Source organism: Homo sapiens, chromosome 11 (genome assembly GCF_000001405.40).
Source record: "Homo sapiens chromosome 11, GRCh38.p14 Primary Assembly".
Lineage (NCBI taxonomy): Eukaryota > Metazoa > Chordata > Mammalia > Primates > Hominidae > Homo > Homo sapiens.
This window is the reverse complement of record NC_000011.10, coordinates 62,308,842-62,759,450: the sequence shown is the minus strand read 5'-3', so window position 1 is coordinate 62,759,450 and position 450,609 is coordinate 62,308,842. Positions and strand designations below refer to the sequence as shown.

Sequence of the window (450,609 nt, the reverse complement as noted above, 5' to 3'; positions counted from 1 at the left end):
CTTAACTTTCTTACTTCACAACACTGACTCCATTCTTCTGGAGTTGGTGGTTCCAGGTGTTCCATTCTCATACTTCGCACTTGAAAAAACTCTAAATTAGGTTCTGACCCGTCGGATTATTTTAGGTTGACACTGATACTATTATTATTCCTACCTTATACATAAGCCAGAAAAAGATTAAGGGGAGGTATTTGGGTATGAATAGCTGACCTGCTCCAAAGCTTGTGTTCCTTTTTTTTTTCTTTTTTCTTTCTTTCTTTTTTTTTTTGAGTTGGAGTCTCACTCTGTCGCCTAGGCTGGAACTTAGTGGTGCAATCTCGGCTCGCTGCAACCTCCGCCTCCCAGATTCAAGTGATTCTCCTGCCTCAGCCTCCCAAGTAGCTGGGATTACAGGCGCCCACCACCACGCCCAGCTAATTTTTTTTTTTTTTGTATTTTTAGTAGAGACCAGGTTTCACCATGTTGGCCAGGCTGGTCTCGAACTTCTGACCTTAGGTAATCCATCTGCCTCAGCCTCCCAAAATGCTGGGATTACAGGCCTGAGCCACTGCGCCCGGCCCCACCTTTTTTTTTTCTTGAGAAAGGGTCTCATTCTGTCACCCAGGCTGCCAGGCTGGAGTGCTCATTGCATTCCCCAGCTACAGGTATGGGTCACCATGCGCGGGTAATTTTTTATTTTTTGCAGAGATGTGGGTCTTACTCTGTTGACCAGGCTAGTCTTGAACTTCTGGCCTCAAGTGATCCTCTTGCTTTTGTCTCCCAAAGTGTTGGGATAACAAGTGTGAGCCCTCACACCTGGGAAAGTCGCATTCTTCACTACTGTAAACTCTACTGCCTGAGACTGAAACTTTGGATAAAAAAGACACCAAAGCAATGACAAGGATTGTTGTGTCTGCTCCTCAAAGTGTGTGCACGTAGAGCCTGAAAGCTCAGAACAGCAATTCTGAAGTTGTGGTCCCCAAAAGAACCTTTCAGGGGATTGGTGAAGTGCTCTTCTAGTTACATGTCTGTGTGAGACCAAATTTTCTTCATGTATTTCAATCAAAACAATATATCCTAATAGCTAATAGAAGCAGATGTGAAAATCGAGCTGTCTCCTATCGAAACAGTGTGATATTGTGAAATATACGTTTCTTTGACCCTATTTTCTGCCATACAACTCCTAAATCTCTAAAGTGATTTTTTTGGTATGCTAATGTTAACTGATGGCTGGCAGGCCCTAGGTAGCTTCCGGATGGGGGCTGGTCACCATAAAGAGCAGGGCATGATTGGAAGGTTGGGGTTTTCAGCCCACCCCCAACTTCTGGGGAGTGGAGGGGGTGCTGAACTGTTGAGTTGATCACCAATGGCCAATCGTTTCAGCAGTCATGCTTGCATAATGAAGCATCCACAAAAATCCAAAAGGACTGGGTTCAGAGATTCCACATAGCTGAACACCTGGAGGTTCCTGGAAGGTGGCACACCGGAAGAGGGCTCGGAAGCTCCACATCCCTTCCCCCATACCTCACCCTAGGCACCTCTTCATCTGCATCCTTTCAAATAGCCTCTATAATAAACCAGTAAAGGTAAGTAGGTGTTTCCCTGATTTCTATGAGCCACCCTAGCAAGTTAACCAAGCCCAAGTAGAGTTGTGGGGGCCTAGATTTACAGCTGGTCAGTCAGAGGCATAGGTAAAACAGCCTGGGGCTTTTGACTAGCATCAGAAGTCAGGGGCCATGTCTGGTAAACAATAATTTGATTTAAAAAAAAAAAAAAAGGAAGGGAGGGAGGGAGGGAGGCAGGGGAAAGAGAGAGACAAGAGAGAGAAAGAAGAAAAGAAAAAGGGGAAAAGAGAGAGAGAAAAGAAAGAGAGAGACAGAGAGAGACAAATAAAGAGACAAAGAAAGAAATAGAAAGAAAGGAAAGAAAGGAAGGAAGGAAGGAAGGAAGGAAGGAAGGAAGGAAGGAAGGAGAAAGGAAAAGAAAAGGAAGGAAAAGAAAAGAAATAAAAGAAAAAAGGAGAGAAAAGAAACTAGTACCGGGGGGCCGGTGGGGAGGGCGGTCTTGAGATCTGCACCCTAAACATTTGAGATCTGAGGTTATCTCCAGGTAGACAGTGTTGGCATTAAACAAGAGGACACCCAGCTGGAACTGCTTGCTTGTGGACTGGGGAAAAAACCAACACATTTGGTCACACAGTAGCCTTCTTTGTTGATTGTTGTGGTGGTGTGAGAGGAGAGAAAAACAGTGTCTCCCCCCAACCCCCCTGTAAAACAATGCCATTATTCTCACGACATATTTATTGATTTTGGTAAATAGTTATTTTTCCATCTCTATTTTAAAAAAATACATATATATATATATATATATATATATATATATATATATATATATATATGCCGGGGGCGGTGGCTGACGCCTGTAATCCCAACACTTTGGGAGGCCGAGACGGGCGGATCACCCGAGGTTGGGAGTTCGAGACCAGCCTGACCAACATGGAGAAACCTTGTCTCTACTAGAAATACAAAATTAGCCGGGTGTGGTGGCGCATGCCTGTAATCCCAGCACTTTGGGAGGCAGAGGCGGGTGGATCATGAGGTCAGGAGATCGAGACCATCCTGGCTAACACAGTGAAACCCCGTCTCTACTAATAATACAAAAAATTAGCTGGGCGTGGTGGCCGGCGCCTGTAGTCCCAGCTACTCAGGAGGCTGAGGCAGGAGAATGGCGTGAACCCGGGAGGCGGAGCTTCCAGTGAGCCAAGATCGTGCCACTGCACTCCAGCCTGGGCGACAGAGCGACACACTGTCTCAAAACAAACAAAACAAACAAATATAAATATATATGAGGCCAGGCAAGGTGGCTCATGCCTGTAATCACAACACTTTGGGAGGCCAAAGTGGGTGGATCACCTGAGGGGTCAGAACTGCAATGAGACAAGATCACCCCACCGCACTCCAGCCTGGGCAACAGAGCAAGACGCAAAAAAAGAAAAATAAATGAAAATTAAATTAAATTAAAAATTAAAAAGGTCAGGCTTGGTGGCTGACACCTGTAATCTCAGCATTTTGGGAGGCCAAGCTGGGAGGATCACGTGAGCCCAGGAGTTCAAGACCAGCCTGGGCAACACAGAGTCCCCCTTCTCTATTTACAACATATACATACATATATTTTTATATGTATATAATTTATATATTTATATTTACATATATGTATATATAAAAACATATATATATTTTTTGAGATGGATTCTCCTGCCTCAGCCTCCCAAGTAGCTGGGATTATAGGTGCCAAGCTAATTTTTATATTTTTATTATTATTATTTATTTATTCTTTTTTTTTTTGAGATGGAATTTCACTCTTGTTGCCCAGGCTGGAGTGCAACGGCACGATCTCGGCTCACTACAACCTCCGCCCCCCAAGTTCAAGTGATTCTCCCGTCTCAGCCTCCCAAGTAGCTGAGATTACAGACATGCGCCACCACACCCTGCTAATTTTTGTACTTTTAATAGAGACAGGGTTTCTCCATGTTGGTCAGGCTGGTCTCGAACTCTCGACCTCAGGTGATCCACCTGCCTCGGACTCCCAAAGTGCTGGGATTACAGGCATGAGCCACTGTGCCCGGCCCATTTCTTAGTTTTAATTCCTATACAGTAAATATTGTATGGCTTGTAAGAATGAACACAGTGTCTTGAAGAGGCATGATCTCAAGCTAAGGCCAACATATCCTGAATGTATGTAGCACAAGTTTGTTGTATAGATGAACTCTCCCTAATTCTGGTTAGGTCTGATCGGAGGGCCTGACTGCAGAATAAAGTAGAGATGCTTAGGGTGGTGGGTGAAGGAGTGAGGATTAGGGCACCGAGTTTACTCCTCTAGTAACACTACCTGGGTCAGACGGGGCAGTTATCAGTGACTCCCAACTTATAGCCTTTTCCTCTGGGTGTGTAGAGACTCTCAAAGATTTCTTCAGTAGACACGGTTTTTGCTTCTTCTCTCCTGTCCTGGGACATTTTATGATCCTGACCCCATTCTTACCCTTCCTACCAGCACCTGCTCAGCACGCTCTGGAAACAAAGAACACTCTATCCTCTCACTGTAAATTGACTGTAGAGTCCAGGCTAGGGACACCACGACATCATCCCTGTAGCTGCTAGTTCTTTCATGCCATCACTGAGCCGGGAGCCCCGGAAACTTAGCTTGGAGGAGTGGAGCAGTAGGGCATCTTAAAATGTTTTTTTGTTTGTTTGTTTTAGATGGAGTTTTGCTCTGTCTCCCAGGCTGGAGTGCAGTGGCGCTATCTTGGCTCACTGCAACCTCTGCCTCCTGGGTTCAAGAGATTCTCCTGCCTCAGCCTCCCTAGAAGCTGGGATTTCAGGCACGCGCCACCATGCCCAGCTGATTTTTGTATTTTTAGTAGAGATGGGGTTTCACTATGTTGGCCAGGCTGCTCTTGAACTCCGGACCTCAAGTGATCTGCCCGTCTCAGCCTCCCAAACTGCTGGGATTAAAGGCGTGAGCCACCGAACCCGGCAAATCTTAGAATTTTTGAGAGGAAGGGACCTTCAAGAGACAAACGCAGTTCAGGGACGTGGGGCTATTGCCCACAGTCACCAGTTGGTTCTCTTTTTTTGGGGGGGTGGGGGGATAGGGTCTTACTCTGTCGCCCAGGCTGGAGTGCAGTGGCACGATCTTGACTCACTGCAACCTCCGCCTCCCGGGTTCAAGTGATTCTCCTGCTTCAGCCTCCCCAGTAGCTGGGATTACAGGCGCGCGCCCCCAAGACCTGCTAATTTTTGTATTTTTAGTAGAGACGGGGTTTCAGCATGTTGGCCAGGCTGGTATCGAACTCCTGACCCCAAGTGATCCGCCCTCCTCGGCCTCCCAGAGTCCTGGGATTACAGGCGTGAAGCACTGCGCCTGGCCTAGTTGGTTCTCTTTTTCCCTGTCAGCCTGTAGCGGGAGTGGCTTGCTGTCAGCTCGGGTCCGACACTGCAGGGTTCCCGACCTCCAGCCTCGCCAGGAGAGCGCCGCGTTCAGCGACTCGGAGCCGGGTACCTCCTGCCTGCTGGATTAGGTAGAAGGAGAAGCTCAGCCAATCCTGAGGGCTCGGAGGCAAGGAAGGCGGGACGAAGAGGAAAAGTTGAGGACAGGAGCGTCACCCAATCCAACGCCTGACTGCAAAAGCGATGGCGGCGAGCACCCAATTGTAGACGGCAGTTAGAGGGAGGATGGTTAGTGGAGAGCGGACCAATCCGTGACAGGGGAGGGCAATCTTAAGCCAATTAAAGCTGAGAAGGTGGGAAGGGGCGGAGCTCGCCCTGTGGCTGCTCGGTGGTGGGTGAGGTATCAGCTTTCTCCGCTAGTTCCCACCCTGGTAGTCCTTAGCCCCTGGAATGCGTGAGGGAGATGCTTAGGGAGTTCTCGAAGTGGGGCGTAGAGGCATCGCCTGGCAAGGCCTGGGAGCGAAAAAGATCTCTACTTCGTGGAGCCGTTGGACGCTACCGGGTGGGCATCAAGGAAGCGGAGGGTGGCTAAGGGGCGGGACTTCCGGGGGCAGGGCTTATCGGACGGGGGTGGGGCCTGTTCTAAGGTTAGGCCGAGGTGGGCGGAGCTAATGGGAGAGCTTTGGGTGTGACCTAGGAGAAAGAAGGGCAGTAACTTAAGCGATTGTTTTGGAGTGGCAAGTGATAGTTAAGGGCTGATAAGGTTGCTGGGGAGGTTACCTGTCTTAACTCACTGCCCTTTTTTCTCAGGGAGCCACTGGTGGGGACCTTTTTTGGGCCCCCTTTCCTTCGTGGGGTACTATGGAGTTCCCAGAACACAGTCAGCAGCTGCTGCAGAGCCTCCGGGAGCAGCGGTCCCAGGGTTTCCTTTGTGACTGCACCGTGATGGTGGGTAGTACCCAGTTCTTGGCCCATCGGGCTGTGCTGGCCTCCTGCAGCCCATTCTTCCAGCTTTTCTACAAGGAGCGGGAATTGGACAAGAGGGATCTGGTGTGTATTCACAATGAAATTGTCACAGCCCCAGCCTTTGGGCTGCTTCTGGACTTTATGTATGCTGGCCAGCTGACCCTGAGAGGGGATACCCCTGTGGAGGATGTGCTGGCAGCTGCCAGCTACTTGCACATGAATGACATCGTCAAGGTGTGTAAGCGGCGGCTTCAAGCCCGGGCCCTGGCAGAGGCAGACAGTACCAAGAAGGAGGAGGAAACCAACTCACAGCTTCCTAGTTTGGAGTTTTTGTCTAGTACTTCCCGTGGCACCCAACCTTCGTTGGCATCTGCTGAGACATCAGGCCACTGGGGCAAAGGGGAATGGAAAGGCTCTGCTGCTCCCTCACCTACTGTCCGTCCTCCAGATGAGCCACCAATGTCTAGTGGGGCTGACACTACACAGCCTGGCATGGAGGTTGACGCACCACATCTGCGGGCACCTCATCCACCAGTGGCTGATGTCTCTCTTGCCAGCCCTAGTAGCTCCACTGAGACCATTCCTACAAACTACTTCTCTTCTGGCATCTCAGCAGTTTCATTGGAGCCACTGCCATCTCTTGATGTGGGTCCTGAGAGTCTGAGGGTGGTGGAACCAAAGGATCCTGGAGGACCACTGCAAGGCTTCTATCCCCCAGCCTCAGCCCCAACGTCAGCCCCAGCCCCTGTCTCAGCTCCAGTTCCATCCCAGGCTCCAGCCCCAGCTGAAGCTGAGCTGGTCCAGGTGAAAGTTGAAGCTATTGTGATCTCTGATGAAGAGACTGATGTGTCAGATGAACAGCCTCAGGGTCCTGAGAGAGCTTTCCCATCTGGAGGAGCAGTGTATGGGGCACAGCCCTCCCAGCCAGAGGCTTTTGAAGACCCAGGGGCAGCAGGACTGGAGGAGGTGGGGCCAAGTGACCACTTCCTGCCAACAGACCCTCATCTACCCTACCATCTGCTGCCAGGTGCAGGGCAGTATCATCGAGGACTGGTGACCTCACCTCTGCCTGCACCCGCATCCCTGCATGAGCCACTTTACCTGTCTTCTGAGTACGAAGCAGCTCCAGGAAGCTTTGGGGTTTTTACTGAGGATGTTCCCACCTGCAAGACATGTGGGAAGACCTTCTCATGCTCTTACACACTACGGCGACATGCCACGGTGCACACACGTGAGCGACCCTATGAGTGCCGCTACTGCCTGCGGAGCTACACGCAGTCAGGGGACCTCTACCGCCACATCCGCAAGGCTCACAATGAGGACCTGGCCAAACGCAGCAAACCAGATCCAGAAGTGGGACCCCTTCTAGGGGTGCAGCCTCTCCCTGGCTCCCCAACAGCAGACAGACAGAGCAGCAGTGGTGGAGGGCCACCTAAAGATTTTGTATTGGCCCCAAAAACTAACATCTAAGGGAGCATGAGCTGATGCTAGGCTGCTCTTACCATCCTTAGATGGCAGCTCAGAAGGTTGGTGGCACCTTATCACCCCTGCTGGGTGACAAGAATAAAGGCTCTGCCCAGGCTGAAAGTTCCTACCCTTTTTTTTTTTTAATCTTTTATTTTTTTGAGACAGAGTCTCACTCTGTCACCCAGACTGGAGTGCAGTGGCGCGATCTCGGCTCACTGCAAGCTCAGCCTCCCCGATTCACGCCATTCTCCTGCCTCAGCCTCCCGAGTAGCTGGGACTACAGGCGCCTATCACCATGCCTGGCTAATTTTTTTTGATTTTTAGTAGAGACAGGGTTTCACCGTGTTAGCCAGGATGGTCTCGATCTTCTGACAGATCTGACCTCGTGATCCGCCCATCTCCACCTCCCGCAGTGCTGGGATTACAGGCATGAGCCACCGCGCCCAGCTGCCTTTTTTTTTTTGAGTCTTGCTCTGTCACTGAGGCTGGAGTGCAGTGGCGCAATTTCAGCTCACTGCAACCTCTGCCTCCCAGGTTCAAGCGATTCCTTTTTTTTTTTTTTTTTTTGAGACAGAGTCTCACTCTGTCCCCCAGGCTGGAGTGCAGTGGCGCGATCTTGGCCCACCACGCCCGCCTAATTTTTTGTATTTTTTAGTAGAGACGGGGTTTCACCGTGTTAGTCAGGATGGTCTCGATCTCCTGACCTCGTGATCCACCCGCCTCAGCCTCCCAAAGTGCTGGGATTACAGGCTTGAGCCACCGTGCCTGGCCTCAAGCGATTCTCTTAACTCAGCCTCTTGAGTAGCTGGGATTACAGGAACGCGCCACCACGCCCAGCTAATTCCTGTATTTTTAGTAGAGACAGGGTTTCACCATGTTGGCCAGGCTGGTCTCAAATTCCTGACCCCAGGTGATCTGCCCACCTTGGCCTTAAAAAGTGCTGGGATTAAAGGCGTGAGCCACCATGCCCAGCCTCCTACCCTTTTCTTTGCCCAGCCAGATAAGCAGGACTTTATGGGGCAAAGCCTATGTCAGCTCTCTCCAAGGGCACTGGGAATTTTCCTGAGGTGTAATCGCTTCTCACTGTATGTTCTGGAACATAAAGCTAGCAATGAAGGTATTTCTTTGAACTGGTGTTGGCTGGTTTCTTCTAAAAACCTGCATGCTTTCATACCTCTCCTGCAGTTCTTTTTTTTTTTTTTTTTTTTTTTTTTGAGACGGAGTCTCTCTGTCACCCAGGCTGGAATGCAGTGGCGCGATCTCGGCTCACTGCCAGCTCCGCCTTCCTGGTTCACACCATTCTCCTGCCTCAGCCTCCCTAGTAGCTGGGACTACAGGCACCCACCACCAAGCCCGGCTAATTTTTTGTATTTTTAGTAGAGACAGGGTTTCACCGTGTTAGCCAGGATGGTCTCGATCTCCTGACCTCATGATCCGCCCGCCTCTGCCTCCCAAAGTGCTGGGATTACAGGCGTGAGCCACGGCTCTCCTTCAGTTCTTTTTGGAATGTTACATCTGTACTTGGGGTAGGGGTAGGGGTAGGGGTCAGACTGCTCATGAGGAAAAAAGTGGGACAGGCAGAGGGCGATGTAGCCTTTACTTAGGAGAAGTATAGAAATTAAGGAAGCTTATAAAATTATGATTTATTATTGCAGTCGAGCTGTCTTCTGGGCTTTATCAGACATTTCGTATAAATACTCATTTAATCCTCAACAACATTAGGAGGTATGAGGTCCACTTCCTGTTTTGTTTGTTGTTGTTCATAAACCTGAGACTTAGAAATCAAAGTTAACTTGTTCAGGGTCACAGAGGCTAGTTAAGGGGCAAGCCAGCATTTGAACCTGGCTTGCCACTGCAAACACCCTGCCTGCTATACTGGTTAAAAACATTGTTTCTTCCAGGTGTGGTGGCTCATGCCTGTAATACCAACACTTTGGGAGGCCGAGGTGACCAGCCTGCCCAACATGGTGAAACCCCATCTCTACTAAAAACACAAAAAAAATTGTCTAGGTATGGTGGCTCTCACCTGTAATTACAGCACTTTGGGAGGCCAATGCGGGCGGATCACTTGAGGTCAGGAGTTCAAGACCAGACTGGCCAACATGGTGAAACCGTCTCTACTAAAACTACAAAAATTAGCCAGGAGTGGTGGTGGGCGCCTGTAATCCCAGCTACCTGGGAGGCTGAGGCAGGAGAATCATTTGAACCCAGGAGGTAGAGGTTGCAGTGAGCTGAGATCACGCCACTGCACTTCAGCCTGGGTGACAAGACCGAAACTCCACCTCAAAAAAAAGAAAACAAAAATTATCCAGGCTTGGTGGCGGGTGCCTGTAATCCCAGCTACTCAGGAGGTTGAGGCAGGAGAATTGCTTGAACCTGGGAGGCGGAGGTTGCAGTGAGCCGAGATCGCATCATTGCATTCCAACCTGGGCAACAAGAGTGAGACTCTGTCTCAAAAAAAAAAAAAAAAACAACATTGTTTGAAGGGCTGTTGGGGTGGCTCATGCCTGTTCTCCCAGCACTTTGGGAGGCTGAGGTGAAGGATCGCTTGTGGCTAGGAGTTACAGATTAGCCTGGGCAACATAGTGAGGCCTGCCTGTCACTATAAAATAATAATGAAAAGTTGAACTTAGTTAACCAAGAACTGTAAGTTGTTTTCTTTTTCTGTCCTTTTGTGTATTTGGCTTTGTTGCCTTGTTACCTCTGCTTTCCCCACTGAAAGACCTTTTGTTGATAGAACAGGTACTGTATTGATGATCTGAAATTTTTGCCTCAAGTTGTAGATATGAATTGACTTCTTTGAAGATGAGAAACTGGAAGGCAGGAAACACTAAGGCCCATAGTGGCTGATTAGTGGTGGGAGGTTGAGGGTCTGAGGTGCTGTGGCAATGATGGGTACTTGCAAAACCTAAAGCGAGAAACTCAGGATGAGAGGATCTTACAGTTCATGTAGTCCAACTCCCTCACTTGAAAAGTGTGACGACAACAGTCTAGGGAGGTTTAGGTTACTCACCTAAGGTCACGCAGGTGGTTACTGACAGTGGAGATAGCAAAGAAATGGGAGTTTGGGGTGCCATCATGGGATGGGGGCAAAAAAGAGCTCTGGGAATGTGTGAGGAGTCTGGCCCCGCCTGTGCTGTAGGAGGGCCTAAAGGTTTGCCTACAAACTTTTTCTTGGTACGTAAGGACATGAGTGCAAATAAAGCAGGAAGGAAAACAGAAATACGCTGGTCGCGGTGGCTCACGCCTGTAATCCCAGCACTTTGGGAGGCCGAGGCGGGCGGATCACAAGGTCAGGAGTTGGAGACCAGGCTGGCCAACATAGTGAAACCCCATCTCTACTAAAAATACAAAAAATTAGCTGGGCGTGGTGGCAGGCGTCTGTAATCCCAGCTACTCGGGAGGCTGAGGCAGGAGAATTGCTTGAACCCGGGAGGCGGAGGTTGCAGTGAGCCGAGATCACGCCATTGCACTCCAACCCTGGGTGACAGTGCGAGACTCCATCTCAAAAAAGAAAAAAAGAAAAGGGGGAAAATGACAAGTAAATATTCTTCTCTCTTTTTGAGTCTGTGTCATATTCAGCACTGTGAACCCTTACCAGCAAGTGACTATTTTTGAGTTACAGGAAGGAAAGGTGAGCAGCCATGTGGCTAAAGAAAGCTCCTTAACTAGGACATATGGGAAGCAAAAGATGGTTAACATTTTTCTGCTGAATGAATTCTACATTCTTTCACATTCTTTGTGTTGAAATAAACTTCTAGCTTATCTTTCAAATGGCTCCTAATTTTATTTATGCAAGTACGTTACTGCTTTAATTCCTTGATGAAACAAGGCAAGATATAAATAAATACAATAAAAGCTATTCTAGCTGGGTAGAACACCTTTTCAAAAGTCTTCCCTAGAGTAAATATCAAATCAAAATGCCTTTATGAATCAGTTGCCCTTAAAAGGGTGGATTTTACGGTCTGAATATCTCAATTTCAACAGAAACACAAAACAGAAAAAAAAAAACCTGGTTGTCTCAGAACATCAGTTCTTAAAATCAAGGCATAATAAATGGTCTATATGTGTAGACAATTTTGATGTAGATGATCTCTCCAGACAGTCTGGGGAACACAGGAACCATTGTATTGATCAGACTGTGGTCACATGTACTACTTAGCTAAAGAGGTTCTGTTCCTGGTGAGATTCTCCTGAGAAGCAAGCATTTGCTTTCAATATCCAGCATAAAGGGCATGTTTTCTTGCAGGTGGCAGTCAGGAATTTGCAATATTTTAATTAATTAATTTATTTATTTATTTTGAGACAAGGTCTCTCTGTTTCCGAGGCTGGAGTGCAGTGGCACTATCACGACTCACTGCAGCCTCAACCCCTCTAGCTCCCAAGCAGCTGGAACTACAGGCATGCACTATCACGCATGGCTAATTTTTGTATCTTTTGTGGAGATGACGTTTCGCGCTGTTGCTCAGGCTGGTCTCAAACTCCTGGGCTCAAGCGATCCACCTGCCTTGGCCTCCCAAAGTGCTGGGATTTCAGGCATGAGCCATCATGCCCAGCCTGCAAGATATGTAAAGCAGTAGCTATCACAGTTACAGCCACTGTGGCCTCGTTATTATTACTATTTTTTGACGGAATTTCACTCTTGTTGCCCAGGCCAGAGTACAATGGCATGATCTTGGCTCAGTGCAATCTCGGCTCACTGCAACCTCCGCCTCCTGGGTTCAAGCGATTCTCCTGCCTCAGCCTCCCTAGTAGCTGGAATTACAGGCTGCGCCACCACGCCTGGTTAATTTTTTTTGTATTTTTAGTAGAGACGGGGTTTCTCCATGTTGGTCAGGCTGGTCTGGAACTCCCGACCTCAGATCCGCCCCGCCTCGGCCTCCCAAAGTGCTGGCATTATAGGTGTGAACCACCGCACCCAGCCTCATTTTATTTATTATTTTTTTTTTAGTTTGATTTTTTTTTTAGACAGAGTCTCCCTCTGTCACCCAGGCTGGAGTGCAGCGGTGGCTGGGATTACAGGAATAAGCCACCATACCCAGCCTGTGGCCTCAGTTTATCTACTGAATGGTAGGAACAGTTTATGCCCATTTGTAGAGATGTGATCAATAATTCTTTCTCATTTCCACTGGTCTTAATGCTCCCATTCAGGGATTCAAGGAACCATAGGCTCCTGGGGATCAGCTCATCTAATTTCTAGTCTAACACTGAATCCTCCTTTTGCCAGTTGTTATCAAACCTCCACTTGAGGCCGGGAATGGCACCTCACACCTAGAATTCCAGCACTCTGGGAGGCCGAGGTGGACAGATTATTGGGAGGTCAGGAGTTCAAGACCAGCCTGGCCAAGATGGTGAAACCCTGTCTCTACTAAAAATACAAAAATTAGGCAGGCATGTCAGTGTGCACACACCTGTGGTCCCAGCTAATTGCTTGGCGGCCAAGCCAGGAGAATTGCTTGAACCTGGGAGGCAGAGGTTGTAGCAAGCCAAGATCACACCACTGCATTCCAGCCTGGGGAACAGAGCGAGACTCCATCTCAAAAAACAAAAAACAAACAAAAAAAAAACAACCAGGCCAGGCACGGTGGCTCACACCTGTAATCCCAGCACTTTGGGAGGCTCAGTCTGGTGGATCACAAGGTCAGGAGTTCAAGACCAGCCTGGCCAAGATGGTGAAACCTCATCTCTACTAAAAATACAAAAATTAGCCGGGAGTGCTGGCGGGCACCTGTAATCCTAGCTACTCAGGAGGCTGGGGCAGGAGAATCGCTTGAACCTGCGAGGCGGAGGTTGCAGTGAGCTGAGATCGTGCCACTGTACTCAAGCCTGGGCTACAGAGCGAGACTCTGTCTCAAAAAAAAAAAAAAAAACCTCGGCCTGGCGTGGTGGCTCACGCCTGTAATCCCAGCACTTTGGGAGGCCGAGGCAGGCGGATCACAAGGTCAGGAGATCGAGACAATCCTGGCTAACACGGTGAAACCCCGTCTCTACTAAAAATGCAAAAAGTTAGCCAGGCGTGGTGGCGGGAGCCTGTAGTCCCAGCTACTCAGGAGGCTGAGGCAGGAGAATGGAGTGAACCTGGGAGGCGGAGCTTGCAGTGAGCCGAGATCACGCCACTGCACTCCAGTCTGGGCGACAGAGCGAGACTCTGTCTCAAAAAAAAAAAAAAAAAACCCAAAAAACTCTTTCCCAAAGGAAACCTATTGTTGGTGTCCTAGTTGTTGGATTTCCTTAGACTGAGCCAAAATCTGTCTCCCTTTATAGGAGTATGGACCAGGCCCCAGCCTATTAAGTTTCATACTGAAAATGTGTGCTTGTGAGCTATAAACTGACTTAGTTTTCTTTTTTCTTTTCTTTTTTTTTTTTTTTTTGAGACGGAGTCTAGCTCCGTAGCCCAGGCTGGAGTGCAGGGGCGTGATCTCGGCTCACTGTAAGCTCCGCCTCCTGAGTTCACGCCATTCTCCTGCCTCAGCTTCCCGAGTAGCTGGGATTACAGGCGTGTGCCACCACGCCTGACTAATTTTTTGTATTTTTTGTAGAGACGGGGTTTCACCGTGTTAGCCAGGATGGTCTCGATCTCCTGATCTCGTGATCTGCCCGCCTTGGCCTCCCAAAGTGCTGGGATTACAGGCGTGAGCCACCGCACCCGGCCACTTATTTTAGTTTTTCGAGATGGGGTCTATGTTGCCCAGGGTGCTCTTGAACTCCTAGGCTCAAGTGATTCTCCCACTTCAGACTCCTGAGTTTTTTTGTGTATTGGGTCAAGTGATATGAAGTGCTGTACAGTGCCCTGTACAATTTCATCAGCAAGCAATTTCAGCAGACTAAATACTATTATCACACTCAAGAAAACTGACAATAATTCTTTTTTTTTTTTTTTTTTTGAGACAGAGTCTTGCTCGGTCGCCCAGGCTGGAGTGCAGTGGTGTGATCTCGGCTCACTGCAAGCTCTGCCTCCCGGGCTCACACCATTCTCCTGCCTCAGCCTCCCAAGTAGCTGGGACTACAGGCGCCCGCCACCACGCCTAGCTCATTTTTTTTCTATTTTTAGTAGAGACGGTGTTTCACTGTGTTAGCCAGGATGGTCTGGATCTTCTGACCTCGTGATCCACCCGCCTCGGCCTCCCAAAGTGTTGGGATTACAGGCGTAAGCCAACGCACCCGGCCTTTTTTTTTTTTTTTTAGATAAGAGTTTTGCTCTTGCCCAGGCTGGAGTGCAGTTGCGCCATCTCGGCTCACCGCAACCTCCACCTCCCGGGTTCAAGCGATTCTCCTGCCTCAGTCTCCCGAGTAGCTGGAATTACAGGCGTCCGCCAACACATCCCGCTAATTCTGTATTTTCAGTACAGTCAGGGTTACACCGTGTTAGCCAGGATGGTCTCGATCTCTTGACCTTGGAATCCGCCCGCCTCAGCCTCCCAAAGTGCTGGGATTACAGGCATGAGCCACCACCCCTGGCTCCGACAATTATTTATTTATTTATTTATTTTTTGAGATGGAGTCTCGCTCTGTCACCCAGGCTGGAGTGCAGTGGCGCGATCTCGGCTCACTGCAAGCTCTGCCTCCCGGGTTCAAGCCATTCTCCTGCCTCAGCCTCCCAAGTAGCTGGGACTACAGGCGCCCCGCCACCACGCCCGGCTAATTTTTTTGTGTGTATTTTTAGTACAGACGGGGTTTCACCGTGGTCTCCATCTCCTGACCTTGTGATCCGCCCGCCTGGGCCTCCCAAAGTGCTGGGATTACAGGTGTGAGCCACCGCACCCGGCCCTGACAATAATTCTTACTCAAGTTTCTCTTTTTCCCAATGAGAATCCAATTAGAATCCAAAGTAGTGTCATGCATTTATTTGATTGATGTCTCTTAACTGTCTTTTTCTTTTTGAGACAGGGTCTCACTCTGTTGCCCAGGCTTCAGTGCAGTGGCACAATTTTAGCTCACTGCAACCTCAACCTTTTGGGCTCAAGTGATCCTCCCACCTTAGCCTCTTGAATATCTGGGATTACAGGCATGCACCCTAGTGGCAGCTAATTTTTCTATCTTTTGTAGACAGAGGGTTTTGCCATGTTGCCCACATTGGTCTCAAACTCCTGGGCTCAAAAGATCTGTCCCCTTCAGCCTCCCAAAGTTCTAGGATCATTGGCGTGCGCCACTGAACCTGGCCTTAAGTTTTACTAGGTTTCCCTTCCCTTTTTCCTTGCAATTTATTTGTTGAAGAAGCTGGGGTTGTTTTACGGGTTGAGGGTCTGGAGTTTGCTGCTTACATCCCCGTAGTTTCATTTAACATATTCCTCTGTCCAAAGGTTCCTTTAAAAATATTTATTTAGGGCCAGGCAAGGTGCTTCAAGCTGTAATCCCAGCTACTCAAGAGGTTGATGCAGGAGGATCCCTTGAGCCCAGGAGTTCAAGGCTATGATCACACCACTGCACTCCAGTCTGGGCTACAGAGCAAGACCCTGTCTCTAAAAAAAAAAAAAAAAAAAAAAAATAGGCCGGGGGTGGTGGCTCATGCCTGTAATCCTGGCACTTTGGGAGGCTGAGGTGGGCAGATCATGAGGTCAAGAGATCCAGACCATCCTGGCCAAGATGGTGAAACCCCTTCTCTACTAAAGACAAAAATTAGCTGGACATGGTGGTGGGTGCCTGTAGTCCCAGCTACTTGGGAGGCTGACACAGCAGAATCGCTTGAACCCAGGAGGCAGAGGTTGCAATGAGCCGAGATCGCACCACTGCACTCTAGCCTGGCAACAGAGTGAGACTCCGTCTCAAAAAAAAAAAAAAAAAAAAAAATACACTGGGCTCCATGGCTCACGCCTATAATCCCAGAACTTTAGGAGGCCGAGGTGGGTGGATCACCTGAAGTCAGGAGTTTGAAACCAGCCTGACCAACATGGTGAAACCCCGTATCTACTAAAAATACAAAAAGAATTTAGCCAGGCATGGTGGTGCATGCTACTTGGAAGGCTGAGGCAGAATTGCTTGAACCTGGGATGTGGAAGTTGCAGTGAGCCAAGATTGTGCCACTGCACTGCAGCCTGGGCAGCAGAGCCAGACTGTCTATATATATATATATACACACACACATATATTTCTACACACATCCATATATATTAGTACAGGTAGTGAGTGGTTTTGGCAACATTGTGAAGGTGGTGGGTATGAGTTTGGGAAACAGTGTCCCTCATGTGCCAAGGTATATAATCCTTCACATTCACCATGAATGCTTTTTCTTCATTCAAAATATTCAAATCCTCTGTGGAAACAAGGACTGATAAAGTGCGCAGCCTCTCCTTCCACAAACTTCTGAATACAGAGGTTGAGGCACTCTCTGGCTGGTTCCCTCAGGACCTTGAGGACGTCCTCAAGACCTGCATCAGACTGCCTTTGTCATTTCCCTGTTCATTAAGATTTCCATTAGGAGCTGGGCTTCTCAATAAAACACAAATGTAAGCCTGACCCTGTGCTATCTCTTAGCAGCGCTAATAAAAGGATTAGTGCAACAATTTTTTTTTTTTTTTTGAGACAGAGTCTTGCTATGTCGCCCAGGCTGGAGTGCAGTGGCGCAATCTCGGCTCACTGCAAGCTCTGCCTCCCGGGTTCATGCCATTCTCCTGCCTCAGCCTCCCGAGTAGCTGGGACTACAGGTGCCCGCCACCACGCCCGGCTAATTTTTTGTATTTTTAGCAGAGATGGGGTTTCACTGTGTTAGCTAGGATGGTCTCGATCTCCTGACCTTGTGATCCACCCGCCTCAGCCTCCCAAAGTGCTGGGATTACAGGCGTGAGCCACCGCGCCTGGCCACTGCACCAAATTTCTAAAATGCATTTTTAAATATCAGTTTTATTTTTTCCTCATTGATGCAGAAGATAGCTTACTATAACATCAAGTGTTTGAAATAAAATAAGACCACGAAACCATTGTAAAGCAAATAAAACATGCAATCATGACAATATTTTGTCAATAAACCAAGGCCTAGCAATTTAAGAAGCTTAGAAGAGGAATAAGGTATTTTACTTTTGTTTGTTCTGTCCTTGGACTTGATTGATTGATTGATTGATTGAGACGGTTTTGCTCTGGTTGACCAGGCTGGCGTGTAATGGCATGACCTTGGCTCACTGCATCCTCCACCTCCTGGGCTCAAACAATTCTCCTGCCTCAGCCTCCTGAGTAGCTGGGATTACAGGCACGTGCCACTACACCTGGCTAATTTTGTATTTTTTTTAGTAGCGATGGGGTTTCATTATGTCAGTCAGGCTGGTCTCGAACTCCTGACCTCAGGTGATCCACCCACCTTGGCCTCCCAAATTGCTGGAATTGCAGGGGTGAGCCACTGCGCCTCTCCTGTCCTTGGACTTAGGAAAAGTTTTTCTTGTAAGCTGATAGTTGTATTCTTTAAAGGTATAGGGAAGAACAAAGAGGAGTCTAGCCCATTGAGAAAGGGGGCGTTATTGATAAAGGACTAAAGTGTGTTTTTTTTTCCCTGAAATCTGTTTGCTCTGTGGTTGTATGACAGTTAATCACATGCTTATTGCCACCACTTATAAAGGTAGAGGCTGTGCTATATAGTCTCACCTATGTAGTACCCACAACATCATAGACATTATCCACCATGAAAAAACAGAAACAGAATAACAAAGGGGCTCCTGGTTGATGGAACCTCCTACTGAGCCAGGACTGCACCATACTGCAACTTGCACCCATGTCCAACACAGCTTCCAGAGAGTTCTATCAGGTGTTTAAAAGGCACTAAGCAAGAAATGCCCTTCCTCATTTTTTTTTTGTTTTGTTTTTTGAGATGGAGTTTCACTCTTGTTGCCCAGGCTGGAGTGCAGTGGCATGCAATCTCTGCTTACTGCAACCTCCGCCTCCTGCGTTTCAAGCGATTCTCCTGTCTCAGCCTCCTGAGTAGCTGGGGTTACAGAGTGCACACCACCACACCTGGTTATTTTTTTCTATTTTTAGTAGAGATGGGGTTTCACCATGTTGACCAGGCTGGTCTCAAACTCCTGACCTCAGGTGATCCAGCCTCCCAAAGTGCTGGGATTACAAGCATGAGCCACAGCGCCCAGCCTATTTCTCTTCTCTGTGAGGACCTCAGCCCTTGCAAAATATGAGATGACAGGTAAAGGACAGGTTTGTTTTTATTCTGCTCTATTATGTATGTTTCTTTTTTTTTTTTTTGAGACAGTCTCACTGCCGCAGGCTGGAGTGCAGTGGCGCAATCTCAGATCACCGCAACCTCCGGCTTCTAGGTTCAAGTGATCCTCCCGCCTCAGCCTCCCCAGCAGTTTAGTAGAGATGGGGTTTCGCCATGTTGGCCAGGCTGGTCTTGAACTCCGGACCTCAAGTGATCCACCCGCCTCAGACTCCCAATGTGTTGGGATTACAGGCATGAGCCACCGTACCCGGCTAGTATGTATGTTTTTAGAAGATGTGATAATCTTTTCTTTTTTTTGAGATGGAGTCTCTCTCTGTCACCCAGGCTGGAGTGCAGTGGCGTGATCTCGGCTCACTGCAAGCTCCACCTCCTGAGTTCACGCCATTCTCCTGCCTCAGCCTCCCGAGTAGCTGGGACTACAGGCACACGCTACCAAGCCCAGCTAATTTTTTTTTTTTGTATTTTTAGTAGAGACGGAGTTTCACCGTGTTAGCCAGGATGGTCTTTTTTTTTTTTTTTTTTTTTTTTTTTTTTTTTAAGAGAAATGAGGATACTATAGATAAGCACCTATTAAAATTTAAAATGTTCACTTAGGTGTTTTCTTTAGCATGAGGTCTGAAGGGTTTATTAAATAAATACTTAAATGCTTTACTCCAAAGGTTTTAAAATAGTTTAATGAAAAAATAAATATAGTGTATGAATGATCTAAGTATGAGAAATAGCAAGGACAAAATAGCAAATATTTTTGTAGGGGAGAAGGAATCTGAATGTGTATGGAATATTAAGGAGAATAAGAAATTAATTTAACAGGGGCTGTGGCGGGGGGTGGGAGAACATGAGGAAAAATAGCTAATACATGCTGGACTTAATACCGAGGTGATGTGTTGATAGGTGCAGCAAACCACCGAGGCACACGTTTCCCTATGTAACAAACCTGCATATCCTGCACATGGATCCTGGAACTTAAAATTAAAAGAAAAAGAAAAAATTAAACAAAATGGTTACTTTTGGCCAGGCATAGTGGCTCACACCTGTAATCCCAGCACTTTGGGAGCCCGAGTGGGTGGATCACTTGAGGCCAGGAGTTCAAGAGCACCCTGGCCAACATGGCAAAACCATGTCTCTACTAAAAAGGAAATACAAAAAAATTAGCCGGGCGTGGTGGCACATGCCTGTAATCCCAGCTGCTTGGGTGGCTCAGACACGAGAATCACTTGAACCTGGGAGGCAGAGGTTGCAGTGAGCCAAGATGGCACCACTGCACTCCAGACTGGGCAACAGAGTGAGACTCTGTCTCAAAAAACAAAAAGTTACTTTAGTATATTTGGGCTTATTTATTTATTGAGACACGTCACTCTGTCACCCAGGCTGGAGTGCTGTGTCAGGATCTTGGCTCACTGCAACCGCTGCCCTCCAGATTCAAGCAATCCTCCCACCTTAGCCTCCAGAATAGCTGGGACTACAGGTGAACACCTGGCCCAGCTAATCTTTGCATTTTTTTTTTTTTTTGAGACGGAGTCTCGCTCTGTTGCCCAGGCTGGAGTGCAGTGGCGTGATCTCTGCTCACTGCAAGCTCCACCTCCCGGGTTCATGCCATTCTCCTGCCTCAGCCTCCCGAGTAGCTGGGACTACAGGCGCCCACCACCACGCCCGGCTAATTTTTTGTATTTTTAGTAGAGACGGGGTTTCACTGTGTTAGCCAGGATGGTCTCAATCTCCTGACCTCATGATCTACCTGCCTCGGCCTCCCAAAGTGCTGGGATTACAGGCCTGACCCACCGTGCCCGGCCATCTTTGCATCTTTTATAGAGACAGGGTTTCACTGTGTTCCCCAGGCTGGTCTTGAACTCCTGGACTCAAGCTATCTATCTGTCTACCTCTGCCTTCCAAAGTGCTGGGATTACAGGCGTGAGCCACCATGCCCAGCCTGGCTCATTTATAATTGTCTAGTTTCCAGTACCTGAGACCACAGGCGTGTGTCATCTTGCCAGGCTAATTTTTGTATTTTTAGTAGAGACAGGGTTTTACCCTGTTGGTCAGGCTGGTCTTGAACTCCTGACCTCAGGTGATCCGCTGGCCTCAGCCTCCCAATGTGCTGGGATTACAGGCATGAGCTAGAGCGCCCGGCCATATTTCCCACTTTGGTTTGGGCTTCTGAAAAAATAAAGGAAGACAATTCTTTCTGCCTATCCTTACTATGTCGTCCTCTGCAAGCTGTCGCCTCTGTATATAAGTACATCTAACAACACTGTCATGAAAAATCTATACCAGAGATATGATTAATTCCACCCACAACTGATGTATGTTTTCTGATTATATTTCTCAAGCCAAATATCTGCAACAATAACATGTATTGAAAGGTATAGAAATAAACAGATGGATAGACAGAAAAAGACTCAGACTGTCTAAGTAGTGAAGTTTGTGCAGAACTAGAAACAAAAATCCACCTGGGTCAGAGGTATAGGGTTAATTTCTCTTGCTGAGGCTCAGATTTCTCCTTCATGCATGTTTAATGGTCCACCTAAGTTCAACTGGAGGAGCATCTTTCTTCTTTGTTAACCAAACATGCCCAGGTAGAGCTGCTTCTCTTTTCTATGGTAGCTGCTGAGTTCTGACTGTGTCAGCTGGAGGTACCGCCGGACGTTGGCATCTTGGAAGATGATGGAGAAGCAATTAGAAACAGTTAGAGTCAGTTAAGACCATAATCATACCTTGTGGCAGGAGAGAATGTTAACATGCTCCCATTTTAAAATCTCTCCAAGATCTGAATATATCGCAACCATTCTATGCAATAGTAAATCTCATTAATTAATAACATTTGGAATTGAAAAAAAACAATCTCTGTCCCGGCTGCTAATTTTTATTTATTTATTTATTTATTTATTTTATTTATTTACTTACTTTTGAGACAGGGTCTCGCTCTGTCACCCAGGCTAGAGTGCAATAGCATGGGATCTCCACTTACTGCAACCTCCGCCTCCCGGGTTCAAGCAATTCTCATGCCTCAGCCTCCCAAGTAGCTGAGATTACAGGCATGCACCACCATGCTTGGTTAATTTTTGTATTTTTAGTAGAGATGGGGTTTCACCATGTTGGCCAAGCTGGTCTGGAACTCCTGACCTCGTGATCCACCCGCCTTGGCCTCCCAAAGTGCTGGGATTACAGGTGTGAGCCACCATGCCTGGACACTGGTTGCTAATTTCATAATGAAAGCAAGATTGATGAAGCAGTTATCATTAAAATAGAGCCTCTAAAGATACTATTCATATAGGTGGCAGTTAATTTATGTATTGGATGCTGAGAAACATGAACAAATGGCTTATATTTTATATCTTTATTAATTCATAATGGCTTTCTCATTCATTTAGATGAGATTTTACTGCACTGCTATACATTTGGTGACTCTGCTACTAGTATCCAGTGGCTATTGTAAGCCAGAATGCAAAAGGGAGACAATTTTCAGTGCTCAACCAACCAACACAGGAATGAGTCTCTCATCTGCTTCACAATATCCTTTTTGCCTTGGAAACAAAGTAAGTCCCAAATTCTCTCTCAGCAGGACTGCCCTTTTTCTAGGTCATACCTGGGGTTAGCTGAGCTAAAGGATAAAAATGATAGCTAAACCAAAGGCCAGACCCCATTTGGAGAACTGGCAGAATGAAAATTATCAAGTGTATTTGTTGGCATTCACACATCCTATTCCAATCACTGTTTTTTTGTTTTGTTTTGTTTTGTTTTTGAGATGGAGTCTCCCTCTGTCTCCCAGGCTGGAGTGCAGTGGCGCGATCTTGGCTCACTGCAAGCTCTGCCTCTCGGGTTCACACTATTCTCCTGCCTCAGCCTCCCGAGTAGCTGGGATTACAGGCGCCCGCCACCACGCCCGGCTAATTTCTTGTATTTTTACTAGAAACGGGGTTTAATCATGTTAGCCAGGATGGTCTCGAACTCCTGGCCTCACATGATCCGCCCACCTTGGCCTCCCAAAGTGCTGGGATTACAGGCATAAGCCACCATGCCCAGCCTCCAATCACTCTTAAAGACCAGGAACAGAACTTGAAAAACGACACTCGCTTTTTTTTTTTTTGGGATGGAGTCTGGCTCTGTCGCCCAGGCTAGAGTGCGACACAATCTCAGCTCACCGAAACCTCTGCCTCCTGGGTTCAAGCGATTCTCCCTGCATCAGCCTCCTAAGTAGCTGGGATTACAGGGGCCTGCCATCACGCCCAGCTTTTTTTTTTTTTTCCGAGACGGAGCCGCCCTCTGTCCCCTAGGCTGGAATGCACCGGCAGGATCTCAGCTCACTGCAAGCTCCGCCTCCCAAGTTCATGCCATTCTCCTACCTCAGCCTCCTGAGTACCTGGGACTACAGGCCCTCACCACCACGTCCGGCTAATTTTTTGTATTTTTAATAGAGACGGAGTTTCCCCATGTTAGCCAGGATGGTCTCGATCTCCTGACCTCGTAATCCGCCCACCTCGGCCTCCCAAAGTGCTGGGATTACAGGTGTGAGCCACTGCGCCCGGCCACACCCGGCTGATTTTTGTATTTTTATTTTTTTTAGTAGAGATGGGTTCCGCCATGTTGGCCAGGCTGGTCTTGAAATCCTGACCTCAGGTGATCTGCCCGCCTTGGCCTCCCAAAGTGCTGGGATTACAAGTGTAAGCCACCGTACCCAGCCCCAAAAAACAACACTGTTTTTTTTTTTTTTTTTTTTTTTTGAGACAGAATCTCGTTCTTGTTGCCCAGGATCTCGGCTCACCGCAACCTCCGCCTCCTGGGTTCAAGCAATTCTCCTGCCTCAGCCTCCCGAGTAGCTGGGTTTACAGGCATGCGCCACCATGCCTGGCTAATTTTGTATTTTTAGTAGAGATGGGGTTTCTCCATGTTGGTCAGGCTGGTCTCAAACTCCTGACCTCAGGTGATCCACCCACTTTGGTCTCCCAAAGTGCTGAGATAACAGATGTGAGCCACCCCACCTGGCCTGCCTATTTTATATATATATTCATGTATATGTATAAATATATACACTGTATATTTATAAATAAAAGCACGTTGATATACATATATTTATATATTAGAATAGGCATACATACATATATGAAACAGACATACCAACATATATATTGTGTATGTCTGATTAAGCATCAACCCCCTACACATGAAACTAATAATACTGCTTTTCTGTGGAGACAAGAACACAAGAGTGGAAAAAGGTCTGTTCATCGTATACTTTTTCAGTTCGAATTCTCAACCATGTGAATGTATTACTTATTGAAAATAATACATTGGCAAAGTAAAATAAAACCCCCTTTCCACAGATCCACCCCAGCAAGACAATTTTGTCTTTACCATTTCAAAGCCCTTCTTGCTTACCTTTAGGCTGCCTATTCACGGCAGCCAGGAGGTAGTGGCGGGCCTGGTCATAGTCCTGCAGATGGAAAAAGGCCACTCCGGCCCGATACAAGGCCTTGGCATTATCAGGCTGTCGTTCCAGGACTTTCTGACTATATTCTCTCACTCGTTCGTAGTTCACGGGCTCCATCTGAAGGAGACAAGCTAATGGGCCAAATGAAAAGAGAGAAGAGGTAGGAGGGGCTCGTTACACCAGGTTCCACTGGCCAGCTCAAGACAGTACTGAACAGGGTGGTAACAACATTCAGTCAACAAATGCTAAAGTGTCTCCCATATGCCAGACACTCTTCTACACACTGGGGATGCAGCAGTGAATAAAAGCTTCACATATCGGCCAGGTGCAGTGGCTCATGCCTGTAATCCCAGCACTTTGGGAGGCCGAGACGGGTGGATCACCTGAGGTCGGGAGTTCGAGATCAGCCTGACAACATGGAGAAACCCCGTCTCTACTGAAAATAAAAATTAGCCAGGTGTGGTGGCGCATGCCTGTAATCCCAGCTACTCGGGAGGGTGAGGCAAGAGAATCGCTTGGACCTGGGAGACGGAGGTTTCGGTGAGCCGAGATCGTGCCATTGCACTCTAGCCTGGGGAACAAGAGTGAAACTTTGTCTCAAAACAAAACAAAAAATTCATATATCTTGTAATCTACTTCAATATTTACTGATTTTCTGCTACATATTTAGTAGCCAGTTAGGCTTGGCTATAAAGCTGGTAAGAACATACTTTAAAATTTATTTAAAACTCGGCTGAGCATGGTGGCTCATGCTGTAATCCTAGCACTTTGGGAGGCTGAGGTAGGAGATTTGCTTGAGCCCAGGAGTTCAAGACCAGCCTGGGCAACATAGTGAGACCCTCCCCTGTCCCTTTTTTTTGGCAGAGTATTCACTGCAGTGTTATAAGAAGTGTATTCCGAATAACAAATGTATTCTTTTTTTATTATTTTTTTAAGACAGAGTCTCACTCATCAGCTAGGCTGGAGTGCAGTGGCATGATCTTGGCTCACTGCAACCTCCAGGTTCAACCAATTCTTCTGCCTCAGCCTCCCGAGTAGCTGGGATTACCCATGTCCAGCTAATTTTTGTGTTTTCAGTAGAGATGGGGTTTCACCATGTTGGCCAGGCTGTTCTCAAACTCCTGACCTCAAGTGATCTGTCCACCTTGGCCTCCCAAAGTACTGGGATTATAGGCATGAGCCACTATGCCCAGGTGAGACCCTATTTTTTTTTTTGAGATGGAGTCTCGCTCTGTCGCCCAGGCTGGAGTGCAATGGCGCGATCTCAGCTCACGGCAACCTCCGCCTCCTGGGTTCAAGTGATTCTCCTGCCTCAGCTTCCCGAGTAGCTGGGATTACAGGCACACATCACCATGCCCGGCTAATTTTTGTATTTTTGTAGAGATGGGTTTTCGCCATGTTGGCCAGGCTTGTCTTGAACTCCTGACCTCAGGTGATTCGCTGGCCTCAGCCTCCCAATGTACTGGGATTATAGACGTGAACCACCCTGCCCAGCCCCCTCATTATTATTATTATTTTTTGAGATGGAGGTCTCGCTCTGTCGTGCAGGCTGGAGTGCAGTAGCGTGATCTTGGCTCATCGCAACCTCTGCCTCCCAGGTTCAAGTGATTCTTCTGCCTCAGCCTCCTGAGTAACTGGGATTATAGGCGCTCACCACCATGCCTGGCTAATTTTTGTATTTTTAGTACAGACGGGGTTTCACCATGTTGGTCAAGCTGGTCTCGAACTCCTGACCTTGTGATCCACCTGCCTCTGCCTCCCAAAGTGCTGGGATTACAGGCGTGAGTCACTGTGCCCGGCCCCATTAATTTTTTATATAAAATTAGATATGCAGTGAGCCGAGATTGTACCACTGCACTCCAGCCTGGGTTATGGAGCAAGACTCCATCTTAAAAAAAAAAAATTAGATAAATTACAATTTTTTAAAAAACAAACTAACCTTCATTGTATCTCTTCTACCTGAGGCTCTATGTCCTGAATCCCCCATTTCACCACAGTTCTTGTACTGCAGCTTTGTTAATAATGGTTGCCATTAATTGTCAGGAAATGGCAAGCGCTGTGCTATGTGCTTGATATACACTGTCTTGTTTAATCTTCGCATCTACACTATTAAATAGGTGTTACTATCTTCATTTAGTGGATGAAGAAATCAAGACTCAGACAAATAACTTGTCTAAGATCTTACAGGTTCTAGGTGGAATATGAAATTTGAATGAAGTGTTGTCTAACTCCAAAATCATCATTCTCAGTAACAATACAGCATATAACTTCACTATTCTCTTGGATGACTTAATGGGACCTTGAAATACAAACCTGCAGAGGAGTCAATTCAGGCAATTCAGGTCAATGTTCTGCCTTTTTATGATTAAGAAGGGAAACACTCCCTATTTCACAACTGTGGGAATTAAACATAGTATTATTAAATCATGGTGCTGAGAAAGATCAAGAATCAGCAGTGATGAGCACATTAAAGGGCCTGTGCTGATGTCTGTATCCCTTCTACAACATCCCCACCAAGTGGTCAAAAAAAAAAAAAAAAAGTGGAGGAATACAGAAGAAACAAGTAAATGAATTTTTTGTTTGTTTGTTTTTAGACAGAGTCTCCCTCTGTTGCCCAGGCTGGAGTGCACTGGTACGATCTTGGCTGACTGCAACCTCCACATCCCAGGTTCAAGCGATTCTCTTGCCTCAGCTTCCCAAGTAGCTGGGACTACAGGCACCTGCCACCACACCCAGCTAATTTTTAAAATATTTTTAATAGAGATGGAGTTTCACCATATCAGCCAGGATGGTCTCCATCTCCTGACCTCGTGATCTGCCTGTCATGGGCTCCCAAAGGGCTGGGATTACAGGCGTGAGCCACCGCACCTGGCCCAAGTAAATTAATTTTTTTTTTTTTTGAGACGGAGTTTTGCTCTTGTTGCCCAGGCTGGAGTGTGCAATGGCGCGATCTTGGTTCACCACAACCTCCGCCTCCCAGGTTCAAGCAATTCTCCTGCCTCAGCCTCCCTAGTAGATGCGATTACAGGCATGCACCACCACGCCTGGCTAATTTTTTTGTATTTTTAGTGCAGATGGGTTTCTCCATGTTGGTCAGGCTGGTCTTGAACTCCTGACCTCAGGTGATCCGCCCACCTCGGCCTCCCAAAGTGCTGGGATTACAGACATGAGCCACCATGCCCGGCCCAAGTAAATTAATTTTTAAAAGTGCTTTAAGAGGCTGGACGCAGTGGCTCACGCCTGTAATGCCAGCACTTTGGGAGGCTGAGGCAGGCAGATCATGAGGTCAGGAGATCGAGACCATCCTGGCTAACACGGTAAAACCCCGTCTCTACTAAAAATACAAAAAATTAGCCAGGCGTGGTGGCGGGCGCCTGTAGTCCCAGCTACTCGGGAGACTGAGGCAGGGGAATGGTGTGAACCCAGGAGGCAGAGCTTGCAGTGAGCCAGAATTGCGCCACTGACGCCAGCCTGGGCGACAGAGTGAGACTTGGTCTCAAAAAAAAAAAAAAAAAAAAAAAAAGTGCTGACCAGGCGCGGTGGCTCACACCTGTAATCCCAGCACTTTGGGAGGCCAAGGCGGGAGGATCACTAGGTCAGGAGATGGAGACCATCCTGGCTAACAAGGTGAGACCCCGTCTCTACTAAAAATACAAAAAAAAAATTAGCTGGGCGTGGTGGTGGGCGCCTGTAGTCCCAGCTATTCGGGAGGTTGGGGCAGAACGGCATGAACCTGGGAGGCAGAGCTTGCGGTGAGATCACGCCACTGCACTCCAGCCTGGGCGACAGAGCAAGACTCTGTCTCAAAAAAAAAAAAAGTGCTTTAAGAAAAATAAAACTATGTCGGGACAGAGAATGAATGAAGTCAGAGTGCTGTTTGCTTCTGGAAGGCTTTTTGGTGGGAGGAATCGGGGGACAGAGTCTTACTTGCTCTGTCACCCAGGCTGGAGGGCAGTGGCCCAATCTTGGCTCACTGCAGCCCCGGCCTCCCATGCTCAAGACATTGGCCCACCTCAGTTTCCAGAATAGCTGGGACTACCGGCAAGCACAACCATGCCTGGCTAATTTTTGTATTTTTTGTAGAGACCGGGTTGCGCCACATTTCCCAGGCTGGTCTTGAACTCCTCGGCCTACCAAGGTGTTGGGATTACAGTTGTGAGCCACTGCACCAGCTACAGAAGGCTTCTCTAAGGAAGCAACTTTTGAGTCCAAATCTGGATAAGTGTCATTCAAGGGACAGGGCATTCTAGCTGGAAAGACAGCCTACAAAAGTGTGAAGGTGGAAATGTACTTTGGACATTAAGTGTATAAAAGGGCCAGTTTGGGAAGGGCATGGTGGCTCACACCCATAATCCCAGCACTTTGGGAGGCCGAGGTGGGTGGCTCACCTGAGGTCAGGAGCTCGAGACCAGCCTGGCCAACATGGCAAAACCCCGTCTCTACTAAAAATACCAAAATTAGCCAGGCATGGTGGCAGGTGCCTGTGATCCCAGCTACTTGGAAGGCTGAGGCAGGAGAATCGCTTGAACCTGGAAGGCAAAGGTTGCAGTGAGCTGAGATCACGCCACTGCACTCCAGCCTGAGCAACAGAGTGAGACACCGTCTCAAAAAAAAAAATAAATAAATAAAATAAAAAATAAGGCCAGGCGTGGTGGCTCAAGCCTGTAATCCCAGCACTTTGGGAGGCCGAGGTGGGCGGATCACCTGAGGCTGGGAGTTTGAGACCAGTCTGACCAACATGAAGAAATCCCATCTCTACTAAAAATACAAAATTAGCAGGGCATGGTGCCACATGCCTCTAATCCCAGCTACTTGGGAGGCTGAGGAAGGAGAATTGCTTGAACCCGGGAGGCGGAGGTTGCAGTGAGCCAAGATCGTGCCATTGCACTCCAGCCTGGGCAACAAGAGCAAAATTCAGTCTCAAAAAAAATAAAAGAGCTAGTTGGTGCTGGGGCCTCGAGGTGAGTTTGGATTTTCTTCTAAGTGTGATGAGATGCCAATGGGGTGTTTCAGGCAGTGACAGGATCTGATTTCCTTATCTGTAAAATGGTGATAATCCTTGCAGTTTTGTGAAGATGGCAGATATCTGTAAATGACTGCCCAACATGTTATAGGCACTCAATAAATAAAAATTACTGGGCCGGGTGCAGTGGCTCATGCCTGTAATCCCAGCACTTTGCGAGGCCGAGGCGGGCGAATCACCTGAGGTCAGGAATCCAGACTAGCCTGGCTAACATGGTGAAACCCCGTTTCTACTAAAAATACAAAAAATTAGCCAGGCGTGGTGGCACGCGCCTGTATCCCAGCTATTCCAGAGGCTCAGGCAGGAGAATCGCCTGAACCCGGGAGGAGGAGGTTGCAGTGAGCCGAGATCGTGCCATTGCACCCCAGCTTGGGCAACAAGAGCGAAGCTCTTCTCAAAAAAAGAAAAAGGAAAAGAAAAATGAGGAAAAGCTATACGACCCACTGAATATAAGGGATCTAAACTAGCAGCTAAAGAAATGAACGTGTTTCACAAATATTAAATGTCCCTTAAATAAACAATGGCCTGACCTTAAGTATAGTTTTTCCCTATAGCATGCAAAATTACCTAAAGCTATCAACAATACCCAGAAGGCTGTTAGAAATGCAAACTGGGGCTGGGTGCGGTGGCTCACGCATGTAATCCCAGCACCTTGGAAGGTAGAGGCGCGTGGATTACCTGAGGTCAGTAGTTCAAGACCAGCCTGACCAATATTATGAAACCCCGTCTCTACTAAAAATACAAAAATTAGCTGGGCATGGTGGCGCATGCCTGTAATCCCAGCTACTCAGGAAGCTGAGGCAGGAGAATCGCTTGAACTCGGGAGGCAGAGGTTGCGGTGAGCCGAAATCACGCCACTGCACTCCAACCTGGGCAACAAGAGCGAAACTCCGTCTCAAAAAAAAAAAAAAAAAAAAAAATTAGCTGGGCGTGGTGGCTGGCGGGCGCCTGTAATCCCGGCTACTGGGCAGGCTAAGACAGGAGAATTGCTTGAACCCGGGACGGGGAGGCTGCAGTGAGCCCAGACCGCGCCAGTGCACTCCAGCCTGGGAGACAGAGCGAGACTCCATCTCAAAAAAAAATAAAATAAAATAAAATAAAATAAAATAAAATAAAAAAATAAAGAAATGCAAACTGATAGGCCCCACGTCAGACCCATCCGAATCTCTGGGGATGGGGCCGAGGAGGTTGTGTTTTAACAGACTCTCCAGGTGAAGTCTGAGAAGCCCTGCTCTATGGCAACTTAATTACAGCCGCACAGATTGACAGGTTATTCCAATTCATGGCAGAATAAATGGATGACAGTAAAAAAAAAAAAAAGTCAGCGTTTTTTCCCCCAATGTTCACAGATGTTCATGTTCCTGTCTTAATGCTCTCTAGCCACCCTTTAGCCCCGTTCTTACCAGCTAGATTGTTATAGCAGTCTGTCTGGGTGGTATGCAATATGTTTTCTTGTTCAGGCGTGAGGGCCGGGCCCTGAGGTCCGAGATTAGGTAACGGAGAGGGCAGACTCGGATCCAGACCCCGCAGCTGAAGCAGAGCTCGATGGTACCTACTCACAGCATCTCGGTACTTCCCTTCCCGGTAGCGCTGGTTCCCTTCCTCCTTGTACAGCTGAGCCTCCTGCAGACGCTTCTCCATAACTGTCGCCCACGGTTCTTGCGGAACTGGGAAGTGAAGGAGCAAGTGAAGCTCTGGGGTTGGGAGCAAAATAACTGACAGTAGCAGCCAATTTAAGGAGGCAGGAAATTACCCTTCTTCCTGGAGAGTCCCCCCACAGGGACCTGCGGTTTGCTTGTTTCTACTGAAAGCCCCACCTCTCCTTTCTGCAGTCTTTTTCTCAAGAAGTGCAGGCAAGTAGTAAGGAAAGGGATGTGGGAATAATGAAGCCCAACATTAAGTGACTTCCTAAAGAGGCGATGTGGGGGTGGATGAGACTTTCCGAAGAACTCAAGCAAGGCCCTACTCAGGAATTGTTGCGGGCGTGAGAACGCCTGGGACACTGGCTTCCGCCTTTCTATTGGACCCGCCCCCCCCCGACCTGGAAGTAGAAGGGAGTGGGCGGGACTAGTGCTAAAACTCCAGAGGGCTTCAAGCAATTCTAACTCTTCTTCCTTATTCAACATTTATTTGTTGACGTCAATAAATAAACTGGGAAGCCGAGGTGAACCACCAGCGACACTGAGGTGTCCACATAAGCGTCACAGCTGCAAGCCCACCCGGCGCCGTGACCAGTTCCTCGCCCTCTGCAGATGCCCAAACCTGGAAGTCTCCTGGGCTTCGGTTTACCAGCAGGAGCAAGGAGAGGAAAGGGTCAGAGATGCGTACAGTTTGGTATCTTGAGGGTCGCGCGCATTGCGCCACACCACCCAATCAGAAGAGGCTCCGGAAAAATAATCCCGCAGAAACGACCCCGCCTCCTCAGCGGACCAACCTGGGAAAAAAAAAAAAAAAAAATTCCCCTGGCAGCTTCGCCAATTGGAAAAATCCGGACGATCACGGATGACCAATCGGAACGGCAAATGACGATTCAAGTTGTCCAATAAGAGAAAAAGGGCGGGTTCAAGGGCCTCTGTTGCTGGGTAGAAGTTGAGGCGTTGAGGAAAAAGGAGGGCCCGGATTACAGTATTTCTTCGTTCTGGGGAGCCCTTTTGCTTCCTAGCCAGAAAAACAATTGCTACTAGGCTTACATGTTGCAACACATTCTCTAATGACTTTTTTTTTGTCGTTACTGCTGCAAGCACAGACAGTAGGGAAAAGAGGCTAGCGACCCCTAAAACGCCACAGCAAATGGAAGTCAGACGGAAGTAAGGGTGGTGGGAGGGGCATGGCATCGGGGAGCTCCGGGCGGCTGCGCAGAACTCCCCGGCTGGAAGTACTGAAAGACCGGCGCGCACACGCTTCCGTGCTACGAGGCACTTGAGCTGCAGCCAGCCTTGCCCGTCTTGGACTCCACTGCGGCTGCGCGATAAAAGCACCGGCGGCGATTGGCCCGGGGGCGCCAGAGGGCGGGAGGAAGCGGGAGGAACTCCGTCGTCCTCCGCGCGCGCCTGCCCGCGGCTGGGGAACCAAGGGCCTGGAGGGGAAACAGCTCCCTGCTGCGTTGTTTTGGGCTCCGTGAGCCGAAAGGGGGAGGGGAGACGAAGGAGAAGCAAACACTGCGCAGCGGGACCGTGCGCGGCCTCCGCTCCTGCGTGCGTGCGCTCGCTCGCGCGGGCTCAGTGCTGGCGCGTGAGGCGGAGGCGGGCGGCGGCGGCGGCGCCTGCGCGGTCGGACTCGGTCGACGGTTCGCAGGGGAGGAGGCGGCGGGAGGCGGAGGAGGCGGCGGCGGCGATGGAGGTGAAGCGGCTGAAAGTGACCGAGCTGCGGTCGGAGCTGCAGCGGCGGGGCCTGGACTCGCGCGGCCTCAAGGTGGATCTGGCGCAGCGGCTGCAGGAGGCGCTGGACGCCGAGATGCTCGAGGACGAGGCCGGCGGCGGCGGGGCCGGGCCCGGCGGGGCCTGCAAGGCGGAGCCTCGGCCTGTGGCCGCGTCGGGCGGCGGCCCGGGCGGGGACGAGGAGGAGGACGAAGAGGAGGAGGAGGAGGACGAGGAGGCGCTGCTTGAGGACGAGGACGAGGAGCCACCCCCTGCTCAAGCCTTGGGTCAGGCCGCGCAGCCGCCGCCGGAGCCCCCGGAGGCGGCAGCCATGGAGGCCGCGGCCGAGCCAGATGCTTCCGAGAAGCCGGCGGAGGCCACGGCCGGGTCAGGCGGGGTAAATGGTGGCGAAGAGCAGGGCCTCGGCAAGAGGGAGGAAGACGAACCCGAGGAGCGGAGCGGGGACGAGACGCCGGGATCCGAGGTGCCGGGTGACAAGGCCGCCGAGGAACAGGGTGAGGAGCTGGCAGCCGAGCCCGGCTCCAACCTGCCGGCTGCGCCCCTGATCTAGCACCCCGCCCTGCACCGCAGGGTCCGAGTCCTTGTTCTCGCTTGCCTCAAAGTGCCATTTGATGGAACTCCTTTCATTCTCTACCCACCTTTCTGAGGGGTTAGGCCGCCTCTCGTGGCCCTACTCTTTGCAGGAGGAAGGTTCCTGCCTAACTTGGTTCCTTGGTGATAGTGGATGGCAGTGAGTGATTTTGCATGCGAACTACTTGTGAGCTACCTGTGGAACAGTCTCCCACGGTGCTTGTTATATTTTTCTTAGCTGAGAAAGTGCTAAGCAATTGGGGATTACACGGAGAACTAGGCCCACAGTTAGAGGGTCAGGTCTTTGGGCTACCTGACCTAACTTTTTCGCCGTAAAAATGTTAAGCAAAAATCGAAGTCCGTCAAAGTCCGTTCCATTAAAAGCATGTTACCAGAGCTTGAGCCACAGAGAATCTGAAAATCCAACCTTGCTCCTCTTTGAGCTGTAAGGGAGAGCCTCTAGTGTAACAGTGTCGAGTTTAATAGTTAACCAGTGAAGAGAAAAATCTTAATCTAGTTCATTTAGAGTTAGTTAACGTTACTTGGCTAGGGTTTTTATCTTGCTTGGATTATGATTAAATTTTAATTGTCCCACTGAGTCCGTGGATAGGCATATTTGTAGATTTGCTGAACACCTGGTGCTAGTCTTTTACGTTTCAGGTCCCTCGGTTCCTGAATGGTAATGACTGAGGTGCTGTTGGGTCCGTTGAGTAACCTTGTGGAAGAGGTGTGTTGTAGAATCGCCCCAGGGAGTTAGTGACCTTTCTCCTTTCTTTTGAAGTGATTGGATGGTTAGAACTGATCCATAACAGTGTGTGTCCGAGTAGGGAGGATAAGTCTTACTATAAAGTGGGTGGCCTCAGTTCTTTTGTTAGTAATATTTTTAGGCCACTATGGAGAGTCATGGTATAATCGGAACCCATTGTACAACAATCACATGCAACTTGCAGATTGTTTGTCCTGTGTCCCGGAGCAAAAATCCCATTACATAACCTTTGACTTATGTATATCCCAAAGAGCAGATAAAAAAATAATTGAAGGATAGGCTGGGGGTGGTGGCTCACGCCTGTAATCCTGGCACTTTGGGAGGCCAGGCGGGTGGATCACCTGAGGTCAGGAGTTTGAGACCAGCCTGGTCAACATGGTGAAACCCCTGTCTCTAGTAAAAATACAAAATATTAGCCGGGCGTGATGGCGGGTGCCGGTAATCCCAGCTTCTTGGGAGGCTGAGGCGGGAGAATGGCTTGAACCCGGGAGGCGGAGGTTGCGGTGAGCTGAGATCGCGCCACTACACTCCAGCCTGGGCGACAGAACGAGACTCTGTCTCAAAAAAATATATATTGAAGGATAAAAGACTGCTTTAAAGAAATTATTATTAAAAACCTTCCTAGTGTTGCAAAATACAGAAGCCTAGGGAAAAACTCCAAGTTTTTTCCTCTTGCAGAGAAGTTGCTAAATATACAACAACACCTTTCTGCCCCAAATGTGCAGTCTAGATGCGGTATTATTTATGGATCTCTTGTGACTTAGTGGTTTGCTCTTGCAACTTTCAGTAGAAGTCCCTGATAAAAATACAGCTGTGTATAATGCACTTGAGTCCATTTGCCACATGAATAAAGCCATGGATGGCTGTGTATTTCAGTGCAGGAAAGGGAAATAAAAGAAATTGAGGCTTCTCTGTATCATGAAGGTGTGGAAAAGTGTTACAAAATATGTACTAACTGCCTACCTTAAATCTAGATCTGACAAGAGTCAAAATTAAATTAACCTTTGAGGTTTTCTTAGAGACCTAGAGGATATTTTTTATGTCATATTGATGGGGAAATCTGCAAGTTTGACCTGATTTAAGTGGATAAATTTAGAATGCAAAAATTGTCCAATTTTTATCTAGTGCTTGACTGTAATTAGCCCATAATGCCCCTTTTTAAAAAAATTAAATCACAGCCAATGACAGAAAGCTGATCTTTAGAAATAAAATGTTATGTGAATGTAGTGGGAATAACCTGGCTGTTTTGATCAGACAGATTCTCAGATTCCCTGTTAGTGTCTATTAGTTGTGAGCTTATTCTACACTCCAGTATGAAAACTGCTGATTTTCTTTCCCTCGTTTTTGTAGGAGATGACCAGGATAGTGAAAAGTCAAAACCAGCAGGCTCAGATGGTGAGCGGCGGGGGGTAAAGAGACAGCGGGATGAGAAGGATGAACATGGCCGAGCTTACTATGAATTCCGAGAGGAGGCTTACCACAGCCGGTGAGGGAAACAGTCCCTTTCGTTGAAGGGAGTGTCTGCTCTGATTTTGGTATACCTGGTATTGACTGGAGAGACTGGAAGGAGGGTGGATTCAAAATGGAATAGGTTTTTATAGGCATGAGTTTTAGATTGCATCTACCATGGAAACTCCTATTGCCCTTTCTCATTTATTGGAAAAAGCTGTCTGCTGGGATTTGATATTCACTGACAGTTTAAAATGGACATAATGTCATACACACACACCCCTCAAAGAAGAGGGCTTTGTTTACATTGTGTTTCTTTTCTATCTTACATATATAGCTCAAAGTCTCCACTGCCTCCTGAAGAAGAGGCAAAAGATGAGGAGGAGGATCAAACTCTTGTGAACCTGGACACGTGTATGTATAAGGCAGACAGACTGTGGTTTTTAACTAATCTCCTAAAAGTGATTTTGGAGATTAAAACTTCATAGCCTATAAATTCTATGAGACTTTGTATCCACTACAACAACTGGTATACTTATGCTCTGTTGGCGGCTTACAAGTATTGGACATTGGAGTAAACTGATTGCTTCTTTCTTTACAGATACCTCGGATCTGCATTTTCAAGTGAGCAAAGACCGCTATGGAGGGCAGCCACTTTTCTCAGAGAAGTTCCCCACCCTTTGGTCTGGGGCAAGGAGTACTTACGGAGTGACAAAGGGAAAAGTCTGCTTTGAGGCAAAGGTAGCTCATTAAGACCATTCATTCATTCATTCATTTATTACTGGATGCTTACGGTTCTTAGAGGGGGAAAAGAAGATTATTATCTCTTTTTTTTTGAGATGGAGTTTCGCTCTTGTTACCCAGGCTGGAGTCCAGTGGCACCATCTCGGCTCACCACAGCCTCTGCCTCCTGGGTTGAAGCGATTCTCCTGCCTCAGCCTCCCGAGGAGCTGGGATTACAGGCATGCGCCACCACACCTGGCTAATTTTGTATTCTTAGTAGAGATGGGGTTTCTCCATGTTGGTCGGGCTGGTCTTGAACTCCCGACCTCAGGTGATCCGCCCGTCTTGGCCTCCCAAAGTGCTGGGATTACAGGCATGAGCTACCGCACCTGGCTGGGGAAGAAATATTTTTTTAAAAAGACCGTTCATTTATTCATTAAGCTACTACCTATGTATACTGGACTTCTGTCCAATCAGGCTTTTATTAGTGCAGGTAGGTAAAAGCACTGTGCTTTAACAAGAACCTTAGTTTCAGTAACCAAGAAATTGATCCCTGTGGCTTTAAGTTCAGTGATTGTTATTCTGATGTTGAGTTGAGGTAAATGTCGTTTTCAGTTTGTATAAAAATCTTGTCCTTCGAACTCAGAGTTTGCTACTCAGTTGGTCACAATATCTAATAGTTCCCTTTCTGACTTGGCCAGGTAACCCAGAATCTCCCAATGAAAGAAGGCTGCACAGAGGTCTCTCTCCTTCGAGTTGGGTGGTCTGTTGATTTTTCCCGTCCACAGCTTGGTAAAGTTATTTCTTTAAGTTCCTCATTAGTGTTTACTACCATATTGCTTACTCTATGGGAAGTCCGGTTGTAGGTAACTAATTTGTTGACTGTTCTAGGTGAAGATGAATTCTCTTACGGTTTCGATGGACGAGGACTCAAGGCAGAAAATGGACAATTTGAGGAATTTGGCCAGACTTTTGGGGAGAATGATGTTATTGGCTGCTTTGCTGTAAGTGCTCCTGAAAGTTGTGGGTTATAACAAGGAGCGGATAGAGGGCACTGGGAATTCACTTGTGCTTCCCATCAACTGCTGGCTTTTATGCATGTGATGTGTGTGGCTCGCTTAGTTACTTTGTGCAGCAGTCTGTGTGAAAAAAGAATAAATTGTAAAGTTTAATCAACCCAAAGCCTCGTCAGCCAATAAGTGCTCTTGTCCCTTGTCATTGTAGAATTTTGAGACTGAAGAAGTAGAACTTTCCTTCTCCAAGAATGGAGAAGACCTAGGTGTGGCATTCTGGATCAGCAAGGATTCCCTGGCAGACCGGGCCCTTCTACCCCATGTCCTCTGCAAAAATTGTGTTGTAGAATTAAACTTCGGTCAGAAGGAGGAGCCCTTCTTCCCACCACCAGAAGAGTTTGTGTTCATTCATGCTGTGCCTGTTGAGGAGCGTGTACGCACTGCAGTCCCTCCCAAGACCATAGAGGAATGTGAGGTATGCCAAACAGTATACGAACACTGAGGTTGTATGCTTTGCAGAGGTGGGTGCGTATGCTCTCCAGGGTCTCAGAGCGTTACCAAACAGGAATGGGAGGATGTTCTTAAATTGGTTTTGATAAACATGACCCTCATTTATTTTTCATTATATTTCTGGTTCTGTTTTTTGCAGGTGATTCTGATGGTGGGACTACCCGGATCTGGAAAGACCCAGTGGGCACTGAAATATGCAAAAGAAAACCCTGAGAAAAGATACAATGTCCTGGGAGCTGAGACTGTGCTCAATCAAATGAGGGTAAGTTGCTGTTGGGGATTTGTCGGATACAGTATTTGGAGACTCTTATAACCTATCTTTAATGGAGAATTAGTCTCAAGTGTCTGAGAACAAGGGTCCCAGAAATAGAGAAATGAGATTTTTCTCTATGCGTTTTAGGTGGATTGATTTTTTTTTTCTTTGCTGTGTTGTCAAATTTCTGAAAGCAGATGAGATCTGAAATACATCCAGGTTAAGACTAGATAGAAATGACTACTGCAGGAAATGGACAACATTCACAGCACTGAAGAATGGGAATAGAGTGATATCATAGATTCAGTATTTGAAGAGGTGACATTTACCAATAACTCTTGGGCTTTAACTTGCAATATAACTTGTGTTTTGTTTTTTTTTTTCACTTCCTCTCAAACTAATCAGATGAAGGGTCTCGAGGAGCCAGAGATGGACCCCAAAAGCCGAGACCTTTTAGTTCAGCAAGCCTCCCAGTGCCTTAGTAAGCTGGTCCAGATTGCTTCCCGGACAAAGAGGAACTTTATTCTTGATCAGGTATTAATCTGATAAAATTGCCTAGAGTCAAGGTGGGATGTGTATATAAAGAGAGACTGAATTAAGGAGCAGAGTCAGCTTACCTAATTATGACCATCTGGTTGTGTGTTATGGTTGCAATGTTTTTTGAACTCAGAGGTACCCCTAATTAGTGTTTTTACTTGAAAATATATGGACCCAGGCTATAAAACATGTAATAAAGACAATGGAAAGAGTTGGAACTCATTTGAATTCCTGGCTCCACCACATTCTGGTTTGTGATCTTGGATAAGTCCCTTATCCTTTCTGAACCTCAGTTTCCCTGATGAGCAAAACAGGATAATACCTGTCATGTAGTTTGAAAAGTTAAAGAAGATCATGTGTATTGACCCTTTATCTCGTGTCTAAGTTGTCAAAGATACTGAGTCTTTTTTTTTTTTTTTTTTTTTTTTGAGACCGAGTCTCGCTCTGTCGCCCAGGCTGGAGTGCAGTGGCGCTATCTCGGCTCACTGCAAGCTCAGCCTCGTAGGTTCATGCTATTTTCCTGCCTCAGCCTCCCGAGTAGCTGGGACTACAGGTGCCCGCCACCATGCCTGGCTAATTTTTTGTATTTTTAGTAGAGACAGGGTTTCATCGTGTTAGCCAGGATGCTCTTGATCTCCTGACCTCATGATCTACCTGCCTCAGCCTCCCAAAGTGCTGGGATAACAGGATTATAGGCGTGAGCTGTCACGCCCGGCCTTTTTTTTTTTTTTTTTTTTTTTTTTTTGAGATGGAATCTTGCTCAGCCGCCACCCAGGCTGGAGTACAGTGGCGTGATCTCAGCCCACTGCAACCACCATCTCCTGGGTTCAAGCGATTCTTCCGTCTCAGCCTCCCAAATAGCTGGGATTACAGCACCCACCATCATGCCGAGTTAATTTTTGTATTTTAGTATAGATGAGGTTTCACCATGTTGGCCAGGCTGGTCTTGAACTCCTGACCTGAGATGATCTGCCCACCTCGGCCTCCCAAAGTGCTAGGATTACAGGCGTGAGCCACCGTGCCCAGCTGATACTGATTCTTTTGGTTAAATCTGAGTGATAATTTTCTTCCTAAACATCAGTTATTCCTCCTGTTCTTAGTGTAATGTGTACAATTCTGGCCAACGGCGGAAGCTATTGCTGTTCAAGACCTTCTCTCGGAAAGTGGTGGTGGTTGTCCCTAATGAGGAAGATTGGAAGAAGAGGCTGGAGTTGAGGAAGGAAGTAGAGGGAGATGATGTGCCTGAATCTATAATGCTGGAGATGAAAGGTGGGTGTCTTAGTCCATTTTCTGCTGCTATAACAGAATACCATAGACTTCATAATTTGTAAGTAATAGAGGTTTATTTCCCTCATTCTGGAGGCTAGGAAGTCCAAGAGCATAGCATTAGCATCTGGTGAGGTCCTTCTTGCTGCATCATTCCATGTCAGGAGGGCAAAAGGCAAGAGGGCACATGTGAGAGAACTTGCTTTTATAACAAAGCCACTTTCACAATAATGGCATTAATCTATTCATGAGGATGGAATCCTCATGACCAAATCACATTAAAAGTCCCACCCTCTCAATACTGCTCATTGGGGATTAAGTATTCAACACTTGTACTTTGGTGGGACATAACTCAAACCATAGCAGTGGGCTAAAATTGTACAAGTTAAAGAGATCTTATCCCTGGTCAGTGCACACCTTATTGAGGTCTCTTAGCAACTGGAGTGACACTCTACATCTAAAATGTAAATCTGAAGAGGAACTTAATGGTCGTGAGCACTTGTAGATAAATGAATGAACAGAGAGAAGCAATAATTTTGACTCATTGTTTTCTTGGTTTGTTTTGGTTTGGTTTTGAGACAGAGTCTCACCCTGTTGCCCAGCCTGGAGTGCAGTGGTGTGATCTCAGCTCACTGCAACGTCCACCTCCTGGGTTCAAGTGATCCTCTTGCTTCAGCCTCCCAAGTAGCTGAGATTACAAGCATGTGCCACCATGCCTAGCTAATTTTTGTATTTTTAGTAGAGATGGGGTTTCGCCATATTGCCCAGGCTGGTCTTGGAACTCCTGACTTCAGGTGATTTGCCCGCCTTGGTCTCCTAAAGTGCTTAGATTATAGGCATACGCCGCTGTGCCTAGCCGCCTTGGCTCGTTTTGAAAAAGATACAGAAAGGGAAATAGTGAGCCAGGCGCGGTGGCTGACGCCTGTAATCCCAGCACTTTGGGAGGTTGAGGTGGGTGGATTACAAGGTCAGGAGCTCACAACCAGCCTGGCCAAGATGGTGAAACCCTGTCTCTACTAAAAATACAAAAAAAATTAGTCGGGCATGGTGGTGGGCGCTTGTAATCACAGCTACTCGGGAGGCTGAGGCAGAGAATTGCTTGAACCTAGGTGGCAGAGTTTGCGGTGAGCTGGGATTGTGCCACTGCACTCCAGCCTGGACAACAGAGTGAGAAGACTCGGTCTCAAAAAAAAAAAAGTGACCGTAGGGTAATTTAAACTCAAAGGATCAAGGGAGAGGCTTCTGTGAATCAGTTATTTGTTAAGTAAATATTTCTGGTACATCTACTGTTTGTCTACATTTCTTATTCTGCTTTTTTTTTTTTTTTTTTTAAAGACAGAGTCTTGCCCTTGTCGCCCAGGTTGGAGTACAGTGGCGCGATCTCGGCTCACTGCAACCTCCGCCTCCCGGGTTCAAGCGATTCTCCTGCCTCAGCCTCTTGAGTAGCTGGGATTACAGGTGCCCGCCCAGCTAATTTTTGTACTTTTAGTAGAGACAGGGTTTCGCCATGTTGGTCAGGCTGGTCTCGAACTCCTGACCTCAGGTGATCTGCCCGCCTCGGCCTCCCAAAGTGCTGGGATTACAGGTGTGTGCCACTGCGCCTGGCCGCAGGGAGAGATTATTATGGTTCAGATTAAAATATGGCAGTTGGAGTGAATGATCTCATTGGTATAACTTGATTTCTGGTATCACGTTATGTTTGTGTTTTGTTTGTTAATTTGGCTGAAGTCTGTAATGCAATACATAAGACAGAGAGTAATGTCTACATAAGAAATATTAATATTTTGATTGATCCTCCTATTCCCTTAAAACGTGATTTTTTTTCCCATTGCTGCCTTTAGTTCCTGACATCCCACCGAGTCTAGCAACTGCTTGCTCTTCAAATACTGATAATCCCCAGGCATGGGAACTGGTTTGCATATCTATGAGCCAGATCCTCAGAGTTTACTGAGAATGAACTATGCCAGTCCATAACTCTTACTTAGGCACTCAGAGAAATGTAGCTCAGTTTTATAAAATTGAGGGCCAACTGGATTCATCTAAGAATCATGAGAGCCCCATTGAACTGAATTTCCACTGGGACTCAGCTTCTGAAGTTGACGTCCAGAGACTGGCAGATGTGCTGGCCTATCACGGACAGGTGGTAAATGAGAGCCCTTGTACTCTTGTCTTCTCTTCTCCTTGTATAGATGAGCAGATGCCTTTAGGCTTGGGTCAGTTTCTCATTGAGTCTCTCTTCTGTCAGCGAGGCCAGAGTGCAGTGGCACTCAGCCTCCCGAGTAGCTGGGATAACAGGCACCTGCCACCATGCCTGGCTAATTGTTGTATTTTTAGTAGAGACAGGGTTTCACCATGTTGGCCAGGCTGGTCTCGAACTCCTGACCTCAAGCAGTCCGCCTGCCTTGGCCTCCCAAAATGCTGGGATTACAGGCGTGAGCCACCATGCCCGGCCATCTCTGAGTCTCTTTTTAAAATGTTATTTCTTAGCATCTTATCTGACCAACACCAGAACTTTCTCAGTTACTTTTAGCCTCTGGTTACCTGCTTCTGTCCTGATGAGAAACTTTAACCCAGTTCACTCCTAATTTATTATAGATCACTTAAGAACTTGTAAATCTACATAGCCCTTTGCCTGGGTCTGTTACAATTTAGGGAAAACTTAGAGTAGAAAAAGTTAATGTCATTATTTAGATGCGAGTGGGTATAAACGTAGCACATTTTTGTGCAGTAATAGATGAGGCATAGAAAGTCATATGCTTCTTGTAGAGTTTTCATAATGAGTTCTTACCCATCTATGCACTTTTCAGGCCCACAAGCTTCTCTCTTACTCTTATAGCCAACTTCTCTTTGCCTGAAAAATGCGACTATATGGATGAGGTGACATATGGGGAGCTGGAGAAGGAGGAAGCTCAGCCCATTGTCACTAAGTACAAGGAGGAGGCAAGGAAGCTTCTGCCCCCCTCCGAGAAGCGGACAAATCGCCGAAACAACCGAAACAAGCGTAACCGGCAGAACCGAAGCCGGGGCCAAGGCTATGGTGAGTCTTGGGGACCTGCCAGCCCCCTACTTCAGTCCATTCTTTGTGCTTAGTACAGCAAGATGTGCAAGGGAAGGCCAAGGAAACCAAGTCAGGTCATTAACAATACGGAAGTGCCTTCTTCATGGAGCTTATTTCTTCCTGTGTTCTTTATCCCTGCCTTTTTCTTGTGCTTTTTCCATAATTCTTCAACAACAACAAAAATCCTCTTTTTTAAAAAAGAGTTACTTTTCACAAAAGTATTTGTTTCTTTGAAAAGCAATGCTTGGGCTTTCTCATCTATCTAGTTTTCATTTTAACATATGGGTTCCCAGTGTCACTGTTCCTGTCTTATCTGAAGGATTTGTGCAGTGAAATCAAATTCTCATCTTCAGTTTTCTTGCTTCTGTGTCATTTCGATTAACAAGAAAGCGAATGCTTTATTCAGTGTTTTTTGTGGGGGGAAGAACTTAACCAAGCAAGTTAGGCTATTAGTAGAATTAATTTTCCCCCTGAATGTCTAGTTTGTCAGTTAAAACCCCAGTGTGCATTCACTGCTCTTTAAAAATGTGTGTGTATGTGTGTGTGTAACTGTTAAGTCAGCAGAATTTCCGAGTGCCTGCTATGTGCTAGGTACTGTAAATGCTGACAGTTCCCGCCCTTGAGGAGCTGATTACAGAGACTTTGTTTCTTTTGCATAAAATGATAGGTATGGGTTATACGATATCTGAAATCCCTTCCAGGGCTGAAAGTCTGATTCTATGAATGGCAGTTTTTCCTTATGTTTCTAACTCTGCCATGTATCCTTTTGCCATCTTAAATGTTTTGCAGGAATTGGGGAGCTTCAAAAACAAAGTGGCTTGGTTTTCTTGTGTCTCTGTTCCTCTGCCCTCCCCCCTCAGACTTTTTAAAAGTTCCTGGCTGGTGCTTTAATTAACATGTGTGAGCCTGGCCGAAGCAGGCCTCATATTCCCCCAGAATTGCCTTTGGCTCCAAGTTTTTGATTTCCACCCAGATGTGGAGCCAGGACCCCATGCCAGCTGTCTGAGCGCGCTCTCCATTTCTCTTCCAGTGGGCGGGCAGCGCCGAGGCTACGACAACCGGGCCTACGGGCAGCAGTACTGGGGGCAGCCTGGAAACAGAGGGGTGAGTGCAGCTCTCCTTCTGCTCCTCACTCTGGGCTGTGAGAGCCATTCTGTTGGCTTGGGGGAGCAGAGTGGTTTGCCTGTTTTCTTAGGGCTTAGGGTTTTGCCCATTTAATATGTTCTGGAAGATTTACTATGGGAAAATTAAACCAATTTATAATATCGAGCTAAGATGTGTCGCATTTAAAAGGGGGTCACGGTGGGTCATGCTGCCAAAAACCCATAAACCTTCACTCCTTTTTCTTTTCCTTTCTCAGGGTTACCGTAATTTCTATGATCGATACAGGGGAGACTATGATCGATTTTACGGGCGAGATTATGAGTACAACAGATACAGAGACTATTACAGACAATACAATCGGGATGTGAGTATCTTCTTGGGATAGACACAGGGTGAAGGGGGGCAGGAGCAGAAGGATGAGTGTTATGCCTCTTCATCCTCAGCCAGCTCTGGCTCCAAGTGATGGGGTTTCCCTCTCTTCTAGTGGCAGAGTTACTACTACCACCACCCCCAGGACAGAGACCGATACTACAGGAATTACTACGGGTACCAAGGGTATCGGTGAAGCCCCTGCCATGGTCACCTGTCAGCCATGAAGCTGAATCTCTGGGGGTGCCAGGCACCCCCGCAAAACACAACCAAGGAAAACAGGGGCTGTCGGGGTGGGGCTGAGCTGCCGGGGAGGGGTGGTGGGGGGGGAGGGTGCTCAAGCAGGGGTGGGGGAGGGGGGAGGTGGAAACAAACAACAAAACTGTACATTTTTTTTAAAGTTTGTTGAAAAGAATATTGTCTTATTCTATAAAACATTTCAAACCTAGTTAGAGATTTGTAATCAAAAAACATTTGCGCAGAAAGCAGCACTTAGGGCTGCCTGTTCTATACCCTACAGTCAGACAGGAAAAGAACTGAAAATGGCACCCTTCTGACATTCTGAGGCAGCTGGACTGGCAGCCAAGTAAAGGAGAGTGATGAGGTGGTGTGGGGAGGGTGGGGAGGCAGCGCGAGGGTGCTCTCCACAGCAGGTAGGAGCAGGCAGGAGTGGGGACAGAGGGAGAGCTTGTGACTGGGACAGTGAAAATAAACGATTGGCTCTTATCAATCACTTGCACCAACTAACCGTTTGTATTTTCTTTACCGACCTTTCCCTTTTGGGATATGTGGTCTGGTGGGCTGGGAGGCTTACAGTGTCCCAACTCTCCATTTTCCTGTGCCTTTGTGCTGTTTGGCTGAGGCATGGAGACTGCCAGTGGGTGGTTCTATTTTACAGGATTCCCAGGCCAAGAAAGCCTGGGGACTGTCCTTGATGGCAGAGCAGAATAGCCTGCCCCTTCTATAGACCCATTGATTAATTCCTGTAAAATCTTGGGGAGAATGGGATTGCAGCCCTCAGCCTAAAGATTGTGATTTGCCAGTCTCTAGTCTCTGTCTTCCAAGGTTGAGAGAGGTGGGAGGTCTCTGAAATCATCCCTGTTAGAGTGTCTGTCCTCTTACAGTGCGAGAGAAGGAACGTTTCTCAGGGTTTCAGCTCACACGAAAACACAGCAGGATTCTTTTCACTGCAGCGGGATATGTATATAGGTGAATCCTGTGGTGTGGGCTCACAGGCCCAGGTGCTGAGAATAGCAACTAGCAACTATTTTCTACAGTGTGGAGGGCTCGTGCCCTGCTGGTTTTTTTGATACACAGGTAGAGAATGAATAGAAGAGGGGAGGGTGGTGGGGGGGGGTGGGAGGCAGCTCAGTGGGGCTGCTGAACCTTGGGAAGAGTGTGAGTGTGAACGTGTGTAAATGTGCGTGTGAAAGGGAGCACCCCTTCCCGACTTCTAGAAACAAAATTCCTTTTGGGGCGCTTTCCCTGTGTGTCCCCAGAGAGGCCTCTAGCCAGGAGCCTTCAGTTGGGATAGTTTCATTTGTGACTTTACCAATACCCTCCCAGTTCTTGATAGACAGCTGTAGGTTGCTGGGTTCAAGAATATGGGTGGGATATGGAATGCTCTTTCAATGTCTAGCTTCAGTTTTCATTCATCCTCCTGCTCAGCACTGTCAGCCAAGAGCTTACTCAGCAGACACCACATACTGCAGCAGTTCCTAGTGAGAAAATCTGTGCCACTAGAAAATGCTTCACTTCCATTTCCTCACCTGGGCAGTTCTCTGTTTAAAATTGTGGGCTGATTTGGTCTTCCTCTCCTCCTCCCACTGTTACTGCCCTGCAGCCCTTGTTCAGGTGTACAGACCCTTATTCTGGCCTCTAGTGTCCTTGTCTGTCATGACACACCCTTCCGCCCAAATACCTCTGACCCCAAGGCTGGAATGGGGCTGGTAGGAGATAAGTTTGCTTACTCATAGTCATGTCCTTTCTCTTGGCACCTGCTTCCCTGCGGTGTCCTCAAATGGATTTCTGTGTGGCAGTGGAGTGATTGCATGAATTTTTCTGTAACACATTAACTTTGTATTATTATTAAGGGAGTTTGAGAAAGCTTTGCTTATAATGTCAAGGCAAGGAGGTAAAAACTGGAGCCCAAAGAAATTCCCTTAGGGCAAGATTATGTTATAATAGAAAATTGAATTTCCTGAGGCAGTGGCTGCCACCCCTTTTCAGATGTTTAGTCCTGCAAATAGCATCTTTCTTGTAGTCTGTGACATGGATGGGGATGCTAGGGCCCTTAGGGGCAAGGGGACTAAACTAAATCAAGTTGAGTTTTTTTCCAGCAGGGGTTAGGGGAGGTACTCGCTGTTGATATTTGACACTAGAAAGTAATCTTTTTTACAAAACTGTTTTTCTAGGTGGGTGGAAAGTGAAACTGCCACATCCTTGTTGGTTTAGTCCAAGAGATCATTTGCAACAACAGTAGATGTCCGGGTTTTGTTTCTGTCTTTTTATTATGAAAAACTATGTTAAGGGGGAAAATGTGGATTATGGTAACCAGAGGAATCCCTAGCCTTGTTTTCCTTAGAAGACTTGTTTAGTGTTTTATCAGACGTCTGTTGTAGTTGTAGACAGGAAAGCTTGTGAGAAAAACACCACATGGAGCCTGTAAATGTTTTTGCACAACCTGTAAAGCATTCTTGGAAGTGGCCAGTAAAAAGGGGTTTTACCATTTAAAAAAAAAATGTAACTGTGTCATTGTTTACATCTGTAACTTTTTCCTCCCCTGTTCTCATTACACCATTCTGGCGAAAATGTAGGCAAAGTAGCTTCCAGTTTTAGAATAAATAACCATTTGGATTGAATTCACCCTATCTCCTGTGGCTGCACTGACTGGGGCGGAGGGTGTCACTGGGTTATTTATTCATTTTTTAATGCCTCTTTCTCAGGTCGCATGGGCTCCAACCAAGGAGGACTCTCCTCTTGCATGGTGGCTGCCGTTCCCTCCCTATTCTACCATGCCTTCACTTGGGAGCCAGCCATGCAGTCAGTTGACATGGGTGGGTAGTTATTAGTCTATTTAGTGCTTGCTTAGGCCAAGAGTCGAGCCATTGAAGTATAGGAAAATAAATTATAACTCACGACCTCTGTATTTGGCCTATGCAAAAACTAGTTGGATGCTTGAAGTTAAATGTACATTGTGGAGCCAAATAAGTATATTCATGAATAATTACTGCTAGGGGGAAAGCCCACTCATTCAACAGAAGTTTGATGGGGGTTATTTTCCAGTGAATCTGGAGAACGAGACGGTAAATTAAATTTACAACAGCGCCATTGCTTTTTTATTTTTTATTTTTATTTTTATTTTTTTTTTTTGACAGAGCCTCGCTCTGTTACCCAGGCTGGAGTGCAGTGGCACGCTCTCGGCTCACTGCAACTTCCGCCTCCTGGGTTCGAGCGATTTTTCTGCTTCAGCCTCCCGAGTAGCTGGGACTACACATGTGTGCCACCAGGCCCAGCTAATTTTTTTTTTTTTTTTTTCCTAGTAGAGACAGGGTTTCACCATATTGGCCAGGCTGGTCTTGAACTCCTGACCTCGTGATCTGCCTGCCTCAGCCTCCCAAAGTGCTGGGATTACAGGTGTGAGCCTCCGCTCCCAGCCACCATTGCATTATTAGCACTGAAATGATCCTAACGGCAGTTTCTAATAAATGGTCAGGGTCTTAAAGCTGAGATACCACAGGCTCATGACATCCAGTGTTCTGAAGGAGTAGTAGTATTGATGTAGATACTGCTCTAATTCCTACCCTCTGTATGTGACACGGATTCAGATACCCGGGTTTACAGTTTTGTACCCTGAAGGCCACCCTTAATTTTGGTAGCCATCTATTCTTTAGGACATTTAAGTTGCTGTTAGAGCTAATTAATCATTTTTTAAAGTGGTTAATCATAGCTCATGCCTGGTCTCTAGTTACTGCTTAAACCCCATTTTCCCACCTAGCGCTGTAGCCACGCAGTTATAATCTGATGGGTAGGAACATTGAGTGTGCAGAAAAATTGAAGAGAGGCGCTTTGTTTTGTTTCGTTTTGTTTTGAGACGGAGTTTCGCTCTTGTTGCCCAGGCTGGAGTGCAGTGGCACAATCTCGGCTCACCGCAACCTCTGCCTCCCGGGTTCAAGTGATTCTCCTACCTCAGCCTCCCAAGTAGCTGGGATTACAGGTACCCGCCACCACACCGGCTAATTTTTGTATTTTTAGTAGAGACAGTTTTCACCGGGTTGGCCAGGCTGGTCTCGAACTCCTGACCTCAGATGATCCGCCCGCCTCGGCCTCCCAAAGTGCTGGGATTACAGGCATGAGCCACCACGCCCGGCCGGCCAAAAAGAGGCTTTCTTAAAAATCAAGGTTACATTTATTAAACACTCTAATTTTTTTTTTTTTTATTTAACCATGTCTGAGCTGTTGTGGAAAATTTCACTTACTCCCCTGGAACTTGCCCAACACCGTGATACAGTGGGGGTGAGGGAGGCAAGGTGCTTGGTCCCTGCCATGCCACATTTGCCATTTAAGCATGTACAGTACAATCTATTCATTGGGTATTTGGGTGCCTGATATGTGCCATTATCAGGATACAGGGATTAAAACGGACCTGACCTGATTGATCCTTCCTGGAATTTTCACCGTGCCAAGAAGGAACTGAGGCTCCTCCGCAACAGAATGGGGGTAGGGTCCCACTCCAGGAGGGCAAACTTCTCCCGTTTCTTCATCTCTAGGATGAGGGAATTAATTAGAAGATCTCCAGGACTTCTTAGAGCTCAGAAGTTCCATCAACAGTAAAAAGTTGCTTGGGACACCTTAAGGTGACCCAAGTTCACTGGGTGTCCCTGGAATTCATGAAGATATCCTTAGGAGGCTAAGTTCAGTTGCTGGTGATAACAACCTTTCTTCCTTTGGTTTCCTTTATCCACTTTGCTGTCTTCTGTGCAAAGATACCTGGAAGCTGGAGGTAATGAGCTGTCCCTACTATTTCAAAGCAGCCTCCCTTCCCGAAGTATATCCAGGCACAAAACAGGAGCCAGCCTAGGCTTTTCCTGGGGAGGATGCGTCCCTGAGTTTAGGGGACCTCTAGCAGGAGCACACGTACTGGGATTGTTACGTTCTTTGTCTTGTCCCTGGTCCCATCTCGCCTCTGTGCACCCTTGGAAGGAAAAGATTCTAGGAGGCATTCTGGTGTTCGTAAACCTCCGCCATGTTTGAGTCCTGGAGATGACCATGACATGTTAAGCCTTAAGTTTGGTCCCTGCCCAGACAGCATGCTGGACTTTTGCAAGGCACATTAGGGGTGCGGCCACTGCTTTCTGGCTGCTGTGGCTGAATCGGCCTGAGGGGAAAATGAAAGCAAAAACAAGCCCCAGTTCTACTAGGAAACCCAAACTGAGCAACTTCAGGCTTATCCAGCTCCTGGGAAGACCAGGAAGCAACTGAGGAGCGGTGCACCGAGACGGACAGGGTCGGGGGTTAACCCCCTGCCGCTAATATTTCCGCTCCAAAGGGAGCCTCTCCTTTCTTGGCAAAATGTAGAAACCTAGATTCCCTCGCAAGATCCACGCGACCAGCGTCGGCCACGCTGTACTTCCTGGGGTCCCCTTGTTTAGTGATTCTTCGTTATGGCCGCCCGTGTGCCTTCGACTCAATCGGGAGGACACCGAAATCCAGATTTCGGGGTTGCAGGGCGCGGGCCCCGGCTTGGTTAGGGCAGGGGCAGCCATTTTGAGACCAGAAGAGGGCGGAAGGGACCATATTGAGAACGCCGGTTGCCTGGGGGCCGCCATTTTAAGAGAAGCCCTGTACGGTAAACTCCGTGACGTGGGGGCTGCCATGTTGGTACGGCCATCTTGGAATGGGAGTGGCTGTGGGCGCAGCCATCTTAGGTATAAAATCGGCTCCAGTCGCGGTAACTGAAGCCAAGCTCCGCCCCTACCCTCCTAAGAGTTCCTCTGCTGTACGACTGCACTCCCGCACCCTCCCCTAAATCCCCCCTCTTCGGCCTGTTTACCTTTTAACTTGGCTTCGTTGCACGTTTGTGTGTGTGTGTTTGCTCTTCGCAGCCTCTTGAGCGTCTTTTGTACTTAATTCTTACACTGTGGACGCTCTCTCGCGCCCGCCATCCCCCGACCCCTCTGATCTCCGATCCTTGACGATGTCTAGCCTGCATTGATTGGCCCTTTTCCCTGGGTATGGCAGATCTATTGCTTGATGATCCTCTCCCCCCAAGAATTCTAACACAGGAGCTGTCCTGAGGCTCTGGATGACTTTATTCTTCAAATGGCTTTACCCTCCCAGTAGCTCCAGGTGAGACTGAGAGCAAGAACCTGGCCCATCCCTCTCCATTGTCTGAGCAGGTCACCGAGGGAAGCGGGCAGGACGCGCTGGCAGAGTCTGACGGGGCCCTGCTGTGGGTGGAGCAAAGGGTGCCTCATATCTCTGGGGTGCTTGGGGTCGGCCACAAAGGTGGTAGGAAATGGGGTCGACAGATAGGTGAGGGTGGGCCTTGTGCTTCAGATAACCTCACATGGTCAGGCAAGGGTTAGGGATGGGATGCAAGGAGCCTAAGGGGCTCACAACAATTACTGACCTAAGGAAGGGCCCAGGAGAGGGAAAAGGGAGGAGTTGTGAGAAGGGACAGGGGAGCTCAGAGGAGAGCACAGAAGAACTTCTTCTCCCGGAAGGGGTTCTCCGAAGTGGGCACAGGGGTGATGAGGGGATCCTCACAGGCGTGGGCATCACAGTAAGTCATCAGGTCTGCTGCTGCCTTGGACACCTGGGACACAGCCAGGAAGGGTATTGTTAGCCAGGACCTCTGAAGGGGACTGCAGCCTCCCTCCCCAAATGGGTTCTCTTTTGCCATCTCCAGGGCTCCTTACGACTTGTCTTCTCCCTCATCCCCCCCAGAGGCCTGGGGACAGCTCTCTCTACAGAGCCCCAGACTCCTCCCCTGACCTCAGGGAGTGAAGGAAAGAACGCATCTCTTATCTTGAGCTTTGGGAACCTGCAGCACAGCACAGCCTGGCCAACTAATGGGAGCCAGCCAGGGTCCCACCTACCTTTATCCGACACAAGCTGGCTTCAATCTTAAGCTGTTCCACCATCTTGCGTGCTTGCCCAATACTCATAGTGCTGTTCACCGGGGTCTCACCTTTCATCCTGGAAAAAAGAGGGACCTCTCAGAGCACAGTCTCAGCTGGAGGCCCCCCTCCATGCTCACTCCACACCAACCTTTACAAGGCTGTGGTCATACCCCAATATTTTGTTCCCCTCCTATCCTCCTCCTCCTCCTCCAGTGGACTGTCTCATCCCTGTATTCCTCATGGAAAAAAATAGGGTGGGATGAGGTGCTCCCCAAACTCCCTCATGGCCTGGGCCACAGATCATTAAACCTTACACAAATGATTTAAGGCTTTTCAGCCCTTCAAACCATGTGTGTTCCCAGCTCTGAAGACCTCAACCAACCCTGATGAGGAGGGCACATCACCCCTGTCTGCTCCAGTGAGCCCCAACAGGAGAAAAACAGGCCATTACTTACCTGAAGCCACAAGCGGCAGTAGCAGCCCTGGGTGTAGGGTCAGTGGAGGGTACCAAAACCTTCTGCCTGAAATGGGTGCCCCACCCAGTAGGGAGTTGCAGCTGAAAGTATCTGATGCAGAAGCAGTGACTATACGAAAGGAGGCCCCTGGGGAGGGCCAGGCCAGAGGTCTGGTCTCAGTTTCTGCAGCTCAAGCACTGTCTGGATGGCTGGTACCTGAAGGATGAAGGATGCTAGAAGGAGCTGCTCAGATCCTGGAGCATACCAACTGCCTGGCCAGTGGGGGAGCCTAGCTGCCTGCATCCCTGCGCACACCCCCACTGTCGCTAGTTCACTGCCTGCCCCTCCCCCATTGCAGGCATCCTGACTCTGGGCTAGAGACCTCCCCAACAGAGCTGAGGCCAAGGCCGACTCCCCCTCTCAAATGGCGTGGTCTGGGCCTATGACGGCCCCTGCAGTGGAGTCTGTACTGGCTGCGGGGGACCCTGCTCATTTGAAAATCTGACATCAGCTGGGCAGTCGCCCCCCTCCTCCTTTCCTCCCTCTACTCTGACACAGCACTTAGCACCTGAATCTTCGTTTCTCTCCCAGGGACCCTCCATTTTCCATATCCAGGAAAATGTGATGCGCCACAGGTATCAGCGTCTGGATCGCCACTTCACGTTTTAGCCACAAGTGACTCAGTGGAAGATCCAGAGTCAACAGAGGCTCGTCAGGAAGATGTCTACAGAAAAGGTAGACCAAAAGGAGGAAGCTGGGGAAAAAGAGGTGTGCGGAGACCAGATCAAAGGACCGGACAAAGAGGAGGTAGGGGCCCTTGTGGGGACAGTCAGCAGAAATATACTGGAAATAGGTGGGCTGGCGTGAAGGGGGCGGGGGGATGGATTGGTTTTAAGAATTTCATTCATTTTGAATAGATTACTTCCCACGCCCGCAGCAGTGTGCAAAGATGTACACAACACTGGCCTTGCCTCTGAAGGACTTTATCTGGGGTGATTAGACGTCTACAAAATAGAAGACTGCCAAAAGCTAGTCTAGATAATGTGCTGTGGGGACTCTGAGGGAGAGTGTATCCAGTTAGGGTCAGAGGAGGTCCACAATGCTACCACGCTGGGAACAGGGCACTAATCTGCCTGCGCAACAACGCAAGAGGCCCAGGTTGCCGCAAACTGCAACATGCTCTAGGCGAATGCCCCCGCCTTAGATGCCTACAGGTCCTAGGAGCTGTGGGCGATAAAAATCAGCGCCAGCTGGATGACCGCCTCACTCGGCCGCTTCGCGGGTGAAATGGCCTGTGGTGAAGGTGTGCACGGAGGGCTGTGATTGCAGTCTCAAGGGAGAGCCGAGCGGAGGCTGCAGTCAGCGCATCCCCTGGGGCACATCTTGGGGCCTGCAGGGAGGCAGGCGTCTTTCCCCTTTGGTCACGGTAACCGGAGGGAAACCTGCCGCAGAGAGAGCCAGTGGCGAGCGCAAGGAGACAGCGACCTCGCAGCTCGGGAAGGCTCCGCCCCGTCCCGCCCCGCCCCGCCGTGCTGGACCCCGCCCTGGGCTGAAGCCCCGCCTCCCACGGCTACAAAAGCGGCCGGCGGAGAGGGGCGGGACTTCCCCGGGAGCCGGAAGTCCCGTCTCACGGTTGCCCTGGCAGCGCGCGAGGCTGGTGAGTCGGCAGCCCTGTGGCAGCCGGCGGGCTGGTTTCCATGGTTGCACGATTAGGTAGGGGCTCCGGGCGCTTTGCCCACCCCCGAGCTGGAGGGGACTGGCGGGAAGCGGCGGTTGGCTGCAGGGCGCTCCGCCGGGCGTGGGGTGTAGCCGTGTCGGTGAGCGAGCTCTGCTCGAGGCGGAGAGGAGAAACTCGGGAAGCAATTGTGGCTACTCTAAGGCTACTGGTTTCGAGTCAGGCCGTGCGACCTTAGGCAAGTCGCACATTCTCTCCGTGCAGCTGCCTAGCAGTGTGGATTCAGTATCACCGTGTGTGTAAAGCTCTTTCTAAGAATCGTAAGGTGCTTATTCTTTGTTATATAGCTGTGAATGAGAATCAAGGTGGTTTGTCCCAGCATCAAATGACTGGAGAAGGAATTCCACTGAGGAGATTTAGCACTGGGCGGGAGGGAACACAGTGGAGGAAAGGGAAGGGGTAATTGGCAGAGTGGCACAATCATTTGGAGAAAGGCCATATATATGAAACAATGACTTTGCTATCCTGCTATCTCTCGTTCCTCAAAGCCAGTCCAGTAAGCTGTTTTGTCCCCACCTCCCTGGGGAAAGGAGTCACTCTTTTCCCTCACCCTCTCTTTCCAGGAACCACCAGCTGCTGCATCCCATGGCCAGGGGTGGCGTCCAGGTGGCAGAGCAGCTAGGAACGCAAGGCCTGAACCTGGGGCCAGACACCCTGCTCTCCCGGCCATGGTCAACGACCCTCCAGTACCTGCCTTACTGTGGGCCCAGGAGGTGGGCCAAGTCTTGGCAGGCCGTGCCCGCAGGCTGCTGCTGCAGTTTGGGGTGCTCTTCTGCACCATCCTCCTTTTGCTCTGGGTGTCTGTCTTCCTCTATGGCTCCTTCTACTATTCCTATATGCCGACAGTCAGCCACCTCAGCCCTGTGCATTTCTACTACAGGTGAGAGGGGCCTTCTATCAAAATAGAGGACTCCTATGGGAATTGTAAGGCCCTTGGAGTTCATTCAGTTCAATCCCCTCATTTACAGATAAGGAAAACTGGAGCCAGGTGTGCTTCCAGGGCCTCTCAACTTTCACAGCCCAAGGCTAGATTTGGGTTGCCAGGGCTAGGGTTCTAGTTCTACCTCTGATTACTGAATTCTGGTTAAAAAAAAAAAAAAAAAAAGGAAAAATATCCACTTCTATCATTATGAGGATCAATTCTATTTTGGTTGGATCACCCCTCTCTCAGGGCCAATGTAGAATTTTGAGCCAACTCAACCCTTTAGTGCAGAACCAACCTGGCTTTCAGTAGAGGAGCTATTAGGAAAGCAGCAGTTTGCTTTTTACATTACTGCCTCTCAGTCCCTGAAAGTCGGCTACACAATAGAGATTATGGAAACATAAGATGAGTAGGCGCATAAACTTGCTTCCCAGAGAGTCTTGCGTCTTGACTGGCCCCTTAGGTTCCTTCTCATTTTACAAACCCTGCCAAGTGCCAAATTCTCTCTTTTTTGAGGTGGAGTCTCTCTCTGTTGCCCAGGCTGGAGTGCAGTGGTGCAGTGTCTGCTCACTGCAACCTCCCAGGTTCAAGCAATTCTCGTGCCTCAGCCTCCCAAGTAGCTGGGATTACAGGTGTGTGCCACCACATCTGGCTAATTTTTGTATTTTTAGTAGAGATGGGTTTTTTTTTGTTTTGTTATTGTTTTTGTTTTTGAGATGGAGTCTTGCTCTGTCGCCCAGGCTGGAGTGCAGTGGTGCCATGTCGGCTCACTGCAAGCTCCGCCTCCTGGGCTCACGCCATTCTCCTGCCTCAGCCTCCTGAGTAGCTGGTACTACAGGCACCTGCCACCATACCCAGCTAATTTTTTTTTTTTTTTTTTTTTTTTTTTAGTAGAGATGGGGTTTCACCTTGTTAGCCAGGATGGTCTCAATCTCCTGACCTTGTGATCCACCTGCCTTGGCCTCCCAAAGTGCTGGGGAGATGGGGTTTCACCATGTTGGCTAGGCTGGTCTTGAACTCCTGAATGCAGGTGATCCATCCGCCTTGGCCTCCCAAAGTGCTGGGATTACAGACGTGAGCCACTGTGCCCCACCAAGGTCTCTTCTTCTTCTTCTTTTTTTTTTTTTTCTTTTTGAGACAGAGTCTCGTGCTGTTGCCTGGGCTGGAGTGCAGTGGCGCAATCTCAGCTCACTGCAACCTCTGCCTCCAGATTCAAGCCATTCTCCTGCCTTGCCTCAGCCTCCCAAGTAACTGGGATTACAGGTGCCTGCCACCACACCTGGCTAATTTTTTTTTGTATTTTTAGTAGAGATGGGGTTTCACTATGTTGGCCAGGCTGATCTCGAACTCCTGACCTCGTGATCCACCCCCTTGGCCTCCCAAAGTGCTGGGATTACAAGCATGAGCCACTGCGCCCGGCCTAGTTCTCTTTTCTTAACAGTGGTTGTAGGACCTATCAACAGATGCAGAGAAGGGCGTTATAATCAATGGTTTAAAGTCATTTTTTCCCTTAAGTCCCTGGTCCAGAGCTATAGTTTCTAAAGCAGAGCTTCTTAAACTTTTAGGAAATGGATCTTATGGCCCTTCCTGCCATAAAAACATATATACGGCCGGGCGCGGTGGCTCACACCTGTAATCCCAGCACTTTGGGAGGCCGAGGCAGGCGGATCACAAGGTCAGGAGATTGAGACTATCCTGGCTAACACCGTGAAACCCTGTCTCTACTAAAAATAAAAAAATTAGCCGGGCGTGGTGGCAGGCGCCTGTTGTCCCAGCTACTTGAGAGGCTGAGGCAGGAGAAATGGCGTGAACCTGGGAAGCGGAGCTTGCAGTGAGCCGAGATCGTGCCACTGCACTCCAGCCTGGGCGACAGAGCAAGACTCCGTCTCAAAAAAAAAAAAAAAAAAAAAACGTATATGCATGCCCAGGCATATGCTGCACCCACACCCCCACATGCAAATTTGCCTACAATTGGAGGGGTTCATGAGCTTCTTAATAACCATCTGTAGATCCTTTTGGAGGCGTTTTCTCAAACTAGGACCCAGACCAGAGCTACCAAATCAGAATCTCTTGGGGTGGGACCCTGGAATTTCCTTTTTTTTTTTTTTGAGATGGAGTTTCACCCTTGTTGCCCAGGCTGGAGTGCAGTGGCGTGATCTTGGCTCACCACAACCTCTGCCTCCCAGGTTCAGGCGATTCTTCTGCCTCAGCGTCCCGAGTAGGTGGGATTACAGGCATGCGCCACCACGCCCCGCTAATTTTGTATTTTTAGTAGAGATGGGGTGTCTCCATGTTGGTCAGGCTGGTCTTAAACTCCTGACCTCAGGTGATCCGCCCTCCTCGGCCTCCAAAAGTGCTGGGATTACAGGCGTGAGCCGCTGCTGCTTGGCCCTGGAATTTACATTTTTATCAAGCTCCTTAAGTCTTTAGAAACACTGAAGTATGCAACTATTTAAGTATCTCTAGATTCCCATCTAAGAACATCTGTTGTAATGAGAGGACATACATTGAAGTCATAGGAAGAGAATGAAATAATCCTGGTATCTTGAATCTCCTGGCCACATTTGTTCTCCATCTTTGTAACAGAGAGAAGGGTGCCTGTTCTGAGAGAAGGGAGGAGGGCAGGAGGGAGCCCTAGGGGGCAAAGAAGGTGTATGGATGGACTAGTAAGACTAACTTAGCAGAGTATCCTCCTCCAATCTCATTTAGGACCGACTGTGATTCCTCCACCACCTCACTCTGCTCCTTCCCTGTTGCCAATGTCTCGCTGACTAAGGGTGGACGTGATCGGGTGAGTATGGGAACTAGAGAGAGGTTTCATTAGAGCTTTGATGACTCAAAATAGGAAGACTTGAGAAAGGCCTAGAGAGAAGGAATTGAGTAATAAGAGACTGGCCGGGCACGGTGGCTCACGCCTGTAATCCCAGTACTTTGGGAGGCTGAGGTGGGCAGATCACCTGAGGTTGGGAGTTCGAGACCAGCCTGACCAACGCGGAGAAACCCCGTCTCTACTAAAAATACAAAATTAGCTGGGCGTGGTGGTGCATGCCTGTAATCCCAGCTACTTGGGAGGCTGAGGCAGGAGAATCACTTGAATCCGGGAGGAGGAGGTTTCGGTGAGCCGAGATCACGCCATTGCACTCCAGCCTGGGCAACAAGAATGAAGCTCTGTCTTAAAAAAAAAAAGGAGACTAAGAGGAAGGCTTTGAAGGAAAAGAAATTAAAATTAATTGTGTGTATTGATGGATCTTTCTGCAGCAGGTGTTAGAAATGTTCTTTCTCAACATAGTCCCTGACTTACGGTAATTCAACTTAAGAATTTTTCAACTTACTGTGGTGCAAAAGCGACATACATTCCTTAGACACTGTACTTCAGGTACCTATACAACCATTCTGTTTTTCACTCTCTTTCTTTTTTTTTTTTTTTTTCCAGACAGTCTCACTCTGTCGCCAGGCTGGATTGCAGTGGCGCGATCTCAGCTCACTGCAACCTCCACCTCCTGGGTTCAAGCGATTCTCCTGCCTCAGCCTCCCGAGTAGCTGGCACTACAGGAGCGCGCCACCACACCCAGCTAATTTTTTTGTATTTTTAGTAGGGATGGGATTTCACCATGTTGGCCAGGATGGTCTGGATCTCTTGACCTTGTGATCTGCCCGCCTCCCAAAGTGCTGGGATTATAGGCGTCAGCCACCACGCCCAGCCTGTTTTTCACGTTCAGTACAGCATTCAATAAATCACATGGGATATTCACTACTTTATTATAAGTATAGGCTTTGTGTTAGATGATTGTAATCAACTATAGGTAGGCTAACATAAGTGTTCTGAGCATGTTTAAGGTAGGCTAGGCTAAGTAAGCTATGATGTTCTTTAGGTTAGGTGTACTAAATGCGTTTTCAGCTTGTGATAGTTTCAACTTAGATGGGTTTATCGGAATGTAACCCCATCATAAACTGAGGACCATCTGTATCAGGTGAAGTATGATCTATTTATCTGCTAGGTAAAGTGAGCAATATCTGCTAGGTGAAGTAAGCAATGTTTTAGACCTAAATGAACAAATGAGCTATTACATTGGAATAAGATGGGCATCTACCCAAGAGTTTTGAAAGCATTTATATAACATTATGAAACTGTTGTCAAATATATGCATCGTGTCATTACAAAGGGTACTGTGCCAGAGGACTGGCCAGATGCCAGTGTGATGTCAACAAACCTGGGAACCCTGAGAAATGCATATGGGGACTGGGCCCTCTATAGTAGGCAAGCTAGAGGAGGCTCTCATAAAGGATACGTTCTTTTTTTTTTTTTGAGACAGAGTCTTGCTCTGTCGCCAAGACTGGAGTGCAGTGGCGCGATCTCACTTCACTGCAACCTCCAACTCCTGGGATCAAGCGATTCTCCCACCTCAGCCTCCTGAGTACCTGGGATTACAGGTGCCCACCACCACACCCGGCTAACTTTTGTATTTTTAGCAGAGACAGGGTTTCACCATGTTGGTCATGCTGGTCTAAAACTCCTGACCTCAGGTGATCCACCCACCTCGGCCTCCAAAAGTGCTGGGATTACATGCGTGAGCAACCACACCCAGCCTGAAGTTTTATTTATTTATTTATTTATTTGAGACGGAGTTTCTTTCCTGTCGCCCAGGCTACAGTGCAATGGCACGATCTTGGCTCGCTGCAACCTCTGCCCCCTGGGTTCAATCGATTCTCCTGCCTCAGCCTCCCAAGTAGCTGGGGTTACAGGCGTATGCCACCATACCTAGCTGATTTTTGTATTTTTAATAGAGACGGGGTTTGATCATGTTGGCCAGGCTGGTCTTAAACTCATGATCTCAGGTGATCTGCCCACCTCAGCCTCTTGAAGTGCTGGGATTACAGACATGAGCCACCATGTCCAGCCTGAAGTTATTTTTCAAAAGTGGTACTTTGGAGGAAACTGATGTAATGATAGAATGTCACACTTTTGAAGGGAGGAGTATAACCTATAGAGTCTGGGGTTCTATTTTATTTTATTTTTCAAGACAAGGTTTTGCCCTGCCACCTAGCCTGGAGTGCAGTGATACGATCACGGCTCGCTGCAGCCTTGACCTCCCAGGTTCAAGTGATCTCCCAAGTAGCTGGGACTACAGGTGTGTGCCACCATGCCCAGCTTTTTTTTTTTTTTTTTTTTTTTTAATTTTTAGTAGAGACAAGATCTTACTATGTTGCCTAGGCTTGTCTCAAACTACTAGGCTCAAGTGGTCCTCCCGACTCAGCCTCCCACAGTGTTAGGATTATAACCGGGTGTGGTGGCTCACGCCTGTAATCTCAGCACTTTGGGAGGCTGAGGAGGCAGGTGGGTCACCTGAGGTCAGGAGTTCGTGACCAGCCTGGCCAACACAGTCGAACCCCGTCTCTACTAAAAATACAAAAATTAGCCAGGTGTGGTGGCACAAACCTATAGTCCCAGCTACTTTGGAGGCTGAGGCACAAGAATTGCTTGAACCCGGGAGGTGGAGGTTGCAATGAGCCGAGACTGCTCCATTGCACTCCAGCCTGAGTGACAGAGCGAGACTCAGTCTCAAAAAAAAAAAAAAAAAAAAACCAGATAGGATTTTGCTATGTTGCCCAGGCTGGTCTCAAACTCCTGGGCTCAGGCAGTCCTCCCACCTGGTCCTTCCAAACTGCTGGGATTACAGGTATGAGCCACCATGCCTGGCCTAGAATCTTCTATAAAGACATTTATTCAGTTTGCTTCTATGGTTAAAAAATAATAAATGACTTGACTGGGCACAGTGGCTCACGCCTGTAATCCCAGCAATTTGGGAGGCCGAGGCAGGCGGATCACATGGTCAGGAGTTTGAGATCATCCTGACCAACATGGTGAAACCCCGTCTCTACTAAAAATACAAAAATTAGCCAGGTGTGGTGGCGCAGGCCTGTAGTCCCAGCTACTTGGGAGGCTGAGGCAGGAGAAAGGTGTGAACCTGGGAGGCGGAGCTTGCAGTGAGCCGAGATCGCGCCACTGCACTCCAGCCTGGGCTACAGAGCAAGACTCCATCTCAGAAAAAATTAGGGGCCAAGCGTGGTGGCTCACGCCTGTAATCCCAATACTTTGGGAGGCCGAGGCGGGCGGATCATGAGGTCAAGAGATCGAGACCATCCTGGCCAACTGGTGAAACCCCGTCTCTACTAAAAATACAAAAATTAGCTGGGCGTGGTGGTGTGCACCTGTAATCCCAGCTACTCTGGAGGCTGAGGCAGGAGAATCACTTGAACCCAGGAGGCGGAGGTTGCAGTGAGCTGAGATCGTGCCACTGCACTCCAGCCTGGCGACAGAGCAAGACTCCATCTCAAAATAAATAAATAAATAATAATAATAAATGACTTTATTGAGAAGAAATGAGAAAGCCACAGAACCTGGGATGGTGCATACAGTTTTGTGGCCCATTGCAGAGATCATAATGGGAAGGCAGAGAGCCAAGGGAGGGAGCCTCAAACGATCAGGTGTGAGGCTGTCACATGAGGGAGGGAGGAATAAAAGGAAGATGAGAGCAAATTCAGCCCATGTCCCTGATAATTAGAAGAGGTTGAACATTTTGTTTGTTGACAATGAACATTTTTAAATGAATTAATGAATGAAATAATCTGTCCACTATGTGTAACGGCTTGCTATAAGTAGATGTGGTCGCTGCTCTCAATGAGCTCACAGCGTTGATGGAAAACTATACATTGCATATGTTTGCATACATTTAAGTAGTAAACTGTAAAATGCGGATTCTGGCCAGGCATAGTGGCTCATGCCTGTAATCCCAGCACTTTGGGAGGCCGAGGCGGGTGGATCACCTGAGGTCAGGGTTCAAGACCAGCCTGACCAATATGGTGAAACCCTGTCTCTACTCAAAATGCAAAAATTAGCCAGGCGTGGTGGTGTGTGCCTGTAGTCCCAGCTACTTGGGAGGCTGAGACAGGAGAATCGCTTGAACCCAGGAGGCAGAGGTCACAGTGAGCCGACATCATGCCACTGTACTCCAGCCTGGGCGACAGAGTAAGACTCCATCTCAAAAAGAAGAGGCCGGGCACGGTGGCTCACGCCTGTAATCCCAGCACTTTGGGAGGCCGAGGCGGGTGGATCACGGGGTCAGGAGATGGAGACCATCCTGGCTAAAACGGTGAAACCCTGTCTCTACTAAAAATACAAAAAATTAGGTGGGCGTGGTGGCGGGCGCCTGTAGTCCTAGCTACTCGGGAGACTGAGGCAGGAGAATGGCGTGAACCCGGGAGGCAGAGCTTACAGTGAGCCGAGATTGCGCCACTGCACTCCAGCCTGGGCGACAGAGCGAGACTCCGTCTCAAAAAAAAAAAAAAAAGGATGTGGATTCTGCATTCCAGAAGCATTCGTGAAGAATTAGATCAGTGTTGTCTGGGATAGTCTAAGACCATGGAGATGGTGATGTTCAAAGCGGATCCTTTTTTTTTTTTTTTTGATACAGAGTCTCTCTCTGTTGCCCAGGCTGGAGTGCACTGGTGTGATCTTGCTTCACTGCAACCTCTGCCTCCTGGCTTCAAGTGATTCTCTTGCCTCAGCCTCCTGAGTAGCTGAGATTACAGGCGCATGCCACCATGTCCAGCTAATTTTTGTATTTTTTTTTTTTTAGTAGAGACGGGGTTTCACCACGTTGACCAGGCTGGTCTGGAACTCCTGTCCTGGTGATCTACCTGCCTTGGCCTCCCAAAGTGCTGGGATTACAGGCATGAGCCACTGTGCCGGGCCCAAAGCGGATCTTTTAAGGAAGGGTGAATATTACATGGGAATGTTAGAGAAGGGGGAGAATCTGCCCATCAAGCAGGCAATTGTGGACAAAGGCATGGAATTTTTTTTTTTTTTTTTTTTTGAGACGGAGTTGCCCAGGCTGGAGTGCAGTGACATGATCTCGGCTCACTGCAAGCTCCGCCTCCCGGGTTCACGCCATTCTCCTGCCTCAGCCTCCCAAGTAGCTGGGACTACAGGCGCCCACCACCATGCCCGGCTAATTTTTTTGTATTTTCAGTAGAGACAGGGTTTCACCGTGTTAGCCAGGATGGTCTCGATCTCCTGACCTCGTCTTCTGCCCGCCTTGGCCTCCCAAAGTGCTGGGATTACAGGCATGAGCCACCGCGCCCGGCCGGCATGGATTTATTCACAAGGTTTTAGTATTAAATTCTGTGGATCCCTTTGGAGGAGATTAATTTTTTTTTTTTTGAATTGGGGTCTCATTCTGTCACCCCGGTTGGAGTGCAGTGGCCCAATCATAGCTCATTGTAGCCTCAAACTCCTGGGCTCAAGGGATCCTCCTGCCTCAGTCTCCTCAGCAGCTGGGACTGCAGGCATGCACCACCACACCTGGCTAAGAGAACTACCTATTTTAATGTTTCAAAGAATTTGGGCCAAGGGCAGTGGCTCACACCTATAATCCCAGCACTTTGGGAGGCCAAGGCAGGATTGCTTGAGTCCAGCAGTTCAAGACCAGCTTGGGCAGCATAATGAGACCCCGTCTCTACAAAAAAATAAAAAATTAGCTGGGTGTGGTGGCACATGCCTGTAGTTCCAGCTACTCAGGAGGCTGAGACAGGAAGATCAACTGAGCCCAGGAGGTTGAGGCTGCCAGTGAGCTGTGATCACACCACTGCACTCCAGCCTTTGTGACAAGAGCGAGATCCTGTCTCAAAAAAGAAAAGAATTAATAGACTGGGGGAGTGGTTGAGGGGAAGAATTCATAGGCTGAGCAACAAAGCAAGACCCCTGTCTCTCCAAAAAAAAAAAAAAATTTTTAGTTGCATGTGGTTGCATGTGCCTATAGTCCGTATGGTCCCAGGTACTTAGGAGGCAGAGGCAGGAGGATAGATTGAGCCCAGAAGTTCCAGGCACAGTGAGCCATGATCATGCCACTGCCTTCCAGCCTGTGACAGAGCAAGACCTTGTCTTCACACACACACACACACACACACACACACACACACAAAAAGTTTATGAAGCAACTGGCTTAATCATCTGGTCTCTACAGGGGGGTAGGAATCTCATGGAATCCATTTTCTTCAACAGATAGTTTTTTGTTTGTTTGTTTGTTTTGAGACAGAATCTTGCTCTGTCACCCAGGCTGGAGTACAGTGGCACGATCTCAGCTCACTGCAACCTCCGCCTCTCGGGTTCAAGCAGCTCTCTGCCTCAGCCTCCGAGTAGCTGGGATTACAGGTGCCTGCTACCACGCCCGGCTAATTTTTGTATTTTTAGTAGAGACAGAGTTTCACCATCTTGGCCAGGCTGGTCTTGAACTCCTGACCTTGTGATACACTCGTCTCAGCCTCCCAAAGTGCTGGGATTACAGGCATGAGCCAACCGCGCCCGGCCAACAGATAGTTCTGACTGGCAATAAGAAGGTACAAAAAAAGGCCCCTATCAGTGGTGTCAACCATTGCCTTAGTGATAAACACTGAAAGCACCCCCAAGGCTGAACCCATGTTTTGGAGGTAGTTCACTATGGGCTAGGGAAGTATTTTCCAAATTTTTTTTTTTTTTTTTTTTTTTTTTGAGACAGAGTTTTGCTCTTGTCGCCCAGGCTGCAGTGCAATGGCGCGCTCTCGGCTCACTGCAATCTCCGCCTCCAGGGTTCAAGCGATTCTCCTGCCTCAGCCTCCTGAGTGGCTGAGATTACAGGCGCCTGCCACCACGTCCATCTAATTTTTGTATTTTTAATAGAGACGGGGGGTTTCACCATGTTGGCCAGGCTGGTCTCGAACTCCTGACCTCAGGTGATCCACCTGCCTTGGCCTCCCAAAGTGCTGGGATTACAGGCATGACTCACTGCACCTGGCTAACCTTTTTTTTTTTTTTTAACCCATTACCTCTAATTAAAAACAGAAGCTTTACCCTCACTCCTGTAATTTTTATATACTACTGTGTGAGGGCCTTGTTGCCAGATATGAATCAATAAAGGGGCTAGAAGAATATAGAAATAGGAAAAACTAGGGCATGTTTGGTGGCAAATCTTTAACCTCTTGAGGGTGATCCCTGTGAAGAAGCCTTCCTACTCTGAGTCTTGGGGCGCTACCAACAGAACCAAGATAAGGGAGCTAGAATGGCAGAAAGATGATCTGGAGCGAGGATGACTGTGCCAGAGCTGGCTGGGGAGACTGAGCACTGTCAGTGCTTGATTAATAATGTAAGAGAGGACAGGCTGGGCCCTGGGGACAGCCTCACCGGCCCATAGGCCAGAGTCACAGATGGCCCAGTTGGCAACATGATGGTTCACTTTTGGAAAAGAAACGTGACACAGCCTTTCTGGGAACAGGGTAGCCAGTCTGATTCAGGAGAGCCAACAGGATACCCAAGAACTGGACGTGAGAGGCTCTAGCCACCAGAAGGGGGCAGCACCTTCTTGGGATGACAGATTGAAAGGCCCGTTAGGCTACCCAAGAGGGTTGTGGCTGAGTATTTGGGGGCGTTGCGGGGGCTAAGAGGGAGGTGGAATAGAGACAGTACATTTTCAACAAAAAAATTTTTTTAAAGAAATGGGGGCTACCTTTGGCAGGTGCTGATGTATGGACAGCCGTATCGTGTTACCTTAGAGCTTGAGCTGCCAGAGTCCCCTGTGAATCAAGATTTGGGCATGTTCTTGGTCACCATTTCCTGCTACACCAGAGGTGGCCGAATCATCTCCACTTCTTCGCGTTCGGTAAGTGTTGGTGGCCTGTCTGAGAAGGTGTGGAGGAAGATGGCAGGATCAGAATGGGTAGGGGGCTGGGTGTGGTGGCTCAGGCCTATAATCCCAGCAGTTTGGGAGGCCGAGGCAGGCAGATCGCTTGAGCCCAGGAGTTCAAGACTGGCCTGGGCAACATGGCGAAACCCATCTCTACAAAAAAAGTTTAAAAATTAGCTGGGCATGGTGGCTCACGGCTGTAGTCCCAGCTACTCTAGAGGCTGAGGTGGGAGGATCGCTTAAACCTGGGAGGTTGAGTCTGCAGTGAGCCAAGATTGCACCACTATTCTCCCTCCTGGGCAACAGAGCAAGACCGTCTCAAAAAAAAAAAAAAAAAAAAAAAAAAAAGAATGTCTGGGTAGGGATTCCTCAGGAGAAAACACCCTTGGCTTTGAGGTCACAGACACATCAGGATAAAGAAGGGAATCAAGGCCGGGCGCAGTGGCTCATGCCTGTAATCCCAACACTCTGGGAGGCCGAGGCGGGTAGATCACCTGAGGTCCAGAGTTCGAGACCAGCCTGACCAACATGGAGAAATCCCGTCTCTACTAAAAATACAAAATTAGCTGGGCATGGTGGTGCATGCTTGTAATCCCAGCTACTCAGGAAGCTGAGGCAGGAGAATTGCTTGAACCCGGGAGGCAGAGGTTGTGGTGAGCCAAGATCGCGCCACTGCATTCCAGCCTGGGCAACAAGAGCAAAACTTTGTCTTAAAAAAAAAAAGAGAAAGGAATCAGCTTACAAAACCAGAAACCTTTGCCAAACACCCCAGGTATCTCAGGAGCATGCCCAGCTTTGGGATTAAGTGTGAAGAGTGGAGCTGCTCTCAGAAAACAGGCTTTAGAGCCAGACAGACATGGGCTTGTGTCCTCATTCAGAAACAAGCTAGCTGTGGGTCACCTGACTTAACTTCTTGGGTATAAAGTATTATAAAATGGGTATAATAGTAACTGCCTCATAGCAAGACTAGTTTGGATTCAATGGGGAAATGTAAAATTCCCATTAGCACATAGTGGCTGTTTAATGTTTTTTTGTTTTTGAGACAGAGATCTTGCTCTGTCGCCCAGGCTGGAGTGCAGTGGCGTGATCTCGGCTCACGGCAACCTTCACCTCCTGGGTTCAAGCGATTCTCCTGCCTCAGCCTCTCAAGTAGCTGGGACTACAGGTGCTCACCACTACACCTGGCTAATTTTTGTATTTTTAGTGGAGGTGGGGTTTCACCATGTTGACCAGGCTGGTCTCGAACTCCTGATCTCAAATGATTCAACCACCTCAGCCTCCCAAAGTGCTGCAAGTACAGGTGTGAGCCACCGCACCTGGCCTAATAAATGTTAAGACTCCATTCTTCCATTAATTAACAACACAACCTCATCATGAAGCAAATTCCTGATGTCTACATGATGGGGGGAAAGCTTCAGATGGTGCGCTGGGACTTAGATCCCATACTGGATTACAGAACTACTTGGTGGGAAAGGCAGATCAGAGACAGTGCTGGGCTTAATCTAGGAAGGTTTCTTGGAAGGAGGGGCCTTTGCTCTATAATAGAGTGTGGTTGAGTAGGGAGAGAGGTACTCAAGCAATTGGAATGGTTGGATGAGACTGAGGGGTAGGAAGTGAAGGTGAGGCAGCCAGGGACCTGAGGAAGAAGCCGCCTTCATAGACTACTCAGGGGTGGTTGAGGGGTAGGTAGGGTCATGGGGATCTGGCATGCACCTGTCCCCAGCCTCTGCTTCCCACCCCCGGCAGGTGATGCTGCATTACCGCTCAGACCTGCTCCAGATGCTGGACACACTGGTCTTCTCTAGCCTCCTGCTATTTGGCTTTGCAGAGCAGAAGCAGCTGCTGGAGGTGGAACTCTACGCAGACTATAGAGAGAACTCGGTGAGTGAGGTGAACGAGCTTTATGACTAGGAGATAGCCCCTCCCATTAGCCCAGGATTCTACCTGAGAAGCCTCCAGGCTCAGGAGACATCACAACTGAGAGACTGGAAGTGGGGCTCAGATGAGGCGGGTAAGAGTGCTAGCGGCAGGACCCTGGCCTGACGCCACCCTCACCCCACCCCCTCACAGTACGTGCCGACCACTGGAGCGATCATTGAGATCCACAGCAAGCGCATCCAGCTGTATGGAGCCTACCTCCGCATCCACGCGCACTTCACTGGGCTCAGGTGAGGGGCCAACTGGAGTGAACCTTGGGCAACTCTTCACGGGGGCTAACCTTCCACCAAGAGGGTCCCAAGCAGAGGTAATGGGTTTACAGAGCAGAGCTGACTTGGGTTTCACATAGGCCAGAGGGTCTCAAAGCTGCCACATATTGGCCTATCAGCTCCCTGGGGAACTTTTATCTAGGCATCAGAATTTTTAATTTTTGTTTTTTGTCCCCCCAACCCTCCATCATCCCTGTTCATCTTCCCTCCGCCCTGCCATCCACCCAGAAATCCAGGGCTAAGGGCTCCACCCAAGTGAGCAGAATTTTTTTTTTTTTTTTTTTTAAGAGGGGGTCTTGCTCTGTTGCCTAGGCTGGAGTGCAGTGGCGCGACCTCGGCTCACTGCAAGCTCTGCCTCCCGGGTTCACACCATTCTCCTGCCTCAGCTTCCTGAGTAGCTGGGACTACAGGCGCCTGCGACCACACCTGGCTAATTTTTTTTGTATTTTTGGTAGAGATGGGGTTTCACCGTGTTAGCCAGGATGGTCTCAATCTCCTGACCTTGTGATCCGTCCACCTTGGCCTCCCAAAGTGCTAGGATTACAGGCGTGAGCCACCGCGTCCGGCCTGTGAGCAGAATGTTTTAAAGCACCCCGAGGAAGGCTGATGGGCTGACAGAATTAAGAGCTACTCTTTTGAACCGTTGGCTTAGCAAGAGTTGGGGTGACTCTTGAGAGACAGACAACATTGAGGCTGTGGCATATGGCCCTCCCACAGGAGACTTCCCAAGGTCCTTGGCCTTTGTTAGAACCTGGTATAGCAGGTTCTGGAAACTGTGTGGGTGGGAGGCAGGGGTGACAGAGCCAGCTGTAACCAAACTCACTTGAATTGCCCTAGAAATTATTTCTGGGACATGAGAAGGCTGGTGCTCTCTGGTAACTGCTACTACCTTCTTGTCCCTACTTCCTGCCTCAGATACCTGCTATACAACTTCCCGATGACCTGCGCCTTCATAGGTGTTGCCAGCAACTTCACCTTCCTCAGCGTCATCGTGCTCTTCAGCTACATGCAGTGGGTGTGGGGGGGCATCTGGCCCCGACACCGCTTCTCTTTGCAGGTCGAAAGGGGCAAGGACCCCCTTTTGTCCCTTTGATCTTTGTGGGTGGTCAGGGGTATGTTGGGGATTAAGGCATGAGGGTCCTGATTGTTAGTGAGGGAAGTCAGTCCTGGCTGCTCAGTAGTTTTTCCTCCACAGGTTAACATCCGAAAAAGAGACAATTCCCGGAAGGAAGTCCAACGAAGGATCTCTGCTCATCAGCCAGGTAAAGGTGTTGGCTGGGGAGCTGTTGAGGTGGGCTAGGTTGAGCTGGGCTGGGCCAGAAGGAGTCCCTGCTTCATCCAGTATGAGGCTTAGGGTATCACCGACTGAGACAAGGGTCAAAGGAAAGGCGAGGAAGGTGAGGTTGGCACTGCCGTCCAGGCACAGCCACCCTAACCCTAACCTGTCCTCTCCCTCTTTGGAGGTGCAGGGCCTGAAGGCCAGGAGGAGTCAACTCCGCAATCAGATGTTACAGAGGATGGTGAGAGCCCTGAAGATCCCTCAGGGACAGGTATGGCGCAGCCACCACACTCTCTCCTTCCTGACTCCTTGGCTTTCTCCTTCAGTGTCTGGGTCTGACCCCTGCATTCCCCTTTTGGCTGCAGAGGGTCAGCTGTCCGAGGAGGAGAAACCAGATCAGCAGCCCCTGAGCGGAGAAGAGGAGCTAGAGCCTGAGGCCAGTGATGGTGAGGGGCATCCTGCAGCGTGACCTGGGTGGGGCCCCCGGTTAATCTAATATCCCATTTGAGATTTTGTTTTTCCCTTTCCTGGCCCAGGTTCAGGCTCCTGGGAAGATGCAGCTTTGCTGACGGAGGCCAACCTGCCTGCTCCTGCTCCTGCTTCTGCTTCTGCCCCTGTCCTAGAGACTCTGGGCAGCTCTGAACCTGCTGGGGGTGCTCTCCGACAGCGCCCCACCTGCTCTAGTTCCTGAAGAAAAGGGGCAGACTCCTCACATTCCAGCACTTTCCCACCTGACTCCTCTCCCCTCGTTTTTCCTTCAATAAACTATTTTGTGTCAGCTTCTTCCTTGACTCTGAAATGGGTTCAGGGCCATTTGAACACCCTGTGTCCCCCATGCATCTCTCACTTTCCGCCATTAGAGGGGAGGTCTTCTTGTCCAGGGGAAGGCCTCCAGACCTGGGCTATTTTAAGCACAGATGTTTCCATTCATAAGCCTAGGAAGTCCAAGGAGGGAGAAGCTATCCTGGCCCCTAGCAAGCTTTCCCACTCCCTGCATGTGACTTTCATCTCCCCCAGAGGAGGGGGATGGTGTAGGGCAGGTCTGCAGAGCTGGGAGACATCATTCTGGCCCCCTCTACACCCCTCCCTTCCTCCCTTCCTCCCTTTCTCTGTCCATTGGGAGGCAGAAGACAGGAAATGACTGCCATGGATGTGGTAGGATTTTTACCAAAACAGCATTTTGCGGCTCAGGCCCGTGCTGTTCGCAGCTGTTTTCCTCTAATATCAGCCAGGTGGCCGCCTTCTATGTTCCCCTCCCCATCCCGTTGTATGACTTCAGCCTTCGGATTCTAAGCTCCTGGCTGCTTTCCACATTCCACTCCCCTTCCAGAACCCAGGCATCCTGGGCTCCAGCTGAAACCATTGCATGTGGCTTTCCCCATCCCTGGCCCCGTGACTCAGTCCCTCTGAAGGGAGCAGCCCTCTTTTTTGGCAATCACCAGGGAGGTGGGGGGAGGAGGAGGGGAGCTAGGTGGTGACATCACAGTCGAAGGTTATAAAAGCTTCCAGCCAAACGGCATTGAAGTTGAAGATACAACCTGACAGCACAGCCTGAGATCTTGGGGATCCCTCAGCCTAACACCCACAGACGTCAGCTGGTGGATTCCCGCTGCATCAAGGCCTACCCACTGGTGAGGAGCTGCTATGGGCCAGAGAGGAGGAGGGAGGCATGCAGGGGCCAGGACTCCTTGGACAGGATTTGCACAGATAGCAGGTGGGGAGGGAGGATTCCAGCGTCCCTATTTTTTTCTCTTGTTTTCAAAAAATACAGCTGTGCTTACAATATTTCTCCATTCTGTTCTCTTTTCTCAACTCTGTCTCCTTTCTGGGTTTTTGCCTGTGTCACTGACGGATACATGTTTTTGTTGAGTTGAGGTCTCACTCTTGTCACCCAGGCTGGAGTGTTGTGGGGCGATCATGGTTCACTGCAGCCTTGAACTCCTGGGCTCAAGTGATCCTCCTGAGTAGCAGGGACCACAGGCATGTGCAGTATATTTTTAATGTTTTTTAACTTTTTAATAATTTTTAAATACTTTTTAATTTTTGTAGAGATGGGGTCTCTCTGTGTTGCCCCAGCTGGTTTGGAATCCTGGCCTCAAGCAATCCTCTTGCCTTGACTTCCCCAAAGTGTTGGGATTATAGGCATCAGCCTAGGGGCCCGGCTTTGTTACTTGTTTTGCTTAGATCTTTTCTCTGGGTGGCAGCTAGTAAATATCCTACCGTTCTTCCCTGGGCTAAGTAAATCATGTCCTCCTCTTCTCTCCCTCAGCACTTTGTTTATTCATTAACTGTTTCTAATACTTAACACATGCTGATCATGCATCTGTCTCATGTGTCAGATCATGTTTTATTTTTTGTCTGAAACCAAGCACACAGCCTGGACTCAGAAGTTGGTTGACAAATGAGTGTGTCTGCCTCATTCCAACTTCTTTCCTCTTCTGATCCCCAGTTGCATTTTCCTGTCTCCAGAGATTGTGTCCAGGCAGAGGGCATGGCAGGCTTTTGGGCTGAACAGGCTTTATCTATCCACCCCTTCCCTTCCAGTCTCCATGCTGGGCTCTCCCTGCCTTCTGTGGCTCCTGGCCGTGACCTTCTTGGTTCCCAGAGCTCAGCCCTTGGCCCCTCAAGACTTTGAAGAAGAGGAGGCAGATGAGACTGAGACGGCGTGGCCGCCTTTGCCGGCTGTCCCCTGCGACTACGACCACTGCCGACACCTGCAGGTGCCCTGCAAGGAGCTACAGAGGGTCGGGCCGGCGGCCTGCCTGTGCCCAGGACTCTCCAGCCCCGCCCAGCCGCCCGACCCGCCGCGCATGGGAGAAGTGCGCATTGCGGCCGAAGAGGGCCGCGCAGTGGTCCACTGGTGTGCCCCCTTCTCCCCGGTCCTCCACTACTGGCTGCTGCTTTGGGACGGCAGCGAGGCTGCGCAGAAGGGGCCCCCGCTGAACGCTACGGTCCGCAGAGCCGAACTGAAGGGGCTGAAGCCAGGGGGCATTTATGTCGTTTGCGTAGTGGCCGCTAACGAGGCCGGGGCAAGCCGCGTGCCCCAGGCTGGAGGAGAGGGCCTCGAGGGGGCCGACATCCCTGCCTTCGGGCCTTGCAGCCGCCTTGCGGTGCCGCCCAACCCCCGCACTCTGGTCCACGCGGCCGTCGGGGTGGGCACGGCCCTGGCCCTGCTAAGCTGTGCCGCCCTGGTGTGGCACTTCTGCCTGCGCGATCGCTGGGGCTGCCCGCGCCGAGCCGCCGCCCGAGCCGCAGGGGCGCTCTGAAAGGGGCCTGGGGGCATCTCGGGCACAGACAGCCCCACCTGGGGCGCTCAGCCTGGCCCCCGGGAAAGAGGAAAACCCGCTGCCTCCAGGGAGGGCTGGACGGCGAGCTGGGAGCCAGCCCCAGGCTCCAGGGCCACGGCGGAGTCATGGTTCTCAGGACTGAGCGCTTGTTTAGGTCCGGTACTTGGCGCTTTGTTTCCTGGCTGAGGTCTGGGAAGGAATAGAAAGGGGCCCCCAATTTTTTTTTAAGCGGCCAGATAATAAATAATGTAACCTTTGCGGTTTAAGAGGATAAAATGGAGGATATTATTATGTGGGTATTTATATGACCTTTGTAACCATTTAAAAATGTAAAAACGACCTGACTTAGTAATGCGAACCTATAGTAGCAGCTACTCCAGAGGCTGAAATGGGAGGATCTCTTGAGCCCAGGAGTTGGAGTCCAGTCCAGCCAGGGCAACACAGCCAGACGCCCTTGTTTTTTATTTTGTTTTGTTTTGGTTTTTTGTTTTTTGAGGAGTTTCCCTCTGTCACACAAGCTGGAGGGCAATGGCGCCATCTCAGCTCACTGCAACGTCCACCTCCTGGGTTCAAGCGATTCTCCTGCCTCAGCATCCTAATTAGTTGGGATTACAGGCGCCCACCACCATGCCCGGCTAATTTTTGTGTTTTTTTAGTAGAGACGGGGTTTCACCATGTTGTCAGGCTGGTCTCAAACTCCTGACCTCAGGTACTCCACCCGCCTTGGTCTCTCAAAGTGCTGGGATTACAGGCATAAGCCACTGTGCCCAGGCAGACCCCCTTCTTTAAAGATGTAAAACCCGGCCGGGCGCGGTGGCTCACGCCTGTAATCCCAGCACTTTGGGAGGCTGAGGCGGGCAGATCACGAAGTCAGGAGATCGAGACCATCCTGGCTAACACGGTGAAACCCCGTCTCTACTAAAAATACAAAAATTAGCCGGGCATGGTGGTGGGTACCTGTAGTCCCAGCTACTCCGGAGGCTGAGGCAGGAGAATGGCGTGAACCCGGGAGGCGGATCTTGCAGTGAGCGGAGATTGCACCACTGCACTCCAGCCTGGGTGACAGAGCAAGACTCCCTCTCAAAAGAAAAAGAAAAAAGATGTAAAAACCATTCTTAGTTTGTGGGCCTTACAAATCAGGCCACTGGCCCATTGCTTGTAGTTAGTTGATCCATGTCATGCACCCTAAAAATGGCTCTGTCACTGTGAGTGGCTTCAGTAGGATTTTGAGAATAAGTTTATATTCTTGCTAGGTAAAACAAAACAAAAACGACAGTAATACCAAGGAATCTCCCCCCCCTTTTACCCTCCATTTGTGTTTATTGCATATCCACTATAACAACATTAAAGGACCTTTAAAAGGAAGTAATTTTTATTGTTTATGATTCCTTTCAAGTCACTGTCCACACACCCATTTTTCAGAGTAATATACATACTTTTGATTTTTTTTTTGTTTTTGAGATGGAGTCTCACTCTGTTGCCCAGGCTAGAGTGCAGTGGCACGATCTCAGCTCACTGCAATCTCCGCCTCCTGGGTTCAACTGATTTTCCTGCCTCAGCTTCCCAAGTAGCTGGGACTACAGGCGTGCACCACCACGCCCAGCTGATTTTGTATTTTTTTAGTAGAGATGGGGTTTCACCATGTTGGCCAGGATGGTCTCGATCTCTTGACCTCATGATCCACCCGCCTCGGCCTCCCAAAGTGTTGGGATTACAGGCCTGAGCCACCGCCCCCGGCCTTGAATTTTTTTTAATTAAACGAATGTAGAAAAGTCTGTTTTGTGTTACTACACAGTATAATCCTTACCTGTGTGGATATTATAACTTTTTAAATAATATATATGTATATATTTTATAGAGATGGGGGGGTCTCACTATTTTGCTCAGGCTAGACTTGAACTCCTGGGCTCAAATGATTCACCCCCCTTGGCCTCCCAAAGTGCTGGGATTACAGGCCATTCTAACTTTTTTTAATTATAAAAGTAACACATGGGCCAGGTGTGGTGGCTCACGCCTGTAATCCCAGCACTTTGGAAGGCTGAGGTGGGCAGATCATGAGGTCAGGAGATCGAGACCATCCTGGCTAACACGGTGAAACCCCGTCTCTACTAAAAATACAAAAAATCAGCTGGGCTTGGTGGCATGTGCCTGTAATCCCAGCTACTCAGGAGGCTGAGGCAGGAGAATCTTTTGAACCTGGGAGGCGGATGCTGCAGTGAGCTGAGATCACGCCACTGTATGCCAGCCTGGGCGGCGTAGCGAGACTCCATCTCAAAAAAAAAAAAAAAAGTAACACATAAGGCGGGCGCAGTGGCACACACCTGTAATCCCAGCACTTTGGGAGGCCGAGGAGGAGGCTGAGGAGGGCGGATCACCTGATGTCAGTTCAAGACCAGCCTGGCAAACAAGGCGAAACCCTGCCTCTACTAAAAATACAAAAATTAGCTGGGCATGGTGGCAGGCACCTGTAATCCCAGCTACTGGGAAGGCTCAGGCAGGAGAATCACTTGAACCAGGGAGGTGGAGGTTACAGTGAGCCAAGATCATGCCACAGCACTCCAGCCTGGAAGACAGAGCAAGACTCCGTCTCAAAAACAGTAAATAAATAAATAAAAATTTAAGCCGGGCGCGATGGCTCACACCTGTAATCCTAGCACTTTGGGAGGCCGAGGCGGGCGGATCTCGAGGTCAGGAGATTGAGGCCATCCTGGCTAACATGGTGAAACCCCGTCTCTACTAAAAATACAAAAAAAATTAGCCAGGCATGGTAGCGGGTGCCTGTAGTCCCAGCTACTGGGGAGGCTGAGGCAGGAGAATGGCGTGAACCCAGGAGGCGGAGCTTGCAGTGAGCCGAGATTGCGCCATTGCACTCCAGCCTGGGCTAGAGCAAGACTCCGTCTCAAAAAAAAAAAAAAATTTTTTTAAAGATAAAAGTAACACATACAAATTTCAATTAATACTGAATAATATGGCCCAGTGCAGTGGCTTATGCCTGTACCCAACACTTTGGGAGGCTAAGACAAGAGGCTCGCTTGAGACCAGGGGTTCAAAACCAGTTTGGGCAAAATATCAAAACCTTAACTGTACAAAAAATTTAAAAATCAGGACGGGGGCAGTGGCTCATGCCTGTAATCCCAGGACTTTGGGAGGCCAAGGCTGGTGGATCACCTGAGGTTGGGAGTTCAAGACAAGCCTGACCAGCATGGAGAAACCCTGTCTCTACTAAAAATACAAAATTAGCTGGGCATGGTGGTGCACGCCTGTAATCCCAGCTACTCGGGAGGCTGAGGCAGGAGAATCGCTTGAACCCAGAAGGCGGGGCTGGGCGCAGTGGCTCATGTCTGTAATCCCAGCGCTTTGGGAGGCCGAGGCGGCTGGATCACGAGGTCAGGAGACCGAGACCACGGTGAAACCCCGTCTCTACTAAAAATACAAAAAAAATTAGCCGGGTGAGGTGGTGGGCACCTGTAGTCCCAGCTACTCGGGAGGCTGAAGCAGGAGAATGGCATGAACCCGGGAGTCGGAGCTTGCAGTGAGTGGAGATCATGCCACTGCACTCCAACCTGGGCGACAGAGTGAGACTCCATCTCAAAAAAAAAGAAAAAGAAAAAGAAAAAAGAAAAGAAGAAAAGAACTCAGAAGGTGGAAGTTTCAGTGAGCCCAGATCACGCCATTGCAGTCCAGCCTGGGCAACAAGTGTGAAACTGCGTCTCAAAAAAAAAAAAAAAAAAAAAAGAAGGCCAGGCATGGTGGCTCATGCCTAAAACCCAGCACTTTGGGAGGCTGAAGCAGCTGGATCACCTGAGGTCAGGAGTTTGAGACCAGCCTGACCAACAAGATGAAACCCCATCTCTACTAAAATACAAAAATTAGCTGGGTGTGGTGGCAGGCACCTGTAGTCCCAGCTACTTGGGAGGCTGACAAAGGAGAGTTGCTTGAACCCAAGAGGTGGAGGTTGCAGTGAGCTGACACCACGCCACTGCACTCCAGCCTGGGCTACGGAGTGAGACTCCATCTCAAAAAAAAAATTTATTCTATTATAGAACCTCTACAATAAATTTAGAATACTATGTTATCCCCGCTGGGCTTAATGGCTCAACCTGTAATCCCAGGACTTTGGGAGGCCAAGGTGGGCAGATCACTTGAGGTCACGTGTTCAAGACCAGCCTGGCCAACATGATGAAACCTCATTTCTACTAAAAATACAAAAAATAGCTGGGTGTGGTGGCGGGCGCCTGTAGTCCCAGCTACTCGGGAGGCTGAGGCAGGAGAATCGCTTGAACCAGGGAGGCAGAGGTTGCAGTGAGTTGAGATCGTGCCACTGCACTCCAGCTTGGGTAATGAGTGAGATTCCATCTCTAAAAACAAAAAAAGAATACATATGTTATCCTGAATACACTTGTTATAATACTGCAGTGAATACCCTGTGCCTTTTTTCCTTTTTTTTTTTTTTTTTTTTGAGACGGAGTCCCTGTCTCCCAGGCCGGAGTACAGTGGCGTGATCTCCACTCACTGCAAGCTCCGCCTCCTGGGCTCACACCATTCTCCTGCCTCAGCCTCCTGAGTATCTGGGACTACAGGCGCCTGCCACCACGCCCAATTTTTTTGTATTTTTAGTAGAGACAGGGTTTCACTGTGTTAGCCAGGATGGTCTAGATCTCCTGACCTCGTGATCCGCCCGCCTCAGCCTCCCAAAGTGCTGGGATTATAGGCATGAGCCACCGTGCCCGGCCTTCCTTAGCATTCATTTATTTACAAATAACGAGAGGTCATACTATCTCATTATTATTACTATTTATTTATTTCATTTTTTGAGACGGAGACTCTGTCTCAAAAAATAAATAAATAAAATAAAAAAATAAAGCCCATGCTTGTCACTCTACCGTGGAGAGGCAACATAGCATAGTGGTTTAGAGAACACACACTGCCTTGGGTTGAATCCTAGTTTTGTTATTTACTTTGTGACTTTAGGTAAATTATCTCATCTTGGCTGGGCATGGTGGCTCACACCTGTAATTCCAGCACTCACGCCTGTAATTCCAGCACTCACGCCTGTAATTACAGCACTCACGCCTGTAATTCCAGCACTGGGCATGGTGGCTCACGCCTGTAATTCCAGCACAAGGCAGGGGATGGCTTGAGCTCACAAGTTCGAGACCAGCCTGGGCAACATAGCGGAAACCTACCTCTACTATAATAAAAATACAAAAGTTAGCCAGGTGTGGTACATGCTACTTGGGAGGCTGAGGTGAAAGGATGGCTTGAGCCTGGGAGAAGGAGGTTGCAGTGAGCCAAGATTGTGCCACTGCTCTCCAGCCTGGGCAATAAAGCCAGACCTTGTCTCAGAAAAAAACCCATCTTTCCTTTTTTTTTTTTTTTTTTTTTTTTGAGACGGCCTCTTACTCTGTCACCAGGCTGGAGTGCAATGGCACAATCTTGGCTCACTGCAACCTCCGCCTCCCAGGTTCAAGTGATTCTCCTGCCTCAGCCTCTCAAGTATCTGGGATTACAGGTGTGTGCCACCACGCCTGGCTAATTTTTTGTATTTTTAGTAGAGAAGGGGTTTCACCGTGTTAGCCAGGATGGTCTCGAACTCCTGACCTCATGATCTGCCCGCCTCAGCCTCCCAAAGTGCTAGGATTACAGGCGTGAGCCACCGTGCCTGGCCAAAAAAAAAACATCTTTCTGAGTCTGTTTTTTGTTTTTTTATTTTTTTTTCTTGAGACAGAGTTTCACTCTTGTTGCCCAGGCTGGAGTGTAATGGCACGATCTCGGGTCACTGTAATCTCCGCCTCCTCGGTTCAAGCAATTCTCCTGCCTCAGCCTCCTGAGTAGCTGAGATTACAGGAGCCTGCAACTATGCCCGGCTAATTTTTATGTTTTTTTAAGCAGAGATAGGGTTTCACCATGTTGGCCAGGCTGGACTCGAACTCCTGACCTCAGGTAATCCACCCGCCTTGGCCTCCCAAAGTGCTAGGATTATAGGTGTGAGCCACCATGCCTGGCCTTGAGTCTGTTTTTTTGTGACTAAAAATAGCTTCTACATCATAGGGATTGTTGTGATGATTAAATATGGATTAATCATACAAAATTCTCTAGCAGGCCGGGCACGGTGGCTCACGCCTGTAATCCCAGCACTTTGGGAGGCCGAGGCAGGTGGATCACCTGAGGTAACAAGTTCGAGATTAGCTTGGCCAACATGATGAAACCCCTTCTCTACTAAAAAATACAAAAATTAGCCCGATGTGGTGGCGGGTGCTTGTAATCCCAGCTACTCGGGAGGCTGAGGCATGAGAACAGCTTGAGCTTGGGAGGCAAAGGTTGCAGTGAGCCAAGATCCCACCACTGCACTCTAGCCTGGCAACAAAGTGAGACCCTGTCTCTCTCACACACACACACACACACACACACACACACACACACACACACACAAGTCTCTAGTGCATATATTATCAATATCAGTAACTGTTATTGTCATTATTACTCTACCTTCTAATAAACATTTAAAGTGAGCTTCACTTTCAGGAATCTAACAGCCCGGGTAGTGGTGGAGCACAAAGTAATCAACAGTGACTCACAGCAGTGGGGATAAATGCTTAATGGGTTAAATACTGTAGCTGGAAGGCAGACAGCAGTGGTCAAAGCAGGCTTTTCTTAGAAGGCAAATCCTGAATCCTGAAAAACTCCTGGGAGTTAGTTTACTAAGTGAAGAGACAGGACATCCTAGGCGGAGACTGGTTGGTGCACAGGCCAAGAGGAGGGTGAAGTCTGGTTTGCAATATGCACAGCTTACCCTCAAGTGGTGGGTGATGAAACTGCACAATAACTACCAGCATTTACATACTCTGCCTTGCCAGGCACCAAAGTAGGTGCTATTGTGATCTCCACTTGAGAGGGGGTTCTAACCCCCCTCCCCGCAAAAAAAGCCAAGGTGGGCGCAGAAGGAAGTCAGACCACTAGCATTTAAGTTGTCCCAGATGGCCGAGTATGTAGCTCACGCCTTTAATCTTAGCACTTTGGGAGGGCGAGGCAGGTGGATCACTTGAGCTCAGGGGTTGGAGACCAGCCTGGCCAATATGGCGAAACCCCGTCTCTACAAAAAATAGAAAAATTAGGCCGGGCGCGGTGGCTCACACCTGTAATCCCAGCACTCTGGGAGGCCAAGGTGGGTGGATCATGAGGTCAGGAGTTCAAGACCAGCCTGGTGAAGATGGTGAAACCCCGTCACTACTAAAACTACAAAAATTAGCCAGGCGCGGTGGCAGCCACCTATAATCCCAGCTACTCGGGCAGGAGAATCGCTTAAACCCGGGGCAGGCAGAGGTTGCAGTGAGCTGAGATTGTGCCACTGCACTCCAGCCTGGGTTACAGAGTGAGATTTTGTCTAAAAAAAAAAAAAAAAAAAAAAAAAAAAGGAGAGAGAGAGAGAAAAGAAAAAGAAAAATTAGCCGGGTGTGGTGGCATGTGCCTGTAGTCCCAGCTACTTGGGAGGCTGAAGTGGGAGGATCGCTTGAGCCCAGGAGGCTGAGGTTGCAGTATGTCAAGATTGCACCACTGCACTCCAGCCTGGGCGACAGAGCCAGATCCTGTCTCAAAAACAAAAATAGCTGGGTGTGGTGGCTCACGCCTGTAATCCCAGCACTTTGGGAGGCCGAGGTGGGTGAATCACCTAAGGTCAGGAGTTCGAGAACAGCCTGACCAATATGGAGAAACCTCATCTCTACTAAAAATACAAAAATGGCTAGGCTCGTTGGCTCACGCTTGTAATCCCAGCACTTTGGGAGGCCGAGGCAGGTGGATCATATGAGGTCAGGAGTTCAAGACCAGCCTGACCAACATGATGAAACCCTGTCTCTACTAAATATACAAAAATTAGCCGGGCATGGTGGCGTGGGACTGTAATCCCAGCTACTCAGGAGGCTGTGGCAGGAGAATCGCATGCACCCAGGAGGCGGAGGTTGCAGTGAGCCGAGACCGCGCCACTGCACTCCAGCCTGGGCGACAGAGCGAGACTCCCTCTTAAAAAAAAAAAAAAAAAAAAAAAAAGCTGGGCATGGTGGTGGGCGCCTGTTATCTCAGCTATCCGGGAGGCTGAGGCAGGAGAAATGCTTGACCCGGGAAGCGGAGGCTGCAGTGAGCAGAGATCGCGCCACTGCACTATTGCACTCCAGTCTGGGCAACAAGAGTGAAACTCCATCTCAAAAATAAAAAATAAAAAAAAAAGTAAGTTGTCCTAGATGGTGGAAGTGTCACGGATTTTTAAGCAGGGAGGTGAAGACAGGACTACATGATTGTGTTTTGCAAAAATCCCTTTGGCAGTCAGGCAGAGGATGGCTCAATTCCCTAAGGAGAATGAGTGGGCCAAAGAGCAAGACATTTCTTCTGCTCCTGGCAAACATTGCCAAAGAACTTCCCAAAGCATTGCGCTAAGGGACCATATTCCTTCTAATTTCTAAGGAGGGTGAGGCAGGATGAAGTTCCGGGAACTGGCTTCATTCCGCCCACGGGTTTCAGAGCCGCACCAGCTTTCTTCCCCACAGCAGCCTGGCGCCTTGGCTTGGTGGGTTGCCTCCCTGTTCCCACCCACGGAAAGTCCTGGCAGCAGGGCCAGAAGTTTTATGGTTCTCAGCGGCACCCGTCGACATCCGCCCCCACGTGACCCAAACAGATCCGGCACTTCCGCTTCCCCTCGGCTTTCTTCTCGTCGGTGTTCCCGGCTGCTATAGAGCCGGGTGAGAGAGCGAGCGCCCGTCGGCGGGTGTCGAGGGCGGGTTGCCTCGCGCTGACCCTTCCCGCCCTCCTTCTCGTCACACACCAGGTCCCCGCGGAAGCCGCGGTGTCGGCGCCATGGCGGAGCTGACGGCTCTTGAGAGTCTCATCGAGATGGGCTTCCCCAGGGGACGCGCGTAAGGGAGTTCCCCAACCCCGGCCTGCGGGTGTGGGGGGTCGCGGACCTGTCTCGGCCTTTGCCCCAGCCTGACCGTCACCATGGCTCGTGGGCGCTATTCATGGTGTTTCTGCCCCCAGGGAGAAGGCTCTGGCCCTCACAGGGAACCAGGGCATCGAGGCTGCGATGGACTGGTAAGCGCTCGTCCCGGGTGGCGGAGAATTGGGGGCTGGCGGGAGGGGCAGCCTCAAAGCTAACCTCCCCGCCCACTTTCCCTGCCAGGCTGATGGAGCACGAAGACGACCCCGATGTGGACGAGCCTTTAGAGACTCCCCTTGGACATATCCTGGGACGGGAGCCCACTTCCTCAGAGCAAGGCGGCCTTGAAGGTCCTGACTGAGGGTCCACGGTGTGATTATTCAGGAGGGTCCGAGGAGAATCTGAAGGGATAATAATACCGATTGTTTGTTTGTAGGATCTGGTTCTGCTGCCGGAGAAGGCAAACCCGCTTTGAGTGAAGAGGAAAGACAGGAACAAACTAAGAGGTACAGTAACAACAATCTCACGTGTCTGAGGGTCGTCTTCCATCTCTCCCCAGTACACGTCTGGTCAAAGAACCTTGACCTTTCCACATTTCCTCTTTCTTGGCATTTTCTTTTCCTTTAATCTACTTTGGGATATATGTCGCCTAATTTTGTTTATTGTAAACTTTACACCTTCCCACTCTGTCCATTTCTCTTGAACTGTTTTCCCTCGGCAACACAGGATGTTGGAGCTGGTGGCCCAGAAGCAGCGGGAGCGTGAAGAAAGAGAGGAACGGGAGGCATTGGAACGGGAACGGCAGCGCAGGAGACAAGGGCAAGAGTTGTCAGCAGCACGACAGCGGCTACAGGAAGATGAGATGCGCCGGGCTGCTGAGGAGAGGCGGAGGGAAAAGGCCGAGGAGTTAGCAGCCAGGTCTGGGCAGGGGAAATGATGGATAGCAGATGAGAAAGAAATCAAGATTTGCTTTGTTGATGTCTGACCTAATTTCTTCTTGTCTACATTTCAGACAAAGAGTTAGAGAAAAGATCGAGAGGGACAAAGCAGAGAGAGCCAAGAAGGTAGGTGACTGAGAAGACGCCACGGGTAATGGAGTGGGCAGGTTAGTAAATCTTTTCCAGCTTCAGAGGGAAAGCATGGGCTTATATGATCTGTTTCACCTGAGGATGGGTGAGTACCTGATTGACTGTTTTACTTTGCCCTTTAGTATGGTGGCAGTGTGGGCTCTCAGCCACCCCCAGTGGCACCAGAGCCAGGTCCTGTTCCCTCTTCTCCCAGCCAGGAGCCTCCCACCAAGCGGGAGTATGACCAGTGTCGCATACAGGTACTGATTCTAATTCTTATCTTCCTCTTGGGACCCCTTTGTTCCGTGTTAAGGTGCCCAGCTCAGAGCTTTTTTCAGTTAACGTGCCCTTTGCCAAATCTCTCCCTTCTTTGTAAATGACTTTTGAAATCCTATCTCTACTCTTGGGAAAGGTATCAAATTTCACCTGCCCCAGTTGTATTTAAACCCATACCTCTCTCTTACTCAGCAGTTACCCTTTTACTTGTTCATGTTTTTATTTGGTTTATTATGTAGCTATCTGGTGATGTGGTATTTATCCAGATTCTTTTGTATAATCTTATCCTTGTCTTTCTTAGGTTGTGAGGGAGCTGGGAGTCTCTCATCCGCACTTAGTAAAGCGGAGCCTAAGTGGCTGTTCATTTGGTGCTTTAAATAGTAGTTGTGCTGGTTCAATCTAAGAAGAAGGGGGCCCAGCTTTAGCTCTTTTCCTTACTTGGGCACCTCATTCAGTTTTGATGCCCACAATACTGAGTATCTCCCTTGCCCTTTAGGTCAGGCTGCCAGATGGGACCTCACTGACCCAGACGTTCCGGGCCCGGGAACAGCTGGCAGCTGTGAGGCTCTATGTGGAGCTCCACCGTGGGGAGGAACTAGGTGGGGGCCAGGACCCTGTGCAATTGCTCAGTGGCTTCCCCAGACGGGCCTTCTCAGAAGCTGACATGGAGCGGCCTCTGCAGGAGCTGGGTATGGCTGCAAGACTAGAAACCAGGACTAGAAACTGGGGGAGTAGGGAGGCATGCCTAGGAAAAGGAGGGATGCAAAGAGAAGGGGCTTTGTGAACATGGTGCAAGGCCAGGAATTTTGGGAGCAAAAACCAAGTATCCTTGTGGTTCAAGCCTGTTTTCTTCCATCTTCAGGACTCGTGCCTTCTGCTGTTCTCATTGTGGCCAAGAAATGTCCCAGCTGAGGGCCTTTGTCCCATTGTCCCTCTGTGACCCCTTCATCTTTGATAAAGCACTGACATCTCCTTCCTAATAAATAGACCCTGAGTTCTGTACATGCCTGACTCCTTCCTGAATGGCTGGGAGGGACAAAACTAAGGCAGAGGAAGAGGCTAAAACGGAACAGTAGACCCTCTTCCTCATCTTTAGTTTCCAACAAAGACACTTGTTTGTAATCTCTGGGTCTGATTAACTGCTGGGGAAGTTGCGGAGGAGAGGTGCTAAAAGGGGTGGAGAGTACATTGGATGGCACCTTTTACTCCTATGGTAAGACAGAAAATAAAAGCCCAGCTGCTGCTTTTTTATTTTTATTTTTGAGACGGAGTCTTGCACTGTTGCCTGGGCTAGAGTGCAGTGGCGCAATCTCAGCTCACTGCAACCTCTGCCTCCCAGGTTCAAGCGATTCTCCTGCCTCAGCCTCCCTAGTAGCTGGGATTACAGGCACCCACCACCACGCCCAGCTAATTTTTTCCATTTTTAGTAGAGACGGGGTTTTGCCATGTTGGCTAGGCTGGTCTCAAACTCCTGACCTTGTGATTCGCCTGCCTTGGCCTCCCAAAGTGCTGGGATTACAGGCATGAGCCACCACGCCCGGCCTGCTGCTTTATTTATTTATTTATTTATTTATTTATTGAGAACATGAGAGTGCCTTTTCATTTTAAAAATGTTTGGAAATATGCACAACTTTGATACAGCTTTGGGGTGCTCCAGACACCCATGGCCACTTCATGTAAACCACTGAGAATTTCTTTTTTTTTTTTTTTTTTGAAATGGAGTCTTGCTCTGTCACCCAAGCTGGAGTGCAGTGGCACAGTATTGGCTCACTGCAACCTCCGCCTCCTGAGTTCACGGGATTCTTCTGCCTCAGCCTCCCAAGTATCTGGGATTACAGGCGCGCACCACCATGCCCAGCTAATTTTTTGTATTTTTAGTAGAGTCAGCGTTTCACCATGATGGCCAAGCTGGTTTCAAACTCCTGACCTCAAGTGATCCACCCGCCTCGGCCTCCCAAAGTGCTAGGATTACAGGCGTGAGCCACCACGCCCGGCCACCACTGACAATTTTTAGAGTACTTTGAGAGACTATACAATATCATGATCAAATTTTGTAATTAAACCTAATGAGGACAACAGGCACTTCTCAAATAAGAGATGTGTCCATTACGGGGCTCCCCTACTCTTAAGGTACTCACAAGGAGGCAGATAAACAGTTTCTTTTTTTTTTTCCTTTGAGATGGAGTTTTGCTTTTGTTGCCCAGGCTGGAGTGCAATGGAGCGATCTCAGCTCACTGCAACCTCCACCTCCCGGGTTCAAGCGATTCTCCTGCCTTAGCCTCCTGAGTAGGTGGGGTTACAGGCATGCACCACCACGCCCAGCTAATTTTTTTTTTTTTTTTTTTTTAAGAGACAGGGTTTCACCTTGTTGGTCAGGTTGGTCTTGAACTCCTGACCTCAGATGATCCGCCCGCCTCTGCCTCCCAAAGTGCTGGGATTACAGTCTTGAGCCACTGTGCCTGGCCAGATAAACAGTTTCTTTATTCATCCTCCTCCTCTTCATCTTCCTCTTCCACCTTTTTCCAGGCAACTTTAGCAGGACCCTTTGCATCATCAAACCAACCTTTCTACTTATAGTCAGGAACATCCTTCTTATACTTTTCCTTCAGCTTTGCTACCTTAGTGATGTCATTTAAGTTATTTCACATCTCACCCAGAAAACCTAGCTTCTTAATAGAATAGGAATAGTGCCTATTTCTTGGGATTGTCATGAGGGTTACATAATGCTGGTATAAGATGCTTTAGCATAGTGCCTGGTACCTAATAAGTCCCCAGTAAGCATTAGCTACTAAAAGGATAATTTTATTTACTTATTTGAGGTGGAGTCTTGCTCTAGATCCCAGGCTGTAGTACAGTGGTGCAATCTCGGCTCATTATAACCAACGTCTGCCGGGTTCAAGCAATTCTGCCTCAGCCTCTCGAGTAGCTGGGATTGCAGGTGTGTGCCACCACACCCAGCTAATTCTTTGTATTTTTTAGTAGAGATGGGGTTTCACCATGTTGGCCAGGCTGGTCTTGAACTCCTGACCTCAAGATCCACCTGTCTCAGCCTCCCAAAATGCTGGGCTAAAAGGGTTTTGTTTTTTTGTTTTTTTTTTTTGAGACATCTCCTCACTCTGTTACCCAGGCTGGAGTGCAGTGGCACGATCTCGGCTCACCGTAACCTCTGCCTCCTGAGTTCAAGCGATTCTCCTGCCTCAGCCTCCCGAGTAGCTGGGACCACAGGCACGTGCCGCCATGCCCAGCTAATTTTTGTATTTTTAGTAGATACAGGGTCTCACCATGTTGGCGCTTCTCTCTGCTTTTTAAAACCAACCAAGAAGCACTGATGAGCTTATCTATGATAGTCCCTCTGGCTGCTGATCACCCCACCCTGCTGTCCTGTCAAACTGCTCCTGACTCCACTCCTTCCTGGACTAGGAGAAAGGCCACAGTTACTCTGTAAAGATCACATGTAACATGTGTTCCAGCAGCTGAAAAGAGCACCAATACTTATATCTGGGTTTACACCCCAGTGTTAGAAAGCTTTATTTGGGCCAGGCACGGCGGGTCATGCTTGTAATCCCAGCACTTTGGGAGGTTGAGGCGGGCAGATCACCTGAGGTCAGGAGTTCAAGACCAGCCTGGCCAACATGGTGAAACCCTGTATCTACTAAAAATACAAAGATTATCCTGGCATAGTGGCGCACCCCTGTAGTCCCAGCTACTGGAGAGGCTGAGGCAGGAGAATCGCTTGAACCCAGGAGGCGGAGGTTGCATTGAGTTGAGATCGCTCCATTGCACTCCAGCGTGGGCAACAACACAGAAATTCTGTCTCAAAAAAAAAAAAAAAGCTTTATTTGGTGTTCTGACTTTAATAACAGCAGCCTTTTTTTCAATTGCAGTCTTGCTTGGGAACCACAGGATAGACAAAAGAGGAGCAACTTGGTTGACTAGGCTGTGGGGCTTTGACCCCACTTATTTAATCCCCTCAGTGGCAGCTCCAATAAATCCTGACCAGATCCAGAGATTGGGGACCACTTTACATTTCTAAATTAATGTTTTACAATAATCCTCGTAGTTATGACCTTTCATAGAACAGGGCTGAGGTTTGTAACATGCTGGAGTTCAACCAGGATCTGTGACTCAAAGCACACTCCTTTTACTACTAGTAAGTCAGCCTCCTAAGCTTGTTTAACCAGAGGTTAAATAATGGCCACAGAAAGCATTGTGGCATATGTTAAGTGCTAGATGCCCCTCCAATCTCGCTCCAAGGACAGGAGTCCTGAGTGTCCACTATAGGCATCCATTACTTCAAGACTTCCCAGGATAGTTCAGATTTCAAGAATGTCCCACGGTTATCCCTGGAAGTACACTCCAACCTGACACCACATGACCTGTTTTGAAAATGTGGTTGGCCGGGCGCAGTGGCTCACGCCTCTAATCCCAGCACTTTGGGAGGCTGAGACGGGTGAACTGCCTGAGGTCAGGAGTTCGAGATCAGCCTGGCCACATGGTGAAACCCGCCTCTACTAAAACTACTAATATCAGCCGGGCGTGGTTGCGGACGCCTGTAATCCCAGCTACATGGGAGGCTGAGTAAGGAGAACAGCTTGAACCCAGGAGGCAGAGGTTGCAGTGAGCCAAGATTGCGCCACTGCACTCCTGCCTGGGTGACAAGAGCAAGACTCCATCTCAAAAAAAAGAAAAAATGTGGCCGCGGCAGGGCGAGGTGGTTCACGCCTGTAATCCCAGCCCTTTGGGAGGCCGAGGCGGGCGGATCACCTGGGTCTGGAGTTCGAGACCAGTCTAGCCAACATGGTGAACCCTGTCTCAACTAAAAACACAAAAGTTAGCTGGGCTTGGTGGCGCGCACTTGTGATCCCGGCTACTCGGGAAGCTGAGGCAGGAGAATTGCTGGAACCCAGGGGCGGAGGTTGCAGTGAGCCGAGATCGTGCCACTGCACTCCAGCCTGGGTGACATTGACTCCGTCTCAAAAAAAAAAAAAAAAAAAAAATGTGGTCAGATACCTATCGGGATCAGCCTCTTCTGGTGGGGTGGGACAGGCAGCAGCTCCAGGCCGCGCCCCCAGCACCGACCACGCGTCTCTAAGCATTGGTAGGTGTCGACTGCAGGGCTCATTCTGGGTGGAGGAACATGATTTTATTGGTTCTTTCAGTTCACCACATCCGACTCGCGTCTCGGCCCTGGCCCGCCTTGCGGACCTTAAAGCAGTCAGTCCAGGGTTTGGGGGAAACGTGCTCACCCGACGGCAGCTCACAGGACCCCGGAGAGTCCTGGCATGGTATCTCGGTCCGGACTCTCCGCTGGGCCCACGAAGGAGAAAGGCTGCCTCGGATTCCTGCGCCCAAGCCAAGGTCCGGCGCCCACGGAGGCAAGTCCGGTCTCACGGTGACCTCCCGCCGGCGCCGCCTTCGCCGCCAACCATCCAGTTCTTCCTCCAGGCCACGTTCTCCTGCGTGGTCGCTGCCTCCTGCAGAGTGGCCAGCAATAGCTGCTGGGTCCTGGCCGCCTCCTCCCTGCTCCTTGGGTCCTGCAGTGGCATCTCCTGAGGGCAGGAAGGGGAGTTCGCAGGAGCTCCAGTCCGGGGCTCTCCACCCGCCCACCCTTCCTCGGGACTACCAGTTGCTTCTACCTTTAGCATTTCCTGCTTCCGCCGCTCTCCCGGGGTCACGATAACGAGGAGCGCGTAGCCCACGCCAGCCCCTGCGCCCAGCATTGCGACTGAGATCAGCATTTTCCGCAAGGAATCCATGGCCGCCTGCACAGCCAGCGGAGCGCCCACGGGAGCTCCCCGCAGCCGCAAGCTGTTGCCGCGCGGTCTCACTACCCCTTGGCGCAGGCTAGAGCGCCCTATAGCAGAAACCATAGATAAGCGGCCGGCTAGAGAGGACCTGCTCGAGGAAACGTTTGGAATCCGGAGCGCTTGGATCTCAGGTTTAGCTGAGGGGGTTGAGGTGTCCAAGAAGTGCTGGCACCAAGGGCTGAGCGCGGGGACCCTGTGTCCTCAATTCCGGGGTGGGATTGCTAGGGGGAGAGTGCGTGTCTTCATGGTTGCCGTGGGTTTTATGATTGCCCATTTTTCTGTCTTCCGACGTTTCCCGATCAGTAGAGGCCCGAGCTGTGCTCTGTGGTTTCCTGCAGTCACCCGCGCGTTTTCAACACAGCGCATGGAGGGCATCTACACACATACACATCCCTCTCCATCCCCTCAACTCTGGAACAAACACTCAAAGTCAAGTATACTGGTTGGAGAAATGGGTAATAGTTACTTATCTTTAACATTTATTTTACAAACAACCTATTCCTTTTCTCGTCATGGTACACACTTGGTATTGTTTGGGTTTTTTTTTGGTTTTGTTGTTGTTGTTAGTGTGTGGGCGTGGTTTTGTTTGTTTTTGGAGACAAGGTCTCGCTCTGTCGCCCAGGGCTGGAGTGCAGTGGCGCGATCATGGCTCACTGAAGCCTCGACTTCCAGGGCCCAAGCGATCCTCCTGCCTCAACCTCCCGGATAGCTGGGATTACAGGCGTGCACCACCACGCCCGGCTGGTATTGCTTTTTGTTTTGCTTCGTTTTCTTTTTTGCTTTTTGAGACAGAGTCTCACTCTGTTGCCCAGCTGGAGTGCAGTGGCGTGATCTCGGCTCACTGCAAGCTCTGCCTCCCGGGTTCACGCCATTCTCCTGCCTCAGCCTCCCGAGTAGCTGGGACTACAGGCGCCCGCCACCACGGCCGGCTAATTTTTTGTATTTTTAGTAGAGAAAGAGTTTCACTATGTAGGTCAGGCTGGTCTCGAACTCCTGACCTCGTGATCCGCCCAATCCGCCCACCTCGGCCTCCCAAAGTGCTGGGATTACAGGTGTGAGCCACCGCGCCCGGCTGTTTTGCTTTGTTTTCAACCACTAAAAGGCTGGATTCGTGTAACATACTGAATTCTGCTTTACAGAAGAAAACACCTCTTAGCTGTGTGACTGATTATAGGCAAGTTCTTGTGCCCCGGTTTCTGCATCAGAAAATGAAGCTTATAACAACAGTACTTGTCTCACAGTTTTAGGATAATTAAATTAGTTATATGTAAAGCAATTAAAACAGCTCCTGCCAAAGAGTAAACACCATATAAATATTCATTAAATAACATACAAACATACCAGGTTGGGAAAAATCAGTAAGCATAGGAGTCAGGAAATTCCAAGTTGGTTATCACAACTCTTGGCCCACAGGGCTTTAATCCAGGTGCCCTTGTCTCCTACCCTTGTTGCCATCCCAGTGTCTCCAGGGAGTAAGTAGAAATAAAGATCCTATCTCACCTCTTGGGCATTTTCCCCTCCCCTGAAAGCGTATAATCGCTTAGCACAGTCGGTGCTTAAGGGGCCAGGCTCCAAAGAAGATTAAAGGAACAGTTTGTGGGGTGCACTGGGCAGCAGTACTCTCCTCTGAGTTCAATCATCTTGCACTCTAAGAATCACCACCATGGCCCTTGTGCCAGGGAGAAGCAAGGAGGATGGGCTTTGGACTAGAAATAGCCCAGGCTCCTCCCAGCATCCAGAAAGTCCCAGGCTGCCCAACCCTCTCTGGGACAGAGGAAAAATTGGCAAGGTTGAAGGTCACCAGCACATTCAGGTTAGTACTTCCTCAGCCTGTGTCTGGCAGCTGGCTTACCCTCCAGTTTGGCCCAACCTCCCTGCTGTCCCTATTCAGGATTTCTCTCAAAAGTCCCATCTGCCGTCTATTGTGGTGGAATCCAGTGAGGTGAATGAAGAGAGTGGGGATCTCCATTTGCCCCATGAGGAGCTGCTGCTGCTCACTGATGGTGAGGAAGAGGATGCTGAGGCCTTCTTCCAAGACCAAAGTGAAGAGCCAGGTGAGGGAGGTGGCTCATTCAGGGGGCCACTGTGAGCTGAATGTTCTGGGCAGAGCCAAGATGGAAGTCAGTTACGGCCCCTGCATTCAGCAGTGCCAGGCACACAGCAGGTGCTCAATAAATGTGAAGATGTGGGAGAGAAAAGGCAGCTGGCAAAGTTGATGAATTGTAGAGAGCAGTTTTGGTATCAGAATGGGTGCCATCCTTTAATCTGTACTTTCTTTTTCTTCTTTTTTTTTTTTTTGAGACTGAGTCTCGCTCTGTCACCCAGACTGGAGTGCAGTGGCGCGATCTCAGCTCACTGCAAGCTCCGCCTCCTGGGTTCACGCCATTCTCCTGCCTCAGCCTCCCAAGCCGGCCAGTCTTGGGGTAATTTTATCTTTTCCTGCAGCAATGTAAACATTTTGAAAGTACAGATTAAGGCTGGCCGCGGTGGCTCACGCCTGTAATCCCAGCACTTTGGGAGGCTGAGGCGGGCAGATCACAAGGTCAGGAGATCGAGACCATCCTGGCTAACATGGTGAAACCCCGTCTCTACTAAAAATACAAAAAATTAGCCGGGCGTGGTGGCGGGCGCCTGTAGTCCCAGCTACTCGGGAGGCAGGAGAATGGCGTGAACCCGGGATGTGGAGTTTGCAGTAAGCTGAGATCCCACCACTGCACTCCAGCCTGGGCAAGAGCCAGATTCTGCCTCAAAAAAAACAAAAAACAAAAAAAATTACCCCAAGACCAACTACCTAAAAATAGTTTACATATTCGATACCTTCTCTTCTAGACTTTTTTCATCTCTGTGTACTGTTTTTTTGTTTGTTTGTTTTGGTTTTGGTTTTTTTTTTTGAGACAGAGTCTTGCTCTGTCCCCCAGGCTGGAGTGCAGTGGCAATGACCTCTGCTCACTGCAAGCCCTGCCTCCTGGGTTCGTGCCATTCTCCTGCCTCAGCCTCCCGAGTAGCTGGGACTACAGGCACCCGCCACCACGCCCAGCTAATTTTTTTGTATTTTTAGTAGAGACAGGGTTTCACTTTGTTCGCCAGGATCTCCTTACCTTGTGATCCGCCTGCCTGGGCCTCTCAAAGTGCTGGGATTACAGGCGTGAGCCACCGCGCCCGGCCCCGTCTGTGTACTGTTACAGAAGCTACTTTTTTTTTTTTTTTTTTTTTTGAGACAGAGTCACCCTCTGTTGCCCAGGCGGAGTGCAGTGGCAGGATCTCGGCTTACTGCAACCTCTGCCTCCCAGGTCCAAGCAAGTCTCCTGCCTCAGCCTCCTGAGTAGCTGGGGCTACAGGTTCAGGCCACCACGCCCGACTAATTTTTTTTGTATTTTAGTAGAGATGGGGTTTCACCATATTGCCCAGGCTGGTCTCAAACTCCTGAGCTCAGGCAATCTGCCCGCCTCAGCCTCCCAAGAAGCTACATTCTTTTGAGCATTTACTATGTACCAGGTACTATGCTAAACACTTTTACTTCATGATTTTCAGAACAACCCAATGAAGGTACTTCCCCTTTATAAATGAGAAAATTGAGGCTGCGAGGTTAGGCTCTTAGTGATATAATTGCTCTATTTTTTTATAAGCAAAAAATACCACAGAAATTAATTTTTAGCTCAAGTGCAGCAGCTTATCATGGCCCATTGCAGCTTTGACCTCCCAGGGTTCAAGCAGTCCTCCCAGCTCAGCCTCCTGAGTAGTTGGAACTACATGCCTGTGCCACTATCCCGGGCTCATTTGTTTTTGTAGAGTTAGGGGTGTCACTTTATTGCCAGGGCTCAAGCAATCTGCCCACCTTGGCCTCCCAAAGTGCTGTGATTATAGGTATGAGCCAGCATGCCTGGCCTAGTTTTGTAATTTGATAATATATCAGTAATATTTTTGTCCCCTCTCTTCCTCCATCCCAGGCTGGGCTTGGAGCCCACAGGACCCTAGAAGTCCTTTAAGAACATTTAACGCTGGACTCAGCTGGGGGCAGGACCAGGATGAAGAAGATGCTTGTTGGATTCTTGAGGACACAGCATGTCTGGAAGCCACCAACCACTGTCCCTTCTGGGACTCAACAGGCTCCCGTGTTTGTAGAAGTGGCTTTGTGGAATATTCCCATCTCCTGCCTCCTAATAGCTTTGAGGGTAAGTATTGTTCCCTCCCCCTCAAATATCTCATCCAGGTTTATGAAGCTCCTTATACCCATCCTCTTACAATCTCCTTTTACAGGTGACAAAAATGAGGCTTACAGGTTAGGCCACTAGATTATACAAGTCAGTCAGCGCAGGGGTTTTGATTCAGTTCCTGTCTGCTGCTTTTAGGAGCTCCAGTTAGTTGAAACTGGGGAATGACCCAATTGTACCTTCTCTTTTCAGCATTCATTTTGTGCTAAATATTGCGCACATCATTGTATGTAATCTCCGTAACTCCAAGTTATTCTCACTCTGCAGATGAGTAAACTGGGGAACAGAAACATTCAGCAATATGGCACCCAGCTAGTAAATGTGGAAGCCAGGACTCAAATTCTCACTTTGCAGCCAGATAGCTTGCAAAGACAGTTCTTCAGCCCTCTCCTTGCCCACAGAAATACTAGGGTCAGGACTACTAAAATGTCTTTAATGAGAGCCTTGAATCAAGTAAGCAAAGTAGGTGATGCCCCTGAACGGGCCTAGCTCCTGCACAGTCACAGTCCAGCCATAGGACCCTTGTTCCAGGCAGGGCAGTCGCACATCAGGGTCCTCATCTGAGAACTGAATCAGGGTCCCCTGAGGGTTTAGAACCCTCAAGCATTCTGATAGAAGCTGGTAAGCCCTAGGCAGACCTCCCCGGGCAACAGCATCCCATGTGCCTTTGTCCAGCAGTAGTTGGAAAGAGCCTGAAGAAGCCACAGCCCCCAGGTTCTGAGCATCGGCGTGCATGAAGTGGAGGCTTGAGGCAGGGTGTCCAGGGCATAGAGGTGTTTGGCCTGGGCCACCCTCCAGGAGGCTATTCATGTGGGCCACAGCCACAGGAGAAAAGTCCACCCCCAGCACATCCACTGGGTGTGGAGATTTGGTGTAGAGGCCTGTACATAGGCTGGAAGTCCCACAGCCCACATCCAGCACTCGCAGAGGACTGGCAGCCTGTGCCTCCTGCAGCAATGGCAGTAGGAGCCCCTGGACTTCGTCGTATCCAAAGAACCAGTCGAAGGTGGGGACAGTGCCCAAACGAGGCTGGGCATGCAGCCGATCCCAGAGACAGCGGTCCGCCAGGCAACTATCAGCCAGTGAGCCTGTGGGCACGGTTGGAGGGTGTCACTTGGTCTATGTCGCCACTGCAAAAACGTCGTATATACACACTGGCGTCTTTTTTTTTTTTGAGACAGGGTCTCACTCTGTGACCCAGGGTTGAGTACAGTAGCACAATGATGGCTCACTGAAGCCTCCACCTCAGCCTCCTGAGTAGCTAGGACTATAGGCGCCATCGTGCCCGGTTAATTTTTTTTGTAGACAGGGTCTCGCTATGTTGCCCTAGGTTGGTCTCGAACTCCTGGGCCAAGCGATCTGCCCGCCTCGGCCTGGCAAAGTGTTAGCATTACAGCCGTGAGCCACCACGCACGGCCCACCGTAGGGTTTGAGAATCACAATTTCAGGGACTACACTCCTGACTCACGAGGAACCCACCTTACCCTCCCCACTCTGCCCCCACCTTGCCCTCTCCACTCTGCCCCCACCTCCCTACCCGCAAAGGGGCGGCACGTCCCCATCATCAGGCTCGGCAAGTGGAGCATTCGACGCAGCGCGGCCATCTGGAGATTCGGGTAAGTTCGACCAGAGAAGCTTATGTGAAGCGTCCACCCTACTCCAGCCGGAGAGGCCTGAGGTCCAGGGGAAGATCTGCAAATTCCGCGTAGCGAAAGGCGGCGTACAGCTTCCCCGAACTCTGCAGTCCCGGAAAAAAGAACGCGGACACAGACTATGGTAGGAACGGCCTTTATTGGCTGCAGCGGGAAGTGGAGGAGGGTATACAGCGTCCGCAGACCTGAAATCAAATGAGAAAGTGTGAGCACCCCGATGGAGGAGCCAGCTGGATCTCGGTTGTCCTTCTCCGAGATTCCCGGTGTCCCGGCGTTTGAGGATAGAACCAGCGGATGGGAAGCCGCCAGCACCGAAGACATGACGCCGAGGGGGCCAGAGCCCTTTCCCTCTTCCTCCGTACATTACGGGGAGCGGCACCACAAGCCCGATCCCCGCCAAGAAAAGGAGGGTCCTGAGACCCCGCCCAGAGCCTTCCACCCGGCACCCCCACCACTCCCGGCCGCCCAATCTGGCTACTACAGCTAAAACCACACTTACTAGCTCACCACCCTCCGAAAGGCCTCCCGCACCGCGGAGCTCCTTTATATAGCCCGAGGACCCGCCCCCGAGTTGCGATTGGCCCGCGGAAGGCCGGGGCGGAGCCCCGCGGATCCGGCGCTGAGCGGAAGTACGGACCGTGAACTGGAGTGGAATCGCGACTATGGGAGCTCCGGGGGGAAAGATCAACCGGCCCCGAACGGTGACTGTGTGGGGGCCGCGACTTTGTTTCCTCAAGCGTTCCTGAGCCCTTTTATCTCGCACGAGATGGGATCAGTGAGGGGCCGGGGCTGCCTGGTGGAGGGGCCCCGGGTCGCGGCGAGCCCACTCCATCTGATTCGCATCTTTCTCCCCGGCAGGAGCTGAAGAAGAAGCTGTTCAAACGCCGGCGGGTGTTGAATCGGGAGCGGCGTCTGAGGCACCGGGTGGTCGGGGCTGTGATAGACCAAGGGCTGATCACGCGGCACCACCTCAAGAAGCGGGCGTAAGTACTAGACCCTCTTCCTGTTGGTCGTCCCCACCGAGTCTTCCTTCCTCCCTGCAGAGCTCCGGAGCAGCTTCACCTCTCAGCTCACCTTGTGCACTGACGCTTATGCGGGGAATGTCTGTCGGCTGTTAGTTCCTAAGCTCTGATAGCCTCTCACAATACCTGTAGCAGACAACCTTTCTTTGGGTTTTGGATTCTGTTAAGAATCTCAGGAAAGCCGGGGATGGTGGCTCATACCTGTAATCCCAGCACTTTGGGGGGCTGAGGTGGGCGGATCACCTGAGGTCGGGAGTTCGAGACCAGCCTGACCAACATGGTGAAACCCCGTTTTTGCTAAAAATACAAAAATTAGCCAGGCGTTGTGGCCGGCACCTGTAGTCCCAGCTACACGGGAGGCTGAGGCAGGAGAATTGCTTGAACCTGGGAGGCGGAGGTTGCAGTGAGCCGAGATCACGCCACTGCACTCCAGCCTGGGCCACAGAGTGAGACTCCGTCTCAAAAAAAAAAAAAAAAAAAAAAGAATATCAGGAAATCTGTTGGCTCTCCATTCTCCAAGTAATGTTATACATTCACACAGATTTTTATAAGTAAACTTATTTTTACATACAGAAAAGTGCACACATAGGCGCATAAAACTCGAAGAATTTTCCCAAAGGCACTCATAGGATTTCACTTGTAAGTTTCAAGGCCTCCTGTGTCTTGAGGAAGAGTTCCCATCCCATTAATTACTTTCTGTGTCCTTTTTTTTTTTTTTTTTTTTTTTCCTCTTTTTTGAGACAGAGTCTCCCTCTGTTGCCCAGGCTGGAGTGAAGTGGCATGATCTCGGCTCACTGCAACCCCTGCCTCCTGGGTTTAAGCTATTCTCTTGCCTCAGCCTCCCGAGTAGCTGGGATTACAGGTGCTCCCCACTGCACCCGGCTAATTTTTGTATTTTTAGTAGAGACGGGGTTTCACCATGTTGGCCAGGCTGGTCTTGAACTCCTGACCTCAGGTGATCCGCCCACCTCAGCCTCCCAAAGTGTTGGGATTACAGGCATAAGCCACCGCCCCCGATCTATGTCCTTTCATTAGCTTCTTCAATGTAAATATTTAGGGTTTCTATTACTATTTATATTATATTTATTTAATACTTTTCCTTTTTTTTTTTTTTTTGAGACGGAGTCTCGCTTTGTCGCCCAGGCTGGAGTGCAGTGGCGCGATCTCGGCTCACTGCAAGCTCCGCCTTCTGGGTTCACGCCATTCTCCTGCCGCAGCCTCCCGAGTAGCTGGGACTACAGGCGCCCGCCACTGCGCCCAGCTAATGTTTTGTATTTTTAGTAGAGACAGGGTTTCACCGTGGTCTCGATCTCCTGACCTCGTGATCCAGCCGCCTCGGCCTCCCAAAGTGCTGGGATTACAGGCGTGAGCCACTGCGCCCAGCCTATTTAATACTTTTTCTATAGCCAGAACTATTTGTGTGACCTCAGTTGGTTCAGGTTAACCTAGCTCTCTTTATTTCCACTTACCCATCAGGTCCAGTGCACGTGCCAACATTACACTGTCAGGGAAGAAGCGCAGAAAACTCCTCCAGCAGATCCGGCTTGCCCAGAAAGAGAAGACAGCCATGGAAGGTGAGGCTGGGACAGAGGTGGGTGAGGGGAATCCTGGATTTATTTGGGATAATACTTCCTTCTTCCCTTTACTCAGTGGAAGCCCCTTCAAAGCCAGCCAGGACTAGTGAACCACAGCTCAAAAGGCAAAAGAAGACAAAAGCCCCCCAGGATGTAGAAATGAAGGACCTTGAAGATGAGAGCTAAACCTCTTCCACTAGAAGATTCTCAACTGGAGCCAGCCTTCAGACTCAGTGGTTGTTTCAGAGGACTTTGACAAAAGCAAGGCCCCTTTTCACTCTCCAGATTTCCTCCTACCTAATGGCCTACTGACCTCCCCTAGAGGGATGTCTTTGGGAGGGAAGAAGGTACAGAAGAAAGATTGGAGAAGGGCCTCTCTAGCAGTCAACTCCATTTGTAATAAAGCCCTAGCACTCTGAGATGTGTGTGATTAAATGTAGGAATGGGGATGGGTCATGAAAAGATTGGGGAGTATGGAAACAAGACAGTGAGGAAGCAGTACCCACAGCTTCCTTGTGCAAATGCAACAAGATGCCAGCCTCTGCCCTCAAGAGTGGTGGTGCCTGGCCGGGTGCAGTGGCTCACGCCTCTAATGCCAGCACTTTGGGAGGCCGAGGCAGGTGGATCACCTGAGGTCACAAGTTCGAGACCAGCCTGGCTAACCCCGTTTCTACTAAAAATACAAAAAATTAGCCGGGCGTGGTGGTGCACGCCTGTAATCCCAGCTACTTGGAGGCTGAGGCAGGAGAATCGCTTGAACCCGGGAGGCGGAGATTGCCTACCGGGGTATTGCTTGAGGCCAGGAACTCAAGGCTGTAGTGTGCTGTGATCTCATCTGTCTCCTTAGTGAGTGATACTCTAACTTTCCATTTATGACAAAGATACAGATTATTCGAGAAGTTGAAGTTACAGTGAGCCAAGATTGTCCCACTGCACTCCAGCCTGGGCAACAGAGTGAGCCATTGTCTCGAAAAATATAGATAGATAATTGTAGGGATAGCAGAGGTAAAGGTCCTGATACCAGTTCTGCCACTGCCTCTGTGTGACTAAGGTAGGCAAGACACCTTACCTCTTCTGTCTTACTTCTTTTGCTGCATTATATTTTCATTTTAATTTATATATATATATATTTATTTATTTATTTTATTTTAATTTTTTTTTTTTTGAGACAGAGTCTCACACTGTAGCCCCGGCTGGAGTGCAATGGCATAATCTTGGCTCACTGCACCCTCTGCCTCCCGGGTTCAAGCAATTCTCCTGCCTCAGCCTCCTGAGTAGCTGGGATTACAGGCGCCTGCCACCAGGCCTGGCTTATTTTTTGTATTTTTTAGTAGAGACAGGGTTTCAGTATGTTGGCCAGGCTGATCTTGAACTCCTGACCCTGTGATCTTCCCACGTCGGCCTCCCAAAGTGCTGGGACTACAGGTGTGAGCCACCGTGCCCGGCCACCCCTGACTAATTTTAAAAAATTTTCTGTAGAAATGGAGTTTTACCCAGGCTGGTCTCAAACCCCTGGACTCAAGCGATCCATCCACCTTAACCTCCCAAAGTGCTGGGATTACTGGTGTAATAATAATAAAAAAAAAACTTTCAGTAAAGAGAAGAGATTAGTAAAATGAGCCCTGGTATATGCCCTCTACTTAGATTTACCAGTTATTAACATTGTGCTACACTTCTGTATCTGCATTTTTCTTGTCCTTATTGAATGAAATCCTTTGAAAGTCAAATATAGACAACATGAAACCTTACTCCTAAGGACATCCTTCTATGTAGCCAAAATACTGTAATCACAGCTAAGACATTTAACATTGATTAAATACCTAATATGTATTTTTATTTTATTTTATTTTATTTTATTTTGATACGGAGTCTTGCTCTGTCGCCAGGCTGGAGTGCAGTGGCGCGATCTTGACTCACTGTAACCTCCGCCTCCTATGTTCAAGGGATTTTCCTGCCTCAGCCTCCTGAGTAGTTGGGACTACAGGCGCCTGCCACCACGCCCACCTAATTTTTGTGTTTTTAGTAGAGACAGGGTTTCACCATGTTGGCCAGGATGGTCTCGAACTCTGACCTCAGGTGATCTGCCCACCTCAGCCTCCCAAAGTGCTGGGATTACAGGCGTGAGCCACTGCACCGGCTATTTTTCTGTATTTTTAGTAGAGGCGGAGTTTCACCATATTGGCCAGGCTGGTCTTGAACTCCTGACCTCAAATGATCCACTCACCTCGGCTTCCCAAAGTGTTGGGATTACAGGTGTGAGCCACTGTGCCTGGCCCACCCAATGGTTTAGTAGCCATGATGATCATTACCTGAATTAGTTATTACTGTGTTACAAAATGGTGATTTTCCAATACTGTCATTCATTCATTCATTCATTCATATTATTCCTATGACATTCTATAAAGAAGAGCCCAGGCCATGCATGGTGGTTCACTCCTGTAATCCCAGCACTATGGACAGCTGAGGCCAGGGGATCACCTGAGGTCAGGAGTTCAAGACCAGCCTGTCCAACATGGTGAAACCCCGTCTCTACTGAAAATACAAAAAATTAGTCAGGTGTGGTGGCCTGCACCTGTAGTCCCAGATACTCGGGAGGCTGAGGCAGAAGAATCACTTGAACCCGGGAGGGGGAAGTTGCAGTGAGCCGAGATCGTGCCACTGCACTCCAGCCTGGGTGACAGAGCAAGACTTTTCAACAACAAAAAAGAGCCCTGCCCCTTTTTTATTATCACTATGAATTTACAGATTTTTTCCAATGTTATAATTTATTGCTAACACTTTTTCATGCTGAAATTATGACAAGTTTGGCAAATAATAGCTTCTTCAAGTTGGTCCCTAAGTCCTTATGACACAACCACAGTATTTGAGCACTTCATTGCTTTCTGGCACAATAATATATTCCAGACTCACCTATTACTTTCCCTGCCTAAGAACTTGGAGTCAGCAATTTCACTAGTAAAAAATTATTATGTCCAGTTGTTTTCCCTGTGCAATATTTCACTTAATGTTCAGTGGTTTTTGTTTGTTTTCTTTTCTTTTTTTTTTTTTTTTTGAGTCTCGCTCTGTCCCCCAGGCTGGAGTGCAGTGGCGCAATCTCAGCTCACTGCAAGCTCCGCCTCCTGGGTTCACGCCATTCTCCCGCCTCAGTCTCCCCAGTAGCTGGGACTACAGGAGCATGCCATCATGGCCAGCAAAGTTATTTATTTATTTATTTATTTATTTATTTATTTTGAGACAGAGTGTTGCTCTGTCACCCAGGCTGTAGTGCAGTGGCGCAATCTCGGCTCACTGCAACCTCCGCCTCCCAGGTTCAAGCGATTCTCCTGCCTCAGCCTCCCGAATAGCTGGGATTACTACAGGTGCACGCCACCACGCCCAGCTAAGTTTTTGTATTTTCAGTAGAGATGGGGTTGCACCATGTTAGCCAGGATGGTCCCAATCTCCTGACCTTGTGATCTGCCGGCCTTGGTCTCCCAAAGTGCTGGGATTACAGGCGTGAGCCACTGCGCCCGGCCTTATTTTTTTTTTTTGAGACGGAGTCTTGCCCTGTTGCCCAGGCTGGAATGCAATGGCATGATCTCGGCTCACTGCAACCTCCGCCTCCCGGGTTAGAGCGATTCTCCTGTCTCAGCCTCTCGAGTAGCAGGGATTACAGGCATGCGCCACCATGCCCGGCTAAGTTTTTTTAATCTTTAGTAGAGACAGGGTTTTAGTAGATACAGGATGGTCTCAAACTCCTGACTTCGTGATCCGCCTGCCTCGGCCTCCCAAAGTGCTGGGATTACAGGTGTGAGCCACCGTGCCTGGCCATTTTTTATTTTTTGTAGACATGGCTTCGCCATTTTGCCTAGGCTGGCCTCCAACTCCTGGGCTCAAATGATCCACCTGCATCGGTCTCCCAAAGTGTTGGGATTACAGGCATGAGCCACCACGCCCGGCTAATGTCCAGTTTTAAACACAGGAGAAGTATTCTTTTGACATTGAACTGGCCGGTTGTGATGGCTCACGCCTGTAATCCCAGCACTTTGGGAGGCTGAGGTGGGCGGATCACTTGGGATCAGGAGTTTTAGAGCAGCCTGGCCAACATGATGAAACCCTGTCTCTACTAACAATACTAAAACTAGCTGGGTGTGGCAGCACATATCTGTAGTTTCAGCTACTTAGGAGGCTGAGGCAGGAGAATCGCTTGAACCTGGAAGGCAGAGGTTGCAGTGAGCCAAGATTGTGCCACTGCACTCCAACCTGGGCGACAGAGTGAGACTCTGTCTCAAAAAAAAAAAAAAAAACACGAAAAAAACGAAGGCCGGGCGCGGTGGCTGAAGCCTGTAATCCCAGCACTTTGGGAGGCCGAGGCTGGCGAATCACGAAGTCAAGAGATCGAGACCATCCTGCCTAACACGGTGAAACCCCGTCTCTACTAAAAGTACAAAAAAATTAGCCGGGCGTGGTGGCGGGCGCCTGTAGTCCCAGCTGCTTGGGAGGCTGAGGCAGGAGAATGGTGTGAACCCGGGAGGTGGAGCTTGCAGTGAGCCGAGATCGCGCCACTGCACTGGGAGACAGAGCAAGACTCCATCTCAAAAAAAAAACAAAAAAAAAAAACGAAAAGAAATTGAACTGTGTTCAGATGCAGTAAGGAAAGGAGAGGAGGAGATAGGAAAGAGAAAGAAAGACATTTTCAACGGCTTGGCATGCTCAATCCTTCATAGTTTTGTTCTCTCTGTGCCTAACAGGGAAAAGGAACTTACTGTGTTCTAGGAACTGTTAGAAGTTGAGTGTAGCTCTCGCCTGTAATACCAGCACTTTGGGAGGCCGAGGCGGGCGGATCGCGAAGTCAGGAGATTGAGACCATCCTGGCTAACACGGTGAAAACCCGTCTCTACTAAAAATACAAAAAATTAGCCGGGCGCGGTGGCGGGCGCCTGTAGTCCCAGCTACTCGGGAGGCTGAGGCAGGAGAATGTCGTGAATCCGGGAGGCGGAGCTTGCAGTGAGCCGAGATCGCGCCACTGCACTCCAGCCTGGGCGACAGAGCGAGACTCTGTCTCAAAAAAAAAAAAAAGAAAAGAAAAAGAAAAGTAGGGCCAGTAGGGAATATGAATTTTATTCTAAGTATAATGAGAAGTATTAAAGTTGTTTCTTCTAGCTGTATTTTGCTTTTTATTATGGAAAAATCTCAAACATTTACAAAAGTAGACAAAATATGAAAATATTACTCATTGCCCAGCTCCAACCATCATTAATCCCCTGTTCCCAACTTATAATTTCTTCTTTTTTTTGAGACAGAGTTTTGCTCTTGTTGCCGAGGCTGGAGTTCAATGGCACGATCTCGGCTCACCGCAACCTCCGCCTCCCAGGTTGAAGCGATTCTCCTGCCTCAGCCTACCTAGTAGCTGGGATTACAGGCATGTGCCACCACACCCAGCTAATTTTGTATTTTTAGTAGAGACGGGGTTTCTTCATGTTGGTCAGGCTGGTCTCGAACTCCCAACCTCAGGTGATCTGCCCTCCTTGTCCTCCCAAAGTGCTGGGATTACAGGCATGAGCCACTGCTCCCGGCCCAACTTAAAATTTCTTTTCTTTTTTTTTGAGCTGGAGTTTCGCTCTGTCATCCAGGCTGGAGTGCAGTGGTGAGATCTCGGCTCACTCTAACCTCCGCCTCCTGGGTTCAAGCGATTCTCCTGCTTCAACCTTCCAAGTAGCTGGGATTACAGACACCCGCCACCATGCTCAGCTAATTATTTGTATTTTTAGTAGAGACAGGTTTTCACCACGTGGCCAGGCTGGTCTTGAACTCCCGACCTCAAGTGATCCGCTCTCCTCAGACTCCCAAAGTGCTGGGATTACAGGTGTGAACCACCTCGCCTTGCCACTATCCCCATTTTAGAGAGGCAAAATCAAGGTACAGAAAAACTTGCCCATGGTAACTAGCTAGAAAATGATAGAAGCACTTGGGTCCGGGCAGTCTAATTCCAGAGTCCTTCAAACTTCCTCTTGTCACTGTTGTCATTCAAAGAGGAGTTTCTGTATCTAGCATTTACGCTAAGCTCTACATAAATTATCTCAAGTGACCTTCACAAAGTGTGTGAGATGGAGGTGTCATGCTCGTTTCACAGACAAGGAAACAGGTTCCAAACAGCTGGGTCACTTGCTCAGGGTTATTTTACTAATAAATGGCAGATAGGAATCCAGATCTGTCCAACTCCAAAATGAACACCCTTAGATTATGCAATCTCTAAGGTCAAGAAATACATTCTAGTCTCACAGCTGGAAGAATTCATCTGGTTCAAAAGCTTCCTTTCACAGATCTGAGGCCCTGAGAAGGGAAGTGTTGGGTCCAAGTTTGAGGCAGAGCTAGGGGTAGAAATTGCCTCAGATTTACCATCCTAGAATGATGCTTGGTAATAGGTGGTAGAAACACTGTAAATGATTGAACTTCTAAAATGTAAGAACAGACGGGGCACTGTGGCTTATGCCTATAATTCTAGCACTTTGGGAGGCTGAGGTGGGAGGATTGCTTGAGGCCAGGATTTCAAGACCAGACTGGGGAACATCTCGAATTTAAAAAATTTAAGTAAATAAAATTTAAGAACAAACACAAAATCATGCATGAGGGCTGGGCGCAGTGGCTCAGGCCTGTAATCCCAGCACTTTGGGAGGCCCAGGCAGGTGGATTATCTGAGGTCAGGAGTTCAGGACCAGCCTAGCCAACATGGTGAAACCCCGTCTCTACTAAAAAATATAAAAATTAGCCAGGTGTGGTGGCGGGCGCTAGGAATCCCATCTACTCAGGAGGCTGAGACAGGAGAATCGCCTGAACCTAGGAGGTGGAGGTGGCAGTGAGCCGAGATTATGGTGTTGCACTCCGGCCTGGGTGACAGAGCGAGACTCTGTCTCAAAAACAACAACAACAACAACAAAACCTGCTATATCCTCATCACCTATAACAGTGTCTGCCTGGCATGTAGTAGGTTCTGTTTTTTTGTTTGTTTTGTTTAAGACGGAGTCTTGCTCTGTTGCCCAGGCTGGAGGGCAGTGGTGCAGTCTCAGCTCACTGTAACCTCCACCTCCCGGGTTCAGGCGATTCTCCTGCCTCAGCCTCCTGAGTAGCTGGGATCACAGGTGTTCACCACCACGCTGGCTAATTTTTTTTTTTTTTTTTGAGACTGAGTCTCGCTCTGTTGCCCAGGCTGGAGTGCAGTGGTGCAATCTTGGCTCATCACAACCTCCACCTCCCGGTTTCAAGGGATTCTCCTGCCTCAGCCTCCAGAGTAGCTGGGACTATAGGTGGGCGCCACAATGCCCAGCTAATTTTTTGTATTTTTAGTAGAGACAGAGTTTCACTATGTTGGCCAGCTTGTCTCGAACTCCTGACCTTGTGATCCCCCTGCCTCGCCCTCCCAAAGTTCTAGGATTATAGGCATGATCCATCACGCCCAGCCCGAGGATATAGCTTTTAACAAAATAGGCCAAGTCTCTATTGTCAAGCAGCTTATTTTCTGTTTCATTCAATAAACATAATAAAAATAGCTAATGCTTATCTAGTGCTTACCATTGCTGGCACCAAGTGCTATACAATGACCATACTACCTCATTTCAATTTTCGTAACAACCCTTTGAGGTATTTGTACTATTAATATTACCTCCTCATTTCCAGAAGAAGGAACAGTTATGGAGTGGTTAAGTAAAGTATACAACTAGTAGGTAGAAGAGCTGGAACCTGATCTAGGTACACTGGCTTGAGTGAGGGCTCTTGATGAGGTGTACTGGCTCCCTTTACAGTTAGCAAGCTCTATCTCTGGCAGGTGTGGGGCTGTGAGTTAGACGAAGGTCCCTATGCTGGGAAGCTGTGGGAGAGAGAGAAGCTTAAATAATGAAGACGGATGGAAGGATGTTATTCATACTTGCTACTGGGAGGACATCTTCAGGCTAGCTAGCCCAATTTGTTTTGGGCTCCCTCTCCCTCCTTCTCTTTCTTAGTTTTTCTTTTTCTTTTATGAGTTTTCTCTTCTTTCCATCTCTTTTCTGCTTTCTCTCTTCCCTTTTCTCTCTCTCTCGTAAAAGTATTTTTGTAGGAGGGGTGCAGTGGCTAACACCTGTAATCCCAGCACTTTGGGAGGCTGAGGCGGGCGGATCACCTGAGGTCAGGAGTTTGAGACCAGCCTGGCCAACATGTCTCCAATTAGCTGGGCGTGGTGGCACATGCTTGTAGTCCCAGCTACTTGGGAGGCTGAGGCAGGAGAATTGCTTGAACCTGGGAGGTGGAGGTTGCAGAGACGAGACTGCACTCCAGCCTGGGCGACAGAATGAGATTTTAAAAAAAGCCTGGGTGCGGTGGCTCTTGCCTGTAATCCCAGCATTTTGGGAGGCTGAGGTGGATGGATCACTTGAGGTCAGGAGTTTGAGACCAGATTGGCGGACAGGGGAAAACGTTGTCTCTATAAAAATAAAAAAATTAGCCAGATTTGGTAGTGGATGCCTATAGTCCCAGCTACTCGGGAGGCTGAGGCAGGAGAATCTCCTGAACCTGGAAAGTGGAGGTTGCAGTGAGCTCAGATCTCACCACTGCACTCCAGCCTGGGTGAGGGAGTGAGACTCTGTCTCAAAAGGAAAACGAAACAAAACAAAACAAAAACAAAGAGAGACTGGCCGGGTGTGCGTGGCTTACTCCTGTAATCCCAGTGCTTTGGGAAGCTGAGGTGGGTGAATCACTTGAGGACAGGAGTTTGAGATCAGACTGGGCAACATAGCGAGACACTCGCCCCACCCACATGCAAATCCCTAACTCTGAAAATATTTAAAAAGTAGCCAAGTGTGATGGCGCACGCCTGTAATCTCAGCTACCTAGAACGCTGAGGTGGGAGGATGTCTTGAGCCCAGGAGGTCGGGGCTGCCGAGAGGGGTGATCCTATCACTGCACGGTCACAAAATAAACAACAATAACAACAACAACACCAACAAAAAAACCTTCCTATGCTTCATTTTTTTAAAGTCCTGAGTTGAGGCCGGGCGCGGTGGCTCACGCCTGTAATCCCAGCACTTTGGGAGGCCGAGGCGGGTGGATCATGAGGTCAGGAGATCGAGACCATCCTGGCTAACAAGGTGAAACCCCGTCTCTACTAAAAATACAAAAAATTAGCCGGGCGCGGTGGCGGGCGCCTGTAGTCCCAGCTACTCGGGAGGCTGAGGCAGGAGAATGGCGTGAACCCGGGAAGCGGAGCTTGCAGTGAGCCGAGATTGCGCCACTGCAGTCCGCAGTCCGGCCTGGGCGACAGAGCGAGACTCCGTCTCAAAAAAAAAAAAAAAAAAAAAAAGTCCTGAGTTGAACATTTTGTATTTTTGGCGTTAGGAAAAATGATTAAAATACCCCTGTGAGTGTTTTAGTTTCTCTCTCTCTCTCTCTCTCTCTCTCTCTCTCTCTCTCTCTCTCTCTCTCTCTCTCTCTCTCTCTCTCTCTCTCTCTGTGTGTGTGTGTCTATCGGGACTCTTGCTCTGTCGCCCAGGCTGGAGTGCAGTGGCGCGATCTCGGCTCACTGCAATCTCTGCCTCCCGGGATCAAGCGATTCTCCTGCCTCAGCCTCCCGAGTAATCGGGATTACAGGCATAAGCCACCACGCCTGGCTAATTTTTGTATTTGCAGTAGAGACGGCAGGCTAGTCTTGAACTCCTGACCTCAGGTGATCCGCCCTCTCGGGCTCTCAAAGTGCTGGGTTTACAGGCGTGAGCCACCGCGCCCGGCCTAGTCTGTATGTCAATAGGCTTTTGAATAAAGTGGTTGCATATAGGGCGAATCGGCTTCCTGCTATCATCGTCCCGGGATTATGCTCTGGGACTCCGACAGGGTGCGGAACTAATGTAAGAGGGTCGAGGACATCGCCGGATTAATTTTCCTGCGAGGCCTGGTAGCTGGTTCCTTTCGCGTTTCCTGTCAGCGCGCATGCGCCGCCTGCGCTCCGCCGCTCGCGCCTCGGGCTCGGCTCGGGCTCCGGGATGTCCGCGCTGTGCGACCCTCCCGGGGCCCCAGGGCCACCTGGGCCTGCCCCGGCCACCCACGGTCCCGCGCCTCTCAGGTAGTTAGAGCCCTTGGCACCTTCCCCCCATCGCGCGGCCCCGCGCCGATCCCTAGCCTTCTCGGTAGAAACCCGGATCCTACCTCGAGAACTCACGTCAGGGTTCTCAGATTCTTGGTCAGGTCCTCCCAGAACTCAGGGACTGCTTCACCAAAACTCAGGGCTCCAGTGCCCGCCCTCCCGACCTCGGGCCTGCCTCTCGCTAGACTCCAATGCCTAACTACCCTCGACCCCGGGCTTCCTCTCCCAAGAGTCGGGGGTATCTGAACTCTTGGGAACCCAGCTGCCCTGGCCATTTTTGACCCTAGGAAACCCAGTGTCCTGACTTCATAGAGACTCCCTGAGAACCCAGGCCCAGAAACAGAATGCAGTCCGGCTGAGATATTCCCTTATATTAGGGTGTTTTTTGGAGGAAACAGAGGAATGGCACTGTTAGAGCCTTATCAGCACCTAGAGGATGCTGTCTTCTTTGACAGAAAAGGCGATAAGAGAAAGGGGATTTGCCACCTCCCATAACATTGGCTTCTGAACCTCTGAGACTGAACCCATATATGTTTTAGGAGGGAAAGGGTTGAAAAGCATTATTACTCTGTGCCCTGGGACACCCTGATGTCCAAGCACATTGAGGGTGCTGAGTAGGTGGTGGTGGTTGATGTGGTGGTAGGTGACTAAGATTTTGCAGAATATGGGAAGAAACAGATGTTAGGAGGGAGAGCCCTTAATAAGGTGCTTACAATTTTTTTTTTTTCCCATTAAGAGATTTCAAGGTGCTTGTGTTGTGGGATGGGGCGGGGCGGGGGTGGTGGTAGAAGGTGATAAAGTGGAAAGGTGTGTTTTTTTTTGTTTTTGTTTTTTGAGATGGTCGCCCTGACTCCCAGGCTGGAGTGCAGTGGCGTGATCTCGGCTTACTGCAACCTCCGCCTCCTGGGTTCAAGCGATTCTCATGCCTCAGCCTCCTGAGTAGCTGGGATTACACCATGCCTGGCTATTTTTTTTTTTTTTTTGTATTTTTAATAGAGATGAGGTTTCACCCTGTTGGCCAGGCTGGTTTCGATCTTCTGACCTCAAGTGATCCACCCTCCTTGGCCTCCCAGAGTGCTAGGATTACAGACGTGAGGCACCTCAGCCAGCCTGGAAATGTTTTTAAAGCAGATATTATAGAAACACAAATATAGTCAACTCAACAGATATTTATTGACTACCTTCCATATACTGTGTACTTCAATAGAAGTGGATACAGTGTTGAAGAGCACAGAAATGGTTCCTACACTCATGGCGCATATAGTCTGATTGCTTAACCTTGATTTCGTTCTTTTTTTTGACGGCGCACACAGTCTGGGGTGCAGTGGTGTGATTTTGGCTCACTGCAGCCCTGCTTCCAGGGCTCAAGTGATCCTTCTGCCTCAACCTCCCCAGTAGGTGGGACCGCAGGCACATGCGACCATGCCTGGCTAATTATTATTATTATTATTTTTGTAGAGATGGGGTTTCACTATGTTCCTCAGACTGGTCTTGAACTCTTGCGCTCAAGCGATCCACCAGCCTTGGCCTCCCAAAGTGCTGGGATTATAGGCGTGAGCCACTGAAGCCAGCCTTGATTTGTCTGTAAAATGGGATCATAATAGTACCTAACTTATTGAACTGTTGTCAGGATTGAAATAATACACGCAAAGTACTTAAAAGAGTACCTGATATATTCTAAGAGTTATCTGTTGCTGATATTATTACTGTTGTCATTGAAAGAAACATAGCTTTTGGCCGGGCACGTGGCTCACGCCTGTAATCCCAGCACTTTGGGAGGACGAGGCGGGAGGATCACAAGGTCAGGAGATCGAGACCATCCTGGCTAACACGGTGAAACCCCGTCTCTACTAAAAATAAAAAAAAAAATATTAGCCGGGCGTGGTGGCGGGCGCCTGTAGTCCCAGCTACTCAGGAGGCTGAGGCAGGAGAATGGCGTGAACCTGGGAGGTGGAGCTTGCAGTGAGTGGAGATGGCACCACTGCACTCCAGCCTGGGCGGCAGAGCGAGACTCCCTCTCGGGGCGGGGGGAGAAAGAAACATAGCTTTTATTGAGTGATTAGTGTGAATCTGGTATGGAACCTAAGTGCTTTTTTTTCCCTCAGGCCATCCTTCTGCAGAACTTAAGTGCTTTATAAACATTCTCAACCAGGCATGGTGCCTCACACCTGTAATGCCAGCACTTTGGGAGGCTAAGGTGGGCAAACTGCTTGAGGCCATGAAACCAGCCTGTGGAACATAGCCAGACCTCATTTCTATAAAAAGGTTAAAAAGTTAGCTGGGTGTCGTGGCATGTGCTTGAAGTTGCAGCTACTCAGGAGGCTGAGATGGGAGGATGCTTTGAGTCTGGGAGTTCGAGACTGCAGTGAGCTGTGATCTTGGCACTGCACTCCAGCCTGGGTGACAGAGAGAGACCCTGTCTTGAAAAACAAAAACAGGGCGGGAGCAGTGGCTCATGCCTGTACTCCTAGCACTTTGGGAGGCTGAAGTGGGCGGATTACTTGAGGTCAGGAGTTTGAGACCAGCCTGGGCAACATGGTAAAATCTGTCTCTACTAAAAATACAAAAATTAGCCGGGTATGGTGGCACACACCTGTAGTCCCAGCTACTCTGGAGGCTGAGGCAGGAGAATTGCTTGAACTCAGTAGGCGGAGGTTGCAGTGAGCCAAGGTGGCGCCACTGCACTCCAGCCTGGGCGACAAAGCAAGACTCTATCTCAAAAAACAAAACAAAGGCCGGGCGCGGTGGCTCACGCCTGTAATCCCAACACTTTTGGAGGCCGAGGAGGACGGATCATGAGGTCAGGAGATCAAGACCATCCTGGCTAACACGGTGAAACCCCATCTGTACTAAAAATACAAAAAATTAGCTAGGCATGGTGGCGGGTGCCTGTAGTCCCAGCTACTAGGGAGGCTGAGGCAGGAGAATGGCGTGAACCCAGGAGGCGGAGCTTGCAGTGAGCTGAGATCATGCCACTGCACTCCAGCCTGGACAACAGAGCGAGACTCCATCTCAAAAAAAAAAATTCTCTTATGAGGGAAGTATTTTTATTATCCCTATTTAACATAAAAGGCAAAGCTCATACAGGAAAGGTAAGTTGCCTAACATCTCACAACACTCTTAAGTCTGTTTCTTTTGCTTCCTTGTAGTGCTCAGGAGCTGTCCCAGGAAATCAAGGCTTTTCTGACTGGCGTAGACCCCATTCTGGGCCACCAACTCTCAGCCCGGGAACATGCTCGCTGTGGTCTTCTCCTGCTCCGTTCTTTGCCACCTGCTCGGGCTGCTGTGCTTGACCACTTGAGAGGTGTCTTTGATGAGAGTGTCCGGGCCCACCTGGCTGCCCTGGATGAAACCCCTGTGGCTGGTCCACCTCACCTCCGTCCACCTCCACCCTCTCATGTCCCTGCTGGTGGACCTGGTCTAGAGGATGTGGTTCAGGAAGTGCAGCAGGTGCTGTCTGAGTTTATCCGGGCCAACCCAAAGGCCTGGGCACCTGTGATTAGTGCATGGTCCATTGACCTCATGGGGCAACTGAGCAGCACGTACTCAGGCCAGCACCAGCGTGTTCCCCACGCTACTGGCGCTCTTAATGAACTGCTACAGCTGTGGATGGGTTGTAGGGCCACGCGTACATTAATGGACATCTATGTGCAGTGCCTCTCGGCTCTCATTGGTAGCTGCCCAGATGCGTGTGTGGATGCCTTGCTGGATACCTCTGTTCAGCATTCTCCACACTTTGACTGGGTTGTGGCACATATTGGCTCCTCTTTTCCTGGCACCATCATTTCCCGGGTTCTCTCCTGTGGCCTTAAGGACTTTTGTGTCCATGGTGGGGCTGGAGGTGGAGCTGGCAGTAGTGGTGGAAGCTCTTCTCAGACCCCCTCTACAGACCCCTTCCCTGGATCTCCTGCCATTCCTGCGGAGAAACGGGTGCCCAAGATTGCCTCAGTTGTAGGCATCCTAGGTCACCTGGCCTCCCGCCACGGAGATAGCATCCGACGGGAGCTCCTGCGAATGTTCCATGATAGCCTGGCAGGGGGATCTGGAGGCCGCAGTGGGGACCCCTCCCTTCAGGCCACGGTTCCGTTCCTACTGCAGCTGGCAGTCATGTCACCAGCTTTGCTGGGCACTGTCTCTGGAGAGCTTGTGGATTGCCTCAAGCCCCCAGCTGTGCTGAGCCAGCTGCAGCAACACCTTCAAGGATTCCCCCGAGAGGAGCTGGACAACATGTTGAACCTGGCTGTGCACCTGGTGAGCCAGGCCTCTGGGGCAGGTGCCTACCGCTTGCTGCAGTTCCTGGTGGACACAGCTATGCCTGCTTCGGTCATTACCACCCAGGGCCTGGCTGTGCCAGACACCGTGCGTGAGGCTTGTGACCGGCTAATCCAGCTGCTGCTGCTGCACCTGCAAAAACTGGTTCATCACCGGGGAGGGTCTCCTGGGGAAGGGGTGCTAGGCCCGCCCCCACCTCCCCGCTTGGTGCCCTTTTTAGATGCGCTCAAAAACCATGTTGGAGAGCTGTGTGGAGAGACGTTACGATTGGAACGGAAGCGCTTCCTCTGGCAGCACCAGCTCTTGGGCCTGCTGTCTGTCTATACCCGGCCTAGCTGTGGACCTGAGGCCTTGGGCCATCTGCTGAGCCGAGCCCGAAGCCCTGAAGAGTTGAGTTTGGCCACCCAGTTATATGCAGGGCTAGTGGTCAGCCTCTCTGGCCTCCTGCCCCTGGCTTTCCGAAGCTGTCTGGCTCGGGTGCATGCAGGGACATTACAGCCTCCCTTCACGGCCCGGTTCCTGCGCAACTTGGCACTGCTAGTAGGGTGGGAACAGCAGGGTGGCGAGGGCCCTGCAGCCCTAGGGGCGCACTTTGGGGAATCTGCCTCAGCCCATCTGTCTGACCTGGCTCCTCTCCTGCTACATCCTGAGGAGGAAGTAGCTGAAGCTGCTGCCTCTCTCCTGGCCATTTGTCCCTTTCCTTCTGAAGCCTTATCCCCCTCCCAGCTCCTGGGACTGGTAAGGGCTGGGGTGCACCGCTTCTTTGCCTCTCTGAGGCTGCATGGACCCCCAGGTGTGGCCTCAGCCTGTCAGCTTCTCACCCGCCTGTCTCAGACATCCCCAGCTGGGCTCAAGGCTGTCCTGCAGCTGCTGGTTGAAGGAGCCTTACATCGAGGCAACACAGAACTGTTTGGTGGGCAAGTAGATGGGGACAATGAGACTCTCTCAGTTGTTTCAGCTTCTTTGGCTTCTGCCTCCCTGTTGGACACTAACCGGAGGCACACTGCAGCTGTGCCAGGTCCTGGAGGGATTTGGTCAGTTTTCCATGCTGGAGTCATCGGCCGTGGCTTAAAGCCACCCAAGTTTGTCCAGTCACGAAATCAGCAGGAAGTGATCTATAACACCCAGAGCCTCCTCAGCCTCCTGGTTCACTGCTGCAGTGCCCCAGGGGGCACTGAATGTGGGGAATGCTGGGGGGCACCCATCTTGAGTCCAGAGGCAGCCAAAGCAGTGGCAGTGACCTTGGTGGAGAGTGTGTGTCCCGATGCAGCTGGTGCAGAGCTGGCCTGGCCCCCCGAGGAACACGCCCGGGCCACCGTGGAGCGGGATCTCCGCATTGGCCGGCGCTTCCGCGAACAGCCCCTGCTCTTTGAGCTGTTAAAGCTGGTAGCAGCTGCACCCCCAGCCCTGTGCTACTGTTCCGTGCTGCTTCGGGGGCTGCTGGCCGCCCTCTTGGGCCATTGGGAAGCCTCTCGCCACCCTGACACGACCCACTCCCCCTGGCACCTGGAGGCATCCTGCACCTTAGTGGCTGTCATGGCTGAGGGAAGCCTCCTGCCTCCGGCCCTGGGTAATATGCATGAAGTATTTAGCCAACTGGCACCTTTCGAGGTGCGTCTGCTGCTGCTCAGTGTCTGGGGTTTTCTCCGGGAGCATGGGCCCTTGCCTCAGAAGTTCATCTTCCAATCAGAGCGGGGTCGCTTCATTCGGGACTTCTCCAGGGAGGGTGGAGGTGAGGGTGGACCCCATCTGGCTGTGCTGCACAGTGTCCTCCACCGCAACATCGACCGCCTAGGTCTTTTCTCTGGCCGTTTCCAGGCACCTTCACCGTCCACTCTCCTTCGACAGGGGACGTAGCCTTTTCTTGCTCTGGAAGCCCAGGGAGGTTGAGCAGTGAGAGAGGGAAGGGACTAACGTGCTCCGGAAGGGTGGAGGTTTCTCTTCTAAGTCCTTGGTCTAAAGAGCGCTGTCACTTTTTTCTCTCCCACTTTTTTTTTTCTAAATAAAATTTGCCAACTTGAGAAAACCAGTCCAGTGCTTCTGTCATGCTGAGAGCGTGCAAAGTCTGACAGCGCCTGGCTCTGGACGTTCCCGCCCCTGGCCTGAAGCCCCGCCCCCTGCGATAATTTGGAGTGCGCACTCTACCAATGAGACAGCTGCCCGGCGGCGCTCAGGTCGAACCAATCATAAGGCCGGAAGGGGCGGGAACTAGGATACGTGGCTGAGCGCGCGCGATGGGGCGGGAGGTTTGGGGTCAAGGAGCAAACTCTGCACAAGATGGCGGCGGTAGCGGCAGTGGCGGCGCGTAGGAGGCGGTGAGGAGCCCGGAATCTGGGGGCGCGCCCGGGACGCCCCCAGATCCCCCAAGTCCCATTCCACTCCTTCCTGTGTGTCTCTTGACACTCTGCCACCCCCGGCCTCGTGAGGAACCTTTGTTCCTCTGGAGGCGGCCTCAGACGCCTCCGGTCTCCCCGTGGTAGATCCGAGCGACGCTGGGGGCCTTGCCTGTGGGGCTCCGGGCTCCCGCCCGGCGGTTTAGTAAAGCCACAGCTGTGCGTCTTTCTTGGTCTTGGCCGCTCTCAGCCGCCGCCCTCCTTTGGCTGCTTGCGGCGGTCAACGTCGCCGCCCCCTTCCTGCAGTGCGCGGGGTCGTCGGGGCGGGGGAAAAGATGCGGCCTGGCCTCGGGGAATGCAGCCTGCGGCCCCGCGGCCCCTCGGCTGAGCTGGAAGCACCGGGCCAGCAGTTAAGCCTGTACTACCCTTCTGGCTCTACCCTGTAGAGCTCCGAATCCTCCTCTGCCCTTGTCTTCACGTGAGCACCAGCTCTGGCTTAGTTCAGTGTCCACGGTCGCTGGGCACGGCCCAGGGTCCAGTAAGCTCACGGCGTGGATGGTGTTGCTCAAACACAACATGTAATCGAATGGCTTGGTCCACGCTCTCGGGTTTATATTACTGGGGAAAAAAAAAGATTCGAAACATATCACCAGTGCCACAAATGTTTACTAGGACCTAACGGATATACTGGGGTGGGGTAGGCGTGTACTCTCCAAAGCGATGAAGAAAGCGTGGATCATAAACTCAGTTCCCTCGGAGCCTGTGATCTGAAACAATAAATGCGTGCAACTTGCCCTGCAGCTTATTCCTGACTTTGGCCTATGAACACCTCTCTTGGGGTGGTCAAGGCCGCCGTGAATTCCTTAGGGCCCTCCAACAGGTCATATCTGAAAGATGCTTTAGGAATCCTATCTCCATTGGCATCTTTCCGAACCAATTTTACAGACTGTGCAAATAGGGCCCCAGAGGGTATTTAACTCACTGTACGTCTTTTTTTTTTTTTTTTGAGAGACAGAGTCTCGCTCTGTTGCCCAGGCTGGAGTGCAGTGGCGAGATCTCGGCTCACTGCAAGCTCCGCCTCCTGGGTTCACGCCATTCTCCTGCCTCAGCCTCCCGAGTAGCTGGGACTACAGGCACCCGCCACCACGCCTGGCTATTTTTTTGTATTTTTAGTAGAGACGGGGTTTCACTATGTTGGTGAGGATGATCTCGATCTCTTGACCTCGTGATCCACCCGCCTCGGCCTCCCAAAGTGCTGGGATTACAGGCGTGAGCCACCGCGCCCGGCCTCAACTCACTGTACTTCTATTTACTGCTGCTTTTGGCAGGTGGACGTGGGTCAGTGGCCAAGAGTGCCTGTTGCAGTCACTCAGGTCACTCACTGCAGGACCTGTGCCGCATGCCTTGCTATGGAGTTTTGTGGTAGCATTTATTCTGCTTGGCCTATTAAACCACAGTGCCTAGTGTTTTCTTCATTTTTCTGTCTGGCCTGCTGTGGAACAGTTGTTTCGTACATTCCTCTGGAGCTGGAGGAGAGTCCTGTGATGAGATCATAGTACACTCTGTGATCTCATTTCTGGTAATTTTCTTTTAGCTTTCAAGCAGATGCTGAAGCTAATGCTAGATAACTAGATACAATGTGTATAATAGACCCTGTCTTTAGTTACCTTATTATAGGTTGTCAAATTTTATTTATTTATTTATTTGTTTGTTTACTTATTGAAACAGGGTCTCGCTCTGTTGCCTAGGATGGAGTGCAGGGGTGCAATCTCGGCTTACTCCAGCTTCCACCTCCCGAGTTCAAGCGATTCTCCTGCCTCATCCTCCCGAGTCCTGGGATTACAGACGTGTGCCACCGTGCCCAGCTAATTTTTGTATTTTTAGTAGACACCCCATTGACCAGTCTTAATTAATTTACTTTTTTGAGACAGAGTCTTGTGCTGTGGCCCAGGCTGGAGAGCAGTGGTGCAATCGTAGCTCATGCAGCCTCAAACTCTTGCGTTCAGGCAGTCCTCCGGCTTCAGCCTCCTGATTAGCTGGGACTACAGGCACCTGCCACCATGCCTTGCTACTCTTTTTTTTTTTTAAGTAGAGACGAGGTCTTGCTGTGTTGCCCAATCTTCCCTTTTTGACCTCCCAAAGTGCTAGGATTATAGACGTGAGCCACTGTGCCTGGCTGGTTGTAAAACTTTATTGCTTAGAAGAACCCTCCCACCCCCAGTTTGAAACACTTTCTCAGAGTATGCTCGTATTCTGCCCATATCAGTGTCACTGGGAGAGCATGTTTAAAATGTGGTGTCAGCCGGGCACGATGGCTCACACCTGTAATCCCAGCACTTTGGGAGGCCGAGGCTGGCGAATCACCTGAGGTTGGGAGTTCGAGACCAGCCTGACCAACACAGAGAAACCCCGTCTCTACTAAAAATACAAAATTAGCCGAGTGTGGTGGCACGCGCCTGTAATCCCAGCTACTTGGGAGGCAGAGGCAGGAGAATTGCTTGAACCCGCGAGGCAGAGGTTGCGGTGAGCCAAGATCGTGCCATTGCACTCCAGCATGGGCAACAAGAGTGAAACTCAGTTTCAAAAAAAATTAAAAATAAAATGCGGTATCCAGGGTGGGTGCAGTGGCTCACGCCTGTAATTCCAGCATTTTGGAAGGCCAAGGTGGAAAGATGGCTTTAGCCTAGAAGTTCAAGACAAGCCTGGGCAACTTTTTTTTCTTGTTTTTGAGACAGAGTCACACTTTGTCACCCAGGCTAGAGTGCAGTGGTGCGATCTCAGCTCACTGCAACCTCTGACTCCCAGGCTCAAACCATTCTCGTTCCTCAGCCTCCCCAGTAGCTGGGATTATAGGCATGTGCCACTACGCCTGGCTAATTTTTGTATATATCTATTTTTTTCTAGGTGGTGTTTCGCTGTGTCGCCCAGGCTGGAATGCAGTGGCACAACCTTGGCTCACTGCAACCTCTGCCTCCCGGGTTCAAGCAATTTTCCTGCCTCAGCCTCCTGAGTAGCTGGGACTGCAGGCGTGTGCCACCATGCCCTGTTAATTTTTTTTTTGTATTTTTAGTAGAGACGGGGTTTCATCATGTTGGCCAGGCTGGCCTCAAACTCCTGACCTCAGGTGATCCACCCGCCTCAGCTTCACAAAGAGCTGGGATTACAGGTGTGAGCCACCACGCCCGGCCTAATTTTTGTATTTTTAGTAGAGATGGAGTTTCGCCATGTTGGCCAGGCTGGTCTAACTCCTGATCTCGTGATCTGCCCACCTGGGCCTCCCAAAGTGCCAAGATTATAGGTGTGAGCTACCATGCCTGGCTGATTCTTAACAGACATTAAAATTTGAGAATCTCTGTTTAGGATTTATTCAGAATCCTAAGGATGAATCCTGGATGAATATATTCTTCAAACTAACTTATTTAAATAAGCCTATTAGTCTCTTATCTGTCATTTCATAGCACATTGGGAAATTGACAATTCGTGATAACCTTGGGATGATGGTCCTCAATGAGACAGGCCCATTTCATCCTGCTAGTGATTAGTGTGCTGTATTGTGCATCATGGTAAAGCACATGGGCCCCAGAGTCAAGCACAACTGGGTTCAGTTCGTTTCATCCCTTACCAGCTATTTAATCTTGGGTGAACTATTCAACCTTTTATGCTTTAATTTTCCCATCTGGAAATAAACCCCAACCCTATATTCACCAAGAAAACAATGGAAGAAAGGGAAAAGAAGATGCATGTAAAGAAGTGGTTGTGAACCCAGGTTGCTCATTAGAGTTGTTTAGGGAACTTTAAAAAAACTTTAGCCAGTGGGGCGCGATGACACAACGCCTGTAATCCCAGCACTGTGGGAGACTGAGACGGGCGGATCTAGGTCAGGAGTTCGATACGAGCCTGGCCAACATGATGAAACCCCGTCTCTACTAAAAATACAAAAAATTAGCTGGGCATGGTGGTGGGCACCTGTAATCCCAGCTGCTCGGGAGGCTGAGGCGGGAGAATCGCTTGAACCCAGGAGGCAGAGGTTGCAGTGAGCTGAGATCATGTCACTGCACTCCAACCTGGGTGACAGAGCAAGGCTCCATCTCAAAAAAAAAAAAAAAGTCTGATGCCCAGGCTTCTCTCTGATTAAGTTAAAATTTTTAGAAGTGAGACCAGGTCACTGATATTGTTAAAAACTGCAGGCAGGCTGGGCACAGTGGCTGACACTATAATCCCAACACTTTGGGAGGCCAAGATGGGAGGACTGCTTGAGCCCAGGAGTTTAAGACCAGCCTGGGCAACAAAGTGAGGCCCTGTTGCTACCAAAAAAAATTTTTATTTATTTTTTTTGAGTCAGAGTCACGCTCTGTTGCCCAGGCTGGAGTGCAATGGCATGATCTGCTCAGTGTAACCTCCACCTCCTGGTTCAAGCAGTTCTCCTGCCTCAGCCTCCTGAATAGCTGGGATTACAGGCCCCTGCTCCCATGCCTGGCTAATTTTTGTATTTTTAGTAGAGATGGGGTTTCACCATATTGGCCAGGCTGGTCTCTTTGCCAGCCTGGTCTCGAACTCCTGACCTTGTGATCCGCCCACCCCGGCCTCCCAAAGTGCTGGGTTTACAGGTGTGAGCCACTGCGCCTGGCCAGAAAAAAAACAAAAACCACAACTTTTTAAAAATTAGCTGGGTGCTGTGGCGAGCAACTGTAGTCCCAGCTACTTGGGAGGGTGAGGCAGGTGGATCACCTGAGGTCAGGAATTCAAGATCAGCCTGGCCAACATGGTGAAACTCCGTCTCTACCAAAAATACAAAAATTAGCTGGGCATGGTGGCGTGCTCCTGTAATTCAGTTACTTAGGAGGTTGAGGCATGGGAATTGCTTGAACCTGGGAGGCGGAGGTTACAGTGAGCTGAGATCATGCCATGGCACTCTAGCCAGGGTGATGGAGTGAGACTGTCTCAAAGCAAAAAACAAAAACTGCAGGCAGTATTAAAAACTAGTAATATAAAGTGATTACCCAGGCCCCTAGGGGTGCATTAGGGCTCAGAACATTTTAGCTATTGTTATTTTTTTTCAGCTTTGGGTAGTGATGGTGGTGTTTTGAAGATACAGGAGTAGAAATCAGAGAAACAGGCTGCCTAGGGTGCTAGGGATGTTAGGACCCTAGGAACTGTAACCAGCAGGCTAGCTGAGGGTACATCTTTTTTTTTTTTTTTTTTCTGAGAGTTTTGCTCCATCACCTAGGCTGGAGTGCAGTAGCACAATCTTGGCTCACTGCAACCTCTGCCTCCCGGGTTCAAGCGATTCTCATGCCTCAGCCTCCCGAGTAGCTGTCACTACAGATGCTCAACGCCATGCCCAGCTAATTTTTGTATTTTAAGTAGAGATGGGGTTTCATCATGTTGGCCAGGCTGGTCTTGAACTCCTGACCTCAAGTGATCCACCCGCCTCAGCCTCCCAAAGTGGTGGGATTACAGACGTGACATGAGCCACTGCGCCCGGCCTTCATGTTTAGCTCTTTAACTTTGCATCCACCCAATGCCTTGCCGATAGAAAGATGTGGCTTGCTTTGTTTCTCTGTTCCACGCATATGGTACTACCATTTCCTCTGAGACTGGCTGTTACTGCTCCTTTCCTCTGAGAGGCTGATGTCACCAGAGTCAACACCAGGGCCTCTGAAGGTGAAAGATCCTCTGTGTACTCTGCCTTTTTTTTTTTTTTTTTTTTTGAGAGGGAGTTTTACTTTGTCGCCCAGGCTGGAGTGCAGTGGAGTGATCTCAGCTCACTGCAAGCTCCACCTCCCAGGTTCACACCATTCTCCTGCCTCAGCCTCCCGAGTAGCTGGGACTACAGCTGCCCACCACCACGCCTGGATAATTTTGTGTATTTTTAATAGAGACAGAGTTTCACCGTGTTAGCCAGGATGGTCTCAAACTCCTGACCTCGTGATCTGTCAGCCTTGGCCTCCCTAAGTGCTGGGATTACAGGCATGAGCCACCGCACCCGGCCCTTTTTTTTTTTTTTTTTGGAGATGGAGTCTCACTCTGTCACCCAGGCTGGAGTGCAGTGGTGCGATCTTGACTCACTGCAAGTTCTGCCTCCCGGATTCATGCCATTCTCCAGCTCCAGCCTCCCAAGTAGCTGGGACTACAGACACCTGCCACCACGCCCGGCTAATTTTTTGTATTTTTAGTAGAGACGGGGTTTCACTGTGTTAGCCAGGATGGTCTCGATCTCCTGACCTCGTGATCCGCCCACTTCAGCCTCCCAGAGTGCTGGGATTACAGGCGTGAGCCACCGCGCCTGGCTTTTTTTTTTTTTTTTTTTTTTTTGTCTAGCTCTGTCGCCCAGGCTGGAGTGCAGTGGCACGATCTTGGCTCACTGTAAGCTCCGCCTCCTGGGTTCACGCCATTCTCCTGCCTCAGCCTCCCGAGTAGCTGGGACTTCAGGTGGCCGCCACCACGCCCAGCTAATTTTTTTTGTATTTTTAGTAGAGACAGGGTTTCACCGTGTTAGCCAGGATGGTCTTGATCTCCTGACCTCGTGATCCGCCCGCCGCAGCCTCCCAAAGTGCTGGGATTACAGGAGTGAGCCACCACGCCCAGCCTACTCTGCCTTTCAAAGGGAAGGTGTGAGTGAGCCAACTTCTCAGGCCTGATCCTTAACCCTGTGTCCACTCTGCCTTGTTTTGTATTTGATGTGACTACATCTTTCTCCCCTCTTTCCTCAACTATCTTCTAGTGCTATGACAGGAAGAAGCTTTTCCTTTTGAAGGGGGCCCCTTCTGACCTCCATGCTGATTGCTCTGTCTTTGTCCTTTTCTCCTTAGGTCTTGGGCGTCTTTGGTACTGGCTTTTTTAGGGGTCTGCCTGGGGATTACCCTTGCTGTGGATAGAAGCAACTTTAAGACCTGTGAAGAGAGTTCTTTCTGCAAGTATGATATTTCTGGGGGAGAGGGATGGAATGTAGGGTTGTAGGGTAATGTGGGAGATATCTGTGGCAGATGGAGTGCCTAAGGACACTGCAGGTGATAGACTGACTTAGGGACATTGCAGGTGGCCTTTACCTTACTTCCCAACCCTTCACTTGGCAGGCGACAGAGAAGCATACGGCCAGGCCTCTCTCCATACCGAGCCTTGCTGGACTCTCTACAGCTTGGTCCTGATTCCCTCACGGTCCATCTGATCCATGAGGTCACCAAGGTCAGGAGAGACAAGGAAGAGTCTGGTGGGGGTGGGGCAATGGCTGTGGGGTAATTTGGAAAGGGGGAAATTGTGGCCAACATCTTGTCCCAGCCTAATCTTTGGACTTTTACTTTATGAAGAAATGTGATCTTGGCCTTTAGGCAAAGGGCTCAAAGGAAGAAACCCCTTAGGAGAGAATGGGTTCAAAGAGCATTCCATGGTGTATCCCATTTCCTTTCTCCAGATCCAAACCTCTGTCCCCGCAGGTGTTGCTGGTGCTAGAGCTTCAGGGGCTTCAAAAGAACATGACTCGGTTCAGGATTGATGAGCTGGAGCCTCGGCGACCCCGATACCGTGTACCAGATGTTTTGGTGGCTGATCCACCAATAGCCCGGTAAATTTTTCCTGAGAAACATCCATTTCTGTGGCCCCTTTCTCCTTCCTGATGAACCTTTTTTTGGTTGCTGATATTCTTTCCCAAAATAAGGTAGTAGTTAACTAGCATAGCACCTTGCCATACTCCTCAACCTTTCCCCACCTCTTCTTCTGTTTCACTTTTCTCTTTATCCCTTTATCCTCATTCATTCATTCAGCAAACAATTATTGCTTTTTCCTCCCTGACAGGCCTGGGCTGGATGCTGGTTATATAAGCAGAAATAAACAAGGCCCTGTTTATTTACAGATCTCGTTCTCCAGGAATACAATGTCTACCTGCTTGCTTGTTTGCTTGCTTCCTTCCTTCCTTCCTTCCTTCCTTCCTTCCTTCCTTCCTTCCTTCCTTCCTTCCTTCCTTCCTCCTTTCCTTTTCCTTAGATATTCAGAATAGGATTACTCAGATTCTTGTGTCATGATACTCTGTCACCAGTGTTCCATGCATCCATCCATGACTTTCTCTTAAATACATAATTCAGAAAATAACATAGTGGCCGGGCATGGTGGCTCAACGCCTGTAATCCCAGCACTTTGGGAGGTCGAGGTGGGCAGATCACGAGGTCAGGAGTTGGAGACCAGCTTGGCCAACATGGTGAAACCCCATCTCTACTAAAAATACAAAAATCAGCCAGGTGTGGTGGTGCGGACCTGTAATCCCAGCTACTCAGGAGGCCGAGGCAGGACGGTTACTTGAACCCAGGAGGCAGAGGTTGCAGTGAGCCGAGATTGTGTCACTGCACTACAGCCTGGGCGACAGAGTGAGACTCCGTCTCAAATACTCCACCCTATAAACTCTTCACTCAGCCCAACCCGCACTGTCCTGTACCCTTGACGGCTCCAGACGTAGGTAGTCGTTATTCTGAAGCTTATCCTTCCTTTGCCTTTTTTTTGTTCTTACAGTTGTATTATGTGTGTATACATATGCACACATATGTCTGTGTGCCTAAGCAATAAATTATATATATTTTTTGTTTTTGAGCTTTACAGAGGAAGTGTCTTAGTGCATGTGGTCTTCTGGGGTTTCCGTTTTTTCTTTTTTTTTTTTTGAGATGGAGTCTCGCTGTCTCCCAGGCTGGAGTACAGTGGCGTGATCTGCGTTAGCCAGGATGGTCTCAATCTCCTGACCTCGTGATCCGCCCGCCTCAGCCTCCCAAAGTGCTGGAATTACAGGTGTGAGCCACCGCGCCCGGCTGGGTTTCCGTTTTTCACATAACTTTATTTAATTCCATTTCATATAGCTCTAGTTCATTCATTTTTACTGCTGCATATTATTATGTTGTATGAATATACCCCAACTGATTAATCCATTTTTAGGTTGATAAGCCTTGGGGTTGTTTCCAGTGTTTTGCTAGCCAAAGTGTTGCTACGAACCTTCTTGTACATGTCTCCTGTTATCCTTGCTTGGGAGTTTCTCTTTGGTGTATAACTAGGAGAGGAATTGCAGGATTGTAGAATATGGAGATGATCAGCTTCGCAAGATAAAGCCAAAGTGGTTTACCAATTTACACTTCCACCAGTGATTTATAAGAAGCCCTCATTGAAGCTGGGCAAGCCAGGATGGTCTCGATCTCCTGACATCGTGATCTGCCCATCTCAGCCTCCCAAAGTGCTAGGATTACAGGCTTGAGCCACCACACCCGGCCAGCCTTCCCTATTATTAATATGACTATGGTTCATTTGTGATACCTAGTGAATTGATAGTGATACATTAGTTACTAAAGTTCATACTTGAGGTTTCTTTAGTTTTTGTGTATGTTCTTTTTCTGTTCCAGGATTTCATCCAGGATATGTTATTACATTTAGTTGTCATGTTTCCTTAGGGCCCTCTAGACTGATAAAATTTCTTAGACTTTTCCTTTTTCTTAATGATCCTAAAGGTACTTTTGATAAACAGAAATTCCTAATTTTAATGTATTTAGATGTATCAGTCTTTTACCTTCTGTTGTTAGCCTTTTGTTTGTTGTATTTAGTCTTTATCTACCCCAAGGTCAGAAAAAAATATATATATATATATTTTTTGAGACAGAGTCTTGCTCTGTTGCTTAGGCTGAGTGCAGTAGTGCGATCTTGGCTCACCACAACCTCCGCCTCCTGTGTTGAAGCGATTCTTTCTTCAGCATCAGCCTCCCGAGTAGCTGGGACTACAGGCGTGCACCACTATGCCTGAGTAGCTGGGACTACAGGCGTGCACCACTATGCCCGAGTAGCTGGGACTGCAGGCTCATGCCACTATGCCCAAGTAGCTGGGACTACAGGCGTGCGTCACTATACCCGGCTACTTTTTGTATTTTTAGTAGAGACAGGGTTTCACTATGTTGACCAGGCTGGTCTCAAACTCCTGACCTCATGATCCACCTGCCTCGGCCTCCGAAAGTGCTGAGATTACAGGAATGAGCCACCATGCCTGGCCAAAAATATATTTTTTAATTTTCTTCTAACACTTTTGCTTTCATTTATTTACTTATTTTGAGATCGGGTTATGAGACTGGCTAATTTTTGTATTTTTGGTAGAGATGGGTTTTTGCCATGTTGCCCAGTCTGGTCTTGAACACCAGGGCTCAAGCGATCCACCTGCCTCGGCCTCCCAAAGTGCTGGGATTACAATAGTGGGCCACCGAGCCCATCCTAAAGCTTTTACTTTTAAATTTTAAGCAGGCTGGGTGTGATGGCTCATACCTGTAATCCCAGCACTTCGAGAGGCCAAGGCGGACAGATCACTTGAGGTCAGGAGTACAAGACCAGCCTGGTCAACATGGTGAAACCCCGTCTCTACTGAAAATACAAAACTTAGCCGGGCGTGGTGGTGGGCGCCTGTAATTCCAGCTACTCGGGTGCCTGATGCACAAGAATCACTTGAAACTGGGAGGCAGAGGTTGCAATGAGCCGAGATTGTGCCACTGCACTCCAGTCTGGGTGATAGAGTGAGACTATCTTAAGAAAAAAAAATTTTTTAAGTCATAATCTTTCTGCAGTTGATACTTGTATCTGGTATTAGATAGAAATATGATATCAAGGGGTTGGGCGTGGTAGCTCATGCCTGTAATCCCAGCACTTTGGGAGGCCGAGGCAAGTGGATCACTTGAGGTCAGGAGTTTGAGATTAGCCTGGCCAACATGGCGAAAAATCATATCTCCTAAAAATACAAAAAAAAATTAGCCGGGTGTGGTGGCACCTGCCTGTAATATCAGTTACTAGGGAGGCTGAGTCAGGAGAATCACTTGAACCTGGAAGGTGGAGGTTGCAGTGAGCCAAGGTTGTGCCACTGTGCTCCAGCCTGGGCAACAGAGCGAGACTCCATCTCAAAAAAAAAAAAAAGAAGTACATCATTTTTCTTCATATTTGGAAAATCATTTTTTTTCCTATATGGAAAATGTTTTTTCAGTTCCATTTTTGAATAGTTCTCCTTTCCTCTCTCATCTGCTATGCCACCTCTTAGTATTTAGTACATTTAAAAAAGTAATAAGTGGCCAGGCACAGTGGCTCACGCCTGTAATCCCAGCACTTTGCGAGGCCGAGGTGGGTGGATCACCTGAGGTCAGGAGTTTGAGACCAGCCTCAACATGAAGAAACCCCATCTCTACTAAAAATACAAAATTAGCCAGGTGTGGTGGTGCATGCCTGTAATCCCAGCTATTTGGAGGCTGAGGCAGGAGAATTGCTTGAACCTGGGAGACGGAGGTTGCGGTGAGCCGAGATTGCGCCATTGCACTCCAGCCTGGGCAACAAGAGTGAAACTCCGTCTCAAAAAAAAAAAAGAAAAAAGTAATAAATATGCTTGGGTCTGTTTCTGGGCCCTTTGGTTCTGTTTATTAACTTGTCTATCCCTGCTCTGTTACCACACTGCCTATTTCTCTTAACAGGTAGATTTCCCCCGGTCTTCTAAAGTGTCATTACTCCTCTTGGCCCTTTGTACTTCCTTATATTTCTTTTGATATGTTTCCCAGGCTTTCTGTCTCTGGTCGTGATGAGAACAGTGTGGAGTTAACCATGGCTGAGGGACCCTACAAGATCATCTTGACAGCACGGCCATTCCGCCTTGACCTACTAGAGGACCGAAGTCTTTTGCTTAGTGTCAATGCCCGAGGACTCTTGGAGTTTGAGCATCAGAGGGCCCCTAGGGTCTCGTGAGTACAGGGGTTGGGACTGCAGGGAACCTAGTGTGAAAGAGCATAGGGGTGTTGTGAGGTCTGGCACGGGGAGGAGACGGTGGTGGGACAGCCAGGTAGGGCCTGGGGGCTGGGAGAAGCTCTCTGTCAGGGAGGGTAGGAACCAGACCCGGGTGCGGTTTTTTCCATTTCCTGTACAGACCAGGAGGCAGTCACTTTTGTCCCTGAGCTGTACCCTGGGCATCTCTGGGAGGCCTGCCTGGGTCTGTGTCTCCTTCTTCCCCTTCTCACATCATCACATTTCCCAGATTTATTTTCTTCGTTTTTATTTATTTATTTTTTTTGGTTTCTTTTTCCCCCCATCTCTGGAAGTTTGTCGACTGAAACTCACTTTTATGTTTCTGTTTTTGTGTTGGTTTTGTGCCTCTTTTTCCCCTTCCCTACCCATCTCCTCCTGCCCCAGTTTCTCGGATAAGGTTAATCTCACGCTTGGTAGCATATGGGATAAGATCAAGAACCTTTTCTCTAGGTAAATCCATGGCCACCGGTACTGTATCTGTTCCTCTGCCCTTACCCATTCCTCACTCTAGCCTTTGGGGGGAGGTGCCCCAGACCCTTCCAGCCTTTCACTCACCCCACTTTCCCCTGCTGTGTGATGTCTGGTCCTGTTACCTGTTACCCTGGCTGGGAGCCCCCAGAAGAAGGAAGGTGAGATACTGAAAGTCAGGTCCTTCGGGAATGTAGGGAGCTTATTGCTTTGCCAGGGGATGGAGAGATGCTGCCTATTGCTGGGGTTCCTGACTCTCAGCTGAGGGGCACCTGAGGTTCTGGGCAGAGCTACTTGCCCTTGAAAGCATTTTTTGGCAGAATCTCTTGAAGTCCCTATGTATGTCTGTAGAGGCTTGGTATAGTATGACCCACATGCCTTTGCAAAGCCATTGTGTCAGGCCAGGAGGCTGAGGCCCAGGGAGAGCACTTGGGGCCAGAATCTCTCAGTAGAGGCAACAGAGCCAGGATTGGCATTCATAACCCAGGCCCCTGAATCATTCTGCCTTTCTCTTCTGGGATGTTGACAGAGGCTGGTGTTCAGGCCTGTGCCTCCTGGTGGCACTTATTCCTCATTTTCCTTTCTCATTTCTCTCCCCATCCTTTGCAAACTTATCTGCTCATTGTGGGTTCCCTCTCCAAGCTTTAACATTTAGTCCCTTCCTCCAATGCCTTCGTTCCTTTGGACCCTTGGCTCTCTATTCCCCAACCCCTCCTTCCACTAGCCCCTCGTCCCTGCCCCCTCTGGATTGGAGCAGACAGCTCTCCTACCTTCCAGGCAAGGATCAAAAGACCCAGCTGAGGGCGATGGGGCCCAGCCTGAGGAAACACCCAGGGATGGCGACAAGGCAAGTTGGAGCGGGTGGGTGGTTGGAGGATAGGGCTGGCTGGGAGGGTGGAGGGGAGAGGCCCATGAGAAACTTGAACTTAGTCTCCCCATCAGGGATGGGATTTAGTTGATGGGAGCGGGGAAAGAGAGAACTGGTATGATTGGAGAGTGGTCCTCTTTTCTTCTTAACAGCCAGAGGAGACTCAGGGGAAGGCAGAGAAAGATGAGCCAGGAGCCTGGGAGGAGACATTCAAAACTCACTCTGACAGCAAGCCGTATGGTGAGGGGCTCGGGTTCCTTGGGCTGGGGTGCAGGGCTCCTTTCCAAGCAGAAGCTCTGAAGCTTGTTTGTTTTTCTTCCAGGCCCCATGTCTGTGGGTTTGGACTTCTCTCTGCCAGGCATGGAGCATGTCTATGGGATCCCTGAGCATGCAGACAACCTGAGGCTGAAGGTCACTGAGTGAGTCCTATGGTGACATCAGGAAGATGGAGGTGGGCAGGAAGGAGTCAGGCCTTTAGGGAGATGGGTGTGCATATTGGATACTCTAGGCAAGCATGGGTCATTTCTTGTGTCCAGAATCACCTTTGGTGATAGAAAATTTTTTGAGAAAGGACAAGAGGAGCCTTTGCTTATCTCTCACCTGTGTCTGTGGAGTGGTGTTAGCATATAACGCAGCCTGGGGCCAGTTAGCAGCCCAAGTCTGTCTGTTTGCCTGCAGGGGTGGGGAGCCATATCGCCTCTACAATTTGGATGTGTTCCAGTATGAGCTGTACAACCCAATGGCCTTGTATGGGTCTGTGCCTGTGCTCCTGGCACACAACCCTCATCGCGACTTGGGCATCTTCTGGCTCAATGCTGCAGAGACCTGGGTTGATATATCTTCCAACACTGCCGGGAAGGTGAGAGCACAGGCACGGGGAAAAAGGAGGGAGTGAAGCTTCCAGGCCTTGAGGCAAATAGGTATACTAGGGGCATTAGCTATTTGGGGACTGGGTTTAAGAAGGGGCTGTGGGCCTGGTGGGCAGCATTTGAGTTCCCTAATCACTCCCAGGTGACACGCTCACTCACATTCTTAGGGAAGGCATTGCCTATTCTGGGCTGACGGAATGCACTTATTATCAGTGTGTTACGTGCTAGGTACTCTTCTGGGTGCTGGGGATATAGTGTTAACTGAGGTTGAAAAGGTTCTGGGCTGGGTGTGGTGGCTCATGCCTGTAATCCCAGCACTTTGGGAGGCTGAGGTGGGCGGATCACCTGAGGTCAGAAGTTGGAGACCAGCCTGGCCAACATGGCGAAACCTCATCTCTACTAGAAAAACAAAAATTAGCAGGGTGTGGCGGCGGACTCCTGTAATCCCAGCTATTCGGGAGGCTAAGGCAGGTTAATTGCATGAATCTGGTTGGTGGAGGTTGCAGTGAGCGGAGATTTCACCACTGCACTCCAGCCTGGGTGACAGAGTGAGACTCTGTTTCAGAAAAAAAAAAAAGAAAGGTTCTGACTCACAGGGAGGAAGACACGTTAAACACATAACAAAGGAGGCAAGATGGGGCCGGGCATGATAGCTCATGTCTGTAATCCCAGCACTTGGGGAGGCTGAGGCAAGAGGATCGCTTGAGGCCAGGAGTTCGAGACCAGCCTGGGCAACATGGCGAGACCCCATCTCTATAAAAACGTTTGAAAAATAAAAATAATAAGCAAGATGATGCCGGGTGCAGTGGCTCCCACCTCTAATCCCAGCACTTTGGGAGGGCGAGGTGGACAGATCACAAGGTCAAGAGATCGAGACCATCCTGGCCAACATTGTGAAACCCTGTTTCTACTGAAAATACAAAAGTTAGCTGGGTGTGGTGGTGTGCGCCTGTAGTCTTAGCTACTCGGGAGGCTGAGGCAGGAGAACTGGTTGAACTGGGGAGGTGGAGATTGCAGTGAGCTAAGATCACACCATTGCACTCCAGCCTGGCAAAAGAGTGAGACTCTGTCTAAAAAAAAAAAAAAGAATGCAAGATGAGTTTGGGGTGATTAAGTGCTAACAAAGACATGAAAGAGAGTCTTTGTTAGCACTTAACCACCCCAAACTGGTGGGGTAGGGGTGGGGGCTGTACTGCTTTAGATAGTGTGGTCTAGGAAAGCCTCACTGAAGAGGCCCCGTTTAGTCTTACCGAAAGCAGCTTACATGAGCCAGCTCTGTGTGGACTCTGGGAGAAAATTGCTACTTTTTGTCTTGGGGTTGGAAAATGGGAGGGCAGGAGGTGTCTGACCCCTTTGTGGTCACCTATACAGACCCTGTTTGGGAAGATGATGGACTACCTGCAGGGCTCTGGGGAGACCCCACAGACAGATGTTCGCTGGATGTCAGAGACTGGCATCATTGACGTCTTCCTGCTGCTGGGGCCCTCCATCTCTGATGTTTTCCGGCAATATGCTAGTCTCACAGGTACATGGTTTTCCCTGCCTCATTCTTCTGCTCTTTTCTTGTCGGGTGATTCTATGTGTTTTCAGAGATCCTGTGCCCCAGCTTGTTTTCTAGGTTTATACCCCTCAGCCTGCCTCTAGTTCACAAGCCTCCCTCAGTTTCTGGGTGTTGGGCCTGATCCTCGTTGTGACCCCCATCCCTCATGAACCTGCAGGAACCCAGGCGTTGCCCCCACTCTTCTCCCTCGGCTACCACCAGAGCCGTTGGAACTACCGGGACGAGGCTGATGTGCTGGAAGTGGATCAGGGCTTTGATGATCACAACCTGCCCTGTGATGTCATCTGGCTAGACATTGAACATGCTGATGGCAAGCGGTATTTCACCTGGGACCCCAGTCGCTTCCCTCAGCCCCGCACCATGCTTGAGCGCTTGGCTTCTAAGAGGCGGAAGGTAAGGGGTTGCAGTCACGCTTGGTCTTCTCAGGGTAGGGCTGAAGCATAGTTTAGCCTTAAAGAGACCTGAACACCCCTGTTCCTTGCCCCCAGCTGGTGGCCATCGTAGACCCCCACATCAAGGTGGACTCCGGCTACCGAGTTCACGAGGAGCTGCGGAACCTGGGGCTGTATGTTAAAACCCGGGATGGCTCTGACTATGAGGGCTGGTGCTGGCCAGGTAAGCAGACCCAGAATTGAGGGAGAGTTGATTGGCCAGCGGGGTAGAATGGTGGCTCTTTTGCCCCTTAGGGGATTGAGAGCCACCCTTAACTTCTCCCAGGCTCAGCTGGTTACCCTGACTTCACTAATCCCACGATGAGGGCCTGGTGGGCTAACATGTTCAGCTATGACAATTATGAGGTAGGGAAGGCCTCTCCCCATGACCTGCGTCTGTCTGTTCCACCTGCCTCCCTGAATCTCTCTCGGCTTGCCAACCCTTCTATGGTTGATTGCCTGCAACATATCAGGGGGCCTTGATGATCCGGGGAGGGCCCTGAAAAATGCATCTTTTTAGATTCCTAGGAGCTCTCTTCTCTGACACTGTTTGTCTTCTTCCTCCCCTCTGTCCTTCTGTCCCCATTTTCTGCCCACGTTCCCAGGGCTCAGCTCCCAACCTCTTTGTCTGGAATGACATGAACGAACCATCTGTGTTCAATGGTCCTGAGGTCACCATGCTCAAGGATGCCCAGCATTATGGGGGCTGGGAGCACCGGGATGTGCATAACATCTATGGCCTTTATGTGGTAAGGGCCTGAGAGAGGAGAGTTGGTGGAAAGAGGGAAAACAGCCCAGAGACTGAGGGCCTAGGGAACTTGCACCAGATGACAGCTGGCTTTTGCTCCTCACTACCCGTCTCTTCTCTCCTCACCCAGCACATGGCGACTGCTGATGGGCTGAGACAGCGCTCTGGGGGCATGGAACGCCCCTTTGTCCTGGCCAGGGCCTTCTTCGCTGGCTCCCAGCGCTTTGGTAAGGTTTAGAGAATGGAGCTGTGGCAGAAGGGTGTGAAGGCCAGATCTCAGGAGCCATGGACCTGGACCTGCCTCTCTGAGGAATGGGAGCCACACACTGCATCTGTTTCCTCTCAGCTATGCGCTTTGAAGGAAGTCAGGGTGTGGGAGGTCCACTCCTTGTTCAAATGTTCTTGTGAACTGCATCTTCAGCAGGGTTCTGGGGACCCAGAGCGGATGTGGGAGGTCAGCCATGTAAAAAGCTGAACTCCTTTACCATGTGCAAGCTCCCCACTTCTTGTCTTCCTCAGGAGCCGTGTGGACAGGGGACAACACTGCCGAGTGGGACCATTTGAAGATCTCTATTCCTATGTGTCTCAGCTTGGGGCTGGTGGGACTTTCCTTCTGTGGGGGTAAGACAGGGAGGAATTTGGGGTCTTGGTTTGGTGGGAAAGGGGCAAAGTAGAGGGCACAGGACCAAGGTGTTGTAAGCAAAGAGAGTTGAGAGTCCAAGTTAGGGCCTTGGGAAGTTTCTCAAGCAGTATCTCTCCTTCACCCTCTTTTCCAACCTGCTTCCTCTCTCTCCTCTACCAGCGGATGTGGGTGGCTTCTTCAAAAACCCAGAGCCAGAGCTGCTTGTGCGCTGGTACCAGATGGGTGCTTACCAGCCATTCTTCCGGGCACATGCCCACTTGGACACTGGGCGACGAGAGCCATGGCTGTTACCATCTCAGCACAATGATATAATCCGAGATGCCTTGGGCCAGCGATATTCTTTGCTGCCCTTCTGGTACACCCTCTTATATCAGGCCCATCGGGAAGGCATTCCTGTCATGAGGTGAGGCATTCACTTGGGCTGTGAAGAGTGGGCTGAGGTGGCTGGGGGTATTAGGGACTGGGCTTCATCTCTGGGTCTCTTTCTTCACTCACTACAGCCTTGTAAAGGATGGAAAATCATTAAGGTCAAGAGTGAAGGGGAGCTTAATGGAGATGAATAATAGTAAACATTTAAAGAAAATTGACAGCAGTCATAAGCTCTTTCAGAAAAATAAAACAGGGTAATGGGATTAGGTGGTCATAAAATCCCTTTTTGAGGCCGGGCACAGTGGCTCACACCTGTAATCCCAGCACTTTGGGAGGCCGAGGTGGGCAGATCACCTGAGGTCAGGAGTTTGAGACCAGCCTGGCCAACATGGCAAAACCCCATCTCTACTAAAAATACAAAAATTAGCTGGGCATCATGGCGCCTGTAATCCCAGCTACTCGGGAGGCTGAGGCATGAGAATCACTTGAACCCAGGAGGTAGAGGTTGCAGTGAGCCGAGATTGCTCTGCTGCATTCTAGCCTGGGTGACAGAGGGAGACTCCATCTCAAAAAAATGAAAAAAAAAAAAAAAAAAAAGTTTTGAGAAGAAGGCTGTGTGAGATGAGGCCTGAATGAGTGGGACAGACCATGTTATGTAGGAAGAATCTTCCAAGCAGAGGGAATTGCAAGTACAAAAATTCTAAAGGAGAAATTAGTTTGTTATGTACTAGGAATAGAAAAAAACAGTATGTCTTGGGTAAAGAAGCAGAAGGAGAGCTAGGAGATGAGATTAAGAAGAAAGTGTGATCTGCTCCTGGAGGGCCTTGCAAGCCAGGGTTGCAACCCAGGGTTGTAAGCCAGGGCGGTGAAACATGCAAGGAGGCTACTGGCAGGCTGCTGTGCAGCATGGTTTCAGTAGAGGGCAGAGAAGAAGCAGGGAGATGGCTTAGGAAGTTAAATGTCTAAGACTGGATTGTATAACTGAGACCTGAACCCCAACCCGACTGTCTGACTGCAAACTCCTGGGTCTTAACCCCTGTGCTGTTCTTTTCTTTTCTTTTTTTTTTTGAGACAAAGTCTCACTCTCGTCCCCCAGGCTGGAGTGCGATGGTGTGATCTTGGCTCACTGAATGCACTCCGCCTCCCGGGTTCAAGTGATTCTCCAGCCTCAGCCTCCTGAGTAGCTGGGATCACAGGTGCCTGCCACCATGCCCGGCTAATTTTTGTATTTTTAGTAGAGACGGGGTTTCACCATGTTGTTCAGGCTGATCTCGAACTCCTGACCTCAGGTGATCTTCCCGCCTCGGCCTCCCAAAGTGTTGGGATTACAGGTGTGAGCCACCACACCCGGCCTATGCTGTTCTTTTCTTATTGCCAGTTCCTGGAGGAGCATTTCTGACTTGTGCCAAAATTGAAAAGTTTTCCTTTATTGTCTTTCTTCCTTCCTAGGCCCCTGTGGGTGCAGTACCCTCAGGATGTGACTACCTTCAATATAGATGATCAGTACTTGCTTGGTGAGAAATGAGGATAGTTGGTGGTGGGTTGGCTTTGGGCCAAGCAGCACTGCGGATGCCCAGGGAGGGACTAGTGAAGCTGGTGGTGCAGAGGGCAGGCACTTTGGTGTTCCCTGTTCTGGGAACTAATCCCCCTATTCAGAGTTGATTCTGGCATATTTTAGGGGATGCGTTGCTGGTTCACCCTGTATCAGACTCTGGAGCCCATGGTGTCCAGGTCTATCTGCCTGGCCAAGGGGAGGTGAGTTAAGGAAGGGCATGGTGGGGAAAGATGGTGGAAGCCAAAGGAGGCAAACAGGACGGGACCCCTGTGCACTGAGTGATCCGGTATCTTACCTCTTTTGTCACTCACAGGTGTGGTATGACATTCAAAGCTACCAGAAGCATCATGGTCCCCAGACCCTGTACCTGCCTGTAACTCTAAGCAGTGTGAGTAAGCCTGGTCTGGCTGCCGGTTCCATCTCCCTGTAAATTTCCAGAAGGGGAGGGAATGTGTGCCTTAGGGTCCAGTACCTATGTGGGCATACATGAGTAAGCAAAACATGCTGTGGGGCCCAAGGTTGGACAAGGGGGCAACTTCATCCTGGCATTGCTCTTGCCCTAGATCCCTGTGTTCCAGCGTGGAGGGACAATCGTGCCTCGATGGATGCGAGTGCGGCGGTCTTCAGAATGTATGAAGGATGACCCCATCACTCTCTTTGTTGCACTTAGCCCTCAGGTAAGTGCATAGGCAGCGAGTCTCCTCAGCCATTTGCCTGCCTTCCTAGGACTCAGTTCTCTGGGGTTGTGCCCCTCACTCCCTCTTGGGCTCAGGCGCTCACCTATCCCACTTCTTGCTCAGGGTACAGCTCAAGGAGAGCTCTTTCTGGATGATGGGCACACGTTCAACTATCAGACTCGCCAAGAGTTCCTGCTGCGTCGATTCTCATTCTCTGGCAACACCCTTGTCTCCAGGTAATGGGTCACCCACTCTTCCTTGGCTGCCTTTGCTGGGGCCTGATCCTTGTGGGGGCTCCCAGTTCACTGTGCTCTTTTCTCACATTCTGACCTTGCTTTGGGTCTCCTCCTTCCTTCTGTTCTGTTATTTTTCCCCCTGATGGACATCTGCTTTTACCATCTCCAGCTCAGCAGACCCTGAAGGACACTTTGAGACACCAATCTGGATTGAGCGGGTGGTGATAATAGGGGCTGGAAAGCCAGCAGCTGTGGTACTCCAGACAAAAGGTGAGTGACCAATCTGGCCCCTAGGATGGGGGAAGGAGGGGAAGCCGGGGCAGGTTTAGGGATGCCCTTGCCTGTAGGAACGTTGTTGTTATGCTATAGCCCATTGGTATGACTATGGCACTCTTTTATTCCTCCTCCAGGATCTCCAGAAAGCCGCCTGTCCTTCCAGCATGACCCTGAGACCTCTGTGTTGGTCCTGCGCAAGCCTGGCATCAATGTGGCATCTGATTGGAGTATTCACCTGCGATAACCCAAGGGATGTTCTGGGTTAGGGGGAGGGAAGGGGAGCATTAGTGCTGAGAGATATTCTTTCTTCTGCCTTGGAGTTCGGCCCTCCCCAGACTTCACTTATGCTAGTCTAAGACCCAGATTCTGCCAACATTTGGGCAGGATGAGAGGGCTGACCCTGGGCTCCAAATTCCTCTTGTGATCTCCTCACCTCTCCCACTCCATTGATACCAACTCTTTCCCTTCATTCCCCCAACATCCTGTTGCTCTAACTGGAGCACATTCACTTACGAACACCAGGAAACCACAGGGCCCTTGTCGCCCCTTCTCTTTCCCTTATTTAGGAGCCCTGAACTCCCCCAGAGTCTATCCATTCATGCCTCTTGTATGTTGATGCCACTTCTTGGAAGAAGATGAGGGCAATGAGTTAGGGCTCCTTTTCCCCTTCCCTCCCACCAGATTGCTCTCCCACCTTTCATTTCTTCCTCCAGGCTTTACTCCCCTTTTTATGCCCCACCGATACACTGGGACCACCCCTTACCCCGGACAGGATGAATGGATCAAAGGAGTGAGGTTGCTAAAGAACATCCTTTTCCCTCTCATTCTACCCTTTTCCTCTCCCCGATTCCTTGTAGAGCTGCTGCAATTCTTAGAGGGGCAGTTCTACCTCCTCTGTCCCTCGGCAGAAAGACGTTTCCACACCTCTTAGGGGATGCGCATTAAACTTCTTTTGCCCCCTTCTTGTCCCCTTTGAGGGGCACTTAAGATGGAGAAATCAGTTGTGGTTTCAGTGAATCATGGTCACCTGTATTTATTGCTAGGAGAAGCCTGAGGGTGGGGGGAGATGATCATGTGTGCTCGGGGTTGGCTGGAAGCCCTGGGTGGGGGGTTGGGGGAGGACTAATGGGGAGTCGGGGAATATTTGTGGGTATTTTTTTTACTTCCTCTTGGTTCCCAGCTGTGACACGTTTTGATCAAAGGAGAAACAATAAAGGGATAAACCATAAATAACTGGTGGTAGTCTGGATTCTAGTTCTAGCCTGAGCCACAGACCCTAGAAGCCTAGAGACCTTACATTTGCTTTCCTTTTTTTTTCTTTTTTGAGACTGAGTCTCACTCTGTTGCCCAGGCTGGAATGCAATGGCATGATCTGGGCTCATTGCAACCTCTGCCTCCCAGGTTCAAGCAGTTCTCGTGCCTCAACCTCCCGAGTCGCTGGGACTACAGGCATGCGCCACCATGCCCAGCTAATTTTTGTATTTTTATTAGAGATGGGGTTTCACCATGTTGGCCAGGCTGGTCTGGAACTCCTGACCTCAGGTGATCCGCCTGCCTCGGCCTCCCAAAGTGCTGGAATTAAAGGAGTGAGCCACTGCGCCCTGGGTCTTTTTTTTTTTTTTTTTTTTTTTGAGACAGAGTGTCGCCAGGCTGGAGTACAGTGTGTGATCCTGGCTCGTTGCAACCTCTGCCTCCTGGGTTCAGGCAGTTCTCCCACCTCAGCCTCCTTAATAGCTGGGATTACGGGCACCTGCGACCATGGCCAGCTTCATTTTTGTATTTTTAGTAGAGATGGGGTTTCGCCATGTTAGCCATGCTGATCTTGAACTCCTGACCTCAGGTGATCTGCCCGCCTTGGCCTCCCAAAGTGCTGGGATTACAGGCGTGAGGCACCATGCCTGGCCATGGGCCTTACATTTTCATTTGGCTTCAGCATAAGCATCCTTTTTGGGTTTTTTTTTTTTTTTTTTGAGATGGAGTCTCACTGTTGCCCAGGCTGGAGTGCAATGGTGTGATCTCGGCTCACTACAACCTCTGCCTCCCAGGTTCAAGCGATTCTCTTGCCTCAGCCCCCAAGTAGCTAGGACTACAGGCACCTGCTACCACGTCTGGCTGATTTTTGTATCTTTAGTAGAGATGGGGTTTCACCATGTTGTCTCGAACTCCTGGCCTCAAGTGATCCACCTGCCTCGGCCTTCCAAAGTGCTGGGATTACAGGGATGAGCCACTGTTCCCGGCCAGCATGAGCATCCTTGATTTCAGCAAAATGAGCAAGTGCAAGCCTTCCTTGGGTTGCTAGATATTTTCGTAGAAGAGCCCAGCAAGATCATCACATTTTAGTAGGCCTAGTTAGTAAGTGGTGATCAGAGCCAATGGAGTCCCTCTTGGATAGAAATAGCCATAAGGTCAGATAGCTGTTTCTCAAACTAAACTTTTGGAGGATGTCGGGGGTTGAGGAGACATAGTTTCGCTCTATTGCTCAGGCTGGAGTGCGGGGAGTGCTGTGGTATGATCCTGGCTCATTGCAGCCTTGACCTCCCAGGCTTCTAAAGTTCTGGGATTACAGGCATCGATCACTGTGCCCAACCTAGAGGCTTCTGCTTGTAGCTAACAGCACTTTTGTTTTTGTTTTTGTTTTTGAGACGGAGTCTCCCTCAGTCGCCCAGGCTGGAGTGCAGTGGTGCGATCTCGGCTCTTGGCAAGCTCTGCTTCCCGGGTTCACGCCATTCTCCTGCCTCAGCCTCCTGAGTAGCTGGGACTGCAGGCGCCCGCCACTACACCCTGCTAATTTTTTTGTGTTTTTTAGTAGAGACGGGGTTTCACCGTGTTAGCCAGGATGGTCTCGATCTCCTGACCTCGTGATCCGCCTGTCTCGGCCTCCCAAAGTGCTGGGATTACAGGCGTGAGCCACCGCGCCCAGCTGCTAACAGCACTTTTTAAAGTTTCCCATTGTTTTAGTGACAGGAAGTATACTGTTCCCCCTTCCCCTCATTTTGTAGACTGACCACAAGTCAGAGATTATTTTACCAGAAACTTTTTTTGGGGGGTTATTTTTTTTTTGAGACGGTCTCACCCAGTCACCCAAGCTGGAGTGCAGTGGCATGATCACGGCTCACCACAGCCTCAGCCTCCCATGTCAGCCTCCCAAGTAGCTGGGACTGTAGGCCCGCGCCATCACACCCAGCTAATTTTTGTGTTTTTTTTGTAGAGACGGGGTTTTGCCTTGTTGCCCAGGCTGATCTGAAACTCCTGGGCTTCTAAAGTGCCAGGATTACAGGCATGAGCCACTGGGCCGGGCCCTTTTTTTTTTTTTTAAAGGAAAAATGAGAAGGATGGCTTGTGCTTGTGAGGAGGAAGGGGATGCATTCATGGAATTCCCCAGCTCAGGAACTATTTCCAATCAATTTCCTGGTAGTTAAAACACTTCCTTGGCACCCCTGTTGTCATCTGTTGAAGAAATGTGGGCCAGAGGACACACTAGAGATGCTGGAATCGGGTGTCCAGAAAGGACACAAAACTGCCCTGTGGCAATGACATAATTTTTGTCAACTTTGGTTTCTTATCTATCTCAAAGTATTATAGTGAGGATTCCAGGAGAGACACCCAGAGGATCATGTGGTGGGCCTTAGATTTCATTCGTGTAATAAGTATTGAGCAACAGCTATTGGGTGGCGTGACTGACTGGATGGATGAATAAGGTGAAGATCTGGGCGCCAGGACTGGCTTTCTCAGGCAATTCCGTGATGAGGGGGCGGGTCTCGAGGTAGGTACCACGTGCACCTACTCGAGATTCTGCACCTACCCGGGGTTTTGACTGCCGGCCACGCGAGTTTGGCACGCCGGATGTGACGTCACCACCCGGTGGTTCCCGGAACCTGGCGGTGGGACCGGAAATCAAGTCTACAAGGCGGGGGGGTGCACAGATGACCGGAAGCGTGCCCTGGCGGCGCTGCCAGCCCCAGCTGGGAGCTGGTAGGGGAGTGCGAGGAAGGCGGGACGCAGGGCGGAGCCGCTGCAGGGGCGGGGCCTGCGGACAGGAGCCGGGGTTTGGGGCGGGAACCCCTCGTCCCCTGCAGACCCCGCCTGCTCGGGCGCGGGCGGCGGCGCGGCCATGAAGCTGAAGCTGAAGAACGTGTTTCTCGCCTACTTCCTGGTGTCGATCGCCGGCCTCCTCTACGCGCTGGTACAGCTCGGTGAGCGGGGCGGGGCGGGGGTGCGGCGGGCTGGCCCGAGGGCGCCCGCCGCCGTGCATCCCGCCCTGGGGATGAACCCCCGGCAAACACCATTCATCCGCTCGGCCCTCCGGACAGCTCTGCGGCCTCAGGCGCACTGCCCTCTATAGAACGCACCGCGGCTACCCGCCGCACCTCGGATGAAATCCAGACTCCTTCCCAGAGCCTGCAAGGCCCCGCATGATCCTGCTGCCGTCCGCCTCTCCCAACCCCATTTCCACCCCTCTCCCTCGCTCTGCTGCAGCCAGACTGGCTTGCTGACAGTTTCTCGAAAACCCCACGCTCATTACTCTCTCAAGCACTTAACTTGTTCCCTCTGCTTGGGGTGCTTTGCTTCCAGCGTTTCCCGGGCTGCCTCTTTCTCATCCTTCAGGTCTTAGCTCAAATGTCACCTCCTCAGAGAGGCCTTCCCTGACCACCATAGCTAAAGTTACCATTCTTAATTCCATTCCCTTTTATTCTCTATCCTGATTATTTTCTTCATGGCCCCATCACAGTTTGTAATAATGTTATTAATTTGTTTCTTTGCTTAGTGTCTGCTTCCTCCACTAAACAGAAAGCTCGATGAGGGCAGGGACTGTGTCTGTTTTGTTCCCTGCTGTATCCCCAGCACCTAAGGCAGTGCCTCCTAGGAAGAGTATTCAATAAATATTTATCCTACGATGGAATCAATGAATTTAACAATGAGTCTTTGGTCACCTAGCCAAGGGAATGGATCGAACCCTGCCCCTTATGCAAAGATTTAGGGACAGTGCCACTGCGTTATCCTCAGGTATTTGAAAGACTGTCCAAAAGGGGTTCCATAGTGTAATGGTTAGTTGGCACCTTGGACTCTGAAAAGACTGTCCTGTTTAAGGACATGAGCTTGTTAGAAGCCCAGAAGGCAAAATTAGGACCAGCAGGTAGAAAAGATGGAATCAGCTCAATATCCAACATAAAATTGTAACAATGGAATTTATTAAAGTTGGAGAGGGTCTGCTGCTTGAGGCAGTGAGTTTCCCACACGAGAGGTATAGAAAAGGCTACTAGGGAAGTCATAAGGTGATACCTGCATTGGTTAGGAATTAATGAGACGATTACGGCCCTTTGGGATGCTGAACATTCTGCGGTTCTCTGTCCCCACCTTCTTTCCCCATTAATGCTTCCTGGGACCAGGCCAGCCATGTGACTGCCTTCCTCCCCTGCGGGCAGCAGCCGAGCAGCTACGGCAGAAGGATCTGAGGATTTCCCAGCTGCAAGCGGAACTCCGACGGCCACCCCCTGCCCCTGCCCAGCCCCCTGAACCCGAGGCCCTGCCTACTATCTATGTTGTTACCCCCACCTATGCCAGGTATGGGCTCTGGTGCACTCAAGAGGTCTGCGTTGTCCAAGAAGTTGGAGTTGATGATGAGGAGTTTGGGGAGGCACTGGGCTAGGAGTTGTTCCTCAAACTAGAGCATGCCAAAGACAGGATAAATGAACCACATTTATACTCAAATATTTGTGGGAAAATAGTTCTTTTTCAGGCTGGGTGTGGTGGCTCACGCCTGTAATCCCAGCACTTTGGGAGGCCGAGGCGGGTGGATCACCTGAGGTCAGGAGTTCGAGACCAGCCTGGCCAACATGGCAAAACCCCGTCTCTACTAAAAATACAAAATTAGCCAGGCGTGGTGGCGCATGCCTATAATCCCAGCTACTGGGGAGGCTGAGGCAGGAGAATCCCTTGAACCTGAGAGGCGGAGGTTGCAGTGAGCTGAGAGTGCGCTATTGCACTCCAGCCTGGGCAACAAGAGTGAAACTCCATCTCAAAAACAAAACAAAACAAAAGAAAAAAGAAAAAAAATAGTTCTTTTTCTAGAAGGAAAATACAAAATTTCTACCAAATTATAAGATAGAACAATAACATTTCAAAGAAATTTTGAGCTTGGCAGTGAATTAACTCTCTCTCCTTAGGGACCGTTTGGCAAGAAAGTTAAAACCCCCTGATTAAAGTTGAAAGGGCTTGTCTGGGCGCAGTGGCTCACGCCTGTAATCCCAGCACTTTGGGAGCCCGAGGCTGGCGGATCGCCTGAGCTCAGGAGTTTGAGACCAGCCTGGGCAACATGGTGAAACTCTTGTCTCTGAAAAAAAAAAAAAAAAAAAAAAAAAGTTAGCTAGGCGTGATGGTGCATGCCTGTAATCTCAGCTACTCTGGAGGCTGAGGTGGGAAGATTGCTTGATCCTGGGCGGCGGAGGTTGCAGTGAGTGGAGATCATGCAGCCTGGGCGACAGAGAGAGCCCATTTCAAAAAAAAAAAAGTTGAAAGTGCTTGGCCTGATAGTCATACTAGGGTCCAGAAATAGTTATACCAGCTGTTACTTACAGTGTGTTTACTCTCTAGCAGGCACTGTATTTAGTGATTTACATTTGCTTTTGTTTTAAATCAAATGTAATTGGTTTTACTAATAAAACCAATTGGGGAATGTGGTTTTGGATCTGTAGCCATAAGGGTGTTAATACATCTTCTGGGAATCAGATGGCTGTCCCATTCACGCATAGGAAGCTCTAGACCCCACCTGCGACATGCACACACAACCAGCCCTGGGACAGGCAGGTAGATCTGAAGGATAAAGAAGTACAGAAGAGGCCAAGCCCCACGTTCCACATTCCTGGTTTGTTCCTTTTTTTTTTTTCTTCCCCCCGCCTCCCCGCAACACCGAGATGGAGTCTTGCTCTGTTGCCCAGGCTGGAGTGCAGTGGTGTGATCTTGGCTCACTGCAACCTCCACCTCCCGGGTTCAAGCGATTCTCCTGCCTCAGCCTCCCGAGTAGCTGGGATTACAGGCGTGCACCACCACACCAGGCTAATTTTTTTTTTTTTTTTCCCGAGATGGAGTCTCACTCTGTCGCCCAGGCTGGAGTGCAATGGCACGATCTCGGCTCACTGCAACCTCCACCTCCCGGATTGAAGCAATTCTCCTGCCTCAGCCCCCCGAGTAGCTGGGGTTACAAGCATGCGCCACCACACCCGGCTAATTTTTTGTATCTTTAGTAGAGATGGGGTTTCACCATGTTGGCCAGGCTGGTCTGGAACTCCTGACTTCGTGTTCCACCTGCTTCGGCCTCTCAAAGTGCTGGGATTACAGGTGTGAGCCACCATGCCTGGCCAGTAATTTTTTGTATTTTACTTTTGTATTTTTTTTTTTTTTGAGATGGAGTCTCGCTCTGTCATCTAGGCTGGGTGCAATGGCGTGATCTTGGCTCACTGCAAGCTCTGCCTCCCGGGTTCACGCCATTCTCCTGCCTCAGCCTCCCAAGTAGCTGGGACTACAGGTGCCCGCCACCACACCCAGCTAATTTTTTATATTTTTAGTAGAGATGGGGTTTCACCGTGTTAGCCAGGATGGTCTCGATCTCCTGACCTCATGATCCACCTGCCTCAGCTTCCCAAAGTGCTGGGATTACAGGTGTGAGCCACCATCCCCAGCTCTTATTTAATCTTTAAAACAACATTGTTATAAAGTACTGTTATTCCCATTTTACAGTTGAGGAAACTGAGGCTTAGGGAGATTGAGCCATTTTCCCAAATTGTCTCACATAATAAGTTACAAAACTGGATTTCAAACCCAGATCTACCTGATCCCAAAGCCTGTGCCCTTAATTTGTTTTTTTTTTTTTTTTTTTTTTTTTTTGAGACAGAGTTTCGCTCTTGTCGCTCAGGCTGGAGTGCAGTGGCACAATCTCGGCTCACTGCAACCTTCGCCTCCCGGGTTCAAGCGATTCTTCTGCCTCAGCCTCCCGAGTAGCTAGGATTACAGGTGACTGCCACCATGCCTGGGTAATTTTTTGTATTTTTAATAGAGACGGGGCTTCGCCATGTTGGGCAGGCTGGTCTCGAACTCCTAACCTCAGGTGATCCGCCCACCTCGGCCTCCTAAAGTGCTGGGATTATAGGCGTGAGCCAACATGCCCGGCCTTTTTTTTTTTTTTTTGAGATGGAGTTTTGCTGTTATCACTGAGGCTGGAGTGAAATGGTGCGATCTCAGCTCACTCCAACCTCCTCCTTCCAGGTTCAAGCGATTCTCCTGCCTCAGCCTCCCAAGTAGCTGAGATTACAGGCATGTGCCACTACACCCAGCAAATTTTTGTATTTTTTTAGTAGAGATGGGGTTTCACCATATTGGCCAGGCTGGTCTGGAACTCCAGACCTCAGGTAATTCACCTGCCTCAGCCTCCCAAAGTGTTATTATAGGTGTGAGCCACCATGCCCGGCCCTGTGCCCTTAATTTATAGTCTCCCACAGCCTGAGCTCTGGAGTTGAGGTGGGTGATGGACATGGACCAGAAGAACAGGGCAGGTGAGTGTTAGCATGAAGTTGACAGGCAAGAAAGAGGGAGTTTAGGCATTGGTTGGGAAGGGCCACAGGAGACGCAGGCAGTGGCCCAGGAGAAGCTGTCTGCCCTGGCTGGAGCAGGCAAATGGTGCCTGCCCCTTTTCCTTGTGCTGCATCTCTCCCCTGCAGGCTGGTACAGAAGGCAGAGCTGGTACGACTGTCCCAGACACTGAGCCTGGTGCCCCGGCTGCATTGGCTGCTGGTGGAGGATGCTGAGGGTCCCACCCCGCTGGTCTCAGGGCTGCTGGCTGCCTCTGGCCTCCTCTTCACACACCTGGTGGTCCTCACGCCCAAAGCCCAGCGGCTTCGGGAGGGCGAGCCTGGCTGGGTTCATCCCCGTGGTGTCGAGCAGCGGAACAAGGCCCTGGACTGGCTCCGGGGCAGAGGGGGTGCTGTGGGTGGGGAGAAGGACCCACCACCACCAGGGACCCAAGGAGTCGTCTACTTTGCTGACGATGACAACACCTACAGCCGGGAGCTGTTTGAGGAGGTGAGCACCAGGATGGGGATGGGCAAGAGACCAGGTGCGGCCAGCTTCATTCGTTACCTTGGTTAGCAGTGTTGCCGTTGGCTGCTGGGTGAGGGGCTGGAAGCAGTGGGGCAGAGTGAGCCAGGTGGCTCTTTCTGCTGCTCCCTTCCCCGGACCACCCCTCTGTTTCTTCTCTCCCGACCTCCGTTAGATGCGCTGGACCCGTGGTGTCTCAGTGTGGCCTGTGGGGCTGGTGGGCGGCCTGCGATTCGAGGGCCCTCAGGTACAGGACGGCCGGGTAGTGGGCTTCCACACAGCATGGGAGCCCAGCAGGCCCTTCCCTGTGGATATGGCTGGATTTGCCGTGGCCCTGCCCTTGCTGTTAGATAAGCCCAATGCCCAATTTGATTCCACCGCTCCCCGGGGCCACCTGGAGAGCAGTCTTCTGAGCCACCTTGTGGATCCCAAGGACCTGGAGCCACGGGCTGCCAACTGCACTCGGGTAAGGGAATGGAGATGGGCATAGAAACCTGGCTCTTGGATGGACAGGTGATGGGGGAGGTACAGTGAGACCCTGGGAATGGGTGGTTTAACCAGGAGGGACTCTCCAGATCTCTGATCAGCCTTGCTGACTCTACTGAAGGGGAAGCTGGGAACTAGCGGGGGAAAGTGGTCTCCTGCCACTCTGCCCCGAGTTCTGGGAACCCATGTGGCACAGAGAGGATGAAGGAATAAGGCCCTGTTTGTTGTTTTTTTTTTTTTTTCAGACAGAGTCTCGCTGTGTCACCCAGGCTGGAGTGCAGTAGCGCAATCTTGGCTTAGCGCAAGCTCCGCCTCCCGGGTTCACACCATTCTCCTGCCTCAGCCTCCCAAGTAGCTGGGACTACAGGCACCCGCTACCACGCCCGGCTAATTTTTTTGTGTTTTTAGTAGTGACGGGGTTTCACGGTGTTAGCCAGGATGGTCTCAATCTCCTGACCTCGTGATCCGCCTTCCTCGGCCTCCCAAAGTGCTGGGGTTACAGGCGTGAGCCACGCGCCCGGCCAAGGCCCGGTTTTAGAGGCACTAAGTCTTCCTCCACCCTGCCCTTTACACTTTGAAGCCTATACTGTATATGTCGATAGGGTTAGAGAATCCATTCCAGGCTCGGGGACCCAGAGGCCTGGCTGCAGCTGGGCCTGGCTCTCACTGCATCCCTCCTGGCACAGGTACTGGTGTGGCATACTCGGACAGAGAAGCCCAAGATGAAGCAGGAGGAGCAGCTGCAGCGGCAGGGCCGGGGCTCAGACCCAGCAATTGAGGTGTGATGGCGGCCCCACCCCAACTACCACCTCTTTTCAGGCACAGACCTTGTGGGACTGGGCCCCAGGCCTGCCCAGGATGTGGTTTTCCAAGTCCTGACCCTTGGAGCCAGAAGTGGCCCCTCTGCCCCTCCAGGCCCAGGGCATGGTCCTGCTGCTTCACCCCTCCCCTAGCCTGCCGTGTGGCACTGCCCACAGGCTGGGGACAAGCAGCCCTTGTGTTGAGTCAGGTTGGCCCTGTCTAGGGTGGAACAGAAGGACAGATGGACCCAGGAGGGAGGGCAGCTGAGTAACTGGGTAACTTATTGGGGCTGGGCATGCACTGGGGGGCTGGAGGAGCTGGGCTGGACCCTTCCCACCTGAGCATGCTGACCCCCTTCCTACCTCCAGAATAAAGAATCTCAACCTGGAGGGGCCTCTTGTTTTCCTTTGCTTCTTACATTGGGTTCTTGCTTTCTGATCCTTACAGATGTGGGCTCCTGTTGCTGCACAGGTCGAGCCAGGGTCCAAACTTTGGAGTCCTAGCTGCTCCATCAGACAGAAATCAGTTCTCCCAGGCCCCCATCCCCTTGACAAGAAAAAGCAATTGCTTCCATCCAAAAACTTTATTGAGTCTATATCAGAATCAGCCTCCAGGCCTTCTCATGTCACTTTCCCATCACTCTGTTCTTTGCTGTTCCCTGGTGGTTCTGACTACAAGGGCTAGGCCCTAGGACATCTGGTTTTCTTTCTTACCCCAGTCCAGCTCGCTGACTATCCTTAGCCCCTCTAATCCTACGATCCCCCCAACCTGGAGCCTTGGTAAGGAGTTGTGAGGTTTTCAGACTTGTCCATCCCTCCCTCTTCCTCACCCCAAGCTCCAGGCCTCTAGGCCTCAGATAGATCCTCCTTGGGAGGTGCTTCTCCTGGTGGGGCCTCCTCAGGTGCTGGCCTGCAGGCAACCCCTCCCTGTAGCCATGCTGTTTTCAGCATATCTTTCAGCCCACTGGGAAAGAGATAGCCCTGGGTCTCTCCTCCCGCATCAATGACCCCTCCAAGCCCCTCCAGTGCTGTTTGCAGGTACCGCAGGCCAAGGAGCACCAGAGCCTGTGGGGGAAGCAAGGGGAAAGAGTCAGGGAGAGTCAGCGGTTCCAAGAGGCCCAGGGTTGGAGGCAGGGAGGAGTCCCGGGTGGGAGGAGGTGTCAGATGCTTTGCTGACTCACCTGCAGTAGGAAGGTGACAGCCAGCATGCTACCCAGTGTGCCTGCCAAGTCCTGCAAGTGCTCCAGCAGCACCTCATGGCACCCTTGGGCCCAGAGGTTTTGGTTGGGTTGTCGGGGATCGAACAGGGGGTGGGCGTAGGAGTCTGAAAGACGGTTTTGCAGGCAAGGCCGGGGTGAGTGGGGGTTGCAACAGGAGAAAGGGACCCCATCAGTCAGGTATAGGCCTTCTACATTGCTCTGGATCCGGCTGCAAAGGGAGGGACAGAGGGGTTAGGATGTCTGGAGATAGAGGCCTGGGGGAGGGACTGAAGGGCACAGGTGTTCAGAAGGGAAAAAGAATAGTAAAACATTTACTGACTGCTGTACTATGTGCCAGCCAAGCATAATTCACATCTTCACAACAACTCTATCAGATAAGTACTATTATTTCCATTTTACAGGTGAAGGAATGGGCCCAGGGTGGTTTGGTAACATGCCCTGGGTTTCACAGCTAATAAATGGCAGAGCTGTAACCAGTCTCTCAGCCACTATGTTCTACTTATTGCCCCTCTGAGCGAGGTGGGGATTCAAGGCAGCAGGAGGGAGCCTGTCCAGGGAGGAGGAGGAGGAGGAAGGGAGACGCAAATCACTCACTCAGCCACATCCCGGTCACCGGGATCCAGGTAACGGCTGCTGACCCACTGGACCCCAAACCAATCCTTGTACCCGTGGCGCCCGCAGCAGTGGTACCTCAGTTGCAGCTCATCCACCAGCCTTTTGGCCTGACAGTGCCCAGGCACCTCTGTGTCCTTGTAGTGAGCCAAGGCAGTCACCAGGCCCTCCTCCAGCGCCTCATCCAGACTCCCAGGCAAAGCCAGGGCTAGCCCGAGGCCGACGACCAGGAGCCCCCCCCCACCAGCCGTGCCAGCCACCAGCAGCGGGCCCAGGACCCCTCGCCAGGGAGGGTATAGAGCTGCATTCAGACTTGCCCGGCTGGCTCCTACACCCACTAGTCCTGTGCCCAGAGCCACCGCGCCCGCTGCCAGGGCAGCCTGGGGCAGGACAGGGAACTGACAGGAGGGAGCCAGGAAGGTGCCAAGGTGCCTTAGCTGGACCAGGAGGTGCCCACTACAGAGGAGGATGACGCCACCAGCCAGCGCCAGCAGCCAGGAGAGGAGCCAGAGCCCTTGTGCCAGGCGGATGCGGGGCTGCAGGGGCAGCACCAGGGGCAACACCGGCGCCATCTCCCATCTCTGCCCAAGGGAATGCAGAGGTGTCAGGGATGGAAGCTGGCTGGGGCAGGATGCTGAGTCAGCCCGGCCCGGCTTGAGCTGGGCTAATGCCACCCTGACCCCAATACCCTGAGCATCCTCCCATCCTCAGCCCTAATAACCCGCCCCCCTGTCAGCCCCAATACAAGATGCCTTGGCCTTGCCCCTTACGAGAAACTCCGCCCCTAGGCCGAGGGCCCGTTTTGTGACCCCGCCCCTGCCCCTCGCGGAAGTGGTGGGGTTGGTCCGCTCAACCCTGAGGGGTTAGGGGCTGGGGGGCGGAGATATCGGGGCGGGCGCTCCCTTCCCCGTCCCCTGGGAATCCGGGGGCGGGGATCCGGGAAGGGCCTGGAGCCGGAGGCCGGGAGTAGGCCAGGGGGTCAGCCGGCTAGCCCCGCCCCCGTACTGAGCGGCGAGGCCCGGACAGGGAGGGGTTACCAAGCGGCCCGGCCCCCCCTCGGGCCCGCCCCCCCTCCCGCGCTTCCTGGCGGCTCCGCGTCCGGCGCCTGTTTGTGCTGCGGCGCTGTGGCACCGGACGGCCCTGCCACCCCACCCCCGGGAGCCGAGAGCGGCCCCGGGAGAGTCCGAGGGCCCGGGGGGGTCTGGAGACTGCGGCCCCGGGCCCACAGCGCCCCCTCCAGGCCCCTTCCCCGCGCCCGACAGCGCCCCCTCGGGGTGGTGGTACGGCGCCCTTCGCGCGCGCCCCGGGGTGCTTCCCCTTCCCCTCTCCCCGGCCGTGGCCCCCGCGGCTTAGACGCCTCCTCCGCCGCCGCCGCTCGGAGCAACCCGGGGGCCGGATGGACGGGGCCGCGGGGCCCGGTGAGTACGGGGCGGGGCGGGCGGCGTGCCCCTTCCCGGAGCGCCCGGCTCGTCGGGTTATGCCAGAGCTGGACGGCTGTCTGGAGGCGTCCCCGCGTGCTCCTCCGCCCCAGGGGCTCCGAGCATCCTCCACAGTTCCTCCGGTCGCCCTCCCTAGTTGCTTGGGTCTTGCTGTCACTTCGGGCTTCCCCAGCGTCATTCTACGCCCCACGTAACTCCGGGCCCCTCGATGTTTCCCTGCCCCCTGCGTTACTCCGGGCCTCTTCTCGTGGTATTTCAGGTCTTTTTCCTTCTGATCCCCACTGCCCCCTGAGACCTTCACTGTGACTCTGCTCACCACTCACACTCTCTCCTGTCACTCTGGATCTCTTTTCTTGTACTCTGGGTCCTCAGTATGACTCCATTCCCGCACCCCGTTCTCTCTCCTGGTGTTCCCCCGGCTCAGTTACTCAGCTTTCGCTGGAGACCTGAGCTTGCTGGGGGCGCGTGGGGAGGGCTGCGGTCCCTGCCCTCACCAGTGCGGCGCCTCTCTCTGTGGCTCCCACGTTCCTCGGCAGTACTCCATATTTCCCCCCCGGTACTCCATGGTACTCCCAGTCTTTGCGGAGGCTGAGACGGCAGCAGGAAGGGAGCTTTGCCAGGTTTCTCGCCTGCCCTGCCAGAAGGAGGCCCTTGATCCTTTACCACCGTCTCCTCCCCTCTGGACGAGCATTCAAGCCTGGGGCTGCCTGAAAGGGGCAGTCCTACCGGACACATGTAAAGTTGTGGGGAGACAGAATCCCCTCTACGCTTTCTTCAGGTGATGGGTACATTCTGAGTACCTCTTGCCCTTTTCCCAGGTGACGGCCCTGCTCGGGAGGCCCTCCAGTCTCTGAGCCAGCGGCTTCGGGTGCAGGAGCAGGAGATGGAACTGGTAAAGGCAGCCCTGGCAGAAGCCCTTCGCCTGCTGCGGCTGCAGGTGCCCCCTTCCTCCCTGCAGGGCTCTGGCACACCAGCTCCTCCGGGGGACAGGTATGCATGTCATCACACCCCATTTTTCCTCCTCCTTGGGGCCTCTGGGGCTTCAGGTTAATTCAACATCTCTCCAGCAGTCTTGCAGCCCCCCCAGGACTGCCACCCACGTGCACCCCTTCCTTGGTGAGCCGAGGCACCCAGACGGAGACAGAGGTGGAGCTCAAGTCATCCCCTGGACCCCCTGGCCTGAGCAATGGACCCCCAGCCCCTCAGGGGGCCAGCGAAGAGCCTAGCGGGACCCAATCTGAAGGAGGGGGCAGCAGCAGCAGTGGTGCTGGCTCCCCTGGCCCCCCGGGGATCCTCAGGCCCTTGCAGCCCCCACAGCGTGCTGACACGTAGGTGTCCTGTGGCCCTGTGGCGGAAGCTGGGAGGGGTGGTAGGATTGCAGAGTACAGTTGGAGGGAATGACCTTCACTATGCCCCCACCAGGCCGCGAAGAAATTCTTCCTCCTCCTCATCCCCCTCAGAGCGGCCTCGGCAGAAGCTCTCCAGGAAGGCAATCTCCTCCGCCAACCTGTTAGTGCGGTCCGGGAGCACAGAGAGGTGGGTGAGGCTTCCCCTCAACCCACCCCGCCCCAGGCGCAGGCTCTCGACTTTCCATATCCCTCACCTCACATCCCTGGTTGGGGTGGGGGGACCTGATTGCCCAACAGGAATAAAGAAACAAACACTTCTGGGGCGCCTGCTGTGTACCGGGCACTGTGCTAAACCCTCGACCTCCTCCATCTCAGTCAGTCCCCACAACATCCTTGGGGGTTAGGTGGTCTCATGCTGCTCATTGCACAGGTGAGGAAGCAGGCTCAGAGAGGGTAAGTCATTTGCCTGGGGTCACACAGCTAGAGTCAGGATTTGAACCTAACTCTTCCTGACTCCAGTTCCCCTACCCTTTCCACTACATCACAGCACACCTTCTGCGATCCCAAGAGGCTTTTCTAGAAGCTTCCATGGCTTTCATGGACGGCTGTCCCTAGAGCTTCAGCCCTCTTTCCGCTGGATCTACCAAGTACCAATCTATTAATACTTACTTCTAGAGGGCAAGAGGACATCCTAGTGGCCGGATGTAGTTGCCTCAGAGTATGTACGGGCCCCAGGACACCCGGATGTTCATTCTAGCCCTGTCCTTGGCCTGTGCTTTATTCTCTGAAGAGACAGTATCACTTTACTGTTATCTAACGACAGGAATCTCTGGAGAGATGTGGACTTTCTTGCTTGCCTCCCGGATCCCTGAGAGGCGGAGCTGGTGTACATTCTCGACTCCCTTTGGTCCCATTTTACGGATGGGGAAATGAAAAGGTCAATAGCGGGGCCTAGTGGCGCGCACGTGTAATCCCAGCTACTGGGGAGGCTAAGGCAGGAGAATTGCTTGAACCCAGGAGGCGGAGGTTGCAGTGAGCTGAGGTCGCACCACTGCACTCCAGCCTGGGCGACAGAGCGAGACTGAGGCCTGGTGGTCTGGAGGAGAGAAAGGGCTCTGGCACCCTGCACTGCCTCTTCCAAGCTTTGTGGCCTTGTGCTGTGCGCTCAGCCCCTTCAGCCTCAATCTTCTTATCTCTTAAATGGAACTAGAAGTCTCCATCTACTAGGGCCCTGATACTCACGAAGCAAACTACAGGCTTGCAGAAGTGACTGTGGTTTCTGCAGTGACCTCTTTTCTTGTGTCCTGCCCCTCCCCGCTTAGGTCTTGGGACCTGACCCCAATCCCTGTGCTTTCTCTCTTCCCAACAGCCGTGGGGGAAAAGACCCCCTCTCCAGCCCTGGGGGCCCTGGATCTCGGAGGAGCAATTACAATTTGGGTATGTAAAGAGGGACAGAGAGGAAAACTTGGATGGCAGGGTTAGGATTTGGGCTGTAGCCCCAGGAGCTATTTTGGGTAGGTGTGGTGGGTAGGGTTCTGCTCTGTCTTTCCTGGAAGGGGGTAGTTGACACCACCCCTTTTCTCTGTAGAAGGCATCTCAGTGAAGATGTTCCTTCGAGGGCGCCCCATTACCATGTACATCCCGTCTGGCATCCGCAGCCTTGAGGAGCTGCCGAGTGGCCCACCGCCAGAGACCCTCAGCCTTGACTGGGTGTATCCTGCCCCTTCCAGTCCCATGAGAACCACCTTTCTCACCTTGGGACCCCTCTTACCTTTACAGTTTCCTCCTGGGTCTGTGGGGACAAGGAGCCTTCTAGATCCTCTCCTACCATCATTCTGCTCTAGGCCCTGCCAGCCAGAAGCTCTGTCTTTCTCCCCTCTTCCTCCTCCTGCCCTTGATCTAACCCTTTCCTTGACCGTGATCTCCACCCCAGTTATGGGTACAGGGGTCGTGACTCCCGCTCTAATCTGTTTGTGTTGCGCTCTGGGGAGGTGGTCTACTTTATCGCCTGTGTGGTGGTGCTGTACCGGCCTGGAGGAGGCCCAGGGGGTCCTGGAGGTGGCGGCCAGAGACATTACCGGGGGCACACAGACTGCGTTCGATGGTGAGGAGTCCGGGGCTGGTGGGCTTGGCAGGAAGAGGGTCTGGGGGGATGGAGAAGCAGGAGAAAAGAGTTGCCTTGCTGCTCTGCAAGCTTGGAGAAGGTGTCTTGGATGGTCTTGAGAGACCCTTTCCCTAGAGTGTCTTCCCCCTGCCTTAGCCTTGCTGTTCACCCTGATGGTGTTCGGGTAGCCTCGGGACAGACAGCTGGAGTGGATAAGGATGGAAAGGTAAGGCCAAAGTCAGGGAGCAGGCAGACATGCTGGAATTGCACTCCAATTTTGCTTCACACTTGTGACTCTTCCTCCACCAGCCCCTGCAGCCTGTGGTTCACATCTGGGACTCAGAGACGCTGTTGAAACTGCAGGAGATTGGACTGGGGGCCTTCGAGCGGGGTGTTGGGGCCCTGGCCTTTTCAGCTGCGGTGAGCTGGCCCTGAAGCCTCTAGACCCCCATTCTTGCCTAGGAACCCCACTCTTGCATGTCACCAGGAAGCCTTGGAAGTTCTGGCCTTCCTGAACCCCACCCAGCTGGTTCTCTTGAGAAAGGGCCATGTGTGTCAACTTTTTCTGCCCTCTCCATCTGTGATGGTACCTCTTAACCTAATGACCATGAACCCCTGGACCTCCAGGGTTCACTCTGCACCTCCTATGTGTCACCCTTCTTCAGGATCAGGGTGCCTTTCTTTGTGTGGTGGATGATTCCAATGAGCACATGCTGTCGGTGTGGGACTGCAGCCGGGGAATGAAGCTGGCTGAGATCAAGGTGAGGAGTCCATGTGGCTTGGAGGGGCTCTGAGGTTGGGGGTGGGAGTGGTGGAGTGCAGGGAGCTCCAGACTCACCCATACATTTCCTTCCTTTTTGGCTGGGTCACATGGGGCAAATCTCCTAGCTTCTCTGACCCTTAGTTTCTTCATTTGTGACATGGGTTCTGACCTCATGAGGCATAATGTGTTAGGTATTAGGGTGATTAATTATGATTGACAGGAAATAGTGCTCTTAGGGGACCAGGGTTTTGAAAGAAGGGTTGTCCTGGGGTTTCTGGACCTCTGCCAGCCAGCTGTCATGATGCAAATTGAGGAGAGTCAAGTAGAATGAAGGTACCCAGGGCTTGGGGTGGCTGAATCTAGTGTCTTCCCTTCAGAGTACAAATGACTCAGTCCTGGCCGTTGGCTTCAACCCTCGTGACAGCAGCTGCATCGTCACCAGTGGGAAATCTCACGTCCACTTCTGGAATTGGAGTGGTGGAGTAGGGGTTCCTGGGAATGGGACCCTTACCCGGAAACAGGGTGTCTTTGGGGTGAGGCATGGATAAGTGGAAGGTGATGGGGAGGGCAGAGTGGAAGAGGAAGCACTGGGCTGAGTACTATGGACCCTGAGGTTCCCTAACCCCCACCTGCCCCTGTGACCTTTTTTTTTTTTTCTTTTGAGACGGAGTCTTGCTCTTGTCACCCAGGCCAGAGTGCAATGGCAAGATCTCGGCTCACTGCAACGTCTGCCTCCTGGGTTCGAGCAATTCTCCTGCCTCAGCCTCCCGGAGTAGCTGGGATTACAGATGCGCGCCGGCTGATTTTTGTATTTTTAATAGAGATACGGTTTCATCATGTTGGCCATCATGCCCGTTTTTTTTTTGTTTTTTTTGTTTTTGAGACAGTGCCTTGCTCTATCACCCAGGCTGGAGTGCAGTGCGGGATTTCACCATATTGGCCAGGCTGGTCACAAACTCCTGGCCTCAGGTGACCCGCCCGCCTTGGCCTCCCAAAGTGCTGGGATTACAGGCATGAGCCACTGCACCTGGCCTGCCCTGCGACTTTTAATCTTTGCCCTTCCCTTTGACCTCTACTGTCTGCTCTCCCCTCCCACTAGAAATACAAGAAACCCAAGTTTATCCCTTGCTTTGTGTTCCTTCCGGATGGAGACATTCTCACTGGAGACTCAGAGGGGAACATTCTCACCTGGGGGCGGAGCCCTTCAGATTCCAAGACCCCAGGCAGGGGTGGCGCCAAAGGTATGTGGCTGGGAGGGGCATCTGGGAAGTGTAGTACTCCAGAGGTTCTGTGGGAACAGAGGAGAGGGTTTCCCATTCCCATCTTTTTTTTTTTTTTTTTTGAGATGAGGTCTTACTCTGTTGCCCAGGCTGGATTGCAGTGGCGCGATCTTGGTTCACTGCAACCTCTGCCTTCCAGGTTCAAGTGATCCTCCTTCCTCAGTCTCCCAAGTAGCTGGAAGTACAGGCACACGCCACCACGCCCAGCTAATTTTTGTATTTTTAGTAGAGATGGGGTTTTGCCATGTTGGCCAGGCTGGTCTCGAATTCCTGACCTCAGGTGATCCGCCCGCCTTGGCCTCCCAAAGTGCTGGGATTACAGGCGTGAGCCACGGCGCCCAGCCAGGTTTCCCACCTTTTTACCTTGAGAGTTGATAGTTCTCTTGGGGGCTAGTCTAGAAGCGTGTGGGCAGCACAGCAAAGGAGAAACGGCTGGAGCTTTGTGTTTGCCAGATCTCAGGTTCAGATTCCAGTTTTGCTATTAGTTGCCTTGCCTTTAGGAAGTTACCTCATTTCTGTGAGTCTCAGTTGTCCTGTTTGTAAAATGGGGAGAATAACAGATGTGTTGGCAGTATGAGGATGAGACATAGTAGTCAGTGCATGCAATGGCTGGGAGTTCTTACTGTATTGCGACAGCCAAGCTGGCCCTGTTTCTCACTCCCCTGCACCCCCAAAACATGATCTACCTGGGGCTTTGCCAACAGAGACCTATGGGATTGTGGCCCAGGCTCACGCTCATGAAGGTTCTATCTTCGCCTTGTGTCTCCGGAGGGACGGGACAGTGCTGAGTGGTGGCGGGCGGGACCGCCGGCTGGTACAGTGGGGGCCCGGGTTGGTGGCCCTCCAGGAGGCTGAGGTGAGGGCTGGGCTGGGGTCAAGGGAGTGAGGGAGAAGAGCAATAGTCAGTGGGCTCTTGACATTCTGCTACCACTCTGCAGATTCCCGAGCACTTCGGGGCCGTGCGAGCCATTGCTGAAGGGCTTGGCTCTGAGCTGCTGGTGGGAACCACGAAGAATGCATTGCTGAGGGGAGACCTGGCCCAGGGCTTCTCCCCTGTAATCCAGGTTGGGGGTTAAGGGCTCAGGGGAGGAAGGGACAAAGGGGTGTGAGAGAGGGGCAGGAGTGACAGTCATGCTGTGCTGCAGGGCCACACTGATGAGCTCTGGGGGCTCTGCACACACCCCTCCCAGAACCGCTTCCTCACCTGCGGCCACGACCGGCAGCTCTGCCTGTGGGATGGGGAGAGCCATGCACTGGCCTGGAGCATCGACCTCAAGGTAGAGCCCTGTGCCCCTGGATCCCCCATGCCACACCCACCAGGACACCTGTGGCCACCACGCCTTCCCCAGCACCTTGCCTTCTGCCTCCCAGAGGTGGCCAGTTTGTACTGGTATGGCTGCACTGGCTACTCAAATATTAATTTTTCTGTACTGACTGGTAAAAGCTGATGCTTCTAGTACCACCTGGGCACTCCCTGCCGCCCCCAGAACCCCTCAGACTTCCTCTTGATCCAGCACCTAAATGGTTAATCTCCAGCACAGCTATTGGCATCAGTTCTGTGGTTAAATATTTTGGTATCACTCCCTGTTCAGGCTCCAGTGATACCCGGGTATCCCTTCCCTCTCTTCCCATCTTCTCCTTGGGAGTAAGTGGCTTTGAAGTTAGGAGGACAAGGGGTTCACTCTGGTTCCCTCACTAGAAAGACATCATCTTGAATTCACCTTCTCCCCTCTCCCAGGAGACTGGTCTCTGTGCTGACTTCCACCCGAGTGGGGCAGTTGTGGCCGTAGGACTGAACACGGGGAGGTGAGAGAGAGCCAGGACTCCCAGGAGGGAAAGCAGGGAGGACTGGGAAGGGTTCCTGGTACTGGGGGAGTGGGCGAGAGTGACCACCTCTACCCAGGAGCCACCTGCGCCTTGGCACTCCTCTGTGCCTCTCCCTGCAGCCCCTGCCACCCGGGCTCCCCTCCTCTTCTGTGGTAACTGTTTCTCCCCCTCCCCCAACCCAGTGTCTCCTCCAAGCCTGGGAGTGGAGGAGGCAGCAGCCCAGGATAGAGAAACAGTGGGAATGGGAGGGGCATAGACAAACACAGGGAAGTGACAGGCTTCCAGCTTGCACAGTGCCTTTGTAGTCGGCCCCTGGTCTGTAGTTTCAGATTACTTTTTCAGACGACATCAGAAGCCCCTCAGCCTTTATCCACACTTAGCTCCTTCCCATTTCTCAGCATAAGAATGCAGTGGTGGCCAGGTGCGGTGGCTCACGCCTGTAATCCTAGCGCTTTGGGAGCTGAGGCGGGTGGATCACTTGAGGTCAGGAGTTCAAGACCAGCCTGGCCAACATGGTGAAACCTCGTCTCCACTAAAAATACAAAAATTAGACGGGCATGGTGGTACGCACCTGTAATTCTAGCTACTCAGGAGGCTGAGGCATGAGAATCACTTGAACCCAGGAGGTGGAGGTTGCGTTGAGATCTTGCCACTGCACTCCAGCCTGGGTGACAGAGTGAGACTCTGTCTCAAAACAACAACAACAACAACAACAAACTAAAAAAGAAGAATGCAGTTGTGACCTGTCTTCTACATCAGAGCCTTTCTGTGTGTGTCTCTGAGCTTCTCTTATTTGCCATCCCCAAGCCTACCCAGGGTGGCCTCCCTGGGGGTCTCCTTACATCCTGCCTTTTCGTCTTCCTATCTGCCTCCACTTCCCTCCCTTCCAGGTGGTTGGTTTTGGACACAGAGACCAGAGAGATCGTGTCTGATGTCATTGATGGCAATGAGCAGCTCTCAGTGGTCCGGTACAGCCCAGGTGGGAGCCACCCCAACCCTGGACTCACATGCGTCCCTGGCCCTTCCCTCTCTGAGTGACTGTATTTGCAGATGGGTTGTACCTGGCCATTGGTTCCCATGACAACGTGATCTACATCTATAGTGTTTCCAGTGATGGTGCCAAATCCAGCCGCTTTGGCCGCTGTATGGTGAGGAAGTTGGGGTGTGTGGTGGGGCATGATAACAGCTGCGAAACTCAGGGGTCTGATGCATCAAGGGGGCTCTGGGGATGGGAAATGGATGGGATACTTTAAAACTCTTGACCTTTGCTCCCAGGGTCACTCCAGCTTCATCACTCATCTTGACTGGTCCAAGGATGGGAATTTCATCATGTCCAATTCTGGGGACTATGAGATTCTTTACTGTGAGTGGCAGTGGAGCAGGACATGGGGAGAGGGTAATTGGAGTGGGTTTTGTGTAGGGGGGGCTGTTAGAGGTGTTGTTAGATAAGGAAGTGGAGATGGGGTTAAAGTGGAGTTGGAATTATATGTAGGAGAAATTTCGTGATTTGGAAACAACTAGTTTCACACCATGTCTTGTTGACTTGAGGGAGTTCAAAAATGCGCTAAGAAAAGATTGTTTGGGAAAAGTTTCTCAGGGCAAGTGTGGAGCACTTGACTTATCTAGGGAGGAGGAACTCGTGGAAGCTGTTAGAACTTCAGCCAGAGCTCAGGACAGGACGCACACAGGGTGGGTTTCACAGGGGGAGGAGGTGATGCTACTACGGTGACCAGATCACATGCCATCGCCGGGTTTCATGCCAGTCTTTCCAGTCTGGCTTTCCCTGGCATCTTCCCTACTGAGGGCAGGGTGAGAGCTGAGCTGGGCGGGCTCCCTCTCCCCAGGGGACGTGGCTGGAGGCTGCAAGCAGCTGAAGAATCGCTATGAGAGCCGAGACCGGGAATGGGCTACCTACACCTGTGTGCTGGGCTTTCACGTCTACGGTGAGCAGGGGCGTGGAAACCTGCTGGAAGGGTGGGGGACAAGGTGGAGCCCAGTTTGGGCTTGGAACGCTGGGCGTGTGTCGTTGGGTGAGAGTCCAGAAACCTGAAGATCCAGCCCAGGAGGCCCCTCGGGACCGGGAAGGCTTGCCTGGAACGCGGCAGTGGGTGGCCGCGGCTGCCGGAGCGCCTGAAATGGTGTAGCTCTGGGCCGTGGGTGGCGGTGGGTAGGAGGTCGGGCTGAGGCCGGCCGCTGTGCTAGGCGTCTGGCCGGACGGCTCCGATGGGACCGACATCAACTCCCTGTGCCGCTCCCACAACGAGCGCGTGGTGGCGGTGGCCGACGACTTCTGCAAAGTGCATCTCTTCCAGTACCCGTGCGCTCGTGCCAAGGTGAGGCCGCGGGGATCGCCGGGGTGGGACCGGTGGGCCCGAGGGCTCAGCCGCCACCGCAACTCTTCCCTCCGGCCCAGGCGCCGAGCCGCATGTACGGGGGCCACGGCAGCCACGTGACCAGCGTCCGATTCACGCACGACGACTCGCACCTCGTCTCGCTGGGCGGCAAGGACGCCAGCATCTTCCAGTGGCGAGTGCTGGGCGCTGGGGGCGCGGGGCCGGCGCCCGCCACGCCCTCTCGAACCCCCTCCCTGTCCCCCGCCTCCTCCCTCGACGTTTGATCGCTGCCTGGCGGGACCGACTGGCCCGGCGGCGTGGCCCCGCCCCGCCCTGCCCTTCCCTGGCCCAATCCCCCACGACTAGGGGCCGACTCTTTCCTGGACTGACTTCGAGACATTCCCGATCGCGCATTTTCCTGGAGGGCGCGAACGGCGCCCCTGCACACACTGTTTAGACCCGCTGGCTGAGCCGGGCAGCCCCAGCCTAGGCCTTGACTCCCGCTGCCTGCTGAGGGGCAATAAACCAGAACCAAAGTCGCCTCCCGGTGCTTTTGTGGGGCGCTGCCGGGCGCCTCCGGGGCTCTGTGGGGTGGGGACGAAGGAAAAGAGGCGTGCGGAAAGGGTAAGGGAGCGTAGACCATTTATGCAAATGACAGGCAAAGCCGCTTGCAAATAACCTGGCGAAGCGCTAAGGCGCGCGAGTCTTTGGGGCGCGAGGAGGAGCTGCAGGGCTCCAGCGAGGACAGAGTTAAGCCCGACTCCTCTCCCGCCCTCGGAAAAGGGGGTGGGGCCGAGCTGCGACGGAAATAGCCGAGCGGTTGCCCGACAGGAGCCGAACTTCTTCCGGAAGTAGCCGATCTGCGGGGTCTCGCTCTCCGACCTGAGCCGAGCAGTGGGCCTTGTTCTCCGGATCGGCCGAAGGTGTTCCGGAAGGAGGCGAACCCTGAGGCGGGCCCGGCAAGCCTTCCCTGCGGCCGGCAGAGCCCAACGACTAGTGGGACTCCGCGGGGGCGGGGGTAGCTGGAGCCTGGCTCTGGCCTGGCAGGAGCCGAGCTCGTTCCGGAAGAAGCCGAGCGGACGGGGGCCAGCCTCAGCGTCCCGGGAGTGAGGCGATAGCTGCGGCGGCGACAGCGCGGGCCGGGATGAACCGCGACGGCTGAGGCAGCGGAGGTGCCGGCTGCGCGGGCCCCAGTGAGACTCCCTCGAAGCGGCAGCCCACCGTTCGGGGCTTTGCCTCGAGCCGAGCCCTGCCCCCGCGAGCCTCCCGGACCCCTTTGTGCGGCCGGAGGCGGCGGCGGGAACGGCCATGGCGGCCAACATGTACCGGGTGGGAGGTGAGTACCGGGCGCAGGGATACGGGGCCCGGGGCGGGAGAGGTTGGGGTAGGGACCTGAGGGGCTCGGCACCGGGTGGCGCGAGGCGCAGCGTATGGGGCAGCGTGGACCGGAGCGCGGACCGGAACCGGAACCGGGAGACGAGGAGAGAGGGTGCGGGGAACCGCGACGCGGCAGGGCTCCGAGACTCCCAGAGAGAAGCTGCGGGCAGCCCCGACGGCACTTTCGGGGCTGCGTCAGGGGCTCCCCGGGGCACGGAGTGGCCTTCGGAACCGGTTCCGAAGGAGCTGACAGGGTAGGGAGGGAACGCGAGGGGCTGGGGCGACGGCTTTGCCACCGCGGGGGAGCCGCCCGGAGGTTTCCTCTTCCCAGGCGTTATTGTGCGCCTCGATTCGAAAAGGTAGGGGCCCTGCGCTAGAGCGGACAATTACTTCGCCGCGACTGGGGTGCAACTCATCGCTGAGTTGTGGGGACTGCAGGGGAACCCCTGCTTCTTGCCTGTTCCTTAAGGCTCTCTTTTGAGTAAAGGATCTAATTTTAGAACTAGGTGCGGTGGGGATGGGGGACATCCTTATTTTCTCTTAGTCTGTCCACTTTCACATCTCAGCGCCCTTTCTACCTGAATCCTTATCTCCTTTTGATCCACTCAGGCCAACTTTCTCTCCTACCCTGGTGCTCTGCGTCTCCCATCTCCTCTGATCTTCGTGGTTCTCCCCCCTCCCTTCCCTTACAGATTACGTCTATTTTGAGAACTCTTCCAGCAATCCTTACCTGGTTAGACGGATTGAGGAGCTCAACAAGGTGAGTGGAGCAGAATCCCTCTCCCTCCCTCCCGCAGTGGTCTCTTCTGAGGTTTCTAACTTCTGGTGGAAGAGAGGATCCTATACTAAGTACCCATTCATATTCGTTCATTCATTCATTGGATGTATTCAGGAAAGGCTATTGAGAGGTTAGCAGGAACTTTACTATTCTGTCTCTTGGGGGCAAAGGAAAGGGATTTGGAAGTCTATCCTTGAATGTAAGTCTTTACTCATATTTTCTTGGGCTTTTTAATTTAGGTCCCTCTGAAACTTACTGTTATTTGTCTCTTTGTGCATTTCTGTTCCCAGATGATCAATTTCCACTGCTACGTTGTTTTGTTTTTGTTTTTTTCCTCCCCTTAGACTGCAAATGGAAATGTGGAGGCAAAGGTTGTCTGTCTTTTCCGGCGCAGGGACATTTCTAGTAGCCTCAACAGCCTGGCTGATAGTAATGCCAGTGAGTATCTTCCTCCCTTTCTTTTTCTCCTACCCATGATCTGAGGCCTGGGCATGTCCCTGCAGGTATTTCCCCTGGTAGCATGCCCAAGGCAGAGGTGTGAGTTTGGGGGTGGGAAATGCCTGGCCTGAGGAGGGAGGCCTGTTTTTACATGTTGGGGTTGGAAGCAGGGTGGAGAGATTGTGATAAGGAAAGCGATAATATGGTTTGTATATGAGAGTAAGAGAGAGATGATAACATTTAGAGTATGAGGACGAGCTTTAGAGAAACAATGGTTTTCTAAAGGGGGGCAGTTTGGGGTACATTGAGACAGTAGGTGATGACTGAAGGTCAACGTGAAGAGGAAGACATTGTACTGAGAAGCCTGCGTAACAGAGAAGCAGGCTTATTTTGTAATCACAAGGTGATGAGAGTACCTGGAAGTTAGAAGATGGCTGGAAGTTTTCTTGCGCTTTTTAATTTCTCACCTCGCCCATTTCCCCGCCCGCCCCCCTCCATTTTACATCTTTCCCTTTTCATTTTGCCCTATCTTCATTCTCTTTAAGGTCTCATCTTCTTTTTTTAAAAAACATATTTTCCTTAGCTTCTTTTTCCTTTCCTGCTTTGGTTTTCTTTTTCCTTCCTTTTGTTCCACCTTTCTAAATTATTTTCCTTTTTCAGACTGCTCTGGGTGAGAAGGGGTTAAAGAGGAGCCCAGCTTACCAAGTTCCTTGGCCCTTTAGGGTTTCCAGCCCCATCTGGCAGGGGCTGACCTTGGCCTTGTCCAATCAGAAGGGGTGTTGGGGGTGTGGTCCCCCTTGCCTCAGCACAGGGTTTCCGGAGCACACAAGCGAGGGGTGGAGCCTACTGCACAACCCCCCCCTTCTCCCTGAGGTTGGGAACAATACACCAATGAGCCTGGGGCTGAGGTTCTTCTGCTCCCTCCCACTTTGGTTGGCGCCTAGCCAGGTTAACCCCTTCCGCTAGGTTTCAGGGCAAGCTGCAGCTCCTTGGGGAGGAAGGTGTTGGCACTGGCTTGAGAGGTGTTGTCCTTGGAAACCCCAGGAACTATTATTAGCCAAGTAGAAAATGAGGGATAGTTAGGGCTGCATGTGATGTTTTAGAGCAAAGAGTCTCCTGAAATTGAAAAGAACTGGTAAACACAGTCTTGTGTGATATTTTTTCATCTTGAGTTCCTGGACCTCAGGCTGGTTTAGCAAGCAAGAGACAAGTGTGATGTTCTTGCTGGCCCGTTGTGGACTTTGGTGTCTGAGTACTGGCAGCTGGGTAGCGATGTATTTCTAGAGCATTCTTCGTACTCTCAGCAGTTCTTCTCTAAAAGCATTACTGATAGAGTTGGGAGCATCTATGATGGGGCATAGAGCTAAGAAGGAAAGCTGGTGGGATAAGGGTATAGAAGGCAGACGCCTGGGAAATGTGAGAAAAAAACAGCCAAGATAGGAAATATTTTCCCTGAGTTAGAGTTTCCAGGGTGGTGTTTTGCTGGATCCATTTCTGACTTGGTTTCTTCCTCTTTAATCTCCCAGGGGAGTTTGAAGAGGAATCAAAGCAGCCAGGGGTGTCTGAGCAGCAGCGCCATCAACTGAAGCACCGGGAACTTTTTCTTTCTCGGCAATTTGAATCATTACCAGCCACCCACATACGGTACAGGACAACTGGGGCCAGCATAGCCTGCGTGCACTTACGTAGAAGATGGAGAGAAGGAGGTGGTATTGAGAGATGCTGTGGGGAGGGAGAGTGGGGCTCACCGGGGTTTTCCAATCTCTCTCCTATAGGGGGAAATGCAGTGTGACCCTCTTGAATGAGACAGATATCTTGAGCCAGTACCTGGAAAAGGAGGTGAGAAAGAGATGTTGAGAGAAGAGCGAGGGGAATGGGTATTGCCCGCAAAAGAGAGGGGGAAAGGAGCACAATGATGAGGTACAGGGTTGCCAGACTGCCGGTCATGGAAACTCAGATACACCTCCCTCCCCGCCGCCTATGTGGATTGCTGCCTTGCTTACCTTGTCTCTCCCCAATTCCAGGACTGCTTTTTTTACTCACTGGTGTTTGACCCCGTGCAGAAGACACTTCTCGCTGATCAGGGCGAGATTAGAGTTGGTTGCAAATACCAAGCTGAGATCCCAGATCGCCTAGTAGAGGGTAAGCAACAGGACAAGACTGTACGGCTACCAGGTTGTCTAATTCCAAGGGGCACTTTAACATTATAGTCTCTGTGAATGGCGTCACCTGGGGTTGTGCAGTGCACTGTCTGCAGGGCTCTCTGCCATGACCCTGACAGAATGGGCCTGTAGGAACCTGAAAAGGGAAAATGGGAACAGTTGGGAAGAGAAGTCGGAGAGTTGATAGAATCCAAGCAGAAGAAGAGAAGGAGGAGGTGCTATTGTGAATGAAAAGACACCAACTGTTCCCCCCTGCCCTCTCCCTGTTGATGCCATTGTTCTTTTCCCCAGGAGAATCTGATAATCGGAACCAGCAGAAGATGGAGATGAAGGTCTGGGACCCAGACAACCCTCTCACAGACCGGCAGATCGACCAGTTTCTTGTGGTGGCCCGGTGAGGGGTGGGTGGATAGGGAAGATGGGCTGGGGGAGGTGTGGACATTGTTCTGAGTCCCATGGTTCTTAGAGATGGACTTTATTTCTTTCATTGCCATGGATGTTTTCCTTCTTTCTCCTTTGGCTTAATTTCCCAGCCCACTTGGGCTTTTGACTTTTCTTTCGCTTTTGACTTCTCAATTTCTCCCTTAGAGCTGTGGGAACCTTTGCAAGAGCCCTAGATTGTAGCAGCTCCATTCGGCAGCCAAGCTTGCACATGAGTGCAGCTGCTGCCTCCCGAGATATCACTCTGGTGAGCAGAAGTTGGTGGGTAGTTGGGCAGGCTGGGTTTTCTGGGGACTTGCAGAGCCTGGGAACAGAAGAGGAGGGTATCTCTGAGGGAGTGGGAGTGTTTTTTTTTTGTTTGTTTTGTTTTGTTTTGAGAGGAGTCTTGCTCTGTCGCCCAGGCTGGAGTGCAGTGGCGCAATCTCAGCTCACTGCAAGCTCCGCCTCCCGGGTTCACACCACTCTCCTGCCTCAGCCTCCCGAATAGCTGGGACTACAGGCACCCGCCACCACGCCTGGCTAATTTTTTGTATTTTTAGTAGAGACGGGGTTTCACCGTTTTAGCCAGGATGATCTCGATCTCCTGACCTCGTGATCTGCCCGCCTCCGCTTCCCAAAGTGCTGGGATTATGGGTGTGAGCCACCGCGCCCGGCCGGGAGTGGGAGTGTTTTAAGGAGCAGGAAGGGAGTGGTGCCAAAAGTTTCAGGTCCTCAGTTGCTCTCCATCTTCCCCATAGTTTCACGCCATGGATACCTTGCAAAGGAACGGCTACGACCTGGCTAAGGCCATGTCGACCCTGGTACCCCAGGGAGGCCCGGTGCTGTGTCGGGATGAGATGGAGGAATGGTCAGCCTCAGAGGCCATGCTATTTGAGGAGGCCCTAGAGAAGTATGGGAAGGACTTCAATGATATTCGCCAGGATTTTGTAAGTGGATGGCACTAGGAGGAGAAGTGGGAGAGATGACAGGTGAGGGAACCAGGACCTGGGGCCAGATGCCAGCTCATTCTTCCTCCCTCTGCCCCCCTTAGCTACCCTGGAAGTCACTTGCCAGCATAGTCCAGTTTTATTACATGTGGAAAACCACAGACCGGTATATTCAGCAGGTATTATCTGGGCTGGGGAGGGTGGACCATAGGCTACCTGCTGACCTCTGCCTTTGAAGTTGATGACATTCTCCCTGCTATGAGGCTCTGATCCTTCTCTTTCTTTTTACCTTCTTACAGAAAAGGTTGAAAGCTGCTGAAGCAGACAGCAAACTGAAACAGGTCTACATTCCCACCTAGTAAGTGTGGTGGGTAGGGGAGACCAGAGTGTTTTCCTTCCCTTCCCCTAACTTGTGCCTTCCTCAGTGATTGGGGGTGGGCAGGAGGTAGGGGCACACTGAGAGTGGAAATTGATTCTTTTCCTTGACCAGTTTCTTGTTTTTTTCCCTTCTCCTCGCCTTCCCCGTTAGCACTAAGCCAAACCCTAACCAGATCATTTCTGTGGGTTCAAAACCTGGCATGAATGGGGCTGGATTTCAGAAGGGCCTGACTTGTGAGAGTTGCCACAGTGAGTTACGGGGGCACTGGGATGGTGGGGATGGGTGGAAGGCCTGCTGTGGCTCAAGAATCTGAGGGGCTTAGGTAGTATGCTTCTTCCCTGTCCCCCTCCTCTCCGTACTCTACAGCCACACAGTCTGCTCAGTGGTATGCCTGGGGCCCACCTAACATGCAGTGCCGCCTCTGTGCTTCCTGTTGGATCTACTGGAAGAAGTATGGGGGACTGAAGACCCCAACTCAGCTTGAGGGGGCCACTCGGGGCACCACGGTAAGGATCAGTGGGAAGAAAAGCAGGGGAGAGCAGTAAGCATATTGATGGTGAGCTTAGGTGAAGGCCAGAATATTCAACTCTTTATATGGTGATGGTTTGATGGACGGGGTGCTTGATGCTGGTTGGGGAGACACATAGGCCAAGAGGTCAGTAAAGAGATTAGACAGGAATAAATTGTCCCCTGCAGGGAATGGAAGAAAGAAGGGAGCCTCAGTGCTGATTTCTGCTCTCTCTCTTTCCTATGCTCTTCTTCTAGGAGCCACACTCAAGGGGTCATTTATCCAGACCTGAAGCTCAAAGTCTCTCTCCTTACACAACCAGCGCCAACAGGGCCAAGCTACTGGCTAAGAACAGACAAACTTTCCTGCTTCAGACCACAAAGCTGACCCGTCTTGCCAGACGCATGTGCAGGGACCTATTACAGCCAAGGAGGGCCGCCCGACGGCCTTATGCTCCTATCAATGCCAATGCCATCAAAGCAGAGTGTAAGGGCAGGGAGTGGTGGGACTGGTGGTGGGTTTCGGATTGCTCTGCCCAGAGACCGTTGTTTCTCTGGATGTCTAATAACAGGAGGGATAGTAGGCCACAGATAATTTTTTTAAGATTAGAGTTGGCTTCTGGCCTTAGAGGAGACCTGAATGGTGAAGCCCTTCAGAAGCTTTCTTCTTTGTTCTCCAGGCTCCATTCGACTTCCTAAGGCCGCCAAGACTCCATTGAAGATTCACCCTCTGGTGCGGCTGCCCCTGGCAACTATCGTCAAAGATCTGGGTATGGGATGGGGACCAGTGAGGTTGGCATCAGGCTCCCAGTCCTTTCCCTGTCTGACATCTCTCCCCTTGCTTTTTTTCTTCCTCATAGTGTCCTCAGAGATTTAGTCTAACAAACTGTACTTTTGTTGTTTAATAATTTTTTTTGTAAACTATTCAGTATTACTGTACTGATTTGATAAGGTCATACTGATATTTGAAATACTAGTGATAGCTTGCCAGAACATTCCCCCATTGCTACTTTTGGGGATGCCCAGGTAAACTGCTGGTCCAGGGAAGAGAGATGGAAGTAACAAAGGGGAACTGCGTGGGAAGAAAAGGTGCGAAAGTTTTCTGTTTTTTTCCAGTGGCCCAGGCACCCCTGAAACCAAAAACACCTCGGGGTACCAAGACACCGATCAACAGAAACCAGCTGTCCCAGAACCGGGGACTGGGGGGCATTATGGTGAAACGGGCCTATGAGACTGTGAGTTGACAGAAAGGGGTGGGCCAGATTGAGTTGGGTGGGCTTTTGTCTCTCATAGGAGTCTGAGAGGGTCCCTTCCCTCATTGTGCCATCCTACCCCTTTTCCAGATGGCAGGGGCAGGGGTTCCTTTCTCTGCCAATGGAAGGCCTCTGGCTTCAGGGATTCGTTCAAGCTCACAGCCAGCAGCCAAGCGTCAGAAACTAAACCCAGCTGATGCCCCCAATCCTGTGGTGTTTGTGGCCACAAAGGATACCAGGTAAGGCGTCTACCATGGGAGGGGCTGAGAGGGACAGTCCAGGCTGGTGAGTGTGGGGAGTAGGAGTATCAGAGCAAGAGCTCCAGGAAAGTTGTGGATGCAGGGTGGGGATGCCAGAAAAGAATGGGCCAGAAGGCATAATTGCAGTGTGGGGCTTCACCTGGAGGTCTTAATGTTCTCTAAGCCTTTTCTGTTTCCCACTTGCTCTTTCTGGCCAGGGCCCTACGGAAGGCTCTGACCCATCTGGAAATGCGGCGAGCTGCTCGCCGACCCAACTTGCCCCTGAAGGTGAAGCCAACGCTGATTGCAGTGCGGCCCCCTGTCCCTCTACCTGCACCCTCACATCCTGCCAGCACCAATGAGCCTATTGTCCTGGAGGACTGAGCACCTGTGGGGAAGGGAGGTGGGCTGAGAGGTAGAGGGTGGATGCCCAGGGCACCCAAACCTCCCTTCCCTTTCGTGTCGAAGGGAGTGAGGAGTGAATTAAGGAAGAGAGCAAGTGAGTGTGTGTCCCTGGAGGGGTTGGGCGCCCTCTGGTGTTACCACCTCGAGACTTGTCTCATGCCTCCATGCTTGCCGATGGAGGACAGACTGCAGGAACTTGGCCCATGTGGGAACCTAGCCTGTTTTGGGGGGTAGGACCCACAGATGTCTTGGACAGTTTTGGGGGGAGGGTTTTTTAATTTTTTAAAAATTTTGCCTCCCTTTGTGAAAGGGGATGGGGAGGGGAAGAGTAAACAGATAACAGGTGGTGGTACCTGGTTGGGGGAGGGGGGCGTGCACTGCCATGTCTTTTTTTTTTTTTTTTTTTTTTTTTTTCCTAATTGGGGGTTTCTCTTTCTGTCCGGTGTCCGGACTTTCCTAATTGGAGTTTGAGGCCCCTAAGCTGGCATCAACCCCAGGCCACGCTCGCTCTTTCCTTCCCTCCCCTCCCCCTCTGCCTTTTGTACGCCAGTTCTCAGAAATAAAGATCTTTTGTCCGTTTTTTTAACCTCGGATTCTGTAATTGGTTCTTATAGTAACAAATAAAAAGCTGTTTTCTTCAGCTTCTCCTGGCTCAGCTGTTCTTTGCCATGGGTGTGTGTTGTGTGTGTGTTGGGGGTGTCTTTGAGAGGGAAAATAAAGGACAAAGGACAACAAAGGAGGTACAGATGGTTCTTGCCCTGGGAACAGCTTTATGAGATAGGCAGCCTGGACCCAGGCGGCTTGCTCCAGCTAGGCTTCTTGTGGGACCCAAACTGCTCCCCAGCTCCCAGTGGTGCTGGAGCTCAAGAACCATCTTGGCCCAGATTCATTCAAAGGAGTTGAGATGAGCTTTCTGGATGACTGGTGGCCTCCATAGGAAAGGGGAATGGGGGTGTTTCTTCCTCTGTTTCCCACCTCTTACTCCCCTCTCCCTTTTGTTTAAGGAATTCTGGAAGTTGCTAGCAGCCAGGGTAACATGTATACCCCCTTGGGGGTGGTGGTGGGGTTATAGGAGGATCCCCTCACCTAGCTGTGTGGTGTATTTGGCAGACGAGAATTCTACCACTGAACCACCCTAGCACCTCTGGGTGTATGTGTACAGCCTGCTGCTTCAGGATCCTCAAGGCCAGTCTCGATGATATCCCGATCCACTGTAGCACTGTTTCCTGCCTTAAAGGTTTGGGACACTGAGATTAGATGCCTGAGCTGGGCCCATTAGAAGGAACACCTTAGGATAGAGAACAAGAAGTTCAGCCTGCTGTGTGCTCCTTGGGCACTTCCTTTAGAGATGGGAAACGGCCTCAACAGTTGTGACTTGTTCAAGGTCAAAGACCTTGGTGTCTGCCTTAGGTCCACTGCTCTTTGCGCCATTCAAAGCTGTGGGCTGATAACCACAGCACAAGCTGCTGAGCCCATCTGATAGTTCTCTCCACCTCGTTATGGTCCCTGTCCCTAGGGCATCCCCAGCTCCCCGTAGTCCCTCCCTGTCCTGAGCCTACACCTCGGCGGCGTTGGGATGAACTGACAATTATACCAGGAGGGGGTTGACAGCATTCGCCCCCTCCAGTGTCTAAACTCAGTTACTGGCACTCGGTTTTGTCTTGTCGCACTGCTCTGAGGTGCGCCAGTAGCTCTGGCGCCTCCGGCGTACACCACGCAGCCCACTACTGCGGAAGGAATGGGCCTGGCTCCAGGACCTCGTGGAGTCCGGAAGGTGCCCGGTGGTGGCAGAGCTCCCCAACCAGGGCTAGAAGCCGTCGCAGAACACCCGTTTTGCGGGAGGACAGGGGGCGGAGGGAGGGAGTAACAGCCCTGAAAAGGTTGGAAGTCCAGGGACAGCCCTGGGCTCCGTGGGGCAAAGAATTGGAAGCCGCCGATCCTCCGCCTTTATTCGTCGGGTAAATAAGGGTCGAGGGTACAGACGCACGGGTGTCTACTGCGGGGTGAAGGAGCTGCCGCAAGATGCCACCCGGCGCCGGCCTTTGTGGCTGCTGTCATGAATATTCACGATGCTTTGGGCCAATCAACGTCTGAACAGCTTAAAGCACACCAATCGGCTTACCGCATGCAGATAAGCATCGTAACGCGCCGCTTTTCCTGAAACGGGCGGGGACTGGACAGCGGCTAGAAACGGAACCCAGAGTCGAAGGAGCTTGGTTTCCGGAGGAGTGTGTCCGCGCAATTGAACGACTTTATGTCACTTCCTATCGGATCGGCGGAAGTTGCTTCCGAGCGCGTTGAGCTTTGGCGAAGTGGGTTCCGGTGGTGGCAGAGGTGCTTGTGTTTTTGTCGGTACAGGAGAGTCGCTATGGCGGCGGTGGATTCGGATGTCGAATCGCTGCCGCGTGGGGGGTTCCGCTGCTGCCTCTGCCACGTTACTACAGCCAACCGTAAGCGGTGGCTAGTGAGGGACCCGGGGGTGGTTGCGGGCTTTCGTCTTTTGATCCTGGCGAAAGTTAGGGTTATAGGTAGTCAGTCGTTCTTGTCAAGTTGATTGGTAGGGTCTCTCACCTCCGTTTTTCTCTGCAAGTCCGAGGGGATTTGGAGAGTCGGGAAAGTTCCACCACATTACACTCCTCAGTATATGAAATCTCCACAACGCAAGTTTAATTGTTTTATTACTTCTTTAACCATCATCTATTGGACATATGCTCTGTGCCTGGTATTCTGCTGATCTTTAGGGTGGGGGAGGGGGGTTCAGAGATGAAGGAGCTCACCGTCTAGAGAATGAGAAAGTTTCAATGCTTTATAGATATGTTCGGAGAACTGTGGGACCACAGAGAATTAGTAACTAAATCAGAGAAGCCCTACAGAGGACCTACTCAAAGGAGGGGATGGATGAAATAGGTGTGGCATGAATGACTAGACCATAAGGTACCAGTGAGGAAGAGACAGAAGATGGGTTTGGAAAAATAGACAAGGTTCTTGTATGACACACAAGGGGTTCACTGTAACTTCAAATTCCACTTTTTTTTTTTTTTTGAGACAAGGTCTTGCTCTGTCACCCAGGCTGCAGTGCGGTGGTGTGATCTTGGCTCACTGCAGCCTCAACCTCCCGGGCTCAAACCATACCCCTGGCTAGCCTCCCAAGTAGTTGAGTCTACAGGTGTGCACCACCATACTTGGCTAATTTCTTTTTTCTTTTTTTTTTTTTTTTGAGACAGAGTCTCACTCTGTCACCCAGGCTGGAGTGCAGTGGCACGATCTTGGCTCACTGCAAGCTCCACCTCCTGGGTTCACCCCATTCTCCTGCCTCAGCCTCCCGTGTAGCCGGGACTACAGGCACCCGCCACCACGCCCGGCTAATTTTTTGTATTTTTTAGTAGAGACGAGGTTTCACCATGTTAGTCAGGATGGTCTCGATCTCCTGACCTCGTGACCCGCCCGCCTCGGCCTCCCAAAGTGCCGGGATTACAGGCCTGAGCCACCGCGCCCGGCCTACTTGGCAAATTTTTTAGTTTTTTGTAGAGATGGGTTTTCACCATGTTGCCTAGGCTGGTCTCCAATTCCTGGCCTCAAGCGATCTTCCCATCTTGGCCTCCCAAAGTGCTGGGATTACAGGCGTGAGCCAATGTGCCCAGCCCTACTTTTGAAGTCTGGAATCACAGTGTTCCCTAAACAGGGTTTACTTCCATTCTTCCTTTTCACTGTGAATGGCACTATCACTGTTCATCCAGTAAGCCAAGCCAGAAACCTAGGAGTCTTCTTTGGCCCCACATTTACTTTGGTGACATCAAGCAGCTAACTCAATAAAATAATAGCAACGGTTAGTTTTTCAACATTTACCGTGTACCAGACTCTCTCTGCCAAGTGATATATCTGAATAATACCTGTGTGTGAGGTGCTAGATACTGATATTTCCATTTTATATCTGAGGAAGTTGATGCACAGTGAGGCTTCATAACTTGACCAAGGTCTCACACAGGTTGACAGAGCTGGGATTTGAACTTGGGCAATGTAATTTCAGATCCTGCCTTTGACATCACTATATTATACCATGTCCAAAGATGATCCACAAAGTATTCCATGATCCAAATTTTTTTAGTTCTTGTGTAGATGACCTGGATAAGTTACCTGTTAATTTGTTTCCAACTCTACCTAGCACAAATAGGTGGTTTAAGAAATACTTTACTATCACACTGTTCTTTAAGTAAAAATAAACAAAATACTTGTAGTGTAGCCAGTTCTCCTGGGAACCCTCGTCTCTACTAAAAATACAAAAATTAGCCGGGTGTGGTGACACACGCCTGTAGTCCCACCTACTCACGAGGCTGAGGCAGGAGAATTTCTTGAACCTGGGAGGCAGACGTTGCAGTGAGTGGAGACTGCGCCACTGAACTCCAGCGGGGGCGACAGTGAGACTCTGTTTAAAAAAAATAAATTAAAAAAAAAAGAATGTACTATTTAGACAAATGTATAAGAGAGGAAGGTGAAAGGAGCCAGGACTTTGTTTATTCAAAGGTCACAGTTTCTGTGGCTTGGAAGGATCAGTAAGATTTAGGTATGCAGAGAGCAAAGGCAGACACGTCGAAGAGTGCTTTGCATGTTTTTGTCTCACACTTGTCTTTGCAGGACCCAGCCTTGATGCCCACTTGGGAGGCAGAAAGCACCGGCACCTGGTAGAACTACGAGCTGCGAGAAAGGCCCAGGGACTTCGAAGTGTGTTTGTCAGTGGCTTTCCCAGGGATGTGGATTCTGCTCAGCTCTCTGAGTACTTCCTAGCATTTGGACCTGTGGCCAGTGTTGTCATGGACAAGGACAAGGTAAAGTGAATGGCTCTCGGGTTAAAGAATGAATCAGTGCTGGGCGCGATGGCTCACGCCTGTAATCCCATCACTTTGGGAGGCTGAGGCAGGCGGATTACCTGAGGTTAGGAGTTTGAGACCAGCCTGGCCAACATGGTGAAACCCCATCTCTACTAAAAATAAAAAATTAGCTGGGTGTGATGGCGCATGCCTGTAGTCCCAGCTACTTGGGATGCTGAGGCAGGAGAATCGCTTGAACCCGGGAGGTGGAGGTTGCAGCAAGCTGAGATCGTGCCACTGTGCTCCAGCCTGGATTACAGAGCAAGACTCCGTCTTAAGAAAAAAAAGAATGAATCAGATGTGCTGTGTACCAAAGAGACAAGAGAGAGAAACCAACAGCCTCTTTGAGCTGGTTCCTAATGTGGCTTATTCTTGATGGACATCACAGTACTTGGGCTAGACCAGCTTTGGGAGCTTCTCACACCTCCCCCACCCCTTGAATTTTTATTTTTATTATTATATTTTTGAGTGCAGTGGCACAATCTCAGCTCACTGTGACGTCTACCTCCTGGGTTCCAGCAATTCTCACACCTTAGCCACCCAAGCAACTGAGATTACAGGCGCGTGCCCCCATGCCCAGCTAATTTTTGTATTTTTAGTAGAGACAGGGTTTCACCATGTTGGCCAGGCTGGTCTCGAACTCCTGACCTCAGGTGATCCGTGCACCTCAACCTCCCCAAATGCTGGGATTACGGGCGTGAGCCACTGCTCCCAGTCCCACCCTTTGGATTTTATCACTTCACCAGAGTTAGTCACTGGGGGATTTTTTTGTGTGTGTCATCTATTGATTCAGTGAATTCTTTGCCAAATATTTATTCACAGCTAACTTTGTACTAGGCACTATGCTTAGGGCTGCATTCTGAGTAGTGAATGGGGTAGATATGGTCCCTGCTCTCACAGAGCCTATAGTCTAGAGGAGAAAGTAAACAATTAAGTAATTATAGTGAAAGTTGGTGCTTAAAGAACAACATACCATTGGATCAACTCCACAAGAACCTGGTTGATAAACCAGTTAGCAGTTTATTAACTTACACTGAGGGTACTAAGGTTGTTTGGTTAGAACACCCTGTCCTTTGGAGAGTGTTAGATAAACAAGCTTGTGCTTTTTGTGTTGCTTCCCTGTAGGTTTTGGTCCCTTGAAAAAAGTTCACTGTTGAGGTGCTGTGTTCCTTGGTCATACTGTGGTTCTGAGGCTGTACTCTTGTTATGTAGGCATGGCTTAGGTGATCCAAAATATCCCTTTGCAGCCCAGGTTATCTTTTAGAATGGGGTGGAGCCTGTGTTTGTTAGGGATTGCATTCAGCAACCAAACTACAAATGGCTTAAACAATAGGAATTTAGTTTTTCTCATGTAACAAGAAGTCCAGACCTGGACAGTTCAGGGCTTTGCTGTTTTCCTGCTCTGCCATTATTGGTATGTGGCTCTTCATAGTTACGATACTGCTGCCCCATATCTTCAGAAAAGAAGAAGGGGCAGCTTGTAGGGCAGAGTATAAAAGGTTAGTGTCGGCCAGGTCCAGTGGCTCACGCCTGTAATCCCAGCACTTTGGTAGGCTGGGGCGGGTGGATCATGTGAGGTCGGGAGTTCGAGATCAGCCTGACCAACATGGAGAAACCCCGTCTCTACTAAAAATACAAAATTAGCGGGGCGTGGTGGCACATGCCTGTAATCCCAGCTACTCGGGAGGCTGAGGCAGGAGAATCGCTTGAACCCGGGAGGCGGAGGCTGCCTTGAGCCGACATCGCGCCATTGCATTCCAGCCTGGGCAACAAGAGCGAAACTCCATCTCATAAAAAAAGGTTAGTGTCAGCTGAGTTTGAGTCCCCTCCTCTATTTTTTTTCCTTTTATTCTGAGAAAAATGCCTTTTCTTTTTCCTTTTTTTTTTTTTTTTTTTGAGAGGGAGTTTTTTTGTGGTAGAATTCTGGCCACTGAGATATAAGTAGAAGTTTACTGAGGAGGCCTTTAGAAAAAGTATTTCTCTCGACTGGGCACAGTGGCTTACGCCTGTAATCCCAGCACTTTGGGAGACTGAGGTGGGAGGATCACCTAAGGTCAGGAGTTCGAGACCAGCCTGGCCAACATGGCGAAACCCCATCTCTACTAAAAATACAAAAATTAGCTGGGTGTGGTGGCAGGCGCCTGTAATCCCAGCAAGCAATTCTCCCGCCTCAGCCTCCCGAGTAGCTGGGACTGCAGGCGCGTGCCACCACACCCGGCTAATTTTTGTATTTTTAGTAGAGACCAGGTTTCACCATGTTCGCCAGGCTGGTCTCGAACTTCTGACCTCAGGTGATCCGCCTACCTCGGCCTCTCAAAGTGCTGGGATTACAGGTGTGAACTACTGTGCCTGGCCTAATTTTTTGTATTTTTAGTAGAGACAGGATTTCTCCATGTTGGCCATGCTGGTCTTGAACTCCTGGCCTCAAGTGATCTGCCCACCTCAGCCACGCAAACTGCTGGGATTACAGGCGTAAGCCACTGTGCTCCGCCTAATGATTAACATTTTTATTGAGGAACTACTATGCATCAATTGTGTGCTAAGCACATTATGTACACTTGCATCTAATCTCCACAACATTCTCTTAAGGGAAATGGTCAGTAGGCAGTTGGAGATTTGGGAGTTTAAGACACTGCTTGTGAGGCAGTTACAAGTTACTTAACCTCTTTGAGTTTCAGTTTCTTAATTTGTAAAATGGAAATAATAATACATACTTCGTAGGTGTCTTATGAGCCTCAGACATCGTTTGTGTGAACTGCTTAGTTTATAATAAGCCCTCAACAAATAGTAACTCTAGCTATGGATGGTGGTGTTGAGAGGACAAAAATGGCAAGGACACAGGCTCCTTATTTTTATTTATTTATTTATTTGAGATGGAGTTTTGCCCTTGTTGCCCAGGCTGGAATGCAGTGGCGCGAACTTGGCTTGGGGCGATCTCAGCTCACCGCAAACTCTGGCTCCCGGGTTCAAGTGATTCTCCTGCCTCAGCCTCCCGAGTAGCTGGGATTACAGGCATGCGCCACCGCGCCTGGCTAATTTTGTATTTTTAGTAGAGATGGGGTTTCTCCATGTTGCTGGTCTGGAATTCCCGACCTCAGGTGATCCGCCTGCCTCGGCCTCCCAAAGTGCTGGGATTACAGGCTGGGATTACAGGCGTGCGCCACCGTGCCAGGCCTGTTTATTTATTTTTGAGGTGGAGTCTCATTCTGTCTCCCAGGCTGGAGTGCAGTGGCACGATCTTGGCTCACTGCAACCTCTGCCTCCTGAGTAGCTGGGTTTACAGGCGCCTGCCACCATGCCCGGCTAATTTTTGTATTTTTAGTAGAGACGGGTTTCACCATGTTGGCCAGGCTGGTCTGGAACTCCTGGCGTCACATGATCTGTCCGCCTCAGCCTCCCAGGGTGCTGGGATTACATGCATGAGCTACCACGCCCAGCTGACACAGTCTTCTGAATCTGCCAGTCCTGCCCTCCCTGATGCCTTCTGTGAGGTTTTGGAGAAAAATAGGAGCACAGACAGGCCCAGTGAAAGAGACTCTTAATTTCCATCTGGGGCTTTGGTTACAAACTTGGTGGTGTACTGCAGTCTGGTAAACTGTGGTTTATTAGAGTCAGAAGACTGGCCTGGGCAGGTCCAAGTAGCTACCTTTGTCCTTGGCCTCACTTCAGTTCTTTGCTGTGTTTGGCATAGGGGTAGAAGTAAGTCTGCGCATGGTGATGTGCCCCTATCATCCCAGCTACTGAGGAGGCTGAGGCGGGAGGTTCGCTTGAGCCCAGGAATTCAAAGCTACAGTGAGCTATAATCACATCACTGCACTCCAGTCTTGGTGACAGAGCAAAATCCTGTCTTTAAAAAAAGAAGGGTGTGGCCGGGCCAGGTGGCTCACACCTGTAATCCCAGCACTTTGGGAGGCTGAGGTGGTTAGATCACCTGAGGTCAGGAGTTTGAGACCAGCCTGGCCAACATGGTGAAACCGTCTCTACTAAAAATACAAAAAAATTAGCTGGGCGTAGTGGCAGATTCCTGTAATCCCAGCTATTCAGGAGACTGAGGCAGGAGAATTGCTTGAACCCGAGAGGCGGAGGTTGGAGTGAGCCGAGATCGTGCCACTGCACTCCAGCCTGGGCAACAGAGCGAGACTCCTTCTCAAAAAAAAAAAGTAAAATAAAATAAATAGTATACAATTCATTGGTTGGTTATTTACTATTGGGTAAAAAAATAAACAAACAAAAAGTATACAATTGGCTGGGCATGGTGGCTCATGGCCTGTAATCCCAGCACTTTGGGAGGCCGAGGCAGGTGGATCACCTAAGGTTAGGAGTTGGAGACCAGCCTGGCCAACATGGTGAAACCCCATCTCTACTAAAAATACAAAAAATTACCTGGGTGTGGTGGTGGGCACCTATAATCCTAGCTACTCGGGAGGCAGAAAGCAGGAGAATCACTTGAACCTGGGAGGCAGAGGTTGCTGTGAGCCAAGATCGTGCCACTGCACTCCAGCCTGGGTGACAGAACGAAACTCCATCTCAAAAAAAAAAAAAAAAAAAGTATACAATTTAGGGGTGGGTGTGGTGGCTGATACCTGTAATCCCAGCCCTCTGGGAGGCCGAGGTGGGAGGATCACTTGAGATCAGGAGTTTGAGACCAGCCTGGCTAATGTGGTGAAACCACATCTCTATTAAAAATACAAAAATTAGCCAGGTGTAGTGGTGCGTGTCTTTGATTCCAGCTACTAGGGAGGCTGAGGTAGGATAATTGCTTGAACCCCGGGAGGCAGAGGTAATAATGAGCCGAGAGTGTGCCACTGTACTCAAGTCTGAGTGACAGAGACACTCTGTCTCAAAAAAAAAAAAAAAAAAATACAATTCAGTGAGTGTTAGTATATTCACAGGGTTCTTCAACCCTCATGACTGATTCCAGAATGTTTTCACCACTCCAAAAAGAAACGCCTTATCCTTTCTTGGTTACTTCCCATTTGTGATTTAGGCCTGTGTACTGGTGAAGCCATCCTCCTGGTTGAGTTAATTGTTATGTATGGTGTGAGGTAAAGGTTCAACATCATTGTTTTGCATGTGGCTATCCAGTTGTCCCAGCACAATTTGTTGACAAGACTGTTCTTTCCCCATTGAATCTTCTTGACACCGTTGTTCAAAATCAGTTGACCAAAGATGTGTGAATTTCTTTCAGGGTCTCAATTCCATTCCCTTCATCTGAATGTCTATCTTTATGCTAGCACCACTCTGTCTTGGTGCTACCTTACTCTAGCAGGAACCTTTTTATAAACAAGATGAGGGTCCAGCTTTACCATTGGAGGATATAAAAGAATATGGACTTTTTTGCCTAAAGCAGTCCTGTTTTTCCTCTTCTTTTTTTTTCTTTTTGAGACGGAGATTCGCTCTTGTTGTCCAGACTGGACAGACTGGAGTACAATGCACAATCTCGGCTCACAGTAACCTCCGCCTCCCGGGTTCAAGCAATTGCCTCCTGAGTAGCTGGGATTACAGGCATGCACCACCATATCTGGCTAATTTTGTATTTTTAGTGGAGATGGGGTTTTGCCATGTTGGTCAGGCTGGTTTTGAACTCCTGACCTCAAGTGATCCACCCGCCTAGGCCTCCCAAAGTGTTGAGATTAGGCGTGAGCTACTGCGCCCGGCGTTTTTCCTCTTCTTGCTAATATTTTACCTTTAAAAAAATATGGCCAGTGAATATCATTGAACTCACCAACTTACAACAATATAGTTGTTATATTGCTGTTATTCCTAGATAGTGAGTTCTTGAAGACAGGGTTTATGAGTTTGTATTTATGCCTCGCACAGTGTTTATTACATGAATTGATTTTTTTTTTTTTTTTTTTTTGGAGACAGAGTCTCCCACTGTCGCCCAGGCTGGAGTGCAGTGGCGCCATCTCAGCTCACTGCAAGCTCCGCCTCCTGGGTTCATGCCATTCTCCTGCCTTAGCCTCCCTAGTAGCTGGGACTACAGGCGCCCACCACCACGCCTGGCTAATTTTTTGTATTTTTAGTAGAGACGGGGTTTCACCATGTTAGCCAGGATGGTCTCTATCTCCTGACCTCGTGATCCACCCACCTCGGCCTCCTAAAGTGCTGGGATTACAGGCGTGAGCCACTGCACCCAGCTGCATGAATTGATTTTTTAAAAGATTTTTAAAGTGGACTCATTCTGTTACATGGATCCTTAATAAATGTTTAAAAAAATTCTAATTATATCAGGAAAAGTTATAGGGTGGGTCATAGTGTAATCACATCATTGGGAAGAGTAGGGGACAAATAATGTAGATAAAATGAGGTTTTTAGAGGCAGACTGGGGTGAGAGTAAAATGTTTGGAATAGGAGTGAGGGAAAGAATTGTTTTTCTACTTTTTTTTGAGACAGGGTCTCGCTGTCTCTCAGGCTGGTGTGTAGTGGTGCAATCACAATCACAGCTCACTGCAGCCTCAACATCCTGGGCCCAAGTGATGCTCTTATCATAGCCTCCCAAGTAATTGGAACTACAGGTGTGTGCTGCCATGCCTGGCTAATTTTCTTTTTCTTTTCTTTTTTTTTTTGAGACAGGGTGTGGTTGTGTCACCCAGACTGGAGTGCAGTGGTGCGATCTCGGCTCATTGCAATCTCAGCCCCCGGGCTCAAGCAATCCTCCCATCTCTTCCTCTCCAGTAGCTGGGATTACCTGGCTAATTTAAAAAAATTGTACTGGCCAGGTGCAGTGGCTCACACCTGTAATCCCAGCACTTTAGGAGGCCGAGTTTAGGAGTTTAGGAATTAGAGACCAGCCTGGCCAACATGGTGAAACCCCATTTTTACTGAAAATACAAAAATTAGCTGGGCATGGTGGCATGTGCCTGTAATCCCAGCTACTAGGGAGACTGAGGCAGGAGAATCGCTGGAACCTGGGAGGCAGAGGTTGCAGTAAGCCGAGATCACCCCGCTGCACTCCAGCCTGGGTGACAGAGTAAGACTCCATCTCAAAAAAAAAAAATTGTTTGTAGAGATGGGATCTCACTATGTTGCCCTGGTTGGTCTCCAACTCCTGGGCTCAAGCAGTTCTCCTGCCTCAGCCTCCCAAAGTGCTGGGATTACAGGCATGAGTCACTGCACCTGGCTGAAAATTGCTTTTCTAGATATGTCCCCTGTTATTATGAAAACAGCAAGCAAATATTCTCAATTTATGGGATAGTCTCCATTTCAAATATTCTCATCCACTGTAGATCTCGTGCTTAGATTCTTGGTTCCAAAATCATCATCTCTGCCCCTGTTGTTTACCAGGGAGTGTTTGCCATTGTGGAGATGGGGGACGTGGGTGCTCGAGAGGCTGTCTTGTCACAGTCCCAGCACAGCCTGGGAGGACATCGCCTGCGTGTCCGCCCACGGGAGCAGAAGGAGTTCCAGAGCCCGGCCTCCAAATCCCCCAAAGGAGCGGCCCCCGACAGTCACCAGCTGGCCAAAGCGCTAGCTGAGGCTGCAGACGTGGGGGCACAAATGATAAAGCTTGTGGGGCTGAGGGAGTTGTCCGAGGCCGAGCGGCAGCTTCGCAGCCTAGTGGTGGCCCTGATGCAGGAGGTCTTCACAGAGTTCTTCCCTGGTAAGTTACCTCCCCTACTATGTCTGAGCCCTCCCTGGCCTTTGCTCTCCTGTGTCTGTATCCCCAGTCCTTCCTCCGCTAGAGGTGTTTGGTTGCTCTTCCATCTTTGTGCTCTGTTTTGTTCTTCCCCCTGCTCCTCCCTAACTTCTCTTGACCTTTCTTCTCTGCTCGGCACCCAGGCTGTGTGGTCCACCCTTTTGGCTCTTCCATAAATAGCTTCGATGTCCATGGCTGTGATCTTGACCTCTTCTTGGATCTGGGTGACTTGGAAGAGCCCCAGGTGAGTGAGTGTCCCAGGGAGGCAGCTGGGAAAAGTCCATGAGAATGGCCATGTGACTGTGGGCAAGTCCTTTAGCTCTCCATGTCTTAGTTCCTCATCTACAATGCAGATAATAGGACCTACCTGAAAGAGTTTATTGTAATTGGAGAGATGTGAATATGGATGAGTATTAGATAGGATGAAAATGAACTGACAGGGCCAGGCGCAGTGGCTCGCGCCTGTAATCCCAGCACTTTGGGAGGCTGAGGTGGGTGGATCACCTGAGGTCAGGAGTTCAAGACCAGCCTGGCCAACATATAGTGAAACCCCCATCTCTACTAAAAAAAAAATACAAAAATTAGCTGGGTGTGTGGTGTACACCTGTAGTCCCAGCTACTTGGGAGGCCGAGGCAGGAGAATCACTTGAACCCGGGAGGCAGAGGTTGCAGTGAGCCGAGATTGTGCCACTACACTCCAGCCTGGGTGACAGAGGGAGACTCCTCAAAAAAAAAAAAAAAAAAAAAAGAATTGACATGGATACCTGGCAGTCATAACAAAAAAAAAATTTCAAAATGGTGTGTGCAATATGATCTTATTTTGGAAAAAATATATTTAAAATTATACAATAAGGTCCTTTTAGTTTTGCTTATGTGTATTTTTTTTTTTTGAGAGACCGTCTAACTCTGTCACCCAAAATGGAGTACAGTGCTGTGATCTCGGCTCACTGCAACCTCCACCTCCTGGGTTCAAGTGATTCTCGTGCCTCAGCCTCCCAAGTAGCTCGGAATACAGGCACACGCCACCATGCCTGGCTAATTTTTTGTATTTTTAGTAGAGATGGGATTTCTTCATGTAGGCCAGACTGGTCTTGGACTCCTGGCCTCAAGTGATCCACCCACCTTGGCCTCCCAAAGTGCTGGGATTACAGGAATGAGCTACCATGCCCGGCCACTTAACCTGTATTTTCTAACATCTAATGTACAGATTCTGTTTAGGAAAGGATTATTATTATTACTTAGAAATAGGGTCTCACTATGTTTCCCAGGCTGGTCTCGAACTCCTGGGCTCAAGGAATCCTCCTGCCTCATTCTCCCAAATTGTTGGGATTACAGGTTTAAGCCCCCATGCCCAGCCTATTATTATTTTCAAAAAATAGACTTGGCCGGGCGCGGTGGTTCACGCCTGTGTAATGCCAGCACTTTGGGAGGCAAGGCAGGTGGATCACCTGAGGTCAGGAGTTTGAGACCAGCCTGGCCAACATGGTGAAATGCTGTCTCTACTAAAAATACAAAAATCAGCCGGGTATGGTGGCACGTACCTGTAATCCCAGCTACTCAGGAGGCTGAGGCAGGAGAGACAGCTTGAACCCAGGAGGCGGAGGTTGCAGTGAGCCGAGATCGCGCCACTGCACTCCAGCCTGGATGACAGATTGAGACTCCATCTCAAAAAAAAAAAAAAAAAAATGGACTTTATTTTTTAGAGCAGTGTTAGATTCACAGCAAAAGTGAGCAGAAAGTAGTTTCTATATGCCTGCTGCCCCCGCAACAGGAGTTTTAAAATGTTTTATCATTATTTTTATCTTTCTCTACACACACACACTCTCTATTTATATTTTCTGAATCATCTGAGAGAAGGTTGCATGTATCACATTCCTTTACCCCTCAATACTTCAATGTGTGTTATGCAAGAACAAAGGTATTCTAGTGTAAAGGTATTCTAGTGTATAACCACAGTACCATTATCAAGTTGAGGAAATGTTACATTGACACAGATGTAAACCTTTACAGACTTTACAGTCCATACTCTAATTTGGTCAGCTGTCCTGTCAATGGACTGTTACAGTTTCTCTTTCGTCTGTAATAGTTCCTCTGTTTTTGTCTTTCACGACAATGACATTTTTTGCAGAGGTAGACCTTTTATTTTATAGAATTAAAAGGTTATCTTTAAAAAAAAAAAGGGTTCCTGTGAAGATTAAATGAGTTAATATGTATAAAGACCTTAGAATAGAGCTGAATAAGCTGGAAGTAATATTATCTTGAGAGATCCCTGCTTAGGGAACAGCAGAAACATTTCACTCAGTTCATTTCTGTCCACAGCCAGTCCCAAAGGCTCCAGAATCTCCATCGCTGGACTCGGCCCTGGCTTCCCCACTGGACCCTCAAGCCCTGGCCTGCACCCCAGCTTCCCCTCCAGATTCACAACCTCCTGCTTCTCCCCAGGATTCTGAAGCCCTGGACTTTGAAACCCCTTCCTCCTCCCTGGCGCCCCAAACTCCGGACTCTGCCTTGGCCTCCGAGACCCTTGCTTCTCCCCAGTCTCTGCCTCCAGCTTCACCACTGCTAGAGGACAGGGAAGAGGGGGACCTGGGGAAGGCCTCGGAACTAGCAGAGACCCCAAAGGAGGAGAAAGCAGAGGGGGCAGCAATGCTGGAGCTGGTGGGATCCATTCTCCGGGGCTGTGTCCCTGGGGTGTATCGAGTCCAAACTGTGCCCTCTGCCCGGCGCCCTGTGGTCAAGTTCTGTCATCGGCCTTCAGGTCTCCACGGTGATGTCTCCCTCAGTAACCGGTACCTTTCTTTTTTTTGAGACGACATTTCACTCGTTGCCCAGGCTGGAGTACAGTGGTGCCATCTTGGCTCTCTGCAACCTCTGCCTCCCAGGTTGAAGTGATTCTCCTGCCTCAGCCTCCCAAGTAGCTGGGATTACAGGCATGCGCCACCACGCCTGGCTAATTTTGTATTTTTAGTAGAGACGGGGTTTCTCCATGTTGGTCAGGCTGGTCTTGAACTCCCGACCTCAGGTGATCACCTGCCTCGGCCTCCCAAAGTGCGGGGACTACAGGCGTGAGGCACCATACCTTTCTTTGGGGCAGGCCAGCTGAGAATTCTGGGATGGGCCAGGAGAGTCTGGCTTGGGAAACTCCTGCACCTGCCAAGTCTCAAGTTTGTCCTTGTTTGGGACCATCCCTCTTTCTGTCCCTTATCTCCTCCTGCCTGGCTTCCATTTCAGTGTTTGTAAAGTGTGTTCCTTAGAATACTACTTTTTTTTTTTTTTTTTTTTTTTTGTGAGACGGAGATTTACTCTTGTTGCCCAGGCTGGAGTGCAATGGTGCGATCTCAGCTCACTGGATCCTCTGCCTCCCAGGTTCAAGCGATTCTCCTGCCTCAGCCTCCCGAGTAGCTGGGATTACAGGCATGTGCCACCACACCCAGCTAATTTTGTATTTTTAGTAGAGATGGGATTTCGCTGTGTTGCCCAGGCTGATCTCGAACTCCTGACCTCAGGTGATCTGCCCGCCTCGGCCTCCCAAAGTGCTGGGATTACAGGCGTGAGGCACCGCGCCCTAGAATACTACTTTCAAGGGATGTAGAAAAGAGCTCTGCGTTGAATAAATTTGGGAAATTCAAAGTTAGATGCAAAAAGGTTTCTCCATTTCCTCCCTTCGCCCCTTGCCCTCTCTCCTTTCCTTCCTTCCTCTCTCTTTTCCTGTCTTTGTTTCTTTGCATAGTAAAGGCTCTGGGCAGTCTTTTTTTTTTTTTTTCTGACATGGGATGTTGCTCTGTCACCCAGGCTGGAGTGCAGTGGTGTGACCATGGCTCATGAACAGTCTTATAATAATGTGCTGTGAATGTCCAGGATGGGCGTACAGGATGAAGTGTTTCCCGAACTCCTTTGTCCTTTCGCACACTGTCTCACAAGATCAGTGAGCAACATTTGGGGAAACTGTTCTGGCCTTATTCCAGCTGGCTCCAGTTATGCAAGTCTGGAATGAAAGCTGGGGGTGGTAGGTTCTGACATCCCCAAGCGCTAACACCCTTGTCCCTGCTTTGTCCCAGGCTGGCCCTGCATAACTCCCGTTTCCTGAGTCTCTGCTCTGAGCTGGATGGTCGAGTCCGGCCCCTCGTGTACACCCTCCGCTGCTGGGCTCAGGGTCGGGGGCTGTCAGGTGAGAATGGATCAGGACAGACTTGGGGCTGAGTTGGTCTCAGGACAAAGGCAGGGATTCAGGGAGAGAAGGGAGGTCAGAATGGGCACCGGGGTTGAGAAAACTGCCAGTGAGGGGATTAGAAGCACCTCTGATCTAACCGGAATTATTGCTTATTTACCCAGGGAGTGGCCCCCTTCTCAGTAACTACGCCCTGACCTTGCTGGTGATCTATTTTCTTCAGACCAGGGACCCTCCTGTGTTGCCCACTGTGTCCCAGCTCACCCAGAAAGCAGGTACTCGGCCTAGCCTCCACCCTCTCCATCTTGTTAGTTTCCTCTCTCTTCTTCATCACACTTAGATACACCAAGCAGCTCTGTGAATGAGATCTCTCTACCCCCACCCTCAATCTCCTTGCTTCCAGACTGACTCTCACCTTATTTACTTTCACAGGAGAGGGGGAACAGGTGGAAGTCGATGGCTGGGACTGCAGTTTCCCCAGGGATGCCTCAAGACTGGAGCCCAGCATAAATGTGGAGCCCCTCAGTGAGTTTGGGGAGCCTGGTAGAGGACTAGTAATGATGTTCATCAACAGTAGGTAACATATATCACACTAACTGTGTGCCAGGCATGGTTCTCACAGAAAGCCTGTGAGATACCTAATATTATTACTGCCATTTTACAGATGAAGAAACCATGTTTGGGAGCAATTAAGTGACTTGCCCAAGGTTACACTGGCTAGCAAGGAGCAGCAGCATCTGGGCAAGGACATCATGTGGGGGCAGGGAGAGAGGTTTGACCTCTTGTTTATAGGGATCAGAGAAGCCTAGCTTCCTGGGACTCTGCTGAGCCCCTTGGAAGGGAAAAAGTCCTGCTAAGGAAATGGCTCTGGTGCAGGACCTGTATCAGTTCTGGCCTCTAAGTGACCCCCCTTTCCCCACTCTTCCTCCTCCTCCAGGTTCCCTGCTAGCCCAGTTCTTCTCCTGTGTATCTTGTTGGGATCTTCGTGGCTCCCTGCTGTCCCTGCGGGAGGGTCAGGCACTGCCTGTGGCAGGGGGCCTGCCTTCTAATCTCTGGGAGGGTCTGCGCCTTGGCCCCCTGAATCTCCAGGACCCTTTTGACCTGAGTCACAATGTCGCAGCCAATGTGACCAGCCGGGTGGCTGGGCGCCTACAGAACTGCTGCCGAGCAGCAGCCAATTACTGCCGAAGCCTCCAGTACCAGCGCCGTTCCTCCCGGGGTCGGGACTGGGGGCTGCTCCCTCTTCTGCAGCCCAGCTCCCCCAGCTCCCTGCTCTCTGCTACGCCGATCCCTTTACCCCTTGCACCCTTCACCCAGCTCACTGCTGCCCTGGTGCAGGTATTCAGGGAAGCACTGGGGTGCCATATAGAACAGGCAACCAAGAGAACGCGGTCAGAAGGAGGTGGAACTGGGGAGTCCTCTCAGGGAGGGACAAGCAAAAGACTCAAAGTAGATGGACAGAAAAACTGCTGTGAGGAGGGGAAAGAGGAGCAGCAGGGATGTGCAGGGGACGGTGGGGAAGACAGGGTAGAAGAGATGGTTATAGAGGTTGGAGAGATGGTGCAGGACTGGGCCATGCAGAGCCCTGGGCAGCCAGGGGACCTGCCCCTGACCACTGGAAAGCATGGAGCCCCTGGAGAAGAGGGGCAGCCCAGCCACGCAGCCCTGGCAGAGCGGGGGCCCAAGGGACATGAGGCAGCCCAAGAATGGTCTCAGGGTGAGGCAGGGAAGGGGGCATCCCTGCCCTCCTCAGCGAGCTGGCGCTGTGCCTTGTGGCACCGAGTGTGGCAAGGGCGGCGGCGAGCCCGTAGACGCTTGCAGCAGCAAACCAAGGAGGGAGCTGGAGGTGGCGCTGGCACAAGAGCAGGGTGGCTGGCGACTGAGGCTCAGGTCACCCAGGAGCTGAAAGGACTGAGTGGTGGCGAAGAGAGGCCAGAAACTGAGCCCCTGCTGAGCTTTGTGGCGTCTGTCTCCCCGGCTGACCGAATGCTCACTGTGACCCCGCTCCAGGATCCCCAAGGCCTGTTCCCTGATCTCCATCATTTCTTACAGGTTTTCCTCCCTCAAGCAATTCGACATCTCAAGTGAAGACATGGCCCCTGAAGGGCAATAAAGCTGCTAGTTTATTAATACAGTCTCCCGTTTCCTTTCATTTCCATCTGGTCATAATCCCCCTTCCCCTCCCCCAGAACTTCCTGCAGCTGCTCCCGTCTGACCCCGAACATGGGTCTCTCCCTGTTGCTCTCCACCCCACCAGCTTCTCCTTCCTACAGTTCGCACAGCTCGAGGGGAGTGCGGGGGCAGCACCGCGCGTGGCACCTGGCACCCGCGCAGAGTTCCTGAATGGCAGAGCGGTGGGTGGCTCCAGCAGTACTGAGAAGAGCCAGGTTTGCCTCCACATTCTTCCTGTCGCCTCAGATTTATGCGCACAAGGACGGAGATTTGCGTTCAGCGTTCTTCATTCTCTCCTTTAAACGAGGAGAGTTCATCCCGTTCTTAAACTGGGTAAGAGATTTCAAACCTGAACATGGGTCAAAAGCCATGAACATCAGAAGCGACGATGTCAGGTCTTCCAGCGTCAGCCCCTCCAGGGGCCGAGTCCGGAGGAGGTGGGAGGGACAGGGCGCGTTCTCCCTCATGTCCCTGCCCTGCTTCGGGCCGGAGGGCCGGTGCCCTGCTCGCAGTAACAGCACCCTGGAGCTGTCAGGGGTTGGATGTGAGCAAACCTCACTTTGGCAGGCGGGTTCAGACCGGGGCCCCTGTTAGACGCTCATCCCTTTCTGGAGGAAAAGCAGAGCAGGAACTAAAGGGATTTAGCACACACACTGCCACCTCCGCGCAGCAGCTGTTCCTCGCTCCCATGAGTTTCATAGAATCATGTGAGGGGCTTGGCAAAATCTACCATCAAGTCACTTGTCCCTGGGAGGGCCAGAGAGGGACGCCCCCAGTAGCACTGGCCGCGCCGGGCCAACAACCGCGCCACGTAGCCAAGAACTCGCGGCTTTTCCAGCGGGTTCTCACAACTTCCCCGCCCTCCACGCTGTCTACCTCCACGTCTAGACTCCGATTGGCCCGCTGCACCTGGGGGGCGGGCCAGTCAAGAGCTCCAATGCGCAGGCCCGAGCTTTTTCCGCGCTGGCCAGCAGGCCCCACCCACCCAGTTCTTTTTCCAATTCAGCGCCACTGGATACCGAACTGTCGTACGTATGTCTTCTGTTTCGTCCTCGCTTTCCGGCTGCTGTTTCTCCACGGCTCTCCTCTTTCCCCCTCCCTTCTCTCCCGGGCGGCTTACTTTGCGGCAGCGCCGAGAACCCCACCCCCTTTCTTTGCGGAATCACCATGGCGGCTGGGGTAAGTTTGCTGGCTCTGGTGGTTCGGGTCATCCTATCCACCGCCATCCTTTGCCCGAGTGGGGCCAGTCGGCGCCAGAGGAGTTCTGAGGTTGAGTGGGGAACTGATTCGGGGGTCTACAGACTGTACTGCTGGAGAGTAGGGTTCCTAGGGCCTGGAGGGGAACTGAGGCTGGGGCTCTCGGAGGCCAGAGGTGGAAGGGTCTGGGGAAGAGGAGAAAAGAGATGCCGGGTCTGGGCCGTCCGAAGCCTGAGAAAGGGGTTCGGCTCTGTTGCCGCTTTGAGGCGTGGTATCTGGGCAGGTTGACGAACTTCTGTGTCCGTTTTGTGGAGTAACACAGGGGACAGGTTGAAGAGGAGGGTCTTTGTAGGCAGGTCCGGCTGGCACGGTTAAAGGTCGTCTCTCAGGGAGGTTTGGGAGCGAGAGGATTCTCCGGACAGTGAAGTCAGACCAATTGGACTCCGCTGGCCGGCATAATAGAGAAGCCCAACGCCGGGGAACTCGCTGCGGGACAGGACCGGAGGGATGATATTCGCGACACGGAAAGAAAGGCTTTTTGAGAGAGAGGAGTTGATTTAAGAAGACGGCATGCCATCCCCTATCTCTGGCTAGTCTGAGGGGAACTAGAAATCTCTCGATCGTCGTGCGTGCCTTAGAGACAGGACGATGCTTTTGAAGCGGTGAGCAGCTGAGCAGTAGAGTAGGCAGGCGCTCGGAACCATCAATGAATGAAGCGAGGGCTCCGGGAAGGGAGGAGAGTATGTTTGTAGGCAGATGGAGTCTGATGGAGCTAGAAGTTCTGGATTTCTTGGAGATAGATTTGAGAGGAAGAGAATACTTCCAGAGGTGTCCTTAGGGAAGGTCAAATCTGTCAACAAGCTTTATTTAGCAGTTGGTGTGTAGTTCTGTTCTTGGTATTTCGGAGGATTCTGATTACATATGACAAGTACTAAAGGACTTGGTTCACCAGAGGAAGTAAAAGGGTGAGTTGAATACATTGGGATTATTCAGGAAAGTCATCCTGGAGAGTGGCATTAAGGACTGGGACCCTTCTACTCATTAATTTTGTCCCTCTCTTTCTCCCATAGACCCTGTACACGTATCCTGAAAACTGGAGGGCCTTCAAGGCTCTCATCGCTGCTCAGTACAGCGGGGCTCAGGTCCGCGTGCTCTCCGCACCACCCCACTTCCATTTTGGCCAAACCAACCGCACCCCTGAATTTCTCCGCAAATTTCCTGCCGGCAAGGTGAGTTGGGAGATGGGGAGCATCCTTCGGTTCTGAGAAACCAAGGCCCTGCGATTCTGTCACTCTGGTGGTGGCCCCCATCTCTAAAAGGGAGCTTCCCATGTTGTTTTATTCAATTTCGGTGATTTTATTTTGAGATAAATACAGATTTACATGTAGTTGTGAAAAAAAATACAGAGCTATTCTGTGACTTTATAAAATTCACGAGTTTACTTTGTGGGAAAGAGAATGAGTTTTGACTAAGCATTTTCAGTGCAAATATATCAGATATCTGTTATGAGCAGAATTCTTACCCCAAGGGGTTTATAGAGATAGGTGAAGAAACATGCTAAGAATGGAGGAGATGAAGTGCTGTGTGGGTCTGGGTCACACACTAATACTTTAACTGATACAGACATTGATACAGGAGTTGCTTTTGGCCTTCTGCTTGTTTGATCCAGAGATTTCATACAAATATCCTGTAATATTCAAATCTATTGGGCTTCCTAGTTAACATTGTGAATTCAGATTGCAAAGGAGGCCAAGTTCTTGAAGTATTTATTTATGGTTCTTGAGTATCAAGAGTTTGGATAGTGAGAATCATCAGCCTTATATAAGTATTTTCAAAGCAGTTTGGCTCCTGGTATTGGTTAGGAAGAAATTTTGTGTGTTTTACCTTATCTTTTCACTGCTTTGTCCCCAGGTCCCAGCATTTGAGGGTGATGATGGATTCTGTGTGTTTGAGAGCAACGCCATTGCCTACTATGGTAATTTGCAGGGGTATATGGGAATGGGAGAATTTGGAGGTGAGGGTGTAGGAGAGGATAAGTGTGAGCGGGGGTGGATATGAAGGAATTCTCCAGGACCTGGACTGGTGTTGGCATTCCCCCAGAGTTCTGACCTTCGTGTTCTGCCTCTGCAGTGAGCAATGAGGAGCTGCGGGGAAGTACTCCAGAGGCAGCAGCCCAGGTGGTGCAGTGGGTGAGCTTTGCTGATTCCGATATAGTGCCCCCAGCCAGTACCTGGGTGTTCCCCACCTTGGGCATCATGCACCACAACAAACAGGTGAGCCTTGGAACTTTGAGAGAAGCCAGGGGCAGGGGTGGCATCAGCTCCTGGGTGTTGGGAGTAAGAAATAAAATAGGTTGAAAAAAAGATGCCAAGGATATGTAGGCAATGAGAAGACGTAATCTCTAGGGTACGAGTTTGAAGCAGTGGGCAGTTGATGGAGGAAGTGTCTGTCATGAGTGATCAGAAGAGGGATTGCTGCTGTGAAGAGATTATACCAAATGGTAAGGGGGTGGCTGGACCAGAGGACCTCTGAAGTTCATTGTTTGTAATACATTTAGAATGACCCTAGGATCTGCCTCCATTGAAAGAGAGTGAGGGTGAGCTCAGACTTCTAGGTGAAAATAGCCCTCTTAGTTCTATTAATGGGGGAGGTGAGGGAAAGGGATTGGTACCCACTGATGAGTTTTATCATGTTGAATCACTAGGCCACTGAGAATGCAAAGGAGGAAGTGAGGCGAATTCTGGGGCTGCTGGATGCTTACTTGAAGACGAGGACTTTTCTGGTGGGCGAACGAGTGACATTGGCTGACATCACAGTTGTCTGCACCCTGTTGTGGCTCTATAAGCAGGTGAAGTTTATGGAAAATCCATTTGGCAGTGGGTAGATGGGGATTAGAAACAAAGTGACGAGGTATCTAGGTTACCCTGTATTCTGCTGAGGACTTGGAAAACAGCTAGAGGTGGGTGCAGTGGCTCATGCCTGTAATCCGAGCACACTGGGGGGCCGAGGTAGGCAGATCACCTGAGGTCAGGAGTTTGAGACCAGCCTGGCCAACATGGTAAAACCCTGTCTCTACTAAAAATACAAAAAATTAGCCAGGTGTGGTGGCGCACACCTATAGCCCCAGCTACTTGGGAGGCTGAGGCACAAGAATCACTTGAATCTGGGAGGTGGAGGTTGCAGTGAGCAGCGATCGCCCCACTGCACTCCAGCCTGGGTGAGAGTGAGACTTCGTGTCAAAACAAACAAAAAACAGCCAGGAATCCCAGGACTGAGTACCATCACTTGCTTTCCATTCTCTTAAGAAGCTGGGTAATGTCTTGCCTTTAGTTTCTGTTTGGCAGCTAAGATGTTTAGTTTGTTGCCATATTTCCTGGGAAGATTGGTTATTCTTAGTTGTGAAGACAGAGGTGATGATGGTAGCTTCAGCATTAAGATCTTTTTGGAGGCAGGCCAGGCACTGTGTCTAACACCTATAATCCCAGCACTTTGGGAGGCCTAGGCGGGTGGATCACTTGAGGTCAGGAGTTCGAGACCATCCTGGCCAGCATGGCGAAACCCTGTCTCTATTAAAAATACGAAAATTAGCCGGGCGTGGTGGTAGGAGCCTGTAATCCCAGCTACTTGGGAGGCTGAGGCAGGAGAATGGCTTGAACCCAGGAGGTGGAGGTAGCAGTGAGCCAAGATCCAGCTACTGTGCTCCAGCCTGGGGGACAAGAGCGAGACTCCATCTCAAAAAAAAAAAAAAAGCTCTTTAAGCTCTTTTGGAGACAGATACAGGTTCAAGCCTTGGCTTCATTGTTTACCAATGTAGGTAAGGGGTTATATGCGGGTGAATTCCTTTAGTCCTGTTTTTTACTCTTTGCAATCTATAAAATCAGGGTAGTAATAATCACTGTCAAGGTTATTGGGTCAAAAAAGAATGACAAGTCACTGGTTTCCAAATAAAAGCTCTTGGACTGATGCTGGTCCAGAATAGTAATGTGATCATAGCAAAAGAAAAAACACTTACTGCATGCCAGACCCTGTGCCAGGGGCCTCATGGGGATCATCTTAGTGAGTGAATCTACTAAGTGGTAGAGTAGAATTTGAACCCAAGTACTGTGGAACCAGCACTCTGACTGCTGTGTTCTGTTTCCATGACAAGATTTTTTTTCCTCTTCTGGTCTTTGCAAACTAAAAAATGACAACAGTTCTACCTGAAGCTTTGCAAACTGAAAACTGACAACAGTTCTACCTGAAGCTGTTTATTCTTATTTTTCTTTGACCATGCTTAATACACCAGACACTAAGTTTAATTTGAAGGACTGTCCATTATTTATTTATTTATGTATTTATTTTGACAGAGTCTTGCTCTGTCACCCAGGCTGGAGTGCAGTGGCACGATCTTGGCTCATTGCAACCTCCACCTCCCAGGTTCAAGCGATTCTCCTGCCTCAGCCTCCCAAGTAGCTGGGATTACAGGCATGCGCCACCAAACCCGTCTAATTTTGTATTTTTAGCAGAGATGGGGTTTTGCCATGTTGGTCAGACTGGTCTTGATCTCCTGAGGACCTCAGGTGATCCACCCGCCTCGGCCTCCCAAGTGCTGGGATTGCGGGGGTGAGCCACCACACCCAGCCAGGACTGTCCATTATTCTAAATGCGTTTGAATATTTTCTTTGAATGTTCTTTACTTTCTGAAGTTTGATGGATGGGTGGGTGTGGGGGGTGTGTGTGTGTGTGTGCGTGTGTGTATAGTATGGCCAATATAGATAGTAAATACCTATAGTGTTTAGATTTTATTTGGCAAAAAAGTCCTCGATAGCCCTCTGTGGGTCTCAATCTTTTTTTTTTTTTGAGACGAAGTCTCGCTCTTGTCCCCCAGGCTGGAGTGCGATGGCGCGATCTCGGCTCACTGCAACTTCTGCCTCCCGGGTTCAAGTGATTCTCTTGCCTCAGCCTCCTGAGTAGCTGGGATTACGGGCATGTGCAACCATGCCTGGCTGATTTTTGTATTTTTAGGAGAGGCGGGGTTTCACCATGTTTGCCAGGCTGGTCTCGAACTCCTGACCTCAGGTTATCTGCCCGCCTCGGCCTCCCAAAGTGCTGGGATTATAGGCGTGAGCCACCGCTCCTGGCCGACGTTTGAAATTTAAAAGATTGGAAACAGTAGATCTGAAATAGTTTTGTAAAGGAGCAAGACAATTATTACTCCTACTCCTAAATGGAGGATGGACCCAAGCATCCATCCATTAAACTGGACTACACTGAAAAAAAAGATTAGAAAAAGAAATGGAGGCCAGGTGTGGTGGCTCACGGGTAATCCCAGCACTTTAGGAGGCCAGGGCAGGAGGATTGCTTGAGCATGCGAGTTCAAGATAAGCCTGGGCAACATAGTGAGACCCCATCTCTATTAAAATTTTTTTTTTTTTTTTTTTTTTTTGAGACAGAGTCTCACTCTGTCACCCAAGCTGGAGTGCAGTGGCGTGATCTCGGTTCACTGCAACCTCCACCTCCTGGGTTTAAGTGAGTCTCCTGCCTCAGCCTCTGGAGTAGCTGGGACTACAGGCACGTGCCACCACGCCCAGCTAATTTTTTTTTTTTTGAGACAGAGTCACTCTGTCACCCAGGCTGGAATGCAGTGCCGCGATCTCCGCTCACTGCAAGCTCCGCCTCCCGGGTTCACGCCATTCTCCTGCCTTAGCGTCCCGAGTAGCTGGGACTACAGCTGCCCGCCATCACGCCCAGCTAATTTTTTTATTTTTAGGAGAGATGGGGGTTCACCGTGTTAGCCAGGATGGTCTCGATCTCCTGACCTCGTGATCCGCCCGCCTCGGAGATCCCAGCAGTTTGGGAGGCCGAGGTGGGCGGATCACTTGAGGTCAGAGTTCGAGAACAGCCTGGCCAACAGGGCGAAACCCCATCTCTACTAAAAGTACAAAAATTAGCTGGGTGTGGTGGCAGGCACCTGTAGTCCCAGCTACTCAGAAGGCTAAGGCATGGGAGGCTGAGGCACGAGAATCACTTGAACCCAGGAGATGGAGGCTGCAGTGAGCTGAGATCACGCCATTGCACCCCAGCCTGAGCGATAGAGTGAGACTCTGTCTCAAAAAAAAAAAAAATTGAAAAAAATGAAGAAATGGGAAGTAATCCAGGGAAGGATGATGTTGTATGAAGCTATTGTCTATAGGGTTTGAAAAGAAGGTGAGCACTGGGACTTAGGTAGAGCAAGGACTCTTGCTGTGAACAGAACTCTTCAGGGCCTTTCCACTGACTTTGTTTACACCCTTATGTCCTGGCAGGTTCTAGAGCCTTCTTTCCGCCAGGCCTTTCCCAATACCAACCGCTGGTTCCTCACCTGCATTAACCAGCCCCAGTTCCGGGCTGTCTTGGGCGAAGTGAAACTGTGTGAGAAGATGGCCCAGTTTGATGGTGAGTCTGAGGAGACTGGGAGGCATATGGCCAGGATCAGGGTCTGGTTTGCTCTGCATCAACCCCTTGATTTCCTGTCTTGCTTTTGGGTTATGGGGACCTGCAGAATGTAGGGTGTCAATGTGGTAGCTAATATTATGTGCAGTTTCGTGTACACTCATACCCTGACTAATTTGTATTACTATATAGATTTGCGATATAAAGTATTTGTTGCTGAGTGTGTTGTTGCTGGAGGACACACAGTGAACTGATGAGCAGTCTGGGGCCTAAGTTCCTTACTTGTCCCATTCGTCAGTTTCCTCTGTTACCTTGCTTGCTCTGTGTGGTTTTGGAGGGGTGTGGAAAGAGGCAGAACATTCGTTCACTTTCCTGCCTTCCTCTGCACCAGCTAAAAAGTTTGCAGAGACCCAACCTAAAAAGGACACACCACGGAAAGAGAAGGGTTCACGGGAAGAGAAGCAGAAGCCCCAGGCTGAGCGGAAGGAGGAGAAAAAGGCGGCTGCCCCTGCTCCTGAGGAGGAGATGGATGAATGTGAGCAGGCGCTGGCTGCTGAGCCCAAGGCCAAGGACCCCTTCGCTCACCTGCCCAAGAGGTAAGGATATTGGAGGGTGGAGGGTGTGGGACCAAAGAAGGCCTGTTCTCACCTCTGTATGTCCCCCCTCACACACAGCTAGAGCCAGAATTTTAGGTTGTCCATATAAAGTTAAAGGTATATTTTAGTTGCAAATAAAGCAGCTTTCTGGCTGATAATCAGGAATTGGGCAAATTTTGATTGTGGAGAGCAAGTTTCAAGTACAGCCAGTACTGGGGAAGATTGAACTCCTATTCCAACAAAGACAGGAACAGATTTTGATATAGTGGTAAGTTGGTTTTGAGCAAGCTCATTTGACCATTTGAGAGCTCTGAGAACAAATACAGGGAGAGGCGTGGGGAGGAAGAAAGTGCAGAGAGCCTTGCGGTGCGCCACGCGCCCGGCTGTGCGGAGATAGTGGATGCCAGAGCAGGGTCCTTTGAATTGTTTTGTTTTCTGTTTTGCTGAATCAGACTGTACAAAAATTGCTCACTAAGAAAAAGGATGAAGATCATAGCTAAGTAGTGTCTGTCTAGTTCATTGTTCCACAACCGAGTAAAGTCCCCAAGTAGAAGAAAGTAGGTGTCCTCTGTATCCCTTTTTCAGTTAAAGGTAGGGCTTCTTGGAAGAAATAATATAGTAAAAACGAGATTTTTGGCATGAAAAATGTAGGACGCTGAGTGCTTGCCCAGTTCTCTGGGATGGAGTCTTTCTTCCATCACTGCTCCAAGTCATTTTATTGGGAGTTCAAGCAGTTTGAGAAATATATATTCTGTGGTCACTTTGCTTTGGAACTCCTCTTTCTCTGTACTTTTTCCTCCCACTCACCCTGTCATTTCCAAAGCCGTTCATCTTTTTACTGCTTGGTCTGCTAGGGTTTACATTTCACCCTCTCCCATCTTGTAATGGCTTGGATACCGGGTGAACCAGCCTAAAGGAGCACCCACTGGTAGGGACACAGTAGCTGTGCATAGAATTGTGAATTACAAGCATTGCACTAATAGATGGGAGCAACTTGGGGTATAGCTGAAAGTTCTTACTCCCGGGTATTTTGTACAAGACCAGGAAGGCTCCATCCAGACACAGGCACTCTTTAAAGATGTATTTTTTGAACTAGTGATTTGCCTTGAATTTAGCACAGGTGCAGGTCAAGAGTGAGCAGGATTTTTGGTGTGTGTAAATAGGTCATGATAATTAACCCAAATTACATATTGTGTTGTAACTCAGACGTTGTTAATTATTAGCTAGAGATTTTCACATATAGTAGGTCAGTACTCTGGGCAGGAAATAAATGAGGCAGTAGTAAACTTAAAATCTTTATTTAATAAACTTTACATTTTCTTAACATGGTTTTGGGAATGTTTATTAATGTCTATTTATTGGGTTACCATGATGCCCTACAGGGCTGCCAGAAATGCTTTCCCCAAGGTTTTTTTTTTTGGAAACAGGGTTTTACTTTGTTGTCCAATCTGGAGTGCAGTAGCGTGATCACGGCTCACTGCAGTCTTGACCTCCTGTACTCAAGCGATCCTCCCACCTCAGCCTCTGGAGTAGCTGGGACAAAGGCACACACCACCACACCCAGCTAATTTTTTATTATTTGTAGAGACTAGGTCTCACTATGTTGCCCAGGCTGGTCACAAACTCCTGGGCTCAAGTGATCCTTGGCCTCTCAAAGTGCTGGAATTACAGGTGTGAGCCACTGTACCTGGCTCCTTTTTGTGTTTTTTGTTTTTTTTTGGTTTGTTTGTTTGGAGACAGAGTCTCACTCTGTCACCCAGGCTGGAGTGCAGTGGTGTGATCTCAGCTCACTGCAACCTCCGCCTCCCCAGTTCAAGCGATTCTCCTGCCTCAGCCTCCCGAGTAGCTGGGACTACAATGACAGGCGCGTGACACCACGGCTGGCAAATTTTTTGTATTTTTAGTAGAGACGGAGTTTCACCGTGTTAGCTAGGATGGTCTCAATCTCTTGACCTCGTGATCCGCCCACCTTGGCCTCTCAAAGTGGTGGGATTACAGGTGTGAGCTACCGTGCCTGGCCCCCTTTTTTTTTTTTTTTTTTTTTTTTGAGATGGAGTCTGGCTCTGTCGCCCAGGCTGGGATGTAGTGGTGCAATCTTGGCTCACTGCAACCTCCACCTGCCGGGTTCAAGCAGTTCTGCTTCAGCCTCTTGAGTAGCTGGGACTACAGGCACGCACCACCATGCCCAGCTAATTTTTTGTATTTTTAGCAGAGACAGGGTTTCACCATGCTGGGCAGGCTGGTCTCGAACTCCTGACCTCGTGATCCGCCCGTCTCCGCCTCCCAAAGTGCTGGGATTACAGATATGAGCCACTGCTCCCGGCCTTTTTTTTTTTTTTTGTGAGACAGAGTCTCACTCTGTTGCCCAGGTTGAAGTGCAGTGGTGTGATCTCGGCTTACTGCAGTCTCCGCCTCCTGGGTTGAAGCAATTCTCCTGCCTCAGCCTCCCGAGTAGCTGGGGATTGCAGGTGCGTGCCACCATGCCTGGCTAATTTTTGTATTTTTAGTAGAGATGGGGTTTCACCATGTTGGTCAGGCTGGTCTCAAACTCCTGACCTCAGGCAATCCGCCTGCCTTGGCCTCCCAAAATGCTGGGATTACAGGCGTGAGCCACCGCCCCTGGCTCCCCCAACATTTTTAATGTCATAAAAGTGATATCCTAAAAGACCAAGACTATTAATGTCCAGATTTTAATTCTAGTTCTTTTAAGACCCAGCTAGGTCAACTGCAGTGGCTCATACTACTTGGCAGGCTGAGGTGAGAGGGTCACTTGAGTCCAGCAGGTTGAGGCTGCAGTGAGCCATGATCGTGCCCCTGCACTTGGGTGACTGAGCAAGACCCTGTCTCAAAACAAATAGCTTGAACAGTTCAGGAGGGTGTGAAAAAATTCCCAGCCCCAGTTTTGGTGTGGTTGAGGTTTTAAGGCTCCTCAGATGAGGTCTCTTATGCATTTGGAAAGGAACCTGGGACCTAGGGTTAAAGGACAGATCCTCTGCTTTGCTACAGTGTAATCTTGGACAGGTCATTCTACTTGGTCTCATCTGTAAAGAGAGGGGAGGGTCAGGGTAACAGTTGATAACTCATGGGTTATAAGGATTGAGTGAAATTGGAATACTCATGGCAATATTTATGCTATGAACAATAGAACCAACTAAACATTCAGTTTAATATTCAATGTTTAGTAGATTTATGGCACAATCCTGCATTAGAAGATTGTTTGGCCATTAAAATGTTTGCAAAGAATTCTGTTTTTGAGGTAGGGTCTTGCTATGTTGCTTAGTCCGGTGTCCAACTCCTGATCTCAGGTGGTCCTTCTACCTCAGCCTCTTGAGTAGCTGGGACTGCTAGTGCAAAAAATTGTTTTGTTTTAGGCTGGGCGCGGTGGCTCACGCCTGTGATCCCAGCACTTTGGGAGGCTGAGGCGGGTGGATCACGAGGTCAGGAGATTGAAACCATCCTGGCTAACACGGTAAAAATACCGTCTCTACTAAAAATACAAAAAGTACAAAAAATTAGCCGGGGGCGGTAGCAGGCGCCTGTAGTCCCAGCTACTCAGGAGGCTGAGGCAGGAGAATGGCGTGAACCCAGGAGGCGGAGCTTGCAGTGAGCCGAGATTGCACCACTGCACTGCAGCCTGGGCAACAGAGCTAGACTCCGTCTCAAGGAAAAATAAAAAAAAAAGGATTGTTTTGTTTTTTTGACAGGGTCTTGCTCTTCTCCCAGGCTGGAGTGCAGTGGTGTGATCTCGGCTCACTGCAACCTCTGCCTCCCGGACTCAAGCAATTCTCTTGCCTCAGCCTTCTGAGTAGCTGGGATTACAGGCGTGAGCCATGGTGCCCAGCTCCCAGCTAATTTTTAAATTTTTTTGTAGAGACAGTGTCTCGCTATATTTCCCAGGCTGAAAGAATTCTTAACAGCATGGATAGGATGTCCAGTAACAACAAAGTATAAGCACAAAACTGCATATGTCATGGCTACATCTTTGAAAAATCAAAGGCTGTAGGAAAATACATAAAAGATTATCCTGGGCTGGGCACGGTGGCTCATGCCTGTAATCCCAGCACTTTGGGAGGCCGAGGCGGGCGGATCACGAGGTCAAGAGTTCAAGACCAGCCTGACCAACATAGTGAAACCTCGTCTCTACTAGAAATACAAAAATTAGCTGGGCGTAGTGGCACGTGCCTGTAATCCCACTACTTGGGAGGCTGAGGCAGGAGAATCGCTTGAACCCGGTAGGTAGAGGTTGCAGTGAGCCGAGATCGCACCACTGCATTCCAGCCTGGGTGACAGGGCGAGACTCCATCTCAAAAAAACAAAACAAAAAAAAGATTATCCTCTTGTTGGCATTATAGGTGATTTTCTTCAGTCAGCATATATATATATATGTGTATGTATATGCACACACACACATATATACACACACATGTTGTACCTGAGCGAGTTAGAGAAAACGCCACACTTTGAGACGAATTAAGAGTCCTTTATTAGCCGGCAACCAAGAGACGGCTAACGCTCAAAAATCTCTCGGCCCTGAGGAAGGGGCTTGACTAACTTTTATACCTTGGTTTAGGAAGGGGAGGGGAACTCAAATGCAATAATTTTACAGAGGTAAAAACATGCAAGAATCAAAAGAAGCAAAATGGTTACAGAGAGATAAACAATTTAAAAGACAAATGGTTACAAAAAGCAACCGTACCAGGTGCAGGGCTCTAAATCCTTCATTATAATTAGATATGGGGCTATGCGGGACACAACTCAAGGCTTTATGTTGTTATCACTTTGAGAAAAATCCTGGGAACTTCATACATTGTTTGTGCCAGTACCTTATCAGTTAATTGGGCTCCTTTGAAATGCTGAGGATCTGCTTAACACAGGTCAACTCCTTGTGGAAGGGGGTTGGGTGAGGAGCCCTTAGTGTCTTGTAAATTAAAGGGTCAATTGGAGTTTGTCCGGCTTTCCCAGCTAGAGAGAGAGTCTTATTTACATGAGAAGCAAGGCTAGGTGGTTAAAGAGACAAACAGGGAAGATTCAAAGTAGTGAGTTAGAGTAAAAACAAGGTTAGGCATTTAACACATGTATGCACACACACATATATGTGTTTTTTGGTTGTTTTTTTTTTTTTTGTTTTTTTTTTGTTTTTTTTTTGAGACGGAGTCTTGCTCTGTTGCCAGGCTGGAGTGCAATTTCGGCTCACTGCAGCCTCTGTCTCCTGGGTTCGAGCAAGTCTCCTGTCCCTGCCTCCCGAGTAGCTGGGACTACAGGCGTGTGCCACCAATTTTTTTTTTTTTTTTTTTTAGTAGAGATAGGTTTTCACCATGTTGGCCAGGATGGTCTTGATCTCTTGACCTCGTGATCCGCCCGCCTCGGCCTCCCAAAGTGTTGGGATTACAGGTGTGAGCCACCCTGCCTGTCCTTTTTTTTCCCCCCAGACAGGACTCTTCCTCTATCGCCCAGGCTGGAGTGCAGTGGCGCGATCTCTGCTCACTGCAACCTCTGCCTCTCGGGTTCAAGCTATTCTCCTGTCTCAGCCTGCCACCACGCCCAGCTAATTTTTGTATTTTTAGTAGAAACGGGGTTTCACCTTGTTGGTCAGGCTGGGCTTGAACTCCTGACCTGAGGTGATCCACCTGCCTTGGCCTCCCAAAGTGCTGGGATTACAGGCGTGAGCCACCGCATCTGGCCAGTGTATATGTTTATAACTGGAAAGAAAGAAAACAGAGCACCAATCGTGGAGGGAGTGACCTCTGCTATATTGATGCTGGCATTCTTGGCTCAGTATGCCAGATTGCTTTTAAGATAACCTGAACCTAAGGGCTTTCCAGCATCGGAAAACCTTGGAAAAGACTAAAGCTTGTTTATAGGCAGAGATGGACTAAAGGACATGGGTGTAAGATTTGGGGTGGAGGCCCTTTGAGAATGTTCACTGCTTACATTCCTGTTACAGCTTGTGTAACCTGAAGAGGCCTGTATGGTGGGGGGGAAGAGACTTGGGTGAGTCAGTGACTTAGTGTGGTTCATGGAAAACAGCCTGGGGAGGGCCTGAACAGGGAAAAAGAAGTCCTCACTCTGTCTCCACCTGGGGGCAGCAGTTAGCCATGCCCTTCCTGGGGCAGGTCTCAGAGTCCCACTTTGAGTTCCACCCTCCACATGCCTTGCATACTTATGCAGAGGAGTGTCCTAGGCCCCTGTTCAAACCCCTTGAGCTTACTTCCCTCATAAGGTCATACACATCTGCCAGCACAATGACCATTTCCTTTATATTAGTAAATTTTAAGTGAAAGCACCCTTCACTTCTCTTAGCCTGGCAACCTTCCTCCTTATTGATTGACCCCTGTGCTTTCTTCCTCTTAGTACCTTTGTGTTGGATGAATTTAAGCGCAAGTACTCCAATGAGGACACACTCTCTGTGGCACTGCCATATTTCTGGGAGCACTTTGATAAGGACGGCTGGTCCCTGTGGTACTCAGAGTATCGCTTCCCTGAAGAACTCACTCAGACCTTCATGAGCTGCAATCTCATCACTGGTAAGAGAGTGGGTCTGAGAAGGAAGGAGAACAAGGTGTAGCAAGTGCTGTGATTCCAAAGGCTGAATGTTCTCCCTTGCCGCTTCAGGAATGTTCCAGCGACTGGACAAGCTGAGGAAGAATGCCTTCGCCAGTGTCATCCTTTTTGGAACCAACAATAGCAGCTCCATTTCTGGAGTCTGGGTCTTCCGAGGCCAGGAGCTTGCCTTTCCGGTGAGGAAGGTGGAGGAGAGGAGTCTCTTTAGGGTGGGGCAGGGATATAAGAAGCACTGTGTTTTATTTCTGAGTTGATGGATGTTTAGGAGGGTTCAGGAATGCTTATAGGAAGGAGCAGTTCATGTTCACAGGAGACCTGGGGTCTGATGACATGTGTTTGAGCTGGAAGTAACACAGGTGTGGGGTGGTGTCTCATAACTTGACCACATGCTGGCTTTTTATCCCCAGCTGAGTCCAGATTGGCAGGTGGACTACGAGTCATACACATGGCGGAAACTGGATCCTGGCAGCGAGGAGACCCAGACGCTGGTTCGAGAGTACTTTTCCTGGGAGGGGGCCTTCCAGCATGTGGGCAAAGCCTTCAATCAGGGCAAGATCTTCAAGTGAACATCTCTTGCCATCACCTAGCTGCCTGCACCTGCCCTTCAGGGAGATGGGGGTCATTAAAGGAAACTGAACATTGAACCCTTTCCTGTCCTGCCTCCTTTGTGAGTGGTGGCGTCTTCAAGGGGAGTAGATATGTTGAAGCAGGGTACTTTCTGTGTTCGCAGTACCTCGATATGCAGGAGAGAAGACTTCAGAAGAACAGAAATAGAGGCCTGTGTTCACTTGTGATTTTAATTACCCTGCCTCCTACGGTGATGACTGTCTTCTAGCTGGGAAAGAGCGGAAGCAGTTGGGGCGGGTAGTGACATGGGGCTTTGTGACTACCTAATTCTTAGGGATCAGATTCCAGGCCTTTCCCAGTGAAGGGAGAGAATAGCTGCTAATAACAAGAGCTAACGTGTATAATTCACAGAGCGCAAAGGAACTTTACATTATTTCCTGTAACTGTCCTGTGAGGTAGGTAGCTGACAATATGCAAGGGTTGTAGTTTCTTTTTCTTTTTTTTTCTTTTTTTTTTTCAGACAAGGTCTGGCTCTGTTGCCCAGGCTGGAGTGTAGTGGTGCAGTCTCAGCTCAACCTCTGTCTCCCAGGCTCAAGCCATCCTCCCACCTTAGCCTCCTGAGTAGCTGGGACTATAGGTGTGCACCACCACGCCCGGCTAATTTTCGTGGTGGGTTTTTTTTTTTTTTTTTGTAGAGGTAGGGTTTCGCCACATTGCCGAGGCTGTTCTCAAACTCCTGACCTCCAGCGGTCGTCCCGCCTTGGTCTCCCAAAGTGGTGGGATTGCAGGCATGCATCACCATGCCTGCCCTAGGGCTGTGGTTCAAATGCCTCAAACCTGCAGGACAAGGCACAGACTACTCAGAACAGACACTGGCCTGGCCCATTGGCCCATTCCTGGCTGTGTTATCAGTCTGGTGGTGGTATCCCTGATTTCTAACGGGAAGCATAGGGATTTACAGATTTCACTAACTTGACTGTGATCACACATTTTAAGTGGTAGAGGCAGAGTTTTGAACCCAGTGGGTGTCACTTTTTTTTTTTAATTTAAAATTTTTTTGGTAGAACTGGGTCAGGAAAATGTTTTAAATTTTATTTATTTGAGAGCTGGGGTTCTTGCTATGTTGCTAAGGCTGGAGTGCAGTGGCTGGCTGTACAAAGGCTCAATCGTGCTATAGTTTTTTTTTTTCTTTGAGACGGGAGTCTCGCTCTGTCGCCCAGGATGGAGTACAGTGGTGCGATCTTGGCTCCACTGCAAGCTCCGCCTCCCGGGTTAACGCCATTTTCCTGCCTCAGCCTCCTGAGTAGCTGGGACTACAGGCACCCGCCACCGCGCTAGGCTAATTTTTTGTATTTTTAGTAGAGACGGGGTTTCACCGTGGTCTCGATCTCCTGACCTCGTGATCCGCCCACCTCGGCCTCCCAAAGCGCTGGGATTACAGGCGTGAGCCACCAATCGTGCTACAGTTTTGAAGTCCTGGCCTCAAGTGATCCTCCCACCTCAGCCCCCTTAGTAGGTGGGATTATAGGTGCATGCCATCACGCCTCACTTGGGTGTGACTTTTTTTTTTTTTTTTGAGACAGTTTCACTCTTGTTGCCCAGGCTGGAGTGCAATGGTGTGATCTCGGCTCACCACAACCTCCACCTCCTGAGTTCTGGTTCAAGCAGTTCTCCTGCCTCAGCCTCCTGAGTAGCTGGGATTACAGGCACGTGCACCATGCCCAGCTAATTTTTGTATTTTCAGTAGAGACGGGGTTTTATCATGTTGGCCAGGCTGGTCTCGAACTCCTGACCTCATGATTTGCCCACCTTGGCCTCCCAAAGTGTTTGGATTACAGGCGTGAGCCACCACGCCCAGTGGGTGTCACTTTGAAGCCTGTGTCCACACCCTGCTGCCTCCTAGAAGGTAGAGTAGTTGTAATTGTCAGCTAATATCCTGCTCAGGCCAAAGGTTACTATTTTTTCCCCTTTGAGCTTAATTTTTATTAATATCCTTTTCAGATTTTCTTGCTCTTCTGTCTTTTCCGAAGATCATTTAAGATCTTCCTGTAAATTTAACAGCTCAGGTGAAACTGGAAACCTCTAGATTGAGTCACATTTTGAGGCATATGCAGAAACGGTTGACTGCCTTTGGTCCCCAGCTTATGATTTTCTGTGTGGTTTTTTCATTCTGTTTCTTAGTCCAGGCACAGAAGAGGGCTCTTGGCTTGGATGGGGAAACCAGGTACATACAATGGGCTGGTAGTTGGGAGGGGATAGGGCTGTCATCTGCAGCTGAGCACTTTGACCTGCAGTTGGAGTGGGCAGAAAAGAGTTGTGGTTTAGAATCCATATGGGTGGAGATGGGCTGATGCTTGCTCAGACTGCTCCCTGGCTGCTCATCTTGAGCTGGGTCCAAACTTGATAACCTTTCTTCTGAGCCTCCTGAGCTCTTGTTAGCTAGGATCTGAAAATGCTAGGTGCAGCTGGTGCATTGACATGTTCCTGTAGTCTTGGCTACTTGGGTGGGGGGATGGCTGAGGCCAGGAGTTGGAGGCCTTAGTAGTGCTTGCCATGATTGCAACTGAAAGTGCTAGATGCAGGCTTGGGGCGTGCCTTTTAGCTTGTTGCTGGGGCCTCACTGAAGCTGTCAGACTCTTCCCAAATTCTGTTTCAAATCACACCTCCTTCTGTGGTTGTGGGACCTTCACCACCTTCCTGGTGTTTGCTTACCGTAACCTCCTGTGGCTGAAGCCTCAGGCAGGAGGGACCAAGTTGGAAGAGTAGTTTAGGTTTTAGAGGGCTGCTTGAAAGGCTCAGGAGGGAAGCCCAACTGTGAAGTGGGTCGGGGGTTCTGGGTGGGCCATGGGCAGCAGCGGGCCTGGCAGCCCACATGGACTAGGTGGTCTGCGCTGGGGCAGAGACCCCTACCTCAGCCTTCCTCTGCCTGCAGGAAGAGTGAGTCATCTGCACATCCTGCCTCCAGCCCTCGCCACGCGGTGCAGAGTAAGGGTGGCCAGGTTGTTGTTTGAAGCAGTGCTTGCACTTGGGCTAGGGCCAGTACCCACAAGCAGGAGGAGGAGCCTCAAGACGAGAGGGTTGTGGCCCCAGGAAGGCTGGGCCGTTGGCCTCTAGATGGGGGTGGGATGCAAGGGCTTCTCTGCTGTGGTGGGTAGGGGAGAGGTTAACAGTGGAAGTTTCTAACGGCAGATGTGAGGCAGGAAAGGGGAAGCACATCTGGAGTTCTTTCTGTCCCCCGCCCTGCCCCAGGGAGGCCTGAGTCACTGCAGCAAGGGCTCTTGCCCTTCCCATCCCCGCTGGGCTCTCCATGGCTTGCTGGATCCTTCCTTTTCCTTGCTTTTGCTGTGGGCAGCCAATCAGAGCCTGCGCCTGTGGATGTCTGTGGTTGCTGGGCAGTTTTCTCTTGGTGCTAGGGAGTCTCATGCCACCCAAACACCACATAGAGCTGGCGACCCGACTCCATGGTCCAGCACATGGCACAGAGACTGGGGTGAGGAGCAGAAAGGGAAGGGGGTGTTTGAATGGATCAGGGGCTGAGGGCAGGGCATGATCTTAGAAAACTAGGGTAGAATGAGGGAAGGGGGAGGCTCTTTTATCCACTTACTGGGCAAAATCTCAGAACCTCCACAGAGGGAGGGTGAGAGAAACTGGAGAAGGGGTCGGGGCTCAGGGCTGCAGTTGACTCAGATAAAATCTTTACAGAGCCTGGAGTGTGAATGGGAGGGGCTGAGAGAGACTTGGTTAGTTTGTAGATAAACCAGTAGATACTGGTTATAAGCAGCTATTTATCTTAGCTTTTTTGGCACTTCTGCTTAAGTCACTTATTAAAAAGTTAAAAACCTTTAAAGTTCTTCCAAGAAAGACTTATATTGTTTCCTTTTTTTCGTGCCCTGCTTTGAGCTGGAGCTGGACAGCTGCTGCTCTCACTGGGTCGGACCCATCCCACCAGCTGCCCACATGCCCCAAATGTGCCACTTCCCCTTTTGAAAGGTGGGGGAAGCCTAGAATGTTGAAGGGAGGGGAATGAAGTGCTTTGGAGGCTCCACCCAGTCATTTCTGAAATTAATACTGTGGTTTTCATGGCAACGGGCACTCTTTGTTGTCAACTCAGAACTTTCCCTCCACACATCAAATGGATTTTTCTGGGTGCTGTAGCTTCCCCAGCTCCTCCAACCAGTGTACCTATAGGGCACTGCAGGGCACTGACTTTCCCCACTTGCTGTGTTCCTGTGTTTTTGTTTTTTTTTTTCGAGACAGAGTCTCTCTTTGTTGGCCAGGCTGGAGGGGCAGTGGCATGATCTCGGCTCACTGCAGCCTCTGTCTCCCGGGCTCAGGCAATTCTCCCACCTCAGCCTCCCAAGTAGCTGGGATTACAGGTGTGTGCCACCATGCCTGTTAATTTTTTTTTGTATTTTTAGCAGAGATGGGGTTTCACCATGTTAGCCAGGCTGGACTCGAACTCCTGACCTCAGGTAATCCACCCGCCTTGGCCTCCCAAAGTGCTGGGATTACAGGCGTGAGCCACCGTGCCTGGCCTGCTCCTGTATGTTTGAATGTGATTCTGGGGTTCCCACCCCGTTCTCTTCCTCTAGTGCTGTGGAGCTCACATTGGTGCTCCTGAAAGGTTACAGAAACTGCCACCTGTTCCTGTCTGTTTGCTCCAGTCAGGCTGGCATGGCTCCCAGAGCAGGCTGTTGTTTTACTCCAGGGGAATTACTGGGGTGTCCCAGTGCCTCAGCACCCAAGGGATGGGTGGAGTAGGGTATGGTGGGGGGTGCTGGAGGGCAGCACTGCCATCAGTTGCATCTCCCATTAGAGGGAGAATACCTTGGGCTGGTGGTACTGGCTCAGTGGTGATGTCCTGGCGACCCCGTCTCAATGTTCCTGGGCTCTCTTCACTCCCCTAGGCCCCTCCCTTCTCCACCCCTCTTTGTTTTCTTGATTTCCTCAGGATTTTGAGGCAAGCCTATTGAATGGGCGATGTGCAGATCATTGGGGCAGATGGTCAGTTAGGGTTTGGGGCTATTTCTGATAGGATCTCCCATGGAATGTGCCTCCACTCCCAGCTGCCCCCTCCCCTCTGCAGCAGGAACAGCTGTCATGTGAAGGCCTCTCTGCTGGCTCAGCCCTTTTGCAATCATCTGGCGGGCTCTGCTGGGATGGGGTGGATGGTGAAGATGGGCAGAGCCAAGGGGTGAAGGAGGGAATGTGGTAGGGCAGGGGGAGCTGTCAGAGGGTAAGGAGGGCTCTAGAGTTCAGGGCTGAGGGAAGAAGGGCTGCCAAGGTCAGGCAGGAGGGGTGGAAGCTGCTGAGCAGGCCAGGGAGGTGGAATGATGAGCTTACGGTACCCATCCTGGGAGACTTTCAAGGTGGAAGGATAGTTGGTTATAGCGGGAACCCAGGCAGTCATCCTTCAGGGAGATCCGCATTTCCCCTGACTCACAGGGGACCCAAGGGGTGCTTTCCGGCTCTTCTTCCATGTGGGACCTGAGTCACCAAGATGCCTAGGGTGTTGGCTGCCCTATGGTGGCAGGTCCTGTGCCCAGCCCTGCCCTACCCTACCCACTCTTACTGTTAGGACAGGGGTTAGCAAACACGCCCCTTTTATCCCACTCTTCAATAGTAATTACCCATCTCTTTGACTCAGACATACAGAATGTACCTCTTGCAGGGACTGCCAGAGACCGTCTCTAATAACCCGTTATTTTACCAGTGGGGAAACTGGAGCCCAGAGAGTTGAAGTGACTTATCAAGGGTGCATCCGAGCTTTTCCACAATCCTTGCAGTCACTCACTGAGTCACTTCTGCTCCAAAGCTGAGCAGGAGGATGCTGCCCTCAAATGCTGAGGGATAAGGGTGGTGGACACAGCATACCAAGTGTGGAGGGGCAGGGAGAGCGAGGCATCTAAAGGCTTCCTGCACCCGTAGCTTGGTAAGGGTAGCTTGGTAAGGAGCGTGGAAGTGGAGCCAGCCCTGGGGCCAGGGTCAGATGTAGCGATCCAAGTCCTGGGGCGGGCACAGGGCACGGAGTGTAACAGAGGCGGGACTTCGAGTGACAGGAACCTCAACTATGTGGTGACTCAGGCTCTGGGCAGCCTAGGCCCTTCCTTCCCTGCTCAGCCTGATCTCCTTCAACTGGACTTAGGGAACTGTAAGCAGAGGAGAGAGGGAAACCCAGGCTGGTCTCTCTTTCCCCAGGAAGCTGGGGGAAAGGCAGAGGAAGTTGGAAAGGACAGGAGAAAAGCAGATTCCAAGAAAGGGGTGAGGAGGTGGTGTTCCCCGCTTCCTCAGCCCCTCCCTCCCTGCTCCCCACTGGGGAGGGGAGCTGGCTGGGGCGTTGGCTGCTCCGTTTACTCCAACTCCCTCCCTCGGCTCCTGTTTACAACTCAGCCCGCCCAGTCCTTAGCTCAGTGCTGAGCTCTTCTGTTTTCTCTCTCTCCCTCCCTCCTTCCTTCACAGCCTCATGTCTTGTCGCTTCTTTTCCTTAATCTCAGGTCTGCATCTCCTCTTATTGCCCCACAGCATTCCCACACCCCTAACTCTGCCTGAAATCCAGCCATGACCCATCGTGTCCACCTGCCCCACTCTCCCTGCCCAATTTCTTTCCCTTCCACCTGCCTGGACAGTCTTTCTTTGCCTTCTTTCCTCCCAGACGGTACTCTGGAGACAGCCTCATGTCTCTTGTTCTCTAACCAGCTTTAACTTGGGTTCTGGTTGGGCTTGAAGATTTCATTAGGACTGAGTGTAATTGGAGAGTTTCTGTGTATCAAAGCTCTCTGATCTAAGAAATTCAGGAACTCCTTATTTGAAGCTTGAAGTTTAAATACAGGCTGGGATTTGAATTGAGCTGGGGAAGGATGATTTTACTTGGCTTTATATTTTCGGCTAGGGTTAAGGGTTTGGGGCTTGAGAATTGCTTAGGAAATAATGTTTGGATTCCAGAATCACCAGATAGATTTGCTTTTGGGGGGTGGGGTGGACAATGACAGATTAGGAAGTGACGGAAGTGAATGGAGAAGGGCCTGTTTGGCAGGGATGCTAATCCCTGGGCTGGTGTGTGTATGGGGTGGAGGCGGGGTCTGGGAGATCCCAGATGGTGCTAAGAAGGGTTAACAGTCATTTCTTTGCTGCTGCTGCTGCTTTTTTTTTTTTTTTTTTTGAGACAGAGTTTTGCTCTTCTTGCCCATGCTGGAGTGCAATGGCGCAATCTCGGCTCACTGTAACCTCCGCCTCTCAGGTTCAAGCAATTCTTCTGCCTCAGCCTCCCGAGTAGCTGGGATTACAGGCGTGCACCACCACGTCCGGCTAATTTTGTATTTTTTGTAGAGACGGGGTTTCACCAGGTTGGTCAGGCTGGTCTCGAGCTGCTGACCTCAAGTGATCCACCCGCCTTGGCCTCCCAAAGTGCTGGGATTACAGGCGTGAGCCACCAGGCACAGCCCATTTTTCTGCTTCTAAGAATATCATGCAAAAGAACCTTCATGGGGGGAAAAGTCTGCTTCTAAAGAGACTGCAAACAGACCACACACTTCATTTGCCTTCTGGGATCAGAAACTGAGATTACCCTTTGAGCAGTCAACCTCTTTTCTTCCTTGTAACATGCTGATTTCAGAAAAGGGGACTGTGGAGAGAAGGGAGGGGAAGGGGAATCCCCTGGCCAGGGGCCTGCCCACAGAGCTCCCCTTTGTGGTTACTATGGAAACAGGCATAATAGGAACAAAATAGAGGCAGGTTGCCTGGCAACAGAAGAGCCCAAGGTTCATTACAGACGCGCGCACACACACACAAACTGACATATACACACACACGCAAAACAGGTACATATCAGGGAACCTCCCCCACTCCCCAGGGAGGCAGTGTCACTTCTGGGGAAGCTGGGGTATCCCTGTGATGACAAGTCCTAGAGCTCATCCAGCTTTGGCAGTGCGTGTGGAGCACTGTGGTACCAGCTCCCTCTGAATGGTGGTGGAGCACTAGCGGCAGGGCTGACCTCCCTCTTATAAGAGGAAAGCCTTTACTTTATATCACAGAGGAGTCTAAACCTTCGAGAAGATGGAGGTTTTCTTTGCAAAGTAGGGACCGAAAGAACTCCTTAATACTCCTTATAAAACATGGTGTGTAAAAACAAACAAAAAACAGGCCAGGTGTGGTGGCTCACGCTTGTAATCCCAGCACTTTGGGAGGCTGAGGCAAGCGGATCATGAGGTCAGGAGTTCGAGACCAGCCTGGCTAGCATGGTGAAACTCCGTCTCTACTAAAAATACAAAAATTAGCCAGGCGTGGTGGCGCGTGCCTATAATCCCAGCTACTTGGGAGGCTGAGGCAGGAGAATCGTTTGAACCCAGGAGGCAGAGGTTGCAGTGAGCCAAGATGAGCCAAGATCGTGTCACTGCACTCCAGCCTGGGCGACAGAGCTAGACTCCATCTCAAAACAACCACCACCACCACCACCACAACAACAAAACAACAAAAACACCCAAAACATAGTGTGTCGGGGGGGTGCTGGCGGGGGAGTAGCTGTGTAAATTACCTGGTAGGAAAGATAACTCCAATTCTCTGGAGGCATAGGACCTCCAAGGAATTCAAAGGACAAGGTAAAGGGGTATCGGAGCCGTTTCCGCCTGGACTGAGCTTTTTGCTGGGATTCCATCTTGCCAAGGTCTCTATTGCTTCCACCACCACCACAGTTCCCCAACCCCATATTGGACACACAATAAATGTTTGGGTAGCTGCAAGAAAGACCCACAAGTAGAGGAATTGCTCCCTGGGGGCTGAGAGCCAGAGGAAGTTGTGACAGCCTGGGATGCAGGATGCTATCTATTGTAGAAAAGGCAAGGGCTTTGGAGCCAGTTATACCTGGAGTTCATTCATTCATTTGAAACATGCTCTTGAGTGATTGCTATGTGTCAGTCAGTGCTCTAGGCATGAGGGGCCAGGGTGCGGTGGCTCACACCTATAATCCCAGCACTTTGGGAGGCTGAGGTGGGAGGATTGCTCAAGCCCAGGAGTTCAAGACCAGCCTGGGCAACATAGTGAGACCCTATCTCTACCAAAAAAAAAAAAAAAAATTAGCTGAGCATGATGGTGTGTGTCTGTAGTCCCAGCTACTTGGGAGACTAAGGTGGGAGGATCACTTGAGCTTGAGAGGTTGAGGCTGCAGTGAGCCATGAATGCTCCACTGCACTCCATCCTGGGCGACAGAGTGAGACTGTCTCAAAAAAAAACAAGCAAAAAACCAAAACAAAACAAAAAATCAGTTAATCTAGGCACAAAGCATACAGCAGAGAAGAAAGAACCCTGTCCTCATGAGGCTTAAATGCTAGCGGAAGCTTTGACTCTTGCCTCTGTGAGTTGTGTGATTTTAGGTAAATCACGAACCCTTTCTGAGACCATTCCTCACTAAGTGCCTCCCTCCCAGGGTGTGCAAGGATTAAATGAGCTGACAGATGAAAGTAGCTCCTGACAAAGTGGCTCACACCTGTAATCCCAGCGCTTTGGGAGGCTGAAGTGGGCAGGGATCACCTGAGGTCAGGAGTTCGAGACCACCCTGGCCAACATGGTGAAACCCCATCTCTACTAAAAAATACAAAAATTAGCCAGGCATGGTGGCACACGACTGTAGTCCAGCTACTTGGGAGACTGAGGAAGGATAATCACTTGAACCCAGAGGTGGAGACTGCAGTGAGCCAAGATCACGCCACTGCAGTCCAGGCTTGGCAACAGAGCGAGACTCCCTCTCAAAAAACAAAACAAAACAAAACAAAACAAAACAAAAAAAAAACCAACGAAAGTAGCTGCTGCAGGATCAGACACAATCATATTAAGGTAGTTTTGGGAGGGGGTGTGGGGGAGGCTACACCAGCGGGCAGAAGGAGAAGAGTTGGCAGAAGTTTCTAAAAGTGTGCGTTTCTCCACTTAACACCACTGAAAACTTTTGAAAATATTCCCCTCCCTTGGGCTGAGGTGGCAGTCTTAGGAAACCCCAGCTCTGTTCCAGCCTGCAGGATCATTTTTTTTTTTTTTAGACAGAGTCTCGCTCTGTTGTCAGACTGGAGTGCAGTGGCACGATCTCAGCTTGCTGCAACCTCCACCTCCTGGGTTCAAGCGATTCTCCTGCCTCAGCCTCCCGAGTAGCTGGGACTACAGGCGCACACCACCATGCCCGGCTAATTTTTGTATTTTGAGTAGATACGGGGTTTCATCATGTTGCCCAGGCTGGTCTTGAACTCCTGACCTCAGGTGATCCGCCTGCCTCGGCCTCCCAAAGTGCTAATTTTTATATTTTTAGGAAAGACGGGGTTTCACCATGTTGGCCAGGATGGTCTCGATCTCTTGACCTCATGATCTGCCCCCGCTCAGCCTCCCAAAGTGCTGAGATTACAAGCGTGAGCCACCGCCCCCGGTCAGGATCATGGTTTTTTAGAGGGTAGGGTTGAGGTTAAGCCTTCTCTAGCCCTCCAGTCTGGAATGGGACAAGAGCCAGTCCTCAGAACTACCCCCCGACCAGGTAATCTTGACATTCATATCCCTGAATGAAGTACCTGGTCAGTGATCTCTGCTCTGGGGCTGCTTCAAAAACCAACCTCTCCCTCCTGCCTTCTTCCCTGTTGACCAAGAGGGTGGCCAGAACAAACAATGGAGCAGATAAGTTGGCTCTGAGCCTGGGACTCTGGCCTCTGCTGTTTGGATCCTGGGGGGCCGATCTAGCCCAGTCGAGGCGAAGACACAGCGTCCACGCCTTTCCGTGCTCTTCTTCCTTTTCTGCTCTAGCAGCCCCCCACGCCCCCTTAGCCCTTTTTGCAGATACCCTGTGTTTCCAACCTAGGTGTGAATCAACTCCTGTTTTAATATGCACTGGGAACATTCGCTCTTTCAAGGAACGAGATGATGATTCATTCCATAAAGTTAAAAATCCTTTGGTAAACTGTTAACAATGGTTACTTTTGGGAAGAGGGACTGTGATAGGGGAGGAGGGAGAAGTCTGTGTTTTATTGTACTTTTTTTTTTTTGAGATGGAGTCTCGCTCTGTCACCCAGGCTGGACTGCAGTGGCACGATCTTGGCTCACTGCAACCTCTGCCTCCCAAGTTTAAGGGATTCTCCTGCCTTAGCTTCCCGAGCAGCTGGGATTACAGGCTGCGCCACCATGCCCTGCTAATTTTTGTATTTTTAGTCGAGGCGGGGTTTCACTATGTTGGCCAGGCTGGTCTCGAACTCCTGAGCTCAAGTGATCCACCTGCCTTGGCTTCCCAAAGTGCTGGAATTACAGGTGTGAGGCATCGCGCCTGGCCTTGGTAATTTTTTTTTAAGTGTTCTATAGCTCAAAAGTTTTAGATTTGTTTTTTCTTTAAATAAGGTAGGTGCTAGGAAAGGGGTGCAGAACAAAATGGGGGAGCAGGTGATTCTTGGGAAAGTGTGAGTCTGTGACTGTGTGCTTGGGATGTGTTGTGGCGAGGCTGCCTCTGCCATGGGGTTGAGTCATTATCTGGGCACCTGTGTGTGTGTATTAGAGAGAGCAAGAGAAAATGCTGGTGCCCAAGTCTCCGCTTTGTGTTTTCACATGTCTCTGCCTGTCTGGATGTCTGCACATGCGGCTCCACCTTTCTGTGTCCATTATATGAGTGCCCATGTCTGTGGTTCCTCTGGCTGTCTCTTCCCTCCCCCACGGCCTGTACTCTGTGCCGGTAACTGGACCTGGACACAGCCCCCAGGGCTGGCAGCAGAGTTGACTGCTGGGTATTTTTAGCCTGTAAACATGTTTGCCATTTCAGAGGACAGGGCCGAGCTGGTCTCAGCTCCAGCCCACTCATGATCTTGCAGCAAGGAGGGCGCTCCTGCCTTGGCCAGGTCTCCTTAGTTCCCCAGCCTGGGGTCTCTCTTTCCTTAGCATTTGGGAAGGAGGGGAAACTGGCTTGGAGCGGGCAGTGGGTGGCCACCTAGGAGGGAGGATAAAAGGACTCATGAGGGAGAAGAGAAAGGGAGTGTGGAGGGGAGTGTGTAGCCAGAAGGCCCCCGCACCCCATCATTAAACGTTTAATAAAATCTCGATGTAGTTAGAAGTGGCTGTGGGAAATCGCTGTAAATTAGGAGACTCAGCGTCCCGCAAGTGGGGAGGCGGGGGCGGCGCTCAGAGAAGGAATGGGAGGCAGAGGAAGCGCTGGGGCTCTGGCTCCTGGGGGCGGGAGTCTGGAGAGGAAGGTGGGCGTCGGGTCCGCTGTCCAACGCCCGGGGTCCTCACCCCCGTATGCCCGCGGCCTGCGCAGCACCGCGGTGCGCGAGGCACTGGTGACCCCGGCTCCTGGGGGGTGGAAATCCAAGCCAGTTCTGTGCGGATATGGACGGAGGGGCCCCCAGAAAGAGAGAACGCGAGAAATGGGCGCGGCAGCACGGAGCTTGGGAACCAAGCAAGGAGGCTGGGGCCTGGGATCTGAAGTGTAGTTGCCTAAGCTGAGAGAAAACTCAAAGGTCCGGAGCAAGCTGACGGTCGCGGCTGAATCACCCAGCCACCTTCAGAGCCCCCAGGCCCTTCCTGCAAAATAAGTTGATTCGCAGTTCCAGCTGTGAGGGTGAGCCCAGGGAGCCTGCAGGAGTTTCTTGCCAATGAAGCCACACAGTGCACATGTTGGAGAGCAGGTCCAGGTCCGGGACAGGACAGGGGGCAGTGGATGCGGGGAGGGGGGGAAAGAATGTCCCCGCGTCCCCCAGCGGCCCCCCTCCCCAGCAGCCCACTCCCGGGTCCCTCCAGGGTCTGCCCCGCTCGCCAGTCCCAGCCCCGCTCCGGCCCCGCCCGGCCCCGCCCTCTCCCCACAGCTCCGGGCAGACCCGCCCGCCCGAGCCGGAGTTACAAGAGCCGCCTCCGCGCACGGGGGCCCGGCCACTCGGAGCTGCTCTGCCGCGGGGACTGCACCGCCCGCCCTGCCAGACCCGCCCGGAACGGGGCTCGTCGCCGCCAGTAGCCGCAGCACCGCAGCCTTGGGCCTCGCGCCGGCTATGGCCGTGCCCTGGGGCTGAGCCCTCAGGTAGGGGCGCCAGGCGCACCGTGGCGCCATCGGGGTCCGGGGCACCAAGGGCGGGTCGCGGGGAGGTGGGTTGCGGTGCTCCGGCAGGGCGCGTTGTTGGGGGTGTCACTGTGAGGATTCAAGCAGTTTGGAGCAAGCGGGGCCACCCGGGGCGGCGACGCGTCGCTCTCTGGGAGCGGAGTTCTGCCTCTGGAGTTGGGGCGCAAGTTGGTTAAAGTTGGAAAATCGCTCCGAAGTGCTTTGCTCCACTCTTTATTTCTCCGGAGGGCGGACTGTTGGCTCCACTGCAAGGCAGGGCGCCCCGTTCCGGGCCTGGTGGCCTCTGTCCCACCTCCTCTCCCTGCATGGGGCGGTGGCTCGGGGGCTGCTCCGTTCGTATCCCATGTTTACTGGAGGGGAAATTTCCGAGATCGCCACCGCGGCCCCCAGCGCCTCCGCGCCTCCGCGACCCCGCACCGTGCGCCCCCTCGGCTGTCCTTCCGCGCTCCCTGCACCTCTGCCCCTAACCGCGTCCCGAGTCGTCCAGGCCCCACCCTGTTCTGTACCACCAGCCCCTCAGCCTCCTCCAGCTGCCCCGCCCTAGCCTTGCCTCTCCGCGTTCCCCGCTCCAGAAAACCTTCCTCTCGGGCCGCGGAACCTGGAAGTTTGCAATGCGCCTCCCAGCGGGATGGGTGGGGAGGGGGACAAAATTAGGGAGATTCCTATGCTGAGGTGGGCGAGGAGGGGGGTGCGCTGCGGCGGCCCAGTCCTCGGGACCGCCCCTTCCCCTCCGGAGGCGGCGCTTTCCCCCCGCCCAACTCCCAAACCCGTCCGGGCGGGATGGCCCCCGCCCCAGAGCCTGGCCCGGCGCCAGCAGCCTGAGGAATGTGGTGGTTGGAGCCGGTGACTAATTCAAACCAGAACTCAGGGAGGAGTGGTGAGGGGCAAAGGGGAGGAGGAAGGGGCTGTGTGTGGGAGTTGGGGGCAGGAGCCGGGCTTGGCGTGGGAGGAGGGCTAAGCTGCGCTCGCTGGAACCCTGCGCTCCAGCGGTGCGCGCCAGGAGAGGGGGCCCGAAGCGAGGTCTCGCCTAGAGTTGGAAAGGCAGCGTGCTTAGGGTGTGTGCAGAGCTGTGTTATGTAAGGCTTTCCCATGCAAGGGGAGGGGGTGTGTGTGTGCAGTGTGCGAGGGCCTGGGCCGTCCCTGGCAGGGCTGGTCGCCCCCCAGCAGTGCCCAGGCCGGGATGTGGGGGCGCAGCCCCTTGGCGGCGCTGACCATGAGGGACTCCAGGGGCCCAAACAGGGCTGGCTGTGCCCCTTGCTGGGAGGGGTGCGGAGGGGGCAGATGGGTGTTCTCAGCTGTAGCCGAGGCCCCACAACAAGGTGGGGAACGGCTCTGGCCCCTCTGCACAATGAGGCCACTGAGGGTTGTGTGCGATGTGTGTGCTTGCCGGTTTCGCAGGGTGTGGCTCCCGCCGCGGCGACCGTGGCAGTGAGGTGCTCCCAGGGAGCGTGCGGTCGCTGCAGAGTGCCCTGCTCTGTGGAGGGGATTTGTGGAAAGGCAGTGTGGGAGCCTCCCAAGTCAGTCAGGTCCTTAGACCTCCGGAGTCTCCGGAGGAAAAGGGACCGAGATATCTACCTCTGTGTCTCCAGCACAGCGCTGGGCGCTCAGTAAATACTGGTTTCGAACCCGTCTTCATTAGAATCCAACCTCGGATTGCAGGGCTCCTGCTCTCTGCTTGCCCGTCCCAGCACAGCCTAGTGCATGGTAGGTGTTGGGTTGATTTTGTGGAATACAGTGAGGGGCTGCAGCAGTGAAGCTGAGAGTGGGGGAAGGCGTTTAAGGGCCCCTGCACCTATACTGGCTGTAATTCAGGGTAGAGATCTCGCTTTCATCCCCTCCCCGTGAGGGAAATCCCAGGGGCAGGGTGTGGCACTCACTTCCTTTCAGAAGCTGAATGGGGGGAAGCTTCCTTCTCCAGTCCTTAGGGACAGCGGGGTCACCCACCCCCCACCGCGTGGATAGTGGCCTGTGCAGAATGGGGAGGACAGGGGAGCCCCCAAGTTAGGGGCACCTCTTTGCTCTGAGCTGTGAGCTTTGGGGTGAGGGAGGGTGGGAGAGGAGCTAGGGAGGGTAAGAGTGGAGCTAGGAGAGGTCGCAGGGTTTGGGGGCTGTGGGAATGTGGGTTAGAGGGTGTCTGAGCCCCTCTCTAAAGCCTTTGTCCCTAAGAGGTTATGCACAGGGACACTGGTCAGAGAACAGGGACACATGGGGAGCCACATAAGTCATGCGGGCTGATATGGAGGCCCACAGCAGCGATTCAGGGGTCCTGGTCCGGGAACTCCTTGAGGAGCCAACCCCTCGGAGCTGAGGACTTGTGGCAGCCAGACATGGTCCAGGGCCAGGGGTGGGACACAGGGACCTGTTGAGGGAGAAGGTCCAGCGTCAGCCCAGGGTACGGAGTTGGCTGGGGGTCCCCGGAGTCATCTTAGCCCTCAGGAAGTCCTGGGGAAAGGTGGCGGTGCTGCCAGGCTGGATTCTTTTGCTCGACTTGGAATTGGCTGGTGGGTCCTGGCAGAGCCGGTCACCCTGAGCCTGAGGAGCTGGTTTGAGGGGTTGGGGCAAAGCCGTGGGGGCGGAGGGGTGTGTGGGGCTCTGGGGTGTGGTCACCACCTTCTTTAGAACTTGGGAACTGCCTGGAGACAGACAGAGAGACAGACCGGGAGAGCTAGTCCTACTCCTTATGGGAACAGTGTGGCTCTCTCCCCCACCATTCCCGAGGCCCCAAAGTTTCTCTCCCCGGAGCTGGGCTGGCACCGTGCTGTGCACGCTTAGGTTTGAGGAAGGGTGATGGCCGCTGGGGAGGATTTAGAATGTGCTGCTTGGGCGGTGGCAGTGGCAGGGATGGAGGGCCTTCTGACTTCTCTTCGTCCCCCATCGATTCATCCAGGCTGGCATTTCCCTGGGCTCAGGCCATCCGGTGGGACTCCCAAGGCTTCCTGAGCACGAGCAATTTCCAGCGTTCCTGGGTGTGCCCGAGGGAGTGTGGGGGGCACGTGGGTGGGCCACAAGAGGATTCCGAAGGAATGAAGCCCCTTTTCCTCCCTGCTGGCCTCAGTTCCCACCAGGGCTGTGGCTGAGCTGTCGCTGGCAGTCTTAGGTAGGTCACTGATAGCATTGCAGGTGTCGTCCCACTGTGGCTTTAGGTCCTTGTGACCACCATGTCACAGCTTGTCTCTGAGTGAGATGTGTGTCATTGCCTGTGAGAGAGTATCCCACTGGTTGTGAATGAAGGTCTTCCCCTTGTGGCGTGCCTGGATGTGTCACCTCTGCCTGCGTTGTCATCGGGCTTGGAGGCAGAGGATGGCAGTGGCATTCTGCTCTGGTGGTGGAGGTTTCCTGCGGGCCCGTAGGGGTTGTAGGTAAGGACTGAAGTGAGTTTCTCGGTCCTGGACATGTCCGCACGCGCAGTTTGTGTCCAGAAGCCTTTGGGAGGTTGAGGACAGCCTTGGGGGTGCAGGCCCCAGCTGAGCAGGCTAAGCAAGGCACTGCACACGGCCTGTCAGGGAGGGGCATCCTGCCCGGTCCCCCGGGGGCTGGAGCGGAGGTTCTGGGGGAAGGGGAAGTGCCTGGAGCTGATCCCGTCTACAGCTACGTGTCCTGGCGGGGCTCGGGGGTAGCTCTTCAGCGACAGAGCCGGAGCGGCCTGGCCCCACGCCCCTGCAGTAGCGTGGTCCGACCGCTGGGGGGAGAGCAAGCAGCGCCCTCCCCAGATCCCGGCCTTGGGTGGGGCAGACAGGCAGCTTCCAAACTGTAATCTACCCCACAGGGCAAGACCAAGCGTTCTGCTCCACCCCCTCTCCTATAGGACGCCACCCTCAGAGTTGGTGTCTTAATCCCAGTGGTTCTGGGTAAAGGCCCACTCTTCCCTGCTTCTGTGTCCAGGTGTGGGGACTCCCCACTGGATCATAGGCTGTCCCCAGCCCCCTTTCACAAGGATTGCAGAGTCCCTCCTGGCCAGGGAGGGAAGAGGGAATCTCCCTCGCTGCTGGAAGTGAGAGCTTGGAGCTTCAGGGCTTCCAAGCTCACTGTAGCATGGGATGGGGCTGTGCGTGGCTGGGGTAGAGAGAGATGGAGAAAGGCGTCACAGCAGAGTCAGAAAGCAACCAGCTGGCTGAGGTTGGGGTGTAAGGGCTGCCCTGGAAGTCAGCATGATGTGAGGGGCCAGGGGAAGGGGGTGATGGGGAGGGGAGGGCTGGAATGACAAGGATGGAAAAACTTCCTCCTGGTGGGAGTTGTGGCTGGGCTGGCGCCTCCCTCTCCTAAGGGCAGGGAGCAGGGAGGAGGCCAGGCAGGTGCACACACACAAGGGGAGGTGCAGGCTCAAGGGACACAGGTGCCAGGTAAACAGGCATAGGGACCTGCAGGACAACTGTCTATTGTGAGCCGGTGAAGGCTGGCTGGGGCTGCAGGCTGCCCTGGGCTGTGTAGAGTGGAGAATGGGGCTGAGGGTCTCCGTGTACTAATGGTGTGTATGTGTGTGTGTGTGCTTGTGTGCCTTTCTTTGAAGGTGCCCAAGTTGCATGTGTTTTGCAACATGTTCATCTAATTCTTCCTGGTAATTCCACCTCCCTAACCTGCCCCTCCTCCCTGCACACTGCCCAGAATCAGCTAGGTGGGTTTGTAAAAGTTGTTAATGCCAGCTTAGACTCTGAGATGTCTGCGCACTTCTGCTCCGGTTAGAATGTGGCATAATGTTTTTTCCTAAACAAGCCTGGCAGCTGCATCCTCGGGGGTCCATTCAGAGGGCCAGGCCCTGGAAGGGATGTCACCCTTGTTCCTTTGGAACAAGGGCCTTGGGGGTCAGAGACTCCTGGGCTTGCATTTCAACTCTGTCTCACACTTGGGCAAGTCATCTTATCTCTTGGGCCTGCTTTCACTTCTCTGAAATAAGGATATTAATTCTTTTGACATAGCATCATCATTTGGGAGTTGAATGAGACCCCAGGCATGGGATGTTGCCAACACAGTCCCTGGCACATCAGAGCGCTCTGCAGAATTCTCTTTCTACTTGTGTGTGGGGTTTTTTTTTCTTTCAACATGGAACTTTCTGTTCCTCTTTGCCTCCTGTTGAGTGTTTATGAGAGCAGACCATACTGTCTTCTGGGTGTGTCTCTCTGAATAGCCTCCCTCTCCTCCTGGTTCCGAATGTTGGGGGCTTCCCCTCTGGTAGGGGTCTCTAACTCTGGGCATGAGTCATTTTGTTCCTGGGATGAGGACTGCTTCTCTTTGGCCTTGTGTGTGTGGTGGGTCGATTGGCCTATGTGCGTGCTGCCATGCTGGGCGGAAGTTTCACTGTGGCCGGTACCCTCCCTACCACGGATGGGGTGATTTTCTTCCCCTCGGAGGGTTGCCTCCTGTGTCCCGCCTGTGCTGGGTGGATGCACAGTCATGGGCCCCTGTGGTGTGTATCTTGTCCTCAGGTTTGGTGCATTTGGGCACTGAGGCCTGTGGCCTGTCTCTGGGGGAGTGTGTGTTTCAATTCCTGTCATCTCCACACTGACGCTGGCTGCAGGGCTGTCTCTAGCTGCTGCAGCAGTTGGCCCGGTTTCCATCCTGGCTGTCTTTATACTGGCTCCTCCGGGGAAGGGGCACTGTTCTCCGAGGGCAGTGGAGGAAGGAGGCTCCTCTGGAGGTCACCCCTGGCAGAGGCCATCTGCTGGGGTCAAGAATCTGCTTCCTGGAGTTCTGCGTCTACTTGGCGTTGTCCCCAGTTGCAGGGTATGGGCAGAGCCCTGCTGCTCGGCACATCCTCTTTGCAGTTTTGAAGTGACAGGATGGGCTGTTCTCTTGCTGCTTCTGGCCTGAATTACAGTCTGTCCCGCAGCGTCAGGCATACGTGCTCTCACCTTTGCAGCTGGAGCGGCCTCGCCATCTCATTCTTTTCTGCCCTCCAAGCAGTCTTCTGCCTTAGGGGGTCTCCACTCTGGCCCTGCTCCTTCTTTTTTTATTTAAAAAAAATACATTTTTATTTTTTATAGAGATAGGGTTTTGCCATGTTGCCCAGGCTGGTCTCAAACTCCTGGGTTCAAGCGATCAGTGTGTCTTGGCCTCCCAAAGTTCTGGGATTACAGGCATGAGCCACCACGCCTAGCTCTGTCCCGCTTCTTGCTATCACGAGGGAGGCTGTTGGGTGGACCACCGGGCTGTGTGCTAGCAGGCTCTGGGACTAGGGTCCCAGCACACTCCCATTCTCTCACCTCTCTGGACCTTACTTTCTCCATCCTTAAGTAACAGGCAGTGCCATCCCATAAAACTCTCGGCAGTGGGGGAAGTGTTCTGTGTCCACGCTAATATAGTAGCCAGTAGCTACATGTGGCTGTTGAGCTCTTGAAATGTGGCTAGTGCAGCCAAAGCTAAAATTTTAATTTAACTGAATTTTAATTGATTAAGTTTAAATAGCCACATGTGGCTGCTGCGTTGGGTGGCACAACTCTAGGTCTCTCCTAGCTCTGAAGGCTTATGGCACTTGGCTGAATCGTGCAGAATTCCCCAAAGCTCCAAAGACCTTCTTTTGGCTAGCAACAGGGCAGAGCCCTCAGCCTCCAGGGAAAGCCTGACTTAACCTAACTTGTGTGGGAGGAGAAGAAAGGACCACTTGGGCTTGATACAGGCTCCAGAGGTGGAGGAGAGACTGAGGGCTGGGACCCAAATGCAGAGAATGGGAAACCTGGCTACACAGTATCCCACGCCCCTCCTTCAGTATTCCCTTCAGTATTTCCATGCCCTTCCGCGGAACTGAATGGCCCAGGTCAGATGAGAGGGGAGTCCTTCCAGGCTGTGCCAGGACAGCAGGGCCACAGCCAGAGCAGGCAGGGTGGTTGGCAGCCCCACCTGGCCGGGAAGCCACTGGGTGCCCTGCCAGGGCCAACCTGCAGCTTCGGGTCCAATGGCTCCCGTCCTCACGGGCTATTGGATCGGTGTCTACTTAGGATGGTTTCTCCCCTCCTCAGGAACCACGTAGGTTGCATCTGTCCTGGGCCTCAAAAGGGACTTCTGCCCTGGGACTCTGCCTGAGGCCCTGGCAGGGAAGCCAACTGCCTGTCTGCAGGGCAGCCCTGGTTCCTCTGGCACCTGGGGGTCTGGCCCAGGAGGCACTTTGTCCTTGGGGTTTTAGGCTCAACCCTTTGCAGGTCTGGAGCTGTTGCAGCCAGCTGCAGTGACTCACTGGGGCGGGAGGGTGGGGCCGAGGTGTGGGCGAGGGTGAGCTGGCCCAGCTAGCTCTTTCCCCCTCGCTGGCTGCTGGCACAGCACCAGGATGCTGGGGTGAGCAAAGGGGCCCTGCTCCAGGAGGAGGACAGGGGTGTCTGGGCGATCTGAAGGAGTGGCTTCAGTTCTGTCTGAGAGATGAAGTCTGGAATCTGTTTTCCTTCCCTGCCTCTGCCTGGCTGCTTTTCTGCAGGGCTGGCTCCTGAGCACTGGACAGTGGGAGAGAATGTGCCATTTAAGCCCCAGCTTTGCTGTTTCTTGCTGGGAAGGGTCAGAGTGATTTCCTGTCGCAGCCTTCTCTGCAGCCGGAAGGGAGGAGGTGTTTTCGCCAGTTTGCACCTGAGCCCAGAGGCTCAGAGTCTTTGCTCACCTTGTAGCCAGCACCTGTGTTGACAAGGAGACACATTGTCCACACCGCGTTGTCAAACAGGAGGATGGCTGTCGGGGGCTGGGGTCTGTGTTTCTCTTTCATCCGTGTTGTGATCTGCCTGAGATAGGAACTGCTAAGTGCCCACGAATTCCCAAGAGACATAGTCTCATCCTCAGAGGTCACCTGTAGCACCTTCAAGACCCCATGTATATTTCATTTCCCCTAGAAGGCTCCCAAGCCTTCTGGAATATTCTGCGGCAAAATCGGTCACAGCTAGTGCACTTTGCTCATCATATGTATCTGTGACAGGAACTGAGTCTTAAATCTCCCTGTCTGGCACATGGGTGCGTGAGTGATGTGAGGTCACCGTCTAACGCAGCGTGTAATTAGGTGCTGGGCCCAGCTGTGTCCATCCCTGGCTGGTTCCGTCTGTAGTGCAAAGTATAGTGTTGGGCATATGGAGGCAGCCGGTATACATGCATTGATTGACTGTTGATACTTTCCGGATGTAAACGGCTGTAGGCGGGGCTTTGGCTTAGGTTCCCCATGACTTATAGTGTCCCCCACACCATTTCAATTGGTGGCTGCTGCCGCCATTTTGTGCTGTGGCTGTAGTCCGTGGCCCTATGCAGAGTCCTGCCTGGTGTCTTTCTAGGGCACCTGCAGATGACAGCTCACCTTGTGGCTGGAGGGCGAATTTATTACTAAATGCTTGCACCTATAAGGGCCTGGCTCAGGGCCTGGTGTGGCAGCCGGGAGGCCTGAACTCACTGTGGGCCAAGGTGGGCTCAGCTGGGCTCTAACCTCTGGGGCTTGGGCGGTGCCTGGTGGGGCCGGGGCCTCCTTTGTTCAGGCAGCTGCCTGTGGCAGGGCTCCCAGAGCTGCCAGCTGGTGAGGCACCCCCCTGGTCCTGGGTACTGGGTGAGACTGGGTGGCCCAAGTCTCTGTCTCTGAGGGAGGTGGAACACTGACATTCCTGCTTGGAGGCAGACTCTGAGGAGGCTCCCACCTGTTACAAGCAGCAGACCTGGGGTGGAGTAGGCAAAAGACTTACAGACTCGGTCGGCCGGGTGCGGTGGTCACGCCCGTAATCCCAGCACTTTGGGAGGCCAAGGCGGGTGGATCACAGGGTCAGGAGTTCAAGACAAGCCTGGCTAAGATGGTGAAACCCCATCTCTACTAAAAATACAAAAAATTAGCCGGGCATGGTGGCGGGCGCCTGTAATCCCAGCTACTCGGGAGGCTGAGGCAGGAGAATTGCTTGAACCTGGGAGGGGGAGGTTGCAGTGAGCTGAGATCGTGCCATTGCACACCAGCCTGGGCTACAAAGTGAGATTCCGTCTCAAAAAAAAAAAAAAGGAGTTACAGACTCGGGTCCAAGCCCAGCATAGTTGTGCTCTCATGTGTACCCCGGGTAAGCTGTTCTCTCAGAGACTCAGTCTCTGTCTGTGAAATTGGCACAGTAACATCTCCCTCTTGAAGCTGTGGTTGAGAATGTGGGTAGATGCTGGGCGTGGTGGCTCCTGCTTATAGTCCCAGCACTTTGGGATTGTTTGAGCCCAGGAGTTCCGGACCAGCCTGGGCAACATGGCAAAACCCCATCTCTCCAAAAATACAAAAATTAGCCAGTTGTGGAGGCACGTGGCTGTGGTCCGAGCTACTTGGGTGGGTGAGGCAGGAGGATCACTTGAGCCCAGGAGGTCGAGGCTGCAGTGAGTCGTGATTGCGCCCCTGCACTCCAGCCTGTGTGACAGAGCCAGACCCTGTCTCAAAAAAATAAAAAGAGGCCAGGTGCGGTGGCTCACGCCTGTAATCCCAGCACTTTGGGAGGCCGAGGCGGGCGGATCATGCGGTCAGGAGATCGAGATCATCCTGGCTAACACAGTGAAACCCCATCTCTACTAAAAATACAAAAAATTAGCCGGGTGTGGTGCATGGTGGCGGGCGCCTGTAGTCCCAGCTACTCGGGAGGCTGAGGCAGGAGACTGGCGTGAACCCGGGAGGTGGAGCTTGCAGCGAGCCGAGATCCGCTATTGCACTCCAGCCTGGGCAACAGAACGAGACTCTGTCTCAAAAAAAAAAAAATAAATAAAATAAATAAAATACATAAATAAAAAGAATGTGGCAAGAGTGTGCATGTGAAGCGGCTCCTGCCGGCCAGTGCTCTATTTTTTCTCCTTTATTGCCTCCATTTTCACAGATGAGGAAATGGAGGTTCAGAAAACTGAAGTGTCTTGGCCAGGGTCCCACAGCTAGAAGGAGGCAGAGCCAGGATCTGACTGCAAGTCTGGCTCCTCTGAAGCCCCTTTCTGCTATGCCGGGCTGGAGAGTCATGGACGAGTGGAATTGACGGCGGTGGTGGGGGTCGGGTTCTGAGCTGGCCTGGGTAGCAGAGGACCTGGCTATCCCTTGGGTAGAGACTTGGAGCAAGCAGACTGCCGACCGGAGTGCGAGCATCATCGTGAACTTTTCCCTAGGTTGTGACCGAGATTCCCGACGAGAGAGACTGAGGGGAAGAGAGGAAGGAGGGGCGGGCTCCTGGCAAGGCATTCGCTCCTGAGCGGAATCCTGCAAAGGTCAGTAGGTGGGAGAGGCAGAGAGAGGCGGAGGTGACGGGATGTGGGGAGGGTGGGCCCTGTGTGGATGGGAGGCTGGGGCCGTGGGGGACAGGGATGAAGGGCCAGCTACCTCCGGGTCCAGTTGCCTCTGCTGTCTCCTTTCCATCTTCTTTGCTGTGCCTTGGGAGAACTTCCACAGTGGAAGGACGTGAGACGAATTACCCCACCCCCAACACCTCACCTGGCAGGTGAGCCAGCTGCAGGGGCAGGTGCATTGCTGAGGGCCCCACTCCCTGGAGTTCACAGCGCCAGAGATTGCTAGCTTTCCCATGCCCTCATGTCCTCCCACCCCCACTGACCCCAGTTCCATTTCCTCACCTCATTCCAGATGGAGAAGGAGGAGACAACCCGGGAGCTGCTGCTGCCCAACTGGCAGGGTAGTGGCTCCCACGGGCTGACCATCGCCCAGAGGGACGACGGCGTCTTTGTGCAGGAGGTGACGCAGAACTCCCCTGCGGCCCGCACTGGGGTGGTCAAGGAGGGTGAGTCACCCCAGGGTGTGGACTGGGTGCTGGTGGTTGGGGGGTCGGTGGGGGTGTTGGAGGGAAGGGCAGGGAGCAGGCAGAAGTGGGTGAGTGGCTGTCGAGGGCCCATTCCCAGTGGCATCAGGGTGGTTGGTACCCAAGCCCTGCCCTCCCTTGGCCACTCTGTGTCTGTCACTTGTGGTCCTCAGGGGAGGCAGCTGTGTGGGGTAGTGGACACCTGGTCCTCAGATCTGACTCCACCACCCACTAGCTCTGCAGATTTGGGCAAATGAGTTGGCCTTTTTTTTTTTTTTTAGATGGAGTTTTGTTCTTGTTGCCCAGGCTGGAGTGCAATGGCGCTATCTCAGCTCACTGCAACCTCCGCCTCCTGGGTTCAAGCGATTCTTATGCCTCAGCTTCCAGGGTAGCTGGGATTACAGGCATGCACCACCACACCAGACTAATTTTGCATTTTTAGTAGAGACGGGGTTTTTCTATGTTGGTCAGGCTGGTCTCGAACTCCTGACCTCAGGCGATCCACCTGCCTCGGTCTCCCAAAGTGCTGAGATTACAGGTGTGAGCCACTGCACCTGGCCCCCACAAATTGGCCTTTCTAAGCCTCAGTTTCCGTGTCTGTACAATGGGTATTACCATGCCCACCTTGCAGGGTGGTCATGAGTTCAAGTCAGTTCAGTGCCCAGTGTGTGGTGGCTGTGTGCGGTTTCCCTGAGGCTCTTTGGGCCTTACCTGCTTCCTGCTCTTCCCTGCTCAGGGGACCAGATTGTGGGTGCCACCATCTACTTTGACAACCTGCAGTCGGGTGAGGTGACCCAGCTGCTGAACACCATGGGGCACCACACGGTGGGCCTGAAGCTGCACCGCAAGGGGGACCGCTCTCCCGAGCCTGGCCAGACCTGGACCCGTGAAGTCTTCAGCTCCTGCAGCTCTGAAGTGGTTCTGGTGAGTACCTCGCCGGCCCATCTGTGCCCTGAGCTCCCCCGGCCATGCCGGCCTGCTGACCCCACTCCTGAGCCTTCCATGTGCCTCCGGACCCTCTCTTTTTGCTCCTTCTTCTCCTCTCACCTGTCTTCACTCTCTTGAGCCCTTGGCCACCCTGTTTCTTTCCGCTTTCGTGTGACATGTGGCTGTGCTCCCTCTAAATGTCTTCAATCAGTCTCTTCAGAGCGGCCACAGTATGGGAACTGACTTGTGCAGCCCGGCCCTAGATGCTAGGAGGAAGGTCAGCTGCTTTGCAAGAATCTTTGAAATGACTTCACAGGTGCCCAGCTCCACCTCACAGACACCATTTTTCTCTCTGCAGAGGCCTGATACATTCTGTGGGTCAGACGCTGGGCAGCAAAGTGCCTGTGGGGACATTGGTCCTTCTGATGGCTTGTTTATTTAACAAATAATGGGTCCTCAAAGTGAGACTGTTAACCCAAGCACAACCAGTCTCTTAGGCTCAACGAGTGCTTTCAGGGTCCAAGGGCCTCTGAGAAGATTCCCCTCCTGATTAAACAAACAAGCCAGTGGCTTGAGAGTTGGGAGCTGAAGGGCCTGGTCTCTTGGGAGGTGTCCCTGGCACAGGCTGATTTGAATCTCTAACTGAATGGAAATCCTCCCAGTCCAAGAGTATACCTCCCACTCCCTCCCCACGGTTTTTGCTTAGCGGTATGACCTCCAGAGAATTTCTGATTTCCTCCTGTGATGTGGCTGTCAGCCCCTTTCTTCACTCCCCTGTGCTGTGCCCCAGGAGGCTCCATGGACCTCTGTTTTGGTCCCAGCTTCTCTGGGAAACAGGCAACGTGTTGTCGGCTGGGCTGTGGCCGGGCATCTGCTAACTCAGGCAGACTCTGCTGCAACCTCTGCCCGGCGTGTCTTTCTGCAGAGCGGGGATGATGAGGAGTACCAGCGCATCTACACCACGAAGATCAAGCCACGGCTGAAGTCGGAAGATGGAGTGGAAGGAGACCTCGGGGAGACCCAGAGCCGTACCATCACAGTGACCAGAAGGGTCACGGCCTACACTGTGGATGTGACTGGCCGGGAAGGAGCCAAGGACATAGACATCAGTAGCCCTGAATTCAAGATCAAGATTCCAAGACATGAACTGACTGAAATCTCCAATGTGGATGTGGAGACCCAGTCTGGGAAGACCGTGATCAGACTGCCCTCGGGCTCGGGGGCAGCCTCTCCGACAGGCTCTGCTGTGGATATCCGAGCAGGGGCCATTTCTGCTTCAGGACCAGAGCTCCAAGGTGCTGGCCACTCGAAGCTCCAGGTCACCATGCCTGGGATAAAGGTGGGAGGCTCAGGTGTCAATGTCAATGCAAAGGGCTTGGACTTGGGTGGCAGAGGAGGGGTCCAAGTTCCAGCAGTGGACATTTCATCTTCTCTTGGGGGTAGGGCAGTAGAGGTACAGGGCCCATCTCTGGAGAGTGGTGATCATGGCAAAATTAAATTTCCCACCATGAAAGTGCCGAAATTTGGTGTCTCAACAGGGCGTGAGGGCCAGACACCAAAGGCAGGGCTGAGGGTTTCTGCACCTGAAGTCTCTGTGGGGCACAAGGGCGGCAAGCCAGGCTTGACTATCCAAGCCCCTCAGCTGGAAGTCAGTGTGCCCTCTGCCAATATTGAGGGCCTTGAGGGGAAGCTGAAGGGCCCCCAAATCACTGGGCCATCACTTGAGGGTGACCTAGGCCTGAAAGGTGCCAAGCCACAGGGGCACATTGGGGTGGATGCCTCTGCTCCCCAAATTGGGGGTAGCATCACTGGCCCCAGTGTGGAAGTTCAGGCCCCTGACATTGATGTTCAGGGGCCTGGGAGCAAACTGAATGTGCCCAAGATGAAAGTCCCCAAGTTCTCTGTATCAGGTGCAAAGGGAGAGGAAACTGGGATTGATGTGACACTGCCTACAGGTGAAGTGACTGTTCCTGGGGTCTCTGGGGATGTCAGCCTGCCTGAGATTGCTACTGGTGGGCTGGAAGGAAAGATGAAAGGTACTAAAGTGAAGACTCCTGAAATGATTATTCAGAAACCTAAAATCTCCATGCAGGATGTGGATCTGAGCCTTGGGTCTCCTAAACTGAAAGGAGATATTAAGGTTTCTGCTCCTGGGGTGCAAGGTGATGTTAAAGGCCCTCAAGTGGCACTTAAAGGCTCCAGAGTGGACATAGAGACACCAAACCTAGAGGGAACCTTGACAGGCCCTAGGCTTGGCAGTCCTTCCGGGAAAACCGGAACCTGTAGGATCTCTATGTCAGAAGTAGACTTAAATGTGGCCGCACCTAAAGTGAAAGGGGGTGTAGATGTCACACTCCCCAGAGTAGAAGGGAAAGTCAAAGTCCCTGAAGTTGATGTCAGAGGCCCCAAAGTGGATGTCAGTGCCCCAGATGTCGAAGCGCATGGCCCAGAATGGAACCTGAAAATGCCCAAGATGAAAATGCCCACGTTCAGCACTCCAGGAGCCAAAGGGGAAGGTCCAGATGTTCATATGACTCTACCCAAAGGAGATATCAGTATTTCAGGGCCCAAGGTCAATGTGGAAGCCCCAGATGTCAACTTGGAGGGTCTGGGGGGAAAACTTAAAGGCCCCGATGTTAAGCTGCCTGATATGAGTGTCAAGACACCAAAGATCTCCATGCCTGATGTAGATTTGCACGTGAAAGGTACAAAGGTGAAGGGAGAGTATGATGTAACTGTACCAAAGCTGGAAGGAGAACTCAAAGGCCCAAAAGTGGACATTGATGCCCCAGATGTGGATGTTCATGGCCCAGACTGGCACTTGAAGATGCCCAAGATGAAAATGCCCAAATTCAGTGTGCCAGGGTTCAAAGCAGAGGGCCCAGAAGTGGATGTGAACCTGCCCAAGGCTGATGTGGACATTTCCGGGCCCAAGATAGATGTTACTGCTCCTGATGTGAGCATTGAGGAACCAGAAGGGAAATTGAAAGGGCCCAAGTTTAAGATGCCTGAGATGAACATCAAAGTCCCCAAGATCTCCATGCCTGATGTGGACTTACATCTGAAAGGCCCTAACGTAAAGGGAGAATATGATGTCACAATGCCAAAGGTTGAAAGTGAGATTAAAGTTCCTGATGTTGAACTTAAAAGTGCCAAAATGGACATTGATGTCCCAGATGTGGAGGTTCAAGGCCCAGACTGGCACCTGAAGATGCCCAAGATGAAAATGCCCAAGTTCAGCATGCCTGGCTTCAAAGCAGAGGGCCCAGAAGTGGATGTGAACCTGCCCAAGGCTGATGTGGACATCTCAGGACCCAAGGTGGGTGTTGAAGTTCCAGATGTGAATATTGAAGGACCTGAAGGAAAGCTGAAGGGCCCCAAGTTCAAGATGCCAGAGATGAATATCAAGGCCCCCAAGATCTCCATGCCTGATGTGGACTTGCATATGAAAGGTCCTAAAGTAAAGGGAGAATATGATATGACAGTGCCAAAGCTGGAAGGGGACCTGAAAGGCCCAAAAGTAGATGTCAGTGCCCCAGATGTTGAAATGCAGGGTCCTGACTGGAACTTGAAGATGCCAAAGATTAAAATGCCCAAATTTAGCATGCCCAGCCTCAAAGGAGAGGGGCCAGAATTTGATGTGAACCTGTCCAAAGCGAATGTGGACATTTCTGCACCAAAAGTAGATACTAATGCTCCAGATCTGAGCCTTGAAGGACCTGAAGGGAAGTTGAAAGGCCCGAAGTTTAAGATGCCTGAGATGCACTTCAGAGCTCCTAAGATGTCTTTGCCAGATGTTGACCTGGATCTTAAAGGACCCAAAATGAAAGGAAATGTAGATATCTCTGCACCAAAGATAGAGGGTGAAATGCAGGTTCCAGATGTGGACATCAGAGGTCCCAAGGTAGATATTAAAGCACCAGATGTGGAAGGCCAAGGCCTGGACTGGAGCCTGAAAATACCCAAGATGAAAATGCCCAAGTTCAGCATGCCCAGCCTCAAAGGCGAGGGCCCAGAAGTGGATGTGAACTTGCCTAAGGCTGACGTTGTTGTCTCAGGACCCAAGGTGGACATCGAAGCCCCAGATGTGAGCCTCGAAGGTCCAGAAGGGAAGCTGAAGGGTCCCAAGTTTAAGATGCCTGAGATGCATTTCAAGACCCCCAAGATCTCCATGCCTGATGTGGACTTACACTTGAAAGGCCCCAAAGTCAAAGGGGATGTGGATGTGTCTGTGCCCAAGGTAGAAGGTGAAATGAAAGTGCCAGATGTTGAAATCAAAGGACCCAAAATGGACATTGATGCCCCAGATGTGGAGGTTCAAGGCCCAGACTGGCACCTGAAGATGCCCAAGATGAAAATGCCCAAGTTTAGCATGCCTGGCTTCAAAGGAGAGGGCCGAGAAGTGGATGTGAACCTGCCCAAGGCTGACATTGATGTCTCAGGACCCAAGGTGGATGTTGAAGTCCCAGATGTGAGCCTTGAGGGCCCGGAAGGAAAGCTGAAGGGCCCCAAGTTTAAGATGCCTGAGATGCACTTCAAGGCCCCCAAGATCTCCATGCCTGATGTGGACCTGAATCTTAAGGGGCCAAAATTGAAGGGAGATGTGGATGTGTCCTTGCCTGAGGTAGAAGGTGAAATGAAAGTGCCAGATGTTGACATTAAAGGGCCCAAAGTTGACATTAGTGCTCCAGATGTGGATGTTCATGGCCCAGATTGGCACCTGAAGATGCCCAAGGTGAAAATGCCCAAGTTCAGCATGCCCGGCTTCAAAGGAGAGGGCCCTGAAGTGGATGTGAAGCTGCCCAAAGCTGACGTTGATGTCTCAGGACCCAAAATGGATGCTGAAGTTCCAGATGTGAATATTGAAGGTCCAGACGCAAAACTAAAAGGTCCCAAATTCAAGATGCCAGAAATGAGTATAAAGCCTCAGAAGATATCCATACCAGATGTTGGTTTGCATTTGAAAGGTCCTAAAATGAAAGGAGATTATGATGTAACAGTTCCAAAAGTAGAAGGAGAGATAAAAGCTCCTGATGTTGACATCAAAGGCCCCAAAGTTGATATTAATGCACCAGATGTGGAGGTTCATGGCCCAGACTGGCACCTGAAGATGCCCAAGGTAAAAATGCCCAAGTTCAGCATGCCTGGCTTTAAAGGAGAGGGCCCAGAGGTGGATATGAACCTGCCCAAGGCTGACCTTGGTGTTTCAGGACCCAAGGTGGACATTGATGTTCCAGATGTGAATCTTGAAGCTCCAGAGGGGAAACTAAAAGGCCCTAAGTTCAAGATGCCAAGCATGAATATACAGACGCACAAAATCTCTATGCCTGATGTTGGACTTAATTTGAAAGCCCCTAAACTGAAAACTGATGTAGATGTTTCCCTTCCCAAAGTGGAAGGAGACTTGAAGGGTCCTGAAATTGATGTGAAAGCCCCTAAGATGGATGTGAATGTTGGTGATATTGATATTGAAGGTCCAGAAGGGAAGTTGAAGGGCCCCAAGTTTAAGATGCCTGAGATGCATTTCAAGGCCCCCAAGATCTCCATGCCCGATGTGGACTTACACTTGAAAGGCCCCAAAGTCAAAGGGGATATGGATGTGTCTGTGCCCAAGGTAGAAGGTGAAATGAAAGTGCCAGATGTTGACATTAAAGGGCCCAAAGTGGACATTGATGCCCCAGATGTGGAGGTTCACGACCCAGATTGGCACCTGAAAATGCCCAAGATGAAAATGCCCAAGTTCAGTATGCCTGGCTTCAAAGCAGAGGGCCCTGAAGTGGATGTGAATCTGCCAAAGGCTGACATTGATGTGTCTGGACCCAGTGTGGACACTGATGCTCCTGATTTGGATATTGAGGGACCAGAAGGAAAGTTGAAAGGCTCCAAATTTAAGATGCCCAAGTTGAATATAAAAGCTCCCAAGGTCTCCATGCCAGATGTGGACTTGAATTTGAAGGGACCCAAACTGAAGGGAGAGATAGATGCTTCTGTGCCAGAACTGGAAGGTGATCTCAGAGGGCCGCAAGTTGATGTCAAAGGTCCTTTTGTGGAAGCGGAGGTGCCCGATGTTGATCTGGAGTGTCCTGATGCAAAGTTGAAAGGGCCCAAGTTTAAGATGCCTGAGATGCACTTCAAGGCCCCCAAGATCTCCATGCCTGATGTGGACTTACACCTGAAAGGCCCCAAAGTCAAAGGGGATGCGGATGTGTCGGTGCCAAAATTGGAGGGAGATTTAACAGGCCCCAGTGTGGGTGTGGAGGTGCCTGATGTTGAGCTGGAGTGTCCTGATGCAAAGTTGAAAGGCCCTAAATTTAAGATGCCAGACATGCACTTCAAGGCCCCCAAGATCTCCATGCCTGATGTGGACTTACACTTGAAAGGCCCCAAAGTCAAAGGGGATGTGGATGTGTCGGTGCCAAAATTGGAGGGAGATTTAACAGGTCCCAGTGTGGGTGTGGAGGTGCCTGATGTTGAGCTGGAGTGTCCTGATGCAAAGTTGAAAGGGCCCAAGTTTAAGATGCCTGAGATGCACTTCAAGACCCCCAAGATCTCCATGCCTGATGTGGACTTACACCTGAAAGGCCCCAAAGTCAAAGGGGATATGGATGTGTCTGTGCCCAAGGTAGAAGGTGAAATGAAAGTGCCAGATGTTGACATCAAAGGACCCAAAATGGACATTGATGCCCCAGATGTGGATGTTCATGGCCCAGACTGGCACCTGAAGATGCCCAAGATGAAAATGCCCAAGTTCAGCATGCCTGGCTTCAAAGCAGAGGGCCCAGAAGTGGATGTGAACTTGCCCAAGGCTGATGTTGTTGTCTCAGGACCCAAGGTGGATGTTGAAGTCCCAGATGTGAGCCTTGAAGGTCCAGAAGGGAAGCTGAAGGGCCCCAAGCTTAAGATGCCTGAGATGCACTTCAAGGCCCCCAAGATCTCCATGCCTGATGTGGACTTACACTTGAAAGGCCCCAAAGTCAAAGGGGATGTGGATGTGTCTTTGCCAAAATTGGAGGGAGATTTAACAGGCCCCAGTGTGGATGTGGAGGTGCCTGATGTTGAGCTGGAGTGTCCTGATGCAAAGTTGAAAGGGCCCAAGTTTAAGATGCCTGAGATGCACTTCAAGACCCCCAAGATCTCCATGCCTGATGTGAACTTAAACTTGAAAGGCCCCAAAGTCAAAGGGGATATGGATGTGTCTGTTCCCAAGGTAGAAGGTGAAATGAAAGTGCCAGATGTTGACATCAGAGGGCCCAAAGTGGACATTGATGCCCCAGATGTGGATGTTCATGGCCCAGACTGGCACCTGAAGATGCCTAAGATGAAAATGCCCAAGTTCAGCATGCCTGGCTTCAAAGGAGAGGGCCCAGAAGTGGATGTGAACTTGCCCAAGGCTGACGTTGATGTCTCAGGACCCAAGGTGGATGTTGAAGTCCCAGATGTGAGCCTTGAAGGTCCAGAAGGGAAGCTGAAGGGCCCCAAGTTTAAGATGCCTGAGATGCACTTCAAGACCCCCAAGATCTCCATGCCTGATGTTGATTTCAATTTAAAGGGACCCAAAATCAAAGGAGATGTTGATGTTTCTGCCCCAAAGCTGGAGGGAGAGTTAAAAGGTCCAGAATTGGATGTCAAAGGTCCCAAATTAGATGCTGACATGCCAGAAGTAGCTGTGGAAGGCCCAAATGGCAAGTGGAAAACTCCTAAGTTCAAGATGCCAGATATGCACTTTAAAGCTCCCAAAATCTCTATGCCAGACCTCGATCTACACTTGAAGAGCCCCAAGGCAAAAGGAGAGGTGGATGTAGATGTTCCCAAATTGGAAGGGGACCTTAAAGGGCCACATGTGGATGTCAGTGGGCCAGACATTGACATTGAGGGACCAGAGGGCAAATTGAAAGGCCCTAAGTTCAAGATGCCTGATATGCATTTCAAAGCCCCCAATATTTCTATGCCTGATGTTGATCTAAATCTCAAAGGACCCAAAATCAAGGGGGATGTGGATGTGTCTGTGCCTGAGGTAGAAGGTAAACTTGAAGTACCAGATATGAACATCAGGGGCCCCAAAGTTGATGTAAATGCCCCCGATGTCCAAGCTCCAGACTGGCACCTGAAGATGCCCAAGATGAAAATGCCCAAGTTCAGCATGCCTGGCTTCAAAGCAGAGGGCCCTGAAGTAGACGTCAACTTGCCTAAGGCTGACGTTGACATCTCAGGACCCAAGGTGGACATTGAAGGCCCTGATGTTAATATTGAAGGACCAGAGGGAAAGTTGAAAGGGCCTAAGTTAAAGATGCCAGAGATGAACATCAAAGCCCCCAAGATCTCCATGCCTGACTTTGATTTGCATCTGAAAGGTCCCAAGGTGAAGGGCGATGTGGATGTTTCTCTGCCCAAAGTGGAAGGTGACCTCAAGGGCCCCGAAGTTGACATCAAGGGGCCCAAAGTGGATATTAATGCCCCAGATGTGGGTGTTCAAGGCCCAGACTGGCACCTGAAGATGCCCAAGGTGAAAATGCCAAAGTTCAGCATGCCTGGCTTCAAAGGAGAGGGCCCAGATGGGGATGTGAAGCTGCCCAAGGCTGACATTGATGTCTCAGGACCCAAAGTGGACATTGAAGGCCCTGATGTTAACATTGAAGGACCAGAGGGAAAGTTGAAAGGGCCTAAGTTCAAGATGCCAGAGATGAATATCAAAGCCCCCAAGATCTCCATGCCTGATATTGACTTAAACCTGAAAGGACCCAAAGTGAAGGGTGATGTGGATGTTTCCCTTCCTAAAGTGGAAGGTGACCTCAAGGGCCCAGAAGTTGACATCAAGGGCCCAAAAGTGGACATTGACGCACCTGATGTTGATGTTCATGGCCCAGACTGGCACCTAAAGATGCCCAAGATAAAAATGCCCAAGATCAGCATGCCTGGCTTCAAAGGAGAAGGTCCAGATGTGGACGTGAACCTGCCCAAGGCTGACATTGATGTCTCAGGACCGAAAGTGGATGTTGAATGTCCCGATGTGAATATCGAAGGACCTGAAGGAAAGTGGAAAAGTCCAAAGTTTAAGATGCCAGAGATGCATTTTAAGACTCCAAAGATATCCATGCCAGATATTGACCTGAATCTCACAGGTCCAAAAATAAAAGGAGATGTGGATGTTACAGGCCCTAAGGTAGAGGGAGATCTGAAAGGTCCTGAAGTTGACCTCAAAGGCCCCAAAGTGGACATTGATGTCCCAGATGTTAATGTTCAGGGTCCAGACTGGCACCTGAAGATGCCCAAGATGAAAATGCCCAAGTTCAGCATGCCTGGCTTCAAAGCAGAGGGCCCTGAAGTGGATGTGAACCTGCCCAAGGCTGACGTTGATGTCTCAGGCCCCAAAGTGGACGTTGAAGGCCCTGATGTTAACATTGAAGGACCAGAGGGAAAGTTGAAAGGGCCCAAGTTCAAGATGCCAGAGATGAATATCAAAGCCCCCAAGATCCCCATGCCTGACTTTGATTTGCATCTGAAAGGTCCCAAGGTGAAGGGCGATGTGGATATTTCTCTGCCCAAAGTGGAAGGTGACCTCAAGGGCCCTGAAGTTGACATCAGGGGTCCCCAAGTGGACATTGATGTCCCGGATGTGGGCGTTCAAGGCCCAGACTGGCACCTAAAAATGCCCAAAGTGAAAATGCCCAAATTCAGCATGCCTGGCTTCAAAGGAGAGGGCCCAGATGTGGATGTGAACCTGCCCAAGGCTGACCTTGATGTCTCAGGACCCAAGGTGGACATTGATGTTCCAGATGTGAATATCGAAGGCCCAGAGGGAAAGTTGAAAGGTCCCAAATTCAAAATGCCTGAGATGAACATCAAAGCCCCCAAGATCTCCATGCCTGACATTGATCTTAACCTGAAAGGTCCCAAAGTGAAGGGTGACATGGATGTGTCTCTGCCAAAAGTGGAAGGTGACATGAAAGTTCCTGACGTGGATATTAAAGGCCCCAAAGTGGATATTAATGCCCCAGATGTGGATGTTCAAGGCCCAGACTGGCACCTGAAGATGCCTAAAATAAAAATGCCCAAGATCAGCATGCCTGGCTTCAAAGGAGAAGGTCCAGAAGTGGACGTGAACCTGCCCAAGGCTGACCTTGACGTCTCAGGACCCAAGGTGGACGTTGATGTTCCAGATGTGAATATTGAAGGTCCAGATGCGAAACTGAAGGGCCCTAAATTCAAGATGCCAGAGATGAACATCAAAGCTCCTAAAATATCAATGCCTGATTTGGACCTCAATCTTAAAGGCCCTAAAATGAAAGGAGAGGTGGATGTTTCACTTGCAAATGTAGAAGGTGATTTGAAAGGACCTGCTCTTGACATAAAAGGCCCAAAGATAGATGTAGATGCTCCAGATATTGACATTCATGGCCCAGATGCCAAATTAAAAGGTCCAAAACTGAAGATGCCTGACATGCATGTAAACATGCCCAAGATCTCCATGCCAGAAATTGACTTGAATTTGAAAGGCTCAAAGCTTAAGGGAGATGTTGATGTCTCTGGGCCCAAGTTGGAAGGTGACATTAAAGCTCCCAGTTTGGATATAAAGGGCCCAGAAGTGGACGTTTCCGGTCCTAAGCTTAATATCGAAGGCAAGTCAAAGAAATCTCGTTTTAAGCTTCCCAAATTTAATTTTTCGGGCTCTAAAGTTCAGACACCTGAAGTGGATGTCAAAGGTAAAAAGCCAGATATTGACATAACAGGTCCAAAAGTTGATATTAATGCTCCTGATGTCGAGGTCCAAGGAAAAGTGAAAGGATCCAAGTTTAAAATGCCTTTCCTGAGTATTTCATCTCCCAAAGTTTCTATGCCTGACGTGGAGCTAAATTTGAAAAGTCCCAAAGTCAAAGGAGACTTAGATATTGCAGGTCCCAATTTAGAAGGTGACTTTAAAGGCCCCAAAGTGGATATTAAGGCACCAGAAGTCAATCTTAATGCACCTGATGTGGATGTTCATGGTCCAGACTGGAATCTGAAAATGCCCAAGATGAAAATGCCCAAATTCAGTGTGTCTGGCTTAAAAGCAGAAGGGCCAGATGTAGCTGTGGATCTACCAAAAGGAGACATCAACATAGAGGGCCCAAGTATGAACATTGAGGGCCCAGATCTCAATGTGGAAGGTCCGGAGGGAGGCTTGAAAGGTCCCAAATTCAAGATGCCTGACATGAATATCAAAGCTCCCAAGATCTCCATGCCTGACATTGACTTAAACTTGAAAGGCCCCAAGGTGAAAGGTGATGTGGATATTTCTCTTCCCAAACTTGAAGGGGATCTGAAAGGGCCAGAGGTTGATATCAAAGGCCCTAAAGTGGACATCAATGCCCCAGATGTGGATGTTCATGGTCCAGACTGGCATCTGAAGATGCCCAAAGTGAAAATGCCCAAGTTCAGCATGCCTGGCTTCAAAGGAGAAGGCCCTGAAGTCGATGTTACCCTCCCTAAAGCTGACATTGACATTTCTGGTCCCAATGTAGACGTTGATGTTCCAGACGTGAATATTGAAGGTCCAGATGCAAAGCTGAAGGGCCCCAAGTTCAAGATGCCTGAGATGAACATCAAAGCCCCCAAGATCTCCATGCCTGACTTTGACCTGAACTTGAAGGGACCCAAAATGAAGGGTGATGTGGTTGTGTCTTTGCCCAAAGTGGAAGGTGATCTAAAAGGCCCTGAGGTGGACATCAAGGGCCCCAAAGTGGACATTGACACTCCTGACATTAACATCGAAGGCTCAGAGGGTAAATTCAAGGGACCCAAATTTAAGATACCAGAGATGCACCTGAAGGCTCCCAAAATATCGATGCCTGACATTGATTTAAACCTGAAGGGCCCCAAAGTCAAGGGCGATGTGGATGTTTCTCTGCCCAAAATGGAAGGTGACCTCAAGGGTCCTGAAGTTGACATCAAGGGCCCCAAAGTGGACATTAATGCTCCAGATGTTGATGTTCAAGGCCCAGACTGGCACCTGAAGATGCCCAAGGTGAAAATGCCCAAGTTCAGCATGCCTGGCTTCAAAGGAGAGGGCCCAGATGTGGATGTGAACCTGCCCAAGGCTGACCTTGATGTCTCAGGACCCAAGGTGGACATTGATGTTCCAGATGTGAATATCGAAGGCCCAGAGGGAAAGTTGAAAGGTCCCAAATTCAAGATGCCTGAGATGAACATCAAAGCCCCCAAGATCTCCATGCCTGACATTGATCTTAACCTGAAAGGACCCAAAGTGAAGGGTGATATGGATGTGTCTCTGCCAAAAGTGGAAGGTGACATGCAAGTTCCTGACTTGGATATTAAAGGCCCCAAAGTGGATATTAATGCCCCAGATGTGGATGTTCGAGGCCCAGACTGGCACCTGAAGATGCCTAAGATAAAAATGCCCAAGATCAGCATGCCTGGCTTCAAAGGAGAAGGTCCAGAAGTGGATGTGAACCTGCCCAAGGCTGACCTTGACGTCTCAGGACCCAAGGTGGACGTTGATGTTCCAGATGTGAATATTGAAGGTCCAGATGCGAAACTGAAGGGCCCTAAATTCAAGATGCCAGAGATGAACATCAAAGCCCCCAAGATCTCCATGCCTGACTTTGATTTGCATCTGAAAGGCCCTAAGGTGAAAGGAGATGTGGATGTTTCTCTGCCTAAGATGGAAGGTGATCTAAAGGCCCCTGAAGTTGACATCAAGGGCCCCAAAGTGGACATTGATGCCCCAGATGTGGATGTTCATGGCCCAGACTGGCACCTGAAGATGCCCAAGGTGAAAATGCCCAAATTCAGCATGCCAGGATTTAAAGGAGAGGGCCCAGAAGTGGATGTTAATTTGCCCAAAGCTGACATTGATGTCTCAGGACCCAAAGTGGACATTGACACTCCTGATATTGATATTCATGGTCCAGAAGGGAAACTGAAGGGCCCCAAATTTAAAATGCCTGACCTGCACCTCAAGGCACCGAAGATCTCTATGCCTGAAGTTGACCTGAATCTGAAAGGTCCAAAGATGAAGGGCGACGTGGACGTTTCTCTGCCCAAAGTGGAAGGCGACCTCAAGGGCCCTGAAGTTGACATCAAGGGCCCCAAAGTGGACATTGATGTCCCAGATGTGGACGTTCAAGGCCCAGACTGGCACTTAAAAATGCCCAAAGTGAAAATGCCCAAGTTCAGCATGCCTGGCTTCAAAGGAGAGGGCCCAGATGTGGATGTGAACCTGCCCAAGGCTGACCTTGACGTCTCAGGACCCAAGGTGGACATTGATGTTCCTGATGTGAATATCGAAGGTCCAGATGCGAAACTAAAGGGCCCTAAATTCAAGATGCCTGAGATGAACATCAAAGCCCCCAAGATCTCCATGCCTGACTTTGATTTGCATCTGAAAGGTCCCAAGGTGAAGGGTGATGTGGATGTTTCCCTTCCTAAAGTGGAAGGTGACCTCAAGGGCCCAGAAGTTGACATCAAGGGCCCCAAAGTGGACATCGATGCCCCTGATGTAGATGTTCATGGCCCAGACTGGCACCTGAAGATGCCCAAGGTGAAAATGCCCAAATTCAGCATGCCAGGATTCAAAGGAGAGGGCCCAGATGTGGATGTTACCCTTCCTAAGGCTGACATTGAGATTTCTGGCCCCAAAGTGGACATTGATGCCCCTGATGTCAGTATCGAAGGTCCAGATGCAAAACTCAAGGGTCCAAAGTTCAAGATGCCAGAGATGAACATCAAGGCCCCCAAAATCTCCATGCCTGACATTGACTTTAACTTGAAGGGTCCCAAAGTGAAAGGTGATGTGGATGTCTCTCTGCCCAAAGTGGAAGGTGATCTCAAGGGCCCTGAAATTGACATAAAAGGCCCCAGTTTGGACATTGACACACCTGATGTCAATATTGAAGGTCCGGAAGGAAAATTGAAGGGGCCCAAATTTAAGATGCCTGAGATGAACATCAAAGCTCCCAAAATCTCTATGCCTGACTTTGATTTGCACCTGAAAGGTCCCAAGGTGAAGGGTGATGTGGATGTTTCACTACCTAAGGTGGAAAGTGATCTGAAAGGGCCAGAGGTAGACATTGAAGGTCCTGAAGGGAAGCTCAAAGGTCCCAAGTTTAAGATGCCTGATGTACATTTCAAAAGCCCACAAATCTCCATGAGTGACATTGATTTGAATTTGAAAGGACCTAAGATAAAAGGAGATATGGACATTTCCGTTCCTAAACTGGAGGGAGATCTGAAAGGTCCCAAAGTGGATGTCAAAGGCCCTAAAGTGGGCATTGACACTCCTGATATTGACATTCATGGTCCAGAAGGGAAACTGAAGGGCCCCAAATTTAAAATGCCTGACTTACACCTCAAGGCACCGAAGATCTCTATGCCTGAAGTTGACCTGAATCTGAAAGGTCCAAAGGTGAAGGGCGACATGGACATTTCTCTGCCCAAAGTGGAAGGCGACCTCAAGGGCCCCGAAGTTGACATCAGGGACCCCAAAGTGGACATTGATGTCCCAGATGTGGACGTTCAAGGCCCAGACTGGCACCTAAAAATGCCCAAAGTGAAAATGCCCAAGTTCAGCATGCCTGGCTTCAAAGGAGAGGGCCCAGATGTGGATGTGAACCTGCCCAAGGCTGACATTGATGTCTCAGGACCCAAAGTGGACGTTGATGTTCCTGATGTGAATATCGAAGGTCCAGATGCGAAACTAAAGGGCCCCAAGTTCAAGATGCCTGAGATGAGCATCAAAGCCCCCAAGATCTCCATGCCTGATATTGACTTAAACCTGAAAGGACCCAAAGTGAAGGGCGATGTGGATGTTACCCTTCCTAAAGTGGAAGGTGACCTCAAGGGCCCAGAAGCTGACATCAAGGGCCCAAAAGTGGACATCAACACCCCTGATGTGGATGTTCATGGCCCAGACTGGCACCTGAAGATGCCCAAGGTGAAAATGCCCAAATTCAGCATGCCTGGCTTCAAAGGAGAAGGTCCAGATGTGGATGTGAGCCTGCCCAAGGCCGACATCGATGTCTCGGGACCCAAGGTGGACGTTGATATTCCAGATGTGAATATCGAAGGTCCAGACGCAAAACTGAAGGGCCCCAAGTTCAAGATGCCTGAAATAAATATCAAAGCTCCCAAGATCTCCATACCTGATGTTGACCTGGATTTGAAAGGACCCAAAGTAAAAGGAGATTTTGATGTGTCTGTCCCTAAGGTTGAAGGGACTTTGAAAGGCCCAGAAGTAGATCTTAAAGGTCCACGTCTGGATTTCGAAGGCCCTGATGCCAAACTCAGTGGCCCATCTTTGAAGATGCCATCGCTGGAGATATCTGCTCCTAAAGTAACTGCTCCTGATGTTGATTTGCATCTCAAGGCACCAAAAATTGGATTTTCAGGTCCGAAGTTAGAAGGTGGTGAAGTGGACCTCAAGGGACCCAAAGTTGAAGCTCCAAGCTTAGATGTACACATGGACAGCCCAGATATTAACATCGAAGGGCCAGATGTTAAAATCCCCAAATTTAAGAAACCCAAGTTTGGATTTGGGGCAAAAAGCCCCAAAGCTGACATCAAGTCACCTTCACTGGATGTCACTGTTCCTGAGGCAGAGCTGAACCTTGAGACTCCTGAAATTAGTGTTGGTGGCAAGGGCAAGAAAAGTAAGTTTAAAATGCCTAAAATTCATATGAGTGGTCCTAAGATTAAGGCCAAAAAACAGGGATTTGACCTGAATGTTCCTGGGGGTGAAATTGATGCCAGCCTCAAGGCTCCGGATGTAGATGTCAACATCGCAGGGCCGGATGCTGCACTCAAAGTCGACGTGAAATCGCCCAAAACCAAGAAAACGATGTTTGGAAAAATGTACTTCCCAGATGTAGAGTTTGACATTAAATCACCTAAATTTAAAGCTGAGGCCCCTCTCCCTAGCCCCAAACTGGAGGGTGAACTCCAGGCACCTGATCTGGAACTTTCTTTGCCAGCGATTCACGTCGAAGGTCTTGACATCAAGGCGAAGGCTCCCAAGGTCAAGATGCCAGATGTGGACATCTCAGTGCCAAAAATAGAGGGTGACCTGAAAGGCCCCAAAGTGCAGGCAAACTTGGGTGCACCTGACATCAACATCGAAGGCCTAGATGCTAAAGTCAAAACACCGTCCTTCGGCATTTCTGCCCCTCAAGTCTCCATCCCTGATGTGAATGTAAACTTGAAAGGACCAAAGATAAAGGGTGATGTCCCCAGCGTGGGACTGGAAGGACCAGATGTAGATCTGCAAGGTCCAGAAGCAAAAATTAAGTTCCCCAAGTTTTCCATGCCCAAGATCGGCATCCCAGGTGTGAAAATGGAGGGTGGGGGAGCCGAGGTCCATGCCCAGCTACCCTCTCTTGAAGGAGACTTGAGAGGACCAGATGTTAAGCTCGAAGGGCCCGATGTTTCTCTAAAGGGGCCAGGAGTAGACTTGCCTTCAGTGAACCTCTCTATGCCAAAAGTCTCTGGGCCTGACCTTGATCTGAACTTGAAAGGACCAAGTTTGAAGGGAGACCTGGATGCATCTGTTCCCAGCATGAAGGTGCATGCTCCAGGGCTCAACCTCAGTGGTGTCGGTGGCAAAATGCAGGTGGGAGGAGACGGTGTGAAAGTGCCAGGGATCGATGCCACAACAAAGCTTAACGTTGGGGCACCAGATGTGACACTGAGGGGACCAAGCCTGCAGGGAGATCTGGCTGTCTCTGGTGACATCAAATGCCCTAAAGTATCCGTAGGAGCTCCTGATCTAAGCTTGGAGGCATCCGAAGGCAGCATTAAACTTCCCAAAATGAAGCTGCCCCAATTTGGCATCTCTACTCCGGGGTCCGACTTGCACGTCAATGCCAAGGGGCCACAGGTTTCTGGCGAACTGAAGGGGCCAGGTGTGGATGTGAACCTGAAAGGGCCTCGGATTTCAGCACCGAATGTGGACTTTAACTTGGAAGGACCAAAAGTGAAAGGGAGCCTTGGGGCCACTGGTGAGATCAAAGGCCCCACTGTCGGAGGAGGTCTTCCAGGCATTGGTGTTCAAGGCCTAGAAGGAAACCTCCAGATGCCTGGAATTAAGTCCTCTGGATGTGATGTGAACCTGCCAGGCGTGAATGTGAAACTCCCAACTGGGCAGATTTCTGGGCCTGAAATCAAAGGTGGTCTGAAAGGTTCAGAAGTAGGTTTCCATGGGGCTGCTCCTGATATCAGTGTGAAGGGGCCTGCCTTTAATATGGCATCTCCTGAGTCAGATTTTGGCATCAACTTGAAGGGCCCAAAAATCAAAGGAGGTGCGGATGTTTCAGGGGGTGTCAGTGCCCCAGACATCAGCCTTGGTGAAGGGCATTTGAGTGTTAAAGGTTCCGGGGGTGAGTGGAAGGGACCCCAAGTCTCCTCTGCTCTCAACTTGGACACATCTAAGTTTGCTGGGGGCCTTCATTTCTCAGGACCAAAGGTGGAAGGAGGTGTGAAAGGAGGTCAGATTGGACTCCAGGCTCCTGGGCTGAGTGTGTCTGGGCCTCAAGGTCACTTGGAAAGTGGATCTGGAAAAGTAACATTCCCTAAAATGAAGATCCCCAAATTTACCTTCTCTGGCCGTGAGCTGGTTGGCAGAGAAATGGGGGTGGATGTTCACTTCCCTAAAGCAGAGGCCAGCATCCAAGCTGGTGCTGGAGACGGCGAGTGGGAAGAGTCTGAAGTCAAACTGAAAAAGTCCAAGATCAAAATGCCCAAGTTTAATTTTTCCAAACCTAAAGGGAAAGGTGGTGTCACTGGCTCACCAGAAGCATCAATTTCTGGGTCCAAAGGTGACCTGAAAAGTTCAAAGGCCAGCCTGGGCTCTCTGGAAGGAGAGGCAGAGGCCGAAGCCTCTTCACCGAAAGGCAAATTCTCCTTATTTAAAAGTAAGAAGCCACGGCACCGCTCAAATTCATTCAGTGATGAAAGAGAGTTCTCTGGACCTTCCACCCCGACGGGGACGCTGGAGTTTGAAGGTGGGGAAGTGTCTCTGGAAGGTGGGAAAGTTAAAGGGAAACACGGGAAGCTGAAATTCGGTACCTTTGGTGGATTGGGGTCAAAGAGCAAAGGTCATTATGAGGTGACTGGGAGCGATGATGAGACAGGCAAGTTACAGGGGAGTGGGGTGTCCCTGGCCTCTAAGAAGTCCCGACTGTCCTCCTCTTCTAGCAATGACAGTGGGAATAAGGTTGGCATCCAGCTTCCCGAGGTGGAGCTGTCAGTTTCCACAAAGAAAGAGTAGCAGGCCTTTGTATGTGTGTACATATATATATATATAACAAAACATCAGCCTTGGGTGGTGTGTTCCTATATAAACTCCAAAGGGAAACACACCGACTGCCTCAGCAATCATGCAAAGACCTTGCCTGGCCCGGTGGCAAGCGCTGAAAAACCGACCGCCTGTAGGCTCCTGGAACTATACAGATAGGTAAAGAGTTCCAAGTTCGTCCAGCCCATGTGCAAAGTCAACAGTATTTGCCTTAAGATTTCATATATATATATTTTTTTGCATTGACTGCTGAGAGCTCCTGTTTACTAAGCAAGCTTTTGTGTTTATTATCCTCATTTTTACTGAACATTGTTAGTTTTGGGGTAATGGAAACCCACTTTTTCATTGTAATGACTTTGGGGGCTTTTGTTAGTAAGGGTGGGTGGGGTGATGGGTTGCAGACGGAGGTCAGGTCTTCCTCTTTCCTGAGACTGGATCTGTTCAAACAGCAAACGCCCACAGATGGCCCAGAGGTGGTGGTAGTCAGGGTGTGTGGGTGTTTTTAGGGTTCTTTAGTGTTGTTTCTTTCACCCAGGGGTGGTGGTCCCAGCCAGTTTGGTGCTGACGGTGAGAGGAAATTAGAATCTGTTTGCAAATTGTCCAACCCACCCCCTCAACATGAGGGGCTTCCATTTTCTGTGTTTTGTAAGGGAACTGTTTCCTTCATGCCGCCATGTTCCTGATATTAGTTCTGATTTCTTTTTAACAAATGTTATCATGATTAAGAAAATTTCCAGCACTTTAATGGCCAATTAACTGAGAATGTAAGAAAATTGATGCTGTACAAGGCAAATAAAGCTGTTTATTAACCTTGATGTCTTGTGCCTTTGCATTCTGTGTTGCGGGGGCGTGAAACCTGGGGAAGCTGCACAGCCAGCTGTGAGTGTTCAGACCGGATCCATCTGGTGGCATTGCTAGTTTCATCAGTGACTTTAAGACAGTGACCTTCGGGAGGTAGTGGGAGAAAATCTTTGCTTCTTGATTCTCATGGTGAGGCTGGTTGTGCCATTGCTGAGAAATCAAGAAGAGGCTTGGCCTCGGGACCCACTCACCTACTTTGCATCCTCACATATGAATATACAATTCAGAATTGGTTCTAAATGGGTTACAGATGTGAACAGTTAAAAGGCCTCCTGGAATTACCGAAAGGGCTCTGCTTGTGAATCACCGCTCTGCCATTTATTCCTGACATGGCTGCAGGTTTGCTGAGTAACCGCTGTTGCCCAGGCTGGAGTGCAGTGGCACAATCTTGGCTCACTGCAACCTCCTCCTCCTGGGTTCAAGCGATTTTCCTGCCTCAGCCTCCCGAGTAGCTGGGATTACAGGCCCTTGCCTCTACGCCTGGCTAATTTTTATATTTAGTAGAGACGAAGTTTCACCATGTTGGCCAGGCTGGTCTCAAACTCCTGACCTCCAGTGATCCACCCGCCTTGGCCTCCCAAAGTACTGGGATTACAGGCATGAGCCACTGCGCCCGGCCAGGGTGCTGATCTTGTGTAAGTTATCTCTGTGGTTCTTTCTAGTCCATTTTAGGGCTAAACATTATGGAAAAGTCTTCTGACCAAAGTCCCCTTTTGATTTCCAGCTCTGTTGACAGTATGTGGGGGTGGGGGAGGAGTGGTTCTAGTCACTGGCTCCTAATGTTGGTCATTGCTGGGCAGAGGGTGATGCTTTCTTATACTTGGACCAAGCTTGTCCCCCTCGCCATTCCTTAGAGATGCCCCATTTCTGCCAGTGGAGGCAGCTCTGCACCTCTCTGGATCCCCCCAGAACAGAGATAAAATAGCTCCCACCCCATCCTTCCCTGTTTAGTACCAGCTTGTCAGTGGGATCTCATGCCTTCCCTAGCTTCATCTGTCCTCACCGTGGCCAGCAGAGCCAGTGTTCTGGGGGTTTTGGAGCTCAAGGGTGGCCCATGGATTTGGAAAGAGATAGGTTGGGAGGGAGGCCCTTGATACCCGGCTGCGTTTTAGATGACCGACCTACAGCTTCTTTCGTGAGTTGGACAGGATGCTTAACCTGCTTGAGGCTCAGTTTCATCACCCTTAAAATTGGGATAGCAGCATTCATAGGGCCAGAGTTCGTCCAGGTATTGGGGTTATGCATTGCATGATGGCACCACACTGAAGTGTGCAGCATCCATGTGACAGCCAGATACATACTTATGGAGAGCACAAGAGTTGGCATGAAATCCTAGAGAGACAGGCATGAGCCCATCTTCTACAGAAACCCCCTGCTGCACTGGGCTACACGCACACTCCAGCCGTGAGCATGCTCAGGTTCAATGATGCACACAACTGCACACATCACCGTCTGTCCTAACTGGGCCTGGGGCTGTCCCCGGGGTGCTGCTTTCACTCAACCAACCACAGCTCAAAACCCATCTCCTGTTCCTTCCTCAACTCTGAAGCCAAGAGTGTGGGGCAGGTCAGAGTGTGCATGCCGCTTGAGATAAGTAGCCCTGGTGTCTGGAGGGTGGGGTAAGTGGGTGACGGTGGGGTGAGTGTGCGACAGTGGGGTGCACTTGTGTACACAGCTAGGGAGGAATGCCCATTAGGATGCTGGAAAGTCCTCTGAGGAGAACTACCCAGGCTGTCCAATAATATATCAATTAAATTTTTTTTTAACTTTAGGAAGAAGTGATGAAGGCTAGTGGTGGCCCCCAGTGTCCATTCAATAAATGTTTTCTGAGTCCCACGTGGCTAGATGTGTCCCAGTCCCACTGATCTCAGATTCCTCTTCTGAGGATCTCCACAGAGTGAATGATGTGATGGGTGTGAAAAACTGGAATGCCTTGAGCCCTGGCAATAAACCCGTGGAAATCATGCATGTACCAGGGATGGCGAGGCCAGTGATCTCATTGGGTGGGACAGTCAGTGGGTGGTGGGTAGGATGGAGAAGGGACAAGGCAACTAGCTGTACAAACTTGAGAGTCTTCTAGCCACCTTCTTCTCAATGTCAGGTCTGGGCTGGAGGCAGTGGCCACAGAACATGAACGCTGCTTCCCGCAGTGATGGTTACCACAGCAGCGACGGCATGGGAGGAGACACGGGCTTATGTGGTGTGTGGAGGGCGCACCCCAGCTCCCTCGCCCTGCCCATGCACCTTACCCCTGCCCTCCCTCAGTTCCTGATGGGGTGGTCCAAGTTATCCCCTAAAGTCTTTTTTTTTTTTTATTTTTGAGACAGAGTCTCGCTCTTGTTGCCCAGGCTGGAGTGCAATGGTGTGAATTTGGCTCACTGCAAACTCCGCCTCCCGGGTTCAAGAGATTCTTCTGCCTCAGCCTCCTGAGTAGCTGGGATTAAAGGCGCCTGCCACCATACCTGGCTAATTTTTGTATTTTTAGTAGAGATGGGGTTTTGCCATGTTGGCCATGCTGGTCTCGAACTCCTGACCTCGTGATCTGCCTACCTTGGTCTCCCAAAGTGTTGGGATTACAGGCGTGAGCCATGGCGCCCGGCCTATCCCCTAAAGTCTTGCAGGAACCAGCCTTGCAAGGTCTGACACTCTAAGGTCCTGGTTCCTGCACTCGAGGGTGAGAGCAGCGTCAGGAGACTGGGAAGGGGCTGGACTCTGTGATGTTCTTTCCCAGAGTTCAGCAAGGAGCAATTGCAAGGACTGCAGTCTCAAGGTCAGCCTCGCTTTAGGCAGTGTGACTGTGTGTGGACAGTGGTGTAGTTAAGGGGGCATCTGGGAAAACAGAATTATTTTGAATTACACCATGGGCTCACAAATGGCAGGGAATAGTGAACAGTTCCTCCTTTCCTTCCTTCCTCCCTCCCTCCCTTCCTTCCTTCCTCCCTTGCCTTCTTCCTTCCCTTCCTCCCTCCCTCCCTCCCTCCCTCCCTTCCTTCCTTCTTCCTAACAGGATCTTGCTCTGTCACCCAGGCTGGAGTGCAGTGGCACGTTCTCAGCTCATTGCAACCTCCACCTCTCAAGCTCAACCACCACACCGGGCTAATTTTTGTATTTTTTGTAGAGACGGGGTTTCACCATGTTGCCCAGGCTAGTCTCAAACTCCTGAGCTCAATCAATCACTCCCTCCTTGGCCTCCCAAAGTGCTGGGATTACAAGCATGAGCCACCGCGCTTAGCCCAGGGAATAATTTTCATAAACTCACACTCATTTCTCTATCTGTCAGGTTCCCTCTCGCAAACTTAGTTCCATTTGAAGATAGTTCAATCAGAGAGACCTAATAAAGAGACAGTTTATGGAGTAGTGGGCAGGGGCAAAGGAGGCCACAAGGGGTGGTGAGACCCCCAGGGGCAGTAGGAAGCTGGTACTATCCCTGGCCCTGAAGGATATGAGGAAGAAGTGGTGTTCCTGAAGTCCAGCGTGCACTGGAGGTAGAGGAGGAATCCTCAGTGGGGACTATAGCCATAGAGGACCAGCATCTGCCAGAACTGCCTGCCGTGTGAAGCAGGGAGGAACACCCTGACCCCTCTCTCCACTGGAGGGCACGGGAGCCCAGGTGTTGCAGCTGATCCACCTCCTGGGGCACAGAGTCGGGCAGAGAAGCAGGAGCAGGGGTCTGAAGGTGGAGGGAACAGATAGAGAATAACCAGGACAAGGCCAGGTGCAGTGGCTCACGCCTGTAATCCTAACACGTTGGGAGGCCGAGGCAGGTGGATTGCCTGGGCTCGGGAGTTTGAGACCAGCCTGGGCAACATGGTGAAATCCCATCTCTACTAAAATACAAAATTAGCTGGGCGTGGTGGTGCGCACCTGTAATCCCAGTTACTTGGGAGGCTGAGGCAGGAGAATTGCTTGAACCCGGGAGGTGGAGGTTGCAGTGAACCAAGATTGTGCCACGGCACTCCAGCCTGGGTGACAGAGCAAGACTCCATCTCAGAAAAGAAACAAACTAGCCCGGTGTGGCACTCGCCTGTAGTCCCAGCTACTCAGGAGGCTGAGGCAGGAGAATCACTTAAGCCTGCATTCCAGCCTGGCAGACAAAGCAAGACTCTGTCTCTCGTTTTTTCTGTTTGATAAGTTTGAATTTTTATACATCGAGGTTTCTTAAACTAGAATTTAAGGTATGATCATAAAGTAATGCTACAGTTTTTTCTTAAAGAAGCACACATATGTCCCAATGGCAATTCTGCTTTCAGTGGTCACCTCGGGAAGCTCTACACTTACTTCTGTAAAAAATCTACTGCTGGGCCGGACGCGGTGGCTCATGCCTATAATCCCAGCACTTTGGGAGGTCGAGGTGGGTGGATCACTTGAGGTCAGGAGTTTGAGACCAGCCTGGCCAACATGGCGATACCCCGTCTCTACTAAAAAATATATAAAAATTAGCTGGACGTGGTGGCACATGCCTGTAATTCCAGCTACTCTGGTGGCTGAGGCAGGAGAATCATTTGAACCTGGGAGACAGAGGCTGCAGTGAGCTGAGATCATGCTACTGCAGTCCAGCCTGGGGGACAGAGCGAGACTCGTCTCAAAACAAACAAACAAGCAAAAAAAAAAAAACAAAAAACAAGCCTGGTTAATTAGGTGGGTGGGTTGTTTGGGGTCAAAAGCAAGGCGTGATTATGTGTGTGACTAACTTTCCTGTGTGGTTGGGAAGTTGTCTCAAATGTTTTGAGCAAAGGCTGCACTGTTGAAATATTGCTATGTCTCCAGCACCCCAAAGCAAAAGTGCATCACCCATGAGGACTTTGCATGTTGCTTATATACATGTCCTGCTTCAGAGTGCCACCTTAGCTCTTTGGTATTTTGCATTAGCTGTGACATTAAAAAACATTATGTGGGAGATGCAGCTAATTGTGTACCTGAAATTTCTTTTTTTTTAAAGTGTATTTATTTTGAATGCAAATCTACCGAGAAGTTGCAAGAATAATACAATGAATATTCATATAGCTTTCAGTTGGATTCACCAATTGCTAACATTTACTTTGTTTGCTTTAATCTCTCTCTGTCTCTCTACATATACATATATATATATATGGTTTTTTTGTTTGTTTGTTTGGGACAGAATCTCATTCTGTTGCCCAGGCTGGAGTGAAGTGGCATACTCTTGGCTCACCACAACCTCCACCTCCTGGGCTCAAGCAATTCTCCTGTCTCAGCCTCCCAAGTAGCTGGGATTACAGGTTTGTGCCATCATGCCTGCCTAATTTTTGTATTTTTAGTAGAGACAGGGTTTCACCATGTTAGCCAGGCTGGACTCGAACTCCTGACCTCAGGTAATCCACCTGCCTTGGCCTCCCAAAGTGCTGGGATTACAGGCATGAGCCACCGCACCTGGCTCATATAGGTGTTATCATTACTTTTGCTGAATCATTTGAGAGTAAATTACAGACATCATGATCCTTTACCCATAAATACTTCAGCATGTATGGGCATTCTTTTATATAACTCCAATAGAGGGCGGGCGCAGTGGCTCACGCCTGTAATTCCAGCACTTTGGGAGGCTGAGGCGGGTGGATCTTGAGGTCAGGAAGTTCCAGACCAGCCTGGCCAACATAGTGAAACCCCATCTCTACTAAAAATACAAAAAATTAGCCGGGTGTGGTGGCAGCTACTCAGGAGGCTGAGGCAGGAGAATCTCTTGAACCCGGGGGAGGTGGAGGTTGCAGTGAGCTGAGACTGTGCCATTGCACTCCAGCCTGGGCGACAGAGTGAGACTCCGTCTCAAACAAACAAACAAACAAACAAACAAACAAAACTCCAATACAATAATTAAATTCAGGAAACAAAACATTGACATATTATCTAATATGTAGTATATCTTTAAATTTCACCAGTTGCCCCAGTAACTGTCTTTACAGTAATGTCTTTTTTTGTTTGTTTTGAGTCAGAGTCTTGCTCTGTCTGCCAGGTTGGAGTGTAGTGGTGCGATCTTAGCTCACTGCAACCTCCACCTCCTAGGTTCAGGCGATTCTCCTGTCTTAGCCTCCTGAGTGGCTGGGATTACTAGCGCCCGCCACCACACCTGGCTAATTTTTGTATTTTTTAGTAGAGACGGGGTTTCGCCATGTTGGCCAGGCTGGTCTTGAGCTCCTGGCCTCAAGGGACCTGCCTGCCTCAGCCTCCCAAAGTGCTGGGATTTGCGACCATGCCCGGCGACAATGTCTTTTTTTCCTCTTTGGGGTTCAATTGTTGATGACCTCACATGATGTTTAGTTGTCTTGGTCTCTTTCTTTCTTTCTTTTTTTTTTGAGACGGAGTTTCACTCTTGTCACCCAGGCTGGAGTGCAATGGTGTGATCTCGACTCACTGCAACCTCTGCCTCCCGAGTTCAAGTGATTCTCCTGCCTCAGCCTCCTGAATAGCTGGGATTACAGGCACCTGCCACCACACCCAGCTAATTTTTTGTATTTTTAGTAGAGACAGGGCTGGTCTCGAACTCCTGACCTCAAGTGATCCACCCACCTTGGCCTCCCAAAGTGCTGGAATTACAGGCGTGAGCCACCGTGCCCGGCTGTTTATTTCTTTAATCTGTAATAGTTTCTCAGTTTTTTTTTTGTCATGCATGGCACTGATATTTTTGAAGTGTGTGGGACCAGTTTTCTAGAAATGTCCCTCAATCTGGGTTTGTCTGATGATATTTCCTCATGATTGGGTTCAGGTTATACATTTTGGGGCAGGAATTCCACAGAAGTGATATTGGGTCCTTTTTGGTGCCTCGTGTCAGGAGGCACATGATGGGTATGTTAATTTCAATTCCTTGGTTAAGTAGGAGATTGCTAAGTTTCTCCATTGTAACGTTGCCATGACTCCTCATTGGAATTAACAAGGAAACCCAAGTTTTCAAGATAAAAGTCCAAGTTTGGGCAAGTTTATCTCACAAGCACACTTTAAGGGGTTGGTGGCATGCTTAGCCTTGGCGTGATCTCGGGCTGGGAGTTTTGAAAGTGGAGTTCTGGCTTTGAGCTTTGCAGCACAGAGCAGCTCTCTGTCTTTCCTCACGAGGACAAAGAATTCCATGCATGAATGCCTGCCACGGGCCGGGAATGCCATGTGCTGTTTACCAGCCTCTGAATTGCCCCGTGGCGTCAGGCAGCCGCTGGTGCTTCCTAAGGCTGAAGGCGCCCAGCAGAGGCGCTGCCATGGGCCACAGCAAATGTGTAGGGAACATTCTGCTGAGGAGGGCAGTTTCATTTCCCTTTAAATGCCTCTGTTATTTTCCACCACACGCTTGAGGCTTGGCCCTAATGGAAAAACTTCCCAGTAGTGGGGCCAAGGATGGGAAAGGGTTACGAATGAAAAGGCCTTCTCTTTGGACAGGGCGTTCTAGTCCACAGAGTGCTTTATCTCTTGAGATCTCACACTGCGTTCTCAGCTCCGCCCAGGCAAGCAGGCAGCTCTGGCATTTGCTGACCCTATCTTACAAACCAGAAAGGTGAGGCTCGGAAAAGCGAAGCGATTGGTCTCAACTCATAGAGTTGGGAAGAGGTGACTTGGCCAAAATCGATCCAAGCTTTCTGATTAAAAAAAGAATTTTTTTTTTCTTCCCTGTGATGTCACTGCCGTTTCCCTGAAGAAGCTGGGAATTTCTTTTCTGGGGGAATTTTAGGAAATAGAGGATGCCTCTTGAAATTTGCAGGGACTTGAACTCGGACTTTTTAACATTGTCGAAAGTAGTTATTAAAGTTATTATGGCCCAGCACAATAGCTCACTCCTGTAATCCCAATGCTTTGGGAGGCCGAGGCAGGAGGATCACTTGAGGCCAGGAATTCAAGGCTGCAGTGAGCTGTGATTGTGCCATTGCACTCCAGTCAGAATGACAGAGCGAGACCCAGTCTCAAAAAACAAATTAAAAAACCCCCATTATTATGTGCAAAGCCCCTTTCTTCAATGAGCCTACCATCCAGTAGGGGAATAATAATAATATCAGTTATCAGTTCTGCTATTTCCTAGCTGCGTGACCTTGGGCAAGTTATCAAACCTCATTGTGCCTCAGTTTTTTGTTTTTTGTTTTTTATTTTTTTGAGACGGAGTCTCTGTCGCCCAGTCTGGAGTGCAGTGGTGCCATCTCAGCTTACTGCAACCTCTGCCTCCTGGATTCTCCTGCCTCGGCTTCCTGAGTAGCTGGGACTACAGGCGTGCCCACCACGCCCAGCTAATTTTTGTATTTTTAGTAGAGACGGGGTTTTGCCATGTTGGTCAGGCTGGTCTCAAACTCCTGACCTCAAGTGATCTGCCCGCCTTGGCCTCCCAAAGTGCTGGGATTACAGGTGTGAGCCCGCATCCCCAGCCCTGTTTTTTAAATCTATAAAACAGGGATGATATGGTTCTTCTCTCACAGCTTTGTTGGGAGGATGATTTAAATTAACATAATGTGGTCAGCATATAGTAAATACTGTGTTAGCTATTCTTATATACTCTTAGTTTGTGTGAGGCATTGTGTATGTATTTTACATGCTTTCTCTCTTTTCATTTCCACAACAACCACATGAGGTGGGTATTATTTTTTTCATTTAACAGACAAAGAAACTGAGGCTCAGAGAAGTTAAGCAGGATGTCCAAGGTCACACAGCTAGCAAACAGCAGAGTCAGGATTCACACGGGGGTCTGTGCTGACTGAAAAGCCCATGCTTTTAATAGCATTCTGCTTGCTCTGGTACCAGGAAGACTGTTAATAACAGTGTATAACTATTTCAAGGTTTGGAGAGGAGTGGGGGGAGGGAATTCCAGGCAGAAGGACCGGGGAATAAAAGTGTGGAAGTGGAGATGTGTGCGTGGGAGGTTTAGCAGGGTCAGGCCAGGGAGCAAGAGAAGGGGGACGAACTCAGAATGAAACCTGAAAGCCAGGCAGCTTGGCTGGTTTCAGGTCCAGCCATGAAAGGAAAAAACTGGGACATACACCCATTTGCCCATTTTGGGGAGGAGGGAGTAGGGTTTAGGGTTCAGGCTCAGCCTCCTGGCTGCTGTCAGTCCCTCCCGAGGCTCTCCTGCCCCGGGCCACCCTGGGTCCTTCCTCTCCTGAGTCTTCACTCTTCCACTATAATAATAAACAAGGGAGAAACTATGATCAAATCATCTGAATTGTAACGAGCCCCACCCACTGGTCCCAGACCACCCGGCCCACACAGCCTGGAAGGCCCCCAGCCCTGGCTAAGCCCATGGCGTCCTGCTGCCCTGCAGCTAGGAAAATGCAGGCCAGGCACAACCCTCTGGCCAGCTGGGGCCCTGAGGGGCTGAGCCTCCTGTCTGGGGGGAGAACCTGAAAATGCAAGGGGGCTGCAGGGAGGAATTTTGGGTGGAACAAAGTTGCTCCTGCCCCTGACAGTTTCCCCTGTATCTCCTCACCTGCCGGCCCTGCTTGGCTGCAGGGCGAGGCTGATTTTAGCCCGAAGTGAGAACCTGCCAACAATCTGTGGTGTGAGTAGAAGGATCTCAGTCTTCCTGGCCTCCTGGGTGGGATGCAGCAGCTCCCCCGACCCCACAAACCCCGACACCCTTCCAAGGGGAAGGAACTCGGGCGTCCTCAAGCTCAGACCACTGGCTCTTTTTTTTTTAATATTTATTTATTTACTTATTATTATTTATTTATTTTTAGACAGGGTCTCGCTCTGTTGCCCAGGCTGGAGTGCTGTGGCGTGATCATGGCTCACCACAGCCTGGACATCCTGGGCTCAAGCCATCCTCCCACCTCAGCCTACCGAGTAGCTGGAACTACCGGCGTGCGCCACCATGCCCAGCTTGTTAACCATCCCCCCACCCCCGCCTTTTTTTTTTTTTTTTTTTTTTTGGTAGAGACAGGGGGTCTTGCTATTTTGCCCAGGCTGGGCTCCAGCGATCCTCCTGCCTTGGCCTGCGGAAGTGCCGGGATTACAGACATGAGCCACCGCACCCGGCCCGGACCGCTTGCTCTTCATTCCGGAGATTATGGGGAGCTGGAGAAGAAGAAAGCAAGCAGAAAACTAAGGGGGGAAACGAGAGAAAGAGCCCGGGATGGGCAGAGGCTGACAGTGTGGCCAGGGGTCCTGCTGGGGGCGGGTGGAGAGTAGGGGGAGGTGTGTCGGGGGAGGCAGCAGGGGAGGAGCAAAGCCCTAGGTCGAGGGGGAGGGAAGGGCGGCGGCTTGCAATGAGCGGCAGGGAGCGTTGAAGGGCGTGGAGCGGGAAGGAAAGAAAAAGAGGGAGAGGACTCACAGGGAGAAAGGACAGTGCCAAAGGGTGACTTCGAGGGGACTTTAGCCCCGCTCCCTGTCTCCATAAATCCCTCCTGGCACTCCAAACAAACCTACAATCGAAGTAAAGCAGCGCGCTTTCAATAGCGAGGCAAGGTCCCTTGCTCCAACCAGAAACGGGATGATACCTGGTGAACCCCCATCCAGCAAGCCCGGGGCCCTCAGAATCAAGGGCATGAGACCCTGGTCTCTAGAGAGCATCTGTGGCCACACCCCATTGGCCGAACTGTCAATCGCCAGGCCATATTTGGGCCTCATGACCCGTTGCTAGGCAGATTTTTATCCCCTGGGGTTGCTGTGAGCCATGTGCCCGCAGACTGGGTTGGAGGCGTGGGACACAGAGGGGAGCAAAGACGGGGCGAGCAAGTGGGAAAGAAGACCCTGGGGGGCTGTCGGGAAGCTGCTGAGACCAGGTATACACCTCCCAAGGGGTGGCCACGGGACCTCACCCCTTACCCTAGTGGGTCCCCAATGCCCAAACACTGGCCTTTCATTGCGCGCTTTCCCCTTTATCCAGACTTCCTTCAAATGACAGCTTTGTACCCTGAGAAACTAAGGTCCTGGAGAGTGTCAGCGTCATATATGTTATTGCTTTTGAAACTTTACATTTAAAAAGAGAGCTTTTAGACCCTGAGGGATGGGTCTCTCACGTGGTTATTTCAGGCCCATCAGCAGGCCAGCTTAGGGCATTTTGAAACGGCAGAGCCTTTTAGCCCATCCTCACAAACAGCGTGGTACCGCCTTGCTTTCTCCTCTGGGAGCTCCTGACATCCTCTGGATGCTGGGCTGCAGGGGGCAGGGTAGGGGGTGGGGCAGGGGCGCTTGACCCCTATGTGGAGGAGTTTTGGCCTTAAGGTTCCCCAGCCCCAGCCAGGTGAAAGGGGAGGCTTTTGACAACCTTGGGTCTTTCCAGCCAGTGTTTACCTAGGTGTGTGGTCTCCTCAAGGGCGCGTGGCTGCCAACCACGCCTCTGTCCTCTGTCTTCGGTGGCCAGGCGGTGGGGAGGGCTGGAATGTGAGCAGGCAGGCAAGAATAACGCCAGGGCATTTTCTATTTGTAAGATTGCAAGTTCGGCTCACAACTTGAATTTCAAGTGGGCCCTTCAGCCAGATAGGGAAGTCAGATGAGAGAGTGGAGGCAGCCAGTGCGGATTGTCTAAATTCCTAGAAAAATTCCTAGAAAATAAATTCTAGGAATTTAGCTGCAGGAGGGAGGAGCCCCAGGTGGGATAAGCTCTGGGTAAATTTGCTGGGGGGCCTGGCAGGGATGCTAGGCTTTTTGTCCTTCACGCTATTTAAACATCATGTTTTTCCAAAAATTGCGTGTCTCTTGAATCATATCTAAGACTCTCTTTCTTTCTCTCTCTCTCTTTCTTTCTTTCTTTTTCTTTCTCTCTCTCTCTCTTTCTGTTTTTGAGATAGAGTCTTGTTCTGTTGCCTAGGTTGGAGTGCAGTGGTGTGATCTTGGCTCACTGCAACCTCCACCTCCTGAGTTCAAGCAATTCTCCTGCCTCAACCTCCCTAGTAGCTGGGATTACAGGTGCGCACCACCATGCCTGGCTAATTTTTGTATTTTTAGTAGAGATGGGGTTTCACCATGTTGGCCAGGCTGGTCTGGAACTCCTGACCTCAGGTGATCCACCCGCCTCGGCCTCCCAAAGTGCAGGCATTACAGGCATAAGCCACCACGCCCGGCCTGGAGGCAGGGACTTTAAAAGAAGTTATTTTTTAAACTGAGCTGCTGCCCTCTTATGAAGGAAAACCACTCCCTCTAAGTACTGATTTTGGTGACTGCTCTTAGTTTGAAGTAATTATTGTGTCTAAAAATGGAAAATCACATGTTACTGTTTATCAAAAGGAAATAAACACCTTGGATTAATCGGGTTCTTGCCACTGGATGGTGAGTCCAGACCTTGCCGGCAACCCAGGTAAAAAGGCCACTCTGCATGTTCTGCAAACACTCACTTTTTTTTTCTTTTTCTTTTTTTTTTTTGAGATGGAGTCTTGCTTTGTTGTCCAGGCTGGAGTGCAATGACACGGTCTTGGCTCACTGCAACCTCTGCCTCCTGGGTTCAGGTGATTCTCCTGCCTCAGCCTCTTGAATAGCTGAGATTACAGGCGCCCGCCACCATGCCCGGCTAATTTTTCTTTTAGTAGAGACAGGGTTTCACCATGTTGGCCAGGCTGGTCTCGAACTCCTTACCCAGGATCCCCCCGCCTTGGCCTCCCAAAGTGCTGGGATTACAGGCGTGAGCCACCGTGCCCAGCCCACTTTCGTTGTTTTACAGTTTCCGAAGGGGAAGTGGTCAGATCCTGTGTGTCCGCTGAGGCTTACTTGCCATGCCTGGTTATGTAATCGTGGACAACCTTTGATTGGGCTTTGCTGGTGGCAGAAATAAGGACAGGAAAAAACATGGGAGTCAGGGCGTGTCCCCCACTCACTCTACTCTGACATGGATTGGACTGTTGATTGTTTTGTATTTATGAGCATTTGCTGAACTCTCACGGAATATGGAGAATTAAAAGTTGGACAGAAATGCTTCAGTAAGCCAGCGTGAACTGTACATAGGTTCACACAGGGAAAAAAAGGTCTTGGAGGTGGCTCCGAACACTACATGTCTCAGCCTTTTCATACTCCAGCCAATGCCCAGGGAGCACTTGGTGGTCTCTGCTTTTGACTTAGCTACTGTCAGCCTCTGCAGTCTCAAGCCGGCCTCTGCAGCCACACTCAGCTCTTCCCAGTACTCTTTTAACATACTCTTCTCTTTCCAGCACCTGGCTTTCATGCAGGCTTTTCTTCCTCATCCTTTGGGTTTCAGCTCAGAGGTCATTTCCTCCTGGAAGCCTTCCTGGATACTCCCCATCTTCCCCAGCTATCTCACGCATTCATGTTGCTCTGTACTTTTTTGTTCTTAGCACTATTCATATTAAAATATTAGTGGCCAATGGCTTGTCTGTCTGCCTCTTGCTCCGGACTGTCAGCTCTGTGAGTGAGAAGTAGTATGCTTGTCCATCATTATGTCTCCAGCACACGGCCAGGCACATGGCACGTGGCAGAAACTTGATAAGCCATCTTATCACTAACCGATCACTTCATACACTTCCCCTCAGCGACTGGTGCTCCAATTTTCCTTCTGTCAATTACTGTTTAGTTTCTTGATCTCTCAGGTTTTAGCCTGTACTTAGGGTAAAAACAAACAAAAGTTAAAGAACAAAACAAAATAAACATTCTCTAATAAACGGTTGCTGAAGTTTTGCACTTTGGCTGCTTTCCTTGAGCTGCTGAGTGTGAATTCAGCTAAATTCTGTGCCCTGTTGGCTGGCAAACTTCTCAAATTGACACCATTCCAGCCCCCAGGACTGCCCTGCTGGGGTGGGAAAGGAGGCAGAGGAAAAGCTTGGAGACTCTGAAGTCGAGGACCTGAAGCCCAAGAAAGGTGGGGTGGCAAGAACGGCAAAAAGGGTGTTGCTTGGGGCAGGAAGTTGAGGAAGAGGGAGTGAAGGAGTGCTCGGGTGTGGAAGAGGAGAAGACACCCCAAATCTGCCCAGTTTGGTCCGAAATGGGTGGCTGGCATCTGAAACGTCTCTCACTGCTTAAGTCTAGGAAGTGTGGCTTTTGATTATTCTTTTGTTCTCCTTCCCTTCCTTCCTAGAGAATTTTTTGACCTGGAAAGCCTGGCTGGGATGTGGAGGGTTGTGTTTCCCACCTGCAGCAATGCGGGGCTGGCTTTGTCTTTGCAGCGAACTGCCCCATGCCCCCTGCCTGCCCCACCGCTCTCTTTGAGCCTGACAGACACAGCAACAGTGGCTCCGTGGCCAGCGTCCAGCGCTGCAGAATGAGACAAAGCCCTGTGTATTTGCTGGGCAGCACTTGGCTGTGATATATTGACATGTGAGCGCAGTAGAGTATTTGTGGCATCTGGAGAGCAAAGTGCTCACATCATGCTGGGGTTTGGCAAGTGCATTTATTTCTCTCAGGGTTTGACAAAGTTCTTTTATTTTATTTTTTTGAGATGGAGTTTTGCTTTGTCATCAGGCTGAAGTGCAGTGGCGCGATCTCGGCTCACTGCAACCTCCACCTCCCGGGTTCAAGCAATTCCCCTGCCTCAGCCTCCTGAGTAGCTGGGACTACAAGTATGCACTACCCTGCCTGGCTAATTTTTTGTATTTTAGTAGAGATGGAATTTCATCACGTTGGCCAGGATGGTCTCAATCTCCTGACCTCATGATCCACCCACTTTGGCCTCCCCAAGTGTTGGGATTACAGGCGTGAGCCACCGTGCCTGGCAGGCAAAGTTCTTCTAGAATGTAGAATTTGAGGCATTGAGACTGGAAATCCCTTTGAAAGGCAGGGATAAAATTGTTTTTTTTTTTTGGATGGGGTCTCACTCTGACCCCCAGGCTGGAAAGCAGTGGTGCCATCTGCCACTCCACCTTCTGGGCTCAAGAAATCCTCCCACCTCAACCTCCCAAGTGCCACCACGCCTGACTAATTTGTTTTGTGTTTTTGATTTTTTTTTGTAGAGATGGTGTTTCACTATGTTGCCCAGGCTGGTCTCGAACTCTTGGGTTCAAGCAATTCTCCCATCTCAGCCTCCCAAAGTGTTAGGATTACAGATGTGAGCCACTGTGCCTGGCCAGAATTGTATGTTTTAATGTGATACAGTATGTCTGAGCAATGTCCACATCCAGTTGTCAAGGGGGAAAAAACTTGATAGTGAGCATTCCCAGCTCAACGCTGCCTTGTTCAAAACTCAGCTGACATAGAGGCTTCTGCTGGTTCCCTGTCCACACAGAGTAAGCTCTTCCCAGCCAAAGGGGAGATGAAAGGATTATTTACTATGTAAAGTGGTGAGGCAGAAATCTCCCAGTTTGTTCACTTAGCTCAAAGTGGGAGAAAAAAAATGATGTTGAGGCGGTTCTATAGCTCGATTTCTGGTATGATCAACTGGGAGCAGCAATTTAAAACCCACTTGGATTTTTTAAGTCACTGGGGAGGTTCGGAGCCACATACCACGCCCTGTGTGTCATCATCGGGCTCTCTGAGGGACAGCACGTAGGTTTGGGAGGAACAGGTTCAAACCTGACTCTGATCGTTAACGAAGGTAGTGTTCTGTAGCACACATGACTCTCTGGGCCAATCAGATTACCCCAGCCTTCTAGCACCTGTGTGAACTGACATAGCTGGGAAGCTGGCTAGGCTGGGCTCAGGTGGGGCAGCCAGGTACCTTTATAGTATGATTTGAAGGCCTCAGGTGAGGCTGCCCTAGCCTGAAATATCTCCCCTACTGGCTTGTCAAGGATGTCTGAATTTCGCTACTATTGAGTCATTCCTTTGCGTTTACTACGGTCCTCGTTTTGTGAGTGCAGATTGATCTGGAATACAGGATCCTTAACCTTCCCATCTTAATTGCGTGGATACAACTAGACTATGTTTAATCTCTTGGGTAAGCCACAAACTAAGTTCCACTTTTTCATGCCAGGCCTGTCTTGAGGCATTTCACCTGCCCTCTTCTCTATTCTGTTCAGCTTAGACAAGAAGCAAGCTGGAGCCAGGTAGTCTGGTGTGGGGGACAGAGGAGCAGAGGACTGGAAAGTGAGGGCACCCAGGAGCAGCAGGCTCTCCTTCCTGGCTTCTGGCTTTCCAGCACAGAAAAGCTTGGCTGAGCCTTGGTCTGGTGTCAGATGACGCCTGAAGGGAGATGTGATCTCCCCATTTTGGCCCAGATGGAGCACAGTTAGCTCTTACATGGACTTCCTTCCACTTACTCACTTTCCCTTTACCAGCTATCCTCTGTCCTCCTACTGCTGCACTCTCAGCCATCATCATTCTACGTGGCCTCATGCCAGAAGGGAAGTCTCATTGGCATCCCAGAGGAGCCAGGAGCTCCTAAGCCCCACCAGCACTCGGCCACACCCCTTTCCCCTTTGTGGCTTGGTTCACAGTCTCCAGGAGATGGAGGAGTGGCTAGGAGCTGCGCAGCTGCCGACAGCTCAACTTGTGCGGCTGGTTTTTTGTTTTTTTGAGATGGAGTCTTGCTCTGTTGCCCAGGCTGGAGTGCTGTGGTGCGATCTTGGCTCACTACAACCTCCGCCTCCCGGGTTCAAGCGATTCTCTTGCCTCAGTCTCCCGAATAGCTGAGATTACAGGCACACGATACCATGCCCAGTTAATTTTTTTGTATTTTTAGTAGAGACTGGGTTTCGCCATGTTGGTCAGGCTGGTCTCGAACTCCCGACCTCAGGTGATCCACCCGCCTCGGCCTCCCAAAGTGCTGGGATTACAGGCATAAGCCACTGCGCCTGGCAGGTTTGAACAGATACAGAGGATGTTTAGTGAGAGGCCAGTCGGATGCTATGGGTCTGCACTAAAGCCTTAAACCCTTTCTATCTTTTCCTCTTTCCCAGGCCTAGAAGACATGGTCAGAGTTCATCTACGTCATGCCCCTGCCTCCGGGCATATTTTATCTCCCCATGCCCATGCCTGTCTTCCAGAGACCACTCCCACCAAAGGAAGTGGGAGAAGCGAGGCGGAAGAGAGGCCATAAAGTCCGCTGGAATATAGGCTCCATGAAGGCAGGGATTTTTAATATATCCCCAGAGTCTAGAACAGTGCCTGGCCCACAGTAGATGCTCAATAAATATTTGTTGAATAATGAACCTCCCCTTGTTGAAGTAATCACAGCTGGTAAAGTACTTTCAATCCTAATGAATATTCTGTTGGACAGGTGGAAATTTTTAGAGCCAACATTTCCAAAGATCTATTTATTTTGTTTTTTGTTTTTATTTTATTTTTTTTAGAGAAGGGCCTTGCTCTGTCACTCAGGCTGGAGTGCACTGGCATGATCACAGCTCACTGCAACCTTGAACTCCTGGACTCAAGAGATCCTCCCACCTCAGCTTTCTGAGTAGCTCTTACTAAAGGCACAGCTTCCATGCCCAGCTAATAAAAAAAAATTTCTTTTTTTTTTTTTTTTAGAGTGAGTCTGGGTTCACTATGTTGCTCACGTGCTGCTCTCAAACTTCTGGCCTCAAGCGATCCTCCCACCTTGGCCTTCTAAAGCACTGGGATTATAGGCATGAGCCACTATGTCTGGCCCCAAAGATTCAATTTTTAATTACACCATATAGTGTAATTATAATTACACTATATAGTGTAATTATAATTACATTTAGTGTAATCTTAGTATGCCATTCATTTTGTAAAAAATTAAAACAATACAAGAGAAATTCCCCTTGTTCCAAACACACTTGCGTGCTCCTTCTTAGTGATAACCATTAGCTTCATCTTGGCATGTGCCCTGTAGACTTTGCTCAATGCATTTGGACAAGTCTGTATGTTAACATAGAAGCCTAGAGTTTTGTGGGTTAGCAACGACACAACAACCACAACAACAAAACCCATAAAACCATAAATAAGATTGGACTGTGCTGTTTTGCAGTTTCCTTTTTCCCCTCTTAACGTTTTGGAGATGTTCCATGTAGGTGAAAACAGACCTACCTCGTTCTTTTCATTGTGAAATATTGTGCAGCATAGATATATTGCATATTTGACAATTCCTCTATTGATGGACTTTTAAGTCATTTCCAGTGTTTACTTTTTTTTTTTTTGAGATGAAGTCTCCCCTCTGTCACCCAGGCTGGAGTGCAGTGGCTCAGTCTCGGCTCACTGCAACCTCTGCTTCCCAGGTTCAAGCGATTCTCCTGCCTCAGCCTCCTGAGTAGCTGGGATTACAGGGGCGTGCCACCACGCCTGGCAAAATTGTTTTGTATTTTTACTAGAGATGGAGTTTCGTCATTTTGGCCCAGCTGGTCTTGAACTCCTCACCTCAGGTTATCTGCCTGCCTCAGCCTCCCGAAGTGCTGGGATTACAGGTGTGAACCACCGCGCCTGGCCTATTACCAGTTTCTATGATCTTGTTAGAATAAAAATTTCAGCTCTCTCTTGGACAGGAAATTGTGAGTGATTCACACTAGTAACATAATCAGATATGTCGTAATGATGCTATTTAATGCTATGTCTTCTGTTACTTAGTAACTGTTTTACATAAAGGGCGTAATCATGTCTCCACCTTTTTTGATAGGAATGGTTGTGTATCACTTTTCTCCACCCATTTCACCATGACTTTTAGATATGAAATGGGAGAGTCTGGGGCCTTGGAGGGCCTCAGGGGAGTGACCTCCCCCTTCCCTTCCTTATCCTCTGTTTTCTTGAGTGGCTTCAAGGAGTTGTTTGGTGCCATAGCCTGCCCTTCTGCCACATCCTTTCCTGCCACATAGTGGTCATGTCCTGGAATGACGAGATGACAATGCCAATCATTCAGTCCCAGGCTGCATGGTGCACTGGCCTTTGGATTCCTCCTTTGATCAGCTCAGAACACTTTAGCAGTTGTTGGTTTTGACCTGTGCTTGGCTTTGATGATATCAGGCCCATCTTCAAACCTTTTCCTTGTACCTCAGGAATGATACCGCAGTCTGGATCCAGCCTTAATCTTTTCAAGGCCCACGCATCACTCAGTATAATATTTTCCACAGATAAGTACATTTTAAAAGGAAAAGCTTTAAGAACACTTTATATTTTATACCATTTAATTCCTTGGCAATTTTCTTCTCCCACCCACACCTTAATGTCATTTGCTCTTCTATTTTTCTCAACCTCTGTTTTCTTTTCTTTCTTTCTTTCCTTCCTTCCTTCCCTCCCTCCCTTCTTCCTTCCTTTTCCTTCCTTTCTTCCTTCCTTCCTTTCTTTCTTCTTTTTCTTTCTTTCTTTCTTTCTTGAGATGGAGTCTCCCTCCCTCTGCTGCTCAGGCTGGAGTGCAGTGATGCGATCTCGGCTCACTGCAACTGCCGCCTCCCGGGTTCAAGCAATTCTCCTGCCTCAGCCTACCGAGTAGCTGGGACTACAGGCACGCGCCACCACGCCCGGCTAACTTTTGTACTTTTAGTAGAGACAGGGTTTCACTATGTTGATCAGGCTGGTCTCGAACTCCTGACCTTGTGATCTGCCCGCCTCGGCCTCCCAAAGTGCTGGGATTACAGGTGTGAGCCACCGCTCCCGGCCAACCTGCTTTCAAGATTACATCAGAGTGGTGGCTGTGGAAGAATTTTTCTCCCTGAGAATTTTCTCTAGGCATAGTTCTTTGTTACTAACAAGATTTTCCTTCTCCCTGCTTGATGATTTCCGTACAGTTTAGACTCATAGAGTATCTTAATATTAATCTCTAGTGATTGAATTGCAACAGCACCTAGGATGGCTAGATTTCATAATGGCTTTTTCCTGAAGTTCACTTTTCAGAGGGAGCCTAGGACTTTTAAGGCAGTGTGACTTGTTTTAATGGTTTCAGATTAATTTTGTATTTGTATCAGAAAACCATTTACTTAATGATTTGATTGTTTCATTTTCTAAAGTGAATAGTAACTGAACTCGTTTCCTACTCCTTTATTTAGTCCAGCTACTATAGAATCTTTGTTTTGCTTGCTTTTAGTAATATTAACGTTATTTCTTTCTTTCTTCTTTTTTTTTTTTTGAGACAGGATCTGGCTCTGTCACCCATGCTGGAGTGCAGTGGCGCAATCTTGGCTCACTGCAGCCTCCGCCTCCTGGGATCAAGTGATCCTCCTGCTACAGCCTCCTGAGTAGCTGGGATTACAGGCATATACCACCATGCCTGGCTAATTTTTCTATTTTTAGTAGAGACGAGGTTTCATCATGTTGGCCAGGCTGGTCTCGAACTTCTGGCCTCAAATAATTCAACCGCCTTGGCTTCCCAAAGTTCTGGGATTACAGGCATGAGCCACTGCGCCTGGCATATTACTGCTATTTTTTTTTTTTTTTTTTGAGACGGAGTCTCGCTCTGTCCCCATGCTGGAGTGCAGTGGCGTGATCTCGGCTCACTGCAACCTCTGCCTCCCAGGTTCAAGTGATTCTCCTACCTCAGCTTCCCAAGTAGCTGGGACTACAGGTGCATGCCTTCATGCCCAGCTAATGTTTTTTTTTTTGTATTTTTAGAAGAGACTGGGTTTCACCACGTTGGCCAGGCTGGTCTCGATCTCCTGACCTCGTAATCTGCCTGCCTCGGCCTCCCAAAGTGCTGGGATTATAGGCATGAGTCACTGTCCCCGGCCTATTACTGTTATTTCTAAAGCACTCTAGTTTTGGCAATGAATTACAACAGGACACTGTGAGGTAATCTACATGTTTAGGTGAAAGCCATGCTTTCTATAGGATAACTTCTTATCTTGAATATACTGGCAACTTTGGCTTGGATTTTTTTTCCTTCTTTCATATTTCCTAATATATGCTATGAAACATGAATGGATGGTTTAGTGTTTAGAGTGTGGGTTTATGAACCAGGTAGTTTGGATTCAAATCTCAGCTCTGCCACTTTCTTTTTTTTTGCCCGGGTTGGGGGAGGTGGTCTCACTCTGTCACCTAGGCTAGAGTGCAGTGGTGTGATCACAGCTCACTGTAGCCTTGACTTCCCTGAGATCAGGTGATTGTCCCACCTCAGCCTCCTGAGTAGCTGGGACCACAGGCGTGTACCACCATGCCTGGCTACTTTTTTTTTTTTTTTTGAGATGGAGTTTCATTCTTGTTGCCCAGATTGGAGTGCAATGGCTCAATCTTGGCTCACTGCAACCTCCGCCTTCTGGGTTCAAGCGATTCTCGTGCCTCAGCCTCCTGAGTAGCTGAGATTACAGGCGCCCGCCATCACGCCATGCTAATTTTTGTATTTTAGTAGAGACCATGTTGGTCAGGCTGGTCTTGAACTCCTGACTTCAGGTGATCCACCTGCTTTGGCCTCCTAAAGTGCTGGGATTATAGGCGTGAGCCACTGCGCCCGGCGGTCCTGGCTAATTTTTGAATTCTTTGTGGAGACAAGGTTTCGCCATGTTGCCCAGGCTGATTTTGAACTCCTGGGCTCAAGCCATTTGCCTACCTTGGCCTCTCGAAGTGCTGGGATTACAGGTGTGAGCCATTGTGCCTGACCAGCTCTGGCTCTTTCTAGCTGTACCATCTAGGGCAAGTTATTTAAGCTCTCTGTACTTCAGTTTCTTCTTGTGTAAAACGGGGTAGTAGTAGTACTTGTCTCCAGAGTTGATGTAAGGAGTTGACATAAGGGTAAAAATCGTTTGGCATGTGGTAAGCGCCAATGTGTTTGCCATTATTATTCAATCTTTGTTTCTAAATTAAAAAAAAATTCCTTCCTTCTGTGGTTATTTGGACTTATTCTGAGTTTCATTTTATAACTAGAAACTGAACAATTGAAATAAAAAGAAGAGTCATCACATGCTGAATTTCTCAACCAAACTTTTTCTGGGAAAGACAGGATTGTTTTTGTAAAATAATTTATATCTGATTATTATTAGAATTTTAAAAATTTGTGAAGAAAGAAGAATCAGTGAGATGGGATTAATCTATGTGCAGTTTTTAAGAACCTTGGAAATTTTCATGCCATCGATTGTTAGAGAAATGCAAATATCATTCAGTTGAAAGACTCTTACACCATTCATTCATTTATTCACCACTCATTCATTCATTTATTCACCACTCATTCATTCTTTCATCACTCATCATTCATCTATCCAAGCCACAAACATTTCCAGAATGCCTGGGACACTGCTAAGCTCTCGGAGACAAAGACAAATAATTTATTGTCTCAGCATCTAGAAAACTCTAATGAAGAATTTGCTTCATTATGGGGAGGAAAAATTTAAGTGGCCCCAACAGTCCTCCTGAAAGCTCGGAACAGGGAAGATAGTTCACCTGTAAGAAGGAAGGATGAATAAGAAATTTCACCATTTGGCCCGGCCAGGTGGGTCACACCTGTAATCCTAACACTTTGGGAGGTGGAGATGGGAGGATCACTTGAGCCCAGGAGTTCAAGACCAGCCTGGTCAACATAGTGGGACCCCCCCCATCTCTTAAAAAATAAAAAAAAGGCTGGGCACGGTGGCTCACGCCTGTAATCCTAGCACTTTGGGAGGCCGAGGTGAGTGGATAACCTGAGGTCAGGAGTTTGAGACCAGCTTGGCCAAGATAGTGAAACCCCGTCTCTACTAAAAATAAGCTTAGCCACACACTTAGCTGGTGTGGTGGCACATGCCTATAATCCCAGCTACTTGGGAGGCTGAGGCAGGAGAATTGCTTGAACCCGGGAGGCAGAGGTTGCAGTGAGATTGTGCCACTGCACTCCAGCCTGGGCAACAGAGCGAGAGTCTGTCAAAAAAAAAAAAAAAAAAGAAAGAAAGAAAGAAAACAGGCCGAGCATGATGTCTTACACTTGTAATCCCAGCACTTTGTGAGGCTGAGGTGGGTGGATCATCTGAGGTCAGGAGTTCGAGACCAGCCTGGCCAACATGGTGAAACCCTGTCTCTACTAAAAATACTAAAAATTAGCTGGGCATGGTGACACACGCCTGTAATCCCAGCTACTTGGGAGGCTGAGGCAGGAGAATCCCTTGAACCTGGGAGGCTGGAGGTTGTGGTGAGCTGAGATCTGGCCACTGCCCTCCAGCCTGGGACACACAGTGAGACTCTGTCTCAAAAAAAAAAAAAAAAAAGAAAAGAAAAGAAAACAGTAGAAAGAAAATAAAAAAGAAATTTAATCTGTTTGAAACTGAAGGTCCCGATTCAATCCTTTCATGTAACCTTTGGGTTACTATCCCCTGGGGAAGAGCAATCTCCCTTTTTTTTTGAGACAGGGTCTCACTCTGTCGCCCCGGCTGGAGTGCAGTGGTGTGATCATGGCTCACTGTAGCCTTGACCTCCTGGACTCAGGCAGTCCTCCTGCCTCAGCCTCCTGAGTAGCTGGGACTACGGTTGTGTGCCACCACACCTGGCTAATTTTGTTTATTTTTTATTTTTTGTAGAGGTGGGGGTCTCACTATATTGCCCAGGCTGGTGTGGGACTCCTAGGCTCAGGTGATCCTCTTGCCTCAGCCTCTGAAAGTGCTAGGATTACAGGTGTGAGCCACTGCATCCTGCTGGGAAGAGTAATTTCCTGGGATGGTGTTAGACTTGGGCAAACACATGAAAAGAGTAACCCGTTGAAAACACTGATGGCAACCATAGTTCTCCACGAACTGGTTTCAGTGTTGCTGCCAGACGGAATCCTGCTATTGGTCAGGGAATCCCATGGCCAGGTGGGCTCTCCTTCTTGATGGGAACACTCCCCTTCCCCACAGATGGTAGCGACCTCTGATTGGAGATCTACTGTGTAAGGCATCAGGAACTCTGAGTGGAGCTGAATCTAGTGATCGGAACCCCTGCCCCGCAGTATCCAGCTTAATGCTGTTGGAGAAAAGATACCCAGAGGGCAGTAACCGATGAGTGCTGTGGTCCCACAATAAAACCCTCCTTTCTTACACATTGTTCCTCAGTGTTCAGTTGTACCTTATCTCTCTCCTTCTGTCCTTGCAAAGCCCTTGAGGAGAATGACTGGGTCTGGTGGGTGGATGAACCGGAGATAGCATTGTCCCCTTTGTGTGAGATTCCCCGGGCTTTCACAAAGGGCTGTCCTTCAGCTTAGGCCAGTTGTCTTCTAAAGATTCTCTGTTATCTTCTCTACAGCTAGAGATTCCAGGCAATGGTGGAGCTTGGGCTGGGTTGGGGTGTGTTGGGGGGTGGTAGTGGTAAACGTGGGGTCTCTGGTATTTTATACACCCATAGTAGGCATTTGAAAAGTGCTCATTGATTGGATGATTTGATGAGTGACCTGGTGATAATCTTTATCCTTGTTAGAACACACCACAGCCATCAGCACTGGAATGCAAAGACCAGAACAAACAGAAGGAAGCCAGCAGCCAAGCCGGGGCAGTTTCAGTCTCCACCCCAAATGCAGGTGAGAGAAGTGATGGGGACTGAAAGACGGATGACCTTGATTATGATAATGATACCCTTTATCACAGATGGGCATGCCTGCCTGGGCTGTGGAAGCCACACGTGGAAGGATATGGCTCAGGACCCCAGGAGCCCAGCCCCTCTTTCTCCTGGGCCTGGAAATTCAAACCCTACTCTTCTTTCAGCTTTGTGAGAAGCCCATAGGAAATGCACTTACTACAGAAGGATTACGTACTCCTTCAGAAGGAGTCTCAAGCGTTTCTTCATAGGGAGGGCTGCCGTGGAATATCCACATTCTTTTAAGACAGTACCTATTAAACCCAGAAGCCAGGGTGGGGCAGAAACCAAAGACTCAGAATTAAAGGGTTGGAATCTACTCCTAGTGGAAGATCTACCAGAGTGTAGAAAAAGTCTTTTTGATCCTCTAAAGGAAAGTCTTTTTCAGGCCTCCTAGGAGGGAGATGCCCACATGGAGGGTGAGCTGGAGGGGAAGAAGTGAGTGACTGTGGGCTATGGAAATCCTGGGTCATAGGGAGCTACGTGGAGGGGTCATTGGCTCAGTGTGGGCCGTAGCCATGTTTCTGGCCTGTACCAAAATGAAACTGTTTTTTGGAGGTAATTGCAAACATTTAAGAATCAGGAGACTGGCTGGGCATGGTGGCTCATGGTTGTAATCCAACACTTTGGGAGGCCGAGGCAGGCGGATCACTTGAGGTCAGGAGTTCAAGACCAGCCTAGCCAACATAGTGAAACCCTGTCTCTACTAGAAATATAAAAATTAGCCGGGTATGGTGGCAGGCACCTGTAATCCCAGCTACTCGGGAGGCTGAGACAGGAGAATTGCTTGAACCCAGGAGGCAGAGGTTGCCGTGAGTTGAGATTGCACCACTGCACTCCAGCCTGGGCGACGACAGAGTGATATTCCGTCCCAAAAAAACAAAACAAAACAATAAACAAAAATATGGAATGTATGGCCTCTCAACATTTTGTCATGTTCACTGAGCCCACATTCCCACATGGCAATGTCAGCTGGAGAGGACTGACTGCCGTGTCACTGGGCAAAGGGAGCTCCGCTTCCTTCTATCCGCTCCTGTGGACCCTCCTTCCTCCATCTGAGCCCCATTTTCTCCTCTCACCTCTTCCTTGCCCAGCGCTCCACCCATAGCCTGGGGTGAATGTCCGTTCAGCATATAAACAGGGACATACTCCACCTCCTTTAAAGAAAGCCTCCCAGCCTGGTGCGGTGGCTGACGCCTGTAATCCCAGCATTTTGGAAGGCGGAGGAGCAGGAGGATCACGAGGTCAGGAGTTCGAGACCAGCCTGGCCAAAACGGTGAAACCCTGTCTCTACCAAAAATACAAAATTAGCCGGGCGTGGTGGCGCACGCCTGTAATCCCAGCTACTCAGGAGGCTGAGGCAGAAGAATCGCTTAAACCCGGGAGGCGGAGGTTGCAGTGAGCTGAGATCAGGCCACTGCACTCTAGCCTGGGTGACAGAGCAAGACTCTGTCTCAAAAAAAAAAAAAAAAAAAAAAGAAAAAGAAAAGAAAGAAAGCCTCCCTCAAGCCCGAACCCCTCTTGCTGTGGTGCTATTCTTTGAGAGCCAACTGGAAAGCATTGCCTGTTCCATTCCTGTCGCCTCTTCCTCATCTTCCCTTCACTCCAGTCCCCCCACTTCCCGTTCCCAGGCTTCCACCCTGCCACTCAATACTGCTCTTGCTGATTCCACTTCATTGATATGAGTGCCCAGGGAAATCTCTGGGCACTTGGTGCTGTGCCCTCTCCTTCCATGAAACACCCTGCCCCCTCTGATTGGTGATATCGCCTTCATGTTGACGTCTGTTTGGTTAGGATGACTTTGCCCTCCCTTCCTAGGCCCTTTATGGGCTCCCCTCTTCCCACAACCTCGAAAGTGGCAGAATTTCCCAAGGACCTGTCATGGGTTTTTGTTTTTCTCACTCGGGACTCTCTCTCCGGGCAACCTCTTGGGGCTCTGTGGCTCTCAGGCCTGCTTCTCTTCCGAGCTCCAGGGCTGCACATCTGGGCTCCCCTCCACTCCCCCTCTCCCTGTCTCTCCATCCCCGTCCTTACCGTCTCTGGTCAGCTCTGCTAACCATCTGGCTACCACACCAGTCACCCACCTTCTTAACATTTCCAATGTTTTTGGTTTGTATTATTTGCTACAATCGCCTCCTAACTGTCTGCCTGTCTTAGCTCTTTTCCTCCATGGATAGACTGAGCTTAAATAGTGGTTAGTTTAAAATAAAAGAATCAAATCATGTTACTCCCCTCCTTGAAATTCTTCAGTGGCTGCTCATGGCTCTCGGGGTGAAGTTCACATCCTTGGCTCAGCACCCAAAGATGCCATGGCTCAGCTCTTGGCTCAGCCCGCACCACTTCCCATGTGGGCTTTTCACTCCAGCAACACCCTAGTGCTGGTCCCCACATCCATGATGCCGGTCTATGCTCCTATGTCTTTTTTTTTTTTTTTTGAGATGGAGTCTCACTCTGTGACCCAGGCTGGAATGCAGTGGCGTGATATCAACTCACTGCAACCTCCACCTCCCGCGTTCAAGCAATCCTCCTGCCTCAGCCTCCTGAGTAATTGGGATTACAGGCATGCACCACAATGTCCAGCTAATTTTTTTGTATTTTTAGTAGAGATGAGGTTTCACCATATTGGCCAGGCTGGTCTTGAACTCCTGACCTTGTGATCCACCCGCCTGGGCCTCCCAAAGTGCTGGGATTACAGGTGTGAGCCACCGCGCTGGGCCGCTCCTGTGTCTTTATTGTGCTCTTCCAAACCCCTCTGCCCCCTGTCTTCCTGGGCCTTTGAACCACCACTCCAGGCCCACCTGAGCCTCCAAGTCTGGGCTCAGGGCCCCTTCTCTGTGCTCTCCCATGCTGCCCAGGCATCCCTGTTTTGGCTCCCCTGGTGCTGGGCCTCCACTAGACTTCACACTCAGTAGGGCCCAGGAGGATCTACAGCACAGTCTGCATGGAATATAAACTAGACAGATGGGCTGGGCACTGTGGCTCATACCTGTAATCCCAGCACTTTGGGAGGCCGAGGTGGGTGGATCACCTGAGGCCAGGAGGTTGAGAGCAGCCTGGCCAACACAGCAAAATCCTGTCTCTACTGAAAATACAAAAAAAAAAAAAAAAAATTAGCTGGGCATGGTGGGCGCCTGTAATCCCAGCTAATCAGGAGGCTGAGGCAGGAGAATTGCTTGAACCCAGGGGGCGGAGGCTGCAGTGAACTGGGATCGCGCCATTGCACTCCAGCCTGGGCAACAGGAGCGAAACTCCGTCTTGGAAAAAAAAAAAAAAGCTAGACAGATGATGGCAAGCTCCGCTGGCTGGCTTCCCAGTGCTTACATGGTGGCCATTTCTCTATTGCTCTTTGGGGACTGGGTTCTAGTGTTTGTGTTGCCAAATGCAGCACTTTTTGTTGTACACTTTACTTCAACATTGATTAAATTAAATGTCTCGGGATTTCAAGGGAATTGGGATTTGACCCCTTTTCTCAAAGGACTTGTACACTGGGTGCATAATGTCTGTTCATTCAATGAACGTTTATTTACTGAGCACCTTTGCAGAGCCAGGCACGGAAGGTGGCAGAATTAAAGCAGCCAGTCACAGGGATTCAGAGAAAGTCTGTGGAGCTTAGAGGAACTTCCGTGGCTTTTCATCTTCTCATGCCTTGGTTTAAAGTACAGGAGAAAGATTATAGTTCTCCTTGCCAGAGACGCCTCTTTCCCCTGATCATGGATGTTTCCTTAGAAACCAACTTGCGTGTCCCCCACTTTCATGGGCTTTGAAGCTGGAGTCTTGTGTAAACATCACTTCACGGGCATGTGAGAAACAAGCCTTTCCTGTCCCCGCCGTGAGCCTCCAGCTTTCTCTAAGTCGACTTCTCAAGGGGGTACTGCTGTTTCTTTTAATATCAAAAAACCCGTTTGAACATTACATGGTTTTCTCACGGTAACACTTCAGTCAGCTGCATACAGGGTCATTTTGGTAAATAAGTGGAAAATCAGAGAAGTATTGCTGGACTTGAAGACAAGTCTGTGCAGTTGAGAGCAGCAGAGCTTTTGAATCAAGACATCATGGGAGGTTGAGGCAGGTGAATCGCTTGAACCCGGGAGGGGGAGGTTGCAGTGAGCCGAGACTGCGCCACCGGCGACAGTGCGAGACTCCGTCTCAAAAAAAAAAGACACTTACGCTGTGTCCTAAATGTTGAAGGCGGTTTTGAGGGGTGAGGTGCTGGAGAGTTGAAGCTACAAACAGAAACCTATAAACTCATTGTGTTGGATGTCATACTGTCCTGCCTTACGCCACATACCCTCATGGTTAGGAGCTCTGCTCAGAAACTGGACTGCCTGGGTTCAAATCCTGTCTTTGCTACTCTACGTTGGGGCATGTTCCAGTTTTTCTTTCATCTGTGAGATCAGGATGATAACATCCCTTAGATGGTGGTTGTGAAGATAAAGCGAACTATTGCCTGGGCAGCGTTTATAGTGGTGCCTGACATACAGTAAGTGCTTAATAAACGTTAGCTGTTGTAATTATACCCCTTTATCAGCTTCACACTGGACTGGTCACCTAAGCTGTCACCAGACGTCCCGCACCACTGGTGGTCCACAATGTTTCTGTTCTGTTGTTTCAAACCCCTTAGCTCATTTTGCTTCTCTGACCATCTTATTCCAGTCCTCTCCTCTTTCACGATGTTCTCTGGTCTGGAATAGGCGTCTATTTGGAGTCTGCCGCTCCTTACTCAGTGAACCCTCTCTCTCTATTCTGAAGCCCTCTTGGTGGGATGGGGGCAGATATTCCTGTACTCACAGCTAACCATGGGAAAACTCTAGGGTAATTTTTCATTTGAGCTTGTGTTTATAAACCTCTAAAACCTCATAGGACCCTTGCCAGTGGGCCAATCTGTGAGTTCTCCATCTATGTAAAGAAAAAAAAAAACTGGTGGTAAAATAGACATAACATAAAATTGACCATTTTAACCATTTTTAGGTGTACAGCTCAGTGGTATACAGTACATCTACATTACGGTGGAACCATCTCCACTGTGCAGCTCCAGAACTTTCTCATCTTCCCCAATTGAAACGCTGTAGCCATTCAACACTAATTCTCCAGCCCCCGGCAACCACCATGCTCCCTCCCTCCCTCCCTCCCTCCCTTCCTTCCTTCCTTCTTTCCTTTCTTCCTTCCTTCCTTTCTTCTTTTCTTTCTTTTTTTTGAGACAGAGTTTCGGAGTTTAGCTCTTGTTGCCCAGGCTGGAGTAAAATGGCACAATCTTGGCTCACCGCAACGTCCGCCTCCTGGGTTCAAGCGATTCTCCTGCCTCAGCCTCCCAAGTAGCTGGGATTACAGGCATGTGCTACCCCGCCTGCTAATTTTGTATTTTTAGTAGAGATGGGGTTTCTCCATGTTGGTCAGGCTGGTCTCGAACTCCTGACCGCAGGTGATCCACCCACCTCGGCCTCCCAAAGTGCTGGGATTACAGGCGTGAGCCACCATGCCTGGCTGCTACTTTCTGACTGTATGAATTTGACTACTCTAGGTACCTCATATAAGTGGAATGACACAGTATTTGTCCTCTTCTGTCTAGCTTACTTCACTTTCAGGGTTCATCTATGTTATATTTTGTGTTAGAATTTCATTTCATTTCTCTCTCTCTCTTTTTTTTTTTTTTTTTTTGAGACAAAGTCTTGCTTTGTCACCCAGGCTGGAGTGCAGTGGTGCAATCTCGGCTCACTGCAACCTCCGCCTCCCAGGTTCAAGTGATTCCCCTGCCTCAGCCTCCTGAGTAGTTGGGACTACAGGTATATGTCACAATGTCTGGCTAATTTTTTGTTATTTTTTAGCAGAGATGAGGATTTCACTATGTTGGCCAGGCTGGTCTTGAATTCCTGACCTCAGGTGTCACCACCTGCCTTGGCCTCCCAAAATGCTGAGATTACAGGCATGAGCCACCACTCCCGGCCTTCTGTTATTCTTTTTTTTTTTTTTTTTTTTTGAGATGGAGTCTTGCTGTATTGCCCAGGCTGGAGTGCAGTGGTGCAATCTCGGCTCACTGTAACCTCTGCCTCCCAGGTTTGAGCGATTCTCCTGCCTCAGCCTCCTGAGTAGCTGGGACTACAGGCTCCTGCCACCATGCCCAGCTAATTTTTTGTATTTTTAGTAGAGACGGGGTTTCACCGTGTTAGCCAGGATGGTCTCGATCTCCTGACCTTGTGATCCGCCCGCCTCGGACTCCCAAAGTGCTGGGATTATAGGTGTGAGCCACCGCGCCCAGCAAGATTGATCCTTTTTGTTTTGTTTTGTTTTTGACAGGGTCTCACTCTGTGACCCAAGCTGGAGTATACTGTTGGGATTACGTCTCACTGTAGCCTCAAACTCCTGGGCTCAAGCACTCCTCCCACCTCAGCCGCCCCAGTACAGGCATGCATCACCATGCCTGACTAATTTTTAAAATTATTTGTAAATAGGCAGGGTCTCACTATGGTGCCCAGACTGGTCTTGAATTCCTAGGCTCAAACGATCCTCCCGCTTTGGCCTCTCAAAGTGCTGGGGTTACAGATGTGAGCCACTGCTCCCGGCCAATTAATCTTTTTGAAACCTAAGTCAAAGGCCAGGCACGGTGGCTCACGCCTGTAATCCCAGCACTTTGGGAGGCCGAGGCAGGCAGATCACCTGAGGTCAGGAGTTCGAGACCAGCCTGGCCAACATGGAGAAACCCCGTCTCTACTAAAAATACAAAATTAGCCGGGTGTGGTGGCGCGTGCCTGTAATCCCAGCTACCCTGGAGGCTGAGGCAAGAGAATCGCCTGAACCCGGGAGGCGGAGGTTGTGGTGAGCTGAGATCACGCAATTGCACTCCAGCCTGGGCAACAAGAGCGAAACTCTGTCTCAAAAACAAAACAAAACAAAACAGAACAAAACAAAACAAAACCTAAGTCAAGTATTGCCATGCCTCACTCATGACCTTCCGTGGCTCCCCATCTCACTCGGAAGCATGCTTAAGTGCTCGTGGTAGCGTAGAGGCTTCCATACCACCTGGCCCTCACTGCTCTTCAGACCCCATCTTTTCCTCCCTCATGGAGCTCTGGCCACAGGGGCTCCTTGCTGTTCCTTGATCTGGCAGCCAAGCTTCCATCCCAGGGTTTTTGTATTTGCTGTGAACTATGCTTGGAATGTTCTTCCCCTTGACAAAGTCTTCCCCTTATAATGTCACCTCGCAAGAGATCTTCTCTGACACCTTACATAAAGTAGCAAGCCCTCCTTCCCCTGACCTATGGCGTCTCTCTTGTTATTTATTTATTTATTTATTCAGAGACAGGGTCTCACTCTGTCACCCAGGCTGTAGTGTGGTGGCATGATCATAGCTCACTGCAGCCTCCAACTCTTGGGCTCAAGTGATCCTCCTGCCTCAGCCTCCAGAGTAGCTAAGACTACCTACCGGTGTGTGCTACCATGCCCAGCTAATTAAAAAAAAATTTTTTTTGTAGAAATGGGGTTTCACTACGTTTTTCAGACTGGTCTTGAGCTCTTGGTCTCAAGTGATCCTCCTGCCTCAGCCTCCCAAAGCATTGGGATTATGGGTGTGAGCCATTGCACCCAGCCATCCCTTCTTTTGAACACTGCTCTATGCATGCCCTTTCTTTTTTTTTTTTTTTTTTTTGAGATGGAGTCTCGCTCTGTTGCCCAGGCTGGAGTGCAGTGGTGCGATCTCGGCTCACTGCAAGCTCCACCTCCTGGGTTCACACCATTCTCCTGCCTCAGCCTCCGGAGTAGCTGGGACTACAGGCGCCCGCCACCGCGCCTGGCTAATTTTTTGTAGTTTGTTTTTTTTTTTTTTTGAGATGGAGTCTTGCTCTGTCGCCCAGGCTGGAGTGCAGTGGCACAATCTTGGCTCACTGCAAGCTCTGCCTCCCAGGTTCACGCCATTCTCCTGCCTCAGCCTCTGGAGTAGCTGGGACTACAGGTGCCAGCCACCACGCCTGGCTATTTTTTTTGTATTTTTAGTAGAGACAGGGTTTCACCGTGTTAGCCAGGATGGTCTCGATCTCCTGACCTCATGATCCGCCTGCCTCGGCCTCCCAAAGCGCTGGGATTACAGGCGTGAGCCACCGCGCCTGGCTGTAGTTTTTTTTTTAGTAGAGACGGGGTTTCACCGTGTTAGCCAGGATGGTCTCGATCTCCTGACCTCGTGATCCGCCCGCCTCGGCCTCCCAGAGTGCTGGGATTACAGGCGCGAGCCACCGCGCCCGGCCCGCCCTTTCTTGATCTATGTAGAGAGTGTTGTGTAGATCATTTTGGCACAGGACAGAATTTCAGAACTGGATGATTTGTTAGTGATCCTCTGTTTCCACCAGTTCTCTTCAAATTAAAGCTGAAGGAATGGAGGCCAGAAAAGGCTGAGTGGCCCCCGACTCCCGTATCATCCTGAGCTCTGAACTGATTGATTCATGAGCCTGCAGCATTCTTCTGGTAAAGCAGAAGGCCTGCAGCCCACCCTACCCCGATGCTGTTGCCACGTAGCGTCCCTTGGGCCCTGGGCCTTCGGGGTCTTCTGTCACTCGGCTGCTGTTCACTTTCAGGAGGAACAGATGCTGGTGGAGTTTCCCACCTCTGACCAGGTCACTCTCCAGGCAGTGCTTCTTGGTGTGAAACCATGTCGTTCAAATGATTGTCCTTTTGGTGTTCAAATGACCATCCTGTGGACGTTTTTGTGTGTCTTTGTGTTCCTGATAGTTTGCCCTGTCTTTTTCCTCCTAGGCCTCTTAAGGGTTAAATTATACCAGGAGGAAGCAGGGCCAGTTCTCCTGCTTATTCTGCACATTACGAATGAGGAATATTTTACATTCATGAATAAGCTATTGCTTATCGATGCTACGATTACAGATAAAATGTTCCTGTTCCTCTTTGCTACACATGAAATTGCAGTGAGCAGTACAAGATGAATTTGACAGGTGTGGTCTCTACCATGCTAGATGGAGACATTCTGGGGAAAAGAGTATGAGGGAGGGATGGCATGCTCAGGTAACAGTAAGCACTCACCCTCTGAGGTGCTTTCTATGTGTCGGGCATGGCGTAAATGCTTTATGTGATGTCATTTATTTCATCCTCACGGTAGCTCTCGTGAGTAGGTGCAATTATATCCCGATTTGGCAGTGGAGGAATCTGAGGCACAGAAGGATTAGGTAATTTGCCCAAAGTCATTGAGAGAACGGAAGGGCAAAGCCAGTATTTGAACCCAGGGGGGCTCCAGAGTCCTTTCTGTTAAATACTACATTTTTTTTTTTGAGACAGTCTCGCTCTGTCACTTAGGCTGGAGTGCAGTGGCGCGATCTCAGCTCACTGCAACCTTTGCCTCCTGGGCTCAAATGATTCTCCTGCCTCAGCTTCCTGAGTAGCTGGAACTACAGGCACGCACCACCACGCCCGGATAAATTTTGTATTTTTAGTAGAGATGGGGTTTCCCCATGTTGGCCAGGATGGTCTCGAACTCCGGGCCTCAAGTGAGCAGTCCGCCTTGGGCTCCCAAAGTGCTGGGATTACAGATGTGAGCCACTGCACCCGGCCTAAATACATCTTGATGAAGGTTTCATGGAGGAAGAGAGATATGAGCTGGGCCTTGAAGGAGAGCTCCACATGTAGACAACATGAGTGACGGGCCAGGGATGGAGTGAGCATGGCTGACCCAGCAGGGAAGAGAGACTGACCTCACCCGACACAGGGCATGCATTGGGGAATGGTGGGGGAGATGGGGCAAGAGGGCGGAGATGGATCGTAAAAGGTCTTAACATCAAGGCAGAGGGTTGAAGAACTCAGACTTTAAAGAGTATTGAAGGGCCAGGCGCGGTGGTTCACGCCTGTAATCCCAGCACTTTGGGAGGCCGAGGTGGGTCGATCACGAGGTCAGGAGATCGAGACCACGGTGAAACCCCGTCTCTACTAAAAATACAAAAAATTAGCCAGGCATGGTGGTGGGCACTTGTAGTCCCAGCTACTCAAGAGGCTGAGGCAGGAGAATGGCATAAACCCGGGAGGCGGAGCTTGCAGTGAGCCAAGATCGTGTCACTGCACTCCAGCCTAGGAGAAAGAGCGAGACTCAGTCTCTAAATAAATAAATAAATAAATAAATAAAAAATAAAGAGTATTGAAGGGTGACTTGCTAGAAGCTGAGGTCTAGGGAGGTTTTTGGGTAGCAATGGTAGGTTTGAGGGTGGGAGGTGTGGAGGCAGGGACGAGACCCTGAGGGTCCAGACAAAGATGGTGCAAGGGAAATGGAAGAAAGGGGAAGCCCAAGGCCAGGTACAGTGGCTCACTCCTGTAGTCCCAGCACTCTGGGAGGCCGAGGTGGGTGGATTACCTGAGATCAGGAGTTCAGGACCAGCCTGGCCAAAATGGTGAAACTCTGTCTCTACTAAAAAATACAAAAATTAGCTGGGTGCAGTGGTGGGCACCTGTAATCCCAGCTACTCGGGAGGTTGAGACAGGAGAACTGCTTGAACTCGGGAGGCAGAGGTTGCAGTGAGCCGTGACTGCGCCACTGCACTCCAGTCTGGGCAACAAGTGCGAAACTCTGTCTCAAAAAAACAAAAAAAAAACCAAAAAAAAAAAAACCAAAAAAAGAAAAGAGAAGCCCATAGCACCTTCCTTCTCATCCAAGTCATCTCCTGGAGAGGGATCAGCCCAGGAGCTACAGGAGCGCCTCGGGTTTCATCGGTTACTCACAGGAGGCAGCCTCTGGGCTTTTGGGGGAAGGTCGAGGACATTATTTACTGAGGTCTGTTTTCCTGTGGATGGCTGTTCCTGCCTAGGCAACGAGCATTTCTTCACGCTGCGCATTCCAACTTGGTCAGACCAGAAGGCAGCAAATCCAGGTTTTTTTTTTTTTTTTTTTTTTTTAACTGCACGCAGAATTCCTTGCATAGCAGAGAGCTCAGGAAGGAAGGCCCTGTTTGGGGACAGAGGTCAGGGTTTCAGAGTCCAGGACCACTGAGAAAGAGTCAGGCCTTTCTTTTTTTTCTTTTCTTTTCTTTTCTTTTTTTGAGATAGAGTCTTGCTCTGTCACCCAGGCTGGAGTGCAATGGCGCAATCTCGGCTCACTGCAACCTCCACCTCCCGGGTTCAAGCGATTCTCCTGCTTCAACCTCCCACGTAGCTGGGATTACAGGCACCCGCCACCGTGCCCGGCTAATTTTTGTATTTTTTAGTAGAGACGGGGTTTCACCATCTTGGCCAGGCGGATCTTGAACTCCCGACCTTGTGATCCACCCACCTCGGCCTCCCAAAGTGCTGGGATTACAGGCGTGAGTCACTGTGCCTGGCAAAGTCAGGCCTTTCTCTGTTAATCTCAGGTTTGCCTGATTAGCCTCTGAATGGATGTACCTGGAGTGAACTCTGTCACAAGCAGAAATTTAATTTAACCCTTGAGATTTATTTCCTCCCACCCCTAAAGTATCAACTGCTAAAGGGATTTAGAAAGGATCCGAGGCAAGATTGGCAGGGCTGAGGGTTCTGTGGCTGTCACTGTCCAGGACAGCTGGCCACTGGGTCCAGCCTGCTCCCAGCAGTGGGCACAGGCAGGGGAGCAGGGCCCTGACCTTCCTGGCAGGTGGCAGGGTCCGGGTGAGGCTTCCCAAGCTCTGCCTGCTACCCTCCTGCTTGAAATCAGGGGTGAGGGGTGTGAGGCCCTCCTATAAATCCGGCAGAACCCAGCCAGAAGGAGCACTGGGACCTCATCTCCCTCCCCTCTGGATTCCAGCTCCCCGGAATGGGCCAAGTTTGCCTTAACTTTTTATTGAAGTGAAAAACAGTCAAGATATGAATATTCCCTAAAGCCACTTTGGAATACTTTCAAGAATAGTTTCACAGTTAAACAGGCAAAAGGACAAGATTGCATGCAGGAATGGATCACCCACTTGGAGAGCCGGTTCTGGAAAGAGAGCTTTGATTTCATGCCTTATCTGTTTCGTGCGTCGTGGAAGAAGGGAATGGAAGGCATTTGGTTGGGGAGATGGAGACCTGCTGCTTGTATGGGGTATTCCCCTCTGCATGGTGACAGGTTCTTAGGGAAACATCTTAATAGAAGGCTTATGAGCAGTCTGGCAAACTTCCCACCCTCCTTGTACCCAAGACAAAAATGTTGGCCTGACAAAAATATTCAGGTAATTTTCTAGTATTTTTAGCACTTCGCAGACCCCAAACTACCCAAGTAATGGCTCTCTTAAAAAAAAAAAAGGGGCTGGGCAGGGTAGCTCACGCCCGTAATCCCAGTACTTTGGGAGGCTGAGGTAGACGGATCACCTGAGGTCAGGAGTTCGAGATCAGCCTGACCAACGTGGAGAAACCCTGTCTCCATTAAAAATACAAAATTAGCCAGACGTGGTGGTGCATGCCTGTAATCCCAGCTACTCGGGAGGCCGAGGCAGGAAAATCACTTGAACCTGGGAGGCAGAGGTTGCAGTGAGCCGAGATCGTGCCATTGTACCCCAACCTGGGTAACAAGAGGGAAACTCCGTATCAAAAAAAAAAAAAAAAAGAAAAAAGAAAAAAAAAGAAAAGAAAGCAAAGCTCTTAGAAAAGTTGTCCTACTATCTTATTACAATAAGTGCTGAAGTAGACAGACTCTGTCATCTTAACTGTGTCAACATTAATGAAAAGAAATTAGCCGAGCGCAGTGGCATGTGTCTGTAGTTCCAGCTACTCAGGAGGCTGAGGCAGGAGAATCACTTGAATCCAGGAGGCGGAGGTTGTAGTGAGCTGAGATTGCGCCACTGTACTCCAGCCTGGGAGACAGAGCAAGACTCTGTTTTAGAAACAAACAAACAAACAAAAAAAATTAGTGAAACAGTGTCATCAAAGGCCTAGGAGGGATTTTTTTAATGGTGTATTAATGGTGTACATTTTCCTCTTTTGCTCTTTTCTTTTCTCTCTCTTTTTTTTTTTTTTTTTTTTTGAGGCAGGGTCTCATTCTGTCACCCAGGCTGGAGTGCAGTGGTATGATCACGGCTCACTGCAGGAGGATCGATCTCCTGGGTTCAAGCGATCCTCGCACCTCAGTCTCCTGAGTAGCTAGGACCACAGGCGTGTGCCACCATGCCCAGCTAATTTTTGTCGTTGTTGTTGTAGAGATGAGGTCTTGCCGTGTTGCCTAGGTTGGTCAGGAACTCCTGGGCTCAAGCAATCTCCATCTCCAAGCCCCAACCTTGGCCTCCCAAACTGCTGGGATTGCAGGAGTGAGCCACCGGCACCCGGCACCCTGTCCTGTTTTCTAGGCATTGCTAGGGGCAATAATTTGGGAGAAGTAAAGGACAAGAACAAAATCAAAGAAGAGGCATTCTTGTATCATTGCTCTCCTGAATTTGTTGGGGAGCCCTGGGGTGAGCCCTGTCAGGGGCTGGAGGGTCCAGTCTTAGTGTGAAAAGACCTCAGGGGCTCAGCCCCAGCTCCTGCTTAGCCCCTGGGCCCTAGCTGAGAAGAAGAGCGAATGTGTGTGCTGACCAGACCTGACCAGATCTGCTGGGTGAGGCTGCGGGTGGTGGTGAGAGGCCATTCTAAGAAACCACCTGGAATAGTGGGGGAGGAGATGGGAGGCCAGGGGCTCTGCTCTTAAGATAGCACTGAGTCCTGCGGAGAGGAATTCCTGGGAGGATTTTGAGTCCACCTGACTTCCCTTTGCTCTTGGTGTACAGGTCCCGGGCTTCACCACCCTGGCCTTCTTTCGCTTCCTCAAATGTTCCAGAGGCCTCTGTACCTATACACATGTTACTCCTTGGCCAGGAAGGCCCCCCATCCCCTAAGCCAATTATCTTCCAGGTTTCTGCACAACCATCACCACCTCTGGAAAGCCTTGGCCCAGGGCTTGACTGGGATCCCCCTGCTTTTTATAACTTTTTTTTTTTTTTGAGATGGAGTTTCACTCTTTTGCCTAGGCTGGAGTGCAGTGGCGCGGTCTCAGCTCACTGCAACCTCCGCCTCCCGGGTTCAAGTGATTCTCCTGCCTCAGCCTCCCTAGTAGCTGGGACTACAGGCGCCGGCCACCATGCCTGGCTAATTTTTGTTATTTTTAGTACAGAGGGGTTTCACCATGTTGGCCAGGCTGGTCTCGAACTCCTGACCTGTGATCTGCCCGCCTTGGCCTCCCAAAGTGCTGGGATTACAGGCGTGAGCCACGGCACTTGCCCTATAACTTTTATTTTAGGTTCGGGGGTGCATGTGAATGTTTGCTACATAGGTACACTCATGACACGGGGCTTGTTGTACAGGTTATTTCATCACCCAGGAATTAAGTTCAGTACCCAATAGTTATCTTTTCTGCTTCTCTCTCTCCTCCTCCCACCCTCCACCCTCAAGTATTGGTGCAAAAATAATTGCGGCTTCAGACCATGTATTTGAAATCATTATAACTAGGCTCAAACACATCTTTATTAACCAAAATAGGAAGCGTTACAATCAACACATTTTTGCTAATGAGAAATAAGTTTTTTCATTCCTGTAGCATATAAATCCATGCTTCGGGATTCGACGAACTCTTAGAAAGCATTTTCTGCATCCTGCTGGTTGTGGAAGCGTTTTCCCTGCAAAAAGTTGTCGAGATGCCTGAAGAAGTGGTAGTCAGTTGGCGAGAGGTCAAGTGAATATGGCAGAGGAGGCAAAACTTCGTAGTACAATTCGTTCAACTTTTGAAGTGTTGTGTGACATGCGGTCGGGCATTGTCATGGAGAAGAATTGGGTGATTTCTGCAACCAATGCCGGCTGCAGGCATTGCAGTTTTTGGTGCATCTCATCAATTTGCTGAGCATATATCTTAAATGTAATGGTTTTGCCAGGATTCAGAAAGCTGTAGTGGATCAGACTGGCAGCAGACCACCAGTGACCATGACCTTCTTTTGGTACAAGCTTGGCTTTGGGAAGTGCTTTGGAGCTTCTTTCTCTTGGTCCAACCACCGGTCATCGACAGTTGTCGTTTAAAATCCACTTTTTGTCTCACGTCACAATCTGATCGAGAAATGGTTCATTGTTGTTGCGTAGAATAAGAGAAGACATTTCAAAATGATGTTTTTTTTTGTTTGTTTTGTTTTAATTTTTGCTCAGCTCATGAGGCACCCACTTATAAAGCTTTTTCACCTTTCCAATTTGCTTCAAATGCTGAACGACCGTCCAATGTCCATGTTGAGTTCTTCGGGAACTTCTCGTGTAGGTTTAAGAGGGTCTTTGATTATTTCTCTCAATTGGTCATTGTCAACTTCTAATGGCTGGCGCCACGACGCTCCTCATCTTCAAGGCTCTTGTCTCCTTTGCAAAACTTTTTTTTGAGACGGAGTCTTGCTCTGTCGCCCAGGCAGGGTGGAGAGCAGTGGTGCAATCTCGGCTCATTACAACCTCTGCCTGCCAGGTTCAAGTGATTCTCCTGCCTCAGCCTAGCAAGTAGCTGGAATTATAGCCATGCGCCACCATGCCCAGCTAATTTTTGTATTTTTAGTAGAGATGGGAGTTTCGCCATGTTGGCCAGGCTGATCTCGAACTCCTGACCTCAGGTGATCCGGCTGCCTCAGCCGTCCGGCCAGAACTTGTACCACCACTGCACTGTATGCTCATTAGCGGTTCCTGGGCCGAATGCATTGATGTTGCCAGTTGTCTCTGCTGCTTTACAACCCATTTTGAACTTGAATAAGAAAATAGCTTGAATTTGCTTTGGTCTAACATAATTTCCATAGTCTAAAATAAACATAAAATAAACAGCAAGTAATAAGTCATTAGCAAAAAAACTTAAGGCGAGAAATGCGCCTTCAAGTGATATATAGCCGGGGGCGGTGGCTCACACCTGTAATCCCAGCACTTTGGGAGACTGAGGCGGGCGGATCACCTGAGGTCAGGAGCTCGAGACGAGCCTGGCCAACATGGTGAAACCTCGTCTCTACTAAAAATACAAAAATTAGCTGGGTGTGATGGCGGGCGCCTGTAATCCCAGCTACTTGGGAGGCTGGGGCAGGAGAATCACCTGAGACCAGAAGGCAGAGGTTTCGGTGAGCTGAGATCGCGCCACTGCACTCTGGCCTGGGTGACAGAGTGAGACTCTGTCTAAAAAAAAAAAAAAAAAAAAAGTATAACATAACCACATTTATTTAAGAATATATTCCAATATCAAACGCAAATTTCAACAATGCAAAAGTGCAGTTACTTTTGCACCAACCCAATAGACCTCAGTGTCAGTTGCTCCCTTCTTTGTGTTTATGAGTGCTCATCATTTAGCTCCCACTTATAAGTGAGAACATGCCATATTTGGTTTTCTGTTCCTGTGTTAGTTTGCTGAGGATAATGGCCTCCACCTCCATCCACGTTCCCACAAAAGACAGGATCTTGTTCATTTTGATGGCTGCAGGGGTCCCCCCACCTTTTTTTTGAGACAAAGTCTCGCTCTATTGCCCCAGGTTGGAGTGCAATGGTGCGATCTCGGCTCACTGCAACCTCTGCCTCTTGGGTTTGAGCAATTCTCCTGTTTCAGCCTCCTGAGTAGCTGGGACTACAGGCACCTGCCACTATGCCTGGCTAATTTTTGTATTTTTAGTAGAGACAGGGTTTCACCTTGTTGGTCAGGTTGGTCTCGAACTCCTGACCTCAGGTGATCCGCCCACCTCTGCCTCCCAAAGTGTTGGGATTACGGGCGTGAGCCACCGTGCCCGGCCCAGGGTCCCCTTTTAAGTGCCCTGATGACCCTCTGCACCTCGCCTCTGTCACTGTCCCTGCCAGTGCAGCGGCTTCTCCTGGGTCCCTCTTCCTCACCAGCCTCTGAGGTCAGGATCCTCCCTACCTGTTGCCAGATGTTCCTTTCCAGCAGGTAGCTTTTCAGAGGCCTGAAGGTGGGAGAAGGAAGACACCCCACTGTCTTCAAGCACCAGGATGTTGGGACATTGTTTGCTCACTCTCCTATTTCCAGGACCCAGCACGGGGTGCTCAGTGTATGTCCGCAAACTGACTAAATGTCCAGCTCACTTTTGTCAACCAGCTGTCAGTCCCTGGCTCTTTATATTCCTTATCTCATGTGACTCTCACAAGATCCTTGTGAGGAAGGCCTCGTGTCCATTCGCAGGTGGGGAAATTGAGGCTGCAGAGTTTTGGCAACTTGGCCGAGCTTACGCAGCTAAGAAGCGGCAGCAATTCTCAGTTCTTCCACTTAAGGTGCATAAGAATCACTGGGGAGCTGGTTAAAGATGTAGGTTTCTGAGGGCCGGGTGTGGTGGCTGATGCCTGTAATCCCAGCACTTTGGGAGGCTGAGGGCAGATCACGAGGTCAGCAGTTCGAGGACCAGCCTGACTAACGTGGTGAAACCCCGTCTCTACTAAATATATAAAAATTAGCTGGGCGTGGTGGCATGCACCTGTAATCCCAGCTACTCAGGAGGCTGAGGCAGGAGAATCACTTGAACCTGGGAGGTGGAGGTTGCAGTGAGCCAAGATCGTGCCACTGCACTCCAGCCTGGGCAACAGAGCGAGACTCTGTTTCAAAAAAAAAAAAAAAGATGTAGGTTTCTGGGCCCCCTCCCAAGATTTCTGATTTGTCATTGCATTTCTAATTTTTAAATTATTTTATTTATAAATTATTACTATTATTTTTGATTGACATATTTGATATATGTATACAATGTACAGTGATTAAATCAAGCTCATTAACATGTCTGTCACCTCACTTACCTATTTTTTTTTTTTGAGACAGGGTATCACTCTGTCATCCAGGCTGGAGTGTAGTGGTTTGATCATGGCTCACTGCAGCCTCAACCTCCAAGCCTCCAGTGATCCTCCTACCTTAGCCTCCCGAGTAGCTGAGACTACAGGCACACATCACCATGTCCAGCTAATTTTGTTTATTTTTTTTGTAGAGGTGGGGGTCTCACCATGTTGTCCAGGCTGGTCTGGAACTCCTGGGCTCAAGCAATCCTCCAGCCTCAGCCTCCTAAAGTGCTGGGATTATAGCGTGACCTGAGCCTGGTTCCTATCATTGTTTTATACAGCTTTTTTTTTTTTGAGACGGAGTCTTGCTCTGTCGCCCAGGCTGGAGTGCAGTGACACAAACTTGGCTCACTGCAAGCTCTGCCTCCCAGGTTCACGCCAGTCTCCTGTCTCAGCCTCCTGAGTAACTGGGACTACAGGCGCCTGCCACCACGCCCGACTAATTGTTTTTGTATTTTTAGGAGAGACGGGGTTTCACCTTGGTCTCGATCTCCTGACCTTGTGGTCCACCCGCCTTGGCCTCCCAAAGTGCTGGGATTACAGGCGTGAGCCACCGCACCCAGCCTTTTTTTTTTTTTTTTTTTTTTTTTAGATGGAGTCTCGACCTTTTGCCCAAGCTGGAGTGCAATGGCATGATCTCGGCTCACTGCAACCTCTGAGTTCAAGCGATTCTCCTGCCTCAGCCCCTCAAGTAGCTGGGATTACAGGTGCCCGCCACCATGCCCGGCTAATTTTTTTGTGTCTTTAGTAGAGACAGGGTTTCACCATGTTGACCAGGCTGGTCTCGAACTCCTGACCTTGTGATCCACCCGCTTTGGCTTCCCAAACTGTTGGGATTACAGACATGAGCCACCGCACCTGGCCTTTTTTTTTTTTTTTTTTTTTTTTTTTTTTGAGATGGAGTCTTGCTCTGTTGCCCAGGGTGGAGTATAGTGGTGTGAACTTGGCTCACTGCAACCTCTGCCTCCTGGGTTCAAGTGATTCTTGTGCCTCAGCCTCCCGAGTAGCTGGGTTACAGGCATGCACCACTGTTTCGGCTAATTTTTGTATTTTTAGTAGAGACAAGTTTTCACTATGTTGGCCAGGCTGGTCTTGACCTCCTGACCTCAAGCGATCCACCCGCCTTGGCCTCTCAAATTGCTGGGATTACAGGCATGAGTCACTGCACCTAGCCCTACTTTGTTTCGTGAATTTTACTACTGCAGGTACCTCAGATAAGTGGAGTTATACAGCATTTGTCTTTTTGTGTCTGGCTTATTTCACTGTCACAGTATTTTAAGCAAAGGGCCCTGGTAGTTCTCATGTAGGAGTCTGGACCATTCTTTGAGAATTTATAGGAGAGGATGGTGGCAGGGGGTGGGGGCTGTGCTGTCCTGGCACAGGGTTTGAGGGTTGACTTCATAGGGATGGTGAGGGCTGGATGATGACTCATCAGTGAGTGTGGGCTGAGAGGCGGGAAGGAGGAGATTTGGGTAAGGGTGACAGTGGGGCCTTGGGATTGGGGTGGTTTCTGGCAGGCATTGCTGAGGGCTGGGGTGTTGACAAAAGCCTAAGAACTCAGAGTGGAAGGACAGTAGAAGAACAGTTGTGAGGACTGGCCCATGCAGGGAGGGTCAGTGAGCCATGGGTCAGAGGGGAAGGCAAGGAGCTGATAAAGGAAGGCCAGCAGTGGGGAGGGTCTGGGTCAGGTGGGTGTCTGGCTGTGCGGTCTACAGAGGGTGAGAGGAGTCGGGTGAGAGCCACAGAGGTCAATCCAAGTGGAGGCCGGGGCTGGGCCCACTCTAGGTCTAGAGGCAGGTGGTGTGACGGCATGGGAAGTCAGTGAAGGCAAGGAGGCCAGAGATGTGGGAAAGGGGGCCTGTGGGCACAGGGAAGGACTGATACGGAGCCAGCCCTCTGCCTCAACAAGGGGGCTGTGCGTGCTTCCTCCTGAGGAGGACCCGGGTCATGGGCAGCCTCCTGGCTCCAAGGGGAGATGACCCAGACCCTGGGGCGAGTGGTCGTAGCAGCCCTTAAGTCACCCAGGGATTGGGCAGATGGGCCTTCCTCTATCTCTCCACCCCTCTCCCTGTCCATCTCACCTCTCCCTTTCTTCATTTGTGCTCTTCTTGCTTTTCTCAGATCCCTTTCTCTCTGCCATTCTCTTTCTCCTAACTGCCAGTGTGCGGGGCTGAGGGGTGCCTGTGGGTACCCGCATCCCGGCCAGTCTCCCACACCCAGGCCTCAGGGCATGTCCGGCTTCACCTGCCATGGGCTGCCTGGCCCCCAAGCAGGCCTTTACTGGGCTCTGAACCTCACCTTCCCCATTTGCAACATGTACAGTGATAGTGCAGGTTGAGCATCCCTAATCCAAAAATCCGAAATCCAAAATGTCCCAAAACCCAAACTTTTTTGAGTGCTGACATGATGCCACAAATGGAAAATTCCACACCTGACCTCATGTGACAGGTCACAGTCAAAATTCTGTTTAATGCACAAAATTATTTAAAACATTGTATAAAATTGGTCAGGCATGGTGGCTTATGCCTGTAATCCCAGCACTTTGGGAGGCTGAGGTGGGCGGATCACCTGAGGTCAGGAGTTCAAGACCAGCCTGGCCAACATGGCGAAACTCCGTCTCTACTAAAAATACAAAAATTAGCCTGGCGTGCCTTCTGCCCACTGGATGCCAGTGGAAGCCCCCCCTAGTTGCGACAACCAAAGCCCCCCTAGTAGCCTCAACATCCTGCAACATACAGGACGGCCTCCCACAGCAAAGAATCCTTTGGCCCAAAATGTCAAAGGCGTCACTATTAAGAAACTCTGCTCCAGGGTAGCTTGGACTGTGTTTGCAGTCAGAAAAAGACTCCTCTGAGGTGTGCCACCTCCCCATGGGCCATCATCCCTGCAGCTGGATGCAGGAGGCTGAAGCTCTTGCCTGACAAAAGTTTCTCCCCAAAGCCTTCTTTCGTATTGGTATAAATAAAATCTGACGTTCTTTCAGCTTGCAGGGGTTGACCCCAGGTGGATGAGGCATCTGAGTTGTCCAGCAGGGACGGTCAGGTCTCGGGGGACTGGAACAGGCCCAGCATCTTGTATTATTTAGTTCTTCTATTGAAGTTCAGCAGCTGGGTAAGCACTGGATTATTGTGAACAATGTGGCTGTTTAGAAGTTTTGGTTTTTTTTTTTCCCTGAAAGAAAAAAGAGGTGACAGATGGAGGTTGGTGGGAGATGATGATCTGGTGGAAGTCATCATTGAAATTGATGTTGCCCACCTGGGATGATCACTGTCGGACTCTTTAATCAGCACCCAAGCCCCACTCTGTGGCTGCATTAATGAGCATCTGGATGATGGGTTTTAAACTCAGCTTTTTGTTTTTTGTTTTTTGTTTTTTGAGACAGTCTCTCACTGTCGCCCAGGCTGGAGTGCAGTGGCGCGATCTCGGCTCACTGCAATCTCCGCCTCCCGGGTTCAAGCGATTCTCCTGTCTCAGCCTCCCGAGTAGCTAGGACTATAGGCGTGTGTCACCACGCCCAGCTAATTTTTTTTTTTTTGAGACAGAGTCTTGCTGTCACCCAGGCTGGAGTGCAGTGGTACAATCTTAGCTCACTGCAACCTCCACCTCCCGGGTTCAAGCGATTCTCTTGCCTCAACCTCCTGAGTAGCTGGGATTACAGGCGCATGCCACCATGCCTGGCTAATTTTTGTATTTTTAGTAGAGACAGAGTTTCACCATGTTGGTCAGGCTGGTCTCAAACTCCTGACCTTGTGATCTGCCCACCTCAGCTTCCCAAAGTGCTGGGATTACAGGCGTGAGCCACTGCACCTGGCCACACACGGCTAATTTTTGTATTTTTAGTAGAGATGGGGTTTCACTATGTTGGCCAGGATGGTCTCGATCTCTTGACTTTGTGATCCGCCCACCTTGGCCTCCCAAAGTGCTGGGATTACGGGCGTGAGCACTGCACGTGGCCAACTTTTGTGGTTTTGATAGCTAGGGGCCAGAGCTCTAGTTATGAGAGTTATTCTCTAAACCCTATGAGGTTTTTCATGTGATTTTTGGTTTATGATTGAGTACACACATTGATGAACTGTGCTTTTTGTTTTTCCTATCTTGTCCACTTTGTGAACTCAATCAGTTTCACAGGTTACTTTCTCTGTTTCTGACACCTCTCCCCCTGGTGGAATTACCTATTGCTATATCTGGTCAAAAGACAAAAATTACACGTAGGCCCCACGTAGTGGCTCACACCTATAATCCCAGCACTTTGGGAGGTTGAGGTGGGCAGATCACGTGAGGCCAGGAGTTCAAGACCAGCCTGGCCAACACAGTGAAACCCCATCTCTACTAAAAATACAAAAAAATTTATCTGGGTGTAGTGGCAAATACCTGTAATTCCAGCTACTAGGGAGGCTGAGGCACGACAATTGCTTGAACCTGGGAGGCGGAGGTTACAGTGAGCTGACATTGCATAACTGCACTCCAGCCTGGGTGATGGAGTGAGACTCTGTCTCGAACAAACAAACAAACAAACAAAAATTACAACATGTTTAGTTAGTTAAAGATCCTAATTGGGGCTGGACGCAGTAGTTCACGCCTGTAATCCCAGCACTTTGGGAGGCTGAGGCAGGTGGATCACTTGAGGACAGGAATTCAAGACCAGCCTGGCCAACATGGTGAAACATCCTCTTTACTAAAAATATAAAAATTAGATGGGTGTGGTGGCATGCACCTGTAGTCCTAGGTACTCTGGAGGCTGAGGCAGTAGGATCTCTTGAATCCAGGAGGCAGAGTTTGCAGTAAGCCAAGACCACACCACTGCACTCCAGCCTGGGCAACAGAACAAGACTCCGACTCAAAAAAAGAAAAAGGAAATCAGGAGATCCCAATTGGGCCGGGCTAAGTGGCTCACACCAAGCTAGGAGGCAGAGGTGGGAGGATCGCTTGAGACCTGCCTGGGCAAAATAGTGAGACCTCGTTCTCCATATACACAAAAAAGAACAAACCAATTGGCTGTTATTTGCAGTTCTAGAATCATGCAGTGTCTTATTCTACAAAATGAAATGAATGTTCCAAGAAGCTGAGCAGAGGAGGTTAACTTTAAAGACAGAAAAGAGCTGAGGAAAGCAGAAACAGAGAACAAAAAGCAGATGGGTCGTCTCAGAGTTACTGTCCTTATAAAGGGTTTAATTTTTTTGTTTGTTTTAAGCTAGAGATGGGGTCTCACTATGTTGCCCAGGCTGGTGTGCAGTGACTCTTCACAGGCACAGTCCCACTACTGATCAGCATGGGAAGTTTGACCTCCTTGTAAAGGCTAAAGCAGAGGACACTTCCTTATCATGCTGGCTGAAACTGGCCTTTTTGAGGATTCGGCTGTTATCCCTCTTTCTCCTGATTTCTCAGAAGGTCAGATGAACAGTTTTGGCTTGGTGGTGTGGAACTTGAGCATGAATAATTCCATTTTGGTTTGATCTGTTGGGCCTAGGGCAGGAGCTCAGTCCAAACCAATGGCCTCCTATAATTTTATTTAGCAACCTGTACACACATGCCCATACATTATGCACCCCAACCCTAGCTCTTACTGTAGTCTGTCTCTGTGAATAAAATCCCCATATATATATATATTTTTTTTTTTTTTCTTTTTTTTGGGAGACAGAGTCTCGCTTTGTCACCCAGGCTGGAGTGCAATGGGGCCATCTCAGCTCACTGCAACCTCCACCTCCCAGGTTCAAGCGATTCTCCTGCCTCAACCTCCCAAGTAGCTAGGACTACAGGCGCGTGCCATCACACCTGGCTAAGTTTTTGTATTTTAGTAGAGACGGAGTCTTGCCATGTTGCCTAGGCAGTCTCAAACTCCTGACCTCAAGTGATAACGCCCATTTCGGCCTCCCAAAGTGCTAGGATTACAGGCATGAGCCACTGTGCCCAGCCAAATCACCATGTAATTAATATAACTAATATCATCATCCCTCAATGGAAGAAGATTCTAGAGGACAGGGACCTTGTGTTGTTTACTCATCTTTGAGCCCTTGACCCCGGCACTGTGTCTGACCTGAGATAAGGCTTCAGGAAGTACTTTGTGAGCTGAACTGAACTTCAAAGAAGTGAATGATATGCAGCCATTTGTCTGAGAAAATGACATTTTGGGCCACTGAATATATACTGAAGAGATGTGTTGCTGAAAGTTTTAGTAGGGTGTTGGGAGTTGCCTGAGAGTGTCCCTCTCTTTTTTCCAAACCAATCACAGCTAAGATGATTTCCTTGGTGTCAAAAGGCTTGACTGTTTCAAGAGGCATTTTGTTGTTGTTGTTTGAGACGGAGTCTCACTCTGTTGCCCAGGCTGGAGGGCAGTGGTGTGATCTTGGCTCACTGCAACCTCCGCCTCCCGGGTTCAAGCAATTCTCCTGCCTCAGTCTCCCGAGTAGCGGGAATTACAGGCGCGCGCTACCATGCCCGGCTAATGTTTGTATTTTCAGTAGAGATGAGATTTCCCCATGTTGACCAGGCTGGTCTCAAACTCCTGACCTCAGGTGATCCGTCTGCCTCGGCCTCCCAAAGTGCTGGGATTACAGGCGTGAGCCACTGCGCCAAGCCTCAAGAGGGATTTTTGGAATGCTAGGCGAGGTAGAGACTACAGACACCAAGAATTTAAGGCATTTATAGGGTATACTTTCTAATGTGATCACTGCAAAAGTTTGAATTGTAGAATTTGTTTTCTTTTAAAGAAGTACAATTATATTACTTTCAAGGATATACTATTTTTCTAAGTTTTTTTTTTTTTTTTTAAGACAGGATCTCACTTTGTCACCCACACTGGAGTGCAGCGTCATGAACATGGTTTACTATAGCCTTTGCCTCTCTGCCTCCTGGGCTCAAGTGATCCTCCCACCTCAGCCCCTCAAGTAGCTGGGACTACAGGCATGCGCCTCCAGGCCTGGCTAAGTTTTGGATATAATTTAAATGTATTGAAATAAGCTGCAAGGAATGATCTAGGCTTTGCATAACCAAGTAAACCAGGTCTTTTAAAAGAGATACTTAGGGATCATAATGAGTATACAAATAATTAACAGGTATGTTGTTTATAAACAGTTTATTATTCTACATAGTTAAAATGCTTCCTTATCTTAGTTATGTTGTTAATTTGCATTGTAGCCTATGTTTAAATGATCACAAATTCTCTATCAGGGGAATGTTTGCATTAATAAGGTTTTACTTCACTGATCTAACAAATATTTACTGGATATCTATCATATCCCAGGCCTGGGAGATAGCAGTGATTAAGTAAGTTCTTGTCTTCCTGAAATAAACTAGTGAGGCAAGATGCGATGATGGCTGGCAGAAGAAACAGCTTGAATGCACAGCTGATGGAAATTGCTGATAAATTAGATATGTAGGAGGCAGGGGTGAGAGACAAATCAAGGATGACTTCTAAGTTTTTGGACTTGACAGCTGGCTAAATGGCCTTGTCATTTACTGAGTTGGGAGAAATGAGAAGAGAGTCTGGTAAAAAAAAAAAAAAAAAAAAAATCAAAACTTTACTTTTGGATACGTTAAGTTTGGGATCCTTAACAGACAGCCAAGAAGAGAGGCCAGGTGTGTAGCTGGCTATATACAACTCTGGTGTTCAGGGGAGCAGTACAAGCTAGAGATATAATTAAAAACAAAAATTTTTTTTTTGAGACAGAGTCTTGCTCTGTTGCCCAGGCTGGAGTGCGGTGGCGTGATCTCGGCTCACTGCAACCTCCAACTCCCGGGTTCAAGTGATTCTCCTGCCTCAGCCTCCTGACTAGCTGGGACTACAGGTGTGTGCCACCATTCTTAGCTAATTTTTGTATTTTTAGTAGAGACGGGATTTCGCCATGTTGGCCAGGCTGATCTCGAACTCCTGGCCTTGAGTGATCCACTCGCCTCGGCCTCCCAAAGTGCTGGGATTACAGGTATGAGCCACCACACCCGGCCCAGGCTAGAGATATAAATTGAGGGTTGTATTAGTTTCTTTTGGTTGCTATAATTATCACAAACTGAGTGGCTTTGAACAACAGCCACTTATTGTTCTGGAGGCTATTGTCTTCCAGTTCTGGAGGACAGAAGCCCAAAATTACAGTGCTAGCAGGGTCATGTTCCCTCTGAAAGGTTCTAGGGAAGAATCCTCCTTTGCCTCTTTCTAGCTGCTGGTGCTCAGAATCCTTGGTGTTTCTTGGCTTAGAGCAGCATAACTCCAATTTCTGCCCCCATCTCCATGTGGCTGCCTTTATCTGTGTCTCTGTGTTTCCTCTTATAAGGACACCAGTCATTAGATCAGGGCTGACTCTAATTCAATATGACCTCATGGTAAAATTTTTTTAATTTTAATTTTAATTTTTATTTATTTATTTATTTATTTTGAGACGGAGTCTCACTCTGTTACCCAAGCTGGAGTGCAATGGCACGATCTTGGCTCACTGCAACCTCCGCCTCCTGGGTTCAAGTGATTCTCCTGCCTCAACCTCCTGAGTAGCTGGGATTACAGGCGCCTGCCACAACGCCCAGCTAATTTTTGTATTTTTAGTAGAGACGGGGTTTCACCATGTTGGTCAGGCTGGTCTCAAACTCCTGACCTCATGATCCACCCACCTCGGCCTCCCAAAGTGCTGGGATTACAGGCGTGAGCCACCATGCCCAGCGACCGCACGGTAAAATTTGATCACATCTGCAAAGACCGTGTTTCCAAATAAGATTCCATTCACAGGTACTGGGGGTTAGGAGTTCAACATATCTTTCGAGGGGGGGACAGAACTCTATCCACCGCAAGGGCCATCAGTGTGTAGGTGATATTTACAGCCAAGAGACTGCTTGGCACCAACTGGGAGAGGATGGAGTAAGAACAGAGAGGACCAAGGGCTGAGACTTGGGGCTCTCCAACATCTGGGATCTAGGAAAAGGAAAAGGAAGAGGATGCAGCAAAGGAAACGGGAGGAACAGCAAGTGTGAGAGGAGGAAAGCCAGGAGGATGTGGGATCTAGAGGAAAGCTCTTCAAAAGGGGTTCCCGACTGTGTCTGTCCAGGAGCTGTTTGTTACTGCTCCACAAGGAAACACCTTATAGAAACTGAGACCAGGTGTTCTGCAACTTTTACAGCAACCTGACGCTGCCAGATCACCCAAGCGTGTACTTCTTTTTCTTTTTTTGAGTCAAGGTCTCCCTCTGTCGCCCAGGCTGGAGTGCAGTGGCACCATCACAGCTCACTGTAGCCTCGACCTCCTGGGCTCAAGGGATCCACCTACCTCAGCCTCTCAAATAGCTGGGACTACAGGTACATGCCACCATACTTGGCTAATTTTTTTTTTTTTTGAGACGGAATCTTGGTCTGTTGCCCAGACTGGAGTACAGTGGCACGATCTCAACTCACTGCAACCTCCGCCTCCTGGGTTCAAGTGATTCTCCTGCCTCAGCCTCCTGAGTAGCTGGGACTACAGGTGCGTGGCACCACGCCCGGCTAATTTTTGTATTTTTAGTAGAGACAGGATTTCGCCATGTTGGTCAGGCTGGTCTCAAACTCCTGACCTCAGGTGATCCACCCGCTTCAGCCTCCCAAAGTGCTGGGATTACAGGCGTGAGCCAGGTGCCCAGCTGAAAATCCAATTTTAAAATAGCAAGTTCAGGCTGGGTGCGGTGGCTCCTGCCTGTAACCCCAGCACTTTGGGAGGCTGAGGCAGGAGGCTCACTCTAGCCCAGGAGTTTGAGACCAGCCGGATCAACATAGTAAGAGTCTGTCTCTACACCGCCCCGCCCCCAAAAAAGAAAAAGATTAGCAGATTAGCAGATTAGCAGGGTATGGTGGCCCGTTCCTGTGGTTTCTGCTACTTGGGAGGCTGAGGAGAGAGGATCACTTGGGCCAGGGTGGTTGAGGCTGCAATGATGACACAGGAAGATCCTATTAAAAAAAAAACTCATCGGGCACGGTAGCTCAAGCCTGTAATCCCAGCACTTTGGGAGGCTGAGGCGGGCGGATCACGAGATCAGGAGATTGAGACCATCCTGGCCAACATGGTGAAGCCCCATCTCTACTAAAAATACAAAAAAAAAAATTAGCCGGGCGTGGTGGCGGGCGCCTGTAATTCCAGCTACTTGGGAGACTGAGGCAGGAGAATTGTTTGAACCTGGGAGGCGGAGGTTGCAGTGAGCCGAGATCGTACCATTGCACTCCAGCCTGGGGGATAGAGCAAGACTCTGTCTCCCAAAAAAACAAAAACAAAAACAAAACCCAAAACAAACCAACCAACCAACCAAACAAACAAAAAAACAACCAAAACCAAAAACCCAGCAAGTTCCATACCCCAGGAACCCCCTCAGTTCCAGGCAAACCAGGACAGTCGGTCACCCTGTCAGCAGAACAGGCCTGACAGCACGCACAGTGGGATGTAGGGAAATGGAAGTGTTGATGGAGGGAAGATGAGCTAGCTCTTGATCATGGCTTAATTTTTCTTGGTGCACAAGGCAAAATCATGAACTGAAAGCAAGACGGGAGGGAGGCTGGAGGCTGGAGGCTGGAGGCTGGAGGATGGAGGAGAGGAGCGGAGCAGTCATCTTGAAAAAGGGACAGGCGAATTTGCTAAGAAATGCAGCAGCATTTCCGGGCAGTGCTGGGTGGCAACTTGAGATCTGTGGTCACAAATTTAAAGTGACGCCAGTTTGCGTGAGTGTGGGGTGTGTACTCTCTGCAAAGAGCCAAACTGCCAGCATCCTGTTATAATCAACTTATTGGAACAGAAGACACTGCTTGTTGTCCTGGAATATGGTTAAAATGGATACATTGTTAGAAACACATTCCTGGTCTGTAGGACTGGCAGATGGAGATAGCAGAAGCCAACTCTTTTTTTTTTTTTTTTTTTTTTGAGACTGAGTCTGGCTCTGTCGCCCAGGCTGGAGTGCAGGGGCACGATCTCGCCTCACTGCAACCTCTGCTTCCTGGGTTCAAGTGATTCTCCTGCCTCAGCCTCCCGAGTAGCTGGGATTACAGGCACCACGCCCGGCTAATTTTTGTATTTTTAGTAGAGACGGGGTTTCTCCATGTTGACCAGGCTGGTCTCAAACTCCTGACCTCAGGTGACTGGCCTGCCTCAGCCTCCCAAAGTGCTGGGATCATAGGCGTGAGCCACCGCACCCGGCCTGAAGCCAACTCTTCTGAAACTAAATTAACAAAGCTCCTCCATCCTCATCTATTTCTTCTACTAAGGGCTATTAACAATGACATCCAGACCAGTCACATTGTCGAAACCCTTTGTAACCAGATAATCAACTGTCACTCCTTCTGCCCATTTTCTGGGCGATTTTAGATAACTGATCCTTAAGATTAGGTGATTCAAGAAGTAGCAACGTGTGTGGATTTAGCGTTAGAAGATCTGGATTAAGTTATCTATCTACCGTTTATCAACCAGGTGCCCCTTCAAAGCTCATCTAACCTGTAAAACTTAGTTTCGTCATAAAAATGTGGCTAAAACCACCTGTGCTTGGCTGCTTTTGAGGGTGTAAGGACTTCATAAAATATGTAAATCAAGTGTCCTGTGGCAAAGGAACGTTGCCTGTTGCTGTAATTATCCACAGCCTGGTTCTGGGACAGTCTTCAGTAGTTTCCAGTTCTGTAGCTTTCACAAATAGAGACAGAAAACTGCTGATCCACTGGGTGTGGCCGCTGAGCTTTGAATAACTGTCAGTGCTAAAGAGGGCTGAGGCAGGACCAGAGAGTTGAGATGAGATGGGAGGGCGGAGGTCAGGTGGCGGAGGCCCAGCGGGTGGAGGGTGGGCGTTGGGGTGGGGGGACTGTGGTGAGAGAGGGAAAGTTGGGAAGGTAAGACGCTGACAAGAGGAGTTCCAGGTGCCAGCAGGCTCTAGGGTGCCACCTTAAAAATGAGATTGCTGAAATAATGTGCCTTGTGCTGTGTTTTAAAATGCAGGGGCCAAGAGGCCATTTTAGAAGGACTTCTATTTAAAAGTTTAAATGCCCATCTCATAAAGGTTTCACCTTCAGCTATTCAGGAAATTCTTCCCTATAAAATGACTCATTTATTCCCCAAGGATTCCACATGGCCATGGTATTTTTTTCCTGGGCCAACCACAAAGACATCAGTTCCTGGAAGATTGTTCCCATTTTGCCGTGAACTATCCTGTGGAAGGTTGTTTTTTTTTTTTTTTTTGAGATGTCGTTTCGCTCTGTTGCCCAGGCTGGAGTGCAATGGCGCCATCTCGGCTCACCGCAACCTCCGCCTCCCGGGTTCAAGTGATTCTCCTGCCTCAGCCTCCCGAGTAGCTGGGATTACAGGCATACACCACCATACACAGCTACTCTTCATATTTTTAGTAGAGATGGGGTTTCAGTATGCTGGCCAGGCTGGTTATGGAGGTAATATTTTTGAATTCTCAATTATGGAGAATTTAAAATCCTTTTTAGGAATTACTTCTAAAATCCTTAGGCTTGGCCCTTCTCTAACTATTGACTCTGACAAATGGAAATGTTTTATGATCTCTAGATTGATTAAATTTAGATTTCTTCTTAATTTACTTAAAAAGGCAACTTGGGCCGGGCGCAGTGGCTCACGCCTGTAATCCCAGCACTTTGGGAGGCCGAGGTGGGCAGATCACAAGGTCAAGAGATCGAGACCATCCTGGGCAACATGGTGAAACCCCATCTGTACTAAAAATACAAAAATTAGCTGGGTGTGGTGGCACATGCCTGTCATCCCAGCTACTTGGGAGGCTGGGGCAGGAGAATCACTTGAACCTGGGAGGTGGAGGTTGCAGTGAGCTGAGATGGTGCCATTGCATTCCAGCTTGGTGACAGGGTGAGACTCTGTCTCAAAAAAAAAAAAAAAAAAAAAGGGGAATTTGGCCGGGCGTGGTGGCCCACGCCTGTAATCCCAACACTTTGGGAGGCCGAGGCGGGCGGATCACGAGGTCAGGAGATTGAGACCATCCTGGCTAACACAGTGAAACCCTGTCTCTACTAAAATACAAAAAAAAAAAAAAAAAAAAAATTAGCCAGGCCTGGTGGCAGGCGCCTGTAGTCGCAGCTACTCGGGAGGCTGAGGCAGGAGAATGGCGTGAACCCGGGAGGCGGAGCTTGCAGTGAGCCGAGATCGGCCACTGCACTCCAGCCTGGGTGACAGAGCGAGACTCTGAGACGCCATCTCAAAAATAAAAAGGCTACTTGAAGTCCCACTCTACCACATGACAGCCACCTCGTCTCCAGGATACCTGAGACCACTTTATCTCTGGGTCCTAGGGGTCTTTTGTTCTTTTTCCTGGATCTCAGCAGTTGATTCCACCATCCTTATCTGTCTGCTTTCCAAAACTCACGGCTTGCTCTCCTTCTCTTCTGTCACAATCTGCTCAAGAAAGGTATTTTTCCCTCTTTAATCATTTTTGTAAAGATATCACAAAATTAAAAATTTTAATCAATTATTTCATACAACCCAAAAGCTGTTTGAAAGTGAAAAGTGAAGGTCACCCCAGCCGCCCCCTGCTACTATCAAGTCACGCCAACTGGGCCTGATGTCCACACTGCCTCTTGGGGAGCTCCCCCAGGCTGAAGGCTTCCAATTTTGTCTGTGGATCAGGGTCTCCAGTCCATCTCCTGGTGCTCTCATCCTCCCTTCCTGTGGACATGGTCATGAAAGTCTCTCATCTCAGATGCAGCGTGTCTCCGGATCTGGTTTTTGTTTGTTTGTTTATTTTTGAGACATGGTTTCACTCTGTCACCCAGGCTGGAGTGCAGTGGTGTGATCTTGGCTCACTGCAACCTCTGCCTCCCCAGTTCAAGCGAGTCTCGTGCCTCAGCCTCCCGAGTAGCTGGGATTACAGGCGTGTGCCACCACGCCCAGCTCTTTTTTTTTTTTTTTTCTTTGAGACGGAGTTTTGCTCTTGTTGCCCAGGCTGGAGTGCAATGGTGCGATCTCAGCTCACCACTACCTCCGCCTCCTGGGTTCAAGCGATTCTCCTGCCTCAGCCTCCCGAATAGCTATGCCCAGCTAATTTTTGTATTATTAGTAGAGATAAGGTTTCACCATGTAGACAAGGCTGGCCTTGAACTCCTGACCTCAGGTGATCCGCCCGCCTCCGCCTCCCAAAGTGCTGGGATTACAGGTGTGAGCCACCATGTCTGGCCAAGAGTTGTTGGTGGTACACACGTCTAAAGCCACTATGGACAGACCCTAAATGACCTGTAAGAGGGATTTCCTATATGTCGTCTTGGGAAAGATATTTGACCTCTGTGTGTCTCAGTTTCTTCATCTGTGACATGCAGGAGATTAGGGGACCATGATGCCTTAAGGCTCTTTTGTTTTGACTATTCTACGCATCTGGCCTCCTTCTCAATGAATATTTCTGGGCTTTTTCCTGCTCCTGTCATTTTCTGCCCAGCAGAGGGGCTTGTGTGGAGGTGTGGAGGTCAGGAGAGGGGCATTCATCTCTGGGCTGGCTGGCTGTGTGCCTCTCCATCACTGGGCCCTTCTGGACTTTAGTTTTCTCTTCTGAGAAATGAGGGGCCAGGGCTGTGTGAGCTCCAGGAGAGTGTCTGGTCCTGACATCCCATGATTTTCATGACTTCCTCGTCCCCAGGGATGACCCTCTGATGCTGAAGGAACAGTCAGCTTAGGGTAAGTGATGGCTGCTTTCAGTGTAGACTGAAGGTTTTGGGCAGGGGAGAGGCTGGAGAAGCAGGATCCATTTCCAGTGCCCTGAGTCAGTTCCCTGTGGTCTGATTTGATTTTTTCATGTGAAGTGTTGTGAAATCTCAAAATATCACCCATGTCCACATTCAACTGTGAGTACATTTGTGGTGCATTCCACTACCAAGTATGAGTGCTTTGGGGACCCTCTTACCTGTGAGCTTGGGAACCCCTGCTCCTTGCCCTTGTGTGGGGAGTTTGGAGAGGTGCTGGGGTGACCAGCCATCCCAGTTTGCCCTGTAAACTGTCCTGCTTTTAGCACCCCAAGAGGCTCATCCCAGGAAATCCCTCAGTCCAAACCAAGACAGGTGGCAATCCTACCTAGTTCCACACCAGGGCCTGGCCAGCTTTCTTAGTGGGACAGGCCACAGTTAAACATAGAATCCAGCAGAGCAGTGGACTTTGAAACAGCTGGGGTACTTGGGGCAAATTCCTAGGTCCCACCCTAGAGTGTCTGATTCAGTAAATCTGGAGCAGGGACCAGGAATTCACATTGAATAAGCCCTCCAGGTGAGTCTGGTGCAGGTGGTTCAGGATCTACACCTTGAGGAAACAGAACCAGCTCCTGTCCTTGGGAGCAGTGGAGGAAACAGAGCTAGCTCCTGTCCACAAGAGGTTTATAACACAGGCAGAAGAAGCCAGGTAGGGAACTAATGAACCCTGACACAGAGTGAAATGAAAGCTATAATGAGTACTGGCCAATTTTTCTGCCCTCCTCCCACCCTCCAAAGTAATTTAGTACTTACAAAGCTTGGCTTTGTTGATTATAAGGGGTGACTTGGCATTTTCCAGCAGAAGAGTTGTAGGGAGGGTGAGTTAGTTGCAGAAAGTGACTGTCCACTCCAGCTTACACCAGACTCTCCCGTCTCAGAACCGTGGTGCACTCTGTACTGTATCCTGTGGCCCCTCTGGTGAGGGGATCAAGTGGGACCGTCCCTAAGGCCCACTGAAGCTCTGACCTTCTGACGTGGGGATGAAGAAGTGGTCCTGTTCTTATTCTTGGTGGACAGCTATCAGTTCTGTTGCTTATGAACTAAGTATTTTCTTTCTCTCTTTTTAAAAAAATTTCAGCTTTTCAGGCCCAGTGCAGTGGCTCACGCCTATAATCCCAGCACTTTGGGAGGCCAAGGCGGGTGGATCATGAGGTCAGGAGTTTGAGACCAGCCTGGTCAACATGGTGAAACCCTGTCTCTACTAAAAATACAAAAAAAAAAATTAGACAGGCATGTTGCCGGGCACCTGTAATCCCAGCTACTCGGGAGGCTGAGGCAGGAGAATCGCTGGAAACCGGGAGGTGGAGGTTGCAGTGAGCTGAGATCGCGCCACTGCGCTCCAGCCTGCGCAACAAGAGTAAGACTCCATCTCAAAAAAAAAAAAAAAAAAAAAATTCAGCTTCTCTTTTAGATACAGAGGTACATGCGTAGGATTGTCACATGGGTATATTGGACCCAAGTGGTGAGCATAGTACCACCAGTAGGTAGTTTTCGGCCCATGTCCCCATTCCTCCCTCCTCTCTCTGGTGGTGACAGTATCTCTTGTTCCCATGTTTATGTCTATGTGTGCTCAGCATTTAGCTCCCACTTATAAGTGAGAAATGTGGTATTTGGCTTTCTGTTTTCATGTTAATTTGCTGAACTAAGCCTTTTCGTTCCTTTTTTTTTGTTTTTGAGATGGAGTCTTGCTCTGTCACCCAGACTGGAGTGTGGTGGCTTGATCTTGGCTCACTGCAACCTCCGCCTCTGGGTTCAAGCTATTCCCCTGCCTCAGCCTCCTGAGTAGCTGGGATTACAGGCTTGTGGCACCATGCCCAGCTAATTTTCATATTTTGTTTTGTCTTTTTTTTTTTTTGAAAAGGAGTCTCGGTCTGTCACCCAGGCTGGAGTGCAGTGGCAACATCTCGACTCACTTCAACCTCTGCCTCCCGGGTTCAAGCGATTCTCCTGCCTCAGCCTTCCGAGTAGCTGGGACTACAGGTGTGTGCCACCACGCCTGGCTAATTTTTTTGTACTTTTAGCAGAGATGGGGTTTTACCATGTTAGCCAGGATAGTCTTGATCTCCTGACCTCATGATCCACCTGCCTCAGCCTCCCAAAGTGCCGGGATTACACCGTGCCCGGCATACTTTTTGTATTTTTAGTAGAGGGTATTCTTTTGTATATTTAGTAGAAGATTTCGCCATGTTGGCTAGGCTAGTCTTGAACTCCTGACCTCAGGTGATCCTCCCGCCTCGGCCTCCCAAAGTGCTGGGATTACAGGCATAAGCCACCGTGCCCATCCTGAACTAAGACTTTTCTAAGGTGAATCAATGAGCTAGAGTCCTTAGGGCACTTCATTACTGAGATGATTTGAAGAGTTCCTGAGGTCAGGTGACTGCAGGTAAAGGGCTTGTTTGTTCCCTGGGCTCATTCCTGCTGACAAAGGACAAAGAGCTGGAGGCATCCCTAGGAGAAGAAAGGAAAGGAATGATGACTCTCTGAACCACCTGCTCCAGACTCAGCCGTAGGCGGTGGCAGGGGTGGGGCTTATAAGTGTGAAATCCTAGTCTCTGATCCAGATCTACTAAGTGATCTACAGGCCTTCAGAGGAGGCAGGGCTCTGCTGTGGGACATGAAGTTGATGGGCTCGTGGGGTGACATGCCACCACTGAGATTCTAGGGAGACCAGCCTTGAATGGCAGCCTGGAGCTATGGGGCCAAGCCTCACACCTGGCCAGGGAGTGTCCACCAGGGTCAAACTGGTCTGAGAGCCAACCCAGCCAACTGGGTTGAAATCTCAGTCATGTATCTGCTGGGTGCTCTTGGGCAAGTTATTAACCTCTCTGAGTGTCAGTTTCCCCCTTTGTAAAATGGGGTAATAATGTTCCCTATGTTGTCAGTAGATTGAATGAAATAAGCGTGCAAACTGCCTAAAGCATAAAGACCGCCTAGCACAGTGCTTGACCTGTACTAAGGTTAACCTTTATTATCATTATCAGCCACAGAAAGTGGCAAAGGCCAATGATGAGGGCTGTATTTTTTGCTCAGGCTGCTGTAACATAAATAATACAGTCTGAGTGGCTTCAACAACATATACTTATTTTGTCACCATTCTGGAGGCTGGAAGTCCAAGATCAAGGTGTCTGCAGGGTTAGCTTCCCGAGAGGCCTCTCTCGGCTTGCAGATGCTGTCTTTTCCCTGCGTCCTCACATGCTTTTGCCTCTGTGCTTGTGTACCCCTGGTGTCTCTTTGTGTGTCTGACTTTCCTCTTTTGTTTTTTTTGGAGACAGTTTCGCTCTTGTTGCCCAGCCTGGAGTGCAGTGGCGTGATCTTGGCTCACTGCAACTTACGCCTCCCAGGTTCAAGTGATTCTCCTGCCTCAGCCTCTCAAGTAGCTGGGATTACAGGCACCCGCCACCACAGCTAGTTAATTTTGTATAGTTTTTTTTTTTTTGGGGGGATGGAGATTTGCTCGTTACCCAGGCTGGAGTGCAATGGTGCGATCTTGGCTCACTGCAACCTCCGCCTCCCAGGTTCAAGCGATTCTCCTGCCTCAGCCTCCCTAGTAGCTGGGATTACAAGTGCCCGCCACCATGCCCAGCTAATTTTTCTTTTGAGATGGAGTTTCGCTCTTGTTGCCCAGGTTGGAGTGCAATGGCGCCATCTCAGCTCACCGCAACTTCCACCTCCCAGGTTCAAGTGATTCTCCTGCCTCAGCCTCCTGAGTAGCTGGGATTATAGGCATGCGCCACCACTCCTGGCTAATTTTGTATTTTTAGTAGAGACAGGGTTTCTCCATGTTGGCCAGGCTGGTCTCAAACTGCCGACCTCAGGAGATCCGCCCGCCTTGACCTCCCAATGTGCTGGGATTACAGGCGTGAGCCACCACGCCCGGCCACATTTCTTAAGGAATGTGGCTTGGGAGGAATAAAATGAAAGGCAAAATGGGGGAGCCAGCACTGCGCTGCCAGTCAGCCCAGCCTTCATGGGATCAGGAGACTCTCTTAAGGGGGCCAATTCCTTTAAGTGTCCTGAAGCCATTTCAGGCCTTCTAGCGGAGCTAGTTGGTGCATTTCCTTAAGAAATGTGGCCGGGTGCGGTGGCTCATGCCTGTAATCCCAGCACTTTGGGAGGCTGAGGCAGGTGGATCACCTGAGGTCAGGAGTTGGACACCAGCCTGACCAATGTGGCAAAACCCTGTCTCTACTAAAAATACAAAAATTAGTCAAGCATGGTGGCGTACGTCTGTAATCCCAACTACTGGGGAGGCTAAGGCAGGAGAATCGCTTGAACCCACGGGGCGGAGGTTGCAGTGAATGAGCTGAGATTATGCCACTTCACTCCAGCCTGGGCAAAAGAGCAAAACTCCATCTCAAAAAAAAAAAAAAAATAAATAAATAAAAAGAAATGCAAATCTGAGCCTTCAGTGGAGATCACTTAAGGAAGGTGTGGGTTCTCAACTTCTTGGAGCCGTTTGAGGAGGGGCTGGAGCAGACATGGGGGCAGGCATTTCAGTTCCCTGCATATCCCATGACGAGTGTGGGGAGATCACTCATTAAATGCCTCTCACTCCTTTCTCCCTCTTCTTCCTCTTCTCCTCCCCCTCCCACTCTTCTCCCCATCGCCCTGGCAGATCTATCCCTGTGAACCCTGAAAGGCTGGGGGTTTCTGGGCTTGACATCTCCTTACCCCATAATTTTGGCTAAAGGAGCGGGTCCCCAGGGTGGCATCCTGCGAAAATATTGCTGGAATGAGGGTCAGAAGTTCCAGCTCTCATTATGAAACATTTCAGTTCCTTCACCTTCTTATTCACATTTTGTGTTGTTATTTAGATTGGTTTTTCATAACTTCTTGAAGATGGGAGGGATTCTTAGTTCTTTTCTTTTCTTTTCTTTTTTTTTTTTTTTTGAGATGGAGTCTCGCTCTGTCGCCCAAGCTGGAGTTCAGTGGCAGGATCTCGGCTCACTGCAAGCTCCGCCTCCCGGGTTCACGCCATTCTCCTGCCTCGGCCTCCCGGGTAGCTGGGACTACAGGCGCCCGCCACCACGCCCGGCTAATTTTTTGTATTTTCAGTAGAGACCGGGTTTCACCATGTTAGCCAGGATGGTCTAGATCTCCTGACCTCGTGATCCGCCCGCCTCCGCCTCCCAAAGTGCTGGGATTATAGGCATGAGCCACCGTACCCAGCCAATTTTCTTTCTTTTTTTTTTTTTTGAGACAGAGATTCGCTCTGTTGCCCAGGCTGCAGTGCAGTGGCGCCATCTCGGCTCACTGCAACCTCCGCCTCCCGGGTTCAACAGATTCTCCTGCCTCAGCCTCCAGAGTAGCTGGGATTACAGGCACATGCCACCATGCCTGGCTAATTTTTGTATTTTTAGTAGAGACGGGGTTTCACCATGTTGGTCAGGCTGTTCCTTGTGATCCGCCTGCCTCGACCTCCCAAAGTGCTGGAATTACAGGCGTGAGCCACCGCGCCCGGCCAGATGGGAAGGATTCTTTTCAAATTCTTGGGCAGCTTTGGGAAGTAATTTAGAATTTCTGACTGTGCACACGGCAGCATGTGTTGACACAATCCTCTTGTTGAGATGTGTTCCTAGAACATAGCCCGCTAAATTCAGACCTAGAATTCAAACTCTACCTTTGACTTCCAGAGGCTCCTCAAGTCACCCACCCCTTTTGGTGGACTGAGACAGCCTTGAATGCTCTTGCAGCTCTTACAGACACCAGACTGGAGCCTTCTTGCAAGGCAGTGGTGCAGTGCCAAGTTCAGGTCCTGGGTTCGAATCCTGGTTCTGCTGTTGACTAGCTGGGTCTCCTGGGGTGTTTCTAAGCCTCAGTTTCCTTATCTCTGAGTTGTCATGTTCCTGACACACAGTAAGTACCCAATAAATTATAGCTAAATTATTATTCTTATTATTGTTACCACTCATTTGACTTCCACAATCCAAATGGGGCTGAATGTCATGGTTTCTCCTTGAACCAGGATGAGGTGGAAGAGATTACCCTTGAGCTGAAGTCGTCATCAGGGAAGCTGATGACGAGTTAGGCAAGAGCAGTAATGATTAGCTTTAAGGCATTGATGATGAAAGATCAGTCTGCATTGTGGGATAAAGCAGACACATTCCTTCCGACGTGCCATGGAGGTGATGGTGTCCATTCCTCCGTTAATGAAGTATATAGATGGGGGTGGGGTTTGGAGGTGGGATGCTCCTGGGACATACGACTTTGTTTTGGGCAGCAGATGGGTGTAGGGTGGTCATATTATTCTTGCAAAATTTGCTGAAACACCTTTTTTGTTGAAACAGAGTCTCGCTCTGTTGCCCACTGGAGTGCAGTGGCTTGATCTTGGTTTACTGCAACTTCCACCTCCTGGGTTCAAGCGATTCTTGTGCCTTAGCTTCTTAAGTGGCTGGGACTACAGGTGCGTGCCACCACGACTGGCTAATTTTTTAATTTTTAGTAAAGAGAAGGTTTCACCGTGTTGGCCAGGCTGGTCTCCAACTCCTGACCTCAAGTGATCTGCCCGCCTTGGCCTCCCAAAGTGTTGGGATTACAGGTGCGGTAAGCCACCGCGCCCGGCCTGAAACACCTTTTACCATCTCACCTGTCCCATTGTGTGAGCCCAGGAAGAGCTCAGACTCAGGGTGCAGAGGTTGCTGAAGATGCCTGCTGTCATCAATCTGGGTCATCCCTAAGCATGAGAAGACTTAGATAAAGGCCAAGATAAAAATATGGCATGAACATGAAGGCTTGAATGAGGCCGTCCCTGGGTGACTGCTCTGACAACTCCTTCCTATTCTGCCTCCAATCACCCATCCGTCCACACAACCAATAATAGCAGCTCGTAAGAAACCACAGGAATCCAACAGACCTCTCAGCCCTTGACCTGTGGAATCACAGCATAGACCCTCTCTGCAGACAATGCAATGGAATAGGCTGAGTAGCACGAGTTCCAGAGCGGGACGGCCTGCATCCAGTTCTGGCTTTCTCACTGACTGGGTGCACTTCCTTAGCCTCAGTTTCCCTCTTGCTGCAAATGGAGATAGTAAGCCATGTACATCACAGTATTTCTATAAGGATAACATGAGATTACAAATGTAAACTGCCTGACATAAAGGAAGTACTTAACAAATGTATCTGTTATTGTCATTACTCTCTTTGGGGTGGGATTTGTGCCCTGCCAGGCAGGCTTCTTAAGATTAGTTTGCAGGCTGGGTGCGGTGGCTCACGCCTGTAATCCCAGCACTTTGGGAGGCCGAGGCAGGTGGATCACGAGGTCAGGAGATCGAGACCATCCTGGCTAACACGGTGAAACCCAGTTTCTACTAAAAAAAAAAATACAAAAATTAGCCAGGCTTGGTGGCGGGTGCCTGTAATCCCAGATACTCGGGAGGCTGAGGCAGGAGAATGGCGTGAACCTGGGAGGCGGAGCTTGCAGTGAGGCGAGATCCTGCCACTGAACTCCAGCTTGGGTGACAGAGCAAGACTCTGTCCAAAAAAAAAAAAAAAAAATTAGTTTGCTAGTTGTTACGAGCTCTGAAGTGCCATCTATCCTATGAGATTAATTTTTTTTTTTTTTTTTTTGAGACGGAGTCTCGCTCTGTCACCCAGGCTGGAGTGCAATGGTGCAATCTCAGCTAAGTGCAACCTCCACCTTCTGGTTCAAGCAATTCTCCTGCCTCAGCCTCCTGAGTAGCTGGGATTACAGGCTCACGCCACTATGCCTGGATGATTTTTGTATTTCTAGTAGAGACGGGGTTTTATCATGTTGTCCAGGCTGGTCTTGAACTCCTGACCTCAAGTTATCTGCCCGCCTTGGCCTCCCAAAATGCTGGGATTACAGACATGAGCCATCGCGCCTGGCCAATTTTTTTTTTAGATGGAAGATTTTTTATCTTTGAGATAATCCTATTAAGCAACCATTTCAAACAATTACTGGCAGCCATCCTGCCAGGCTGTCAGCTGGGAAGGGCCTAGAGTGGACATAGGGCGAGTGTCTGAGAATGAGGAGGGTCCTGGATGGGAAGCGGGGCTGGAGGAGGGCCTTTCTCTGACCCGACATTTTGCTCTGGTCTTGGGTTCCTAAACACATTATGTTGTTGGTTTTCTTTAAACTGAAGTCTTGTTACAAGGATTGCTTTGAAGCCAGGAGGCGGAAGTTGCAGTGAGCTGAGATTGTACCACTGCACTCTAGCCTGAGTGACAGACTGAGACTCGGTATCAAAAAAAAAAAAAAAGATTCCAGGAAGAACCAACATCTGAGCCTGCCCCCTGCCTAGCTTTGGGTCAGTGACATCATCTCCATGTACCAAAGATGGGTCTCCGTCTCATCTCTTCTCCTCCCGCCTTGGCCTCCCAAAGTGCCGCGATTACAGGCGTGAGCCACCACGTCCAGCCTCTTCCTGGAATCTTGAACTGAGCTTGCCACCCACCTTCTCTGCTCGTTAAAAATGTAACAACCTTTTAATATTTCTGCCATCAGCACCTATTGTCTGGTGCTGTGCTAGATGCCCAGAACGCAAAGGCGAGAGAGGCGTCCCAGTCTGAAAGTCCAATGGGCCTAGGGCTATTGGCTGTTGACTGCTCTGCTGATGACTTCCTCTCTCTGGTGGAGAAGCTCAAGGAGGGTATTGCAGGCAAGGGAGACGGTGGGAGCAGAGGCTTGGAGGTCTGACGGTGCATGGCACTTGCAGGAAATGGTGAGGGACACGGCACAGCTGGAGCTGTAGTTTGCATGGGCTGGCTGATGGTGAAGTCTTATGTCTGGGGGCAGGGAGCTGCTGGAGATTTTTAAATTTTAAATTCTCTATTATTTATTTTAAAATAGAGGCCAAGGGTGGTGGCTCACACCTTTAATCCCAGTACTTTGGGGGGCCAAGGCAGTTGGATCATCTGAGGTCAGGAGCTTGAGACCAGCCTGGCCAACATGGTGAAACCCTATCTCTACTAAAAATACAAATAAATAAACAACAACAACAACAACAAATACAAAAAAAATAGCCGGGCGTGGTGGTGGGTGCCTGTAATCTCAGCTACTTGGGAGGCTGAGGCAGGAGAATTGCTTGAACCCAGGAGGCAGAGGTTGCCGTGTGCCGTGAGATCACACCATTGCACTGCAGCCTGGATGACAAGAGTGAAACTCTGTCTCAATAAAATAAATAAAGTAAATAAATAAAATAAATAAAATAAAATAAAATAATAAAATAAAATAAAATAAAACAAAAGAAAACAAAATAAAATAAAAAACAGGGTCTCGCTATGCTGCCCAGGCTGGTCTTGAACTCCTGGGCCCAAGCGATCCACCTACCTCAGCCTCCCAAAGCACTGGGATTACAGATGTGAACCACTGCGCTCTGCCTCCACTGGAGATTTTCACGCAGGAAAAAGACACGAGTTGACTTTTGTTTTAATCATAATCATATTCACAGCAATTATACCTTTCAGTATTGAGCATTTTCTTTGTGCTAGGCATCAGCTAAGATACTTTATCGTGAGTCAACTCATTGAATCCCACATTACAGATGAGGCTAGGAGAGTTCACCAAGCCCAGTCACATAGTGGAGCCGGGACGAACCACCACATTGGAAGAGTTCAATAAACGTTAGTCATTGTTATTTTTGCCAGTATTTGTTTTCACGAGCGTCCCCTGGCATGCCAGGTGTTGGGTGGTAGCTTTAGCTTTGAAACTGCCTGGGTTGGTGCCAGTGAGCTGGACTAATAAAGCCATTTCATCAGACTAGGGTGAAGAATAGGGTGCACTACCAGCCTCTGCCCCTGCTCTCCCCGGTTGCTGTGGTTATAAGCTGGGCACCTGGTTCTCTCTTGGTCGCTGGCCCCTCTCCAGCTCAGGCCTGGGTGACCCTGATCCCGCCTGGTGTTGCCCCACAGCTGGCTCTCTGAGGTTGCCTCCTGCCTCCCTCTCTGGTTTCAGCTTTTCTACAGCTGAGCAGGGGGCAGACCCCACAGGTGGCAGGGTGCAGGTGAGCTGGAGAGACCAAGGCCAGGTAGTTATGAAAAGTCTCCAGGGGAGGCAAGGTGAAGGCTGGAAGGGCCCCAGCCAGGGAACGGAAGGAGAGAGCATAGCTGTCAGAAATACACTGGATTTAGACTTGATAGCCTGTGGCAAACTCACACCATGAGAAGAGAGAGCAAGAAGTGAAAAATAAACGCTACTTGTAGCTCAAATGACCTGATGGCTCTGCGTGGTGAGCCTTACCCATTCCCAGAACTTTATTATTATTATTATTATCTTTGAGACAGAGTCTCGCTCTGTCACCCAGGCTGGAGTGCAGTGGCGCAGTCTCGGCTCACTTCAGCCTCTGCCTCCGGGGTTCACACCATTCTCCTGCCTCAGCCTCCCGAGTAGCTGAGACTACATGTGCCCACCACCACGCCTGGCTAATTTTTGTATTTTTAATAGAAATGGGGTTTCACTGTGTTAGCCAGGATGGTCTCTATCTCCTGACCTTGTGATCCGCCCACCTCGGCCTCCCAAAGTGCTGGGATTATAGGCGTGAGCCACTGTGCCCGGCCTTCCCAGAACTTTAAATACCATCTGTAGGTTGACAATTCCCAACTCCTTGGGCTCCAGCCTTGAACACTGAGCTGCCCCTTTCTTCTTCACTTGGATGTCTCTCAAGCATTTCAAGCTCAGCATTTCCCAAATGGAACTCAAAGTGGAGCTCCAAAATGATTTGCCTCCCCCACCCCTGAACCTGCTTCTCCATCTCAACAAATAGTATCAGCCCGCCTGCCTTCAAACTAGAAAACTTGAGTGTTATCCTCAATGCCTCCCTCTTCCTCAGCCCTCACATCCCCTTGTCAGCAAGTCCTATAATTTCCACATTGGAAAGACATCACAAAGGTGGCCACCTCTCTCCATCTCTACCGCCACCACTGCAGGTAGTGTGGCGAGTCACCACCATCTCACCTGGACGGCTGTGAGTCCGCATGGTCCATGATCTTTCCTCTTCCATCCAGCTCCACATTTCAGCCACAGGGATCTTTTAGTAACACACATTTGATTGTGAATCCTCATATCCGATGACTTCCAGCCACACTCAGCATAACAACCACCATCTTCCTGTGGCTTACAAGGTTCTACGCCAGATCCCAGCTTCACCTGATGTCCCCTCTCCTCATCACTCTTGTCCCTCTAGCCTCACTGGCTTCCTTTTGGTCCCCACACGCCATGTCTTTCCTTCCTCAGGTCTTCATCCAGGGTTCACCATCGTCGCCACTGTTGGGAATGCTCGTCCTTGCCTTTGCGTGGCTGGCTCCTTCCCATTCTTCAAACTTCAAGCTAAATGTCCCCTCTCAGGTCACTGCCCACGACCTGAGAGGGCTCCACAGGCCCTCTCAGCATCCTCTTTAGCCAGTCATTTCATTCAGAGCATACACTGATCACAACTTGGAATTTTTTAGTTGTTCATCTTATTTATTGTTTCTCTCCCCCACTAGAGTGTCAACTCTACCATACCTATTGGAACATAGAAGGTGCTGACAGGTATTCACTGAGTTGACAAACAGGTAGATGATGAGGGCATGAACTTCAGAGGTCCACGGGGGCAGAGGGCCAGGAGAACACTGAGATTCAAGAGGTGGGCAGAGGGGCTGTCAAGCGGACTTGATAAGGAGGGACAGAGGGAGGAGGCAGTAACCGAGGGAGGAGGGCTATGTCAGCTTGGGAGGCTTTTCACTGTGGGTAACAGCAAAGTTGTCCAGGTGATTAGATGAAAGGGTTGATTTTTCTCACAGTCTGGGTGTTCAGCAGCAAAGCTCTGTGTCAGTGTCACCGAGGCCCTCTTGCCTTTCTCCTAGCCTTGGGCATTACATCCTCACATGATGCGTTCAAAGGCAGGAGATAGCAACAGCGTGGAACAGACGTTCTCCTCATGCCTCTTTTATTGGTGGGATGTGGGGTGGTGATGATGGAGGGATCGTCCCCAGAAGATTCCTGCTAATCTCCCCCTAGATCCCACTGGGCAGAAGGACACATGCTTGCTTTGGACCAGGGGCTGTGCCTGTCTTGGTGAAATCAAAAAATCTCTTTCCTGTCCTTGAACAAACAGGATTCTTCCAGCCAAGGGGAGGGAAATGCCTTTTGAGTAAGGAGGGAATAGCGCTTGCCATTAGCACATTTCATAAGGAAGAGTTTTTCTGCTGGGTTAATTGATGCAGGGAGGTCGAGTGGGATGGGTGCTGAGAAGTAGCCCCTAGATGTGACACTTAGTGGACTATGTGTGGCCCTTGAGAGGGCTGTTTCCATAGAACGGCTGGGCTTGATTGCACATTTTGGCAGGGGAGGGGGTGCTTAGGAATTACTGGGAGAAGTTTAGGAGATTAAGGGGGACTACCAGGAAGCCTAGTGTTGAAGGTAAGAGGAGAGGTGGCACCATCACTGGGTGCAGGAGGCAGACATAGGGAGATCTTTTCAGTTTGGGGGAGACTTGATGTTTATAGGCTGAGCAAAAGGAGCTGGTGAGAGAGAGGGTAAAGATTTTGAAGCAAGATGGGATAATGGATCCCCACGTCCTGAAGGAGGCATGGAGGTGGCATCGAGTGCCCAGGAGGTGGTGGTTGTCACTGGATCAAGCAGGAAGGCTTTTCTGAGAAGATTCTGGTGCCTTTTGAGACAGGAGGGCAGGAAGGTGGATGACAAAACATGAAGATGCCCGGCCAGGACAGATCCCCCTCATTTTCCTTTGTGTGACAGTGGGCTCATTTAGAGATTGAATCCATGACCTTCACCTCTCCTGCATCTTTGTTTTAATCATCTGATATAATAGACTCTTTAGAAAACCCCAGTCCACATCTGCGTGGTTGTGCCCTGGGAAGTCCCGGGACAAAGCTCACTCCTTGGGTTTTCTTGTTTGGACGAACGGAACCACCCAGTATATAGTCATGGGTGTGGCTATTATGGGATGCAATCCAGAGGGAGCAGGTCACTTAACAAACAGCACAGAGCCACCAGATCCTGCAGAGTCAGGTGGGGAGCCAGGTGGAGGGGGAGAGCCCTGAGCTGGGAAGAGAGGACTTGAGTTTCAGGTTCCAGGTTCAGGTCCTGGTCAAGCACTTACAGGCTAGGCTTCTTTGGCGCCCTCCGAGCCTGTGACCTCATCTGCAGAGGGGTGGGTTGGCAGCTCTTCTTCTCCCTTCCCTGCCCATAGTTATAAAATGTGCTGACTCCTTGTAGGAAATTAATGAAATGCCTTCCTGCCCCTCCTGCATCCCTCCCTGGGGAGCCTGCCCCTGCTCTGTACCACCCAGAATAGGATGATATTTTTGTTTTGGTTTGCTTGTTTGTTTGTTTTGAGACAGTGTCTTGCTCTGTTGCCCAGGCTGGAGTGCAGTGGTGTGATCTTGCAACCTCCGCCTCCTGGGTTCAAGTGATTCTCCTGCCTCAGCCTCCTGAGTAGTTGGGACTACAGGCACCCGCTACCACGCCCAGCTAACTTTGTATTTTTAGTAGAGACAGGATTTCACTATGTTGGCCAGGTTGGTCGGGAACTCCTAACCTCAGGTGATTTGGCTGCCTCAGCCTCCCAAAGTGCTGGAATTATAGGCATGAACCACTGCGCCCGGACTGTTTTTTGGTGTTTTGAGACAGGGTCTTGCTCTGTTGCCCAGGCTGGAGTGCAGAGGTACAATCGTGGGTCACTATAGCCTTGACCTTCCGTGCTCAAGTGATCCTCCCCATTCAGCCTCCCAAAGTGCTGGGATTACAGGCCTGAGCCACTGTGCCTGGCCAGGATGTTGTTTTTCTTCACCATTACCCCTGTTCTCTCACTTCTGGCATCTTTCCTCCTTTGTTTTGGGGAATGATGGCATGGGGCCCAGGGAGTAGGATTGGGAGCCAAACCTTTCTCCTTTATTTATTCAAATCGTAGCTATGGATGCAGCAAAAAGCAAACAGAAGTTTGACTAGATATATGAGCTCAGTATTCCACAACATTTAAAGCTGGTGTGTACTTACGTAGGAGGCTTAAAACATAACATTAGGTTAAAATGAATAATAGCCCCAACAGAAAAAAAAATAGTGCATTCTAAAGAAGTTCTTAGCGGGAATGTTCAGAAGCTTGGTTGGTTTGATTGACAATAGCTCTGTATGTCTCCTTCTCGGTAGCTCCTTAATGCAGATCTCTGTTGCTCCCTGACTTCTCCACTGGGTCACGTGTGGCCAGGTGTCATGAGCATAATATCCCTATCATCGCTGTCTGGCAGGGTGAGAGTTCAGAAGGAGTCATATTTGCTTTTAGGTCACCCTCTTTATTTATCCAGCACGTGGGGTAGGACTGTGACCGAAGGAGGGCTCCATGCACGTCTCCTGTGTTGTTGGAGGAGGTAGTGTTGGTAATGGGCGAGGAACAGAGTCGTTTGGTCCCAGCAAAGCTGCTTCCATCAGATCGGTCCTGCCCCTTGGCTGGGCTGCCTGGACTTCACTTCATCATCTCTAAAATGAGATTAAAGATTGTTTCTCCCTCATGGGAAGGCTCCGGGATTCAGTGAGCTTATGCCTGTTTAGGAAAGTGTCTGGCACAGGGTCACTGCCCTTGTGCCATCACATCTGCCCAGATGAAATCAGGTAATCAGCTGACGCACCCGGAGTGCCCATCGCGCATGCGTGCTGTGCCCCATGGGAAAGGGGCGTCAGATGTGACTCTGCCCTCAAGGAATCCGCATCTAGCAGGAGAAAGAAAACCGGACACTTTGGAGATAAATAGAGAGCTAGAAGGCCAGCGGGACCCCCGCTTCCCCACGGCGCGGACATCCTGGAGGGCGAGCAGCTGCCGGGCGGGGCACGCTGTCAGCCAACCCTGCCTAATCTCCTGGCAGACAGAGCTGAGAGAAAGCAGAATCTGGTATTCATTGTGCGGTTGTTTCTAATTTCCTTCTGCTTTCGAGATCCTCTTCTAAGGGAGAACAATGCCCTGAATGATGGGGCACAAGCTTCCTTGGCTGGGCACCCACCCAGCTGTGGCAGAGGCCGGGCACTCACAGGGCCGGTGGTGTTTGATTCTGGCCTCTGAGAAGCTCCTCCGACAGTGGGTTTTGGTGGCTGGTTTGAGTCCCAGCCCATAGAACAAGTCCCCCCAGGCTCACTTATGAGTATTATCTTTAAAATTTCCCTATCTGCCAAAGAAGAACGCCTTTTGTGTTATCGCCAGGGTTGTTACGAGGCCGGGTGGGTGGAGGGGGCACTGAACCTCAGAACTCTCTGTAGGATCCACATCTGGAGCCAAGAGGCCGCTCTGTGCCACCACACTCCCCGGAGTGTCCATCGTGCATTGGAGGGGGACGGTGTTGGCCTCAAGTGCTGCCCTCGCAGCTCCCGTTCACAGACCATGACTGAGAGGACTCTCAGCAGAGGACCCTGGGGTGACATTTCTACTGCTGGTGCCTCATAAGGCTGGCCAGGGGCAGGAGGCCCAGGGCTGAGTCCAAGGAATGGGGTGGGGTTTCCTCATTCCTTGCTGTCTTCATACTTGGCCTTCTATTTGTAGATTTCAGTAATTTATCAGCCTTTCTAGGTTCCTCTTTCATCACCAGAAGCAGAATGAACCTAACATGAGAAACCCACATGCATAAAGGGCTGAGAGAGGCTGAGGGGCATTTGATGATGACTTTCAAGTCTATGGGGCTGTATCGAGGAAGATGCTATGGCAGTGGCAGGTGAGAGGGTGAGTGAGGGGCTGCACAGCCCCAAGAGGCCCTGGCAGGGTTAGCTGTCTTCAAGATGAGCAAGACCCAGCCGGGCGCGGTGGCTCAAGCCTGTAATCCTAGAACTTGGGGAGGCCGAGGCAGGCAGATCACCTGAGGTTGGGAGTTCGAGACCAGCCTGACCAACATGGAGAAACCCCATCTCTACTAAAAATACAAAATAAGCCAGGCGTGGTGGTGCATGCCTGTAATCCTAGCTACTCAGGAGGCTGAGGCAGGAGAATCGCTTGAACCCTGGAGGCGGAGGTTGCGGTGAGCTGAGATCGCACCATTGCACTCCAGCCTGGGCAATAACAGCGAAACTCTGTCTCAAAAAAAAAAAAAAGGCCGGGTGCAGTGGCTCACACCTGTAATCCCAGCACTTTGGGAGGCCGAGGCAGGTGGATCATGAAGCCAGGAGTTCGAGACAAGCCTGGCCAATATGGTGAAACCCCATCACTACTAAAAAATACAAAAATTAGCCGGGAGTGAAGTGGTGGCATGTGCCTGTAGTCCCAGCTACTTGGGAGGCTGAGGCAGGAGAATCGCTGCAATCTGGGAGGCGGAGGTTGCAGTGAGCCAAGATCACGCCACCGCACTCCAGCCTGGGTGACAGAGCGAGACTCTGTCTCAAAAAAAAAAGAAAGATGTGCAAGACTCGAGCCAGGTCTCCCAGGCTTAGGTCACCCAGGTGCATCCTCATCCACATGCCATTCTCACTACAATTTGTTTAATATTTTCCTTTTTTTTTTGAGATGGAGTCTTGCTCTGTCTTGCCCAGGCTGGAGTGCAGTGGCACAATCTCGGCTTACTGCAACCTCTGCCTCCTGGGTCAAGCAATTCTCCTGTCTCAGCCTCCCAAGTAGCTGGGACTACAGGTGTGCGCCACCACACCCGGTTAATTTTGTATTCTTAGTACAGATGGGTTTCGCCATGTTGGCCAGGCTGGTCTGGAACTCCTGACCTCAGGTGATCCGCCTGCCTTGGCCTCTCAAAGTGCTGGGATTACACGCGTGAGCCACTGCACCTGGGCAAATATTTTTCTCTAAATAGATTTATTGATTATTTATTTTTGAGATAGGATCTCACTCTGTCACCCAGGCTGGAGTGCAGTGGCACAATCACGGCTCACCACAGCCTTGACTTCCCGGCCTCAGGTGATCCTCCTGTCTCAGTCTCCTAAGTAGCTGGGACTACAGGCACATACCACCATGCCTGGCTAATTTTTGTATTTTTCATAGAGATAGGATTTTGCCATGCTGCCCAAGATGGTCTTGAACTCCTGGGCTCAAGCAATCTGCCCGCTTCAGCCTCCCACAAAGCGCTGGGATTACAGGTGTGAGCTGCTGTGCCCGGCCCTAAAGAGATTTATTTTGAAAACCTTAATCATTTAATTAAAAAGAAACATTTATGTCACTACTGTAAATGAAACCCAGCATTTTGCTGACAGACATTGAAATAAGTACAGACGGAACTGTTAAAACTACTCATTCTGTCCCTTTGATATAATCTTGAACACCACCCATTGCTTTGTATAAGGTCTCAGTGTATAAATCTTTCTGTATGATGGCAGCTCCATGTGTGTCTGATGGAGATGTTGCAGGGGAGCTTGATGTTGTCAAGGAGTAGGGTGATTTGCGCCGACTTGTGACCCCACCAAAGATGCTGGGGGTGACAGCCCTGCTGCCTGACCAAGGGCTTGCTGGCCCCATATTAGCATCTCTAACAGGGGAGGACGACAGTGGCTGCTTCAGAGGGCTCGGTGAGGGTGAACTGAGCTCCTGGAGGATTTATTTATTTATGTATTTATTTATTTTTGAGGCTAGGCTCGGTGGCACATGCCTGTAATCCCAGCATTTTGGGAGGCCGAGGTGGGTGGATTACTTGAGGTCGGGAATTTGAAACCAGCCTGGCCAACATGGTGAAACCCCATCTCTACTGAAAATACAAAAGTTAGCTGGGCGTGATGGCATGCTCTTGTAATCCCAGCTACTCGGGAGGCTAAGGCAGGAGAATTGCTTGAACCCAGGAGGTTTAGGTTGCAGTGAGCCAAGATCGTGCCACTGCACTCCAGCCTGGGTGGCAGAGTGAGACACCATCTCAAACAAAAATAAAATAATATAAAATATAAAATAAAATATTTATTTTTGAGACAGGTTCTGACTCTGTCACGTAGGTTGGAGGGCAGTGGCTCCATCACAGGTCACTGCAGCCTCTACTTCCTGGGCTCAAGTGATCCTCCTGCCTCAGCCTCCTGAGTAGCTGGGATCACAGGTGTACACGGTACCATGCCAGGCTAATTTTAAAAATTTTCTGTAGAGGCCGGACGTGGTGGCTCACACCTGTAATCCCAGCACTTTGGGAGGCCAAGGTGGGCAGATCACTTGAGGTCAGGAGTTCGAGACTAGCCTGGCCAACATGATGAACCCTCATCTCTACTAAAAATACAAAAATTTAGCCGGGCGTGGTGGCACACACTTGTAATCCCAGCTACTCAGGAGACTGAGGCAGGAGAATTGCTTGAACTCAGGAGGCGGAGGTTGCAGTGAGCTGAGATGATGCCACTGCACTCCAGCCTGGGCAACAGAGTGAAACTCTTGTCTCAAAAAAAAAAAAAATTATACAGACGGGTATCTCTATGTTGTCCAGGCTAGTCTTGAACTCCTGAGCTCAAGAGATCCACCTGTCTTCGCCTCACAAAGTGCTGGGATTACAGGCATGAGCCACTGTGCCCAGCCACCCTATAGTATTTATAAAGTGTTTAGAAATAGTGTCTGGCACATAGTAAGCACTTAGCAGATGTGAACCCCCACTATAACTTGGGAGATTTTGGCTGAGGGCCCTCAACTGTCCTGGGGATCTGCCTTTGTGGAGACGGGGCTGGGATGGACGCTGCCAGGCTCCCTCTGGCTCTCTGCAGATCTCTGTTGTTCCCTGACTTCTCCATTTGGTCAGGTGTGGCCAGGCAGCATAAGCATCATTTCCCCCCTGATTATAGGGTTAAACTAAGAAGTGATCATGACAGGCGTCATCATGAAATATCCCCACTGCAATCGGTGGCCATCTCTGTCCACTAGAGGCTCAGAAACGGGCTCCCAGGGATGGACACTGGCGTGCACTCCTGGGGGCTTGTGGGATCTGTGTCTGCCGTTCCCTCTGGCCAGCCACGGGTTGTTTCTGGAATGGGGCTCGTGGCTGGGAGGGAGGAAGGAGCTGTGGGAAGCAATCCCAGGTTCCTTGGTGGGATTGGAAACTCTGCCTCAAGCCCTGGAATTTTGACTTCCTGTTTGGCCTGGCACTTGTTCCCTAACATTTTCGGCTCTGACACATCCTCTCCCTCCCCCTCTCAGTGTCGTTTCCTCATCGTAAAATGAGGGGGTTGCACTAGATCATATCTAAGGCCCCTGTGAGCTTGAGAAAGCCACGATTCTACCTCCCGGCCACCCCCTCACTTTTCCCTCAGGGCCCTTGATTGGCAGTGAGTGGAGAGGTGGGAAGAAGGAGAGAAATCGCAATAGCTGTGCATCAGGCCACACGCAGGATGGCCCCGTGGCAAGGAACTGTCCAGTCCAAAATGTGAATAGTGCCAAGGTGGAGAAACCCTGTTTTAGGGAAGGAAAGACAGAAGAGAGGAGAGACTTAAAAGACAAATGCGGCCGGGCACAGTGGCTCACGCCTACAATCCTAGCACTGTGGGAGGCGGAGGCGGGCGGATCACTGGAGGTCAGGAGATCGAGACCAGCCTGGCTAACATGGCAAAACCTCATCTCCACTAAAAATACAAGAATTAGTCAGGTGTGGTGGTGGGTGCCTATAGTCCCACCTACTCGGGAGGCTGAGGCAGGAAAATCACTTGAACCCGGGAGGCGGAGGTTGCAGTGAGCTGAGATCGCGCCACTACACTCCAGCCTGGATGCTAGTGTGAGACTCCATCTCAAAAAAAAAAAAAAAAAAAATCACACAAAAATCCAAAACAAACCAAAAAGAAAGACAGATGCACACATGCACTACAAATAATAAATGGTTAGACAAATGATAATGAAAAGGAACATTTAGGGATAAACAAAATGCATAGGAAAAGGGTTTATGAAGGAGATTGGACAAAGTTGCCAGGATAGGAAGGATGTGTTTGCAAAGTGGCCATAGCTGGGCTGGGTCGAGTTTAAGGTGCTAGCCCTAGAGTACTAACCAGCATTCACTTTACAGATGAGAAAAATAGGGAAACTGCCCAGGCGCGGTGGCTCACGCCTGTAATCCCAGCACTTTGGGAGGCCGAGGTGGGCGGATCACAAGGTCAGGAGTTCGAGACCATCCTGACTAAAACAGCGAAACCCCGTGTCTACTAAAAATACAAAAAAAATTAGCTAGGCGTGGTGGCGGGCGCTTGTAATCCCAGCTACTCGGGAGGCTGAGGCAGGAGAATGGCATGAACCCGGGTGGTCAGAGCTTGCAGTGAGCGGAGATCACGCCATTGCACTCCAGCCTGGGTGACAGAGCGAGACTCCATCTCAAAAAAAAAAAAAAAAAAAAAATAGGGAAACTGAGAGGGATGGGTGTCCATCCCTCTCCTTCCTGGTTCACTTTGGAAGATGCCACCTCTGTTAAGGGCCGCTCCTGTGGGATTTCAGCAATGCAGCCAGGTCAGCAGTGGTACCTGTTGATGCTACACAGCAACCTTAGGATGGCAGGCTGCATAGTCCAAAGGCCCAGGAAGTCATTATCATATGAGCATTCTCATGTGAGCCGGTCATGATTAGTTTTTCTATGAGACCTTTGCTCCTCATTGAAATAACAACAAATCAGTTGTCTCCACGCCAGAGGAAGATACCACATAAAGCAAGACTAAAAGGAGCAGAGAACAGAGAAGGTCTTCCTGGCCTTAGGGATGGGCAAACATTTCTAAAACAGAATGCAAACAGCACTAACCACAGAAGAAAAATCGATGAATTGGACTTTATCAAAATTAAATCCTCTCTTCATCCAAGGGCACCATTAAAAAAATGAAAAGGCAAGCCTCAGACCTGGAGAAGATATATATCTGCAATACATATGTCTGATAAAGTATTCGTTTCTAAAATATTTGAAGTACTGCAGATCAATAAGAAAACTAAAAATGACCCAATTAAAAAAATGAGAAAAAGAGGCCAGGTGCGATGGCTCATGCCTGTAATCTCAGCACTGTGGGAGGCCGAGGCAGGTGGATCACCTGTCAGGAGTTCGAGACCAGCCTGATAAACACGGTGAAACCCTGTCTCTACTAAAAATACAAAAATTAGCTGGACGTGGTGGCAGGCACCTGTAATCCCAGCTACTCGGGAGTCCGAGGCAGGAGAATTGCTTGAACCCGGGAGGCAGAGTTGCAGTGAGCCGAGATCACACCACTGCACTCCAGCCTGGGAGACAGAACAAAACTCAGTCTCAGGAAAAAAAAAAAAAAAAAGAGAGAAAGAAAAAGACTTGACCAGGCACTAACAAAAGAGGATACCCAGATGGCCAAATACACTGTGAAAAGGTGCTCAACATCATTATTCATCAGAAAATGCAAATGCGCTGGGAAATTAGCTGAGCCTGGTGGCACAAGCCTGTAGTCCCAGTTATTTGGGAGACTGAGGTGGGAGGATCATTTGAGCCTAGGAGTTTGAGGCTGCAGTGAGCTATGATCATGCCACTGCACTCTGGCCTTGGTGACAGAATGCAAAAGAAAAAAAAAGAACAACATAGACACACAAAACTCCCACAAAAAGATACTACTACACACCCACCATAATAGCTAAAATGAAAAGACTGACAATACCAAGTGTTGCTGAGAATATGGAACAACTAGAACTATTGCATATTGCTGTGGGGAGTGTGGAAGAGGTACAGCCACTGGGAACATTGTTTGGCAGATTATATTAAAGCTATAGATATGCCTGCTGTACAACCCAGAAATTCTACTCCTAAGTATTTGGGTAAGGGATTTGGGCTGGGCGTGGTGGTTCACACCTGTAATCCCAGCACTTTGGGAGGCCAAGGTGGGTGGATAACCTGAGGTCAGGAGTTCGAGACCAGCCTTGCCAATATGGTGAAACCCCGTCTCTACTAAAAATACAAAAAAAATTAGCTGAGTGTGGCAGATGAGTGCCTGTAATCCTAGGTACTCAGGAGGCTGAGGCAGGAGAATCACTTGAACCCAGGAGGCAGATGTTGCAGTGGCTGAGATTGCACCATTGCACTCCAGCCTGGCAGACAGAGTGAGACTCCGTCTCAAAACAAAACAAAACAAAGCTGAGGGGTTTGAGTGCCTATGCTGACAATAATGTATGTACAAAAATGTTCAAAGAAGTTTCTCCAAACCTGAAACACCCCAAATTCCCATCAACAGAAGATTGGAGAAATAAATTGGTGATCTATTCATATAAGAGTACTATGCAATGATGAAAAGATTATATGCTCTGATTCCATTAATATATGGTTCAGAAAGAGGCAAAGCTGATCTATAATGAGTCAAATCATGATTCTGTCTGGTGGGGATATGGATTGGGAGGGTGCATGAGGGAACGTTTTGGGGTGCTGGAAATATTCCTTATGTGGCCTGGAGTGGTGGTTATAGAAATGCCTATTTATGAAAATGATTATCAAGCTGTCCATTGTGTGCTTTATGTACTCTGATGAATGTATGTTATACTTCTTTTTTTTTTTTTGAGACAGAGTCTTGCTCAGTCACCCAGGCTGGAGTGCAGTGGCGCGATCTTGGCTCACTGCAAGCTCCGCCTCCTGGGTTCACGCCATTCTCCTGCCTCAGTTTCCCGAGTAGCTGGGACTACAGGCGCCCGCCACCATGCCCGGCTAATTTTTTTTTGTATTTTTGGTAGAGACTGGGTTTCACCGTGTTAGCCAGGATGGTCTCGATCTCCTGACCTCGTGATCCACCCACCTTGGCCTCCCAAAGTGCTGGGATTACAGGCGTGAGCCACTGCGCCCGGCCTATACTTTTTTTTTTTTTTTAATGAAAAGAAATGCAGATTTTCATGTCCAAGAGAAGTAATAACAATAATAATTTATGGAGCACCCAATATGTGCCTGGTTGCTTTATAGAGATTATTTGCCTTAATCTATCCAAACCACCTGTCAAAATGATATTCTTTTCTTGTTAGAGAGGAGGAAACTGAAGCTTAGAGAGGGACAATAGCTTGTCTGAGTATCACAGCTGGTAAGTGTGGGAGTTAGACTTGAATGCCATATTCTGCACTGTTGCCACTTGGCTTGGGATGTTGAGAGTGAATCTTGGTACAGCATCAAAGCTCTCTGTGTTGCCTGCTACTCCCCCGGAGCATCAGATGTTGCAGACACCATTCTTTAAAGAGAACTTCATTGTGTGAACCCCAAGTTCCCCCACCTTCTTCAAAACAAAAACATGAATTGGGAAGCCCAGCCCCTTTATGAACCCTTTCCATGAATTTGTTCCAATCAGGAAAAGAGCCTGCAACTTCCTCCCCACCCTGTTCATCCTAACTGTTCTGTGTTGTGAATTCGCTGAGAATGAAAGGGGATGGGCTAGAGCTGTCAATACTGTGAGCCAGGCTTGAACTCCAGCTCTGCTCCTTTTAAACAGTGAGGCTCTTGGGTAGTTATTTAACTTCTCAAAGCCTTTGTTTCCTGGTCTGTGAAAAGTGACAGTGGTACTTCCCTTCTAGTCTCACTGTGAGAGTTAAATGCGGTCATATGTAAGAAGTGCTCAGCTCAGCGACAGGTTCATAGCAAGTGTGCAATAAAAGGTAGTGTAGAAATGTCAAAACTGGCTGGGTGCGGCCAGCCTGCAATCCCAGCACTTTGGGAGGTCAAGGCAGGAGGATTGCTTGAGTCCAGGAGTTCAAGGCCAGCCTGAGCAATATAGTAAGACCCCATCTCTTAAAAAGATAAATAAATAGGCCGGGTGCGGTGGCTCAAGCCTGTAATCCCAGCACTTTGGGAGGCCGAGGTGGGCGGATCACGAGGTCAGGAGATCGAGACCATCCTGTCTAACACGGTGAAACCCCGTCTGTACTAAAAATACAAAAAAATTAGCCGGGCGAGGTGACGGGCGCCTGTAGTCCCCAGCTACTCGGGAGGCTGAGGCAGGAGAATGGCGGGAACCCCGGGGGGCGGAGCCTGCAGTGAGCCAAGATCGCGCCACTGCATTCCAGCCTGGGCAACAGCGAGACTCCGTCTCAAAAAGAAAAAAAAAAGATAAATAAATAAATAAAGCTTTCACTTTCCTGGTGCCTAATTCCTTCCAAGCCTCTTAAAGAGGCTTAGCACCTTTGCCCTCTAAATAATTCAACACACATTTGGAAGAAAGAAGTTATGTGAATGGTTTCTTCACAAAGTGTAACATATAGTGAATAAATGGGGCAGAATTGCAGGACTTCAGCAAGGAAAGGGGGGCATTTTGAACTAGAGTGGTCAGATGGTGGTATTATTTGGCTGAGTCTTCAAAAATGGGTAGGATTTAGTCACAGAGAGAAGACCAGGAAGGTCATTCTCAATTAGGGGGAGGGCAGGAGGTAGTTTTTAGGAGCCAAGGTAAAGTTTGGGAAGGGTGAGCAGGTGATTTTGGTTGGTGCTTGAAACTTGTGTAGGGACTAGTAGAAGATAAAGTAGGAAAGGAGGCCTGGTTCCAGATGAGGTCCCATTAAGAAAGCTGGCTTTTTTTTTTTTTTTTTTTTTTGAGACAGGGTCTTGCCATGTTGTCCAGGCTGAAGTGCAGTGACAGGATCTTGGATCACTGTGCAACCTCTGCCTCCCGGATTCAAGTGATTCTTCTGCCTTAGTTTCCTGAGTAGCTGGGATTACAGTGTGTGCCACCACACCCGGCTAATTTTTGTATTTCTTTTTAGTAGAGGCAGGGTTTCACCATGTTGGTCAGCCTGGTCTTGAACTCCTGACCTTAGGAGGTCCGCCTGCCTCGGCCTCCCAAAGTGCTGGGATTACAGGCGTGAGCCACTGCGCCTGGCCCGAAAGCTGGATTTGTTTCTGTTGGAAAAGGAGTTGCTGAACTTTCTTGAGCGCAGGAGGTGTAAGATGAAGCCTGGGGCATGCAGGCCCACGTGGGAGGTGAGAGAGACCAGGCCAGGAGGCCCATGAGAGGACAACCTGCGCATTCATGGGAGTCCGATGGGGATGAGTTGGGTGTGACTCGGGGAGGAGGCACTGGGCTGGGACAGAAGATGTAGTAGTTAGGCTCTGGGAGACGACAGGGAGGGAAGGTGAAGGGCCATGAAGTCTCAAAGCCAGTTGCTTGGGTTCATGAAGCAGAAAGGGTTCATGAAGAGGAAAGGGAAGAGAGAAAGTCAGTTTGGAGATGATAATGAAAGGGATTTCTTAATGGCTGAGGCTGGAGGTGGCAGCTGTTTTCACGGTTCCTACCTTCCTCTGTTATTTGAATGTTCTTGGGAACACACTGTCCTCTTCTGGTCTCGGGCTTGTATGGGGGGCACCAAAAGGACAGACTCGGGCTTTATGCAAGCTTCCTTTCCACCCTTGCCGCACAGAAACCACACAGAGGGAGGCGTGGCAAGACCAAAAGAGACCCAACAGCAGGATCCTTTCCAAATCTATCCCTTCCAGAGGCAAGCATTTGTTTGGATGCCCTAGCAAGGAGTGGGGGGACCTTCTTTCAGTTGGTGCAAAGTTAACGAACCATCTTCTGATTTTATGGAGAGATGCAAATAGTGTGTTGAATATAAATCTCTTTGTTGTTGTTTTACAGGACTGTAGAAGCGGCCAGGAAGAAAACCACCCCCTCTTAAGGTTGTTTTTGTGACCGTTCTTTGGAGCATTGTTCTAAAAATGGGAAATTACATATTGCTGTGCCAAGGGCAACAAACACCTGCAGTTAAAGGAATACCTTCCGCGAGGCGGCTTTTCGGAGCATGCATGTTTATAGCTCCAGCCAGGCCAGACCGAGGGCTGCTGCATAAGCCCTGCTTGGTGCATTTCTTTACTTGCAAGGGGACAGAGTGTGGGCTTAGGTTTGGGACTAGAGGGGGCTTTGGCAACTATGGTGCTCAGGTGATTATCCTTCGCTCGTTTATCCAATAAACATTTATCAAGCATCTGTTCTTGTGTCAACCTTTGTGGTTTTCTCTGTTCCCTTCCCTGGCGTTGTGAGAATCCCTGGGAGAGTTGGCCACAGGCAGCAGCTTGCTGTCACTATTTTTTTTTTTTTTTCAGTTTTCAGAGTCAGCACATGACTGCTGCCTCCACATGACCGAGAACCCCCGCGCGTTCTCTCCTTTCTCTCTTTTCTTTCTCCCTCTTACACCCCTTGCTCCCCCTCCCCTTTCTCTTTCCTCTTTATTTATCTAAAAAAGGAGAAATGTAATCTTTTTTTTTTTGAGACAGTGTCTCACTCTGTCACCCAGTCTGGAGAGTGCAGTAGTATGATCTCAGTTCACTATAACCTCCACCTCCTGAGTTCAAGTGATTCTCGTGCCTCGGCCTCAGTAGCTGGGATTACAGGCCTGCCACCACGCCTGGCTAATTTTTGTATTTTTTTTTTTTTTTTTTTTTTTTAGTACAGACGGGATTTCACCACATTGGCCAGGCTGGTCTCAAACTCCTGACCTCAAGTGATCCACCTGCCTCGGCCTCCCAAAGTGCAGGGATTACAGGGATGAGCCACCATGCCCGGCCAATACATGTATTTTTTAACATGCCAATCGATACGTTTCTTCAGGCACACGCCTTTTCAAAGTTTCCTGTCACTGGGGGTCAGTCTGAAATTCTTATTCTATGGTAGCAGACGTTAAAGGATAACTTTCGATTATCTGGTTAATATTTAACTTTTATCAACATTGATATTGCAAAATAATCAGGTCTTGAAATTTATCAAGCATGAAATGAATACCATTCAGATGGATTTGTGGTTTAAGAGGAATCCAGTTTCATAAACGAGTCTCATCTTTTTTTTTTCTTTTTTTTTTGAGACAGAGTTTTGCTCTTGTTGCCCAGGCTGGAGTGCAATGGCGTGATCTCGGCTCCCTGCAACATCTGCCTCCTGGGTTCAAGCGATTCTTCTGCCTCAGCCTCCCAAGTAGCTGGGATTACAGACACCCGCCACCACGCCCAGCTAATTTTTGTATTTTTAGTGGAGATGGGGTTTCTCCATGTTGGTCAGGTGGGTCTCAAACTCCTGACCTCAGGTGATCCACCTGCCTCAGTCTCCCAAAGTGCTGGGATTACAGGGGTGAGCCACCGTGCCTGGCCAACTAATCTCATCTTTACCTAGAAACAGAAAAGCAGGGAACAACGGAATACGATGAACTTCAAACTTTTTTTGCATTTTGGTTAGAACTTCCTGCCCACAGAACATATGAATTCCTCAAATGGGTCAGCCACAGAGTAATGGGAGGTCTTTTTGGGGGTTTAGGGTCATGTCTCAGGGGCCACTTGGTTATTGATATGGTCCTCCTGGAAGCAGAGAGATGGAATAAAAAGGTCGGGAGGCCAAGGCGGGCAGATCATGAGGTCAAGAGATCGAGACCATCCTGGCCAATATGGTGAAACCCTGTCTCTACTAAAAATACAAAAATTAGCTGGGCATGGTGGCATGCATGCGCCTGTAGTCCCTGCTACTTGGGAGGCTGAGGCAGGAGAATCACTTGAACCGGGAGGTGGAGATTGCAGTGAGCCAGGATGGCACCTCTGCACTCCAGCATGGCAACAAAGTGAGACTCCGTCTCAAAAAAAAAAAAAAAAAGGTCTCGAGTCCTGTAATATACTTAATTTACTGTCTTGGCTTCCACCTTGGTTTCAATTTTTCCACTAGAGGGTCAAAAGTAGAATCCTGCTGCTCTGATCAAGTACTTGACGCAGATGTACATTCGAATGATTTATTTTCCTTTTGCTTTCTTGGGTTTTCTAATTTTTCTACAATGAGTGGCAAGATAACTAAAATGTGAATCATGCCTTCATAGGACTCACATTCTAGAGAAGGCAACAGTTAGAAGCAAACATGCTATAGTAAGATAAATACATGATTTATCCCACTGTAAATACATGCCCCAGATTAGGGGCGTGGAAGCTCAGCAGCAGAAAGAGCCCCTGAACCTCAGGGCACAAAGTGCTGGGTAGGGAGAACAGGGAGAAAGAGCCCACAGACTAAGTCGTGAAAGAATCTGAAGGGGGCCAGACTTAGCAAATGAAATACAGTATGCCCGTTAAGTGTGCATTTTAGATAAATAATGAAACAATTTTTAGTATAAGCATGTCCCAAGTGAGTCATGAAGGATGGAGTTTGGTTCTTCCAGGGACTTTGGGAAGGGAAAGCATTTCAGTTAGCGGGAACTGTTTCTGCAAAAGTGTGGAAGTGTGAATGGCATGGATTTGTTGCCTGTTTCAAATGTGAACGTCTGTGCCTCGACATGAATCGACAAGCCTTACTCAGAGGGCAGTTTTATTTCCGAGCATCATCCACTGCTGCACCCTCAAAGTGAAGGGTAGGTGGGAAGCAGCAGGATTTGAGGCCACAGTGGGAAGCAGGGCCACCATCTCCAGGAGCCTTTGATGATGGGTGAGGGGTTTGGACTTTATCCAACAGGGGACCAGGAAGAGGGAAGGATTTTAAGCAAAAGCATGAACTTCCTGTTTGATTTTTGGCAATCATGGGAAGGAAGTAAGACTAAAATCTTAGAGACTATTTAGGAGGCAGATTAACGGCCCCTCAAGGATCTCCACGTCCTAATCCCCAGACCCTGTGCATGTGTTAGGTTACCTGGCAAGAGAGAATTAGGGTTGCACATGGATGAAGGTTTCTCATCAGCTGACCGTGAGAGGGGAGGTTGTTTTGGAGTATCTGATGGGCCCAGTGTAATCACAGAGATCCTTATGAATGGAAGTGGGAGGCAGAAGAGGAGATCAGTGTCGGAGAGAGAATTGCAGAGGCTGCCCTGCTGACTTTGAAGATGGGGAAGGGGCCATGAGCCAAGTAATGCGGGTGGCCTTTAGAAAATGGAAAAAACAAGGAGACAGATTCTCCCCTGGAGACTCCAGAAAGAATGCAGCCTGCCAACACCTTGGTTTTTAGCCCAGTGAAATGCATTTCAGACATCTGGCCTCCAGAACGAGAAGATCATAAATTTGTGTGTTTTTAAGTTATTAAGTCTGTGGTAAGTTGTTACAGCAGCCATAGAAACTAATGTAGAGGCTGTTTGCAATGATCCAGGTCACAGATGGTGAAGGCTTGGAATTGGCAATAGGGTCAAGAGAAGGGGATAAGGGCTGGGCACGGTGGCTCACGCCTGTAATCCCAACACTTTGGGAGGCAGAGGCTGGCAGATCATTTGAGTCCAGGAGTTTGAGACCAGCCTGGCCAACATGGCGAAAACCCGTATCTATGAAAAAAAATACAAAAATTAGCTGGGCATGGTGGTGTGCGCCTGTCATCCCAGCTACTCAGGAGGCTGAGGGAGGAGGATTGCTTGAGCCTGGGAGGCGGAGGTTGCAGTGAGCAGTGATTGCAACCTTGCACTCCAGCCTGGGTGACAGAGTGAGACCCTATCTCAAAAATAAATAAATAAAAAAAAATAAAGGGATCAATTCCATGTAAGTTGAGATGGACTCAGAGACCGACTGGACGCCTAAGGTCAGGAGGTCAGGAGATCCCCCAGCCCAGCAACCCTTTCTCCTCTCCTGATGCCCCAAGGCCTGCTCCTCCTTCCACAGCTCCCAGGGAGCCTCTGATCAAGTCTCTATCCTGTCCCAGGGCTGATTAGTACCTACTTTTGTGACAGGGGCCTAACAGGGAATTCTTTTTCATTTTTATTTTTGAGATGGAGTCTCATTCTGTCACCCAGGCTGGAGTGCAGTGGTGTGATCTCGGCTTACTGCAACCTCGGCTCACTACAACTTCCGCCTCTGCAACCTCTGCCACTGCAACTTCTGCCTCCTGGGTTCAAGTGATTCTCTTGCCTCAGCTGTAGCGGGGACTACAGGCATGCGCCATCATGCCCGGGTAATTTTTGTATTACTAGTAGAGATGGGGTTTTGCCATGTTGGCCAGGCTGGTCTCGAACTCCTGACCTCAGGTGATCCGCCTGCCTCAGCCTCCCACAGTGGCTTGAGCCACTGCACCCAGCCCTAAGAGGGAACTCTAAAGGAAGCTCTGTAGGTATCTGCCTCGTGGTTACACACACAGGGTGGCTGTGAAACCGCCTTTGCAAAAATTACAACTGAGGAAATTATGACAGTGAAAGAGATCAGACCTAACCGACTCCATCTTCCTTCTAACCTTTAAGCTGTCCTTGTTCATTCCTGGGCATAGGCCTGAACTAACTTTGGGAAGGAATTCAGTTCATGTTTTGACTCTGAAACAAAATTGATAATAGCCATTTCCCTAAAAAAAACCCCATTCTTGCCTGTGGACCAGTCTGCCTTTGCAAGACTAACAAATTAGCTACAAGATTAGAAATTTAGTTTAGCGGTCATGCAGCCTCTGGCTCCAAGAGTCTGAGCCTCCCCAGATTGCTCCTGCAGATAACATCACTATTGTAAAACCTAAGATCAGTGCTTGAGATAGTTTGCAGACCCTGCATTCGATGGATCAGCTGACACAACCCAGACTGGTAATCTGGCTCAACCATTTCTGCCATCCTCCCCAGGAACAGAAGACAGCAAGAAAACCACACTTCCACCCCCTAGGATTCCATCTCCAGCCTGACCAATCAGCACTCCCTGCTTCCCAAGCCCTTACCCGCCAAATTATCTTTAAAAACCCCGATCCCCGAATGCTCAGGGAGACTGTTTGGAGTAATAATAAAACCCAGTCTCCCACACACCAGCTCTGTGTGAATTACTCCTTCTCCACTGCAATTCCCCTGTCTTGATAAATTGGCTCCGTCCAGGCAGCGAGCAAGGTGAACCCACCGGGCAGTTACAGCTATGGGCATATAACTGCAGGTATTTTCAGAGTTAACTAGACTCTTGTGATTAGCTGGGAATCCATTCACTTGATGGGGTAACAAATCTGAGTTCCAAACCCCCGGTTTATCAATTCCCAAGCTGGCAATCAATTCCCATGCTAGCTTAGCTAAATGTATTTTCAGATTTTTTTTTTTTTGGGGACAGAGTTTTGCTCTTGTTGCCCAGGCTGGAGTGCAATGGTGCGATCTTGGCTCACTGCAACTTCTGCCTCCCAGGTTCAAGCGATTCTCCTGCCTCAGCCTCCCGAGTAGCTGGGATTTCAGGCACCCACCGCCATGCCTGGCTAATTTTGTATTTTTAGTAGAGACAGGGTTTCTCCATGTTGGTCAGGCTGGTCTCGAACTCCCGACCTCAGGTGATCCGCCTGCTTCGGCCTCCCAAAGTGCTGAGATTATAGGCGTGAGCCACCGTGCCCAGTCTATTTTCAGATTTTTTTGCATGTACTATAGTTTTATAATTTTAGTTTGCTCATGGAAATATGTTGGGTGGCTAACTACTGATGATTCATCCTCACATTATCCCCATGTGCCTGTTGGTGTATTCTGAAAGTGCTTGGGAGGAACATCCCCTAATTACATGTTTCAGAATGCATTGTTTGTGTGGCCTCATCATCATCAATAAAACTTCTCTTGATCGTCTATCTGAAGCCATTTTGAGTGGCAGACACCCCTATGGTGATTACTGCCCACAAATCCCTTGGCTTTCGAAAACAGCAGGGCTTGCATCAGCTGCAAACTAGACATAATTTTATCCATATCATCGTGATAAGGCTAATGAAGGCTGGTTTTGCTTCTTCTTCCTGCCTCATGAGTCATTTACAGATATTTCTGTCAGGCTAACCTCAACTGTCTCTCATACACAACGGCAGCTTTCCTACTGATCAATTAGTCCAGGCACATTGACACAAGCCCCTGGATTTTGCAACGTGATGGCGGTGTTTGACAACTACCATTCTGCTTTAGCTTTCCTCCAGAGTAAGTTTCCTTTGGTTGCAGATTTCAGGGTTAACAGATACTTTCAAAAAGTTTTTCACTCAGATTCAGTTTTCTTGACAATGTGATCAAGAAATGTGGTCTTAGCGGGGCGTGGTGGCTCAAGCCTGTAATCCCAGCACTTTGGGAAGCCGAAGCGGGTGGATCACCTGAGGTCAGGAGTTTGAGACTAGCCTGACCAACATGGTGAAACCCCGTCTCTACTAAGAATACAAACAAATGACCAGGCACGGTGGCTCATGCCTGTAATCCCAACACTTTGGGAGGCTGAGGTGGGCGGATCACCTGAGGTCGGGAGTTCAAGACCAGCCTGACCAACATGGTGAAACCTGTCTCTACTAAAAATACAAAATTAGCCAGCCATGGTGGCATGCGCCTGTAATCCCAGCTACTTGGGAGGCTGAGGCAGGAGAATCACTTGAACCTGGGAGGTGGAGGTTGCAGTGAGCCGAGATTGCGCCACTGTACTCCATCCTGGGCCACAGAGTGAGAAACCGTCTCAAAAAAAAAAAAAAAAAAAAATAGGCCATAGCCTGAGCTTAGCCTGCTGGCCATAGTCTACAGACCCATGCTATAATACACGAGTAACTGGTGTGAGTAACTACACACAGACAGAAAAGCACCCAGTGAACAGTGCCTTCATTTCTCGAATTTCCTGCTTTCTGTCAACATGCATCACACAGTTACATGCTCTTCCTGTGGTTGCAATCAGTTTATCTTTGCATTCTGCTGTTTTAAAATTTAACGCCCATTTCTGTGGATTGGCATAGCCCACATTCTTGTGAATCACCCACAGTGATTCCTGCAGTGTTGTCCCCAGCCTCAAGCCTCTCTGCACCGTAATTGTGCTTCTTTTCCTCAGATACCTGCCTTGCATTGGCCCTGGGTAAATGTTTCCCTTGGCTGTGAATAGGCAATTAAAATTCTGAACCTTTTATGGCTCTGGAAGCTTATCCGATGAAACAATACTCATCCAGGCGGATGGCCCACCAGCGCAAAGGTATGTGCTTTAGGATGACCTGGTGAAGGAGAATGTGATGCCTCAGCAGGGAGGGAGTGGGGGAGGAGAGGGAGCTGGGCAGCCCCCATCAAGGCCCCACCGGAGGCAAGGAATCTCTTTTGGAGTTGCCAGTCCCCCAACCTGCTCCGGAATTTTTACAATCAGATCCCCTCCTTCGTGGCTGAAAATGAAGGGCACGGTGGCTTTCTAGTTTGTGTGTGTGAGTGTGTGTTTGGGGGTAGGTGGACTTTGCTCATCACCATCATTTGGATTTTTGGCTCTGGGGATTCTGGAATTAGGGATCCCACCACCACCTGCAGGGCAGGGGTTGGGGCACGGGCTCTGGAATCTGGGTTGTGTGAGGAGTAATTGAGAGATTGCAAGGCCCGGCGCGGTGGTTCACGCCTGTAATCCCAGCACTTTGGGAGGCCGAGGCTGGTGGATCACGAGGTCAGGAAATCAAGACCATCCTGGCTAACACCGTGAAACCCCATCTCTACTAAAAATACGAAAAATTAGCCTGGCGTGGTGGCGGGCGCCTGTAGTCCCAGCTACTCGGGAGGCTGACGCAGGAGGATGGTGCAAACCCGGGAGGCAGAGCTTGCAGTGAGCCAAGATCACACCACTGCACTCCAGCCTGGGCGAGAGAGCAAGACTCCGTCTCAAAAACAAACAAACAAACAAACAAACAAAAAACCACTACTGGCTGAGGGCGGGCGCGGTGGTTCACGCCTGTAATCCCAGCCCTTGAGGGGCCAAGGCGGGTGGATCACCTGAGGTCAGGAGTTCGAGACCAGCCTGGCCAACATGGAGAAACCCTGTCTCTACTTAAAACACAAAAATTAGCCAGGCATGATGGCAGGAGCCTGTAATCCCATCTACTCGGGAGGCTGAGGCAGGAGAATTGCTCGAATCAGGGAGTTGGAGGTTGCAGTGAGCTGAGATCATGCCACTGCACTCCAGCCTGGAGACAGAGCAAGACTCCATCTCAAAAAAAAAAAAAAAAAAAAAGATTGCGAAAGCGCCTGCCAGCACCTAAGCAATCAATAAGGGTTATTGGGTTGTGGTTTCTGCCTGGGGACTTTAGAAACCGGGCAGGTGGAGGTCAAAGGCCAGCCCCGCCAGCTCCGCATGGTCTTCTCCACCTTTGGGGCCATCTCAAGTTCTAGATTCCATGAACCTTGCCCTTGAAATCGTCTGGGAATGGAATTATTGCTAATCCCAAAAAGGCTGACACATCACTCCCTGGCAGGGTTCAACCGGGTGGCAACATGGTTTGTGTGGCTGCCCCTGTTTTCCCTCAGAATTCGGATTTTAAAACTTTCAAAATATGAGATTTTTATTTTATATATATATATTTTTTATTATTATTTTTTTTTCGAGTGCGATGGCACAATCTCAGCTCACTGCAACCTCCCAGGCTGGAGTGCAGTGGCGCGATCTCGATCTCGGCTCACTGCAACCTCCGCCTCCTGGGTTCAAGCGATTCTCCTGCCTCAGCTTCCCAAATAGCTGGGACTACAGGTGCGCGCCACCACACCCAGCTAATTTTTTATTTTTAGTAGAGATGGGGTTTCACCATGTTGGACAGGCTGGTCTCGAACTCCCGACCTCAGGTGATCCACCCGCCTCGGCCTCCCAAAGTGCTGGGATTACAGGAGTCAGCCACCGCGCACGGCCGAGATTTAAAAAATTATACGGATGACACCAGATCCTCAGAGCCGGAGCTCTGGGTGCCTCAGCCCCGACAGCGCGTCCGCTCCAGGACCCTGTGGACGATGCTGCCCCCTAGTGGCCGCGGGGCACAAGGCCCACCGGACCACGTTGCTCCATGGAGGGGCTCGAACTGGAGAGCTCCGTCTCTAACCCGCCGCCTCCTTCCGTGCCCTCTGCCGACGCCCTTCCGATTCCTGCAGCCCCTCTGCAGTCCTCCACCTTTTTCTTTCTTTCCTTTTGAGACAGGGTCTCACCTTTGTCACCCAGGCTGGAGTGCAGTGGCATGATCATAGCTCACTGCAGCCTGGAACTCCTGGACTCAAGAGATCCTCCTGCCTCAGCCTCCAGAGTAGCCAGCTCTACAGGCATGCGTTACCAAACTCGGCTAATTTATTTTTATTTTTGTAGAGATGGAGTCTCACTATGTTGCCAGGCTGGTCTTGAACTCCTGGGCCCAAGCCATCTTCCTACCTCAGCCTCCCGAAGTGCTGGAATTACAGGCATGAGCCACCAAGCCCAGCCAATCCTCCGCTTCTATTTAGGTGCTGTGGATAATGTGGCCCAGCAGGGGGCTGGCTGCCATGAAACTGGCCGGGGATTTGGGGGTCTTTATATCCACATGGATGCATCTTTAGGATGAGTTCTATTCTTTGCACATTTTGCTCTAGAGCAATTTTAAAAACCAATCAGCCACAATTTTTTTTTTTTTTGAGATGGAGTTTCACTCTTGTTGTCCAGGCTGGAGTGCAGTGTCACGATCTCAGCTCACTGCAACCTCTGCCTCCCAGGTTAAGTGATTCTCCTGCCTCAGCCACCCGAGTAGCTGGGATTACAGGCACGCACCACCATACCTGGCTAATTTTTTGTATATTTAGTAGAGATGGGGTTTCACCATGTTGGCCAGGCTGGTCTCGAACTCCTGACCTCAGGTGATCCTCCCGCCTTGGCCTCCCAAAGTGCTGGGATTACCGGCGTGAGCCACCGTGCCTGGCCATCAGCCACACTTTTTGAGCAGCCAGGGCTGTGTGGCTGGTACAAAGGTCTTAAGGTTGAAAGGGGCTTGGCTCTTTTTAAAAACTGAGGGCAGGGAAGGTGGGGGTGTGTGTGGGGACTGAGCAGAATGAAGGAGCCGTGGGAAGGAGGAGCACAGGAAAGACTGGTGAGGGGCCACTATCTATCGTCAGGATTTAGGATTTTACAATAAGAGCCCTAGAAAGCTTTGAAGGATGGGGAGGGACTTTGCACTTGAGAAGAATTCCTTTGGGTTGTTGGAGAAGGGATTGTGGGGGCCCTGGAGTCTGGCTGGGAGCCAGAGAGGAGGCCCCGGGGGCTGTACAGGCAGGGATGGGGGTGTTGCCTGTGGACTTGGAGTGAAGGATTCCAGAGGCCCTTTAGAGGTAGCCTGGGTTGGCTAGAGAAGGAAGGATCGCGGATGCTCCTCAGGCTGGTGCAGCCCAGCGGGGAGGATGGAGCCAGAACTCACTGAGATAGGAACAGACTGGGGCAGGATCACTGGTTCTGTTGGACAAGTGGAGTCTGTGATGTTGAGTAGAGTCTGTGATGTTGAGTAGATGGTCTGATATAAGGGGAGGGGGCTTGAGCTCTGTTGGAGGCAGAAACCTAGAGGAAAAGAGCTTTGGAAGAGCACAGAGATTTCTGCTGGGATCCAAGGGCAGAGCTCGGCTGCTTTCCTTTTGTCCTGGCTCACCTTACCCTGACAGGGGCAGACCCCCCACCATAACAAGGAGACCAAAACCACGCAGGGGGCACAAAAGTGAGATGCTTGTGGTTTATTGAAGAGAGCAAGGCTGGTGGGCGTGGACTCAAAGCATGGCAGCGGCAGAGGCTGGAGCAGTTGGGGATCTTCAGCTTCTAAATGCTAATTACACAGTGAGCTTTGGGCTATTTTTTCCTAAAACAAATAGACAAAGAAACAGAAAAACCCAATACAACAGTGAATGAATTGCATAGTTAGGCAGAGATGACGAGCCACAGAAACTTCAACATTAACCGAGAGGTGCAGTCAACTCTAGGAGGAACTAAGGTAGTAAGGGCTTGGATTGTTTCTCAAAAGCCTCTTACAAAATAGTAAGGGGAGGCTGGGCGTGGTGGCTCACGCCTGTAATGCCAGCACTTTGGGAGGCTGAGGCGGGTGGATCACCTGAGGTCAGGAGTTCGAGACCAGCCTGGCAAACACGGTGAAACCCCATCTCTACAAAAATACAGAAATTAGCTCGGCATGATGGTGGGTGCCTGTAATCCCAGCTACTCAAGAGGCTGAGGCCGGAGAATCGCTTGAACCTGGGAGGTGGAGGTTGCAGTAAGCCAAGATCGTGCTATTGCACCCTAGTCTGGGCGACAGAGCGAGACTCTGTCTCAAAAAAAAAAAAAAAAAAAAAGGAAGAGGAGATGTCTAGAAAGATCACTGTGCTGCCTGCCTGGGGACAGTGGCACTGTGACTCTCCTCTCTGGATTAGAAACAGGTCTGAAAACTGGGGCAATCCTGCAGCCCCACTTGGGGAAGCCACTTCTAACCAGTGTGACGTGAAAGGTGCTGGTTACCATGAGCTTAATGATGCTTTCTCTGGGCTTTTGGGGGAGGGTGTCCACCAGCTTCTTCAGCTGAGCCCCTGCCTCCCTCATGTCTTGATCAGGGCTGAAAAGTTCCATGGCAGCCTCATAACTGGAGGGTGTGTCCATGAGGAGGGTTTCGATGACACGCTGAAAGCTCGGGCAGATCTCTGCAGAAGCTGCAACACAGAGGAGAGAAGGCACATGTCTCCAGGCCCCTTTCCAAGCTGGCTAGCCCTCTGGCTGGGTCTGCCCAGATGCAAACAGCCAGGCCCATCAGCGAGAGATAGCAGCCTTTTCATCGATGGACTAGAGTGTAAGATTTGTGGATTGCCCGAGTCTTCCTTAGACTTCTTGGGTTGAGGTGAGCAAGGTGCCGTTTTTCTTTCTGTTGGAGATCAAGGCAGAGTATTGATCATAGAAGCTGCTGGCCTGATTTTTTAATGCAGTGTGGAGGCTGGGAAGAGGCCACTGAGGGTTTTATTTCCCACCAGAAACTTGCCTCTCATCAGTGGTTAGAGATGCCCTGAGCCATGCTTCACTGGGGGCATGTGACAAATTCAGGCTCTGGCAGGAAAAAGCGATTGTAAGCCAGGCACGGTGGCTCACACCTGTAATCCCAGCACTTTGGGAGGCCGAGGCAGGCAGATCACGAGGTCAGGAGTTCGAGACCAGCCTGGCCAACATGGTGAAACCCCGTCTCTACTAAAAATACAAAAAATTAGCCGGGCGTGGTTCTGGGCACCCGTAATCCTAGCTACTCAGGAGGCTGAGGCAGGAGAATCACTTGAATCCAGGAAGCAGAAGTTGCAGTGAGCTGAGATCTCGTCACTGCACTCCAGCCTGGGCAACAGAGCGAGATTCTGTCTCAAAAAGCAAGCAAGCAAGCAAGCAAGCAAGCAAGCAAGAGAAAAGAAAAAGAAGAAAAGAAAAGAAAAGAAAAGAAGCCATTGAGATTGTACCAGCCAAACATGGGCCCCCGAACCTGGCCGGGAAGAGGTGTGCACATGTGCACAGCGGGCCCTGTGGCACACTCAGCTCATGGACAGAGCAGCCACTTGTACCACTTCATTCCCTTCAACACAGAGCTTCCAGACTCTGTTTTCTTCTCAGGTCCTTACAACCAGGAACATGGGGGAAAGTCACCATTTTCTACCCACTGCTTGCCTCCATCTTCCCAGTGAGTCTCAAATCCCTTTTCCTTGAATTCTCTGCCTTCTGAACAAATTTGCCTTCCCTCCTCTGACTCTAGGGCCTCACTAGAAATTGCCACTCCAAGTCAGACCCTCTCCAGAACTTAGGTCCTTGATGTGTAACTTACTGTGTCACCAGGCAAGTCACTCTGTGTTTCTGTAGCTCAGTTTTCTCATCTGTAAAATGGGAACAATATCCCTACTTCATTTTATTTTTTATTTTTTAAATTTTAATTTAATTTAAATTTTATTTTTATTTATTTATTTGTTTTCAGACGGAGTCTCGCTCTATTGCCCAGGCTGGAGTGCAGTGATGCCATCTCGGCTGACTGCAACCTCTGCCTCCCAGGTTCAAGTGATTCTCCTGCCTCGGCCTCCCAAGTAGCTGGGACTACAGGCATGCGCCACCATGCCTGGCTAATTTTTGTATTTTTAATAGAGACAAGGTTTCACCATGTTGGCCAGGTTGGTCCTGAACTCCTGACCTCAAGTGATCTACCCACCTCGGCCTCCCAAATTGCTGGGATTACAGGCGTGAGCCACCGTGCCTGGCCCAATATCCCTACTTCATAGGGTTGTTGTAAGAATAAAAAGAGAGGCCAGGCATGGTGGCTCACGCCTAATCCCAGCACTTTGGGAGGCCTAGGTGGGTGGATCACGAGGTCAAGAGATGGAGACCATCCTGGCCAACATGGTGAAACCCTGTCTCTACTAAAAATACAAAAATTAGCTGGGTGCAGTGGTGCGTGCCTGTAATCCCACCTACTTGGGAGGCTGAGGCAGGAGAATCGCTTGAACCCGGGAGGCGGAGGTTGCAGTGAGCTGAGATCGCGCCACTGCACTCCAGCCTGGCAACAGAGCGAGACTCTGTCTCAAAAAAAAAAAAAAAAAAGAATGAAAAGAGATATTATGTGAAAGGGTGACAGTGATTGGCACATTGTGTGAAGTAAGTGTTAAATATTGTATGCATGTGCACACAAATAGACAAATGCATCTCTGACCCACCCCTTAACATGTTGCAGTCCTATCTTGCTCAGCCACCCACCTCTGTACGCAGACAGCACTGAGATCTTCTAATTAATACACATTTCAGTCCAAAATGATGTCATTTTCTCTGAAAAACAAATAAACCTCTCTGCAAAATAGTTGTTCCTACTGCTTCTTGGTTTGGGTTTTCTAACTCCCCAGGGTCATAAAACTTATCTCCATGGGTGTTGTGAAGCTTTCCAAGTGAATTAATTGGAGTTTGTTTATTAAAAAATAACAACAGCATTTTCAGATGAGAATGGAAGAGGCTGACGCAGAGTGAAAAACAGAGTTAGATAACCCAGTTCCCCAAAGACGGGGGATCTTGGAGAGAGCTGTGATCCTTCTTTCCTTCCTTTCTCCCCCTCTCTCCGTCTCTCTTTCTGCCCCTCTTCCCCCCACAGTTCTTTTCCTTTTAGTGACAGCAGCAACTACTCAGAGACTCCTAATCCCTTTTGCAGAGGACGGAAATGTTTAGAAAACTTCACTCTGGGTTGGCAGTTCCCCAAAGGGAAGCTCTCTTTCTGGAATATTCCTCTGTGCCCAGAATGAGAGACCTTGTCTTGGGTTGGGTTTCTTTTGGGGTCACGAGTCCCTGCAGCTCCCCTTCCAGTGACTTCAGCTGCCAGCATGGAGTGGAGACCCCAGACTTGGAGGCTGCACCAAGGTCTCAGCATCTTGGAGTCTGTCCAGATCTGGGATGAGGGCCTCATTATTCCTATGCTGGATGTACTCATCTTTATGGGGTATTCTCCACTCCTCCCTCCAGGCTATTCCATTCCCTGGGATTCTGAGGGTTGTTGGATATAGAAGATGGGACCCTTTTTAGGCTTCCTTACAGCCTGGGGCTCTCTCCAAGTTTCCAAGATGAGCTTGCTCACCAGACCCAGTTTTCTGAGACTCAGCATGCCCAGGTCCTCCCAGCAGCTCCAGAGCAGGAATGGGCAGCTCACTCCTTCTTCTGAGCAGAACTGGGGGGTCCTGAGAGTTCCTAAGTCCAGGAGGGAGGGAAGGGTCTCTGAGCACTCACCGGAGCTGCAGCAGAGAGCCAGTGTGACCAGGGTGAGGGTGACAGCGAGTTTCATGGTGGAGGAGGGGGATGCTCTGGCCCGTCTCTGGTTCCGTCTCTGAGTCTGGTGGGCTAGTATGAGACATGCCCAGCAAGGTGCCTTTTATATGCTCTAGGCAGCAGCACCCAGATGGGGAAGGGCAGGGCAAGGGCTCTACATAAGATACTGCACTATTTACTTGGCATTGGCTTGGTGGGATAGGTAAATATTCCCTTTTCTCAACCCAGTTTCTGTCCCCACTGAAACTGAGCTCACACAATGGGCCACTTGGGGGTGGAGGGCCGAGCCCTGCCTGGAGGCAGTGAAGGGAACCCAAGTCAGAGGATGTGGAAACCCAGCTGCCTGTGTCACTCACTGAACCTGGGCACTGGGGCAGTCCAGATCAAGAGAAGCAATTGTGGAGCCCACCTGGAGAAACTGAGGCCCAAGTTCCCTCACAAGTGGCAGGGACAGGACTAGGACTAGGACTCAGGACCCTGACACTCCACTGGGCTCTTTCATAGGCTCCCCTCTGAGGAGGGCGACTGAACCTTAAGCCAGGAAAGACACATGGTTTGGAGCATTGCTGTGGTCAGACTTCGGGGGCCCCTGGATTGAAGCATGTTGAATAAAAGGGACCCTTCCAGAATTCCCATCAGAAACCTGAGCCCTGCCCCAGGCTGGGTCTGTTCCCACCCAGAAGTGCTCTCAAGTCCTGTGCTCCTGATGGCCCAATTGGTGGGACCTTCAGTCCTTATCTCACTTGACCTCCCAATGGCCTTGACACCTGTGACTGCTTCCTTCTCGAACCATTCTCTCTCTTGCGCTCCCACGCCTCAGTTCTTTCCTGTTTTCCTTCTTCTGGCCATTCCTTCTTGTTCTCTTTAGATGTTTATTCTTTACTGTTCTTAAGTGTTGATGGTTCCCAGGCTTTGGCCTTCTCCCCTTTCTTGCCTCCAGTTGCCATTTCCTGGTTCTTCTCCAAAGCCCGGGCCTCATAGCACCTAACCTGGCCTGGTCAAAATCCCCTGACTCGACCTCCCTGCCTCCCTGCTAGCTCTCCTCAGCCATCCTCTGAAAGGCCATCAGAATGATCTTCCTAAAACCCACTGGTCGTGTCCTTCTTCTTGAAACCCTTAAACTCTTCCTTTTGCCTAAAGAATAAAATTCAAGTGCAATTTACAAGGCCCTTGCCCACTGACCTTTGCCTACCATTTGAACTTCATTTCTCCTCTCCCCCACACAACGACTTAGCCCTCTCTTACTATTTGTGGATTCGAGAATGTTCCATGTTTTTTCATGCCTTTCTACCTATGCACAAGCTAAGCCTCATGCCTGAATACACATTTCCTGCCTTGTCCACTTCGCCAAATTCTATTCGTACTTCAAGACTCAATCAAATATTGATCCATTCATTCATCCAATAAATGCTGACCACCTATGATGTGCCAGATGTGGTGCTAGGAGTCGGGAACTGGGGTAGATAGACATGGAGAGGCATTGCGTGGCACTTCAAGAACTCCTCAAAAATAAATAAATAAATAAAAATAAATAAACAAATAAAAGGCCAGACAGGGTGGCTCATGCCTGTAATCCCAGGACTTTGGGAGGCTGAGGCAGGTGGATCACCTAAGGTCAGGAGTTTGAGACCAGCCTGGCTGACATGATGAAACCCCGTCTCTACTAAAAATACAAAAATTAGCTGGATGTGGTGGTGGGCACCTGTAATCCCAGCTACTTGGGAGGCTGAGGCAGGAGAATTGCTTGAATCTGGGAGTCATAGATTGCGGTGAGCTGAGATCACGCCATTGCACTCCAGCCTGGGCAACAAGAGCAAAACTCCGTCTCAGAAAAAAAAAAAAAAAAGAAGGACCCCATTGTGCCTGAGGGCTTCGAAAGGGTTGCTGTGCCTGCAAAGGGGGCATTCAGGGGCCAGAGCACACAAGGCCTCGTTCTAAGGCCTTTACACTCAGAGTGGGAAGCTCTTGAAGGTTTTAATCAGGGAGTGACATGGTCTGATATCCCTTTCCTGATGAACTGACCCTGACTTGGGCAGCTGGGGGAATGGGGTGTTATTTCCTGACACAGAGAAGACTTGGGAAAAATAGGGTTGGGGGTGAAAATAGGGAGTGAAGCCTTCCCCGACAGGTGGTTCTGATGGGTGGTGACTCTCCCCATGGGCCTCTCTTCCCCCTCTGCTTACAGGGCCCATTATACAATATTTTAACTTTGCAATTCTTATTTTCTTGTATGACTCCTTTACTTGACTGACCTCCTTTAGGGCTGAGGCCGCTGTAAGCCAAGGTACGCAACGCTTGCTAAACAGGAATCCCTGGAATGAATCCATGCATGAGGCCTTTGTGCCATGTGACAGTTGAAGGCTGTGGTGACCCCGGAACCGTCCCACTCCGAGACGCCTTAACACCGGTAAGAGCACACGTTCTAAACTAGCAACCAACAAAGACTTGTCAAGTACGTTATGGTGTGTCCTTACAATGAAACGCTGTGTGGCTGAAAACAGAGAAAGAAGATCTTCTGAGCTGATGGTGAAATGATCTCCAAGGCAGACTGCAAAGGGGGAAAAACAAGGCATGAATAGAGCAAAAAAGAACAAAGAGAAGGCTGGGCGCGGTGGCTCACGCCTGTAATCCCAGCACTTTGGGAGGCTGAGGCGGGTGGATCACAAGGTCAGATTGAGACCATCCTGGCCAACATAGTGAAACCCCGTCTCTACTAAAAAAATACAAAAAGCTGGGTATGGTGGCGCTTGCCTGTAATCCCAGCTACTCGGGAGGCTGAGGCACGAGAATCACTTGAGCCCAGGAGGCAGAGGTTGCAGTGAGCCGAGATCATGCCACTGCACCTCCAGCCTGGTGACAGAGCATGACTCCGTCTCAAAAAAAAGCAAAAAGAATCCACATATGCATTTGCTTGTATTTGCATAAAGCATCTCAGAAGTGCCTTCTTTCTTTTAAGTTTCCTTCTGTGTCCCATCATCTGGGCTCTTGAGGTTAGCCCATCTTGAGGATTTCAGGTGTCTGCATCCCTCCCCTCTTAGGGACTGTTGAAAGGTGTAGCCTGCCTGTAACCCCAGCACTTTGGGAGGCTGAGGAGGGCAGATCAACTGAGGTCGTCGAGAGTTTGAGACCAGCCTGGCCAACATGGTGAAACCCCCTCTCTACTAAAAATACAAAAATTAGCCGGGCGTGGTGGCAGGTGCTTGTAATCCCAGCTACTTGGGAGGCTGAGGCAGGAGAATCACTTGAGCCCAGGAGGTGGAGGTTGCAGTGAGCCGAGATCACACCATTGCACTCCAGCCTGGACAACAAGAGCGAAACTCCATCTCAAAAATAAATAAATAAATAAACAAACAAACAAACAAAAGAAAGCTGTGGCCAATGGAGCTGAAATGGGCAAGGAAGATGAGCTGGACCACTGGGGGCACCTAAAGCCCATCCAGTGCCGCCACTAGTGGATCCCTCTGTGGGCAGTGGCTGGTCTGGCCGGGGCAGCTGTGATGGCTGCAGGGGTCTTAGGCAGGAGTCACATCACCCATAGCCTCAGACTCTGCTCTCTACTTTCCACCTTCATGGTGCGAGGTCCTGGGGACAGGATAGCTGGCTCCTGGGTCTTTGAGGAACTTAACAGCTAGGAGGAGAGACAGAGATGGGTGCAACTGATGGGAATGCTCTGTGGGGAGATGGAGGAAGTCAGAGAAGGAAATGGTGCTCCGGGAGTTGAAAGGGGGCTGCCCCCAGGCTGGGCGTGGTGGCTCATGCCTGTAATCCCAGCACTTTGGGAGGCCAAGGCAGGCGGATCACCTGAGGTTGGGAGTTCGAGACCAGCCTGAACAACATGGAGAAACCCTGTCTGTACTAAAAATACAAAATTGGCTGGGCTTGTGGTGGTGCTTGCCTGTAATCCCAGCTACTTGGGAGGCTGAGGCAGAAGAATCGCTTGAACCTGGGAGGCAGAGGTTGCGGTGAGCCGAGATCGCGTCACTGCACTCCAGCCTGGGCAACAAGAGCGAAACTCCGTCTCAAAAAAAAAGGAAAAAAAAAAAAAAAAAAAGAAAGGGGGCTGCCCCAAGAAAGGTAGCTGGGCAGAGGGGAGAGGGCACGTGGAGGGCTGGCATTTGAGCTGGCCTCTGGTGGATGGGTGATGCTGGTGGTTGGGGTGAAGCGGGGGATGTGCCAGGAGGAGGAAGCCACATGAAGGGGGCCCAGGCTCAGGAGGGGACCTGGCCATGGTCCGACATGCATGGGACAGATAAGCACACAGGTACAGTGGGAGTCTGGGGGCACCGGGGGCACTGGCCTTTCAGGTGCGAGGTTGGAGGTTTGCTCTGATTCTGGAAGGTACCTCGACTGCCACCACCAAGTGTCCCAGATAGGCTCTGCCATCTGGCCCTTGGGAGATCCTGCTTGGTGGCGGTGGGTGTTTCTCTCCCCTGCCTCAGGACCCTGCAAAGCCCCTGCTCTTCTGACCCTCTGCTTGAGATAGTGAGGCAAAAAGTGTGTTAGTCAAGGCTTGGAACTCAGAGCTTTTTTTTTTTTTTTTCTGGAAACGGAGTTTCGCTTTTGTTGCGTAGGCTGGAGTGCAATGGCACGATCTCAGCGGCTCACTGCAACCTCCACCTCCCGAGTTCAGACGATTCTCCTGCCTCAGCCTCCCAAATAGCTGGTATTATAGGCGTGCGTCACCACGCCCTGTTAATTTTCGTATTATTAATAAAGATGGGATTTCACCATGTTGGCCAGGCTGGTCTCCAAATTCTGACCTCAGGTGATTCTCCCGCCTTGGCCTCCGCAAGTGCTGGGATTATAGGCGTGAGTCACCATGCCTGGCCAGAACTCAGAACTTCTTAAACTCTAACACCTGCTCCTCAAATCCTTAAACTCTATACACTGTGAGTTCCAGGCCAGAACCCTCAAGCCTGACTTAGCATGTGGAGAGGACTGGGACCTGCTGTTTCTGGCCACATGTGGTCAGTTACCTACCTGGTCACCGTGCAAAGACAAACTGTTCCGAGGGAAGATAAGCCATGTGGCTATTAGTACCATGAGGATGGCAGTGAATCGGAACAGCTCCTGCCAAATCCTGCACCCCAAACCCTGTGTTGGCTGTGCCTAGATCTGGGGGAGCCCTGGTCCTTGGGTGGCTGAACCTTCCAGCTGGGGCAGTGGCTGGGGAGCCTGCTCTGAGCTCACCCCTTGCCCAGGCTCCAGCTGGGATGACGTGAGCACCTTTGGCCTGGCTCTGGCCTTTGAGAATGGAGCAGGAGAAAGAGCCTCTCCAGAGCCAGAAGCGGGAGGGTACTAAGGGGCCTGGAAGCCTCTCCTGGGTATTTGGACTACAAGGCCCTGGATCTGCTGGCCCCTCCTCCATGTATGGGATATGGTGGGTGCACATGTGGGTGCCAGGTTGTTGAGCCATGTTCAGTGCTCCTTGGGGAGCCCTGCCTATGTCCCCAGCTAGAGGTCTGGTGGCAATGGCAGGTGGGAGGGGTTGGGCCAGCAGCAGCCCCAGCCCATACTGCCAGAAGGCATTGGCTGAGGCCAGGTGCTTGCCCCCAGGTTCAGTGCTTGGTGTATTGTAATGAGCAGGAAGCTGGGGTGCAGTGTGCTGGCAGCTGGCTGGCTGCAAGTCCCAGCGTGGCCCAGACAACAGGTTGGCGGCCTGTTCCGAGCCTATCCATCCGGCTGGGCTGCTGGGGGAGGACTAGTCGGGCCATGGGCTTGGGTCAGCTCCCGGGGCAAGCCGTAGAGGTCAGCTTCCTCCCTCCACCCTGAGTATCCAGCTCTTCTAGTGCTCAGGAAATAACTCTTGAGCAGAGTAGGTTTTTCCTTAGGGGTTTGGTTCATTCTCTTCTGCCTTGGCAGCTCCTGGGGCTGACGCCTGCATTGATTGACCCAGGGACCTCCTAGGAGGAGCCTGGCAACCTCTGGACATTCCAGCCTTTCTGTCCACCAGCCACAATGCCTAGGGCCTGTGAGCCTTTAGATGGCCTCAAAAATGGTCATGTATCTGCTGGCTGCAAAACACAAAAAGAAAATCTCAAAATTGTAATTAATGGATATTGATAACAATTTCAACGAGTAAACTGCATTTTAGTTCAACTATTATGTAGTTGTATGCAAATGTAATAAAGTTTAAATTATATGTACCAAATGCATAATCCGTTTTTAGGGTCAAAATTATTATTATTATTATTTTTTGAGACAGAGTCTCGCTCTGTCACCCAGGCTGGAGTGCAGTGGCATGATGGCATGATCTCGGCTCACTGCAACCTCTGCCTCCCAGGTTCAAGCGATTCTCGTGCCTCAGCCCCCTGAGTAGCTGGGACTACAGGCATGCACCACCACACCTGGCTAATTTTTTGTATGTTTAGTAGAGATGGGGTTTCGCCATGTTGGCTAGGTTGGTCTTGAACTCCTGACCTCAAGTGACCCGCCCGCCTCGGCCTTCCAAAGTGCTGGGATTACAGGTGTGAGCCACCGTGCCCGGCCTATTATTATTTTCTGAGACAGGATCTTGTTCTGTCACCTAGGCTGGAGTGCAGTGGTGTGATCACGGCTCACTGTAGCCTCAAACTTCTGGGCTCAAGGGAACCTCCTGCCTCAATCTCTTGGGTAGCTGGGACTGCAGTTGTGTGCCACCACATCCGGCTAATTTTCTTTTTCTTTTCTTTTTTTTTTTTTTTTTTTGAGATGGAGTTTCACTCTTGTCATCCAGGTTGGAGTGCAGTGGTATGATCTCGGCTCACTTGTAACCTCCGCCTCCCAGGTTCAAGTGATTCTCCTGCCTCACCCTCCCAAGTAGCTGAGACTACAGGCAGGCGCCACCATGCTTGGCTAATTTTTTGTATTTTTAGTAGAGACGGGGTTTCACCATGTTGGCCAGGCTGGTCTTGAACTCCTGACCTCAGGTGATCAGCCCATCTTAGCCTCCCAAAGTGCTGGGATTATAGGCATGAGCCACCGTGCCTGGACACCTTTGATTTTTTCATGCTGTGGGATATCCCTTTTCATGGATGTAATGTCATCTTTGCAGGGATATAATGTAATTTAATTTTCCAGTGCCTTATTGATGGACGTTTGCACTTTTTTTTTTTTCCAGTTTTTCTGCTGTTACAAACCACAGAGCAACGCGTGTGCCTCCTCCCGCCCTGGGGACTCTTTCTGTGGGAGAGGTGCCTGGATTTAGAGGAGCGACCACTCTTCATTTGTAGGTACTCTCCCTAGCCTGGGAGCCCTTCAGCTCCCACTCCAGAGTGGTTGTTGGTGGTAATACGCCAGGCCTGGGGAAGCAGGAGTGGGAAGGTGTGAGAGGTGGGGGAGTGTGGTTGTCAACTGTTCTGATTTTCCACCAGGATCTTGGTCACTTTCCCAGTTGTCACTCGGCCCACAAACTAGGATGTGAGCAGCATATTAAGAATCTGCAGAGATGTTCCCGTCTGCCCGGCATATGGATGTCCTTCTGGGCTGCAAAGTGGCATCCTGTGGGCAACTCCCCCCACAACAACCAGCTGTGAGCTGTGCCCAGGCACAGAGGGACCTGGCTTTCCCTGTTTCTGCAGATGGAGCCCAGGGTTTCAGGGAGGGAGGGGGCAGGCTGGGACCTGTTGGGGATCTGGGCACTTTCTCATGCTCCTTGAGCTGCAAGTCATAGAAGGAGTGGGGTGGGAGCTGGGAATGTACCTTCCCAAGGCCACTGGCAGAACCAGCAGGCCCTTTGCTCTGGGATGAGCTCCCTCTGAGGGGTGGGGACAGTAAAGCGGACCGAAGTCCCTGTTCTGCGGGATGGAAACTGGCTCCCCTCCATTGTACAGGCCAGCTCTGGGGATTTGGGCAGCAGATTTGGGGTTGACAGCAGAATGACATGATCACCAGTTGACCTTGGCCAGGATGCCAGCTTACTTTCTCGCTTACTTCTGCAGGTTCTTTGTTCTGCGGGTGAGTCACCCAGGTCCTGCCCTCCGTGCCTGTCTGCCCTCTCCCACTTTCCCTGCCCTGAGCTTGTTCCCACTTGTAGATTTGGCAGGTCACTGCCAAGGCCCCTATTCCCCCAACATGGCCAGTGCCCTAAGGGTGGGTTGTACAGGGAGGAGCTGGCGTGGTCAGTAGACTTGAATCAGGGACAACTCGGCTGCTGAAGGCTGAGGGGGCCTTGCAGGGCTGCAGGTGCCTTGTGCACACAGGGAGTGGGTAGAGAAGGCAACCAGGGGCTCCTTCAGGCCTTAATGCTCTGCAGCCCAGTGAGGCTGTGCCCAGAGAGTCTGGCGAGGCCCTGGTCTGCTCCCCCAGCCAATGGCCTGATGCTGTTCCATCTGGGCACCCTGTCACTTTTCGTTCATCAGGGAGTACAGGGTGATTCAGGGTCTCAAATGCAGGTGTTCACAAAATGAAATAGAACTTCCCTCTATCCCCGTGCTTCTTTTTATTTTTATAACAAATATACATCGTTATATTTTATTTTTATATTTATGTATTTTATATATATGTGACATCTACTACATGACAGAAAATATTTATGGCCAGGCAAGGTGGCTTACACCTGTAATGCCAGCACTTTGGGAGGCTGAGGCAGGCGGATCACCTGAGGTCGAGAGTTGGAGACCAGTGTGACCAACATGGAGAAACCCCATCTCTACTAAAAATACAAAATCAGCTGGGGGTGGTGGCGCATGCCTGTAATCCCAGCTACTCGGGAAGCTGAGGCAGGAGAATCGCTTGAACCGGGGAGGCGGAGGTTGTGGTGAGCCGAGATTGCACCATTGCACTCCAGCCTGGCAACAAGGGATAAACCCCGTCTCAAAAAAAAAAAAAGAAAAAAAAAAAGAAAAAAATATTTATAATGTAACTAATATAGCTAAAATAAAATGTAATTTCAGTCTCAAGCCTTCATTCTGTTAAGGGGACAGAAACTTAATCTTGGTCATCTTGGGGTCTCCCTCCCTGGGGCTGTGCCTGACTTCCAGGGGGCTCGGCGTTGGCAGGATTTCTGGTGCTTGAGGTCACCTGTCAGCCTGTCTCTTGTCATTGGCTATCCGCCGTGCCATCTGCTCCTGTGTGTCCTTGGCACTGTTCGCATGTCTCCAGCTCGCTGGCTTTCTCTGCCACCTTGGAGCCACTCCTGGGTGCACAGGAGTCTTACTGCTCCCACGCTGTGCTGGGGCCTGGGAAGACTGCTGTGGCCTACCTGCCTCCGTGTAGCACACACACCCATTTCTTCTTCTTCTTCTCCTTCTCCTTCTTCAGACAGAGACTCACTCTGTCACCTAGGCTGGACTGCAGTGGTGCCAAATTGGCTCACTGCAACCTCCGCCTCCCGGGTTCAAGCGATTCTCCTGCCTCAGTCTCCCGAGTAGCTGGGATTACAGGCACACGCCACCATGCCTGGCTAATTTTTGTATTTTTAGTAGAGATGGGGTTTCACCATGTTGGCCAGGCTGGTCTCGAACTCCTGACCTCAAGTGATCCACCTGCCTCAGCCTCCCAAATTGTTGGGATTACAGGCGTGAGCTGCCATACCCAGCCTGTTCTTGGAGGGCTCTTCTCTCTGTTCTCAGACTCTTCAAACCCACTCAGGAGCTCTGCCACCTCACTAAGGCTTGGTCTCTCTGGTAGCTTACCTGGAGAATTGGACACCTGGGGAGGATCATTTTTTAATGATCCTCCTGAGTAGCTGGGACCACAGGCAAGTGCCACCATGCCCTGCTATTTAAAAAAAATTTTTCAGCCTGACCAACATAGTGAAACCCTATCTCTACTAAAAATACAAAACTTAGCCGGGTGTGGTGGCGGGTGCCTGTGATCCCAGCTACTCAGGAGGCTGAGGCAGGAGAATGGCGTGAACCCGGGAGGCGGAGCTTGCAGTGAGCTGAGATCGCGCCACTGCACTCCAGCCTGGGCGACAGAGCGAGACTCTGTCTCGAAAAAAAAATTTTTTTTTTGTGGAGATGGGGGTCCCACTATGTTGCCCAGGTTGGTTTTGAACTCCTGAACTCCAGCAATCCTCCTGCTTTGGCCTCCCAAGGTGCTGGGATTACAGTCATGAGCACTGTGCCTGGCTGATTTATCCAATAGTTTTTATATTTACCTAACCAGATTTTGATATTTTGGTTATCATCTGATATAGTAATATTTTATGTAAATTATTGAGTAACGCCAGGTGTGGTGACTCACTCCTGTAATCCCAGCAATTTGGGAAGCCGAGGCGGGTGGATCACCTGATGTCAGGAGTTCAAGACCAGCCTGACCAACATGGAGAAACCCTGTCTCTACTAAAAATACAAAATTAGCCGGACATGGTGGCGCATGTCTGTAGTCCCAGCTACTTGGGAGGCTGAGGCAGGAGAATCGCTTGAACCCAGGAGGTGGAGGTTGTGGTGAGCTGAGATCATGCCATTGCACTCCAGCCTGGGCAACAACAGGGAGACTCTGTCTCAAACACAAAAACAAAAACAAACAAACAAAAATTCTCGAGTACCCAATAAGTAAATTTTTTTGAAACCAAAATGTCTATAAAATCTATAAAAGGTAAAATTTAGGCAACTACTAAATGGTACCATTGATGTGATGTTTTACTTTTTTGAGTTGTTCTTTAGTTCTAAAACAAATACCATTGGGAAGGAATATTTCAACTGTAAAGATATTAAAATACAGTAAAATATTTCCTGTATGAACTAAAATGTTCTCTTAACAAATATTATATCATACACTCTATCATTATTTTGAATGTGTTTTTTTTTTTTTTTTGAGACGGAGTCTCGCTCTGTCCCGCAGGCTGGAGTGCAGCGGCGCGATCTCAGCTCACTGCAGGCTCTGCCTCCCGGGTGCCCACCACCACGCCTGGCTAATTTTTTTGTATTTTTAGTAGAGACGGGGTTTCACCGTGTTAGCCAGGATGGTCTCGATCTCCTGACCTCGTCATCCGCCCGTCTTGGCCTCCCAAAGTGCTGGGATTATAGGCATGAGCCACCACGCCCGGCCCATTATTTTGAATGTTAAGCCCACATAGAAACTCTAAGTGGTCTCATAGAAGAACAGAATTGGAGTCCAGGTGCGGTGGCGCACGCCTGTAATCCCAGCACTCTGGGAGGCTAAGGCGGGTGGGTCACTTGAGGTCAGGAGTTCGAGACCAGCCTGACCAACATAGCGAAATCCCGTCTCTACTAAAATTACAAAAATTAGCTGGGTGTGGTGGTGCACACCTGTAGTCCCAGCTTTTTGGGAGGCTGAGGCAGGAGAATTGCTTGAACCTGGGAGGCAAATGTTGCAGTGAGCTGAGATCATGCCACTAAACTCCAGCCTGGGTGACAGAGGGAGACTCCGTCTCAAAAAAGAAAAAAAAATAAAAAGGGACACAATTGAAGCAACTCAAGTTCTACTTCTTGGTCTTTGCAGTCACTGTGCTTTTGCTGCTTATGTTGAATCTGTTTACACACAGGCATGGGTAGCACCCAGGAGGAGTTGAGATGAGAACCAACTCTGAAGCCGCCTCCAAGGATTTTAGACCTTCATGAATTTACTCATGAATTGAGTTAGCTGGGCAAAAAAATGAGTAGGCAAAATGATGGCATTGTACCCTATAAATATATAGAATTATTACTTGTCAATATAAACAAATAAATCTGTATTTTTAAAAGACAAATGAACCTGTTGGGGATCACCCGTATAACTGGGAGTTCTGAGAAATAATTTCCATGTCAAATATAATGTCTACTTAAAAATAAGTAATAAACATGTTAATTTCTAGCTTGCATATATTATTATTATTATTTTGAGACAGGGTCTTGCTCGTCGCCTAGGCTGGAGTGCAGTGGCGTGATCATGGTTCACTGCAGCCTCAACCTCCAGGGCTCAAGCAATCCTCCCACCTCAGCCTCCCTAGTTGCCGGGACTACGGGCATGTGCCACCATGCCTGGCTTTTTTTTTTTTTTTTTGGTAGAGACAGCGTTTTACCATGTTGCCCAGGCTGGTCTCAAACTCCTGGGGTCAAGCAATCCTCCCGCTTCAGCCTCCCAAAGTGCTGGGATTACAGGTGTGAGCCACTGCTCCCAGCCTTATCATTGTTTTTAAAGCCTTTTACAGAAGGTCACTGGTCTCAGCAGGGACCAACACTTAGTAACTCTTGCTCTTTACCTCCTGGCCACCCTGGGAATCCTTTTCTTGTCTGGGGGTGGGGTGGGGGTTCTGGAAGCCTGACTCTTACACAAAACCAGCACCTGCAGGTCTTTCCATTCCTCCAAAGGACTGGGCTTTTGAACTGTACAGCCAGGAAAAGACTCCCTCTTCCTCTATCCTTTCCCTGGGGAAAGCAGCCTTTCCCTGGGGCTGCCTTGGCTTCCAGAATCAGGGGAAGTTCTAAGAGAAGAAAGGAAAATAAGGCCAGGCCTGGTGGCTCATGCCTGTAACCACAGCACATTGGGAGGGCTAGGCGGGAGGATCACCTGAGGTCAGGAGTTCAAGACCAGCCTGACCAACATAATGAAATCCCATCTCTACCAAAAATACACAAAAAATTAGCCGGGCATGGTGGCGGGCGCCTGTAATCCTAGCTACTTGGGAGGCTGAGGCAGGAGAATCACCTGAACCCGGGAGGTGGAGGTTGCAGTGAGCTGAGACTGTGTCACTGCACTCCAACCTGGGCAACAAGAGCGAGTCGACTCCATCTCAGAAGAAAGAAAAAAAAAAAAAAGAAAAAGAAAGGAAAATAAGAGGAAAGATACTATGGGTTAATGTTTCCAAAATTTGCCAGTGCAAGAGGAACAGCTTGGATGGTCTCGGCAGCTGCCTCTGGCTTGCCCCAAATCTGAACTCCTGGGAATTCTATCCTCTAGTCACTGGCCTGGGAGAAAGTAGGGAAGAGCTACTCCACCCTCTGCTCTGGAGAAGAGATCTCAGGCCTAGAGAGGAGCTGTAATTGATGGGAAGTCGCATAGAGAGTTAGGGGCAGAGCCAGAAATGGTATCAGGTCCTAGGGTCCTCACTCTAGGAGTCTTCCTGCTGTTCTGAGCTGCAGAGCATAGCTCTGTCCCTGCCGTTTATTGCTCAGCTGTAAATGCACGCAACATCTTACCAGCAAACACAGTTCAATGCATTTATGCTCTGAACTTGATGCAGCTGTGGGGCTTATAAAAGCTGAAAAACAAGCACTACTGGCTGCTATTTGCTTTCCTCTAAAATCACTTGTGGGTCTTTCCTGGGTGGATTCATAATGCCAGAAAATATGATAACTGGAAAACATGCATCCCCCAGCCCCAAGGGCTGGAAATGGAGATGCCCTGGTCAGGCAAGGGGCAAGTGTAAGCAACCTGTTCCCCAGGGTACTGGGAGGGGCCCGGGCCTGGGTGAGGGGGCTACCTCTGGCTCAGCAGGGGATTCATGTCCAAGGTCAAGGTTGCCATCCACAGTGGCCCCATGAAGTCCGTTCTCCCGTAGCAACCACGGTGATCTTTTTTTGTTTGTTTGTTTGTTTTTTTTTTTTTTTGAGACGGAGTCTCGCTCTGTCACCCAGGCTGGAGTGCAGTGACACCATCTCGGCTCACTGCAAGCTCCGCCTCCCAGGTTCATGCCATTCTCCTGCCTCAGCCTCCTGAGTAGCTGGGACTACAGGCGCCCGCCACCACACTCGGCTAATTTTTTGTATTTTTAGCAGAGACGGGGTTTCACCTTGTTAGCCAGGATGGTCTCGATCTCCTGACCTCATGATCCGCCCGCCTTGGCCTCCCAAAGTGCTGGGATTATAGGCGTGAGCCACCGTGCCCAGCCAGTGATCTTTTAAAAATGTAAATCAGGTCATGTCCCTTCTCTGTGTAAACTCTTCCTGGCTCCCCATAACACTTAGAATAAAACTCCAGACCTCATGTGACCTGTTCCCACCTGTCTCTCCAGCCTCATTTTGTGTCACTACCGCCATATCCCTCTAGCACCCTGTGGCCACACTGGCCTCCTTACCTCCAGGGTAAGGGACACCCTCAGAGCACCTCCGGCCTTCACTCGTTTCCCCTCTGCCTGCCCTGCCTCCTCCAGTTTATTTCCTGATTGCACCTTGTTCTCATCATAGGTAAGTCTTCTCTGATTACCGTGGGGCACCCTCCCCCACCCCCTGGGATCCCAGGGTCTGGCTTTCTTCCCTTCATCACCTTTGTCACCGTCTGAAATGATTTTGCTTCTGTGTTTCCTTGTGTAATTATCTACCTCTCCCTCTAGAATGTAAGCTGCATGCTCACCTTCGATTCTCCAGGGCCCAGCTACCTGGTAGGTGCTTATTAAATATTTATTGAATGGATGATGGGCTCTGAGCCTTTCACCCTACAGCCGCATTTCCAGGTGTTCTGGGAGCATCAGTGGGAAGGACGTGTCCAGTGCTCAGAGCAGTGTGTGGTACATACTAAATACTCAGCGTCCCACCGTGACAACAGCAGCGATAACCAACACCTCCATTCTGCCAGGCCCTGTGCTAAATGCAGTATCTCATTTAACCTTCGCAGTGATCCTCTGAGGTAGGCACTGCTCCTGTCCCCATTTTAAAGATGGAGAAACTGAGGCTTAGGAAGCTGCCCAAGGCCCTATAGTCAGCAAGGAGAGGAGCTAGGATTTAAACACCAGGAGGCTGCCCAAACCCACTGTCCATACCTGCCTGCTGAGTTCACTGTCCAAACCCACTGTCTACACCTGCCCTGCTGAGTCCATTGTCCAAACCCACTGTCTACACCCGCCCTGCTGAGTCCGTTGTCCAAACCCACTGTCTACACCCGCCCTGCTGAATCCACCATCCTCCAGCCCTACCTCACCTCTCCCCTCGCTTGCAGCACCGGTCCCTGCTGGTTGCCTTCCGTTAAGCATCCTCATCTTGAGGCTGAGTCCTTCTTGCTGTTCATAGAACCTCTGTACACCCTGAGTCTCAAAAACTGTTGCTGGGTGAAATGGAATTTAATTCTGGCCCTTCTTCCCCCCACCTGAAGCCCCTTCCGTTTTGGTTCCCTTCTTTTCTTTCTTTCTTTTTTTTTTCTTGAGACAGGATCTCCCTATGTTGCCCAGGCTGGAGTGCAGTGGCGCAATCTCAGCTCACTGCAGCCTCTGCCTCCTGGGCTCAAGCAATCCTCCTGCCTCAGCCTCCTGAGTAGCTGGGACTACAGACATGCATCACCACGCCCAGCTACTTTTCGTAATTTTTTTGGTAGAGACGGGGTTTTACCATATTGATCAGGTTGGTCTTGAACATTTGAGCTCAAATGATCCACCTGTCTCGGCCTCCTAAAGTGCTGGGATTAACAGGCATAAGCCACCGTGCCTGGCCTTTTTTTTTAATTTTTATTTTAGAGACAGGGTCTTGCTCTGTCACACAGGCTGGGATGCAGTGGCTTGATCATAGCTCACTCACTCCTGAGCTCAAATGATCCACCCGCTTTAGCCTTCTGAGTAGCTGGCACTGCAACAGCACCTCACCACCCACAGCTGATTTTTTATTTTTTATAGAGACAGGGTCTTACTATGTTGCCCATGCTGGTTTTAAGTAATCCTTCCGTCTCGGCTTCCCAAAGTGCTGGGATTACAGGCATGAGCCACCGTCCCGGCCTTAGTCCCCTTTCTGAGGTGGTGATGGAGTTGACAGGGTGGTGACGGATGGGGTGGTAATATCATCCTTTCTTATATTATTCTTGCCAATAAAAATTGGCTTCATAGAATCAGATATAAAAGTTTTGAAGGAAAAGATCATGCCATGGGAGGGACTGATAGAACTTTGACAAACAGAAAGCAGTTGCTGTAAATGTCATCTGAGCATTTTCATGAAATAACAGACTTCTCTGTAGTCTAAGCCGCTAAAGAGTAAGTTTTAAAATACGATCCTCATTAAAGTAATGAAGTCCTCTTTGTCTCTCTTTCTTTCCTTTGAAGGGTGGGACCTTAATGTGAAATGTTCAGGCCCTAAGGCGGGCACTTCTGGGACTCTGTCCCACAAGAGTCTACATAGTGCCAAGTATGTGGACGTTTGGAAGGATGTTGAACTTTCCGCTTTTTTTCTCTAAGCCTCAGAGGTCTTATCTGTAAATTGGGGCTGATGGAGGCCACCAGCCTCCACATCAGAGGGGTGGGCTGTCACAGCTTGTTAGGTGACGGGAAGAATCAAAGCTCCCAGAGGGTGTGGACTGGTGTGGCTGAGGGGCTGGTGTGGGAAGACACTGTTGTGGGTTGGGCCCAGGGGCTTGGGGCTGCCTCAAGGGTCTCACAGTTGAATGGGGAGGCAGATGGACAAATCTGGCCATAGTTCATGGGAAGTCCCCTAAGAATTGCTCAGAGGAAAAAAAACACAACTTCTGGGAGAGTGCAGAAGGCTTTCTGGAGGAGGTGTCTTTGGGCTGGGTCTGGTGGGGGCTGGGATAGACCTCATGGGAGGAAGTAAGGTCAGAGCTGGGAGAAGCCAGGAGCCTCTGTCTGGTGCTTTTTCATCCCACACACATAAGAAGGCCCTACTATGCACCACGCCTGGTGCTAGCACTGGGCCACTGTCTAGAGGGGGAGACAGATGCTCATTGCAATGGCGACCGTTTCCAGGAAGGAGAGATTCAGGGGTGTTGGAGGGATCACCAGGTGAGGGGGTCGGAGGAGGTGGCCCTGAGTGAGCTGTATCGGTGTCTGAAGTGGGGAGGAAGAGCGCTGTGGGCAGAGGGAAGAGGGTGGAGCTCGGTGGTGGGAGGAAGCGGAGCACGTGGCACAGAGGCGCTGAGCACTCCCAAGGCTGCAACCCCGGGGAAGGGCCAGACCATAGCTGTGAGTGCCAAAGAGGCATTGAGGTTTCACTTGGGAGTCGATGGGACACTACGAAAGGCATGAAAGCGGGGTCAAAGGAGGCAGGGCTGGGGAGGTGAGGGCAGCGGTCATGGGAGGAGGAAGTGCCCCCAGGGACTGGAGAATGGGGTTTGTTGGGGGGTCGGAGGGAGGGGGACACAGCCAGGTGCCAGGGCCACAGTTCAATTCAGGGTCTTTTTGAGCTCTGCGTGCTGAGCTCTCCTGGCCAGCAGCAGGCGGGTTAGGATTGGGGTGGAGTTTGCTTTCATTGTTATTTCTGCTTTGTGGCCATGGCTGTTGTTATGTTTGTTAAATGAATGTGAATGATCCCTCTGCCTGGGCTCATGGACTTGGATCCCACCCCACACGCACCCACGCAAGCCTGAGCCCTGCCACGGCCTCCCCTTGCTCCACACAGCCTGGCACTGCCCTCAGCCCCACGGGCCTTCCTGTAGGCAGCAGCACCTTGTACACTGGGCCAGTGACTTGGGGGCCCCCAGGTGTGTACTCCTGTATCCCCCTGTTCTGTTCTCAGCTTCTCACCACCCCCACATTTGCTCCCTCCACCCCAACTCTTGTTCTCATGGAGCCCTGCCCTCTCTCTTCCTGCAGGCCCTGACCTGCTGGGGACCCTCCCGTAAGAGCTTCACCAGTGATTGGGAGCTGAGCTCTTGTCCTCAAAGGCAGGGGAGGGAGAGAGGGCAAGGGGACCCCAACCCTGTGAAGTCACTGGTGCAGATGGAGTTGCCCTGTAGGCTGTGGGGTTAGGAGGGGTGGTGGGCAGGGCTGGCTGTGTTTCCCAGGCCTCAGGGTGGGCTTGCCTCAACCAGGCACCTTCGCAGCCAGGGCTGAAGCACCTGTAATCCCGCCTTCCTCAGGACAAGTGAAGGACGCATCTAGGGATTCATTCTTTCATTTCACAGATATTTATTGCACATGGTGCCGGAGAATGGCTATGAGCAAGACAGAGGTGGTCTCTGTTCTCAAGGCAGCTACAGAGGGACAGCCACTCCCCCAGCCCCCAACTATGAGCTTCCCAGAACTGGCCTGAAGGTGCAGCTGCAATGATACGGGCTCACATCCTGGCATCCTCATTTGCTAGCGTGAAAATCGCATTTCTCCAAACCTCGGTTTTCTCATCTGAAAAACAGGCACAGCACCTAGTTTGCAGGACTGGGAAAGTTACAGAGGGTTAATGGCAATGCGGTTGGCCTTGGGCACTCCTTGTTCTGACCTCTGGAGTTCGGCTGCCCTGTGGTCTGGCCCTGGCTCTGTGGAGAGGCTTTCCCAGGCCGAGGGGCTCACCAGGCCTTCCCTAGTGAGGAGCTCTTTCTGCCAGAGCTGAGCTCATGGGCAGGGCGGGGCGCAGAGGCCACATATCAGCCAGCTGTCCTCCCTTTCCTGGGAGCTGGTCCAGAGACGAGGGGCAGGGCGTCTGGTTTTCATTGTGCGGCCGTCTCTAATTCCTCTGGCATCTGAGCTACTTTTCAGAAGGAGGGAGATGCACTTAACTGGTTGTGACCCAGCTTGGTGCTGAGGAAGAAGCCCTGGGCCTGGGATCAAGCAGAGTTGAACTCGAAGCCTGCCTCAGCCACTTACCTGCTGTGTGACGCGGGTAAGGCACTCCACAGCACTGAGTGTCAGGGGCCCCGATTGGAAAATGGCAATGATGATTTCTGCCCTGGCTACTCCACAAAGTAGAAATAGATGCAAACGTGTTTCATAAAACATAAAATATGAAGCTGGGGTTCTCCTCTGTGTTAATAGCATGGAGGGTTGGGGTTCTGCCCAGTGCCCAAGCCTTGCACAGAAATAGCCGCGCCCCTGCTGGTCCATGTGTCCAAAATGGTTAAAGCAACTTTGGGTCCATGGAACAGAGGTGCATTTCAGAAGCTGCTGGCTGGTGACCATGAGGAGGGCCAGGGCTCAGAAAAGGAACGGCTCACTCTGGTTGGTATGGTTAATAAAATAATAGCTAACATTTACCGACGGCTTATGAAGGGGCAGGCACACTTCTGAGAACTTTCCAGTTGTTAATCAATCCTCATAACAACCCTCTCAGAGAGGTTACTACTGTTCCCCCTGTGAGGACCTTTGAGGGAGGAAAGGCATTTCTGGAGAGGGAATTGGGTGTGCAAAGGCCTGGGGAGCCCCTCATATCCTGGGGGGCAGTGGGGGACCCGGCCTACAGCCAGGAGGGGCTGGCCTATGGGGCCTTGAAAGTCGGCCAAGGGGTTTAGACTGGATCCAGGCAGCAGGAGGAATCCCTGGAGCCCCCTGCGTGACCTCATTCTGGAGGATGGGTGGGATAGCGCTTCTGGGAGGGGCTGTGATGGACTGGTGTGGGTGGAGAGTTCAGGGAAGGAGGTGGGATTTCCTTATTCTTGGGTCTTCATCCTTGAGCACAGGCCCAGCTGCCACCCTAGTGGCCGCCACGGGCAGCCTCGATGCTGAGATGGGCTCAAAAGCCAGGCTGTGTGTGGTATGGGGTCTCAGAGCCCAGGCAGGGCCAGGGTGGCACCAAATGGCCTGCAGCTTAGTCCTGATGCTGCTTGTGCCCTAGCCCTCACAGGTAGCTCTCCAGGGGCCAACTGTACCCCATCCTGGGAGCTGACCCCAGGAAGGTCAGGGCAGTGCTGCCCGCTGGGTCCTAGAGGTGCCTGGAACATCTTGCTCACACCAGCAGGACACTCATGCCTTCCCCATCTGAGCCCGCTGCAGGCAGACCCTGGCCAGGGGCTGGCTGAGTTGGGGAGGGGGCAGGAGGGCCGTAGCCATGGTGGTTAGAGACAGGAGCAGTGTTGGTACCCTTTCTCTCAAATAAAATGAAGCCCCTTGCCAGGGAGGCCACTGTAGAGCTGGCACGAAGGAGGCTTCCTGTCTGAAGGAGCTGGTGCAGACACACCGGTGGGGCACCCGGCAGAACAACAGCAGAAGATCTGCAATCACACGAACTGGCTGCCTGTTCTCTACACGAGTCCAAGTGAGAACTCTGGGCTGGGAATGCTAAGGAGGCGAGTGTGGGGAGAATTCTCAGTTCTGCAGGGTGCCTTGCCCTGAGTCCTGACCCTTTGTGCTTGAGAGCAGTGGACAAATATGTTGGAAGTTCTTTTTTTTTGAGTTGGAGTTTTGTTCTTGTCGCCCAGGCTGGAGTGCAGTGGCATGATCCTGGCTCACTTCAACCTCTGCCTCCCGGGTTCAAGCAATTCTCCTGCCTCAGTCTCCTGAGTAGCTGGGACTACAGGCATGTGCCACCACGCCCAGTTAATTTTGTATTTTAGTAGACACGGGGTTTTGCACCACCACGTCCAGCTAATTCTGTATTTTTAGTAGACACGGGGTTTCACCATGTTGGCCAGGTTGGTCTTCAACTCCTAACCTCAGGTCATCTGCCTGTCTTGGCCTCCCAAAGAACTGAGATTACAGGCATGAGTCACTGCGCCTGGCCATATATTGGAATTTCTAGGGAAGACAGGGAAAGGGCTTGGGGAAAGTGATGGACTTTTAGTCATGAGGCATCCAGGGTGTGATATTTGTGCCAAAGCCAGAGATAAGACAACAAAGATGGCCCGGAAGATTGTGAGGCCTGACAGAGAAAGGCCAGATCTGGGGTGAGGTCACCGGGGAGACATGCCGGCCTGCAATGAGCCGCCGCCGCTAGCGGGAGTGGGCCCAGGGGAGGGGCGGGGAGCAGATGGGAGGAGGAGGGGAACTGGCCTTGGTGTTTCTTACTTTTAAAAAAGATGAAATACTTGGTGTCTGCAAAGAAAGTTGGGAGAATTTGGGGGTTCGAGCCCCCGGGGATCTTCACTGGGTAGCCAGGGAATGTGGTTCTATGCCCGAGGTAAATGTTCCTGGATTTGGTGTGAGTGGCCTCCACCTGGGGTAATTTGTAAACACTTCTGAAAGTGGCCCTTTGGCCAACAAGCACGTGGGGTAGCTCTGGCTCCTAGCTGTGTGGGAAAGGCTGAGGTGAGGGGAGCTGGGAAGGGAGCACACACGCTTTTTGTATGAGGGGAAGTGACCTGGGAAGAGGCCGCTGAGGAAGGGTGGGGGCAGGTCCTTTCCTGGTGGTGGCGCAGGGTGGACTTGCTCCCCACCTGCTCTTCTCACTCCAAGTCACCCTTTGCCAAACTTCTGGGTGGGGCCTTGTGCTTTGGCACAACCCATATTTCCCTTTCCAAACCCTCCCCAGCCCACAGGCCAGCGCTGCATGGCTCCTGCGGTGGCAGGGTGTCGACATTTCTGTTTGAAATGGTCGGCCTGGCCCCCAGCGCCTGTGGTGGTGTTCAGCCAGGTGCTTCCCTCACTCAACGAGGGGCAGCCTGACAAGCAGAAGATGCGACGCCGAGGGGCCCGGGGCCCTAACTACCCAGCAAGCAGTGCCAGTAAGAAAGGTGCTGGATTTGAACAATTCTGCTAAAAAGACAATTTTTGAGAAAACTGGGGAAATTTGAATATTGACCAAATATTAGGTAAGGTGAACATTTCTTGGCAAGCAATGGTGGAGAGTGTTAACTGAAACATACATGGCATGGTCTCACTTTTGAAAAAATAATTATGCATATACACACCCAGAAAAAGATCTGCAAGAATATACAGTAAGATTTTAATAGTGATATTCACTGGCTGATAGGAAATTTTTCCCGTGGTTTTTTTTTTTTTTTTTTGAGACGGAGTTTGATTCTTGTTGTCCAGGCTGGAGTGCAATGGCGTGATCTTGGCTCACCACAGTCTCCACCTTCCGGGTTCAAGTGATTCTCCTGCCTCAGCCTCTCCAGTAGCTGCGATTACAGGCATGCATCACCATGCCCGGCTAATTTTGTATTTTTAGTAGAGACGGGGTTTCTCCATGTTGGTCAGACTGGTCTCGAACCCTGACCTCAGGTGATCTGCCCGCTTCAGCCTCCCAAAGTGCTGGGATTACAAGCATGAGCCACCATGCCCAGCGTCCCCCATTTTTTGTTGTTTTTTTCTCACATGTGCTTTACATTTTTCATTATTCTTGGCCGGGCACGGTGGCTCACGCCTGTAATCCCAGCACTTTGGGAGGCCGAGGTGGGAGGATCACGAGGTCAAGAAATCAAGACTATCCTGATCAACATGGTGAAACTCCATCTCTACTAAAAATACAAAAATTAGCTGGGCGTGGTGGCGTGTGCCTGTGGTCCCAGCCACTCGGGAGGCTGAGGCAGGAGAATCGCTTGAACCCAGGAGACGGAGGTTGCAGTGAGCCAAGATCGCGCCACTGCACTCCAGCCTGGGTAACAGAGTGAGACTCCGTCTCAAAAAAAACAAACAAAAAAGTTTAATAACAAACTGCTGCCCTGCAAGGTGACAATCCAGGGCCAAGGCGGGCAGGCATGAGGCCGGTGGCTGCTGAGAGGAGCCTCAGTATTACAGAGATAGGACAGGAAGACTCAACCTCTTTTCTCCTTGGCTGCCTGCTGTGGATAAGAACTCTAACACTTATCTGAGTTCTGCACATGATCCAGAAAGTGCTGATAATTGCATAGCAAAAAAGTTAACTCTTGAGATGATCAGTGATTAAAAAAAAAAAAATCACCCCAGGCTGGTTTCCCCTATCAGCAGAGTCCATGGCTGGCCCCTACCTCTGTCACTGAAAATCCAACTTCATTTAAATAGTGGTTTGTAAAAATCCCAGAATTTTGAAAGCTAGAGCTGTCCATGTGTGCTGGTCTTTCTTGCTTTTCGCCTGGGGCCCTCTTGGGGCTGCCTCTAGATCTAGGAGCAGCAGCTTAGGGGTGAGAGCCGGAGGATTTGAAAATAGGGAAGGCTGAGTTAAACTTCACTTTAACCTGAGAGGGACAAGAGACCGGGGAAACTCCAATTTTTCTAGGCCTTATTTTCTCATCTTCCAAAAGGGTAGAATAATTCCTATGCCTCCTCCTACATATTTTTAACTTCTCAGAAGAGATGTGCTATGGACGGCTGTGGCTCAGCTCTTTGTGGGGGTGTGGATGTGGGGTGGGGTGAGGTGGAAAGGCTGGTTTTGTTTAATGGCATTTACATTCTGGATGCAGCCACTAATGGGCACCCCCACCACCTCCCCCAACCTCCACTGTGTTCCAGGCCCATACTCCCACCCCCATTCCTAGGCCTGGTTCTGCCTCTGTCCTTCTGCCCATCCCCATTCCTCTCTGGGTCACGCCTACACCTATGCAAAAGGGAGAGGACACCTGCATTTTTTTTAGCCAGACAAGGTTGATGGGGCCACTTCCTTGTTCCCATGAAACAGCTACAAAGGCCGGGTGCGGTGGTGCTGTAATCCCAGCACTTTGGGGGGCCGAGGTGGGTGGATCACTTGTGTTCAGGAGTTCGAGACCAGCCTGTCCAACATGATGAAACCCTGTCTCTACTAAAAGTACAAAAAAATTAGGCAGGCATGGTGGCGGGCGCCTGTAATCCCAGCTACTCGGGAGGCTGAGGCAGGAGAATTGCTTGAATCTGGGAGGTGGAGGTTGCAGTGAGCTGAGATCGTGCCACTGCACTCCAGCCTGGGTGACAGAGCAAGACTCTATCTCAAAAAAAAAAAAAAAAAAAAAAAAAAAAAAGAAACAGCTACAAAATCCAAATGCAGTGATGGTTTTGTGCAAAGATGAAGGCTGATGGGAGGACTTCAGAGGAGCAGGTGGGGGGCGGGAAGAACGAGTGTCCCTTCCCAGCCTTCCCCACACACCATCACCTCTGACAACAGGACACTGAAGGGGACTAACGTGTGCCCCACTCCTTCCTTTGGTCTCAGAGTTTACAATCCCTCAAGCTAGAGAGGAAGAAGTCTAGGAATATTATTTGAGAAAAATGTGTATTATGCAACAGCTACGAGATCAAGGCCCTTCCTTACCCAGGACTCTTCTCTGCAGCCCAGCAGTGGGGCTGAGTCCTGACTGCAGCAACTCCTGCTTGGGGACACTTGGCCTTGGCTCAGGGCCCGTCTTGTGCTCCTTATTATCCCACCATTTTGGTGGGTGAGCCACATGACGATGTATCTGTCTTCCTGGCTGGAAGGAGCAAGTGGGGGCGGGGCCGGGCTGCCAGAGCTTGTTCACCGTGGGATCTGGCATCCGGCATCTGGCAGCGCCCAGGGCAGAGCGAGCTTCCACTGTTGATCTGGGTGGGTTCTTCGGGCCATTTGCTAGCGTTTGTGTTTTGGACAATTCTGCTCTAAAATAAATTGTAGTATTTGGACGAAAATGAAGGTCAGGAAGAGGAATGTTCTTTTGGTTCCAAATTTTCTAAATAGACTGCTCTGATCCAGATAGAGTACCTTCCCTTTGGGCGGCTGAAGCCATGGATAGTTTATAGTTTGCTGCCCTCTTGTGGCACAGAAGTGATAAAAAGATTGTCTTCCCCTTTCAGATGCTGTCAGGCTCATTTCTCTGTTTGACAGTGAGCCATGGACAAGCTGTGGGGCAAAAGCAAGAACTGTACGTGGTCTCCATTTACAGAACTCCCAGGCTGGTGGAGGTGGCTTTTGGTACAACTCAGGTCTGAGGGCAAAAATACACACTTTGGCTTTGCACAAAGGGGCTGACGACCCCATACGTACCCTAGCACCTGGGCTGCCCAGCTAAAGAGGTCAAGTGGCCACAAGCTGAGCCTACGGTAATCTTTAATAACTAGAGTAAATTTCCTTGTGAACTGGAGAATTGGTAAGACAAGCTCAAAACCAGATCTTCCAACTGGCCTCCCTATCCCCCAGCTCCCTCCTTCCTTTTTTCTATCTCCTTAGCGATTGTTGTCTTCTCCAAAGGGTCTCCCCTTTCCAAACCCCAACATGATTCTGTTTTGCCTCCTGTTATGGACTGAATTCTGTCCTCTCCCAAATTCACATGCTGAAGCCCTAACCCCCAGTACCTCAGCATGTGAGTGTATTTGGAGACAGGGCCTTTGAAGAGGTGATTAAGGTTAAATGAGGTCATTAGGGTGGACCTTAATCTAATATTATAATTTACATATTATATATAATATATATTATAAATTATAAATTATATATCATATATTTTTATATAATATATAATATATACAATATATGATATATAATATATAGTATATAATATATAACAAATTATATATAATACATAAAATATATAATATTATATATCATATATTATATATAATAGTATATATATTTATATGATATATAATATATATGTATTATATAAATGTTATATATTTTATTATATATAATATATATGTAAATTATAATATATATTATATATTGTATAAATTATAATATATAATAAATATACCATATTAGATATATTGTAACTTATATATTATATAATTTATATATTATAATATATAAATTATATCTAATATGGTGTCCTCATAAGAAGAGGGGATTAGGACATATAGAGACAGATGGCAGGGCTGTGCACGTACAGAGGAAAGACCATGTGAGGACACAGTGAGAAGATGGCCAGCTATTACACAAGCCATGGAGAGAGGCCTCGGGAGACACCAACGTGGCCGACACCTTGATCTTGGACTTTTAGCCTCCAGAGCTGAGAAAATATTAATAAATTTCTGTTGGTTAAGTCACTTAGTCTGTGGAATCGTGTTGTGGCAATCTTCAACTAATACACCTCCTAATAAAATACTTGTTTCTAAAGGGGGAGTTGTTGCATGTTGAGGTTTTTACTGTGCACCTCTGTCTGGGGTGAATGCTGGCAAACTGCAGGAAGACTGCGCCATAAACCCTATCATGGTTTGGCTTCTTCCTTGACCCACTCAGAAAAAGTTCAGTTCTTCTGAAAAACTCACGAGTACTCCACAAGGTGGCACATATCACCCTCCACACCATCCTCATCTCGAGGTCTCTGTAGTACACCTGAGACCAAGGGGGGAGCTCGTGTACATTCTGGTCTTTGTCAACAGTGACTCCCAACCACACCCTTATTCTTTCAAAATATATTTTATTAGCGGCACATGGAATGTCAAGTTAAGCAAATTCTTTCCAGAGAGAAGGTGAGCCTGACAGACTAAAACGTTGAGCACGGATGATACAGCAGAAATAACATTTCCAGTGTAATGAGAGATAAAGAGGAATACTGCCCACCGAGGAAATGACTTTCTTCACCATGCTGACCACACTGCACAGCGCCCGATCCGGCTGGTGAGGATGGGGAGGTGGGAAGAATCTCAAAGCACTGGACAGGGTGAGGACTCAGGAAGTCACGGGGTCAGCCCTACAGCATCAGCTCCTCTCTGTTGTTGGAGAGGCCCTGAGCCCCATTACTCACTATACGAGGACCAGAGTGTCTTTGGCAGGTGGAGGCTGGCTCACGGGAGAACACCAAGTGAGGGGGCTCCTCTGTGAACCCAAGAAACTTCAAGGAACCCCACAGCGTCTCCCTTATGACCTCCCATCTCCAGATTAGGAAGCTATGGATTCCCAGAGGGTCCTTTGGAAGTATCTAGAAATGTCCAGGTAAGTCAGAGAAGGGCTGAACTTTCTTAGAAAAATCACTTTAGTCTCTCATACATGAAGAACATTTTCCTTAAAGGATTCTGGTTCTTTTCCCTGATGTTCTTGTGCAACGTTCTGAGGGTCACCTGGGCTTCGCCCACCACTGCTTCTACTGCTGCTGTGTCACTTTCAAACAGCTCCACCTCCACCGGCCCCTCCCTTCCCACCTTCCAGCCCACAGTGTCTGCAGGCTGTGGGTCTCCCACATCTGTCATGTCAGGATCATGCTGCTGCTTTCTTTCTTTTTTCCCTTTTCTTTTTTTTTTTTTTTTTGATACAGGGCCTGGCTCTGTTGCCCAGGCTGGAGTGCAGTGGAGTAATCATGGCTCACCTCAGCTTTGACCTCCTGGGCTCAAGTAATCCTCCTAATACGGGCATTTCTCTCATCGCTTCAGAACCCGCCCCACAACCAAACATTCAGATGCTTATTAAGGCAACAAAACAAGTGACAGACGGGACAATTTTTCCAATTCTAGATCTAATTGATTAGGCTATGTCTCATGAGGAGACTGTACTTGACCTCTAAGCTAGCATCTGGAATACAATCTTCCAGCGGCTTAGGGAAGGTCGGTGATAGTAGTATCGTCAGGATCAATTCCGAAGTGCAGCTTGCCGTCCTTGGCGGCTGCCCAGGGCATGGAGGTGGAGGTCCACTTTGCCACCCAGTCTCCTGTTTTGCTAACCACGATGAGGCCACCTAAACCTTTAACCCTTGACTTCATATAACCCAACGATAGGTCCGCAGCCTCTTCTACCGTCTTTCCTGAAAACAAGGAAGGGTTGAGAAACAACACACATTACTGAAAGGAATCTCATGGGAAAATCACTTGCCATTTGAAATGCCAAAGTGAGCTAGCAAGGATTTTTGGTAAATGAACGCCTGAATGCTTAAAAGGAGGGTCCTCACCTCCTTGCCCTGAGACAGCGCCCTAGCATCAGCCTGAGCAGAGGGGTCTTCCCTCCCACATCCAGGCTCAATGTCTCTCTACTGCCCCCTTCTCCTGAGATGTGGAAGATAACAGTACTCAATGCTCTACCATTCCAGACCTAAGGGAAGGCGGAGAGTCAAAACAAGGTGTTAACGGCCTGAAAGCAACATCTGTAGCCAACAGGAAAGGGTTTCCTACACTTCTCCATGCGCTTACTTATCAAATACCTTCTATGCACTTATCTTCACAAATTATTTTACTTGTCCTGTGGTCTGTGTACCTTGTTCTATGTGGAACAGGGTGAGTCTAGCCAGGTTCACCTTCAGGATGCTTTCCCCATGCCCTGTGGTTGAGACGGCTCCGATGTCATTGTCGGCATAACCTCCAGCTCCTGCTCAAAAAGGGTGATTGTTCTGAGCAGTAACAGTCAAGAAATTCAAATCCATATTAGAAGTCGGACGCTACATGAAAGTTAAATCGCGAAGGGTGCTCAAGTACCGACAAAGGTCAGGTTAGTAGCCATGATCTGCGGAGGCAAAGGTGGACTAGAAAGCGTCATGTAGATGCCCCAGAATTTAGGAGGATAAAGGGAGCCTCAGAGGGGCAGGCCTGACCTTTCACAGAGCAGCTACAGCAGGACAGCATCTCCTTGGCCCCAAAGCACAGCCATTCCTTTTTGCTCAATGAAGCCACCCTCTCCCTGTCTCCTCCTCATGCCCCACACACTATGGAGGAAGAAACAGCATGACTGCATTATATGGATCTCTAGCAAGGCCATCATGTTCCAGTGATTTGGGGAAAATGATACCCACAACCTAACATCCATGCACACTGTCTAATGGAGGGCAGTTATATTTGTTGAGGGTGGGCATAATTGGACCTGAGGGAACTATTCTGGGCTATCCACTTAAGTGGGGGTCTGGAGTGAAAGCTACTTTGATAAGATTTCTTCCTTATTTTGGGCTTGGATTAAGCAACCTTACAGCCTTCTCTGAGTCATTCTTGTATCTGTTCACACACAGCTACCAGCCTCAGAGTCCTTTAGCCTTGGAAGGATTCGCCTTTACCCTCCCACAGTTGATACAGAAGCACAGAAGATTGACATTTGCCTTACTTATTGATGCTGGACATGGGGCAAGGACTCAGGAGTTGAGATGCTGCATTGGATTGTCACAAGGCCCCAGAGGTTCTCAAAGGCAGATAATCCCTGGCTCTGGTTCTGGAGGGAGCTGACACTGGACAGCCAATGAACTGCTGCAGTGGGAGGAGGCGCCTTTACTTTTTCTTATAAGCTTCTGCTGGGGAATTAACTGACCGGGTTCCATGGTGTCAAAGTGCCCTAATATTTGGAAGCAGCCAAGTCTTTGCTTACTTTTCAGTTACTCTAGGACCACAGAAGGCCAGGTGTCTCCAAGGGTGGTCCTGGCACAGGCATCGGGCGTGTGAAGCTGTCCTCCCCGCCACATGCACTTCTCAGGACAAGTGCATTGCCTGAGGTGACCACTGCTGAGCCTAGTACCGTCCCCCATGACTGTCCAGGCAGGGGCCTGGCCAGTGGCAGTGCTCCTTGGGGAGGCTCCTCAGAAGGCCAGGCAGAGCACACCTGGTGCTCACAGCTGGACAGAGAGTTCTGAGAATTTAGCTTATGCCTTTTCTTGTCAAGATTTACCACTGTAACTCAAGCTTAAAATTAATTTCTAGGATCTAACCTGGAGTGGCCCTGTGGCCTGGTCTGAACGCAGCTGAAGCAAGCTGCACTACTGACCAGGCACAGTTTGGTGGGATTTTTGCCAAGGAGAAAGAAAGGTAGACTACTTCACATCTCTTGGGTGATATACCAAGGAGAAGAGGAGTTACCAAGCCTCTACTCTTTTTAAGGAAGCTTCCAGTGTCTCTGAGTTCATGACAGAAAAAGGGTATCAAGAATTGTCGAGAGTGTAGATTATTACTAAAGACTAGAGCAACACATTAAAAAGGGAAGGTAGGGCTAGTTTTCCTCTAAAAGAATAAGCTGCTCTTTAGGGCAGATGGAACAATTTAGCTGCTTCTCAAAACTTCAGTCACCTGTGGGGGTTCATGAGGATTCCTGCATGACAAGTGTGAAAGTCTGCACGGAGTGAAACATACAGCCCCCCAGCCCTGCCTCTCACCCACTCCTGGGAATGAGATGGCGTGCTTCCCCGTTAATGTAAACAACATCTCAATCTATAATGTGTCTGTAGAAGTATGTCACTTTCATGCTGCTCAGATCTAACAACTGCAGTCTCAGATTTCTCAGATTGCTAATCAGAGCCCATGTCTCGGGAGTAAGTCTTACTCAAGTAAGTCTGCAGATCCTGAAACTGTGGCTAAAGAGAAGACAGAATCACGACAGGGTAGACTGGGGGCAACGTTAGCATCCCTGTCTCCACTTCTCTCCCCAAGTTGTTCCAAAAAGGCATGCAATCTAGTAAAAACAGTGGCGCCAGATACAAACACCCTCTCAAGGCAGCACCCCGAACAACCCCTTCCAACCCCATTGTCACTCCCAGACATCCTGGAGCTGCACCAAAAGCAGAAAGGGAACGCAGCAAGAAACGGAGAGGGGCAGGGAATAGAGAGTGAGGAAAGCCTGAGGGCGGGAGAAGAGGGGAAGGGGCAGGAGGCATCCCTTGGTCCTACCTAGACACGGTGAGTCCCCAACGCGGCCGACCATTTTATTAACGATACCGCCTGTGGAGGTTGCGTAGGCTACATTCCCTTTGCAGTCCAAGGCAACAGCACCCACGGTTCCCAAGTTTCTGCCAAAAATAAACAGAAAAAAAGTGACAGGCTGAAAATGAGAATGAACACCATAACCAACAATGTACCTTAAAACCACTTAAAGTTTCATGTTATATGTTGATGGGGCACCCATTTAATTCCAACATTCTAGAAAGAACCTGCTGCTTCTCATTCTACGTGTAAGTTACAGGTGGATTGCTGGACACTCCTCCACACCTCAGCTTTAAGAGTACATCCAATCCCAACACCACCGTTTTCTAGCTGTGATGCTAAGTTTTATTTTGTGTCTCTTTGTCCCCATCATAAAATGGGGATAAAAGTAAGAGTGCTTCTCAAACTTTAGTGTGTATAAGAATTCCTGGGGTGCTTGGGCCCACAGAGACTCTGAAGCTGCCACCAAGAGGAGAAAGGAAAGGAAAAAGTGACTTGGTAGATACAGGCTGGGACCCAAAATCCTGCTTTTTTTTTTTTTTTTTTTTTGAGATGAAGTCTCACTTTGTCGCCCAGGCTGCAGTGCAGTGGCACAATCTTGGCTCACGGCAACCTCTGCCTCCCGGGTTCAAGTGATTCTCCTGCCTCAGCCTCCCAAGTAGCTGGGACTACAGGCATGCACCACCACACCTGGGTAATTTTTATATTTTTAGTAGAGACAGGGTTTCATCATCATCTTGGCCAGGCTGGTCTCAAACCTCTGAGCTCAGGTGATACGCCTGCCTTGGACTCCCAAAGTGCTGGGGTTACAGGCGTGAGCCACTGTGCCTGGCTGATCCTGCGTTTCTGACAACCTCCCGGGTGTCGCTGATGCTGCCTGCCTATGGACCCTGTGCATGGGGTTGTCGTAAAGATCAAATCCGTTAATTTTCCCCTAACATTTTATTATGAATTCTCGAATACAGTCATGTGCCACCTATGATGTTTTGATCAACAGACTGCATATAGGATGGTGGTCCCATGAGATTATAATCCTCTATTTTTACTGTACTTCTATGTTTAGATACACAAGTACTTACCATTGTGTGACAACTGCCTAGAGGATTCAGGACAGTCACATGCTGCACAGGTGTGTAGCGTAGCAGCAACAGGCCGGACCACATAGCCTAGATGTGTATTAGTCTCTCCTATCTGGGTTTGTGTGAGTGCACCCCTATGATGTTTGCATGGCCATGAAATTGCCCAACTATGCATTTCTCAGGATGCATTTCTTGTCCTGTCATGAGACGCGTGACTGTAACACAGTTGAACAAATTGTACACGAACACCCCAGCATACCCACCAGCAAGGTTCTATAATGAATTATATTTGAGGCATTGTTTTAAGTGCTGGGACACAGTGGTAAAGCTAAACAAAGTCCTTTCTCCCATGGAGCCTGCATTTGGGGTAGAGGGTGGTAGTAACAGGGCAATAATATGTCAGGTGACAAAAACAAAACAAAAAAACAAAAAACCCAAACAAAAAAACAAAGAAGCACCAGGGAAGAGTGATGGTGGGGAGGTGCTGTTTTACACAGAGTGTCTCTGCAGGACAGAGGGGCAATCATGCCATCCCAGCTGCTGGGGAGGAGCGTTCCTGATGCACAAACATGCCTGCCATGTGCATGGAATTTGAAGGAGGCCAGTGTGGCTGGAGAGAATAAAATGAGGGAGAGCGTGGTAGGAGAATGATCAGAGGGACAGCCAAGTCCAGATCACGATATCTCTTGACAAGTGGGGTGACCATACACACTAGTTACCCAGGCCAGTTCAAATGTATGCCTGCTGTCATGGCTTAATTATTAATAGTACCACTTTTACTCTCAAAATTAAGTTTCAGTTTAAACACTAAAGAATATAATCATCCTACCTTTAGGCCATTGCAAAGGCTTTTATTCTGAGTTAAATGGGAGGACGCTGGGCAGTTTGAGTTAGGAAGTGACACAACCTGAGTTCAATCTTAAAAATAATCATTCTTGGCCAGGCGCTGTGGCTCACACCTGTAATTCCAGCACTTTGGGAGGCCGAGGCAGGCTGATCACCTGAGGTCAGCAGTTTGAGACTAGCCTGGTCAACATGGTGAAACTCTGTCTCTACTAAAAATACAAAAAAAAAAAAAAATTAGCTAAGTGTGGTGGCGTGTGTCTGTAATCCCAGCTATTTGGGAGGCTGAGGCAGAAGAATCGCTTGAACCCAGGAGGTGGAGGCTGCAGTGAGCTGAGATTGTGCCATTGCACTCCAGCCTGGGTGACAGAGTGAGACTCCATCTCAGAAAAAAAAAAAAAAATCATTCTTTCCACTCCACCTGCCCTCCAGTAGAATGGCTAAAATGAAGAGGCACATCAAACCTGGCAAGGATGTGCAGGAAGTGGAACTCTCATTCAGTACTGCTGTTAGTGTCAATTGTACCAACATCTTTGGAAAAGCATTTCACAGTATCTACTGAAACTGATGATATGCACATTCCATGACTCAGCAATTATACACCTGTGTATCTGTCCATCAGAAATATGGACAGGTGTTTACCATAAGCGCATTCTCAAGTGTTCACAGCAGCAGTAGGTGTAAAACAGTAGTCCCCCCTTATTTGCAGGGGATACGTTCCAAGACCCTCAGTGGATGCCTGAAACCTCAGCTAGCGCTGACCTCTATAAACACTATCTTTCCCCCTATACATATCTATATATGTACATATATATGTACATATCTATGATATGTATGATATGTACATATCTATGATAAAGTTTAATTGATAAATTAGGCACAGTAAGAGATTAACAATAATAAAATAATACAATTATAACAATATACTATAGTAAAAGTTATGTGAATGTGGTCTCTTTCTCAAAACATCAGACCGCAGTTGAGTGTGGGTAACTGAAAGCACAGAAAGTGAAACCGCAGATAAGGGGAGCTACTGTAACCCTAAACTGGTTACAGTCTCAAACTCCTGACCTCAAGTAATCCACCTGCCAGAAAAAATTTAAAATCTTTTTTTATTTTACTTTTATTTATTTTTGAGATGGAGTCTCACTCTGTTGCCCAGGTTGGAGGGCAGTGGCGTGATATTGGCTCACTGCAACCTCTGCCTCATGGGTTCAAGCTATTCTCCTGCCTAAGCCTCCCGAGTACCTGGGACTACAGGCGTGTGTCACCATGCCCAGCTAATTTTTGTATTTTTAGTAGAGATGGGGTTTCACTATGTTGGCCAGGCTGGTCTCGAACTCCTGACCTTGTGATCCACCCACCTCAGCCTCCCAAAGTGCAGGAATTACAGGCGTAAGCCACTGCACCCGGCCTATTTTATTTCATTTTTGAGATGGAGTTTTGCTCTTGTTGCCCATGCTGGAGTGCAATGGCGTGATCTTGGCTCACTGCAATCTCCACCTACTGGGTACAAGTGATTCTCCTGCCTCAGACTCCCAAGTAGCTGGGATTACAGGCATGCACCACCATGCCCGACTAATTTTGTATTTTTAGTAGAGACGGGGTTTCACCATGTTGGTCAGGCTGGTCTCAAACTCCTGGGCTCAAGTGATCCACCCGCCTCAGCCACCCAAGCTGCTGGGATTACAGGCGTGAGGCACCACGCCTGGCCCTAAAATCTTTTATGTGGCAAAAATACCATAGCAAAAGCAAAATAAAAACAGCAGATTTGGGATTTTTTAAAATTTTATTTACAGCAGAACATAACCTTAAGGCTCATAAGAGCCAGGTACAGTGGCTTGTGCCTGTAGTTCCTGCTACTCAAGAGGAAGAGGTAGGAGGATCACTTGAGCCCAGGAGCTCAAGGCCAGCCTGAGCAACATAGAGAAATCCCATCTATCTATAAAGAACGTTAAAAATGTAAAAGAAAAAACAATGAGACTGATAAGAAAGGGAAAAAATAATTCAAAGGAAAAAATGAGTGTAGGACAAAACTAGGCAAATTTGTAAAAAGGAAAAACCCATAAACAAATGTAAAATGCTCAAACTCACTGTCAGGGAAAGGGAAGAGCAAATTAAAGTAACAGTGTTACCCTTTACCTGTTAGATAAGGAAGGAGGGTTCTCCCAGTCCCTGCTGGTGGCAGGCCCACCTCTAACATTTGCAAGGGGCCATGGCAACAATACAAATACAACTGGAGGCCCACATACCATATATTTAATATTGGGAAGTTATAAGTATGTTCTATCCTGTTACTGTGGTAAATGTATCTTGAAAAATCGGTATTTTTCTTGTATATATGTTTCACTGTATATAAGGTGAACTTTTTTTTTTTTTTTGAGACAGTCTTGCTCTGTGGCGCAGGCTGGAGTGCAGTCGTGTGATCTCGGCTCACTGCAACTTCCATCTCCCAGGTTCAAGTGATTCTCCTGCCTCAGCCTCCTGAGTAGCTGGGATTATGGGCATGCACCACCACTCCCGGCTAATTTTTTGTCTTTCAGTAGAGACGGGGTTTCACCATGTTGGCCCCAGGGTGGTCTTCAACTCCTGAGCTCGGGCAGTCTGCCTGTCTTGGCCTCCCAAAGTTCTAGGATTACAGGCATAAGCCACCACACCCAGCCATGAATGTTTTGATATACATAGTGAAATTATGATTACAGTCAACTAGAATAACATACCTATCATCTCACAATTACCTTTCTTTATTTTTTTGTGGTAAGAGTACCTAAAATCTACTTTTTAAATTTTTTTGAGATGGAGTCTTGCTCTTTTGCCCAAGCTGAAATGCAGTGGCGCCATCTCAGCTCACAGCAGCCTCTGCCTCCCGGGTTTAAGGAATTCTCTGCTTCAGCCTCCCAAACAGCTGAGATTACAGGCGTGTACCACCACACCCAGCTAATTTTTCTGTATTCTTAGTAGAGATGAAGTTTCACCATCTTGGCCAGGCTGGTCTTGAACTCCTGACCTCATGATCTGCCTGCCTTGGCCTCCCAAAGTGCTGGGATTAAAGGTGTGAGCCACTGCGCCCGGACTTTTTTTTGTTTTTGAGACGGAGTCTTGCACTGTTGCCCAGGCTGGAGTGCAGGGGTGTGATCTTGGCTCACTGCAAGCTGACAAACTACCAATGATGACTTAACTTAGTTATTATTGTGCATACCAGGGTCATTTGTTAATCGGCTGGTGATGGCAGATGAATGGCAAACACACACACACACACACGCACACACGTGCACACACACACATGCACACACACAGATGCATTTAATAAGTTATGTATTTATTCCATTAAAATATTTTTTCTTGGCTTCATTCCAGGGAGTACTGATTTTTTTTTTTTTTTTGAGACCAACTCTTGCCCTGTCGCCCAGGCTGGAGTGCAGTGGTGTGATTTCGGCTCACTGCAACTGGGTTCTAGCAGTTCTCCTGCCTCAGCCTCCTGAGAAGCTGGGACTACAGGTGCACACTGCCAAGCCTGGCTAATTTTTTGTATTTTTTAGTAGAGATGGGGTTTCACCATGTTGCCCAGGCTGGTCATGAACTCCTGAGCTCAGGCAGTCCACCCACCTTGGCCTCCCAAAGTGCTGGGATTACAGGCGTGAGCCACCAAGCCTGGCCTGATGATGTTCTTTTTTTTTTTTTTTTTTTTTTTTTTGAGTAGGAGTCTCGCTCTGTCGCCCAGGCTGGAGTGCAGTGGCGGGATCTCGGCTCACTGCAAGCTCCGCCTCCTGGGTTCACGCCATTCTCCTGCCTCAGCCTCCCGAGTAGCTGGGACTACAGGCGCCCGCCACTACGCCCGGCTAATTTTTTGTATTGTTAGTAGAGACGGGGTTTCACCGTTTTAGCCGGGATGGTCTCGATCTCCTGACCTCGTGATCCGCCCGCCTCGGCCTCCCAAAGTGCTGGGATTACATGCGTGAGCCACCGCGCCCGGCCCCTGATGATGTTCTTATACTTAACGTGACTTCTATTGACAAAATGGCAAAAGACAAGCTTTCTTGAGTCAACATAGTTTTTAGCAAGTTTTTAATTTATTTTAATTTGGAGAAGCTTCCTTCTGCTGAAGCAGCAGCAACTGGAATTACCAACAAAATTCTCAAAGCAGTACTTAGATTTAGAAATGAATACTGATTTTTACATTATCACACTCAAATACTATATGGATTTGTGGGGAAACGAAAGAGATCAGGCTGTTACTGTGTCTATGTAGAAAGAAGTAGACATAAGAGACTCTATTTTGTTCTGTACTAAGAAAAATTCTTCTGCCTTGAGATGCTGTTAATCTGTAACCCTACCCCAACCCTGTGTCGCAGAGACGTGCTGTGTTGACTCAAGGTTTAATGGATTTAGGGCTATGCAGGCTGTGCTTTGTTAAAAAAGTGCTTGAAGGCAGTATGCTTGTTAAAAGTCATTACCATTCTCTAATTTCAAGTACCCAGGGACACAATACACTGCGGAAGGCTGCAGGGACCTCTGCCTAGGAAAGCCAGGTATTGTCCAAGGTTTCTCCCCATGTGATAGCCTGAGATATGGCCTTGTGGGAAGGGAAAGACCTGACCGTCCCCCAGCCCGACACTGTCCCCCAGCCCGACACCCCACCCGTAAAGGGTCTGTGCTGAGGAGCATTAGTAAAAGAGGAAGGCCTCTTTGCAGTTGTGATAAGAGGAAGGCATCTGTCTCCTGCTTGTCCCTGGGCAATAGAATGTCTGGGTTTAAAACCCGATTGTATGTTCTATTTACTGAGATAGGAGAAAACAGCCTTAGGGCTGGAGGTGAGAGGTGCTAGCGACAATACTGCTCTTTAATGTTTGTATACATGCACATCAAGGCATAGCACCTTTCCTTATTTATGACACAGAGACATTTGTTCACATGTTTTCCTGCTGACCCTCTCCTCTCTATTAACTTATTGTCCTGCCACATCCCCCTCTCCAGATGGTAGAGATAATGATCAGTAAATACTGAGGGAACTCAGAGACTGTTGCCGGTGGGGGTCCTCCGTATGCTGAGCACCGGTCCCCTGGGCCCACTTTTTTTTCTCTATACGTTGTCTCTGTCTCTCCTGCCTCAGCCTCCTGAGTAGCTGGGACTACAGGCACCCGCCACTGGGCCCGGCTAATTTTTTGTATTTTTAGTAGAGATGGGGTTTCACCCTGTTAGCCAGGATGGTCTCGATCTCCTGACCTCGTGATCCACCGGCCTCGGCCTCCCAAAGTGCGGGGATTACAGGCGTGACCCACCGCACCCAGCCTCTTATTTCTTTTCTCAGTCTCTCGTCCCACCTGATGAGAAACGCCCACAGGTGTAGAGGGGCTGGCCACCCCTTCATCTGGTGCCCAACGTGGGTGCTTTTCTCTAGGGTGAAGGTGAGCTAGAGCGTGGTCATTGAGAACAAGTTGATGAGAGATTCCCGAGTACGTCTACAGTCAGTCTTGTGGTAAGCTTGTGCCCTCGGAAGAACCTAGGGTAACAATGGGGCAAACTGAAAGTAAATATGCCTCTTATCTCAGCTTTATTAAAATTCTTTTAAAAAGGGGGGAGTTAGAGTCTCTACAAAAAAATCTAATCACGCTATTTCAAACAGTAGAACAATTCTGCCCATGGTTTCTAGAACAGGGAACTTTAGATCTAAAAGATTGGGAAAAAATTGGCAAAGAATTAAAACAAGCAAGTAGGAAGGGTAAAATCATCCCACTTACCGTATGGAATGATTGGGCCATTATTAAAGCAGCTAATTTAGAACTGTTTCAAACAGGAGAAGATAGCGTTTCAGTTGCTGATGCCCCTGAAAGCTGTGTAATAGATTGTGAAGAATAGGCAGGGATAGAATCCCAGAAAGGAATGGAAAGTTCAAAAGTTCACATTGTAAATATGTAGCAGAGTCTGTAATGGCTCGGTCAATGCAAAATGTTGACTACAATCAATTACAGGAGGTAATATATCCTGAAGCATTAGAATTAGAAGAAAAAGGTCCAGAATTAGCGGGGCCATCAGAGTCTAAACCATGATGGCCAACTCCTCTTCCAGCGGTTCAGATGCCTGTAACATTACAACCTCAAATGCAGGTTAGACAAGTACAAACCCCAAGAGAATATCAAATAGAGAGTCTCTGTCATGGCAACGCCAATCCAAATACAGTATCCACAATATCAGCCGGTAGAAAATAAGACCCAACCGCCAGTAGCCTATCAATACTGGCCGCCAGCCGAACTTCAGTATCGGCCGCCCCCAGAAAATCAGTATGGACAGCCAGGAGTGTTTCCAGCACCACAGGGCAGGGCGCTATAGCCTCAGCCGCCCACTATAAGACTTTATCCTACAGCACCACCTAGTGGACAAGGTAGTGCATTACATAAAATTATTGATAAGGCAAGGAAACAAGGAGATATTGAGGCGTGGCAATTCCCAGTACCGATGCCACCTGGAGAAGGGGCCCAAGAAGGAGCGCCTACCCTAGTTGGGGCCAGATATGAGTCCTTTTCTATAAAAATGTTAAAAGATATGAAAGAGGGAGTAAAACAGTATGGACCCAACTCCCCTTATATGAGAACATTATTAGGTTCCACTGCTCATGGACATAGACTCATTCCTTATGATTGGGAGATTTTGGCCAAATCATCACTCTCACTGTCTCAATTTTTACAATTTAAGAGTTGGTGGATTGATGGGGCACAAGAACAGGTCTGAAGTAATAGGGCTGCCAATCCTCCAGTTAACATAGATGCAGATCAACTATTAGGAAAAGGTCAAAATTGGAGCACTACTAATCAACAAGCAATAATGCAAAATGAGGCCATTGAGCAAGTTAGAGCTATCTGCCTTAGGGCCTGGGAAAAAAATCCAAGACCCAGGAACCACCTGCCCCTCATTCAATACAATAAGACAAGGCTCTAAAAAGCCCTACCCTGATTTTGTGGCAAGGCTCCGAGATGCTGCTCAAAAGTCAATTACCGATGAAAATGCCCGTAAGGTCATAGTGGAGTTGATGGCATATGGAAACGCCAATCCTGAGTGTCAATCAGCCACTAAGCCATTAAAAGGGAAGGTTCCCACAGGATCAGATGTAATCTCAGAGTACGTAAAAGCCTATGATGGAATTGGAGGAGCTATGCATAAAACTATGCTTATGGCTCAAGCAATAATGGGAGTTGCTTTAGGAGGACAAGTTAGAACATTTGGGGGAAAATGTTATAATTGTGGTCAAATTGGTCATCTAAAAAAGAATTGCCCAGCCTCAAAAAAACAAAATATAACTATTCAAGCTACTACAACAACAACAGATAAAGAGCCACCCGACTTATGTCCAAGATGTAAAAAAGAAAAACACTATTAGAATTCTATCAAATTCTAAATTTGATAGAAATGGGCAACTATTGTCAGGAAACAGCAAAGGGGCCAGCCTCAGGCCCTGCAACAAACTGGGGCATTCCCAGTTCAGCCCTTTGTTCCTCAGGGTTTTCAGGGACAACAACCCCCACTGTCACAAGTGCCTCAGGGAATGAGCCAGTTACCACAATACAACAATTGTCCCCTGCCACAAGCGGCAGTGTAGCAGTAGATTTATGTACTATACAAGCAGTCTCTCTGCTTTCAGGGGAGCCCCCACAAAAAATTCCCACAGGGGTATATGGCCCCCTGCCTGAGGGGACTGTAGGACTAATCTTAGGAAGATCAAGTCTAAATCTAAAGGGAGTTCAAATTCATACTGGTGTGGTTGATTCAGACTACAAAGGTGAAATTCAATTGGTTATTAGCTCCTCAATTCCTTGCAGTGCCAGTCCAGGAGACAGGATTGCTCAGTTGTTACTCCTGCCTTATATTAAGGTTGGAAACAGTGAGATAAATAGAAAGGAGGGTTTGGAAGCACTGATCCGGCAGGAAAGGCTGCATATTGGGCAAGTCAGTTCTCAGAGAGCAGACCTGTGTGTAAGGCCATTATTCAAGGAAAACAGTTTGAAGGGTTGGTAGACACTGGAGCAGATGTCTCTATCATTGCTTTAAACCAGTGGCCAAAAAATTGGCCTAAATGAAAGGCTGTTACAGGACTTGTCGGCGTAGGCACTCCTCAGAAGTGTATCAAAGTACTATTACATTGTTTAGGGCCGGATAATCAAGAAAGTACTGTTCAACCAATGATTACTTCAATGATTACTTCAACCAATGATTACTTCATCTGTGGGGTTGAGATTTATTACAACAATGGGGTGCAGAAATCACTATGCCTGCTCCATTATACAGCCTCAGGAGTCAAAAAATCATGACTAATATGGGATATATACCAGGAAAGGGACTAGGAAAAAATGAAAATGGCATTAAAGTTCCACTTGAGACTGAGAGAAATCAAGAAAGAAAAGGAATAGGGTATCCTTTTTAGGGGTGGCCACTGTAGAGCCTCCTAAACCCATTCCATTAACTTGGAAAACAGAAAAACCGGTATGGGTAAATCAGTGGCCGCTACCAAAACAAAAACTGGAGGCTTTACATTTATTAGCAAAGGAACAATTAGAAAAGGGACATATTGAGCCTTCGTTCTCGCCTTGGAATTCTCCTGTGTTTGTAATTCAAAAAAAATCCGGCAGATGGCATAAGTTAACTGACTTAAGAGCCGTAAATGCCGTAATTCAACCCATGGGGCCTCTCCAACCCGGGTTGCCCTCTCTGGCCATGATCCCAAAAGACTGGCCTTTAATTATAATTGATCTGAAGGACTGCTTTTTTACCATCCCTCTGGCGGAGCAGGATTATGAAAAATTTGCCTTTACTATACCAGCCATAAATAATAAAGAACCAGCCACCAGATTTCAGTGGAAAGTGTTACCTCAGGGAATGCTTAATAGTCCAACTATTTGTCAAGCTCTTCAACCAGTTAGAGACAAGTTTTCAGACTGTTATATCATTCACTATGTTGATGATATTTTATGTGCTGCAGAAATGAGAGACAAATTAATTAACTGTTATACATTTCTGCAAGCAGAGGTTGCCAATGCTGGACTGGCAATAGCATCTGATAAGATTCAAACCTCTACTCCTTTTCATTACTTAGGGATGCAAATAGAATATAGAAAAATTAAGCTACAAAAAATAGAAATAAGAAAAGACACATTAAAAACATTAAATGACTTTCAAAAATTGCTAGGAGATATTAATTGGATTCGGCCAACTCTAGGCATTCCTACTTATGTCACGTCAAATTTGTTCTCTATCTTAAGAGGAGACCCAGATTTAAATAGTAAAAGAATATTCACTCCAGAGGCAACAAAAAAAATTAAATTAGTGGAAGAAAAAATTCAACCAGCACAAATAAATAGAATAGATCCCTTAGCCCCACTCCAACTTTTGATTTTTGCTACTGCACATTCTCCAGCAGGCATCAATGTTCAAAATACTGATCTTGTGGAGTGGTCATTCCTTCCTCACAGTACAATTAAGACTTTTACATTGTACTTGGATCAAATAGTTACATTAATTGGTCAGGCAAAATTACGAATAATAAAATTGTGTGGAAATGACCCAGACAAAATAGTTGTTCCTTTAAACAAGGAACGAGTTAGACAAGCCTTTATCAATTCTGGTGCATGGCAGATTGGTCTTACTGATTTTGTGGGAATTACTGATAATCATTACCCCAAAACAAAAATCGTCCAGTTCTTAAAATTGACTACTTGGATTTTACCTAAAATTACGAGACATGAACCTTTAGAAAATGCTCTGACGGTGTTTACTGATGGTTCCAGCAATGGAAAGGCAGCTTACATAGGGCCAAAAGAGCAAGTAATCAAAACTCATTATCAATCGGCTCAAAGAGCTGAGTTGGTTGCAGTCTTTACAGTGTTACAAGATTTTAATCAACCTATTAATATTGTATCAGATTCTGCATATGTAGTACAGGCTACAAGGGATGTTGAGACAGCTCTAATTAAATATAGCATGGATGATCAGTTAAACCAGCTGTTCAATTTATTACAACAAACTGTAAGAAACAGAAATTTCCCATTTTACATTACTCATATTTGGGCACACACTAATTTACCAGGGCCTTTAACTAAAGCAAATGAACAAGCTGACTTACTGGTACCATCTGCATTCATAAAAGCACAAGAACTTCATGCTTTGACTCATATAAATGCAGCAGGATTAAAAAACAAATTTGACGTCACATGGAAACAGGCAAAAAATATTGTACAACATTGCACCCAGTGTCAAGTCCTACACCTGCCCACTCAAGAGGCAGGAGTTAATCCCAGAGGTCTATGTCCTAATGTGTTATGGCAAATGGATGTCACGCATGTACCTTCATTTGGAAGATTATCATATGTTCATGTAACAGTTGATACTTATTCACATTTCATATGGGCAGCTTGCCAAACAGGAGAAAGTACTTCCCATGTTAAAAAACATTTATTGTCTTGTTTTGCTGTAATGGGAGTTCCAGAAAAAATCAAAACTGACAATGGACCAGGATATTGTAGTAAAGCTTTCCAAAAATTCTTAAATCCGTGGAAAATTACACATACAACAGGAATTCCCTATAATTCCCAAGGACAGGCCATAGTTGAAAGAACTAATAGACCACTCAAAACTCAATTAGTTAAACAAAACGAAGGGGGAGACAGTAAGGAGTGTACCACTCCTCAGATGCAACTTAATCTAGCACTCTATACTTTAAATTTTTTAAACATTTATAGAAATCAGACTACTACTTCTGCAGAACATCTTACTGGTAAAAAGAACAGCCCACATGAAGGAAAACTGATTTGGTGGAAAGACAACAAAAATAAGACATGGGAAATAGGGAAGGTGGTAACGTGGGGGAAAGGTTTTGCTTGTTTCACTAGGAGAAAATCAGCTTCCTGTTTGGATACCCACTAGACATTTAACGTTCTGCAATGAACCCATCGGAGATGCAAAAAAAAGCGCCTCCGCGGAGACAGAAACACTGCAATCGAGCACCATCAACTCATATGATGAACAGAATGGTGATGTCAGAAGAACAGACGAAGTTGCCATCCACCAAGAAAGCGGAGCCACTGACTTGGGCACAATTAAAGAAGCTGGCACAGTTAGCTAAAAAAAAAAAAAAGCCTTGAGAACACAAAGGTGACACAAACTCCAGAGAGTAGGCTGCTTGTAGCTTTTTTTTTTTTTTTTTTTTTTTTTGAGATGGAGTCTTGCTCCGTCACCAGGCTGGAGTGCAGTGGTGCGATCTCAGCTCATGGCAACCTCCACTTCCCAGGTTCAAGCAATTCTCCTGTCTCAGCCTCCTGAGTAGCTGGGATTACAGGCGCGTGCCACCACGCCCAGCTAATTTTTCTATTTTTAGTAGAGACGGGGTTTCACCATGTTGGTCAGGCTGGTCTTGATCTCGTGATCCACCCGCCTCGGCCTCCCAAAGTGCTGGGATTACAGGCATGAGCCACCATGCCTGGCCGCTTGCAGCTTTGATGATTGTATCAATGGTGGTAAGTCTCCCCATGCCTGCAGGAGCAGCTGCAGCTAATTATACCACTGGGCCTATGTGGCTTTCCCGCCCTTAATTTGGGCAGTCACATGGATGGATAATCCTACTGAAATATATGTTAATAATAGTGTATGGGTACCTGGCCCCACAGATGATCGTTGCCCTGCCAAACCTGAGGAAGAAGGAATGATGACAAATATTTCCACTGGGTATCGTTATCCTCCTACTTGCCTAGGGAGAGCACCAGGATGTTTATTTTTTATTTTTATTTTTTCAGTAGATAATGATGTCGTTTATTTAAAATGTTTACTCCAAGAAATATATATATATATATATATATATATATATATATATATATATATATATATATAAAGTAAGACAATTACAGCACTAAACCAGGCACCTTCAACCAAATCACAACCTCCTCTTTGATTCCCCTTCACACTAAGCCTCTTTCAAATTCTTTTTCCTGAGCTAGAAGACCAGTCAGATGCTCGCAGGGATGTGCCAAGCACGTTCCCAGCCGGGCAACTGTGTACCTTTCTCTAGGAGTGCACGGCACCCTTCCCCCACAACTCTTTGTTTTAAAGGATTTAACCCATTAGGAAGCCCATTTTTCAATCTAAGCCAGAAGGAGGTGCGGGACAAGGCAGTCTTCACTTTGAAGATCCCTTTCCTGCTCCAGTCCCTGGGCTAGGGTTCTAGAAGAGGCTGGCTGCCGGGTTTACATGAGGCCACCGAAGATCTAAGTCCAGCTCTGCCCAGGGCGGCTCCTGCAAAGGCTGGGACCTCAGGTGCTGCGTCCTCAACCCTCTCGGTGACCACGACTCAAAGGAGAGACCTCAAGGGTTCCAGGAGCACAGGTGCCTGGGCTGCGTTCCAGGAGAGACCTGTCCAGGGAAATGGATCAGGCTGTCGCATGGAAGCTTGAGTCAGAGATGGTGGTTTTGGGGTGATTTGGACAAATTAGGTTAGTTTAGCAAACTCTGAAGTGGCAGAAGCTTCTTCCCTGGACTACTGACTGAACACAGATCAAGAGATGCGCGTGGCGTCAGACTAAGTCTTAGAGAGATGCAGGCCAGTCTCTTCCCACAGGGCCTTGGGACTGGCTGGACAGACACTGCTACATGCCCTCCAAGGGCAGGAGTCATGGTAAGGAGCGACTGGGGTGGAAAATAGGGAAAAAAGTAACAACAACTAGATCATTTTTGGCATTTTAACATGGAGACAGTGACAAGTGGTAACAATAGCTAAAGAAAAAACTTGAAGAGACCAATATTTAACTTTCCCATCCACCCAAATCTCACACTTAAGTTTCTAGTCCCATCTCCCCCATAAGCACCACTGAACTAAATATCTATTTTAAAGCACCCAAACCAGTCCAGACCCTCTGGAAACCAAGAGCCCCAGCCCCAGCTGTTGCCTCTCTTGGGTCCAGGCAAGAGGAGGGTTCCGGGAAAGGCACCTCATAACTCACTCAGTGCAGTGCACACAGCGGCTAGCTTGGGCACGGGCACTTGACGGGGACACGGGTGGCAGTCACGGCATCCGTGCTGACATGTGAGGAAGGGGACTCTTTGGTAATCCCAACTATTTGGTACTAGAGCCAAGCAAACGTGACTAAAGGGAGCTGGGTCAGCAGAACGGTACCCCGAGTCTCAGCAACAGGATGGCCCGCACGAGGCAGGATCCAGGCAGGGGAGAAAAGGAGACCAAAGTACAAGGCGATCGAGGCTGGTACAGAAAGGGCTGATCCTTCTTGCAAGGACTGGAGAATGCATTTGACTGCTGGCTGATCAATCTCTAATTGGCGAGTGCGTGTGACAAGGCTCAGCCCTGGCTCCGCAGGGAGCCATGAAGCTGACTCAACTGATACAAATGTTCCCACCTTTGCTCCACCCCCAAGTCCCCATGGTTCCATAATCACCTGATTTTCATTTGGACTTCTTTAACAGCTAAAGTAGATATAAGTGGCTAAACACAGATCCCCAATCCCCCACCAGGGGGGACACAGCTGATTCTATAATGTTGCAGCCAGAAGGCTGTGGGTGTACAGGCAGCCAAGAGGAGAAACAGAACTGACACCGGCCTAGGCCGATCTGCAAGAAAAAGCGGGAAAGGAGTGACCCGGATGCTTCCGAAGCACGCGAGCATGATTTTGGATGGAGGTGGGCCGGCGACTTCGCCTAGCTGCTGCCGGTTCCTGTAAGGGACATTTTTTCTGAGTAAATGGCGATTCCTCTTCCATGTAGCATCCACTTAGATCACGATGCTAATTATAACTGGAAAGGAGTGTTTTGGGGAGTGTATTCAGGAGAGGAAGAAAGAAAAAAAAAACACCTAGATTGCTCAAAGTTTCTGCCTCTTTGTAGGAATGGTAAGTCAACTACGAGCAAGTATTTTAATTCGACATTAAGAGGAAAAAAGGGTCTTTGGAAAGCAAACAGAAAAAAAGGTAGTTAACGTTGGATCACTTGTAAAACGGAACCTCAGGGAGTCTAAATAAAAATGCACCTTCGGTCCACTTTTGCTTTTTTAAATTCCTTGTTTGACTTCCCGTCCCAGTGCACATGGAAATGACAGCTGCCATGAGAGGTGTGGAGTCGGAGGAGTCTCTGGGAGCATCAGAGGGTTTGGGGGCTGTATTCTGGCAGTTTCTTGATCTTTTCTTTCTCAGTTTCACTTTCATCTCTTGCTATCACCAAGGAGTGTGAGTAGCCCATGGCGACCGGCTCTGAGAAAATGCCATGCAGAGTCTTCACCTCCTGGGCTGCAGTGGAAGACTTGGGCTTGTGATCCCTGTAGCCCAGTTCCCCAAAGGTCGGTGATGGGCCCCAGCTGATGGTGCTCTCATCGGCTGCCACAATGATGCTGCTCTTCCCACAAGCCAGGCTCCAGATTCTCCAGCTGCAGAGGTCCTGCACTGCTTTTGGGTACATGGTAGATTCATGGGAGGTGTTGGTGGCCCCCCAGAAAAACAGACCACCCACTTCACTGACGGCAAAGGAGCAGGTGTAACCAGCATAGATCTGGGAAGCCCCATGCCCAGGGAAGTCAAATAGCTTCACCAGGCGGGGGACCATCTCATCCTTCTGCTCTGTGTAGCCCAGCCAGCCATAGCCACTGAAGCCCCAGGAGAAGACTCACTTCTGGGAGTCCAGGACCAGCATGTGGTTAGCGCCACAGGCCACGTCTCGCATAACCATATTTGGTACAGGCAGAATCTGTCTTTTGTCTTCTCAATGAAGATGGCCACTCGCTGGGGAACTAGTTTGCAGTCATACTCTATCTGCTGTGCCCGGGCAATGAACTTCCCATCTGAGTTGTGTCCCAGCTGACCATATTCAGGGCACCCAAAGGAATAGAGGTTTCCTTTGCAGTCCATTATCATACTGATTTGCAGCCTCACAGGCCATTTTGGTAATTGGCAGGCTGTTGTACATTATCTGCACAGGGCTGGGGACAGCGTCTGTCTAGTTGCCAAGGCCCAGCTGCCCCATCTTGTTTTCCCCAAACGCAAACACGGAGCCCGTTTCCGTCAAGGCCAAGGTGTGGTTCCGCGCACACGCTGCACACAATCACTTCGTGGCTGAGACCCTCGGTGAGTCTGGGGGCTTCTACTCTCTTGGTGTCACCATGTCCCAGCTGCGCCTTCTCATTTCGACCCCAGCTCCACAGCTTTCCTTCTGTGGTGATGAGGAGGCTGTGTGCAGCACAGGAGCCAGAGACCACTGTCCGCACCCGGACCCCCGCCAGGCACCCATACCTATGGGGTCCCCACAAATTCTGACGGATATTGCCGTACGCAGCTTCCTGTTTAGGAACTTTTTTTTTTTTTTTTTTTTTGAGACGGAGTCTTGCTCTGTTGCCCAGGCTAGAGTGCAGTGGCGCGATCTCGGCCCACTGCAAGCTCCGCCTCCCGGGTTCACGCCATTCTCCTGCCTCAGCCTCCTGATTAGCTGGGACTACAGGAGCCCGCCACCACGCCCGGCTAATTTTTTTTGTATTTTTAGTAGAGACGGGGTTTCACCGTGTTAGCCAGGATGGTCTGGATCTCCTGACCTTGTGATCTGCCCGCCTCGGCCTCCCAAAGTGCTGGGATTACAAGCCTGAGCCACCACTCCTGGCCTTGTTTAGGCACTTATTTTCGACCAATCAAGTCCCAGTTGGTTGCCCCCAAAATCAAAAGCTCCCCTTTGCACTTTGTGAGGAAGTCCCTGTGGCCTTCCGCAGTGTATTGTGTCCCTGGGTACTTGAGATTAGAGAATGGTGATGACTTTTACCAAGCATACTGCCTTCAAGCGCTTTTTTAACAAAGCACAGCCTGCACAGCCCTAAATCCATTAAACCTTGAGTAAACACAGCACGTCTCAAGTTTGACGTGCTTCTTGGTGTGCTCGGGTTCGGCGACCACCACAGCCGCACCGCCCACCTTGCCTGCTGCCACAGGCTGCGCCGCGCGCTTGCCCCTGCCGGGGGCCCCGTCGAGCTCCAGGCCGTCCTCGTCGCCGCTGCTGCTGCTGCCACCACTGCTGCTACTGCAGCGCTCGGGAGGCTCGCGCTTCCGGCTGCGGGGCCGCCACGTTTCCTGGGCCCTGGCGTGGGCAGTGCCGTTGCCCGAGCTCAGCTCCTCCCAGGCCGCCACCGCCGCCTTCTTCCTGGGCATGGTTGCGGCTGGTTGGAGTGATGAGAAACCAGAGAGAAAAAAGGAAGAGAAGCAACTAAAAGACGGATCGGAGGGCTTTTTTTTTTTTCCTGGCCCAGACGAGGGCTCCAGCCCACTCAGATACACTTAAAAATGCGCCAGGATGTTTAATGCTGCAATCCAAAATTGGTTGGTAGCAGTACCTACTGTCAGTACCACCAGTAGACTTACTTATCACATGGTAAACAGAATGTCACACAGGCCACAGGTAAATTATTTACAGGACTTTCCTTATCAAAGATCATTAAAATTTAGGCCTAAAGGAAAACCTTGCCCCACGGAAATTCCCAAAGGATCAAAAGACACAGAAGTTTTAGTTTGGGAAGAATGTGTGGCCAATAGTGCGGTGATATTACAAAATGATGAATTCAGAACTATTACAGATTGGGCACCTTGAGGTCAATGCTACCACAATTGCACAGGACAAACTCAATTGTGTCCCAGTGCACAAGTGAGTCCAGCTGTTAATAGTGACTTAACAGAAAGTTTAGACAAACAGAAGCACATAAAATTACAGTCTTTCTACCCTTGGGAATGGGGAGAAAAAGGAATCTCTACTCCAAGACCAGAAATATTAAGTCCTGTTTCTGGTCCTGAACATCCAGAATTATGGAGGCTTACTGTGGCCTCATACTGCATTAGAATTTGGTCTGGAAATCAAACTACAGAAACAAGAGATCGTAAGCCATTTTATACTATCGACCTAAATTCCAGTCTAACAGTTCCTTTGCAAAGTTGTGTAAAGCCCTCTTATATGCTAGTGTTAGGAAATATAGTTATTAAACCAGACTCCCAAACTATAACCTGCGAAAACTGCAGATTGTTTACTTGCATTGATTCGACTTTTAATTGGCAACACCATATTCTGCTAGTGAGAGCAAGAGAAGGCGTGTGGATCCCTGTGTCCATGGACCGACTGTGGGAGGCCTCACCATCCATCCATATTTTGACTGAAGTACTAAAAGCCATCTTAAATAGAGCCAAAAAATTCAATTTTACTTTAATTGCAGTGACTATGGGATTAATTGCAGTCACAGCTACGGCCGCTGTGGCAGGAGTTGCATTGTACTCTTCTGTTCAGACAGTAAACTTTGTTAACCATTGGCACAATAATTCTACAAGATTGTGGAATTCACAATCTGGTATTGATAAAAAATTGGCAAATCAAATTAATGATCTTAGACAAACTGTCATTTGGATGGAAGATAGGCTCATGAGCTTAGAACATCGTTTCCAGTTACAGTGTGACTGGAATACGTCGGACTTTTGTATTACACCCCGAGTTTATAATGAGTCTGAGCATCACTGGGACATGGTTAGACGCCACCCACAGGGAAGAGAAGATAATCTCACTTTAGACATTTCCAAATTAAAAGAGCAAATGTTCAAAGCATCAAAAGCCCATTTAAATTTGGTACCAGGAACTGAGGCAATCAGCAGTTCCTGATGGTCTCACAAATCTTAACCCTGTCACTTGGGTTAAGACCATCGGAAGTACTATTATTGTAAATTTCATATTAATCCTTGCATGCCTGTTCTGTCTGTTGCTAGTCTGCAGGTGTACCCAGCAGCTCCGAAGAGACAGCGACCGTCAAGAACGAGCCATGATGATGATGGCAGTTTTGTCAAAAAGAAAAGGGTTATGTGGGGAAAAGAGAGATCAGACTGTTACTGTGTCTATGTAGAAAGAAGTAGACATAAGAGACTCCATTTTGTTCTGTACTAAGAAATATTCTTCTGCCTTGAGATGCTGTTAATCTGTAACCCTAGCCCCAACCCTGTGTCGCAGAGACATGTGCTGTGTTGACTCAAGGTTTAATGGATTTATGGCTATACAGGATGTACTTTGTTAAAAAAAAGTGCTTGAAGGCAGTATGCTTGTTAAAAGTCATCACCATTCTCTAATCTCAACTACCCAGGGACACAATACACTGCGGAAAGCCACAGGGACCTCTGCCTAGCAAAGCCAGATATTGTCCAGGGTTTCTCCCCATGTGATAGCCTGAGATATGGCCTCGTGGGAAGGGAAAGACCTGACCGTCCCCCAGCCTGACACCCGTAAAGGGTCTGTGCTGAGGAGGATTAGTAAAAGAGGAAGGCCTCTTTGCAGTTGTAATAAGAGGAAGGCATCTGTCTCCTGCTCATCCCTGGGCAATGGAATGTCTCGGGTGTAAAACCCGATTGTATGTTCTATTTACTGAGATAGGAGAAAACAGCCTTAGGGCTAGAGCTGAGATGTGCTAGTGGCAATACTGCTCTTTAATGCACCAAGATGTTTGTATACGTGCACATCAAGGCACAGCACCTTTTCTTAACCTTGTTTATGACACAGAGACCTTTGCTCACGTTTTCCTGCTGACCCTCTCCCCACTATTACCCTATTGTCCTGCCACATCCCCCTCTCCGAGATGGCAGAGATAATGATCAATAAATACTGAGGGAACTCAGAGACCAGTGCCAGAGTGGGTCCTCCGTACGCTGAGCGCCGGTCCCCTGGGCCCACTTTTCTTCTATACTTTGTCTCTGTGTCTCTTTCTTTTCTCTGTCTCTCGTCCCACCTGACGAGAAACACCCACAGGTGTGGAGGGGCAGGCCACCCCTTCAATCATTTCACAGTATCTACTGGAACTGATCATATGCACATTCCATGACTCAGCAATTATACACCTGTGTATCTGTCCATCAGAAATGTGGACAGGTGTTCACCAAAAAAGCATACACAAGTGTTCACAGCAGCAGTAGGTGTAAAACAGTAGTCCCCCCTTATTTGAAGGGGATACGCTCCAAGACCCTCAGTGGATGCCTGAAACCTCAGCTAGCACTGACCTCAACACTGTTTTCGCCTATACTGTATGTACATACCTATGATAAGGTTTAATTGATAAATTAGGCACAGTAAGAGATTAACAATAATAAAATAATACAATTAAAACAATATACTGTAGTAAAAGTTATGTGAATGTGGTCTCTTTCTCAAAACATCAGACCGCGGTTGAGTGTGGGTAACTGAAAGCACAGAAAGTGAAACCGCAGATAGGGGGAGCTACTGTAACCCTAAACTGGTTACAGTCTCAAACTCCTGACCTCAAGTAATCCACCTGCCAGAAAAAAAAAATTAAAAATTTTTAAATTTATTTTTATTTGTTTATTTTTGAGACGGAGTCTCGCTCTGTTGCCCAGGCTGGAGTGCAGTGGCATGATCTCGGCTCACTGCAACCTCTGCCTCGTGGGTTCAAGCTATTCTCCTGCCTCAGCCTCCCAAGTAGCTGGGACTAAAGGCGTGTGCCACCATGCCCAGCTAGTTTTTGTATTTTTAGTAGAGATGGGATTTTACTATGTTGGCCAGGCTGGTCTCGAACTCCTGACCTTGTGATCCACCCACCTCGGCCTCCCAAAGTGCTGGAATTACAGGTGTGAGCCACTGCACCTGGCCTATTTTATTTCACTTTTGAGATGGAGTTTTGCTCTTGTTGCCCAGGCTGGAGTGCAATGGTGTGATCTCAGCTCACCGCAACCTCCACCTCCTGGGTGCAAGTGATTCTCCTGCCTCAGCCTCCCAAGTAGCTGGAATTACAGGCATGCGCCACCACGCCCAACTCATTTTGTATTTTTAGTAGAGACAGGGTTTCACCATGTTGGTCAACTGGTCTCAAACTCCTGACCTCAAGTAATCCACCCACCTCAGCCTCCCAAACTGCTGGGATTACAGGTGTGAACCACTGCGCCTAGCCCTAAAATCTCTCTCTTTTTTTTTTTTGAGACAGAGTTTCACTCTGTCGCCCAGGCTGGAGTGCAGTGGCGTGATCTCGGCTCACTGCAAGCTCCTCCTCCCGGGTTCATGCCATTCTCCTGCCTCAGCCTCCCGAGCAGCTGGGACTACAGGTACCTACCACCATGCCCGGCTAATTTTTTGCATTTTTAGTAGAGATGCGGTTTCACCGTGTTAGCCAGGATGGTCTTGATCTCCTGACCTCGTAATCCACCCGCCTCAGCCTCCCAAGTAGTTGGGATTACAGGCATGCGCCACCATGCCCGACTAATTTTGTATTTTTAGTAGAGACGGGGTTTCACCATGTTGGTCAGACTGGTCTCAAACTCCTGGGCTCAAGTGATCCACCCGCCTCAGCCTCCCAAGCTGCTGGGATTACAGGCGTGAGGCACCGTGCCTGGCCCTAAAATCTTTTATACGGCAAAAATACCATAGCAAAAGCAAAATAAAAACAGCAGATTTGGGTTTTTAAATTTTATTTACAGCAGAACATAACCTTAAGGCTCATAAGAAAGAGCCAGGTACAGTGGCTTGTACCTGTAGTTCCTGCTACTCAAGAGGATGAGGTAGGAGGACCACTTGAGCTCAGGAGCTCAAGGCCAGCCTGAGCAACATAGAGAAATCCCATCTATCTATAAAGAATGTTAAAAAAGTAAAAGAAAAAACAATGAGACTGATAAGAAAGGGAAAAAATAATTCAAAGGAAAAAATGAGTGTAGGACAAAACTAGGCAAATTTGTAAAAAGGAAAAACCCATAAACAAATGTAAAATGCTCAAACTCACTGTCAGGGAAGAGCAAATTAAAGTAACAGTGTTACCCTTTACCTGTTAGATAAGGAAGGAGGGTTCTCCCAGTCCCTGCTGGTGGCAGGCCCACCTCTAACATTTGCAAGGGGCCATGGCAACAATACAAATACAACTGGAGGCCCACATACCATATATTTAATATTGGGAAGTTATAAGTATGTTCTATCCTGTTACTGTGGTAAATGTATCTTGAAAAATCGGTATTTTTCTTGTATATATGTTTCACTGTATATAAGGTGAACTTTTTTTTTTTTTTTTGAGACAGTCTTGCTCTGTGGCGCAGGCTGGAGTGCAGTCGTGTGATCTCGGCTCACTGCAACTTCCATCTCCCAGGTTCAAGTGATTCTCCTGCCTCAGCCTCCTGAGTAGCTGGGATTATGGGCATGCACCACCACTCCCGGCTAATTTTTTGTCTTTCAGTAGAGACGGGGTTTCACCATGTTGGCCCCAGGGTGGTCTTCAACTCCTGAGCTCGGGCAGTCTGCCTGTCTTGGCCTCCCAAAGTTCTAGGATTACAGGCATAAGCCACCACACCCAGCCATGAATGTTTTGATATACATAGTGAAATTATGATTACAGTCAACTAGAATAACATACCTATCATCTCACAATTACCTTTCTTTATTTTTTGTGGTAAGAGTACCTAAAATCTACTTTTTAAATTTTTTTGAGATGGAGTCTTGCTCTTTCGCCCAAGCTGAAATGCAGTGGTGCCATCTCAGCTCACAGCAGCCTCTGCCTCCTGGGTTTAAGGAATTCTCTGCTTCAGCCTCTCAAATAGCTGAGATTACAGGTGCGTGCCACCACACCCAGCTAATTTTTCTGTATTTTTAGTAGAGATGAAGTTTCACCATCTTGGCCAGGCTGGTCTTGAACTCCTGACCTCGTGATCCGCCTGTCTTGGCCTCCCAAAGTGCTGGGATTACAGGTGTGAGCCACCGCACCCAGCCTTTTTTTTGTTTTTGAGACGGAGTCTTGCACTGTTGCCCAGGCTGGAGTGCAGTGGCGTGATCTTGGCTCACTGCAACCTCTGCCTCCCAGGTTCAAGTGATTCCCCTGCCTCAGCCTCACGAGTAGCTGGGATTACAGGCGCCCACCACCATGCCCAGCTAATTTTTGTATATTTAGTAGAAGTGGGGTTTCACCATGTTGGCCAGGCTGGTTTCAAACTCCTGATCTCAGGTGATCTGCCCACCTTGGCCTCCCAAAGTGCTGGGATTAGAGGCATGAGCCACTGCATCTGGCCTCTAAAATCTCCTCTTAGCAAATTTCCAGTACACAATATTATTAGCTATAGTCCTAATATTATACTTCTCCAGACATACGCATGCTACATAACAGTAATTTTGTACCCTCTGGCTTACACCTTCCCATTTCTCCCACTCCTGGTAACTACCATTCCATTCATTGTTTCTATGTATTCAATGTTTCTTTCTTTTTTTTTTTTTTTGAGATGGAGTTTTGCTTGTCACCCAGGCTGCAGTGCAACAGCGTGGTCTCGGCTCACTGCAACCTCTGCCTCCTAGGTTCAAGCGATTCCACTGCCTCAGCCTTCCAAGTAGCTAGGATTACAGGCACCCACCACCACGCCCAGCTAATTTTTATATTTTTAGTAGATACGGGGTTTCGCCATGTTGGCCAGGCTGGTCTTGAACTCCTGACCTCAGGTGATCTGCCCGCCTCAGCCTCCCAAAGTGCTGAGATTACAGGCGTGAGCCACCACCACTCCCAGCCTCAATGTTTCTTTTTGTTTTAGATTCCATATTTAAGTGAGATCATGTAGTATCTTTCTGTGACTGGCTTATTTCACTTAGTATCAAGTTGCTGCAAATGGCAGGATCTCCTCCTTTTCCTACCAAGGAATTATATTCCACTGTATATATACATTATACTTTATCCATTCTTCATTGATGGACAGACACTGTAGTTGTTTCAATATCCTGGCTATTTTGAATAATGCTGCAATGAACATGGAAGTGCAGATATCTTTACTAAATGGTGATTTCATTTCCTTTGGGTATATGCCTAGAAGTGGGATTGCTGGGTTATAAGGTAGTTCTATTTTTAATTTCTTTAGGAACCTCCATACTATTTTATCTAGAAAAATATTAAAAAGCTATGGTTTTCACATGACTGAAAGTTGACAAACTACCAGTGACGACTTAACTTAGTTATTATTGTGTATACCAGGGTCATTTGTTAATCGGCTGGTGATGGCAGATGAATGGCAAACACACACACATACACGCACACATGCACGCGCACACACACACATTTAATAAATTATGTATTTATTCCATAAAAATATTTTTTCTTGGCTTCATTCCAGCGAGTACTGATTTTTTTTTTTTTTTTTTTTGAGACGGACTCTTACCCTGTCACCCAGGCTGGAGTGCAGTGGTGTGATCTCAGCTCACTGCAACCTCCGCCTCCTGGGTTCTAGCAATTCTCCTGCCTCAGCCTCCCGAGAAGCTGGGACTACAGGTGCACACTGCCACGCCTGGCTGATTTTTTGTATTTTTTAGTAGAGACGTGGTTTCACCATGTTGCCCAGGCTGGTTGTGAACTCCTGAGCTCAGGCAATCCACCCACCTCGGCCTCCCAAAGTGCTAGGATTACAGGCGTGAACCACTAAGCCCGGCCTGATGATGTTCTTATACTTAACGTGACTTCTATTGACAAAATGGCAAAAAAGACAATCTTTCTTGAGTCAACATAGTTTTTAGCAAGTTTTTAATTAATTTTAATTTAGAGAAGCTTCCTTCTGCTGAAGCAGCAGCAACTGGAATTACCAACAAAATTCTCAAAGCAGTACTTAGATTTAGAAATGAATACTGATTTTTACATGATCACACTCAAATACTATATGGATTTATATATAAATTGTGATTGCAGAGTGCATTAAAATTTTTAACTTGATCATATAAATCACAATCACTTATAGTCTTTTTATAATCTTTTAAACAGTATCTAGGTCTATGCAGATAAATTCTTTTAGGTTTTGATGCTGGTATATTCTGAAGAAAATCAAAAACAGGAGAATGTTATTCAATTTTGTTCAAATCTCTCTTCAGATGATACTATGCTCTGATTTATACTGAACTGAAAAATAGTTTCTATAGAAACTGGTTTAGGGATTATCTCTCTATGAATTTTCTTCAAGCTAGGTAAATATTTTTGTTCCCTTGTTTCAATTTCCCTGGATTTTGTTGGAACATCATTTTTGTTGTATATCTCACATGCAGTTTTGATTTTGTTTCTATAAACTTAAAAAAAATTTAAATCGGCCAGGCATGGTGGTTCACGCCTGTAATCCCAGCACTTTGGGAGGCTGAGGTGGGCAGATCATCAGGTCAGGAGATTGAGACCATCCTGGCTAACATGGTGAAACCCCGTCTCTACTAAAAATACAAAAAATTAGCCGGGCGTGGTGGCGGGCGCCTGTAGTCCCAGCTACTCGGGAGGCTGAGGCAGGAGAATGGCATGCAGGAGAATGGCGTGAACCCTGGAGGCGGAGCTTGCAGTAAGCCGAGATTGTGCTACTGCACTCCAGCCTGGGTGACACAGCAAGACTCTGTCTCAAAAAAAAAAAAAAAAAAAAAAAAAAAAAAAAAAAAAAAAAAAAATTAAATCCTTTAAAGGTGAAGTAGCCACATATATATATTTATATGGATGTGTGTGTGTGTGTGTGTGTGTGTGTGTGTATGTCAGATAAGCAAGTAGATACTCCCAGAAAAAAAATTTAAATTTATATATATAAATTTATATATATAATATATATTATATTTTATATATAACATATAATATATTTTATATAATATATAATATATATTTTATATAATATATATTATATATTTTATATAATATATATTATATATTATATATATTTTATATAATATATAATATATATTTTATATAATATATATTATATATTTTATATAATATATATTATATAAATAATATATGTTATATATTTTATATAATATATATTATATAAATAATATATGTTATATATTTTATATAATATATATTATATATATTTTATATAATATATATATATTTTTGGTTACAGTTTTGTTAAATTTATTAATAGAAATCAGATTTATACTAAATAATACAAGTTCAAAATTAATTTCACTTTTTGTTAAAGTCCATGATTTGCTCTTTGAAGACTTTTTATGGTTTTGCTGAATTCTTCTTATCTAAATTCAATTTAATTACTTCAACAGCATTTCGTTGGTATTCTCATCGTGCACCTGAGACTTGTTATAGGGTGAAATATAAGTTTAGTCAAGATATTCCATCTTTGGGCATATCTAGAAGACACTGCATTTATTCCCTCTATTGTTCCAAAGCACTACCATTAGTGGCACAGTGGAGGTCATGCATCCTAGAAACAAATTTCAAATGATGGGCTGTATATGTCACATAGTATGCTTCTGGATTCTTAGCCAAGCTTCTTGCTTGTACATCTCTCATTTACCAACCACATTTGCTCCATTATCACAGGCTTGCCTTCAACAATCCTTGAAATTAGTGTCTAAAACAGAAAGTTTTCTTTCAATTCTTCACTTAATTCAAAAATCACACTTTAAGGAGGAGATATAAAGCCAATGAAACATGGAATGATTTAGGCTTGTTTTTCTTCAAGCAGTAATGGTCCACTCATGGTACTATCAGTACCACGGTACACTCTAGTTGAACTGAGTAACTATTTTATTAAAAAACTTTGGGCTGGGCACAGTGGCTCACGCCTGTAATCCCAGTACTTTAGGGGGCTGAGGCAGGCAGATCACGAGGTCAGGAGTTTGAGACCAGCCTGGCCAACATGGTGAAACCCCCTCTCTACTAAAAATACAAAAATTAGCCGGGCATGGTGGCATGCGCCTGTAGTCCCAGCTACTCGGGAGGCTGAGGCAGAAGAATCTCTTGAACCTGGGAGGCGGAGGTTGCAGTGAGCCGAGATTGTACCACTGCACTCCAGCCTGTTGACAGAACAAGATTCTGTCTCAAAAAAAAAAAAAAAAAAAAAAAAATTGGCCAGGTTTGGTGGCTCACCAAAGCACTTTGGAAGGCCAAGCAGGAGGGAAGATCCCTTGAGCTCAGGAGCTTAAGACGAGCCTGGGCAACATGGCAAGACCCCGTCTCTACTAAAAATAAAATTAGCCAGGCATGGTGCATGCCTGTAGTCCCACCTACTTGGGAGGCTGAGATGGGAGGATCACTTGAGCCTGGGAGATTGAGGCTGCAGTGAGCTACGACTGTAACACTGCACTCGAGCCTGGGTGACAAAGTAAGACCTTGTCTCAAAAAAACAAAAAAACAAAACCCCACAAAACCAAAAAATTTATTGACAAAAAAATTTTTACAAATGATTTCATGTCTCACTTTATTCTCCATTAAACTCATAATCTGTTGGAATTCTCTATCCTAGGTAATGATCATTACTTTCATTATTTTTGTCTTAATTATATGTTTGGCATTTTACCAAATTTTGAAATCTCTTTTACTGAAACCTAGAAAATTTCCATTGTTTTTTGCACACACTGTACTGACGGTGTCATGAAAAGAATGATTAGGCTTGGCTAAATATTGGATACATTGTATTATTCTTTCAAGAACATTACATCAGTATTTTATATTGTTTTCTGTTTCCGGTAAAATCAATTGTTTATTCGGCCTCTTTCCCTCAATTCCTGTAACAGGGTGTGTGTTTTATTGTGTGTGATTCTTCATGATTAGCAATTAAATCTTCCGTTAGTAAAGAAGGAGGTTGCCATGATTTCATCTGACTTGTTCAAACTGTGGATTTGGTGAGAATAATTTTCTTACTAATTTTAATTGTTTTGATTAATAAGTAGATCTTAATTGAACAAAACCTTTGTAATGTCTTGTTTGTGAATTTTATGTGGGTCACCCTGGAAGAAGACTGCTTGCTTTTACTGCTTCCAGTGTTGGAAAATGCAAGCAGCCTGCTTCTTTGAAGATTTTTACTTTCTTTTTCATTTTTTCTTTTGTGAGCTCCACTTTATAGCATTCTTTTTCTACCAAAATCTTGACTTATACTCATTTTCAATAATCTAAGGGATTAAAAGTGAAATATAATTATATCCAAAGTATAAAAAAATGAGAATGTATTTTCATAAAAAAATAAAGAGCTAATCTAAAAAAATTAAAAAAAAAAAAAGTTGGCCGGGCATGGTGGCTCATACCTATAATCCTAGCACTTTGGGAGGCCGAGGTGGGCGGATCACCTGAGGTCAGGAGTTCGAGACCAGTCTGGCCAACATGGTGAAACCCTCTCTCTACTAAAAATACAAAAATTACCCAGGCGTGGTGGCGCACACCTGTAATACCAGCTACTCAGGAGGCTGAGGAGAACTGCTAGAACCTGGGAGGCAGAGGTTGCAGTAAGCCGAGATCGTGCCACTGCACTCCAGCCTGGGCAACACAGTGTGACTCTGTCTCAAAAACAAACAAAACCAAAAAAAAAAAAAAGAAAAGCAAAAAACAAAAAAAAGAAGTAATTTGCAGATATAATTTCCAAAAAGTTACAAAAGTAATTGTAAAATATACAAAATTTTTATTAATGTTAAAGTTAAAATATGAATTATAATTAGTAAATACAATACATAAAGGCTAAAATTACATGAAAGCTAAAAATTTTACCACTGTATTTTTGAAATTAACTGCATCTTTTAAATATTTTCATCAAAATAAAACCATTCATAATTCTAACAGTCAACATCCATGTAGTTGCTAACACGGAGAGTTAGCAACTACAGGAGCTTTTTGTTTTTCTCTGTTATCAGTTTTTCTCACACAGGTTCTGTCTAGACCTGTGCTGTGCACTTACAGAAGCTGCAGCTCCATGTGGCTACTGAGTGGCTGCTAGCTAAATGTGGCTGTCCTCAGTGAGATGTACTGTAAGTGTAAAACACACCAGATTTTGAAGATTTAGTACAAAAAAAGAGCAAGACATCTTATAATTTCTTATATGCATTACATGTTGAAATATTTTGGATATATTTGGTTAAATAAAATATATTATTAATTTCACTTTTTTTTTTTGAGACAAAGTTTCGCTCTTGTTGCCCAGGCTGGAGTGCAATGGCGCGATCTTGGCTCACTGCAACCTCTGCCTCCTGGGTTCAAGCGATTCTCCTGCCTCAGTCTTCTGAGTAGCTGGGATTACAGGTGCCCACCACCATGCCTGGCTGATTTTTGTATTTTTAGTAGAGACAGGGCTCACCATGTTAGTCAGGCTGGTCTTGAACTCCTGACCTCAGATGTGATCCACTGTGGATGTGGCCACTAGAAAATGTCAAATTACATTTGTGGCTCTCACAGTATTTCTACTGGATGGTGCTGTTCTAGACCTACCCATACACAAACTGAAGAGTAACAGTCCCCATGTGCAACTTCTACAGACACTACACTAACTCATGAAAATCTTCAGAGTCCAGAGTGCTAACCATTACACCACAGAACCCTCTCTGTAACAATCTTCAGAACTAAATATTCCAACATGCAGAGAGGCAAGAAAATGGATACCTAGCACTACAGGGAAATAATACTTTGTGATGCAAGAATCTATTTCATCAGTTAATTAATTTGTCTTTTTCTCTTACCTAAGTCCTTCTGCTGTTCGAATCTTCCCCACACTCCAAAGCAATGTCCATTTCTGATGTCAACAGTGGCACTACCCACAAACTTTGAACTCAGGTGCCTTTTGCTTCCAAGACATAGAGCAACGGATGTGGAGATTTCCTTGATGGCTGAGTGGTGTTAGTCACAAGAGCAATGATTGGGGTTACTGGTCAAGCTGTGCCAATGTTGAGTGACAAAGGGGTCCTATGTGTTCTGGAATAAGTCAATTGTTTTGTGTGTTTATGGTATGAGGGTCCTTTAAAGTGCAGGGACCATGGCAGGAACCCCTCTTGCTTACGTGTAAAGCAGCAGTGGCTGGTGGAGAGGTGTTAATAAATTTCTGGAAAGCAATGTGGTGACATCTTTCAAAATGAACGTAAATCATGCATAAGGCAACCCCACTGCTATGACTCTAGCCCACAGACACAAAAGCACACTCAGTCAGGCTGTCAACAGCTGCCAACATAAGGTCAATCTTTTTTTTTTTTTTTTTTTTCTGAGACGGAGTCTCGCTTTGTTGCCCAGGCTAGAGTGCAATGGTGGGATCTTGGCTCACCGCAACCTCTGCCTCCCGGGTTCAAGCGATTCTCCTGCCTCAGCCTCCCGAGTAGCTGGGATTACAGGCACGCACCATCATGCCTGGCTAATTTTTTGTATCTTTAGTAGAGACGGGGTTTCACCGTGTTGCCTAGGCTGGTCTTGAACTCCTGAGCTGAGGCAATCCGTCCGCCTCGGCCTCCCAAAGTGCTGGGATTACAGGTGTGAGCCACCGCACCCGGCCAAGGCCAATCTTTTAAAACAGACTCTGAACCTGAGGAACACATCAGAATTACCTGGGAACCCTTTTTATAATATACCTGTCTGGCTTCTCCACCTCAGATCTATTTAAATCTGATTCTTCTGGCGGGGTGGCCTAAACATGCATATTTTGAAAAAGCTCCCTAGGTGATACAAGGTATACCTCTGATTAAATATCATTACTCTAAAAAGTATGCGGAGTCAATAGATTTAATTCCATTATAAACTCCCAGGCCATATTCACATTTTACTTTCAAATTTTGCTTTAAATAAGCAGTCCTTTATTTAGGATTTCAAAATCTGTAACAGAAAACTGTAATTCAGAAAATGACTAATTTGAATTTCTAAGAGTTGTGCTGATTTCTCTAAACTATGAAAGAGTACTTAAGTTTATAAGGTACACTAGATCACAGATAACCTGTTTAGTCTATTTAAGATAAACTGATCAAGAAGAATCCAGATAACTGATACATTAATACGTGAAATTCTTCTACTAAATCATGTCAGAGGCTGGGCTCGGTGGCTCATGCCTGTAATCCCTGCACTTTGGGAGGCCGAGGCAGGTGGATCACCTGACGTCAGGAGTTTGAGACCAGCCTGGCCAACACGGCGAAACCCCGCCTCTACTAAAAAAAAAAAAAAAAAAAAAAAAATGAGCCGGGTGCAGTGGTGTGTGCCTGTAGTCCCAGCTACTCAGGAGGCTGAGGCAGGAGAACCGCTTGAGCCTGGGAGGCGGAGGCTGCAGTGAGCCGAGATCGCACCACTGTACTCCAGTCTGGGCAACAGAGAGAGACTCCGTGTCAAACAAAACAAAACAAAACAAAACAAAACAAAACAAAACAAAAGAACTGTAGATAACCAGGTATTTGCCAAACTTTCATATTTTAATAACTCCCAAATAATGCGAGCCACAGGTAAGACTTACTTTTGACAATCTGTTTTCTGAGCACCTTTTTCATGCTTCTCTTTTTCCAGGCGCTTTTTGTTTCTCTCTGTCACCAGTTTTTCTCCAGGAATCTCTGGAACCCCCATAGCTGCTGCAAACTGCGCTGCGCCTTGGTCAGTCAGAAAGCAATGAGGTGTCTGAGCCAGAAAGAAAAGAGAAAATGATTGTTTTTTTGAAAATTTTAAATCTTTTTAACTGTTCCAACTGTGTTGAAATAATTACTTCTCTCTGGGTGCAAAGGATCAAAAATACAAATTCCAGTGGTTTGCTTTTCTGTATGCTGAAAAAAGCCTGACTGAGTTTTTGTATTAAAAAAGAAAAGACCCCAATTGATGGGACATTACTAGAGATGCGATTTACATATACGTTAAATTTAGAGAACTCAATCCATCTTTAACACATGCTATTAAATAGCTGGTCTGGTCAGTTTGTATGTGGTGTGAAGAAAATACAGGAAGATAAAGTAATCATTCACTGGTCAAGTGATTCCTAGTCAAAAATCATGGCTGATTTGAGAAACTCAAATACATTGCATCTGTTTTGTATATATTTTTAGGAGAACAGTGATCTCAAGTATTTCTGCACAGTTGGAGCCCTTATCACTGCAGTATAACAATAACAATTCATTAGGAAAAGGCTGCTTTAGTCACATATACCTTTTCCATGACAAGCCGAGCAAGTTTAATGGGATTTGCTATACACTGGACTGCGGACACTGCTCCTGCAGACAGGTCTTTTCCATCCATGATACTAGCATCCATTTCAACCTCACCATTTGTGTTCAAGACAGACCCACAACCTAAAACCAAAAAGAAGTTGAAAAGCAAGAATTAAGAATTTACGCCCCGTCCGGGAGGGAGGTGGGGGGGTCAGCCCCCCGCCCGGCCAGCCGCCCCATCCGGGAGGTGAGGGGCGCCTCTGCCCGGCTGCCCCTACTGGGAAGTGAGGAGCCCCTCTGCCCCGCCACCACCCTGTCTGGGAGGTGTACCCAACAGCTCATTGAGAACGGGCCATGATGACAATGGCGGTTTTGTGGAATAGAAAGGGGGGAAAGGTGGGGAAAAGATTGAGAAGTCGGATGGTTGCCGTGTCTGTGTAGAAGGAAGTAGACATGGGAGACTTTTCATCTTGTTCTGTACTAAGAAAAATTCTTCTGCCTTGGGATCCTGTTGATCTGTGACCTTACCCCCAACCCTGTGCTCTCTGAAACATGTGCTGTGTCCACTCAGGGTTGAATGGATTAAGGGCGGTGCAAGATGTGCTTTGTTAAACAAATGCTCGAAGGCAGCATGCTCGTTAAGAGTCATCACCACTCCCTAATCTCAAGTACCCAGGGACACAAACACTGCGGAAGGCCGCAGGGTCCTCTGCCTAGGAAAACCAGAGACCTTTGTTCACTTGTTTATCTGCTGACCTTCCCTCCACTATTGTCCTATGACCCTGCCAAATCCCCCTCTGCGAGAAACACCCAAGAATGATCAATGAAAAAAAAAAAAAAAAAGAATTTAGAAATGGCTCCAGATTTTCCTCTAATTTGCCCCCTTTAATCCATCCTCTATTCCATTGCCAGAGGAACATTTTTTTTCAAGAGAGAAATCTTGGCCGGGCACAGCGGCTTATGCCTGTAATTCCAGCACTTTGGGAGGCCGAGGCGGGCAGATCATGAGGTCAGGAGATCGAGATCATCCTGGCTAACATGTGAAACCCCGTCTCTACTAAAAATCCAAAAAATTAGCCAGGCATGGTGGCCCGCACCTGTAGTCACAGCTACTCGGGAGGCTGAGGCAGGAAAATTGCTTGAACTTGGGAGGCGGAGGTTGCCGTGAGCCGAGATTGCACCACTGCACTCCAGCCTGGGCGACAGAGCGAGACTTCATCTCAAAAAAAAAAGAGAGAAATCTTGACTTGGAGGCTGTGTGTGGTGGCTCACGCCTGTAATCCCAGCACTTTGGGAGGCCGAGGCGGATCACTCGAGGTCAGAAGTTTGAGACCAGCTTGGCCAACATGGTGAAACCCTGTCTCTACTAAAAATATAAAAACTAGCCAGGCGTGGTGGTGCGTGCCTGTAATCCCAGCTACTTGGGAGGCTGAGGCAGGAGAATCACTTGAACCCGGGAGGCGGAGGTTGCCATGAGCCAAGGGTGACAGAGTGAGACTCCGTTTCAAAAAAAAAAATAAAAGAAATCTGACTTGGCACTCCATGACCTACAAAATAAAAAAGTACAAAGCCCTTCCTAACCTGGCCTTTGACCTGCTTTTCCAGCTTCATTTTCTTTCCTTGGCTATATTTTACTGAAATAAGGTTTCCCTGAAGATAGTAGTCCCCTTATCCACAGCCTTGCTTCTGAGGTTTCAGTTATCCTCAGTCAACCATGGCCCCAAATTATTAAATGGAAAATTCCAGAAATAAACACTTCTAGCATCATCCCACTCTGTCCTTCAGAGGGACGTGATTCCTCCCTTTCTCCAGCATATCCACACTGTATAGGTTACCTGCCTGTTAGTCACTTAGCAGCCGTCTCGAATACCAAGCAGATCAGCTGCAGTAGCACCTCTCAGTGCTTGTGTTCAAGAAACCCTTATTTTACTTAATAATGGTCTCGAAGCACAAGAGTAGTGATGCTGGCATACTGTTATAATTGTTCTCTTTTATTATCAGTTATTGTTATTAATTTCTTACTGCGGCTAATTAATATATTAAACTTTATCATATGTATGTATGAAAAAAAAACCAGCCGATATAAGGTTGAGTACCATTGGTGGTTTCAGGCACTCACTGGGGGTTTGAAACACATCCCCCATAGATAACGGAGGGCTACTGTATACTAGGAGCCCACGTGTCTCTGTGCCTTTGCACATGCTGTTGTTTTTACCACTAGCACCCTTTCTCTATATTTCTCTGCCCAGATAATGCCTACAAATCTAGCTATGCTTCTCAATCTCTTTGTGCTTGTTTCTTCATGTGTAAAATGGGTAAGAACATCAACCCATTTAATCCTTACAACCATCAATGAGGTAGGTATTGCATATTAAACACTTAGAATAATGTCTAGCATGTGTAGGCAAACAGTAAGTGTTTGCTGCCCTGATTACATGCCAGTTTAACAGGTGGGGAAACCAGAAAAGCAACTTTCCCAATATCAAATGTCTTCTGGGTAAAGAGCAAGGAATCAAATCCAGGTGTGTGGCTTAGACATCTACTTTCTTCTGCCAAAGAAGCTCACATCTTTTCCATCTGGCAATAACAAGGCATCCCTTTACACTGATCAGCGCAGGTTAGAGAAGACCTGATAAAAGATTTATATAAATAATATCCAAAGTCTTAAAACATAATATGCAAAATGTCTAGAATACAACAGAAAGTCACTCATCATATGAAGAACCAAGAACATCTCAACCTAAGGAAAAAGAATTAACAGATGACAATACCAAGATGACACAGATGTTGGAATTACCTGACAGGAATTTTAAAGCAGCCATTGGCCAGGCATGGTGGCTCATACCTGTGCTTTGTAATCCCAGCACTTTGGGAGGCTGAGGCAAGAGGATCTCTTGAGGCCTAGTTCAAGACCAACCTGGACAACACAGCAAGACCCCATCTCTTAAAAAAAAATTAGCTGGGCATAGTAGCACACACCCAAAGGCCTAGCTACTTGGGAGGCTGAGGCAAGAGGATCACTTGAGCCAGGGGTTTGAGGTTGCAGTAAGCTGTGATCACACCACCGTACTCCAGCCTGGGTGACAGACTAAGACCCTGTCCCTTTAAAAAAAAAAAAAAAAGCATCATAAAAATGCTTCAATGAACTTGAAATAACTAAAAAAATTATAAAGTTTCAGCAAAGAAATATAAGATGTAAAGAAAAACCAAATGGAAGTTAGAGCTGAAAAATATAATAATCAAAATAAGAAATCTCAATGGATGGGCTTAACAGCAGAACAGACAAGACAGAAGAATTACTGGACTAAGAAATCACTCAGTCTGAACAACAGAACAGGGCCTGGAAAAAACCAAAATGAACAGAGCCCAGCCAACCAGTGGGACCATAACAAAAGAGCTAACATTCAAGTCATCAGACTCCTAGATGGGAGGAGAAAATGGGTGGGAATGAGAAGTATTCAAAAAAATAATGCCTGAAAATTCCTTGTATTTGGCAAAAAGCATAAATCTACCAATTTAAGAAGGTGAGCAAGCCCTAAATAGGACTAAACACAAAGACATTCACACTAAGACACATCATAACCAAACCACCGCAAACTAAAGACAAAAAAACATTGAAAGTAGCAAGAGAGAAATGACACCTTACCTATAGGGGAGAAACCAGTTTTAATGACAAAGAATTTGTCACCAGAAACCACGGAGGCCAGAAGGAAGAAGAACAGCATTTTTCAAGTGCTGAAGAAAAGAACTATAAATTCAGAATTCTTTATTCCGCAAATATCCTTCAGGAATGAAGGAGAAACCAAGATACTCTCAGATTGTATTAGGAAGGTGCCAAAAAGGGGTAGGTTTCATTCTGAGGCTGCTGCTTTTTCTTTTTTTTAGACACAGTTTCACTCCGTCGCCCAGGCTGGAGTGCCGTGGTGTGATCTCGGCTCACTGCAACATCTGCCTCCTGGGTTGAAGTGATTCTTGTGCCTCAGCTTCCTGAGTAGCTGGGATTACAGGTGCGCCACCATACCCGGCTAATTTTTATATTTTTAGTAGAGACAGGTTTTCACCATGTTGGTCAGGCTGGTCTCAAACTCCTGACCTCAAGTGATCCACCCACCTCGGCCTCCCAAAGTGTTGGGATTACAGGCGTGAGCCACCGTGCCCAGCCTTGAGGCTTCCTCTCTTGGCTTGTAGGTGGTTACTATCTCCCTGTGTGCTCACTGCTCCATGACCTCTTCTTGTGCCCATGAGAGTGGGCAAGCTCTCTGGTGTCTCCTATAAGGACACTAATCCTATTGGTTCAGGACTCCATCCTTATGACCTCACTTAATTTTAATTACTTCCTTGGAGGCCCCATCTCCAAACACAGCCAGATTAGGGCTTCAACACTTAAATTTTGAGGGGGACATAAACATTCAGTCCATAACACAGATAAGGGCAAATGGAAACAATTTGTTGCCAGCAGGCCTAACCTAAAAGAATGGCTAAAAGAAGTTCTTGGCTGGGTGAGGTGGCTCATGCCTGTAATCTCAGCACTTTGGAGGCCAAGGTAAGAGAAGTGCTTGAGCCCATGAGTTTGAGACGACCATGGGCAACACAGGGAGACCCTGTCTCTACAAAACAATAAAAAATTAGCTGGGTGTGGTGGTGCTCACCTGCAGTTCCAGCTTTACTCGGGAGGCTGAGGTGGGAGGATCACTTGAGCCTAGGAAGTCAAGGCTGCAAAGCTCTGATTGTGCCACTGCACTCCAGTCTGGGTGTCAGAGTAAAATTAATACCTTGTCCCCACCCCCACCAAAAAAAACGATTTTTTTTTTTTTTGGAGATGAGTTTCACCCTTGTCGCCTAGGCTGGAGTGCAGTGACACGATCTCTACTCACTGCAACCTCCGCCTCCCAGGTTCAAGTGATTCTCCTGCCTCAGCTTCCTGAGCAGCTGGGATTACAGGCGCCCGCCACCACGCCCAGCTAATTTTTGTATTTTTAGTAGGGACGGCGTTTCACCATGTTGGCCAGGCTGGTCTCGAACTCCTGACTTCAGGTGATCCACCTGTCTCGGCCTCCCAAAGTGCTGGGATTACATGCTTGAGCCACCAGGCTCAGCCAGAAAGGAATCTTGGAACATTGGGAAGGAAGAAAGAATAAAGAAAGGAGAAAAAATTGGTAAATATAATAGACTTTCCTTCTCCTCTTGAATTTTCCAAATTATGTTTGCCAGTTAAAGCAAAATGGTAACATTGTCTGAAGTGGTTCTCAATGCACATAGTGGAAATATTTAAGACAATTATATGATCAGCAGGGGAGGGTAAAGGGACCGTAAAGAAAGGTAAGGTCTCTAGGGTCTGCTTAAATGGTAAAATGTTAACATTTTTAGACTGTGATAAGTTACATGTGTTTATCCATGTACAGCATAATATCTAGAGCAAATAGCTAAAAAATCTATATAAAGAGATACACTCAAAAATACTACAGCTAAAACAAAATGAAATTCTAAAAAATGCTCAAACAACCCATAGGAAGGCAAGAAAAAGAAAGCAAAAATAACAAACAGAACACTAGACATACAATAGCAGGTTTAAATCTCAACATATCAGTAATTATATAACATGTAAATCTTCTAAATATACTAATTAGAAGACAGATATAGGCAAAGTGGATAATTTTATTTTTCTTTTTTGAGACAGAGTCTTGCTCTGTTGCCCAGGCTGGAGTGCAGTGGTATGATCTTGGCTCACTGCAACCTACGTCTCATGGGTTCAAGCAATTCTCCTGCCTCAGCCTCCTGAGTAGCTGGGACTATAGGTATGTGCCACCACGCCCGGCTAATTTTTGTATTTTTAGTAGAGATGAGGTTTCACCATGTTGGCCAGGCTGGTTTTGAACTCCTGGCCTCAAGTGATCCATCTGCCTTGGCCTCCCAAAGTGCTGGCATTACAGGCGTGAGCCACTGTGCCTGGCCTGGATAAAAAATTTGACCAAACTATATGGGGTCTACCATTTGCCCCAGAAATCACATTCCTGGGCATTTATCCCAGAGGTATGGACATTTATGTTCATATAAAAACGTGTTCATGAATGTTCATAGCAGCTTTATTTGTAATAGTCCCAAACTAGAAACAACCAAAATATCCTTTCCCGGGTGAATGTTTAAATAAACTGTGGTACAACTATACTAGAGAATACTACTCAGCAATAAAGAAATAAATGATATGGGCAACAACTTAGATGGATCTCAGGGGCAAAAATGCTGAATGAGAAAAGCCATTTCCAGAAGGTCACATACTGTATGATTCCGTCAGAGACGTTTGAACCAGAGCAACTGCATCTTGAATAGGAGCTGAGTAAAATAAGGCTGAAACCTGCTGGGCGGCAGGCATTCCCAGATGGTTAAGGCATTCTAAGTCACAGGATGAGACACAAGGTCAGCACAAGATACAGGTCGTAAAGACCTTGCTGATAAAACAGGTTACAGTAAAGAAGCCAGCCAAACCCCACCAAACCCAAGATGGCCACGAGAGTGACCTCTGGTCGTCCTCACTGCTCCACTCCCACCGTGACAGCTTACAAACGCCATGACAACGTCAGGAAGTTCCCCTATGTGGTCTAAAAAGGGGAGGCATGAATAATCCACCCCTTGTTTAGCAGATCATCAAGAAATAACCATAAAAATGGGCAACCAGTAGCCCTCGGGGCTGCTCTATGGAGTAGCCATGCTTTATTCCTTTACTTTCCTAATAAACTTGCTTTCATTTTACTCTACGGACTCGTCCTGAAGTCCTTCTTGCGTGAGATCCAAGAACCTTCTCTTGGGGTCTGGATCGGGACCCGTCTGGTAACAACTCCATTTACAGAACATTCTCAAAATAATAGTAATAAGAAAGAGATAGTGATTGCTAGTTGTTAGGGAGGATGTCATACTGTGATTTACAAGGAGAAACACATAGAGCTGTCCCTCAGTATCCGTGGGGAATTGGATGTGGGACCCCTGGAAACATTGAAACTGCCTTTGCAAAAATTATTTCAGTGAGAAAATTATGGCAGTGAAAGAGATCTGAGCTAACATACCACCCCATCTTGCCTTTCCCTTAATTATTCCTGGGCTATTGGGCAGAGCTAACTTTGAGAGACATTTAGGCTATAGTTAAAAGGATAACAGGCCTTGCCCCAAACGCAACTGCTTTTGTAAAGTGAATGAAAGTTCATCAAGGCTGGGCACGGTGGCTCATGCCGGTAATCCCAGCACTCTGGGAGGCTGAGGTGAGAGGATCACGAGGTCAGGAGTTCGAGACCAGCCTGGCCAACATGGTGAAACCCCGTCTCTACTAAAAATACAAAAATTAGTTGGGTGTGGTGGTGCATGCCTGTAATCCCAGCGACTCAGGAGGCTGAGGCAGGAGAATCACTTGAACCTAGGAGGTGGAGGTTGCAGTGAGCCGAGATCGTGCCACTGCACTCCAGCCTGGGCGACAGAGTGAGACTCCATCTCAAAAAACAAAAAAAAACCACAAAAAACCAAAAAAGTTCATCAAGCTGGGGGAGAAGAGGAACCTGATTCTAATGAGGTGTAGACACAGACTGCCAACCATTCCTTTGGGTACCACCACTACTGCAGATTGGCCTTTTGCGATATCTTTTCAGATTTTTATCCATGTCTGACATGCATGGCTCCACCTGGACCTGCCAACCATCTCCCCTGTGGCCTCGCCCAGAAACAATTCAGTGCACAGGAGGACAGTTTTAACCCTTTTACATTTCTTTTTTTTTTTCTTTGAGGAGGAGTCTCGCTCTGTCACCCAGGCTGGAGTGCAGTGGCGCGATCTTGGCTCACTGCAACCTCCATCTCCCAGGTTCAAGTGATTCTCCTGCCTCAGCCTCCTGAGTAGCTGGGATTACTGGCGTGAGACACCACGCCCAGCTAATTTTTGTATTTTTAGTAGAGACGGGGTTTCGCATGTTGGCCAGGCTGGTCTCGATCTCCTGACCTCAGGTGATCCACCTGCCTCGGCCTCCCAAAGTGCTGGGATTACAGGCGTGAGTCACCACGCCCGGCCATGACCCCCTTTCATTTCATCTCTGCCCCAATCAGCAGCAAGCCTTGCCAGTCGCACCCCTTTCCCTAAACTGCTTTTGAAAAACCCCTAACCCAGGAGCTTTGGAAGAGATGATGAGTACTAACTCCATCTCCCACATGGTGTGGCTGGCCATGTGGTCTATTAAATTTTTTCCTTACTACAATGCCACGATCTTTATTTGTGTAGCAGGCAAGAAAAACCCCTTGGGCAGTTACAATATCAAAATCCATGGATGCTCAAGTCCTCTACGTGAAATGGCATAGTATTTGCATATAATCGATGCACATCCTCCTGTATACTTTAAATCATCTCTAAATCACTTATGATACCTGATACAATGTCTACATCACTTATGATACCTGATACAATGTCTACCATATCAGTTTATTAGTGTGGATTCAATGTAGTACTTCGTGTGAGGCAAGTTTTGCTTTTTGGAACTTAAAATTTTGCAAAGGCAATTTTTTTATTTTTTAGATGGAGCCTCATTCTGTCGCCCAGGCTGGAGTGCAGTGGGGTGATCTTGGCTCACTACAACCTCTGCCTCCTGGGTTCAAGCAATTCTCCTGTCTCAGCCTCCCAAGTAGCTGGGACTACAGGAGCCACCATGCCCGGCTAATTTTTGTATTTTTAGTTTCACCATATTGGTCAGGCTGGTCTTGAACTCCTGACCTCATGTGACCCACCCACCTTAGCCTCCCAAAGTGCTGAGATTACGGGCATGAGCCAACACACCTGGCTTGCAAAGGCAGTCTTACACGGTTTTTTTTTTCCCCAAATATTTTCAACCGAAGATTGGGTAAATTCACAGATGTAGAAGGCCTGGACACAAAGTTTGGTCTTCCTGTTTCCTGACACACAGCTCCTAAAGTACTTGGAAGCGCCAAAGTGGTAAGTTATCTTTTTGTATGCCAATGAGATGACTGATGGTTAGGGGCTAGATAGCCTCAAAATGGGGAGCTGGTTGCCAGGGAACCAATCGTGTAATCAGAGGGCCTGAACTTTCAGTCTCACCCCTCTATCTCCGAGGAAGGGGAGAGAGACTGAAGGGTTAGTTGATAACCAATGGCCAACGATTTAATCAATTGTGCCTATGCCATGAAATGTCAACTAGAGAAAAAAAAATTGAGCTTTTAAATAATTAGTTTTATTTAGAAATCTTACTGAGGACTATAGACTGATGACTATAGTCCAGAGGGGTCCTTCAGAGAGGTGCTGTCAAACTGCTTCAAAACTGTGTCTCCCCTTAGAGCTGATATACAGGTTGTGGAGGGTTAGTACATGCTCAAAGGTTACATGAGACTTCCTCAGAAGTTACATTAAAACAGAATCACATCAAAGTTTGGGTGCAAAAGTGCATCTGGCTATAGATGACAGAGGTATGCATAATCGCTAACCTTGTCAGACGTTATTTTTCTTTTTTTTTTTTTTTGAGACGGAGTCTCACTGTCGCCCCAGGCTGGAGTGCAGTGGTGCCATCTCAGCTCACTGCAACCTCTGTCTCTCAGGTTCAAGTGATTCTCGTGCCTCAGGCTCCCAGGTAGCTGGGATTACAGGCACCCACCACCATGCGAGGCTAATTTTTGTAGTTTTAGTAGAGATGGGGTTTCACCATGTTGCTCAGGCAGGTCTCGAACTCCTGACCTCAGGTGATCTGCCTGCCTCGGCCTCCCAAAGTGCTGGGATTACAGGTGTGAGTCACTGCGCCTGACCCAGATGTTATCTTAAGTGTAGGAAAAGGCAAGACTAGGATCATTTATCGTTTAAGACATACAGTGACTCGGGCAAGAGACATGGGGGCTGTGTGCTCTATCCAATTTTGTCTTCAAATCATTCTTCCAGAAAGCGGCACATCTGCACATCGTCACAGAATCAGGGGCTTCATGAAATGATGTTGGCATGAAGAAATTAGCAAACATGGCTTCTTACGTTTGTTACTCAGTCTCACAGAAGCCTCCATAAAAACCTGTAAGGGCTGATGATGGGAGAGCTTTTGGATTGCTAGGTATGTGAAGGTGCCAGGAGGGTGGTGTGCTGAAGAGGGCAGGGAAGGTCCACACCCCTTCCCCCATACCTTGCCCTATGCATCTCTTCATCTCCCTGTCTGTATCCTCCATTATATCCATTATTCATATAATAAACTGGTAAATATATTTCTCTGAGTTCTGTGAGCTACCCTAGCAAATTAACTGAATTCGAGGAGGGAGTCATGGGAACCCCAATTTATAGCTGGTTGGTCGGAAGTAGAAGTGACAAGCTACTACTCAAGATTGGCATCTGAAGTGGGAAGCAGTCTTACGGGACTGAGCCCTGAACCTGTGGGATTGGACTCTGACCCCAGAGAGGCAGCGTCAGAACTGAACTGACCTCACCCTATGCAACTCTTCATCTGTATCCTTTATCATAGGAGTCCCCAACCCCCAGGTACTGGTACTGGTCTGTGGCCTGTTAGGAACTGGGCCCCACAGCAGGAGGTGAGTGGCAGGCGCATGAGCATTACTACCTGAGCTCCGCCTCCTGTCAGATCAGCAGCAGCATTAGATTCTCATAGGAGTGTGAACCCTGTTGTGAACTGTGCCTGCGAGAGTCTCTGTGGAAACACTGTCTTCCATGAAACTGGTCCCTGGTGCCAAAAAGGTTGGGGACCACGGCTTTATCATATTCTTTATAATAAATTGGTAAACATAAATGTTTTCCAGAGTTCTATGAGCCATCATAGTAAATTATCAAGCCTGAGGAGGGGGTCATGGTAACCCTTGATTTGTAGCCACATTGGACAGAAGTGTGCATAACCAGGGGACTTGCAATATGCCTTTTCAACAATTGGTGCTGGGCCACGGGTGGTGGCTCACGTCTGTTATCCCAGTACTTTGGGAGGCTGAGGCTGGTGGATCACTTGAGGTCAGGAGTTCAAGGCCAGTCTGGCCAACATGGTGAAACCTTGTCTCCCCTAAAAATACAAAAATTAGCCAGGCATGGTGGTGGGCGCCTGTAATCCCAGCTACTCGGGAGGCTGAGGCAGGAGAATTACTTGTACTCGGGAGGTGGAGGTTGCAGTGAGCCAAGATCACGCCACTGCACTCCAGGAAAAAAAGCAAAAAACAAAAAACAACCCTGAGTTCCTCAAAAATCTAAGAATACAGCTACCATGTGATACAGCAATCCCACTGCCGGCTACACACCCAAGAGAAAGGAAATCAGTATATGGAGGAGTTATTTGCACTCCTTGCTTGCTGCAGCATTGTTCACAATAGCCAAGATTCGGAAGCTACCTAGATGTTCATCAACAGATGAATAAAGAAATGATACATATACACAATGGAGTACTACTCAGCCATAAAAAAGAATGAGATTCTGTCATTTGCAACAACATGGATGGAACTGGAGGTCATTATGGTAAGTGAAATAAGTCAGGCACAAAAAGAAAACCTTCACATGTTCTCACTTATTTGTGGGAGCTAGAAGTCAAAGCAATTGAACTCATGAAGATAGAGAGTAAAAAGATGGTTAGCAGAGGCTGGGAGATAGTGGGGGTGGGGCAGAAGTGGGGATAAGTAATGGGTACAAAAAATAGAATGAATATGAGTTAGTATTTGATAGCACAACAGTGACTATAGTCGATAATTTAGCTATACATCTTAAAATAACTAAAAGAATATAATTGTTTATAACACAAAGGATAAATGCTTGAAGGGATGAATATCCCATTTACCCTGATTATTATGCATTGCATGTCTGTATCACAATATCTCACGTACTCCCATAAGTAAATACACCTACTATGTAGCCACAAAAAAAAAAAACCAAAAATGGAATCTTGATATATACCTTGCATCGTATACAAAAATTTATTCAAAGTGAATCACAGACCTAAAACTTCTAGAAGACAACACAAGAAAAATGTTTGCAATGCTGGGTTAGGCAAATATTAAGATACAACACAAAAAGCATGACTGGTTTAAAAAAAAACTGATAAACTGGACTTCTGCAAAGTTGAGAACTTCTGCTTTTTGCAATAAAATATTGAGAAAGAAAAGACAAACCACAGACTGAAAGAAAATATCTGCTGATTTTTCTGCATTGACACATCTGATAAAAGCTATATCTAGAATATATAAACAACTCTTAAAACTCAATAGTAAGAAACAACACCAACAAAAAAATCAGCAAGACTTTGATACTTCACTGAAGAAATATGAACGACAGGCCAAGCGCAGTGGCTCACACCTGTAATCCCAGCCCTTTAGGAGGCTGAGGTGTGTGGATCACGAGGTCAGGAGTTCAAGATCAGCCTGGCCAACATGATGAAACCCCATGTCTACTAAAAATACAAAAATTAGCTGGGTGTGGGGTCACATGCCCTGTAATCCTAGCTACTCAGGAGGTGGAGGTTGCGGTGAGCTGAGATCGCGCCATTTCTCTCCAGCCTGGGCAGCAAGAGTGAGACTCCATCTCAAAAAGAAAAAAAAAAAAAAAAAAAAAGAAATGCATGACAAAAAAGCACATGAAAAGATGTTAAATATCACTTCCCATTTAGGGAAATGCAAATCAACATCGTAAGATTCCATTATATGCCTACTAGAATGGCCAAAATAAAAAATGCTGACACTCACTAGTTAGTGCTGGTGAAGATGTGGATTAAGTGGAACTTTTTTTTTTTTTTTTTTTTTGTGGAGCTGGAGTCTTGCTTTGTTGCCCAGACTGGAGTGCAGTGGCGCCATCTTGGCTCACTACAACCTCTGCCTCCCAGGTTCAAGCGATTCTCCTGCCTCAGCATCCCGAGTGGCTGGGACTACAGGCGTGTGCCACCATGCCTGGCTAATTTTTGTATTTTTGGTAGAGACAGGGTTTCACTATGTTGGCCAGGCTGGTCTCAAACCCCTGACCTTGTGATCCACCCATGTCGGCCTCCCAAAGTGCTGGGATTACAGGCATGAGCTGCGCCCAGCCTGTAAGTGGAACTTTCATACATTGCTAGTGGGAATGTTAAAGTTTGGCAGTTCCTTTTTTTTTTTTTTTTTTTGAGACAGGGTCTCACTCTGTCACCCAGGCTGGAGTGCAGTGGCACGATCTCAGCTCACTGCGACCTCTACCTCCCAGGTTCAAGAGATTCTCCTGCCTCAGCTTCCCGAGCAGCTGGGACCACAGGTGCCCACCACTGCACTTGGCTAATTTTTGTATTTTTAGCAGAGACAGGGTTTCACCATGTTGGCCAGGCTGGTCTTGAACTTCTGACCTCAGGTAATCCGCCTGCCTCGGCCTCCCAAAGTGCTGGGATTATAGGAGTGAGCCACCGCGCCCGGCCAGTAGTTTCTACTGAAGTTAAATTCTTGCCATAAGCCAGCAGTCCCACTCCCAGGTACTCACCTAAGGGAGATAAAAACTTATGTTCACATAAACACCCATATGCAAATGTTTACAGTGATTTTATTTATAATGGCCCCAAATGGAACATGTCCTTTAGCTATTACATGGTTAAACCAACTGTGGTATATTCATACAATGGAATACTACTCAATAAAAAGGGAAAAACTACTGATATCCACGTCTACACGGGTAACACTTTAATGTATTATGTTAACCAAAGAATCCAGACTAAGGCTACACATTGTGTGATTCCATTTATGACTTTTTTTTTTTTTGGAGACAGAGTCTCTCTTTGCTGCTCAGGCAGGAGTGCAGTGGCATAATCTTGAGCCACTGCAACCTCCCCCTTCTGGGTTCAAGTGATTCTCATGCCTCAGCCTCCTGAGTAGCTGGGATTGCCAGGTGTGCCATACCATGCCTGGCTAAGTTTTGTATATTTAGCAGAGACAGCATTTTGCCATATTGGACAGGCTGCTCTTGAACTCCTAGTCTCAAATGATCCACCCGCCTCGGCCTCCAAAAGTGCTGCCATTTATGTGTAAAAAGTGAAGTGGAGGTTCCTCTTCAAAGACTTTGCTCCCTAATTAGGAATAAACAGTAACTTCTCTTAGAAGCAAAATTTATTCAAAGACCTGTGCTAACATTCTTAAATATCTGCTAGCCATAATAAACAAATCACTGTACTTTACGTTCTTAGCTCCCACAATTTAGCCTAAATATTTGCCCTGGAAGGCTTATACTGGTCCAAGCAAGCATTAGGTCACAGCCTGTTCCTCTTCCTTATTTAAAGGTGTTTTTACCTATCTCAGCATCCCACAAGTTACTTCCTCCTTCCTTTGTTCTCCTCTACCTTTGCCTCTTTTAAAAAATTCTAAGTTGCGAGCCAATCGAAACAAATAGAAAATGTAAGGTCCCGTTTCAGCCAATAGAAACCGGACACAGCAGTAGGGTAAATGCGTCAGGTTATAAATAACCCTGTCTCCTTTGTTCAGTATACTCTTGGGACAAAACTGCTGACAAGTGTACCCTTTCAACAAAAAATAAAAACGGCCTTACTAAATAAAATAAATTAATGTTCGAATACTATTTCTTTACAGCACCAAAAAACAAACATTTCAAACATACGACATCCTGGAAATGACAAAACTACAGGAATAGTAAACAGATTAGTTGTTGCCAGGGGCTGGGAGTGAATGGAGGCGTGGACTCAAAGGGATGTGGGAGAGTAATGTAACTGGTTTATATCTTGATTGTGGTGGCAGTTACATGACTATATGTCTCTGTCATGGAACTGTATACTAAAAAGGGGATCTTACTATATGCAAATTATACCAACAAACCAACACCAAACCCATTAAAATTGTATGGTATTAGGCTAGTAGATTCTAAACCTGGTTGTATCTCAGAATCACCTGGGAATCTTCAAAACAAAGAAATGAATACCAATTCCTAGACCCCACTACAGATTTTTACCTTATTGATTCTACATTGTAAGTCCAGAAAGAGACTGGATAAATGAAAAAAATCCTGTTTTCAGCCGGGCGTGGTGGCTCACACCTGTAATCCCAGCACTTTGGGAGGCTGAGGTGGGCGGATCATGAAGTCAGGAGATCCAAGACCATCCTGGCTAACACAGTGAAACCCCGTCTCTACTAAAAATACTAAAAATTAGCTGGTCCTGGTGGTGGGTGCCTATAGTCCCAGCTACTCGAGAGGCTGAGGCAGGAGAATCGCTTGAACCTGAGAGGTGGAGCTTGCAGTGAGCCGAAACTGTGCCACTGCACTCCAGCCTGGGTGACAGAGCGAGACTCAGTCTCAAAAAAAAAAAAAAAAAAAATCCTGTTATCTCAAAGATTCTCTAATAGCTTGTAAATTGAATTGTAGAGAGAATATCTCAAGTGCTGTGTAAATATCGCTGAGCTCCAGTGAAAGCAAATGGTCATTTGGTTGCCAATCTAAGTAAGTTTTTAAAGAATATTCCTAGCATTCAAATTTAAAAGTTCAGTCTTTACAGTGTTGGTATCTAAAAATCAACCACTTTTCAATTTGACATAAAGTCAAATGCACACTGAAACAGGAATAGAATGTAAATAAACATAATGTTTTTACAAATGTTCAGGCAAGTTGTGTCATGAATGCTAATTACTGCCACTGAACTCAATACCTACTGGGAGTCAGCTTTTTGTATGAAGTTCCCAAACAGTTATTTATTCTAGAGGATTATAGCAGAGGATGCTGGGAATATTGCTTGCCGGTAGTGACCTTGGCTGGGAAAAGCCAAGGTCCACAGTACGCTGTTAAAAGTCCCACCTTTCCCCCCATAATCTTTGCTTTCCCTCTTTTCAGCTCTACTCTTTTCTTCCTCAATATGCGGAATAGAGGACATTTGAAAGATGAGAGGGCAGACGTTGAGAAGGAAGGCCTCTGGATACAGAGCAAAAAAATGAGAACTAGCTGCTCCAATTCCCTAATCTGTGCTTCCCAATGCATGCAGATGACAAATTGTTAGAATAAGAGATGGTCGGAAACCAGAATGACCCATTTCAAATGAAGGTCCTGTGTAAATAAGTGAGGGTTTGACAGCCCAGGGGGTGCTGAGTGCTAAGAAGCGTAAGGTTTAACAAGTCACCCACAGAAAGAGCTGGCTGCTCCCTCTGCTGGCAAAGTCAGTGCCTATCTGGTAAATTCTGGCTCTACAAATGGAGCCATGAAAGCACACTATTAGGTCTCATTTTAAATTCAGATGAACTTAATTTTATTTTCAGAGACAGAGTCTCACTCTGTCACCCAGGCTGGAGTGCAGTGGCGCAGTCTTGGCTCATTGCAGCCTTGACCTCCTGGGGCTCAAGGAATCTTCCTACCTCAGCTTCCTGAGTAGCGGCGGCTACAGGCTTGTGCCACCACGCTCAGCTGATTTTTGTATTTTTTTTTTTTTGTAGAGATGGGGTTTTGCCATGTTGCCTAGCCTGGCATTGAACTCCTGAGCTCAAGTGATCCGCCCACCTCAGCTTTCCAAAGTGCTGGGATTACAGGCGTGAGCCACTGCACCGGTCTCAGGAAGAATTACACAATTTTTCACAAGTGTTAAAGAGTGCTGCGTAAAGGGGACAGAACAAGAGTAAATATTTGATGATTAATTAAGATTTCCTGAAATTCTTTTCCCTGACAGATGGGTGGTATAATTCCAGGAAGTATTTCAATCTCTAGCCTAGATCTTAGGTTTGCCATTTTAAAACAAAGAGATGAATGTCTTCCACCAAGTTAATCTGTTTATGCCTTAGTCTGATCTGAGAAATGAGGATAATAATTATGCCTAACTTATACCTAACTCATTTAACTCAACTGAGTTTAAGTGATTAACTCATAAGTGAATCATTTAATGTTCATTATGAGTTAACTTGAGTTAGTTTAACACAAGTTAACCAACTTAAGAGAGTTACATGATCAACTCATTTAATGTTCAGATTCAATAAATCAAGCAAATTTCTTAGACCACTGCCTGATACATGGTAGATACTCATATTAGCTATAATGATTAGTATTCCAAAAAAGGGTGGACTGAGTGAAAGAAGCGAAACACAAAGGAATACACTCTGCACTCCAAAGTTAACCTGAAAACTTTGGAACCTTGTCGGGGGAGGTAGGACATGCCTCATTATTCCCTCCTCCCTTTTGGAATTCAGGCCCAGCTGACCAGCACTAACATTAAAACAGATCTTAAGACTGACAAAGCAGACTTTGTAGCAATAAGATACCAAATTCCAGCGGGACTCTAGTATGACATCACATGACAGATAGCAAGCCCTGAAAGTGAAGTATTTTACCCCAAATTACGTTTCTTCGCCATATCTTGAAATAGTCCTGCAAAGCTAAAGCTATCTCTTGTGGGGAAAATCTACATTCTGAAGAGAATCCCCTTCCTTTTCTAGGCCTTTTTCCTGATTCAGGAGAGAATCAACTCTGATAAGAAACATTTACAATTTATTCTCTCAATAGACTGCTACCTGGAGACTTCCTCTGCCTAAGGGAAATCTTGGTCTCCTCAACCTCTTATCTTAATGCAGACATTCCCTTCTTTTTTCAGTTTTTTTTTTTTTTTTTGAGATAGTCTCGCTCTGTCGCCCAGGCTGGAGTGATCTCGGCTCACTGCAACCTCTGCCTCTCAGGTTCAAGCTATTCTCCTGCCTCGGCCTCCCGAGTAGCTGGGGTTACAGGCTCCTAGCACCACGCCTGGCTTTTTTTTTTTTTCTTTTGTATTTTTAGTAGAGGTGGCTTTTCACCTGTTAGCCAGGCTGGTCTCGAACTCCTGACCTCAGGTGATCCACCCGCCTTGGCCTCCCAAAGTGCTGGGATTACAGGCGTGAGCCACCGTGCTAAACCGCCTTCTATTAATTCTATCTGCAGCCACAAGTCCTTATATAATCCAGACATTCCCTTCTGTGGATTCCAGGTGTTTGGACAAAACTTTAAATCAATTGTTCATCAGAAAATCTTTGAATCTTAACTATGACCTGGAAACCACTCCCCCTCCCCCAGTAGTCTCACCTCTCCAGATGGAACCAATGTATGTCTTGTATGTACTGATTGACATCTTATGTCTCTCCAGAAGCACACATTCTCAGGATTTCCCAAGAGCTGTATCAGAGGCCATTGGTCACTCATATTTGCCTCAGTATAAATCTCTACAAATATTTTAGCGTTTGACTCTTTTCAGCACAGGTAGAAAAATTAAATATTGTTTCTTTTTTACATACTTAGTTTCACCCCAAAGCTCATTAGATTCCCTAACACTATGTAGGTTCTATTTATTCTGAAGAAGGAGCTTGACCTGACTCACATTATTTACTAGCTGAAAGGCACATTTACCTGCGTTGAACTCGGGATCGTCTTCCAGGGCGACGACAGCTCCCTCTACGGCATCCACGGCGCTCCCGCCCTCCCGGAGGATGCCGTAGCCCACGGTGGCGGCTCTGACCATGCCCTGGTGCACTCGCTCCTTCCGATCCTTGGAGATGGGACCGGCTCCGCCGCCGTGGACCACTACGATGGGATTCATGTCGGCGGATCCTAGGCAGCAGGAAGGCGAAAGCGTCGTCCAAAGCCAGCCCAAGGAAGCCGCGCGGGTACAAGGTCCTCGGGAGACCCTGTGGGGACAATGCCCAGTCTCTGTTCTGAACGGCTGGGTTCGCAGCTGGGGGTGGGTAGGGGCGGCTCGGTCGAGCTTGGTACGAAAAGCCCAGGGGCCCGGCGCCCTCCCGCGTTCCTCTCCGCCCCCGGCCCGGACCTGCTGGGGGTCTCAGTTTCCCCGGGGACGTTAACCCGCGCCCACCGCCGCCCGCCTCCAAGCCCCGGCGCCGAAGGAGGATGTCTATTTCGCCTTCGGGAAAATGTCTATTTTCGTTTATTTCATTCGCCCTCCCGCGTCTCGGGCGGCTGCTCCGGGAGGGCCGCCGACTTACCCAGGGCACCGCAGGACGCGGACGCCGAGACCTCAAGCTGGGTCGAGCCAGCCCCGCAGCCGCCCGGTACCGCCGCTCCCCGACGCCGGCTCGAAACCGCTCAGCCCGCAACCGCTCTGGTCACAACGGTTCTGCGCCTGCGCACGAGGGCGGGACCGCCGCACGGCCCAGTTCCCATAAAGCCCCGAAGGCCGGCTGGCGCGCACCTGTCTCACTCCTCTCAAGAGTCTACGCTCTTGGCCGGCCCGAGCTTCCTGGTGGCACGCGGGGAACCTCCTGCTCCTGACCAGGCTAGGGGCTGGGTGGTTGGGTTGGTGGCGAGAAGCGTGAAGTGGCATGCCACGATTTTGTAATTGCAGATTGAAAAGCAACGCTAGGCTGTGCGCAGTGGCTCATGCCTTGTAATCCCAGCACTTTGAGAGGCCGAGGCGGACGGATCACCTGAGGTCGGGAGTTCGAGACCAGCCTGACCAACACGGAGAAACCCTGTCCCTACTAAAAACACAAAATTAGCTGGGCGTGGTGGCGCATGCCTGTAATCCCAGCTACTCTGGAGGCTAAGGCACGAGAATCGTTTGAACCTGGGAGGCGGAGGTTGCGGTGAGTGGAAATCGCGCCATTGCACTCCAGCCTGGGCAACAAGAGTGAAACTCCGAATCAAAAGAAAAAAAAATTATACTGGGACAATGGGCATAAACAGGGACAGATCCAGGCAAACTGTGATTGATCTCCTGTGGATAGGAGAGTCCTTTCCCTTCTTGTTTACCCACAACTGATAACATATTTTACCACTCTTGGGAATTCCCTTTACTCCTGTTTTACCTTCGTTTCCTGCCTTAAGGCCCAGTTTAAATGAACCCCTCCTGCAAAGCCTTCTCCCTGGCACCCCACTAAGGATCAGTCATTCCCTTTCTAGTGACCTATTGTTAGAGATTACCACAAATTTATTGGCTTCAAACAACACACATTATCTTACAGTTCTGGTGGTCAGAAATTCAAACTGGGTCTGCAGGGTTGAGTTCCTTCGGGAAGCTCCAGAAGAGAATCTGTCTTTTCTTGCTTCTACAAGCTGCCTGTATCCTTGGCTCATGGCCTCATCCTCCATTGCCAAAGCCAACAGCCTAGCATCTTTAACTCTCTCTCCCTCTGGCCTGTTTCTGCTGCTACGTCACTTCTCTCTCTGTCACCATCATCACGATTTTCTTTTCTGACTCTGACTCTCCTGCCTCCTTCTTAAAGGAAGTCCCTTGGGATGACATTGGGCCCACCCAGATAACCCAGGATAATCTCCCTTTCTTACAATTTCTATTCTCATCTGCAAAGTCCCTTTTGCCATGTGAGGAGTGTTCACAGGTGGAGATTCGGATGTGACACCTTTGAGGGCCGTTATTCTGTCTCCCACACTCACCTCTTGGAAGAGGGTTATTTTAGCACGTCTCAACTGGTCGTGAGCCTAGTTGTGTCATCATAATACAGCTCACCATCATTTGGTTTCAGCTATTTATAGGAACCTGAACCCTACCCTATGCCTAGCCCTAACTCAAACCCCATCTCTACTGTTTTTCCTGATTGATCTGGAATTCAGTGATCTGGCTGAGGCTGGGGAAGGTGGCTGGTGGCCCAAGCAGGTAGAATGTTGGTTTCCATTTGATCCTCCCATCTCAGCCTCATGCGTTTATCTACTTCTCTGATGGGCTTCGTATTCCCCATCCCAATCCAAAGTCTCTTAGATAAATTCTCTAGAAAATAAACTTCTGGTCTTTGAGGAGGAAAGAGGAAGCATCTTTTTGTCCGGCTCTGTGGGATAGGAGAAGGAATCTGGCTAACTCCTCTGTAGACGATGTTCCATCAACAATCATTTTATGGATTAAGGATTGTATTCAACTGTCCCTGACGAAACGTGACCACAGTGGTTTAACCAGATAACTGTTGATTTGAAAACAACAATAACAACAACAACAACAACAACAACAACAAGACATCTAGTGGTTGCTGCCCAGGCTGGTGCAGCAGCTCCAAGGTGACACAGATGTCCCATCTCCTTCTCTTCCCTTCAGCATGTGGCTTTCACATTTATGGTGCTCCTAGGCACCTTGATCACTATTGGGGCAGAAGGAATGGGGAAGGGCAAAGGGAAGAAGGCTTTTGCCAGCTCCCCTTTGTTCCTTTAATTCAGGAAAGCTCTCTAGCTTTCCTAGAAGTCCTCCAAGTGGACTTTTATTGGCCAGAACTGGATTGGGGGGCTGCCCCTAGTGGCAAGAGAGTCTGAGTTTTTATTTTAGCAGGGTACATCATGGCCCTGGATAAAATCAAGGTCTCTTGGCAAGAAGGAAGGGTGACAGGCTATTGGAGAGACAACTGGGAACACCTGCCACTCCTGCCTCCCCATCTTTGAGATTCCTGTGTGTCTAAGCCCTGAGTCTCTCAAGCGTTCTCCAGAACAAATGGATTCACCTCTCAAGTAGATTACAACTTCCTTTAATCTGCCATTTGTTATTCATCTTCCAAAGTGACCTTTTTTACCTGCCATTGTCATCTCTCCCATTCTTCCTGTCTTTGTGGGTAGTATTCTTTTTAAGATTGTTTACTATCATTTTAGAGGGATTTTTGAAGGGAGGAGTAACCCATTTGTGTGACTGGGGAGGTTGACTAGAGCCCCAAGGAAGTGATTCTAACTACAGTGGCTCTGGATGTTCTAGGAGGAGGAGGGTTGGGTTAGGGAATGCCAGAGTTGGGGAGAGGAGGTGGGACCAGAAAAGGAGGGACTGGGCAGGGACTGGGCATTTCTGGGTCAGAAATGAAGGAGGCATATTAGAGAGATTGACGAAGAAGAAATGGGGGTGGGAGGGAGGAAGAGAAGAAAAAAAGAAAGAAGCAACTAACATTTCCTTCCTTTCCTTCCCTTCCTTCCCTTTCTTTCCTTTCTTTCTTTCTTCTTTGAGACGGAGTCTCGCTCTGTTGCCCAGGCTGGAGTATAGTGGTGCGATCTTGGCTGACTATAATCTCCATCTCCCGAGGCTCAGACATGATTCTCCTGCTTCAGCCACCCAAGTATCTGGGATTACAGGCATGCACCACCACGCCCAGCTAATTTTTGTATTTTTAGTAGGGATGGGATTTCAACATCTTGGCTACGCTGGTCTCGAACTCCTGACCTCAAGCGATTTGCCCACCTTGGCCTCCCAAAGTGCTGGGATTACAGGTGTGAGCCACTACACCTGGCCGCAACTAACATTTTCTGAAGGTCCACTGGGGAACTGGCAGGCTGCCTTTACTACGTTCTTACTGCCTAGCAACTTCCCATCCCCACCAGTCTCAGCTACATGAGGAAAAGGCTTTTGGCTGACCCCACTGGGGGCAGGATGGGAATCTGTGAGACTCCCTCCAAATTCTAGAATGTGTAACAGTATCTTGAGCCTGCCACCTTCCTATCTTGAGCTTCGCTTTCAAACAAGAAGCGGGACACATACGTTTCAACTCTGAGATCCCTGAGCTTATTTAGGAGATTTAGTACCCATGAATTTGTTCAGGAACGGGGCCTGAGGCTGTTTTTAGGAAGCCCACATCAGCATTTTGTGCAATAGCACTTCTTTCTAACTTTCTTCTCCTCTCTGACCACAGAATTGTAATTCAGTTAGTGATATGGGATGGGGGCAGGGAAGTGCTGGGTAGAGAAGGGCATGGTCCCTGGCTAGGGCTCCACCCCTGGGCCTGTGCCCATGGACCTAGGTGAGGACAGGCACTCCTGCCTTCAGGCCTAAATGTTGCATTTTCCAAGACCACTCTGGCCCACCACGCCCCCATCCTGTGCCCATAAAAACCTCGAGACCCAGCCGCGCGCGGTGGCTCAAGTCTGAAATCCCAGCACTTTGGGAGGCCGAGGCGGGTGGATCATGAGGTCAGGAGATCGAGACCATCCTGGCTACCACGGTGAAACTCTGTCTCTACTAAAAAGACAAAAAATTAGCCGGGGGTGGTGGCACGTGCCTGTAATCCCAGCTATTCAAGAGGCTGAGGCAGGAGGATGCTTGAACCCGGGAGGTGGAGGTTGCAGTGAGCTGAGATCATGCCAATGCACTCCAGCCTGAATGACAGAGCGAGACTCCATCTCAAAAACAAAACAAAACAAAACAAAACAAAACAAAACAAAAAAACACCTCAAGATCTTAGGGGGCAGGCACACAAGCGGCTGGACGCCGAGAGGAGCACGTTGGTGGAAGAGCACACTGACAGGTGCCAACAGATGCCGGCAGGCCATCGAGCAGTGGAGCCATGGTGGAGTTTGGCCGGGGCAGTCGGAGGAGAGCCTGGCCACTGGGCAGCCCGGCTCGGCAGGGAAAACCACCTTTCCACTCCATCCCCCTTCTGGCCTCGCTGAGAGCTACTCCTCAGTAAAAAACCTTGCACTCATTCTCTAAGCCCATGTGTGATCCGATACTTCTGGTACACCAAGGCAGGAACCCAGGGATACAGAAAGCCCTCTGTCCTTGTGATAAGGCAGAAGGTCTAATAGAGGTGATTAACACAAGCTGCCTGTGGATGGCAAAACTAAAAGAGCACCCTGTAACACACGCCCACTGGGGCTTCGGGAGCTGTAAGCATTCACCCCAGGTGCTGCCGAGGGGTCAGAGCCCCACAATCTGCCCATCTGTATGCTTCCCCTGGAGGTTTGAGCAGTGGGGCACTGATGAAGCGAGCCACTCCCCCTGTTGCATGCCCTGCAAGGGGGATAAGGAACTTTTCCCGTTTCATTAGGGTGGAACATGTATGGGTGCTTGAATTTGGATTCCTATAAATATTTTGATTTATATCTGGGCTGTCTCTTTTAAACTCAAAATCAATGGCTGGACATAGTGGTTCATGCCTGTAATCCCAGCACTTTGGGAAACAGAGGCAGGTGGATTTCCTGACCTCAGGAGTTCAAGACCAGCCTGGGCAACCTGGCAAAACCCCATCTCTACCAAAAACACAAAAAAATTAGCCGGACGTGGTGGCATACACCTGTAATTCCAGCTATTCAGGAGGCTGAGGTGGGAGGATTGCTTGAGTCTGGGAGGTAGAGGTTGCATGAGCTGAGATCACACCACTGGGCTCCAACCTGGGTGACAGAGTTGGACCCTGTCTCAAAAACAAAACAAAACAAAAAAACCACACACACAAAACTGAAGTCTGGAAGTCTCATTGGGAGGAGAGTCATGATATGAAGAGAAATACAGGAGAGAGGAAAAGCACATAATTTTATTCCATTGCATATAGTTAAAAAATGAAATGGCACAAAATAATTTAAAATGAAAGGTATAGTCTTCTCTCCCCCATCACCACTCCCTACTCCCCCCACCTCCCAGTGCTGGCATTTCTACCTAGGGGCAGCCACTTTACAACTTTTGGTTATATCTTCTGGGAGATTGCACCACATCTCTCTCTCTCTCTCTTTTTTTACTTTATTAAAATACTGAATTTTATTTCACATGTATGTTTTTGTCTCCCCACCATTTCCATGTCTGACCACCGCTACTACTTAGTCCTATCATAACATTCCATACCTACTTAAAACCAAGCAAAGGGTGGAGTTCCATCTTTAAAAACTAAACAGACATTTTCAACAACACATTCTTGGCAATGGAACCTGGACAACATTTATCAAACACGGTAGGGAAAGTTCTCACTCTGCATTACAAAAAGGACAGCCAGATATCAACTGTTACCAAAATGAAATAAGATGGAAAATTTTTAACAAACTGTTTAGACTATTTTCTTAAAGAGACTTCCTCCACTGTCAGAGATCTTGAATAGCAGTCATCCGGAAGCAGTTCTTCACATAATTGATGAACTTGGCTTCCACTTTGGGAAGAGAACCACCTTTTTCTATCCTTGCTTGCATGTTTGCTTTAACGTCTTCTACAGAACTAGGTCCTTTTGGTATTTTAGGAGTTTTTTCCTGTTTTTTGAAGGATTCTTGTCTTTTTGATCTTGGTGTTGACGATGGCTTTGAGTCTTTTCCATTCTGATTTGACTTTTGTGCATTTTTGGCTGGAGTATCTCATATAGATTGCTTCACTGGTGCTTTTTCTTTGGTTTCCTTATCATCAAAATCATCATCATCATCATCATCTTCATCATCATCATCATCTTCATAATCATCATCTTCATCGGCAGCAAGTTTTACTTTTTTCTGTGGAACCTTGCTACCACCTCCAGGGGCTGATCGCTTTCCAGATACACTTAAGAGTTTCACATCCTCCTCCTCTTCATCTTTTCTTGCATCTTCCTCCACAGCTACTAAGTGCTGTCCACTAATATGCCCTAGCCCTAAGCCACACGTCAACCGTAAGACACTGGTGGTGTTATTTCAAAGCCCCCAAGGGAAACCATTGGCTGTACAGACATTTTCAAAGTTGCCAGTGTTACTTTAATTGGACTGCCTTCGTAATTCATTGCCTCTGCTTCAACAGTGTGCCATTCATCCTTTGCACCAGCCCTAAACTGACCATTCTTAAAGATAGCTGGTGCTCATCTTCATCATTATCCACCTTAAAGTGATCATCTTTGTTGGCCTTTAAGTTCACAACTGAAAAGATAGTTCTGGGGTCTCAGGGGGCTCATGTCCATGTCCATCGAATCTTCCATCGGGTGGTGGCACGCACTTAGGTGGGAGAGAATGTGGATGGAGATAAACGACCACTGCTCAAGAGAACAGCCACACAGGTTGGAATGACACCAGGGAAAAGCTGCACCACATCTTTTACAGATAAATGTATACACCCACAATTCCCTGATTTAACATTACTTACTGACTTCTTGGTTGGCTAGATGCAGATTGGCTCATTTACTGCTTCTCCTTTTCTGCTTTATTCTTTTTTTTTTTTTTTTTTTTGAGACGGAATCTTGCTGTGTCACCAAGGCTGGAGTGCAGTGGCACGATCTTGGCTCACTGCAACCTCCTCCTCCTGGGTTCAAGCGATTCTTCTGCCTCAGCCTCCCTGTAGCTGCTTTGGGAGGCCTCAGCACCTCAGTGCCTGTAGCTAATTTTTGTATTTTTAGTAGAGACGGGGTTTCACCGTGTTAGCCAGGATTGTCTCAATCTCCTGACCACATGATCCACCCGCCTTGGCCTCCCACAGTGCTGGGATTACAGGCATGAGCCACTGTGCCCGGCCTATCATTGGAAATTTAAGTAATAAACTTACTCTTAATTTCTAGTTCTATCAACTAGAAACAATATCTCTTGCCTTTCCACATTGTAAGAGCAGGATATTGGTGTTGTTTCCTTCCCTTCATTTCTTTCCCCTTTATATGGAACTCTTTCCTCCTTGGATATGGAACTACTGTACAGTTAAGTCTTATGTGATTGGGCCATAGGTGGACTCTAGAAGTCAGAGATAAATAACTTGTGTTTGCACTATTGAGACTGTGTAAAATGCATGCACTGCAGATTCAGATCATCCATGATGATGATAGTTTTTGTTGGGCGTAGTGTTTCCCCATCCCTGGGTTCTGTTCATTTTTTTTCTTTTTTAAAAAATTTCTTTCTTTTCACCTGATTCTTTGTAAGTGTGCAATGTTTCTTTTCTTCTTTCATTATCTGCCTTATCAGATCTTTAATTTTTTTTTTTTTTTTTTGAGACAAGGTTTGGCTCTATCACCCAGACTGGAGCACAGTGGCGTGATCACGGCTCAATGCAACCTCCGCCTCCTGGGTTCAAGCCATCCTCCCACCCCAGCCTCCTGAGTACCTGGGACTACAGGTGCACACCATCACACCCGGCTAATTTTTGTGTTTTTTGTAGGGATAGAGTTTTGCCATGCTGCCCAGGCTGGTCTTGAACTCGTGAGCTCAAAGCAATCTGCCCGCCTTGGCCTCCCAAAGCAGGTCTTTAATTTGTTGCCATTCCCGAGTGTAGTAGAAAATGGCCAGGGTCCTCTCCTTTCCTTGGATTCCTTCTCTTTTCTTTCCATGTTCATATTATTGATTGTTCCCCAGGTCTGTTGACTACTCTCTCCTGAAGACCTCTCCTCATTTTTCTTAACAGTTGGATCCAGCACCTTCTGGATTGGTTCTCCAGCTTGAAGAGGGCATATGGAGGGATTTCTCAGCTTCCACAATCACGTGAGCCCATTCCCATAATAAATCTCTTATGTATCTATGTATATATCCTATTGGTTCTGTTTCTCTGGGAACCCTGACTAACACACGAATTTTTTTGTTGTTTTTGTTTTTTTTGAGATGGAGTCCCACTCTGTGGCCCAGGCCAGAGTGCAGTGGTGTGATCTTGGCTCACTGCAACCTCTGCCTCCTGGGCTCAAGCCATTCTCCTGCCTCAGCCTCCTGAGTAGCTGGGGTTACAGGTACATGCCACCATTCCCGGCTAATTTTTGTATTTTTAGTAGAGATGGGGGTTTCACCTTGTTGGTCAGGCTGATCTTGAACTCCTGACTTTGTGATCTATCCGCTTTGGTCTCCCAAAGTGCTGGGATTACAGGTGTGAGCCACCATGCCCAGCCAACACATGAATCTTACATTTTTGATTTACTTCATCATTTTGCTGGAGAATGTCCTCAAGTGACTCCCTAACAGAATAATTGTTCTATGCTTTAGCACATGCCTGAGCGTGTGCTAATTTTGTTCGAAAGCCTTCTATAATTTCTGACTATCTCTAGAATAAAACTCATATAAAAAAGGAGCGCTCAGAGCCCTCCTAGGTTTAGCCTTAAGTACCTTTCCATACTTTTCTTCCATTGCCTCCCTCTCCCCTCTGTGTACTTTATGTTCTTGCCACACTGATTTGACATCCATTCTTCTGAGGGACCATGTGTGGCTTCTCCTCTAGGCCTTTACTTTGCTGGGAACCGCTTTCTCCCAAGATCATAGTTCATCTGTTCCAAGAGGCCTAACTCAGTTCCTACTGAGTCAAAATCATAGCTCCTTTAGCGCTTTTTTCAGTACTTCCTTCCTTTCTTTTTTTTTTTTTTTTTTGAGATGGAGTTTCGCTTTTGTTGCCCAGGCTGGAGTGCAGTGGCACAATCTTGGATCGCTGCAACCTCCCCCTCCCAGGTTCAAGCCATTCTCCTGCCTCACCCTCTTGAGTAGCTGGGACTACAGGCGCCCGCCACCACGCCTGGCTAATTTTTATAGTTTTAATAGAGATGGGGTTTCACTATGTTGGGCAGGCTGGTCTGGAACTCCTGACCTCAGGTGATCCATGCGTCTCAGCCTCCCAAGTGCTGGAATTACAGGCATGAGCCACCGTGCCTGGCCCAGCACTTTCCACATAACTGTTGTTATAGACTTCACTAGTCATTCTTTTGTTGTTGTTATTGTGAAGCATTATTTATTAATAATGACATTTCTATATAGCTTGGACTATAAATCCTCACACTTTGTGCCTGGCAATAATTAGTATGAAACAAATGACAACATGTGCAAAAGGAGACTTTCTATCATTCTGTCTACACTGATTATATAGGATTCTCTAAAGAATTATTTTAAAAAAGCTTCTTTAATCATATAAAACATTAAGTGTAATAAAGTAATTCATATGAATTCAAATTTTCTTTTTTTTTCTCTCTCTCTGTCTTTTTTTTTTTTTTGAGTTGGAGTCTTACTCTGTTGCCCAGGCTGGAGTGCAGTGGCGCCATCTCAGCTCACTGCAACCTCCGCGTCCCGGGTTCAAGTGATTCTCCTGCCTCAGCCTCCTGAGTAGCTGAGATTACAGGCCCCTGCCACCACACCCAACTAATTTTTGTATTTTTTAGCGGAGACAGAGTTTCGCCATGTTGGCCAGGCTGGTCTTGAACTCCTTATCTCAGGTGACCCGCCCGCCTTGGCCTCCGCCCGCCGTGGCCTCCCAAAGTGTTGGGATTACAGGCGTGAGCTGCTGTGCCCGGCCCAAATTTTCTTGATAATGATGGTTCTCTTCCAGAGAACTGTCACTTTTCATTCGCCTATTTTGCTATGATGTTGCCTGTGCTGTTTTCTTCAGAAAAACGTGCTTGGATTAAGTGAAGAACTGAAAGGGTGGCCTGCCCCTCCACACCTGTTGGTGTTTCTCATCGGGTGGAATGAAAGACTTGAGAAAAGAAAGAGACACAGAGACAAAGTATAGAGAAAGAAAAGTGGGCCCAGGGAACTGGCACTCAGCATACGGAGGACCCGCGCTGGCACCAGTCTCTGAGTTCCCTTAGTATTTATTGATCATTATTGGGCATTTCTTGGAGAGGGGAATGTGGCAGGACAATAGGGTAATAGTGGAGAGAAGGTCAGCAGGAAAACCTGTGAACAGATGTCTCTGCATCATAAACAAGGTAAAGAAAAAAGTGCTGTGCTTTTGATGTGCGTATACATAAACATCTCAATGCCTTAAAGAGCAGTATTGCTGCCAGCATGTGCCAACTCCAGCCCTAAGGCAGTTTTCTCCTATCTCAGTAGATGGAATATACAATTGGGTTTTACACCGAGACATTCCATTGCCCAGGGACGAGCTGGAGACAGATGCCTTCCTCTTATCTCAACTGCAAAGAGGCCTTCCTCTTTTACTAATCCTCCTCAGCACAGACGCTTTACAGGTGTCAGGCTGGGGTACGGTCAGGTCTTTCCCTTCCCATGAGGCCATATTTCAGACTATCACGTGGAAAGAAACCTTGGACAATACCTGGCCTTCCTAGGCAGAGGTCCCTGTGGCCTTCCGCAGTGTATTGTGTCCCTGGGTACTTGAGATTAGGGAGTGGTGATGACTCTTAACAAGCGTGCTGCCTTCAAGCATTTGTTTAACAAAGCACACCCTGCACAGCCCTTAATCCATTTAACCTTGAGTTGACACAGCACATGTTTCAGGGAGCACAGGGTTGGGGGTAGGGTTACAGATTAACAGCATCTCAAGGCAGAAGAATTTTTCTTAGTACAGAACAAAATGGAGTCTCTTATGTCTACTTCTTTCTCCATAGACACAGTAACAGTCTCATCTCTCTTTTCCCCACAAAGAACCTTCTAAGTAAAATTCTCAAAGTACTTAATATATTTAAAAAATCATGTTCAGATTTTAAAGGGCTAGTTCTAATGTACCTTTTTTGTTTTTAACTTTTATTTTAAGTTCAGGGGTACAACTGCAGGTTTGTCACACAAGTAAACTTGTGTCATAGGGGTTTGTTGTACAGATTATCTCATCACCTAGTTCTCAAACCTTTTACTAGTCATTTTTGTTTTAGAGATAATTTCATAAACATCTGACTTCCTGACTTACCCCACTTAGTTCCTGGAGGATGATTAATATCAGTTTTAATATTAGTCTTGAGTATCATACCAAGAGGTTTTGTAGCAGGACGAGCCGCAGACAAAACCTCTTAGATACCGAGTAGTAGAAGGAAGGGCTTTATTCAGCTGGGAGCATCGGCAAGCTACTGCCTTAAAATCTGAGCTCCCCGATGCACAATTTCTGTCCCTTTTAAGGGCTCACAACACTAAAGATTTCACATGAAAGGGTCGTGATTGATTTGAGCAAGCAGGTGGTACATGACAGGGGCTGCATGCACCGGTGGTCAGAGAGAAAGAGAACAGGGCAGGGAGTGTCACAGTGTTCTTCTATACAATGTCTGGAATCTATGAATAACATCAGTTTCTAAGTTGTGAGTTGATTTTTAACTACTGGGTTTAGGCCAGGCAGGCCCAGGACTGGTTTTGGGCCTGGCGCCGGGCTGCCTGTCTTTGGTTTTACTTCCTTGTCATTTTTTCTTAAAACAGGTACTGAGTATAAAACAGTATAAAACAATATGAGAGGGTCTCTCTCTTCCCTCAGTTTGAGTTGATTGTATAGAGAGGTTTTCACCTAGAGTTTGGTGCCCCCAAAACTCCAGGTCAAAGGGCAGTGAAGAGTCATACCAAGTGTGAAGTGAGAGGGCCAGGGATGGAATTCTGTCCTTCCTTCTCCAAGCCTCGTGCTCTCCCTGTCCCTAAATGATTTGACATCCTCTGCAGTTTCATATTGTAACTCACAATTTTTTTTGGAAAGAACTAAGATGTAAGTAATAAATCAGTTCCTGTTTGTTCTAGTAATTTATTACCAACCCTATACTATGGATTTGTAAATACTTATATCTTTTTATCTATCTACTCTCTATAACTGTTTCCTCATCCTAGACTGCAGGTTCTCCTTGGCAGAGATTGTGTCTGAAGCCCATAAGACACAATCCTCTTGGGCACAGGAGTTTTGCCAAGCAGCTTCTCAATAGCTTGTGCTGTGGCTAACCCTGATGATGAAAAGGCAATATGGTGATAGCAAGATTTGAATCTCTGTTCTTTTCTGATGGGATAAACGAAACAGCCAAAGAGACTTCTTTTAGAGCACCATCATTTCTTAGCGTCTTCACCAGGGGTCGGTGAGATGAAGCAGCCACCCTCCAAGGCGGCCTCAGCCATCCTGACACCTCCAATGCGGAGGTGTGGGGTGCAGATACAGCGCTCTGGCCCCAAGGAGGCGCTGTTTCCCCAGGGATCGGCTGGCGGAGGCTTTGCAATGATGAAGTTGGCCTGTGGTGGGAGCCTCCTCCGTCTGTGGCCACCCTTCTTTGATACAAATAGTGTGCGCCTTGCGTAATGTCCTGGGTGACCTGTAATTTCCTCTTCTCACTCAGTAGTATATCTTGGACACCATTCTGTCTCAGCGCTATCGGTGGTTGTTTAGATTGTTTGCGATCTTAGCAAATGTAAACATATTTGTGATGGTCATGACGGTACCCACATTGCCCGGAGCCAGGGCTGTTTATAGAAATCACTCTTCATCTAGCCATAGGAGGCAGTCCTCACCTTCTCAGAAGGAGAACTGACTTACCTGGCTCTGGAAGTGGGCAGCGGGCTAGAGGGCACGTAAAGCTTTGCCTCTTCTTGGCTCTCCCAGCGGCTGGCCTGCCTTCAGGGTTAAGTCTTTTCCTCCTGCGACCTCTGGGGTATAATCTGCTGCAATTGTTAGAGCACTGCTGAAGGTAGGTAAGAGAGTTATTCTCATTTTCCACGTGCATGCATCCTCTGCTCTGCCCTCTGCACGTTTTTGTTTGTTTGTTTTGTTTTTTGTTTTTTTGACGGAGTTTCACTCTTGTCGCTCAGGCTGGAGTGCAATGGCGTGATCTCGGCTCACTGCAACCTTCGCCTCCTGGGTTCAAGTGATTCTCCTGCCTCAGCCTCCCGAGTAGCTGGGATTACAGGCGCCCGCCACCACGCCCAGATATTTTTTGTATTTTTAGTAAAGACAGGGTTTCACCAGGTTGGCCAGGCTGGTCTCGAACTCCTGACCTTGTGATCCACCCGCCTCGGCCTCCCAAAGTGCTGGGATTACAGGCGTGAGCCACCGCGCCCGGCCCTGGATTTTATATTTTTAAATGGTTAAAAAAATCAAAAGAAGAACAGTACTTTCTGACACATGGAAATTATGTGAAATCAAATTTCAGGGTTCAGAAATAAAGTCTTCTTGGGAAACAAACATATTTATATGAAAGGAAATCCAGGATGGAAATGGCTATGTCAGAGGCATCTAAAAAGTTGGTGGGTGGGTAGGAAGAGTTGGACCCAGGCCTATACACACCCAGACAGAATGTCACCTGTGGAACTGGGCCAAACTGTAAACATCCTGAAGAAGCAGGTACATTTAGTTTAACCTATTTATATTGGGCCTGATCACAAATCTCCTGGGGAGAGAGCTGTGCCAACATAAGCTGATCATCAGCTAGAGACATTCTAAGCTGTCAATCAATCACCATTAATCATAGACCATGCTAAGTTGTCCCACTTGTGTAAATTTACAGTAAACCTCTAAAACTCCTGCTCAACCTCACTTGGAGGGAACATGATTTAGCTGCTTGCTAGATTTGTGTCTCCCGCATTGCAATTCCTCTCTTGTTTGCTGCCCTGCAGGGTTTTTTTTTTTTTTTTGGTCGGGGGAGACGGAGTCTCGCTTTGTCCTCAGGCTGGAGTGCAGTGGCATGATCTAGGCTCACTGCAATCTCTGCCTCCTGGGTTCAAGTGATTTCCCTGCCTTAGCCTCTTGAGTAGCTGGGACTACAGGCGTGCACCACCATGCCCAGCTAATTTTTTGTATTTTAGTAGAGACAGGGTTTCACCATGTTGGCCAGGATGGTCTCGATCTCCTGACCTCATGATCCACCAGCCTCAGCCTCCCAAATTGTTGGGATTACAGGCATGAGCCACCATGTCCAGCCCTTATTTCTCATTAGTTGACACTCATTTGTTTGTTACATATTGTCTCTGGCTGCTTTCACCCTAGAGTGGCAGGGTTGAGTAGCTGGAACAGACGATGGTGGCCTACAAAGCCTCACATATTTTCTTCCTGGCCCATTGCAGAAAGTTTGTTGATCCTGAGTTAGGCGATTGACACTTTTCTTTCTTCTACACTTATTAGCCTTTCCAGAAGTATGTGTAATGAGAGGAGGATTCTCTCCTTTGCATGTTGGTCTAGCTAGTTGATTAGCTATTTGATCTAGCTAATGGTGTAGCTAATTAGAGATGGCAGGTAGTTAGCAAACATTTTACTTAGATTATCATTTAGACCTCCATTACTGTAGAGCTGTGTAGAGCAGTGTATTAGTTGGGGTTCTCTAGAGAGACAGAACCAATAGGAGATTATATATAACTATATGTTTGTATAAATATATAGGGGGATTTGTTAGGGGAATTGGCTTATGTGAGGATGGAGGCTGAGAAGTCCCATGGCAGGCCAGCTGCAAGCTGGAGAACCAGGGAAGCCTGAAGCGTGTCTCAGTCCAAGCCCAAAGGCCTGAGAACCAGACAAGTTGATATTGTGAAATGGAAGTCTGAGGCTGAAGGCCTGAGAAACTGGGAGGCAGCTGATGTATGTTCCAGAGTCCAAAGGCCAGAGAACCTGAAGTTCCTATTGCCTAGGGCAGGAGAAGAAGGGTGTCCCAGCTCCAGCAGAGAGACAGCAAGAGCAAATTCACCCTTTGTCTGCCTTTCTGTTCTACGTGGGCCCTCAGCTGATTGGGCCCACACTGGGTGAGGGTGGATCTTCCCAGTGATTCAAATGCCAACCTCTTCTGAATACACCCTCACAGACACACCCACAGATAGTGGTTTACCAGCTATCTGGGTATCCCTTAATCCAGTCAAGCTGACACCTGAAATTAACCTTCACAAGCAGGGAAAGCTTAAAATGAAGCCTGAGTGTTCCATTCCTGTGCATCTTAGGGTCAAGGGCCCGTGCTGAAATTCCTGTGCCGAGTGTCTGCCTGGGGTGACCCTGGCAGCCTCACTTGCTTCTTCTGAGCTGGACTAACATTGTTATCCTCCCTATGCTCAAATAAATCTAGACCATTCTCTTCCAGGAGCCACTCTAGAATATGTTCCTTTCAATTGATTAATGAGAAGAAATAATGTATGTGAAAGTACTTTATGAGATGTAGAATAGAATAATATATTGGACATGATTATTATTTTATAAAATAGTCTTGGCTGAGTTCATTTAATTTGCCTGACACACCCTGGAGCAGCCTTTCCAGCCACCAGCTGATGTCTTCCTCCAGGTTATCCTGGGCTCCTTCTCTGCTGCTCGTGTTGTGTTCTGCCCTTTGGACAAAGAAGGGTGTGCTTGCTGACCCAGAGCTGCCTTTCCTTGTTGGCATTCCTGTTGTTTTATTTTTGTTTTTGTTTGTGTTTCTTTGTGAGATGGAATTTTGCTCTTGTTGCCCAGGCTGGAGTGCAATGGTGCGATCTCGGCTTAACTGCAACCTCTGCCTCCCGGGTTCAAGCAATTCTCCCACCTCAGCTTCCCAAGTAGCTGGGATTACTGGCATGTGCCACCATGTCCAGCTGATTTTGTATTTTTAGTAGCGATGGGGTTTCACCATGTTGGTCAGGCTGGTCTCGAACTCCTGACTTCAGGTGATCCACCCGCCTTGGCCTCCCAAATGTTTTACTTTTGTTAACCGAGGTCATCCTCTTTTTCTGATGGCAAACCCAGCTTCCTCCTGCCAATGTACGATGACCCAAGGAGTTGCTGTGCCTTTCGGAAAAGTGGGGAGGGGATGCAACAGAAGCTGGAGTGTCAGCAACAGAATCCTAGGCTCCTCCCCTCCTATAGGCAGGTTAACTGCAGAGCCTCCGGGAGCATGTCCAAGTATCCCGGAGGAGTCATCCTATATACCCTTTTTGGTTTCGGATTTTCTCATCACTGCTCCAGGCAATTCTGCCCGTCACTCCTTTTGTCAAGTTTACCCAGGGCTGATAACCACAGGTCCCTGACTCGAAAGCCAGAACCATCAGCTTTCAGTGGGAGCTATAAAGGTCAGTGTTGCCTTAGCCTCAGATGAACAGACACTCTCCTCAGAAGCACGGGCAAGTGGGAGTTTCACACTGGCCTGTTTTATACGTGGGCAGCTGAGGCTTTGTGCCTAAATTCAGGAATTTGCATGATCCCTATGCCCATTGTTTTTTTGAGACCCCAAATTTATAATGACTTCATCCCACAAGGCAATGCCTTGATAGGCTCTAGAGAATCTGCCAACTGTGTTATCTTCTCTCCAAAAACTTCTTCTCTCCCTGTGTCCCCATCCCACCACCCACTCACTCCTCACCCCACTCCATTCCTGCCACCAGCACACTTGTCATCCAAACTCTTCCCTCCAAGGTCAACCTGTCTGCTCAAACATTACATTTAAACAATTTTTTTTTTTTGAGACTGTCGCCCAGGCTGGAATGCAGTGGTGCGATCTTGGCTCACTGTAACCTCCGCCTCCTGGGTTCAAGCGATTCTCCCGCCTTAGCCTCCTGAGTAGCTGGAACTACAGACACCCACCACTACACCCGGCTAATTTTTGTATTTTTAGTAGAGTTGGGGTTTTTCATGTTGGCCAGGCTGATCTCGAACTCCTGACCTCAAGTGATCCATCTGCCTTGGCCTCCCAAAGTGCTGGGATTATAGGTGTGAGCCACTGTGCCTGGCTACATTTAAACAATTTTATAGGAAAAAATAATAATAATCTGATTAAAAGTGGGTCAAAGATCTGAATAGGCATTTCTCAAAAGAAGACATACAAATGGCAAACAGGCAAATGAAAAGGTGCTCAACATCATTGATCATCCAAGAAATACAAATCAAAACTACAATGAAATATCACCTCACCTTAGTTAAGATGGCTTTTATCCAAAAGACAGGCAATAACAAATGCTGGGGAGGATGTGGAGAAAAGAGAACCCTTGTACACTGTTGGTGGGAGTGCAAATTAGTACAACCACTATGGAGAACAGTTTGGAGGTTCCTCAAAAAACTAAAAGTAGAGCTACCATACGATCCAGCAATCCCATTGCTAAGTGTATACCCAAGAGAAAGGAAATCAGGATTTTGAAGAGATATCTAACTCCAAGGTTTACTGCAGCACCATTCACAATAGCCAAGATTTGTTAGCAACCTAAGTGTCTATCAAAGATAAATGGATAAAGAAAGTGTGGTACATATACACAAGGGAGTATTATCCAGCCATAAAAAGAATGAGATCCTGCCATTTGCAGCAACATAGGTGGAACTAGAGGTCATTATGTTAAGTGAAACAAGCCGGGCACCGAAAGACAAACTTTGCATGTTCTCACTTAATTATGGAAGCTAAAAATTAAAACGATTGAACTCATAATGATAGAGAGTAGGTTGGGCGCGGTGGCTCACACCTGTAATCCCAGCACTTTGGGAGGCCAAGACAGGTGGATCACGAGGTCAGGAGATTGAGTCCATCCAGGCCAACATGGTGAAACTCTGTCTCTACTAAAAATACAAAAGTTAACTGGGTGTGGTGGTGTGTACCTGTAATCCCAGCTACTCTGGAGGCTGAGGCAGGAGAATCACTTGAACTTGGGAGGCGGTGATTGCAGTGAGCTGAGATTGTGCCACTGCACTCCAGCCTGGCGAAAGAGTGAGACTCCATCTCAAAAGCAAAAAAAAAAAAAAAAAAAAAAAAGAAAAGAAAAGATAGAGAGTAGAAGGATGGTTCCAAGAGGCTGGGGAGGGTAGTAGGGGGTGGTGGTGGGAGGAAATGGGGATGGTTAATGGGTACAAAAAATAGTTAGAATAAATAAGACCTAGTATTTGATAGCCCAACAGGGTGACTATAGTCAATAATAATTCAGTTGTACATTTAAAAATAATTAAAGAGTATAATGGGATTGTTTATAACACAAAGGGTAAATGCTTGAGGTGATGGATTCCCCATTTACACTGATGTGATTATTATACATTGTATGCCTGTATTAAAATATCTCATGTAACTCATAAATTATATATATACCTACTGTGTACCCACAAAAATTAAAAATAAAAAATTTTAAAAAGGCACTACATTTAAAATACACTTTGTAATTCTTGTCTTGCTTGGTCTCATAATAGCATTTGAATCTTTTTACCGCTCTGTCCTCCAAATTTCCTCTTCCTTTCTCTGTGGCCTCTCACTGTCTTAGGCCTCTTCCTCCCTCCTTCTCTGGATCTTCCTTCTCAGTTTCCATTATAAGCCCCACCTGACCTATTGGGTGTTTTTCAGGGCTCCAGCCTAGACTGGCTTTTTTTTTTCTTTTAACTCTAATCTTTCTCCCTAGACCCACTACTTCCCTGGCTTCAGTTGTTATCTGTACACTGACAACTCCCAGGTATTTACCTGTAGTCAGACCTTTTATCTCACTTGCAAATCCACATATATCACTTGTTCCTTAATATCTTATCCATTCATTCCATGGCTATTGAGCTTCCATTATGTTCCAGGCCATGTTTTAAGTACTTACAGGACATCATTGAACAAGACAGGGTTGGTCCCCCCACCTACATGGACCGGCTTACATTCTGGGTAAAATTAGGGTGTCAACAGACAGACACAAACGAGTGTACGGGATAATTTCAGAGAGCAAAAGGCATTCGAAGAAAATAAAACAGGGTGATAGGATATGAATACCTCTTATAGTTAGGAAAGCTCTTTCTGACGAGAGGACGTTTAGGTTTAAATGTGAATAGTAAGAAAGAATCAGCTGTGCAAAATCCAGAGGTAAGTCTGTCCAGGCAAGGAGGAGCAGGCTTGGTGTGCTCAAGAAAGAGAGAGAAGGTTGCTGTGGGTGGACCACAGTAAGAGAGAGAGAAACATGAGATGAGGCTGTGCTAGTCAGTAAGGTCCACCACCCCGAAAGCCTTGGTAAAGAGTGTGGCTTCGTGGCCGGGCACGGTGGCTCATGCCTGTAATCCCAGCACTTCGGGAGGCCGAGGCGGGCAGATCACGAGGTTGGGAGTTTGAGACCAGCCTGACCAACATAGTGAAACCCCGTCTGTACTAAAAATACAAAAATTAGCCGGGCATCATGGTGTGTGCCTGTAATCCCAGCTACTCAGGAGGCTGAGGCAGGAGAATCACTTGAACCTGGGAGGCAGAGGTTGCAGTGAGCCAAGATCATGCCACTGCACTCCAGCCTGGGCGACAAAGCCAGACTCTGTCTCAAAAAAAAAAAAAAAAAAAAAGGTGTGGCTTCTATACTAAGTGTGGCTTCCATCTTAAATGTGGCTTCCACTGCCAAGCCACTGGAAGGTTCTATGGAACAATTTTTTTTTGAGATTGAGTCTTGCTCTGTCACCCATTGTGGAGTGTAGTGGCATGATCTCGGCTCACTGCAGCCTCCATCTCCTGGGTTCAAGTGATTCTCCTGCCTCAGCCTCTGAGTAGCTGGGATTACAGGAACGCACCACCACACCTGGCTAATTTTTGTGTTTTTAGTGCAGACGAGGTTTCACCATGTTGGCCAGGCTGGTTTCGAACTCCTGACCTCAGGTGATCCACCTGCCTCGGCCTCCCAAAGAGGGATTACAGGTGTGAGCCACCGCGTCCAGCCTCTATGGAACAATTTAAATGATCACTTTGGCTTCTCTGATGTCCTCTAGGCATCTCAAGCTCAGCATATCCCAAGCCAAACTTAATATCCTTCCTCTAAACCTTTTCTGTCTCCAGGATTCCCCACCTCATAAACAGCACCGTCATGTTCCCAGTTGCTAAGTCGGAATTTCTGGTTTTTCTTTACCCACTCGCATGTCCATTTTTCTATCATGTTTATTTTACTTCATCTTTTATGTCTAGGTTTCTGGGAAAGGATATAGCAGTCCCTTCAGGCCAGGATAGGTCCCTGTAAGATGCGCTCATAGAACCCCTATTTCTCCCTTGGAGAGTCTTCCCCAGCTGAAATTAGTAACTGAGTAGCTGGAGTCTATGATTTCTCTCCCCTGCTGCATTGTCAGCTGTGTGGCTCTCCGGCTGTCTTGTGTATCCATGGGGCCTGGCACAGGCAGGGGTGGATTTTGATTCACCTCCTGAAGACGCATCCATTTTGACTTTTTTGTTTGTTTTGTTTTTTGAGATGGAGTCTCTGTCACCCAGGCTGGAGCGCAGTGACATGATCGTGGCTCACTGCAACCTCCGCCTCCCAGGTTCAAGCGATTCTTTTGACTCAGCCTCCTGAGTAGCTGGGATTATAGGCATGCGCCGGCACGCTCAGCTAGTTTTTGTATTTTTAGTAGAGATGGGGTTTCCCCATGTTGGTCAGGCTGGTCTGGAACTCCTGACCTCCAGTGATCTGCTTGCCTCAGCCTCCGAAAGTGCTGGGATTCCAGGCGTGAGCCACTGCGCCCAGCCTCATTTTGACTTTTGTTTCTCTCACTCACTCGATATTCACTTTCTCCTGCATGTCTCCTGTGGACACAGACTTTTGTTCAGATCCCATCTTCCTTTCGGTTCTGCACCTCATCTATTCCCAGGCTGGAGGCTGCAGGAGGCGACCCCCCATGTGGCACATTATAGGCATCATACCATGGACCTCACATGGGCCCTGTCTTTTGGGACCTGCCTCTCTAAAAGTGACCACACAGAATGTTGCAAAGTGCTAATCCCTAGGTTAATGGACCACATCTTTGAAGGACACAAGTACCCCCCAAACACAAAGGCCATGAAACTGTGAACTCCAGGAGGACAGGGGCCTTATCCGATCCGTCTTCTTCACTGTTATAGCCTCAGAGTTTAGTATAGAATCTGGCCATAGTGGACAGTGTTCATTGACTGGAAAAAGGCGGAAATACTTTACATGAAAACTAAGGCGGCCATGGCTTTGACATCGTGGCAGTTACAAGCTGTTCATTGGAAAGAATACTGAAAACAAAGGTCACACCTGCGACTTTACCTCTGTCTTGTTTTTCTTTATGATTTATGATCTAGAGCTTTTATGATGCTCGCCAGGCTTTGCAAAACAATTTGAATAATTGTTTTAAAAAATTTGAACACCTCCTTAACAGTAAGCAAAATCAAACTACCTGAGGCTGCAAAAGAGGCATCCATCAAGATAATTAGGGTTTCTAATTTATAAGCAGGGCGCTATTTCTACTAAATGGATGAACGGTAGGCACTAAATAATTTTCCATGATGCCAGATGCTTTCCAATGATCATAGGGCACTGTTCATCCTAATTACTTTCCAGTGTACTACTACCAACAATTCGTCAACGAGCATTTGTCAAATATTAATAGCATGCCCAACCCTGGGATTTGTAGACATTGTGGAGGATACAAAAGGAATATGACATTTCTGCAAGACACTTTCAGTCTAGTGTGGGTTGCAAGTATATGTGCCCAAATGTATGAGGTTGGGAAGAATTGGCGAGTGCAGTGGTTCTAGATCTTTGTTCTGACTTCACAGGGTTCACATGGGCCACAGGTCCCCATCAGGAAGATTCTGTTACACACAGTGGTCCTCACTAAGCATCTGGAAAGAATGGGGAGAAGAGGGCTCCCTGCAGTCATAATTATAACGGTAATTTACTGTTTACTAAGGGCCAGAAACTGTGATAGGTAGTTTCCAGGCACATCTCAGCTGATCCTTACAACAACTATATGAAGTATGTATTATTTCCTCTATTTTACAAATGAGGAAATCAAGATTAGATAGGTTGAGTAACTTGTTCATGGTGACACAGCAAGGGTCTGGGATCAAGAGTCAATGGATGTCTGAGCCTGTGCTTTTCACCACAGCTCAAATTGCCCCTGTCAACTTCTTAACATCTCCTTAGGGGAGCAAGCTGCCTCTCCCAAAACCTTCCCAGTAAAGAGTCTGTAGGCCAGAAAATTAAGGGAACTCAGCATGGAAAGATCATGTTGAGGTGTGAGAGTTTTTTGATAAGGAGGCTCCATAGATTATTCTTGAAGGGATCTGCAATTTTTCTGGCAGAGGGAGAGAGAGATTCAAGGAGAGGGTGTGAAGACAAGACCAAAGACCAGTATGACCGAAGTCCAGCCCCTCACCCTGGGGAGCTCCATGTGCTGCCCTTACTGTGCCAAGAAGCCATCAGTGACCCCGTTAGTGGGATGTGAGCTGCAGAACCTTGCCCTCTGGGTGCCTGAAAGGCCCCTGCCTCTGCAGCTTTCCAACTGCAGTGCTCGTGGTGGGACCAGGTACCAGCAACCAAGAGAATGTCAAGGGGCTCCCAACACCCTGCTGCTGGGCCAGTCTCCAAGAGGATCTGCGAAGGTTTCCGCTGGAGGGAAAGGGCTGGGGTTGGAGAAACTTCTACTGTGTCCTTGCCTTACTTTGCAAGCCAGCCACAAACAGCTCTGTGCTTGGGTCAGAAACATCAAGGGAATGGCTAAGATCTGTGGAAACAGCTTCACCTGAAATACCAATGCAGGTGTAACCAGAATATTCAAATTCTGTTAAAGGAAAAATATCCATAGGTGGCCTGAGCACAGTGTCCTGTGTCTCCTTTGGTCACTGCCTTTTCCGTCTGAAGCTGGTTACTCTTGATCTTTCCAGACTGAATATTCCCACCCAAAGTATTAATAAATGGAGATAGCACCAGAAACACCTGGGTGTATACATTTGTGTATGTGCATGTGTGCGTGTGTGTATGTGTGTGTGTGGTGTGTATCTATATACTATTGAGTATATAGATATAAAACTGTAATAATATATTACTGTTTATACATAACAATAATTATGTATTAATTATGTAATAATTTAGTTATATTTGTATGATAGATTATTATATACATAACTAGCTATGTATATATAGTTATGTAATTATAATGATATATAATAATATAATATATAACTATATATCTTTATATATAATGTATTATTATACTAATAGTTATACTAATAGTATAACTAATAATTATGTATATAATAATCTATCATACAAATATATTATTACATAATTAATATATAATTATTTTTATGTATAAACAGTAATATATTATCACTCATATATACTCTGTATACTATAGTGTACATACCATTATATATACTAATAGTATAGTATATATAATATATAGTATAGCATGTATATATAGGATATATATAGTATCTATAGTTACATTGGCAACAGCCCCCAGTTGGTCTCCCACTTCCTCACTCTTGCCAGAAGGCTCTTTTCCAAGTCATGTTTCCCTTTGATTTCCTTGACAGAAATGCTCCTTAGTAAGTGTAACAAGTTGCAAAAATTTAACCTAGATCACAACTTAGAAATATAGAAAAAGTATAATTAAAAATCTTTTTATTGTAACTTGTCTGGCCTTCCTCCTAAGTCCCCTACCTACTAGTTACAAAAAACAAAACAAAACAAAACATTTCACTAAATGTCCAATCCAGTTAAAAACTTAGGATCTGATTAGCAAATCACCTTTAGGCAGGGTTCACCCTCTTTTTGATAAAATTGTTCTACTTTCAGCTGGCCTGCACCCTGCCCCTGCTTCTCTCTCTGAGATGCTGTCCCACGTGTGGGAGGGGTGGGGTATGGTTTGCATGACCTCACCTGGTGAAGATGAGCTGGGTGGCCTGAGGACAGTGTCCTGTTCCTTCTTTGGTCACTGTTTTTTCCTTCTAAAGCTGGTTACTCTTGGCCTTCCCAGGATGACTATTCCCAGAAGTTTGTATTTTTGTTGAGGTATAAAGTAAAATCATTCATGTTTCAAGGTTAGTGGGAGGGACTCAGCCAATTAGCTACCAAGGGGACTTAGCCAACCACCTAGCAATCAATATGATTTTGCTTGTATGGTAAATAAAAATTTAGGGTCAAAAGACATAACCCTTGTGAATATCATCTCTGTAAATTAGGTTGGGAAAACTTCGGTAGAGGACTGTCCTGCTTGGGATTAGTTTGTGATGATTCTTTTCCTCGGCAAGAAAAGCTCTAGGTTTTTGCAGCGCATCCTGGTATAGAAAACCACCTTGAAACCACTGCCACCGAAGGTAACTGTATTAGGCTCCTGGCAGGAGAGAGCACACTCAGATCGAGGAGAAATACACAGGGGGACTCTTTACAAAGGTGTGGGCAGGAGGTAGGAAGCACAAGGGATAGAACAGTACCCTAGGACCAGAGCGACAGGGCTCTGTGACCACTCCTAGCCCTGAAGATATAAGGGAAATAAGCAGTTACCAGAACCTGGGGACAGAAAGAGCTCTGCAGAGGATGCTGCTTGATATGAGCTGTGGCCTTTGGTCAAGGGATGCTGCCACCTTACAAGGGGGGAGGTGGGGGAATAAAGACTTGATCTCTTTCTCCTCTCTCCCTCATCTCTCTCTCTCTTTCTGTCTGCCTGCCTGTCTGTCTCTCTCTCTCTTTTTTGAGACAGAGTAATGCTCTGTTGCCCAGGCTGGAGTACAGTGGCACGATCTTGGCTCACCGCAACCTCTGTCTCCTGGGTTCAAGCAATTCTCCCTGCCTCGGCCTCCCAAGTAGCTGACATTACAGGCACACCCACCACCCAGGCTAATTTTTGTATTTTTAGTAGAGACTAGGTTTTGCCATGTTGGTCAGGCTGGTCTCAAACTCCTGGACCTCAGGTGATCCGCCTGCGTTGGCCTCCCAAAGTGTTGGTATTACAGGTGTGAGCCATCGGGCCCAGGCTCTCTCCCTTATCTCTTGCCAGTGCTTCTCATTGGCCAAATCCAATTGGAATCCAGAGGGCAAAGGGGTCTGTCTTTGTAGAACACGCAGGTTAGCCCACCAGGTCCTGGAGCAAGATAGAGAATTATAAATTATGATGATAGGTGGGGTGGGTACCAATGCAAGACCTCCATCACAGTAGCCATCCTTGGAAACACAGAAGTAGGGAAGGAGGCCCCGTGCATCTGAGGAGAAGACTATGATAAGACTCTATGTATTTTGAGGGCTTAAATGATAAATGATTTCATTCTGGGGTGGGGGGCTGGTTACTGAGGAGGCAAGAAGGGTAGTTCTGGGTTCATGAGGTGGGAGGTGCTAGTCTTATTCTGGGCTGGCCTGGAAGGTAGAGTGTAGGGATTGGAAAGAATTAGTTGCCCTGAATTAAGACTTAACAGCCAGGCTGGATGTGGTGGCTCGTGTGTGTAATCCCAGCACTCTGGGAGTCCGAAGTGGGTGGATTGCTTGAGCCAGGAGTTTGAGATGAGGCTGGGCAACATGATGAGACCCCGTCTCTACAAAAAATACAAAAATTAGCCAGGTGTGGTGGCACACGCCTGTTGTCCCAGCTACTTGGAAGGCTGAGGTGGGAGAATCACCTGAGCCCGGTGAGGTTGAGGCTGCAGTGAGTTGTGATTGTGCCACTGCACTCCAGCAGGGATGACAGAATGAGACTCTATCTACAAAAAAAGAAAAGAAAAGAAATGAAACGAAAAGAAAAGAATTAAGGTCTTGCGATTGAGCATAAAATGGGGAATTACCCTGCCCCGAAAATGCTATCAAGGGCTACATGCCTCCTTCTACAGTACCAGCCGGAGCAGAGGACCCAGCGCGCTGTGGCACTTCCTCAGAGCAGAGCACACAGCCCGCTGCGGCACTTCCTTGTAATGTCCTTTTTTTTTTTTTTTTTTTTTTTTTTTTGATACGAAGTCTCGCTCTTGTCCCCCAGGTTGGAGTGCGATGGTGCGATCTTGGCTCACTGTAACTTCTGCCTCCCGGGTTCAAGCGATTCTCTTGCCTCAGCCTTCCAAGTAGCTGGGATTACAGGCACCTGCCACCACGCCCGGCTAATTTTTGTATTTTTAGTAGAGACGGAGTGTTCACCATGTTGACCTGGTTGGTCTCGAACTCCTGACTTCAGTTGATCTGCCCGCCTCGGCTTCCTAAAGTGCTGGGATTACAGGTGTGAGCAACCACGCCCAGCCCCGCAGGAGAGGCTCCACTTGATCTTGACCGGAGGAGTTCCAGCCACGGCAGGGATGCCGAGCAGTCTCCTGACCAGCAGGTGGTGCTGTGGCGCAGCGGCAGAGAGCACCGCGGGCCGGTCCTGTTGAATGTCTCTGGGGCTGCCTCATGTTTGTGGGTAACAGAGGCAGAGGAACTTCAACCTGAAAGCCCTGGACTTCATTGCCACACACAGAGTGGGATGCCCATTTCCTGAAGATTAACTTTCACGGGGAAAAAGCTACTGCAGCCGGTGGCCAGGACTCGGCCAGAGACTCAGATGAGCTACTGTGTGGTGAATGTGTAACTCTCCAGGACAACTTCTGCTCTGCTGGCAGCCCTCACCCACCCGGCCCAGGCAGCGCATCTGGATGGGAAATGTGCCCCTTGCTCTCCCTCTCTTTCTCCTTGTCCCTTCCCAGAACATGGACATGATGATTGGAGCTCTGGCATTCTTAGAATATGAGGCCACCTTGAGTATTGAAACCATAAACTGAGTAGGGTAAAATTCAGACACAGAAAAAAGAGCCTGGAGCCTGGGAAATTGATTATTATGGGGTCAGTGTACCAACTTTACACTGCCTACTCCCAGATTTCTTTTAAATAAAAGAAGAGAAACCGGCTGGGCGCGGTGGCTCACGCCTGAAATCCCAGCACTTTGGGAGGCCGAAGCAAGTGGATCACCTGAGGTTGGGAGTTTGAGACCAGCCTGGCCAACATGGTGAAACCCCATCTCTATTAAAAATACAAAGTTAGCCAGCCATGGTGGCATGTGCCTGCAATACCAGCTACTCTGGAGGCTGAGGCAGGAGAATGGCTTGAACCCTGGAGGTGGAGGTTGCAGTGAGCCGAGATCGCACGATTGGACTCCAGCCTGGGCAACAAGGGCAAAACTCCGTCTCAAACAAAACAAAACAAAACAAAACAAAACAAAACAAAAACAAAAAAGAAACCACTATCTTGTTTATGTCAGTCATTTGGGTGTTATTTGTAGCCAAACATATTTCTAACTGATACACGTAGCCTGATGCGGTTTGGATCTGTGTCCCAACCCAAATCTCATATTGAAATGTAATCCCCAGGGCTGAAGGTGGGGCCTGGTAGGAGGTGATTGGATCATAGGGGTGGTTTCTCATGGTTTAACGTCATTTCCCCTTGGTGCTGTTGTCACAATAGTGAGTTCTCCTGAGATCTAGTCGTTTAAAAGTGTGTGGCCCCTCCCCCCAACTTGGTCCTGCTCTTGCCATGTAAGATGCCTGTTCCCACTTTGGCTTCCGCCACGTCTAAAAGCTCCCTGAAACCTCGAAGCAGATGCCACCAGCTTCCTGTGCAGCCTGCAGAACTGTAAGTCAATTAAACCTCTTTCCTTTATAAATTACCCAGTCTCAGGTATTTCTTCACAGCAGTGTGAAAATGGACTAATACACAGCCTAATACGACTTGTCACACAAAACCTTTCTGTGGACAGAATCTTAAAGAAAGAACTTCAGTAAGAAGAGAAATAAAACCAGAATGCTGATATGAGAGGTGTGGGAAAGCAAATATTTTAGTAAAGTTTATTGTTTTCCAAGAAAACAAGAACTAATAAAAGAGAAAGTGAACTGAGATGACCGGGGATTAATTTTAGATGTCGTGAAATGTTGAGGATGGAGGTATAACGTAGGAGTGATTGAAGGGAGGTGAGACTGAGCTAGTGCACTTATTTTATTTGGGGAACAACACAGGTACTAATAAGTTAAAGGATTGATGGAAAAATTATACCTATATATAGGTCAGTAAGTAAGGGACAATCACCAGAACAGCAAAAATACAATGCATAACTTTCGAACCAGCAGAATGAAATTAGTCCATAGTAGGAACATTTAAAAAGTGCTGGAAGTAGAAAATGTAAAGTGGCAGAATTAAACTCTAATGTAAGCAAGAAAGTTAGAAAAAAGTATAGGAAACAGAAAACAAAATGAGGTGAGAGAAAGGTGCTCAACACCACTGATCATCAGAGAAATGCAAATCAAAAGCTGCAATGAGATATCATCTCATCCCAGTTAAAATGGCTTATATCTAGAAGACAGACAATAACAAATGCTGGAGGGGATGTGGAGAAAAGGAGACCCTCATACACTGTAGGCATGAGTGTAAATTAGCACAACTATTATGGAGAAGAGTTTGATGGTTCCTCAAAAAACTAAAAATAGAGCTACTATATGATTCAGCAATCCCACTTCTAAGTATATACCCAAAAGAAAGGAATTGTTATATTGAAAAGATATCTGCACTCCCATGTTTGTTGCAGCACTGTTCACAATACCCAAGATTTGGAAGCAACCTAAGTGTTCATCAACAGAAGAATGGGTAAAGAAAATGTGGTACATATACACAATGGATACTATTTAACCATTAAAAAGATGAGATCCTGTCATTTGCAACAACATAGATGAAATTGGATATCGTTACATTAAGTAAAATAAACCAGGCACAAAAAGACAAATATTTCATGTTGTCACTTGTTTGTGGGATTTAAAATCAAAACAATTGAACTAATGGAGATAAGAGAGTA

At 49.1% G+C, this 450,609-nt stretch overlaps 22 protein-coding genes, 3 long non-coding RNA genes, 2 other non-coding genes and 2 pseudogenes across 105 annotated transcripts, besides 109 other annotated features; 19 read left to right on the top strand and 10 right to left on the bottom strand.

The window, feature by feature from the left end:
- Positions 2,098-2,624: an enhancer, noted in NCBI's record as "H3K27ac-H3K4me1 hESC enhancer chr11:62524299-62524825 (GRCh37/hg19 assembly coordinates)". NCBI's record gives its function as "activates a minimal SCP1, AML or CMV promoter by ChIP-STARR-seq in primed H9 embryonic stem cells {active_cell/tissue: H9 hESC(primed)}" and the evidence as "EXISTENCE:reporter gene assay evidence [ECO:0000049][PMID:30033119]".
- Positions 4,003-4,880: an enhancer, noted in NCBI's record as "H3K27ac-H3K4me1 hESC enhancer chr11:62522043-62522920 (GRCh37/hg19 assembly coordinates)". NCBI's record gives its function as "activates a minimal SCP1, AML or CMV promoter by ChIP-STARR-seq in primed H9 embryonic stem cells {active_cell/tissue: H9 hESC(primed)}" and the evidence as "EXISTENCE:reporter gene assay evidence [ECO:0000049][PMID:30033119]".
- ZBTB3 (zinc finger and BTB domain containing 3) lies at positions 5,291-8,488 on the top strand. 3 transcript variants are annotated; one of them, NM_001363109.2, is made up of 2 exons: positions 5,291-5,320; positions 5,736-8,488. In NM_001363109.2, exon 2 carries the CDS (start codon positions 5,787-5,789, stop codon positions 7,359-7,361), a length of 1,575 nt encoding a protein of 524 aa, NP_001350038.1. In that variant the 5' UTR covers positions 5,291-5,320; positions 5,736-5,786; the 3' UTR covers positions 7,362-8,488. The 3 variants fall into 3 exon arrangements, with proteins under 3 accessions (NP_001350038.1, NP_001350037.1, NP_001357738.1); NM_001363108.2 differs by having other exon boundaries at positions 5,291-5,325; NM_001370809.1 differs by having other exon boundaries at positions 5,291-5,487.
- Positions 5,761-6,638: an enhancer, noted in NCBI's record as "H3K27ac-H3K4me1 hESC enhancer chr11:62520285-62521162 (GRCh37/hg19 assembly coordinates)". NCBI's record gives its function as "activates a minimal SCP1, AML or CMV promoter by ChIP-STARR-seq in naive H9 embryonic stem cells {active_cell/tissue: H9 hESC(naive)}" and the evidence as "EXISTENCE:reporter gene assay evidence [ECO:0000049][PMID:30033119]".
- A 12,326-nt stretch (positions 8,489-20,814) lies between the features above and the next one.
- TTC9C (tetratricopeptide repeat domain 9C) lies at positions 20,815-31,402 on the bottom strand. Of its 7 annotated transcripts, NM_001318814.2 has the most exons (5): positions 30,715-30,965; positions 30,365-30,628; positions 26,252-26,333; positions 23,887-24,069; positions 20,815-21,163 (listed from the first exon to the last, which is right to left on the bottom strand). In NM_001318814.2, the coding sequence occupies exons 4-5, from the start codon at positions 24,053-24,055 to the stop codon at positions 21,069-21,071; spliced, it is 264 nt and encodes an 87-aa protein (NP_001305743.1). In that variant the 5' UTR covers positions 24,056-24,069; positions 26,252-26,333; positions 30,365-30,628; positions 30,715-30,965; the 3' UTR covers positions 20,815-21,068. The 7 variants fall into 7 exon arrangements, with proteins under 7 accessions (NP_001305743.1, XP_047282783.1, NP_001305741.1 ...); XM_047426827.1 differs by lacking the exons at positions 26,252-26,333; positions 30,715-30,965 and adding an exon at positions 31,290-31,402; NM_001318812.2 differs by lacking the exons at positions 26,252-26,333; positions 30,715-30,965 and adding an exon at positions 31,224-31,274.
- Positions 30,584-30,693: an enhancer, noted in NCBI's record as "active region_4843". NCBI's record gives its function as "activates an Ori minimal core promoter by ATAC-STARR-seq in GM12878 lymphoblastoid cells {active_cell/tissue: GM12878}" and the evidence as "EXISTENCE:reporter gene assay evidence [ECO:0000049][PMID:35858748]".
- Positions 31,084-31,283: an enhancer, noted in NCBI's record as "active region_4842". NCBI's record gives its function as "activates an Ori minimal core promoter by ATAC-STARR-seq in GM12878 lymphoblastoid cells {active_cell/tissue: GM12878}" and the evidence as "EXISTENCE:reporter gene assay evidence [ECO:0000049][PMID:35858748]".
- Positions 31,534-31,583: an enhancer, noted in NCBI's record as "active region_4841". NCBI's record gives its function as "activates an Ori minimal core promoter by ATAC-STARR-seq in GM12878 lymphoblastoid cells {active_cell/tissue: GM12878}" and the evidence as "EXISTENCE:reporter gene assay evidence [ECO:0000049][PMID:35858748]".
- Positions 31,844-32,003: a silencer, noted in NCBI's record as "silent region_3428". NCBI's record gives its function as "represses an Ori minimal core promoter by ATAC-STARR-seq in GM12878 lymphoblastoid cells {active_cell/tissue: GM12878}" and the evidence as "EXISTENCE:reporter gene assay evidence [ECO:0000049][PMID:35858748]".
- HNRNPUL2 (heterogeneous nuclear ribonucleoprotein U like 2) lies at positions 31,994-46,821 on the top strand. The gene is made up of 14 exons (NM_001079559.3): positions 31,994-32,832; positions 35,025-35,160; positions 35,461-35,537; positions 35,725-35,864; positions 36,548-36,638; positions 36,738-36,850; positions 37,071-37,334; positions 37,509-37,631; positions 38,028-38,156; positions 39,260-39,428; positions 42,262-42,462; positions 43,514-43,587; positions 43,844-43,951; positions 44,072-46,821. The coding sequence occupies exons 1-14, from the start codon at positions 32,295-32,297 to the stop codon at positions 44,150-44,152; spliced, it is 2,244 nt and encodes a 747-aa protein (NP_001073027.1). The 5' UTR covers positions 31,994-32,294; the 3' UTR covers positions 44,153-46,821.
- Positions 32,067-69,189, top strand: HNRNPUL2-BSCL2 (HNRNPUL2-BSCL2 readthrough (NMD candidate)). Its single transcript, NR_037946.1, has 24 exons — positions 32,067-32,832; positions 35,025-35,160; positions 35,461-35,537; positions 35,725-35,864; positions 36,548-36,638; positions 36,738-36,850; positions 37,071-37,334; positions 37,509-37,631; positions 38,028-38,156; positions 39,260-39,428; positions 42,262-42,462; positions 43,514-43,587; positions 43,844-43,951; positions 52,127-52,342; positions 53,834-54,150; positions 56,902-56,983; positions 64,740-64,883; positions 66,654-66,788; positions 66,978-67,075; positions 68,030-68,171; positions 68,310-68,376; positions 68,584-68,664; positions 68,759-68,839; positions 68,930-69,189. It is a non-coding gene; the product is annotated as an HNRNPUL2-BSCL2 readthrough (NMD candidate) (long non-coding RNA).
- Positions 32,174-32,553: a silencer, noted in NCBI's record as "silent region_3427". NCBI's record gives its function as "represses an Ori minimal core promoter by ATAC-STARR-seq in GM12878 lymphoblastoid cells {active_cell/tissue: GM12878}" and the evidence as "EXISTENCE:reporter gene assay evidence [ECO:0000049][PMID:35858748]".
- Positions 43,527-44,028: an enhancer, noted in NCBI's record as "H3K4me1 hESC enhancer chr11:62482895-62483396 (GRCh37/hg19 assembly coordinates)". NCBI's record gives its function as "activates a minimal SCP1, AML or CMV promoter by ChIP-STARR-seq in primed H9 embryonic stem cells {active_cell/tissue: H9 hESC(primed)}" and the evidence as "EXISTENCE:reporter gene assay evidence [ECO:0000049][PMID:30033119]".
- Positions 49,354-49,993: an enhancer, noted in NCBI's record as "active region_4840". NCBI's record gives its function as "activates an Ori minimal core promoter by ATAC-STARR-seq in GM12878 lymphoblastoid cells {active_cell/tissue: GM12878}" and the evidence as "EXISTENCE:reporter gene assay evidence [ECO:0000049][PMID:35858748]".
- BSCL2 (BSCL2 lipid droplet biogenesis associated, seipin) lies at positions 49,914-69,189 on the top strand. Of its 5 annotated transcripts, none has more exons than NM_001386028.1 (12): positions 49,914-50,304; positions 52,127-52,342; positions 53,834-54,150; positions 56,902-56,983; positions 64,740-64,883; positions 66,654-66,788; positions 66,978-67,075; positions 68,030-68,171; positions 68,310-68,376; positions 68,584-68,664; positions 68,759-68,839; positions 68,930-69,176. In NM_001386028.1, exons 2-12 carry the CDS (start codon positions 52,256-52,258, stop codon positions 69,082-69,084), a joined length of 1,389 nt encoding a protein of 462 aa, NP_001372957.1. In that variant the 5' UTR covers positions 49,914-50,304; positions 52,127-52,255; the 3' UTR covers positions 69,085-69,176. The 5 variants fall into 5 exon arrangements, with proteins under 5 accessions (NP_001372957.1, NP_001372956.1, NP_001116427.1 ...); NM_001386027.1 differs by having other exon boundaries at positions 68,578-68,664; NM_001122955.4 differs by lacking the exon at positions 49,914-50,304 and having other exon boundaries at positions 52,027-52,342.
- Positions 50,124-51,323: an enhancer, noted in NCBI's record as "CDK7 strongly-dependent group 2 enhancer chr11:62475600-62476799 (GRCh37/hg19 assembly coordinates)". NCBI's record gives its function as "activates an origin of replication core promoter dependent on BRD2, BRD4, P300/CBP, MED14 and CDK7 cofactors, with strong dependence on CDK7, by STARR-seq in HCT116 cells {active_cell/tissue: HCT116}" and the evidence as "EXISTENCE:reporter gene assay evidence [ECO:0000049][PMID:35650434]".
- GNG3 (G protein subunit gamma 3) lies at positions 50,250-53,005 on the bottom strand. 3 transcript variants are annotated; one of them, XM_047426794.1, is made up of 4 exons: positions 52,748-53,005; positions 51,536-51,751; positions 51,057-51,156; positions 50,250-50,773 (listed from the first exon to the last, which is right to left on the bottom strand). In XM_047426794.1, the coding sequence occupies exons 3-4, from the start codon at positions 51,153-51,155 to the stop codon at positions 50,645-50,647; spliced, it is 228 nt and encodes a 75-aa protein (XP_047282750.1). In that variant the 5' UTR covers position 51,156; positions 51,536-51,751; positions 52,748-53,005; the 3' UTR covers positions 50,250-50,644. The 3 variants fall into 3 exon arrangements, with proteins under 3 accessions (XP_047282750.1, XP_006718563.1, NP_036334.1); XM_006718500.3 differs by lacking the exon at positions 52,748-53,005 and adding an exon at positions 52,104-52,196; NM_012202.5 differs by lacking the exon at positions 52,748-53,005 and having other exon boundaries at positions 51,536-51,775.
- Positions 52,643-53,316: an enhancer, noted in NCBI's record as "H3K27ac-H3K4me1 hESC enhancer chr11:62473607-62474280 (GRCh37/hg19 assembly coordinates)". NCBI's record gives its function as "activates a minimal SCP1, AML or CMV promoter by ChIP-STARR-seq in naive and primed H9 embryonic stem cells {active_cell/tissue: H9 hESC(naive and primed)}" and the evidence as "EXISTENCE:reporter gene assay evidence [ECO:0000049][PMID:30033119]".
- Positions 52,643-53,323: a biological region, named in NCBI's record as "H3K27ac-H3K4me1 hESC enhancer GRCh37_chr11:62473607-62474280".
- Positions 52,984-53,323: a silencer, noted in NCBI's record as "silent region_3426". NCBI's record gives its function as "represses an Ori minimal core promoter by ATAC-STARR-seq in GM12878 lymphoblastoid cells {active_cell/tissue: GM12878}" and the evidence as "EXISTENCE:reporter gene assay evidence [ECO:0000049][PMID:35858748]".
- Positions 60,627-61,219: an enhancer, noted in NCBI's record as "H3K27ac-H3K4me1 hESC enhancer chr11:62465704-62466296 (GRCh37/hg19 assembly coordinates)". NCBI's record gives its function as "activates a minimal SCP1, AML or CMV promoter by ChIP-STARR-seq in naive H9 embryonic stem cells {active_cell/tissue: H9 hESC(naive)}" and the evidence as "EXISTENCE:reporter gene assay evidence [ECO:0000049][PMID:30033119]".
- LRRN4CL (LRRN4 C-terminal like) lies at positions 69,921-73,045 on the top strand. The gene is made up of 2 exons (NM_203422.4): positions 69,921-70,024; positions 70,938-73,045. The coding sequence occupies exon 2, from the start codon at positions 70,943-70,945 to the stop codon at positions 71,657-71,659; it is 717 nt and encodes a 238-aa protein (NP_981967.1). The 5' UTR covers positions 69,921-70,024; positions 70,938-70,942; the 3' UTR covers positions 71,660-73,045.
- Positions 71,393-71,893: an enhancer, noted in NCBI's record as "H3K4me1 hESC enhancer chr11:62455030-62455530 (GRCh37/hg19 assembly coordinates)". NCBI's record gives its function as "activates a minimal SCP1, AML or CMV promoter by ChIP-STARR-seq in naive H9 embryonic stem cells {active_cell/tissue: H9 hESC(naive)}" and the evidence as "EXISTENCE:reporter gene assay evidence [ECO:0000049][PMID:30033119]".
- Positions 80,290-80,619: an enhancer, noted in NCBI's record as "active region_4839". NCBI's record gives its function as "activates an Ori minimal core promoter by ATAC-STARR-seq in GM12878 lymphoblastoid cells {active_cell/tissue: GM12878}" and the evidence as "EXISTENCE:reporter gene assay evidence [ECO:0000049][PMID:35858748]".
- On the top strand, positions 80,378-82,951 carry UBXN1 (UBX domain protein 1). Of its 4 annotated transcripts, XM_017017874.2 has the most exons (10): positions 80,378-80,412; positions 80,499-80,586; positions 80,708-80,761; positions 80,850-80,956; positions 81,043-81,112; positions 81,333-81,524; positions 81,619-81,670; positions 81,817-81,933; positions 82,446-82,638; positions 82,812-82,951. In XM_017017874.2, the coding sequence occupies exons 2-10, from the start codon at positions 80,528-80,530 to the stop codon at positions 82,859-82,861; spliced, it is 894 nt and encodes a 297-aa protein (XP_016873363.1). In that variant the 5' UTR covers positions 80,378-80,412; positions 80,499-80,527; the 3' UTR covers positions 82,862-82,951. The 4 variants fall into 4 exon arrangements, with proteins under 4 accessions (XP_016873363.1, NP_001273006.1, NP_056937.2 ...); NM_001286077.2 differs by having other exon boundaries at positions 80,378-80,586; NM_015853.5 differs by having other exon boundaries at positions 80,378-80,586; positions 82,446-82,951.
- On the bottom strand, positions 85,765-87,778 carry UQCC3 (ubiquinol-cytochrome c reductase complex assembly factor 3). Its single transcript, NM_001085372.3, has 2 exons — positions 87,586-87,778; positions 85,765-87,498 (listed from the first exon to the last, which is right to left on the bottom strand). Exons 1-2 carry the CDS (start codon positions 87,703-87,705, stop codon positions 87,337-87,339), a joined length of 282 nt encoding a protein of 93 aa, NP_001078841.1. The 5' UTR covers positions 87,706-87,778; the 3' UTR covers positions 85,765-87,336.
- Positions 86,871-87,612: an enhancer, noted in NCBI's record as "H3K27ac-H3K4me1 hESC enhancer chr11:62439311-62440052 (GRCh37/hg19 assembly coordinates)". NCBI's record gives its function as "activates a minimal SCP1, AML or CMV promoter by ChIP-STARR-seq in naive H9 embryonic stem cells {active_cell/tissue: H9 hESC(naive)}" and the evidence as "EXISTENCE:reporter gene assay evidence [ECO:0000049][PMID:30033119]".
- Positions 86,975-87,104: a silencer, noted in NCBI's record as "silent region_3425". NCBI's record gives its function as "represses an Ori minimal core promoter by ATAC-STARR-seq in GM12878 lymphoblastoid cells {active_cell/tissue: GM12878}" and the evidence as "EXISTENCE:reporter gene assay evidence [ECO:0000049][PMID:35858748]".
- Positions 87,184-96,634, top strand: LBHD1 (LBH domain containing 1). Of its 12 annotated transcripts, NM_001394604.1 has the most exons (8): positions 87,184-87,887; positions 88,063-88,211; positions 89,436-89,569; positions 89,648-89,810; positions 91,704-91,928; positions 94,478-94,602; positions 96,118-96,215; positions 96,292-96,634. In NM_001394604.1, exons 2-8 carry the CDS (start codon positions 88,121-88,123, stop codon positions 96,320-96,322), a joined length of 867 nt encoding a protein of 288 aa, NP_001381533.1. In that variant the 5' UTR covers positions 87,184-87,887; positions 88,063-88,120; the 3' UTR covers positions 96,323-96,634. The 12 variants fall into 12 exon arrangements, with proteins under 12 accessions (NP_001381533.1, NP_001381525.1, NP_077004.2 ...); NM_001394596.1 differs by lacking the exon at positions 88,063-88,211; NM_024099.5 differs by lacking the exon at positions 88,063-88,211 and having other exon boundaries at positions 89,410-89,569.
- Positions 87,345-87,504: an enhancer, noted in NCBI's record as "active region_4838". NCBI's record gives its function as "activates an Ori minimal core promoter by ATAC-STARR-seq in GM12878 lymphoblastoid cells {active_cell/tissue: GM12878}" and the evidence as "EXISTENCE:reporter gene assay evidence [ECO:0000049][PMID:35858748]".
- Positions 87,613-88,352: an enhancer, noted in NCBI's record as "H3K27ac-H3K4me1 hESC enhancer chr11:62438571-62439310 (GRCh37/hg19 assembly coordinates)". NCBI's record gives its function as "activates a minimal SCP1, AML or CMV promoter by ChIP-STARR-seq in naive and primed H9 embryonic stem cells {active_cell/tissue: H9 hESC(naive and primed)}" and the evidence as "EXISTENCE:reporter gene assay evidence [ECO:0000049][PMID:30033119]".
- Positions 88,353-89,094: an enhancer, noted in NCBI's record as "H3K27ac-H3K4me1 hESC enhancer chr11:62437829-62438570 (GRCh37/hg19 assembly coordinates)". NCBI's record gives its function as "activates a minimal SCP1, AML or CMV promoter by ChIP-STARR-seq in primed H9 embryonic stem cells {active_cell/tissue: H9 hESC(primed)}" and the evidence as "EXISTENCE:reporter gene assay evidence [ECO:0000049][PMID:30033119]".
- On the bottom strand, positions 91,343-94,139 carry CSKMT (citrate synthase lysine methyltransferase). Of its 2 annotated transcripts, NM_001043229.2 has the most exons (3): positions 94,119-94,139; positions 93,505-93,804; positions 91,343-93,055 (listed from the first exon to the last, which is right to left on the bottom strand). In NM_001043229.2, the coding sequence occupies exons 2-3, from the start codon at positions 93,569-93,571 to the stop codon at positions 92,400-92,402; spliced, it is 723 nt and encodes a 240-aa protein (NP_001036694.1). In that variant the 5' UTR covers positions 93,572-93,804; positions 94,119-94,139; the 3' UTR covers positions 91,343-92,399. The 2 variants fall into 2 exon arrangements, with proteins under 2 accessions (NP_001036694.1, XP_005274289.1); XM_005274232.6 differs by having other exon boundaries at positions 93,505-94,139.
- Positions 92,792-92,891: an enhancer, noted in NCBI's record as "active region_4837". NCBI's record gives its function as "activates an Ori minimal core promoter by ATAC-STARR-seq in GM12878 lymphoblastoid cells {active_cell/tissue: GM12878}" and the evidence as "EXISTENCE:reporter gene assay evidence [ECO:0000049][PMID:35858748]".
- Positions 92,912-92,961: an enhancer, noted in NCBI's record as "active region_4836". NCBI's record gives its function as "activates an Ori minimal core promoter by ATAC-STARR-seq in GM12878 lymphoblastoid cells {active_cell/tissue: GM12878}" and the evidence as "EXISTENCE:reporter gene assay evidence [ECO:0000049][PMID:35858748]".
- Positions 93,012-93,121: an enhancer, noted in NCBI's record as "active region_4835". NCBI's record gives its function as "activates an Ori minimal core promoter by ATAC-STARR-seq in GM12878 lymphoblastoid cells {active_cell/tissue: GM12878}" and the evidence as "EXISTENCE:reporter gene assay evidence [ECO:0000049][PMID:35858748]".
- Positions 93,792-94,021: an enhancer, noted in NCBI's record as "active region_4834". NCBI's record gives its function as "activates an Ori minimal core promoter by ATAC-STARR-seq in GM12878 lymphoblastoid cells {active_cell/tissue: GM12878}" and the evidence as "EXISTENCE:reporter gene assay evidence [ECO:0000049][PMID:35858748]".
- On the bottom strand, positions 93,881-94,029 carry SNORA57 (small nucleolar RNA, H/ACA box 57). Its single transcript, NR_004390.1, has one exon. It is a non-coding gene; the product is annotated as a small nucleolar RNA, H/ACA box 57 (small nucleolar RNA).
- C11orf98 (chromosome 11 open reading frame 98) lies at positions 94,235-96,634 on the top strand. 2 transcript variants are annotated; one of them, NM_001286086.2, is made up of 4 exons: positions 94,241-94,320; positions 94,478-94,602; positions 96,118-96,215; positions 96,292-96,634. In NM_001286086.2, exons 1-4 carry the CDS (start codon positions 94,282-94,284, stop codon positions 96,399-96,401), a joined length of 372 nt encoding a protein of 123 aa, NP_001273015.1. In that variant the 5' UTR covers positions 94,241-94,281; the 3' UTR covers positions 96,402-96,634. The 2 variants fall into 2 exon arrangements, 1 of the variants encoding a protein (NP_001273015.1); NR_104414.1 differs by having other exon boundaries at positions 94,235-94,602.
- Positions 105,827-105,916: a silencer, noted in NCBI's record as "silent region_3424". NCBI's record gives its function as "represses an Ori minimal core promoter by ATAC-STARR-seq in GM12878 lymphoblastoid cells {active_cell/tissue: GM12878}" and the evidence as "EXISTENCE:reporter gene assay evidence [ECO:0000049][PMID:35858748]".
- Positions 105,979-106,738: an enhancer, noted in NCBI's record as "H3K27ac hESC enhancer chr11:62420185-62420944 (GRCh37/hg19 assembly coordinates)". NCBI's record gives its function as "activates a minimal SCP1, AML or CMV promoter by ChIP-STARR-seq in naive H9 embryonic stem cells {active_cell/tissue: H9 hESC(naive)}" and the evidence as "EXISTENCE:reporter gene assay evidence [ECO:0000049][PMID:30033119]".
- Positions 106,149-112,603, top strand: INTS5 (integrator complex subunit 5). Its single transcript, NM_030628.2, has 2 exons — positions 106,149-106,281; positions 109,452-112,603. Exons 1-2 carry the CDS (start codon positions 106,202-106,204, stop codon positions 112,429-112,431), a joined length of 3,060 nt encoding a protein of 1,019 aa, NP_085131.1. The 5' UTR covers positions 106,149-106,201; the 3' UTR covers positions 112,432-112,603.
- Positions 106,207-106,406: a silencer, noted in NCBI's record as "silent region_3423". NCBI's record gives its function as "represses an Ori minimal core promoter by ATAC-STARR-seq in GM12878 lymphoblastoid cells {active_cell/tissue: GM12878}" and the evidence as "EXISTENCE:reporter gene assay evidence [ECO:0000049][PMID:35858748]".
- Positions 112,667-112,746: a silencer, noted in NCBI's record as "silent region_3422". NCBI's record gives its function as "represses an Ori minimal core promoter by ATAC-STARR-seq in GM12878 lymphoblastoid cells {active_cell/tissue: GM12878}" and the evidence as "EXISTENCE:reporter gene assay evidence [ECO:0000049][PMID:35858748]".
- On the top strand, positions 112,838-134,622 carry GANAB (glucosidase II alpha subunit). 10 transcript variants are annotated; one of them, NM_198335.4, is made up of 25 exons: positions 112,838-112,889; positions 119,720-119,824; positions 119,984-120,092; positions 120,341-120,468; positions 124,451-124,630; positions 125,076-125,141; positions 125,937-126,006; positions 126,180-126,267; positions 126,350-126,446; positions 126,706-126,886; positions 128,268-128,421; positions 128,615-128,850; positions 128,946-129,072; positions 129,175-129,254; positions 129,494-129,637; positions 129,767-129,863; positions 130,156-130,257; positions 130,439-130,682; positions 132,098-132,162; positions 132,327-132,403; positions 132,517-132,591; positions 132,767-132,880; positions 133,004-133,116; positions 133,286-133,386; positions 133,527-134,622. In NM_198335.4, the coding sequence occupies exons 1-25, from the start codon at positions 112,852-112,854 to the stop codon at positions 133,634-133,636; spliced, it is 2,901 nt and encodes a 966-aa protein (NP_938149.2). In that variant the 5' UTR covers positions 112,838-112,851; the 3' UTR covers positions 133,637-134,622. The 10 variants fall into 10 exon arrangements, with proteins under 10 accessions (NP_938149.2, NP_001316152.1, NP_938148.1 ...); XM_047426649.1 differs by lacking the exon at positions 112,838-112,889 and adding an exon at positions 119,233-119,521; NM_001329223.2 differs by lacking the exon at positions 125,076-125,141 and having other exon boundaries at positions 119,720-119,820.
- Positions 113,357-113,516: an enhancer, noted in NCBI's record as "active region_4833". NCBI's record gives its function as "activates an Ori minimal core promoter by ATAC-STARR-seq in GM12878 lymphoblastoid cells {active_cell/tissue: GM12878}" and the evidence as "EXISTENCE:reporter gene assay evidence [ECO:0000049][PMID:35858748]".
- Positions 113,832-114,639: an enhancer, noted in NCBI's record as "H3K4me1 hESC enhancer chr11:62412284-62413091 (GRCh37/hg19 assembly coordinates)". NCBI's record gives its function as "activates a minimal SCP1, AML or CMV promoter by ChIP-STARR-seq in primed H9 embryonic stem cells {active_cell/tissue: H9 hESC(primed)}" and the evidence as "EXISTENCE:reporter gene assay evidence [ECO:0000049][PMID:30033119]".
- Positions 134,611-134,936: a silencer, noted in NCBI's record as "fragment chr11:62391987-62392312 (GRCh37/hg19 assembly coordinates)". NCBI's record gives its function as "represses an EF-1alpha promoter that drives an FKBP-Casp9 reporter gene in an ReSE screen in HepG2 liver carcinoma cells {active_cell/tissue: HepG2}" and the evidence as "EXISTENCE:reporter gene assay evidence [ECO:0000049][PMID:32094911]".
- Positions 137,341-137,750: a silencer, noted in NCBI's record as "silent region_3421". NCBI's record gives its function as "represses an Ori minimal core promoter by ATAC-STARR-seq in GM12878 lymphoblastoid cells {active_cell/tissue: GM12878}" and the evidence as "EXISTENCE:reporter gene assay evidence [ECO:0000049][PMID:35858748]".
- Positions 137,341-138,212: a biological region, named in NCBI's record as "H3K27ac hESC enhancer GRCh37_chr11:62388711-62389304".
- On the top strand, positions 137,465-144,155 carry B3GAT3 (beta-1,3-glucuronyltransferase 3). 6 transcript variants are annotated; one of them, NM_001288721.2, is made up of 6 exons: positions 137,465-137,585; positions 138,158-138,396; positions 138,780-138,954; positions 142,104-142,464; positions 142,655-142,945; positions 143,652-144,155. In NM_001288721.2, the coding sequence occupies exons 2-6, from the start codon at positions 138,336-138,338 to the stop codon at positions 143,748-143,750; spliced, it is 987 nt and encodes a 328-aa protein (NP_001275650.1). In that variant the 5' UTR covers positions 137,465-137,585; positions 138,158-138,335; the 3' UTR covers positions 143,751-144,155. The 6 variants fall into 6 exon arrangements, 5 of the variants coding, with proteins under 5 accessions (NP_001275650.1, NP_036332.2, NP_001275651.1 ...); NR_109991.2 differs by lacking the exon at positions 138,158-138,396 and having other exon boundaries at positions 137,465-137,575; NM_012200.4 differs by lacking the exon at positions 138,158-138,396.
- Positions 137,619-138,212: an enhancer, noted in NCBI's record as "H3K27ac hESC enhancer chr11:62388711-62389304 (GRCh37/hg19 assembly coordinates)". NCBI's record gives its function as "activates a minimal SCP1, AML or CMV promoter by ChIP-STARR-seq in naive H9 embryonic stem cells {active_cell/tissue: H9 hESC(naive)}" and the evidence as "EXISTENCE:reporter gene assay evidence [ECO:0000049][PMID:30033119]".
- Positions 141,804-142,304: an enhancer, noted in NCBI's record as "H3K4me1 hESC enhancer chr11:62384619-62385119 (GRCh37/hg19 assembly coordinates)". NCBI's record gives its function as "activates a minimal SCP1, AML or CMV promoter by ChIP-STARR-seq in primed H9 embryonic stem cells {active_cell/tissue: H9 hESC(primed)}" and the evidence as "EXISTENCE:reporter gene assay evidence [ECO:0000049][PMID:30033119]".
- Positions 142,305-142,805: an enhancer, noted in NCBI's record as "H3K4me1 hESC enhancer chr11:62384118-62384618 (GRCh37/hg19 assembly coordinates)". NCBI's record gives its function as "activates a minimal SCP1, AML or CMV promoter by ChIP-STARR-seq in primed H9 embryonic stem cells {active_cell/tissue: H9 hESC(primed)}" and the evidence as "EXISTENCE:reporter gene assay evidence [ECO:0000049][PMID:30033119]".
- On the bottom strand, positions 144,335-146,194 carry ROM1 (retinal outer segment membrane protein 1). The gene is made up of 3 exons (NM_000327.4): positions 145,580-146,194; positions 144,947-145,193; positions 144,335-144,830 (listed from the first exon to the last, which is right to left on the bottom strand). Exons 1-3 carry the CDS (start codon positions 146,167-146,169, stop codon positions 144,612-144,614), a joined length of 1,056 nt encoding a protein of 351 aa, NP_000318.2. The 5' UTR covers positions 146,170-146,194; the 3' UTR covers positions 144,335-144,611.
- Positions 146,200-146,259: an enhancer, noted in NCBI's record as "active region_4832". NCBI's record gives its function as "activates an Ori minimal core promoter by ATAC-STARR-seq in GM12878 lymphoblastoid cells {active_cell/tissue: GM12878}" and the evidence as "EXISTENCE:reporter gene assay evidence [ECO:0000049][PMID:35858748]".
- Positions 146,310-147,189: a silencer, noted in NCBI's record as "silent region_3420". NCBI's record gives its function as "represses an Ori minimal core promoter by ATAC-STARR-seq in GM12878 lymphoblastoid cells {active_cell/tissue: GM12878}" and the evidence as "EXISTENCE:reporter gene assay evidence [ECO:0000049][PMID:35858748]".
- Positions 146,310-147,592: a biological region, named in NCBI's record as "H3K27ac-H3K4me1 hESC enhancer GRCh37_chr11:62379331-62379890".
- Positions 146,676-157,233, top strand: EML3 (EMAP like 3). Of its 15 annotated transcripts, none has more exons than NM_001300794.2 (22): positions 146,676-147,015; positions 147,855-148,026; positions 148,107-148,364; positions 148,459-148,572; positions 149,755-149,822; positions 149,974-150,097; positions 150,319-150,489; positions 150,646-150,715; positions 150,799-150,909; positions 151,155-151,250; positions 151,630-151,785; positions 152,352-152,493; positions 153,237-153,388; positions 153,471-153,596; positions 153,678-153,809; positions 154,271-154,338; positions 155,250-155,338; positions 155,410-155,507; positions 155,635-155,722; positions 156,204-156,302; positions 156,672-156,692; positions 156,773-157,233. In NM_001300794.2, the coding sequence occupies exons 1-22, from the start codon at positions 146,994-146,996 to the stop codon at positions 157,147-157,149; spliced, it is 2,754 nt and encodes a 917-aa protein (NP_001287723.1). In that variant the 5' UTR covers positions 146,676-146,993; the 3' UTR covers positions 157,150-157,233. The 15 variants fall into 15 exon arrangements, with proteins under 15 accessions (NP_001287723.1, NP_694997.2, NP_001287722.1 ...); NM_153265.3 differs by having other exon boundaries at positions 156,562-156,692; NM_001300793.2 differs by having other exon boundaries at positions 148,104-148,364.
- Positions 147,033-147,592: an enhancer, noted in NCBI's record as "H3K27ac-H3K4me1 hESC enhancer chr11:62379331-62379890 (GRCh37/hg19 assembly coordinates)". NCBI's record gives its function as "activates a minimal SCP1, AML or CMV promoter by ChIP-STARR-seq in primed H9 embryonic stem cells {active_cell/tissue: H9 hESC(primed)}" and the evidence as "EXISTENCE:reporter gene assay evidence [ECO:0000049][PMID:30033119]".
- Positions 147,593-148,151: an enhancer, noted in NCBI's record as "H3K4me1 hESC enhancer chr11:62378772-62379330 (GRCh37/hg19 assembly coordinates)". NCBI's record gives its function as "activates a minimal SCP1, AML or CMV promoter by ChIP-STARR-seq in primed H9 embryonic stem cells {active_cell/tissue: H9 hESC(primed)}" and the evidence as "EXISTENCE:reporter gene assay evidence [ECO:0000049][PMID:30033119]".
- Positions 151,637-151,706: an enhancer, noted in NCBI's record as "active region_4831". NCBI's record gives its function as "activates an Ori minimal core promoter by ATAC-STARR-seq in GM12878 lymphoblastoid cells {active_cell/tissue: GM12878}" and the evidence as "EXISTENCE:reporter gene assay evidence [ECO:0000049][PMID:35858748]".
- Positions 155,873-156,582: an enhancer, noted in NCBI's record as "H3K27ac-H3K4me1 hESC enhancer chr11:62370341-62371050 (GRCh37/hg19 assembly coordinates)". NCBI's record gives its function as "activates a minimal SCP1, AML or CMV promoter by ChIP-STARR-seq in naive H9 embryonic stem cells {active_cell/tissue: H9 hESC(naive)}" and the evidence as "EXISTENCE:reporter gene assay evidence [ECO:0000049][PMID:30033119]".
- Positions 157,091-157,140: an enhancer, noted in NCBI's record as "active region_4830". NCBI's record gives its function as "activates an Ori minimal core promoter by ATAC-STARR-seq in GM12878 lymphoblastoid cells {active_cell/tissue: GM12878}" and the evidence as "EXISTENCE:reporter gene assay evidence [ECO:0000049][PMID:35858748]".
- Positions 157,586-166,237, top strand: MTA2 (metastasis associated 1 family member 2). Of its 2 annotated transcripts, none has more exons than NM_004739.4 (18): positions 157,586-158,028; positions 158,762-158,829; positions 159,192-159,285; positions 160,812-160,929; positions 161,061-161,124; positions 161,310-161,427; positions 161,739-161,841; positions 162,036-162,135; positions 162,626-162,814; positions 162,919-162,993; positions 163,114-163,172; positions 163,344-163,441; positions 163,560-163,699; positions 163,959-164,187; positions 164,381-164,470; positions 164,817-164,935; positions 165,044-165,192; positions 165,411-166,237. In NM_004739.4, exons 1-18 carry the CDS (start codon positions 158,001-158,003, stop codon positions 165,574-165,576), a joined length of 2,007 nt encoding a protein of 668 aa, NP_004730.2. In that variant the 5' UTR covers positions 157,586-158,000; the 3' UTR covers positions 165,577-166,237. The 2 variants fall into 2 exon arrangements, with proteins under 2 accessions (NP_004730.2, NP_001317221.1); NM_001330292.2 differs by lacking the exon at positions 157,586-158,028 and adding an exon at positions 158,201-158,428.
- Positions 157,891-157,940: a silencer, noted in NCBI's record as "silent region_3419". NCBI's record gives its function as "represses an Ori minimal core promoter by ATAC-STARR-seq in GM12878 lymphoblastoid cells {active_cell/tissue: GM12878}" and the evidence as "EXISTENCE:reporter gene assay evidence [ECO:0000049][PMID:35858748]".
- Positions 158,005-158,715: an enhancer, noted in NCBI's record as "H3K27ac hESC enhancer chr11:62368208-62368918 (GRCh37/hg19 assembly coordinates)". NCBI's record gives its function as "activates a minimal SCP1, AML or CMV promoter by ChIP-STARR-seq in naive H9 embryonic stem cells {active_cell/tissue: H9 hESC(naive)}" and the evidence as "EXISTENCE:reporter gene assay evidence [ECO:0000049][PMID:30033119]".
- Positions 158,011-158,110: a silencer, noted in NCBI's record as "silent region_3418". NCBI's record gives its function as "represses an Ori minimal core promoter by ATAC-STARR-seq in GM12878 lymphoblastoid cells {active_cell/tissue: GM12878}" and the evidence as "EXISTENCE:reporter gene assay evidence [ECO:0000049][PMID:35858748]".
- Positions 158,191-158,270: a silencer, noted in NCBI's record as "silent region_3417". NCBI's record gives its function as "represses an Ori minimal core promoter by ATAC-STARR-seq in GM12878 lymphoblastoid cells {active_cell/tissue: GM12878}" and the evidence as "EXISTENCE:reporter gene assay evidence [ECO:0000049][PMID:35858748]".
- Positions 158,521-158,570: an enhancer, noted in NCBI's record as "active region_4829". NCBI's record gives its function as "activates an Ori minimal core promoter by ATAC-STARR-seq in GM12878 lymphoblastoid cells {active_cell/tissue: GM12878}" and the evidence as "EXISTENCE:reporter gene assay evidence [ECO:0000049][PMID:35858748]".
- Positions 160,309-160,448: an enhancer, noted in NCBI's record as "active region_4828". NCBI's record gives its function as "activates an Ori minimal core promoter by ATAC-STARR-seq in GM12878 lymphoblastoid cells {active_cell/tissue: GM12878}" and the evidence as "EXISTENCE:reporter gene assay evidence [ECO:0000049][PMID:35858748]".
- Positions 167,423-168,118: an enhancer, noted in NCBI's record as "OCT4-NANOG-H3K27ac-H3K4me1 hESC enhancer chr11:62358805-62359500 (GRCh37/hg19 assembly coordinates)". NCBI's record gives its function as "activates a minimal SCP1, AML or CMV promoter by ChIP-STARR-seq in primed H9 embryonic stem cells {active_cell/tissue: H9 hESC(primed)}" and the evidence as "EXISTENCE:reporter gene assay evidence [ECO:0000049][PMID:30033119]".
- Positions 167,777-168,006: an enhancer, noted in NCBI's record as "active region_4827". NCBI's record gives its function as "activates an Ori minimal core promoter by ATAC-STARR-seq in GM12878 lymphoblastoid cells {active_cell/tissue: GM12878}" and the evidence as "EXISTENCE:reporter gene assay evidence [ECO:0000049][PMID:35858748]".
- TUT1 (terminal uridylyl transferase 1, U6 snRNA-specific) lies at positions 167,928-184,399 on the top strand. Of its 2 annotated transcripts, none has more exons than NM_001367906.1 (9): positions 167,928-168,047; positions 170,230-170,420; positions 177,750-178,065; positions 178,245-178,345; positions 180,421-180,890; positions 182,160-182,269; positions 182,493-182,544; positions 182,702-182,794; positions 183,207-184,399. In NM_001367906.1, exons 1-9 carry the CDS (start codon positions 167,966-167,968, stop codon positions 183,316-183,318), a joined length of 1,527 nt encoding a protein of 508 aa, NP_001354835.1. In that variant the 5' UTR covers positions 167,928-167,965; the 3' UTR covers positions 183,319-184,399. The 2 variants fall into 2 exon arrangements, with proteins under 2 accessions (NP_001354835.1, NP_073741.3); NM_022830.3 differs by having other exon boundaries at positions 182,434-182,544.
- Positions 183,513-184,474: an enhancer, noted in NCBI's record as "H3K27ac-H3K4me1 hESC enhancer chr11:62342449-62343410 (GRCh37/hg19 assembly coordinates)". NCBI's record gives its function as "activates a minimal SCP1, AML or CMV promoter by ChIP-STARR-seq in naive H9 embryonic stem cells {active_cell/tissue: H9 hESC(naive)}" and the evidence as "EXISTENCE:reporter gene assay evidence [ECO:0000049][PMID:30033119]".
- Positions 184,475-185,436: an enhancer, noted in NCBI's record as "H3K27ac-H3K4me1 hESC enhancer chr11:62341487-62342448 (GRCh37/hg19 assembly coordinates)". NCBI's record gives its function as "activates a minimal SCP1, AML or CMV promoter by ChIP-STARR-seq in primed H9 embryonic stem cells {active_cell/tissue: H9 hESC(primed)}" and the evidence as "EXISTENCE:reporter gene assay evidence [ECO:0000049][PMID:30033119]".
- Positions 184,632-184,691: an enhancer, noted in NCBI's record as "active region_4826". NCBI's record gives its function as "activates an Ori minimal core promoter by ATAC-STARR-seq in GM12878 lymphoblastoid cells {active_cell/tissue: GM12878}" and the evidence as "EXISTENCE:reporter gene assay evidence [ECO:0000049][PMID:35858748]".
- Positions 185,392-185,591: an enhancer, noted in NCBI's record as "active region_4825". NCBI's record gives its function as "activates an Ori minimal core promoter by ATAC-STARR-seq in GM12878 lymphoblastoid cells {active_cell/tissue: GM12878}" and the evidence as "EXISTENCE:reporter gene assay evidence [ECO:0000049][PMID:35858748]".
- On the top strand, positions 185,560-199,855 carry EEF1G (eukaryotic translation elongation factor 1 gamma). The gene is made up of 10 exons (NM_001404.5): positions 185,560-185,620; positions 186,709-186,867; positions 187,550-187,613; positions 187,769-187,911; positions 188,343-188,486; positions 191,923-192,052; positions 192,441-192,645; positions 198,997-199,169; positions 199,258-199,382; positions 199,614-199,855. The coding sequence occupies exons 1-10, from the start codon at positions 185,609-185,611 to the stop codon at positions 199,770-199,772; spliced, it is 1,314 nt and encodes a 437-aa protein (NP_001395.1). The 5' UTR covers positions 185,560-185,608; the 3' UTR covers positions 199,773-199,855.
- MIR6747 (microRNA 6747) lies at positions 192,380-192,440 on the top strand. Its single transcript, NR_106805.1, has one exon. It is a non-coding gene; the product is annotated as a microRNA 6747 (primary transcript).
- Positions 197,258-197,800: an enhancer, noted in NCBI's record as "OCT4-NANOG-H3K27ac-H3K4me1 hESC enhancer chr11:62329123-62329665 (GRCh37/hg19 assembly coordinates)". NCBI's record gives its function as "activates a minimal SCP1, AML or CMV promoter by ChIP-STARR-seq in naive and primed H9 embryonic stem cells {active_cell/tissue: H9 hESC(naive and primed)}" and the evidence as "EXISTENCE:reporter gene assay evidence [ECO:0000049][PMID:30033119]".
- Positions 198,892-199,011: an enhancer, noted in NCBI's record as "active region_4824". NCBI's record gives its function as "activates an Ori minimal core promoter by ATAC-STARR-seq in GM12878 lymphoblastoid cells {active_cell/tissue: GM12878}" and the evidence as "EXISTENCE:reporter gene assay evidence [ECO:0000049][PMID:35858748]".
- Positions 199,427-199,969: an enhancer, noted in NCBI's record as "H3K27ac hESC enhancer chr11:62326954-62327496 (GRCh37/hg19 assembly coordinates)". NCBI's record gives its function as "activates a minimal SCP1, AML or CMV promoter by ChIP-STARR-seq in naive H9 embryonic stem cells {active_cell/tissue: H9 hESC(naive)}" and the evidence as "EXISTENCE:reporter gene assay evidence [ECO:0000049][PMID:30033119]".
- Positions 201,089-201,604: an enhancer, noted in NCBI's record as "H3K4me1 hESC enhancer chr11:62325319-62325834 (GRCh37/hg19 assembly coordinates)". NCBI's record gives its function as "activates a minimal SCP1, AML or CMV promoter by ChIP-STARR-seq in primed H9 embryonic stem cells {active_cell/tissue: H9 hESC(primed)}" and the evidence as "EXISTENCE:reporter gene assay evidence [ECO:0000049][PMID:30033119]".
- Positions 201,837-202,640: an enhancer, noted in NCBI's record as "H3K27ac-H3K4me1 hESC enhancer chr11:62324283-62325086 (GRCh37/hg19 assembly coordinates)". NCBI's record gives its function as "activates a minimal SCP1, AML or CMV promoter by ChIP-STARR-seq in primed H9 embryonic stem cells {active_cell/tissue: H9 hESC(primed)}" and the evidence as "EXISTENCE:reporter gene assay evidence [ECO:0000049][PMID:30033119]".
- Positions 202,419-202,578: an enhancer, noted in NCBI's record as "active region_4823". NCBI's record gives its function as "activates an Ori minimal core promoter by ATAC-STARR-seq in GM12878 lymphoblastoid cells {active_cell/tissue: GM12878}" and the evidence as "EXISTENCE:reporter gene assay evidence [ECO:0000049][PMID:35858748]".
- Positions 202,609-202,748: an enhancer, noted in NCBI's record as "active region_4822". NCBI's record gives its function as "activates an Ori minimal core promoter by ATAC-STARR-seq in GM12878 lymphoblastoid cells {active_cell/tissue: GM12878}" and the evidence as "EXISTENCE:reporter gene assay evidence [ECO:0000049][PMID:35858748]".
- Positions 202,609-203,446: a biological region, named in NCBI's record as "H3K27ac-H3K4me1 hESC enhancer GRCh37_chr11:62323477-62324282".
- Positions 202,641-203,446: an enhancer, noted in NCBI's record as "H3K27ac-H3K4me1 hESC enhancer chr11:62323477-62324282 (GRCh37/hg19 assembly coordinates)". NCBI's record gives its function as "activates a minimal SCP1, AML or CMV promoter by ChIP-STARR-seq in naive and primed H9 embryonic stem cells {active_cell/tissue: H9 hESC(naive and primed)}" and the evidence as "EXISTENCE:reporter gene assay evidence [ECO:0000049][PMID:30033119]".
- Positions 203,079-203,138: an enhancer, noted in NCBI's record as "active region_4821". NCBI's record gives its function as "activates an Ori minimal core promoter by ATAC-STARR-seq in GM12878 lymphoblastoid cells {active_cell/tissue: GM12878}" and the evidence as "EXISTENCE:reporter gene assay evidence [ECO:0000049][PMID:35858748]".
- Positions 203,149-203,238: an enhancer, noted in NCBI's record as "active region_4820". NCBI's record gives its function as "activates an Ori minimal core promoter by ATAC-STARR-seq in GM12878 lymphoblastoid cells {active_cell/tissue: GM12878}" and the evidence as "EXISTENCE:reporter gene assay evidence [ECO:0000049][PMID:35858748]".
- Positions 205,741-205,790: a silencer, noted in NCBI's record as "silent region_3416". NCBI's record gives its function as "represses an Ori minimal core promoter by ATAC-STARR-seq in GM12878 lymphoblastoid cells {active_cell/tissue: GM12878}" and the evidence as "EXISTENCE:reporter gene assay evidence [ECO:0000049][PMID:35858748]".
- Positions 206,669-207,474: an enhancer, noted in NCBI's record as "H3K27ac-H3K4me1 hESC enhancer chr11:62319449-62320254 (GRCh37/hg19 assembly coordinates)". NCBI's record gives its function as "activates a minimal SCP1, AML or CMV promoter by ChIP-STARR-seq in primed H9 embryonic stem cells {active_cell/tissue: H9 hESC(primed)}" and the evidence as "EXISTENCE:reporter gene assay evidence [ECO:0000049][PMID:30033119]".
- Positions 207,475-208,280: an enhancer, noted in NCBI's record as "H3K27ac-H3K4me1 hESC enhancer chr11:62318643-62319448 (GRCh37/hg19 assembly coordinates)". NCBI's record gives its function as "activates a minimal SCP1, AML or CMV promoter by ChIP-STARR-seq in primed H9 embryonic stem cells {active_cell/tissue: H9 hESC(primed)}" and the evidence as "EXISTENCE:reporter gene assay evidence [ECO:0000049][PMID:30033119]".
- Positions 212,008-212,538: an enhancer, noted in NCBI's record as "H3K27ac-H3K4me1 hESC enhancer chr11:62314385-62314915 (GRCh37/hg19 assembly coordinates)". NCBI's record gives its function as "activates a minimal SCP1, AML or CMV promoter by ChIP-STARR-seq in primed H9 embryonic stem cells {active_cell/tissue: H9 hESC(primed)}" and the evidence as "EXISTENCE:reporter gene assay evidence [ECO:0000049][PMID:30033119]".
- Positions 212,494-212,663: a silencer, noted in NCBI's record as "silent region_3415". NCBI's record gives its function as "represses an Ori minimal core promoter by ATAC-STARR-seq in GM12878 lymphoblastoid cells {active_cell/tissue: GM12878}" and the evidence as "EXISTENCE:reporter gene assay evidence [ECO:0000049][PMID:35858748]".
- On the top strand, positions 212,645-325,907 carry AHNAK (AHNAK nucleoprotein). Of its 10 annotated transcripts, none has more exons than NM_024060.4 (6): positions 212,645-212,791; positions 222,884-222,982; positions 223,353-223,506; positions 224,261-224,448; positions 267,620-267,719; positions 325,560-325,907. In NM_024060.4, the coding sequence occupies exons 3-6, from the start codon at positions 223,353-223,355 to the stop codon at positions 325,565-325,567; spliced, it is 450 nt and encodes a 149-aa protein (NP_076965.2). In that variant the 5' UTR covers positions 212,645-212,791; positions 222,884-222,982; the 3' UTR covers positions 325,568-325,907. The 10 variants fall into 10 exon arrangements, with proteins under 10 accessions (NP_076965.2, XP_016873759.1, NP_001611.1 ...); XM_017018270.2 differs by lacking the exons at positions 267,620-267,719; positions 325,560-325,907 and adding exons at positions 225,377-230,857; positions 231,059-243,549; XM_047427577.1 differs by lacking the exons at positions 212,645-212,791; positions 267,620-267,719; positions 325,560-325,907 and adding exons at positions 213,625-213,707; positions 214,470-214,534; positions 225,377-243,549.
- Positions 212,784-212,853: a silencer, noted in NCBI's record as "silent region_3414". NCBI's record gives its function as "represses an Ori minimal core promoter by ATAC-STARR-seq in GM12878 lymphoblastoid cells {active_cell/tissue: GM12878}" and the evidence as "EXISTENCE:reporter gene assay evidence [ECO:0000049][PMID:35858748]".
- Positions 213,117-213,627: an enhancer, noted in NCBI's record as "H3K27ac-H3K4me1 hESC enhancer chr11:62313296-62313806 (GRCh37/hg19 assembly coordinates)". NCBI's record gives its function as "activates a minimal SCP1, AML or CMV promoter by ChIP-STARR-seq in naive H9 embryonic stem cells {active_cell/tissue: H9 hESC(naive)}" and the evidence as "EXISTENCE:reporter gene assay evidence [ECO:0000049][PMID:30033119]".
- Positions 213,134-213,183: a silencer, noted in NCBI's record as "silent region_3413". NCBI's record gives its function as "represses an Ori minimal core promoter by ATAC-STARR-seq in GM12878 lymphoblastoid cells {active_cell/tissue: GM12878}" and the evidence as "EXISTENCE:reporter gene assay evidence [ECO:0000049][PMID:35858748]".
- Positions 213,194-213,313: a silencer, noted in NCBI's record as "silent region_3412". NCBI's record gives its function as "represses an Ori minimal core promoter by ATAC-STARR-seq in GM12878 lymphoblastoid cells {active_cell/tissue: GM12878}" and the evidence as "EXISTENCE:reporter gene assay evidence [ECO:0000049][PMID:35858748]".
- Positions 213,628-214,138: an enhancer, noted in NCBI's record as "H3K27ac-H3K4me1 hESC enhancer chr11:62312785-62313295 (GRCh37/hg19 assembly coordinates)". NCBI's record gives its function as "activates a minimal SCP1, AML or CMV promoter by ChIP-STARR-seq in naive H9 embryonic stem cells {active_cell/tissue: H9 hESC(naive)}" and the evidence as "EXISTENCE:reporter gene assay evidence [ECO:0000049][PMID:30033119]".
- Positions 213,844-213,973: a silencer, noted in NCBI's record as "silent region_3411". NCBI's record gives its function as "represses an Ori minimal core promoter by ATAC-STARR-seq in GM12878 lymphoblastoid cells {active_cell/tissue: GM12878}" and the evidence as "EXISTENCE:reporter gene assay evidence [ECO:0000049][PMID:35858748]".
- Positions 216,642-216,771: an enhancer, noted in NCBI's record as "active region_4819". NCBI's record gives its function as "activates an Ori minimal core promoter by ATAC-STARR-seq in GM12878 lymphoblastoid cells {active_cell/tissue: GM12878}" and the evidence as "EXISTENCE:reporter gene assay evidence [ECO:0000049][PMID:35858748]".
- Positions 218,282-218,541: an enhancer, noted in NCBI's record as "active region_4818". NCBI's record gives its function as "activates an Ori minimal core promoter by ATAC-STARR-seq in GM12878 lymphoblastoid cells {active_cell/tissue: GM12878}" and the evidence as "EXISTENCE:reporter gene assay evidence [ECO:0000049][PMID:35858748]".
- Positions 219,146-219,746: an enhancer, noted in NCBI's record as "H3K4me1 hESC enhancer chr11:62307177-62307777 (GRCh37/hg19 assembly coordinates)". NCBI's record gives its function as "activates a minimal SCP1, AML or CMV promoter by ChIP-STARR-seq in naive H9 embryonic stem cells {active_cell/tissue: H9 hESC(naive)}" and the evidence as "EXISTENCE:reporter gene assay evidence [ECO:0000049][PMID:30033119]".
- Positions 219,747-220,349: an enhancer, noted in NCBI's record as "H3K4me1 hESC enhancer chr11:62306574-62307176 (GRCh37/hg19 assembly coordinates)". NCBI's record gives its function as "activates a minimal SCP1, AML or CMV promoter by ChIP-STARR-seq in naive H9 embryonic stem cells {active_cell/tissue: H9 hESC(naive)}" and the evidence as "EXISTENCE:reporter gene assay evidence [ECO:0000049][PMID:30033119]".
- Positions 222,928-224,127: an enhancer, noted in NCBI's record as "CDK7 strongly-dependent group 2 enhancer chr11:62302796-62303995 (GRCh37/hg19 assembly coordinates)". NCBI's record gives its function as "activates an origin of replication core promoter dependent on BRD2, BRD4, P300/CBP, MED14 and CDK7 cofactors, with strong dependence on CDK7, by STARR-seq in HCT116 cells {active_cell/tissue: HCT116}" and the evidence as "EXISTENCE:reporter gene assay evidence [ECO:0000049][PMID:35650434]".
- Positions 250,600-250,894: a silencer, noted in NCBI's record as "tiled region #266; K562 Repressive non-DNase unmatched - State 5:Enh". NCBI's record gives its function as "represses a minimal TATA promoter and a strong SV40 promoter by Sharpr-MPRA in K562 cells {active_cell/tissue: K562}" and the evidence as "EXISTENCE:reporter gene assay evidence [ECO:0000049][PMID:27701403]".
- Positions 253,041-253,788: an enhancer, noted in NCBI's record as "H3K4me1 hESC enhancer chr11:62273135-62273882 (GRCh37/hg19 assembly coordinates)". NCBI's record gives its function as "activates a minimal SCP1, AML or CMV promoter by ChIP-STARR-seq in naive H9 embryonic stem cells {active_cell/tissue: H9 hESC(naive)}" and the evidence as "EXISTENCE:reporter gene assay evidence [ECO:0000049][PMID:30033119]".
- Positions 313,840-314,134: a silencer, noted in NCBI's record as "tiled region #7741; HepG2 Repressive non-DNase unmatched - State 20:ReprD, and K562 Repressive non-DNase unmatched - State 23:Low". NCBI's record gives its function as "represses a minimal TATA promoter and a strong SV40 promoter by Sharpr-MPRA in HepG2 and K562 cells {active_cell/tissue: HepG2 | K562}" and the evidence as "EXISTENCE:reporter gene assay evidence [ECO:0000049][PMID:27701403]".
- Positions 314,675-314,734: an enhancer, noted in NCBI's record as "active region_4817". NCBI's record gives its function as "activates an Ori minimal core promoter by ATAC-STARR-seq in GM12878 lymphoblastoid cells {active_cell/tissue: GM12878}" and the evidence as "EXISTENCE:reporter gene assay evidence [ECO:0000049][PMID:35858748]".
- Positions 324,377-324,876: an enhancer, noted in NCBI's record as "H3K4me1 hESC enhancer chr11:62202047-62202546 (GRCh37/hg19 assembly coordinates)". NCBI's record gives its function as "activates a minimal SCP1, AML or CMV promoter by ChIP-STARR-seq in primed H9 embryonic stem cells {active_cell/tissue: H9 hESC(primed)}" and the evidence as "EXISTENCE:reporter gene assay evidence [ECO:0000049][PMID:30033119]".
- Positions 324,877-325,378: an enhancer, noted in NCBI's record as "H3K4me1 hESC enhancer chr11:62201545-62202046 (GRCh37/hg19 assembly coordinates)". NCBI's record gives its function as "activates a minimal SCP1, AML or CMV promoter by ChIP-STARR-seq in naive H9 embryonic stem cells {active_cell/tissue: H9 hESC(naive)}" and the evidence as "EXISTENCE:reporter gene assay evidence [ECO:0000049][PMID:30033119]".
- LOC102723765 (uncharacterized) lies at positions 331,627-349,355 on the top strand. 5 transcript variants are annotated; one of them, XR_001748247.2, is made up of 4 exons: positions 331,627-331,746; positions 332,627-332,764; positions 342,601-342,746; positions 347,439-348,274. It is a non-coding gene; the product is annotated as an uncharacterized LOC102723765 (long non-coding RNA). The 5 variants fall into 5 exon arrangements; XR_007062699.1 differs by lacking the exon at positions 331,627-331,746 and adding an exon at positions 348,843-349,355 and having other exon boundaries at positions 332,528-332,764; XR_001748250.2 differs by lacking the exon at positions 331,627-331,746 and having other exon boundaries at positions 332,528-332,764; positions 347,439-347,546; positions 347,692-348,274.
- Positions 332,743-333,290: an enhancer, noted in NCBI's record as "H3K27ac-H3K4me1 hESC enhancer chr11:62193633-62194180 (GRCh37/hg19 assembly coordinates)". NCBI's record gives its function as "activates a minimal SCP1, AML or CMV promoter by ChIP-STARR-seq in naive H9 embryonic stem cells {active_cell/tissue: H9 hESC(naive)}" and the evidence as "EXISTENCE:reporter gene assay evidence [ECO:0000049][PMID:30033119]".
- Positions 334,640-334,709: an enhancer, noted in NCBI's record as "active region_4816". NCBI's record gives its function as "activates an Ori minimal core promoter by ATAC-STARR-seq in GM12878 lymphoblastoid cells {active_cell/tissue: GM12878}" and the evidence as "EXISTENCE:reporter gene assay evidence [ECO:0000049][PMID:35858748]".
- Positions 334,750-334,839: an enhancer, noted in NCBI's record as "active region_4815". NCBI's record gives its function as "activates an Ori minimal core promoter by ATAC-STARR-seq in GM12878 lymphoblastoid cells {active_cell/tissue: GM12878}" and the evidence as "EXISTENCE:reporter gene assay evidence [ECO:0000049][PMID:35858748]".
- SCGB1A1 (secretoglobin family 1A member 1) lies at positions 336,256-340,418 on the bottom strand. The gene is made up of 3 exons (NM_003357.5): positions 340,301-340,418; positions 337,043-337,230; positions 336,256-336,392 (listed from the first exon to the last, which is right to left on the bottom strand). The coding sequence occupies exons 1-3, from the start codon at positions 340,353-340,355 to the stop codon at positions 336,360-336,362; spliced, it is 276 nt and encodes a 91-aa protein (NP_003348.1). The 5' UTR covers positions 340,356-340,418; the 3' UTR covers positions 336,256-336,359.
- Positions 341,100-341,394: a silencer, noted in NCBI's record as "tiled region #15173; HepG2 Repressive non-DNase unmatched - State 21:Repr". NCBI's record gives its function as "represses a minimal TATA promoter and a strong SV40 promoter by Sharpr-MPRA in HepG2 cells {active_cell/tissue: HepG2}" and the evidence as "EXISTENCE:reporter gene assay evidence [ECO:0000049][PMID:27701403]".
- Positions 349,356-358,019: 8,664 nt separating the features above from the next.
- Positions 358,020-422,003, bottom strand: ASRGL1 (asparaginase and isoaspartyl peptidase 1). Of its 6 annotated transcripts, none has more exons than NM_001083926.2 (7): positions 421,877-422,003; positions 421,284-421,561; positions 402,984-403,126; positions 402,307-402,464; positions 370,200-370,318; positions 367,819-367,929; positions 366,039-367,372 (listed from the first exon to the last, which is right to left on the bottom strand). In NM_001083926.2, exons 2-7 carry the CDS (start codon positions 421,471-421,473, stop codon positions 367,167-367,169), a joined length of 927 nt encoding a protein of 308 aa, NP_001077395.1. In that variant the 5' UTR covers positions 421,474-421,561; positions 421,877-422,003; the 3' UTR covers positions 366,039-367,166. The 6 variants fall into 6 exon arrangements, with proteins under 6 accessions (XP_011543567.1, NP_001077395.1, NP_079356.3 ...); NM_025080.4 differs by having other exon boundaries at positions 421,284-421,484; XM_011545265.4 differs by lacking the exons at positions 366,039-367,372; positions 367,819-367,929 and adding an exon at positions 358,020-358,256 and having other exon boundaries at positions 421,284-421,484.
- Positions 360,553-361,197: an enhancer, noted in NCBI's record as "H3K27ac-H3K4me1 hESC enhancer chr11:62165726-62166370 (GRCh37/hg19 assembly coordinates)". NCBI's record gives its function as "activates a minimal SCP1, AML or CMV promoter by ChIP-STARR-seq in primed H9 embryonic stem cells {active_cell/tissue: H9 hESC(primed)}" and the evidence as "EXISTENCE:reporter gene assay evidence [ECO:0000049][PMID:30033119]".
- Positions 361,865-362,364: an enhancer, noted in NCBI's record as "H3K4me1 hESC enhancer chr11:62164559-62165058 (GRCh37/hg19 assembly coordinates)". NCBI's record gives its function as "activates a minimal SCP1, AML or CMV promoter by ChIP-STARR-seq in primed H9 embryonic stem cells {active_cell/tissue: H9 hESC(primed)}" and the evidence as "EXISTENCE:reporter gene assay evidence [ECO:0000049][PMID:30033119]".
- Positions 362,365-362,866: an enhancer, noted in NCBI's record as "H3K4me1 hESC enhancer chr11:62164057-62164558 (GRCh37/hg19 assembly coordinates)". NCBI's record gives its function as "activates a minimal SCP1, AML or CMV promoter by ChIP-STARR-seq in primed H9 embryonic stem cells {active_cell/tissue: H9 hESC(primed)}" and the evidence as "EXISTENCE:reporter gene assay evidence [ECO:0000049][PMID:30033119]".
- Positions 364,351-364,400: an enhancer, noted in NCBI's record as "active region_4814". NCBI's record gives its function as "activates an Ori minimal core promoter by ATAC-STARR-seq in GM12878 lymphoblastoid cells {active_cell/tissue: GM12878}" and the evidence as "EXISTENCE:reporter gene assay evidence [ECO:0000049][PMID:35858748]".
- Positions 364,511-364,580: an enhancer, noted in NCBI's record as "active region_4813". NCBI's record gives its function as "activates an Ori minimal core promoter by ATAC-STARR-seq in GM12878 lymphoblastoid cells {active_cell/tissue: GM12878}" and the evidence as "EXISTENCE:reporter gene assay evidence [ECO:0000049][PMID:35858748]".
- Positions 376,175-376,740: an enhancer, noted in NCBI's record as "NANOG-H3K27ac-H3K4me1 hESC enhancer chr11:62150183-62150748 (GRCh37/hg19 assembly coordinates)". NCBI's record gives its function as "activates a minimal SCP1, AML or CMV promoter by ChIP-STARR-seq in naive and primed H9 embryonic stem cells {active_cell/tissue: H9 hESC(naive and primed)}" and the evidence as "EXISTENCE:reporter gene assay evidence [ECO:0000049][PMID:30033119]".
- Positions 376,741-377,306: an enhancer, noted in NCBI's record as "NANOG-H3K27ac-H3K4me1 hESC enhancer chr11:62149617-62150182 (GRCh37/hg19 assembly coordinates)". NCBI's record gives its function as "activates a minimal SCP1, AML or CMV promoter by ChIP-STARR-seq in primed H9 embryonic stem cells {active_cell/tissue: H9 hESC(primed)}" and the evidence as "EXISTENCE:reporter gene assay evidence [ECO:0000049][PMID:30033119]".
- Positions 386,079-387,483, bottom strand: RCC2P6 (regulator of chromosome condensation 2 pseudogene 6; annotated as a pseudogene).
- Positions 387,694-388,216: an enhancer, noted in NCBI's record as "H3K27ac-H3K4me1 hESC enhancer chr11:62138707-62139229 (GRCh37/hg19 assembly coordinates)". NCBI's record gives its function as "activates a minimal SCP1, AML or CMV promoter by ChIP-STARR-seq in primed H9 embryonic stem cells {active_cell/tissue: H9 hESC(primed)}" and the evidence as "EXISTENCE:reporter gene assay evidence [ECO:0000049][PMID:30033119]".
- Positions 388,217-388,739: an enhancer, noted in NCBI's record as "H3K27ac-H3K4me1 hESC enhancer chr11:62138184-62138706 (GRCh37/hg19 assembly coordinates)". NCBI's record gives its function as "activates a minimal SCP1, AML or CMV promoter by ChIP-STARR-seq in primed H9 embryonic stem cells {active_cell/tissue: H9 hESC(primed)}" and the evidence as "EXISTENCE:reporter gene assay evidence [ECO:0000049][PMID:30033119]".
- Positions 398,520-400,934, top strand: LOC124902682 (uncharacterized). Its single transcript, XR_007062698.1, has 2 exons — positions 398,520-398,746; positions 400,570-400,934. It is a non-coding gene; the product is annotated as an uncharacterized LOC124902682 (long non-coding RNA).
- Positions 402,659-403,385: an enhancer, noted in NCBI's record as "NANOG-H3K27ac-H3K4me1 hESC enhancer chr11:62123538-62124264 (GRCh37/hg19 assembly coordinates)". NCBI's record gives its function as "activates a minimal SCP1, AML or CMV promoter by ChIP-STARR-seq in naive H9 embryonic stem cells {active_cell/tissue: H9 hESC(naive)}" and the evidence as "EXISTENCE:reporter gene assay evidence [ECO:0000049][PMID:30033119]".
- Positions 403,386-404,112: an enhancer, noted in NCBI's record as "NANOG-H3K27ac-H3K4me1 hESC enhancer chr11:62122811-62123537 (GRCh37/hg19 assembly coordinates)". NCBI's record gives its function as "activates a minimal SCP1, AML or CMV promoter by ChIP-STARR-seq in naive H9 embryonic stem cells {active_cell/tissue: H9 hESC(naive)}" and the evidence as "EXISTENCE:reporter gene assay evidence [ECO:0000049][PMID:30033119]".
- Positions 421,423-422,092: an enhancer, noted in NCBI's record as "H3K27ac-H3K4me1 hESC enhancer chr11:62104831-62105500 (GRCh37/hg19 assembly coordinates)". NCBI's record gives its function as "activates a minimal SCP1, AML or CMV promoter by ChIP-STARR-seq in primed H9 embryonic stem cells {active_cell/tissue: H9 hESC(primed)}" and the evidence as "EXISTENCE:reporter gene assay evidence [ECO:0000049][PMID:30033119]".
- Positions 427,435-428,609, bottom strand: NPM1P35 (nucleophosmin 1 pseudogene 35; annotated as a pseudogene).
- Positions 432,287-432,946: an enhancer, noted in NCBI's record as "OCT4-NANOG-H3K27ac hESC enhancer chr11:62093977-62094636 (GRCh37/hg19 assembly coordinates)". NCBI's record gives its function as "activates a minimal SCP1, AML or CMV promoter by ChIP-STARR-seq in naive and primed H9 embryonic stem cells {active_cell/tissue: H9 hESC(naive and primed)}" and the evidence as "EXISTENCE:reporter gene assay evidence [ECO:0000049][PMID:30033119]".
- Positions 433,767-434,268: an enhancer, noted in NCBI's record as "H3K27ac hESC enhancer chr11:62092655-62093156 (GRCh37/hg19 assembly coordinates)". NCBI's record gives its function as "activates a minimal SCP1, AML or CMV promoter by ChIP-STARR-seq in primed H9 embryonic stem cells {active_cell/tissue: H9 hESC(primed)}" and the evidence as "EXISTENCE:reporter gene assay evidence [ECO:0000049][PMID:30033119]".

What these genes read in the sequence shown, in the direction of transcription:
- SCGB1A1 (NM_003357.5), bottom strand. Translation starts at nt 340,355, where the DNA reads ATGAAACTCGCTGTCACCCTCACCCTGGTCACACTGGCTCTCTGCTGC. An exon ending in GGCTCTCTGCTGCAGCTCCG is followed by an intron (nt 337,231 to 340,300) that starts GTGAGTGCTCAG and finishes TCTGTGTTGCAG; the next exon opens with CTTCTGCAGAGATCTGCCCG. An exon ending in AAAGCATCATTAAGCTCATG is followed by an intron (nt 336,393 to 337,042) that starts GTAACCAGCACC and finishes TATTTGTTTTAG; the next exon opens with GAAAAAATAGCCCAAAGCTC.
- C11orf98 (NM_001286086.2), top strand. Translation starts at nt 94,282, where the DNA reads ATGGGAGCTCCGGGGGGAAAGATCAACCGGCCCCGAACG. An exon ending in AGATCAACCGGCCCCGAACG is followed by an intron (nt 94,321 to 94,477) that starts GTGACTGTGTGG and finishes TCTCCCCGGCAG; the next exon opens with GAGCTGAAGAAGAAGCTGTT. An exon ending in AGAGAAGACAGCCATGGAAG is followed by an intron (nt 96,216 to 96,291) that starts GTGAGGCTGGGA and finishes CCCTTTACTCAG; the next exon opens with TGGAAGCCCCTTCAAAGCCA.
- ZBTB3 (NM_001363109.2), top strand. Translation starts at nt 5,787, where the DNA reads ATGGAGTTCCCAGAACACAGTCAGCAGCTGCTGCAGAGCCTCCGGGAG.
- B3GAT3 (NM_012200.4), top strand. Translation starts at nt 137,504, where the DNA reads ATGAAGCTGAAGCTGAAGAACGTGTTTCTCGCCTACTTCCTGGTGTCG. An exon ending in GTTACCCCCACCTATGCCAG is followed by an intron (nt 138,955 to 142,103) that starts GTATGGGCTCTG and finishes TCTCCCCTGCAG; the next exon opens with GCTGGTACAGAAGGCAGAGC. An exon ending in GGGCTGCCAACTGCACTCGG is followed by an intron (nt 142,946 to 143,651) that starts GTAAGGGAATGG and finishes CTCCTGGCACAG; the next exon opens with GTACTGGTGTGGCATACTCG.
- HNRNPUL2 (NM_001079559.3), top strand. Translation starts at nt 32,295, where the DNA reads ATGGAGGTGAAGCGGCTGAAAGTGACCGAGCTGCGGTCGGAGCTGCAG. An exon ending in TCTTGTGAACCTGGACACGT is followed by an intron (nt 35,538 to 35,724) that starts GTATGTATAAGG and finishes CTTTCTTTACAG; the next exon opens with ATACCTCGGATCTGCATTTT. An exon ending in TATAATGCTGGAGATGAAAG is followed by an intron (nt 39,429 to 42,261) that starts GTGGGTGTCTTA and finishes TTACTCTTATAG; the next exon opens with CCAACTTCTCTTTGCCTGAA.
- TTC9C (XM_047426827.1), bottom strand. Translation starts at nt 31,317, where the DNA reads ATGCGCGCGACCCTCAAGATACCAAACT. An exon ending in CTGCTATAACAATCTAGCTG is followed by an intron (nt 24,070 to 30,364) that starts GTAAGAACGGGG and finishes TTGGCCCATTAG; the next exon opens with CTTGTCTCCTTCAGATGGAG. An exon ending in CGTGAATAGGCAGCCTAAAG is followed by an intron (nt 21,164 to 23,886) that starts GTAAGCAAGAAG and finishes TCATCTTCCAAG; the next exon opens with ATGCCAACGTCCGGCGGTAC.
- BSCL2 (NM_001386027.1), top strand. Translation starts at nt 52,256, where the DNA reads ATGTCTACAGAAAAGGTAGACCAAAAGGAGGAAGCTGGGGAAAAAGAG. An exon ending in GCGCACTTCACTGGGCTCAG is followed by an intron (nt 67,076 to 68,029) that starts GTGAGGGGCCAA and finishes TTCCTGCCTCAG; the next exon opens with ATACCTGCTATACAACTTCC. An exon ending in TGAAGATCCCTCAGGGACAG is followed by an intron (nt 68,665 to 68,758) that starts GTATGGCGCAGC and finishes TTTTGGCTGCAG; the next exon opens with AGGGTCAGCTGTCCGAGGAG.
- AHNAK (NM_001620.3), top strand. Translation starts at nt 223,353, where the DNA reads ATGGAGAAGGAGGAGACAACCCGGGAGCTGCTGCTGCCCAACTGGCAG. An exon ending in CACTGGGGTGGTCAAGGAGG is followed by an intron (nt 223,507 to 224,260) that starts GTGAGTCACCCC and finishes TTCCCTGCTCAG; the next exon opens with GGGACCAGATTGTGGGTGCC. An exon ending in GCAGCTCTGAAGTGGTTCTG is followed by an intron (nt 224,449 to 225,376) that starts GTGAGTACCTCG and finishes GTCTTTCTGCAG; the next exon opens with AGCGGGGATGATGAGGAGTA.
- UBXN1 (NM_015853.5), top strand. Translation starts at nt 80,528, where the DNA reads ATGGCGGAGCTGACGGCTCTTGAGAGTCTCATCGAGATGGGCTTCCCC. An exon ending in AGACAGGAACAAACTAAGAG is followed by an intron (nt 81,113 to 81,332) that starts GTACAGTAACAA and finishes TCGGCAACACAG; the next exon opens with GATGTTGGAGCTGGTGGCCC. An exon ending in GCCGAGGAGTTAGCAGCCAG is followed by an intron (nt 81,525 to 81,618) that starts GTCTGGGCAGGG and finishes TCTACATTTCAG; the next exon opens with ACAAAGAGTTAGAGAAAAGA.
- MTA2 (NM_004739.4), top strand. Translation starts at nt 158,001, where the DNA reads ATGGCGGCCAACATGTACCGGGTGGGAG. An exon ending in CAGTTTCTTGTGGTGGCCCG is followed by an intron (nt 161,842 to 162,035) that starts GTGAGGGGTGGG and finishes TTTCTCCCTTAG; the next exon opens with AGCTGTGGGAACCTTTGCAA. An exon ending in CAGACCGGTATATTCAGCAG is followed by an intron (nt 162,994 to 163,113) that starts GTATTATCTGGG and finishes ACCTTCTTACAG; the next exon opens with AAAAGGTTGAAAGCTGCTGA.
- GANAB (NM_198335.4), top strand. Translation starts at nt 112,852, where the DNA reads ATGGCGGCGGTAGCGGCAGTGGCGGCGCGTAGGAGGCG. An exon ending in CACCCAGGGATGGCGACAAG is followed by an intron (nt 126,007 to 126,179) that starts GCAAGTTGGAGC and finishes TCTTCTTAACAG; the next exon opens with CCAGAGGAGACTCAGGGGAA. An exon ending in GGCAACACCCTTGTCTCCAG is followed by an intron (nt 133,117 to 133,285) that starts GTAATGGGTCAC and finishes TACCATCTCCAG; the next exon opens with CTCAGCAGACCCTGAAGGAC.
- LBHD1 (NM_001394599.1), top strand. Translation starts at nt 87,704, where the DNA reads ATGGCCGCCTGCACAGCCAGCGGAGCGCCCACGGGAGCTCCCCGCAGC. An exon ending in AAGGTCACCAGCACATTCAG is followed by an intron (nt 89,570 to 89,647) that starts GTTAGTACTTCC and finishes GTCCCTATTCAG; the next exon opens with GATTTCTCTCAAAAGTCCCA. An exon ending in AGAGAAGACAGCCATGGAAG is followed by an intron (nt 96,216 to 96,291) that starts GTGAGGCTGGGA and finishes CCCTTTACTCAG; the next exon opens with TGGAAGCCCCTTCAAAGCCA.
- LRRN4CL (NM_203422.4), top strand. Translation starts at nt 70,943, where the DNA reads ATGCTGGGCTCTCCCTGCCTTCTGTGGCTCCTGGCCGTGACCTTCTTG.
- UQCC3 (NM_001085372.3), bottom strand. Translation starts at nt 87,705, where the DNA reads ATGGATTCCTTGCGGAAAATGCTGATCTCAGTCGCAATGCTGGGCGCA. An exon ending in GGAAGCAGGAAATGCTAAAG is followed by an intron (nt 87,499 to 87,585) that starts GTAGAAGCAACT and finishes TCCTGCCCTCAG; the next exon opens with GAGATGCCACTGCAGGACCC.
- EEF1G (NM_001404.5), top strand. An exon ending in TGTTGTGGCTCTATAAGCAG is followed by an intron (nt 188,487 to 191,922) that starts GTGAAGTTTATG and finishes ATGTCCTGGCAG; the next exon opens with GTTCTAGAGCCTTCTTTCCG. An exon ending in GAAGATGGCCCAGTTTGATG is followed by an intron (nt 192,053 to 192,440) that starts GTGAGTCTGAGG and finishes CCTCTGCACCAG; the next exon opens with CTAAAAAGTTTGCAGAGACC.
- EML3 (XM_006718489.5), top strand. Translation starts at nt 147,600, where the DNA reads ATGGTACTCCCAGTCTTTGCGGAGGCTGAGACGGCAGCAGGAAGGGAG. An exon ending in GGAAACAGGGTGTCTTTGGG is followed by an intron (nt 151,786 to 152,351) that starts GTGAGGCATGGA and finishes CCCTCCCACTAG; the next exon opens with AAATACAAGAAACCCAAGTT. An exon ending in GCTTCTCCCCTGTAATCCAG is followed by an intron (nt 153,597 to 153,677) that starts GTTGGGGGTTAA and finishes GCTGTGCTGCAG; the next exon opens with GGCCACACTGATGAGCTCTG.
- CSKMT (XM_005274232.6), bottom strand. Translation starts at nt 93,940, where the DNA reads ATGTCTTCGGTGCTGGCGGCTTCCCATCCGCTGGTTCTATCCTCAAAC. An exon ending in GACGTGCCGCCCCTTTGCGG is followed by an intron (nt 93,056 to 93,504) that starts GTAGGGAGGTGG and finishes CCGTGCCCACAG; the next exon opens with GCTCACTGGCTGATAGTTGC.
- GNG3 (XM_047426794.1), bottom strand. Translation starts at nt 51,155, where the DNA reads ATGAAAGGTGAGACCCCGGTGAACAGCACTATGAGTATTGGGCAAGCA. An exon ending in CCAGCTTGTGTCGGATAAAG is followed by an intron (nt 50,774 to 51,056) that starts GTAGGTGGGACC and finishes GCTGTGTCCCAG; the next exon opens with GTGTCCAAGGCAGCAGCAGA.
- TUT1 (NM_022830.3), top strand. Translation starts at nt 167,966, where the DNA reads ATGGCGGCGGTGGATTCGGATGTCGAATCGCTGCCGCGTGGGGGGTTC. An exon ending in TCAGGGTCGGGGGCTGTCAG is followed by an intron (nt 182,270 to 182,433) that starts GTGAGAATGGAT and finishes TTATTTACCCAG; the next exon opens with GGAGTGGCCCCCTTCTCAGT. An exon ending in CATAAATGTGGAGCCCCTCA is followed by an intron (nt 182,795 to 183,206) that starts GTGAGTTTGGGG and finishes CTCCTCCTCCAG; the next exon opens with GTTCCCTGCTAGCCCAGTTC.
- INTS5 (NM_030628.2), top strand. Translation starts at nt 106,202, where the DNA reads ATGTCCGCGCTGTGCGACCCTCCCGGGGCCCCAGGGCCACCTGGGCCT. An exon ending in CACGGTCCCGCGCCTCTCAG is followed by an intron (nt 106,282 to 109,451) that starts GTAGTTAGAGCC and finishes GCTTCCTTGTAG; the next exon opens with TGCTCAGGAGCTGTCCCAGG.
- ASRGL1 (NM_001083926.2), bottom strand. Translation starts at nt 421,473, where the DNA reads ATGAATCCCATCGTAGTGGTCCACGGCGGCGGAGCCGGTCCCATCTCC. An exon ending in CGATCCCGAGTTCAACGCAG is followed by an intron (nt 403,127 to 421,283) that starts GTAAATGTGCCT and finishes TTTTGGTTTTAG; the next exon opens with GTTGTGGGTCTGTCTTGAAC. An exon ending in CAGAAAACAGATTGTCAAAA is followed by an intron (nt 370,319 to 402,306) that starts GTAAGTCTTACC and finishes TATTTTTGGCAG; the next exon opens with AAACTTGGGAACCGTGGGTG.
- ROM1 (NM_000327.4), bottom strand. Translation starts at nt 146,169, where the DNA reads ATGGCGCCGGTGTTGCCCCTGGTGCTGCCCCTGCAGCCCCGCATCCGC. An exon ending in GGTGACCGGGATGTGGCTGA is followed by an intron (nt 145,194 to 145,579) that starts GTGAGTGATTTG and finishes CTCCCTTTGCAG; the next exon opens with CCGGATCCAGAGCAATGTAG. An exon ending in CTGTCACCTTCCTACTGCAG is followed by an intron (nt 144,831 to 144,946) that starts GTGAGTCAGCAA and finishes CTTCCCCCACAG; the next exon opens with GCTCTGGTGCTCCTTGGCCT.